Genomic DNA, 560,582 nt, shown 5'->3' with positions numbered 1-560,582 from the left:
GCCGAGTGCTGGACTGGCCACGGTGTGACCAGCATGGTCGGTGCTCTCCTCCCTGCACTGTGCCTGCTGCTCCTGCAGGCTGGTTTGGAGGCCACCCGCAATCTCCCCACATTTTGAGGCAGGACCCACAGTGCCATGTGGGGATGGTGTGGTGCTGTTGTCCAGTGGCTCCCTGACTCCCTGGCCACCGTGACCTGCAGCCAGAAAACAGTGTGAAATATTGGGGTAGGCAGTGTCAGCATCTCATGGCCAGGGCTGGGCAAAGCAAGTCTGACCCTGGCACAGCATGGGGTGAGGGGTGACTCTCAGCTCAGACTCCTCTACTCCCCTTAAAACTCCCATCCCTGGAGGCAGCAGGAGCTGTGACTTGAAGTCCCCCACTCTCCCCATGCCTAGGCAGAAAAGCAGCTTTGCAAGAGCAGGGACTCCTTCCAGAGCCACCTGCATTGCAGCCTCTCCTTCAGGGATGCCAAATCCTGCAGTGATGCTGAGGGAAGTGCTGGGGCTTCCCTCCCTCCCACTGCCTCCCCTACACCTCTTTGGCTAAAAAGCAGGACTTTGTCCCTGTTGGGGTGCAGTCCTTCCTGCCTCGATCCTGCACGGGGGTCACGCCAGGCACGTGGGGACCATGAGGGGATGGGACGTGGCAGCCCCCAAACCTGCACGACAGCAACGCAGGGACTCCTGCTCCCTTCCCTGCAGAGCTAAGAATAGACTCCAGCTCCTCTCCTGGTGCTGAGTGGGCTCTGCTGGGCTCAGAGGAATTAAAAGCAGGAAAATGCTTATTTTAGTTGCTGCAGTCGACAGCTGTGACTCGTATGTACCTAAGGAGCGGCTGTGCACCGCTCAGTGTTTACCCTCCCGCTGCCGGGAGCAGAGGCACCATTGCAGACCTCTCATTCAGGCTATGGGTGCTCCTGCCATGCTGCCAGCCCCAAAATCCCAGCTACCTCCCAGTCCTTCTCCAGCACAACCGGCTGCTCCCCACCCTTCATTTCCCCACGCTTTCAGAGTGAGCCCAGGCGATGCGGTTGCTCCCACCATTCCCGTGCCGTGGGAGATACTCCCCACCATCTCCCTGCACCAGCCGCTGCTGGAGGCCAGCAGAGCCTTGCTGAGATTTTTAGGGCTTCCAGGGTGCATCCAGCTGTGCAGGGGGATTGTCCCCAGCACCTGAGATGAAGGCGGACTACAGACATCCCTATGCCCGAGTGACGCACCTGCCTGGGATGCTGCAGCGCTTGCCAGCCCTGGCTCTGGGTGCAAGGCCAGGGGAAGCACCTGCTCCAGGAGAGCAGCTCTGGGTCCCTCTCCCCAGCGACACCCCCGAGGTAAAAGCAAGAGAAAGCTAATTGTTACCATAGTGACGTGAAGTGGCCTTTCTTAGGGAGCCGCGTCATCGCTGCTGTCACAAGGTTAAGGCGGTGGGGAGTGCTGGTGGGGAAGGGGGGAGAGATGTGTTTTCTTTGGGAAAACCATGGCAACAGCTATTTCTAAGGGAACAGCTGTGCACAGCGAGGCCATGGGGATGAGGAAGGGGCTGGGGCATCTCAATGCCAGCCGTGCTCTGGAGGCAGCAGTGCCAGGTCCGGCGGCCCTCCATGTCAGCCTGCATCCCCAGAATCCCCTTCCCACCTGTGCCAGGGCTTGCTGGGTGTCTCCCACGGTGCTGGCACGTTGCCATGAGCTCCAGCATGCCCAGCAAAGCAACATGAGGCCACTCCAGTTTGCTTGGCATGTGCAACCCCTCCTGGCATGTTCCCACCAGCAGGGCTTGAAGGGCTGCCAGATGTGTGGGATGGCTGGGACTACCCACCAAGGGGAGTGGGGATGGAATCACTTCTCCAGAGTAAATTCACACAGAAGGAGCCCCAGTGGAAAGCTCAAGGCTGATTAATGAGTGACATGAAGCTTGAAAAACCATAATGTAAATACTGGTGGAAATCATAGGGATGGTGTCAACACCACTGGAGTCAGTACGGGGTGGGCTGGTAAAATGGGAAAATGCTCCTGGGGCTGAGGAACACTAGTGGAGGTGCAAAAGCCATGGGGGTGTCATGCAGATCCAGGCAGGGCTGGCTAAGCCTTGGAGACACAGAGGTTTGAGGAATCCACGCCCTGGATCAGCTTTGCGATGGCCAAGGAGAAGATGCCAGTCTCAGCCACGCCCTCCACCCTGGCTCCTGTTTCCACACATAGCTGGGAATTATCTCTGTTTGCAAGACACTTAATTAAAACCATTTCCCTGAAGGAAACCAAGATGGAGAGCTTCACTTCTTGGTATTCCAGCGCTTTCTGGCATTCGTTTCCACACCAATTAGGGTGCAAATTAGTAATCCAGAGAGCAATCCAGTGGCTGTGCTCAAGGGAAGCTCTTCAGCACATATGCCATCTTCTTCCAGGAAGGCAGGTGCAAGGCACAGCTGGGGTGGCCGCTGCAGGGACAGGGAAGGGGTCCTTGGGGTGCTGGGGCCTGCAGTTTGTGGTAGCAGCTTGGGACTGGGCATGGAGCAGAGTCAGCAAGAGGGTTTAGGGTATCTCCATGAGCGTGCTTCTCCTCGGCCCCTGGACTCCAGGGTGACTTGGTGAACCACCGGGCTCTGAGATTTAGGTCTCTGCTGGCACTGACAAGAGAGGGAGATGAATCTGAGGATGAGGTGTTCAGTTCTGTGCCTTCCTGTGATGGGATCCCAGCAGAGGGTGCATCAGAGGGATGGCACAGAAATGTGGTTCAGTGGTGGTTGACATCATGAGGGTGTCAGGTCTGGACAGTCTCCTGCTCAGGTCTTCAGATGCACATGTGGAAGCAACTCTGCTACAGTTGTGGCTGTGCATCCATCCATCTGCAGGTGATCCTTGCTCACTTTAGCTGAGAGGCTTTTGTAGAAGACACAGCTGGATCGTGGGATGAGTTCAGGAGGAGGAGGGTCCGAAGGGGAATAAACAAAGCCCCTCTGTTCAGCCTTAGTCACGCTGGCTGCTCTCCAGGGTGCTGCAGTTGTAGGAATTCACGGAACATGACCAAGGGCACCTGCTGGGAGCAGCGGTGCAGTCACCCAGCACTGAAGGGAGGATCTGGTTCATTGATTGGTGGGCGATTGTGGTGGCAGAGCAGGCAGAAGAGGAGCTGCTGGACAGGTGGCTGGGAGGAGGCATCCGAAAGTCACAGCTGGCTGTGCATACGTCCCCATGTCACTCAGGGACTGGGGTCTCACTGCAACACCAGGCATCGTCCCTGCTTTCCTCCCTAACCCTCTTCAGGAGGGTGGAAGGCATTCACAGCCCTGCAGGAGCACTGCACAGAGCCTGTGCTGATTGTCAGCGAGTAAGGATGGGAAGGTTTCAGCTAAAATACTAATTTCTTGGTGACCTCAGGGGTGAGGTTCAGCTTCCCTGTTGCTTTTGATCCCCTTTTGCTGCGTTTGTGGTGTGGTTTTGGCTGGTTACTCCTTCTCCATCAGAACACTCATGTCTGTCTCTGCCTTCATGGGGCGAAATCAGGGTAGGTGCGTGATGCTGCTTTCCCTAAATATTCCAACTTTCTCATTTCCCATGGGCACAGCCACCATGCAGGGACCCAAAGCCTTCCTCACCTTCCGGCCAGCCTGCCTGCTGCCCACTGCCTGCTCCATCTCCTTCCAAACAGAACCAGAACTCCTGTGAGGAACACCTGCTCACGAGACCTGCCCTCCAAGCCCCCATTAGTTAGCAGTTGTCTTAAGCACTGCAACATTTGATGCCTTATTCCTCCTAATCCTGCCTGATGTAACCGTGGCTGTCCTCATTAGCCACATAATTGTCTGGCAAACACAAAACAGGCCCTGACACCGTCTTAGGAAATTGGCTTCAAAATACAGAGCCACATTCTCAGATGTTGTTGAAGGGTTCTCATTTGTTTATTTGCATTCACACGGCACCCTGTGGGTAATGAAAGGCTGCTGCAAAAGGACCTATTTTTCTTAAAGATCATCTGAGGTGGGAAATGCCATCTGGGATATGCAGCCCAGCCTCTGCACTCCTGGAGGACAAATGCCTCTCCATTTGGTCCCAACTGTTGCACCAAGGGCTTTCCAAGAAGAGAAGGTGGCAGGTGCCACCCGTGTCCACACTGGTAAGGTTGCCCAGGGAGAGCCTCAGCCATCCACATCTCCCAGTGATAATGCCTTGAATAAGAATTTTAAAGGGGCTCTGACAGCAGATGACAGGGCTAGGTTAATGGAGGCAGCGGTAAGAAATCTAATTAACCCACAGTATGTTGTTTAATTTGTGCAAAATTGTTGTGGTTACTCAACTATAAACTCCATCCCCGGCTCTAATGACAGTGACTAGCATGGCAGCCGTGGAGAGCACCCTGGAGGTGGGCAGCCACCCCGCGCTCACCCTTCAAGGTGCCCTCAATTACGTGCAGAGTGTTCCAGTGGTTGCCTCCATCTGGTTCTTCCGTGGCATTTGAGACCCTTTTCTAGCTCCGGTCTTTGGAGCGGGCACCTGTGCTGCTTCGCTGCCTGCTCTGGCATTCAACCCTGGTGCATGGCTTCCAAAAACCAGCCTTCAGGACCCGGCAGTGTCAATCTGTTGATTGCACTCAGGTCCAGGAGATGGCTTCAGGTCGCTGAGTTCCCATCACAGCTCTTAGTCTGTAATTATGTTCAAGGCTCTTTGCCTCGGTTATGTCTTTTTACTAATGCTTGGAGCCACTGCACTGATCTTTTCTTCAAGGCTGACCTCCATGTAGCTTCCCAGGAGAGAGCCAGGACTATTATTTAAGCCAATTCACAAACCAGGTCCCAAAGGCCAGTTGTCCATTATACGATTTTTTGAACAGCAGGAAACATCAGCAGGGCTGATGGTGGCTGAGCTCTTTGTGTCGGTTCAGGCAGAAGCACAGGAAAAGGGATGGATGTCACAGGTCAGGTTCTCTTCCTAGGTCAACCTCTCCCAAAGAGCTCTGACCAGACAACAGCTCCTCTGAAGAGGTGCTCTGGAGGCTGTGGTGCCCACAGAAGGGAGATGCTGCACCTCAGCACCTCCATCTGTCACCAAAGCTCCACAGTCCCCCCGTGACTGCTGCAAGAGACACAGACACACACGTACCTTGCAGGGACACCCTTCCTGGGGAGCAAAAAGCTTTAACCAGGTCCCAGAAGACTCCCAGCTGCCCAGTGAGGGGGAGTTTGACAAGAAAGGGATCGAAAGGGAGATGATTCTCCTCTGGGGTCCATTAAAGCCAAGCAGGCTGATCCCACGCCGCCGCAGGGTTTTTAGGAGAAGAGACTTCCAGCTCTGAGCACACTGAGGTCCTGCTGTTGCTCTAAGGGTGCTGGGGATGTGGAATACAAGCACACCCTTGGCAGCGATTTGCAGTTACACTGAGCCCTGCAAGGTCCACAGCCTCCTCCCTGCAGCCTGCAGCAGCTCCCACTCCCATTCCAAGGGGACTGCAGCCCCCTCTGTCTGACGGGAAGTCAGGAGGGAGACCTTGGCTCGCTCCTCCCTGGACACAGACTGTTCCTCCAAGCCAGTGGAGGTGCCTGGTGGTGGTGCCAGGGCATTGCTCGCTGTCCAGGATGGGATTCCCATCAAACAGTACACCCAGCCTGCATCCACAAACGGGATTCCCACGTGCAGGGACACAGAAATGCCCTCAGAGCAGGGGCAGCTCAGTCACCACCACTTTGAGTGTATTCACGAGCAAATCTCTTGGCATCCTGTTCCCACACTGCTGAGCTCCACAGCCCTTCTCCTTCAGCCTGGGGACAAAACCAGGTCCCTGGGCAGCCAAGGGGGGAAAGAAGCAGAGGAGCTTGATTTGGGTTTTCCTTTCTTTTTCTTTTTTCTTTTTTTTTTTCTTTTTCCCTAAGAATTTAAAAGTGGCAGTGCTAGCAAAGGGTAATTATCCCTCTGTTCCAGCTGAAATACAATTAAGGCGGCTCTCAACGAGCCCCCGGGATATTGTGGTTTACTAATTAACAAGCGGATATGCTGTGGCCCCTGTCATGGCAATTACAGCATGAGACAGGCTTCAGGAGCTCTAATTACACGTCAGCCCACAACACACGCTGCAATACAAATTAATGAGGGCCCGAGCTGGCAGTGGAGGGAGTTTGCCCAGCAAGAGGCTGAGATGGGCAGCGGGGATGGATGCGGGAGATAGGGATGTGACTCCGAGCCTGGGGATACTGTCGCACACTGCAGGATCAGGAGGCTGAAGGAAGGAAATTTTGGGATGAAGTACCTCGTGGTTACCCAAAAATGGTTGCACTGAAGAAAAGGAGAGGGGCTTTTGCTTTGTGGAGCCATGGCCTGATGAGATGAGTGGCATTTGGGATGACTGCAATGAATAGCAAGTATCACATCTTCTGCTCTTAATTCCCAGACCAATAAAGATGCTGTTAAGAAAAGAAGTCAGATGGGAAATACCCAACAGGGTTTTGACTGCTGACAAATAACAAACAGATCTCCCAGCGCCAGGAGGAATTTTTCTGACAAATTGTTTATTGGGGAAAGTTATGCACTTTCAGCTTGAGTTGAACTAATAGCTTTGGCCAGGTCTGGAAACAAAAAAAAAAGGCAGTCAGGATTTTTTGTAAATGCAGTTTTGACACCTTGCATTTTAAAAAGCTGTTTCCTTTCAAAATGTATTTAAAAGATGTAATTAAACCAAAATACAGACCGCACACCTAATGAGGACACTTTATTTCTGACAAAATGAAACTATATTTATCACCTTTGCTGATATTTATCAGTTTTGCTGCTCCAAGCTTAGCAGTGACACAGGTTTTCTGTGACATTAGTGTGCCTGTTGAATTTACTGCTCCTGAATTTGTTGTCTCCTCTCCAGCACCTGTCTGCTGCAGGCAGCCAAGGAGGGACAGTGGGAGGTGACATGGTGGGTGCTCCAGGCTTTGGCCACCGGCATCACCTGCAAATTCTGCTGCAGACAGAGAGATTCTTGGGCAGATGGGAGGATCTGGGGAAGATGAAGTGAAGCTCTCAGGTTTTGGAGCTCCCTCCTGCAGGGGCGGAATCAGTGGAGCTCACCCCCCTGCAGGGGATGGAGTCTCACACCAGGGGGTGCACAGCAGGTCCCTCATTTGCTCGGGTTGTGACCAAGGGCTGAGAGCAGGCAGGTGAGGAGCTTTCAGACTAATCCTTGTTCCCATGAGCTGTGGGGAGGACACCCTGCACAGTCCCCACTGCCAACACCCAGAGCACCAAACCACCGGAGGCCACCTCTGTCACAGAACGTGGCAGGGGAAGGGCACACACCTCCTCACACGTCACTCCCAGTATAGATCCCATTAACCATCGCAATTAACACGAGCCAGGCCCTCTCTCTTCCTTGTCACCCCGGCCAGAGCTGTACATAAAATAACTGTTTATTACACAGCAGGCAGAGCCCAGCTTATCGCTGCAGACAGGAAATTGCTGCGCAGAAACCACACGTTTCACTTTTAATAAGTTTGGCAATAAAACATCTCATCAAACGAGGCCACGACAGGGCAATAATGAAGCTTCCGCGTGGACCGTAATTGCTCACTGCTCTCCTGGGGGCGAGCCAGAAGATGGGGAGCGAGGGGGGAGATGGATGGCAGCATCATCCTCCCTCACCTCCTGCTCTGGGAGCATCCATCCCTCCTTATCCCCGGCAGCATCCCTGGAGCACTGACACCCTCCAGGACATGACTGAAGAGGAGATCTGTCCATGCTGGAGGGATACAGGCAATTCCCATGGAGTGTTGGAGGAGATGTCAGAGGAACAGGGAGGCTTTTGGTGCTCCGAGGGAAAGGAAAAGGCTTTCTGCCTTCCAAGTAAAACCCTCCAGCACTGAGGAGTGTTCAGGGCTGAGCAGGTGCCGTCACACACAGTCCATCCCCGTCCTTAGCCAGGAGGGACACAGTCTCCTGGAGGTTTTGCACAGGTGGGCTCAGGATGGGGATCTGAGGAGGGGTCTGGCAGGAATCCCTGTGCTGGGCCTCTGCTATGGACCAAGAGGGATGCAGTGCTCCGAGACCCATCACGGCAAAGGCCAGGGAGTGGCACGGTGCCTGTCTGTTCCCACATCCTCGTGCTGGTGACGCCTCAGCCACACGGCACTGCCTGCCCCAGCTGGTCCCTTGCACCAAAGGATGGTGCTGGTACTTCCAGGTGCTCCATGATGACAAGATTTTCTTTCTCTAAAGAAAATCAGGTCCAGCAGTTGGTCACTACCCCAACATATTTCTGAGCTTCCCACCTTCTGTTTGATCTTCTGGATGCTGGTGGGCACAAACCAGCCCTGCCACAAGCCTACTCAGAGTGACAGGAGCAGCTCAGGGAGCCCTGGTGAGGTTCCCCAACCACAGGTGGGTGACGGGGAGGCACCAGGCAGCCTGCAGAGCCCATGATGATTAAGTGATCCTTCACCACCCCTGGAAGCACCTTGCTGCCTTCTCTGAGTTAACCTGTCCATTTCCCACCCATCATCCCCCTTGGCAGGGGGAGGGAACAGAGAGGTCCAGGAGGACACGGTGCAACCAATGCTGCAAAGAGGAGTTCTGGCAGCAAGGAAATAGGAGACAAAACGATGCATGCCCAGGCTGGCACGAGGAAATGAAGCAGTTTAGAGTCACAGCAGGAATGTGCTGGCACTGGCAGGGCCTGCTGGCAGGCTCCCAGGTGGGCAGGAGGCTTTGTTCGCCTGCAGCACCGTTCTTGGGGAGTTTACCTGGAATTACTGATCCGCATTCACGAACATGATCATGTTAATTGCTTGCTGAGGCTGCAGTTGCCATCTCCTCTCAGCGCTGGGACTTCAGCTCCCTTCCCATCCCAAATGTCAAGATGTGTCTGTTCTTCCATCCACTCTGCGCCATGGCCAAGGACAGGGAAGTGGTTGGAGGAGGGAAAGGGGCAGAGGATGGGTGAGTCCACGAGGCTGGAGCCAGAGACAGACAGACACCCACTTCCACCACCTCTGCTCTGCAAAGCCTTGAAAAGCCTTGAAAATAAAGAGCAGACACCTTCTGGAGGGCAGCAGGAGCTTTGTGGGGATGCCTGCAGCCTTGGGCAGCGATGACCAGGGGAAAGGCACCCGGTCTAGAGACGGCTTTAATGGCAGAGCCTTGAGCAGGCGGCGGGAGAGGGAGCAGCTCCCAGCTGAGGACAGAGACACCCAGGCTGCTCAGCCTGAAACCAGGCTGGTGCTCATCTCACTTGGAGCACGGCCAATCACTTCTAGTAAATTATTCATCTGACAAATTTAGCCTGTTATTCTAGTCGTGCTCTAGCCAGAGTTTTACAGATTTCGTTATTATTTCAAATTGTGCAAACACCGCAGAAACCTCTCCCGGGCGCTGGCGCACTCTGCCTTTATCTCAGCTCATCTGCCACATCTGAAACATGATTTCTACCATCTGGTGCCCACCCCTCCATCCCCAGCATGGCCCCAGGACCCTGGGGAGGTGAGTAACACCCCTGTTCAACAAAAGGCTTTTTCCAAAGGGAGAAATATCTGCTGTGGGAGAATCATCTGGTGAGGATCCAGGGGTCAGCAGGATCACAGGATGCCACAGCACACTTGCAAAGTTATTTTGACTTGTCTTTCAAGGATATTTTGACTTTTTTTCACCTCCATCTTTGTATATGGGATAGGGAGAAAAAATGATAGCACTGTCCCCTTGCATCCTGGACTATCTGGTGTCCCAAGTCTGGTCACTTTGGAAAACTGGGAAAAGCTTTTTGCTTCCTCCCCACATGCTGTAATTTCTTCTGTTGAAGTTTCTTTGTAATTGTACAGCTAAAACTTTGCACTCTAAAAGAGAATGCAAACTATACATCCTGGGAAGAAAGGAAGATGGATGGGTTTGTTGTGGACAAACCAAGAGTGCTCAGACCCAGGCAGAGCTCTCAGCCAGGCACTTGAATATCTCATCATATAATGCAGGGTGTGAGGGAGAAGAGCAGGCAGTGACACCCCCTTCTTACCCACCCAGAGCTGGAGGAGAAATGCAAGCCCGTGTCCCTCACAGCAAGGCTCGAGTTTGCTCCCACTTGTGGGGTGATAGTTAGTTCACACCTCATTTACAGAGAGAAAAATAGGGTGAAGAGGCCCAGGAATATGAAATGAACCATTTCCAAGAGCTGTAATGCACAGTTTCTCCAAAAACACCAGAAAATGGTATAAATTTCTACATAGAGACCTGACAGGACTCCCTAGCAAGATATCGTGAGACGCTTGAATGGCTATCATTAAAGGGAGATTAATTAGCTGAACAGCAGGGATGGAAGCAAAAAATGCAAAACATGGAGCAACTGATTTAAGGAAGAGGTTTACTGACCATAAGAAAAACAGAAAAGAAATATGAGAAAACAAGTCACAGGTTCATCTAAGTCTTTTCTTTCTGACCAGGCTAGAGAAGCTAATGGGTGGTGGAAAGGGAGAACGGTGGAATGTGAAAACACTTGTCCTGCATCTCTGTGAGTTCCATTGGTATCAGGGAGAAGGAACACTTCCAGCAAGGCCCAGAGGGATGAGGACGGACACCGTGCCTGGTTCCCTCTGGAAGACTAGTGATTTTGTTGTTGTATGGCTCATCCCACCACAACAAGTCACAGTCTGCCCTAGGGCACACGGCCTCTGCAGCGATGCTGAACGCACGGGGACTGGCTGGGGCTGCGTGTGGCCCTTTTCCACTTCTGACCACCTCGGACATTGCTTTGGTGAGCCTTGAGATTGAAGCAACGCGAGGCAGGTCTGAAACCCCACCTTCAACCATGCCCCAGCCGGAGCTGCACCCCACAACTTTGGGGAGCATCCTGGGAGAGCCTGGAGGATGCAAAGCTGCCGTGGCTCCAGCCCACCCCACCTGCAGGACGAAGGGACGCCCACAGGGTCAGGAAACACACGGGAAAACCGCAGCACATCCGCGGCTGCGCTCCAGGGCGTGCAGCCGGGCATCCCACCCCAAACCCACCACCACGGAGGGTCCCCTTCTGCCAGAGACGGGGATGGGACAGCCTGAAGCGCTGAGCATCACCCAGTGTGGGCTGGCAGCTCCAGGTGTGCGGCTCCGAGACTCCCCAAAAAAAACCCCAAAAAATCCCAAAAACCCCGAAGCGCCGAGCCCTGGGGAGCGCCCGAAGCCCCGCCCACGTATGCAAATTAACCGCTGGGCTCAGCCAATGGGGGAGCAGGGGGCGCGGCCACGGCGGGACTTGCCCGGGCATGTGCGCGCGGCGGCTTCCGGGCCGGACACGTGTGAGCCGCGCCGGGAGCGGTCAGTGCCGGGACACCGGGACAGCGGGACAGCGGGGGGCCGGCGGGGGCCTGCAGCGGCCTGGGGATGGTACACGGGCCGGGCAGGGAGCTGGGCCGGAGCCAGGCCGGCAGGGGCCTGGAGCGAGGTAGGGAGGGCCCGGGTAATGGGCAGACAGGGCCCTAGGGAGCACGGAATGGGGGGGACACAGGGGGTAGTGGGGTGGGCAGGGGGCTGCGGGTCGGCGAGGGGCTGGGCAGGGCCCTGGGAGCGGGAGTGGGGCGGTGTGGGACGGGCAATGAGGGCGCAAAGGCGTGGGGACGGGGTGTGACAGTGTGTCCGTGTCCCCTGCCCCCCTTCCCTCGCCCCATAGCTCCTGGCTGTGCCCCCCCCGCGGGTGGGGGTTGCCGTGGGGCGTGTGCGTTTTCTGGCAGGGGAGCGTGGGGTCCGCATGGCGCTCATGCCTCCCTGCGCACGCTCCGGCAGGAATGCCACCGGGCAAAGGACAGATGACCCCGCTGCTGCCCGCCCCGAAGGTCTCCGTGCCCACCCTGCAGGGCACCCATGTCCCCGCCGCGGGGGACTGCGCTCAGGCCCCGCAGGGTCGCAGCAAGAAGAAGAGCCGTAAGCACCAGCGGTTCATGGAGCGCCGGGCGGTGCTGGAGCAGAAGGGGCTGCTGAGCCCCCATGGGCGCCTGGACAGTCAGACCACCGAGTCGGGGCTGGAGGCACACGCTGCGCTCACCGAGGCGCATGGCACCACGGCGCCGCGCTGTGACAAGGTCCCCAAGCCCAAAGGGACGGCGTCTGCGTCCCTGTCTCCATCTGCCTCTCCAGACAGCATAGCCAGGCACCACTCCGTGCTGCTGTCCCAGGGGAATGGCAGCTCCAAGAGGGTGAGGACGTCCTCCCTGGTCCTGCGCCCGGGCAAGTACGTGGCCATCGACTGTGAGATGGTGGGCACCGGTCCTCAGGGCAGGCTGAGCGAGCTGGCACGCTGCTCCGTGGTGAACTATGAGGGGGATGTCGTCTATGACAAGTATGTCCGGCCCGAGCTCCCCATCGTGGACTACCGGACACGCTGGAGCGGCATCACCAAGCAGCACATGAAGAATGCAATTCCCTTCACGGCTGCCCAGGCAGAGGTGAGGGGAAAAAAAAGAAATTAAAAAATGCCAAAAAGTCTCTGTTATCTGTCAGACACAAATTGGGATTCCTGGTGGCCTGTGCTAGGCCGCTCTGAGGCAGAGGCACAACACAGGAATGGGAGCTTTCTGAAGCTGTGCAGTGGGTTGGTTTGCTTGCTTGTTATTCCTTCTGGGAGCCTGAAAACTATAAGCCAAGGAGCTGAATTTAATACAGAATGGCTTATTTTATTCTTAAGTGGTGTTTCTTTCTCTGCAGTGTCTGTCTAACCCTCTGTGACTCTTCCAGATCCTGAAGATCTTGAAAGACAAGATTGTGGTAGGACACGCCATCCACAATGACTTCCAAGCCTTGAAGTACTTCCACCCGAAAGACAGGACTCGAGACACCAGCCAGAGCCCTGTGCTGAAGAAAAGGGCAGGGCTGCCTGTCAGAGCCAATGTGTCCCTCAAGAACTTGGCCAGGCACCTTCTCCATAAAAAGATCCAGGTAAGCACCAGGAACCCTGAGATGGGAAACAGCCCTGGGTTAGCTATGAACCTGTGTGTTCAGCGTTCTCCTCCCACCTCCATGAGTGTTCTCTGTGAGGTAGAGATGAACCTTGTTCACCCAGTACTCCTGGCTGTAAATAAGCTGGGAGAGCTGAGGACCTCCCTAGCTGACCATTAGACATCTCAGTAAAATGGGGACAAGACCTGTGCCCTCCAAAAAAGGTGGAAGAGATACCTGTATGGCCTTGGCTACATCAAACCTTTGCCATCTCCAAAACCCACAGCACTTGTGTCCTTCCAAGCAAGCAGACAGCACAACCTGTGAGATTTTTGCTGCCCCTTTTACCTAATGAGGCTTTTTTCCCCTTTTCTCTCAGGTTGGCTGCAAAGGACACTCGTCAGTGGAGGACGCTCAGACAGCCATGGAGCTGTACAGACTGGTGGAGGTGGAGTGGGAGAAGGAGCTGGCCCACAGCCTGCCCCCCCGGCCCCCCAGCCCCATCACAGACCCCGCTGCAGACAGCAGCCAGTACCTGGATGACCAGTACTGGCCCACAGATCTGATGGCAAGCAGCCTGTGATGAGGGACAGCGTCTCCTCCGTGCTTTTTGGGCCATCCTGGTGCCTTCAGCTGTTAAAGGTGGAGGTGACTGCTGACCCCCTCCCCTGGGGCTTGTGCCCAGCACCCAGCCCTGCTCAGGGATGGAGACATGGTGACACCCGGACACAAGCAATCTCCCCAAAATGCTGTCTGCAGCCCTGAGCTGTCACACAGAAATAAGGGCTGTGACTGCACCGTGTTCATCTGTCACTTGGGGATGAGCAGGGTCCTGTGTCAGCCTGGAGGAGCCTGTGTGGGCATGTAATGGGAGCTACCAGCACCTTCCATGCTTTCTGTGGGGTTTTCCTTGTCCCAGACAGCAAGGGGCAAGTCTTCCTGTGGAGGGTCTGAGGTGTTTCACTGATGCTCAAAGGCTGCAAAGCGTCTGGGCCAGTAAACAACCCATTTGCTCCTCACTTTCTTTCATAGACTCACAGAATATGCTGAGTTGGAAGGGATCCATCAGGATTGTTGAGTCCAACCCCTGGCCCTGCACAGGACACCCAAAGAATTCCATCGTGTGCCTGAGAGCTTTGTCCAAACACTTCTTGAACTCACTCATGCTTGGTGCTGTGATCCCTTTCCTGGAGAACTTGTTCCAGGGCTCAGCTCCAGGTGTGTGCTGAATATTTTGTCCAGAAGGATACTGTGAGAGACAGTATCAAAAGCTTTGCTTAAGTCCAAAAAGATTTCATCGCCTGGTGTCCCTCAACCAGGTGGGCACCCTGTTGTAGAAGGAAATCAGTTCAATGAGCAGGACTTTGCCCTCATGAAGCCATGCTGGCTGTGACCAATGACTGCATTGTGCTCCAGGTGTTTTTCAATACCTCTCAAAAAACAGTTTCCATGATTTTACCTGTCAGCAAAGTGAGACTGACAGGCTATAGTTTCCAGTGTCCTTGCCCTTCAAAGCTGGGGCAACATTTGCCAACTTTCAGTCATCTGGGACCTCTCTAGACTCCCAAGACTGGTCAAAAATAGTTGAGCAGCTCTGTAATGAGATTCAGCAGCTCTGTAATGAGATTCAGCAGCTCTTTGAGGATTCTTGGATGAATCCCATCAGGCCCCATAGATTTTTAGGGATCCAACTGCACAATGAAATTCAGGAGGAAAGTCTGGGTCTAATCAGTGTCTAGCCTGGACAAGAGCATTAAAAGCACTTCATTTGAAATAAATGATTCACATAATTGTCCAATTCTGAATTAAAAAACTCTTCTGGCTAAAGCCCTTGTGTGTATTCTGTGTGATTTGATCTGGCATTTCTCCAGGAGTGAGAGGGCAGGATGAGGTTGCCCAAGTACCATGTTGTGCTCAAGGGCTTCAAACTGACCTGCAACTGGAAAAGGTGCTCTCAGTGGCTGGAGTGGGTCGTTCCTTGTGGTAGGAGCTTGTCCCCTCTGCTCTGGGGACACCCCTGTGAAGGCAGGAGGAGCAGGGAGCAAGATCAGTGTGGGAATGTGAGCTGTTGCATGGGCTGCTGTCATGGTGTGAGGACAGGGTAATGCTCATCTGCTGTGACTCTGCCTGTAGGTGACCTGTGGCTGCAGAAATGTGCCCCAGTGGGGCCTGTGAGCACCAGACAGGGGTTTGGGGCTGAACACTGAGAGTTACCTGATTCACCAAGGAACTGAACAGCCATGGCTATAGAAAATTGGCATTTTTTTGCCATGTTCCGTAATGGCAGCCCTGAGGTGCATCCCATGAGCACAGCCCCACTGCTTGGGCTGTGAGATGGGAGGTGACAGAGCAGGCTGGAGGGCTGCCAGCACCCTGGGGACTGGGAGCCTGGTGCAGCACAGCGGGTACAACAGCCAGCACTGGAATGGAGTCCATGACCCTGTCAGCCAGGCCAGACCATCCCAGGCTTTTCCTAGCAGCTGGTGGAAGGTAAGGAGAGCTCAGCCCCAGGCTTGGGAAGCGGCCAAGGCAGCCGGGTGACGTAGACACACCTGACGCACACATCAGTGCCATTACCAGACACTTGCACTTCCCATCTTAACTCCTCCCTCCCTGGCAGTGGGAGGGAGGAACAGCTCAGAAATGCTTTGAAATGTGTCAGGCACATCTAAAAATCTTTGTCCTCACAGTGGTCCAAACACAACCATCCTTCATCAGGTATAATAACCTGGGCTCTGCCATGAGCTTGTGGTCTGGATGGGAAAGGAAACGTGGCCCCATGGTAGGCCTTTAAATCCTGCTTGTTCCAGTTTGTCCCAGGTGTGTTCCTGATGCAGCAAGCTGTTAAACAGGGTCAGCAGCACCCTCTGTGCCAGCCTCAGGGTGCAGCTCAGCTGAGCTGTGCAATGTCAGCAGCACCTGAACCCCACAGGGCACACAGAGGGGTGCAGGAGGAGCTCCTCACAGTTGCTGCAGGTCTGCTTCCTCCCCTCTGCCATCTCCACCTCCTTCAGGGTGGCAGGAGTGAAGTAAAGCTGTAGGAAAGGTGAAAGCTCTGCATCCCATTGTCAGTAGGTGGTGTCATCCCAAAAGTGATTCAGCAGTGCTGTCTTTGCTCCTGGGAAAGCAGACCTGGAGGAAGGACAGAGCAAAGCTTTGTTCACGGCCATATAACCTGGCCCCTGGTGTCACCTGGTGTAACCACATACCCTCAGGGTCTACATGAGTTTGTGGAGAGCTTATATGGGGTACTCCATGGTTCCCAAATGATTTGTTCACCTGAGCCCCAGCCTGTCACCCCTCCAGCCCCCCTGTCCCACTGCCTTGCACTAAGCCCTGTGATGGTCAATGTGAGACACGGGTGTGTTGGGGTGAACCTGGAGAAGGCTCTATCAGCCTGTGACTCAGCCTGCCTTGCCATCAGCCTAAGGCATAATCAAGGAAAAAAAAAGCGTTTCTGAAATCTTAACCATGCAGTGATTTAACCCTCCAGCTGAAATACCCTCCCTGCACTGGAGGCAAATTTGGAGGCAGCCGGGCAGCCAAAGGCCAGCAGCCCTTGGGTGCTGGCATGCCCCACAACCTTTGCTTCTTATGCCATGATCTCCATCTCTTGGGGAAGGTGAGAAACAAATTTGAGGGTTAATCCCTATTTGCATAAGATTTGAAAGTCTTGGAAAACCCCAACACTGTGTGCTGCAGCCCCCCAGAACAGGGCTGCTGCTGAGCAAAGCTCACACGGATGATTAGAGGTGGTTGCAATCCGCTCCCTGCCAACAATGTTTGCTCTGAATAATCTAAATGGCAACATTCGCCCCATTTTCAGCCTCTGAGAGCTAATCGGGATTTTCACAGGTGTTTGTGAATATTCACCTCCATGCCAGCTCGGAGTTGCCATGGCTGAGCAAACTCCAGCTCATCACACGCTCCGGCTCATCTCACCAGCAGCCTGCTGGAGCTCATGTCGGGATGCTGAGCATCTTTAGGCGGGAGAAGGAGGGCTGGGCTGGCTCACCATTTACCCTTAATTTTGTGTTAATTGAAGAATCTGCAGAAAACTTGGCTGTTATCTCAACAACCCCTGAACAATGATTAACCCAAACCCATGAATCCAGCACTGGGCTTTTTTATCAGAGGGAAAACATTGTCGAATGAGTTTTTCCCAGCCAGCTGCGAGTGCAGGTAACCGATAAGGCCGTCATTGGAGTGGGGCTGAGCCAATGGGAGCCGATGGCGATGGCTTTTACTTCTGTCTAGCAACAGCTTCTCTTTGAGCAGCAGGAACAATTCAACGCTTTCTCTTGCTTTTATTGAGCTTTCCTCCTGCTACATGGGGGTTTTCATGGGGGGCACTCAAAAAACTGAGGCTTGTGTGGATTGTCCACATTTTGCTGCATGTTTTGGTGTCTGTTCCTTTCCTGCCATGGTGAAAGTTTTGCAGCTGTGAAAGGCTGCTCACATCCTGGGTTCTGCTCACTCCCTCCCTTGTCCATGCACCAGAGATTCTGCTGGGTGGGTGTTGGACACCCACAGGGTCCTTGGAACAGCACCATGGCAGAAGAGCAGCTGTACTAGGAGCCCTGTGGCAGGGATGTGTATCCAACCCTCCTGCCCTGCATCCCCAGTGCCTGACCATGGTCCAGCACCTCTCCCAGCTGCCAGGGGCTGTCTGCATGGGGAGCACGTCTGGGAGCAGCATCTCCTGATCGAACACCTGGCTTGCTTTGCTGCTGCCTCTGCTTTTCACGGTTCATATGGTCGAAATGCCACGTAAAGCCCAAATCACAGAAAACTGCAGAGTTAGAAGGAGCTCACCAACAACAGGTGTTGGACAGATCATACCTAAAAATCACAACATGAACGTCTTGGGGCGGAGCAATGCTGGTACGTAATAAGAGCTCGGAGCAAGCCCCTAACCTGAGGCAGTCTGTCCCCTCGCTGCGGAGATGCAGAGGGATGATTCACCCTGTTTGCAGTCAGAGAGCAGAGGCTTCGCTCACCAGAGACCTAAGCAGTCACAGCAGAGGGAGGACCCACGTTCCCTGCACCCCAGCCCCACCAGCACCCTCACCCACCCCTCTCCCCTACTCCCTACTCGAGGGCAAATTAGAAGGCAGAAAACTCGCAGCCAACTCTAAATTAAAATCTCAGGAGCCTTAATAAGCGGCTTGGCCGGAAGAAGCGGATAGGTGTGATGTGGAAATGAATAGGCACATCTGGCAGCCGCTTAGCACCTGGGCTGCAGCAGGGGTGTGCGTGATGTGTGCGTGTGCAAACCCCGGCGCAGCCTCCCGGATTGGCTGCAAAACCCCTTCCCGACCAACGCCGGGGAGCAGGGTGCCCTAGCAACAGTCTTTTCCTAATGAAAAACAAGCCACTTAACTAACCATCGTGACTGTGTGCATATGAGAGGCAAAGGCATAATTCCCGGCAGCTCCGTCCTCCCCGGGGAGCTGGCCCAAAAGGGGGCTGCAAAGCTGAGCTGGACGGGTGGGGTGGCCTGACCTGGACCCCTCAGTCCCTGCTCTACAAATGCTTTGGGTGCATGGCAAAGGCTGCTGCAGCAAAACACAAAGAAGCCCCCAAGGATAACCTTCCTCCACCCCCAGAAGGGCTCACCCTGCCAAGGCACCCCACAGCCCTGCACTCAGGCTGAGCTGGGGGCTGCATGCCAACAGCTCACGGGGGCCATGAGCTGCTGAAGGTGCCACCTTTGGATCAGGAGGGACTCGTGGGGTGCAGCACTGGGGGAATGTGAGGTGTTCCCCAGCACCGCCAGGAAAAGGAGGCGCTGAGGGGTTGGTCACTGCTGTGGTCTTGCTTGGGGATGTCACCTTTCCTTGTTCCTGCCCTGGGATTCTCTCCTCCAGCAGCTGCCCAGGAAAAAGGCTCCAAGGACAGTGATGTGGAATGCATGAGCATAAGCCCATGGCTTAATCACAGCCCCTCTGAAAGCCAGATAACAAAATAACCAGCATGGGGGGACTGGGGTTGGCCCTGGGATCAGGGGGAGCAGGGACACGTTGCAGGAGTCAGGCGGGCAGCAATGGCAATAGATATCAAAGAAGAGAATGGCTTTGGGGCGGCAGAAACCCATCTTCCTTGGGGAACAGCAAGTTATATGACAGCTTTCTCCTTGGCAAGGCGTGCAATTCCCAGTAAGACAATGTGGGGAGAGGACCAGCTCAGCCCACTGGCACTGGGGACAGCAGCAGCGTGCTGTGGTGTTTCCTTCGTTCCCATTTGCTGCATCCTTCCAGGGACCTTAAAGCTGTGCACCCAATCTGTGGTCTTTCAGCCTTTCCTTTTGCCCTCTCAGCTTACCCTGGGGATGATGGGGAGACGTTTAAAAAGCACCTGTGGTGCTTTTTAAAATTTCCTTTTAGAGGGAGGTTTCATCTCAGCTGAAAGAACAGCCCATGCCTCCAGCTCAGACCTGCCCCACAACAGAGCTGCCTCCTCCACTGCACCTCTGCACACCTGCGTCCCCTCACAGAGCACTAGAAATAACCCTATTCTTTTTTCTTCCTCTCTGTCAAACAAGAAAACAATGATGCCATCATCTTTCCAAAGCCGCTGGCCAGGGCAGAGCAGCAAGTGTAGGGCAATATCCCTGCCACAAAGGGTGCAGTGTGGTGCACTCTTCTCTGGGGGAACCCGATGGAGAAAATTAAAGAATAACAGGAATAGAGAGAAAGCGCGAAGCGTGACTCCTCCATCCCCTGAACAGACCCCCGGGGAGCCCCCAGTTCCAATTTTCACTCAATTTCTGCCCATTTCAGGTTTTTGCAGTCCCGGCTGTTCACTAGATGGTGCCCTCGGGCTGCTGGTTCCTGAATTATCCCCTCACAGGCTGGGATGGGATGGGATGGGAGGGGGCCCGGCTCTGTCCCGGGTTCCCAGGATGTATTCAGGAAGCTCTCAAGCACAAAAGCAGCGTGAAGGCCCCTTCTATCACTCAGTTAAATCCCGGCATGTTCTGGGGTCTTCGAGGTCTGGTAACGCTCTGCAAGCTCTGGCCTCTCTCCCATATCCCAGGTCTGCCTGAACCCATTAGTATTTTAAAATTCTACTGCTATTATGGTGACAGCCCCAAAACAGGAGAAAATGGACAAAGAGGCAATTCCATCGTGAATGTATTTGAGTAAAATAGCTACCAACCATCCATTAACTGTCACCAAAAAACATGTACAGCCGTAGTTCCTGAGCACCAGACAGGGGTGAAAGAGGAGGAAGACAAGCTAACACCCATTAGTGTTACTCAGAGGGTAGGAATTCATTTAGGAATGTAAAGCCAGGGGCATAAAGTACCATTAGCTGTGTCTGTTAGGGAAGAGCCCTGCCGTGGGCAGGAGGATGTGGCTGGACAGGGATGCAGGGCACCTAGTGGGTACAGGACCACCCATGGACCCAGGGAGGAACAGCCAGAGATGCTCCAGGGCAGCTTTGGGGTCTGTTTGCATTTGGCCTTCACCTGGCCAGGATGGAGACCTTTCCCCTTTTATTGGAACCCGCTCCTGCCGTTATAAGATGGAGATCCCAGCGGTGAGTGGCAGCTTCCAGGGGCCAAGTCACACAAGGCCACTCTGTGGTGGCACAGTGGGACACGCCAGAAACCCCGTTAACCTTCTGGTCTCTTAAAACAGCAGAGTGATGGAAAGCATCAAAGCCAGAGCTGCACAGAGCACCAGTTTTTGTCATTTTAAGATGGCATTATAGTGCAGTTTAGGGAGAAAAATTCTCTCCAAAAGTGGTTTCTCCTCTCTGCCCCACCCCAGACAAGCCCCGAGTGCAGTCCATCCACAGGACATGCTCCAGGTCCTGCAGAGCCATCCAGACAGCAGGGCTGGAGCAACAAAGGCCAGGAACAGTGCCAAGTTTTTATCGTTATTTTTATATTGTTTGGTTTTTTAGGGTTAGGGGGTTTTTTGGTACTGGGCAGATCAAGCTGGAAATAATGGAGAAGAAATTAAGTTTGCCTTCAGCATTAGCAGCTTAAATGTCCTGGAGGGAGACACTTTACCAGTGAGTCTTGAGGAGCTAGTGTCAGCAGGAGGCAGGAATGGTCCTCTTGGCCTCTGGCATCACCAACTGCTATAAAAACAGGGCAAAACAGCACTCAGAGGCCTCCTTAGCATCTCTCATTTTGGGCGTGAATGCAGAGAACGAGCACATGAACAGAACAAGTGCTTACAGAGCCTCCTTTTGATCTTTTAGGGCCCCCTCAGTGGAGGAAAGCTTGAGCAAACCAACCCATTAAATTGGGAATTCAGTGCCAGGCTCCTCCATGGGGGCTGTCCTCCTACAATCAAATGATGCTCCTGCCTTGGACAGATGCATGTTCATGTCACATCTAGGCACGGCACCTTCCTCCCTGGCAAATCCCACCCTCAGAGACCTTCACCCTTTCTTCCTGGGAACCTGACAACCCTCTGCCTCCAACCCTGCAAAAAAAACCCCTAAATTTTGCTGTTATGTCCAGTGTCAGGAAAAACACCTCAGTCCAGCTACACACCCCTGTCATATCCATAATTTACCTTTGTGGAAGCTTGATACCCCCTTGTGAGGGAATTGCTTTGTATCCCACGCATGGATGTATTTTCCCCATTTACTTCTCATCCAGGAGAGAAAATTTCCTACAGAAATCCGAGTCTCAGGTGGGCTCTGTCTCCTCTCAAACCTCATTTGTTGGCACAAGGTAAGCACTGAGCTCTGAGGGGACCACGAGGAGGGGACAGGGGCAGTAGTTGTCGGGACAGAGAAAGATGGAGCAGCTGATGGGAATTTAAGGGGAGGGAGTCTTCCCCTCGGACTTGTCTCTCAGGCCCCCGTTGCTTCCCCCAGGGGGCCCATTTCACTTCCCAAAAGCTCTGTTCATGGGAATTGCTGCACTGGGAGCTGTGGGGGCTCTGCCAGCCTCCAGCGAGGATTCTGGGCACTTCCCCACACCCTCAGCAGGAGCAGGCACATGACATGAAGGCAGAGAGGACTGACCCCCAACTACCCTACCAGGCAGGATCGGGATCAATCCTGACTGCCTGCACCCCCGAAAGCAGGAGAACAACACTGCCAAAGCCAGGACACCGTGTGTGTGGGGGGGTGTGGATGTGAGTATGGGTATCTCAGTGGGTGTATGTGTGTGTGTGTATGTGTATGTGTGTGTGTGTATGTGTATGTGTGTGTGTGTGTGTGTATGTGTGTGTGTGTGTGTGTATGTGTATGTGTGTCTGTGTCTCTCTGTGTGTCTCTGTGTGTGTCTCTCTGTGTATGTTTGTGTGTCTCTCTGTGTATGTCTGTGTTTGTGTCTGTGTGTCTGTGTGTCTGTGTGTCTCTCTGTGTATGTCTGTGTCTGTGTGTGTGTGTCTGTGTGTCTCTGTGTGTGTCTGTGTGTCTGTGTGTCTGTGTGTCTTTGTGTGTGTGTCTGTGTCTGTGTGTGTGTGTCTGTGTGTCTCTGTGTGTCTGTGTGTCTGTGTCTGTGTCTGTGTGTGTGTGTCTTTGTGTGTGTGTCTGTGTCTGTGTGTGTGTGTCTGTGTGTCTCTCTGTGTGTGTCTGTCTGTGTCTGTGTGTCTCTGTGTGTGTGTGTCTGTGTCTGTGTCTCTCTGTGTGTGTCTGTGTGTGTCTGTCTGTGTCTGTGTGTCTCTGTGTGTGTGTCTGTCTGTGTCTGTGTGTCTCTGTGTGTGTGTCTGTCTGTGTCTGTCTGTCTCTGTGAGTGTGTCCGTGTGTGTGCAGCAGTCCGGGCTCTGTCCCTGTCCCCAGAGCAGGGCTGACCCGCTCACAGGTCCCAATAAGGGGACGTTTTGAGCAAGGGCTTTATGAAACTGCCTTTCACGGGCAGCACAGAGGACACTTGTTCCCGGGGCCAAACCTCCTTCTCCCCGGCTCCTGCTGCGGGACGCTCGGCTGCTCAGAGCCCGCAGGGCCCGTGCTGAAGGAGCAGAGCTGCGAAAGGGGATTTACGGCTGGCTGCGAGGCAAGAGGGGCAGCGGGAGGAGCCGGGGGAAAGCTCTGGGGAGAGGGAGGCATCGAGGCAGGGCTGCAGCCGGCTGACGCCAGCCCCGCTCTGCGGCCTGAGACCCTTCCAAGGCGCCAGCCGAGGTACAGATGTTCCCATTGTGCATCTTGGGAGCCTTCTCGGAAAACTCCAGCAGCTCCGTTCCTCAAGCTGCCTTTTTAGCTCCAGCTTTTGGGTTTTTTTCCTTTTTTTCTTTTTTTTAATTTTTTTTTTTTTAATAATATATATAAGTTTGGAGGAGAGCCTTCTCCCTGCTGCATTTCTTTGCCTCACGCCAAGCCCTGCAGCATTTTAAAAGCTCTCTCTGCACTTCGTGGCCCCCCTGCACCTGAAGCATGGTCACCACCCTGGTGCTGGCGCTGTTGGACTCCGGTACAAAGCAGCCACTGCCAGCCACAGCCTGGTTTGTACTGCAGGAGCTGGTTAGGGGGTGAAGCAGGGCGCTGGGAAGGGTGGGCTGAGCAGCGGGCATCCTGCAAACTGGTTCTGCTCTGGTGCTCCCGGGCACCTGACGCCTGAAGTACACATGACCCCATCCCTGCTCCCTGCCCGGTTCTCCCACCACCCGAAGCAACATCACAGTGAGGACAGAAGAGCTTTGCAAACCACTTTGAGATCCTCAATTATAGTGTTGTTGTTGTTGGTTGGTTTTTTTCCCACCTCTGCTTCCTATGGGCAGAAGCAGCTACGCTGGGACAAGAAGTGAGGTGTGCAAGGAAGATGTGAGATGAACCCTTGGGTGCAGTGGGACAGGCAGTTTTGAAAACTCAAACTGAGGATGGAGCTGAAAGTTTGTGAAAGCATTTGGGGAAGAATCAGCCTCTTAGGGCGGGATGAGGGCAAGGAATCAGAGCTGCAAGGTGCCTGCCCCTGCCTCGAGCTCCATCTTTATGGTGTGTTTGGCTCCTCCAGGCAGAGGGACTGACCAGTTCCTTGGATTCAGTCTAGATGTGAGGAGGGAGAATGATAAAACCCTTCTTTGGGACCTGCTTTACTCCTCCCTCTCACCCTGCCTTTGCTTAGAAATCTTTTGGGCCAAGCCACAGACCACTGTGGATCCCCCACAGCTGAAGTTCCCGATAGCCTCCAGGTGCAAACACAACAAGAAGGCAAGGAAAAAGCCCTGCAGCGCTCTCAAACCCTCATCCCGGCCTGCGTCCTCTCTCAAGCACAGCTTTAATGTTAGTGGTACAGCCAGGTGTAATTTAGTTAAGAAGTGGAGCTTAGAAGAGGGGAAATTACCCCATCTCTGCTTGCCCGCCTTAGCGGCTTATGGATAAAAGGGTAATAAACAAGAATCAGCTTACAAAGAGAAAGAGAAAAGCAACACTGCTTAGAGCCAGAGAGCAACTGAAAGGGCACGTTTGTAACAGGAAAGATGTTTACAGCCCACTAGAAGCAAGAAACGCCATGGCTTTTAATGGGAGCGGGAGCAGAGGGCATCTGTCTTTCAAAACAATCAGGAAAGGGAATCTGAAAAGCAAACACAGTTCCCTGAGACATTAAAGAAAAAAACAGCAGCTGGTGGAAGTCACCCTCAGATCAGAAGGACACCCAGAGCAGGGATCACAGCAGTGGCAGGGTGACAGGCAGGGCTGGAGACAGGAGGGAAGGCAGGGCTCCCTGGAGCCCCGTGCTGGAGTCAGTCTGCCTTGGGAAACTCCATGCTGAGGGTTTAATCTCCTGCTCCTGCAGATAGGCTCTTCCCTATCAGCTTCCTTCTCCAGGCACAATGCCCTTGGGACCTGTGAGCCAGCACGTCCCCCCACTCTGTTGGTGGCAGGAGGCAGAGGGCAGCAGGGTGTGGCACCAGCGTGGTGCTGATTTTTGTCTCCTAAGCTCCTAAAAACGGAGCAAAACTGTGGGTAACTCCCAGCCAGGCCCCTGCAGCAAAGCCTGAGCCCCAAGCCATGAGCACAACCCAGACCAGTGTCTGCTACCCTCCAACATAAAAACTTGGGCTTTACAGAGACTCTTCCACAGCCTCCAAGTTGCATTTAAATCACCCCAAGTGTAACCTCCAGCCTCCACTTCCATCTCCGAGGTCCCTGTGCCTGTCAGGAGCTCTGGCCCATCCACACTGACTGTGCAGCCCGGACAGAGCACGGGCACGGTGAGGTGCTGAGGACAGCAGCTTCAAAGGCTGCCTTGAACAGGTATTCAAGCAGGGCAGGGAGAGCCGCACACATTTGAGTTAACAGATCTGAGAAACTGAGAAGCACCTGTAGGATTAAGGAGCAGAGCAGAAGCTTTGAGAACACCCTCAGCCCCGAAAAGATGGATAGGAGCCATCTCCCTTCCTCTGACACCTACACGCCTTTTGAAGTCCTGGCCCGTATGCTAAAAAGTTAATAATTACAAAGAAAAACAGAGAGAAAGGAAGGCATCTTCCAGCAGAGTAGTGAACACGCACATCCTACTGCTGTTCATTAAAAGTAGCTAATAATCTCTTTTTTTCCCCCGCCCAGATAAAGCACAGTGTGTAAGTAGATAAGAGGCTTACATGCCCAGGAGGCTCAATTAACGTTCTTAGTTCACACGGCCTCAGGTAGGCAGCGCTGCTGACCCCCGGCTGCAGCTACTAAGTGTTTAAAAGAAATCTTTCTTTTAAGTTCTTAGAATCCAAAGATTTTTATTTTTAGTTATTCCTATAACCTTCCTCATCTCCACAGCACTTCAGTGCAAATATTCCCTGGCTCTACAGGTACTGCTGGCTGTACACCAGCAGCCTGACAAAACTTCTCTTCCCTCCCCTGTCACCTAAATCCTCACACAAAAGGAAGAGGCGCCTGATGAGGCTGTTCCTGTAGAACCCTGGTGCTGGGATGGGCAGGCTCAGGGTAAGGGCTGCTCTGCCCACCCGTGTCCTCTGTCCTGTAGACAGCTGGAGCTGCCTCTAGCGCCATTTTAAGTGAACATGGAACAGAAACCTCTGCCTGTTTTTCCCAGTTGTACCCTGACCCACCTTCCAGACGTTGGTTCCCTTCTGGAATCATTGGTGACACATGTGAAGGTGACTTTCTGATGCTTTCAGTTCACAGCCTCATGCTCTCCCCACCACCCCACCCTGTAGCTAATGTCTCTCACAGGACGGTGAAGCCGAAATAAACTCTGTGTTTCATCCCTAGGTGAGGTACAGGCTATCCCAGTGCTCCTGGACACAGCTTGCTCCTGCTTTCATCCTGCATGTATAAACTGGTGCCTGTTTCTGGAGCCAGCACACACCCTTCCCCTCCTGCCCTGCTCCTCGCTGCCGGCTCAGCTCTCCCCTGGGACTGTCAGAAGACAATATGGGTGAGCTCTGCTGGCTGTCATGGCAGGGACGCTTCAACAGCATCTATACTCAATGGGCTAGAGAAGATTAAGTGCTCTCTTTGCTTCTGAAAGGCCCATTTAATTCACTTTCACCCTCTCTTCCCCCTCTCCCAGACCTCCCTGGCATCCAGGACACAGGGACTTTTATTACACCACTGAAAATTCGAAGAGGACTGATCTATTTTTTTTTTTTTTTCGGCCTGTTCCACCCCATAGAAAAATATCTCTTGTGATGGGCCACCAAGCTTTCGTGCCTGCTGTCACACACAGGCAGCTCCAGCCCCGGGACAGTCTGCCAAGGGGTCTCAGCCAGCATCTGCCTTGGGCTCAGATGGCCCCAAGTGCAGAATTTAAAGCTGGGCTATGGGGAGGTCTCTGAGAAATGCAATCAGCCAGGGACAAAGGTTGTCTCTTCCTACTTGGTCCCCTTCAGTGTTTCAAAAGGACCTGGCAGAAGCCCTGAGGTGCTGGCAGGGTGGCAATGAGATGGGCAGGAGCGTTGGGATGGGACCAGCCTGCCCTTGGCCTCCCCACCTCTGTTTCTCCCTGTGCTGAGCCATCAGGTTCCTTCCTGCCAGCCCTTAGCACTGAGCACCTGTGGCAGGGCACAGCTGCCTGATGAGGTAGTTGAAATTCCAGAAATGTCTGAAATTCATTCCGTTTCCTCAGCTTGTGCTGGGGCTGCTGAAACCCACTCCACTCCGGATTTGTCCTGGTGGATATGAGCTTTCCTTGGCGTTGCACAGGCAGGAAGCTGGGCTGGGTTTTTGCACAGTAGGGGAAAGCAGGCTGCAGGAACGGGAGGAATCAAGGGCTTTGCATGCATGTGCCCTCCTGTGGCTCAGCTCAGCAGCAAGTTTGCTGTGTCCGTGGGGCTGAGCCCTGCCTGGTGCAGCAGCCCCAGGGGCAGCAGGAGCACGGGTAGGAATGCTTTTGCTGACAATAGCATCTGTAGGTCAGCATCCCTTGGCCTGCCAGGTGTGGGTGTCAGGGTTTAACTGGGAAGAGTCTGGATCCCCACCGGGGCAGACAGCTGCAAAATGTACTGGCTGCTAGGTGCTTAATGTAGGCATCTCTGGAGCTACCTCATTAAAACAAACTGGGAATCCAAAGATTTCCATTAGGAGATATGTGAGCAGGGAAAGGCACATCTGTCTGTTTGGTGAGCTCCCCATCCCTGAGTGGCTTCTCTCTCTCTCCACTGCCCTTAACCAGGGTGGTTTTTGGGTTAATCCTGCATCCCTTGCCTGCCTTTAAAGTCCAGTACTCCTGCAGCCCTCTCATGACAGATGCCAATGCCTGATGCAAGTGTGACAGTGACTCTGCACTGCTCTAATCACAGCTGCTGCAGTGGAGGAGAGCACCTGCAGAGAGAGATGCTGCTGCCTTCAGCCCTGTTCTCAGCCCTTTGCCTTACACCAAGATTGCATTCTTGTAGGAGACCGGGGCAAAACTCCAGGCAAGCTTGAAGGTCTCCAGTTTCTTCTTAGGAAAACGTGCTGAAATAATAGTGATAAAAACAGGATTTCTGAAAGAAAATCAAATGCCAAACAAGAAGAGGATTTTCTCCAAACATGAAGTAATAATGAGAAAATCCTGATAATAAACTACAAGAGAAATGCTAAGCTGCTGGAAATCAGGTAGGGCTGTCTCAAATTAGCCTGTTACCATGCAAATGCAACACATCTGGATTTTCTTTTGTTGCTCTGACAATTTTTTTTCCAAAGGTCATAAATGTCCAACATGGCTTTTATTTATTTCTTTTTTCCCCTCCAAGACTGTCCTGCCTTTCCCAGTGCCCAGTCCTCTGGCAGTTGTGCTTTCCCACTGTAAGCAGGTGAGGTGCCAGCCAGCACCACTGCTGGGCTCTGGAGAGATTGTCATTTGTCTGGGAAATGGTGAATCAGAGTTGTATAAGAAAATCTGAACTGTCACAGCAATGCCAGCATGCCCTAAAGCAAGTCTTGCGGCTCTGAAGGGGAGGAGGGGGACATGGGACACATCTTCTGACCTCCACTGTGTGGGAAAGGCAAAGATGTGAGTAAGGCAGCGTGGAATGAGGCTTTCTGTCTCAAGACAACTGCAGGCTTTTAAGGTCAAGGATTCTTCCTGCCATGGGCTTACCCAAAGGCTCCTGTAACTCTTGGCTCTGCCATGGAGGTTGCAGAGGGGGCACTTTCCACCCAATAAACTCTTGCAGGATGAGTCAGACTACGAATGTGGGCAGAACTTCAGCACATCCTGGCACACCCACAGTTTGGATAAGGCGTGTTGGCCAATATCTTCTCTACACTCAGTCGAAATGGGGAGAAACCTGTCAGCCGGGGGGTTGCTGAAGTCTTTTGCCTTTTCACATGCACACTGCTTGAGTAGAAAACACAACTTTCTGCACAGCATGTGTTTATTCAAAATGAGTTCTTGAACTCCTTCCCTCCCCAGGTTTGGGACTGTAAGACCTCTGTGGTGACAAAGCTGCATTGCTTGCTCTAATGGGACACAGGTCAAATTTCTTCCTCAATCCCTCACTCCAACCACCCTCTCCAATATTTGCTTTAAAAAAATCACCTTTTCCATGTCCATTCTGCCAGTAATTGCTCTTACTGGAATCTTTCATAGTTCAAGTGCTGTCAAAAGAAGAAAAATTGCCCAAATAATCTTATTCCCTTAGTATTATCACACACAGACTGCTCCATCCAGAATGTGTCTGCAGTAAGGTGGAGATGGAGTCACCATAATAATTTCTATAATGGCACAGCTGAAAGTCTTTAAAGGCACGGTGGTTATGAGCAGGAAAACCTGCAGCTAGCAACCAGGTCCAGTTTATGCAAACACAACCTGACTCACAAAAGCTGTAGTCAGAGGAAGAGTTGAGAACTCCTTCTGTCATCCCAGGGCCCTTTCCAGCTTTCACTGGGCTGGCCAAGCTCTGGGATGAGCCATAGCCTGGGCTGTACTCTGTCCCAAAGTGTTCTGTGTGTGTCCCAACAATGCAAGCTCCCCTGTCCCTCCCCCAGCCCAGCCTGAGCCTGTCTGCGCAGCACAGACCCCTCTCACCACCCAACCAACTGCAGGGCAGCACACAGGGCTGAGACCTGGGCACTGAGACCTGTCACTACCACCAGGAGAGCAGCAAGAGAGCCCTGAAGGATTGCTCTTCAAGAAGCATGAGCATTTTCCAAGCCTCAGTACCAACAGAGAGGATGTTTCTGTTTCCAAGTCTGTTCAATCATGTCAGGGCTGGAGAAAGCAGGAATATTCTTGACCTTCCCTGGGCACAGTCCCTCAAGCCCATACCTCACCTGTTCTTACTGTCGGTAGCAAGAATTGTCTCAGTGCTCTGGCCATTCAGAAATTACTGTCTGTTTGTGATTTTTGAAGACATAAACTCCAGAAGATGCTGGAAAGAGGACTCTGAGCTTCCTTTACAGCACAGCAGGTTCTGATGTTCTCTGAGCAGCACCCCTGCCTTGAGACACTGAACACATCCAGCACTCGTTAGGACATGGATGGTCAGTGCAGGATAGGTACTTGTATCCTGGCCAGCCTATTCTTCTTGCCCAAGATCAAGTACAGTTTTCCCCTGGTCCTCTCTTTTGTTAGATTCTTTTGGTTGGTTGTTTTTGGGGGGCGGGGGGGAAGCAGAGGAAAAGCCAGATGAGCTTGTTCAGGTCTCATGGCAGAGATGTGACTGCTGGGTGCCTGCAGCCTGTGTCTGCAGAAGGGATGATCCTGCTGGGCTCCCTTCCTCCAGAGATCCCTGCTGCTTTGATTATTATCCTTGCAGCCAGGCACATTGACCTGACAGGACTTTGTTCCTACCTCTTGTGCACATCTCTCTGTCTTCCCTTCCTCTGGGAGCAGAGCTCTTGGCCAGAGGGTCAGGGTAGATTCTGCACCATGGAAGTCTGGGGCTGGGATATTTAGATGAGTATTTAATGTACATGAGTTCCAGAGCCATTATCTAAGCAGGAGAGGAGTAAGGGTTTGATATCAAAGTCACTTACCCCTGCTTTTGTCCTGCTGCTTCTCTGCCCAGTCAGGCAGCCGGGAGAGGAATGAAGCGCTGACCTCCGTGTGTGTGTGTGTGCAGCTGTCAGAAGCTATTGGCTGGTCACAGAGGTGTTTCTGCTGATGAACTCTGTGAGCAGGGGTAAAAGGTGATGCTGAAGGCAGCATTGCACCCCGGGCTGAACCATCCATGACTCGGGGGCAGACAATCTTGGCAGGATCTGTGGTGTTTCCCTGTGTGCTGCATCATGCCAGAGACTCCCTGTTCACGAATGAGGGGACAGCTACCAGGACTCTAAAACACACCGCTGCCATCTTTCTCCCCTGGCATCCTGGCTCCAACCTCCTCAGGTTACCATGGAAGCCACCAGGAGCCGCCAAAATTCACACCTTGTAAGAACTTCAGAGTGGAAACTCCAAATCTGTGCAATTTCCGCACTTCCAGTGACAACTTCTCCATCCTCCTCCACATCCCCATCCTCCCTCCCAATACTTTGTTACCCTGCAGATCCACAGGCAGGGCAGGCCCCCTCCTTTTGGCATCCATGCCCTGCAGCTCTGTGCTCCTCCTGCCCCAGCCCTCAATGGAGTCATTGATAGCAAACCCTGATTTGCTTTGGCCTCTGGTTCAGCTCCTCAGAAACCCTGAAAAAGAGACACCAGCATTTCCCCAGTGTATATCTAGGAATTACGAATTTCAGGAGGGACACACAGCCCCAGGCAGTGGGAAGAAGTGCAGCAGGACCCAAAGGATTTGACTTCATCTCCTCCCTGTTCCTCCTCAGAGCTCCTCAGGGATGAAGAACCATTGCTTCCCCAAAGCAGGCATCTCTTTCTCAATACTGCAGGTACAGAGACCTCATAGCTACTGATCTCCAGCCCAGGCTCTCCATCACTTGCTGACCAGCTCAGGGGCTGGTCTAATTTAGGGACTATTTTTATGTGTTGTGGGATGCCCCGAGGTCCCCTCCTTCTTGCCCCTGAAGTGCCCTGGTGTAAAGGCACGTCCAGCTGGTTCACTGGCTGATGCTTTTGGCTTTATGCTAATGGAAAGTTTTCCTTCACAAGGTAATTTTTTCCCCTCCAGCCAGTCACAACTAAAGTCCAGTCCTCAACTTAGCAAGGACAGAGCAAAGGTCTCTGTATATGACTTGTGGGTTCTGGCTGGCAAATATTAACATCATATATGGTTGTTGACTTTCCAGGTTTACAAATGTACAAGTCACACACTTTGTAGACCAGCTGGTGGGAGATATTTTCTTTAAGCTCTTTGAGAGCACCAGTGAAGAACACTGAACATTTCTTATCCCCAGGCTACATACTTATTTTATCCTTGAATGTTCTTAGTAACTATTCACAGATTAACTCTTTAACTTTCTCGAGGAGGAAAGGCCAATAGATTATAGATAGCAAGGGCTACCAGCAGAAATAAGACAACACGGGTGAGAGCTTTTTTATCGCTACAGGGTGATGCAGAGAATTTAACAAGCTGCCTTTTGCGAAGTGAAAATTACACAGGGCAAACATTTTGATGAGTTAGGTAAAGATCTATATATCCATAATTGTGTGTGTATAAAAGCACACACACACATGGAGAAAATGAGCTTAGCTAATGGTTGAGCCTGGCATTTACATTGCCTTTGTCATATAAGGAGCTAAGCATGTTTTATCATGCTACACGAGAGCAGTTTTCCTTCACCACTGAAAAAAATGGAGGGAGTTGTTTCAGTTCTTCATAGCAACAACTTGAAAGGGAAAGCACAATGTCCAAGCAAAGCTGCTGGCTGGATTGGTGAGGCAGCTTTATTGGAGGCTGCCAGTGCAGAGTTAGAGCCCTTCTTCCCTCGGGTACCAGGGGAAACTTGAAAGGAATTCATCCCATGTATCTACAGCATGTTAGAGCGCAGTCATCCCAGTCCTGCCAAATGCCCCACCGGGCTTTGTTCTTACACAATCAGCAAAATCCCCTGAGTTTTACTCCTCATCGTGCCATTCCTGATGAAGGGTGTTGATTGATGGAGTTCTGGTGTCTGTATGTTCAGCCAAAGCTGTTGTTACCTTGGCACACCACACGTGGACTAGTAACCCTGAGGGTCACTATTCCATCCCAGGGAGCAGTTTTCCATCAGCTGGAGAACCGTGTGGTGCCCACAGAATGAGAACATACCATTGGTTCTGCCTTCATCCTTACTGTTGTCCTCTTGTCAGTTCTAATAGTTGTTCTTTTATTCCCCTTTTGGTTCCCCTTTCCCTTCCCTCCCTGTCTCTTCTCCCCATGCCTGCTCCAAGCCATCTCTTCTTACTTGCCTGTCTGTGTTTTTTAAAATGAATGGGCTATACAAACAGAACCCCATGAGTGCCAGGCTAAATTCCTAAAACAAGCTTTCTCTTCCGGGAGGAGACCCAAACACATTCGCTCATTGATTGGGCCGCTAGCTGATACTCAGCCTACCCCCCTCCTCCTGTGTTTCAGATGGGTTTTCTTTTTTTATTAAATGTGTCTAAAAAGACCAACAGATTGCCCGTGAATGACCACACAGTAGAATCCTACAAAGCTCCCATTCATGGCCAAGAAATTCGTACAATCCCAGTGGTGCAACAGAAAGACAGCTCTTTATAAACCTACCTGAGTTAAAAGGTCAATGGCCATAAACTCCCCCTCCCTCCTTTCCTGCAGGGTTTGGGTTTTTAATAGTAATCAGTGATTTTTTTTACTATCACAAGGAATAGATCTTTTGAAGGGTGGGGGGAAGGGTAATTTTTTGCAGGAGGGCTGCAGGGAAAGAGCTGTATCATGCTGAGAGGTGTGTCCCAGGACCCCTCCACTGCTGTTCCCTTTATCCAGGAAGGAATGGATGGATTAAACCTGGCTTGATTTGATTTTAGCTACAGGGTTTGGAAAGCGGGAAAGTGCTTTGGCTTGAACATGATCTGAAGCTGAAAGAACCTCCTGGTGTCCTGTAGATGATGACCATGGACATGGTCTCTGAGAGAAGACAGGAAATGGAGTTATGTAATCAAGAGCCCTAAAATCAGTCCAAATGTTTGGAACAAGCAAAAACAGGCAACTTTTGACAGTGGCAAAAATACTTCCAGCAGTATCCTTTCCTCTTAATCATCTCACCATGAAAAAGCTGTTCTGTGTTTTAGCCTTCTGTTGCTTTGTTGTAATGTACAGACAACACAAAAGTCTCTGCAGTTTCGTGTGCACTAACAAGAGGCCATAAAAGAATGCCTGAAATAGAAAAAAAAAACAGAGAGAAAACAGGTCATCATGGACAGAACATCCAGGTGTGTGGGCAGCTAACACAGATCTGTCTCTCCACAATGGCAGAGCTATGATAGAATTAGGTGCTTCCGAGAGATACTCATGGAGAGACAGGCACAGCAGGTTAGCTTTGCTACAGCTCTGTGAAAGCAAACTCTGCCTCCTCTGAGCAGATTCCTCAGTCAGCAGGGTAAGAAGAGCCTGAGAACACTGCTCATTAAAACCTGGGGTGGATTTCCAAGGAAGAAAGCATGTGAGCACTTTCTGCTGTGCTAAGTCAGGACCAGTGAGACCCATCAGCAGACACCACTCAAAAGTTTGTCCAAGAAGGAACATTTGCCACCCTCTTGGATTTATAGGAATTGACCTGGGCACTTTTATATCTATGATAGCTGTAAAAATGCGATTCTGAAAATGTTAAGTAGTTTTTATCAAAATTATAAAATCCCTTTCCTAAACATCTCAGAGGAGAGAGAGAGTCCTCCTCTGCAATAAACATCTCATGGGATCATAAATAAGAGGACTTGCAGGTGAAGTATTTATGATTGTAGCATGTATTTCCTGTCTGAGAAACATATTTTTATCCAGGAATTATTGGGAAAGGACTACAGTTCCCCATGGCAGTAGGGATAAAAGAATGGGTGGGTCTGGATGAAGGCAGGTGCGTGTTTGTTTGAGGAAACTTCAAAGGCGTCAGCGCACAAACATACACACTCACTGTGGTGGGAATAAAAGGTTATTTAAGTTCTTCCATTAAAAAATATCATTCTTCAATTGTTTTAGCATGTTTAAGATGTTTAAGCCCTTATTAATATCCTTTAAATCTCCCTTTCGCACACACTGTAAAGCCTTTCAACGAAGGACTCATTTTAATGGACTTAAATGTAATCTTGTTGTTTAGCAAATAAAATAAAGGCTTCGCTAATTAAAAACGCTACAACATTTAGACTGGTCTTTTCTTTCCACTGCTTTAATTAAAAGGCATCTTGGGGGAAGGCTTCGAGAGCTGTATCCAGGTTTGATTTATTAATTCTCATACCAAGGCCAAAAAGGAACAAGCTGCTCTTGAAAAAATTTCATCCAGATGTAGAGGGTGGGAAATAGGAAATGTAGATGTTGGGAAAGGCTTGGCTTAGCTATGAGCCACTGGTTCAGGTGGTCAGCTCTGAGCAAACCCTTCACAAGAACAACACGAGGGGACGCGAGGCAGAGATGGCATTGCTTAGTCTCTGTTGCCATGGAGAGCGGGGTTAAAATAGACACACTTTGGAGTTCAAGGATGAGGAATGTGCTCTTTGGGGCCCTGAAGAGCAACCATAGCGACAGCAGCTCCGGCCTCATGTCGCTGGCTTGCATGTCCAGCTATCCGTGGGCTCTGCAGAGAGAGCATCATCCAGCACAAGAGCTGCATCCCTCCCAGCCGGCCAGTGGGAGCACACCAGCACCTGCCATGTAGGCTCCTTGACCCCCCACACCACCCTGGCAGGAGGTTCAGGCGCAGGGGACAGGAGCAGGGCTGGGATTTGGTGATCCCCGTGTGCTTGCTGAGAAAAGGTGTGCGACCCGTTAGTGGGATTAGCTTCCTGCTAATCCTAGGCAGCATGAGTGCTCCCTGCGGGGCCCCTGCTGGCTGCCACGTGCCCTGGGTTTGAGTCCATGTTTCGGTGGAAAACTAGTCAAGAGAGGTTCTACTCCCTCTGCTGTTTCCTTCCCTCACTCAAACTCCTGCTGATGAGCACCTGCTCTGTGCTCAAAAGCAGCGAAACTTTCAAGGTTCATAATAAGTGTTTGTTCTCAAGGGCTATTTTTAAACACAGATCCCTGACCCAGTTAGACAGGAGCTTGCACAATGGAGCAGGGTGACCAGCTGCCTCACTTCAGAGAAGAAGGAGTAGCTGGAGGATGTGAACTTCAACTGGCTTTGCCTCTAGGAAAATTGCAGTGGCACCACACCCTGAACCTCCTCTCCCTTCTCCTCCTGGCAGTGCTTGAACAAAGACCAAATTCCAGCCTGGTTTGCAATGGGCACCTTATTGCGCAGTGCCACTCTGTGCTTGACTCCAAATCCTGCTACCTTGGCTCTGAGGTGATGTGAGGCATTGAGTCAGTGCTAAATGGCAGGGAGGCAGAGAGGTCCTGGAGTCCTTGTAGTGCACAGGCTTATGAGGAATGATATCCCACGGGCTGCAGCTGTTGTTCCTTTCAGAGAATGGCAAAGGGATAGGGTCTTGCTTTTCCCTATGGAAGGAAGTTGGGTTAGATGATCATTTTAGGTCTCTTTCAATTGAAATACTCCTATTCTATTCTATTCTATTCTATTCTATTCTATTCTATTCTATTCTATCCTATCCTATCCTATCCTATCCTATCCTATCCTATTCTATTCTATTTTATTCCGTTCCAATCATCTAAGCCTGTTTCCTTTGATAGGTGCAGAGATAGTTGCAGTGATGGCTCCTGCCTTATTCTGAGGAGCAGGAATGGGTGAAGCCAGACACCCACAGCTCTGACCATGGCAGTGGGCTGGCTCTTCCTCCTCTCAGCGCTGAATGTCTCTTCCATCCCTAGGTGGGGGAGCCCTGAAGAGCTCTTTCAATCTTGTGCTTGTTTTACAACCTTCACCTCATCAGCACCTGAGCTGTGAAAACATAAAGGATGAGATGGTGGGAGTCTGAACCTCAGATTCAACATGGCACCTTGCCAGTAACTCACTCAGAAGATCTCTAGCTTCACTCCCTCATCCTTCCTTTACTATAAAAGACATTTTCAAAGCTTGGCTTCATGTGTCTTTGCTGATGTTGAGCAATAACACCCCTTTCCAGCTCAGTCACTTGCATCTCTCCCACACATCTGTTAAAGGACCAGCAACAACGGTTAAAGGGAGCGTGAAACATCATCCACTTCTGGAAAATATTAATGTTTTCCTGCCTGATATGCTCAGCTAGGCTGGAATTATAAAAAGAAAAAAAAAAAAAAGACTTTTCCACAAGATTTCTAGGAGAGGTCTGCAAAGAGGAACTTGTTGTCAGCCACAGTTCATGACTAATGTAATATAAAAAGAAACTGTTTGGCAGGACTTTTGACAGGGGACTGTTTCAGAACAGAGGTTATTATTTTATGTGCAAGGTTATATTTAGAATTTGTAGACTGCAGAGTCGCAAGAAAATAATTGCATCAAGGAAATCTGGTGGAATCACAAACCATGAAAATTCAAAGCCTGAATCACCCTAGCCCTCAGGAGCCCGGGATTCATTCCACCAGTGCTCACAGCAGCTCTTCCAGTTGTTGGAATTTCCTGGACTTTAAAGCTGTTTATTCTTCCTTATTGATACATTTACTAAGGCAGTAACTGCAGCATGTGAGGATGACTGAAGCTGTAAAAGGGTTTCTAGACCCTTAGAGAACTGACTTCAAACTGTCTCATTTTGAATTATACTTCCTCCTCCTGGCATGGGTGCATCTGAGAGGTCTGAAGATAGGAATCCTCAGGAATTTGATTATTGTTCAGGACGTGGCTTTCCACACGATGATTCACACGCTCCTCATTTGGGCATCCTGATGTCATTTCTTCCGAAGAATGAGTCTAGAATACAAAATGAGATGAGATAAGTGTTGGGCTGTGACACCCTCACCCTCTCACCTCACAAGATCCTCTCATGGCAACTAAAGACCCCACTCCAAGCAGTGGGCACTATTGATAGTAGAGGCCACAAGGAAAGTTGAGATATATTTCCTTCCAAATTCTTGTGCTGGATCACAAAAGTGGTCTGATCTGATGGTTTCATGCGTGGCCTTTCAGACACCTCAAGTGTTTGCAGTTGGCTAAACGGGTGCCTGATTTTGTTTTTAAATTAAATAAGTATTTTATTGAGGTTTCACTCTGGTTGTACAGTGATGGTATGATCCTGACAGTCACTGATCTCGCCTTTTCTAACCAAAATCATGTGTTTATCCCAGGGAAGTGGGACACGTGAATAGTGCCAAGGGTTGGCTCAGGTAAACTGGCTTTGCAAAAAGCCCATAATGCCTTCTCTTCACTCCTGCATCCGAGCTGAAGAGCATAATGGCTTTCAGTTATTTTTATTTGGTCAGGGAAGACAAGACCCTTGTCACAGCATCCCAAGGGGCAGATGAATACAAACTGTCCACGGCTCCCAAACTCCCTCCTGCTGAAGGGCACGTATGGTACCTAAGAAGAGTCTCTTTCTTCACAAGTCAATACACTGCCATAGTGTCCTCAGTGAGCAGGAAGGAGGGATGGGGCAAAAGAGGGTTTCAGAGAAAGAGATGAGAGTGGTGGTGACATTTATTTCAAGACCTTCACGATGAAAGGTTCCCCATGCTGTGAGGAGTCATTCATGCCATTTCAGAGCTGGCATTCAACCAGGGCTTAATCCAGTGCAGAGTGAAATCAGGCATTATGAAGAGATGGATGGTTCTAATTGAAATAATAACATAAATATAATTGAAATATAAATATATACATGGACAGACACACGCACACTGTGTAAAACCCCCGTGGAAACAACAATAACCTTTTAGCTCTGCAAGCAAACCAACCTATTCCTGTAACCGCCTCTAATCTGTATGTTTGCACCTGGGGTTCTTTAAGGAAATGCAGAGTTGTAATTAGCTGGGGGTGTGGAGAAGTCAGATGAGTGGGATATTCACACTCTGAGACCAGAGCGTGAATGTGCACTAGGTCACAGGCAGAAAGAGCCAGCGTGCCAGCCTCGTCCCGAGAGGACGTTTTACGTGCTCTCCATCATCAAACAGCCACACACTGCAACTCACAAATTTCCTCCAGTGACCATAAAGCTCCTCAAAAAGATTTCCTTCTGAGTTAGTCATTCAAAAAGTTGCTCTGTGACATTAAATGAAAGACCCTTGGATTTCTCTGGGCTCCTGCACAGCTTTAGCAGCCGTGAAGCTGGTACCAAGCTGCCATGAGGCCTTACAGTGCCTACATTGTTGGTGGGAACCTTAGGGAAAGAGGTTTCTGGACATGCCCTAGCGTCCACTTCCAGGTGATAACTTCTTGGCTAATAAACACATTTAAAACACAAAATATGAATTTCCCTTATTGCTCAAGATGGAGTGGCTGCCAAGCGTTGGCAATTAGGATTATGTCTGGAGGGGGAAGGGGCTTAGCCAGCCCCTTTGGACGTTCAGCACAGGAGACTTGGCTCACGGCTGAGACTGCTCCCACATCTGGCTGAAATTGCTGGCTGGCTGTGACACTTAGGTGAAGCTTTAACCTGGGCCTAGGTCTGGTGAGGTAAGGCACAGCTTGCCCCAGGTTCCTACAGGCTGGTTCCTGGGCAAGCAGCGCCTTCTTTTCCCTGTTCCTTGTTTCTTTCCTGGTTTTATCTTGGGGATTAAAGTCGTCTACAGAACCTCCAGATCCACACCAGCAGTGTCGAAAGTGTTCAGGAGGTTTCACAAACAAAACTGAGGAGTGTAGAAATCCAAATCTCCGATCGGTATAGCACAGCCCACAAATGGGCTCTTGTCTGTTCCTCTCCTGGACACCGCAGACTACAAAGAGACTCTTGGAAGAAGAAGATGTTTGTGTTGTTTATGAGAAGGATGCTCTGTAAACAACTGAGACCTGTAGCTACCCTGAGGTAACATCGTGGTGTGACTAGTGGGGCAAACAGAGAATTTGACAGAGTGAATGGTGGAGCTGAGAGCAATGTGGAGACTTCGTTTTGTCGAGGCAGATGTTGCCGTTGGGTGGAGTGTCTGGTGTGTGTTCTTGTCAGTGACAAGTCTGAAAAATGCCAAAAAATTGTCATCGGTGATTAAGCTCCCTCACGCAGGGAGGCTTTGGGAATAGCAGTCAATGGCTTTATAATTAGCAAAAATTACTGAGAGAAGTGTCATTTGAATGCTTCTTTTCTCTCATCAAAGACTTTCCGTCTCTAAGTCCCCTCCTGAGCTGGTCTGTCTCCCAGCCCATCTTTCCTGTGATGACAAGGGACAGCAGACTGCCTCGGATCACACAAGGCAGGACGGATTCACAGTTGCCAGTTTGTGAATCATACAATGACTAAAGAATCTCTGCTGGAGTCTGCTCCTCTGAATGCCAGTCAGCATTTGCATTGCACCTGATCCTGGCTGGGTGGCCAGTCCCAGGCACGGTGTTCCCTGCTGGGGTTCACGCCTGCCAGCTAAAGCAGTGGATCCCTCACTGGACTTGGAGCTGACTAACAAAGCCAGAAGCCTGTGCTCTTGAAACTCTTTGATCTGCCCCGCCTGCAGCCCACAGATCCAAACTAGAACTAGGACCACATCAGGCCCTTCATCTCTGAGCTGATCCTGCTACATGGATCACAGCTTCTGTACTCAGTACAATTAAAACCTCTTCTCTAGCTGGATCACATATGTGTGGCTGGAGGAACGGGAGTCTGGCAATGTTCAGAAGCAAGGTGGCTGAATTTTTAAGCACAAATTACACTCAGGAAATATATCTGTTGTGGTTTGCATGCTTAGCCTCTCACTATACACGTATGAAGCTTGGCCAGCACAGCCCAGCTGATGCACAGGGTGTGCAGTAGCCTGAACTTTTCCTTCTGGAGATGATGAGCCCAGATGAGCCCCAGGGAACTGTGACAAATTCACACCCATGCTGGATGAGGCCCCAAGAGGATGCACAGCATTACTTCCACAGGCGGATTGCATACATTAGGATAGGAATTTCTCCGGAAAACCCATTCTTACAGAGAGCTGGCTTCTATTTAGCAAAGCCACATGAAACGAGCTGTCATGAGACTGCTGCTTTTTACATCACGATGAAGCCCTTTATTTCTTGACCTCTTTTCTTCTTGAAGGAGTCCTCTTGAATATGCAGATTTTATCTCCTCAGAAAGAAAGAAAGTAATTCACCATCTTTGTATCTGAGGCTATATTCTCCTTCCCCGGGAGCTGGGCAAGCCTGCCTGTGAACCTGCTCCTACTCCTATGAACCCAGGGAGTGTCACCAAAAAATGCGATCGGGGTTCAAGGGAACTGGTGGTGCTGTGGTTGTGTGCTGGCCCCAGGTGCTAGAGTGACAGCCAGAAGTGACATGCTGAAGTCACATGCCAGTGTGTAAAACATGTGCTCCAGCACCCACGGGTGGGTTGGCTCCTCGGATGTGACTCCATTGCAATGGATGGGGGAGCAAAGAAGGAGCAAAGAGGGACACAGCACCATGTGGAAGTGGCAGATGCTGCTTCTGATGCATTCAACAGCTGATCCTGTGAAACACACCACTGGAAACGCCAAATATCCGGACAACAGAAATCCCTGCTCACTGCTTCAGAGAGACAGTTGGGAGAGGGTCTGCAGAGGCATCGGGGGAGTCTGGAGCTCCCACTGCAGCCAACACTCAGCCTCCCCAAATCCCACGGCCTCAACCGAGCCCCAAGCAGCATCCTGCCAACAGACTGGAGCTTCTTAAGGCTCCAAGACTGGAAGTGTTGTTCCAGGCACAAGGCAGCAGTGTTTAAGCCACAGGTCCCCAGGGCTTTCTCTCTCGAGCTCTGGGATTGCGTCATGTCTCCAGTGAGGTCAGCGCTCAGGTATCCACATGGAGATTCTGCCACTCCTGGCTCGAAGGCGTGCTCTCCCTAAGCAGGATGTGGCCAAGCCATCACCAGAATTGGGATGGGATTGTCTCTCCTCAGTAGCCCTTTCTTCCCCCTGCACACCCCTGCGAGTCCTGTGGTGGGAAGAAAGGGGCATTTGTTTCTTGCCCACCGTTAATAGAAAGGGCTGGAAGTGTAACCAGACGTGACAACTCGAGTGAAATGTGATGCCTCTAGAGGGGTCCAGAAGGCAGCAAAGTGGTGCCTTCCAGCCACGCCAGGGACTCTTTTCTCCCCCTCTCCAAAGAAGCAGTCAGCTTGGGAAATCTTTTGCTCACAAACATATATTTTTCCCTCGAAAAACAATAAATGGTGTTATAGATGGGCAAAGCTGACGTCCAATATGGCCACACACTGTGAAGCTTGGCAGGCTTCCTGCGCTGTCGGTAGGCTCTTGGTTCCCCTTTGGATACTTCCTTCTGCTGCAAGGGCCACACATAGAGATGGAACAATCTGTTGGAGGATGCTCTATACCACATCCCATCCAGGATCTGGGCAGAGGATGAGACACCAGCGCCCAACTGGAATTTGTGCCTCCAACTCCATCTACCACTGCTGACCTGCAAAAGCAGAGCCTGCCTGAAGTATAAAGGTCCAGTCCAAGCTGACCAACTCATTTCTCGATGCTAAATTTCAGTAGACAAGGCTGTAAATTAATGCATACACAAAAATGACCATCATGTGGAGAAACAACTCTGCTCTCAGTCTCGCATTCTGCATGGGCTGGGCTGACTTAGAGTCATCCTTATCTGCCAGGTACAAGTGCTTTGGGAGCTTTTCTAGGCACAGACATTCAAGCAAAAGTTCAATTTCATCTGAATAAGCTGTAAGCAGGGAAGGAAACATTACTTAATGTCTGGCTTGAGCGATGCATAATTCTCAAGAGTTGTCTTCACACTTTTCCCCCAGCACTGTTTTTGACCAGTAGTTGCCAAAATTGGGGAAAAAAAAAAAAAAAAAAAGGTGAGACCTTAGACAGATGTTAGAAAAGTTAAAGCAAATCAATGGTATCTGTCTTCATATCAGGAATCCAAACTATGAACAAAGCTCGACATCCAGTTGCCATTGAAGCAAACACAGGACAAGAAAGCACCAAGACCTTGATCTTTTCCACATGTCTGCAACATCAATCTGCTTCCCTGCACACACCTGCACACATTCAGACACTCTCACACGCACTCGCACACCCTCTCTCACACACTCACACACTCTCGCACACTCCCGCTCCCTTCCCTCGTCCCCGGGCAGTGCCCGGCTGCCGGGGCAGGGATGCTGCTGATTCACGCGTCGTCACCGGCGGCTGCCCTCGCACATCCCTTGGCTCTGCTGCTCCGCACGTCGCTGGCACACGGCGGGGCCGGGAGCATTTTCTGGTGTGAAGTAGGGTACTGGGGCAAATGCCCTCTGCATAGCAATGAGGGGAGAGCCGCCCGCGGGCAGACAGGAGCAAAGGTTCCCTATTCTCTTTTCTTGGCTGCCGGCGCATGTGGGGCAGCGGGGATGTGGGAGAGGAGGGAAGGAGCGGCGTGAGCCAGAGACAGCGGTAGGAGCTCTGCGGCACTTTGGGATGAATGCTAAGCAGACCCCACCGGGCGGGAGTGCCTAGATGAATGGGATCCTTTCACATCAGCCTGACAGAGGAGGGATTTCATAGTTCTCCGAGCAGCACAGAGCTGCCTTAATCCAGCAGATACAATGCCCTGCTCATACGGCTCAGGAAACAAAATAAATATGTTCTTGCAAAGACATCACAATGAAGCTTTTAAGGACTCAGCACAAGAAGGCTCTACCTGGTTCTCGGGTCTCCTTGCATGTGTGGGAGTTAAGAGCCAGGCTTTCTATTTTCTCCCTCTCTTTGCTTTTTTCAAAATTTTCCCCATCGCTGAACCTGGCCCTGGGGTGGAGGAGGAAAAGAACATTTCCATACAGGCTGTCCTCTAAAAACAAACAGAAGCAGTAACCCCCAGGTTAATTTTAAAGAAAGCAATCACAGATACTACTGAGAAAAAAAAAAAAAAAAAAAAGGTTTATTCTGCAGATTCAGTAAAAATAAGCAAAAAAGACAAGAGCTGAAGGGACAATGTCTCAGGAGTACAAAGAAGGTGTTTGCTCCCCATGTCTATCGTCTTTGGCATCTCTGCCAAACAGCCTTCACAGCACCAGCAGGATGGAGTAGTTGTTACTACAGGTTAACCATGGAGTGAAACTCTCTGTCAAGGACCAGTGGCTGCTCCTTCCACTTTCCCATAAATCCCAGATGCAGGGACTCAGCCAAACAGGGTCCAGTGTAACGATACCAAAGCCAGTTTATTTCAAAAGCAGCTGTGGAGCTGGAGATGAGTCCTTTGCACTGTGGCTCATTCCTTCAACATGTAGCCTGGCCTGCAGGACTGGCAGCTGCTGCTGCTCAGCAGAGTCTCTTTCTTTTGAGACTCCCTCTGCACTTGCATCCAGCCACAGGTGGAGAGGAGTCCTGAGCACTGGTGGCCAACCCAGCTGCCCTACTCTGGCCACACGCTTGGCTTTAGAAACTCTGGCATTTTGTTGTGCGATGCCACTGCACTAATCGAAGCATGAAGACATTAAAAAGCACAGAGGCAAAGGTTTTGTGACCAGAACTGGTGGCTTCCCCACCAGACGTCCCTGAATACACCCAGGCCATAAAATGTCAACTGACAAGGGCAGAAATTGTTCCTTCTATCAATGAGCAGAGATGTACCTTTTGGAGACAAAGCTCCGCTTTCCACAACCCTAGCAGCCTGTTAGCCCGCTGCAAGACTTCTGGCCACATTTTGTTTTCCCGAAGTGTTAGGCTCTGCTGAGAACCATTGCTGATGCCCATTGCTAATGCCCATCGCTGAAACGGAAACAACGCTCTTCCCAAAATTAGCCCGTGGCTCTTGCTGTTGGATGCGTTTTCACTCCCATGCTCTGCGGCCTGTCTGGGTGCAGGGTAGAATGCCCATTTTTCTGCCAGCTTCCCGTGCCCCTCTGTGTGCGAGCGCTGCCGTTCCCGTGCCAGAGCTGCCGAGATGAGGCCGTGGGCTTGGCTGGGATAGTGGCAGCTCCACGATTCCCCAGGCGCACGAGGTGCCAGCAGTGCCAGACTGTGTCAAGCGACGTGTGAGTCACCACTCAGCTCCTGCTCAGCGGCAAAGCAGAAATCCACAAAATTCTGGCAAAATTTAGGCCCTTTTATTATTCTCTCTAGCAGCCTTACCGAGCAGGCTTTTTTAGCGTCCCAAACCAGAGCTGAATAGAGCTGCCAAGGGCTGTCGTCCCAAGTTTCTGTTTCTAATTTCCTTGCAGTGGAGATGCTGAGATGGCTGAGAATATTTCATTTTACCACCTGGCTGCCAAAGGGCTGGGTCTGCATTTTGGGTGATGTCACATTTCCTGAGCTTTAGAGAATGGTTGTCTCTCCTTTCTCTTTTGGAGCAAAATGCGCTCAATCATTCAAAAAAAGAAATCCCTCATGAGCTGCCAAGGAAATACCAATGGGGGAGACAGGAACAAAAGCACAACTGTAAAATCAGAGGAGACAAAAGGATTCAATAAATCTGGTTTTTTGTTGTTTTTCTTTTTTCCCACACAGACTGTAGCATCCATGTCAACTAATGACAAGAATTATTTGGTGACGTCGGAAGGTGTTGGAACAAATCTGTTCTTCCTTAACTGCCCTGTGTCTAAACCACCCATCCTAGTGGGTTTGTGGTTAATCTGGTTTAGGTCTATGCCCTCTTGGACACAAGCTGTAGCTCCCATACAGCCCTTCCCAGCAGGATTCATCTCAGAGAGGTCGGGGAGATGACTAATAACTAAATGTGCTCTCAAACACGAGGACTGAATTCATTTGTGTGGCCAAAAGCTCCATTAATGGTCTGTGCACGCAATATATATAGTTACCTTTTAAATATAGAGGCTTTGTCCAGAGGTATTTCCATTAGCCCTGTTTACTCCCAAACCACTTGTGCTCAGACATCTCAACGTCCTGAACCTAAATGTGGATAAACTGTGAGGCAGCTGTCCAAAGGGTGAGACAGAAGGGAAATCACTGTGCCAAGCAGCTTTAATGGAAAAAAACATTTGGAGTTGCCACAGTTCAGTATTATTTTTTTTAACCTGGGTAGCCCAAAAAGTTCAATGTCTGGGTTACATCAGAGGTAGGGATTAGGTGCTCAGCATCACCACCATATTAGGTGCTCATGGAAAAGGAAGAGATATCAGTCACAAAGGGAAAGCTGGATTTGGTTGTTTGAATATCTCACTTCTGGAAAAGTTTGGAGTCTAATTTGCTGGGAATTCCCACAGGAGCAACAATCTCCTCTTTATGTCATTACTTGTCAGAGCATGGCATTTCTATCAGTTTGCTAGTGAAGTGACCCCAAGTTCTTTAAGAACATTTGCAACTCCAGAGCACATACAAAAGAACATCTCTTTGGTGATTTTTGGGTTAAGAAGTATCCAATGTCTCCTTCTTGTTTGTTCCTTAGGCTGTGCCACTCGGGAGCCGAATTGCACCAAGTTCCGATCTTGGTCTGGGTTTGGGTTTGTTCTTGAGGGTGTTGACTTTGGTTTTTTCCCATTTCTGAATCAAGAACAGGAAATCAGTTTAAAAGAGCAACATCAAAAAATAGCTCCTCTATGGTGAGGACATGTGAGCAGAGGACGGGTAACGCTTAATGAATACAGGGGTTAGCAAATATTTTCACCCAGAAACAACGTTCCACCACCTGTAAATAGCAGCAAGTCAAACAGAGAGCTCAAGCTCAGAAATAAATACATGAATCACTGTTTTTATTCCTTAGTCACATTAGTTACTAAATCCTCAGGAACTCCAGTTCTTCCACTCTCCTGGTTGGGCTGGGAAAAGCAGAAGTGTAAGGCCAAATGCTGACTCAGAGCAGCAAAGTAAAACATATATGTGACAGAAGGGCTTTCAAGAGCCATTCTCCATGCAGTCTGCTTTGTTCCTGCTAGAGCTCTTCTGAGGCTCTTGTTGAGGACTCACAGCTTTAGAAATAAGGTTTGGTTTGATCAAAATAAAAATGAAGGTTTTCAGCTAAAGGAAAGCCTGAGAGTCTATGGCTCTGGGGTGGTTCTGCTGGCTGGTGTGGAAAAGGATGCAGTAGGGGTCTGACCCCAGCCATGGATGGCTGTGGGACTGCACTCTTCTGTGTTGCTTTCACTGCCTTTAGACAGTCCTTTTGGCTGGCTGCAGGAGATCAATGCAGGTCCCAGCTCACCAGGGAGGCTTCTGGAGCATCTCCCATCATGCCAGGGATGGCAGCCACAACACAAGCTTTCATTCCCACATTTAGCCCCATAGAGAAGCACTGTTGGTGTTTTTGGCAACAATGAAAACACATGGAAAAAAAAAGGGCTCTTGGGAAAGAAAACAGGGAGAAATGAAAAGGAAGATCCTGAGACTGCATCTCTGTCACCCAAAGGACAAAGAGAAATAGGCTTTGCTAATTAATGGGTGTTTTTCAACATTATATAAAATGCTTTATAAAGTCTCCTTTGAGCAAGAGCTGCCCTGATGTGCTGGGGGGTGTTTGAGCCTTTTCAGGTCTCAGCTGGCTCGCTCGCACCTCGGTCCTGCCGAGCCCGCCGGCTGCTCCTGCAGCAGTGGGGCCTCCATGCTCCCGGCGTGTTAATGATTTCACCCGCCATAAACCCGGCCAGGAACACACACCGAGATGAAATGCTCCCCTTGAAGGCCAGGAGGATGGGAGTGAAGTTTCCTCCTGGGAGAGTTTAGTCTCCATCCCCAGGGAGGTGCCCATTGTTTCGTTCCTACCAGCTGCAGAAAAATCTATCCCTCTTAGCTTCACTGCTATTGATTTATTTTAACATACTAAAACAGCCCTGGGCTCGGGAGGCTGTTAATGTCTGACCTAGAGCATTTTCTTGGCTCCTGCACTGAGAAAGGGGCATGGGGACTCTGTAAAGCAGCAATGCCAGCACTGAGGGGCAGAACACCTTCTCGTTGCTGAGCTCTCCACCCCAGACACACACAGTTAATTTCTTCCTCAAGCACTCTGTTGACAAATTTTACAGGAGGCTGGGAAAGTAATGAAAATAGTCTGCACTGCATGTTTATTTGAAAAATGCTATAAAACCCCCTGAATAATTTTCACACTGAGGTGATCTGACCAGCCTGACACGGAATATTTAAGTGGGTAACAGCCCCGGGCCTGCCTGCGTCACCCATCTGAGCATGATGCTCTTTGTTGCTGGTGCTGCTCCAGCCGTGCCTGGGTGTGAGAGAGAGTCTGCTGCTGTCTCTGGGCTGCTCCCATTTGCATCCAGCTGTGGGATTTACCATGTCACTGTCAGGATGACTGGTGCACTGCAGTGCTCCATGATCCACTCCCCTCACCCAGAGAGTGGGATACAGGGAATGAACCTGAACCAGGAATGCTCCTGCACTGGGAGATTCTCATGTGGTGACTTAGGGTAGCAAAGCATCATCCCAAAGTGATGCAAGTCAAGGGGAAAAGAAGCAGCAAGGAAAAAACAGGATTTTCTTTCTGTTTTCAAGGAAAGAAAATTATGCAACCATTCAGATGTGGTGAATTAAATGTGATCCTGTCTCATGATGAGAGCATCATGGAGAGCCATCCCTTCAGATGAGACTTCACAGCTTCCAGTCCCTGAAGAGTGGGCATTAGCAGCTCAAAGGAACTGCAGGTTCCAATGTGCAATGGTCCCTCTCCTCCTGGAAGGTCTGAAGGGATTGTGGATCCTGCTGGATTGAAGTATTTTCACGAGTAAGGCTCCATGCCAGTGCAGATATTTCTAGAGCTTTTGTCCTCGCCCCATCCACTGACATCAGAACTATTTCCCTCTGTGATACACTAATGCTTTTCCCACAGATGTTGACGGCAGGAAAATCCAAACCCACCATCTCTGTTGGGTGAAGCAATTTTATGTGGTGGTCCCCTTTCAGCAGATCCTTCATGGATATGTTGGGGCAGTGAGCGACAGAGAACTGGTGAAGAGCAAGGGTCTTCTCAAAGAAGGGGATGGGCCACAGCAAGTCTTCTTCTGGAAACCTTCTGGAAACCTTCTGGAAACCTTCTGGAAGACTCATGATCCACAGCAGAAAAGCAGGAGGGGAGAAACACCTTCACGAAAGTACACGGTTCTTTTGGAGGGAGAGATTTCTCTTCATGGGGTAACTGAGATCAGAGTTTGGACCAGTGTGTAAGACAGCTCAGGTTGTGCTGTGCTTCACGAGGACCCAGAAATGCTTCTTCCAGTGACCAAACCTCTTCCTCCCTCTTCTGTAGCAAGAAATGCTCTGCCTTCCCACGTCAGCACCTCTGACCCCCAGTGAGGCAAGGAGCAGCCTCAGGAGGATGGGCAAAGTCCCTTAGCTGCTGGCATCGTGAACAGGACGTGTCACTTCAGTGCAGGATGGGCACACACACTGCAGACTTCCTGAGCAAACAGGGAACTCCATCCTGTGCCTGACACAGCCCCTGCAGCCTCCTTTGCACGAGCCACCCGCTCCCCTCCACGAGACTGACCATCTGGCAGCCTTCCTGCCTGTCCCTCCCGTCCCCTCCTTCCTGCCTGCCCAGATAGGCTCTCCCACTGAGGGAAAGCAAACAGCTTCTGTTTATTGCCTTTCCTCCATCTGCTAGAGCATAATATGAGCCCACTCCACCATTTTTCCCCTTCTCTTCCCCCTTTTGCCCCTCTGAAGGAGCCATTCTCCACTGAGCCAAGGGACAGCCACCTGCACTGCTCCGCTGCAGATGTCCACACCGAGACAAAAAAGATTGTCCTTGGTCCAAAGAAGAAGACTTAAAAGCAAGTAAAATCTTTCATTTGGTTTCATCGCCTTCAGATATTTGTCACAGGAACATAAACTCAAAATACTGACATAACATGAATAATACCGTCCAAGGTTTTTTTTTTTTTTTTTTAATTATGCCTGTCACCCAAATGAATTAAGAATGGCCCTTTCAACAGGAGGAAAATTTAAAAAAATCCCTAATACTAATATCACTCTCCACTGAGCTGGACAGCCTCATGCTGGACACTGCAAAGCTCTGTGGGGTTTTGGGACTGGGATGTAGTGGGAAAACACCATAACTCCCTTGCACAGCTCCTCCAGCACACAACACCACTGTTGCGGGCTCATAACATGACACTTGAGGTGTTTGCTCTGTCCTTACACAATTCCCTGTGACTTTCTGTTGAGCTTAAGCATGTAAATCCTGCATAAATACATAAATTGGTTATTTCATAACAAAGCACTCTGCTCATGATTTTTCTAGGAAGAAATGGCTCAAGAACAGCAGGGGGTGGGGAGGCTTGAAGGTTCATTCTTTTTTCTTTTTATTTACCCAAGTCATATTCTCTGTATGCAACATCAGATTAAGGTGTCCCTTGCAAGGTCCCCAACAGGGACTTTCAGCAGAGCCTCGTTCAGCAAAACAGTATTTCTGTGGCCGTGTGACAGCTCCCTGGGTGGATGTTCTTGCTACGCTGTACGTGAGTCCCACCTCATATATTCCATTAATACCCACGGCAAGCCTCACCCATGGGAAGCTGGGAGTGTGTTTGTCACATCTAGAGATGGCAAAACCCACCCCAGCACCTGGGAGCAAAAGGAGTTGCTGGAAGCATTTCTGCACTGCACAGACAGATCCCAAAAACCAACAAGGAGCCCAAACCTCCTAAAACTAATTTTTTTTTTGGTAGTGGGTAGAGGTGGGAGGAGCTCTCCCACCCCCACTGCGAGTTATCCAAGGTGAGCCTCAACTACATTGGTCTGCTTCCAAATAAAAAATATCATTGCTTACACGTAGTATTTATATGTTCCTCCACCCCGGTTTTGGCTCCTTCTCACTTTTCTTCAGAAACTGCAGCCTGAAAAGGGCCATTCAGGGAGGCTCGGCAAAGCGAACACGGCTCTGGACCCGCTGCCAGCTCCCTGCTCCAGGGTGAGCACAACAGATTTTCAGCAGGAGAAAAAGCTTCCTTGGCCTGTGTTAACATTTTCACTTCTCACACTCTGACTATGTTCCCTTGGGCATTTTTGTTGTTGTTGTTGTTTGGTTTTTTTTCCCCTCTTTTGACACTAATCATTGTAATAGAGACCATAGCAGCCACCAGACAGCAGAGCTGTAGCCCGTGTAAACTCCGGCTGATTTCTGTGTATCCACATAAGCCTGAGGAAGCAGCACCTTCTTCCCACGACCCCGCTTCTGAGATGGCACTAAACTGATGTAGATGGCCCTTGGTTTCTGCTCCTGAAACATATTTGTAGCTGGTTTGCTACCAATAAGCGCAAAATGGAAAATAAACATGAATATGCATTTCCCTGCTGTGGATTTGGGCATATGATTCCCTCATGAGGGTTTTTTTTCCGTGTTGGAAACTGAATTTCTTGCTCTCTATAGTATATTAACTGTGTCCTAGTGATCACATCTTCAGCCAGGGCAAAACAGTGTGGCTCCACTCACCCACTGGAGCATGGCTGATTTGCATTTCACAGCCAATTCACCTCTCAACTCCAGTGCCCTGCAGGCTTGTAAGAACGCACTTCCAGTGTCTCCATAATTGCAATGAAGCTGATTTTCAGGGGAAAATTGAAATCTCTTCACAGTATATCAGCTCTCTGAAGACATTCTTAGACTCTAAGATTGATACCCTCTGGATATCAGTGCAGGTAGTCTGGGCAGAACTGGGACAGAAGCTTTTCATTGGTCATTATGTTCAAAGATAAGCTGAATCTGGTGGGAGAAGCACATGAAAAACTCTAGCACACAGAGTGACCTTGATCCTTTTGCCAAATCACCAAGCCAGGCAACACCAAACTCCACAGCTGCTGTTTTTTCAAACTCCACAGCTGCTGGTTTTAAGCATGTCGTCACTGGGATCAAAACTGGGATTTCCCAACTCCTGCAACCAGAAATATTACCAAATTGTAATGGCTTTTGGACATAGCCTGTGTCAAAACAGAGGATGTTGCTCTAGAGAAAAGCTGTGCTCCTCTCCCAGTATTTCTGCTGTGCAGGAGACAACTCTTCCCCCCCCAAAGGCACCAGGGTCCATCTGCTCTGATTCAGGGTCATGTTTGTTGTACAGAAATGCCCCTCCAGCCTTTGGAAACCTGCAAAAATATTTATAAGTGCAATGACGGTGCACACAGCATCACAAAGATCTACCTGTGAAGGAAATGTCTATGGAGAAGCGCATCATTATTGTCCTGTTTTAGAAAATGTGATTTATACAACGAAGATGCTGGATTCTGGTGGCAAATTGCCAAATGTAGATGCCAAGTGAGTGAAGGATGCAGCACACAGATTGCCCATGGCTGGGGTGATTCAATAATTCCTTAAAAACATGAAGGAGAACATGCTGAGGGCATGGTCCCATGTCAGGGCTTGAGGTGTGCGTGCCAGGAATTCCCATTCCCATCAATTCAATCCCAAGCTGCATCTCCTCTCCAGGTAGACCGAGACAAAGAAGCCGGAAAGTGAAGCTGGGTTTGTGCAAGATTTTGCACAGGAAGCAGGGAGTATTGGCAAGCTGTGGGGAAGATCTGCAATAAACCAAACTACGGGAAAGACACAATGCTCTTTGCTCCCACAGCAACACCCAGAGCTGCACCGTCCCCTGGGAACTGCTCATAAATCCCAGCCCATCTTTACTCTCCAAAACATCCCTGGAGCAAAGAGTGCTGTTCCCTGCCCTGATGTAACCAGGCCTTGTCCTGGTGAGCTTGGCAGAGCAGCCCCTCAAGAGCAAAACCAGGCCACAGTGTCTCCCTGGCATCTACCACAGCACTCCAAGTGCTGCCCAGTTGCAGGGACCTTGCAAGCTTTTCTTCTCCCCATGCACTTGCAATGTGTATTTTCTTTGGCCGCCTCGCCCCAGTCTCCTTTTCATTTCTAATTTTTGTATTCAATCACCTTACGCACAGCAATTGGCTCCGGTTGGGGCAGACACAGGTCCTCACTTGTTCCAGCTGGAGCCATAGACCACGGAGTGTTCTGAGTTGTGAACAAGAGGAAAATGGTGACAGAGAAGTGACTGACAGACCCAGGCAGATAAAGGACAAGGTGAGTGGAGGGGACGGGGTCATGGGAATGCTTGTCCAAGGGGCTTGTGGAGCTGGGTGACCTCCGCTTCCCTTAAACAGCTTTCTGTTCTCCACCCAAAGGAACATCGTGTTTTTTAAAATCCCCAGCAAATCACAAGTGCCAGCTGAATACAAAATACAGTGTTCATGGTGGGGTTTCTCATCCAGGGACTGGTTTTAACTGTATTTTTCCTGTTGTTTATTGGCACTTGTGGTGTGTGCGTAAGCCGGTGTCCACATGTTCTGGTGAAATGAGACACTGGCGGTTTGGTTTGCTTGTTCTTCTCCAGGAAATGTGGCTCCCTTGTGGTAGCCTGGTCCTGTTGCTCTCTTCTGCCTCATCACGTAAATACAGAGGTTATGATGGTGTCTGTGCTAAAAGCCATTACAGAACTGGACAGAACGGATGTACCCAAGACCATACGGGGACTGTGGTGAAGGTGGGCACAGGATGCAGCTCTTTGCCTCAAGTGCAGCCTCTGTCCTCGCACAGGGACCAGAAACTCATTGCCATGCAAGCCACTGAGGGAACTTTGAAAGGGTAAAGCCCTTAAAAAGTGGTGGCCCTCCATACACCACACTCTGCACCACAACCTGCATCTGCACTCGGACAAATCTTGTAACCCAATGGCAATTAACAGGTGCACCGAAGTTGGCTAAAGAATTAGGTAACATCCTCTCTCTCCTCCTTGAAGTGCTTCTTGCTTGTGAAATGTCTGCTATGGGACACTGACAACCTGGTCAGGCAGGATTCTATAATGATATTCACAAACATCAGTGCTCCCGTCTATAATGTCACCAATGTCCTTAGGACTAGGTTAAAAATCTCCAGGTCTTAAGGCTAACATGGTATCTCAAGATCTCTTTTCAATTTTGCTTTGACAGGTGACTTGCTGTTTACTTATTTCCATTGATTTTACAGTATGGAAGGGTCTCATTATGAAATAAAACACCTCTGATCAAAGACATATTGCTTCTGAAATGCTGCCCAAACACAGGCCAAAAACTGTCTCAACCACTCAGAAATGCTTGGTAATGAGCTACAGAGCTTGTCCTGCCCCTGGGGAAATTCCCAACCTCCTGCTTTGATCATCATCTTTCTAAATCTTGTGTCACAAGCAGGTGAAAGGAGATGCCTTTTGGGAGGGAAGAGAAGACCGTAGTCACCCTTGTGATTGTGGTAGCCTAGCACTGGAGGAGTTAAACCAGCAGCACCTCCGAGGGGCTGGAATCCACAAAGGTGTGCAAATGGCAGCCAGCCCGTCTGAAATGCTGAGTTTGCCCAGGGACTGCTAAATTCCTGCCTCTCCCCATGCAGTTGACATCTCCATCCCTATCAGCTTGCTGGCTGCCTTCCCTTCCCAGCAGAGCTGGGAGAGAGAAATGAAAACACAGATGACTGTGAGGGAGAAAACGCTCTGAAAAGGCGGTTTCTGGCACAGGAGGGTTCGCCATGTCACGGGCACTTCTTGGCTTCAACCCTACGAGCAGCTCCCACCGAGGCAGCCAGCAAGCTGCAAGGAGGAGGAGGAGGATGGAAAAGTACCGGGGAGTGCTCGCTCTCAGCCCTCCTCCTGCTTCGGGGAGCTCCGCAGACACCCCGCACACACACTCCCCTGCTGTGGTATTTAGCACAGGGCTGTGGGGACTGCGGTGCCTTCAGAGGGGCCCCGAGGGGTCACACACCCCTGCAGTGGGAGCAGGGAGAGCACAGGGAATACATGAGCTGGTCCTTGCAAAGCTGCGTTAGGAGAAGGTCACCAGCTGGCCCAATTCCCACAGCTGATCCAGTACATCACAAGGACAATGGAGGGGTCACTTGGACACTCTCAAGGTTTCCAAGCCTGTCTGCAGGCAAAGGTGCTAAATCTTCAGACAGCTCTTAGCTAAGAGCCTACGAAGCAGCAGATGCCCCAGAGAGGACGGGCAGCCTGATCTGAGAGCTGGATGGCTATTTTGAAGTCACTATTTAAAAACGAGACATGAGCAATTTATAATGAAGCAGTGTCACCAGCTGGCATCTGAAAAGCATTTCCTCTCCGTCAACAATCAGAAGAGAAACTGGAGGGAATTGTGCGAAACCAGATTTCATTTGCCTTTATTTATATAATTATTCCCCAGCTGAGCAGCCTCAGAATCAGTTTTGGGATCAGGGTTGGGATCAGGATGTGCCCTGATCCACCAGCAGCAAGTGCCTTAAGCCCTGTTTGTGGTGGTGCAAAATCTTGCCAAGACAGCACCTGTGTATGAATATTGGCAGTGGAGTCATGTCCATATTTTCTTAAGCTGATGTTACATAGGAGATAAGAAAATTCAAATCTCATGTTTGTGGGCTTCATGCAGCCATGCAGAGAAAGAGAAATAGCGTTTTTCTACCTCTGAATCTGATTTGCCCATTATCTCCCAGCTCCTGTCCTCCAGCCTGGGGAATAATTGGGAATACAGATCTCTTTATAATTCTCCTCCATAGGCACATGAGTCAGAGCTGCTGCCTTCATTTGCAGGTAATCACACTAGTGAATGCAGCCACACTAGTTCCTTGTTTTTTAGCATCCTTAGAGGGGGTGTTTCAAGTCTTAATGCTTTGGATCTGAATTAGCTCTTTCAGCTCATTATTTATGGCCATTTCTCCCTACCTGAAATGGGTCCCACAAACTCTCTGGTAAGCTGGATGAGAGATGTCCCAGGGTGACTTTATGATGCTTGTATCCCTCATCCCTTGTATCATCTAATTCCAAGGGAATTTCTGGAAGTGTCACTGCCCTCTCCTCAAAACAGCATAATTAACAGCATTTAGTTTCATTATTTTCTTGTCATTTAATGTCACAACTGCCCCTTCCATGCCTCTGCAGCTATCAGGGAGTCCTGGGGCCTGTGCAAGTCACCCTTCTCTGTCACAGAAACACACTGCAGAGCATGTCCCCTCTCTCTGGGCAAGGGGAGGGGAAAGGTAACGTGCTGCATTGCTGCACAAGTGATAAATCTTTAAACTGGCTCCTTGCTGAGCTTCACTGGGCAGTAGGTAGTCAGTTCTGAATTCATTCCTCAGTTTTCATTACTCCTGTGGCTCTGCTCTTCAAAGGCCATCACATTCCTGTGCTAGGGTAGTGCTGCCAGTCCTCTTTTGTAATGGGAAATCCAGTTACTGAGAGGACAAGGCTCACCAGAGGCCACAATGTCCCCTCAGAAGCAATGCAGGGAACTGAACAGGTCATCACTGCATGACACAGAGCGTCCTTCCTCCTAGCAGGATGTAGGAAACCCACAGAAGGAGCAGCACTGCAATTTATAACTGCCCTAAGTACAAAGCACTTAATGCAACTTGCTATCTAACTCATAGCAGTCCTTAGAGACATTAATGAGTGATGGCAATTTGCTGTCAGTCAGGTTCCTGGTGTTGGAGAGCAGGAAAAATTTCTTCATCCAAAGGACTATCAAGTGTTGGAATGGGCTGCCCAGGAAAGTGGTTAAGTCACCATTGCTGGGGGTATTTAAAAGCTGTGCAGATGGGGCACTAAGGGACATGGCTTAGATTGCTGCGTTAAATGGTTGGGTTTGATCATCTTAGAGGTCTTTCCAACCTTAATGACTCCGTGATCTCCCAACCAGCTATCCTGTCTCTGAAGATCCTGGTGTGGTAGCACGGGAGGGGAGGGAATTGGAGAGCAGCACTCCTCACACCTCCAACCACCTCACCAAGCTTCCATCTCTGCTAATGCAGGAGAAGCGGTGGTGTCTCCATTAGATGCCACGGGTGGCTGTAGCCTGACTTCTGCACTGCCCAAGCGCGAGGCTGCTCCCAGACCCCACAAATAGCCATCTAACCCCAGATAACAGTTTAACTCCTGCTGAATTCCATTAAAGGATTGAACAGCATGTGTCTGTTCAGTTCTTCAGGGAAAAATACAAAAGCAGCAAGCAAAGGAGCCTGTTGATTTAGGAAGGGTGACAGGTAGAAAACAGCTGTCCAACTAAGCTGAGGAGCATGCAGCAGAGTGCAGGGCTCACTCTGAGCTTTGCTAGACAAGAGTGCTCTGTGCACTGAGAGCTGCAGGACTTCCAGTTCTTCCAGAAGTCCAGGCCTGCATCGCTGTTCCCTGCCAGATGCCTGTGGTCACCAGCTCCAGGGCACTGCCAGCCAGGACAAGATGACCAGAGCTGCCTCTTCTCTCCTCAAATCACAGAGTTATGCAAATTGCTCACTGGTTCAACAAACTGCTTTAAATGAAACATAGTTTTTTTTATTATTATTATTATTTTTTTTTTTTTTAACCTGAGGGTTGCAATGCTATCTGTGCTACCACTAAGACCAAGAGAGTACGTTAAATTCTTGTCCTCTTGCCCAGGGCCTGAAAGAAAATCTTGGCCAACGCACAGAGCTAATCAAGTTTGTACTCTAAGCCTACACAGTCCTCAGTGTTTTTGTTTTATCACCCAGACACCTATCTCCATGCACTTTCATGCTGGTTTTCTGATGAATCTTAGTCTTCTCCCAAAGGACTTCATCCTGCCATCACTGGCAGGAGCCCTGGGTTTATGTCCTCATTGGTGCCTTCAAACTCAAAGCATGAATTCAGCGTTAGGATCACTTCTTGCATTCCCATAATATTTCTGCTGCTTTCCCCACACAGGCACTGTTTAAGGAGACTGCTCTAAAGCCCCTGTAGATTTCTGGTTAAGAACTTCAGAAACTTTGGCCATTTTCACACCAGTGCACCCTACTGCTTTAAGTTCTGTTCCTGACTTTACTGAAATTGGGGAGTTTACCTCCTCTCCAGCCAGGATATCCCATGATGCCTATTATAACATGCTCATTGATGTTTTTAGGAAGATTCTAAACTGGTGAGTTGCTGGAACAAATGCCTAGCAGCTGGAGCAGGGCCTGAAGAAAAGGCATCCTTCATAAGATCCCTCTCTACAGCTGATTAGAGCTCAGCAGGCTTTTCTGCTGAGGCACTAATGGAATCCTTGGTCTCAAAGAGGGACTTTTCCATGGTCTGAAGTGGACTGTTTAGTGAGCTAAGCACTGGACTGGGAACCAGCCTCCTGCTTTTCAGCCTTGGGGCTGTCTGCAGCTTTGGTCCCGTCCTTTAAAGCCATTGAGTCCTTTTTTTCATGAGTTTGTGTAAAGAGGCTGCTCTCAGTCCATGTGTGCAGCGCCAGCAGCACAGCCAAGCACAGTTATCCCAGGTAGCTTTAAATGAGTTACCACAAGTGCAGAAGGAGCCCAGCTCAGGTGTCCAGCTTTCAGTGCTGTGGACTCAGCCCTCTCCCCCCAGCAAGCAGCCAGAATCCAGGCTCACCCCAGGGAGCTGGGAGGCTCCCAGAGCACCAGAGTGTCACCAGGAGAGGCGTCCCACCACACCACTCAGCCCACAGCTCACACCACTGCAGTCTGGGGCTTTGACAGTCAGGGCCACCTGAATTTAATGTGTGAGTGCAGTTAATACAGACCTGCCCAAACTCTGCTGCCTGCAGCACCTCCAGCCCTTCATCCCAGACATACACCTGGCCAGGCAGGTGCTTCTCCAGCCAACACAGCGAGGGAAAATGCATCTCTGATCAAATCTTAAAGTCTCTTTTTCTCTTACTCTTGCTTTCTCTCTGCTGGTATTTTTTGGTCCCACTGGGTGCTGGAGCTTGTGCGGAGGTGTCTGATGTGTGAAGTGAAATATGAAGGGGGCCACAGGCCCTGCAGGCAGAATCTCTGAGTCTCCAACAGCAGCAGGTTGGCAGCTTCTCAGAAGACAGCGCTAGCAATCACCCCAGGACAGAAAATTATGTCTGAGTGTGTTTGAGGTCAGTCTGCTCTGAGCTCTGTCAAGCGTCTCATTGAGGCTTCAGCTCTTATTAACCAGTTCTTTCACTCCCCTGCAGCTCATGGTCATGCCTGGAAAGGAAACCTCTTTCTCCATCCTTACACACTGAATTCCCCCTGCAAGAGCTCCCTGCAGTGCAGACTAAGGCCCCATGGAGAAGTTGGACCCGGGGTGGGGGAGGCAAATATATTGCTGTCCAGAAGCTGTTATACCAGACCAGTCTCCTCTTCATCCAGCCTCATAAATCTCATGTCATTTCTTTTGCTGTACTGAAAAGTGACCATTTATTTCAAATCAGCCTAAATTCTCTCATCTGGATTCTAATCCTGGATCTCTGATTTTGATCTTGAGGCAGAAGTTTCCCATCAACTCTCTGCAGGCTTGCTGCTTTGAGGGACCTTAAAATAATTGAATTGTTTCATATTATGTGCTTGTATTCATTTACCAAGTGTTTTTCAAACGAGATTCCTGCTTAAAGTTGGGTTTCAGAAGGGGTCCTTGAGTCACTCCTTGTAACACAGAAAGGAGGCAATTTTCCTCCTGTGCTCAAGCTGCCTTTAAGGTTAAAGTGATGCAGGCAATATAAAATTAAGGTGTCTTTGTTAGGAGACTGTCAGAGAGGACAAAAGTGAGAGAGCTTGGCGGGGCCAGCAGCAGGGAGGCGATGCTCTCAGCATCCACTTGGATAAATGGCAGGGAGTGTGCTGGGCTCTTACTCCGAGTGGTTAGGGACTACCAGCCTCGAGCAGGGGTCACCTGGCCCAGGTATTCATGGAGGCAGGGAATGCCTGAGGTCTGTGGGGTCTGTGGGAAGGACCCTGGGGTGTGGAGCAGCCCTGATCCCAGGCAGTGGGAAGGGAGGATGCTTTGGGGCGCTGGGTTTCCAGCTCTCCCTTTCCCACCGCTTCGTGCTGCCCCGTTTTGCTCCGGTGCCGCGCTCTGCGCGGCTGTGGCAAAAGCGCTGAGCCGCTGGCTTCCCTAACTCAGAGACACGCCAGTAGCTTATTTGCCCACGTCAGCAGAGAAAGAATTAATGTCACAAACCAACCTCAGCACTAACGGAGGTGGAAAACTGGCAAGGAAGGGAGAGCCATAATTGCAGCGGCTGCGGCAGCGTGGAGCAGCGCTGCCCGGAGACACACATCAAAGGAAAATCCCTGCCGACCTGGCTGGCTCTGCCATCAGCCCTGCTTCCCTCTTCCATCTTTTGTCTCCTGCCCTGAGGCTACCGTGAGCCAGCCCTTCACCTCTACATCCAGACTGGGGCGTAAACAGTGCGGCTTTAGACGAGGGGAGAGCGGCACCGGAGGGACAGGCGCCGCCCGAGTGTCTCCGGGGCTCCCAGGCTGGGTGCTGCCCTTCCTCGCACCCCGACCACCTCCCACAACCTGGGCAGTGATAAACAGAGAAGCCTCTTTGGGGACAGCTGGAGCCGGGGCTTTTCCAGCGCTGGCGTGAGTCAGGGGACAAAGATGAGAGCCACACACAGGGCAAATGGAAAAATCCGACCAGCACACCTTGCTGGTGGCTAACAGAGGGTTATTCTTGGCCACCTTCACCCTGTGCCAAGGAGGAGCGCTGTAAACACTGTCCCGGGGCCTGCCCTGCCTCCTGGTACCGCTTCCCGATTAATCAGCATCCTGAGTTACAGGCAACAGCTTGGTAATGGCAATAAACACTCATTTGCTTAATCGTTTTCCCAGTGCCCGGCTCTCCTTGGCCAGCAGGGGTTTGAAGCGTGCCGTGCTCCTCAGGTCCGTTCTCAGCCCCAGCAGCACCAGCGCAGCACCTTCAGCTGTGACAGGTGGGTTTCCTGGGCAGATCCTCCTGCCTAAGCCCGAGTACATTTCCAGTCCGTGCACTAAGCTGCACTGCTCCTCCCTGATGGCTAATAACAACCACCACAAACAGGCTTCACTTCTCTGCTAAGCAGAGAAGGAAATAAACAGCCTCAGTATATTTTTGCCTTCTGCTGTAAAGCTGGCACATGGAAAAACAGAGGGAACACGAGCTGCGAGTCAGGGATGTGCGCAAAAAAAATTGCCCTCCAGACTGGACAGAGGTCAGAAGCTTCAGGAGAGCTTAAGAGATATTCCAGCAGGGAATATTGTGCAGGGAAAGGTACAGATTCCAAAAGGAGAAGAGAACAGATGAGCTCCCAAGAAAAAGGGATAGGCACAACTTGAATGTAGTGTAGAGTGGCTTTTTGCAGTGCTTCACTACCACAGCCCTCCTTGCTCAGCACCCCTGAGGGTGTGTCCTATGCCAAGCACCACCACACAGCCAGAGAACACTCGGTGGCAGCTGAGGTGACACACAAACAACTGAGCTGCTGTTGAATTACTGAATGATCCAGGTGCTGCCAGCTCACTTGTGGAATGGTTAAATATAACTGATGTCCCTGTCAAGGATGAGGAGCCCAGGTCGTGTCACTTTGCCCCTCAAAGCCAGTGGCGTTGCTGTGAACACTACCCAGGAGCCCATGCCCGTCCCTCTGCCAGCCACCAGGCACTGCTCCTCCCTGATGTCTAATAGCAACCACCACAAATATGCCTCGCTCCTCTCCTGAGCACAGCAGGAAATAAATGGCCACAGTATATTCCTGCCTTCTGTGGAGCTGCTGTTCAGTCCTGGCCTTGCCCTCAGGTAACCTGGGAAAGAGTGGCTCTTGTACGACACCCAAGACGTTGCTGGCCACGGAGTGATGTCAGCTTTAGAAACCAAGCAAGCAGAAACAATAAGGAAGACAAACCAGCCAGCAGCGAGCACATTATTTTCATAGGAAACAGCAGGATTTGCAAGCAGGAGAGTCTAAATGCTGCTTCCCCTGCCTGGGAACCATCGTACTGGGGCACTGTATGTTGATTTATGGGCAGCTAAATATGCGTGAAGCAGAGATTTTTAACTTGGCCTTGGGCTGGGCTGTGCACTTCACGTCTCTGCTTTTAAATGATGGTACTTTTGTGTGTCTGAAGTCAAAGTGACACCTGAGCAAGGGTGGAGAGCTCAGACAGTTCAGCAGTAGGTGCCATGCAACAGGGTACCAGTGTGGGTCTCACGGACACATCAGTCCTCTACTCCTGTGTCCGTGTCCCTCAGACTAGAGGAAAACAGAAGCTAAAGTTCTTCATTTTCAGGCATCTCACCAAGAACCAGGGATCAAAAAATGCCACCTGAATAAGATCATACTTCACTCACATAACTCTTTTTGGACATAAGCAAGGTCCACCAGGAAACTCAGAATTCCGGGGAATGCAAAGCCCCCAGTGACTGGTTTCATGGAAACATCCAGAGAGAGCCTGTGGTAGACTTTTCACTAGAGTATGGGCAAGGCTGAGCAGCTTGGGTTTGTCTTGGAAGTTTTTGCATTAAAAGAACTCCTGTTCTCTTTGGAATGGTTTCAGCAGATGGAGGAAGCAGGGGAGAACTCTTATGTTATGTTGGAGAGGGCTTCAGAATAGAAGGACTGGCTGGTTTTATACTCTGACACAGGGGTAAAACTGAATCTGGGTGGCTTTAGCTGAAGGAGACACCAAGGATTTCGATACTGAGCAGTAAGCTGGGCTCTTGGTCCTTACTGTCCTCCATCCATAGGAGTGGAGTCTCCCCCAGAGCTGACCACCCAGGCTGGCAGCCCTGATGGGGGCTGGGGGAGGGAAGCAGGAGCATCATGGCCAGCAGTAGCTTAGTTTAATCCCAGTCCCTGGGATTCCACGTCCCCTCTGTTTTTCCATGTGCCATGTCCCTGCTGCCCTCCTGAACAGTTTCTTTCTTGCAGCTTGAACACTCCGCATTGTCCTTCCCCACCGTTTTGCAGGCAAGGTCCTTCTCCTGGCTGCTAGTGTTAACACAGGTTTCCCTTGTTCTGTCCCTTGAAATTTCCAGTAAAGCACCTTTAATACAATCTCTCTGTGGCTGCGCTAATTATGTGTGAAATATTTTTTTTCCCCCATAAACCAAAGAAAACAAATCAACACAGTAAGATCCTTTCTCTCAGGCTCTTTGGCAGGTCTCACAGTCGTCAGAAAAGTTACCAAAGGTCCACACAGTCTCTGCTGTCTTTTCAAAACAGCTACTTTTGGGTTCCTGTAAAAGGACCCAACAAAGGAAAGGGTAAAACAAATCACAAAGCCCTGAAAGACTATTTCCTACCTGAGTAGTCCCCAGCCAAAGGACGGGCTGTCTGCAGAATGTTTGTGCTCCGTGTGGGGGCTGAAGAAAGCAGGGAAAAGGGGCAGGGTAGCACATATCCACAGCCCTCGCTCTCTCACGTGGGGCTTACTCGGTCTGCTAACACTGCTTCCACCTTTGCAGCCTCAGTTGCTGCTCAGTTCCACTTTCCCATGCAGTGGATCTGGCTTTTCCTTTCCATCCAGGACATGTATCCAGCCTTTCCTAACAGTGCTTGGGAAAAGAGGAGACAGAAGGTGAAGCACAAGATCCACAGGATGAAGCATGGATGTCACTCCTTCCATGCAAGAGAATATTCTTATATATTTTCTTTTTTGTCAAAAATCAACACCAAGCACTTACCACTTATGGGAAAACACTATCCCCATATTTAGGGAGGGAAGGAAGGAAGGAAGGAAGGAAGGAAGGAAGGAAGGAAGGAAGGAAGGAAGGAAGGAAGGAAGGCAGGCAAGTATAAGTGCTGTGCTCTGGGAGCAGCTGGTCTTGATGCTGTGACTGTGCCAGGTCTGAGGGCTCACCTGAGGAGTCCTGGCATTACATAATGTTTGTGCTCCCAGCCCATTCCCTCTGAGGTGGCAGGCCCCTCCTGGGGACAGTGACATTACCCTTGCAGCCTGACATCAGCATCATTACATCAAGTCTCACCTTCTTGCCCACTCTCAGCTGTCCCAGGGCTGTGAGAGTCAAGTCACCCTTAACTTGTCCCTCAGAGGAAGCTGTTTTGACACAGTTTTGACACAGTAACTGTGCTGGAGCAGCATCATTCCTGATGCAGATATCAAAGCTCTTGCCCCCAGGCCCTCAGACAGCTCTGCTGCAGTATCAAAGTCAACTCACTCGTGCATTTTGTTGAAACTCAATGGCATCAGAGCAATGTTGGCTGTCTGCTTCTCTGAAGAACAGGATAAATCTCACCCAAACCTCAAAGGGGCAGATTAGGGCTGTGAGTGTAGCCATCCCTCTGCCTCCCCCAGCCCCTCAAGGCAGGACTTCTGCATCAGTTGGGATGTCCCAGGCTGAGCCCCAGCTGCTGCCCCAGCCCTGTGCACAGAGGTTTGTTTCTGGGAACGCTGCATCTGGCAGAGCCCTTCCTACTTCACAAATATTGACACTGGGATCTCAACATCCCGGCCAAGGAATAACATTTCCAGAGAGCCCCTTATCTGCAGAGCTGTTCTGATGAAGATGGGAGAATTTGGATTTTAGTCCTTTGCTTTCTTCTCCAGTGTAGCAGCTCCTCAGGTGGATCTGTCCACCCCTGACCCAGATTCAGGCACCAGGAACCCCTGGAGAGAGGCACACAAATGCCTCTTGGAGCTGCAGCCACCTCTTTGCAGGCCAGTGGGGGATGTTTCCCAAAAATGTACAGATGCCAGGAGGCAGCAGTTGTCAAAGAGAGACCTGTTTAGAGCTCCAAGCCTGGTCCCAGCTGGGTTTTTAAGAAAGCACTAGCAGCCAGTAAAGTACAAGTGTACAGATTGCTGGGAGGGTGTTCTGAGGACTTTTGCCCTGCAGCCTTCCTTGGTCCAGTATTTGGCAGTGAGTGCAGATCCAGTCCCAGCACGGACACAAAAACCTGGGGCAGTTCAAAATGTTCTCTCCTAACACGAGCACAAGCCAAGGAGAGTTTTTCTTAGCAGCCACACCACACATGCCTCAACCCAGGCTCAAACCTCTGTTGTTCATCTTTTCCACCGAGAAACTCAGCAGAGGGCAGAAAGAGACATCAGGCCGAGGGAAGGGCGCAGCAGCACTGAGCTAAGGAAAAGGAGGAGGCTCTCTGGGGGGGTGTTTAATAATGGAGACCCATATGAACATCTCCCTAACGCTGGATGCTTCTCTGAGAACCCCAGTCCAGTGCTGGGGAAAGGATGGGAGGGGTCACAACCTCCTCTCCAACCATGGGCTTATTAATGGAAGGTTTATCTACCCCCCTGAGCCCTCAGAGCTGGAAGGTGAGGCAGGTTATATATTCCACTGGCAGAAAAAGTAGAGCTGTGCTATTAGGAGTAACCCTGAGAATATTTCTGGGCCTTCTGACCTAAAACTCCAGCTCCACCTTCCCAACCTACAGTCTGGAAAGAGAAATGTCCTCTGTTCTGCAGCAAACAAAAAGATGCATTCGCTGAAGACTGGAAAACAAAGAGTGAAATGATAGAACCAGAGGATGAGATTTCTTAGTTAAACTGAAAAAAAAAGAGAAAGACTAATAATAAATGCAGGAGAAGTGGAAGGAACAAGCTGTCTACTCACTGCCAATCCTGAGGTTGGATAATTTATCGAGGTTTCCATGTGTCATGCCTCAAGAAGCCCCCTACACTCTTTTCCATTTGTACAGGTTCGCAGCTGAGTTCTGACAGCCCCAGCAGTTGCAGATAGCAACATCCAGCACTGATCTTACATCCACATCTGTTGCATGTGGGTCTGTGTAATTACTGTCCAGCTGAGTGAAGCTTCTAGTGGGGTTTTGGTTTTGAGATTGACTTTTTTACAACATTTTCTTGTTTACCAGAATGAAACCTCTTTCACTTGCAAATTAGGAAGTGAGATATAAATGGGAAAGGGAAAATGAATATTCTGGGCAGGACTGAGAGGGTTAAGAGGCTCGAGGGGATTCTTGTGCTATTAGGATGACAGAAGAGTCCAAGAGATGAGTATACATTTCTTGCTGAGGACTGAAAACCAGTTAACTAGTGTAAGAAAAGCCCACTGCCTGCTGTGAATGTTCTTGGACAGTCTGCTTTAAAAAATGACCTCTGGGCTGTCGCATGCCAGCAGAGCCAAGTCTCCCTGCAATCCCTTTCTTCCTTAGCTGAAGCTGCTCAGCCTGGAGGATTCCTGGAAAGCTCTTTGCCACCAAATGCTTTGGCCTAGTTCTCTGCAGAGACTTTAAATTACCGGCACAGTGGCCCTGGCCTTCAGGGTGGGAAGTACAGAAGTTCCTTCCAGCTTTCAGGAGAAAGCTTTACCCCTCCAGAAATAAGTGACTGTGGGTGGGGAGCACCTCAGTCACCCCTAGCACTGAGATGCACGGGTTCATCCCTCCTGTTTTTCAGCAAAACCTGTCCAGAGGACAAGCCATACCCAGAGCTGTGGAGCAGCCCTTTCCATGGGTCAGGTTGCTGCTGGTGTTTCTGCTGAGCTTTCTTTTCACCGTCGACAAATCAGCTCGATATTTCCTTGTGAAGGGGCATTGGTGTGCTCAGGTCAAAAGCCTCTCCAGTGACCTCTCCCACCTCCAAAGCACCTGGCACATCCCACCAAGCCCAGAGAAGCTTTTTGAAGAAGGCAGATGAAGCTACACCTGCTACCAGAGCCTATTTGCTTCCTGCTCTTTGCACTCTCACGTCCACTCCCTACCTCTTCCTCTTCCTGACCTCAGATGAGCAAACGCTTCCCACTGGAACAAAACAAACGCCATAAAAGAAACTTGTTCCGCAAAAAAAGAGCAAGCAAAGCTACAGGCGAAACTCTCTGCAGAATTCCCCTGAACAGCAAATTTCACTGGGGGTCAGGGAGACCTCCAGGCTTCCCCGCTGCCACAGGCAGAGGTGGCCAGCCCCCCTTGGGAGCCCGGCAGGTTTGCTGGGCTTGACGTAACCCCTGCGCCGGCTTCCAAGGTCAACAGCAACCTGTTTATGCTGTGCAGGGTGAGAAGAGGCATTCTGGGAGAAAAGCAAACAGAGGAGATGTCCCATGCCCGTACAAAAGGGGCTGTATTCCCGTGTTGCTCTGTCCCAAGTTGGGAGGAACATAAAATTAGCGCTGTTTTCATTTATTCATTGTACAAACATTCTGCACGGTGCCCACCCCCACGTTTCCTTGCTGAGCCTGCAGGTCTCCATCAGGGAGGCTGGGAGGGGGGCAAAGTTAGGTTCAGTCCAAGCAGCTGATTAACAAGGTGAGGTGAGGGCATGAAAGTGGCAAAAGGGGAAAAAAGGAGAAAGAGACAACCGTGAGTCGTGTGTGAGGGCAGGGAGCTGTGCACAGCATTGCCCTGGCCAAGGGAGCAATCCACACTGTGCCTCCTGTACAAAAGCTGTTTCACTGTCACCCAGGGACGGCCAGGAAGGCTGAACACATGTCACTGTGAGCGTGGAGCTGGGCAGAGGGAGGGACAGCAAGTCCCTCGTGCACCGTGGACTGTGAAGTCACATCTCGTGCAATTAACAGCCCTGTGCCACCCCGGGCTGCCGCCTCGCCGCTGCCCTCTCCCCTCACCTGGGAGATGTCAGCTCTTCCTGCACCTCAAAACACAGGAGCAGGTACCCCCGGGGATCCCTCCAGAGGTGCAGAGGGATGAGCATCTCCAGGACATTGGCCATCCCCGCTGCGTGCCCAAAGGCTGGTATGAGCCCTGACACCACATATTTTAAGCTGGTGGCACCCATCACCTCCAGACCCTTCCTTAGGCCATCCAAGGATGAAGTTGGGATGCTGGGCAGCCAGGATAAGCATACGAGGCCTCATCTTGGTGATCCGGCATTGTCCAGTGCCAAATCTTTACCCAAACGTGTCCGTCCCCACTCCCGCCACGCAGCCCTGTTGCGCAATCGGAAAGACACCAAGGGGACAAGAGGAGCAAAAAAGAAGAAAATATTTTTTAAAAAAATCTGCTGCCAAACAAACCTCGGCCTGTGTCTGCTATCCCACCCACCAGCCCAGGATTCTATTTTTGTCAGGGGATGAACAAGCCACAATATCGGGGTGGGGGCGAGCCCCGTTGTTTACGTCTGCCAGCGCTGGGATGGGCTGGGAGCAGAAGGCAGCTCATTCAGCTGGAGCCTCCTGGCCACTGCAGGTTCAATGGGTACTTTGTCCAGCACAGAAGGTTCAGGAAGGGCAACATTTCCAATCCAGGATGCAAACAGGGCTGGAAGAAGCTCTGTGTTTGTGTGTGGAGGGGGCTGGCTTTTTAAATATGGGGTGTGTTTTCCACCTGCGCTGACAAGGCTGATATTCACACTGAAATAAAGGGGCGCAGGTGCTGTGTTTGGTGGGGAGGTTCCTCTGTGTCCTTTTTACCCCCAGATGTTGACTCATCAGTCCCCTTCCATCCTTTCTTTTCAGTCCCCTTCCGTGCTTCCAGGATAAAATCTAAGTAGGCAAAGCCTCTCCTGGGAGGCTTTAGGCCCCTCCTAATTTTTAGTCAGAGGTGTGTGAGCACTGTCCCTTTTCATCCCTCCAGTGGGACTCCAGATTAAGACCACACAGTGACTTGCGTCCTCTCACGGACCAAGTGATAAAAACCATGACATGGACATTTCAATACTACACCATCCTTTCCCCATCATGGGTTCTTGGCTTGGAGAAATGCAGAACCCAAAAGTGAGGGTCAAAGCTGACATTTTGGGGTGACACCTTCACCCTTACAGAGCATCGCTGCCCAGAGAAACAACTTGGCAGAGCGGCAAACACACTCCTGAACTGCTGCAGCTGATAAGGGCTTTGCTGGCTTTGAAAGAGGGAAGAGGGCTGGGAAGGGAGATGTTCTGGCTCTAACACTGGCTTCACCCACAGCCTTGAGCAGGGCACTTTGCTCCCGTGTGCCTGCGTTCAGCGTGGTGTCAGAGCTTCATCCCGCAGGGCAGGGAGAGCTCAAACATCGATCGCTGAAGGAAATTGTGGCAGCCGATCAAGAAGCGTCTGTTGCAATGTCAGACAACTGACCGTAAAGGCACGAACAACGCTTTTGGGACACAAGCCCAAAGGTCCTGGATTGACCCTAAATCTTCCGAACCTGAGGAGTGCTCATAGATTGAAATCATGCATCCCACTGTACCTATGCACAGAGCTGCTGGGACCCCACAGCCCCGTCTCACACCTGCAGTGGTTTTTTAAAAATGTCAAATTAGCTTTTAATAGAACACAATAATTCCAGAAATTGTAAGTTTTAGGGACACAATACCCTCCTTTTCATTCTGAGAGTAAGACAAGCTGAGAGCTGTGAGATGACTGCTCTGGTAGTTGAAGGAAAGAAGCAGCGGTTCACAACCATGAGCGGTTTGATAAGCACAATTTTTAAAAGCAGTTTGAAAGGTGTATTCTGTATTCTACTATTGTTCTGTTTCTTTTTCTTTCCCTCTCTCTTGGCTGAAAAACCACCCAAGCCCACTTTTCATTGTTTTTGAAAAACTGTGACTATCACCTTAATTGACACAACCTTCTTCTGACTGGTGTTTTTCTCTTTTCTGGCCATTTTCAGACGGTGACTGCTTCCAATATATAAATTCTGGATATTCAATAGTTCTCACAGAAAAGCTATTATCCACTTTTCCTTGGCCACAGGGTTTGTTCTCTGTTCAAATATTCATGCTCCCTGAAGGCTAAACTTGACTGGGAATAGACATAAGCCTCCTTCTAACTTTATAATGACATGTAAAATCTTACCTAACTGCAAGCACTTTTGCAATGTGTTACCTGTATTTCAAAGAGCCATGAACTGTTGCTTTCTCTCTTTAAACAAGAAACAAAAGTCATCTATGTGACTTTTTTTCTACCTGGCCGCTCCTCAGCTTAAAGAACAAACAAACACAAGAGCAGTTTATGAATCACAATTTCTATGAACGTATTTAGCTGTTTTTCCAATCCTTCCTGATGCAGACAAAAAACTGGGACAGCCAGCAGGTACTGAGCAGTTCGTACCCCTTTCCTGAAGCTGCTAAGAAAGCATTATGTGTGGAGCATCACATTTTCCTAACTGGTCAGCTCTGAAGTGGAATTTTCTCTGTTCCCTGGCTTAAGCTCACCCAAGGTTCAAATGAGGTTTTCTTTGCCAAAGCACGGCAGCAGCAGAGGGTACAGAAGGCTCAGTTCTTCCACAGCAAAACAACTAAACATGTACATCTCCCAAAAGATCTTTATGTTACGGGGAGAAAGGGCCGTGGTCAGGCGTGAGCTGTTTTGGAGTGTCTCACGTACGTGAGTCTGAGCAAAATCAGCCAGGTCACATTTTATAGATCCTGTCTATGTGTCTTTTACACCCAGCTGGAAATACCGAGTCCTGCCTAGAGCATGAGCTGTCATGCCCCATCTGCAGCGTGTTTTGCCTGTCTCCTTTCATTGCTATGGCTACACCGTGCTGCCCGTGAGGAAACACCCCAGCTGGTGATGGGGGAGGCAGGGGATGATCCAGCACAGCCCTGGCTGTCCCAGCCCACCCAGCACCTGACGGTGGTGGCAGCCCTTGGATGGGTCCAGTGCCCTTTGAGCAGGCAGGAAAGGCCCTGGTTTATCTCAGCAGATGAAGAATTAAATTTGATGTGAGCAGACAGCACTCATATAGACTGCCAGGCATGTGAGGGGGGGGGGAAGCAAGCACAAATACAGCCTGGGTAGAGAACAGATTGAGTTTTCTCTCACTGAGGAACAGGACTTGGTAGATAAGACGCTCAGAATGACCCAACAATGTGCACTTGCAGCCCAGAAAGCCAAACATGTCCTGGGCTGCATTAAAAGCAGTGTTTCAGGTGTCAAAGACCCTCTCCTTTCCAATATCCTTACCACAGCTTTTCCTCACTGCCCTTTGGGCTTTCAACATATGGGCACCTGGAAAGTTTTGAAATTGATATCTAGTGCTGCACTGCTGGGGAAAAAAATGGTTTGGGGGGATAATCCAAAGGGAAATTCACAACCAAAATTTGGTATTGAATCTCTGAGATGGAATCAGGTGCTTGCAGGAAGAAGTGAGGCTCCATGCTCTGTGGTCTGGGAGCATTACCTGTCAGGATGATGGATGCACGGCTGCTGGTTATGAGCCTCAGGTTAAAAAGTGAGGCAGTCAAGGAAGCAAGCTTTGAAGTGAGGCATGGGACCAAAATAATTTATGGAGAGAGGAGAAACTGTTATATCACAAATCAGACAGAAAAGCAGGATCTTGGGAAAAGAGCAGGAAGTGCAGATATTAAAGATCATATTAAAAGAGAAATGGAAGGAGAGATACTGGGGGCAGCCACAGGGTTTTGGTGTGAGGAGGGCACAGCGGGACTTGCCTGTGCCCAGTTTCAGACTTTACCTTTACTTTAGGATGGTGGTGTTCTCTTATGTTAGAAACAACAGATTTTTCAAACAAAAGTGCTTTTCTCTACTGTGAACACCTCAGCAGCTTATCACCTGCTCCCAGCTGTCATCTGGCCCCTTCAAAAGCCAAGGTGTAGGTCTGCAGTTACAGACCCTTTTCCTCTTCTCCAGCCACAGCTTTTTATCCATCTCAAAGGTACCAGCATCCCCACAGAAAAACAAAACAAACCAACCAACCAACCAAACAAACAAACAAACAAAAACCTACAGTCCTCTCACTACTGCCAAGGATTCAGTTATGGAATCCTCCTCACTTTTGGGGTAGTCTCTTCAGGGTCCAGCATTACTACATGTGTGTACAGGCTCTCCATTTCCCCCCGTTCACCCCAAATAACCTTTAAGCAAACTCATTCCCAAACACCTCCTTTCTCTGCCTTTATATCACTTATCAGTTCCTGATGCTCCAGCTGCTTCCCTTTTGCCAGTGCTGAGCATCCCTTCCTTCCCTCCATCACCTGCCTCCCCACCTCAGCAGCAAGTGGGGCCATGCAGAAGTTCCCTGACCTGTCCCATTTGCTGCTGACTTTGGGCTTCCCGGTGGATCTGCTCCTTTCTGCTCAGACTGCAGTGATATTGACGGCACTGCAGACACACATACTTTGCTCAGGTTCCTTAATTAGCTTCATCTTATTTTAGTTTGCCATAAACCACTTTCTCTTTTTATTACACAAACTATTTCTTCTCTCTCAACCACTTGTGGTGCCCCAGTCAGTTTGCTTCCAAACCAGAAAGCTAAATTTAATCCCCCACTCCCCATTCGGCTTTCTCCATTTACAGTATTTTTTTTTCTTCTTCTTTTTTGGTAATGCTTTTTTTCCCCCCTTTCTTTTCTTTCCTGGGTTGGGTGTTTGGTTTGGGGTGGTTTCTTTTTTGGTTTTTTTTTTTCCTTCTTTCCAAGAGGCTGGGCTTCCTTTTTGGTCCATAAGCCCTCCTATTTCCCCCTGCCCCCTGGATGCCTGCCTACCTTTACTCTAAAATCCAGAGGAGGATCCAATACACTTAGAGTGCCAGCTCTTCAAGAGGTATCTAAGGAGGCTGACAGGAGTTTGATGGTCTCTTTTGCAGCCAGTGGCAGCTAATGTGGTCTGAAACCCTCTCTCTCTTTTTTGCCATTCACACACAGTACTTACTCTTCAAGCTTGCTGCTGCTGCCACTGCCTGAAAGGACCTGAAATACCACATAGGGAATTTTGATTTCTTCTGGGGCACCGGGGAAGGAAAAAAAAAAAAAAAAAACCAAAACCAAAAACGCAGGAAAACTCATCTGGAGATTGTGAAGAAGACATACAGCAACAGCAAGAAGTGGCAAGTTCTTTACTTCTTGAACACCGAAAAAGACCTCATTTCTCTGCCAGGTGTATGGGACTTAGATTCTGGAAGCACTGCACTGAACTGTTAAAGGTAACGTATCAAATTTTCCTCCCTTCTCTCTCTTTGGTGTCTTTTCCTTAACTTTCCTAAGTGCTCTACAGAAGCAGGCTCTCAGACAGTGGATTGGTTGTTTCCCTGCTGAGCAACCAGCAGAGAAATGTGAGATAAGTTTGTGAAATTGATTGAGCCGGAGTTTTTCCCTCCTGCAAGCAGCGCTGCTGTGAAGGGGAGCCCGTGCCTGGGCTTCGCCTCGGCACGATGGGTCCTCACCAGCATCCCTCACCTGTGGGGAGCTGACCTATAGCCAGGGGCAACAGCTGTGTGCCAAGCGTGTTGGGTGCCTTGGGGAAGGGAGGGAAAGCGAGGATGGATTCTGTGATCCTACAATCAGAACCGTGAGGTGGGAGAGCAGAGACAGGCGTATCCCCGCTCTCCCTCCCCGACAGACCCTCCGACCCATCGGGGGGTGTTTGTGATGGATTCCAGCTGCTGCTGGAGCTCAGGTGATGTGCCTGATCCTGCTCCCGAGCTCTGGGGACGGAGGCTGCTGTCCTGCTGATTTGTGGCGAGTGTCCCACCAGTGCCGGGGTTTCCTGTGGTCGTGGCTTTGCCCGGTGTCATTGCTCCGCCACACGGCAGGCACAGGGTGACCCCCGAGCCGCAGCGGTGCTGAGCTCTGGAGGGGCTGACAAATTCAGAGAATGAAAAGAACCAGGATGCCCGAGGGTTTGACAGCTCTCCCCTTATGTGAGGATGTCAGGGACCGGCTGCTGGCAGAGTCCCCTGGGTTGCTTCCAGCGAGCTGCTCCGTGTGTTCCTCAGGACCTGCCCGTTTTCCAAACCCATTCACTGATGAAGCGTATTTTTAGCAATAGTTTTCAGGGAGCTGAGCACTTCTCCAGAAGCAGAGCGAGCAAAAAAATGTTTTATTTGTCAGAATCCCTACCAGAAATTACTTCTTTCCATTCATTTACTACCGTTTAAGACTTCTCATTTAAATCTTGTGCTCAGTAGATTTCTGCGCAGAGAATAAAGAGTACATTTTAACCTTTCCCATTTTAGTTGTTTAGCCAAGAAAACGTCAGTTTGTAAAGCTTTCCTTGGTTTCTAAAATAGCTTTGCCAGATGTGAAAAGGGGGAAACATCCCACAATGAAATAGTTGGGAGAGAGGAATTTCTTAGCATTCCTCACTGCTTTGGTTTTCATCTATAAGCTCCTGGTAAAGGATGTCAGCTGGGCAGAGGGGCCAGTGGTCTGGGGACTGAAATTTGTGGGGTTTTGAATCCTGCAAAGGCACTATTGGAAGCTGAACTATTTCTTTCTTTGCTTTGGTTGTTTGATGTTATATTTTCCTGCTGGCTTGAAGAGACTGTATCTGCCTGACAGGTCAAAGGGGGCATTGCCCCTTTCTGAGGTGTTTCAAGTTGTTGTCAGAGTGGAAAAGGGGAGGCATCACCTCCAACCATCACTGGATGGGACAGAGGCTGAGCAGTCTTTGGGGGGAAGCTCCATCTGTTCCACTTGAAGTGCTGTTTAATGTTTCATATAATCACCTCTGTGTACAGTAGCGAGGTTTGACAGCAGCATGAAACCTGGAGGATGAATGGGCAAAGAGAGCTGACAGGATAGGAAACTGATGGTGTGAAAGAGACGGAGGCAAAAACTTACCAAGGAAAAGAGGACACTAAGCAAAATTCAGCATACTTAGATTCCGTCGGAGCAAACAGCAGCTCATCGCTGCAAAATGCTCCCAATAAGTGAGGGACATCAAGGAGTTTAAAGGAAAAGAGAATGGATGGTATCACTTAAAAGACAGAAACAAATTAATGCACATAGAAAAAAAGGGTCAAATTGTTGTTCAGTGCTCTGGTCTCACCCAGGAACGCACATAATGATTAGAAACCCCAGAACTCCAAAATCCACTCCATTATTGGTCTTTACTCTCCTCTTCCCCCTCCGGGGCAGATCCTCTTCGAGCCCAAGTCTCACGGACCCGGTGACTTCACTGCCTTCCCATGCTGCCTGACACCCGGCGGCAACGTGGGCTGGTGGAGGGCCAGCTGGTCCCATTTTAAAAATCAACGGGACCTTTCTTAGCTGCCTGAGGCATCTTTTCCACCGCCAACACCCGCCTCCGTCTCCTTGCTTCCCCCTTTCCCTTGCCAGCGGTGGGATGGCCGCTCTACCGCAAGACAACCTAACCCAAGCTGCTCTCCTCCTCCTCCTCCTTTCCCCCCCTTCCCGAGCCCTGTGCAGCCTCCACGTGTGGAACAAGCCGGGCTGTGTGTGCCGCTCTCAGGCAGCTTCCCAGCAGCAGCAACAAAAGCCGTGTTCATAGCGGCTCCGGACCACATAGGGAGCCAGCGCACGGCGGCTGCCGAGCAGCCCAGGGCAGCCGGGGCTGTTTAGAGAGCGAAGGAGAGAGAGGGACGGCAAAGAGAGGGAGCTGTTATATATTAAAAAAAAAAAAATTACTTGAGCCCAGTGCAACAACGGAAACCTTACAGTTTACTTTTAAAAACTCAGAGCTTCCTTGTGAGTGGGCAGAACAGCCCAGGCTGTGTGTGCGGGGCAGGACTGCGGGCTCTGCTGTGTGCACAAGGGCGGTGTGTGAGCGCTGCCGCCCTCCCCTCCCTCTCAATGGGCTCACAGTATAAATCTAAAGAAGCTTTTTGTTGGCCTGATGAATAGGCAGGGGGTTTTGTCGGGCTACCCGCGCAGCCTTTTTTGAGACGCTTCACACCGAGATTTTTTTTTTTCTTTTTTTTTTTTCTTTTTTTCCCTCCGTGTGCTTTTCACTGGACTTTCCTTTTTTTAGAAAAATTTCCACGTCTCCCTTGCATGACATTCCTCCTCCCCGGTGATTGCTCCGTACAGAGCAGAGAGCAGGAGGGTGGAGGAAGGACGAGAAATACCAGAATCATTCTGCTTGGGCACCCCGAGACCCTCCATGTGCTTTAGCTGTTGAAATGCCCTCAGGTGTTAAGTAGCAGCCCCATGGACCGCCTTGCTCTCACTTCCTTCCCCTGCTTTACAAGCCCGTCGGCTGCAGTGATCTAATGCCCCCAAAGGCTCCATCCAGCGCACGGATGGAGGCAGCTGGAGCCGTGTCACCGCTGCTGTGACCGAGCAAGGATGAGGGAGATGCTGTGACTTGAGTGTGCTGGTCGCACAGCGATGTCCAGAAGCCACCAGGACCCCATTCCTGCTGTGCATGCTGCATGGAGACAGCCTGGAAGCTGGCTTTGCCTGTGGGTTTCCATAGTTCTGGCAATTCCTGAGGCTGGCTGAGTGAAAACCTTGCTTGCTGGGGAGCTGGGCAGGAGGACAGCCACAGAAAGAGTTCTGCTGAGGGAAGGGAGCAAGAGGTGAAAGTGGGGTAGAGAAAGACTTCTGACAGGCATAATCCTCTGGGTTTTCACCTTTGTAGATGCTCTTTATGTTAACCAAGGCATAGCGACTCATGGCTTTTCCATGGATTTACAGAGCAAGCCAGAGGATACCTGGGGCAGTTGAAGTGGGGAAAATTTTGGACATGACCCAAAATTAACTCAGGTGAATGAGTAGTCCTACTTTATTGCCCAGTTCCTGCCGGGTTGTCACTGTGTACTAATTGTGTAGGGGGTTATGATGGCAAGGAGCAGTGATTGCTGTGAAGAACTTGGGTTAGGGGATGTCCCAGGAGAGGTAGGTGTGGACAGCTTGACCCCAGTGCTTGCTGCGATATTAGTGAGGCACCACATGACCCCTGGACACATGGATAGTCCTGGTTGCCACTGGGTTGTCAGGGAGCCACCTGGGAGCCAGGGATCTCCTGACACTCCTTGATGTGGGGCAGCTGAACTCAGCCCTCCCCTGAGCCCAGCGCTGCACAGGGCAGGTCCTGGAGCAAAGGGACTCACTTCAGCAGAGGCCACATCAAGTGACAAGCGACAAAAAGGCATCTGCAAGAGCAACCACCTCATGTCATGGGGATGAAGTGATCAGGACAGGAAATTTCTTCTGGCAGGGCAGCTCTCACGGGTTAGGCCTGAGAGGAGCAAAATTGTCTATTAAGCCATGCCAAATAAACCTAGTGTGCATTAGAGGGAGAATATGGAATGTAAATACTTATGCTTCAAGGCAGAAGGCAACCACTAAATGCCTCGCGTTAAAAAGAAACTTCCTCCTCAGCAATTTACTCCCTATTTTTCGATGATGAGAACTTTGCTCTGAAGATGGTAATATCGGTCTTGTCTAAGACAGGAAGCTGGTCTGAACACACACCATTGGTTTCATTGGGTCTGGCAATTTTCGTGTGCCTTTGGCTTCTCCAGTGCCCTTGGTTACTGCCCAGTGGGAAGAAGACTTGGACACTTTATTATTTGTTTATTTAGTAGTGTAGACAACCACTGAAAGACAAAAGGAATCATTTGTCATGGCTGTAGGACATACAGATTTGACTTAATATGAATAATTTGACAGGACACAAAAATCTGTAGGGGAAACCAAAACGAAATTGCCAAGTAACATCTCCTGCCTGAGGTTAGGTCACAGACTGGATGAGGAAGGTGTGGGGAAAAAAATGCAAAGGCCAGCATCTGATAAACAGATGAAAAAGTTGCTGATCCCTTCCAGCTGGAGCTCCCATCCATCATTTGCACCTCTGCTGAGAGAGCAGTTGCTGTGCTGGTGACTGAATGACCTGTAATCCACAGCAAAACCTGCGGCTCCTGCTGGGATCCTGCACAGGGTCAGGGATAAACACCCCTGGAAATCCCCAGGCACCACAGGCTTTGCACAGGGCAGGGCAGATTCACGAGTTTTGCTGGCATAAATCTACTGACTGCAGAAGATTATTCCAGCTTAGCAGTCCTGTGGTAGAGCAGCTGTAGATCTCAGTATAATTAACATTACGTCATCTGCACCACAGTTTCAAGGTTGAAATAATCGTGTAGGTTACATATTGGAAATTACAGAATGGCTTTCATATAAATGATTAACTGTCACTGTTACTAACCCCCAAAAAATAGTTTCTCTGGGGTTTGGTGTATAAATAATACCCCGTACCTCTTTAGTACTCAGCTTCAAAGTAATGTTTCAGTGCTCTACCACAACAAACACCCTCCCATTCTGTAATAACTGGTCTGCAAATGATGTCTTTTCCTCTGTTGTAAATTATACCATGCAGTTACTGCCACTGCTGCTATTGCATTCGGTCTGGTTAGTAAATAATACTTTTTCCTTACCATTGTATCTGGGGTTTAAATAATAACCTGTCCTCATACGGTAGTTGGCATGTAAGCATCACCCTCATCCTGCCTGGCACTTTGGAGTGCACAGAACATCCTGCTGCTGCAGGACAAATTGTAGCTTTCCTGTCCATAGTATTCGCCCTCTAAATATTGCTCTGCTGTTTTGAATAGCACTTATTGTATAAATAATACCCTGCTGCCTCATAGTAATTGATATGTAAGCGATCCCATCAGGCTGCAGGGTTCTCACTCGGCTAATATTGCCTACTACGCCAGCACTGTGCAGAGAGGGACACTGGGCTCCCAGCTTGGCCCTCCACCACTGATACTTGGGCCTTCTCTCAAAAAACAGGGTGGTCACTGGCCGCAGAGCTAATGCTACCCTGCAACCATCACCGTGTGTCAGCAGGAAAAGGGATCACCCCTTTGTGAGCCAGCTAGACCGTGGGATTGTGACCCTTCCTCGTGTCCTTCAAGACCAGGAGCCACTTTTCCAGAGTCAGAACAAAATCCTTGTGCCTTCCTAATTCCCAGATTCCCTGCAGTCTGTGTCCTTGAAAAAAAAAACTTGATGCTACTTATAGCAGAGATCACCTGCTGGTCCTGTTGTGTGGCCTCCTGCCTGTTACAGGAGACATGAGAGGATTCAACACCACCAATAATGTTGAGATGTGTTTAGCAGAGGACAGAAGGGTCTTCATTGCTCAGCTCTGAATCTGTCCAGCATTTTGAAATGCTCCAGACCAAGCCCAGCGTGCCCTTGATCCCTTCTGCAGTGCTGTACCCATTTCATCTGCAAAATCATTTGAATATCAACGCAGAGATAGGCACGCGCACCTTCCTTTGTATCCATCAGCACATGAATGTGTTTTGGACCATTTTGGCCATTCTTTTGCCATATCCAGGTAGGAATGTGGGCTAGGGACATGAATAACCCAGAGTCAAACAAGGTCTTAGTTTCTCCTCTCCTTCATTGCTGTGCTTCCAGCTCTCACTGGCACATGTAACAAACCTGAATTATCTCACTCAGGCACCATCACCCCTCGGAAAAATAAGTCTTCAAGTTCAGTGTGGGCTATGAAGCCTTCCTGAGAAATAAGTTCTCAGGTGAGCTGGCCTCTGCTGAATATCACACTGCCCTTTTTCAGCTTTTAAATCCACACAGGAAACCTCACTTCTGCTCTTGTTTTGGTCATTTGCATACAATTGCCATTGGCCTCCTGCTTGGATAAGCACATTGAACAGACATAAGCACAAGTACTTTATGAATGTTATGCTCAGCTTTCCTGGATGCTAAGGTTCTCCACTCCTCCTGCATATTCCATGGCATCTCATCTGTTCAGGTATTGATAGAGAAAGGGTGTTTTAGCAACTTCACAATCGCAGTCTAGCGGAAAAGACAAGAAGGTTGGAGTTTTTTATGCTTGAAATGGAAACTTTCTCACACTGCAGTCTCAGATTAACACTGGAGCTTTACTCATTTCTCCATTATGTGTATTGGCAAAAGCAAAGATAAACACATTGGTTGGCACCTTCTCTTCAGCCCTGGCACGGTTCATTTCCATTTCTTCTATTCTCCGACTGGATTGCTTTCTGTTCTGTAATGTCAAGTGCAGCTGACTGGTTTTCTGTAAATCTGCATGCAGTACCTCACCCATCAGAGATGTCTCTCTCTTCTGTGCCGTTGGGTATCATTAAACAATAATATTACTAAACTGGTTGGGTACGAGGGTCATTAGATGCTCAGATAGCTGATTGGATTTATCTCCCTTATAAAATCAGTCCTTTTCCAGAAGTGGCTTTAGGGTTTCAAAGCCAGTTTTACAGCAGAGTATCCAAAGACAGAGAGAAGCTGCTCTGCAAATTCCATTATGTGCCTTGCTCATCCATTTGCATCTCTAAATTCTGGAATACAGTGCGCAATGTGACAGACTATCAGAGTTTTACTACACAGTTTTGACATTCCCAGGAATCTCAAGCATCTCATGAGAGAGCACTATGCCCTTTGCTATAGTGTCAAAACTTGTACTCAAGACTCTTGAAATTGCCATATAGAAGCAATCTGTTAAATTTGCTAATGACCGGTGGGTCTGGTGTCTCTTGTTTTCCAAAATACCTGCTTTTAGTTTTCATTCCCTTTTGCAACATCCTTATGGTGGGGGGGACATTCACTGAGTCATGCAGAGAGCAGGCACAACCTGAGGGGAGAGGATGTCCAGCATGGATTTTGTGCATCCCCAATGCCCACAGGAAGCTCGAGGGACTCCAGATATTGGCTGGACAAGGTGGGAGTCTGTATGGACCAAATATAAGGGGCTAAAATGAATATCACTGTAGGCCCTCACCTCCCCATCATGCTTTCACTGAAAATCATTAACTGAGAGCATGACTCATTCAACCGCGTTTGCAGGAATGCTCATCCTAAACGTTAGAGAATATTTTTGGTTTGAACATCTAGCTGTCAGCTATTTTTCTGAACATCTCTCCTGTTGTGTGGTTTATTTCAGTGGTGCATCAATGTCCACTAATGCTGTGATGGCTCCTCAGCTGCAGCTGTGGAATTTCCATGATCTGCAGGCTGCTGTGTCACACTGACCAAATGTTATGTATGATTTCATCCAATTCTCACACTGTGTAAAAGCCATAGAGCATTTTCCTTGCTATTTTGTTTTAAGGAATCAATTCTTCTTCTGTCTGAAAGCAGTGTTCTCTGTGCCAACTTGTGAGGATTTAGACATCTTTTTGAGGGCTCTCCCAGCTGTCTTTTCAGGACTTGCAAGCAGTTACCTGTCTAGACTAGGTTTAAATAGAGGAATCTGGGATTAATGTTCCCAGCCTCAGAGGTAAATGATATCTTTACTACTGATTCCAGCGGTAACTGGATCTGGCCACCAGAAATTTAGCTGCCCATCCTGTTGGAAGAATGACAAGATAGGTTAAAATAAATCATAATTATTACTTGCCTTTGAATTGGTCTTTTACACCAGTAGTACAAAACAAATTTATACAGTTTCCCTTAGTATTGTTGCATATTTGAGTTAAAATACCAGCAAAACATGCTCCAGGGTCCATTTTAAAGCCCACATCTCCTCCATCAATGCTGGACCATATCTGCAGATTTTCAACACCTTGCTAGGCAGTTATTCTGCCTACAAGGGGATCTGTGTTGGTGCCTCTCTGTTCCTCAAAATGTGGCACTGTTGGTTTTAAGGTGTTCCACATATCTCTGGAAAAACAACATTTTCTCTTGCCCTTACAGAACACTCCACCAAACACTGGACAACATTTTTGAGCTCTCCCTCAGCCACATCTTGTACATAGGGATTTATTTACCTCTCAGAAAACTTGTTTTTCCCACCTAATTGCTGTTTGGGTTTCCTCCATACCTCACTTTCTCTTTTTTGAAGGTATGACATACAGACTTTGCTTAGCAAACTGCAAATTTGGGCTTAGCAGCAGCAGCTCTCCAAATGTCCGTGGCTTGTGTCAAGGTTACATTTCTTCCCCTCCACAGTCTACACCTTACAAAATAATTTTATGTTTCATGTAAGAGCCTGCTTTCAGTCGGGATTCCCGTGGTCTCCCCAAATTCACATTTAGGCTCTCTAGGCTTGGCCAGCAGCATCTTTCTGGTTTCCAAGATCTCTAAGGCAGAGACTGTCATCTGCCTATGCTGGGATTATTCAGTGAAGCCCAGAGATGTGAGATGCAATGAAAAGATTGATATTCATTCACTGACCCTAGACTGAAACCCATTTTGGACAGGGTAGTTGTCTTCCTCGTGCTCTCTCTTTCAGTGTCACATCCACACCATTTTCTCCTAAGTTATACCGTACCTAAACCCATTTATAAGGTTTATAAGATTAAAGGATCTCTATATAGAACACATACATTCAGGTCACAGAATTTGGCTGTATTTCCAGCTCAGTGTCTCTGTTTTTTAGGGTAGTTTCATCATGTGTTTGAAGGGAACAGACCTTTCAGCGTGGGCAGAGTTTCAAGAAGACCTCCTTTGGGGAAAAAAAAGGGGAAAGAGTGTGATTGAGTTTTGGACTGAGCAATGAGTCCTGTATGATCAAAATTTTATCCTTTGTATCTTATATGCTTTTGTCAGAAAGTGTTTGTTTGAAGGGTTTTCTTGGTGAAGTTTTGGCCCAAGCCAAGACGGAATCTCAAGACAAGGAACTCAGACTCTTCTGCCACTTATTCTGTCTCTGATGAAGAGGAGTCCCACTACCTTTCCTCCTGGGGAGGTGAATACATCACCTAGAGAACAACATCCACTGCAGGGAGGGGTCAGAGGCTGAGAAAGGACAATTTCTTAAGCATCTTTTCCATCACCTTGCTCATCTCTTTCTAGCTCCCTTGCAGGTCTCATAAAATAGAACTTAAAGCTTTTGAGGTCTCTGATGGATGGTCCTTCTCTGTAGCAGCTCCAAAACAAGCTTGTTTGGCTGTGAACCATTTTGTCGTTATCTTCTTTCTTGTCGTGGTTTGTTCTCTGCTGTACAATTTGGCTTCGTTCTAAAGCATCACTGTAGGAGAAAAACACAAGAGAGAGATTTATTTTCTGCCTGGAGTCCCCGTTGGTTTCTTCCCAAGAAGAAAAGGACAGTCTGAACCCAAGGCAGGAATTACTGTTTGGACAAAGTGACCTGACAAGTGAATAGGAGCAGTGGATGAGTGTCTGTGCCCAATGGAAGTGCCCCTAGCACGGAGAGCTGAGCATCCCTCCGTGTTCCCTGCACAGTGAAATCCCCTTGGAATGACTGGTGCAGGACAGGACAGTTGACTGTGCTCTGTTCCCCAAAAGGAACGGAGCAGTACTAAATTAAACAGAGAAATTATTGACCAAGCCAGTTAAATTAAGTTAAACACACACTGTGTAACTTAGTTAAGAGTGAAGAGAACACTGCACAGCAGAACATGTCCTGGTACAGGAACAGTTTGAGCGCACAAAAAAGGAAGGAACTGTACAGGGATGCAGTGCTGTGAAGATGCTCAGAGGTCTGGAGCACTTCTTCCTTAGAGACTGGCTGGGAGAGCTGGGATTGCTCAGCCTGGAGAAGAGAAGGCTCCAGGGAGACCTTAGAGCACCTTCCAGTACCTAAAGGGGCTCCAAGAGAGCTGTAGAGGGACTTGGAACTGGAACATGTGGTGACAGAACAGCAGGGAATTGACTCAAACTGACAGAAGGCAGTCTAGATTAGGTACTCAGAAGAAATTCTTTCCTGTGGGGGTGGCGAGACACCAGTACAGGTTGCCCAGAGAAGTTGTGGATGCCCCATTGCTGGGAGTGTTCAAGGCCACTTGGACAGGGCCTTGAGCAATCTGATCTAGTGAAAGTTGTCCTTGTCCACAGCAGAGGGGTTGGAACTGGATGATCTTTATCACCCCATCAAACCCAAACCATTCCAAGATTCCATGACTACCAGGTGCCATGAGATGTTTGGGGGAGTGACTGGGAGTGAATATAAAAGGAAAACATGAAAGGAGAGATTATCTGGTGAGATTTCAGCAGGGCCTGAAGCCATCCACACACTTACAGGAAAGCCCCTGGTTTGTGCAGCCAGACAGCAGCCTCAGGCACTGCCCTGCTCAGCACCCGCCGGCTGCTTGGCTCCATCCCTGGACAGGACCAAGAGGCAGCGCTTTGTCCACGGTCCACAAAACCTTTCACCACTGCTAAAGCTGTCAAGAGGGGGACAAAGTGGTCTGGGAGAGCTGGTCAAGGAGGAAATGAGAGGAGACAGAGAACCATTCTCCTGCTGTCATGCATGAGGCAGTTTCAGGGGGTGCAATGCCCAACCATTGATTAAGTTTTCCTAGAACCAGAGATGGGAGTGAAAAGCTGTTTCTCTTCCTTAATCCTTCCTGTGCCATTCAACCTCCTAGAGAAATACAAGCTGACATGGCTGTTTTGTGCTCAATTTAGTTGTCAGAGCTTTGCTGGCAGAGGAAATGGAGAAGTAGGAGAGTCTTGTTCAACACAGCCAAGGCAGCAAAACCCTCATTTATAGTCTGAATGTGAAGCTTGTGGTCTCTTTACAGTGTGTGCCCTCTCCATAAGCTGTAAGGCAAAGTGAGCCCAGTACCTTCAGAACTGAGAGTGATCGTATCATTCCCAGACAACAGCCCACTTTGGTGAAAACCCACCCCAGTGTGCTGGTAAAGACCCGTATTTTGGCATCAGAGTGTGTGAGATCCTTCAGCAGCAGCAGCAAAACTCATGCTTGCATTGTGGTTGGGGTTTCGCCAGGGAAATTATCTGAAGTCCCAGTGAGTAGAGGCTGAGAGGAAAAGCTCTTTTCTCCTGGGACTTCCTCTGCTTGCCTTGCACAGAGAGTGTGTGTGAACATTTGATATGCATGTGCCTTCCTAAGGAGTCACAAATGCTTTGAGGATCTGGATACAGAAGAAAATAGTAATCCCTTGCTTCTCCAACGAAAATGCCAGAGACCTGCTCAGTAAGAAAAGATTCTTCTCTATCTTCTGGAATTATGGAGGAAATAAAATACGCCAGGAAACTGGTAAATTTCAAAAGATGCAGATTATTTATGGCAAATAGTCTCTTGGAGAACCGGCACTACATCCTGAACAGCTCGTGGCAGGATGGCTCCCCTCTTTCTGCCAGTAACCAGAAAACCCCAGGCCCTCTCCCATGCCATTTGCCTTTTTGTCTTCCAGGTCATCCCAAAGGGAGGATCAATTTGAGATTCCACCTTCCTAGAAAAACTAAACTGTTCATGTCTTGAATTTATGAGACAGGAAATCTACTTGGGAGGAAAACTGGGGCTGAAACAGCCTCATTTAAGTAAATCTAAGCACAGTGTTTACACAATGTCTGGAATTAATGCAGAGAAAACTTTCAGGTGCCAACTTTGGAAAGAGAAAATGGGGAGCAAAAAGAGGCAGATACTGAGGCTGTGATGAAGCTGGAAGCTCTTCCTCCAAGTTGGATGAAAGGTTGCTTTTACTGCTGTTAAGCACCAGCAGCATTCTGTACTCTCTAAGGCAAGGCCCAGATGCAGTGACGTGAATGCTCACCTATCTCTTTTGTGTCCAAGATGTGACACTGAGGAGGTTGAATGTCACCAGCTGTGTGTGTTCCCAGCATGGACAGCCTCACCAAAGATCATGGTGGAGTCTGATGCGTGTAGAACATCAGTAGAAAGCGTCCTCAGCAAGAGGTTTCTGCAGTTTTGTGTCTTGTGAGAGGTGACCATTCCCTGAAGGGACATTAATGCAATGGGGCCATGTGGCCACAACATGTCATTAGTGTGATCCAGTGGGTAGAGACCCTACAGCCACACACGTGGTCCTGTGGCTCTCACCTTGAGTCTCCTGAGGTTGTCATTATTCCAAGCTAGCATGATGTTTTCTGTCTGCCTGGGAAAAATCATTGTGAAGTTGGCAGGAACCAGCTTTGCGGTGTCTCTTCCATTGCCACCCAGTGGTGGACTCCCACATGGTATTTCTTAGGAGCATTCAAGGTGATTTGGGGTAGCAGAGCATTAACAGTTACCAGATCTGGGCAGGAATGAGCAGAGTCCGTGAAGATTTAGGTCTCCATGCCTACAGATTCTCTGTTAAAACATGGTTTCAAACACTTTACTACTCTCTGGAAAGTCATCCTTCTGAAGGGCTGAGCTGGGTCAGAGCAGAAGGGTTGTCCATGAACTCTTTAATGTCTGTTCCAACCCAAACCATTCCATGGTTCTTTGGAATCCTCTGCCAGCATAGAAGCGCTGCAGAGATTTGCTGCTCTGCAGTCACATGCACATCTTCTTCTGCAGCCACAGAGGGAGGATTTCTCATTGTTAAGGCTTCATCTTTGCACAGATGAGGTTTCAGCCTTCTGAAACAAGTGAGAAGTCAAATTGTGCGCAAGGGAAAATCTCCAGTGCAGCCTGTGCATCATCCACGTGCTCCAGCAGAGCAATAGGACATCCTGTGGTGAGGGCAAGTGGATGCTGCCACTCAGATGAGTTTTGCCTGTCCTGCACAAGTTCCCTCACAGGATATTCCAGCTCCCCCAATCCTTTCTTCCTCTTCTCTGCTGGGTTTTGGTAGCTTAGATCCTAGGTGCAAAGAAACAACAGCTTTGTGGGTTTTGTAGGATTTATAGTGAGCCAGTGTATTTGGATGGAAAAAGTTGTCAGTTGAAGGACTTGTTATTGACTTCCTTGGATCATGGCCCAAGCTGCCACCCTCCCTCCTCACATCTGGGGAGGATCTGGTTTCTCTTCTTTTGTGCTGCGCTGGTTTTGCTTCCCATGTCCAGGGGAGTTTCACTTAAGGCTGACAGCAGCTCCAGAATAAAAAGTGTACAGGATATAAGGAGACTTTATGAAGTGCATAATCACCCACCAATTTCTAAAAATTAGATGTCTAACAGTGCTCTAAGCTCCCTTGCTAGCTGACAGAAAAGTTTGAACCCCTCTTTAAAGGTTCTCAGCTGAGACATCTATTTTATGAGGAGATTAGCATTTAGAAGTTTCAGTTCCTCCTCTTGGACTGGAGAGGATTTTGAGTGTGAGCTTCGACCAGTCTCAAAGGCTCATTGTTCCCTTGAATTCAGAGGCTCCAGTGCCTGTTTGAGTGTAGCTCTGGCTTTCCATATCAAGCAGACATTTGGAGCCATGGCAGCCCAGGGCTTGGTGCTGATCCCACACCTTGCCTGACAGGCTCCAGCTGTCATCTGCTTGCCATAGTGGGTATTTTGAAATTTCTCTGTCCTTGAAGGATAGAAAAATTACCATGATGTGTGTTGTTAGTGGCAGACAGTTCTGGATTTCCTGCAAGAGGGATAGTTTTGGAATAGCTGGTGGTATGGATTTCTGCTGTCCTGGAGCCTGTGTGTTTAACTCGTTGCTGAAGTCAGTGGAGATATAATCTAAAACCAATGTAAATCAGGGGAAGATGAGAGCTTTCTGTGGCAGATATCAGAAAAGAGATAAATGCTTGGGAAACCTTTTGTGTTCAGTAGGAGTTTTGTTCCACCCATGTGTCTGAGCTTGAATCACTAACTGAACCTAGCACAGGATTGTTTAGGGTTTGTTAAGACTTCCTCTGGCATCTTGCTCACTGAAAGCATGAGCCTACAACCTTGAGCATTTCGGTTTTCAGACCATGTGTGAGCAATATAATCAGATGAACAGTCAGACTACAACAGACTGCAATTGTTTTATTGGAAAAGAAGCCATAAAGACACTGAAAAAGGTAGAGCATAGCACCAGCTTTGGATGTCTGTGTCAGAGGACAGAGAGGAGCTCTGGAGCTCATGTCATGGCTAAAGGCACCCTGGTTCCATCACCAGGGTGCATCCACAGAGCTGTGTCTGACCATGTCCATACCTGCAGTGGCAAGGGCTGCTTGAGGACAGGAGCCGGCTGAGGCTTGAGGTGAAACCTCACATCATCCCTAATCTTCAATAAATGTTCTCTCTTTTGTGCACTTGAAGTGCCTTGACACCGGTTTGCCATCCCCTGGAGCAATCCAGGCGGGCAGGGCGGCAGGGCTGTCAGGACAACATCCCTCAAGGACAAAATATCTGAGCAGGTGCTGCCACGTGTCTTTCTGATTGGAAAAAAAAAATAAAAAAGAGAGAAGACTTTATTGTTGCAGGGGTGGTTTCAGAAACTGAGTATGCAGGAGCAGTACCCAAGCTGCTCTGCACATAAAGCCCTTACAGAATGGTTGGGAAGCCAAAGAGAATGGAATATTTCTCCTATTTTCTTTACAGCTGAAAAAACATTAAAAAATCACAGGAGTGCATTTATTGCCATATTTCTGTTCCAAAGTTTTGCCTTATTTAAAAAGAGAAGAAGAAGAAATAAACCTGCCTTTGCCCACCTCACTCACTTCACCCACACCCTTCTCCTTCCCTCCGATTTCCTGGACCTGGCTGAGGTTTTTAACTGAAAAACTGAGTCCAGCACAGGGGCTGAGAATACACAGAGGGACAATAAAGTGTTTGTGGAGATCACAGAGGAACAGCCTGTAAGTTCACAGAGAAGAGGAGAAGCTGCTGTTTGATTCCGAAGCCTACCAGGGCATAGGATGTGCTCTCCTGATGCCTCTGCTGGGTGATGGGGTCTCCTCAGACCTCACCAAACCTCTGGCCTCAAGTGCTGGAGCCTGAAAATAATAATGCTGAGATAAGGCTGGATGGAGGTGACCACGTGTCCTAGAGAAACTAAGGTCCATTCCCTGATGGGGAATATACTGGGGATGGAAAACCAGTTGAAGAAAGAGAATCCAAGGCTAAATAAACAGAGCTAAACTTAACTCTTGCTCAGGAGCCTCTTTATAGCCATAATTTTAGAGGAAATATTGTCTTTGGATATGCCTTTATGTCCAGGCAGATCTTCTAGGGTAATAAGTGACATTTTATCAGCTGCCAGAAGCAAAATGTAAGTGTGCTAAAGGCTTTCCAAAACTGACAAAGAAGGAAGCTTAAAACGACTCATCTGCCCCTACTTAAAAGAAAAAAAAGGACAACAATTGCAACAAGGGTGATTAACATGGTCTGAAGCAAGCAAAGGCCACAGGAAAAGCTGCCGATGGGACTCAGTTAAAATAGGCTAGAATGGAAAATGCTTTCCAGCAAGCAAACCTCTTCGGCTGTGCTGCAAACGGGCCACCTGGCTACTTTCCACTGTACAGTCTGGCTGTGTAGGTACTTTGTTGAACTTCCACCATAGTGACTTCTCCTTTCCTTGCTCCCTCTACGTTCTTCAGCCCTTTGAGAAGCTGGGGATGTGGTTGGAAGAGCAAGGGATTAAACCTGTCTGCGCCCTTCCCTCCACACACACTTAGATTGTCGAATAAACATATTTATATGCAGCCAGTTTAGGACACTGCACACAACCTGATACAGAAGCACAGTCTTAGGAGTAAAATAGATGGCAATAAACTTCAGTGAAAGGGAGAGCTGTTCTCTGGGGTGGGGAGCTCCTGAGCATACCAGCAATTCCCAGCCCTGTCCTTTTCAGAAAGGCAGGAGTTTTTTTCCTGAATTCTTCCTGGCCCAGGCTGAATTGGAGGGGGCCTTGTTTCTGTCTTGGGCACTGGTTAGAGATGGTAGGATGGCTGGAATTTTTGTGGCAGTTTGGTTGGATTCTTGTTGCTCCAGGCTGCTCGGTACCCCACACAGGGACAGCCACCCTGAACCCAGCGGCACAGCCGTGACCTTGTGTAACTCATCCTGCCTCCTCCTCTCTTCTCACCCCAGAATCTGCCTGCTCCAGCTGCTCTCTCAGAAAGTGCAAATGGAGTTTTGCAGGAGAGCAGTCTGCAGGGATGGGAGGTGTTTTTGTAGCATGGACCTGGCAGAAAGCATGGTGTGCTCATTGCTGCCTGTCTGGAAGGCTCTGTGCTGAAGAATTACCCCTCACAGTGCTCTCCACTAGAGCCTGGACAAACTTCTCTTTTCAGCTCCACCAAAGTGTGTGCAGAACATCTTCTCTTCAGGGTGACTTCTGCCAGAAGAGAAAGACCCTGCAACTGGAGATTGCCAGCAGTGACCTGGCAGTTCTTGTGGGTGTAGGAGCTCAGTTTTCTAGTAGCCAGAATACCTCAATGATTTTCAAAGAAGTAATCAAAGCAGGTTATGTCCAGAGGCCTGAGTTGTTTATGGCACATAGGGTAGGGGCACTGACGGTATTCCCAGCGTGTTCCCTTCTCTCCTTAGCCATTCAGCTACAGCCGGGGGCCAACCAGTAAGATCCTGAGCAGGGGATGCTCCTGCCACTGCTTGGCCTGCTGCAGACTGTACTGAGCCTTTACTCAGTCTTGCAGCTCAGCCACTTATCCTTGAGCCCTTTTCCTCTGTGCAGAGCCCATCTCAGTGAGCACATGCTGATAGTCCCACACACTGAACTGCACCTTCCTGCACAGCCCACTCAGTCTGAACCTACACCCTGTAAGAGACAGCAGCCACACTAGGGCTAGACACCCTTCTCTGCCCCGACAGTCAGTCTCTTTAGGTGTTGCTTTAGAATGATGGGAACAACCTCCCCAGTTCCCTTGTCAGGACAGACCAGGTCTCTACCATCCGTGCTATCCACAGCCACTCACACAGGCATCCCTCTTCACTCACTTGCTTCCAGAGCTGCTTCTTCAAGCAGCTGTTTACTCGTTAGCATCTGCCTGGACATCCCACTGGAGACACCACAGAGTAGAGGCATTGCAGCATGGAACCACTGCTGTAACAACGGGACATTAACCAACGGCATTCCCAGCGCAGTGAATCCCAAGCCTGGATCTCCTTGGCATGCTTCAGGGGAATGAAAAATGAAGATCAACATTGCAAACAGCACCCTGAGGAGTAGGTTGGGTTTCTTACTGGCAGGGACTCAACACTTTCGCGGAATACACCCAAAACATTGTTATTCTGATTTGTTAACAGCTGCTCACAAGGAAAATCCATTTCCTCTGGGCTTCTGTGGGATAGGAGGAGGTTGAAATTTTTCCTCCATGGCTAAACCAAACTGCAAAGATGCCACTGGTCCCAGCTGTTGTCATATGAGGCTGTTTTTCTTTGTGGAAGATCAGCATAAAACTTGAATAAAACTAAGAGTACATGATCTTGTCTTAGCTTTTGGGACAAATTAAATTTCTTCTGTTCAGGGCATTCTGTTCTGTGATATCTACCTGATGGGCAGATGAACCTGCTCTCCTCCTATTCACTGCCAGTGTACACAGAAATGTCAACTCAGAACAATACCAGTTTGCTGTAGACACAGAGCCCATAAGTCTTTTCAGCAGCCAACTCCTGTTATATTTAAACATCTCTGTATCCTTGCCCTAGGATGTTTCTATTCTTTAGTAGGTAACCCAGGTCCAAAGTTGCCTGCCTCTCTTGGCTGAGTTTATCTCATGACACTCAGGGCTATTCAGCTTACTTGGATTCTGAAAAAATGCAAGACAGTGAAACGTATCTCATCTAAGCAGTCTGGAGAAGAGGTTTTATTTGTTTGTTTAATTAATTAATTAATTAAATAACTAAATATTCAAACAGGTATTTTACTAGTGGTTAGGAGAGTGTCCTCTACCCAAATCCCTTCTGCCTTGCAGGATCCACCCTGACAGAAACTGCATCACTTCCTTTGGTACCAGTTTCAGTGATCCATCACCCACTGTGCAGAATGTGGGCTTTGTTTCCCATTTGAGTTTACTTAGCATATGTCTCCCAGCTATTAGTTCTGGTCATGAATTTCTGTTAGATTAAAGAGCCCTTTAGCACCAGCAGACTCTGCTTGAAACAGTATTTGCGCACAGTTGTCAACTTCTCAGTTGTTTTTTTTTTTTCATTTGTTACAATAATTAGGTTCAAACTTCCTGCTTTCTATTCTTCCCCATACAGCATCCTGTCCAGCCCTCAGATCCTTGCTAGTGGATATTTCCTCACCATCTTTTTCTGATATCTTCATGAAAGCCCAGAGGAGTGCAAAGTATTCCCATCGTTCACCTCTAATGCACAGAGAGGAATTCCTGTTCAGTTTGCTGTTGGATAATAGCAATAGCTCTCCTGAGTGGCTTCTCTCTAGGACTCAGCATCCCATTGCCAGCCATGTACCTCTTGTACAATTTTATATTTGATTCTATTAAAATTCAGTCTGTATGGAAACCCATTGGATCCAATACCAACCCTGGTAGATGCCCATTAGAAATATTTCCCTCAAGGTCCTCAGATGGATCCCATTAGGGACCTACCAGCCTGGCTTCTGCTAATCCATTCTAATGGATGTGCTACTGACATTACACGTCTTCATATCACAGAACCCTGAAAAATTCAAACCTTATCGAAATCTAATGGCATTGTGTCGCAGCCGTGCCGGCAGCTTTGTCGAACAAGCTTAGAATCACGCTAAATAATAAAAGGCTGGAAGCACCTGTTTTATACACAAGTGCCTTAATTAAGATTAGTATTACATCTATTCTTCAGTGCTTAATGAAGTGAACTCTGTATCAGATTTTCCATTATTTTGCCTGGAATTCATGTCAATCAAACCAGCACATATTTATGAGGCTCACCATTGTGTATCTTGGCTGACTATGGACTCAGTGCTTCAGCACTTGGGACCTGCCCCAGCGCTCCGGCAGAGAACATGAACGAGCATCAGTGGGCCAGCAGCTCGCTCAGCCAGCCCTGTAAGGACTCCTGGGTACGCCTGCTCGGCCAGGCTGATTTCAGGCTGTTCGTCAGTAGCAGATGGAGTTTCCGATTCCCCTCGCTTTACTGAGGAGCAGAAGGCACTTCACTGCGCCCCGCAGCCCATCCTGTGGGCACAGCCCCCTCCCACTGACCCTGTGCTGCCTGCCAGACCCTTTGACCTCCTCTGCTGCACTGCCCGTCCCTGCAGGGAAACGGTGAAGTCAACCATGATCTGCAGCAGAGGTTTGTAATGCATTGTCTGTGCAGGCATCACCCCTCTCCAGAGAGACACCCAAACACAGGTACAGCTCCCAGAGTTCTCCCTGAGGTTAGCACTTACCTGAAATTTCGTTCCCATGCACAGCAGAAAATGGGATATCTCCGTTTGATCCTGTTCAGCCCTACCGCTGCAAATCGAAACCTCCTCACTCCTCTGCCAATGTGTTCCATCCCTGTTCTCCCCTATTTTCTGTCAGTAGAGCTGTCTCTTTTCACTAAAGATATGGTTTTGTGGTGTGTCAGATTCAAATGAATGAGTGCATGAAGGTCAGGTTTTTCAGAAGTGAAAGGTTAATGCTGAACTGTACAGGATGGGGTTTATTTTTGACCTTTTCTTGTGCCAGTGAGGATATGTAATGGAGTTTTCTACAAGCCAAATAGGCATATACCTGGAATGTTACCTGTCAACTGAAGTCATCTGGAGTCTTTCTAGATCACAGGAGTGAAACAGCCAACATTTGGACCTGAAAGGAAACACCAGTGATTCAGCAGGTGTGGTCCTTCCTTCTGAGTCAGGGCTGAAACGCGATGCCAACCTGTGCTGGGTTGCTAGAGGACCTGGTTTTTATTTGAAATATTGACACCAACTTGAGTCTTTGTGGTGATTTAACATGGCATGATATTATTCCAGATGGTAATCCAGTTAGGATTAAATCAGCTGGCCTCCCTATATTGCTTCTGTCACTCAATGCCAGCAGGATGACTCTTTCTTTTCCTGAAGCCTTCAGAAGAAGCAAGTCACTCTGACTAATTGAGGGATCCCAAGAAGATATTTTTAGGGTGGAATTAAGATGCCCAGAACTGTATCCTGTGGATTTCTTGTATTAGTTCTGGATCAATTTGCATTTGAGCATATGCTGGCTCTCAGTGCAGGAGCGTTGGACGGAAGAGTTGTAACATCTGAGTTTTCCACCACGCAGAGGGCAAATTTCCCCTTGAAGTATATTAAGGAATATAAAATTCTTCCAATAATTTGGCCTGAGAGCCAGTGCCTGGTTGATTTGGGATGCCCAATGTGGGACAGCTCCTGTTCTGAGACAAAGACTTAGTGGATGTGATGGTCCCTCTTGAGTAAATACGTAGCAGGTGTGTGAAGACCTGTTGTAAAATTGTCTTTCTGCTCCATAGGTAAGACTGAATCACAATATAGAGAGTGGGAAAGCAGTATTTTAAGTGATTTATTATAACACTTCAGACTCCTGTACGTAGCAGAGCATCTTATTTATTTGTCCCATGGACTGATTTCCCGAAGCAAGCAGCACTTTGAGGCAGAATCCTTCCCCAAGGACAGGTTTTCCCTGCTGGTGTGGGGGGTGTAGGAGGCTTTAGGGGCAGCTGAAAGCATCGCACTGCCCCACAGCAGCATCCACAGCACTCAGCTGCCTGTGAACATACACAAATCCTTTCTCTGTGTTGTTTCTTGCAGGTAAATTATGACCACTTTACTATTAGTGTTTGTGTGTTTGCAAGTCATCACTGCAGCCGACTCTGTGGAGCTCTCAGGTACGTGTCCAGGGCACGGCAAAGCAGGACTGAGCCATGTGCTGCACTCTGGTCCCATCCCCAAGGACGGGCAGCCCCCAGAAATAAATGTGCCCAAGATCTGTGCTGTGCACACACAAGGCTCCTCTGTTTGGACGGCTGCTGCGCCACAGCCTCTCACAGCTCTGGTGCTTGGGAAGCCAGGGAGATAGCTGCAGATTTATGGGGAAACTAAGAGAAAGTCAGCATTTCCCTTTGGAAACATTACAGGTGTGATCCCGTAGCGTGGGCAGTGGCTACGCTGCAGCAGAGCCCTTTGTTCCCTTCATTCCCATAGCCAGCACTGGGCCAAATCTCAAAAGCAGCCATTGCCATAACTTACCTTTCTAGACTACACCAAAAAGGTCATGTCTGAACATGTGGGTACAGGTTTGCACAGCAGATACAGGCACTGGATCATATGGAAACAGGGGATATTTTGTACTACTTGTGTTATTGATGTAACCATTGTTCTGTTTGGGAACTGGCAGACAGTAGTGATGGCCTGGAAGTCAAGATACCTGAGCAGTCTCCCCTGCGTGTTGCCCTGGGAAGCTCCCTGAACATCCCGTGTTACTTCAACATCCCAGAGGAGCAGGACCCCAGCGTCATGCTGACCCCACGGATCAAATGGAGCAAGCTCTCCAACGGGACCCAAGTCGTCCTGCTGGTGGCCACGGGTGGGAAGATCCGGCTGAACAGCGAGTACAGGGAGGTGATCTCCTTGCCCAACTACCCCGCCATCCCCACCGATGCCACGCTGGAGATCAAGGCTCTGAGATCCAACCACACCGGGATTTATCGCTGCGAAGTGATGTACGGGATTGAGGACAGACAAGACACAATAGAGGTCCTAGTGAAAGGTGGGATCCTGCCCTTGCTCTTTTCTCTGTGTCTTGCTGCTTGGCCTGGGCAGAAGGGAGGAAGAGGCACACAGGCAGAGCATGCAGTGTTCTCCTCATAGGAATAAGCCCTTTCTCTCAGGTCACAGATAATGTGATGAGTGGGTGAGCAGAAGCCACGGGCTAGGATTTATTTTAGCAGGCTAGGACCAGACTAAACAAATCAGTAAAATGACTCATGGCAGAATATGGCAAGAAAATTACTCTTCTGGCAGAAGGTGAGTTACAGAGACAGCAAGATGACATCCTTGGCAGGAGGTGATACTGGATTCACTGGGCTATTGCTCAAGCAGGTGAAGCTGGAACATGGCCCTTATCGGACCTTTAATTTTTTCCAAACGTTTTAGGAGATGGGATGCCCTCATCTGGAGAACTGGGCTGTTCTGGAAAAACTCCCGTTGCCATGTTGCAAAGCCTATCCTAATAATAAGTGGATAAAATAACGGAAGTTTTGTACAATCCTTCTCTATGTTTGTGGGGTTTGTTTTCTGTATAAGGCAGGGAGACAGCTTTCACTGCAGGGCTGTTCAGGACAAGGTTTAATTTTGCCTTTTTCTTGTGCCTTCCCTGGAAGGTAAGAGGCTGGTGATCGTGAGTGATGTCCATTGTTTTTTTCCAGGCATCGTATTCCACTACAGAGCAATCTCCACAAGGTATACCCTGAACTTTGAGAAGGCAAAGCAGGCCTGTATCCAGAACAGTGCTGTCATTGCTACCCCCGAGCAGCTGCAGGCTGCCTATGAGGATGGGTACGAGCAGTGTGATGCTGGCTGGCTGGCTGACCAGACTGTCAGGTGAGAAGTCACGCAGGGAAGGGAATGCCACAGCAGCACCGTCAGGGAAGGACTCTTGTAATGAAGCCACCCGCTGAAAAGGGTTGCTAAATCACAGCTGTTGTAACTGCTGGTGTGCAGAGAGGGGTGGTGGATTGCAATCCATTCTCTGCTAGGGGGAATCTCTAGTAGGAAAGCAGAGGGACCACTGTCCTCCTCGGCTGGTGGCGACAACTGAGCGGACAATGACTTCGCCCTGATCCTCCATCTTCCCTGAACTAAATCAATGCCGTGCCAAGATGCACAGATTTGGCTCAACCAGACTGAGCTGTGCATCCCTCGCTGGGGAGGCACCTTGTCCTGATGTCTTTGCTCAGTGTTTCAAGGACCATCAGAGTGAGGGCAGGACAGCAGATGGTCCTTTCCCTTCCCCATAACCTGGGAAAAAGCTATAAATCACCACACTGGGCAGGGCTCTGCAGCTCCCTCCCAGCCTTCTGTGGCTGCCAGAGTCCTGCTCCCCACTCCTTATCCACAATCTCTCCCTCAGGTACCCCATCCACTGGCCCCGGGAGCGCTGCTATGGTGACAAGGATGAATTTCCAGGAGTGAGGACCTACGGTGTCCGTGAGCCAGATGAAACCTATGATGTTTACTGCTATGCAGAGCAAATGCAAGGTGATTTGGGGTTTTTATTGTCATTAGATGCAGAAGCAGCCAAAGACTTGATCACATCTACATTAGACAACAGCAAATAGAGAAAAGACAGGTTAAAGCTGGAAAAGCACATACCCTGGCCAGCCCAGATGTTCTCTACAGTCTTTTTATTATACCTTGGACAATTTTAATGTCAAATGACTAATACAGTACAGAGGGTGGAGTGTGTCTAACTTCCACCAGAGTCCACGCCGTCCTGCCTGGTCAGCCATTTGAGTGTGTGACATTCAGATGTGTCAATCATTCATGCTTATGACAGGGATCCATTGGAATATTCAGCACAACAGAACTGCAATTATCCTTCATCTCCCCCTTGCCCTGTGGCTCCGGCTGGTGTGGCGTGTTTTGCTCAAACCTGCATTTGGTCCCTAAGACTCGCTTTCTCCTGGTCTTTAAAAAGTCATCGACCCGGGCTTGCATTTCAGCTCTAATACACAGAAGTCTTCATTTTATCCAAACTCTTAGGAGTGGGAAGGAGACGGAAAGGGAACTGGGATCAAAATCCACAGGTAATCCCAGTGCTAACAGACAGTGTGATTGCAGGCAAAGTCTTCTATGCCACTGCCCCGGAGAAATTCACCTTCCAAGAAGCTTTCGACAAATGCCGCAGTCTGGGAGCGCGCTTGGCCACCACGGGAGAGCTGTACCTGGCCTGGAAGGACGGCATGGACGTGTGCAGCGCGGGCTGGCTGGCCGACCGCAGCGTCCGCTACCCCATCTCCAGAGCGCGGCCCAACTGCGGGGGCAACCTGGTGGGCGTGAGGACGGTGTACCTGTACATCAACCAGACGGGCTACCCGCACCCCGACTCCCGCTACGACGCCATCTGCTACAGCGGTGAGTGCCGGGGCCGCGGCGCGCCGGGCAGTGCCTCTGCACGCCGGCAAAGAGGAGCTCCCTGGCCAGACACAACCTCTGGCTTCCTTGTTGTTGGGTTTTTAAATAGAAAAGAGAGGCGAGAAGGCAGGTTTGGCGAAGGACTAAGTCCTCTGCTGGTGTTGGGGTAGAAAGCAGATCCAGAAAGGCTGCTCGGCCCGTACATGGGGGGCTCTGCGGAGGTGGGTGTAACACAGTCCGTGTCTCTCCAGTCCTCCCGTACCCTCCTGCTTTTAAAGCTCTCCTGGAGACACGAAGCAGAGCTCAGGTGCTTCATGTACAAGACTTTGAATGCTGGAGAAGGAAGTGAAGGAGAAATTGAACAGGTTTGACCCTGAAGATGTGTGCAGTGATGAGATGTGATGTGGTACAGATGCGTGACTGAGTTTCCATGCTGGGATAAATCTGAGACTGACACAGTATCTGGAAATAGTGGATTAAAATTGCACCCAGCAAGTGAAGAGCTTCCCAGCTGCTCCCCTTTTCTTCTAAAGGGAAACTGCACACTTCTCTCTGCAGAAAGAAGAGGGGAAAACACAGTGATATATGGTCTATCCAGGGCAACCAGAGGCCAACATTCAAATAGGATAGCCATGGTTAAAAAATAAAAAAAAATTAAGTATGTGCTGTAACCCTTCTGATCAGACCTATTGTGCCCAGATACATCTCCCAGACCTGTGGAAGTACCCAGTGACGTGGCCAAGCTAAAGACTGCTCCAGCAAGCCACAGCCTTCTTGTTTATATCAGGGTTTGCCTCTGAAACTGCTGCATATGTTCAGTCTTTGTCTGATCATCTTTACAGAAATCTCTGAATCCCTTGAGATCCGAAAGATATTGGCTAAAATGAACTAGTAGTAAAATGAAATTGGAAATAGAGCAGGGAAAGTATTATTAGAGGAAAACCCAGGCATTGCCTCATACTTTTTTCCTCCCCAGCCAAGACCTGCCTTGCTGCACATCCAAAATGTGGTCCATCCCTCCCTTACCTGCCCTCACAGTCCTGTTTCATGCTGCTCTGCAAACCACTGTCCTCATCAGCTGAGTTGCTCAGTGACATGTTAAGCACATTCTCCTAGACCCACGGGATGTGACTTGAGCAAGAAAGTGATTTGGAAGGGGAAAGGTGGGAGCTTTATGTTTGGTACAGCAAGTGACCTTGTCTGTCCTGGCAATGGGTTAGGATATTCATACGGGCTGAGCTCTCAAGTCATCGTCTGGGCAGAGCAGAAGGAGATCGTGATCCCTGCTGAGGTTTCACGCACCGAGTGTGAGGATCCAGGTGTCTTTCTCAGGGCTCAGACAGGTCTGCCATGGAGGTTATCCGAGCTCCCCGACTTCCCTCTGTCCACCTTAACTTCCCTGCAGCAGGCACTAGAGGTCAGTACAGACCTGGGTATGGGCAAGGTGTTCCCGGGAAGGAGAACTGGAAGGGGCGCGGGCAGCGTCCCCGCTGATTAACCAGATTTGGAGCATCAGGCTGCTCAGTGCCTCGTGGCCGAGCCCTCCGTGCTGAGGCGTTGTGCAGAGCCACAGCGGAGGAAGGAAAACCATTTCTTTCACCAATCTGTCACGATTTCCCTATTCCTCTCAGAGCCAGAGATACCCAGCTGCTTCCTGGAGGCAGCCCCAGCGCAGTTCACCTCATCAGACTGACATTGTCCTCTCTGACTGCTGCTTTGTGTCCTGATGCAGGGGACGACATTGAGAGCCTGGTCCCAGGGCAGTTCATCGACGAGATAGGGAGCGAGCTGGGCAGCGCTTTCACTGTGCAGACCGTCACCCAGACTGAGGTGGAGCTGCCTCTGTCGCGCAACGCCACGGAGGAGGAGGCCCGCGGCAGCATCGCCACCCTGGAGCCCGTTGAGATCAGCCCCACCGCCACCAGGCTGGACGAGGGCTTCACTGCCCTGCCCGAGCTCTTCACCACCGCTGTCACCGTAGAGACAGCCACCACAGAGGAGGAAAATGTGACCAGGGAGGAAAATGTGACCAGGGAAGATGTCACAGCGGTGTGGACTGTTCCTGAACAGGCCACCACCATAGATTTAGGCACTGCCATCACCACCATAGCCTTAGACACTGCCAGTGCCACCGAAACAGCAGAGGTGATCTCAGTGGAAGAGGTCACGGAGGTGACTGCCACACCAGGACTGGAGTCTGCCCTGCCATTCACAGTGGAGGATCAGCTTGTGCGAGTGACAGCTGCCCCCGGTGCTGGTCACCTTCCCGAGCAGCCCATCTCCCCCACAGGTAAGTCACCAGGACTCCGAGAAGCCTGAAGGTCTGTTCATTCTAGAGGTTACCATTCAGCTGATAACAGCCTGAGTTTCTGCCATCACAGAGGGCATCCAGGTCCCTGGAGGTGCACAGACCTGTTCGGGGTCAGGGACAGGCTGAGCCCCTCCATCACAGTAGGGCAGGAGGGGAGAGGAGAAGGCTATGGGCCACCGCATCATGTGCTCACCAGGGCTCAGCTGGCCGATGCTTGGGCTGCAGTGGTCACGCTCTGCTCTCCCATATCCATCTGACTCCAGGGAAGGGGAAAGTCAAGGCAAGAAGACCTTATGGGAGGGCTAAAGAGATCCCCAGAACATCATCCTCAGGGGCAGCAGGGCTCCATGAATGAGGCATTTCCATCCAAAGGGGTTTGAGAGGGCCTGGTCCTTGCACTGGTTTTTGGAAGACTGTTTCTGGTCACGCATCTCAGTGCAGGGGGGTCCTGTACCTGCTGTCTCACCACAGCTTCTCTTCCCCCAGGCGTGGTGTTTCACTACCGTGCAGCCACCAGCAGATACGCCTTCTCCTTTGTCCAAGCCCAGAAGGCCTGCCTGGAGAACAGCGCTGTGATCGCCACCCCCCAGCAGCTCCAGGCTGCCTACGAGGCTGGCTTCGACCAGTGTGATGCTGGCTGGCTGCGGGACCAGACAGTCAGGTAAAGTTACACCGACCTGGGGAAGTCACCCTTCAAAATGTCTATTCAGTCATGAAATTGAGCTTTTACTCTGGTTTGTCCTGCTGCTCTCTTCATCAACATCGAAAGCTTTGCTGACCCAAAATTTTCTCTAGGCCATGATATTCTGTGGCCAACAGATGTGTTCTTGTCCGCTTCTTTTCCTCATTTCCTAACCTGTGTATACATCTTGCACCAGTGAGCCTCCCTGGTGTGTAGGAAGAGTAGCAGGAAAATTGTGTTTATTGTCTCGGGCTGCAAGAGGACTTTTCTCCGAGTCACACTGAGGGCTCCGAGCTCCTCAAACAGTGAAGAGTTCACGTCCCGCTCCCAAGCACACTGAGGTCCTTCAGTCCTGGCTACATGAGGCTGACCTTGGATTGCCTCCTCTCTTCCTTTTTTCGGTAGGTATCCCATTGTGAATCCCCGAAATAACTGCATAGGAGACAAAGAGAACGCTCCGGGTGTGCGGTCATACGGCATGCGCCCAGCCTCGGAGACCTACGACGTGTACTGCTACATCGACAGGCTCAAGGGTACATCCTCCCCCGCTCCCTGGGCGCTGCAGCGGAGCCAGAACGCGCTCCACACCTCCTCCTCCTCCTCTGTCTGTAGATGGCTGGGATGCAGGGATTCACGCGGTGTTTTCCCTCCCATCCCTCAGGCGATGTGTTCTTCGCCACCCAGCCGGAGCAGTTCACCTTCCCCGAAGCCCAGCAGTACTGCGAGAGGCAGAACGCCACGCTGGCCTCCGTGGGCCAGCTGCACGCCGCCTGGAAGCAGGGCCTGGACAGGTGCTACGCGGGCTGGCTGGCCGACGGCAGCCTGCGCTACCCCATCGTCAGCCCCCGGGCCGCCTGCGGCGGGGACGCGCCGGGCGTCAGGACCGTGTACCAGCACCGAAACCAGACGGGCTTCCCCGACCCGCTGTCCCGGCACCACGCCTTCTGCTTCAGAGGTACCCTCCCGGCCCTCGCAGGGCGCAGAAACCTGGCTCCTCGGGAAAAGGGATTTCAAAAGGGAGGCTGGGCATGTGGAGGTGCCGGTGTGAGTGAGGAACCTCACCAGCGTCTTATATTGTGAATTTTTTGGAAACCCTCTCCCAATCTTCTGTTCCAGCTCTGCCTCCTGTGGAGGAGGAGGGGGTCACCCCGTTCTTTGAAGATGTGCTGGCAATGCAAGTGATCCCTGGAGTGGAGGGGGTGCCCTCTGGGGAGGAGGTGACCGTGGAGACGGAGTCTGCCACTCAACCTGAGAATCAGACAGCCTGGGGTACAGAGGTCTTCCCAACCGATGTCTCACTGCTCTCAGGTGGGTTCAGAGCTTCCTCGTAGCCTGTATCATGCTGGGCTGGTGGTGTAGGGTTGAGACCCTCACAAACGATAAAAAATTTTCCCAACTCCTTCTCTTTGTCTGCTCTTTCTTTTCCAGTGAGTCCATCAGCTTTTCCTCCAGCTACCATAGTACCAGAGGAAACAAGTACCAATGCTTCCATCAGCGAAGTGTCAGGGGAGGAGATTGAATCTGGAGAGCATCAAGTCAGTGGTGAACCTTCGACATCCGGGTGGGCACCTGGAGTTCCAGATACAAGCGGAGAACCAGCTTCTGGAGTTTTTGAACTCAGTGGAGACCACTCAGGGATTGGAGAGAGTGGATTACCGTCAGTAGACCTGCACGCCAGTGGCTTCCCGCCTGGAGAAAGCGAGCTGCCCTCAGGAGAGCTGAGTGGTGTGTCTTCTGGCGTTGTTGATATCAGTGGCCTGCCTTCTGCAGAGGAGGAGATATCGGTGTCTGTTTCAAGGATACCAGAGATTAGTGGGATGCCATCTGAAGTGGAAAGCAGCGGGCTGCCTTTTGGAGTGAGCGGAGAAATCTCTGGCACTGAGCTAGTCAGTGGTCTGCCATCCGGAGAGGAAAGCGGACTCGCCTCTGGTTTTCCCACCGTCTCTCTGGTGAATACCACGTTAGTGGAGGTGGTAACAACAGTGACAGAACGGCGAGAGGAGGGAAAAGGGTCCATCGGAGTCAGCGGTGAAGGAGATCTGTCAGGGCTCCCATCCTCTGAGTGGGACAGCAGTGGTGGAATCCAAGGCTTACCCTCAGGAGCTGAGCACAGCGGGGAGCCCTCTGGGGCACCCTCGGGAGGGTCTGAACTGAGTGGGTTCCCCTCAGGACTGGATGCCAGCGGAGAAACCTCTGGAACACATGAGATCAGTGGCCTGGTGGACTTAAGTGGCCTTACTTCTGGTATTGATGGAAGCAGTGGGGCCTCTGGCATTACCTTTGTAGATGCCACTTTGGAGGAAGTGACAGCAACCCCGCCAATGACAGGAGCAGAAGCAAAAGAGACTTTGGAAACCAGTGGATTGCCTTCAGGAGATGAAGATGGATCAGGCATGGTATCTGGGAGTCTAGACATCAGTGGTGAGTCTTCCAGGCACGTAGACTTTGGTGGGAGTGTTTCTGGAGTGCTGGAGATGAGCGGATACCCGAGTGGAGTGACGGACAGCAGCGGAGACATCTCTGGAGTTGATGTCACCAGTGGTCTGCTGTCTGGAGAGGAAAGTGGACTCTCCTCTGGCTTTCCCACGGTGTCTCTTGTGGATACTACTTTGGTGGAAGTGGTAACACAGACCTCAGTGGCACAAGAAGTGGGAGAAGGACCATCTGGGATAATAGAAATCAGTGGATTTACTTCTGGGGACAGAGGACAATCTGGGGAAGGATCTGGAGCTCTGGAGACTAGTGGGTTTCCTTCAGGGGCAGGAGACTTGAGTGAAGAGCCATCTGGAATTCCATACATCAGTGGAGACTTTTCTGGAGCCACAGATCTAAGTGGACAGTCTTCAGCAGTGACTGATATCAGTGGGGAGGCCTCAGGGCTGCCAGGAGTCACTTTAGTCACTTCTGATTTAGTAGAAATGGTGACAAGACCAACAGTATCACAGGAACTAGGTGGGGAAACTGTCACGTTTCCCTACAGTTTGGGGCCAAGTGGTGAAGCCTCTGCATCTGGTGAACTAAGTGGGGAAACATCTGCACTGCCAGAAGGTTCTCTAGAAACATCAACAGCTTATGAAATCAGTGGTGAAACGTCTGCATTTCCTGAAAGTGGCATAGAAACATCCACGATTCATGAAATCAGTGGGGAGACATCTGCATTTCCCGAATTTAACACAGAAACATCAGCAATCCAAGAAATCAGTGGGGAAACGTCTGCATTTCCTGAAATTTTCACAGAAACATCCACGAGTCAGGAAGCCAGGGGTGAAACATCTGGGTATCCTGAGATTATCATAGAAGCATCCACAGGTCAAGAAATAAGTGGTGAAACCTCTGCATTTCCTGAAAGTAGCACAGAAACGTCCACAATACAAGAAATCAGTGGGGAAACATCTGCATTTCCTGAAATTAGAATAGAAACATCCACAAGTCAAGAAATCAGTGGGGAAACATCTGCATTTCCTGAAATTAGAATAGAAACATCCACAAGTCAAGACATCAGTGGGGAAACGTCTGCGTTTCCTGAAATTAGAATAGAAACATCCACAAGTCAAGACATCAGTGGGGAAACGTCTGCATTTCCTGAAATTAGAATAGAAACATTCACAAGCCAGGAGGCCAGGGGTGAAATATCTGGCTATCCTGAAATTAGCATAGAAACTTCGACGGTCCATGAAACCAGTGGAGAAACATCTGCCTTTCCTGAAATCAGCATAGAAACTTCAACAGTGCATGAAATTAGTGGAGAAAGTTCTGCATTTCCTGAAATTAGAATAGAAACATACACAAATCAAGAAGCCAGGGGTGAAACATCTGCCTACCCAGAAATTAGCATAGAAACTTCAACGGTCCATGAAACCAGTGGGGAAACGTCTGCGTTTCCTGAAATCAGCATAGAAACTTCGACAGTCCATGAAACCAGTGGTGAAATATCTCTGTTTCCTGAAATTAGAATAGAAACATCCACAGGTGAAGAAGCTCGAGGTGAAACATCTGCATTTCCTGAAATTAGCATAGAAACTTCTACAGTCCATGATATCAGTGGGGAGACATCTGCATTCCCTGAGATTAGCATAGAAACACCAACAAGTCAAGAAGCCAGGAGCGAAACATCTGCCTATCCTGAAATTTTCATAGAAACATCCACAATTCAAGAATTCAGTGGGGAAACTTCTGCATTTCCAGAAATTAGAATAGGAACACCCACAAGTCAAGAAGCCCGAGGTGAGACATTTCCAGAGATCAGCATAGAAGCGTCCACAGTCCGTGAAACCAGTGGGGAAGTATCTGCATTGCCTGCTGCTAACATCGAAACAGCTGCCACATCTTCGGCCAGCGGGGAGCCCTTTGCTACTCCTGAGGAGAAGGAGATTCCTGACACAACATCTGGAGCTGTGACACACTCTGTCGCAGGCATTTCAGGGGAAACCTCTGTCCCAGACGTTGTAATTAGTACCAGGACTCCAGATGTTGAACCAACACAGGGACTCAGGAACCCTGAAGAGGCTCAGCTTGAAATGGAGCCTTCCCTTCCTGTGGTGTCAGAACAAGAGACAGAGACAGCTGTTGCTCCAGACAATCCCCATCTGCAGGCCACCACCACTGCTGCCCTGCCCCAAGTCTCACAAGAAGCAATTGACGCATTAGGACCCACTACAGAAGGTAATGTGTCTCATATGGAAGGGAAAGCTTTGTGGAAGGGAAGGAGGGGGCATAGCTGTCACTTTTTTTGTTTTTTATACAGCAGAGAACATTAACACGGAAGCAGACTCAAGCAGAACATTGTTCTGATGGAAAGCCATAAACATGGGGTTTTCCACATGTCATGATCACAGAATCACAGAATTGTTTCAGTTGGAAAAGACCTTTATGATCATTAAGTCCAAACATTAACCCAGCACTGCCGAAGTCCACCACTAACCCATGTCCCGTGGTGCCACCTCTACATGTCTTTTAAATCCCTCCAGGGATGGTGATTCAACTTTTCCCTGGGCAGCCTGTTCCAATGTTCCACAGAGTGGCTCCACCTGCCAGAGTTTTCCACCCTGCATGCAGATGAGAAGTTGGAGAAGCTGGGCTGCTAGTCTCAGTCCCGTTTCTCTTTCTGTGGTGGGCTGACTTGCTGCCTACAGCCCCAAGCATTGCTCAGCATGTGGCCACCCTCTGGTCTGTATCTTATGGTGCTCTCTGCAGCTACAATGGGATAAACGTGTGAGATAATGCTCAGAGCATCACTAGCTTTTGTCAGCTCTGTTGATAAATGCCCTTCCCTCCACCCTGCCTTTTTAGTGTTTTAGTGCTCTGTCTTTGGTTGGGCCCCCTTGTTGCCGAGTACAGACACAGTATTTAACCCCGATTAACCATTTATGGTGAAAACACTCTCCTGGCATTCTGACGAGCACTTCCTGAGAAGAGTTCACATGCTGTGAAAGCATTTGTGCACTGCAGTGAGAAAAAAAAAAAAAAAAAAAAAAAGAGATGCAAGACATTATGCCTCTTGGCCAAGGGAGATGCCCGGTCCTGGTATTAAAGGATGTCCAGCAGCATCCCTGGACACAGCTTGGTTTCCCTTTGCTGCCATCAGAAGCTGGCACCTGGGGACTAGCCTCCTTGGAAAGCCATCAGTGCTTGTGCTGTTGTATGAATGTCCTGAAGTCTCAGTTCTCAAAGGGCCCCATGCTCATGTAGGGCCACATGTTGATAAGTATGGTACAAAATGTATGTGCAAAGAGGTTTGCTCACTTCCTTCTGGCAAAAGTGCCATCAATTCCACCCCTTCCCACATTACCTCCTCAACTGCTTCTTTTGGTCAATTTACACCACTCAGCGCAGATAGATCTGGACTCGGTAAGGGTCTGTAAGTGTAGGGCTTTGTGGAGCTCAGCCTGGTTTCTAACGTCATTTCCATCCCCAAAGTGTTTCCAGTGAGTCACCGCGTTTCCCTCTGCTCTCTCCCCCTGAGAGCACAGGTAATCACAAACCTTTGTTCAGCCCTGCTCACAGCACAGCAGTGGTGGGGGAACATCAGCAGGGTCATTCCCACAGCGCTGCTCCAGCCTGGCACAGCACCCAGGGCTCGCGGCAGTTGTGGACACAAAAACCCTTCCTGCAAAAGTAGGCTCTGCTTTTGGGCCATGCCCACTGCCACGTCCAAGCCCAGAGACAAAAATAAGCCAGCAGAAAAAGCAGCATTGAGAGGGAGGAAGGAAGCCAGTGAGGCTCACTTAAAAAAAAAAAAAAAAAAAATTAAAAAAATATTGGCCCCAAAATACGGATTTTATTCCATTGCTTTTTCTTTTTAAAAATTAACCACAAGGCGATTGCCAGATTCCTCAGACCATTTGTTAGCCAACATTTTTGTGAAGTATTTTGAAAGAAAACCATGTGTACAGCAGCTCATGTGTGAAGAATCTTGAAAAATGTTCTGATACTGGAATATGTGTATTTGCAAGTCACAGAGAGGACAATGTAGCAGCTGGGGTTTCTTAGCAGGAGACAGCAAGAGGTAAGCAACCACTGCATGAAGTTTAATTGTACACTTTATAAATTACAAATGGGCTGGAACACATGTGTGTGGCTGGTATTCCCACCAGGGAAGATATTTTAGTGTAAAACTTCTCTTTTTATCGGTAAACTTTACTACAACGTCCCTACAGAGCTAAATGCAGTCCTGGTCAGGGAATGAAGGAAGTTATCCAGGTGGCAGAAAAGTTTGTTGACCATGAACTCAAAAGACCCCCTAAAACAAGACAAACATCTTCTAGAGAATTACAGCAAAGAGATGACAAAAGAAGAATATATATATATATGTGTGTGTGTGTGTGTGTGTGTGTGTGTGTGTATATATATATATATATTTACAAGAAAGAAAGAAAAGGAATCCTAGTTTTCCTTTTTTGGGCTGTCACTCTTTACAGAGCTCTGGGGATTGTGAACATGGAAAGTATACAAGGAAGAACTGTAGGCTGGATCCCAAAATGCTATTTCCCATGTTGCGGCTGCCTTTTCATTTGAAGCTTCCCAGTCTTGAAATTTAGCTCTTGCAATAAAAATCAGCTCCCATATGCATGCCTTGTGCTGTGCTCAGGGTTTGTAGGGTGCAGTGGGTGCCCAAGAAATGTGATGGATTTTGACTGACATTGAAGAACGGGTCAAGCTGGTTCAGCTTTACAGGAGCTTAGAGTGAGGAACGGGAAGAAATGTGGATTTTGCCCTCTGGCCCTGTTGTTGGAGAGTTTCTGTTAGATCCAGCAGTCTATTTAGTGGGATGATTTAAGAAGAATGATATTATTCTGCTCTGCTGGAGCCTAAAAGTATCTCTAAAAGCCAGAGCCAGAGGACCAAAGATTAACACTTGAAGTGCCAGTATGTTTTAATTTTTAACCAAACTGAAGGCTGGTCATGTACATGGCTTTAGTCGGCATTTGATTTCTTCATGGGGACAGGAACTCCACAAGCTGAAAGAATTGTCCATAGGCTTGGCTTCCTCACCCAGGCTTTTGCCAACTCAGCGGGTCTTTTTGCTTCTGGTAGCATTTGAAGACAAATAATTATTAGCTGAAAATACATGCTGGCACTTCAGTGAAAGGCTGCGGTTTGGAGCTCTCAGACCAGTCAGTGACTTAAAAACTTCACTCCAATTGCGGGGGGAAAGAGAAATGTGCTGAAATGGCATCTTTTCATGTTAAATTTTGCTTGTCTCTGGTGAAACAAGTCCATGAAGTCTGTTGCATATGGCCCCACAGAGCAGAAGGTCAGAATACAAATGAGGAAAGAAAGGTCTTTCCTCATACTCCACAATCTTGAAGTCCAAATTTTGTTGGTCCAGAGGAAATCATCCAGAAGAGAAGTCAAGAAAACATTCACCTGAATCCAGAATGTTTTACCCAATGTGGAATGCAAATTATGCTCTCAGGAAGGAGATGGAGGTCCCAATCCTGGCTGAGAGGCACAGACCCTTTGTGGTTGAGAGATGGTTTGATGTCTCCTGGACACGCTGTCTGCTCTGCATCAGAAGTTAATTTGCTTAAACAAAACCTTCCTCTGCAGAGGTAACCTACAGCCTTGCACTAGTGTTATTTACACATCCATTTACTTTTACACATAATAACTTGGAGACAAAGATATCCAAATTTCCTGAGCTCTTCTTCCATGAGAGCGTTGGACAAATTGAAGGTTCCAGTACATCAACAGGTCCTCCTGGAAACTTGATGGTCTCTACTAAAATAGAGTTTTTTAAGGCTGCAGCAATGCCTGTCCCTTCTGCTGCATGGAGACTTTGGTTCAATTATTGTAATTAATTATTTTAATGACTTAATTGCTCATTGTAAGTCAGTAGCTGGCTATGTGATGTTCAAGACTAGCATTTAACTTAAAATGTGAGAGAACTGGTTTCCCCAACTCCTCCTATTCTTTTCTTCTCGGAGTCACCCTTCAATTGCTCCAATGTTTTTCTTAGATGTTTGAGCTATCAGATCAGTAGTTTGAACTTCCCAGCAGATTCTGAAAAGCAAATTTAATTTGTACCTGGATTTTTTTTCCCCCCATTATCTAGGAGATAATTATCTAGTTGGTCTCTGATTCCCATTTGGATAATTGCACTTTCAAGGAGGCCTATAAAGAAAGGGTGAGGGGCACAACAGGCACTGTTGGCATCCTGAAAATGCCCTGCCCTTCTCTCTGACCTCTTCTGCCCTGTAGAACGAAAACAGGAGGATATAGAAATATCATAGAATATGTTATTAAACCTGTTACTCACAGCTTCAGGAAAACTACAGTTTGTTCAGGGTTTGAGTGATAGCATCCTCTGTTCACCAGCTGCTGCCCCTTAGTAGATGTTTTAAGCACAAAGCTGACCTTGTTCAATGGATGTTCTTGCTCATCTTCCATATAGGCAGCCATGAAAAGAAATGCACAGACCGCACTGTTTTAGGAAATGGTAGCATTGTTTCTGGTATTGTTGTCTCAGCTTGAGATGAAGAATTTTAAAAGCATTTCCTTCTCACCACTGACACTGCATGCTCACTTTTTCATGTCATTTGCCTTCTGAGCAAAACCAGGGCCAATTTGTTTTTCTTTCATTTCTTCCAGGTTTCTCTTTCTAATTTCCATGATCTAGTACAAAACATTTTTTCAAAGGCATTGGGAGAATCATAGAATCATAAAATGGTTAGGGTTGGAAAGGACCTTAAAGATGATCTAGCTCAAACCTCCCCCTACCATGGGCAGCGATGACAAGAATATTTCACTTGTTTTTAGCTGCACCAAAAGAAAATTATTCTGACTAAATATAGTGCATATCTGGCAGTGGAGGAGAAGTCTTAGGAAGAAAATGGTGGAACAAATTCAAACTTTGTGTTTCAGCTGTGTAACTCCCCTTGCTTTCTCCAGCCAACTGTTTACATCTTCCAGATGCAAGACCTGGTTTACATCGGCCATTTTGTTTTAATTGGTTTATTTAAAAAAAAAAAAAAAATCTAAAAGTTAAACCCTGGGTCCCGTTAGTAGCAAAAATCAGAAACTGTCGTGAAAGTAGAACTGTGGAATTTTTGAAACTTCAGGGCAATATTAAGTGCAGTATGAATCCTCTTTAGAAGAATTGCAAATTCTGCGTTATCCTCAAGAAGTGAGTTAATAACATGTTCTAACTGGGTTTCCTATTCTTGGCACCCCGAGGCGTTTTCTCCCCGTCTTTGTTTTACAGCTGCAGCTCCTGAAGGCGAGGGCTGCCTCCCTTCTGCATTCCTCCACTATCGCTGTCCTTTGTTAGCTCGGGGTAATAATAGCAGCGGTCTTGTCTCCTTGTCAGCTGATAAGCGCTTGAGCCGCATCGCAAAGCAGAGCTGACTTTTTGGATGACTGCTCAGCCAAGCAAATAAATAGCTCGTGTCTAAACCCTCGAGTGTCAAGGTACCTGGCAGCCAGCGCGGCGGAGGTGGGGGCTCGCTCCGTGCTGAGCGGGGCTGGCACACCCAGCGTGTTGCAGCCGGCTGAAGAGGTGTGCGGTGATTTGCTAACCCCATCCAGCTCTAAACAATGTGGAACCAGACACTTTTATAGTATATAAAAGACTATGAAAGAAAGGGGGAAAAAAAAGAAAAAAAAAACAAAAACAAAAAAAAACCCTAAGTGTTGTGTGATAGATGAGGTTTGGTGTTTTTTTTTTTTAATGGAGTTCTCACCTCCCGTAAATTGTGTTTGTGGCTTAGATGCCTTGTCCTAAAAACACTCACAAACCAATTTGCCAGGATTTCCAGAGGCAACTGCATTGTTAATCTTACCATTCAGACATTTCTTGAACACCTCTGAGATCCAGATTTTCTGGGAGGACCAGAATCAGCAATGCTTTCTCTGAACTCACGGATATATTTGAGTTTTCCAGTGTCAGCTTGGTTAAGTGATTCTGCATCTAGGTGGAGAGAGAGTCACTGCCGCAGCAGCCCAACAGGCTGAAGGGGAGTTTGGTGTTTATGATCATTACGTGTTTAAAACATCTTCTCTCCAGACATTTGAAGCACAATCTTGAGGGGGAAAAAACCTGTCTTTATCCCACTTATATTTGTTGTTTGTTTCTCCATTACCTACAAGCACACAACCTTTCTCTACGTGTTATATATAAAAATATATATGTATATGTATGGAGAGATATGTAACATATATATTATAATCAGAGATTTGTTTTTACTGCATATATAATATGTGAAACCATATTATATGCAATATCTGTAAAAGAAAACTCTGTTCCAGACTTATTTCCCAGCTGGAAATTTGTGGCAATGACTTTGCACATGTGTGCCTGCTCTCCTCTCCTCCAAGACTGGGGATGGCAGCACACAGCGGGTCTCCCGCATCCCAGAAGAGATCTTGGACACGCCAAGTTCCATTCCACATGGCCAAAGACAGCTGAAGGCTCATTATCCCCCGCTAAACACCCAGCTTTAGCTCGTGTGAGTGCTTCGCTCCCACCTCTGCAGTGTTCCTTACACTTCATGGAGCCTGACGAATGAAGGAAAGCCTTTCCTTATGTGTTCAGCTGGAGCCCACCCAAATCAACGTGAACTTCTGCTGCCACTGCTGTTGGGAAGCCCAAAGAGCCTCCTGAGTTGCAATCACGCCTCAGGATACCTTGTTTTTCTTTATGCGCTCTGTCTTCTAGGAACTCCAAGTGTGACTAATAAGCAATACTCAGCCAAGTTCAGCTCCTCTATTCTTCCTCTAGGCTTGTGACTCCCATTTTGTTCTGGGAAGTCTCAAAGTATTTACTAGTATCATGGAAACAGGGATTATCTTCATTTTTCAGTGAACAAAGAAATCCAAAAAGCTTTTGTGAGATTTAGAAGGGAAATCCAGAGTGAAAAAAATTCCTTCCCTCAGAGAAGAACTGCAAAATTGGAGTAAGAGGCTCATCAGCCATTTGAGGAATGATTTCACTGCTCACAGTGGTACAGCCTAGAGTAAAGATGACAATCTCCTTGTTCAAAAGCACACATGGATTTACCATCCAAGGTCAACAAGGATTTTTTCCATCACTTAGGCATGTTACAGAACATGTCAGCTTTCAGATGACGTATTAGACCTTAGCCACTGAGTCAGTAGACAGCCACAGTGGGTATAACGCCCATCTGTTCTCTTGTGCCTGGGGACACTGAGCAGCTGGGCCTCAGCTCCAGGAAAACAATATCCAACCAAATACACCCCAGTCAGAAGATGAACACAGATCCTGGGGAGTCTCTGCTCTGCTGTTTCCACAGCCAGCATGTTTATAGTCTTTGAATGTTTCCTCACTAACCCTGTCGTCCACAAGAAGAGCATGGAGTGTTAGTCATCACTTCTAAAGCCTTACATTTCTCCTGAGTGTGAAAGAAACATTGTCTCGCATGAGGATCTAACCAGCCATCATCGAACCCAGCCCGCATGGATGTGTTCCCATTTTCTTACTTAGTCTTCCTCCTTGTTTCTGAGCTGAATGCATCTGAAATCTTTCCATTCTGAATGACCCTTCTTCTGATTCCGAAGCTCTCTCCACCAAGATGGAGTCCACAGCTGGAAAAGATGTACCAGCTTCTTCCATCTTCATCACAAACAGAAGAGCACACAGTGGGGACAGGTCTGGAGAAAATGTCACTGCACCCCAGTATCCCTCACTGAGGAATAAGCACGCCTAGCCAGGTCTCAAAGAGAAAAAGTTAAGGGGCTCTAAACCACCTTTGGACGCACTTTTTTCCTTCTCTGCACTTTCTTCATCTTCACTGAGAAGAGATTTCTTGACACAGAACTTCATCTAAATTATGGTTAGGAAGAAACTATTAGTGAGGACGTACAACCAGGAATGCTGATTAGGAGATAGAGATCTATTTGAGGATGTTTCCATCTCTTGTGGAAGAATTCCACATTCTTCCTCATAGACCTTTAGCTGGTGGAAACACAGGCACAAGTTTGCACCCTTGATGCATCAGGCAGAGGCAGCGGACAAGGAAGAATTACCGCAGCCAGAGCTGTGTGTTGGATACATCCTGCTGAACTTTGTTGATACCTTCAAAGTGGTGTTCAACCATCAGAAAACCAATGTCTTCCTTGTAGGGTGGGTTGGGCCTCCTGCCTTCATTCTCCCAGCAGCAGCAGTGGCACTATGTTATGAGATACAACCCTCCCAAGTCCCCCCAAAACAACCGACATTCCCTCCTAAACAAGCAAGGAAACAAGTTCTCCTGTTGGTGGAGTTGCCTCGCAGAGCCCTAATGGAAGCCCTTGATTTCTTGCAGACACCGACGCGTGCCACTCAAGCCCCTGTCTGAACGGAGCCACCTGCGTTGATGGCATCGACTCTTTCAAATGCTTTTGCCTTCCCAGCTACGGAGGGGACCTGTGTGAGATCGGTACGGCCTCCCTGGCTTCAGCTAATCCTACTAACTGCTGCACCACACTGTTCCCACACTACCTCCCCCAAAAAAGCTGGTCCCCAGTGCTCCCATCAGTGCTGCCCTCATCTCAGTAACCTAACATCTAACAGCAGCTTAAAACACACAAGGGAAAAGCTTTGAGACTTTTGCGTGTCTAATTTGACAAGTTTGTCCTTCACAGCACCATGTCCTCTAAGATTCCTAAGAGCTTCTGGTGTCTTCTTCAGCTTTCTCTTTGTTAAGTTTCTTTGGTGGAGCTCCACACAGATCATAACAATGTTGATCATAGAAGTTGCTGTCTCTTTGGGTCAAGGGTCTTTCTGTTCATCTGTAACAGTAGGGAACTTTCTGAGTACATCTTCACCCCAGGCAAACTTTTTCTGCTAGACTGGAATTTCGTGGAAGGATGCTTCAACTGAGCCATGAAAAATGATTGTGTTTCTCTCAGGGAAGATACAGCTGAGAGAAGTATCATTCACTCCAGGAATCTCCACTGATTTGGCACAGCGTGATATTTTTGTCATCTCCACAACGTGGCTTCCTGTGGCAAAATCAGCAGGGAATGTATCTTTGAGAAAACGGGAAGCAACCCCTATTTCCATCAAAATTAGGCATTCTGACCTGCACTAATACTTCTTTTTGTTTCTACAAGTAAAGAAAAAGAGGTTTTTTTCCTTAAAGCTGATGAAACTTTTATCAGCTTAGCTGAGGGGAAGATCTCCTGCCTTACTCAAACAAAAGAGAAATAAGGTTGCAGTATCTCCTTCACCTTGGCATGAGTAATGATAATATGTGTTGGATTTTCTCCTTCCCTTTCTCCACACCTCTTTCTGCTTCCAATATGAAAATACGGAGTAGACCATAAGGAGAAGGCTCAGGACCATTGGACCTTCTGGGCAGGAATTGTGCTGTCTTAACATCAATTTTCCAATGCAACCTCATCAGTTCTTGATTTACCCACCCATGATACCTGTTGTTGAATATCCTTGTAATGCAACCAGAGGCTTTCCACCCTGTGACTTCTTACAATCTTGTTTCATTCTAGCCAGACTTGATTTTCTCTTTTCTCTGAATTATGGGCTCTGATGCCTGGGAGATGCAAGAGGAAACCAGTGCCCCAAAACTCACGGGGCATGTAAATCTTCACAATCCCATGAGACAGACTGCTGTTGGTCTCCAAGAACAACAGAACAGTGCACACAGACAGGCCCTTTTGTCACCATGAAATTGTCCTTACCAGGGAACAAGATCTTCATCATTCTTTTCCAAGAAATTTGTCATCATATTCACCTGTAAGAAAAAAATATGTAGGAAAGCATGGCCTTTTTCCTAGAAAAGAATCAGGCATCTGAAAGGCTGAGATTAAACACATTTTGTTTTCTGTTTCCTTCAGTCACATGTAGCAGACAGATGTGTGGTGTTGCATTGCGTGGGAACAGCTGAAGGTCTTTTCTGGTGGTTTCTCCATTTGTCTCTACTTTCCCCCATCTGTGGTTTTATTTTTCTTAATAAGTGTGTTCAGTTCCTCACTATTTCTCAGATGGTAAAAGATCTTCTGAAAAGCTGAGAAATGTTTGTACTCCTTTAGCAGCCTCCAAGCTTTTTCATTGAGATTTAATTCTCTCTCTCCACTATGGTAAGTTTCTGTCTCCATTTCTTTTCACCCATCTTGGTCGGTTTGTTTCTCCTCCAGAGCTCCAGAATCACACCAAGCAGCGGAACCACCCAAACCTGGTGGTCCCCTCTCTTATTTTCAACACATATGCATTGATTCTGGACATCTGGGTTTGGGGTTTGGAGGGTTTTTTCCAAAGCAAGAAAACTCTGCAGGCCAGCAAATGTGGGAAGAGAGGTGTTCTTGTTTGGTCAGTTCCTCAAAAGCAGACTTCAGGAACATTACACAGGGATTGAATTTCTCAGGAATAAGTCTGTATCATTCAAGCTTTCCAGTAGCACTGGTTGTGTGCAGACACAGGGGCTTCCACGCAGGCTGCCCTCTCTGTATGTCTTGGATGTGTCCTGACAACTTTCCCAGGGAATTCCTACAGGCAACTGTGTCAGGGTGTACTTTTCAGTGAACGTGACCATGGGTTGTCCCATGCCATGGGAACGTGAGCTACTAAGAGGTGAGTTGAAAGCTTTCAGACACGTGCACCAACTCCTTCTCAACCCTCCTCTGTATATTTCAGACTTGGAAAACTGTGAGGAAGGCTGGACCAAGTTCCAGGGCCACTGCTATAGGCACTTTGAAGAGAGGGAGACTTGGATGGATGCAGAGACCAGATGCCGACAACATCAAGCCCATCTGAGCAGTATCATCACCCCAGAGGAACAAGAATTTGTGAACAGTGAGTATTGAGGACAGCCTAAGGCTGGGCATGGTTCCAACCACTGGACTCTGACTCTACAGGCAGATTTATCCAGAGTGGTGTAAAAACCACCATTTGCCCCACTGGTGTTCATAGGAATCCTAAAAAAGCCTCATCCTTGTAGGGGTGCACCCATGCTCAGGCTGAGTGGGGAGGGAGCTGGACAAACAAGATGTAAGGAAAAAGGGCATCAGGGAATATTGACTGGGAGGTAGCTGAATGACCCAGAGGCTCTAGGGACAGCTGAGATGGCAAAGAAATGCTTCCAGCAATGTGTAGAACAGCCATGACTCTTTACTCCCCTTCCTGCTCTTCCAGGTCATGCACAGGACTACCAGTGGATTGGACTCAGTGACAGAGCTGTGGAGAACGACTTCCGCTGGTCTGACGGGCACTCCCTGGTGAGCCTGGAGCCCACGGCACGAGCAGGCACCAGCTTTTGGGGGGCGGTGGGAAGGGCCCCACGGCTTACACATTGAGTGCTTGGGTTGGGCATTGAGTGGAGGCAATCCTAAACTTTGTAGGGCTCATGGTTTTTCCAAGCCTCTAGAAAAGCTGGTCAGGTCCTGGGCAGCATCACAACAGAAACAGCTGGTGTAGGGGCAGTGCTGGCAACACATGGGCTCTGCTGGAGAGAGGTGGGGTGAGGATGAAGGAGGGAGTAGGAGAGACCAGGGCCCAACCTTAGATGAAGGACTGTCCTCTCCCGGCAGCAATACGAGAACTGGCGGCCCAACCAACCCGATAACTTCTTCTCGGCGGGCGAGGACTGCGTTGTGATGATCTGGCACGAGAAAGGCGAATGGAACGACGTTCCCTGCAACTATCACCTCCCTTTCACCTGCAAGAAAGGAACAGGTCAGCACCCTCTGCCATATGGGCAAGGATGGGGGACTCCGTAGGTGGCCATGGGTCTGGAGCAGAGAGCCCAGTGCCCAGGAATGTGGGTTTTGCTACTGCAAAGCATGATCAAAGAGATAGAAGGAATTAGAAACAGAAGTTGGCTCGAGGAGAAGGTTTCACAAGGACTTGAAAATAAATAGGACAAGCCATTAAGGCTCAACATCCCCAGATGGAGTCATACCTTGGCTGCAGCATCACTCCCACACACCAGCTCTGTGCCCTCCCACAGACACAGGCAGCTGTTGTGACGCTCAGCTCTCACAGCCTCTCCAGGAGGCAGGAGTGGAGCACTGAGGTAGACCCCTGCTTAATTTCAAGTCACAGAATTTCCATATCCCCCCTAAGCTCAGTGGACAGAGGCAATCTCAAAGGGAGTGAAGGTTTTATTCATGGAGGAATGACGAGGCTGTGCATGCCCAGCCTGCCCTGGGTGTGAGCTGCCTGCTCAGCCAGGCAGGTGTTCACTCACTCACTCACTCACTCACTCACTCACTCACTCACTCACTCACCCTCCACGTCTCTGCCCATCTCCCCCAGTGGCCTGTGGGGACCCCCCTGCGGTGGAGAATGCCAGGACCTTTGGTCGGAAGAAGGAACGCTATGAAATAAACTCCATGGTGCGGTACCAGTGCGACCAAGGCTACATCCAGCGCCACGTGCCCACGATCCGGTGCCAGCCCAACGGGCAGTGGGAGGAGCCACGGATATCCTGCCTAAACCGTACGTCTGGTCTGGGTCCCTTCACTTTCAGCTTAGGGCTGAGGGCTCCTTGCAGCTGGAAGGAGCTGGGAATGAGGGGCATCATCTCAGGGTGCAGGATGTCTCTGAGCCAGGCAGAAGGGGACACCACGGTTCCCTTGACTTCTTGGAATTTTCCCCTGTGAGGGGCCATGGGAGCTGACATCTTCTGAGGCAGGTGTGGACAAAGCCTGGCTTGCAGGACTGCCCTGGAGACCCACCAAGGCAGAGTAGGGGCAACTCCAGAGTCAGGAAAGGGCAACAGGGAGCTTACCAATGGCCCAAGCCACTCAGAGAAGGAAAAAGAAATGGCTTCTGAAAGGGTGAGTTTTGGCACAACCTGCATCAACAGAGAGAATAGGATGGGAGAGCTATGGGACCCACAAGCCCTTCCCCGGTGTCCCCCTACCCTGGGAGCAGACAGGAGTCCTGCAGCAGATACAAGGCAAGGCACAGGGCTGGGTTCCTGACTCTCCTTCTGTCAGGCCTCCAGCTGATGGCTGTCAGCCTTCTTTCACTGGTGTCCCAGCCCACTCCCAGGCCTGTCTACACCCCTGTCTCATCCCTGACTGCCTGCAGCTTCCCAAGAATTTTGTTGGCCTCAGACAAATCACATCTGTCCAGTGGTCTCCTTGCCAGCTGGGCAATTCCAGATAAGGCAGATTAAGCAATGATCCCATAGCCAGGGAAAGCCGATAGGGGCTTAAGGGACAAACCTCTCCCCCAGGGAGGAGATGAAAAGAGGAGGGATGGAGGAGGTGTCCAAGGGCGGCTGCCTGGTGCAGACCAAGATGCTGATTCCTTTGGCTCTGCTGTGGGTCTGGAGAGATGCAGGCTGTTCCTGACATGGACTGCCAGCGATCAAGAGACCTGGTCTGCTCCCAACCAGCTTTTGCTGCTTCCACCAAAACCCTCCTGCAATTATCACACCAGAGCACGCCAGCTTCCAGGGGGACTGGCAGCAAAGATCAGGCAGCAGCCTTGCCGCTGCCAGCCAGACGGGGCTGTTCCCCCTCCTATGACCTGAGCACACCCCACTACTAAAGCATACTGGGGTTGGGGATTTAGGGATGCATAGAGCAGTGGGTGAGATGGGGAAGCGCTGCCCTCCTGCCTGGGCACAGGGAAGGGATGGGACAAGCAGCCGTGGAGATGATTCTCCTGCCCGGGCTCTCGGGCACCTTCTCCCCTGGGTGCAGCACAGCCCGGGCAGGGCGAGAGAAGGGCCGATTGTGCTGTGCGGGCGGGCTGGCGCCGGGGCACACACAGCCGGCCCCGGGCAGCGCTGCCTGCGGCTGCCCGTGTTTTTCCAGGCAGCCAGGGGCCCGGGCGGCCAGCGTGGGACAAGCGGCTTCTCTGTCCCGGCTCCTGCCAACAAGGTGCCTTTTCTTCTCCTCCGCAGCCTCCAGCTACCAGCGCAGGCTATACAAGAGGAGCCCCAGGAGCCGGTCGAAACCCAGCGGCAGCGCCGTGCACAGACCCATCCATTAGAGCGGGCCGAGAGAGCGAGGGGGAACGCGAGAAAGAGAGATTTTTAACGGAACAGTTATATTAACAGAGTCGATTTCTTCTTCTTGTTGTTGTTGCTTTTTTGTCATATAAGGAAAAAAAAATATATTAAAGACAAACCCACCTTTGTGTATATACATATAAAAACAAAAAAAAAAAATTGTTTTTCCAAGCACCAAAGCAAAACGAATTAGATCTCAGCATTTTTACTAACCGTCCGGTTCCAATTATCTTCGTGCCTTTGGGGACAGGGAGGGGGGTGGGTTTGCAAAGGGCAGGGGGTTAAGTTAAATAATAAAGATGATTATTTTTTTCCTGATTTTATCCACGAACAATGTAATTATTTCTGTTATTTAATCTCCAGGGTGAACAGCACCTTTTGGGGTTTTATTTTTTTTTTTTTTTTCCAGAATCCTTCTACTGCTGCAGCACGTCAGGACGGGTGGGGAGGGCCGGGGGGCTGCGGTGGAAGGAGCTGTGGGAGGAGGGAGGCGAGGGGATGCTGAGACCCGGGATCCGGGTGCTGGGGGCTGCAGCCCCTCTCTGCTTCCCCACTGCCCCCTCTGCAGCACAGCGCCCGTCCCGGGACAACGTGCTCTTTTCCAGGGGACCGTGCGGGGCACCAGCGTTCCCTGCACCTATTTATATTTTTGAACGTATCCTATTTTGAAAAGAATGATAAATAATAAAGAAAGCTAAATCGAAACGGGCACTTGGTCGGTGTTGGTTTTTTGGTTTTTTTTTTTAGGGAAAAGGGATGTCTGGGGGGCTGGGAGGAGAGGGGTCTCCCACGGCAAGGCAAAAAAGAAGGAAGGGGAACACAAAGAGAGAGCTCCATGCTACACAGGAATAGCTCAGCCCCAGGCAACACCTAAGGGACCACAGAAGTGGGAGGGGTGTCCCAAGCCCCCACTGAAGAAGGACCCTGGAGTAGGACACTGCCCTCCCTGTTCAGCTCTCAGTTTGGGAGGGGGTTAACCCACGTGCCTAAAACCCATCCAAAACCCATGGCCAGCAGAAACTGCTTCACCTTCCAGCTTTCAGTCCTGACACCCAGGGGGGTGATTAACACTCACTAATGAGGGAACACAAGGCCCTTACAGGAGCTGAGCTGAGCCAGCACTAATGAGATGATGCTCAGCCAAGGATGAGACAGCCAGGGATCCCCAAATCCTTTCTCCATAGCAGACCTTTCTCTTGTGTTGGGACAGAGATGGGGACACAGCCATGTCACTCCAGGGCTTTCTCCACCATTTTATTAGAAGATGTCCAGAAAAACACATCTTTTCATAGCCAATATTCAAAGAAGAAGGCACCAGAGTTCAAATGGGGTCCAGGCAAGGGGCACATAGAGATAAGGCACTTGTGCTCCGGCAGGGACAGGCACAATGGCATCTTTCAGCAGGACATGGATGGGGCTGGAAGAGGGGCCAGGATGCAATGGAGATGCCCGCTCTCTGCTCTGGCCAAATCCAGCTTTGCCTCACTCCCTCACGGCCTTGCCTTGTGAACTCGGAGGCAGGACCAGCCTGGAAGGGCAGGTGTGTGCCGGTGACAACGTGCCACCGCAGGAAGGGGCCACCACCCATGGGGTGGCACGGCCAAGTGGGGTGGCAGCAGTAGCCCGTGGGGATCATCCTTGCACACACTCCACAACAGGGACTGTCCCATGCTGCCCAGCTGGCAGCCACCCCGAGCAGCTGCAGGTGCCAACTGCTGAGCAAGGTGTGGAAAATATAAAGGAAGGAAACAAAACAAAACAAAAAGAAACTTCCCTCCCATCCCACCTCCCCCCAGTCACCCCCAAAACAGCCCTTGGAAATGCCCAACACTGGGCACTGGCAGGCTGGAAACATCCTTCGTTCAAGAAGGATCCCTCCCGGCTCCTTATCTCTCTCTGTAGCAGAAGACTCCAAACCTGCCCTTGCTGGGGAAGCCGAAGCTGCGGACACCGGGCTCCGCGGGGCCACAATTGGCCCGGGGCGTGACAATGGGGTAGCGGACACTGCCATCTGCCAGCCAGCCGGCATTGCAGCGGTCCAGCCCCAGGAACTTCCAGGCGGAGTAGAGCTGCCCCACCCGGGCGATCTCGGCCCCTGCATCCTGGCAGCTCTGCTTGGCCTCCTCCAGCGTCATCCCAGCCAGGCGGTCCAGGTAGAAAACCTCTCCTAGGAAGGAGAGCGGAGAGTGAGAGGGGAGCATCAGTGCCGAGCATCATCCCGAGCATCCCCATCTGGAGAATCGCCGCCTGGAACGACCCCACCCGGGCCAAGTCCTGTGCCCTAAGAGGGAGGGGCGCACAGCACCTTCCCCAGCATCCCAGACCCCATTCCCGGCCCAGAACCCACCTTTGAGTGCGGAGGAGAAGCAGAAGGCATCGAAGCGGTGGAGGTGCCGGTGGCGCGGGCCGTAGCTGCGGATGCCCGGGGCGAGGTGCACTCCCCCGCAGGGCTTGCGGGGCAGGCGGATGGGGTACTGCACCGTGCCATCGGCCAGCCAGCCCGCGTTGCACCAGTCCAGCCCCTCGCTCCACGCCTGGAAGAGCTGGTTAAAGTTGGCGAGGATGGCACCTTGGTCCTGGCACACTCGCTCGGCTTCGTGGAAGTTGAGCCTGTACTGCCCGCGGGGAGGCTGGTACGGGAACACGATGCCTGCGGGCAGAGGCGACACTCAGCTGGCTCCGGGGGCAGCCCCCCCAACCCGAGCCCAGCCCCAGCAGGAGCCACAGGGGTCCCTGACCCGTGTTAAATTCAGGCTCTGGGACAGGGACCACCTCAGCGCGGCGGAGACAAAGCTCGGGCGTGCAGGCACGCAGGGATGCAGGGATGCAGGGATGCAGCGAGTTGCCAGCGACATCTGGTGGCACAGGGACACATGAGCTCCGTCCTGGGGACACAAGGACCCCCTGACGGGGACAGCACCTGCACGTACAGGGATGCACAGACTATAATGGGGACGCAGGGACCACCACCGTAGTTGTGTAAACTACGATCCTGCGAACACAGAGACGGTGATCCCAGGGAGGCATGGACCACCCCTGCGGGGATGGAGAGATCATTGTCGTGGGGATGCACAGGCTTCAGGAACAGGGACATGAGGGTCAGCATCACGGGGACAAATCTGCCATGATCCCAGGGGACATATGGACCACCAGCATGGGGATGAATGAACATCTGTCGTGAGAATGGATGGACAGCAGAACCACGGGCATCACCACTTTGGACATGGTCACAAGGACTGGTAGGGACGAGTCACTGTGGGAGGCAGGGACCAAGGGGGTGGGGCAGGGACAAGCAATGGGGATATTTCCACAGCTTTGAACTCAAAAGCAATGTCAGGGCTGAGTCAGGTCCCTCATGACAAGTGAGCAAGAGAGGCTGGACCAGTCACCAAGGATCATCACAAGATGCTTTGGGATACCCAGAGCTGGGAGGGGAGGGGACAGCTCCACGTAATGCAGCACAGTGGGAAGATGGGTGGGTAAAGGCAGGAAATGCTGTGGCCTTGGGGTCACTCCAACTCTGATTCCAGCAGCTCCCTTGATGTCCCAGCTGGGCAGACAGCTCTGGGTTCACTCGCTCCTGAGGCCACAGAGCCAGACAGCCCCAAGCCACCGCCCCATCACACCAAGCATCCCAGCCCCTTTCTGCCACAATCAAGCTCCCCAACCCCCTGCCTTGCTGTGTCCCCAAAGGAGAAGGTACCACAGGAAGGCCAGGCTCACTGGCTCAGCCCAAAGGGTCATGTGGTCCCCAGCAAGCCCCCACCTTGCAGCCGGAGGTCCACAACATCACTCTCGTCCTCCAGCCCATCGATGACCTCGCAGCGGTATTTGCCATCGTCCTTCAAGCGCACATCGCTGATGACCAGCGAGGCCTCGTGCCGGCTGGCCTGACGGAGGTGAGCACGGCCCTTGAAGTCCCCAAAGGCCACAGAGGTCTTGCCAATGGCCACCATCACATCCTGCTCTTTGGTGTAGTCATCCCGCAGCTTGGACCATTTGATGCGGATTTTGCGCTTAGGTCCCAGGTCGGGCTCGTAGCGGTAGTGGCAGGGCAGGGTGACATTGGCACCATTGTAGCTGTAGACAGGGTCTTGAGAGGTTTCCACCACCAGTTTGGCTCCATTGAAGTCCACTGCAGGGAGGAAGGAAGATATGATGGGCAGGTCAGGATCCAGGGCTGGGCAGCATCCCCAAATCTTCCCTCCAGCCACCACCTCTTCTACCATGAGCATACCCCAAGTATCTCTGGAGCATTCCCACCTGCTCCTCTGGGCCCAACATCCCACCAAGTGATGGGTCTCCACCCTACCCAGAGGCAGGAGGGTACTTCAGCCTCCTGTGACAACCTGCCAGCCCCCGTTGTCCCCAATATACCTTTGTCCTGCCCATCGTCGTTGTCATTCATGATGTGGTTGTAGTAGAAGCCATTGTAGAAGGGGTGGTAGGAGCCACTGGCCAGGCGCAGCAGGGTGGATTTTAGGAGGAGTGGGAGCAGCAGCATGGCTGGGAAGCGAGGCCAAACCCTGAGCCTGGGCTGCAGAGGGAGAAGGACTGCTGTGACACCCCCAAATAGCCAGGAGAAAGCCAGCACTGCAGGCAGGGGTGCCAAGCAGACTCCATAGCAGGGGGGCAAGGAGAGGGGTGAGAAGAGCCAGCAGAGCAGCTCGCCTGCCCGCAGGGGAGAGCGCAGGCAACCTGAGCCGTGCCCCCAGACCTGCCCCCCAGGCAGTGCTCCCTGTCCCCTCCATCCTCATCCTCCCTCCTGGCTCACACCACACACCACCACATTCACTGCTGCTGCCCATTGTGGGGGTGCCCATCGGGGGAGCACCTGGCCCGAGACCAAGTCAGGGATGCGTCAGTGGAGAAATGGAATCCCAGGGTGTCCTTTGAACAGGGAGTACCGGGAAAACTTCACCTAGGGGTGCAGGGGGAGAGGAGCGGCTGAGCCTCACTGTAAGGCAGCAAGCTCGGTTTATAGAGGCAGCCGAGCGTGCAACCCGACCAAGGAGTGAGGGAGAGAGCTCGGGCTGCGTCTGCTGCCCCCGCTCAGGACAAAGCCCAGCAGCACTCGCTGTCCTGGCCAAGGACCCCCTAACCCAAACCAGAGCTGCTGCTCTGCATCACAGACATGGCTGGCACCGACCACACGCAACACATTTGGCTGCCAAAGCACGTCCCATGGGTCGGGGGTAGCCTGGCTGCCCCACAGCACCAGAAATGTGCGCTGTCCCGAGCTCGGGGGGCCAGGACACCCAAGGGTGTCCTGCAAGGGGCTCACCCAGGGTGCTACCAGCAGAGTTGGCTACTTGTGAGCATTCCTGGAGCCGGCAGAGGGGGCCCGGCACCCGGCAAGCGTCCGGCACACCCCTTCTAGCACCGGGGGGGGGGCTCTGACATCTGTGCCCTGCTTAAACAAGGCTTACGAGCACCCAAAAACATACCCCGGGCCAGGGGGCTGCGGGAGAGCAGCTGCTCAGCCCGGAAGGGTCCAATACGGGGTACGGCGGTGCTCTCCAGGGTCCGGGGCGTGAAACCCTCTGCTCTCACCGCAGGTTGCTCAATCCCAGACTCTCCTCTGCAGTCAGTGCCTCCACTCACCATAGGTTCAGCCACACTCGCCACCCACCGGGGCCAGCAGAGCCGGGGCCCGAGGGTGCAGGGTGCGCCCGCTGGAGCCCCGGGAGCCGGCGCAGCAGCGCTGCACCGCTGGCACCGGAGCCGCAGGGACACGGCCACGTGCTGCCCACGCGTCGCAGGGTGGGCTCGAGGCACGGCACCTTCACGCCTCGCTCAGCAGGGCACCAGCCCTGGTCCCCCTGCACCCCAGTGCCTGGTGACCCCCGCCAGAACCCGGCGCTGCAGTGACACGCAGCGTGCCCGGTGTTCTCACCGTGAGCATCGTGCTGCAGCACTCGGCACTGCGATGCCTGGCACCTATCACAGTGATGTCCGGCTCCCTCCATGGCAATGCCATCCCCTCCTGCCCTTCGCGGCAAGCGGGGTGCCCCTCGCCCCGGAGTGCCAGCCCTCCCCAGTCCCGGCACTGGGGCCAAGCCCTACTCACGCTGGTTGCGGGCAGGCTGCGGGCAGGCGTGCAGGCAGGCTGCAGGCAGATGCACTGTGTTTAGGGCTCTTGCAGGGCTGAGAGGAAGCAGCTCCAGGGCCTGCCTCTTAAAGGGAAACACACGCCTTTCCCAACCCCCTGCTTGCAGCCCGGAGCTGAGGTGGGTGCCCCCGGCCCCCCGCCTGCCCACCATGCCCAGGTGATGGCCGCACACTGCCCATATGCTGCCCACACGCTGTTCACACACCTTGTCTGCGGTGTGCCGGCTGCCTGCACTGCCCCTCACTTGGAAGGGACAGCAGTGGGGAGAAACGTGCCCTCTTGGGGCTGGTGGGACCCTGTGATGTTCCAAGCAAAGTCCCGGTGAAGCCACGGTGCCAGGGAAGAAGAGACATCTCTTGTCCCACATCCCACTGAGGGATTGGCCAAGGTCCCCAGACAAAGGTGGTGTCACACACACACGTGGCAGGAGCACCACAGGCACAAGCAGCTCGGGACAGGTGGGCTGTGGCACGGCATGACCTGTGCCCAGGGTGTGCAGGCAGTGCCTGCCTGCTCTGGAATTCAGGAGAGACAGCTGACCTGCGGCGTTCCGCCTCGTCAGGGTCCGCTTGGGGCTGTGGGGACAAAGCAGAGGCACAGAAACCAGGGCAAAAAAAAGCTCTGGCACCCAGCTGCACCCATGTGAGGGGGCATCATCCCTAAACCTGGGCGATGCCCTCCCTGCCAGCTCCCGCTGGCACGCAGACAGCTCCGAGAGGATCGAGTCCTGTGGAAGGGCAGCACGGCGGCGGCACCGCCAGGGGATGCCGGTCAGGGATAGACAGAAGGGACAAACAGAGGAACCGCGATGCGGCGTGTGCCCTGACCCATCGACCCGCCGTCCCAGTCCAGTGCGCTGCTTCACCCTCCACTTTGTTGTTTTATGGCAAGGAAATGAGGCGTGGGGGCCCCGGTCCGGCTCTTGCCGCCGCGCAGGATAGCTTCAAGCCGGAAAGAAAACAACCCGTGTAAAAATAAACGGCCCGGGGGCTGGCTGCGGGGTGAAGGGGGCCGGGACCCCTCCCGACAGCGCCCAGCACGGAGCGCTCGGGGTGCGATCCTGTCTGCCCGCCGCCGCCACGCTGATAGCGAGCAGCCAGCAAGGAAACGGCGTTATCTGCCGCCAGCGCCGGCACGACAGCCCGAGCTCCCCGGGGGAAACCCCGACCAGGGATGGCTGTGGGACCCGGGCTCTGGAGGAGCTGCTCTTCCGTGCTCGTCTCCTTTTCCCTGCACACCCGCCGGCCGTGCCAGCCCTCCCCGCGGCGGAGCCGGGCTGCCCAGGGACGCGGGAGTGTGACGGCCGGGCACGCCGCCCGACCGCCTGCCCGGAGCAGCCTGCCCCACGGTCCACAATGGACAATTACATCTTCCGGCATGGGGACACGGTGCCTGCGTCCTGGCCGAGGGTCCCTGCTACCCCCAGCCCTGCCGCTTGGCCGGAGGAGGCGGTGGGGCGGTGTCCCAGATGCACTCTGGCCATCGGTGCCACGCTGCAGCTGCTGGCCCAATTTGTTCTAGTGATCTAGCGATTGGGATGGTTCCCTCCACCCCTGGGCTGTGCAGAAAACAAGACAGCCGTGTCGGGGCACGCTGCTCCCTGGCATGGCTGTCCCATTGTTCCAGATCCGAGGAACAAGCTCCACAGCGTCCAGGGCCGCCGCGGTGCCTGCCAGCAGCCGTCCTCTGCCCGGCCTGAGGAGGGGACAGGCAGCAGGGAAGGGGAAAGGGATGTTTCCAGGCACCTCTTTTCAGCAACAGCTCCCGGCTCACCTCAGGCCACAACACTTGTCTGGATGTGGCCAATGATTTCTTTATCTCCTCCTAGGGAGCGGAGGCATGAGGAAGGTTCTGGCCACCAGCAGTCCCTGAGGAAAAAGGAATCTCCTTCATTCCTTCCCTCTTCTCACCCTCTTTTTATTTCCTATTCCCAGAGATGTATCCTGGGTGTGACCACAGGTTTCAGGTTGAGCAAAGCTGTGCTGGGTCAGGGAAGCTCTGACCTGGGAGCACGTGTTTAGGGCACATGTCTAGGGCTGGCTGAGCATTTGGCTGAAAGGGAGCCATAAAAGTGTCAACCCTGTCTTCCCCACCTCAAAGCCAGGGCCTGACAGCTCTGCTGTGGCCTCGCCAGAGATTCATCCATGAAATGCTGCTTGCACAGCATGATTCCAGCAGGAACACTCACATCCCTGATGGGATGGAGGAGCTTGTGATCAGTGCTGGGCTTTCCGGGTGGTGGTGAGAGGATGCTTTCCCCGACGGCTGCTTCCTGAGGAACCAGCTCCCAGCAGCTGGCAGCACCGGCAGCAGAGTCAGCAGGCAGCAGGGTGCCGCAGCCATCCCGGCCTTCCTGCTGCCCCAGCAACCCAGCCACGTCCGGGAAGAGCATCCGAGGGATAGGGACGAACCGTGAGGGTCTGTGCATGGTGGGGACGGCACTCTGGCTCTCCCAGTCCCCCCATCCTGGGGCTCTGGGGGATGAAGGAAATGCCACAAGGCTGGAAGGGGCTCAGAATCTCAGAGGGGCTTGCCTGGGGGGCAGCAGCGGGCAGGAGGAAGCAGCAGCCAGGGGCTGAGGATGCACCCCCAGCTCTGATGTGCAGCATATGCCCAGATCACCCTCCTCATGGAGCCTCTGCCATATCCCCGGCTCACGGCTGCCTTGGCTGGACTCGAAGCAAACTGCTCTTATCTCTGCCTCAGCTTCCCGATGATAAGGGTGGCATGTCTGGAGGTGAACTGGGCAGACTGTCCCCCCTGTCCCTGGCTCTAGCTGTGGCTGCTATTTGTCACCAAGCAGCTGCAGCCACAGCCACAATGAACTCAGCCTGATCTTTGCAAGCGGATGTCCAGCTCCTCTGATGCCCACGGCTGGCACTCCCAAGGCAAGGCATGAGCCCACCTCCCATAGGTAAGGCCCAAGGAGGAGATGCCTGGCTGAGCAGGGCACTGCTGGCAGCAGGGAGATGCAGGAAGATTGTCCAGAGCTGCAGGGACAGAGAGCTGTGGTCAGACACAGCTGACACTTGGCTATCCACGCCAACTTCAGCGGTTCCTGCCCAGTGTGGAAGATTCTGGATATGAGCAAAGCTCCTCTGTCCTGTTCACCACAATGCCCCTTCCCTACATGGGATCACATCCTCACTGCAGGCAGATCCTGCTCCAGCAGCATCCATGCCCCAGCCCTCCCCAAGAGGGCTCTGCTGGGAACATCCCTGCAGGTAGACCTTGCAAAATTCACAGCTCCCTCCAGCCCTGGGATCGTGCTTGAGTGTAAGAGCTGATCTAGCTCCAAACTGGGGATTTGCTCCAGGATCAAAGCCAAAGGAGGAGACACAGGGTGTGGGGTGCTGATAGAGGCTTCCCCTCCCCAAGTCCCATCCCACTGTGCCTGGCCAGCTGTGAGCAGTCTTCAGCAGCTGTGACAGGGTGGAGACAGTGGGAAAGATGCACACAAAGCCATGAGATACCTTGTTTTTCAGGCAGGGAGGGGAGCTAGGAGGGTCTGTGAAGGCAGGAGAGGTGCAGGGCCAGCACAGCAGCTGGCCACTCCCTGGATGGAGGAGTCGAGGGGCTCAGAGGGAATCCTGGATGATCACCAGACCAGCCGGGCTCTGGGAGATGGCTTTTGGGGAGGCACAGAGCAGAAGAGCCAACATCCCCAAAGTTTCAGCTGGTTTTAATACTGTCAGAGACACCCCAGAGTGGGGCCATCACTGCCATCCCCGCCCCGGGCTCCCTCAGCCCTTGCCAAAGCGAACCCACTGCCAGCCCAGCCCCACGGCTGCTTCACATCCCAGCAGGCAGGGGAAGCATCACTGCCAGCCCAGGACAGCCTGCCCCTGCTCCCACCTGGATCTCACTCATCTCTTACTGCTAATCCCGAGGGCTCGAGCATTGCAACAGGATCCCCTCCATCCCACATAAAGGGGGAAAAAACAGGTTATAAAAAGGGTCATGGCATGGCTCTCTGCCCACTGCATTTGGGTGGTTTAACTGCCACCTTTACCATCTTTTCTCCACCTCCTTGTGGCTACAAACCAACTCTCCCCACTACCAGATCGTAGTTCCTCTGGTCACCACTGGGCTCTGAGGGCAAGGGACAGCCAGGCACCCCAAAATGCAGTAAGCTGGGGATGATGGCAATGCTGAGACTCGGGAGGCTGCTGGAGCTGGCATCCCAGGAAGGGGAATGGGCAGTGCCTGCCAAAATGCCCACTGTGGTGCCTGCCAGAGTGCCCAGCAGGTAGAGCCACCATCAGCGGAGATTTGGTGCCTCTTGACAGGAGCTGTCTCATCACTCACTCGCACTATGTGGTGCTGACATCGCAGACAAGGAGACTCAGGGCCTGGCAAAATGGGCAGGGGACAACAGCTGAGTTTTTTCAGAGGATTTTCACAGCCCCTGCTTGCAGACAAGCAGGGAGCACGAGGGACGTCGGAGGCTGCAAGCCAGGGGAGCCTGCCCTAAAGACCCTGAAAACTGCTGAGCCCCAAGACACAGTTCAGGCAAGGGACTGCCACTGGCTGCAGCCTCTCTGCTGGAAGCAGAAGCAAGAAGGAGAAAATTTGTCCCCAGGCTTAGCTGAGAAGATAAAGCCAAGCTCTGGTTGCAAGACAGGGTCCCCCAGCAAGGCCTCATTTGCAGGATGGTGTCCCCAAGAAAGCCCCAGCTGCAGGAGGGGGTCTCAGCCCTGGCGGGAGCAGCAAAAGGGCAGGAGCCATCCCCACATCCCACCTGCAAGGGCCCCGTCAAGGGCAGCGCTGCAGCCCCAGCACCAACATGGGGCAGGGGAGCCCTCTTGGCCACCTCCTGAATGTGGGGACACGGAGAGGGGGTGTGAGGTCAGAGCAGGAGCGGGCAGGGGCAGGCAGGGTGCAGGCTGGGCAGCGGGGAAGAGCAGCCCCGTCCTTCTTCCCCGTGCCTACTCATCGCAGCCCAGCAGCTCCACGCGCAGGGTGATGCGGTTGTTCCAGGCCACGGGCAGGATGCGGACATAGCGGGCGTAGAAGGGCACATCGAACACGTTCTTCTTGTGGGAGTAGTTGTCACTGTTGCCTTGGAAGATCTAGAGGAGAGAGGCGGGTATCAGTGCTGCCAGGACCACAGGGCAGTGGTCACAGCATCGACTGACAGAGCTCAAGAAGCCTTTGGACAACACCCTCAGGCACACAGTGTGACTCCCGGGCTGTCCTGTGCAGGGCCAGGAGTTGGACTCATTGGTCCTTGTGGGTATCTTCCAACTTAGCATATTTTGTGATTCTGTGACCTCAGCCCCACCACTCATCCCTCCCCACCTTGGCATGCCTGAGCCCTGGGAAATCGCCTCGCCCTCCCCACACCCACCTTGGTGCCGTTTGTCCGGGAATCCCGGTACAGGGTCCAGTTCGTGCCGTTGTCACTGTAGGCCACCTTGTAGGCTGCCACATACTGGATGTAGCCAAAGTCACGGGCTCCTTGTGTGATGATGCCCGTCACCTTCTTCTGGTCCCGGAGGTCAATCTGGCAGAGACAAGGCTCGTCGCAGCTCCTTGCAGGAGCAGTGCTCCCACCCCACAGCACCCTCCATGGCCCAAAGGCAGCCAGGAAGAGCTGCCCTCAGGGGTCAAGAACGGAGAAAACACCACTTGACCACCATGCCAGTGCCAGACAAATCATAAAACATGACCGTGAAATAGTTGATCCTTCAATACTCACAGCATCCCTCAAAGCAACCAAAAGTGGGGGTAAACCCGCCTCAGCTCCCTTGCCCACCCCTGCCACCTCCACATTTTTTGTGGGAGTGGGAAGGACAGCAAAAAATCTTGAGTCAAAAACATACAGGATTCACAGAGGAAATGCATTTGCACTGGAAAGTAATTCTGGCTGAGAAAATATGCAGTTCAACATAATCTGACATTTGGGTTCTAAGTGAGACACTTTCTATTCTCTTTACGCTGCCACACTGTGTTTACTGCTGCTGGCATGTTACAGGATAAATCACCAAAGGAGCTGAAAGCCTTGTTAATTTAGTTCTGTTTTCATGCTCACAGAGGCCGGTTCCAGCTATACAATATACATAAATCCTGAGTGTTCGTGTAAATCTATACACACATATACAAACAGGCAGTGTGTGGTGCAACAGCCCAACTCGGCGTGTCATCCTGACCCCATCATCAGCCAACATCTCGATAAGCTGGTTTATTTAGAGTTGTGAGGCAGCTGCTTTTAATCATTTCCCAAATAAAAAGCGGGACAAATATCTAAACTGCTTTGTCCTATTATGTCATGGAATCATGTGAAAAGTACAAAAACAGGGGAGGAAAGGAAACTGAGAAGGAAATTTCAAAACTATTTGTTTCTATTCCAGACTGGGAAGAGAAAAGCAAGCCTGATTTTTTCCTGCAAAACAGAAACATGGTGTTCTGGGCAGCCAGAGGGTGTTGGGATGATCACTCCAGGCTGGGATGGCATTTCCTCACGGCGTGAGACAGAACTGGCGTGCTGCAGGCTTGATGCACCCCACAAGAAGGTGCAGGTATGGCACTACCTGATCCTTATAGGCACTGATTCTGACACAGAGCTCTAGAACTGCTGTTAAAAGCAGTGGCTGTGGTCCCATCCTGACCTGCCCCTGTGGTCCCTGCTCAGCGAGAGCATTGCTGGACTTTGTGACCCACAACACGGCTCTGGCCACACCAACCCAGCTGTTCCAGCTACCCTAAAACAGGAGGTGGCCCTAGGCACAGCTGGAGGAGCTGGTGAGGAGACATGAGGTTACAGAGACCAGATACCCACCTGCAGCCACTCGGACTGGTCATTGTTCAGGGCTGTCCAGGCGTTGGTTTTGCCCGTCATGTCCAGGCGGGCGTAATGAGGGTGCCAGGTAAAGGCATCGATGCCCCAGGTCTTGAAGACACTGGAAGCTGTGATCTGCTGGTCCGAGATGAGGCGGGATTTCATGCCCAGAGGCTCCGAGCAACCTGCCGTGTTGAAATACACTGTAACACAACAGTTTACACAGGCAGTGAAAAGGAAAGAGACAACAGCACCGCTGCAAGCAAAACCCCGCAGACCTGTCAGAAGCCAACCCCGCAGACCTGTCAGAAGCCATCCCCACATTCTCACTCCACTGCCCAGAGCAGCATCAGGGCCAGGTAAGGAAATGCTCAGCAGATGAGCAGGGCTGACTTTTCCCGGGATTTTTAGCTCCCCGCTATTCCCTGGCTCACAGTGCCTCCTGCTGCAGGGATGAGTGGATGTCCCCACAGCACAGCCCAGCCCAGCCCTGGAATACAGAAAGCTTTGGCAGAAGGCAGAGAAGGATGAGGAAAGAGCAACGCAAAGATATCCCCAGCCAAAAGCACGGATGGCACCACACCCACGCAGCAGCAGGACAGGACCCAAGCCCCCACAACATCCCACTCCCACACCGACACACAAGTCCCACTCAGCTCCCAGGGATGTGCTGCAGGGCAGGAACGCAGGAGGACAGGGAAAGGGCTCAGGCTGATGATCTCTTACATTTCCCAGAGGACTTTGATCCTCCACTGCTTTTCAAGCTCTCCAGCAGGAAAAGCAGTGGGTTCACAGCTCAGACGGGGAGGGGCACAGTAAAAACTCCTAGCTTTGGGAAGGCATTAGCAGCATGAGAACGCAGCTCGAGCTGGCTGAGCCGACGGGATTAACGACTTGTGCTCCCCAAACACACCCCTGGGTATTTCCAGGCACCAGTGTGAGGAAAAGCAAGCACCGACAAATCCCTTGTCCCGAGGGATCAGAAGCAGGCCAAGAGGTGATGCCCTGCCCCGTGTCACCCCCTGCCCTGCAGCCCCCAGGGAGGGGACATTTACCGTTCATCTCGCAGCCGATGAGCTCGAAGCGCAGCGTGCAGGCCCGGCGGCACATCACGGGGTAGATGCGGATGAACTGGGCCGTGATGGGAGGGTTGAACATGTTGGTCTTCATCGTGCCATAGTCGCTGTTCCCCTCAAAAACCTGCAACAGTGATCACGGCTCAGTGCCCCAGCTTTCCCACAGTCTCCTGTATCAAAACCCTCACACAGCAGACAGAGAGATTTCAGCAGAGGGGGAAGCTGGGCTGTTTTTGTACCCTGGAAGAGTGCAGGACCTTGGAGGAGCTCCAACATTCTAACAGAGCTTTGCAACATTCCCTGCTTCATCCTCACCCCCACAGAGCCACACATACAGCAACACCCACTCCCAGTACAATGCTCCTCAAATCATTACAAGCACAGAGGTGGATCGCTTCTTTCTTTTTAACAAAATAAATGGAATCAAACTGTTTTTCATGCACTTTTTCCACTGCTGCAGAAACAAGAGGAATTTTTCAATTTTTTTTTAAAGCAAAGCAGATACTCCTAACCATTTTCTGGACGCTCAGAAAGCCAGCAGGAGACACTTGCCATAAAGAACTGGGAGCAGAGAGTGCCGCAATCTACAAGTATTCCCACTTTGAGAGACACGGTGTCAGCTGGTGCTTGCTGCAGATACAACACCGAGTTACCCAAGCTGCTCAGTAGCACTCCCAGACCAAGCCCAGTTCCCACAGTGTGTCACTGATAAAGATACTATCTGAATGACTTCAATAACTCAGCGCTGCTACTTTGGTTATGCTTATTATGGTCAATTAAACAGAGGCAGGGAGTATTGCTTGGCACTGGAACTGCCTGTGCCATCTCGCTGCTAGGAGAGTTCCCATCAGCTCCCAACACAGCTTTGCCATGGGTCGAAAGCACTTTCCCATACACAGGGATGCAGCTCACAGCCAACTCAGCACCCACAGCACCACTGGATGGGGAGAGCTGGGACATCCCCTACACAGAGCGTTGCAGCCCACCTTGTCTACAGCCTGTTTCTCATCCTTGAAGAAGGTGAAGTCCCGCCCGTCCAGGCTGTAGGCGACTTTGTAGGCGCGGACAAACTCCTGCTGCCCCGCGCGGCGCGCGCCCTGCGTGATGACCCCGCTCAGCCGCATCTTCCGCAGCAGGTTGGCCTGTGGAGGGGACAAGAGGATGAGCGGGGGGCAGTGGCAATGGGGTGCACAGCCCTTGCTTGCTCCCAGGACCGCCGAGTGGTCGTGGGAGGGTGGGCACTGAGACAAGGAAAGGGGCTGCCCAGGGTGCTGGAACTCCCTTGTGGAAGAAGCCCTCCAGCCCTCCAGCCTTGTATCCCAAGGTGGGCAGAGCAAAGGGGATCATCGATCCACGTCCCACCTTCCTCCAATGGAATTGCCTCCTCCAGGCACACCCCAAGATGCCCCTGGGTGGCAGCTTGATGCAGCAATTTAGCCCCACATTTGCCACCAGGAGCAGTGAAATTCCGTGACAGCAGCACTGCAAGACCAGCCATGGCTGCTCTCTGTGCTGGCATTCCAGTCCTGCGGCAGGTACCTGGATCCAGGGGCTCTTGTCATAGTTGCTGGAGGTCCAGGCATTGACGATGCCGTGGTTGTTGAGGCGGGCGAGCTCTGGCCCCCAGCGCTGGAGGCCAAGAAAGCCGTAGTAGACAGAGGATGCTGAGAGCTGGGCATCAGAGATGGCTCTTCCTTCCATGCCCAGGAGAACAGCACAGCCTGAGGTCAGAGAGGAGATCAGGATTAAAGAGAGACAGTAATCATGGAGCAGAACTGGGGTCATTTTTTTCTTGTCTGGGGAGAGAGCAGGAGAGGGAGGCCAGCCCTAGGGCTTGGCTGTCCCTAAGGTGTCCTCTCCTCCTAATCCCTCAGCCAAAACCACACCAATCCATCAGTCCCCTCACAGCACAGAGGTATGGAGAAGTCTTTCTGGGGCACTCCAGAGAGGAGAAAGCACCTTCCTGAGGATGTTCCCTCCATTAGGATCAGGCCTGCTGGCATCAAGGGCAGCCACAGCTGCCCTCTAGATCTCCTAAACCAGTATTTAGGATGGTGAGATCCCTCCTGGCAATGAGAGACAGAGAGTAGGGAACAGGAGGAAAAGGAAATTCAGTACAGTTGGTGCCAAAGACTTACGGACGTGGCAGGTCTTCCCCAAGAACGGAGAAGGACACTTGCAGCTGTAGTCACCATCCGCATCCAGGCAGGTGCCTCCATTTTTGCAAGGCTGGGAGGAGCACTCATTCTTGTCTAGGAGAGAGAGGAGGGGCTCAGGAGGCAATCCCAAAACCGGTCCTGGAGAGAAGACCCCTCATTCAGTGCAGTGAGAAGAGGGGGAGGCATCCCCTGAACGAGGGCCATGGCAGGGTTCCTGATGATAGCGGGGCACAGGTTGAAGCTCTAAGCCAAGGACCCATCGATGCCGTGCCCCACTGAGTGCAGCCATGCAGGTGCACCAGGACACACAGTCACATCAAGGCTGGGAACCTGCATGGAGCAGGCTGAGCCTTGAGACACCCCTTGTGTTATTACTTGAGGCACCAAGTCCCCCTAGGTATGCAGAGCAAGGTTCAGACATAACCTCTCCAAAACAGCCCACGATTCCTGACACAGCCTGGTGCCCCACGCAGTCACGGCTGCACACAGCCCCCAGTTCTCACCCCAGGGGTCCCCAGGCCCTTGGTGACAAGCTTCCCCCTGCCCCCCACGCTGTACTCACTGTTCTGGCAGTGCACCCCGTCGTACCCTGCAGGACACTTGCAGATGTAGTCAGTGAAGACGTCACCCCGGTTTGGGACCAGCTCACACACACCATTGTTGTGGCAAGGATTGGGGTGGCAGGGCCCTGGGGAAGAGGAAAAATGACTGTAATATATGCACAGGTGGAAAATAAGAGCATCCAGTGGGCTTCCACTCCCCACAGACATTGCATTTCCCCCAAGTGCACCCCATCACCAAATCCCTACTCAGATCTCTGCTCTACGTGTCCATCAGTCATGAGAAGGACTGAACCCCAGGGCCAGTGGTGCAGGGATAGGACAAGAGCACACTAACTCTCAGCAAGGTTCCTGGCTGACATGGAGCACCTGGGAAAGGGTCAGCTCCTAACCTTTCTCAGTCTCATTGCAGTCAATCCCAACGTAGCCCTCAGGGCAGATGCAGAAGAATGGGGCCTCATTAATCCCAGTCAGGCAGGTGCCCCCATTCTGGCAGTGGTTCACATCACAGAAGTCACCTAGAAGTAAAGGCAGGTGTCACTGCAAACCATCCCTAAGGCAGGCATCCACCAGAGTCCCATGCACATGAAAGCATCCCAGCCCAGCAGTAGGACCTGGTCTGCTGCAAATCCCACAGGGAGTGAGCACCTGGCAGGGACAGGCTGCTGGACATTGCACAGGGCTGCTGGCATTCAAAAGCAATGGTTGACACTGGGAGCATAAGCAGCAGCAAGGACCTGCCCTGCTCTGGCACACTAAAAAGAGGTTTAATGGATGCTATATGACAAAGTGAAGACAGGGGAAACCCAGGTTTTGGTGCATTAAATACTTTTTGACACTTGGCTGGGAAACATGAGTGGCCAGGCTGGGGTTCGCTCAGGCACAAGAAGGACAGGAGGATTCAAGGGAAGGGGGCTGGCGCTGTTGCTGGGTTTTGCTAATGTAAGTTTGTGCTTGTAAGAACACACAAAAAAAATCATTGTAGGGGGAGCTCGCATGCCTCAGTTCCCAGATGCTGGAGTTACGCAGGGAGGAAGCACAGGGTCCATCTCTGCAGGACACCGGCCAGACCTCCATCACTCTCCAGGCAGCTCCCACAAGGCAGCCCTGGCTCACAGACAGGTTCCCCCAGGGAGCTCACTGCACCATCTTCCCTGCCTGTTCATCCATCTCCAGTACCTGCCATGGTGTAGGGTTTATGGGGCAAGGAGGTGGTGGTGGCAGAGGGCTGCAAAGGTGGCTCAGCAAGGAGACAACAGGAACGCTCCCATGCTGGAGACAGCCAATCCCACTCAATGCCAAAACAGACCCTCTGCTGCTCAAAGCTAGTGCCTATCACCAGCACTAGGGTTGCTTCTGTGGTAATATATCCAAGATAAAGAAAAAAACACTGTGCAGCAGCTGAAGAAGAGGAGTGAGAAAAATGTGAGAGAAACAGCCCTGCAGACCCCCCCGGCAGAGAATGAGGGAAAGGAAGTGATCCAGGCGCGGCAGCAGGGATTCTACTGCAGCCCATGGAGAAGACCTGTCTCCCTGAGGCCTGTGGAGGACCACGGGGGAGCAGACATCCACATTGCAGCCCACAGATGACTCCAGGCTGGAGCAGTCTCCTCATGGACCGTATCTCATAGAAAGGACCCACACCAGAGGCAGCTCATGAATAACTGCAGCCCATGGGAAGGACCCACTCTGGATCTTTTCCTTCTTTTCCCCACCCTGTCCTGTTGAGGAGGGAAGTGAATGATGTCAACCCACTGTACCCTCCAACCTTCTACGCCCCACTGCAGGGCTGAATCAGATTGCAAGAGCTGGGCTGAAATTCCTCCCACCCTCAATTTATTCTGCCTAAAAGCTGCAAGGCAGCAACATTCCATAAACCTAGACCAGATTTCCACAGGACTGGCTGAAAGCCTCAGTAACCCCTCGTCAAACAGGACAACACATCCCTTGATGCCAGGCACTTCTCTGCCATGCTGCAGAAGTCAGAACAAGGGCTGAACTCGGATGGAGACCTAGGAATAACCCTTCACTACCTGCATGACCTGGAGAAGGTGGAAGTTGATGAGCTGTGGGCTCACTGCCCAGACCCACACCAAATAACGCAGTTCTCATTTGCCTAAGCTACTACTCAGTGAGCTCCTACTCATTAGTCCTTTAATAGCAGGACTCCCTCGAGTTAATCCTACCCTTCCTGACACTCCACATGTGTAGGGTACACACTGGTGGCAGGCAGGCCAGCATCAGGTGGAGGTTTCCATAAGGATGCTGTAGCTCCCTTAGCCCAGCCTCAGGAGGCAGAAAAACTTGGGCACCAGTTCAAGTCACTGCCTGTGCTGCCCAGCCTGTTCTGCATGACCTCATGCTCCATCAATGCGCTGCCCTGAGCTACAGCATGGGAGGAGAGGGCTCCTGCTGATACGTGGGGATGCCTTTGCCCCAAGCCCCTCTACCCTTCCACAAGACTTAGGCACATCCATCCACCCCGTCCCAAGGATCTCTCCCAGCAGCCAGTCAAGGCTGCACAGACTGAGCTACTTCTGTTTAACAGTGGGAGTCAGCTGCTTCCCCGGGCACAGAGTGTCAAGGAGCGGGTGCTCCCCGGCATCAGGAGTGCCTGGGGTGTGATATGGCAGCAAAGCACCAAGGTCTCCTCCCAGGGCTGGTGCAGGAAGGTCCAAGTTTTATACTTTAGTTATTGCAAGTAACTGGACTCCCTTCTATCCCCTCCCAGGAATAATCCCTTACGTGGTGGGTGTTGGTAGCCAGCCCCCTGCCTAGCAGTGAGGCACACAGGTCACTTTTTCCACTGTAGCAAGCAGTTTTGGATGCTTCTGTTTCGGAACTGTTTCAGGCCTGATTTCAGAGCTGTTCAGCATCTCCATCCTCCACACACACATTTTTCTCCAGTCAGGGACAGAGCTGTCACAAGCTGAACACTCAGGAACCAAGGCAACAAAGATCAACCACTGCTTTTGGAAATGTTTGCTTATATGAACCCACAGACTGGCTGGAAAGCAAAAATAACATCCTCCAAATACTGGGACAGCTCATCCCAGCGGGGCTGGGGGAATTCAGGTCTCGGGAGGGCACAAAGGGCACCTCAGCTATCTGGAGAGAGCGAACATAAACAGGGCCTTCCTCACCCCTTCCTGCTGCCCTTTGTCCCCTGACCTGGAGCCTGAACTTAGGCTTTGCTCCCCTTTTCCCTGGTCTCGTCCATCCCTTTCGGAGCCAAGCGCCCCAGGCATGACCCGCGGGGTTATGACGGAGCCGCTGCTCCCCGGGGCTGCCCTGGCCAGGCCAGCTGAGCGCGCTGTACCAGGCGGTCCCAGGGACGCTGTTTACATTGCGAGCACGGTTATCTGAGCCTGAAAGCACAGGACAGCCCGGCTGAGAGACTCAGGAGAAGAGACGGGGCCGCGAACCCGAGAGCCTCAGCTCCTGCAGCAGCAGCCCTGGGGCTGCACGCCCTCTCGCACTGCGTGCCCTGCAACCCGCACCGCAGCCCGGACCCACTCACCCCGCACCCCAGACGCTCTCGCTACACGTCCCGGATCCCCGGCACCGCGGATCCCTGGCATCTCGTGTTCCCCTACACGCCAGGCAACCCCCGCACCCCATTCAACCCCTGCACCCCGCATCCCTTGCACCCCACATCCCCAGCATTCCGGGCTCCCCTGTGTTCTGGATCTCCTGAAACTCACCCTCTCCTGCACCGCGGATCCCCTGCACACCAGGCAACCCTGCACTCCAGATTCTCCGCACTCTGGCTGCCCTGCACCCCGGAATCCCTGCGCACCGGACAACCCTGCACTCCAAATCCCTACCACTTCGGATCCACAGCATTCCAGCCTCCCTGGCACCCAGGTTTCCCTGCACCCCGGATCCCCTGAACCCTGGTTCCACGGCACCCCAGATCCCCGGTTCCCCGGCACTCACTGGACACGACCAGCAGCACTGAGAACGCCACGGACACAGCGAGCAGTGCCCGTAACAATCTCGCCGCCCTCATGTTGCGTCCCGAGCCGCGCCGTGCGCTCCGCAGCGAGCCGCTCCACCCGCCTCGGCTCTGCTCCGCCCGGCTCCGCTCGGCTCGGCTCTGCTCCGCCCGGCTCCGCCCGGCTCGGCTCGGCTCCGCCCGGATCAGCTCCGCTCGGCTCGGCTCGGCTCGGCTCGGCTCCGCAGCGGGGCTCGGGGCGGGCAGTGACTCAGCCCGGCCCGGCGCGGCCCCACGTGCTCCGCCGCCCGCCCCCGGGGCGGGACCGGCCCCGCCGGAGGGGCACAGCCCGGCCGAGGGTCCGCGCCCCCGGCTGCGGCCAGCGCGGGGGGTACGGGCAGCGAGGCGGCAAAGGTGCCTCTGGAAGGGAGAGCCACCGCGGCCACGCTGAAGATGCTTCGGTGAGGAGGAGCGCTGGCTCACCCCACGCCAGATCCTGGCTCTCGGGTGGCCGGTAGGGACTTCCTGAACCCATGGCTCCTGGCCCCGGCTGGCAGGGAGAGGGTGCAGAGTTGGACCGGAACGTACTGGGGACTGCCAGCGCTTGGCAAAGGCAGAGCTGTTTTGCAGCAGAAATGCCACTTTTCTCTCCCTGGGTGGGATGAAAGCTGGAGGGGGTTTCCCCTCCGATAGACAGTGAACACAAGTGCCCTGTGCCATCCTTGTCATCCAGCGTGCCAGTGGCATGGGGTTTCCCCGACTTCCTCCTAACTAGCGTCAAGGAAAACAACTCGCAGCCCGGTCTGACGAATATGTGAAAGGGATTCAGAGTGATATTACAGCTTTCTGCCCAAAGCACTGCACCACAGCTCCACTGGTTTGGCCACAAACTAGCTCCTTTTTGAGCTGTGCCCAGCCACCAAGAGCTGGAAAAGCCCAACCACGCTCTTAAGAGGAACTGGTATGCTGTAGGGGGGAGCTCTGCCCTGGAAGGCAGAAACATCTTTAGCCCTGGAAAGCTAAAGCATATTCAGGTTAAATCCACATTCAGCAGCAAATTCTTTGCAAAATAGCACTGCACAGCACAGGAATGCTGGATCATTTGACCCTGTAATGGAAATCCACTCCAAACCCTCCTCCTCCTAAAGGTAAAGCTGATTTTATCTCTTCTTGCAAAACCCTACTTCAGCATTAACTAACCCATCTCAGACACTCGGGCTGTTCATATTTATGTGTTGACTCTTCCCGGCTGTTGCTACATTTCTGCCTTTGGCAATGCAGCCACGCAGCCACCCGGCAGTCCAGCTGCATGCCATGCACTTTGACCAGTCTTCCCACCTCCACTCCAGTATCCAGATAATGCTTTTGCCAGACGCAGTCAACCAGTACCCAAGAAAGCATCCAGAGTACGAGTGGCACTCCAGGGAGAGAGCCAGTGGCAGGTCCAGCTGCCCCGCTGCACTGCTGACTTCTCAGGGCACCAGAGAATGAGAAATGCGTGGAACTGGACACGTATTCCCACCCACACCCACCACCCTCGCTGCTGGTGTTTCCCTAAATTAGTAACAACACAAAGAAAACTCCAGGTAGAGTTTAACTCCAGTGTAGGGAGAAACAACAGCTGGAAAGGAGGGAGCACACAAGGCACAGTACTTGCTTTCGAATAACCCTTCAACCTCAGGGTAATTACTGCTGTGGTGTTCTGAGGAAAACAAGGTCAGGAGGAGGAGAGCACGGGGCAAGATTCCCAGGGCTGTGCACAAGCAACTAGGACAAGGGTGTTTGTTCAGCCTTTTGAGGGGCTACTGCCTGGATTAGTCTCAGAGAGAATGCAAGACCCAGAGGGAGCTGCAGAAAAAGCATCAGCCTCTCTAAAAACAGAAAGCAAAATGTTTTGTTTCTGTCCCCAGAGGCATGAATGCCAATGTCCAAGGAACGTGCATGGGAAAGGATATTAAAAAGCGAGTTGTGGAGGCCAGATGGAGCAGTGCTCTCCACAGGGACAGTGCTTCCTGCAAATAGCGGTGGCTCTTTGAATGGAGACCTGCAATGGAGAGGGGCATCCCAGGAGAAACTACACTTGGGAAGTGTCCCTGCTGTCCCAGTGGGCAGAGGGAAGCTCTGGACATGGGCGGCAGAGAAGAGAGAGGAACAACCTGTCAAGGACAGGGAAGAAATGAAGAACAGAGACAGCTCCCACAGGCAAACACCACGCCCGGGCTCCTACAGCCGCCAAGTTTTTGCGAGGGATGGCTCTACTTGAAAGAGTTGGGTAGGCCGAAGGTCAGGCATAATTTCACTCCCTTCTGCAGGGACTACTTAGGCCTTGCTATTGCAGTATTTACCACTGGGTTTGGTTTCTTCTGCAGGGAGATCTGCCAGATTCTGCTGTGCTTAACCCTTTCCAAGCTGTGCCGATAGCAGATAGCCTGGTTCCTGTAGCTGGGGTGATAAAGAAGGAAATAGGTGAAGATGAGGCCATACATTTCTCTGATGCAATCTTATTTCTCTTCCATCTTATACAAAGGTGTTTTCCTGTGAATAAGAGAGGTGACCAATATACAGGTGACCCCCTGCCCAAGCGTAAAGCCCCTATCTGTCATAAAACTGACCAGGGTGCATCTCACGGCTGAGGAATGTGCAGTGACAGCTTTAGTATCAGCGCAGTTTCATGTTCCATCCCTCCACTCCCTCTCAGAAACTCACAGGACCTCTCCCCACCACAATCAGGTAGCAAAGATACCCCTCCACCCTCAGCAAAGTCCTACTCAGCCCTTGAATGGATCTTTTCTTAGGCAGCAACTACTATTGTTTAAACTATCTGTTCTGTAGAGGAGATCACGGGCTTAGGTCTATCTCAAAAGTCAGCTGTTACACCCCAGGGGGATTCCCCATCCAAAATGCTCCCACAACACTCCTTGCAACGTGGTTTTGCTGTCTCACCCCAGTTTTGAGAGCCCCCAAAATATCCCTGACAGAGGCAGCCCCCATCCTTCACAGGCACAACTCTTTTTTAGAGTCCAACGTTGTGATTCAGGCCGCAGCACAGGTCCTGGGAAAGTTTCCTGCCACGTGGGATCAAGCCTCCCATCCTGCCACACGTGTTAGCCACTCCGAGTGGGAAGGAGGAACGATCTGCGGCACCATAGCAGTGGATTAAGCTTCAGTCTGCTCTTAATCCCTCTAACAGGATAACCAAGGGCTTGTGCCAGCATCTCTAACCTCCTGCAGCCCCAGCCAGCGTCACTGCCCGCTGGCCTACAGCGCGTGGTTTCCAGTGGTTGCCAAAGACATCCACTGGCTGGGACAATCCTTGCATGTAGCCAGACTTCCCTGTTGAGTTTCTTGAGGAACAAAAGGCTTCCACACTCTCTGCCCTTTCCACCAAAAGGGCAACAGTTTCTTTTAAACATAGGCTGTACACTTAGGGATGCTAATGTTTAGCAATCAGGAACTTCAGGACTAATCAAAAAACCTAGATACTGAATATCCTTGGGGCATGGAAAGCTCCATAAGGCTACTGAGAGCCCTTCAGGATATCTGAAACTTTCCGATTTAAAAGGAAGAAGGCAAAGGGCAGCACCACCCCCTGGTTTTGCTCTGCTGCCCACTGCTGATCCTGTCGGAGCTCAGATGAGATTCCAGACAGTTTAACTTCAAGTCCTTTGCTCTAACCTAAATAAACAAGATTATACCCAGCTTAGAGCTGGTGTGTCTGTGTAAGGTACTTAATATAAGCACCTTTATATAACCCCTCTCTCTGAATGCTTTGCAGTCTTTAAGGATTTATCCATGCTTATCTCCAGCAGAAAAGGTGTTGCCTTCATCTTCATTTAGCAGATGGGAAACCAAGGGCTGGAGGGGCTCGAGGGAAGGACATATCTCCCTCTATTTTGTCCATCCAAACGCTAGACATGCAGGCTTGGCCTCTTACACACGGCCTCATCAGCCAGTGGTAACAGTACAACTTCCAAAGATCATTTGTAAATGCTACAGCAGGAATTACCCTGGGAAATACCTGTCTTCTCACTGATGATGGATTAGCATCGACCTCGGGCCAGGATTAAAGACCTTTGTGGCAGTGGTTCCCTGAGGTGCTCATCTCAGAGCACCATTGCCCAGGACAGATGGGGCACATCCCAGACTTGCCTTTGGAGCACCAGCCTGTAACATGAGCCCACACTCCATGGTGCACAAAGGTGCTTAATGGGAACCTCTGATGGATTAGAAGCTGGAGCAACCTGACCAGCACTGAGCAGATACCACAGGAAGATAAGCCATGGCTCTTTTGTTCTTTTTCAGGAAGCTCTTCAAAGCTCCTACCTTGACACAAAGCACTAAATTGTGTACTTGATAGCATTATTATCCAGGTTCCTCTGATAACCCAGGTTTCTGTGGCAGGGTTCTGATCCTCACCCTGTTACCACGGTCACAAGACCCTTCCTTACTCAAGACACCAATTTGATGCCTGTGCTTCCGGCACATGCTTGATGGAAGGTGCTCCAACGCCTGCAGGGCCTAAGGCAATCTCACAGTCTGATTAAATACGGGGCCTGATGGTGCTAATGCTGTATGAATATGGAACAGCACTAATGAACTCTAACGAGCTAGACCACAGGGTTTGTTTGCAAGAGCCCAAAACCTGTCCTACCGGCTGGTGGAGAGGAGGCAGTTTGCTCATTACCACACACTCCCCTCCAGCCCATCCATGCAAAGAGAGGCTCTGCCTAGGTGGAGGCTTTATTAATTTGTGAAGTTGTCTTTTGATCTCTGTATCTCAAAGTGTAATGAGGTTTGAACTCTGCCTGTCCCACCCCCTCCGTGCCTCCCGTTTTCTCTGCTACCCCAGAATCTGGCAGGCAAAGGGAGAACTGCCACAGCGCTAGGATTCACTTCTTCCTGGAGAGAAGCATATTTGTGGCCTCCTAAAACACACTTCAGTAGCCACAATCATGGCTGATGTACCAGGAAAGCACCAGTCCCTGCACACATTCCTCTCTCTCACACAGACACCTGACCCCATGAAGGAATCCAGGGTGACCACACCTCAAAAGCAGCTCCTTATTCCCTTGGCTCCCCCAAGCCAAAGCAGCTCCTGGAGGTCACCTGGGGTCACTTGTATCTCTAGGTGGAGAGGCTGGTGACCACTGATGCAGAATGTTGGTTCCTGTAGGACCTCTGCTCTGGAAGGAAGTTCCTGGTGACTGGTGCCTTCCACTGGAGCTCCTGTGCTGGCTAAGAGCCATACAACCCCCTCATCCCATCAGAGCCTTCCCCTTATGATTCTGTCTCCCATCCTGGATCGATCCTGCACTGCTGGCACACCAGCTGAAGCTCCTTCTCAACCACTTCCTGCCCCTTGGGCTGCAGCCTCCAGAGCCGCAGCGGAAACCGCAGCAAGAGCTTGTTTGGCACCGCGGTCCGTGTCCAGGAGAGCCGGCTCAGCCACTCAGTGACTCCTCTCCCATGGCTCCTCCTTCTCTCAAAAGGAAATAAAAACAAGCTCCAAGCCAGACATGTGTCCTCAATGAAAGCCATCTGTCAGAGCCATCGCCACGGTCTCAACGGGCTGTTAGTCAGGGTGTCCAGCCCCGCCATGGAGAAGCACACGTAGCCAGTCCCAGGGGCAGCACGCACCCAGGGGGACACGAGGCTGGAGCAGGGGATGCCAAGGGATGGCCAGGCAGCTGTGTCCTCCCCGAGCACTCTGCCTGGGGCTGTGCTACCTCCTTTCTCAGCAGCGACAACAACTTCCAGGCAAGGAGCCAGCTGACAGCTCTGCACATCCACAGATGTCTCCATACAGTTCCCATACACACAGTTTGGAGCGGTGAAGAGCTCCCTAGAAGAAACAAGAGTGGGCTGATGGGTATCCACTCATCTCCCCTACCTGCTTCACAGATTTCCTCCAAGGGGTATTTCCTAGCACTGAGTTGTGTGACCCTTGTAAAGTCTCCCAAGTGTTTCTCCCTCCCTGCCAGGAGGTTTATACTAACATGTTTTTACAACATGCATTCGGTTAGTCATACTCCATATGTCCTCAGAAATCATCCCCTACTTCTCAGTGGGATCTCCCATCACACCAACTACTTTGTGCAGCCTCCAACAGAGCCTTTATTAGAGCATGAACCCATTTGCCTCCTGCCATCAACTCCCCCTCCAGGCATTTTCACATTTCACTGTTTCCTCTCACCTCCTTATCCTGCCCCACAGATCAGTTAATAAGAGTAGATCCCACCTATTCTGCATTCTCCCAGTGTTTTAGGAGGGTTAAGCAGCTGCAGCTCCAGTGCTGAGTCCCTCTACATGTCCCCAGCTGGCAGTAGGCTGCTGCCCTGAGAGCCCCAGCAGTAAAACCAGTGACTCTCACTGCAGACATCCAGACGAGACACAGAGTGAAAATGTTCAACAGTCCCTCAGCTCCTAACAGGACTTTGCAGGCAACCACAGCATTCCTTTGGTCCATGTTCTGGGCCGGGTTTGTTTGTACCTCTTTAAGACATCCCTCCGAGGACCTACAGATGCAGCCCCAGCACCTCCTTTGGCACATGTGGTGGGGCCAGGGCAGTTATTAGGGGCTTGTGTGGTAATCTGTGTCCAGTTTAGGAAGCTCTCTTCCAGTCCTTGCTAACCCACCTCAGGACTGAGGTAGAAAACAGAAGGGAAGTCACCTGCATCAAGATCTGATGTACCTCATTTCTGTGAGCAGGGCTGGCTTCTTGACACTGTGCTGTACATACCACTCACCCAAAAGAACCCCAGAACCTCCCCACAGCCCAGAGGGAGGTGCAGTCCCTTTAGCTGTGAATGGGGCTCATTTGCAGTCTTCCTCCTCCGCTGTCTGCCTGCACCTTCTCACTTTTGGTAGGTTGTTTTCTGCGAGACCTGAGAACGTGAGACCGTATCTACCTGCGCTTCGTCCTGCTCCAGCGACGCCTGCACATCTGCCCCGCCTGCTGCAGGCAGGGAGAGCAGCTGTGCCAGCTGTGAGGACAGTGACCCCCAAGCCCAGGCTGGGCGGCAGGGCTGTGTTTTGCAGAACACGTGCAGCCCCACGCAGGAGGCACGTTTGCTCCTGCCGCCTGTGGTTCCTGGCAGGCTTTCCAGGGAGCAGCCCTCGCCTCACAGAGCTGCTTGTTCGGGAGCATGTCCTGTTTTTGCCTGGGCTTGCAGCTGCCTGTCAGCTGCTGTACAAACACAGCCCTGTCTCCCGTGCTCCCCCCCGGCCTCTTCTCACTCCTCAGCTCTGCTCTTTGTGGTGCTCAGGATTAGCCACACCTCAGCTGGGTAAACAGGAGCTGATCCTGCCCCATCAGCCAGGGGCTTTGCAGCCTCAGCTGCCACAAGCAAGAAGTGCTCCTTTATTTTTCTCCCAAGTAAATCTCCCTTTCATCATTCAGCAGATCTGAAGCCCTTAAGTGGACACAGCAGTGGATGTGATCTGCATTGGTTCCATCTTCTTTCCTTTTTTATCCTTTTATTTTCTTTCTTTGCCCTTCTATTCTCTGCTTTTGTCCTACTCAGCTTCCTTATCTTCTAATCTGTTCCTCATTTTCTCATTCCTTTTACCCACTTTCTGCTTTTACACCTATCTTAGAAAAGCCACCTTTCCTTTCTGCATGTCACCTCTGGGTGCTAAATAATGAACTAATGAATTATTCTCGACTGAAAAAAAAGATCCGGGGAGGTTGGTTGTAACTCCAGCCAGCACCTTAGTCTTCATCTCAGCTCAGAAGCAGCATTTGCAATTTTTTACCTGGCTCTGAGGGATGCTGGGCAGGGAAGGAGAAGGACACCCATTCCCTGCAGCACAGCACCCTCTAGCCTCCGCCGGGGCGGTAGCTCTTTCCTGAGCTGGGAGGAACGAGGGACCTTCACCATCGTCACTCAGCCGTGCATCCTCCCAACCTGCCACACACCCTGCGCATCCAGCCCTGCATAACTCTCACGAAATCCTCCTGCAGCATTACTGCCAAATCCCATAGTGCCAACTCCGGAGGTCAGGACCTTGAAGTTGGTTCGCTCTGAGGAGACGTGTGGCAAATCAGACGTCATTTCCCAAGAGTTGAGACATCAGTTTTGCAAGGTGGAGCCTGCAATGAGCCAAGGTAGAGTCAGCTGCAGATGGGGTCATTACACAGCGTCAGCAGCACCGTTTATTTCCTCCAGCCCATGCAATACTTTAACTTAGAGGTGGTACAAAGGGAAGTGCTGCTCCTGCAAAGCCATGTACGGTCAGCCAGAGGAATGGAGTGCAGTTGCTTTGTTTTCTTGGGACACTGATCTGCAGCCTTCCACGTGTCTGTGCATGGAAAAGGGTGGTCACCCCCAGCTCACCCCTGGCCATGGTGGCAGACCTTCACTGCTTGGCTGTGACTGCCATTGCAACTCCAGGAAGCCATCAGGCAGACCGAGATGCTCTGGATTAGCCTTTCATCCCAGCCATCTCACTGCTCTTTGCAGCTTCCTGCTCACCTACCCACCTCACCAAACCATGCTCCCGTGGACTCCACCAGCCTCACCAACAACCCACCTCTCTGCACCAGCATCAAGCCTGTTTCCTCTCACCCCTGCTTTCCTTCTACACCTCCAGGAAACAGAGCTCTGTCTCTCTGCTCCTAAACACCATCGCTCATTCTCCCAAATCACAACTGTAACCATTTCTTTTGTATTCACCATCATCCAAGCACTGTTGTGTTCTCCCTCCCTCCCTCTCAGATCCATCCCAATTCCCACTATTTTGGCACAAAATCAATCTTCCGCCTCCGCTCACTTTATTTCCATGAATATTGCTCTCTAGGAAAAGGCCCTTCCCCATTCCTCAGGCAATACTAGAATTTGGATTTTTACAAGGGGCTGCTAATCCCATTGTTCAGTTCACTGAGCATTTCAGTTTGCAGGATTGCAACTCTGCATTCTCCTCAGGCACCACTACTTCTATGGAAACTTTTCCACAGAAAGCCTTTCGCAAGCAGACACTGAAAAAAAAAACAAAAAAAACAAAAACAAACACCATAAAACTGTGGCCTTAGCAGACTCCCTTGCCAGCTTTCTGAGGCAGGACAATCACAGTCTTTCCAGACACCAACCTCAGGAACACACTATAGTGGCAAATATCAGACAGACCACTTGGGATTAAACAGAAGACCAGCGGTTTCCTTTATTCAGTGTGGCATCTTGGAAACTCTCCAGGAGAAGCTCATACATCCTTTTGGCTCCAGTACATCCATTTGTCTGAATCCACCCTGCTTTCCCTCACAGACACCTCCTCTTCCTGCTCTCACTGCCTGCCAGATCCAGGTGGCTACTCCGATGCCACCTTCCCTGCACAGAACCCCCCTGCTTCTGCAGGTGGCTTTAGGGACAGGTGCCACACCAAAGCACTGCCTGGCTCCTGCAGCTGTATCTTAAGCTACCAAAATGTGTGAAAGGGGCAGAAACAGCTCTAACTGGGGAAGAGGTGGCATTAGAGGTGGCTACAGGGAATAGGTGTGCTCAGCCTGGCAGCTTTGGGTGCAGAAGGTATCCTGAAGGCAGGAATTTCACCTGACTAGACTCCCTGGAAAATTCAGTGGTGGTGTGGCACAGATTCCTTTCAGGGAGATACAGATGGATCCTTCTCCCAGACCATCAAGTCTGTTTGTGGAGCCAGGCAGGGTTCAAGTGCCATGGAGCAACCAAAAGCAGGACCAGCAGCACTGCTGATGCCAGGGAGTGGTTTTCAAAACCTCTTCCTCTGGCCAGCAGCTGTGGCTGGATGTGGGATAAAAGCAGTGAGCTGGCTGCTGGGAAATTGTGGACAGAAGCAGCAGAACACAGCCTGGTAAAGCGCTCAGCTCAGTGGCATTTCTCTTTTGGCCTAAAGAATTCGGGAATGCAACAGCCCATCTGCTCTGAAATGATCAGTGAAGCTCTCTTTATAAGCAGCCTGAGCCCTCTTGGGTTTGGGAGAAAAACAAAAAAGTGAGTCAGAAAGTCTCTAGCAACGGCTTTTAGCCATTAGAGGAGACCAGAGCCTGTGGTCTAGAGGGGACAAAAAGGTGGACAGCAGTACCCAGAAGGGCTGAGGTCAGTCACTTCAGTTCTATAATTAGGAAATAAACAGCATGCTAAATAAACCCAGAGTAGAAGCTTTTGAGGAGCGTGACAGAGATGAAATTGGCAAGGAGCAGCTGAATGAGAATGTGATGGAAAAATACTGATCAGGTGGGCCACGTGCCACCTCCCCAGCTGGTTTGTATGATGCAGCCGTTCTCCCATCCCTGGCACTTGCTGCCGTATGTTGCCAGCTCCTCAGGACAGAGCCTGGTCTATTTAGAGCTCTGCAAAGTGCCCATTACTCTTTTAGACACCATTTTCAGAAAATATGTAAGAGTCCAAAGAGCACTGTGCCTCCAGATCCAACAGGCTCTGGAACAGCGTGGCTCTGCAGCCCACGAGCCAAAGCCTCACTGGCACTGCAGGGAAGGCAGAGCAGGAGAAGAGGAAAAAGCATTGCCTTTATTTCCATCTGCAAAGCTTTTTTGTGCTCACATGTCACTGACAGGCACTTTGCTTATTTTCAGCTGGCAATCAAACCCTGCCTAAGAGGTGTTTTCCTTTTTGCTCCTGCTATACACTGCCATCCATGAACACCCTGATGTTTCCTCTGGCAAAAAGGTTTCCTCAGGGGTGCAAAGTCCGCAGGAGTCCTTCAGCACGCAGCACGTTTGCTGAGCAGGAGAAAAGCTGGGCCAGGGGAAATGAAGCAGAAAAAAAGAGTTCAGAGTTGTGGCAGCAACAGCCAAAAGAGAGAGGGATGTGAAGAACAAAAGGTGATTGTCACCACGGCGTTGCACGGGGGTGTCTCAGGCTGGTTCAGCAGCACGTGGAGTTCTCTCTGCCTGGTACCTTTCCAATCGCTGCATTAAAAAAGGTGGAATTTTCATCAGTCTTTTTTTGGCCTCTCTGTACAGAGGTAATTGCCTGCCCAAAGCACAAGGCAAAGCTGCGTTCTTCCTGTGCTTACAGTTTCCAGCACATACATTTGTCCCTTTTTGTAGTAGCCACACTGCTCAGAGAGGGATCCTCCTGTCTCCAAAGGGTGTTCCTTGACACTCCCATCCCACCTCTCAGCAATAACAGCAGGCAGAAACATCTGCTGGGCTGAAGCAGCTAAATCCTTCCCTAGAAGGCTCATGAAGTGAAGCTCAGCTCTTTCCAGCACTCTTCCTTTGAGGATGGCTCAGGCTCCTGCTCAGATGGCATTTTCTGAGTATGACCTGTTTACTGTGAGTGGCACAGCCTTGCCCCTGGCTCCGGGCCAGAGCGCTCCACCCACAGCACAGGCACACAGGGCTGCTCCACACCCACCCTGCAGAGCCCACCAGCACATCAGCCAGAGCAGCTCCCCACACACCCAGGGGGACAGCAGCTTCCTTCACAAGCCACGGCTCACCAGCTGTTTTAACAGCCCAAAGTCGGATTTGCATTCCCAAAATGCGCTTGCTTCCTCCCAGACATCCCTGCTCCCACGCTACACGGTGCAGCTGGAACCCCTCAACAGTGCCCAGAGTAAAACACCGAGGACTTGCACTGGTTCTTCCCTCCCTTTCTGGAGATACAGCACCTTTTCCATCACTTCTCTCCTTGCAATAAACACAGCTCAGGATTTTGGCTCCCACTGCCACAGCCACCTGTAAATTTATGCTGCCACCTCTTCAGTGTTCACCTCTCCTCAGCAAGAAGTGAGCAGCAAGTTTGGCTTGCTTTGTTTTGTGACAGGTCCATAACAAAGCTCTCTTCTAACAGCTAAGCTTCTCTCAGGTCAGAGAAATCTCCAACAGTCTCAAGGACTTAAAACAAAAGCCTTGCCTGGAGGCTCAGCTCCAGTTTGAGGTGTGTTTTCCTGCCCGGATCTGTTTTTTCCTGCCCGGATCAGATGGTTAAAGAGCTAAGGTACACCTGGAATCAATTGGACTGCAATTTTCTGTAATCAAAACTCAAACGCATTCCTCAAATACTTATTTGAGTCTGATACCGGATGTTTATCTGCTGAGCCTATCTGTTAACTTGATCACAAGCATAACTCAGCTGCCTTGAGACACACCAAACCTCAGCCCAGCTGAGCCGCTGACAAATTTAGCAACCATAAACCCTGGGTATTTCCACAAGGTTAATTAAAAGATAAGGAATACAACTCTGTTTGACTGAGTGGTGTGGGATCACGCCTGTAGCAAGCGTGGAGGAGAGAAGGATGCTGTTTGTTCTGCCACCTTCATCCCAGAATTTCCCTCTGCCCTTACCCATAACTCCTTCCTTCCCTGTGACTCAGGCTACAGCAGTTACTCATCTCTCTGTGTACACAGCGCCCTGGAAAATGTGACTTGCTCTTTGAGAGCTTTCTCCACGTAGGAAGCTCCAACACCCAGTAAACAGAGGAAATAAAATATCTGAAATGAGAGGAAGGATTTTTCCATCCAGTTATATAAAGCACCCATTAACACAGCTCAGAATGGTTGATGTTACCAGCAACGTAACGCGTGGCCCTTTTGGAAGAATACAAAAAAAGTATGCTTATAAACATCGCATTTTGGACATTTTTTTATCTTATCATTTATTTTCCACCAGTGCCTTTCAGATGGGGCAGAGTCCGTCCACCTCCGAGTGGATTTCGCTGTCCCTGTCACACACCCCACCTGGTGGGACGATGCTGAGCACTCTGAGGGACCAGGGACCTGCTGGCACAGCCCAGGGCGGGTCCCAGTGTTCCCCACACAGAGCTGGCCCGTGGGCCCACGATAAACAAACCCGGCGTGTTGAGGGCCCAGCCACCATTTTTCAGGCTCGAAGATAACTGTCCCTAAAAGACGCAGTGTTATGTAACCAGCAGCCAGCACCGGGTACAGCACACGGCCTATCGGGCAGACTGGAGGGATTTTTGGTCCTCAAGACCACCGAGCTCCGTATCACTGAGGAGCAACCGTGTGCTTCAGCTGGAGCGGCTCCCCAGGCTGCGTCCCCCACGTCACGGTGGCTCTGGCGGCAGGAAGCGGTGTGCGGCGGACTGAAAATGCGCTGAGACAGAAGCTGAGGCCGCCCCCGCCCCTCGCACCCCGCCGTGCCCCCGGGCCCCGCTCTGTCACGGCAGCGGCACCCCTGGCCCCGCCCCCAGCCCGCCGCCGCAAATCACCGTCCTCCGTCTGACTGACAGGTGTCGGTGCCATTGGAATCGCGCAGTCCCACCCCCCGCTTCTATCCAGCCAATGGCACCCGCGCGTCGCTGACGGAGCGCCCGACCGCCGCTGGCTTCTGACCAATTGACGAGCTGGTCCGGGCGGAAGCGGCGCGGCGGCGGCCAATGGGAGGGCGAGGGCGGCCGCTAAAGGGCAGCGGGCGGCGGGGCCACGGCAGACGGGCGGGAGCGGCGGCGGGAGCTGTCGGGGGCTTCGCGCCCGGCCGGGGCTGCAGGTGAGGTGGGGGCGCCCGGGAGCCCCTTCCCGCAGGGCTCGGGGGCCGGCCGAGCCTCCTTCCCCTTCCTGTCGGCAGCCCTGGGGAACTGCCTCGCGGCCCTGCCCAGCCGCCGTCCTGCCGTGCACTGTCTGCGTGCCCGGCCCCGCGTGTTTGTTACCGGGGGGGGAGGGGGGTGTGATATGGGGGTGTCCCTCGGTGGGGCTGTGGCGGTCAGTGTCCGGTCCCCTTGCGCCTCTCCCCAGCGTTGGAAGCTCTGAGAGGTGCGGTGGCAGCTTCCACTTTCGCTCCCTGGGGGTGCGAGGCTGTGCAGGGCGAGAGCTGGGCTGGGAGCAGCACATCCCTGTGCTCGCAGGGAGGGGAGGCCGGGGTGGAATGCGATGGGGAGCTGAGTGCGGAGCAGAGAATGGTCCTTACGTGAATGAGAGCCAGGGGGATTGTGCCCCCTGTCAGGTCATACTGCTCCCGCTAAGAGAGGCTCTTCCCTGCGGCTCACCCTCCAGGGTCCTGACCCTGCTACGAGCATCTTGCATCAGCTTTAGGCTCTCCTTTGTTGCCTGCTCTGTACCTGCTTGTCACTCTGTGTGATGGGACTCTACTCCATCCTGCACCTTCAGGTGTAACTTGTAAATCTCTTCCAGCGCAGAATGTGTCGATGTATCTCACATCTGATGAGTTACAGCTGCTTCGATCTCTCACCTGATGCTAGCTTATTTGCAGAAGTATGTCAGGAGCAGCTTTATTAATGCAGTTGTGGCTGGAAGGATTGCATTCTATACTTGCATTCTCGTGTAGGTTCCTTCAGGGAATTCATAGCAGCTTCCTCTTATTGTTGATGAACAATTTTCACTAGTCTGGCAAGTACAAAAGATTCCTGTCAGTCTCTTAGATTGCTTTTTTGGCTTTCACAGCACTGGTGCATCCTTCTGTGACAAATGTTCTTGGCTTGTTAGTCAGCTAACTGGTACAGTGTGTTCATCTTACATGCCTTATTTATCAATTATTATCATGCTCAGCCGTGTTCATAATATTGCTTAGGTTGACATGTTCTAGTCCCTGCTGATATGGTGTCCACAGACCACGCAGTTCAGTTGTTTGCATTTGTGGTATCTTATTTTTGGACTTTCTTTGATAATGTGTATTTCCTGTGCAGGGAGTTTTGTTATTGACAAACAGTCTTGGGTTGCTGTCTTATCTTCAGTGTGTCCTTTTCTCTCTGAGGTGCTTGCTTAGTTCTGATATCACAAAAGAAGTTTCAGTAGCTTCTTTTATCTCTTCTTATATCAGTGGACATGCAGCCATTCTTCTTATTCGAGACATCATTTACTTTGGTCTCAAAGTCAAGAGTAAGAACAGGAAGGATATGAAAGGAGAAATAAAAGCTGATGTTTGAGTTCTTCCATTCTCCTGTCTTATTCTTAAAAATAGTTGCTTTTGCATGGGAGGTCCTCTGTGTTACTGAGTGAATTAACTGTACAAAAGATGAGGCTGACCTAAGATTGTGGCAGACTGTCTTTTTTTAGGTGTGGAAAAGATGTGGAGGTTGTGGATAAAACCTTCTACCTTGCAGAATTGTTTCTGACGAAATTAAACTTAAAAATTAACTTGTTCTACTCTTCCTGTAAAAGCTGTATTTCTCTATTCAGGGAGTGAATAGCAGCTTAAACTCTTAGTGTTTCATAAAGCTGCTTTATTAAACTTGTCATGTGAAAACTCAGAAATTAACACATTGAAAGAGTTGTTCTGGGATGTGGCACTGGGAAGGGAAGGAAAGATAGCAAAATAACACCCTTTGACCTTGACACAGGCTTCTGAAAATGTTTTCTGAGTCTACTAAGTTCCAGCTATGCTCCAGATGGGATTTGGTGTAGGATGGGAAATGGTTACTTTAGAGCAGTGAAATGCCTGGGTGCTACTGGGTTTACATTGTCCTGATACCTTTCCTCTTCCCTATCTCTTGCCTCTTCATCCAGACTTTCACAGTGCCAGCTCTGGCAGTATCAGAACTTGGGTTAAGCTAACTAAAATCAGGATTTTTCAGTCTCTGGTGTTAGTGTTAGTGCTGGGTTCTGGGTCTTGTAATTCCTACTGAAAGGTGCAAAGAGCAGCCTGAAACAGGTCACTTGGACTTTTCAGCAAAAGCTTAAACAATCGTAGTTTGTTAGTACTTTGGAGATTTCATCTCCATTTCTGCGTTTCTCTGTAAGAGTATGTTTCATGATGTGTTAGAGCTCTGAATTGCTGTTCTTAACATCAGTTGATCTTCTGTGCAAGTATTTGCCCTTCTTCTGCCTATATATCTTGTGAAGTTTAAGCTTATATGCTGCTAAACATCTGATCAAACTCAGCTGATTGATTGAATTTCAGTTTGTTTAATTTCAGTTGGTTTAACAGTGTGCAAGGACTCACTGTCCTTTTTGTGGAGAAGCAAAGTCCCACTTGCCCAGCACAGATGGGTGTCAGTGATGGCAGCCTGTGGGGCAACTGTGTTAGCCTTTTCTGGCTCTAGGCAAGCTTCTACACCCAAGGGCTTATCTTTCCTTCAGCTCTCTCATTTGACTTAATAATAAAGATTGTCTCTGACTGCCAGCCTTACTAAGCCAGTATCAGGCAGCAGTAATTGAAAATGCTTTGCAAAGCAGTTCAGTACAAACCAGGTGCTTGAAACGTCATTGTGCCTGAGCTCTTAGAGGTAATGGCAGTGGAAGGCAGTGCCAGACTTGGCAGAGAACAGATTTTTATCTCTGTCTCTGGACTGACCAAGAAGTGCAGTTGCCTATTACTCTCTCTGCTGTTGAGAAATGTTTTAATTTCCCCTTATCGTGGGTTCGGTCTGACTTAAATAAATTATATTGACAACTTCCTCTGCTAATATGGGTTGAGCCCCTGCAAACACCAAACTTTTCTGAAATGTCTCATGTCTTATTTGACAGTAACTGAGCTATAGCCCTATTCAGGGCATCTAGTACTCAAAAAGTATAGTACAGGCTCCTTATAGGAGGGGACAAGTGGCTGCTACTGAGAGGCTCGCTGTTGAGTAGCTTGTCCTGCTTCTAAACTTACCTCAAAGCATCCTCAAAGATGTTTTTATATAGAGCTGCAGGTTCCAAAAAGCTTGTGCAAAGAGGGTTCAAGCCTGTCTCTCCCTTATCTGGAACACCCAGTTCTGTGAAGTGTTTGTTGAGCATATGTGAGTATGAAGGGTTGTGCTGAGTGAAATAAGCACATGCACTGTCTTTTACAGTGAACGTTCCTTGGAAGAGGTAGGGACAAAATGTCCTAAAACATGAGCCTGTAATACCCCTGGCCTGTCACTCTGATTCAGCAGGAGAGAGGGCAATGTAGCTCTTTGCACATTGAATTTCTGGTGACTGCTGTAGTGCCCCAAAACCTCTCTTTTAGTTGCAGTCTGGGAGAACCTGAGTATTCAGCAGTGGTGATAGCTGTGTGTTGGTCAGCCCCTGTCTCTTTGCATGCAGTTCTTCTGTCCTGAAACATCTTTGCTTAATTTTCAATGTATTTGTGTGAATTACACTACTCCTCTGGTGCAAGCCTTCTATCTGTCATGGACAGGCTGTGAGAGAATGACTCTGCAAATCTTCTACTCCCCTGTGGAGAGGAGCTGCTCATCAGGGGAACAAAGCAAGGTGTTTAAAGACCTCAGTGAAACAGCACTTCAGCTCTTCATCTTGTTCAACCATAGGTGTTTTCAGACTGCTTGAACTGGACCATTCTCAAATAAAGTTCTCTTACCTGTGTTGTGATTTAAGTGGGCTTTGCCTGCTGTGTGTGGAGCATGTTCCCCACTTACTCAACCCTCTAGCTGAGCAAACAGCTGCGATGTGCTCGGACTTTGAGCTGTTCCTCCAGTATGTTCAGCTGAGCTCTGTAGCAGTGTGGGAATGGAGGGGTTGGAGTCAGCGGATAAATGAGGCTTTAACAATGCAATGCTTCAAAATATAATGAAGGAATAGAGCAGACTTCCTTGAGAAGGGTTCGTCTATAATGCAGTTTTTATTAACTCACTTAGTTCTCTGTGGCTTGATTCCAGCAATTTTCCCTCAGCTACTGAGCATGGTTTGTTGGGTTCTCTACTGTTTATTCCATTCCTTCCCTTGAGCTTAATGCTGCTCCTGGCACAGTTATGTTGGTAGGCAGGGGACACCTGCTAATGCTGTCAGACTGTGGAAAGGTGTTAACCAGCATTTGTCTGTACCCTTAAGTTATCTTGAGCTCTCCTACAAGGACCTGAAGCTTTGCCCTGTAGTTACATAACGTAGTGGTTAGGGAGATAGTCTCAAGTCTCACCTTATCTTAAAGGAAAGGCTCATGTTATATGAGCAAACGTAATTATTTGATTGCTGCAATTAATTGATTTCTGTGAAGTCAGAGTCTGATCCTGTCTTGGCTTAATCATATCCATTAGGGTGTGTGCAATAAAAGCTAATGTTGAGGTTTTCAATCCATTTGACACAAACAGGAACCAGGTGATATAACAAGGACTCTACATAGCAACCGTAGGTAATGTATCAAAGCTGCCTGCCCTGAAGTAGAACTATTTCTGATCAGTTAAAATGATATTTGTGGGGAAACAAAGGCAGTTCCTGTAGTTAGAAGGAAGTGAAAATCAAGGCTCATTTGACTGTAAATTAACCTTGGAGAAGTAAGAGTGCTGAAGAGCCTTTGGCTCTCTTGGCTGTAGATTTATTCTTGGGTGCATTTCTAAGAAAATGTGCCTTGGGATGTACACCCAGCCCTCAGAGTTGCTTGATTTCTTCTGTGAAGGTGGAGAACTCCTCAAGGGCAAGGTAAAAAGCTCCAGTTCAAGGCACCTGTCTTTTAGACTGTGCTGGTGGTTCCTTATGCTATGAACTTTATCCCTGTAACCTCACAGTACCTCTAAACTTAGTATGTGCCAAGTATTGTAACTGATGAAAAGGTCAAGTTCCAGTGAAGGCACCTGCCAAGAAATTTTTTTGGAGCAGGGTGTAAACAATGCTTGCTGGTTTCTGTGCTTGCTAACCAGCCAGATCCTGGCCTGGGTATAGCCTTGGCACAGGGAGGGATTTGTACTGAGGACTTCAATAGGCTGTCCAAATAGTGTTCTTTTAAGTGTCCTTGTGATGGGGCATGTCAGTGTGCCCTCTTTATTTGGAGATAAATTCTGTTATATGTTGGACTACAAACCCGTGGTGGGTTTTTGCCAAACTCCTGAGGACTGCACTTTATCTCTCATTGCCACATCTAACCCTAAACTTAAGTGCCTTAAGTGCTCATCTAATTCTTAATTGTACCCTCTGTGCATTGAAGTCTGAGACTTAGCTGGATCTTTTAAATGACCAGAAGTACTGAGTGATGCATCAAGTTCTCAGCATTTGCTTCTGACGTGTTCTCTGAGCAACACTCAAGGTCATGGGAGGTTCTGCATGGGGTGAGCTTGGTCTGGGTGGATGCCAGTCTCGAGATAAGTGGTTTTATGACTTGGTTATGCACTTAAGCTGCTGAGGCATAGTATTGGTGTGGCCCTAAAATACTTGTGTCTGTGTAATTTTCAGGGACCAAAACAGCTTAGACTTAATGCTTTGCCATAAAAACAAAGGCATTTTTTATGCAAGTGTTGGGTAAAAGACAATAAAGCTTGAGGCTTTCTTCATGAGTCCTCTTGCACAGGTTCTGTACTTGTGTAGCTTGTCCTCCAGTGCTTGGTCGGGCAGCCTTTCCCATCAGGACACGTGCTTCAGGGTCTTTCTCAAGTGTATTCCTCTTCATCTGGATGGTCTCTAAACATCATCTGCATTTTAACTATTGAAAGCTCAGCAGTGTGGCAGTTCTATGCACTTCCTGGAGTGATATTTGAGTAATATGCTGGCATAAAACTTATCTTTGTTTAAAAAAAACCTATGCAGTGCTCTGACTTCTTACCCTTTCCTTAATAAAGTTCCTTTCTCCATAATGGGTTCTAAATAACTTACCTGGTAGTGACAAGTGTGTACCTTTCAGAAAAGTCATTAGCTTTGGCTGATATTAAAGATGATTAATTTCCTGGAAGCGTTTCATAAAGAACTAACTTCAGCCTTCCTCTGCAAAAAGGTGGGGGCAGGGAAAAAACCCACTTTGTGATCCCAGTCTGCCTAGGCACAACTCTTTAAAGTAGGATGGGCTTGTTTTCCTCTTGTCTGATATACTTGCTTTCAGAGTTTTATTCCCAAGCAGACACTGAAATATGTGAAACCAGTCTGAGAAATGTCTGATATGTTAGTTACCAAAGTTTGCCTGCATAAATCTGTCAGAAATGGCCTCTTTGGCTCTTCTGCGAGTTAAGAGTAATATCTGGCTTGGTAAGCTGCAACTGAATAGGAAAGGGAATTTTTAAGGACTCTCACTGTTGGCCATTCCAGTGTTTTGGTGTCCAGCTGAGCTTTGAGAGCATCAGTGAGCCATAATGCTGAGGGGTGGGAAGGCAACCATGAGGCTTTTGTACCAAGCTGCCCTTCCTGGAAATGGTATTTCTTCAAGATCCTTCAGTCCATGTAATGAGGAATAGAATATCTCCTTAGCAGAGCCCCTTTCAGAGAGTCCTTTGCTCTTTGTGTTCCCTGTAGCTGCATCCATCCTTGCATTAGCCCAAAGCATTCCTAATAAATGAGTCTGCCAGGCTTTCAATGGTTTGTTAAAAGGCCTGAGGGGAGGAGGGTCCTGTGGGAACGGCTTCCTTTAATATCTTTGCTTTTTTTAATGTTGGCTTTCCAGTATGAAGAGTCAGACTCTGCTTCTGTGGGTGGAGGAGCTATAAAGCTTGGTAGCTACCAAATCCTGTGCGTGCCCTGTTGAGTCACAGTGACTCCTGTCCCTGGAAGTTTCCTCTCCACAGGAAACCTGGAACTGAAATGTCTACAGCTCTTGGATTTCTTGATAGTTGTGAATTCACTTACTTTACAAATAAATATTTTGATGATAGCTTTCCCCAAAAACCCAGTGTTATTGAAAGGCTGCACAAAGAATTTGCTTTAGCTCTACTGGCTTTTTGTTGTACTTGTGTCTGTTCCTGTCTGGAAAGGGGGAGACTTGGAATTTTTTTCTCATTATACTTGTACAGATGAAGTGCAGTGTGTTAACAGTAATGCCGAAGTGTTTCCTGTAACATGATTTTTGGCTCTTTGTGATGGAAGAGCAAATGAAAAGACCACAACTCCAGCATTCCCTTTCCAGCAATTGATTTTAAAGTTAACCTTCAGTTAAAATTGGGACTTGACAACATTATTTGAGAGGGCTGTAGGTCTTTGGGGTTATCATGCCTGTCAGTGATTCTTAAAAAAAACAGAACTGTGCAATTAAGATGCTTCAAAATAACATCCTTGGGGTCAAGAGCTTCAGCTTCTTTGGGTTCCTCAAGGTGAATCTCAAATGCTTTGATGGGGTGCAAAGGCTTGATTGCTTTCAGTAGTTTGCTTTTTGGTAAGTTTCCCTAGCCTGGCAGAAGTGAATCCATTGTTTTGTATATGGAAAAAGCCAAATGTTTGGCCATATAGACTAATGCTGCCCCAGTTAGAGGAGATTCTAGATTAAAATTTGTCTGGCTCAACTCTGATTATCTATCTTTTTTGGGGTTTTTTTGTGTGGTGGGGTTTGTTTTTTAACAGATGAGTTTATTGGGTTAATGCAAAAAGGGTTTAACAAAACAGAAGCAAGGTGACCTCATCCCAGCTGTTAGAGAGACATTTGTCCTATGTGATTACAGGCAAAGCTCAAATCCATTTTAGTAAGCTAAACACTTAAAATTGAGTTGAGTGCCTTGACTCAGCCCTTGCAAATCTGCCCTGGCTGATACAGGTCTGTTTAGGTCTTCAGAAATACCAGACTTCAAGAGGAAGTGCCTCAAGTGGCGCAACTGAATCCATAGGGCACGGAGTCTTCAAGAACTAGATCCACTGCTTAAATAATCCATGCAGAAGGCTGTGCAATTGAAGCAGTGCCAGCTTCATGTTACATTACCAGGCTGATCTGAGCTTTTGGGTAAAGATTTTGACAAATACATCAACCTCTAGCACATGTTTGAGGTGTGTAAGTTCTGTGAATGTGTTCTAGACTGTCTAAAATGGAAAATACTAGTTCATAAGCGTCAAAGCATAATCCTGCCTACCAACAGCTGATTTTTCTGAAAGTAATGGCAAGCTGGTATGCTGTTTTAAGGGAGTGACAGGCTAACATGAGATAGAAAAGTATCAGAAAAGACATGGTGTGTTTGTAATCTGAAGATTACATGGGAGAGAATGTTCTCAGGGAGATATGGTTTAGTTGGATCAATTATACTGAGTCACTAGTACAAAATCCTAATGACTAATTGTGCTCAGTTTTATTTTTAGAAATTCACTAATTAAGCAAGCTAGCTTAACATCCAGGTGTCAGGATGGTCTCTTGTATCAGTGTCTCTTGATTTTGTGAATAAAACAGTGGTAGGGAGATGTCAACAGAACTTCTGGGAGTTTGATCTGAGGGATATTTGCTTGAGCCCCTGATTGTCCTTCAGTTCAGGAGCCAGGTCTGCTCTTGAGCCTGTGGTACCTTCCCTGGTAAAGCCATTGCTGTAGTTTGCCTGCTGTGTTCTACAGAGCTGACGGTAGTGTTGGTGAAAGCTTACCAAGTAGAGATGTGACATAACATCCTGCAGCTAAACATTGTACTTGAACTCCTCTCATAATGCCCTTGCAGTCTTCTGAGTAGAAGAACAGAAGGCTTTTTGTGGCCCATCCTCTCCCTTCTTCTGTGTAGCTCAGAATTGGAAAACAAAAGCTGATGAAGAGTTGTCCAAGATTAAATGTCACTGTTTCCCTCTCTCTGTTCTGCTGTGCAGATGGTTGTGGTGGCAGAAACTTGCGGCTTTCCAGCATGCTGTTAGTCAATAGCTGATGTCACATGTGTTTTCTTCCAAGGGATTTTGGTTGTAGCTACACTGAGTCCAGAAAGTACTTCTAGGCTCTTTACTGCTGCTTTAAAGGAGAGTAAGGCTTTGGTATGGTCTGTCCTGAAAGTGTTTTCCATTTGAGAGCAGACAGTCCTGGAGCTTTTCCTGGAAGCTCAGCATCCCCATCGATTTGTTGTGCCTGTGGGAAGGCAGTTCTAATAGGTATTGCTTACACTTTTGCGGTCACAGTCTGAAAGCTTTCTCTCTTATTAGCATCATCAAATTCTTGTAACAAGCCTTCTTGCATGTGCATGAGCATTAATTAGGTGTCTGTGTCTGAGCCTCCTGTGGCTCCCACCAAAGTGTGATGTGTTGTAACATCTCAAAAAGCAAGTGTGGGAACAAGCAGAGACTGTTTACAAGTGTCCATCTGTAGGAGTGAGCTGCCTTGCTAAGGCTGAATAAAAGTAACAGGAAACTTCTTTCAGACTGGCTTCGCACTAATGTAAAATTGTAGATATCACAAAATTGAGAAGAGTATCCTGCTAATCCTCTTCCTTTAAATAGGAAGAGATTTGGGTTGCTTTTCTGAGTACAATATCTCACAGTCTTGCAGAGATGAGGTCTCTCTGCTGATGAAATTGCATTTGCATACTGCAGATGAGTTAATATGCTGTAGGCAAGTGATCTCGTCTGTAATCTGTCCACTGGCAAAAGATTTCTGATGCAGATGGACAAATAGCTTACCATGTCTATGATGAGACCTTTATGTAAATTTGTGTTTATCCTTTCTGGATGAGAAATGCAGCTTTATCAGTAATAATCAGTTTGCTTTTTCACCACCCACCACAGGCTAGCTTGGGCAGCACGTGGATCGGTGACAAGTCTGCTGAGGACTGGCAATTTTTCCTAGCTTGAAGAAAATTGAAATTGGTAAGACTTGGCTCGTCACTTATCTTACTTGGGTTACCCATGTGACTTAAGAAAGCCAGGGAAAAACCTGTCTCTTCAATAATAAATGTAGCCAGCTGTTTGAAATGTATATTCAAAATAAGCTGGATCAGTTTAAGAATGTGATTTCCAGCTGGAGGGGTATATATTTTTATATTTCTTAGCTTTTGTTCCTTTACTCTGAAGCCCTTGAAAAGAGTAGATATTAATCTAGTCTTTCAGCTGCAGAACTGCAGTGATTAGAAAGAAATACTGATAATGCCAGTACATAAAGTGACTGTCTTAAGTGCAGGCAGGATTTAGTAGCAGTGTTCTCATGGAACCGCAGCACTCAGGCTGAGGAACTAACAACAGTAGTTCTTTCAGGTGCTCCTTTTCAAGTCTGGTTTGTACACCTGTGAAGGAGCAGGTGTCCAAAGGTGCCTTTATAGCCTGGCTTTTCACCCAGCTTCTGTTTGACCTGAGTAGTCTTGGCCAAGGTCCTGCACGTATTGACTGGCTGCAGACCAGGGGGTGACACCTGAGACACTGCTGCAATTCTAGGGCAGCACTGATTAGGAATAAATCTCCTTCACAGCTGATCATTCAGTTATTCTTCTGTTGGTCAGGGTGTTTAGAAAAATACCAACTAAATTTTCTTCCAACTTAAAAGTTGCTGGTCTGAGTTGGTATGCTAGGATTTCCTGGCAGTGTTGACTGACAAGTTCAGTTGGTTAGCACAATTGTATATTTAACATGACAGATGATATTCATATCCTACACTGTATTTCTAAAAGCTTTAATGTTGTTTTTATCTCCAGGCTGAAAATGAGTACAATATTGGAAACCTCTGAGCTGCCAGCAGTGTTTGATGGGGTGAAGCTGGCTGCAGTTGCTGCTGTTTTGTATGTTATTGTTCGCTGCTTGAATTTAAAAAGCCCAACTGCCCCTCCTGAACTCATTTACCAGGACTCTGCTTTGGCTCGCTTTCTGCTCAAATCCTGCCCACTTTTGACCAAAGAGTAAGTAGTATATTTTTTTCTATGTTGACCTGTATTATAGGAAGAAGAGCTGCACTTAACCATTCTTCCTCATGTTTCACAGACTTGGGCTCAAATGAATATTGGGGTATAATCTTACTAAAATAAATCTTTTCTAAGTCAAGCATTTCTTTATTGTCTCAGATACCTGGATTTAAGACCAAGCCTTGTTGTGTGGAGTTTTCTACTGATGCATAGAAGTTGACATCACTGTCCATCTTTATAGAAGCTGTATGCTGATATTATACTATACCAGCACCAATAGCCGACTGTCTGTGGAAATGGGGGAGGGATGGGGGCAGTCAGCACTTGTTCATGTTCTTGTACTCCTTTTTAATAGGGAAGGAAATCTGTTGGGGCTCACAGGAAGGAAACATTTTCATGGTATGTCAGTGCCCTTATAATGAACACAGGGTTGTCTATTAGTTTTAAAGTGCCTGCTCTTATCTGAAGTACTTCAAATTGATTGAAAACTAATGAAATTTATTACTGGTAGAGCACATCCTAACTAGTTTAATAAAGTAATGACACAGAGGCCAGCTCTGTGCCTGTTGAATACACTTTCAAATTGACCTTGTGTCAGCTGTGTATCTGAGCAGGCTGTTCCCTGATCTTCCATTCCAAGACCTCCAGAATCAGTGTAGCTGCCCTTAGCTTCACGAGGAACATTCTCCAATAATAGCAAGCATTTAGTACAATTTCATGAGGCTTTGGAGGGACAAGGACTTTGATTACAGTATTTCTCTTCTGCAATCACTTCAAAAACTTGCAAGTCCTATTTAGAAGCTGTAAGTACATCAGTTATATAGTAAGTGCTGAGTGCAGCTGCATGAACTTTCCTTTTGGATCTCAAAAGTCAAGCTGACTTAAGGATAGTCATTTTAGGGGAGATGAGAGGCTTTTAGCAGTGCTGTGTTAGGTGCCTTGATTACATAAGGTATGTTGGGCCATGGGGTCTGTAAACTTCTAGAGGAAACAAAGCATTATCTGTTGAAACTGGAGCACAGAGAGGGTTCTGTGATGCACTCCATGTTGGTGGTAACATAAATGTGTTTGGATTATTGATTATATCTACTGCCTTAACTGCAAAGCAATTTCTTTCCTAAAAAATACGTTGAGGAGCTTTGAGTTACTTGGTCCTTCAGGTCCCTGCCATCCCAGTGTTGCTCTCCAGTATGACATGTCCCTAGTCACTGAAGGAGCATGGATCTGTGCTGATTACCAGCCTTGAAGGCATATTAGTATCAGGCTAGTCTTTGGAAATGAATTGTAAGCTAATTTGGAGTCCATTTTTCTGCTATTTCAGCTCTGTTCTCATGGCACAGGCTCCTAGCACTACTGTATTAGGGCCATGTCTTTGACTTTCAGTTGGATAACAAAGCATTCCCAAAAGAGTGAAAATGCAAAACATGTCCAGCAGTATTTAGGCATCTGTTGTGCATTAATTGTGGGAGTGATGAGCTGCTTGCAGAGCCCTGGTATTGTGTTAATAGTGTGCAAGTTTGGTTTGCTTGCTTTCTCTGCATCAGCTGAGCTCAGGCTTACCAGCTTCTCTAAAAACTAGTAGTTGCCTCCAATACCTGGTTCTTGGGCAAAATATTGTCTGAAAGATTTCCATGACAAAAGGAAGCAAAGTCAGGTGACAAAAACCAGAACAAAATGTGTGAATTGGTAGCTGTTCAGTTCTTACCTCTATATCTCTGTTAAGGAAGACAGGAATGTTGGGAATATAATTGCTGCTGGGAATTGAAGGCGTTTACAGGAAAGACAGCTCTAAGATGTATCTGATTATTTCTTTTTACTATTCTAGTGATGTTATCACAGACTTTTTATCAATATAGAAATTTAAAAAAAATCAAAGAAATCATGTCTTTAGGCATGAAAGTCACCTGGAGACTAAAGGGGAACAAATGTATTTAAATTCCTGCAATTATGCATGAAACAGTTTGTAGGATAATTAGGAAAAAGCTATGTGAAAACAGCTTGTGCCATACTCCACCGAAAAATCTTGCAAGGCTTTGATTACTTGCTAATTATTCAGAGTGTTAGGAAAGCTGATCAAGCAGCTCTTTTCAGATTCTACCATGAAAGCAAAATAAGTAGCCCAGCAATCCCTTCTGTTATATTAGTACTGGGTTTGTTGTCAGATCTGTTATAAAACCAATTCTTCTGTGCAGAGGAATGTTCACAGCTGTGAACTGGCTTTCAGACCTGGTTTGTTCAGCTCCTGCTTAAGGGTGGAAGGGGTGAGGGCACTGCTGTGAAAAACAGGCTGGCAGGGAGAAAGAATAACTTTGTTTCTATCTATGCAGGTGTTTAAAAATTCTCAGAGTGAACACTTTTGGACTTTGTTTTCCCTTTATGGCACAATCCTCACCTCTGGGCTAACTCAATATATTGTAACTGTGGTGTCATTCAGTAAAGCCAAGTGGTGGTGGATGAATAATTTAACATCTTTGAATTGTAAAACTGCCTGAGATGGCTGTGTGCCAGGTACCTTGTACTTGTAGATGTTAGTGCTGGTTTTTACAGTTCTGTAAACTGCCAGAAACTTTCTACATATCTACCAAACACTGGGAAGCAAGAGAGTCTGTCTTTCTAGAGCTCATGTTCTCTTACCCCTTTTTCCATTCCTCTGACCCTGTCCAGCTCTGTATTTTGGCTTAGCAAGTGGAGTAGTATGATCAGACCCTTTTCCATTCAAATTGCTGCTTCTTACATGGAAGCTCTTGCAATTCAGCAGAGCAATTGGTGCCCTTGAGCACTCGGGCCTAACTGCTGGTGGCAGCTGTGTCCTTTTCCTGTCTTTCAAAAGGGTACAGAAAGTCCTTCATCTGCTCTTATTCCTGTAGAAATGCAGTGCTGGCTCTTTGAATCATGAGGGTGCATTTGGCCAGTGCTTGTTGTACTAGGCTAGACATTTTTGGCTGTTTACAGTTTATTCTAGTGAGGTCTGTGTATCTTTATTTCTGCGGAGACGTGGCACGTGTCATCTCTATTGAAAATAATTATCCTTGCTGCCTGCACACTTTTTATCATCAGTAAAGGCAAGCTCCTCAAAGACTGAGGCAAATGACTGTCAAGCCTGTTAGTAAACGCTGTCAAGGATCCAGCCTAGATCCTTCTTATCCTTTCTTTGCACACCAACCTATGCTGGGTGAGCAGGCTGCCTGGTACCAGAAGACTTTTACACTGTCACTGCTCTTCTCTTAGATGCAAGGAGATAAGTAGTCAGAAAAGCTGTCTTCAAGCTTTTCAGTGTTCCTTTTCTTCCCACTAATAGCAAGCAGTGTTTGATCCCTGTCAACTCCTAGGTGTTTTACTCTGGGAGGAACACTTCCAGGAGAATAATAAACTAGAAGAACAGTGTTACCCCTGAAGCTTTGGCAGGTGAACATGCTGAGAGGCAGAGGAGAATGGCAGCTCCCTGTTGGTAAGTTGAAGCATTGACCTTGCAGGGAAGCAGCCTTGGGGGGGTCTGAGTTTTTGCTGGGTGCTGTGGCATTGGCAGCAGCCTTGCGTTCTCCAGCTCTTATCAGCAAGGAGGATTCTAAGTGCTGTAAATCCTCATGCCTTGTTTTGACTAAAATACTTCTTGTAATCACTGGTGGGGGAGGGGTGTGATGGGCACTTTACTAAATAAAATCTTCTTAAACAGTGAAGGAGGTGTTTTAGCCAAGGAAGCCAGTCTGTACTTTTAAATAGTTCTGACTTCATACAGGTACTGTGGGCAGCAAACAAACACATCTACTCTATTTGTTTCTTTTTTGAGACTCAGGGAATGTGGAAGTTCCATGACTTGCTTAAATATTGTTGCAAATTTTTTTTGCTGTCCTTACCACATTGAGCAGTCTAGCTGAGCTGATGTAGAAAAAGCTGCTTTTTACGTATTTGAGGTCAAGGCTTGAACTCTGCAGACTTGTATATGAGTTTCCTTCATTGGAATTCAATTTGCATTCCCTAGCATCAAATAAAGGACAAAGCTCAAACAAAGTTTCGTTTTGTAAAGCATTCTTTAAATACCTCCAAACTGCTTTGTAAAGGGGGAAAATAATTTTACCTGTTGTAATGCAGGCAAAAGTTCTTAGATTGTCCTGATATTAACAAATTGTAGGCTCTGTTTTCTCACCATCATGCTATAGCACGTAAAGGCCATGTAAGAGTTAATGCTTAAAGTGTTAATCTCCTCAGATGAAATGAAGCAATGCTCCAGAAATAAGCCTGTTGCTGAACTTCCATTTCGTATCTTTGAGGACCTGAATGCTGATGCCTGCTAATAAAAATAGCACAGTTTTTATGTGCTTTGTGTGAGCTGCTTATACAGCTGGTACTTTCCTAAATTCCTGCATACTGGATTATGTATGCGCTCTAAAATGATAATCTACTGCCTGAGAGCCATTAAACTTAATCTACAATCACATGCTGGAATTGTTTAAAATATTAAAACACTAGGAGAAATTTTTGGGAAAACCTAGGAATTGTCTTGTTCTTGAGCACTGTGGGCAGCCTCATATCAAGATGTGAGACTGTGCTGCACAGCTGAAATGCAGATTTGGAGCTCAAACGCTAACATTGGTGAGCAGATTTGCATAACTGGCTGTGAATTCACTTAAGAATGATGAACTCTGTACCTGTTGGGCCATGTAGGTGACCTGCCATAATAAGTAACTACCACCTCAGGCCTGTCTGCCTTCTGTGGCAGGGTCCTGTTACTGGAAGTGACAGGAAGACAGAACTGCTTCAAATATTTCTCTTTATTCAGAGTGCCTGCTGTCTATTGCAACTGACCAAATCCAAACAGGGAAATAAATCACTTAAAAGCCTTTCGGTCTGGAGAAAGCTTGGAAGCCATTTTCAGTTCACAGAAGTAAAAATCTCCATTTTTGGTACAATGCAACTTTTCCTTTGGATTTTTTTTATCAGTACATGTTTTTCTGGGTTGTTGTGTCATGCTGTCCTTGTCCTCATGTGGAGGCCTTGGCAAGAAGTCCTCCTGGCTGGTGTTCACTGCTCAGCTCCTGTCATCATAAGCCACTATTGCATAACAGGGGAAATGCTGCTTATGGACATGGTGTTTGTTCCTGGGCTTTTGTACATCTGGGAGCAGCTTCTCTGGAACAGCACACTGAAGAATATGTACTGAGCCATCTCCATGCTGGAGTAATCTCTGCAGTACACTGCTTTTCAGAACCACTTCAATTTATAGCACACAGAGAGGAAGGAGTTGAAAATCTGTTGTCCTTGAACATTTTCCTTGTTTCTGTTTGTTATCAATGCTGGAGGAAAGCCACCTGCTTTTGAGTGAAGGGTCCTTGTTTGGAAGACATGGTTAAATTTAGCAGTAAGTAATAGCTTTAGCATAAAATCTGAAGGGCAGTACTCAAATGCTCCGTAGAGTGAATACTACTTAGTTGCTCAGTCTGCATGGTTGTGTTTCCCTGTGTTGCACCCTGCTGGGCTTGTTTTCTTAAGGTAAGCCACAAGAAGAATGCCCTGAGTACATGCTCTTCTGTCTGCAGGATGATTGTTTTGGAGAGGCATCTTTTTTCAGCTGTTTGCCTGGAGGAATGTTGACTTCACTACAAAACAATCTGTTCTAGCTCTTGCTATCAGCACTGGGTAGTTAGGTTTTTTCAGCTGGGTTGAGGATAGAAATGTCTCTGGAACTGCTTTTCCCGTACTAGGCTTAAATAAAATTGATCTCGTCTGTCCTTTCAGAGGGTAAAGGCTTTTGCACAATTCCTGGCAAGTTTTTTCCCTCACCAGTATGGTATCATGCACCTTCAGCACTGAAGAGTTCTTTCCCTGGTCTCTTCTTTGAAAGGGTTTAGAAAAAGCAAGTCCACACAAACCCTGTATAAAAAGATGAGCCATCCTTCAGCCTTGTACAGTCTTGCACCATTAGGTTCAGTCCTTGCTCTTGGAAGTTCTTGTAGACTTTCTCATTGAAAGAAATAAGTCACATGAAGATTTCAAAAATAGATTTGCCCATCTGAGGGTCAACAGAAATAGTGTGACAGGCAGATCATATATCTGATTCTGCTATAGATTATAAGTATACCTTGTCCTCAGCTGAGAACAGATTTTACCTGAATTCAGTAAAAGAGAGGAATCACTCTTACTGTAAAGGCATTACAGGGTTTTGTAGTAGGTTAGATTGGCAACTTGTCTTGGTAAACAGAAGTAATATTTTTATTAGCTGCTTGGTTTTGCATCAGTGTGGCAAGGTAAGTTCTAATCTGCCTTAGTTTTTCACTGATAATACAAGAACCGTACTACCTGGGCAGCTTTCTTCCCTTTCCCTGTTGAAGTGTTGTGGTGTTCAGTCTCCTGAGCCTGGATACTTAAGGGATGTTGTTTAAAGGCTGATGGGCCTAAACAAAAAGACTGGTGAGATAACAAGCTTCTGCCCGAACACTTGGATGTATTTCAGAGCTTCAACCGCTTTAAAACTTGTGTGAACTAGAAATATACCTAGTGCCTCAGTGGAAGTTACAAGTCTCTGCATCAGAGTACTATGCACATTACTCATGCTGAAGGTTGGCCTTTGAATATTTATCTAAAAGAATGTAGTTACATGCAGAGTGACTAACACAAGCCATCTTTGCTGCAGGCAGCAATGCTTAAGCAGCTGACTGGAGTTAGCATCATAAAAGATAAGCTGAGCATTTTACTTGGTCAGTAGGATGCTCAAACACTTGTGCATTCTGCAGGGAGCAGCAGTGAATGCTCCCTTGTCCATAGGGGTTTCACACAGCTTTAGCTTTGAGGGAAATGTGGAAACTGTAGTTGTCACTTGACTGTCATTATGGATGGAGCAAAAGGGATTCCTGCCTTAAATAAAAAACGCGTCAAGGAAACTGCATGTGCTATTTGCCCATGAAAGCAGCATAAAGGTTTGATTTATTGGAGATCAGTGCTTAGATAACCTCCAGCTGGGTTATGCGGAGACAGGTCAGGGGGTTTCTTTCCCCGGAGAAACCATCAGTGACCTGAAGAGGCAGGCTGTGGGAAGCAGTGAGCATGAAACCATTTGCCTTCGTTTAAACTCAGGCAGTAGTGGTGAGGCTTTGAAGACTATTCTGATTTCAACTCCAACAGCATCCTTGGTCTGTGCTGCTGCATCTGTTCCAGTGGATGGCTGTAACCTATAGCTGGGAAGTGAACTGTAGATTAAACATGAGGGTAGGATTGGTGCTTGCAGAGATCCTTGATTTTTGGTTTGTTTTGCTTTTTTTCATGGTAGCAGTGATCAGTAATAGCTGTATAACTTTGCTGTAGCTGGTCAAATTGCTTTCCTGTTAGCCCTATAAGGTAAGATTTGGGGATAGTCTTTGATTTGAAAAGCACCGTATGGAAGCACAATCACCAAAACTTTTCAAGGTGTGTTCTCACCCAAAATTAGAAACCCCGAAGCAATGTTGATGTCTGAGTCTCTTTTAAAAGAGCTGCAATTTTTTGTTATAGGTTGCATTTGTCAATTCCCCTCAGAAGGTGCTAACAAACCCTATCTGTAAAGGATGTCTGCGGGAGAAAAAAAGACAAAAAGCGAGTCAAGCACTGTCTTGTGTGGAATATGGCTACTGATATGAACTGGTGGTACAGTAAATGACTGGGGTGAAGCCAGCCATTTTTCCTTATGATAGGAGAGCAGTGTCTCTTTCATCTGGCATAATAGTTGTGTTCAAAACCTTTGCACTGAGCTGCGACTTGAGCAGAACCATGTGTAGTTCTTGTGCAGCCTGGTTTTGTTTGACTGCCCTATCCCAATGGATATCTACCCTGAATTGTGAGAATGGACCCCACTGACTGCTTTCCACCTCTAGCAGCTACTGCAGGGGATGAGCTGCTCCAGCCTCTGTCACTGCTGGGAATCTGCACGGTTGTTCCTGTGCTTGGCAAGACCTAGTGCAGAGATGCTGGGCTGGCAGAAGAGAGGAGTGCTACTCCTGGCCTTGCCTGCATCCTTTGAAAAGCTTTATAGTTGGGTGATCAAATCTAGAATGCCCTGAGGGCTAATTTACAAGGCTGTGAGCAACAGCTGTTAGCTTTTGCAGCTGTTATTGAAGCAATATCTGCTTCTCCAGAAATCTGGTTTGGATCTCTTTGAGAAGTGCACTTGCAATAAATGAGTCTCACTACAGTGAACTGTTGTGTTGCTTTGACTGTAAGAAGTTCTCCTCATAGATGAGGGAAAAGAATGGGGAGAAGGGGGGCAGACTGCTGCTCTTGTCTTGCTTAACAACCCTAAGTAGTTTTTATTTGATAGGAAGTCTTTTTAAGGAGTGTGTGGGGCAAGAGGGAATTGCAGACATGACATACAAGAGCTGGTGTGGGGAAAGGTCCAGCTGTATGAGTAGGTAGTGTCAGAGCACAAATGCAGGGTTTCTATCACATTCTAGTGGACTGTGGGCTTAATTAGTCAATTTGAGTCCTGAGCTGCCTAGTTTGTGGTTTTTTTTTTTTTGTAAACAGGGAAGAACATGATCTCTGCTTTATATGCTCTCTAAAAGTCAAAAGGAATAATTGCAGGAAGCCCTAAACACAACAGGGAGGGTGTTGCTAATCCCTCAGGATTCAAGGTGAAGTCAGAAGCTCTCAAGCTTCTTCTGGATACCCTGGTGTATGCACCAGAGACCACAGTTCTTTAATTGGAAGTGTGTCCCTTGGGTCTGCTGTTCTCAGCAATAAATCATTTATGCTTTCCTGTTAGAGCTGATGTAACTCTCTTTTTCAAGGCACTGGCTCAGTCCACTTTACTGAGTGACCAGATTACTTTCCCCCATGCTGGTGGTGCTAGGGCACAGTGTGTTTCCTGTTAAATTTATCCTGCAAGTATTTCCACTTGCAGCTCTGCTTGTGATAAAAAAAAATCTGATAACTAAGCCCTTAATGCTTTCCAGCTCATAGCTGTGTTTCTCACATATCCTTTTTTTGAAGGCCTGTAAGCCAGGAAAGGAGAGACAATCTGCTTTGTCACACAGCTTTAATATACCCTTGTTAAGCAAAAGTAAATTGGTAGACTCACCCCTCTTACTGAAAGGGATTTGTTATTCAGTGGAGTTTGGCCAGTTCTGACTGGTTCTCTTAACACTGTCCCAACTTTTACCTAATTCTGAAAGGCAAAATCAACCTGTACAACGCTCTTCGTGTTTCTCTGTAAAATGGTCCCAACTAGCAAGTCTTGGGGCTTTCAGTTTTCTGGAACTTGATGTGAGTCCTGTTGTTTCTGCCACTGCTACAGTCAAGTTCATGTGGCTCAACCCAGGAGGCTTCAGTGTTTCAATTAAAACAGATTTACAGTTCTGGAGGTCACTTTGGTTGGTTGGCAACATGCACTCCCATTCTCACCAAGGCACAGGGCATCTGTGTATTTAGTGAGAAGCATTTGTTCCTCTAACATCTCAATATAGGGAATGTTTGGGGTTTGGCTTCTGCTGCTGCTATCAGTGCTGATTTTTCAGCTTTGAGTGTGTTTTGGTCTCTCCTCTTGTGTAAGGCTGCAAAGATCACTGCTGCTAGTTCAGCCAGAGCAAAAACAATTCCATATTTGGGAGCTGGTGAGAGATTTGTTATGGGAGTGCTTATGTGTTCTCAAGGGCTCATTCACACAGCAGGGGTAAGCAATTAAATTACTGCCTTTCAGGTACATTCCACCCCTCATCTGGGGAAAGAGTGGACATATCCAGACAGCTCTTTATGGAAAAATGGGGAGAGTGAGATCACCACATCCATATGGACTTCGCAAGTACCTCACGATGCCAGATGGAGCGACAGCCACCTTTGATCTCTTTGAGCCACGCTCTGAGCACTGCACTGGAGGTCAGTCCAACAGCTGCTGGCTGCTAACCTGGATTCTGTGCTCTGGGGATGGATGAGGATAGAGCCCACGGCTCTCATTTTGGCCCTCAGAAGAAGCAGATTTCTTTTATTAAACTGTCAGTGTTGAGATCTTCATGGTACAGTGCTGCACTAGAACAGTTACTGTTATCTTTATTGCTGAAGAGAATCTGAGCGGTGCTTTTCTAATGAGATAAAAATTCAGTGGCTAGAGCTGGTAATGTTGTAGCTTTGCACATGAGAGTTACAGTTAATTTGAAGTGCATATGATAATCCTGAATGTAATTTACTGTGCTTACTTGAATTACAGCAATTACTTTCTTGGTTGATGAAATGATATCTTGTTAAACTAGTGAACAGTGTCAGCAGATCAAATATCATTAGATTAGCCACAAAGTAGATGATGGCTAGTGTCAGCTGATCAGAATGTCTGTGCTTAGCAGAGCTTCATTTGGAAGATCTGTATTACACCCAGCTTTAGATGGGAAATGAGGGGGCAATAGCATAACCAGTCTACTTGGAGTGCTGGGCTCCACAGCTTCCACACACATCACAACAGGCTGTCAGCAGACAGAACATGAGTAACATCAAAAATGTCCTTCAGATGGAAGAATGTACAGCTTTCCCTGAAGTTAAAAACTCTTCATCTCTCATAGCATGAATTACTTTTTCACTTCTGTATCACTAAAGCTGCTGGTCTCCCATCCCATACAGAATTTTTGGCAGACTAGGAAGAATTCTAGCTTGCTTGTGGTAGGTGGTTTCCCACGGATCTGAAATGGAAACCTTCTGACTCTCTTAATTTGCATGAAGTGACATTTACTTAACTTCCCTCTCTTTCTGAGCACAGAGGATGTCACGATGGTGATCTGCCCGGGGATTGCTAACCACAGTGAGAAGCAGTACATCCGCACTTTTGTTGACTATGCCCAGAAAAATGGGTACAGATGTGCTGTCCTGAATCACTTGGGAGCCCTGCCAAACATTGAGCTCACTTCACCACGGATGTTCACATATGGTAGGTACTTTGTGGCGCCTGGGGAGCTTATTTTCAAGCTCATGGAACTTCTAGGGATTGATCGGCCTCCTTCAGGGTAATAGAACTGCTGTACCCCAATGGGGGTAAAGCAATTTTGTACTGTTTCTTAAGAACTAAACTGAACTTAGATGGGAGGAGGAGAGGAGGCTAATATTCACTTTTGTCTCTTCTGCCTGCTCTTACACATGTATTCTCATCAAGGAGGCAGCTGTTTTTGTAAGAAAACTTTTTAGGGGAAAAAAACCTTTTGGTGCCTACCTGTTCAAATGATTTTAGAGATACTGAATTTGCCAGCTTCAGGGAATGCGAAACAAACCTGTCTCTGAAGGATAAATGCCACTTTTGAGGCTTTGTCAAATGCAACCTGAGAGGACTTTGTACCAGCCTATCCAGAGAGCACATTTATATCTTAGAAGGGACACATGAGGATTTGCTCCTGGATTTAACACAAGTCAACAACAGTTCAGGAGTGTGACAGCAAAGCTACAGAAGTGGTACTGCTTAATTGCCATGATTATGACTCTCACCTTGAGTGTAAGGAAGTCTTTCTTAACCTAGAAATTAAAGGGAATGAATGATTAGAAACTGTGTGAAAGGTGACTCTGGCTAGTCTTTAATTGCTCTTTTGGTGAGTAATGTGATCTTTGTGGAATGGGGCCTCCTTGCCTGTGACTTAATCTGCTTGTTCCTGAGCTCTCTTGAGCCCTTATCTCCTCTTTACTGTAAGTATCTGTGAATATGGGTGCCCTGTCAATTGTGTGTTTAGCAGACTTGTGTTAGGTTTTATTTTTTTAAAGTTAGCTAAGCTACTGCTTAGATTTTGGATTAACAGAATAGGTATCTTGAGCAGTTAAATTGTCAAAACAGAATTACTGTGCTTTGAGATGCCAAGTCTGGCAGGCAAATATGCTGTAATGCTTTGTTACTTGTTCTAGAACTATTAAATATACTCCTTTTTGGGAAACACTTCAGGAATACCAAATATCCTCATTTGTAGGGAGGCTCTAGGCCTCAATGGCTGCAGTACTGCCATGTCTTGAAAACTAAATTTTAATGTTAAAGCATATGCTATTTTGATAAAAGTTGAGGTTTGCTTTCATGGAGCTTTGCTTTAGGCCTTAGGGTGTTATTCTGTAGTGCATCTCTTGATGAGAGTCTTTTATAGCCTTGGGAAGGGCAAAGAATGCCTAGCACTTCCTTTGAGTAAGGCAGTAAATCACTTGGCAAAGCTGCTTTTTAAGTTATGTGCTAGCAAGTCCAGTAGACTTGACTCTGCCTCCTACCCAAATAATTCAGTGCCACTTCAGCTTTGCTGTGTTCCAGGCATACTTGAACAGCAAGTAGCCTAAATTTGGTATTTGCTGAATCCCAGCCTCTCTATCAACCTTGACCTGTTGCTTTTCTAGTTTTGGATTTCTGAGCTGCCCTGAAATCACATAGGTCAAGCACTTAAGTATTTTGACTGCTGGCTTCTTCCAGAAGTAACCAGAGCAGTGCAGAATTTGTTGTCTTGAAGACTGCTCATTAAAAATGTTCACAAGGAAGTGCCCAAACCCTGCTGAAACACTCAGCCAAGAGCTTTGTGTTCCACAGAAGCAAACAAACCCTGGTGCTCAGAGTTTACTCCAGAGCTGGGTTAAATTGGAGTCTGATGTCTGCTGAGGATGGTACAGCTGGGGTTGAGGGCACAGTGTGGAACAATGTTAAGTTAGTACAGAGTGGAATGCTGGAATCCTAGGGTTTATTTCCCTGGACAAGTTCCACAGGATAGAGATGAGTTTGACTCTAGACAGGAAGAAACATCTGGAGTTCTATTTCTGTTGTTCATGTGATGCCTCCTGTGGTTTGCAGCCTTAAATCCAAAGGGAAGGTTGACAAGCTGCATGAGCAGTTGATACCAGTGTACTAATGCCATCACTATTGCAGCTGCTTCTCCCCATCTCATTTTCCTATACTCACAAGCAGGAGAAATAGTTGTAGGTGCTCAGGTTGTTGTATGTGTGGAGGTCTTCAAGTCTGTCAAACAACTGGAGGATGCCAATACTGCCAGAAGCTGGATCCCTCAGTGCCTGCAGCCTGTGGGATGCAAGTGGGTGTTTGCTGACAGTGGAACAGATCTGAATAAAGACACTTAACTGTTCTCTTGATGTGGGGATACCCGTGTGTCTTTCAGGGAGCTGCAGTATCTTTACCTGATCACTGGTTACAAAGGGTTGAATATCTCTGTTTAAACCCTTTTCCCTGATTCCAGAGATCACCTGCTTAGGCTCTGCAGCAGTCTGCTGGGAGCTCTTCCTGACAAGCCACTCCTTTCCCCTCCCCACAGCAGCATGGATTTAGGGATCCATGGTGGCCTTGCTAAAACAAAGGAGCAAACTGCATTCCAAATACCCCACTTCACTTCAGAAGTGGCAAACTACGTCAGGAGAGTAATGATGTGTGCTGCTCTTGCACAGTGATGTCAAAACCAGAGTTGCTGGACCCTGCTTTTTAAAGCTGTTTTAGAAAGGAAGAGTTTTGATTGTCATGTTAACTGTTGCCATGATTTTTAAGCAACTAAATTTCATCTTGCTTTGTCAGTCTGTCAGAACTAAGCATGAGCTAAGTTGCACAGGACTCACAGATGTATGAACACATGTGAATCAGAGCTGTTAAAACCTTAAGGCTATTGAAAAGTCTGAAAGAGTAAGAAGCTGAATTCAAAGCACTCAACTGAAGCTTCAAGTGAGAATTTAAACGTATTAGATGATGTTCTTTGACTTTGTTCTTCTTTTTAGGATGTACCTGGGAATTTGGTGCAATGGTGAATTACATCAAGAAGACCTACCCTCAGACCCAGCTGGTTGTTGTGGGCTTCAGCCTGGGTGGAAACATAGTGTGCAAGTACCTGGGAGAGAGCCAGGCCAACCAGGAGCGAGTCCTGTGCTGTGTCAGCGTGTGCCAGGGGTACAGTGCACTGAGGTAGGTCTGGAACCTTCTCCGTGCCTCTCTTTTCTGGGAGTGCACAAGGGGGCACATCTCTGCAAGGGCCAGGTGAAGAGATGGGTGTTTCTCTTGCACTGAGCTGGTCTGACAGACTGAATGTGTAGGATGGCAACCTCCTGAAGGAGCACCTGAAGCTTTGTTGATTTGCAAGCACAAGTAAACTTCATCAGCAATGCAGACAGGTTCTGTGTACCTGGCCAGATACACAGCTTTTGGACTGTGCATGTGATACTGTCTCATGGCTACGATGTCCTGAGAGGAGGCATTCCCTGTGTAGTCCTGGTGTAATTAACCAGGCAGGCTGGGCAGCGTGGCCAGCTGCTGAGCTGATGCCAGGTTTGCAAGCAATAGTTTACACTGTCTCATCACTCTGAGAAATATCCTGTGGTTCATAATAGCTTGTTTGGCTTCAGCGTGCAGCTTCATCTGGCAGCTCTTACCTGAGGAGACTGGAAAGGCACAGCACATTCTCTGTCAGTCTGTGCTCCCCTCTTAGTGTGTGTCACTGAAACGGGCTGATCAGGGCATGGAGAGTGCTTGCAGCTGTGTTAGAGGAGTGGGGAAGTTGGGAGGAAAAGTGTTAAAGCCCAAAATCTGAAAATACAAATGTCTCCCCACCTGGAAGCCAAGGCTGTGGCACTTCAGGAGCTGTGATGGCTTCACTTGCATGTACTCATGGAGGGTCCAGCCACAGCAGTGCTGCTCAAAAACTGGACTCAGCTAATGTACTTTAACCTTCCCATGTATGCACAGGTAATGAAGATTGAAACACTAACTGGCTAAGCTGCTGTTTCCAGCTTTTACTGTCTACACATATGGACAATTACTTAGGTGTAGCTGACTCTGCAGTAACTTACCTGCAATTTTGAGCCATGAGACTGCTTGTACAAGGCAAAAGGGGTTGTTGAGATTCAGGTATTTGGGTCAAGATCCTTTGGGCTGATATGAATGGTGAAACTGTGGCAGGTCTGTGAGGGGCTTGCCGTGGAATTCAGCCTCTCAGCCTGGTCAGGTTAGCTGGAACTCTTGATGCTGATGATGCTCTGCCTGTGTAGGGCCCAGTTTGTCATTCAGCAGTCTGAAGACACCTTTTATGAATCAGGCTCTAAAGGTAAAAGCAAAAAGCTTTTCTGGAAGCACTAAGATGTGAGTAAAAGCTCAATATGCATGTAATATTCCAGCTATCTACTCCCTTTTGAGGTCAGATGTGGCTACTGCTGAAAAAGTGCATAATCTGCTGCTAGTTCACACCCTTAAAGTCTGAACAGATGCTACAGGAACAGCTGTTCTGTTTTGTTTCAAGTAAAATGTTCTTAGCTGTCCTGGGGTTCTGGCATAGAGCACAGAGCATCCTTTTGAAGCCAGCTCCTTAATTGCAATCATCAGACAGGGTTTGCAGGGATAATATCTGGCTGCAGTCCACTTGGTTCATCTTCTACAATTATGCAATATTGTATTCCTGATCTCCAAAATGCTGTTGTGAGTAACGCTGTTCTGCTTGCATGGCAAGGACAACCTGATTAACAATTCTCCACTTGGATATTTGTGTGGAAAAACAGCTCACTGGGTTTTGGCTTGTTTTTTTTTTTTTTTTCCCTGAGTTTAATGCACCCCATCGTGTGGGCTGTGTGGATTATTGAGCTCTTGCCTCCACCTGCTGGGTAAACATCTCCTAGCAAACCTCCTGCCACAAAACATCTGCTCTGTATTACTGGACAGCCAGCAGGAAGGCTTTTCAGGTCTTGTGTCTCCCTTCCTAATATCTGCATCTGCTCTAAGTGCTAATTAGCTGAAGAGCTAGGGGAAAGCAACATCTACTGAGCAAAAGGCAGGAAGGGGGAGGGCCTTGTTGCCCTGGTTATAGAAGTGGGGGAGAGGAGGTCCAAAACACCTCCAGGTAAAATGGTGAAGCCACTGCCCTCCTGGGCTTGGTCTGGTACATTAAAATAGCTGGTTTCAGCCTTCAGGGCTACATGAAGTGGATTACTCTGATAACATGACCAGTTACTTTTACACATCCCTTCTTTTTTTTATATTGGTTTGTCCAGCATTTATTCTCCAAATAGCTTTCTTAAGTGAAGGAAAATTTTTAGTGAGCAAGGTGAACCAAGGATCTCAAATAAGAGAGCCTTTCCAGAACAACAGGAATACTAGGATCTGCCAGAAGAGTGAGACTCTTAGTTTAATGAATTAACAGAGTCTAGGGAATGTGTTCCCTGAGGCTAAACAGGGACAGGTCTCCCTGTTCCCTTAATCTCTGCCTGCACGGGCTTGATTCTGCTTCTTGATCTTGTGGAATGCATCTTTGCCACAGCTACAGGCTGTGGGGAGAGAAACTGGGGCTATGAAACCAGGGCAGCCCTCAAAACACTGGAAGCTGCCTGTGGTTCTTTTAATGCTTGCAGCTATTCATATTAGGAGTACTGCTGTACACCACAGGAACTGCAGGGAAATGTAGTAGCTTTAACTTCAAACATCTTGCAATAACTTTGTTTGTTTGGAAAACCTTTTGCGAATAAAGAAATGTGCCTTTTTCTATCTTCTGTCATTCCCCTATCTTGGCATAAATGTGGTATGTGTAGCCTGGCTAGAAAAAAAGGGGGTTTTTTGGTTGTTTTTTTTTAAAAATCCATACTCTCCAGCATGGCTAATTACAAGAAAACAGCTTGCTCCTGCCTGGTAGGGATCTTACAGGCTATAGCTTGGAAGGTCATGCTAAATCTACAGTAGTTCTCATGGTATGTTAATGTTTAAGTGGTGGGAGAGCTTCAGTAGCTGAAACTGCTCCCAGCATTCTTCAGTCTCTCAGTAAATGATAGTGTGTCCCCTCAGTAACAGCAAACGCTGCTAGGAGTAAAGCTCTAACCTGCCCATGACCCTGCATAGCAAGGGAGTGCTGGTATCTGGCAGAGCTCACACAACTCTGGGTGGCTTAAATTCTGTTTTAACAACAGATAAGCCGTGAAGTGCTCTCCTGCTTTGAGAATAGGTAAAGACTTCAAGTCAGATGCCACTTGCACCTGCAACTAGTATTTATTCCTACAGTTCCTGCCAATGAAATAAAACAATAATAGTATCTGTACATATTGGAAACATCTGCACAAATTATTTCCTCTGCAGAGCTGTATTACACAATAGACAACGCTGTTGAGCAACAGGTTTTTAGCCCTTTCCTTGAAAGTCCCATTAGGTAAATTACATTCAACGCCTGCAAAGGGATACTAAAATCCTGTTGTCAGTGTTATGGATCTTGATTGATGGCTCTTAAATGCTCTGATCAAAACTGCTAATTGCATCGTGCAAGATGAGACCACAGATGTGTTTTCTGATACTAACAAACTTCATCAAAGTGGAAGGCATTTCCTGGAAAAGGTTAAGCTGTGGCAGGGAAGGCCTGGAGGTTTGTTTACACAGCCCCCAGGCTGCCATAAGATGTTAACAGTGTATTAATCTGATCTTTCAAGAGCTCCATTAGCAGCTTTGTTTGTTCTGCACTGTGTTTTTTCTAGGGCACAGGAAACCTTCATGCAGTGGGATCATTGTAGAAGATTTTATAACTTCCTCATGGCAGACAACATGAAGAAGATCATCCTTTCTCACAGGTACTGCAGTACATCACTCACACTGGCAGTATTGATTGGGTCAATTGCTAGATTGGATTTGTCTGCTTGGTCCTTTAAAACAGGACTCTGAAAGGTTTAGCACAAGGTCCTTGATGGATCTTTAGATGAACCAACAGAGAAGGTGAGCCCATGTCAATCTCATTATACTGTAAAATAGACAAATTAGCTTTTGTCATCTTGTTAGAAGAAGGACATTGTTGTGTTTTTGCATTCTGTGGAAACTTGCTTAATGAGTAAACAAGACATGCACAGGAAAACATTGCAATTAGACTTCAAAGTGGAGTGTTCTGCATCTGTTTCACTTCTAGCCAAAGAATTCCCTATTGAAGGAGCCTCTTGTTCTGCCACCTACCTGAGGTAGGACTAATCTTCAAGATGTGCTGTATGGAGTTGCTGCTTATCAAATAAACAAATAGACAAACCTGTAGCTCTGGCTTCTAGCTGTTCCTTTAGAAAGAGCATGTAGTCAGCAAAACACTTAACATTGCTGTGCCTGGAGTGCAAGTGTACTGTAGAATCCTTTTGCTGCTGTTGCTGATCTGTGGCTCTTACATAGCAGAGAGATTTGTGTGCTGAACAGGTGACATGCTCAGTGTTGGTGATTTCCCCATCAAAAGTTCTCTGGGTGGTACTTTCTAGGCAGGAAAGTACCTCATCTGTGTGTATTGGAAGTTGCCTGACTGAGTGGAAAGGAGGGGGGAATATTTCAAGACCTATTTCACTGGAGGAGCATTTGTCACTTCAGACTTCTGGTTCTTTGTTTATACTCCTGTGCGGTATGAAACACTTGTAGAAGGAGGGTAGCCAATGTAGGATGATGCACATGATTCATTCCAGGTTTATAAATATTTAGACAACTTGAACAAATTTGACTTGGGAAGTTAGGTAAGCTCCCTTTAAAAGGTACTTAAATTCTTAACCCAGAAAAAGCTGGTGCAGGCTTGAAGGGAAGTGTGTTAAGTAAACTTTTTCCATGATCACTTGTGCTCTAACCCACCCAAATCAAACCTATCTTCCCTCCTGCTCTGCCCTGCAGCTGCTTCTCAAAGGGAATAAAAATCCCTTTTCAACTTGTGGCTTTTATTCTGTTTGTTAGGGAAGAAGTTTGTTCTGGTAAAGAAACACATCCTCCCTTGAGGGCAATAACCAATTATGACAAGTGTCCATAGTAAATAGCTTTCTGCTAAGGTAATACCCTGAGTAATTTCTGTGTGTGAAAGTCTGTGCTGGGGGGCTTTAGAACCAGATCGTGCAGATGCTATGCCTACTCACCCAAACCACCCACATGTTTGATCTGAAGCCAAAGAACCCTCCCTGTAACATGTAGCCTCTAGTCCAAATACCCTCAGTGCTCTCTGTTCAGGGAAGTTTCTTTTAAGAGGCCCTTCATGCAGTTTTTCAGTAGATAAGGAAAACATTTTTTCCTGAAAGGGGGTTGCTAGGGTTTGTTATGTCTTGCTGCAAAGGTAAGTGGACAAGTAAACTGTTCGTGTTGCCAAGAAAACCTCATGTTTATGTAGCCCACTTCTAATCTTATCTTGTCAGATTGGATAAACTCAGTTGTCCTTGAACAGGTCATGGTTTTGCTGCCCCTGCGTTATTTGGATGTAATTCTTGCTGTCACTCTTGCAGGCAAGTTCTTTTTGGAGATAACAACATGAAGAAGCCACAAAGCCTGTCAGATGCTGATCTGGGCAAGCTCTATACAGCAACATCACTTATGCAGATTGATGATAATGTTATGAGGTATGAAGGGCAATTCTATGCTCCCCTATAGAATTCCCAAGTACCTTCTCTTCCCAGTGTTGCTCTTGCGTGCCCCTTCCTGTGCCTGTTGGAGTCTGCTGAAATACAGTGAACACAACTTCAAATCCTTACTTGCCTCCACATTAAAGGAAATTTAGCAGAGGAAGAAAAAAACAAACAAAAAACAATTTGATGCTTACAGTCACTGCTTCTTTAAAATCATCCAGGAAGCATTTATTTATTGGTAACACCTGAACCTGCGGCCTTCACTAAGGTAGAAAGAGGCAGCTCTGGTGCCAAGCTCTAGCAGCAAAAAAGGGGAATGTGGAAAGCAGCTCAGAACTGCTCATGGATTTCCTTTGCTCTTTTTGAAAAAAACACTGCTGCTTTCTCAATACACAATAGGGCTGGCTGAGATAATGCAACCTTTCTTATTTGTCATACTAACACCTCATTAAGTGCTCTGCTTTAATAAGCAGTAGCCTGTTACTGCCTGTGTCCTTGACAACAACATAGCACTTTAAGTGGCAGTGTTGATACCATGGCATGTTCTGTATCAGGCATTGACCCCTTTCCAAAATAAAGCTGTAAAGTGTTAGGTAAAAAGCTATGACACTTGGCAAACTGGGAGTATGGTTGGCTGCTTATAAAAAACACCATTCCTTGGGAAATCTCTCTGCTTGTCCCCCATCCCTGAGGTCTTCCTAGTTTGGACCAACAGCTATGTTGTCCCTTACATAAAAAAAAGGCACTTGAATTTAGGCTTACTGAATTATTGGTTTGGGATGGTGTGAAGAGATTTGGCAAAAAAACAACCACAGTGAATTCTGGGGAACTTGTCTGGTAAGTTTAAGGCTTATAAGCTGTGCTGGGTTTATATTTGAAAAGACTCTTAGGGAAAGGTGAACAAGATCCTAACTTTCTTTCATCCATGTGTGCAGTTAAGTGAAGTGGGATGTTTTAAAAGAAGGCTGCTGCTCTTCAGTTTACATGTTTGATTTGCCCGTGCTCTCAGAATGTTTGAGAAGGCACAGAAGCCATCAAGGCATGTGCTGCCAAAGGGGTTTGCAAGAGTCTGGGTATTAAAAAAACTATCTATGGAAATTGAGGCGTCATTCCTGTTTCTGCATATGTGTCTTTAAAAGGAATAGTGATGTGGCTGAAGCAGGTGATAATAATGACAACCTGCTCTATTTCAGGAAATTCCATGGATACAGTTCACTGAAGGAGTACTATGAAAAGGAAAGTTGCCTGCAGTACTTGCATAGGGTAAGCTCTTGCAGCAGACTGCTCTTGCACTGGAGGGAAAATACTGTGGCTTCTGTTGTTGATCTTAGCTGGGGTTTTCAGAAATAACCAGGCACAGTATATTGGAGTGGGATTTCAGATCTTGCTACCTCTAACACTGGGCCTGAATTCTCTTAGCTTATGACTCGGGCAGGTGGTAGCACCCAAGAGATGGAGATAAAGCCACGCATTCAGCTGAAATGCTGAGTGTTTAAGGATAAAGTGAGAAATGGGTGCTGCACCTTCAAGGAAGAAAGGCTTACTGGATACTGTGGAAGAGACTTGGGACACTGACAGGCAGATGGTCAAGCAAAGTTTTGCCAAAGTAGAGCTGAGATCAGTTTGTCCTTTTTCTACTGAATCAGAGAACAGAGATGTTCCATGGGAGTTTCCTGGACTTTACCCAGGGTGTCCATAACAGCTGGCAATAGCTGCCTGATGTGCAAAGCAATGCAGAGTGGAAAAAGGGTGTAGTTATTTCAATTCTAAGAATGGGGACTCAGTCTGTTTGCTCTCTGCCTCTTTCTTACAATTGGGTTAGAGGAAAAACTTAACTCTGAAATAAGAGATGTTAACTGAATTATACTAAGATAATTTTACAGTTGGTTCATAGACATTCAGATGCTATTCAAATTCAAACCCCTTTGTGTTTTGGTTTTTTCACTTCATGTCATGTTTCTTGATGCAGATCTATGTTCCTCTTCTGTTGGTTAATGCTGCTGATGACCCTCTTGTCCATGAGAGTCTTCTATCAATTCCAAGAGCTCTTTCAGGTATGCTGAAACAGTCTCCTCAAGCTCTGCATATTTGTGTACCTACAGCTTGCTTATCACATCTCAGTTCCTGATTTCAAAGCAGTTTGACTTGCCTCATTACACCTGTAATGCTGTGGGAGGTGTGCCAAGCCTCTTTAAATCACCAGTTGCTGGAACTAACAAGGCTTAACTCTAAGCAGGAAGGACTTCAGTCCTTTCAGGCACCTGTTGCTTGTGTTGCTAAAAGGTGAAAAAAGGTTTCCTCACATCTCCATTGCTGACTGGGATTTAGTAAGAAGATGGGTGGTGGTGACAGTCTTAATGAAGCACAGATAAACACCCCACTTTGCTGATGAAATGGGGTCAGTGCATGCATGGCTCTGTCAATTGGCACTGAACTGGGATCTCTCTCTTGAAAGGAGTTGAGCTGTCTGTCTTCAAACAAAGCAAAAGGTAAATTATCCATAGAAGCTCAGAACAGGGAGCTGCTGCTGCTTCATCACACAAAGAGTGGGTGCACAGGTAGGGGGAAGCAGGATTTATTCTTTTCCTGGTCAGAGGCTGTGAGCAGAGAATTTATCCCCAGCTGCTTTCAGACAGAAGCAAGCAGAGTTTTTCTTTGTCCATGCAACAGGATGGCTGATGCACTGTCAGAGCCTACAGCTTGACATGATGCAGACAGTCCTAGTTCCAGTGGATGTGAGTTAAAGGTGCTCATTTGTTAAAAGGATGACCATTCTTACAGCAGTGCAGGTATTGCAGCAGCATCTCTTGGGCAGCCTTTGTCCTGGCAACTCAAGATGCTTTCATTCTCAGCTCGAAGATATTAACCTTCTGGAACTTTCTGCCTCCTTTTCTTTTACAGAGAAAAGAGAGAATGTCATGCATGTGCTGCCCCTTCATGGAGGCCACCTGGGATTTTTCGAGGGGTCTGTGCTATTCCCAGAACCTCTCACCTGGATGGATAAGCTGGTGGTACAGTATGCCAATGCCATCTGCCACTGGGAGAAGACAAAGCCTCACTGCTCAGATACTGAGCAGGCTGTGTCTGGCCAGGAGTAATCGACCCAAAGACTCTGGATCACTTCAGTGTATCTCTCTGTTTGGGAACATCTTGTTCCCTCACCTGCTGCTTCAGGTTTCCATTCTCCTTGATATCCTATAGCTGGGGTTTGATCACCATGTGTTTTTTTTCCAAAATGGAGTTAAAGCAGAGGTTAACATATGGTCAGAGCCTCTTTGGATATCCAGTCCCTTGGATTTGTAATTTACTGCTCTGCTTGAAGAATTGGGTTGCTGACTGTAGCTTGTTACAGGGCTACTGAGCTAAAGACTGCTTGCTTTAATATAGCAGAAGTTTCACATGTCAGAATCTCTTTACCTGCTGGTCAAAAAATTGATCTGCAGCATTTGTTTAGGTGTAGGTGATGGGATAACAGTGGCTCTCTTCTCTGTCTGGGTGCTGGAAAAACCCTGTACCAAGCCACAAGCCAGTGAGTGGTTTAGTCTGTAAGCCACTGCAGTGTGGCTTGGAAAAACAGATGCTTGACTGCAAGTGTAGTGTCAGCTTTGCACCTTCTCAAGGGAGACCTTTAGTACCTAGGAATGCACTTGCACAAGTGAATCACTTTAAAAATATTCAACTTTTTCCATGCTTGAGCTGTCAGTGGTTTGGGGTGGCTTTATGCTGGGTCTCCAATTAGAGAAAATGCAGCCTGGTAATGCCAGTTAATGTTTCTATGTAAACATGTTCTCACTCCAGGACCTGATCAGTCACCTTGTTGTTGTCTTTGCCTCTTCTTAAAAACTGTTATCTTTTCAGTACTGGATTCTTTGTTTGACCTGGGGCTTTTTAAAGCTGGCTCTGGCTTCCAAATGGAAACCCATGATTTAGAATCTGCAGGATTTTTTCTGTGAGCTCAATTTGTTTGAAAGAATATTTCATGGAGAGCTATTGTACTCTTAGGGATTAATTGGTGGGGTTTAGGGTGTATCTATGTAGATTTACTCCCCTTACGTCAGGGTAAATAATACCAAAATTCTTCCCATTAGCTTTCAGAGCTTCAGGTGGGTTTGAGACATGTGACTTGCCTCACAGTTGATGTGGAACTGGATGTCTCCAGCCCTGTGCAGCTGAAATGACATCTTTGTGTGGCTGACTACTTCCAGATCTGTGTAATGCTGTAGGATTATTGGCTCCAGTAAGACACTGGGCTCTTTCTCGCTAGAATTTCCCCTTCTAGTTTTAATGTGCAAAGTGAGTGTGAAAGCTGCTTGCAGGAAAGCTGGCTACTCACCTGTGCTTTTCCCTCAAGTGGCAGTTATGGTCTGTGCCAAGATAGTTATTAAAGGAAAGTTGTCCCATGACAATCTGAAGACTGAAACTAGTGGTAAAAATCTTCTTTTTTTTTTTTTTCTTACTGTTTGTTCTGTCAATGTTGTAGTGTCATTAATCCATCCTTAGGACTTCTTTATCACAGTGTCAGTGAAGTTCTTTTCCTGTCACACTTCCCTCATCAGCACTTTATTGCTTCAGCCTTGGTCTGTGTTCCAGGCACTTTAATTTATAGCTTAAGGGTGAAACAAGCTGCAAGTCTTCAGTCTGGTAACAACAAAGCTGGGGAACAAGCCTTCTGGACTGCCCTGTCCCTGAACTTCAGTAGGTTGAGTAGGGGGGGTTTCATTTTAATAAAGCAATAATTGACTATTGTAGCAAAGGTGCATTGTCATATCAGGAAATTCCTTTCTTTTGCCTTAGGTCAAACACCTTGGCCTGTGATCCATGATGAACTGTGGATATCTGCACATTCTCCTAGTTAGTAAATCTGGGCTTTTTTTCTTCAAAGAGAGGATGAAACTAAGTAAAGCTACAGCAAGATTTGGCTGTGCTTGTGGCTGTTCCTTAAGAACTATTTTAGGGCATCAGTTAGCAAGGATATTCTTAGCTGATGGATATCTTGTCTCTGTGTTGTTATGCTCTTATTCATACTGCATCACTAAAGTATGTCATAAAAGACATTTCAGGTTTTTTTTGCTAAAGCAGTGTTCATGTAATATTCATTTGGTATGACTTAAATATCTTCTCGCTTCAGCAAAAGTGGAGTGTAAACAACACATGTACACATCAAATAGGTACAGTACAAATTTAGGTGTCTAAGTCTCCCAAAATGAGGTGAGCAACTGGGCAATTCTCAGAGCAGCAGGAGCTGTAGCTTTGTCTAATCAAGAGATTTTTCTTTGAATTTGGAGAGCCTTTCTGAGGGGCATCCCTTCCTGCCCCACAACCCAAGCCTTCATACTTCAGAAGTGCCAGGGCTGTGGACTTTCTGAAACTCTTAACTACACAAGTATGGTAGGTCTCTGTCTTGCTCCTTTGCCCTGTTTTTTGCACTTATATCTGAAACTGTTCAAATCACTTGTGACTTGACTGAGTCTGGCTTCTTTGGAGAAGGACAGCTTTTGTTGTGGCTTTTTTGTGCAAGGTTTCTGGAGCTTGAGGTTCAGCTTATTAAGCCTGTAGGTGGAAGCAGTGTAAAAAAAAAAAGCTATTCTCTCCATCTCACCAAATTTGATGCTTCTTTCAAAGCAAGGCTTGTAGCCAGACTTGCAGCAGTAACTCAGAGGTCTTGGGGAGCTAGGAGAGGAGAGAATTAAGCTGCAGTTCATGTTATCTGAAGACCTTTAAGTTACATATTAAATCTTGCTGCTGACAGTGATGGGTAATTGATACCTAGTGACACATGGGACTTTGGCCAGTCCTAATCTGAAATACTCTTATCTCCCAAAATAAAGCAATAGTAGTCTTGTTGTGTGGGCAGGTGGTCTTTGTTTTCCCAGTGAACCCAGCCTTAAATGCATTCTGAGGTTTTTCAGTCTTAGAGGTGAAGTCTTTCATCTCTTGTTGAAACACGAGGCTGCTGAAGTGTGCACTTGTAGATCATTGCAGTGTGGTCTGATAGAGCAGTTCAAGATTACAGCATGGGGAAGCTGACATGTGCTCTTGTTTAGTTTCAAACTGGGATTAGAAAAATCATTAGAAGAGCTCTTCCATGGGTAGTCTCATGGAAAACACACCTTCCCCATCACTGAATGTAAGTAGCACTTGAACATGAACCCTGAGGACCCTCTCAATCAGACAGCAAGTTGCAGAACTATTACTCTTTGATGGTTAGGCTGGTCCAACCATCACCTTTGCCATTTTTCCGGAGATATCTGAAGATGGTAAATAAGGGGCTCAGACTTGCTCTGACTGAACACGAGGGAATTCAGCTTCCACGACAAGAGTTCTGCCAGCGTTTTTAATTGTCCCTTTGTTAGCTTCTAAATCAAGGTGTTTTCAGGTGGGTCTGGCAGTGTTATAGTTGCACTGTAAAGGCAAACACTTGAACTTCCCTGCAGTCTTTTTCCTGAGTGTTTTTCTGCAGTTCCTGTTTATGAAGAAATGGGTTACAAAGACAGGGCATTAAGTAAAAATGTTGGGAACTATTAACTCCAGTACTGAATTTAGCCAAGCTACCTGTGTGTCATCTGTCCTGGGTCTGTCACAAGTTCCTAGACCAGAGCCCTTTGACACGTGGTGCCTTGCCCTTTTCCTTCTCCTTCCTTGACATCAGCATATCTAGAGACTTCAGTGACAGCTCTCTCAGAGCCTTTGTGGCTTTGCTTTTTGGTAAATAACTTTTCAGACACTATTACTGAGACGCACCAGTGATGTACAGCTGAGTGCTTACTTGAAGGACCTTTGTGGGCAGCCTACAACTGGTTACAGTCAATGTCAAGGCTTAAAATAACAATGTATATAAGCAGTGGATCACTTTCAGCTCTCTGCTCCTCTAGCAGTAGGAATTGAGTCAGAAGCAGCGTTTGCTTTGCCTAATGTGTGACTTGTTATCCTGCAATCGCAAAGTTTTTGTGTCTGTTAACACTCCAGCGGCATAGCTGGAGGTAGATTGCTCAAGTGGCTACATCTCAAAGGAGAGAGCAGAGAGTACCATCTTCAGGACTTAATTGGCAGTTTAGTCACCTGGATTGCTTCCAAGTTTTTCTGGAAATGCTGTGCTTGTCTGGAGCATACTGAAATTCTTCAGTCTTTTTTTGTGAGACCAGAGAAGGCCTGAGCCTGGTGCTGCCTGTGTAAGTCATTTGTTGTAAAGAACATCTTGTTTCTGGCTTGAATCATACTCCGTGTGTCCCTTATGTGGGTTGGTTTGTTTGGGAAGGTGCTGGAGCCACAGTGACTCAAAGCAGTGTCTCTTTCATGGCTAATAGGTGAAAAGCAAACACCCCTTCTTGGTGTGAGGACTTCAGGATTTTTCTCTAAGCTTAGAATGCCTCAGAGCAGCACCAGCCCAAGGGGGGGTACCCTGTTACTGTACACTCTTCTCTCTGGGAATGGGAGTGACACTGACCTGGACTCCCTCAGCTGCTGGAGAGCTCGGGCACAAGTGCCATCAGTGAGTCAAAGCAGTTGCCAGCTTTCCATGCTGTGTTGGGAAGTTTTCTGGAGTTATCCTGATCATCTGTTCAAGGTGGCACAAAGCCCTTTGCGTTGCTGACTGACAGGTTTCCATTGTAATCAAAGTTCTTGCATGACCAGAGAGGAGATACAGAATTTTCTGCTAGGATCTCCACTACAGTTCTGCTGGGACGTTGACACCTCTCATGGTTCCTGCTAATTGGAACGTCTTTAAAATACAAATGGGGTTTTTTTGGCCCCTTTTTTTTTTTTTTATTTGATATAACCAAATCCTACTGCTTTGCCCAAGTCAACAGCTTTCCAAAGGGATGTATTTTATTGTTGTGGTACATGACAACTTGACTGTAATTCCTAGTGACAGATCTCTAGCCATTCTTCTTGAGAAAGCATAGCCTTTCTCTGAAAGTTCCTAGCCAAAAAGGTGTGTAAAGAGCTTGGGAAGAGGAGACTTGTGCCCTTGTTTTTCTCATGCAGCTGTGTTAGAACAGACAGAGTGACTTCCAGTGTTCCTGGAGCTGTTCATAGCAGCTGACTATGAAAATATTTTCAATTTGGCCAAGTTATATTCTGTAACTATCTCTAAATGCTGCCCTGAAGAAGCATGTGTACAGAGACACCCTCCCTGCTGCCATGTTCTGAGTCAGATTCTCTGGAGCTGAGAGCTGCAGGGGAGATGATTTGCAACTAGCAATGCAATTTTTCTACATCTGCTGATGTTTACCTTTAAAATTATATTATATATATATAACTGTCTTTGATTTTTTTTTCTTTAATTTTTGTTCTTGTGTGTTGTAAAATGGAAGTCATTGCAGAACAAAATGTAATTTTGTTATCTTTGATTCAGTGGGGTTTCTTTATTTAAAAATAAAGGACTTATTGAAATCAGTGCTACAGCTAGTGCCTGTGTGTGAAGTTCTATAAGTTGGCTGAGGCTCTCAGTTTTCCCTGAGGCCCAGCCTGGGGAGCTGGCTGGGGGGAAGGTGATACAAGCACTCATGGTGGTGCTCAAGCCTTTCCTGGTTTCTTTTTTTCTTCTGGCCAAGAAGAGATCTTTGATGTCACTCTGGTGGAGAATGGGTATAGCATCAGCTTAAAAAAAAAAATCTGCCATGAAGCTACTGAAAAAGTTATTTATGCCAGTGGAATAGAACATCTATTATTTTTCCTAGGTGACAGCAAGTGCATTTTCTAATCTTTCAGCTGCTGGCAGAAGAAACACAAACCAGCATCTCTGTCCAGGTCAGTGACGTCTTTGAGCCTAGGGCATACAAAAGTACTGCTCACCTGAACCTAAACATCTCACCAATGTATGGTTTATTATCCACAGCCCAAGGGAGAGGGTTGTGGAGGGTAACTGTGCCTGGTGCCCTGCTCGGGTAGCTGGACTGGGTGCTCTGTGGGAGACAGTGGGCTTCATCTGTAATTTATTGGCCATTGTGCATTGGCTGTTAGATCCACTTCAAAACTCCTTCCTGCCTTGGTCACTCAGCTCCCAGCCCTACTGTGCTGTTCTCTCTCCTCATCACAGGAAGCTCCTGGCTGACACTTTGTCACAGGAGTGGTGAGCACCTCCCAAGAGCTGTGACTCTCCCAGCCCAAATCCCAGGGCAGCAATGTGATACTCCTGTCTCTGTGGATGGATTTTTTTTCCCCCCTTTGTTCTGTTGCTACAAGCTGCAGTTGCTCTGCCTCCCAGGCAAGCTGTGCTCTTGTGTTTGCTTTGGCTTCATGGCTGCGGGGTTGTCACACTTGGGATGCCTCCAGGTACAGAAAGGAGCCAAAGGAGGTGGAGAGGTGTCTTTTGCTCTCTCTCTGGACTCTTGCACAAGGCTGGCACAGCCTCAGGCTTTGAGACTCACCATGCATGGACTCACCAAGCAGTTGAGGCTGCAGCAAATAGATGTAACCCCAGACAGGCCCCATCCTCCCTGTGGCTTCAGAGCTGATGTCCTGTTTGGTTTGAGCCTGAGCCAGTGCCCTGATGAATGTGGCTCCTGTCAGCACCCTCCACCTCGGCCAGCTTCGGGTGGGGGCTGATCTGGCTGATGAAAAGGACCCGTGTGGAGCTGGGAGGGTGGACAGGACACACTGTGGGACCAGGCTCAGGGGGAAGGTAACCTGGGCAGAGACCAGGAACTTGTTCCTCTCTGAGCCCTGCTGCTGGCCAAGGGAGGAGATGGGCTGGAAATGGGTGTCCTGTTGGCTTTTTGGAGGAGATGCCTGGTTCATGAACCACAACAGGCTCCCTTGCCTGGGACAGCTCCTTATGCCTCCCTCCTCCCCACCTGAGCAAGGTGTAATTAGTGTCAGGTGCAGCTTGTTTGCTGCACAGATACCATCCTTTGCCCTCCATGGTGACTTTTGGTGGGGCTTCCCTGGCTGAGCTCCCTTTCACAATGCAGTGCCAGGAAAAACAACTATGCTGAGGCTTTGGAAGGATTTAGGAGGCTACATTCTGCTTATGTCTCAATTGTTTTGTGATTGAAATTCATCCCCTAGTCTAAGTGGCTACTGCAGCTTGTTCTCCTCTGTTCCCAAGCAGGAATTAGGCAGAGACAGCTCCACCTGGGACCCTGGTTGGGTTTTTGTTTGCATGTTTTCTCTTCCCTGGTTAGAGCAGGTAACGAGGAGCCAGGGGTCCTTTCTCAGGCAAGAAAGGGACTTGATCTGGAATGCATGGAGGATGGAGATGGGGAGTTCCTTCATCGCAGTGCCAGAGTGTAGTCAATGATGAGGGGATGGGGGTCTCCTGCCAAATGCTGGCGCTCCTGGCTTCCTTGCAGCCAGCACCCAAAAAGCCGTGCCCCTGTTCCTCACCATGAGGGACTGCAGAGCTCTGCTGTTAAACACTTTATTTCTCCCTCTCTCTAGAGGAGACACTCTCCTGTCCCCTCGCAGCTCCAGGAAATGTCGTGGGAGAGGGCTGGTGGCCTCCTTCCTCCACCGGCTCCGGAGGGAAGGATGCTGTGCCTGGGAGGGACAGACCACTGCCTGGAGTGGGGACAGGAGGGAGAGGCATGGAGCAACGCCTGGAGCGCCTCAGCACGAGCAGTCACTCAACCAATGCTACGGGAGGGAGGTGGCTGGGGTTAGAGGGCCTCCCCTGGTGCTGCGGTATGGGGAGGGCTGCAGGCTCCCGCTCTAGAGAGCCGTGTCCTCAGACTCGATGCGGGGCCCGAAGAGCTTCTCTGCGATCGCTTTGCCGTCATACTTGGGCAGGTTGCCACCAAAGTCTGCTGGCAAGATGTCAGCGTCGATCTCCTGGTAGAAGGATTCCAGCTCATCGCCGTGCACAAAAACCTGGAGGGAGATGGGAGTGGGATCCTCAGGGGAGGACCAGGGCAGCTCTTCCCAACTGCTCTGCTTCAGCTGAGGACATGCCTTTGCCTGCAGTTCCCTTTCCCACACTCACCCTCTCCAGCAGTTTGCTCTTCAGGAACGGTTTGACCACGTTGTAGGTGGTGGTGAAGTACCAAGGTTGGTGGATGAAGTGGACGGCCTTGAACCGTGCTGGGAAGGAGTCCTAGGATCCCAAACCCAGACACAGATGGTTACAGATGGTGCTGTCCACCCAGATCTGAGCAGGCAGCAGTGGATATGCCAGCACTGCCACAGCTCTCCTTGGTCTGTGTCCCCTTCTCTGATGGCCCCTCTCTGTTCTGACCCAGAGGATCAACCATCCCAGCCTCAGGAGCACCAGGGAGCTGAAGAACCTCCTAGATAGCTCACTGCTCCCACTCCATGAGAATGACTTTCCCTGGGAAGAGCCAAGTGTCTTTGGTATTTGGTCCAAGGGCAGAAATCCTAGAGTGCCTGTGAGTGTCCGTCCAGCCTGGACCAGGCTGGGCTGAGAGGTTCATGAGGAAAGACCTCCAGGCCATGCCCTAGGATGCTACAAGGAGTCATAGTACTGCTTCTGGTCAGGCATTTGAGAAGGCACGGAGATGGGGTGGGGAAAATTTTGAAGGAGGATTAAGCCAATTAGCTGGCAAGGCAGGGAGAGGGTGATGGGGAACAGCCTCTCCGGGATGCTTTCTCATTGTTCCAGCATGGTGGCAATCCCAAACACTGCTAACACTGCCGCCTCCCTTCTCTGAGCTCCCTGCTTCCCCAGGGTCCCCTCTGCCACTGCTGGATGCAGACTTTGCCACCTCACCTGCAGCATGTCCACCATCTTCTTGAGCTCAGAGGGTTTGATCCCGGATGCCTGCTGCATGGTGAAGCCCTTGAAGTTCTCAATGATGCAGAACCCATTGATCTGGGTCTCTTCGTTCTCCAGTAGATTCTCCAAGATTATACAATAGGCACGAAGGATCTAATGGAGAGGAGAGACAGCAGAGTCTTGTATGAGGTCTCACCTCCCACAGACCCTGGGGGGTACCCAGGAAGAGTCCCATGGAGTGTTATCCAGGGTCTGCTGGACTCCAGCCTGCTTGTCACAGCCAGCCCCCAGATTCCAGAGCAGGGAGGGGGTGACCACATTCTCTTCTCAAGTCGTGAGCATCAGATCTGGATCAGTGATACACTGCGACCAGATTCAGAGCCAAGCAGAAAAGGAAACTGGGAGAAGCTGTGAGTTACATGCCTGGAAACCTCTTTGCCAAGAAGCCTTTTCCGTGCCCTATGCCTCAGTTTCCTCCTCTGCCCTTGATTTAATGCTGCGGTGCCTTTCCTGAGCCCTTGCTACACCCTGAATTTGGCATGCATCTTGCACTGCATCCTTTAGGGTAGACCATGCTCCCCCAGGCTTCCTCAAAGGATAAATTCAAAAGGCTACAGATTTGCTTCCACCTGCACAGCTGGACGGATGCCTGTGTGTATAAGGACATTGTGCTCAGATGTGCTGAGAGGGACAAGCCCAACAGCAGGACCACTCTGCTGTGGGAGCACCCCCGAGCTGGGCTCACCTCATCAAAGGTGATCTCCTCGTAGTCCCAGTTCTCGATGTTGAAGAGCATCACCACCCGTCCGTACTTGTCCCTGCTGGCCAGGATGCCGGGATAGCCGGCCTCGATGGTGCTGCGCACGGCCTCGGGGCTCAGGTTGTCAAAGAGCTCGGGGTACTGCTGGCGGAAGTTCACGTAGCCTGGAGAGAGGCAAAAATTGGGAAAACTGGCTGCTGGCCTCGCCTCGGGAAGCTGGGGGAGCTGCCAGAGACAGGACGGGCTGGTGATGGTGAGATGTCAGTGCTGAGCCCGAGAACTGTGGAAAGCTCTGCCTCTGGCCCACATGGGTCAGGTCTCCTCCAGCAAAGGGGGAAAAGGAAGCTCAGCAGCAGACCAGCCCCAGCATGCTTGGTGTTATCCCTCCCCTTGCCAGGAGCTTCCCACACCTGCTTTCTCTCCCAACACCTCAACAAATAGATAAAGTAATTTCCCCCCTCATTTCCCTTCTCCCCTTCCTCCCTGTTTGGGTGAAAACCCCCGTTTACCCTCTCTTGGCACCCTGCAGGCACAAAATAAGGAATTTCATCCTGGAAAAATGCAGGCAAACAAAAGAGCTCGTCTGAGAGCCAGCGCTGATAATTACAACTAATTATCCCCTAAGCTGACACAAAGAAGAGCAGAGCTGGAGCCAGGCAGGTTCCAGTCAGCACCCACCCTCTGGGCTGCCCTTGTGCTCCCCCTCCATCCCTATGGGTCACTCTCAGAGTGAGGAGAGGGGGCCATAAGCTTCCCAACCTGTCCTCAGACCTAGAGGTGCCCCAGGGGTGCAGAGCCCCCCAGGCACCGTGCACTGAGGCATGGGGAGCGTGCAGAACTGGCTCCTTACAGGGGCACACAGTGGGGAGTGTAGGGCATGTATAGGGTGTGGGGGTCTCAAGGGGATGCAGCCCAAGCCAGGTTTGCTGCATGAACGAAATCATCACCAGATGTGAGGGCTTTTTCTATTTTGCAAGGAATGGGACTGTCCTGGTGCTGCAGGATGCCTGGTGTCACCCTCATTTATTTCCTTCCCCGTCCCAACTCTTTCCAAGCCCCTCAACCCTGACTCTTTCTATTTATCCTCTCTCTTCAAATCCTGATTTTTTTCTATTCATCCCCTCTCCATTCCCTTCCCATGCCAGGGTCCTGCTCTGCCAGCACAGCCCAGTCTGGGCTAGGAGGCACCAGCACAAGACTGGGAGCTGCTGGGGGATGTGTACCCTCGTCCTCAGCCAGCACCACAGCCCAGGACTCCTCCCCACCTTTCAGCAGGTCATAGGCTCTGTGCACATCGAACTTGCGAGCACGGATGAAGCGGAGCAAGAAGGAGTCATCCTTGTCCTTCACTTTCTCGGCCACCTTCTGGCAAACGTCCTCGCCGCCCGCCCGCTCCTGCACCAGCTCCCGCAGCGCCTTCACTGCCATCTCCCTCTTCTCCTCCGTCTCGTTCAGCTCATCCTTTGCCTGGGTGGGGCAGAGAGGGGACCCAGTGATGCCCCCCACACATTCTAAAACACCCCAGGGGCCGTGGAGGCACCCAAAAACTAGGGGAGGACAGTAAAACTCCTTGCAGCATCCCAGCACAGAGAGGGCAGGGTGACTCAAGTCCCCAGCTTGGAGACATTTGGCTAAGTTCATCCCGCCCAAGGCAAGAGACAGTCGAGGGTCTCCTCTGGTCCCTGAGGAGCAGGAGCCTCGAGCTGCTCCTGCCCCTTGTTCCCCACAGCTGCCTCACCTTCTGCAGGGTGTGTGGAGGGATCTTCTCACACCTCCCAAAGACAGGCCCATGGTCCTTGGTGGTGAGGCGCTCCAGCTTGGTGCGCAGGGCCTGCTCCTCCTCCGACACGATCCGGAACGTGCCCGTCTGGGGAGGGAGGAGAGGATGTGGGGGCTCCCCAGACAGCCCCCCAGCTCCCTGCCACACTGCAAGTCTCCTTGGGAGCTACAGCGAAGGGGAGAGACCCCACAGAGGCACCCAAGGGGGTGCAGCAGGATAGGGATGGACTGTGCTGCTTGGACTAGGGTGCACCCTGTGCACCCCATCCCAGCACTGCAATGGTGGGATGGTCAGAGCCCAGAGGATGGGGCAGCATGGGGACAGCACTCACCACTGCAGACATGTTGTCCTCTGTCTTCTGTTGGTAGCAGGACACTGGCAGAGGGAAGGAGGAATCAGCATGGATCCAAACAGTCTCCACAGCCCCCCTTGTGCTCCATTCCTGCCCACCTTGCACAGATGGGGACAGAAATGGGTGTCCAGAGGACACCTCCAACCCTCCTCAGCTCCATCGCCTACTGCTTGCATCTCTGCCTGCCTGAGGAGGCTGAGCAGCCTGGAGAAACACCAGGGATATTCGCAAAAGCAGCTTAAAAATCTGTGTATTGATCATCTGATACCTTCATATGTTTTTGTCACTCTGCCTTTCCTCTTTGGGCTGGGGTCATCTCAGCCTGTGCTCCCCAGCACTGCTCTGTCTCAGACCACCTGCACATGGGCAGAGGTGAGCATGCAACAAAAGGATGAGCCAGCACATCCATTTACTTCCACTACCAAAATAAACAATATTACCAAAATAAATACTTATCCCTGAAGTATTTCCCAAACTCTCAAGTCTCAGGGCTCCACCAGCTGCAAGGCTGGACTATAAACGTCTCAGCATCTTTCCAATGCAGTCTGGGTGAAACATCTTGTTTCCATCCATGAGGAGGAGGGCTGCCTTCATCCTGCCTCCAGCATCTACCCCTGCCTGGCTGTAGCACCAGCTCCGAGCCCAGGCTGTGTGAGGGGTGCTTGGCTCCAGCTCAACCATTTCCCAGAGGCATCCTCTTTCCCTCCGTCTCCTGGGAAAGGGCTAGGCGTCTCCTTGTTGCTGGCTCTAAATCCAATTCAAACTCTGGAGCTGCCAGGCTGAGTGAGAGCTGGATGATGGTCTTCAATGCAGTTCTTTCAGCTGAAAAACATCCTGGATACTCACCAGGAAGAGGAAAAGCTGAGCTGTCCTCAGAAGGCGAGCGCGCAGAGCTGAGATGGATGCAGGGATGGCGAGGCCGGAGTGGAGCAGCAAGGGAGCCGGGCGAAAGCTTTGTAGAGTCACCGGGTTGGGATTAGACCGTCACAAGGCATCAACTCACTGCAGCTTTGTAATTAAGTCAGCACAGCCCAGGAAAGAAACCCCATTAAAACATTACAAAAGGCAGCTGAGGAGAGGGAAGGAGGGAGCTGGGGCTCCACCGCCAGCCGGAGTGTGCGTGGAGGGGCGGGCTGGATGCTGGACCCGATTAACAAAGTATAAAAGCTCCTTGTTGTGTAACTCGCTCATTAGCACGGGGCAGGGGCAGAGGCAGGTGCTGGGCAGCCTGCCATCCCGGCCTCCTCCCCGGGGTGAGCAGGACAGGTCTCTCCCCCAGCTTCTGCCCCAAAAACCCTGGCAAGGTCCTGCTGTGAACTTGGCCGTGTGGGCAGGGTCCGGCTGTGGGGATGGGTCTGTGGCAGAGGATGCTCCTGGGGCTCTCCAATTCCTCCCCTAGGAGGCCTCCCAAACCAACATGCATACAAGGCTCCTTTCAGCTTTAAAAAAAAAAAAAAAAAAAAAAGACACAGGCAAAATTTCTACAATGCTCTCAAGTGCTGATTAACTGCTCAGAGCTCTGGGAACTGGAACTCATTCCACCCCCAGGGAGATGCCACAGACCCATAAGGGAGGGGAGCCCCAGGACGTGGGAGAAACAAAGGTGAGTCCACATGTGGGTGCAGGAGGATGGCAAAATGGGTTTTCTGGGATGTCCCAGAATGCTGAAGCTACATAGGGCAGGAGAGCCCTTGCAGCCTTAATTTTTTGGATCAAGGGTTGTGGGAGCTGCGTGAAGATGTGGTGAGGATGGAGCTGTGTTCAAGACCAAGAGAGGAGCTTGGCCAGGCTCTTACCACGATGGGGATTTTGGGGAGGTGGCAGGACCAGGCTAAGCACCAGAGCAGAGCTGAAGGGGCTTACACAAGGCATGTTTTGTAATGCCTCTGGGATTTAGGGATTTGGTTTCTACACAGGGCTGTCCTGCGAGCGGAGCTGAGACCCCGATGTGAGGGAGGGAGGAGGAGGAAGGCACGAGACTCCAGATGAAAGGTGGGGGTGCTGCTGAGGGAAAATTCGGACCTCTGCCAAAACCCAGAGCACTGGCACTGCGGCCAGAGGCACTGCGCACTGCTCTTCAGAGGAGACCCCCAACCTTCCCATCCCATTTCCACACCAGCCCTGGTGCAAGGCTCAGCTCCCTCCTACAGCTCCTTGGACCTTTGTGTGCAGCTCAGCGCAAGATAGCGCATAACAGGGGTACGCCATCAGCATGGGGTTTCCCAAATATACCAAATAATGCTCTATTGGGGTACCAGAGAGAACCTGTGATCCCTGGGCATCCTGGCCAGCATGGTCACCACAGTGAAATCGTTTTGCAGGCACATGTACAACCCCTGGCATCACGAAACGAGTGTTCAGTCCTGGGTAAACGGGTCTCAAGGAAGACCCACCCTGATGTACTGTGACAGAGCCCTCTGTCATCCACCTCCCTTCCAGGTGTGGTTATCCCACTCCCCACAGCCCCACGCCAACCCCGCTCCCCTCGCTCAGCAGCATCAACTCCACGTGAGCACGGGGCTTGCGAAAGCTCCCACGCTGTGCTGGCACCGGCTCCTTTGGCCAAATCCCGCTGCTTAAAGGCGGGCTACACCTCCTGGTACGCTGAAGGGGACATTCCTCATGTCCCCCGGAATTAAGGGGTTTACTCGAATGTATCTGACCCCCACGTGGGTGGCACGCACTGCCGATGCGGGGTGGCCCTGAATGGGCACTTTGTGCCAAATGTCCCGGTACCCCGGGCTGTCCCCCCCACGTGCCTGCACCCCACGTGCCCGCACCCCACTCCTTTAACTTTTTCACTGCGCAGCGACCACGCACCGGAGCAGGCTGCCCAGAGAGGCTGTGGAGTTTCCCTCACTGGAGATGTTGCAGAACCATCGGGCTGCAATGCCGTGTGCTCCAGCCCAGCCGTGCCTGAGCAGGGAGGCTGGGCACGGTGACCCACCGCGGTCGCTTCCAGCCTGACCCGCTCCGTGACTGCGATCCATCCACAGCGGGACTCGAACCCGCGGCCCCGCGGGCGGAGCGGGGCGGGGCGGGAGCTGTTCCCCGGGTGACGCGCGGGCACTTCCGGGCGGGAATTTCGGGGCGCGGAGCCGCGGCTCCGCTGTCCCGGGCGGCCCCATGGCGCAGCTCATCCTGTCGCTGGCGGCCGAGGAGAGCCCCGAGCGGCTGCAGGAGGCCCTGCAGGGCCTGGCGGAGGGCGAGGTGCGCCGTGCCCGCGGGCCGGGCGGGGAGGCGCCGCCGGGGCCGCTCCGCGGGCGGGCGGCGCCTCACGGCTCACAGCGGGGCCCTTCTCTTGCAGCTGGGTGACATGGTGACCAGGCAGGCCCTGAAGGGCAGGGAGACGGCGGCTTTGCTGAGAGGGATCTTCAGAGGTGGGTGATGTGTGAGCTGCGCTCGGCGGGCTGCGGCCCCAGCCCCGGTGGGTGCCGGAGGGTGCAGCCCGTGCTCGGCAGCGCAGGGAAGTGTCGCTTTTGGTCAGAAACCCCTGTCACAGGGGAGCACTACATCCCTAAATGCACGCGGGGAGATAGCAAAGCGGACTAGAGTTGTGGTGAGCCCGTGGTAAGTGCGATTCACCTTTGAGAGCCCTTCGGTACCTTGCAGTAGGACTGAGCTGGCCAGATAAAAGCTAATTGTCAAGCTGGTTCTTCTCAAAATGTTGACACTTCCTGATCTCTGGCAGCAAGTTGAGTGAACCACAGGATCAGGATGTGATAACAGGATGGCCAACTACTTTATCCCAGTAGCTCATTTCCTGTTCTCTGGGGGTTTTTTAATTTATTTTGTTGGATAGGTAAAATAGGAAGTTGCAGCGAGGTGACAGCTTATCCCTGCTGATTTCCTGGAGTTTAGCAACATGTTGTTACTTGCATAACTTTTTCCCCCATTCTCTTGTCCCTCTATTTGCTTGCTGCAAGGCTCCCCCTGTTCCCAGAGAAGCGGTGTTCTCAGGAGACTTCAGGTTTACAAGCACTGTGTCCCACTAGTGGAGTCAGGGGACCTGCATCTGGGCAAGGTTTCTGAAATCATAGGACTGCTGATGCTGGAGGTAAAGCTTCTTTGAGCCGGCTTTCCTGGGCTCTGCTGAGTATAATTTAATATGTAAATTGGGATACTTCACTAAGCCACTGAGGAAAATTAGCAGTATCTTTTCCATGGATCTTCCCTAGACTAAATTAGCCAGTATTGGAATTGGCTCTGTGTGTGAATTTGGTTATCTTTAGATATTTAGTCTTGGGCTCAAAACGCTAAACCTACAATCACATGATCTTGATTTATTGCTCTGTTCTGTAAAGAACCGTACAAAACAGAGATCTCAGGGTTGAATTTTCCTTTAAAGGGAGCATTTTCCCTCTAAGAAATTCTATCTTCTGCTGGGTTTTGGTGGCAGTGTGGATGTATATGTGGAATTCTGTGTACTGCCTCAGGCTCTCTCCTGTTGCGTGTTCTCCCAGGCCCGCCAGCTGCCAGGCCATGCGTTAGCAGAGCTTGCCAACCTGTTTGTGGATGTTATTAAAGGGGGCAGCCTGACCAACGGGAAATCCTTGGAGCTGTTTTCCACTGTTCTCACGGCACTGGCCAGTTCAAAGGAGAACCTGGCTTATGGGAAAGGTAACCCCTGTCAGCTCCTTCTCTGCAGCATGTCCTCCCTTCCTCTGCAATCAACTCCTAAGAGTTTTGTTTTTTCAGGTGAACTGAATGGGGAAGAGTTTAAGAAACAGCTGATAAATACCCTCTGCTCCAGCAAGTATGTATGTCTGGCAAGTCTTGGTTACCTGGCAAAACACCGTGTTTCACGTTGTGCTTGGAAAAAGGCATCACCATGACCTGTGTGTCCTGTCATCCTTGAATCTGTGCCCTCTGTGACAGTGTCTTCTCTAGCTGGGAAGGCAAAAGAACACCCTATTCCCAGGTTTTGTTAGACTGTTGCATGAACTGGTCTCAGGAAGTGCTTGTTTTTATTCCTTTCCTGGCTTTCATTATTAAAGGGGCTGGGGCAGTTCAGAACTATGGAAATGTGGGGGGTTAGATTGGTGCTGATGGTTTCTGGTGGAAATCTGGCTTCTAATTTTAGTATCAGAATGTAACAGAGAAATGGTGGTGTTGAATAATTGTGTAGGAGGGAAGAGCTAAATGATAATCCAGCTTGCTCTCAATCTTCCAACATATTTTTGTTTTACCAGGTGGGATCCTCAATGTGTAATACATCTTGCCAACATGTTCAGGTAATTCTTTTCAATATTGACTTGTGCTGTGGTGCTGTCTGTGTCCTATTTCACAAGCAGTTTGGGGCAAGTACAAATAGGAGTTCTGACCATACCAGGCAAAGTACCATGGATGATTGGTTAGTGAGCATCCACACTAGATCCATTTGGATCAAAACACATCTGGGAATGACATAATGGCTTTTATTCCATGTGGGAGTGAGCCTTGGCAAATAAACAATTTATTTATTAAAAAAAAAAAAAAATCTTTGATTTGACAGGGATATTCCACTATCAGGAGAGGAGCTGCAGTTTGTGGTGGAAAAGGTTCTTAGGATGTTCCCCAAATTAGACCTGCAGGAAATTCCCCCTCTGGTCTATCAGCTGCTGCTGCTTTCTGCAAAGGTAAAAGCTTACGGGAGCTGGATTTCCCTCAGGTTTATTCCATGAGAAAAAAAAATGTCCTGGGTGATCTATGGTCTTGGCAAGGATTCTGATTGTTCCCAAACCACGCTCTAGGGACACAGTGGAACATCAGTAGTTTTTTTATCTCTAACTCTCTCTAGCCTGAAGAAGCTGACTGCTCAGAGAAAGATGGGATCTCAGTCTTCCTTGTGGGAAAAGAAGCAAACCTTTGGGAAATAAGGGATGAACGCAATCCAAGCAGATAGCAGAGGACTGGGTTTTTTCAGTGTGGTTTTGCTCACCCTCTGTGATCTGCATGCTATAATAATAGCTCATGCACTGTGATTGTCTACTGGGCTGTAGTCTGACTTGTGCTGGGGATGTGTCACCTCCTGTGCTCTTCTCCAGAGCAGAGACTGCCAGGGACATCTCTGCCCTTTATCAGGGTGATCTGGCTCTTTCCCTTGCTTCACTTGTGACCAAGTCAATGCCAAAATGATCCAAAGACAAATGATATGTGTGTTATGGAGGGTCATTTTGGTCCACTGGCTAAAATGTATTGTTAGATTTAAAGCTAGGAGTCTGAAAGCCTTCCCAATTGATTAAAACATAAAGGATCCTTTCTAATTAATAACAACTTCAAAAAAAAAAGAAAAAAATCAGAACACCTGAGAGCTTGAATTTCTTCCAGCAATTCGATAATGCAGTCCAAAGAAATAAGTGCAGTCAAAAGAAATGTGAAAACTTGAAATCTGGAAATGAGCCATACAGGAGCTCTCCCCTGCCTTAGCAATTCATGGAGGGAAATGAAGGATACCCTGAGATTTGTGATAGGGGTGGGAATTGAGTATTGTTCTCTGGGATGCTGCTGGCCCTGCAATGGCTTAATGTAACATCCTGCCTTGCAGGGCAGTAAGAAGACTGTTCTGGATGGAATCATCAGTTTTTTCAATCAGCTGGATAAGAGACAGAAGGAAGAAGAGAGGGTTCCACAGTAAGTTCTTGCTCTGTCACCCCCTTTCTTTACTGCCGGGGTATTTGTAGTCACACTGGTCCTGCCCACGGCTCCTTCAATTTGAACAGTTAAAACCTTGTACAAGAACATCCTTCTTGGTCCATAAGGAATGATTCTGGCTTTGGATGGCTTGTTATTTTCTGGTAAAACTTACAGGTCAGTGGACCTTGAGGTGGCCACAATGCCCCTGGACCAGCTCCGCCATGTGGAAGGCACCGTTATTCTCCACATTGTTTCTGTCATCAACCTGGACCAGGACCTGGGCGAGGAGCTAATCAGACATCTGAAGGTATGGCAAAGATGGAGCAGCCACCGTTCTTGAAGATACTGAAGCAGGGTTTAAAAACTTCGTTTATTATCTGGACAAGGGATTTAGTAATTTTTATGATTGCAGTCATGTTCTCTTTAGTAAGTGCTGTAATGTGTTTGAATACACATGTGCCTGATGGCTTCCTGGATTTCCAGGGTGTTTCAGTTGAAGATAACAAGTTTTCTCACTGCTCCTTACTGTTTCCTAGACTGAGCAACAGAAGGACCCCAGTAGAGCCCTGTGTCCCTTCAGCGTGGCCCTTCTGCTGTCAGTTGCTGTAAAGCACAGACTGCAAGAGCAGGTATGTGCTTGCTTACCTTGCAGAGAGCTTCCATGGGGATGCACTCTGCACTCCCTGTAAAGGAAAGGAAGCATGGTTAGGTCAGAGTCCCATCAGAATTAGGCTTAAAATGCTTTCAGGATGCTCTTGGGTCAGCAGTTAGATCATTGGTATGTTGTACTTTACTGAACACTGTAAGAGACCCCAGAGCAATATCACAATTTTCCAGAGTAGTGATTCCTGTGGGTTGGTAATGTAGGATGAGAAGAAAAGCAGTCTTATTTTTCTAATGTTTTGGCTCTGTGGTGGCCACATGAAGAGCATCTGGCAGCAAGTCACCCTCCTTGAGGCACTTAATGAGACTGGTGAATTTGTCCTGACAAAGAAGTGAGTTAAGATTTTTGGCAGGCTGTAGTGGAACTTGTGTCTCGTGCTGGCCGGTGCTCTTACTGGAACATACCCAAGACTATACAGGTCCCATTTCAAAGATCATTTCCTCACACTTAATGATTTTATATTCCAGATATTTGATTTCTTGAAAACATCAATCACAAGAAGCTGCAAGGACCTGCAGTTCCTTCAGGCCTCCAAGTTTCTGCAGGATTTGTTTCCTCAACAATATGATATAACTGCTGTCATTCTGGAAGTGGTGAAAAATAGGTGAGTTGCTGCCACGTGCTGCAGAACATTCAATGGACTTTAGGAGTGGGGAGAGTTTCAGCTTAGTTAAAACACTCTGGGATGCTAAATACTTCTGACCATGTGCCGGCAGGGATCAGTGTCAAAATCCAAAGGTTTTATCCCAGTTTTATATTAGCGAATTTAAAAAAAAACCAAAACAACAACATGCGGCTGTATAAATCTGCTCCTTCTCCCTCAGATCTCAGGGTCTGGTGGTACAAAGGATTAAACTGATCAGGGCCTAATCTGCAGTGTGAGTCATGCTGCTGGCTGTAGTTTGTGTTCTGATCAAGGGATGAGGAATAGGTACACTGTGAAATCTGGTTCACTGGTTAGTCCTTTAAACATCCTGTGGGACAGCTCGGGTCTGTGACCAGTTGTCCTTTAGTTTGATGAGAGGCATTCCTCTTCTCTCTTGTTCTCCAGCTTGAAGATCTTGACATCAGTAGGGTACTTGTGCATCCCAACTGTAGCCTGCTGTTGTGTTCAGGTCAGACTGAGGTCATTCCCGATGCTGAGGAAACCTTTGTGCTGAAAATGAATTCTGATGGAGAGCCAGGGCTGCAGAGATGTGCTGGGCACCTGTCCCTCAGCCTAAGGACAGTCACAGGGTTGTGAGGGCTGTCATCTTCCCTGCTGTCATCAAGTGTCTCTCACTGCTGCTTTGGACCCTGGAATGACTGCAGAAGATTTTACCTCTGCTCTAATCTAAACTTTCCTATGACTAAGTTGTTTCTTTCCTCCTCTATTTAATGTTTTCCTCAGTGCATTTGGTTGGGACCATGTTACTCAGGGCCTGGTGGATCTTGGCTTCAGCCTAATGGAATCCTATGAACCAAAAAAACCCTTTGGAGGAAAAGCTGCTGATAACAGTTATGGCCTTTCAAAAATGCCAGCCCAGCAGGCTTGCAGACTGGGAGCAAGTATCCTGCTGGAAACGTTTAAGGTAATGTAGGTTTTGGAGAAGTTTTGGTGGGGGGAGAACAACTCTGCTCTTACTCTCTCCTGGTAAATAGTGTCAAAACCTTGCCTGCTATATCCATTGTGAGTGTTTTGCAAACAATGCTAGATTTTGTCTCCTGTTTGCCCCTTTCCGTCTGGAAGAGGCCCTCCTCTCGAAGATCTGATTCTAATCTGTTCCAGCTGTCATGATTCTTGTGTAATCCCTATTACAATTTGCAAGAAACTGCAGAGGTAGAGAAGGTAGAGAAATTCAGAGGTACAAATAAAATCTGACAAGGTGGGATTAAAACCCACTCATCTTCACCAACTTGGTAAATTTTCATCCCATAGATGATTGGAGCCATTATGTTCTGACTGTACTGTGTGTGCCGTGACGTGCTGGTTCTGATTGTCCTGGGATGAAATCTGAATCAATCTGTATGGATATAGCTGAAAGGGGACTTCTGGTGACCATCCTTGCTTACCTGTCAGACCTGGATTTGCTTTGTACTGTGCAATGCCTATGCTGTGAAATACAGGAATCTCTTAAAGGTTTTGATTTTTATTTATTGTTCTTCCTCATTCAGGTTCATGAGCCCATAAGAAGTGATATTCTTGAGCAGGTCCTGAATAGAGTCCTCACAAAAGCAGCATCTCCTGTCAGCCACTTCATAGGTAACAGCAAAGAGAGAGAAGTGTGCTCTGCTTTTTCAGACAGTCACAACACAGCTCATCAAAACACATTATAGGATGACAGAATTGGGGTTGAGTTGGATGGGAGCTTTGAAGGTCATCTAGTCCACTGCCTTGTGCTGAGCATGGAAGTCTTCCACTGGACCAGGTTGCTCAGAGCCTCATCCAACCTAACCTTGAATGTTTCCAGGAATGGGGCATCCACCACCTCTCTGGGCAACCTGTGCCAGCGTTTCACCACACTCACTGTAAAAAAATTTCTTCTTTATATCCACCCTGAATCTATCTTCTTTTAGTTTAAAACGATTAGCCCTATTCTTATCACAACAGCTATTGATAAAATGTCTGTCCCCATCTTATAAACCCTTTCTGAGTACCAAGAGGCTATAACCAGGTCTCCCCAAAGTCTGCTTCTCCAGGCTGACCAGCCCTAACTCTCTCAGCCCATCTCAACAGTAGAGGTGCTCCAGCCCTCTGAGCATTTTTGTGCCCCTCTGGACCTGCTCCAACAGGTCTCTGTCCTGCTTGTGCTGAGGACCCCAGAGCTGGACACAGTACTCCAAGAGTGGAGTAGAGAGGGAGAATTCCCTCCCTCAGCCTGCTGGCCAAGCTGCTTTTGATGCAGCTCAGGATGTGATTTGGTTTCTGAAGCTTCCTGCTGAAGTGACCTGTAGCCAAAAAAATCAGTTGTTCCTTCTCCTCTGATTGAGGTATCAGCTGCATCAGATTGCCTTGTATTCATCACAGGTGAGAAGTATGTTTGCAGGCAGTTGCCATGGAACAGCTGACGCACAGAAAGTCAAAATCATCAGTCAGATGCCTGTTCCACATTCCCAGCCTTGCCTTCTCCTCGTCCTTGGGCTTGGGAGCCCCTGGGGCTGCTGGGGCGTCAGTGCTGCAGCCTCTTCCCTTACACCTCAGTGCCCTCTGGTGGGGTGAGGCCCTTCAGCTGGGCTGGGAGCATTTTTAATGCTTGGTGCCTGCAAACTCAGCTTGTCAATGCTCATTTTATCATGACCTCTCTGTGTCATGGAAGGTCTTTGATTAGTCTGTAATTGTTAGCTCTAGAGACATCTTCTGCTCAGGCTTTTCTGGCCCCTTGGCATCAGCTGTTCTTTTTGTCCTTTTATTTTTCAGACTTGCTGTCCAATATTGTTGTGTCTGCTCCTCTCGTGCTTCAGACTTCATCCTCCAAAGTCACAGAGACCTTTGACAATTTGTCCTTTCTGCCCATTGACACAGTGCAAGGGCTCCTCCGGGCAGTACAGGTAAAGCTTTGCATTTCTGCGTGCATCTCCTCGCTAGTTTAGTTCCAGTGGCAGCTCTAGGCCACAATTATATGCATGATCTGATAACCCTCCTCATGAAATAAGCCTTCATTCTCTGCTGTGGGTTGTTCTGTGTAGCATGGAGCTGTTCTTCAAGCATGGATTTGCACGTGCCCTCTAGCAAAAAGCATATGGTGTAGGACCAAAACTGCTCTGTGCTGACCTTTCATCTGGAAGATGCCCAGATGCTGCATCCTGTAGAAAACTAAGTCTACAGTATTTAGCTGAACAGCTGTAGCTGTCACGTTGATTTTTCTCCTTCCAAGCTCCATGTCAGTATTGCTGTTTGCCTGGGCTGAGGTATTGCCCTGGTGTTTTAACTTTTACCTGCTTTGTCCAACCTGGGGATAACAGTTATTTTCCTAAACCCTTGCACTGTGTCCTCACTAACCTGCTAAGAGCCACAGCTCTATGGGTTTTCTTGTCTATTTTTAAATGTTTTGGTCTTCCTACTGTACTGATGACAGTACTGAAAATGCAGGGCCAGATGGGCCTGAGGAAGATGAGCTCATATGCCCCAAGGGCTTGGCATGCCTTAGTGCTTTTCTCTCCAAAGGTTATTTTCCTTTCCAGCCTCTGCTCAAAGTCAGCATGTCAGTGAGGGACTCCCTGATACTTGTTCTCCAAAAAGCTATCTTTTCCAGGTAAGCTGGGGAGGGGATTCTTTGAAAAAAAATTCTACAACTCATTTATGGCTTTGGAGCAGAAGTATTTTTTATTTTGGCTAAGTATCTTCTTACAGTGTTTTTCCCATAACTAGATAGTGACATCTCCTGTCCCTTTAGCCTGGAATCGTGGTACAGTCACAGCTCCGCTGAACTGAGACACAAATCCCAACCCCCATCTGAATGAATGGGCTTTGCAAGTTCAGAAAGCTGTTGGGAACTCCAAAAAGGCAGAATTAAAACCAGTTCCAACATGTGTCTAGCACAGCTGAATACATCCAGGGAGGGTCTGGAAGGAACCACTGATCCCTTACAAGCTGTTGTCTTGGTCATGCTTTGAGCAAACCATCCTGTTGTAATTGTAGACTGGATTTTGTTGGCCAGTGGCTGTCTGGTTATGAATATAGAATTGAAAAATTCAGGATTATTTTTCAAAGCAAAGGACTTGGTGTTGAGAAAGACTTGGTGTTTCTGTGAGCAAAGCAACACAGCAGTTTTTATTAGGAAATTTCCAGCTCTGACGTCTGTGACACTCTCCCAGCTCAAGGGATATTTAATACTTGGGTCTTGGCCTAGGCTCTCCCTGAGTGCGAGCACTGTAAGGACAGAAAGGAGACTGAATATTGTGGGAGTGTAGAGCAGGGGAGTTTCCAGCAAACTGCCCAGCTCTTGACTGTTTGGGACTGTACTGCCCTTCTGGGAAATACAGTTGTACATGGCCCAGTCACTCTGCATTTGTGGCCTTTTTTTCATTGCTGAGTTGATATTTTATGTGCTTCTGAGGTTCTTGCTTCCATGTTTCCCTATGTAACCCTCTTTCCTGTCCCAATTCCCAGGCAGCTTGATGCTCGTAAAGCTGCAGTCGCTGGCTTTTTGCTCCTGTTGAGAAATTTTAAGGTTCTGGGCAGCTTGTCCTCTTCCCAGTGCAGCCAGGCCATCGGTGCCACTCAGGTAAGTGCTGTTCTGCAGTCCCTGTGTGGACATGTGAAACACTCTGGTGTCTAATATGCACTGTTTGAAACAACTCAAAAGGGAAGTGTTCCCCCAGAATGGAAATACAGCTTTAGTAAGGATTAGTCCTGGAAATCCAGTAAGGATTTCCTTCCTGTTAGGAAAGCTTTAGGAAGTTCAGTGTGCAAAGAGAAGCTGGCCTAGAGGTGTTGCTTCTCAGAGCCATTCTCTCTTACAGCACCAGTGTTCTGGGAAGCATTCCCACTGCCCCATGACAATGATGAGGAGCCTGGCAGCACAAGGACTGTCTCAGTGATTGTTCAGGGGCCAGACCCTTGCCACCTTGCTCCTGTGTTGTGATATCGTAACCAGAATAACGTGACTAATGTTCCTTCTCAGGTCCAGGCAGATGTTCATGCCTGCTATAATTCTGCAGCTAATGAGGCCTTCTGCCTAGAAATCCTGGGCAGCCTGAGGCGATGTTTGAGCCAGCAAGCAGACGTTCGACTCATGTTATATGAGGTAAACATGGTTTCTTCTGTCTCTTAAACAGCCACAAGCTCTTCTGTGGTCTGATTCTTCTCTAGCCTCAGGTAAATAACAACCATGTTATTGTGAAAAATGGCCTTCCAGCTCAGTTTTGTTCTTCATGGGGCACGTGGAACATATTTTCACTCCTTCTGCTGCTGGGTTTTTTTGACCATTATAAACCCAAAGACACGTTGATGTATCTTCTTCAGCTCATGCATTGTTTAAGAGCAAAAATATGTCAAAGTCTTTGTTGCTGTGGTAGGGCCTAGGGGTTGGGAAGGATAGTTGATGCCCTGTGAGGAGGAGTGGGTAGATGAGGAGCTGTTGAGAGTTAATTATGGGCTCCAAAGGAAACCCTGTCGGGAGAGTGGGGAGAAACTTCCTTAGAGACTGCATCGGGGATCTGTCTTTTCTCCTCTTCCTTTCCAAGTTTCTATAAAAGCTTGGCTGCAATTAGGTCTGTTGTGATACGGCCATTTTTGGGTGCATATCTTAGGTTGTGTTATAACCATGGGGTACCACCTTGACAAAAAAAACCAACTGTGCAGGTCAGAGAGGTTTTGTCTCCTTCTTGTCTTGGTTTGGATTGACCTTTGATGAGCTGCAAGTTCTGGGTGTATTCGTCACTGTTGCTAGAAAACTTGTGCTTTTTTTCTCTGCTTTATCCATCCACTGAGTTTTCTCAGTCTGCAGGATTTGGTGCCTCCTACAGTTTCCCCACTGGCTTGTTTTGCCTTTGAAGCAGGCCTTCACAGTTTGAAGTTGGATCTTGTGCTAGTGTTAAATAGCAGTGAAAGTCACTCTGGGCTTGATGCCACCGCTGCTAGGGAGATACAGCTTGTGAGAGGGCCCCTGTGAGGAAATTCATACTTTTTCTGATTCATACCTTCTTTCTGTGGTGCCTTTGCTTTGCCAGGTATGGAGTTTTACACTGAGCACATTGTTACTTCCTCATGGTTCCTTGCGGTGCCAAAGTGTCATTGCTATCTTGTGACGCCAACTTATGATGCCTGTGGTTCATTTTCTCTGCTGTGTCAGCCAACCTGCCCTTCCTTCCTGTCTCCAGGGTTTTTATGATGTCCTTCGCAGGAACTCCCAGCTGGCCAGCTCGATAATGGAAACACTCTTGTCTCAGGTAAAGACCTGCTCCATGGTGGGGCTGCTAAGACTCCTAAGAATTCTGCACTTCAACCAGTATGGCAAACAATTCAGGTTAAATATCGTTCTCCCTCACACTGGAAACCTGTTTGAGTGCTGTGACACTTCCCTAAAGGGGCGTTCAAACCCCTGCTATGCTGAGAGAGCAGACCAAGCAAACATCTGGAGATGGGTTCATTTCCTGCCATAAGGTGGAAGAGGAAGGATCTCTAGGGGCTCCTTCCAACCCTTCAGTTCTTAGGTGCTGTGGGAAGAGTGAGCCCAGAGAAGTTCTCTGTGCTCTCCCTGTTCCTTAGCAGTGCACAGCAGTTACCCTGCTGTAGCTCCCCAAGGATATGTGCTGACACAGTAATTACTGTTGCTGTCCTCCCATCGGGAGAATACCCAAGTCCATGTAGGATCTGGGAGGATTAACTCATCCCCCAGCAGTGTTGCTCATGGCAACAAGACAATCACATTCCCTCAATCCATTGGACAGGCTGTGCTTTCTTTGAGACAAGTAATTTTCTTCCCTTTAATCATCCAAAGAGTTCATGCTGACTAATTCCAGCTTTCCCATGACAGTATAGGGTCTGAGAAAGGAACATGAACAGAGCCAAGACAGCTTTTGGGTAACAGAGGGCACTTAATAGTAGTAAGTTGGTGTAAAGGTATAAAATTTTATAGCATCATTATGTATCCATAACTTTCTATAGCAGCAGCAGCTATTGATCCTCACTGTTTAAAGGAGAGGTAACACAGCAGGTGGGGTGCAAGTGATGTTACTTGTTGAGGTAACACAACAGCTAGTGGTCAGCTAATCTTGTTTTAGGGCACTTACGTGTCCTGGCTGAGGTACAGGAGCACCTCAAGAAGGGATTTTAATCACCAGTAGAGCAGATGACGTGGCTCATGTACTTGTATAGTCCCCTTATCACAGTGCCAGGTTCTGCTCTCTAGAATGGGGTACAAAGATTATTGTACTCTGTTTTCAAGCATCCTAAGAGGCTCGGTTACCAAGTAACTGGTTATTTTTATTTCTTGTTTTCTGTGACAGATAAAGCAATATTACTTGCCCCAGCCAGACCTCCTGCCTCCACTCAAACTGGAGGGATGTATTATGGCTCAAGGAGATCAAATCTTTCTGCAAGAACCACTGGTAAGGGCTATATTGGTTGGCCACAGCTGCAGGCTCATCTGTTACTAGCATTTTAGTTGTCCTCCTACATGAGCTGAATGCCTTGTGCTTCTTCAGCCTCTTCTAGCCTGGAGCAATTCTTTTAATGGCACCAGAGCTGGGCATCTCACCCCTGCCTCAGGCTATTTATTAGAGCTCCCTAAGCATAGTGGTTGTGGGGACCTGTGTGAAAAATGCTCTAGGAATAGTGTTCTTCTGTTATCCTCTATTGAGTTCACCCTGCGGGTTTTTTTTCCCTCCTTTAACTTAATTCCACATAAAATAGTTGTGCAGTGTGCGTTTGTGTGGCAGGGAAAGAATTTATCCTTTGGTTTTGCTCCTTTGAAATTGTTGGAGATGAGACCTCAACAAACTGTTGGACTTCCAAGGGAACAAATTCAAATTAATCTTATTGTTATCCTCTAAGGAAGCTTGTGTGCAGTAGCAAACCCAGAAAGGGCACAGACGTGTCAACCAGAGTGAGAGTCCCTTTGGAAATTCCATTTCTGTCTCCTTCAGTACCTGAGGTGGTAGGGTGGGGGGAGTGATGGGAGTTGAGTCTTGACATCCCATCTAGAAAAGCTCAGGCAGAGAGCGCTGTCTGAAGCTGGAACTGGGTGGCTGTGTGAGATTGCTGATCCCCTCAGCTTGGGAATGAGGCATATCCTCGAGACTCAAGGCAGTTACAAAGGCAGCTACAGCTCCTGACATCCCACCATAACAGCCTGGCCCATGTCCACTTCTGTGACCTCCAGCTCAAAGGCTGAGTGTGACTGTGGCTGCTTCCTCCAGGCCCACCTGCTCTGCTGCATCCAGCACTGTCTCGCCTGGTACAAGAGCACTGTGCGTCTGTGCCAAGGAGCTGACGATGACGAGGAGGAGGAGGAGGACGTGGGATTTGAGCAAAACTTTGAAGAGATGTTAGAATCTGTCACACGACGGATGATCAAGAGCGAGTTGGAAGACTTTGAACTGGTAAATCAGATTTTGGGTTTGACTCAGTGGGAGAGGACGCCGAGTTCTTGTCAAGTTTTGGAAAGATTTTTCGCTTGTTTCCTTTACCTCTCAGGATAAATCAGCAGATTTTTCGCTGTCTTCTGGCGTCGGTGTGAAAAATAACATCTATGCCATTCAGGTGATGGGAATTTGTGAGGTTCTGATTGAGTACAATTTCAACATCGGGAATTTCAGGTAAAACCTTAAATCTTACCCTCTAGCGCTAGCTGTGCTATTATTTGCCCAGCTCTTTGGAGTACAGCCTCATTGCAAGCACAGGATGGTAGTGCCAACACAGGATCTGAGTGTGAGTTCCTCGTGGCACAGCCACTGACAGAGCCTTGGGGGGTGTTTTCCTTTGGAATGTCGTGTGTTGTGGGAGATGGGATCTGACATTTTGTAGAAGAGCAGGTTGAGGAGGATTGGGTGAGGTATACACTGTTGGGGAGGCAGGGAGATGTAATGGGTTTCATCATTTAGGTAGAGTCAAATGGGAAACTCCAAGAATGCATTTTCTCCATTAATGCTTTCTACTATTTTATTGCAGTAAGAACAAGTTTGAGGATGTCCTAGGCTTGTTTACATGTTACAACAAACTCTCTGAAATCTTGAAGGAGAAAGCTGGAAAGAACAAATCTGCCTTGAGCAACAAAACTGCACGGAGCTTTCTGTCCATGGGTTTTGTGTCTACTCTGCTCACAGCTCTGTTCAGGTGAGAAAGTGTCCAGTCCTCTGTGGAGCAGAGCCAGACATCAGCTCAAAGCATGTGTTAGTGTGCATGGAAAGGCTGGTGCAACTCTTATCCTCCGAGTGTTCACTACAAGCTACCAAAACAAAGGATCTTTTCCACCCTCAGTTCAGCCAGAGATTTTACTTGTGAATGCATATTAAGTTTTGGGTCTCATAGGCCATTCCTGAGCTTCCTCTGTGCATCCCCAGTTCTCTGACAGCTCTCCTGGCCCTGCAGGGACAATGCCCAAAGCCACGAGGAGAGCCTGGCTGTGCTGCGCTCCAGCACGGAGTTCCTGCGCTACGCGGTCAGTGTCGCTCTGCAGAAGGTGCAGCAGCTGGAGGAGACGGGACAAACGGACGGACCGGACGGACAAAATCCAGAGAAGATGTTCCAGAACCTCTGTAAAATCACACAGTAAGTCAGTGTGGCATGTGGAGACATCAGCAATGCGTTTGGGGGGTTTAGTTCTCAAGGTAGGGAGTTGAAAGAAGAATGCAATCTGTAACAGTTTCAAACTGTTGTTGTTGCTGGGTTGAGGTCACTGCCTTTCTGTGCTCCTGAGAAATCAAGTGGAGGCACTGCAGTTTCTGTGCCACAGTGAGTGATAAAGCTTTAATTACTTGGCCTGGAAGAACCAAATGCCGTCAAACATTTTCAGCCTCTTTCTGACTTCCTGTTCATCTCTCATTGTCATAGAGAAGGTAAGATGATTACAGGCTGGATTCTTGAGGCCTCTGGAATGCAGCAAAGTTAAAATTCACTTCGAGCTACAGAACAAAACAGATGTATGAGGGACACAAGCTTTAGAAAGCATTTGTTTAGGACTTCTGCGAGATGCTTGAAGACATTCACGCATCTAATCCTTCAGAAATCCAAGAATGTGAACCATGTAAATGTCTTTTGGAATCTAGGTCATATCTGCATGGGGTCTTTTCAGAGCCCAGTCAGCAGAGAGCACAAAATGCAAATTACCCCTGCCATGCATAATGCCGGTTTTGTGTCTCACCCCAAATAATAGAGGCTATTTTTGTTGCAGTCATTAGGACTACATGTGAGCTACATGTTTTGCGTGATTGGACATTGAAGCAGAATAAGATCATCTGTGCAGGCAACAGAACTAATGAGAAGAAAGGAGAGGGAACAAAAAAGGGAAGAAGTAGGGTTAGGGAAGCAGGGAAAAGATGTTTGCCTACAAAGAGAAAAGTCTCCTTTGGGCCAAACAATTTTGCTTTCCTCACAGCTTTTTACTTTGCTTTGCCTGCCTTTACCTTTCTGATTTTATTTATAGAGAACCCTGTAGTGAATTCTGACATTTCACAGACCTAAACTGCCACAAGAAAAGCTCTTTTTGGTCACTGGTGGATTTGACACCAGTGGTCAGGGTAGTCTGAGAAAGAGGGAAAGCTGAGTGGAAGAAATGAGTGTATAAAGATAGATTGAAATGGGATTGGAAGGTCCCTTGGCACCTGGAAAGAATTAAATTATTTAGCTGTGCAGGAAGAATGCAGTAGCTGTTTTGCTGACATTGAAATAAAATCTTCTTAAAAAATATCTCTTCCCCCACTCTTTTCCTATAGGTAAAAGAACTTCCAGTTTAGTTATACTAAAAATGCGATCCTAAGAGTAGAATCTGTTCTTGCCCTATGCAGCCAGCTTTACTGGAGTAAATCTCATCTCCCATCCCACAGGGTTCTGCTTTGGAGGTACACTTCAATTCCCACCGTTGTTGAAGAATCAGGGAAGAAGAAGGGCAAAAGCATTTCACTTCTGTGCTTGGAAGGTTTGCTGCGGATCTTCAACACGATGCAGCAGCTGTACTCTGCCAGGATCCCCCAGTTTCTGCAAGCCCTGGGTAGGCACGTGGTACAATCCTGCTCTGGTTTCTGCCCTCCAGGTTCCAGCCCATGTGTGGGCAGGTAGGGACTCAGCACCCTTTATCCATAACTAGGGAGAGATGGGTCTGGTTGTTGTCCCTCAGTAACAAGGTGGGCTTAGTAGCATAGATTTTTCACACCAGTGACAAGTTCTAGAGATGTATTTTACCTGCCTTTATAGAGCTCCCAGTCTGTCAGCAGAGGATAGCTGGGGTCTGGTACAGCATTCATCTATTTGAAGCCTGCCCTTAACATGTTTTTCGGCTCACTGTGGTTCTGCAGTCTGTATTCCTCCTCTAGCTGTGAGCAGTCTTTCCCACTTTTGGAAATAAATCCTGTATTCTGCTCTTGGCATTTAGGTTTTTTTCTGCACCTCTCTGTCTCTGCCAGATATTACTGATGGTGACGCAGAAGAAACGGATATTAATGTCACAGAGAAAGCTGCCTTCCAGATCCGACAGTTTCAGGTGAGTACCACTGTGTGCTGCAAGTGTTCCAAAGCATTTGGGATTCTGGCAGGAAACACTGCTAGCTCTCTGTTACTTGACCACGGGGTTGAGTATGTGATAGCAACTGTGGCACTGATTCACTGGCAGTTCAGCAAAGTTTCTGATCCCTAAGGAAAGCTTCTTCAGAGTGCCCTACAGAGCTGGGTGGATGTGTATTTACAGAACTCTAGGTTCTTCAGTGCAGCTTGAACTTACCTGAGCATTCTAAAAGTCACACTGACCATATGCAGGCCTGTATCACTCCTATCAAAAATCAGCACTTGTTCTTGAGAAGAGTCCTGGTTTTGTACTCCTTGTCATTCTCCTTGCTGCTGATCCCTTTATCTGCTTGCAGCCTCTGGTTATCTGCTTAGGCAACACATATTCACACTCAGGGAATGTTCTCCTTACCCTAACCAGAGGTCCCTGGTGAACCAGCTCAGCAGTGCTGAGGACGACTTCAACACCAAGGAAACGCAGTCACTCATCACCGTTCTCTCCACGTTGTCCAAACTCCTGGATCCAGCCTCACAGCAGGTACTCCTCAGCCTTCACCTGGTGCCTGGCTGTCATAGCCGTAGGTGTGGGAAGGAGATTATCCAATGGGGTTGGCATCTGTGGGCTCTGGCATGTGTGTCCTGCCTCCTCGCACAGACACACCAGTCAGAGGGACAGTTCTGTTACACTGTGAAGGGCTCTCCTGTCACACACCTGCAAGGACACTTAAGAGGAAGTTGTCTTGCTATCCCACTCCTGCACTTTCTGATCCTGCCTTTGGGCACCTGAATGACTTGTTTGCCTGAGCAGGGACTCCTAACATAGTCTAGTTGTGGTGTGGCCTCCACATGGGAGCAGAGGCAAAAAAGGCCAGCAGACTTGTGTCCAGTCCAAACTGGCTGAGTGCCTAATTCCTTCCATGCAAGGAGTCATTTTCTAAAGTGCCCTAATTTTACAAGCTAGGAACTGCACTAACGGTGCCAGAAGTCTGGAGTCATCATTTACCTTAAATTAAATGGAGCTGTTACTCTGTCCAAGGGAATATATAGCCATTACCCTGTCCTGGGCCGCAATTTTTGACACTTAGTAGGCTAAGTGTCCCTTGTGGAATTTCACAGAGCACAGCTGGGTTCTCTACTCATCTTCCTCTGCTGTGATTCATTGTCTTGAATTTGTAGTAGTAGTAGTAGTAGTAGTAGTTTTGTGTTTTGAATTCCGTTTCAAAGTCATGCTATCTTTTCTCCTCCTAAATAGTTCCTTCAGTTCCTGACTTGGACAGTCAAAGTTTGCAAAGAAAATGCTCTTGGTAAGTAAGCTTTGAGGAGCGTGTTTAGATGTGATGTGTCAGGTCTGATATTAGACCCTTACATGCTCTGTGCTGGTTTTACCTCTTTGTCAAGATACATTCAGGTCCCATTCTTTGGCAGATTGCCACAACATTGTGATTATGAGTATTAGAGAGGGAACTCCATCTCTAAAACTATTAGCATTTCTGAAGGAAAGGAAGCCGCTCACATACTTGACTTATCTCCCTTGTTATATAGGCTCAAATCAGGATTTATACTCTGGAAACACAGTACTCTTGCCAGGGTTGGTATTGCACTTGCTCAGTGCTTTTGGTCACCATTTTTCTGTGACAAAACAGCTCCAGTGGGCCATAGTTCCCCTTGCCCTATTATATGGGATGCCTGATATTTTAAACCTTGCTTTTGTAGCTGGGGTGTTTTGATAGGATTTTCACCTACTGTTAAACCCATACTGAATCTGAGACTTTCCCTCACTGGGTGTCTGATGTTCCTAAGTAGCTAGGCAAGCTCTGCACCTGGCACTGTGTCACTTTCTCTTCCCCACAGAGGATATTTCTTGCTGCAAGGGTTTGCTCTCTCTGCTCTTCAGTGTCCATGTTCTCTACAAGAGCCCTGTCGGTCTCCTGCGAGAGCTTGCACAAGACATCCACGCCTGCCTGGGAGATATAGATCAGGTATGATGCAGGAGCAGCTGAGCTCTTCAGCACATAGTGCTGTCAGAATTGAGTGCATCTCTGGTGCAAGCTATGTGACAGCAGTTCAAGTTTTACTCAGCAGAATTTGTTTTCTCTCCTCTGCCCAGGACATCGAAGTGGAGGGTCGGTGCCATTTCGCCGTAGTGAACGCCAAGACTGCAGCCCCCACTGTCTGTGTGAGTCAGAACAGTGTGTGACACCTGCAGTGTCTGGGCTACTGTGCTTGGAGCAGCTTGCAGGTTCCCGTTGTGGCAAACTCCTCCAAAAACGTGTTTTGTTATTGGTTTCTGTCTCAGCTGCTGGTTCTGGGTCAGGTGGATAAGGTCCTTGAAGAGGTGGATTGGCTTATCAAGAAGCTCACCAGTCTGGGCTCAGACACATCAGGTAATAAAAGTGATCCAGTTCTTACTGTTACACCTTTGCCAAAAACAGATAAAGACAGAGAGCAAAAAGATATTTGAGGATTTTGAGACAGCGTAATCTGAGGTCAGGTTAAACTCTCCCTTGAGCTGGTTCCACATGAACAAAGATAAGGGTGTTGTCATAAAATCTCTGCTGTAATTATTTGCCCCTTGCCCCACTGGGGCTTTATGCATCAGACACAAAGATGGTTTTTTGTGCCTCCCACCTGCACAACTGGATTCATTAGATATATATTCACCAGACATTCATCTCCTTCTTCTAGAAGACTCCTCTCAGGCATCAAACCAAACTCAGGCTTTGGAGAAAGGTGTAATTCTGCAGCTGGGAACTCTTCTGACAGTCTATCATGAGCTGGTGCAGACTGCACTCCCAGCAGGGAGCTGTGTGGACACACTGCTGAGAAGCCTCAGCAAGACATACACAATTCTCACCTCCCTCATCAAACACGTGAGTGTGCTCTGCTGACAGTGGCCTGCCTCTGAGATAAAAACCTTCTCCCCATCTGCTGCAGCAAGCTCATACTGACCCCTGGCAGCAGCTATGCTTGGGACTGCGCTGTTGATCTCTTGCAGGAGCTGAGCCCTTGTTCTGTTGGCTTTTATGCCCTCAATTTTGTGACCTTTCTGAGCAGTGATGGCTGTAGCAGTGGAGATAAAAGGAAAGCTTCTCTCCAGCTGAATTTGGCTTTGCAGGGCTTGGAGTTGCTGTTTCCAGTGTGTGCTGTTGGTTCCTCTACACAGCTGTGTGCACAAGGAAGGGCACTCACAAGTGTTCTCACCAGCCCTGCACTTGCCACTCACTTCCATGGCCTGAAGCAGAGCCTGGGGGAACTGTGCCATGAAACACAGGCCTGTGGAGCTCCTTGAGGTGGTGACTGCCCCAGAGCTCTCCTCTCACAGCTCTGGAATGCAGACATGGCATTTGGGATAGAACATCCACTGGAGAGGATAGCTGTGCAAATCCTGCCCTCCCCACTGTGTCACTATGAGCTGCTTTGAGCTCTGCCCAGATACAGGGTGGGAACAGCACACCTAGGAAAACTCATCTTTTCCTTGCAGTACATCCAGGCTTGCCGCAGCAGCTCAAATACGATTCCAGGAAGACTGGAAAAGCTGGTGAGTGTGAGCAAACTTCTGGGGAAATGGCTCATTGCCTTGAGTTGGGACTAACACCAGCCTCTCTCTCTGCTCCTTTACAGGTGAAGCTCTCGGGTTCCCATCTGACCCCACAGTGTTACTCATTCATTACTTACGTACAGGTAAGGCCGAAATTAACTGGCAGAATCACAGGCAGCCTATCTGATGCTGAGTGGTGTATCAGCTTCAGTACACGGGCACCCTTGGGGATTATTAATCTTCTTGACATGACCTGAGTTTCTTACAGTTCAAGCTTTACTTTGTCAAATATAGTATACGACATTTCAGCACCGTTGGGACTGAGCATGCTCATTTCTACTTGAGCAGGGAAGGAGCTGGGTTTTAGCTGGGTTTTTTTTCCCCCTCTGTTCATGTGGGGTTTTTTGGATGAGATTAATACTGCTGTTAACCACAATGGCAAATAAAGGTCAACAACACTGCAGTCATCACAGTGTGAAGTAATGTGGGTGCCAAAGACTGCAGTGCTGGAGCTGGGATTTATTTGCCTGGAGAGGAACTGGCTACTTGTGTGAGAACCACAGGAACGGAGCAACATATTAGGGAAGGTGTCATGGTGTGCAGAGCTATCACTACTGGGGACTTCTCATACATGCACATTTCTGAACGCATAAATTATGACATTAGTTTCTTTCTTGGGTTTTTTTGTTGTTTTGTTTTGTTTTGGGGGTTTTGTTTGTTTGTTTGTTTTATTTTGTTTTGTTGGGGGGGGTTGGTTTTTTGGTGGTTTTTTTTTTTTTTTTTTTGAGATCACACTTAATTCCACCCTTATTGCTACCTTTCTGTTATCTAGCTGGTAATGCTGTTAGCTGGCTAGAGCAAGGACTTCTCTGGCCTCTCTTGGCTGGCCTTTCTTCCCTGCTTACCCTCTAATGACACATCTTTTGGCATCCTCCTCCAGAACATTCACAGTGAGAGCTTAAGCTTTGTAGAAGAGAAGAAAAAGAAGAAGAAAGAGGATGAAGCTGCTGCAGTCTCCACAGTAATGGTAAGACTGACTCACTTCATTAGAACATGGGCTGTAGTTGTAGGATCACATACCTTGAGGCTTGTGGTACCTGGTGGCTCCTTACAGATCACCAGACAATCTGTCATTTGGGCCTTTAAGTAAAAATCAAATTTAATCTACTTCAGAGAAAAGTCTAAAACAGCACAAACAAAATACAACCAAAAACAACAAAAAAGCCATCTTCACTAAAGAGAGCTTAAAATCTCATGGACGTGAAACAAAGGTCAGTCTGGATAGTCTGCCTTGTCTGATATTTTTATCATTTGGGGTAACCTATGAAGCTACAGATATGGGCTAATATTTTGGAACCGATTGCATCCTCTTAAGTGTTTCTTAAATTTATCAGTACATTTAAAGATGAAGAAAGGAATGGATTCCACTAAAGTTAAGCAGTTGAAAATAGCTGGATTACTTGTTTGGGAGCAAGTGAGCAGGCTGGCAGGTTCCTGCTCCTTGATGTCCTTTGTTTGTGCTCCCAGACAGCATTTCCTCCGTCTCGCCAGCTGTCCCAGCCATTCCTGTGATGTTATGGGTTTAAGAGCCACAAGTATGACCTTCCTAGCTCTTCCCTGAGTGTATGGAAACAGGCTGAAATGCTGCATGTCCTTTACCACTCTGTCAGCATGGGGAGCAAACACCAGTGGTGGTAAATAAGCTGGACAACAATGTGGTGAAACGTCAGGGTGCTCCTTGCTTGGATGGCCCGTGCTTGTGATGCCTTGGGAGAGCTGGAGCAGAGGAGCTGCTGACAGGGATATCAGGGCTGTGGACTGCAGGCAGAGCACAAAACAATGCACAGCAGAGCCTCACTGCAGAACCATCCTGGGTATCAATTTAAATTGTGACAATTTAAACAGTGACAAAGCTGGCAAGGCTTGCTGGGTGAGGCAGGACTAGTACAGAAAAAGGCTGCTGAACTCTTTTCTAAACTGGGAATGTTGTGGTCTTCATGTCATGTTACAGTGCCCTTCCAAATCTGACTCATCCCACTCCTCTCACATTTCAGGCCAAGGTGCTTCGGGAGACCAAGCCAATCCCAAACCTGATTTTTGCAATTGAGCAATATGAGAAGTTCCTTATCCATCTCTCCAAGAAGTCAAAGGTAATGTAAAGCAGAGACCTTCTGTGACCTGAACGTGGTGGAACAGTGGGATCAGTGGCACAGTGGAGGGCTGTTGTTCAAGTCTCTCCTAATGCTCAGATTATGAAGCTGTAAGGATCTTTCAGCCCTTGCCCATGCTCCTGGCCCAACACTGCTGAACTGCTGCCACATTAATAGCAGCCCTTGCCAACATCAGTCCTGCCTGTGACCTGTGGTTCCTGGTGGAGCAGGAACACGCACACCTCGTGCCAGCTCTCATTCTCCCCCAGTACCACGAGGTTCTACATGAAAGTGAGAGTAGCTGGCAATGACTTGGCTTTTGGGAAAATGGAAATGGGCTCCTGAACTGCATGGGGGCAGGTGCTTTTTCACCCACTTTGTGCCTCAATCCTGCCTTATTACTGTGATGGACTCTGTCCCAGTGCTGTGCAAAGGACTAGGCAGGGTAGAAAACAAAACTTAAGATGCTCATGGCGTAATGTTTTCCCTGCCTGGTTCCCCCTGGCTGCTGCAGGTGAACCTGATGCAGTACATGAAGTTAAGCACCTCGCGGGATTTCCGCATCAACGCATCCGTGCTGGACAGCGCCCTGCAGGAGCAGAACTCGCTGGATGCTGAGAACGAGCCACACAACAACCAGGTCAGAATTCACTTAGCTGCTTTTACTGACAGGTTTCCTCCTTTTTAGAAGCCAGCTGTATTTGTGAGTTGTGTGAGGTTAGAGCAGCTAATCTTCCTTGGCTTAGCTCTCACTTTAATACTAAGCTGATAGAGAGGAGTGAAATGTTTCTCTCAGAACACCCCCTACACTCCAGCCCTCTGCCTTGAGCAGCCTTTATTTTCATGCACCAGCTCTGTGTCCCTGGTCTTGGGGAAGTGAAACTGTTGGCCAGGATCAGACCTTTGCAGCACGATGCAAAGTGGTTTTGTATGCAAGTTTTTGTAGATAGAGACCTGGCAGGGCAAATTCTGCCATTCTCCTCAGACCCATCTCTACTACATAGTGCTGGTGAAGGCAGTGCAGACTAAGAAAAATAAACAATTTACTCTGCTGATTGTCCAGGTTTTTATTGGTGCTTCTGTCCATATTTTCCTGAGTGTTTTAACAAGCCAAAACCCAGGACAGAATCCATGTTCTGTGCCACTGGTAGCCTGTGGTCTAAGTTCCAGCATGAACTGGGGAGGGGGTGGCCCATGGGAAAAACCTCAGTGGCTGACAGGAATCCCATAATCAGGTCATTTTGTTTGTGAGAAAAAAAGAGCTAAATCCTATTCTGCACAGCTGGCTTCTTGCTCTAGGTAAACGCTCCTTAGGCTACTCACACAAAAACATTCACACTCCACTGCTGCTCTCTCCCTCCCCTCTCCAGAGCAGCACAGCGGAGCAGACAGATGAGAATCAGGAACCCAAAAAGAAGAGACAGAGAAAAAAATAAACTGGGGTCGCTGCCACTGCCTCCTCACAGTGCCTGTTCCATGGTGGACTCGCCTTGGTCTCAGAGGCTGCAGATAAGGAGATGATGGTTTATTGCTTCTCTTGCCAAATACTTGTGCCTTCTTCCTTTGTGTCCACGGGAGCGACTCTGGCCCCTGTCTCAGGGTTTACAGCTGGCTGCTGCCATCAGAAGTGCCTCTGCTATTTGAATGTGCTGCTAGGAAAATCTTCCCCAGGAACATCCCTTCTTACAGCAAAATGGAAAGGGAGCGACTGGGGTCAGTCCCTGCCAAAAGATCTGCTTCTGAAAGGACAGGGAGGCTTTGGCATGCAGTCTGGACAATTGTCCTGGCACTCTGGTGTCATCATTGCTTCTCCAGCGAACCTTTGGTTATTTCAATTATCTGATAGATATCCAGTGCTTCCCCTGGAAGACAAGGGGACAGTCAGTTCCCTGCAGTACACTCAGGCTGTGCAATGTAAGAGAGCGATGGTTGGGATCTGCTTTAGTTCAGAGCATCTAGCACAGAAAGCCCTAAATTTATTCAGACTTCTCTTTTGAGTGATGGTGAGAATGCAGAAACCAGCACCAGCAGGGAGCTGGGAACATGAGCTGTTCTGCCTTGGAGTTGAAGCTGCTGTGTGCAGCTCCTGAGCAGTGAGGGGCCACAGCTTCCTCTGCCCAGGCTGGTTTTGCACAGTTTTGCTGTTACATTTTTGCTGATTGTAATGCACTTGTTTAATTTGCCTTGTTCTTGGTGAAAAGTGCCCTTTTTGCCTACAGAGCACAAGTTCTATTTCTGAAAGCACCCTTTGCCTGTAAGAGTCCTAATAAAGGTTACTTAAGGGTGGAGGATCTGATGTGTGCAGTGACTGAGGACAAACCTGAGGGCAGGTTCTTCCCTTATCTGGGAAGGAGCTGCTGCACAGTGAGGAGGAGCTGCTTTCCCAGCCTCAAGTTAAATGTTTGCTTGCAGCTGTTGTAGGGTTACATTGAGTGCAGATAGGGATGACTTGAGGCCTTGGGACTGCTGAGGAAGCACCCAGCAACGCCAGAGCAGTTCTCTGAACAGGGCTGTGCTTAGCTAAGGGAGAACAGGGAAGGAGTGAAAGATGGGAAAGTTTGGGTCTGCAGGGTAAAACAGACAAGGTTGTTGAGGTGCTTCCTTTCAGAGAAGAAATTAAATTTGGTTTGTGTTAGAAGTGCACAGGAGGGCTCCTCCAAGGGGCAAAAAGCAAACAAAGCATGGGAGAACAGGGCCAGGCCTGGCTCATCACTGTCACAAGCATTTGGAAAGCAGCAGCACAAACTGCTCAAGGACCAAGGAAGGAGGGGCAGGCTCCAGCACGGTGGTTGCTGTGTAGGTCAGATGATGTGCAAGGAACCAAGGGCTCATGAGGTGCCTCAGCTGAACTGAGGAGCCCTCAGGGAACAAGTACTGAGGCCAGGTGCTCTGCTTAAGCTGGGAAGGCTCGTGCAGAGGAGATTACAGGGGCAGCTTGCACAGACACCGCTCACCTTGAGGAATGCCATACTTCTCCATGCCCATGGGATTTGATGGCGTCACACAGTTCATGGTCACCTCCTTCCTTAAGCACTGGTCAATATCCACCGCACTGAAGAAAGCCACTGACTGTGGCAGATCCTGGAGGCCCAGTTTGTAGGCAAACATGCACCTGGAGAACAAGAAAGCAGGTGGGACAATGCTGGACATCACCCTTCGCCTTGTCACACCCAGTTCCAATCAGCCACATTTACCGAACACTGGCCAGCACACCTCACAGGGTATCAGGCACCCACATCACTCAGCAGGTGAGGGACAAGGCACTTTCTAAGTCCTGGACAGCAGGAAGGTCAAGTATTGCTAAAGCAGACATGGGAGGAATAGTAATGGTGCCTCCTTGGAAGTAATTGAGCCTCCTGGGGAAAAGGGAAGAATCCAGCCCCTCAATGCTGGCTAATCCTCCCTGGCAGGCAGAGCAGATGTGGGATTTTCCCAGGAGGAAGGCCTGTGCTTGCAGGAGCCAGCACAAAGGCAGGAACGTCAGGGTGCCTGTCCCTGCTGTGGCTGCAGAAAGGCTGTTTGTGGCATTCCTGCCTCCACACAGGAGAAACAGCTCACCTTGGCCAGCTCCTGTGTAACCACATACCCCACCGTGCTGGGAGGGGGATTTGGCACAGCTGGCTGTGCCAGAGCTGGATCAACAGGAGCCCTTGGAGATCAGGAGCTTTCTAGGCTGAGCTTAGTTTAGCGTGGGGCAGGGAAGCAGCAGGAACACCCCACGCTGTGGGGACAGCAGCAGAGATGCTATGCGCTCACAGCAGAGATGAGCCATGCCCCTTGCTGTCCCCTGAAGGCAGCAGGGGATGAGGGATGGGACAATCTGAGGCTCCCAGTTCCTCAACCAAGCCCAAAGGCTGCTGCCATGTGACAGCTGCAGACCTGAAGGGAGCAGGAAGTGATGCACTTGCATCCCAGCAGTGACTGGCCCAATCCCTGCAGGGCCAAAAGCTGATGATATCCCCCTCTTGCCAGCACGTTATCCCTGGAAATCAAAGCCGAGGTCCATTTATAGCCACCTGAGTCACACATGAAGGAACTGCAGCCTCCAGTGCTGCTAACTTGCCCTGAGCAGAAGAAAACTGCTCTGCACCAGCTTGCTGTAGGCAAAGCCAACCCCAGCCCCTGGGGCTTGCCTATCCCACTCCAGAGTCACTGCTGCTCCTCCCCAGGAGCCACCAGAGCCATCTCATCTCACCTTGTGAGGAGGTTGGTGATCTGCAGGGCCAGGGCTGCCCGGTAGCGATCCTGGTGCTGGACCAGGTACCGCACCTCGTCGTGGATGCTGATGCAGAAGCGCCCGTTGATGTCAAACTCCTCAAACAGCCACTTCATGGCAACCAGCATGAGGTGCAGGTAGTCAACAGCCGAGCTCTGCACCACCCAGTTCACTCTGCTGGTCACAAACTGGTGAAAGCAAAGAGATGGACAGTAAGAGAGCACTGCAGCCAAGGGCACGGTACCTGTACAGGACAGCTCCTGGGAGAGATGCGTTTAACTCAGGGTGGTTGGGTTGTCTTGGTGACATGGAGATGAAGGCACAAAGCGTTTCCTGAATGGCTACAAGAGCCTAGTGGGTCTCCATAAATCTAAGAGGGGCTGAACATCAGGTACCCATTTTGGAATAGATAAGCAAAACCAAATCTCAGCAGCCCAAAGCTGCATCCTTACCTCCCCCTTGACCATGGCAGGCTCCAGGGCCCTGCTGATGTGACAGCCCAGCACCGGGGTCTGTGGGGAGGGGGATAAGGCAATGCTTTCCAGCTTGTTGAACATCTCAGACTCGGTGCCTCCAGCCCACACTCTTTGCTCCACCACATTCCACTTCTTCCCTCTCTGGGACCTGTGGGGCAGAGAGGAGGTTTGCTGGAAGAGTTGGATGGGGCAGCAGGTCACCATTTGAGACCCTCAGGCATTCCCTCCCGGTTTGGGGTGCAGGATGAGACCCTGGGTGAATTCACTGGGAAAGTGGGTAAGGCTGACGGCCTTGGACCTGGAGGGGCAGGAAGGGAGGACCAAGATTATCCAGCCCCATCTCCCTTCTCTGCCCACTGCCCACCAGGCTGCAGCCCTCCACCTCACATCCGAATGCCCCAGAGCCGTGCAGCGTCAGACCATCTCACCTTTTCATGGCTTCCTTCTGGAGCCGCTGGACATCCTGGCCCGACACCGATCCGTCCTCCGCCCTGTCCATAGCCAGGTCCAGCTTCGTCACCAGCCACTCTCCCTCCTCAGAGAGGTGAAACCTGGAGGGGAGAGCGAGTCACCCAGCTCCCGTGGGACGCTGCCACCAGCCCCGCTCGCGCTGGCCCCAGCGGGCAGCACCCACCTGCGGATGCCCTTGGTGACGGCGTACATGTGCTGGGCCTTCTCCCGCGCCTGCTGCTGCGTCAGCCGGTGGTTGAACTGCATCAGCAGCCGCTCGGCGAAGGGCTGCCCCGCCCCGTAGATGCGCCCGTAGTTGAAGACCTTGGCGTGCTCCCGGCTGATGCCCACGGTGGCGGCCGTCTTGCTGTGCAGGTCCGTGGCGTTGCTCTTCTTGCCCTGCAGAGTCATCCAGCCGAAGGCCGTGCAGCCTGCGGGAGGGGAGCAGAGCTCGCACCCCGAACGGGATCAGGAGGAGGATCGGGGCGTCGCCCCCCTGCCCCGCAAAGCCTCTCGCCCGCAGCGCGGCCCCGGCTCACCGTGCATGCCAGCGAACTGCGCCTCGCCCAGCACAGCGGCGATCCAGAGCTCCTGGGAATCCACGTCTGCTCCCACCAGGGAGTATCCAGGTGGCACCTGGACCATGGCTTTCAGCTCACTGCCCACCCGGTCGGTCTGCAGGACACGATGCCCAGGTGAGCACACCCCTCTCCTCCTCCATGGCACAGGAGCAGCCTTCCTCCCACAGCCACAGAGTGCTGGCACCGCACTCCCTGTGCCCCTAAGTTTTGCTCTCAATGTCAAAACCAGGTTTAACCCATGCGGAGCATCACCCACTTGGCTACTCCAGCAGAGAAGAAGGGGAGCTTGAGAAAAGAGAGAAACTGGTACATTGGTGTTTTCTTCCCCTTTCACCACATCCTGAAGCTCCAGAGCCTCTGCCGACCCCTTCCCTTCTCCAACATAAAAGCACATCAGCAAGAGGACCCCAGCTCTGGCCCTGCTACCCCAAATTCCAGCATTGATATCCAACTCCTACTCCAGCCTAAGATGAGAGCTCCCATCAGTCCAAAACACAGAGAGAGCCCCAGAACACTCCCACAGGGATCCAAGCGTGGCCATACCCGGGCGTTGCTGGCTGTCAGCCAGGTGGGCTCCACCGCCCGGCGGGTGACGGTGCCTGCGGTCACCACCTGCGGCAGGATGGCTCCGTAACTGTCCTCCTCGTTATAGTCAGGATGCCTGGGACAGAGGCAAGGATGAGCATCACCCTGCAGGAGCCCTCCTGGCGTGGGGTAAAGGGAACAGTCCAGATTTGGGTACCGTACTTGGTCACCACACGAGGCAGCTCCCCTTTCTTCAGCCACACCACCATCTGGGAACTGAGGGGACACGTGGCAGGTGAGACACTGAGGCGCCATGCATCCACACAAACTTCCCTGTCTCAACACAGCCTCCCCCCACAGGGGTGTCCCTGTGAAAGCAGCTGCTCACCTGATCCGCTTGTGAGCGTTCCTCCAAAACGAGATCATTTTGTTAATCTCGAGGGCTCTTGTCCCGTGGGTGCGGCCCACAGCAGCCCTCAGGGTGCCGTCCTCCATCTGGGGCAGGAAATCCTTGGCAAAAGGGCTTCCCACGTTGTTATCATTCCCATCCTTTAGCAGCAAAACAGGCGTCAGGGCTCAGTAAGCCGCCACTCCACACCAGCAAAGCTCTGTGCATCCTCCTGTCCCAGCTACAGAGATGGATTTCCCCCACCCAATCCCATGGGATGAGATGACGTGGGTCCCAGCAGCACTGCAGGGCCAGGAAGAGCCCCAGGAGCCCCAACTTGCCTTGTGAGGCAGCTTGAAGAACCAGCACCCAGGGATGTTGACATCGTTGTAGGGACCATTGCCATGGTGGAACGAGGGCTGGCTCCTCACCTCTGCACGCTTCAGCTCTTCCATCTCCTCCTGCCACCAGCAAAGTGAGGCAGTGCCAAGAACATTGCCAGGCTTGGCAGGAGGGGGAAATCAAGGAAAGAGAGACCAATCCACCACCCCATTCCACAGGAAACCCCCCCTTACCAGCACCAGGCTCTGGTGTGCTTTGCTCATTTTCTCCTCTGGATCCACCTCAATCCGGCTCAGTTCCTCCACCTGCAGCAGAGAGGGACCGTGGGGAAGACAGATCAAACACCAATCCCCCAGTAACCCTCATTAAAGGGAATTTCTTACTTGCAGCCCCTGGAGCTGCACACAGGGCTGGTTACTGCATGCACAGAGGAAGAAGCACAGCCTCACACCTCCCTCCCACCAGGGAACCCTCCATCCCTTCCTTCACCTTCTGCCACATCGTGCTGCCGTCCATCACCAGCAGCTCGTCCTCTACAGCCACCTCTAGGCCCGGGGGCTGCTCCTTGCCCTTCTGCAGGCAGTGCTGCCTGTACAGGTTCTCAATCACCCTGGCAGAGGAGAGGGCAGGGCTGACACACTCACGAGGCTGACACCCCACCAGGGTGCCAGGGAGCTCCCAAATACCCCCGTGGGGCTGCCCCCAGCCCACCACCCCACTGCATCCCTCTCACCTGTGTGGGCAGGAGGGGCCATCGGTTTCTGTGGGGTCTGCTGGCAAATTGTCCTTCCGTCCCGGCACCAGGTATCCCCAGCCGTGCTTTTCCGAGTAGTGGAGGGGGAAGCCGTCCCAGGCCAGGCGCATCAGCTTTGGGGTCACCCTCATCTGCAGGCTGATGAGGCTGGGGCCAGGCACCCAGCCCTCATCCTCCAGGCGTGGGCACAGCTTGCGGTACCAGCTGGGGAGCGGCAGGGAGCGGTCAGGAAGTGCAGGGAAAGCCCCGGGGACACACAGGATCCCCAACTCACCCCGGGTGTCCCGGCAGGTGCTGGAGTCTCTTGGGTTGCAGCGCCACCGTCTCCTTCAGGCGCTCCAGACAGAGCTGGCTCACAGAGGCCTTCAGCTCCTCTTCCTCACTGGGAGGACCAGGGTCTGGTGGGGCAAGGAGAACTGGCTTGCAAAGGGCGCTCTGTGCCCCCCTTCTGGGGACAGGGACGTCAAACCAGTCACCGAGCACATGCAGCAGCATGGGACACAGGCCAGCAACGATTCACCCTGCAGCACCAGCAAACCTTGTCCCTCTGTCTGGGCACCCTTGGGAAGGCAGCCCTGGAGCATCCCTCATCCCCAGGGATCACCTCTGCTCACCCTCCTGCCATTCCTGCGCTGACTCTTCTGCATCCATTGCTGCTGGGGAGACTTGGCTGTTCCCATCCTGACCTTTCTTCTTCTTCCTTGGAATCTTCTTTTGCTTAAACTCCTGTGTGTCCCATTCGAGATCCCAGAGCCAAGGGTCGTCCTTGTACCTGATGACACACCGTTGTCACACCACAGCTTTGCTCCTGTCGCTCACACCCACCCAGAGCCCCCCGTGGACCACCTGGTGCCTGAGCTCCTTCCTGCAGCCCTAGCCCATGGTACCTGTGCTCGTGTAACAGCTGGCAGGCGTCATTGGCCAGGTTCATCAGGGACTTCTTCATCTCCTTTTGCAGCTCCTCGTAAATTCCCTGAGCATCGTTCAGGTACCTCTTCCAGTTCCCATTGACTGGCAGGTAGGACACTCCCATCTCCAGCATCCCTGCAAATGTGACAGGGTGGGGGCACCTGGACCCCAAAGCAGCAAGGGATTAGATATCTGTGACAGGGGACTGGCCTTGGAAGCACCAGACTACAATAGGTATGAATGTGTCTTCATCTAGAGCTTCCCAGCCTCACACAACCCTCGATTTTCTTCCCCTAAACCATAAGGATCCCTGGATATTCTGCCTGCCCTGCGCAACACCCCAAAACTGTATCGCTCCAGACTGCTTCAGGAAGCCTGCTCACCTCCCTCAGCCACTGTGCTGCTGTTTATTCCTGCTCACCCACATGGGAGGGGTCTGAAGTCCCTCATGAAAAGAGGTTCAGGACAAGAGTAGCTACATCTCATGCCCAGAGGGACCATGACCCTCCCCAGTGCCCACCAAGCCCACAGCCCCCTGGACAACACCAGCCAGAACCTGGCAGCTCTCACCTCTCCATAAACAGTGGCAGCTGCTCTTGAAACACCTCATGGGTGGCCTGGACATCACGGGCACAGTACGACATCAGGTCCTGGGGACAGCAGCAGGTGAGAGCAGGCAAAGCAGCCACCCCTCTGCCAGCACAGGGCAAGGCATGGGGGCTGCAGGAGCACAGAGCAGGTCACAGCCCCAAGCACAGCCAATGCTGCAAGAAAGGGCAGCAAAATGGAAACCCCCCCAGCAGCTACTACCACCCTGCTCCCCTGCCTGTAAGGATGGTGGGATGGCCTCCTGCACCTGGAAGTTACTCCTGATGTCAGCCATGGTGCCCTTCAGGAAGAGCTCCCGTGCCTCCTTCTCCAGCGGCTCCCCCCCGACGTAGAGCGCGTGCACATCAGCCAGGTTGTTGATGCTGCTGACGTGCACCCAGTCCCACGAGGTGATCTGTGGACAGCAGGGGGTCACACAGTGTGGGAGGACGACCGGCCGCAGACAAGATCAGGAGGAGTAAAGGATGCTGCTGCTCCAGCTTACACCAAGGCCACCTTATCTGAGCTGCGCTGGGAGAGCTTCACTCAGTGGAGCCGCTCCTACAGCTCCCACTCTGCCAGGACAGGAGCAAACGGCCCTGTCACAGGAGCACACGGTCCCCTGCCACCCAGCACACTGCCAGCACCTCAGCTCCCGCACTCACCGCCGGCCCCTCTGCCTTGCTGCGTGTTTTCCTCATGTGCTCCTTGACCTGCTGCCGCCCCTTCCTCTTGCCGTGCTTGGCAGCCATCCAGAGGCTGCGCTGGAAGCCCGTCAGCCCCGAGATGGCCATGTGCATGCTCATGGTGTCCAGGAAACGCATCTTGGAGCCCTGGGACACAACACAGTGGGAGAAAAGAGAGCGTTTGGGATATTGCTGGAGGAGCTGCAAGTCCTCTGCTCAAGCTGCTTTTGCTAAGGGAAATTTTGCCTCCCACACACCCCTTTTGAGAGCCAAAAGCATCCCCAGTGCAGGCTGTCAGTTGTTCAAAGGTTTCTGTCACATCCCCAGCTGCCACCCTGCAGCCTCCAGAAGCCCTATAGGGTGCAAGAATATTTTCCTCTAAAGGGATACAGCCTCAACCTTTTCTGCGGGACAAAGTGAGCACAAACCGGGGGTACCTGTGCAGAACAGCATCCGTCAATATAACCCTCAAGAGCCAACGCAAATGATTATCTGGATAAGAAATTGCAGCTGCCGGTACAAAGCAAAGGCTCAGCGGATTACCTGGATAAGGTACTGCTCCTTGATGAATGCCCGGTCGAAGGCCACGTTGTGTCCCACCACCACTCTCTCCGTCCAGTCCTGTTTGCTGGCACAGCTGGCGCCTGCTGGGCTCTCCATGGGAATGAGGTCGGCCAGGGTGAGGTGGCTGGACCAGGAGTAACGCTGCTCCAGCAGCCGCCTGCTGCACCACGAGTACCTGCGGGGGACAGGCGGCACCCGCAGCTGTCACAAAGCACCCACAGCGCCACGGGGTGCAGAGCAGGGCCCCAGCTGTGGGAGGGGGGAGACCAACCCCGGGGGAGCGCTGTGCTTGCTAAGCAGGACACACACCCCACATCGGGGCTTTGCTGCGTCTTCCCTGAAAGCCAGCAGCGGACTGCAGGGAGAAGCTGCGCTAAGGACCATCCCCATCCTCTCAAAACTGTGCCTCCCCCCCGAGCCCCACCGTGCCCCCGGCGTCGCTGCCGGCACTGCCTCTCACCAGGCGTGCGGGGAGACCGCCACGGCCAGCGTCGGGCAGTGGCCATCAGCCACGCACACCTCCACATCGAACACCAGCGCCCGCTCCTCGGGGAAGTCGACAGGCTCCGCTCGCCCGGCGGGGCCGTAGCGGGTCCAGCCCGGCTCCCACGCCCAGCGCTCGGGCAGCGGGGGCAGCTCGCAGCGCAGCAGCTCGTTGGCCGCCTCCAGGTAGGGCAGGCTCTGCTTCTGCGCCAAGAGGCGAAAGTGCTCGTCGATGTTGTCGCCGTACATGCGGGGCAGCCGCAGGTGCACGTCGGGCAGCGTGGAGGTCTCCTTGCCCCACAGGTCGTGGCGCTGCAGGTGCCGCACGCTCCGCTGGACCTTCTCCGCCGAGTAGCGCACCTGGGCCCCCCGGAAGATCTGCTCGTGGAGGGTCCTGGAGAGCATCTGGATGTTGAGGGGGTTCATGCGCCGCTGCCCCGCGGCCGGCTCCTGGCTCGGCTCCTGCGGCAGCGGGCGGCTGGCCGAGGAGCTGCACGGGCATCGCCGGGGCCGGGGGCTGCAGCCCCTCGCCGAGCGCATCCAGGACACGCGTCTCATGGTCCCCCCTGCCCCGGGATGTGCCCGGGCACGGGCGGCCGGAGCTGCGGGGGGAGAAAAGGCGAGCGGTGAGCTCAGCGCTGCCCACCACGCCCGCCGTGCAGGCACTGTCCCGTACAGTCACGCACTCCGATGTACAGCCGTGCCCCCGTGAAGCCGTGCCCCATAAAGACGTGCCCCCATATAGCTGTGTCCCCATACAGACATTTTCTCTCATATAGCTGTGTCCCCATACAGATGTTTCCCCCATACAGATGTTTTCCCCTTAAAGCCGTGCCCCCCCCCACAGCCGTGCCCCCATACAGATGTTCGCCCATACAGATGTTTCCCCCCCAAATTCCCCCGGCTCCCACCTGGCCCCCGCAAGCGCCGCCGGGGCCTGGACCGGCGGGCAGATCCAAACCGGGGCGCCCGGGGGAGCTTCCGGCCGCGGTGACGTCCCGTCCCGTCCCGCCCCCCTCCCGCGCGTGGTACGGCCCTCCGGGATTCCCTCAGTAAGGCACGCGGGAGGGCGGGAGTGGAGGTGGCCGCGTGGCCTAATGGATAAGGCGTCTGACTTCGGATCAGAAGATTGCAGGTTCGAGTCCTGCCGCGGTCGCTCCGAGGGCTCGGTGCTGGCGCTCGTTTTTTTTTTTTCTTTCGCTCCTCCAGCCCGTGCCGCGGCTCCGGCGCTCCCGCGGCCCCGGTACCGCGTTCACCGCGCCCGCGGTGCGCCTTTTGCTCGTGAGTTTAAGCGGCACGAGGAAGGAGGCGGGGCGCGGGGGGCGGCTGCGGGCGAGCAGGCTGGAACGCGCAGGGTGGCGGGGCCAGCACCCACCGCGCTGCTCCTTGTCACCCTGAAAGCCGCAAGCCTCACGGATAGACTGGGGATGGAGCAGGGGGGTGGAGAGCCGAACGTGAATGGGGTGCAGGCAAGAAGTTGTAGGGTGCAAGGAATGGGATGCAGAGTGCAAAGAATGGATGTAGGATGAAGGGAATGGCATGTAGGGTGCAGGGGATGGGGTGCAGGGTGCAGGGAATGGGATGTAGGGTGCAGAGAAGAGGCCACAGGTGCAAGATGTGGGATGTAGGGTGCTGGGAATGGGCGTTGGGTGCAAGGAATGGGGGATGCAGGCTGCAGGCAGGGAAAAGGCCATAGATGCAGGCATGAAAGGCAGGGCACATCGGGTGCGAGGAATGGGATGTGCAGTGCAGGATGAAATATAGGGTGCGAAGAAGGGGCCGTAGAGTGCAGGATATGGATGTGGGGTTCAAGGAAGGACATGTAGGGTGCAGGGAAAAGGCTACAGGTGCAGGGAAGGACATGTAAAAGTGCAGGGTGTGAATGTAGGGTGCAGGACAGGGGATGCAGGGTGCTGGGAATTAGGGTGCTAGGATGTAAAGTGCAAAGTATGGATGTAGGGTATTAGGAATGGGATGCAGGGTGCAGGGGAAAGGTCGCAGGCGCAGCAAATGGGTTGGCAGCTGCAAAGCAAGTGGGTGCAGAGTGCAGGGGACTCGGGATGCAAGGAATGAGATGTAGGTTGGCAAGGAGGGGAAACAGGAGGTGCCGGGGTGCGGGCAGGTGGGTGCAGGCTCCCTGGACGCCGCAGGAGCTGTTCTGGTCGGGACGGTGGCTCTCGGCAGAGCCCAGCCCCGCGCTGACAGTGCCGGGCCGGGCCGGGCCGGGCCGAGCCGAGCCGAGCCGCCAGGTGGCGCTGCGGCCCCGCCGCTGTGGGCCGGGCCGGGCCGGGCCGGGCCGGGTCGGGCACGTCGGGACAGAGGCACCGCTCGGGTCCCGTCCCGCTCCCCGCTCCCCTCGCGGCACCGGGCAGGGGCAGCGGGCACCGTGACTCCCCTTGGCCCGGCCCGGCCCCTGCGGAACTCCAAACCCCGGGTGCGCCTCCTCTCCGGATACTCCAGCTCCTCACCACGCTCCCGTTGGGGTTGCAGGACCGGGGGATGGAGGGTGAGGAACCGCTGCCCTCCGCTCCCCGAAAAGGCAGAGCCAGCATGGGAGCGGTGTGGGATGTGAGGAACGCGCACACGCGCAGGGCGCGGTGCAGGGTTCTGCGGCTAGGAATGCGTTTCACGGCCCCTCGGTGCCCCCCAAGGTCCCCGCTGCCCCCCAGCCTGAGATTCGATGCGGCGGTTGTGCTTCACACAGTTTCACTCAGCAGTGGGAGGCACCCGCTTTGCCTGAACCTGCCAGGAGCCACGGGGGTTGCCTGTCCTCGGCCACCTCCACACCGGGGACTTGAGGCTTCCTGGTCTTTCTGCGGGAACCTGGCGGGGCGCGGGGTGCGAAGCCGGCGGGGAGAGATGCTCCAAGACTGCGGGTACTCTGGCCGGGATGGAAGAGCCATGAGCTGCCCTGGGGTGAAGGGGAGAACGGTTTAGCTCCGGGGTGGCTCCAGGAAAGGACCCGAGTGCACTTGTTCCTTCCTCCGATGCATTGTGTTAACGCCGATTTATCTTATTTGGTGTCTTTTATTTCTATATTTCTTTTTTTTTAATCGTGTTCACAAAAAAATTAAATTCTAAAAAAATCCAAACCCGCCCCATCAAAAAATATCCTTCTCTCTCCAAAGCGTAAATAGAAAAAAATAAATTCTCCTCTAAACGTTTCTCACGGCAGCGCTCTGGGGAGAACGAGCTCCGCTGCCTTGTCCGCAGGCAGGACCGGGCCGGGGCTGCCTGTGCCTCACCCGAATGTGGGCACGAAGGTTCAGCAGGGCACACACCATTATTAAAAAAAAAAAAAAAAAAAAAAAATTAAAAAAAAAAATCGCCACTGTACACAACCCGAAATAACCTCTAAAATCCGCCGTTTCAGCAGAGCTGATGCAATACGTAAGTCGGAATGGGGTGTGTATAGCCTCTTTTCTTTTTTTTTTCTTTTTTTTTTTTTTTTTTTTTTTTTTAATTTATTAATATTATTCCCTAGGGTTTTTTTGGCTTTATTCTGTCTGTCAGAGAAGCATCCCCATCCAGGTGCGCCCCGTCGGGGTCCGGTACCGGCGGCGGGAGCTGAGACTTCTCGCCAGCTTTCCGGAGACCCCACTCCTCGCCGGGAACTCAACGCTGTCTGCCGGATAATGGGGCGGTGGGACTTTGTTTAACCCCGTTGCCCCCGGGGCCAGGGGTCAAGGGCTTCCTCTTCCCCCGGGACGCGGCGGAGACGCCGTCGGTCACAAGAGGAGGACCGCGGTGAGGAGAAGGAAGTGATGGCCGCAGTGTCCCCTGTCCCCGCCGCGGCCCTCCCCGTGCGTTCGGCGTGGAACCCCGTAAACCTCCTTCTCTCCCCGGCATCGAGAGGCTGAGAAGGGCTCCAGATGGGTGTTTTGGGGGAGCGGGGGGCTGCCAAACATCACCACGGGGCAGAGGGTGATGATGCAGAGAGGCGGCCCCTGCCTTCCAGCATCCCCCGGTTCTGCTTTCCCCTCCCAGCTGGAGCAGGACGTTTTTAACGGGGTGCCGGTTTTAACGGGGTTTCACCTCCTCCCTCCACAGGTAGAGATGTCTCAGCTGCCCCCCCGGAGCCGAGAAACGGGAGAAACGGGCAATTTTTATAGGTGACGTACGGGCTTACGTGGGAATCCGTGCCCAGCACTGCTCTTTCAGCTTTTTTTTTTTCTCCTCAAATAACCCTTCCGTGAAGCTCGTACCCCCCTATTCCAGCTCGCAGCCCCTCTTCCAGGCTGAGAAGGAGTCGGGAGAGAGGGAAGGAAAAGAGAAAAGAAAAGCACCCCAACATCCCGCTCTTTCCCTGCTCGGGCAGCGAGCCCCGGAGCTCCCAAAGTGAGCGCTGAAGAGAGCGACGGGAGACAGGCGGGAGCCGGCTCCGAGGTGGAGGGCTCGGGGGTGGGATGCGAGTAGAAAAGGACCCTCCTTTTCGGGATTAAGGGAGAACCAGCGAAGGAGGGAAGCTGGCGGCACCGCGGGCACCCGAGGTAAGTCCCTCTCCTGCCCGCAGCGCTGGCAGCAGAGGCAGGGCGCTGCTGCGGGGGATGCTTTGAGGGATCCAAGGAGCCCGATCCCGGGGTGCGCCCATTCCCGGGGCTGCCCCATCACAACCACCGGGCTCTGCCGGGGCCGGGGCTGCTTCGGCGGCTGCGGCTGCTTTGGAATCGGTGCCGGTCATCCCGGCCGGTGGCTGCCGGCAGCCCCTGCCCCGCTCCGTGCCCGCTCCCTCGGGGCTGGGTCGGGGTCCCCCCGGGCCGAGCAGTCCACGGATCCCGCTCCCAGCCCCCGGGGCTCCTCCCGTGCGTGTCTCAATTCGCTCAGGCTTGACTTGGCAATAAGCTCTCTCAATAGGGTGACAATAGAGCCCCGGTGGGACCCGAACAAAGAATTTGAAAGTAGTTAAATTGCAGGACACGTCCATCGCCTGGGTGCTTGAATTTAAAAAAAAAAAAAAAAAAAAAAAAAAAAAAAAAAAAAAAATCAGAGAAAAGAAAAAGGAGAGAGACTTTTCTTTGGGCTGGTGAGAAAATGCTCAGGGTAAAAGTTGGTTTGGCGTCTTCATTTCAGCGACAATGGAGCAGAGCTAATTCAATAGGAAACGCGGGGATTTTTTAATGAAAAGACCGCCGGGGTTACACCGAAGTTAAGCTCTTGTGAATTAATTATTAGGGCAAATAAACTGGGAGGGGGGGAGCGCTCGGGAGGGAGTGTTGCAATTTCTTAATATTCTCCTTTTCGTGTTTAACGACAATGCCATTAGGTTTTCGACTCTGGGTGAGCAAAAGGATTTCTTACACTCCCCGGGAAGAGGAGAAGACGCTATTTTTTTTTTTTTTTTTTTTTTTAATGATGTTAATTGCTTTTAAAATAAAATACTACGGAGTTTGGCAAGGAGCTCCAATTTCTGCTTGGCGGTGGCATTTGGGGTTGTATTTCCTTTCGTGGCAGCTCACAGATGCAAAAAGGAAAAATAACGGGGGAATTTACAAACACGAATGTAAAGGCGAGGCGGCGTGTTCGGCTGTTGCAGATCTCTCGGGCTCGATCGGTTTGTTTTTTCCTACATAGAAAACCTGTCTGGGGATCCCTGTGTATTCATCGGGGCGGCGAGAGACTCCCCACAGCCCCTCCGGGGCGTCGGTGGAGTGGATCGGAGATAAAAATTAGAAGCCAGGTTAAACGCAGGAAGGAAGAGGAGAGGTCAGAAGCGAAGTAAAGGTGTGCCAGGAGGGATTGGGGTGGGGGGGGTTGTGGGGTTTTGGAGAGGGCTTATTGAGCCTTAAACAGAGGCTGCAGGCGATGCAGTTTGTGTGTGATTCTGTAGGGACGATAAGGAAGATAGAGACGGAGGGGAGAGGAGGAGGACGAGCCGGCGGTACCCGCGTGCCCGCGCCCCGGTTCCAGCCCGCTGTGGCCACCGGGCGCTGCTCTGCGGCTGTCGGGGCGAACGGGGTTCCGGGCTCGGCCTGTGCGTCGGGGAAGGCACGGCACGGCCCGGTACGGCTCCAGGACGGACCGCCTTTCCAGGGCCGGGGTCTCGGCCCGGGGCAGTTTGTGCCCCGGCTCTGCCCCACGGCTACAGGCGGGCCGGGCCGTGCCGGGCCGTGCCGTGCCAAGCCCGGTCGGGCCGTGTCGTGCCGTGCAATGCGGGGCCCGGTCGGGCCGGGCCGTGCCGGACCGGGCCGGGCCGTCGTGGGTCCTTTCAGCATTTGGACAGCGGTGCGAGGCCGGGCGGCGGTGGGAGCTGCCCGGGCCAGGGGAGGGGTAGGGGCGGCTGCAGCCCTTTCCCTGTCCGCTGCCGCGGGGTCCGTTCCTCGTGGGATGGGGGGCACCACCAAGAGTGGACTCGGGTGGCGGGGTCTGGGGGGGAACTGTCCCCGTTCTCTCCCCGGAGAATCCTTTCCCGGGGCTGCGGGAAGAGTTGGGTGCCCGGTGGGGCGGCCAGGTGAGCGACGGCGGCCCCGGGGGAGCGGGAGGCAGAGGGGCTCACCGTGGGGGAAGGGGGGTACGCGGCCCCCTCCCCCGCGCGGCCCCGTCCTCGGGGGGTAATTAAGGGGTGAGGCGGAGGGGCTGCGCTTTCTGCTCGGCGGAGCCTGCCAGCCACCAGCCCCCGCCGCCACCGCCGCCTTCCTCCCGTCCTCCTCCTCTCCCCCTCCCTCCCACCGCCTCCTCCCCTCCCCCTCTCCCTCCTCCTCCTCCTCTCCGCCATGGTTGGAGTGAATAGGCGGCTGCCGGGCTGACGTCAGTGCGGGCAGAGCCTGCCGGCGGCGGCAGCTCCCGGCCAGCGACCAGAGCCGGCACCGGCAGCAGCCGGGAAGACGCACGGAGCCGGGGCAGAGCCGCCTCCGCCGCCCGCGCCCGCCCGCGCCCGGGGCCGGGGGCTGCGGGGGCCACTGCTCGGCCGGGGGCAGCCCTGCCCGCCCCTCCGCCCGCCCCGGGGAGGGCAATGGCCCCGCCGTCCGCTTCTCCCGGGGACCGCCGTCCTGCCCTCCGCACGGCAGCAGAGTGAGTGTCGCGGCCGGGCATCGCCGCCTCGGCGGGGCGGCCCCGGGGAGGCGGGAGGGTGCGGGGGGACGGCGTCCTCCGGGGGGACGCGGCGGCTGCCGGAGGGGGAGGAGGGAGGCAGGGAGAGAGGGAGGGGGGATACGAAGTTGGGCCGGTTCCCGCCGGGAAGTTGGGCGCCTCCAGGTGCCGGCACCGCGCGGGACCGGGACCGCCCCGCGCCGCTCCCTGGCCCCGGCTCACCCTTCGCGGGGCACGAGTGGGAACGCACCGGGGACCTTCTGCTGCCGGGGACGCGTTTGCTCCGGCGGCTTCTCCCTGGATGCCCGGGACGTTGCAGCTCGGGAGAGGGGCCCGGGGCGGGCTGAGCCCCGACGGAACGGCGGGGAGCTGGGGCTGAGCGCTGCCGCGGGGCTGCCGAGTTTCCCCCGAACCTCCCCTCTCGCCGGTCGGAGAAGCGGCACCGGCCAAAACGCCCGGATGAGGCCGAGCCTCCCGGGACAGCCAGGCTTTAGGCCGCGGGAGAAATCCCGGGCTCCCCAGGAAGTTCATCCTCCCGGTGCAGCGGGTGCTGCTGCTGGTCCTGTTTTTAGGGATGAGGGGGCAGACGCCAGGGCGTCCCGCTCCCCTGCTCGGATTTACCCCCGAGAACCAGCAACGGGGCTACCGCCGCTCGTGCCCTGATCTGCTACCGGCTTCTGCTGCTGGAAGATTTATTTCATTTTTCATATGCTGTATGCATTTTCCTTGCTTTAAAAAAAAAAAAAAAAGAAAAAAAAAAAAAGCGCATTTTATTCCATCCATGTTTATTATAATTTTCTTTTTCTTCCCGTTTTTATCCTCATTTTTTAATTTTCTTTTTTTCTTTTTTTTCCCCCCCATAAGTTCTTCCTTTTTGCTCCCCACCTTCCCGCGAATGCTTATTTCCTCGGGGTTTGTTGTTTGGTTTCTGTATTTTTGGATGTTTTGGTTTTGGTTTTTTTGTTTTTTTTTTTCCCCCTGTATCACCCTGGAAGTGAAACGCATTTTAGGCCTCAGCCTTAAGGAAACCCGAATCATAGCAGTGCAGGTGGCCTGAGAGTCCGCACCTGGACGGATCCCTTCGACGTGCCTCCACCCCCGGCCCCCGGACGGACAGCACCTCGCCCCGACAAGCGAGGAAGGTCCGGGGCAGTCCCCACCTGGGTCCCGGCCCCGACGGCCGGAGAGAAAAGAGAAGCCGGGGGTGAGACGCAGTCGCTTTGCCTTTTCGGCGCCGGGGCTTGCTCAGAGGCGGCTTTTAATTGCTAAACAAAGCGACGCGTTTCCTTCACGCCCGTCGGGAGCTGCCGCTTCTTTGCCAAGCCCCGATGGTGAGGGGGAAAGAAAAATAAAATAAAATAAAATAAAATAAAATAAAATAAAATAAAATAAAATAAAATAAAATAAAATAAAACAACCCCCAAAAAAACAATTAGAAGAAGATGCAGCTCGAGGCTGCGAGGCGTGGGGGGTTACTCCAGGTTGGCTAAAAATAACTTCTCCTAATTAAAGAAAAGTGACGTCAGACGTGCAGGACGTAGAAGAGGGGAAGGCAGCGGACTCGTTCCTGGGCGATCACGTTAAATAATTCAGGGGCGGCCTGGTGACCGGGCTCTTCCGAGGTGCGGCCAGCGGCGTCGGGGTCACACGAGGAGGGAGCGGGCAGCGGCGCCGTCCTGCCCGCGGGTGGGGCGGAAGGTCCGCGGGGCAGGGGCCGGTGCAGCACCATGGCCAGAGCCACACCGGCACCGCCGTCCCTCCCCGTCCCGTCGGGCCGCCCGCCGCCGTGGGTTGTTTTCTCTCGTGCAGATGAAGGAGAGTCCCGCGGCCCCCGTGGGCGGCCCAGGGGAGGAGAAAGCGAGCTGTCCCCGGGCGATGTCACCGGAGCTCCGGAGCCAGGGCAGCCCCGCCGGTCCCTCCCCAGGCTTCTCGCTGGTGCTTTGCGCTGTGCCAAGGAGCCATTTTGTACGCATCTTGCTAAAATTGCGCCAAAAAGAAAGCCCAAAGAACCCGTACCCACCCTCCCCCCCGCCCGCCTCAAAAAACCAAACCCCAAAAATAGCCAAAATTTAAAAAAAAAAAAAATCCACTGTACCCAAAGGCTAAAAATGAACAAAAATACCCCTAGCACGAGGTATCATCTCCCACGTACTGGGGCTCTGCCTATACGGAGAGGGTCAAGGCGAGAGCTCCGAGCAGAGCAAGACATTGACGAAAAGGAGCAGGGAAGAAAAATATTATCGTCTATATTTCCGCCAAGAAAATCACCTCCCTTGACCGGCAGAGAGAGGAGATCCCGTCTCCAGCCCCGAGAAGCCCGGCGAGGCGCGGTGGTTTACCCGCAGCATCCTCGCCTGAGCGACACGGCGGCCCGGAGGCTCGGCACGGCGGGGTGGGAGACCTCGCACGGCGGCAACCGGGCAGAGCTGCGGCTTAACGGGGCTGGCTCTGCCCGTCTGGGCCCCCTCGCCGCTGCCGCAGGGACAGCGGGGCCGGAGCGGGGCCGCATCGCAGCCCGAACGGCCCCGGGAGTGGGGAAAGCTGCCGGCGGCGCCCCAGGCTTCTCCCCGCCACCGGGGCCCCGCGGTGAGGAACGGGGCCTCCCCCGTGGGGGAAAAGGTGAGGCCGGTCCCTGGGCCAGGCGAGCCCCTCGTGCCCGCCCGGTGCCACCGTCCCCGCACCCCGGGCCGCCCTCCGAGGCAGCGGGGCGGACGGGCGATCTCCCCCGCCCCGGCCGCCAGCGTTCTAGCAGCGACCACCCTAAGAGAAAAACCGATAAATTAGGAGAAAATCCAAGGCCGTAAAATTAAGGAGATCCCATTCACGGCAATTTTTTTATCCCCCTGTCTCCAGGATAGATTAAAATAAATGCCGGCCAAGTCCCCCCCGCGAGAGGCTCCGGGCCGCGGGGAAGGCACAGAGGGGTTGGGGACGGAGAAAATATTTCTCCCCACATTCCCCAGCCCCGTCGGGGCGGCCAGAGCACCCCCGGGCCCGTTTCTCGTTAGGCAGGAGGCGGGAGGGAACCGGCAGTTCCCGGGAGCCAAGCAGGGGTGGCCGGGCTCGCCTGGGCGCCGGGAGCACGCCGGCTCGCAGAGGGCTGGCAGCCCTCGTCCTTTAGCTTTTAGCCTGATTGAGCTCGTAGATTTTATTTATTTAATTTTTAAATTCTTTTTAAGGGGATGGCGGGGAGGAGGAGGGCGAAGAGAGGGAGAAATAAATAATCCGAGCGGAGCTCGCCGGGAGACGGAGGCGGCGGGACCGGCAGGCAGCGCTCTGCCGCGGCTGCTCCCGCCGAGGTCGCTTCGTTTCGCGCATACCTCGTTTAGTAGCAGGTCACATTTTACCCTCGTCTGAGATTTAAAGAAACGCGATGTTCAGAAACGGCGAGGGATTAATTTTTTTCTTTTTTTTTTTTTTTCTTTTTTTTTTTAAATGGGGAGCAGGTCAGTTAAGCACCCCAGATAATCATATTTACCTCCTGGCATTTTAGTCTGATTATTGTTGCTGTTATTATTTGTATGCGCCGGAATCGCCGCTACACGCACATCGCGTTAAGAATCTGTGCAGGAAATAGCAGAAGCTGGAGGGAAAATAATTAAAACTGTGGGGAAACGGGGAGCAGAGAGGATTTGTGGGGGATCGCGGGTGCCTCCCCGGGACACGTCTCGGGACGGGCGGGCCCCGCGTCTGGCTGCGGAGAAAGGGTCTGCCGGGCTGCCCCCAGGCGCGGAGGCCGGACGGGAAGGGCGTTGCTGGGGGAGGAGAAGGTGTGAGAGGGGTACGCTGCATGGCAGGAGAGGGAAAAATGGGAGAAGGAGTCGGGACTACGATGAGAAAATGGATGGAAAGGGAAAAGGTGGGGAGAAAGGAAAGGCCAGGGAAAGGGAGAGAGTGAAGAGGAGAGGGGATGGGGAGAGGGAAGAGAGGGGAAAGAGGGGAAAGAGGCGAAGAGGAGAGAGAGAGGGGAGTGCCGATCGGGGGGAGAGGGAGGTTAGTCGCACGTGCAGGGCTGCGCAGGGGGTGCTGCTCGCCTCTCCCGCAGCCCAGCGGAGCTGCCGCGGGGGCACGTCGGGGCGGGAGGAAGCGGGGAGGGGGTAGGGGAGGTGAGCGACCCGCGGCGCAGCCCCCGGCACAGGCCGGGGCAGGGCGGGAGGGGGCGGCCGGTGGCAGGGAGCGGCGGAGGGCCCGGTGCCGCCCGGTGCCGCCCGGTGCCAAGCCCATCCGTGCCCGGCCCGGCCCGGCGCGGCGCACAGCCCATCCCGGGCGGGAAAGCGCGGGAAAGGGGGCGCTGATTTAAATGAGGGCTCGGGGATTGGCTGGGCGCGGCGTGACGTCACTTCCCAAAGGGGGCGATTACCATGCGAGGGGAGTAGAAGTTGGGCAGCGGGGCGGGAGCGCGAGTGCCGCTCGCCGGGCCGGGCCGGCGGGCTGGGCACCGAGCGCCTCCACCGGCCCCGCAGCACAGCCCTGCGCTGCCCGGCCCGGCCCGGCCCGCCTCGCCTTGGCTCGGCTCGGCTCGGCTCAGCCCGACCTGTCTCGGTACGGCGCGGTTCGGCTCCGAGCACCCGCGGCAGCCCGCCATGCGCCCGTGGCTCTTCTGCCCCGGCTCATCTTCTCCGCTTCGTATTTATCTTTTTTTTTCTCTCTCTCTCTTTTCTTTCTTTCTTATTTTTTTTCCTTTCTTTTTTCTTTTTTTTTCTTTCTTTTTTTAAAATTTTTTTTTTAATTTTTTTTTTAATTTTTTTTTTTAAAGTGTGTGTGTGGTTCCCGGTGGCAGCTCCTGGCCGCCCTGCCCCGGCCGTGCCCGCACCTTGGAGCGGACGGACGGACGGACGGACGGATGGCCGGCATCCCCGACGGAGGGATGTTTCTGTCTTTGGTTATCTAGCTGTATGAGTGTTGTGGAGCCATCATAAAGCTAGATAACCGAAAGTAGAAATGACTTCCAGACCTGCTCGCCCAGGGGAAGCGGCCGCACCAGGACCGGCAGTGCAGAGACGGCCCGACTCGCCACCCTGGGGGCTCCAGGTAAGGTCTGCGCTTCCGCGACCTCCCCGTCGGGCCGCTCCGGGTAGCCCGGGGCTCCGCGGCAGCAGGCGGGAGGGATGGGGACAGGGAGGCGAGCCCTGCGTCTATTCTTCCTTTGCCAAATAAATCCGGAGTTTAATTATCGGTTAAACGCACGTCGAAATTCACTCCTAGGCTGGCGGGGTGTCGCGGCTCTGGGGGCATGGAGAGAGCGAGCGCCCTCTCCAAATAAATCTTCCACCCGTCCCAGCCTACGGGTCAGACCACGATTCCCACCCCCAGCTTTTGGCTATCTTTCCTTCTCTCTCCCTCTCTCTCTCTCCCTCTCTCCTGCTCTATTATTTTCGGCTTTGGATTTGATCCCGGCCTCCCTTTGGAAGGTCAAGTTGGTGAGAATGTGATCACTTTTCTTGCGTGGTGGCTGTTGCTTTTGTCCGTAGCTGCGGGGGGATGCCCGGGGAAGGGGTCCCGCTGCTGGGTGCACCCCTCCAGCGTGCAGCCGCCCGGCCCTGAGGCTTCTTTGGGAGCCGAGCACAAAGCCTCCCTCACCTCCGCTGCAAGCCCCAGAAGTTGAAACATAATATGTATTACAATATCTGGCAAGTAATAATAATTTAAAAAAAAAAAAAAAAAAAAGGTGGAAAAAGAAAGAAAGAAAAGAAAAGCAATTGGCACATCTGCATTCCGTTCCCATGGCGACACAAAGCACCGTGCTCTCCGCCGAGCCTCCCCGGCACGTTTTCCCAGCTGGCGTGGGGCGAGCGCCTCTGGCCGGGACCGGGGTCCCCCGGGCCCCCGGCACCCTGGGGCAGGCTGGGAGCATGGCCAGCAGCCCCTCGCCCGGCTCCGGCCGCTCGCATCCCGCAGGGACGATCCCCGCGCTGCCGCCGACCCGCACGGGTCGTGACAGCTCCGGGAAGGCTGCGGAGAGAAACCTTCCTGTGGCTGCGAGCGGGCTGCTGGCTGGCTCTCTGCCCCCCAGGAGATGCTGCGGGAGATGAGCAGGGCAGGGAAGGACGCTGCCGCCTTCGCGCTCCTCGGCGAGGCGCAGCGCGGGTCCCCTGCCCCGTCCTCCCCTCCGTCCCTTGCCGAGGGAGAGGGGAGCGCCGCAGGGCCGGTGCCCGGCGGCGTGCGGGGGCGGCCGGAGCTGCCAGCCCCCCGCACCTCGCAGGCAGGTTTTGCACCTTCCCGTGCACGGGGTAATGGCGTCAGGTGCCACGTAGGCCCGCAAAGCTAAACCTGCCTGTGCACCCTTCCAGGGCCAGCCGAGCACCGCCATAACCGCAGTAAGGAAAAAAGGATCTCAGCCTGAATTTGGCTATACCGCGAGAAAGAAAAGTTCTGAGGAGCTGTTATTATATATTCTAATGAGAAGTCATTGGAGAAATTAAAAAGGGCAGAGAATGACGAAGACGCCAGCACTAATTCCGCAGGAAGCCTCCCAGGGAAAAGGCTGTGTGAGTGTGAACGCTGAAAAGCATGAAGGCCTGGAATTAGACTATCATTTAGAAAGCGTTACTAATCCGAAGTTACAGCAGTAATTCCATGATTTGCTGGGTCCCACACGCAGCGCCAGAATTAAAGATACGGATTTTCTAGAAATGTAACTCAACTGTGGCACCGAGTCTCGGCGAGATCCGAATGAATCATTCATTCCAAAGGCAGCGAAAGACGTGTCATTAAGAACCAACCTCCTTCTCTCCAGCCCATCTGGAATATGTGTACTCGATGCAATCCCAGAAATTGTGGAAGAGATCGGAGGTGGGGAGGAAGGAATGTAGTCCTTTCCCTCCTTTATTATGTTGGCTATTTTTAAGAAATAATTTTCCAATTATTTTCACAATATTGTGAGTGGTGCTCAATTCTTCTCCTATTTATTTTTTTCCCCCTTTCGTGCGCTAGCATCGAGTCAGGTGCAAACGGTTTCAGTGGAGATGCTTTAAAACTAGACTGAACAAAGCAGGAGGGAACTGAGCAAGGTGGTTGATGAATGCATTTATTCCGGAGTAATGATTTGATGGGGGATGGAGGAAAGAAACATTCAAATTCCTAATGAATGTAATTCAGGAGGAATCATTCAACCAGCATGTTAGAGAAAATCTGTTTGGTGGGAGTGTTCTGCACTGGCAGAACCCAGGAGGTATTTCTGTCCCTGGCTTTTGTAATTGCAAAAGGTGAAAATATAAAAAGAGGATCTGAGGAAAAAAAATATACACACATATAATAAATGTCTTTGTGTGTGTATATATAAATACATATATATATATAATTTTATGAAATAAAATGGAAGCGTGGAAATCCGTGTCTACATGAGAACTCTTACAAAGGATTGATGCAAGCTTTTTCACCTTGCTATTCAATCAGCTGGTCAGAAACCACTCTTGACTTTTACTATTTTTTTTTCTGCACAAAATCACCTCTCCTGAGCTGATTTTTCAGGCATTTTTTCAGGCCACGTATTTGGTGCGCTTACCCCAGAGCAGTTCCCCCGAAGGGGACTGGGGCAGGCACTGAGCGCTTTGGCCTTTAACGTCCAGGAGAGAGAAATTGCGGTTGCATTTTTTTCTGGTGCATTAATGCTTCATTTTTGCCCCCATTGTTGGCATGAGCCCATGGATGTCTCGAGGAGGTGTGAAGGCAGCACCCCCTCAATTAACAAGGGACGTGGCAGTGAGTGATGGGGGACAGTGTTATGAGAATCCCCAGCTCGTGCGTGCCTGGGTGGGGGGTGAGGCGGTGGAGGAAGCCCCCCAGGAAATCTCTGCCTGTGACATACCCGCTGCACCTAGAGAGTCCCTGGCAGCCCACCGACAGGTCTCTGCTTTCTGTCTTTTTCTTTTTTTAAGTGCCGTATTGGAAGGGAGGTCCCCGAGGGTCTGTCCTTAGGCCAGGGATGGATTTTGGCTGGACACGGTTCCCTTTGTGGCTTTGCTTTTTGCCCCGTAAGGGTAGCTGTTGGTTAGGATGGATCTTTGCCCCTGTGTAGGCAAAACCCAGAAGGGAAGGTGTCTTTTTTGTGCGTGCTGAGATGAGAGTCCATGTCCCGGCATTCCTGGTTCCTTCTCTTCTCAGTGGGACTCTCCTGGTGGAGCAATAGGATGCAGCGTAGGCCAAACGTGGGTGAGGTTCCTGGAGCTGGGTTGTGATGTCTTTGTTCTTCAGGCAGAGCTGGGGATGGGCAGAGGGAGACAGAAACAGAAGAATCAGCATGTGCCATTGGGGGATAAACGGAAAATACAGTTTGCGGGTTTTATCCCGGGGAAATGATTCTCTGGGAGATTGTGTTCTCCAGCTCGTGATTTCCCACCTTTTCCTAAAACTTGTCTGCCACACAGTGGGTTTGGCTTAGTGCATGAGATGAAGGGGATTTATATCAAATACCTGGGCAAGCCAAACTCTCCAGGGCTCGGGGTCAGGTGGAGAAGGGGCTGTTCAGGCCCTGCTGTTTGAAGGAGCTGCCCTGGAAGCCAGGCTATGTGAGCATGCATGCTTGGTTATGGATGAAATCCCATCAATGGGCATTTTTGTGGAACTGCCTGGCGATGGCGAGTTCCACTCTTGAGGCTGGGCTCAGCTATTTCTTTTGTTCCTCTTGGCTCCCATGCCCTCCCTGCACCCTTGATCCTTTACCTGCTGCTGGCATTGTCCGTGCCGCCGGAGAAAGGGCAGAGCCCAGGAGCTTGGGGGGTCCATCCGACCTGTGGCCATGGATGGGTGCTGCTTGTCCACCAGGGAGGGATCAAGGCTGCCTGCTGGAAACAGTCTCGTGTCTGGGTGGAGGGAAGGTGCTGATTTGGCATCTACAGGTGCAAGCACTGAGGTGCCTGGCACGTGGCGGTGCACACACACCGTGTGTGGTGTGGGTACTCCGTGTCACCCTGACACTCCTGCTGTCACATCGCAGCCCCTCTGTTGCCCTGAGTCTCTGGATGTCCCCAGGAACCACCAGAATGAGATGGACGTGTGGCTGCCCACACTGGCTTCCCCAACAAATGGTACAGGAGTCACCCTGTCTAGGTTGGGGACTTTGGTGTTTCATGCTGACAAGCCTGATCACCTTGGAAGGCGTTTGCCAGGACCCAAACTGGAAAAACATCATCTCAGGCTTCTCACCATCCCTCTGTCCCTCTGAGTGCACGTTTGTGACCAGCTTGCATACGAGGCTGGGCCATCACACTGCCCACAGCCGGGCTTCCGGCATCTGCAAAGAGTCAGGACGAGGTTCTGGCTTTCGTGTTTTCTAATATTTATTCAGGGGCTCAGGTTTGGTTAGGAGCGCTTGCCTTGAAAGCTGAGGAGTGGGGGTAAAAAAAAGAAAATGGGGGGAGCAAAAGAACACAATCTCCGGCAGTTAGCTGTCTCTTGGAAACTCAGCTTGCTGTTCCTATAGAGGCTTTCTCTTTTCCTTCACCCTGGTCTGGCCTTAAGTACCACTTTAAGCAGGCTTTGCTCATTCACATCCAGGCTCCTTAGAGCAATTGAGCCCGCGGGGGTTTGAAAAGAAGGGACAGTCCTTCAATGGCAGGACCTTGGGCCAGGCTAATTGGTTTTGGTTCAAGGGGATACTGGATTTGTGAAAAGCCCAAAGACATCTTTCCCACGCCAAATCCCGGCTCTTCAGAGGGGGAAGTGAGGGGTGCTAGGTGGAGAAGGGAGCTGAAAGAAAGATGGTTTAGTTGAGGAACCTCGTAAGGACCCGGATGCCCAGCGGCTCTGGCAGGGATGGGTGCGGCCGGGGGCAGCGCCCAGGGTGGCACAGCAGCAGGGGCGCGGTGCCCTTCCTCCTCGCCGGAGGTGGACAGCGGTGGCTGGCTCCCGGTGGCATGCTGGCAGCAGTGGCCTGGTTTCATTAAAACCAGGCTTTTTCAGTGCATGCCAGGCTCCCATGGAGATGCCACGAATGCAGGAAGGATGGGACACGGGTCCAGAAACCAAATCGGGTCTGTGTGCTCACCTGTGCAGCAGTGGGGGGAATTTGTTGAGGTCTCTTGTATCTCATTTTGATTTAGGAATTTATTTATTTTTAAACATTTACTCTCTCTGGCGCCATTCCAGCAGTCCCACGACCTTTACACTCCCCAATCCATAAAAATCACTTAATTATTGGGCTGAAAATCAAGGCTTGGAAACAAAGCCAGCTTATGGGACCATCAGTTCTTGATATATTTCCTGAGAGGACATATTTCTGGGCACCTTCAGAGCAGAGCACACAGCTTGTTGGATATGAGATATCAAGGCATTATTTATTGAGGAAGTCTTCACACTCCCTCATCTGTTATAATTAACTGATGACATTTTTTCTTAGGTTCAAAATATGGTGAAAAAGTATAATTAGCACGAAGCTGAGGCACTGCATTAAAATGTCTCCTATAGTTAATGTAGGGTAGTCGTGCTATTTATTATAGGAGGAGCTGGCTCTGACCTCTGTGTTGCCTAACACTTTTTATTGTAAAGATTCTTGAACTTTTTTTTCTTTTTGAAAACCTCTGACACTCCCATTGTTTGCTGTGGGCCCTTGAAATTCGTCTGGGGGAAGCTCTTCAAGTCGAGAAATGCCTATTCTTTGTCCCTTAAATTCCTTTCAGGTTTAGCTGAATTATGAATTGTTCAGAATCACGATTTCCCTTCGCTTGCCTCTTGGAGGAGGGGGGGAATTAAAATTTATTGTTTCCCTGGAATAATAATAACAGATGAGGAGCAGGGTGAAACCATGGACTCCCACCACTTTATTGCAGAGCTCTGGACCAGCCAGGGAAGGTGGGAGGGTGTTCACAGCCAGCTCCATCACCCCTTTCCACCTTTAGGTCATATCCTTCCGGCACAGAACCTTCTCCTGGGAGAAAACTCCTCCGTGCTCTGGTGCCAGGAGGAAAAAGTGAAGGGTATGTAGGTGCATTGGCCTGGGCACTGCCAGCCCCAGCAGTCCTCTTCTCTGCCGGCCCCGGGAGAGCAGCCTTCTGCCGCTGCCACATAACATTAGTCCTGTGTTTCATAGAGGCAGAAATCTGTGCTGAGGCTTGGGGCTTGAAATCTCTCTGCCCGTGCAGGATGAAGCAGGGATGGGTGCAGGGTGGAGGAAGGGGAATTTGTTACACTTGCCTACAATTGTTTTTCTTTTTGCTTATATAAACAATCTATTATTTATTAGCTATAAATAATGCATTTTTCTGTATGTTTAGAATGCACGTGATTTCTGTATATTAAAAATGTACATGGTTGAAGGCACCAAAGCAAGCACTGGCAAGTCGGGGGGTACCTGATTTCATTTTGACCATGAGACATTAATTCAGCCTCTCCCTGCCCATGCCCTTACGAGGCTGACGACACGGTCACAGCCTATTTTTAGCTCACTCCCTCTTTTCCTGTCCAGAGTGGCTGCACAGCGAGGTGGAATTAAGGTTGCATGGGCAGCCATAAATTGGACGTTTCCTAACTTTGAAGTGCTTGACCATACAATCCTAGCGAGGGCTCTTCAGGGCAGTATTTCTGCATGTGGCATTAACTGCATTGGCTGGGGGCGTCAAACACAGGGGTAGAGAAGCTGTAGAGCAAAAAAGACCTATCAGACTATTGAGAGTGTTCGTTTGAATAGGTGGGGGAGTCAACAGAGCCTACACTTGATCTGAATGGCCAAGAAGATGTCTCCAAGCTGAGAGGGGGGAAGCCTTTGTTCCTTCAGTCCCTGCCTTGATGTTTTCTTTGCCTTTGGTTTTCCCTCGTTCCCTCCTAAGGAGGTTTGGGCTCCTGCTTTTGAGGAACCTTCGGCTTGTGCTGTGAATTTATGTGCTGGTGGAAGCGAGGGTGTCCCTAGGAATGTGCACACACACGCACGCTCCCGTCATCGCACCAGCAGACGTGTGCTACCAGCTCGTAGGTACTTGCTGATTGGCGTCCTTGCCTTGCCTTGCCTTGCCTTGCACACTCCCTCTTTCCCATGTCACTGTCAGGAGCCATTCCACACGTTGGAGGGAAAGGAGAGGCCTTTGTGTTTTACATAGGAAGGTAATCTCTTTTTTAGCTGCTGGAAGAATTACTCCAAAGGTGATTATATGCAAAGCACATTTATCTTTGCTTTAAATAGCACTCTTTTGTTTTATTTTTTTCCTTTGTTTACTGGTGGATATCTCCATTCTGGCTCTCAGTAGGATGCTTGGCTGTCTTTTTTTGAGTGGAGTGGACACCTTGAGCAAAGCAGTCTGGAAAGTAAGCAGACCTTTGTTTTACTTTCCCAGATATAATGCAGTCCCAGCCCCTTGCACACACCTTGTGCCGATACCAGAGCACTCTCCCCCACCTGGCAGTGTATTTGCCCTGGGTTATAATTATTTGACCGAGCAATTTTGTGTTTCCAGAATTCCTGGAATCTGATACCTGCCTGGGGCTGTTTCTGGATGGGCACAGGTATCTAAGTGTCCTGCATTTGGGTTTCCATTGTTTGGGTTTGGCTTGTGTTTCATGGGCATCTCTTTCGTAACTTTCCCCCTCTCTCCTGCCTCTCAGTTCAGCAAAGGGTCTGTCTATCTGAACGCAGGCAATAAACATCTGTTCTCACCCTCACTTCTGTTAATGAGATAGAGACAGGTAAGCATCACACATACCAACTTCCCTGCTCTCAGCAACATCAAGGAAACGGTGACAAGCTATTAATGGGAAGTGATGGTCTGGGTGCTAATTAGTGCTTCCTTTTCAACTTTTACCTACATGTCTGCCGAGATGCCCATCCCAGCCTCTCCTCTCTCCTTGCATCCCTTTGTTTCCAGCACGTTCCATGTTCACTGTGCACATCCCATGTCAAAGAGTCTTCTCTATTTTTTCCCTACCGATCACTTTCTGCATCCCTTCATTCCCTTTTTTTTCCCCTTTTCCCTGGCACCCTCATTCTCCTGTGGTTGTTCCAGCCAAAGAATGAGCAAGATATGATAGTAGGATCTGAAAGCTTGGGGATGGGATATGTGAAGTTGGTCAGGAATTGCTCATCTTCATCACTGGGTAGTAATATTTGCTTGTGGCACTAGTGCACGGGGTCAAATTACCCTGGGGATCTGAGGTCAGAGATCTATCCCCTCTTCCCACAGGTAATGCTGTAGGGAGCCTCCCAGCAGCTCACAGGTCTTGATCATGGAGCAATTAGTATTTAAAGTAGATCTTCTGGTAATGCCCAGAGACCAAGTAGGAGAGGCCTTCATGGTGTGAGCCTGCAGGAGATGACAGGTCCTGCCCCAGAGAGTTTGTGTTCTAAACCCTAAACGGTTTTGCTGTCCACCAGCCCCTGGTTTTTTAATGGCTGGTTTTTGCGATCCACCCCAGTTTATGCTGCTGCAGCAACATATGATTCCTGGTCTCAGCTTGGTGCCCGGTCTCTCCCGTTTCTCTTTCTTCTGGTCCCTGGGCTCTGCCCCTTCCCTAAGGACACTAATCATCCCCTCCTCACCTTTTCTGCATGGGCTGTGGGTTTCTTGCAGCCAGGCTTGTGTCCCAAGGAGCTGCCTAATCTGCCCCTGTCATTCCCAGTCACAGGCTCTGCACACACCATAGCTTTATGGGGAATGCTTGCAGGGCAGTGGGAAGAGGCAGCCATGGTTTGCACATCAGCTAATTAATTTTCATGACTGAACGATGCTGCCTGGTCTCTTGTTTATACTCCTTGCCTCTCCCCTTCTCCCCCTCCTCGCTGACACACACACAACACGACACATCTCGTAGGAACGTCAGCATCCTTCCACAGCCTTGAGACGCGAGCGGTTATTCTGTTGGCTTGTCAAACGTGGGTTTCCCTGCTTCATGGTACACAGGGGCCCCCTGTTTCACATTTGCTGATTCTTATTAGACCCAGCGCGCCAAGGCCCTGTCTCTCCTTGCAAAGCAACGCGCCGCATCCCATCCATAAATCCAACCCTGGAACAAAGCCTCTTCTACCCTGCCCCATATTTCTACCCAGCCTGCCCACTTTCCCCTCTCTCTCTCTCTCTCTCTCTCTCTCTCTCCCTCTCTCTCCCCCTCTCCCGTGCTGAAGGTTTCCTAGTGCCAGGGAGATATGATAATTCTTGTGAAGAGAGCATGAAATGCCTCTGCTCTTTGTGTCTGTTTAATTCAATGAGAATCCCAGCCCCAGATGTCATGAATGGTGGGCTTTGTGCTGGCCCTTCCTAAGCCCTAACCGCCAGCCCAGCTTTCTGTCTTTCTTGTTTCCCACCACTGGATACTGATTAACAAACTAAATTATTTTTCCTCCCTAATGATGTTTTCCCACTTTGCCCACCAGGCTGGAAGAAGCCACGGGGAGGAAAGAGTTTGTGCAAAGGATGAGATAGCCAGGGAGAAAATTAAAGAGACAGTGTTGCTGTCTGGGCTCTGGCAATGCAGGTCCACTCGGCTTTATTTCCTTATTAGAGAACGGGGTCGTGTCTGGCTGTATTTTACGTGGCTGGGTGTATTTCAGCCAAGGGACGGGCTTGAAAGCATCTGCACAACGTATGCTCTGGAGCATGCCAAGGTCTGTAACTCACTTGCAATTGTGTGTGCAAGTTTGCACGGCCCCAGATTTAAGGTCTCTTTTCCAAATGTGAGTGACGTGCGGTAATTACTTGACATTCGTCCATGCATATGGGAACCTCTTTCTAATTGAGACAAATTCTTTTTTCCTTAATCAGACATGACTGAGAGTTCGTGGAGTGGGATGCCTTGGGAAGGGCTGGGACGTCTCCACCTGAGCAAGGAGAGGTGAGTCCCTGGAAGTCTTGCTGAAGGTTTGAGTCCAACTCATGCGTGGGAGACCAACTCTTTTGCCTGATCCCTCCATCCCACAGCCAAATTCCCAGCCAGGCTTTTGAAACAGGGCCAGTTGTTAGCTGCTGGTAGAGAAGACCAGCAGCGATAATCCAGAGAGCATGGGTGGAGCTGGAGGCAGGTGGTCAAGGCAGGATTGTGCAGAGCCTCCTGCTTGTTGGAGCCCAGCAGTGCCTCCTTGCTGGACACTAGCGAAGCTGTGTCCAGCAAACACCCTCCTGGAGCAGTAAAAGAGGATGGGTGTCAACCTTGTGAGTAGAAAAGATGGTAGGGAGGGAGAGAACCTTTAAAGAACAATCCGGGGGTCGGAGTTGAGCCATTGGGAATCATTGAGAGGGGGTTGGTTTGGCATTTTGATTAAAAAAAACCCCAAAACCCAAACAAACAAAAAAACAGAGGAGCCCCTGTGTTGGTGGTGTTGACTTCTCACGGGCAGGGACAAGTCTGATGGACAGGGCATGACAGAGAGCTGGGTGTGCTTAGGAAGGCTCTACAGTGGTGCAGTGCTCAGCTCTGTACTTATCAGACAATACAATATATGTATTTATCTCTCACAATTGAGAGCTTGAGTCAGAGAGAGTCAGAGCCTTGCCTTTCCCTGTGCAGATCTGGGAGGCTTGTGCAGGTTCAGCTTGTGCAGCAGCTGTTCCTGTCAGAGCCACGCCAGTGGTGCGGTGCCCAGACATGGTTCCCCTTTTGCTCAGCTTCGACTCCAAGGGGAAATAAACAGGGAAAAGGAAGTTTCTTGCCTGCACCCACCAAGCCCCTGCAAGCACACCCGCTGCATCCAGCAAAGCACTGCCTCACGTACGGCCTTTGCTTCCCACTGCAGTCACATCTGACCCTTATTACTTCTGCAAGTTAGAACAAGGCAGGAAAAATGGCTGTGCAGTGAGTTTCTTCATGCGCCAGGATTTATTAAGAACAATAGGGGAAATCAATCCATCTATGTAGAATACATCGCAGGCTGCAATGGGATAAAGCATTTATTCCGCTCTTGAAGGGTAGAGCTATAACTCATGGGAGGCAAAACCCTTAGTGCTCTGGAGTCCCTTCCCTTCATGTGTGCAAAGAAATGCTTTAGCCCATGGCAACCTACTAGCTATTGAATTTGTGTGGAGAATCTGCCGTCCTTCCCCTTTGCCGGCCCCTTTTTGGAAGGCAAGTCACTCATTAAAACACACCTCTGGAAAAATGAAGGGGCTGTCGGTTCGAAGGCATCTCTGCATCTCGGTTTTACTTTAAACAGAAAGGGAATAGAAATGTCTCAGTGATTTAAAAGCGACCCCCCACCAATTTTGAATGGACAGATTGTACTTTAACCAACACAGGATTTGCTGCAACTTTCTGCTGATGCCCAAGGACCAGGCGCTGCAATTACAGCGGAGAGGGATGGGTTGGGGTGTTGTGACAAGGCGAGATGCTGTGCAGGGAGATGTGTGTTGTGCAGCTGAACACCTCCAGTGCTGACTAGATAGATGTGTGTGTATCTGTATAAAGTACTCCCTGTGCCCGGCTCTCTACTCGTCGTAGAAGGCATGCAGTGCAAAGACTGGAGCAGTAGTTAGCAGGGGCAAAAGGTGACCAGGATTTGTTATAATCTTTCTGGGTGTGAGAGAGCGTGAAGCTGGGGGGGGAGGTGGGTGGCATTAATAGTGAAATGGTATTTTCACTAAGCCTATTTTCACTAGGTCTAATCTATGTTGTGGGAAGAGGATCTCCTCCATAGGGCAGACCCGGCGAGGCTGGTGAACTGTTTGGAGGGGTCTGGGCTGCCAAGGAGTGCGGGCGGTGGGAAGCGAGGCAATTGAGCAGACACGTCAGGCGGCCTTCCTCAGCAGAGATGACTTGGTAGCGTGCTGTTGGGCAGATGGGGTTAATTCTTACACCCAAATCAAAAGGCAACCGAGGGGGGAATGTTTTATTAATGAAAGCAGCCCTTTGTGAGTATTCCTCCCGAGGCACGTTCCCTCCACCCGCTGTCTTCCCCCCTGGCTGCTGTCTGGCCCCACGTCTTGCTCAGTACCTGCTCAGCTGCCACTCACCCACTGATAGGTTTCATCAAGAAATGTCTCCATATGTGTCTGAGTCCTGAACCTGGGTATGTGGGATGGGAGGAGGAGGAGGAGGAGAGATGAGTCCTTGGCCATGCTGGAGATGGGTTTGCCACAGGCAGGCAGAGCTCAGGCTGTCACACGTTGCACGTCAGCCCAGTGATTGCTGCAATGGTGCTGCAGGAGTCACCTCTTGCTCACTGAAGAGCAAGGGAAACAGAGTGCAAGGTAAAATGCAGGTTGAAAGTGGGTATTTCAGTGGGTGGGGGATGAAGGGAACAGCTGGAGGTTGGGTTGGCGAGGTTGGAAGTACCTTGCCCACCATTCACTCCTTTTCCCATCCTGCCACCTCTCTGCCTGCAATGCAATGGGGTCAAGAGAGGAGCAGGGGATTTCTGTGTACCCAGAAAGCAGCCTTACCTGGTCTTTCTTACCTTGTTGTCTCCCTGTGCCCATGTCCTCGAGGACCCTGGACACCTTGTTCTGTTAAAGGACAGGGCCGTGGGAGTGGAGAGGGCTGCGTGTGGAGATTATTTCTGTCGCTTTGTTAAAAATAAAACAAAAGCTGGTTTATGACAATTGATTCAGGAGAAAGAGGAAGTGGAGCTCAATTCCCAGAGCACCTTTTAGCAAGGCTCTGCGTGCGCGCGCGTGTGTCGTACGCGTGTCAGAACTGAGCACCCATGGAAGGCCGGGTCGGGAAACCTCACATGGAAGCGGGGAAAAGACCCCAGTGCATGGCTGCTTCCCTGAGGGAACCCCCGCAGGGCTAATGTTTGATCTGAGGCTTCGTTGTACTCCTCTGAAACCTTGGGATGTCAGGAGCTCGAAGGGAGATTGGGATGGAAGAGGATGCTATTTGCATTTTCCTATGAATGCATCTATTTGTATAAATTTGGTGTCTCTGTGCATGCGCACACTTCCCTACGCATGCATTTGTTTGAAGAGCAATATGCTGTCCCCTTAAGTGTTCTCTGCTCAGGGCCAGAACTGGTTAGTCTGAAATTCAGACTCTTCCTGGAGGAGCTGCAACTCCCCTTTCCGCTTCAAATCTAGCAATGGCTATGGACATAGGAGTCCTGAGATGGTTCACCATGCGATAGCAGAGTTTCATTGTGGGGGATGAAGGCTCCCCCTTTCAAATTTGCACAGACATCAAAAGAGTCTGGAAGGTTCAAACAGATCACAACGTAATCAAAATGCCAAGCCACCGTCTGCTTCTGCCTTTGGGTTGACAAGCAGGATTAGCACCCAAGGGAAGCAGGGTGTAATAGTGTTTCACGGGCACTGTGAACAGCCCAGGAGTGTGCGGAGTACAGAAAGGTTAGCCGAAGGGCAGGTCTAGCTACAGACGTACGGTTGGGGGGCAGATTTTAAAGTGAGGAGCTGTACGTGTACAAACTCCGTGGGTATTTACTTTAGCAGAAGGCTGGACTCTCCTGTGATGTCACGCTGGAAGCAGTTTAACCTAAACTGGAGAAAGCCATTTTGAGAGTGGAGATGTGCACCAGCGTGGCGAGGAGCAGCAGCAGTTGACCTATAGTGCTGTCATTATAATGGTGTGGTTTTCCGTGTAGACAACCCTGGAGCGGAGCAGCTAGCCTGCCATCCCTTATGTTTCACTGTCTAGCTGAGATGTATAACATGGCCCTGCCTGCATGCGGTTGCAGTCACCCTCTAGTCCTCCACAGAGTACTGGAGCAGATGCCGAATTTTCGATGTGTGTTGTGTGCCTATTGCACCGTGCGAAATAGTCCCATGATAGCTAAAGACACGTGAAATGCTTCCCAAATACTGCTTTAGTGTCAGTGATTGCTGGTCTCGTCCTGAGGGCAGCCCGAGACCAGATGAGGGTACCTTGGTTGGTATTTGGTGTTGCTCCTTTGGAGAACTGAGCACACTGATGTGTCCACTGTAAAGCTTCCATGGAGTGAGAAATGTATCTGTAGCTTTGTCTGTGTCATCTGTGTAACCATGCGGTTTATAACTGACCTTGTTTCAAATTTGTGTTAAATTAAGGTTTAGGAAGCTGACGTCTTCTTTACTGATATCTCTGCAGTTTTGGTTTGGGATTTATTTTGTTTTGGCCGGGAGAAAGGCATAATTTGCCCATAACTCACTCTGTGATGGCTGGACAGGTGACATCTTGCCTTGTAGCTCTCGGAATTCTCTATCTGTCCAGGCCGTGTCTTCCAGGGCCAGTCCAGTGCCTGGCAGCCTTCAGAACTCACTGGGACGCAGTGAGACGGGCGGTTGCCTGTGTGGCGATAAGCCCACTCGTGTCCAACGCTAAAGCCATGGCAAGGGCACAGCCGGCTCTGTGGCCACGAGCAGGGCCCAGGCAATGTGTGCTGCCCGGTGAAGGAGAAGTGTACCAAGATTGTTCCAGCCAGAGGGCTGAGGAAAGAGCTGTGGGAGTGCCGCGTGCCCAGCGCCTTGGCGCCGTGAGCAGGGTCCGGGCTAAGATGGCCGCTCGCCAGCGCACTCTGGCCCACCACGGCCACTCCTTTCCTCCTGGGGCCCCTCTTTACTGGCTGCCACTGTTCCCGGGTGCCCACTGCCTCGGGGCTGGCGCAGGGGAGCCCGCTGGGATGGGCCAGCTGCGGGCCTGAGGCAGCGTGGGCCCCGGCGGCCATTTTGCGGGAGGCGAGCGCCGCCTGTAAGATGGCCGCATGGGCATGAGGTGGGGTGCAGCGCTGCCTTGTCCTCGCCACGCTGCCTCCCTCACGCCGTCCCCTCCTTATCTTGCTAATTACCGATGAAGGCAGAACAATAACGGGAGCTGGCATGCCCCAGTTCTTTCTCTGCCACCTCCTTCCTCGGGCGGAAAATCTGTGCGCACACCTCCCCCCCACCGCCCGCCAGCCCCTCTGTGATATTAACTGAATTAACATACTTCCTAATTTGCCCTGTGTTTTTTTCCTGCGCCTGCTCCGAGCCGCCTCGTCATGGCTTCTCCAACTGGTGGGGAAGAAGCGAGTGCGTTCATCCCCTCCGCTCGTTTGGTTGTATGCGAAAAATCCTTAATGACATCTAAAAGGGGTGGTGGGACAATAGCCCACGCGGGGTTTGGCAGGAGACATGCGATATTTACCCCGCCAGACCATCCTCGCTGCCTCTTTGCCGAGGGATTACGACGGCCGCCGTCCCCGCGTTCCTCCATTTATTTATTTTGCTGGTGGCGGGGGGACGCGTTGGCACGCGGCTGCTTTGTGCGCCTAGCTTCACCTATGAAAAGGACGTATTAAGGTGTTGCCATAAACCCCCGGATGACAAAGAAAGTGCCTTTCTCTTCTGCTTGTGGGCAACAATGACAGAAGCCTTTAAAACCAAGGAATTTTTCCCCCATTTGCAGAAGGCTTCCCCTAAAAGGAACTTAAATACATACCATAAATTCTAAAGCGCCGAGCTCCTGCTAACTATGCCATGCTTTTTGTTTCTGATAGTATTTGTCCATTGCAGAGAGCAAGCCAAGGATGCGGAGCCTCCCCCGCCCTCCTCCCTTTGTTTAAGTGACAAAATGTTTCTATGTTCTTGTTTATAAAATAAACCTTTGTGGGTTTTTCAGCTTTTAGTTTTATTTTTTACCCATTTATCGTGGTGTGAAATCCAAACTCCCCTTCTTCCCAGATCTTGGGAATCCATGTTCCTCATGATCAATTTTCTCTCCTTTATCTAAAAATACAACATTATTTTATAGCATTACTCTGAAAATGCAGCAGTTATATTTTGAATTTGAGTATTCAGAGCTTCAGGATATTGCAATATTTTTTTTTACAAGCGATGAATGAAATGCAATGATTTAAGTGTGTAATGCACAATACAGATGCCATGCATTGTAAATACATTTCAGGGGCATAAAATCCAACACAGAGAGCCGGTGTTCCACGAAAGCCGAGAGTCCAAAAATAACTGTAAAAATGAATTGTCTGTCGGGACAAATCTCTCAGATCCAAGCCAATATTTGCAGGGTTACAATATACAACTGGCTTACTTATTGGCATAAATATCTCATTTTAAAATGCCGATGATAAACTGAAAAAGAGGTGAAGGAGATATTTGACTGATTACTGGATGCCATGGATTCCCTGCATTTAATTTCATACTTACATGCTATTTACTTATCCCATGTTTATGGGTATGCGCTTTAGCTTCATATAAATCTCTCCTGTCTGTCTGTCTCACTGCGTTCTTTTCTCTTTTGCCATCCCATCTGCTTCTCATGGTCCTTCTCCTGAAACCACATCACAGGATCTGATGGGGATAATGGGAATCTGCCTCTGGTCTCTATCATAAACATGCCAACATGGGCTATTGTGTCGGGAGCCGGCGGTCACCAGATGGTGCTTGGTTGCCCAGGGTCTGTGTCACTGGGTTTGGTCTCTCGATAAACCAACAGCTCCTTTAGCATTGTGTTTTCCCCCAAGATCTACCTACCCTGGCTGATGGAAGTGTAAGGACCTTGGGTAATGAATCCCAAGGGATGAAATCCTTCTGGGTGTGTTGGGCGCTTTGCAGCCTCAGCTATGCAGCTATGAGCTGTCCTTGCAGAGCTGAGGTTTGTTAATCCCTGTGCTCAGACGTGTTCACCCTGTCTGCATTTCTGGAAAGGAAAATGAGCGTGGTAGTTTGGGACTGAATGCTGTCTCCATGTGAAAAGCGGTCCATGTCAACCTAAGCAGACATCTTGCTGCCTTTACGTACCGGGCTTGGGAAGACAGGGCAGAGACATCTCTGTGATGCAGACAAAATCAAGCCGTCTCCTCTTGCCTGGGCACACAGACAACTCTTGAGTGCCTGCAAAAGGACTGGTTTGTGCAGGTATCATTGAGAGATGTAAATGTTACAGAGTGACTGAGGTATGGGGCTTTCCCTGTGGAAAAATGTCCTCCAGACAGGAGAGACCCAGGGACAAATCCTGCTCTTCATTATGTGCCTGTATGTCCTCGGGAGGTCCTGGACATTGTTGTACATGTGAGCTGCAGAGCGGGGATTAATGCAGAAATAAAGATTGAAGATAAAACCAGTGAGAGCGATGGCTCTTCCTGAACGCAGACAGATGGAGAGAGCCTGGCATAATTACATTTAGCAAAGGGCTGCCATGAATGAAACCAATTAAAGGAGAAGCAATGCTCATATGAGAGAGAGAGGGAGAGAGAGGAAAGCAACCACCTCTCTGGGTCTTCCTGGGCATCCACCGTCCATGGGGGGTGAGTCTCACAAAGTCCCCAAGTCAGGGGTGAGCTTGTACATGCACCTGCCCGCTGGCTTAGGGGGACTTCGTTTATCTGCCATGGTGAAAAAAGAAGGAAATGGGAAGCATCGGGCGCTGGTGGGCCGGCATGGAGCTGGCTTGCAGCCAGCCCCAGCCTCGCCGTCTCCATTGTCTCATGGCTTTAATGCGTGCCTAGAAATCCAGTATTTAGGATTCAGGTTACCATTGTAAAGCAGAAAGGTCGTGCTCAGTGCTGCTTGGCGTGGATTCCTCTGGCAGCTCTTTTGCCTGCGTGCCCCATGTTGGGACGGTGTTGGCAGAAAGCCTGGGGCCCGGAGGCTGTAAGGAGCACATCTTTGCTGCCTCTGGCATGGTGTGCACCTTGCAAGGGATGCTGCTGCCTTTGGGATTTAGAGAGGGCAGCGGGAGGTGTCCAGAAAGCTACACAAAGGAGAGGTTTGCATTTCCTGGGCAGCCAAAGCTGAGCATGCCTTGCTGACAAGCTTGGCATAAAATCTAGCAAGGCAGGATCAATGTGTCTCTTCCTTTGGCTCTCACTTGGTGGGAGCTTCACAAGTAGCTGCTGCTGGTGGCCAAGGCTAAGAGAGGCTTTTGGGACTGTTCCTCCTGATTTCATTTGTAGTCCCAGAAATGGCTGTTTTCCAGCTTTCTTCCCTTCTACTATCCTGCTCTCAAGGGAAGGTGCCTTTTGGGTAGAAGAGCAGCTGGCAAGGCTGGACTAGAATAATTCACAGGGGTTTTAGAGCAAACCTTGGGATTTGAGGTGTCTGTTGCAAACCCCCAGCAGCTGTAACCAAGGACTGTTTAAAAGTCTCAGTTCTCACTTAAAATTAATAGAATTATGCTAACAAGAAATGTATTTAGGGACCTCTTAATTGCAGGGAAAACTTGGGAAACAAGTCAAAGACCTTGTAGGGCTTAGGCATTATCAGTCTGTAAAAATAGTCCTCCAATTAGTTGGTTTTTGGAATGAGTCTTCGCAGTTTTGGGGATCAAGACTCAAACCTCAAGGCTGACAGTGCAGGATGCTGCATAGAGAGTAAAAGAGGGAATAAAAGAGAGCCTGGCAACTCAAGGTGTCATGGATCACACTGGATTGGATAGCTGCTGGCTTGGGTCTCATTTAAGCCCCTAGACATATTGAGGGCTCTCAGGAGTGGTCCCAGCCACGGTTGTATGGCTCTGGGCACAGACAAACTTGAGCACAGAGGTCTGTGGTCTGGAAGGTAATGGTTGGTGATGTTGGTCCCTGGCACCCTATTCTCTAAGAGAGGGATGCACATCTCTGTATGTGCTAATGAAGGAGCAAGGCTGTACAGATGCAGACTGGCTGTGCCTGTGGATATGTGTGGCTCTGTGTCATTCTGGGAACAGCTTGAGAAACAGTATTTGACTTCCATGCTGCCAGGATTCAGAAAAAAATAATGCTTTTTAAAATTTATTTGGTCCTTGCTTTAACTGAGTCATGTACTGTGTGCAGTGCTGTGGAAGACTCTGCTTAAGAGCCAGAGATGCTGTCTCTGTGGTGTCGTCATGGGACTGTGCAGGATCTCCCCAGGCTGCTGCAGACATGTCCCAAGTTGCCACTTGGACCAGTGGCTCAAGGGAATGTGCTCCTGCTGATTTGTGATACATTTCATAGGTATTGCCTTGGTCCCAGTGGCCGCTTGTCTGAATGTGCTGTTGCCAGTGTGAGTTTTAATACATCTTATGCAGAAGTGTACTGGAGCTCTTCAGAATAAAGGGCAAACTGCATGTGTGAGTCTGGACCTGTACCAAGCTTTTAAAGGAAGTTGTGGTCCTGCACGGTCCTCAGGCTGAGCTGGCATTGCACTGAGGAACAGAGTAGAAATAGAGGGCTTCTGAGTGGGTGCAAAGCTGGGACCCATCTGACTCATTTTGCTTGCAATCAGGTGAATGGGTGATGTGTCAGAGCAAGCTGAGAGCTTGAGGAGGAAACAAATGGTTCACATAGATAAGTGTTGGCTGGGGAGCCCACCAGGCGCCTGTTCCCTTGCAAAGGAAAGATCCTTCCTGCAGCTTGTTGCATTTCTGTAGGCTCTGACTGACTTCTGCTTCCTTGCCTCCTTCTCGTCCCCAAAGGACAGAGACGAAAGGAGTGCCTGCTCTTGCTGCAAGAGCTTGAGGATGTGGTAGGAAGTGGCTGGTCTCTGATACCTAATTAACAGCATGGCTGAGTGCTGGGAAACAAAGGCTCCGGTTTCTACACTCTGTCCTTCTTCCCTTCCTTCCTAGCCCCTCAAAGACACCGCCCTACGGATACCATGGGATGTTTCCATAGATACCTCTGTGGGTGCATGGATGTGGAGGGGACTGTCTTGCCGTGTGCAGTGGGATGAGGATGGTGATGGTGTGCTTTATTCCAGACTTGGATCAAGCACTCCAGGGAAGGCATGGCTGGAGGAACAGGGATGCATCTCTTCTGCTTGGGCTATTTCCAGCTGCAGCTGTCTCGAAGCTCTGCAGAGTGCCCTTCTGCCTCCTTTGGGGAAAACCTGCCTGTTTTGACCCATTTGGGCATGGAGCAAGCAGAACTGGCCATAGATGCCTGCTGCAAAAAAGGCGTTGCGTGTTCCGTGCTCCAAAGGCAGTGCCAATCTGCTGGGATTGTGGCACCAGTGATCAGCAGGGCCAGTGCACTTGGCTGAGGGGCTGAGACCTGCAAGGGCTCTGCCAAGGAGAGGTTCCTGGGGAGTTTTCACACCTACATCCTCTGATCAGACCGACTCAATGAGAGTCATGGTGGCTGGCAGAGGGACACGGGGGTGTTTGAATTGCATGCTGCACTCCTGAGGGACTTGCTTTATGGCTGTGCAGAATTAGTCTGTGTTTTCTAGGCCACCTTTGAAAAGTGGCTGAAAATTTGATTTCCGTAGCCTAAAAACTGAGCTCTGTGTTTGCTTTCTTAAAAGACAGGCAAGGACTAGAAATCTCCTGCGACGTGAGAGCCCAGCCAAACTCTGAATGGCTCAATGAGGGTGGAAATGGGCTTTGCAGTTTGCTTTTACCTGTCAAGTTTACTGCTGTTGTTCCCCCAGTTTGTGCACAAGTGCCACACTGAGGAGCTTCCCAGCTCCTCTCTGCTGCCTGAAGTTGTTAGGGCAGAAAGGCTCCTTTGCCAGGGCTGCTTTGGGAAGGAGTGGAGCTGTGGCTCTCAGGACTGGCACCTCTTTAGTGCTGTGTTTTCATGGCTGTGCTTAGAAAGGGCGGGTGGGCACAAGGCCACCAAGCCCCTAGAGGAGGTATGTCTCTGGTGACGACCACTCATTTTGCCATGCAGCCCTGAGGAGCGCGAGGCTGTGTGTCAGCCCGATGGAAGCTCTCTGCAGGTCCTCCTGCCCCAGGAGCTGGCAGTGACACATTTCTGACACAAACTGAGAGGAGATGCCGGCGTGAGATCCTGGTCATGTCATCTGGGATCAGGTACCAAACCCGGCCGTGGCTGCAGGCGGTGAAGGAAGCAGCTGCCCCCAGCGATGGTGAGCATGATCCAGAGCTAATCCCGAGGCGTCTGCTCCCTGTGTGTGCCTGTGGCAAGGTGCTATCCTCGAGCTCTCCCAGCCCCACACCGTAGCCGCTCCCGGGGCTCTGTGGCTCTCTGCAGAGTGGAGCTGTGGATGCCGGAGGGATGCCGGCTCAGGATGTGACGGGTTCGCACTGGGCTTGTGTTTGATGACGGGTGCCGGCTCCACAGGGTGCAGGCACAAATATCTCAGGGGGATTTGCTTTCCTACGGAGCTATAGCTCTCACAGGAAGATGGAAAAATTCGGGTCCTAAAGGGATGAACGCTGCCTGCTCTTTGAAGGGAGACATCCCAGGAACCATAGAGAAAAAAAGAAAGACACCCACTGATTTTTATTTTTTTTTTATTTCTCCCTGTTTCTGTCTGCCTATCAGCCTGTCAGCCAGCTAGATGCTAATCCACAGCAGCAGCAGCACAAATAAAGCTAGGCTAGAGGGATGCTAATTTATGCCTGGATTTCATGCTTTGTTTTACTTCCCCACTTTATTGGACAGAGTAGGCTTTGTGAGTGACGTAAAATGTTGCGTGTGCTCTCCCCATGGCAGGTTCATGCACATGCAGCAGAAGAAGTTCATTTCTCTGTAGCCCCTGCAGCCTTGCACATGCCTTTCTCTGCCTCCCCTGGATCATTTGGGGGGGTCATTCCTGATAAACCCCCATTTGATGAGGACTCCCTCTAAGTTTTGTTGCACTCTATGTGAAACCAAGGGATGTGTTTCCAGTCTCGTCGTGTCTTCCCTCATGGTGCCAGCATTTATGCATCTAAACTGTAATTTTTTATGCTCTTGCTGGGTAACCAGACTACAGCCTCGGCAATTTGCATGAATAAATGTCATGTAAAATCATCTGCTCATGGGTAGTGGCCAGCCGAAAAGTTATGTTGTGAGGCAATCTGTTCTGAGTGATCTGTTTAATGAGATGTTGAGATTTACAGCTCTCAATGTCCATGGGGGAAAGCACGTATGGATTTAAGATCACAGCCCTGAGGTGACTTTACCTGTGTGGTACAAGGTACACGGAGGTGAGGTGTTCTATTACTTGTTACTCGGGAAACTCAGTGTGTTAAACTGTGCTGTTGGGCAAAAGCCTTTGAAATGCCCTGTCTTGAAATAAAGGGAAATGTAAAGAATAGTCAAAGAGGTGTTAATAACAGAGGGTCTTGCAAGGGTTTCTTGCAAGAGTCTTGCGTGGGATCCCCACTGGGACCCCAGGAGTATTGGAAAGGAAGGATCAGCTACCAGAGGCAGGGAATGGGTATGTTGGGGGTTTGCTGTGGTTTTCAGTTCCCATTAGAGACAAAGGAGATGCCCAAATACTATTGAGTCTCTGTGCTTGCCAGGCTGGTACTGACTGCTCCCCGCAGCCAAAGCTCCATGAGCAAAGCAGCAAATCACTGGGGAAGAGTAGAGCAGGCAAGACAGAGCTGAAGGGGGCTTTGAAATGGCCACACTGGCAGGGATCTATGAATTCCCTCGCTTTTTTGCAGCTCCTGCTGGCCTCTACAGAGCAAGTTGAGGGGAAGAGCTCAGAGGTGGGTTGTGTAGCAAGGTCTGCCCTCAGCTTCACCAGGTTAAATCCTAAGTGATGCTCTAATTGCGTTCAGTAAAAGCCCAAATTTACAGCATGGAAATGAGAGCAGAATCACGAGTGTCCTTGTTTCCTTTTACCATCAAATAGATTTTCTCAGCCTTGAGTTCTGCAAGCTGATCTCTGTAGGGTTTTATTTCATTCGCTGTCTTCATTGCCCTATTAAAACAACAGCTCTGTCCCCAAGTCCCTGCGTGTCACTGTGTGTCGAGTGCTTATCTCTGTGTATTGGGGCACAGGAATGTGGCAATAAAACTGCTCACAACCACTTGTTTGGATAAAAAGCACAGATTTGCTTACTTGGCAGTAATGCCTTTTTTACGCAGAAATGTTTGCACAGGTGACTTTTGTTTTTGTCGCAGTGGTTATGAGAGAGAGATTTTTTGCTTCATGTACATTCTTGGGTTTCTGTGTGACATTTTGCCCAGCCCTGTTTAGTAATGTCCAGGAATTTCCAAGCTTTCCTCTTATGGAAAGCACACAAAGGTCTAGGGGGTGGATCTGACTGCAGGAGCAATGTCGGAGGAGCAGAGCTACCTCTGCCCTCCAAGGCAGGGCTCGTGTGGGTTTGTATCACAGCTTTTCTCTTGTCTGACTAAGCTAAAGGACAGGAATAGTTTTGTACTCCTAAGGTGCACCTGTTTGTGTAGGAGGATGTGGGATTGTGGCATTTGTCTTTGCAGCTTTCACTGGGCTCCTCCACCAGGCTTTCTTTAGGCTGATATCTGCTCAGATTGGGGGGGAACCTCTGAGCAACATTGCATCTTGCATTGCACAGGACCTCATGTGCAAACGCTGTAGGTGTGCGGAGGTATCTGGCTTTGTGCGGGTCTCAGACCCAGCCTCTTTGAGGTCTCTTTGTTTTGTCTCCCTCTGGGTATCTTGTGTGGATGCATTTGCATATATGGAAAACATTGTCATCATCTTCTCCCCCTCCCCAGCTCCCATTCCCTTTTCTCTGCTGGCTCTTGGGCATTTCCAGCTGAACGGAGCCTGCCAAGGCCAGCCAAGCGCGGTGGGGCTGGGGGTGAACACCCCCCATCTGCACCTTCGCTATTTCCTTCCCCAGGCGTGCCTGGCGGCTGGTCAGGGCATTGGGGCATTTTTCCCTTTTTTTTTTTTTTTTTTTTTTTTTCCCCTGGTATTTAATAACTAGCAATAGGCAGACAGTGGGGTTCTGAAGGGAATCTGGTCCATCTTCTAAGCCCTCAGCTCCAACACCCTGCTGCTCCCCCCCTTTCTTCTCGTGCTGTAGCGTGTCTGGCAGCAGCACCAAAGAGAGCAGTCCAAACCGTGCGGAGAGGCTGCTCACTTGCTCTAAATCCACGAGGCCAGGTTTAAGCACTTTTTGTTCCAGCCTGAAAAAGCCTTGGAGTGGTTGTACCAATAAATCTCTTGCTCCTCCATGAAGATGTCCTTCCCAGGACATTTTAAGTCCCTAATCCTCTCCAAGGCATCTCTGGCTCTATCTTCTCTTCTCTAACCTGTACCTGCCCCCCTGCTGCCAAAGACTTGAATGCCCTGAGGCTTCATCCCTTCAGCCTGCCTGCTCTCCGTGCCTCTCTGTGCAGCCCTGCTCTCGCTCCGCTGTCCCGACGTCCTGCTGCCCGCTTCGAGCTGGGGACAAGCTGGGCCATTGGAACGGCTGGGGGCGGAAGAAGGGGGTGGAGGAGAGACGGGGCAGCTGCGAGGCTTGTGTTAGTAAACACTTCCTTGGGTTCACATTTTAATTCCTTACCCCCCTTCCACATCTTCTCCCCCATCCTTTCCCTTTTCTATATGCTCACACAATGAGACCATTGTCAAGGGGTGATTTGAATGAGGGGTCTCCGGGCATGTTCCCAGCATTGTCAAACAGAGTGGGAAAAAAACCACAACTCCAGCCTAGTCAGGAGGACCAGACCAGACTGAGACAGATGCCTAAATTAGTGACAAAGCCTTTTGAATGTCCCCCCTAGACAAGGGTTGCCTTGTGCATGCGTGCGTGTGTGTGTGCATGCTCGTGGGTGTGTATTTGTGGCTGGGTGGCAGCTTGCATGTCTCCCCATGTTAATTAGTTTTGCATGCATGTCTGATAAGGTGCCAATGAATATATTTGTACTCCTTCCATTGGTGAAAGCTGTCTGGGCGGCGGGGGAGATGCGGGGCCGTGGGGGTGTGCTCAGTGCAGCCTGGCAGCCGGGGGTAATTGAGCTGTGCGGGGCTGGGAGAAGGGGTGAGGGTTGCATCGCCGGAGCTCGGCTTCCCAGCCATGGGATCTGCTGCTTTCGTTGCAAATCATGGAGAGTTTAAAAGAGAACTGAGGCTTTTTTTTTTTTGGTTCACTGGGTCTTTCTCTTCATCTTGGCTGATTGTCTGGCAGAGGGTCTGTAGGCTCTTTCTTCTCCTCTGCCCTGTGTGTCTTTCTCTCAAGTCCCTTAAAAGGTGTTTATTTCCAATGGATTTGTATCCATCTTTGTATACACACATACACATGCAATCACTCACACAAAGCCCCAGTAACAAAACCTCCGCCTCTTTCTCCAGGAGGGGAGTCAAATCTGCTACCAGTTACAAAATATGGGAGGGAAGTGAAGCGTGTGGGTGCCAGGGGTGGAGCAGTGGAAACAGGCAAATGGAAATGCAGAACAGGAGTTGGAGAGACAGAGATAACGTGCTCTATAAAGGATTTATCAACATTTGCTCAGGATAGAGTTATTAATTACCAATGCAGAGAAAAGTCTTTCTACATCCCCAGCGTATGGACCAGCACATAATGTCATTCCTAGACTGCTGTTATCATCCATCCATCCATCTGCATTCTGTAGGTTCACACAAAAATTCATTGTGTAGGGATGTAAACATCAGTTCACATCTAATTAATTTCCTGTCTAAATTAATTTTGCATCCTTTCCCTTAAATCAACAAGACTTAAGAGCCCACATACATTTCTTGAGCAGAATGGAAAGAAACTCTTGAACTGGCCAAAATGTCTTTTCTCCCTGTGATCCTGTCTGAGCAGCTGCTAGGTGCTGAAAGAGCAGGGATTTACATGGCACAAGGCTGCTCTGAAGCAGAGGTCATTTTGGGAAGTCTACTGGAGCACAGCTTGCCTCCTGTGGAGCTCGGTAGCACCCAGCTTCATGTTGGTTCCAGTTTGCTTTTTCTTCTCTTCCATACTTGGGTTCTGGTGCAGTGAAGGAATGAAGAGCAGGAGCTGATACATGATGGAGCAGGGCTGGCCCTGTAGGGACCCTGGGTGGGAGATACTTGGTCCAAGCAGCAGAGCATGGGGCTGACTCCTGATGGGCTGGCTGGGGAGTGGCTGTTGGCATCCGCAGGGTTTGGGTTGGGTAGGGCCGATACCTCTTCCCCCACTGACTTTGCAGCTGCACTGGTTTTTCCTCTGCTTACTGGGAGGGAAGCTGGGAGGTGACATGGAGAGATGGTAGAGTAGCCAGGAAGCAACAAAGCCACCTGCGGGGAGGAGAGCTGACAAGTCTCTGGTGGGGCAGAGTGGGCAGCAGGAGAAGCAGCTCTCCTTTGTGCTCAGGGAAATCCAGGAACACAGGCAGGGCCAGGTTACACCTCCCCATCGACCTGCACGGGACATCTACGAGGGCCAGCCCAGAATCCTCACTGCCACTCTAGCAGTAGGTAGAGTCATCAGTAATGTGCAGGAAAAAAGGGATTCCCATGAAATGCAGGTCTTCCAGTTGGAGAACAAAGGCAATTTCATGTGACTTATCAGCGGTGCCTAATTGCACAGGGTGAATAATGAGCAGCTGGAGAGGCAGCACTGCAGTCCCTCCAGTGAGCTTCAGCCGGTGGCCGCAGCTGGAAACCCCAAGTCAGTGCCAGCAGAAAGTGGGCATCCTCAGAGAGGTGCAGCCCCAGCACTCTGTGCCCATTTCAGAGCTGTTTGGGCTCCTCCATTGCAGAGTAATTGTGTTAATCCCACAAGGATGTAAGGGGGGAACTTGCTGTTGGAAAAAGTCGCTCTGCGGTTGCTCAGACCTTTCATTTACGCAGAGGGTGAATGTGTCATCCATGCCTGACCCAGATGCAAGGTGGTCTCTAATGACAAAGAAGAACTAGTCACCAGCATCCTGCAACGGGCTTGTGGTCCCTCCCTGTCTGGTGTCTCATCTCTGAGCAGTGGCCATGCTAAGGACCCCTTCCAGCTAACCTCCCACCCCTGTGCCCTCCTCTCCTCTTTGCACATCCCTGTCTCTCCTTAATTCTGCTCCCCAACTCTGGGCAGGGCTGCGGAAACCACTTTGTCAGAGCTCCTCGCCAGGTTGATCTGAGAAGGGTTTTTTCCCTTTCCCCGTTGGGATGACTATTCCCACACAAGCAAAGCCTCTTAATGAATCCGTGGCAGCAAAGTAGGTAACGTGCTCACCCTGCCAAGGCTGCTTGGCACAGCTGGAGTCACGTAATCAGGCTAGGCTGCCAGCCGGGGACAGAGTGGGAAGAGTTAAACTGAGGACAGTGCAGGGACAACTAATCCCCAACAGGAAGAGCAGCAGAGACCTCCCTGTCCTTCATCATCCTCCCCCTCCATTCATGCACTTTTCCTCCCTCTCCACCACATCCTATTCCTCTCCCACATCCTCCCTTTACTTATTTCTTCTTCCGTCTTTCTCACCCTCCTCTTCTCCGCTGCTTTCTCACTCCTCCCCGCTGGTTTCCCTCCTCCCCCCCCATCACCAGCCCAATCTCCTCTCACATGCTCTGTCATGTCTCCAGAGCTGGTTTTCGAGTGGGACCGAGGGACGGTGCATTTGGGCTGTGGTGGAGGTCACAGCTATATGGGGATTGTTTAAAAGAGATTTGCCCACATCCCAGCCCATGTGACCAGCCTCAGCTGCAGGTCTCTCTTTCTTAATCTGGAGATAAGCGTGATTATCCGAGGAAGGGCTGTTCGGAGCTTTGTAACTGTGACAGGGGAGCTTTCAAGTCGCACTTTGCTGGCAGAGCAGCGTTTAAAGCCGGGGAATCAGATTCCAAGCGTGGCTTTGCATCTCTTTTCTGCTGGGAGCATGGTGCAGGGCTGGCAGTGGGGATGGGAGCTTTATTAGGACTTTGCTTATGATGCGGAAAAGGAGTTAGGGGAGGGAAAAGGGGGGAAGAAGGAGGTGAAAAAAAATCCCAATTCGCCGTTTCCCCATCAGCCGTGGCGTAGGAGAGATTGGCACTGATTCAAGGGGACAGGCCAGGCTGAACCCTGGTGCAGAGCAATGAGGTCCATCAAACCTGGGGTCTGGCTTGTTTTTAGCCTGGGGTTGTGTCTCCTTGTTCTGCTCTACCCCGCCTCGCTCTGTTGAATCCTTCACACAAGAGGTCTCTGGGGCCCTGTTTGGAAATGAAATGCTGTTTTAGCAGCTCCCATGGCACAGCTTCCCTGGGAGAGATGGCAGGGCCAGCTTTGCTGCCCAATAAACACATCGGCCCCAGTGCTCAAGGCAGCCAACTCCCTGTCCTTGTCCAGAGAAATATTTGCTGGAGATGAGCCCTTGTGGGGCATCTCTGCAGCCAAGGTGGAAGTGCAGGGACATACAGCAAATTGTGTAGTTCAGTGTCGTATCAGTGTCTTGTATTGCTGGAGGTTGAAATCTTTTAACATCTCATACAAGTGACACGGTCCCAAAAGATTTCTTTGGCTGAGGACAGGCATCAAAATAGGGTTTAGTGGAAATGTTCAGCTCTGGAGCAGGTGCTGCTTTGCTTCTATTTGTAGACTAGAAACTCAGAGCAGAGACTCATAACAGCACTTCTTTTGATGGAGATGGGTCAAGGAGAAAGAAACCTGGATGCCAGCCAAGGGCAGGAATCTGGGGCGAGGTTGAATCAGGACGCAGTGCCAGCGCTTTGGACCGTCACTTGGGCAGGACTCGCTGTTCTTGCTGTATCCTCCCTGGAAACGGTTCAGCTTCCAGCACAGCAGCTGAGGCCAGCCTGATCCAAGGGACACCCTGAATCCCATCTGCTCTCCCCACACCACCCATTCCTAGTGGGAATTTGGAGTGGGAACACCAAACAGCCCCTTTGCCTGAGTTTGTTCATGGAGGGGCAGTTTCTTGCCTGTGTCAGAATACCAAGGGATAGAGTACATCCATCTTCTTCCTCTCCCATGAAGGCACATGTCGTTTTTGCATCATGCTGCCACAAGAGCCAGCCAGCCTTAAAGCAGCCCAGGACAAAGTCCTGTGCCTGAAGATTGAAATGTGTCTCTGCAGGGCAGGTAGCTCAGTGTACCTCCAGTGGTTGAAAAAGGGAAGCGGTTGCAAATGCATCATTTTGAGAGCAAGCTCTGAAACATCTCCCACGTTGCCTGCCTGTCTCCAGAGCCCCACACAGCTGCTCTGTGGGTGGAAGCTCTGTTTTTCGTGTGCCCCCGTGAACTTTATTTTTTGCTATTTTTCTTTGTATGCTGCTTAGATGAATCCTCTTCAGTGCCTACAGCTTATTCCAGGGCTTTGCTGAGGATCTGGCCAACACACTTACTCCAGGGCATGGTTCTTGAAGAAACTAAATGGGTATGGCATCTTTTTAGTCTAGTGAGTGTAAGACCAGACAGCCCAAATCCCACCCTGCAGCCGTGCTGCACAGATAATGCCCGTGCCCCATTGGAGAACAAGAGCTCCCCTTGAAATCCCACAGCCTTGGATTTGGCAGCGGGAACGTGGGCAGGAACATGTAGGTGTTGGCATGTGCAGGCAGGAACACGTGTATGCCAGGGCAGGCGTGCCCATCTCTGCAGGCACAGGCCCACGCCTGTCCCTGTACCAGCCCCGCTTGTGCACTGGCCTCGCATGGATCTGCCCCACACCTGCCTGAAGTGAGGGCTTAGGGCCTTAGGGCTGATGGTAAATTAACCAGTGGTAAAGGGAGGGAAGCACAGTAGATGGGCTTAATGGAGATATCCATTTGGGATGCAGCAAGGGAAGTTCTCCTGATGCAACAAACAGGAGAAGGAGCTAGAAAAGGGAGCAGTGTGGTAAATACGGGTGTGAGATCAAAGGCCGTGACAGGGCCAGGAGAGATGAGAGGTGGGAGCCAGGAGTAGTTTGTGTTCCTGGGTGTTGAGCAATGCTGAGGACAGTGAAGGAAAAATGCTGGCTGCTCTAAACAAAAACCACTGAATGGGGAGATGGGAATGGCATGGAGGGGACAAAGCAGGAGTCACAGAGCAAAAAGCACCAAGCACGAGGGTGGGTGGCTTTCCTTGCTGGGTGAAAGATGGGCTGGAGAAGGGGGCTTGCACCCAGTGAGGATGTGCAAGGTGGCTGTGGCCCATGACAGGGAGCCAGCAGAGTGCCACAACTTTGGGGCACAGAGTGGCTTTGGGAAAAAGAAGCTGTCACAGTGACAAGGTGGGTGGTTTCCCCAAAGGTGGCCAGTGTTTCCAGGACAGGGAAAAGGAGCTCTACACCTGGGTTGGGAAGAGCCGAGTCATTTCTCCAACCACCACGTTAGGTCAGATGCTGGGGAATGAGCACAAGCTGGGCGGTAACACAAGCCTGGACTGGAATGCCTGCACAGCATCCCTGAGCTGTACTGGGCCTGCAGCTCACCCTGCAGCACCAGGACTCTGCAGGGTCCAAGGGGAAGGGGAGAGCTCTGGCAGCTGAATCTGGATTCTCTTTTCACTCACCCAAGCACCCACCATCACTGCACGGGCAGCTGAGACCCAAGGGCAGTTTGGGCCCTTGCTATGGTTGCTGTTGATCAGAGATTTCTTACAATGCCCTGGAACATCCTTACATGAGTCTGGTTTTTGTGATTGATGACAATCAAAACTCTTGTCCAAAAGACCATAATGTTTGCTTGCAACCTCATTGCTATAGTAACAGAAGTCCTCAGGACACCTCTGAAGTAGGTCACCACGGACCCCGTTTTTCTGTGTCTCGCAGTGCAGCGCAACTCCAGAAACAGAATGCACCCACCACAGTCCAGCTGGGCATCACCCTGGCACAGCTCAGGCCAGGCTGGAGAACTGCCCTCCAGTGACAGCACCCAAGGGTACAAAGGGCTGTCCTGCAGCTACACACAGGAAACTTCTGCTCCTCATGCAGCCCCAGTGCCGCTAATGGTGTTCCCCAAGTCAGGGCTCCCTTCCAGCCTCCTGTCTCCCCATCCCCCACCTCCTTGCTGCCTCCCTCCCCCCTTTCTCCCAGCGCCTCTCCTCCTGCTTTGCATAATTTTCCATTTTCAGTGTCCCCTTTTCTTTTTCTCCTCTCCATATGGTGCGTCCCCCTCTCTGCCTGGCGCAGGAGCCATCCTTAACAAGCTCGGCAAAGCCCTCTCTCAGGGGCTGCACATGAAAGATGCTCTGTAAAAACAGAGGCTGGGATGGAGCTCCCCCTTTTTTGCCCCTTGATTTATATGGGGCTGGGATGTGGGAACGTTTCTGGGTCGCATTTTAGAGCCACCGGGTGCTTGTGCCTGTTCTCTCCAGCCATTCAGTGCAGACCCCTAAGGCCAGCTCGTCCCCAGCCTTTGATCTGCAATGCAGAAAGAGCAGCCAGGGCAAGTTTGTGCCTCTCATGCAGCCCTTGCCCTCATTTTGGCTGGCAGGGAGGGATGCCCTGTCCCACCACACCGGGGAGAGGCCATGCTCTTTCCTCTCAGTGTCCGGTGGCCTTTTCCAGCTGGCTACTTTGGCTCCCTCCCGGCACCATGAGGGCCGTCAGACCCACGAGGTCCAAGGCACTGGGTCATGGTGAAGCAGCAGGTTGTGGGATTTGTGATACACAGCGACTCTGCACGTCTCACCCACCCCTGCCCCTCTCCAGTTCCACTGCAGATACCGGCCAGTGAGCACCCAGGGGTGCCTGGAGGGTGCTGGGGCTGAGCAAAGGGTGCCGGGGCTGGCAATGCCTGCCCAGCATTTGATGGGTTAAGCCAGTCTCTAGCTAATTTCTCCCAGCGGATCCCCTCCTCCTCCTGGTACTTCTGTATGCAGCAGGCAGGGCCTCAGCGCAGGTTCCTGCACTGAGCTGTTGCCAGGGGAGTAGTTAGGCGAGTCTGAGCTATGTGGGGAAAAGGCCCGGGCTGTCAAAGTGTCTGAGATGAACCATAGCCCAGTCCCCCTGCAGCTGGGCCCAAGCATGCATCAGCCCTTGTTTGGAGCCTGGGAATGGCAAAGCCCAGGGAGGTTCAAGGGCAAACTTGCTATTCATTAGTCAGGGGTCCTTGACGTTCCCACTCTCTGTCTCCCTTCTTCTTCTTCTTCTTCTCTTTTCTGTCCCTCTTTTGACAGATTCCTGGGTGCTTTTGGGGAAAACTCCCCTCCTCCTCCTCCTCCTCGCCCCAGCAAAAGCACTCCACATAAACTTCCCCGGCAGACAAGGCAGGAGGACAATAACGTCAGGGCCACGATGCAAACGAGAGCCAGCGGAGCAGCCGCATCCCCCGGGTGTCCTTTCTCCCCGGCCCTTCCCGCGCTGCTGCGGGAGGCTCGGCCGACGCATTCATTTCGCTCATCTTGCCCATCGCCGATGTTTTATTATCTTGATGCTTGCAGGAAATTGTAGCTTGAGATAAGGAAAATGTCAGGCGCCTTCCCCTCTCTCCTGTAGCCCAAAGCGCCGAGAAGTTGCTCCGTAGGAAATGTAAACGCTTGCCCAGGTGCAGAGGATGAGCACGAGATGGAGGGAGCCTCGAGAGGCCGCACGAGCATCTCCGTCAGGAGATAAAACTCGCGGCGTAGGCGTAACACGGAGCCTCCCTCCCGCCCCGCTGAACGGAATATTTCATAGCTCTTAGAAGCCGAAGCTCCCTTGTAATTATCCAAAGCAAACAGCACGTGTTATTAGTTTAAAATGATTTTTTTTTCCCCCCCCTCCCCGGGCCCCTGGAGCAGAATGGAGGTGTAATTGTGCTAAGGAGTTAGCAGGGGAGAGCACAGCTTTTGGTCACATTCAAGTTGGAGGGCTTGAGCCAGGGAGGCTGGTATGAAAGGCTGGTATTTGCATAAGCAGCGTGCATCCCTACAAAAAAGAAAGATATCAGGGGCTTGCAAAATTCAATCAAGGCTGGGAGGGAAGAAAAAAAAAAAGGGGGGGGGGGGGGGGTGGAAGGGAGGGGGGAAAAAATTGACAGTGAAAAAGGTTTTTCTAAGTAACACCCTGTCGAGATTAAATTGTCCAGAAAGTTTCTCCGTGTGAGCCGGTGAAGCGGAGGCTGGGCTGAGGGCAGGGGAGGAGCGGGGTCCCTCCTTCCTGGCCTCAATAGGGGACAGGAATCTGATTAGGCAGAGCGTTCTGCATCCATTTACTATTATTTGAGGGTTTGTTTTTTTTTTTTTCCCACCGCCCAGAATTGCTGTGGCAGAGCAGTTTATCAGCATATAAACCTCAGAGCTGGCTTTGTAAAGGCACAAGGAGGCACAGGAGCAAGTATTGGGGCAGAGGCTGAGCTATAATTTCAATTATTTATTCAGTTAAAAAAAAAAAGAATGGACCATAAATCCACACACAGAGGAATGTTCTCCCTGTGCAGGGCGCTGGGGAGGGAAGGCAGCTGGGGCTGGAACTGGGTGCTGGTGGAGCCCCATTTTCGCAGGCACCCTCAGTGCGAAGCTGAACTCTGCCCAGAGAGAAAGTGTGTGCAGGAGATTCGAGTTTTCCTGAAGCTTATGTCGAATCAGTTGGGTTGGCCCAGCCCCTCCTGCCCTCAGCTTCTGAGTGCCAGAAGTTTCAAGCCCACCAGGCAGGCAGTGGGTGCTTTCCCGGCTGGGCTGATGTCTGGTACCAACGAGCATCCCCTCTATCCACACTCCAGAGGAGTTTCTCTGTAGGCCAAAGCAAGCTCAGCCTGTCCCTGCAGAGGGCGGGGGCTGTCCCTGCCCAGGACAGGGGACATCACCTGCCAGGTAAAGGCTTTCCCCTGGTGAGAGCAAGGGTTCAGCCGCCTCCTCCTCTCCTGGGCTTGTGAAAGCACCCGCCATCATTCAGATCTCGTCTGCCCTGACCTCAACATCCTTGCCAGGCTTGGGGGAGCACTCAGAATGACTCCTAATCTCACACAGGATAAAGAAGCGCTGAGCCTTGGCATTTTGCAGCCTGAGTCTCCCTAAACACATGCAGCATGGGGTCTGTCCTCTCAGCACCCAAAGACAGACACGGGCCATGGTCCTTCCCCAGACCCAAGCATATGGTGTGGGTTTGGCCTCTGCCTCTCTTAAGTTTTAGGCTTGCTTCAAAGTCGCAGGAGGGAAGGGATTTTCCTTGGATTTCCATCAAGTGCTTTATGAATATTGCAATAAAGGGGTTACAGAAGATCTATTTTTAAGAGAGAGAAAAAATACCCATGAAAATTGCAGCCTGGACCCCAGAGTGTAGAGTATTTGCACAGTTCAAAGAGTTACGGTGGTTCATCCAGTCACAGCCTGGGAACGTCGCGGTGCGACCTACAGCAGATCACATGCCGGCTGCTCCCAGGGCGGCTCATTAGAGAGCCACACAGAAGATTTATCTCTTAAAATGGGCTTGCAAATATTTTATAAAAATTGCAATATTTTATAAAATTACAATTTGGTGCAATAGAAAGAATAAATTAGCCAGCTGATGGTTCCTTTTGCAAGCATACTCAAGGATTTGTTGTATTAGTCTTTACTCCTTCCAGTGTAACAGTTTATGGGCAAAGCAAAGGGAAGATAGGAAAGGGATGGGACTGGTTTGGGGGCTAGGGAATACACACTCAACATGGATAAAGTGTAAAGGAAATAGATGAAAAAAGAACAGGAAAAAGGGAGGAGAATGTGCCGCAAAGTGCAAGATGTGTGGGGCAAAGCATGGGAGGCACGGGGAAAACCGAGAAGGGGACTTCGGCTGAGTCTCACAGCTTCGGCTCCAGCTCGGTGGCTTGGTATCACTTTCTCCAGTCAGGCAAGGGCGCCGAGGGCAGGGAAAGTTAACACGAAGATTAAAACATCAGAGGGCTGTGCCTTTAGTGGCTCTGACATGCAGAGTAATCCCATGCCCCAAAGCCTAGGGAGGAAGGACGAGCGGCGAGCCCTCCCCTGGCTGGCAGTGTCCGGGGCAGGCAGAGGTAGGGGATTGAGGAGGGTGCAGGGGAAGCTTGGCATCCTGGGCACTACAGTTTTCCCAGTAAGGAAGAGGGTAAGGTGGTCCAGAGCCGTGAGAAATGTGTGGTGAGGAGGGAAAGAGGATTGGAGTTCTGCTCCATCAGAGACGAGTTGATCTGTTCTCAGCAAAGCACGGCTGGGCCATTTCTCTGACAGAGATCGTAACCACTCCATTTTTTTTCTTTCCTTCCTAGATCCCAGTGAGTGGACAAGGGACTTTGGATGCCTGTGAACTCCTTCTTGCCGTTGGCTACCACCTGCCCGGCCTTGCCATCTGACTTCTCCAAGTTTCTCCAGGAGGATCCCAACCAGCTTCTCCATTGGCCCCAGAGAGGAGACAGCTTTGTCTCGTGAACACAGTGGATTTCTGCATCACTTCAAAACACAGCGGTGCAGCCATGGGGAGGGAGCCAGGGCAACACAGGGAGCCAAGGGATTCTCCCACATCACTCCTGTATGTTGCCTTCAGTGCCCTCAGTACCCCAGGGCAGGACCAAAGTGCTTAGGCAGAGACCTAAGCCAGTCACTGTCTCACCTGGTGAAATACTAGGTGTGTGAAGTTTGGAGGGAGCTTTTAGCCCCCGGCTTTGCTCATGGAGCAGAGCTTGGCCTTTGCTGTTCTTGATCCCTGGGGTCTGTGGAGCTGTGGGTGTGCAGCCTTCCCAAAGGCGCTGTGCTTGGAGCCCAGAGGACCATGAGTCTGTCCAGGCCAGGCAGCCCTGCTGCGGTTGTACTGCACCCTCTGTGTTCCTATAAGAGAAATGTACTGCCTGTAATTCTCTCCCATTCAAATCCCCCCCACCCCCCACCCCATGCACTGTTGAAAATAAACTCTCCCTTTTGCAAAAGTGAGCGTGTGATTTGGTGCAGTCTCGAGATGGAGGAGGCAACGGGCGCAAAATAAACCCAGGCAAATCAACAGGGAAGCGGGAGCAGCTGAGAGCCGAGCAGCCGGGCTGCGCCGTGCCCCGCATCAGGCATATTTCCCTGAAAGCCCGAGCGAATCCCTCGCCGCTCAATGATCTTTATTTGGTCTGAACCCCGTCTGGGAAGTAACCGCTAAACCCAATGCAAACAGACCCCCGTGAAAGAATATAATGAATATGTCTCTCAAATGATTTGGAGCCCTTCTGCCTGCAGAGCAGGGTTCCCCATTGTGCCCCGCTCCCGGCGTGCTCGGGGCAGGCTGCGCGAGGTGGCCGCTTTCCCAGCTGAAATCCGAAAAAAGCAAACAATGGGTCAAGGCCGGCATTGTGCGAGCCCAGGCAGGCAGAAGGAGCGCAGCCCGGCATGGCCAAGTTCAAGGCTGGGCAGGGGGCCGGGCGCGGGGATGCTGCTGGGGGCTGCGCGGGGGCTGCGGAGGGGAGGGCGGGGGGGTCTGCGTGCTTCTTACCCTGTGCAGCTCAGAGCACCCAAAAACCACCTTTCAGAGAGGCAATGACCGCCAAGTGCAGCAAGGGGTGCTGGGGGGCACTGGTGGTACTGGGAGGAATTTGGGTTGCTGGGGGGATGATGGTGCTTGGGGGGCTGGTATTGCTGTGGGGGATTAGCGTGAGTTCAGGAGAACTGATGCTGCTGGGGCAGACTGGTGCCATGGAGGCGGTGCAGGGGGAACTGGTGTTGCTGATGGATATTACTGGGGGAACTGGTGCTGTAGGGGGGCTGCAAGTGGAGATGATGGCGCAGTGCAGGGCCCTGCTAGTGCAGTGGGCATCCTGGGGGCGATCTGGGCTTGAGAGCCTCGCAGAGGACACAGCATCTTTGGGTCTGCCTGGCGCTTCAGGCCCGAGCAGAGACACCCCCCCCCACACCCCCTCATCTCCCCGCCGCTCCCCCCTCCCCGGATGAAGTGTGCGGAGACAGGCGGAGCGGCCCGTGGAAAAACACCATGGAGGGCCTGCACAAAGGGGGTTTTATTCAAATTTGTTTAGAGTTTAGCGGATTTGCATGAAAAATGTGTGAGAAAAGCCGGCTCCAATGACCTCATCCCCAGCTGCCATTAATGTTCAATTAAGTGCTGAATAGTAGCAAAGGGGGGACCGGCCGGGACGTGCAGAGAATCCAGGCTCGGGCGCAGACTGTGAGAACCGGGCGGCCCCCCCGACCGTCTGGCCCCGGCCAGCCCCGACGGGGTCCCCCCGCCGCCGCCCCGCTCTGCACCGGGAGGTGCGCTGAGCCCGTCGGGTCTCAGCCCGTCTGGGTTATTCCCCGGAGCAGTCGCATTCTGAAGCAGAGTGCCCCCCCGCCGCGCCGAAGGTGCGTGTTTGGAGGGGGTAATGTCCCCTCTCTGCGTTGCCGGGGCCGTTGTCACTCCCCCCGCAGCCCGCCTCGCCCGGCCCGGAGCCGCTCTCCGCCTGGCAGACGGTGTCAAAGCCCAAGTTCAAGTCCACGCCGAGGGGCTCTGCCCTGGGATTCCCAGCTCCTTTCCATCCTCCTCCTTTTGTTCGCTTCTGACAATTGCTCTTTATTTCTTACACACCCCCAGCCTCCCCCCCGCACCCCCCTCCCTGCCCGCACTTGGCACCGTTTAGCTGTCTGCCTGCAAACTTAACAACCCCGGTTCTTGGTATAAGCACTCAAATTACCCTTCTTTCTACATATAAACACGGCCCGGGGTGTGCGGCTCTCCCCGGCCGCGGGGACTCCCCGGCACAGCCCGGCTCCCCCGCACCGACCCCGGCCCCGGCCGGAGGAAGTTTCTGCTGCGGGACACGGCAGGAGAAAACGAGCCGAATACAGAACCCCCGCTCTGCGCGGCTCCCCCGGGCCAGCGCTCAGGTAAGGGAACACACCCCGCATTCGCTTTTGGGGGGCTGCCACTGCTTTGGGGCGTGATGACACAGCAGGTTTTGGGGAGCGATGGGAGGGGGTCTCTCTGTAGGGGTTCCCACATACTCCTGGCTAAACCAGCCCTGCCTCGGGCACCCTGATGAGGAGCCCCGAGCCGACCTCCCCCGGGCGTGCGGACCCACCCCCGGCCGGGGTGCGGCGGGGACACTGCCTGGCGGGGGCAGTCGGAAAGCCAGGGGAGGTGGCCTTCCCGAACCTGCCTCTGCCCCGGCCTGCCTCTCTCCGCCCCCCTCGAGAGGGGAACACCCACCCGGGGAGCGGACCGCGGGGTTTGGGGGGCCTTTGAGGGCCGGCACCCCCAGGACTCCCGAGCACCGACACCCCCGGACCCGCTGCCCTCCGGGACGGGGCTGCGGGGCAAACTCCTCACCGGAGGTCAGCGGCATCCTCCCATCCTCCCATCCCTGTGCACAGGTGTGATGACATGGTGACCGAGGGAGATGCTGACTGACTACACAAATAAACCCCTTCCCAGTACCTGCGGTTGGGTAGTGCTGGGATAAACTGGTCGCGACCGGGCGAGTCCGGGAACCTCGGGCAAATTGAGATTTTCGGCTGATTTTATTTTTTCCTAAGACAATTTCGGGTGAAGAAGGAGGGTGATAAACCCACATGCCTCTCCACTTCCCGGGGCTAAAATAGAGATAACGGACTGAAGGAGCGAACACACCTTCACCGGGGGAGGAAGCGAGCAAGATTTGGGAGAGCGAGAAAGGAAAGGAGGGGATAAGAGAATGAGAAGGGACAGGGAGGAGGTGGGATAACGGGTGGGGAGACAGCAAGGGATCCCCCGAAACCCGTCGTGGGGCCCAGCGCAGCGCAGCGACGCGGGCGCCCTTCATCGGCGCCTCGGGGCGGGGCGGCCCCGCGGCCCGGGGACCCCGGCGGGGCCGTGCCGAGGGCCGAGGGCTGTCACGTCGCATCGCGTCACGCAGCATCGTGTAGGATAATACGGCGCCATAAATTATAGCGTGTTCATAAATTATAAACATGTTCTTTACATACATACGGAATGGAGCGCATGTAACGCTGTATTGCATTGCGCTCGTGAGTCGCCCCCGAGTTTCCCCCCGGTCCCAGCGTCCCGTGGGGTGTGGGGAGGTCGCGCTGTGTCGCGGACCCACCGAGGGTGCGCTGGGATCACAGCGTCCTCGCTCAGAGAGCGGGGACAGAGCGCTCCCCGCTCCCCAAAACAGAGCCCTTCTCTCTCACGTGCGTGTTTTAAAATAGCGGCGTGGGCGCACCCCGGCGTCGTGGGAGAGGCCGCGCTTATTTTTTTTTGGTGGCTGTTTCAAAACCCACGCTCGCACTGGCGCCTCCAATATCCGTCCCTTCCGTGGGCCCGCACGCGTGAATGGACGCACGCCTGCTTCTCCCCACTCGTGCCTGCGGACACCTCTCGCCCCCCTCAGCAGAAGAACAAGGGGCGAGCCCCTCCGGGGCACCCACCCACGGTTCTGCACCCACCAGTACCGGCGGACCCACAGAGGTCACAAATTGCCCAGGGCTCAGCACCCGGGTGAGAGTCGGAGCCCCTTGGAAAGATGGAAAAGGTTTTCCTCAGTGGGAAATCAAAAATATCCCCGAGGGTGGAAACAGTGATGATTTGGCTCTGGCTTTGGGGACAGTGGGACGAAGTGGGGAGGAAAAGGAGAGATGGAGGTGAAAAAGGAATGGAAAGGGATATAGAGAGTCGAAGGACAGGGTGGAGGGGTGGAAGGGGAGAAGGAAATATGGAAGGATGGAGGGGGAGAAGGAGGGATAAAGCGAAGAAAAGAAATGGAGGTGAAAAAGGAAGGATGAAGGGTAGAAAAGGAAGGATGAAGGGTAGAAAAGGAGGGATAGAGGTGGGATAAAGAAATGTATGGAGGAGAGCGAATGAAGAATATAGGGTGGGAGAAGGAGGAATGTAGGGTGGAAAAGGAGGGAAGGAGGAGAAGAAGGAGAAATGGAGGGTGGAAAAGGAGGGATGGAGGGAGAAAGGAGAGATGGAGGGAGAAAGAAGGAGGGATGCAGGGGGGAAGGGTACCACGCCCCCGATTGGCTGCTTAAGCACAAAATCCGGAGGTGGGTTTGCGGGGAGGGGGCGCGGAGGGGCCGGGGACTGCTGGGGGCCAGAGGTGGGTGCTCGGGAGGCTGCGGTTCCCCCCTGGCAGCCATTTTGTGGCAGTACCTGCCTTGGTGCCAGGGCTGGGCGGTGGGGCCGGAGCGGAGCCCTGCCCGACCCTCCCCGACCCGGCGGGGCGGTGAGGGGAGCGGGGCGGGGGGAGGCCTCCACGCCACGGTAGGAAACGTATTACCGCACCCGCCACGCTTGCCCATTGACAGAGATAAACATGCAAATGAGTTTCTTTGCATGTCATTAGCATACAGGCAGATTGCGGGGGGAGGGGGCGCAGTGTGCGCACTGCAGCGTGCTTTAATGCAACACCCAAACAGCCATTGCGGGTCTCTCCCGCCGGCAGCACCTGCGGCTCCCCGCGCCCCCCGCCGCGGGCAGCGGGACCCCATCACCCCCTGGCACCCCCCGGCCCTCAGAGCCACCGCCGGGGCTGCCCTGCCGGGCACTCAGCTCGTCCAGCCGGCGCGGGGCTGCAGGGATAAATAAAGCTAAACCTCGGGAAAGCGGCTCTTTTGGGGCTATTTCTGTGTTTTCCACCTTTTCCTGTGTTCTTTCACCTTGTGCAGGGAAGGAAGCGGGCGGGGGTCCTCAGCCGCCGCCCCTTACAGCCCCGCTCCCGCCGCCGCCGTTAATTGAGTGGGTTGGGTGGAGCGGGGAAAGGGAGTGACAAAGCCGAAGAATTTGGGGAGGGAAGGTGCAGCGGAATGGGTGCCCGGGACAGGGCATCCCCACGGCTGCCGGAGCTGGGGAGCGGCAGGGGTGCGCCCTGCGGGAGCGCGTTTGCAAACGACGGATGCGAACCCGTGCCCGCTGTCCGTCCGTGGACGCGGGTGTGTCCGAGACCTGTGATGTGCCGCCCGGTGCGTGCCCGCACACGCGTGCTGCATCCCCGCCCCGTACGCGTGTCCCCACTCGGGTGGGTGTGTCACACCGGCGGGTCACCACCCGCGGGGTGTTTGTGCGTGTCCTGCACACGCGTGTGTGCCCCAGAGAGGAAGGTGTCCGCGCACACCTTGGGGAGCATTTCTCCCGCGGGCGAGCGCAGCACCCACGGCCAGGGGGGTGCGGGGAAAAGCCGCCGCCCCTCGCTCGCAGCTGAAATGAGGGATCCCTCCCGGCCGGGCTTCCCCTCCGTGCCAGCCGTCCTGCGGCGAGGGTGGCACCGCAGAGGGCCCCGCCGTCACCGCTCCGGGTTTTCGTTGAAGGGGGAACAGCCTCCCGTCCTCGCGAGGAGGGCAGCGTGCGACGGGCCGCGGGGCGAGGAAAACGCATCCGTGTGGCAATCCAACCTCGGCGGGAAAAGGAGGGCACTTCCCGGGCACCTTCGTGTGTCTCTCCCTGTCCCCCCAAAATCCCCGCACGGCTGCGGTGAGAAAGCGAGGGTGCGCCCTGGCGCCGCGGGTGCGGGGCTGGGTGCGGGCCCCTGGCATCGGCCGCTCGTAGCCAGGGGGGACCCGCTGCGGAATGAACCCCAGCCCTGTTCATGGGGTACTCGGCATGGAAGGCACCCCCTTTCTTCTGCGTGCCCCCGAGACACGGCACAGCCCTCCGTCCCACACTCCCGGAGCAGCGGCTCCTCGCTCTGCAAAGAAACCGGCTTTTTGGTCTCACAAACACACCGGATCTTTATTCTTGCGAAGAAACACACTTTTCATTCTTCCAAATATACACGATTAAAAAAAAAAAAAAATCTTGTAAATAAGCCCGATTTTTATTCTAGCAAATAAGCTAGTTTTTCTCTACCCCGGTGGTTTATTTCTGGCCAGAAATGACAAGGCGGGAAGAGGATGCGGGGCCGGACCGGGCAGTGTTTTGGGGAGGGGAGAATCCAAACTCCGGCCGGCGTTGAGAAATTAAATCACCCTGGCTCATCTCCGTGTCCCACCACAGAGGAGATAAAAGCCCCAGCGAATTTGTTTTCTAACACAATTTTTAAAACCCCGAGTATATCCTCTACCCGTATGTACTCGGGAGAGCGAAAATTCACAGAGCAGCCCCGTAATGATTTTTTTTTCTACTGAAAATTCCTCCCAAACCCAGTTAATAGATTATGAATACAAATAATGCCGCCTCTTTTTTCAGCCACTACAACTGGAAATTAGAAACACCATTGTTTTGGCATTATTATTATTATTATTATTATTATTATTATTATTATTATTATTACTTGTACGGTTTGTTTTGTGTGTAATGGGGTTTTTTTTTAAGTTTGGAGGTTGGTGGTTTTGGTTTCTTTGTTTTGTTGTTGTTGGGTATTTTGGGTCTCTCTTTTTTTTTTCTTTTTTTTTTTTTTTTTAATGTACCTGAAATATAATTTTCTTAAGCTTAAGCAGCCTTTCAGAACAGCACTCCGGATAAAATTCGGAGGTTCTGCCTTTTTAAACGACAAAAGTGTTGGGCGAAGGTTGTGGGAGAAGCCCCGTGGCACGGAAAATGCCGAGCGGGGATGACTGTCCGGCGTGTGACACTTACGGGAATCATCCTTTTAATTTCAGTCTCGAGCGAGGGAATTCCAAGAATGAAAAAGTCATTTATAGAGACCCTGAGACCTGCGGCCCCCGGGGCGGCCCCGGCAACCCCGGCTCGTAGCAGCCCCCGAACCCGCTCTCCATCCCCCTGTGCCCGATTCCTCCAGGATCAGGAGGGCAGGGACAGCCCTGAGCTGCCGGGCAAAGTTTGCTGCGCTCGGCAGAATTGCTGCCAGGGCTGTGCGGGGCGCGGGGTCCGGCCCGGCTCAGCGGAGCCGGTCTCGGTCTCGGTCCAAGGCTGTCACCGTCTCATGCCCCGTACCCCAGGCACAGCCCTCACCCGGGGCATCTCTGGCTCCGGCTTTGGGGCAAGCCACGGGCGGGAAGGAGGAAGAGGGGAACGCGGTTAACGAAAGAGGGCTGTATTTCTGGCAGCAGGGCCGGCTCTTTGTCGCTAGGACCGGGCAGGGCGACCCCGAGTCTCTGCCACCCCGTTTCACCGTCGGGACACGGCGGGGAGTCCACACCGTCCCCAGCACGGGGAGCAGCCCGCATGCCGACGAGGGCGGAGGAGGCTGAGCGAGCCGCTCGATATTCATTAAAACAGCCCCTGGGCTGCATTGGCGTCCCCTATCCACGATTTACGCGCGCTGGCGGGTGTGTTTGTGCCGGAGTGGGCTCCGACCGGTGCCAAACCACGGCCCGTCCCCACAGTACGGCCCCGAGGCGGGTGATCCCGGCCCGGTAACGTAGGGAAAAAGAGGCGAGAGGTCAAGATCAGGCCGGAGCAGGGAGAACCACTCCTCCCTCGGTCCGTCGGGACGTGGCCAGGGGACGCGAGGGGACCCGGAGGCGCCGCGCCCCGACGGCGGCCCCGCCCCTGTCCAGGGTCCTGAAACACTCTGGGGCTGCCGAGCCCGCCGAGCAGCCGACGGGGCGGGCTGGGGGCGGGGGGCGGCGGGACCCCGCGGGGTGCGGGAGGGACCCCTCTGTTGCGGGGAGGGACTCCTCGGGTGCGGGGAGGGAAGCGTCGGTGGATGTGGCGGGAGCCGGGAATGCCACCGAAGAGACGGTGGCTCTGACGGCGGCGAGACGGGCCGGCAGCTGTAGGGCCGGCCAACGGCCCCGACGGCGCGTTTCCATGCGCTATTCTTCCCCGATTTACTGCTTGTCATCGGCAGCTCAATGGGGGTCCCCCCATCTCCGGGTCCTACGCTGCCTTCCCCCTCTCCCGCCCCCGCCGGCCCCGGGGCCGCGCAGAGCCGACCCCCCGGCCCCCCACCCACCCCCCCGGCACTCCGCACTGCCTGGCGGCCGCTCCTGCGCGCCTTCGGGGAAGTTCAAGAAGTTGCCTGGCCCCGCTCCCTCCGAGCAGGGCCAGCCCAAACACCAGCGCCTGCTCCGGAATATTTCACCGTCGGGCAGAGAGAAGGGAGGAGGGGGGGAGACGGCTTAAATCCACCCCCCAAGCCCCTCGGGCTCTAATCTCCCATGCATCGTTACAACTGTCCGCAACGAGGCGGGGGAGGCCGGGCTGCAATTAGCTATAGAGCCGCTTGCCTTGCAAACAGAGGGGCTCGGATTATTGCAAATTCATTTCTATTTTCCAGGCCAGCGCTTGTATTCTCTGTTAGCATAAGAATAGAGCCAGGCCCTGTGAACTCCTCCGACCTACTGACCCCTCTCCCCAGAAATGAATAGCAGCACTTTCCGTCCCCCCCCCCCCCCTCGCCAGCCTCTCCAGCAGACTCGAGCCACGGCCTAAATTCCTAATCAGGGTAATTTAATATATCTTAAGCCCCTGGCTGCTTTATTTTCACTCCTTTTTTTTAGTTTGTTTTAGGCATTCACTGGCTCTCACCCCGTCATTAGAGATCCTTATTTGACGGATATAAGAAGCTGTTATGAGACTACAAGTCTCTTTTTATCTTCTAAATAAGCTGTGCTTCCCCGTAATTAGAATGGTGTTCCCAGCCTTTGAGGCCTTTCAGGGCCGCCTAACAAAAAACTTGCAAGAGCTGAATAATCCCGAAGTACAGACTCCCCGGCCCAAGCAAAGAGCCGGGACAGAGAGCAGGGGGGGCGGGTGGCGGCGGAGTCACCCACGCGTGGGCCGCCTCGGCTCCGCCCGCAAGCGTGCAGGGGCGGCTTTGCCCGCCCCCCCGGAGCGCCGGGGCTTCCGTGGGACCGGGACAACCCCTCGTCCTTTGTCTGGGGCTCTACTCCTCGCGTCTCCATCCCTCCGCGAGGGTCTCGCCCCCTCCCACACCCGCACTCGTGACAGCGTGACAGCCCCACGGGACAACCCGGCTCTGCCCCGGCCCTCCCCGGCCCCGCTGCCCGCGGGTGTCCCCGCTCTCCCCGGGGTCTGCGGCCCCGGAGCGCCCGGCGGGGCGGGGGGGTCCCGGAGCGGCCCCAGGGAGCCTCGAGCCGTCGAGGGGATCCCGGCGGGGCCGCGCCGCCCGCCCCTCATTGGTCAGCGCGGGCTGACGGGCGCGCTCGGGGCTCGCCGATTGGCTGGCGGGGCGGTCGGGCTTGGTGACGTCACGGCCGCTCGACGGGGCTCCCCCGGGCGCGGGGCCGCGACGGGCGGTGGGCGCGGGGGGTCCGTGCCCTCCGTGAGCGGCCCCGCAGAGCGGGAGAGCCGCGGGAGCGCCGCGTCCCTGCGTACAGATGTACATAGGTGTGTGAAATGGATGTGGAAACGCCGGGAAAGTGGCTTTGGGATAATTAGCCTTCTTGATGTGGTTGGAGAGTTATCTAATCCAGAGGAGCCTAAAGGCATCATTACGGAGACAATATTTCAGGAAATCCAATTCATTGGAGCAAAAATATGACATTCATTTTGCTGGTTATGTTATTACAAATATCCTTCAAAGCCGACATTTCACACGCCCTTCCTCCCCCCAGAAAAAAAAAAAAAAAAAAAAAAAAAAAAAAAAAAAAAAAAAAAAAAAGTGAAATAAAATAAAATAAAATAACCAGACTAAAACCCCCAAAGCTATGGCCTGGGAGCTGTGAGGAGGAGGAGGCCGACGGCAGAGGGATCAGCCCTCAGCTTCCAGGACCCGAACGCAGAACCCTAGAACACGAAGGCCTTTGATGGTGGAGGGAGTTCCCAGAGGGGGGCAGAGAGCTGTGGGGGGGTTCCGACAGAAACAGCCCCAAACACCGGGCACCAGAGCTGCGGCTGTCGGGGGGCCGGAGAAGGCCGCCCCGTGCTCGCCTCGCTATGAGCTGCGAGGTGTTTTCAGCTTTTCCGCGGAGGAACTTGCGGTGCGAGGGGCGGCCGGCGGCGGGCAGCGGGCAGAAGGCAGCGGACAGGACGGCTCTGCCTCCTACGGCCGACGTCGGAGCCGAGCGGCGTAAAACCACGGCCCCTTCGGGCACGGCTTCCCCTCTGCCGGCGCTGCCCGGAGCTCCGCTGCCCAGGTGTGGCAAGCGCCAGCGCCCCACTGGTGATGCTGGTGCGACTGGTGCCGGCCGGGGAGCAGCTGGCCGGGAAATGCTCTGCCGGAGTCTCCCTGGCCCGATCAGACCCTTCCCCACCTCTTGTGTTTAGGGACGGGGAGAGGCGCGGGGACGCAGCCCAGGATGGGGTGGCTGTCGGTCGGTCAGCGTCTCCCCAAATCCCACTCAACGAAATCCGCCCCTTGGAGCATCCCTCGCCTCCCTCCCGCGCCTCAGACCGCCGGGCACCCGTCCTGCTCCACGCCGGGGCAGGGACACGCGTGGGCCTCCGCCGTCGTGCTGCTCCCCGCGCGTCTTTTTCTAAAGAGACGGGCAAAACGGGGAAGGAAAACGCTGTTTCCCTGCCCTGGCCGGCGGTCTCGGCGGGGAAGCCGAGCCGCCCATCCAGCCTCGGCTTCCCGAGCCACGCCGGGCTCCGAGCGGCAGACGCGGGCTCGTCCCGGCGGGGTGGCGTCGGGTATCGGTCCCGAACCGCGCCCAGCCCGGCTCCTCCAGCTGCTGCCACGTCCCCGCTCCAGCTCGCAGCCTGGTTGTTTTGTTTAATTAAACTCAATGTCAGTGTTAATTTTCCGCCTGGCCGGGCAGCCCTGCCTTTGCCGGAGCCGGAGTGTTGGTTACAGATGTCAACGCGCCCCATCGGGGCTGCGCCGGGCCCGTGGAGACGCGCTGCGCCGGCCACGCGTGGCCACGGCCGCGGTTTCCTGGCTGTGGCCGTGGGCTGCGGGGCCGGGAGAGGGCAGGGGCCGGGCTTTCCCGGACCCAGCCCAGCCTTTGGCGTCTAGGTCCTGCATGGGCGAAAAGGCTGGGCACTCATCGTTGTGACGTGTGTCGTGTAAAGAGCTGTCCCTGTGTGTCTCGCGTGGATTTCCACGGCGAATGGGGTAACTGGTGACAATCCGTCCCGGCGGGGTGGGGGCGAGACGCTGGGAAACCTGGACGTGCATTTTGGGAGGGAGGAGATCCTTCCTGGTGCTATAGCAAAGAAGTCCCCTACCGAGGTTCATACCTGACTCTGGAGGGCAGAGATGCTCCAGGGACAAGTGGAGGATCCCGAGCCACGCCCAAAGCAATGCCAACTCCGGAGATGACTCCCTCCCTCCCCGCCTCGAGGTGTCCCAGACCAGGCCAGGACACAGGACAATGACAGGGAGGGAACACTTTCTTGCCTGTTCCTGCCCTACTTTCTGCAGAGCCCTCAGCCCCAGCTCGTTCATTCCCTGTCCAGCAGCCTGGCACCTGTCTGCTCTCCCTAATTACTTTCCAAGCCCTCCAGACTTTTGGTGGTTGCAGCACCCCAGGTGGCTGCCAAAGCAGTTCCTGTGCCAGGCATCCAGCTGGAGCATCCAAGCCCCTCTTTCTATAGGCTGGATTCTATTTAACGCCTACTCGGAGAGCAGCTATTGCACGACTCCAAGATGCCTCCTTGCCCTGCCCCGCTGCCTCCCCAGTCCCTGTGGGATGCCTTCAGTGAGGCAGGGACCCACACGGCACAGGGTGAGCCTGCTCCTCACCTGTCCTGCCCTCTTCTCTGGTCTATCCTGAGTCATTCCTGACATGCCATGTGCCTCTCGGCTCTTGCCAGTGCCCAGGCTAATCTTTTCAGTATCCATGTCTTGGAGTGCTCCTTCCTGGATGTAGCTGTTTTCTTGCCATGTAGGTAAAGGATTTATTTTCTCTGTGCTCAACACTGAATTCCTCCTCTCCTCCACTTGAAGGCCAAGTTCATTAGCACAATGACTTCCTTTCCACAGCCCTCTACACAGTGCCAGATCTTGGAGCAGCAGTGGATATTGTCCTGTTGCTGCTTCCTCCCTCCTCCCTGGCACTTCCGAAGGCTCGCACTCCTGCCTGCTGTGGGGGCTCCGGCGCTGACTGCTCTGAGCTGGGAACCCCTCGGGTTTGTTATGCCACTTTGTCTCCTAACTTTTAACCGGTTATTCATTCCCCAGCTGCTTTTCAAACTTCCCTTCTCGGCAACAGGCTCGGCCTTATTTACCAAACAATCAGGTTTATTGCTGTTTCTCCCCATTCTTTGTTACCATTTCTATCTGTTTTCCCCATTAAACTCAGGACGTTGTGGTTTTCCGGACCCCCCGTAGAGCCCTTTTGGGGAAGTTGGCTATCCTCCATTCCTATTTACAAAGACCGATTCACACAGGAGGCTAAACTACAGCTACTGAAATAGCCATTTCATATTTAACTTCTTCTAAAAGCCTCGCCTAAATCCCATCTTTTCTCACTGCTTGTTTATGTGCCCTCCATCAAGCTGTTTTGCAGCCTCTTCTCCTGCTATCAGGGCCACCAGGGCATCCAGGCCCCCAAAAGACTGGGAGATTTTCTTTGAGATAATGGTAACAGTATCCAGTGTAGGAGGGAGGGTCTTCTGTGTAGAGATTCATACCGTTTTCTTCTTCCTCTACTCTCTTCTCCTGCAGATTGCAAGCCTCCAGCCATCCGCCTCTGGTGCTCCTTATTTGCTTGTCTTCAGCAAACCATTTCTAGAAATTCCCATTGTCCTGCTTTGTTGGTTTATGTTGATGCTGGGGATTCACCTTGGAGAGGAATTGAGGATGGGATTTGGGGGCTATAGGGAGCCACACCCCTTATATGGGTGGATGCCTGGTAGAAAAAAGTCACCCTATGCCTGCCCCACCCTGATGGGGGGGATTTACTTCTACCACCTGTTCCTAAAACTAACTCCCCACACTCAGAAGAGAGATCCTGCTCTTCTGGTGGTTGCCACTGTCCAAGCATCCCAGCCCCTTTTCCAGGACAGGCATCACATCTCAGGAGGCAGAGGATGGATGATGGTGGCCCAAAACAGGAGAACCTGGAGGGGCTGCAGAGTTGGCCAGTGCCGGTCCCTGAGGAGTTCCAGCCCCCCTGGCATGTGTCCACCCCCTGCCTTGATGGAGGGGCAGGTGTGAAGATGATAGAGGAGGAAAATGGGCCCTGCCTTATTGGAGCCGCTCGTAAACAAAGCCACTTGAGTGGAGAGGATTCAGAGAGCCCAACAGCCGCAGGAAACTATAATTACGTTTAAATATTGTTAGCATCATTATCTTTTATCCGCCATCAGATTAAAACAATTATGGCATTTTCAGGAATCGTCCTTGGCATTCTCTTGACCGACGTTATCTGTCAGGCAGGAAATGTGATTTTCACTTGGAGAGGTGCCAGCCACTGTGCGGCCGGTCCCACAGCCCCTGCGATGGGAGAAGCCAGCAGCCAGGGAGAATTCCCATTTTATGGAGAAGCCCACATTCATCCCATTCCCTGTGGCCAGGCATCCACCTTCGTCCCCGTATCACTCTGAGTTTCTGCAGACTGACTTTGGGATTGCCAAACGATGGCGAGGGGAGGCAGAGGTGGGGACACCAGCCTGTGCCATCACCTCTGCCAGTGGCTGTGGCTGCGTGCCGGAGCGGGCGGCCTTGGCAAACACAGCTCCGTGCCTGAAAGCTGTGGTGAGCAATTTACCCGAGGAACTCATTTCAGGAGATCTAGTCTAAGTTAATTAAAGATGGCTGGCTGGGGTCATCGCCTTGGCAACAATTAAGGGCAGGAAAGACGCCTCATTAGTGATAGTTTTTAACAAAAAACATAATTTTTCATATCAAGACAATCCTGAGCACATGAGATGGGGGGCAGGAAGATGCTTTCTATCTGGCTTTCCCTTTCCCCACCCTGTCTGTGGGTAGGCTCACAAGGCAGGACCGAGAGATGAGAAAACAGGATTGAAAGGAAAAGCCCCTTTGCAGATCTGTGTGAGGGTGTGGTGGCCAGTGCCCAGTGCCCGGGCAGCAGCACCCGAGCTGTTGAGAAAGGGGCACGTGGATAATGGGGGTTGTGTCTGGAGGGCAGCAGGTGAGATCCACTTCCTTGGGAAGGGGAGAAGCCACGATCCTGCCATCGTAGCTGCACAGGGGCTGCCTGCACATCCCGACCCAGGGAATACTGTGCCAGGCTGACACCCCCAGCCACCGACGATGGGGTTATTCCTCCAGCTGTGCCTTTGTTTTTTAATTTCCCCCTTGTACTCCAGAAATCTTAATGCTGCTGCCTACTAATGCCAGGCTGGGCAGAGCAGCTTTATTTTCTACTTAATTAACTGTCATCCAGTGATTGATCAATTAATGATGGAGCCATCATGGTAATGCTCTGGGAGCTGGTGCACTGGGGCCAGGCCGAGTCATGTGCTTGCCTTCCCACTCCTACCTGCTCTGGCACCCGGCAAGCTCCCCCCGGCACCAGGGCTGTGCCGACTTCTCTCCTGACAGCAAAGGACACTGTGACAGATGGAAAATCCCTCGCTCCCAGGAAATTTGGCCATTTACAGGGCAGCAGCATGAGGGACCAGGGACCAGTGACTGGGGACCAGGAAAAATGCTCCTGCCCTGTCATTCCTGACTGGTGTCTGGGGTTGGCACAGCGGCCACCTCCCTGCTGGACACAGTGCCTGCCATTGTGTTAAGCTCTAGCTCAAGTATTTTTGCAGCTTCCCCTTGTCTTAGTAGCATTTTGGCTGATTTTGACCACGTGGGTGGTGCTCTCACTGATGACCAAAAGGAGTCAGGGTTCAGCAGAGCCAGCAGTGGGCATCCCTGCTCTTGGCCTCCTCCTTCTCCTCCAAAGTTGCACACATGGCTCAAACGGGAGAGATAAATATAAACTCCATTCAGATATCCATAGAAACAGAGCTGGAGATGGAAGACCCCATGCAGATTAAAACCTTTCTCCTTCCCACACGCTGCTATTCCCAGTATTATTCCAGAGCGTTTTATAAAACCAGTAGAGCTGGGCAGGGACCAACAGAAATGACCAATAAGGTGTTAGCAGGAAAATCCCGGAATGGGGGAAACACTTTTTCTGCTGAATAATTTATCTGTTATAGAAAAAAAAAAACAAAAAACCAACCAAACCTCCATCAGCACCGTGTTTAAGAAGGGGTGAGGCTGCACCTGGAATAGTGGGGCCCGCCAGCACACACGTGCACGGGGCTGAAAGGGATGCAGCGAGACTCCGGCGCGGAAGTGGTGTAAGTCCTGTCGCTTAATTACCGTTTCCTCTCCACGCCGTGAAAAGTGCTGAGATGCCGATTTGACGTGCTGAAAAGCGTCTGGCATCTTGTCACGCAGCAGCCCATCTCCAGCATTCAACAGCTGGAGAATAAACCTCCCCACGCACCCCCAGGTGTATTCCTGCACCTACAACGTCGCCGCCTGTTTATCTACGGATCGGTCCCGATGATAATGTGTTTGTTCAGACGACTCTGACGGCTGGCAGAAAAGAAACCCAATCGGTACCAAAGGGAACCAGCCGCTGCTCGGGGCTGCGTGTGCAGCTCCTCCTCCCCACCGGCTCCAGATTGAGCTGTTTGTCTCGTTACATCCCTGCACACACATCCGCACCCACACACCGACACATATATAATCCCGTGCGTACAGCCGGGAGAAAACCTTATATAGTATTATAAACATCATGCTATTTTTTGAATTAAAGCTCAAAACTGTTCATTGGAGATGACACACGCAACACGTTCAAGCCCAAGAATAGGTTTGGAAGCGACTCGGGAAAATATCAATATTCTCCAGCGTTTCCTTACATCCCCAAACCAATCCAACATAATTTCTGCTATCAATAATGCATGTTTACAGGGAGAAGACATTCAAGGAGGCCCATGGCTTGAGCCCATCCTCCCTTTAGGGGTGATGTTTCTGCACTTCCCAGGGCTGGGAGAAAGCTTTATTTCACCTGTCCTCATGGCAAGGAAGCTGTTTGCTGAATTAACCCCCTGGGAGTTTTTTGGTTGAAGAATAGAGCTTTTCTCTGCCTGCTTGGTGCCCGGAGGTGCTCGGTGGTGTGAGGTGTGGTGTGCCAAGAGAAGCTTAGGCAGTCCCTGGGCTTGTGCCGGCTGCCGAGCTCCCACATGTCGTGGCCATGTGGAGCCTAGAAATAAGCTGAGGTTTGGGTGGCAAGGAGGGGTTTGCAGTGTGCCAAGGTGGGGGATAAAATGGGGAGTGGGTGGCAAAGCAAATCTCCCTCGTAGTCACACAGGAGGGAGAAGAGAGCTGGAGGAATTGTGAATTCATTTGGAAAAGTAATGGCTGAGCACCCTCAGAATCTTCCTGGCTCGACTCCCCATCGGCTGTGCCCTGTCTGAGGCAGTGGGAGCTCGGCAGGTCCTGGGGGGCTTTTGTAGGACTGGCCATGGAATGGAGGAGGAGGAGAGGCCATGGGGGAGGCGGGCTGGCTGCTCACCCTCACAAAGGGCCCGGGCCAGTGGTGCCCAGCATGCCCTGACCCCATGTGGGGCCGTCAGGAGGGCACAGACATATTGTGGCCAGCTCAAAAAGATGGTTCAAGGCAGAGCTGGAGCCATTTAAAACCAATTAATAACTGTAAACTGTCCTGGCCCTTGCTGTTCATTAGGCAACCACAAAGAAACTTTATTTTAGAGTTGCAAGTCCTCTTTTTTTTTTTTCTTTTTTTTTCGTTTGTTTTTTTTTTTTTTGTTGTTTTTTTTTTTTTCCAGAGAGAAACTTTTTAAATATGTAATTGGCTCTGGGAACCAGGACCCAAAGGGGTTGCAAAAGCAAGGGAAGCAATTGCCTTAATCAGTCCAAGATCTCTGATTTATTTATGTATTTATTTCGATTTCAAAGCAGTGCTGCTCATCATATCAGAGCCTTTAGAAGCACAATTATTCTCTCGACAGAAGAGCTAACCTAGGCTGCGATTATTTGCCTTTCTGAAAGGCAGCGGTTCCCCGTCAGCCGTCCTTCCCACGAACGCAGTCCCGCTCCCGCATCTCTCCGAGCGATTTTAGCATCTGAGAAACATTCCCCCCAGCCTTCCCATAGCCACAGCCCGCCTGAACACCCAGCCTTTCTGCCGAGCTTCCCAGCTTCAAAGAGTGGGGCGAGCGTTCACTAAATAATGATTCTTTATTCCTGCTCTTTGGCTGCTTTTCAAGGGGTGGTCGGGAAATGTGCTCGCATCTTTATGGCTTATAAAAGACACTCGAGGTCACAGGTGGAAGGAGCTGGGCAGACCCAGCCCCAGGTGGGTTTTGGACCATGTGGGTTTGCTTGTGTTCCACCCCTGAGAAAAGCCTTATTTCCAGGCTGTGCCTGGAGCTGGGTTCGGAGCAGCATCCGGGTGGAATTCAGAGGCGATGCTCTGCTGGCCTGCAGAGACAGGGGGTGTTCCAGCAGCGGAAGGGAACAAGTGGAAAGCCAGGAAAAGAGTGAGCTGCCCTTTAAAAAGAAACCTTCTTGAAGCTGCAGTGGGATGCCCGGGGTTGGGACAATGTCCCAGGCCCTGGCTCCCCACCCTGGGAATATTCATCCACAGGTTGAGTGGGCAGGTCAGGGCTTGGGACGGGCAGGCTGGCTCCTGCGAGGTCAAGGGGGCCACTGGGGTTGATCCTACCCTGTTCCCTCCACCAGCTGCAAATTTTGCCCCATAAAGAGACAAATCCCTTTTCAGTGACAGCCCTGCAAGGATTCCCACCTCGGGGGGTTCAGCTGCCCCATCCCTGCAAGGTTCCCACGGCGAGTAGCGATCCAACGCCGCGTCCCCAGGCCACCGCGGGGCTCCTCCGTGGCAGCACGAGCCATCCGTGGGCTCGGGAGAAATCCTCGTGTGTCGTTTCTCCCCCCCCCCCCACCCCCAACCCCTTTCCTGCAATGCATATTTTGCGAAGGTTTAATTGGCAGCAATTATTAACTAGCACAGACCCTGGAAACCTGCCAGTCAGGAAAATAATGAACCATTTTAATACACATTCAGCCCGTAAACAAATGTGGCTGCCAGAGCCACTGCGGCCGCCTGGCATTGGGAGAGGCAGCACAGAAGATCAGCAGGGAGACCCGGGGCAGTCCCACTGTCCTTCTGGCACCGGGTGAAGGTCCGTGTCCCCGAGGCCACCCCGTGTCCCTGCAGGAAAGGGCTCGCCTTTCCCTGGGGGCTCCCCACAGGACCCTAGCGCTGCCCTGAAATAGCAGCATCAGTAACGGAATGGATCCAAACCCATGCAGATTTAAGGCGCAGATTTGGGCTTCGGGATAGTTTTGGCGGGTGGAAGTGGCTCTGTGCATTGGGAAGTGGGCACTGGAGATCCCCAAGACCGAATCCTGCAGAGCATCCTTGCTCCTTGTCTTGCCCTGCATCCCTCCCTTGCTCCCACGAGCCCGACTGGCGTCCTGGCCTCTCCACCCCGATTCGCACAGTTACAGGCACAGGGAACAAACCCGCTCTCCCCTGGCAGATACCTCCTTTATCTGCCCACTGGATCCCCCAGAAAGGTTTCCAGGGCGTTCAGACCGTGGGCAAACAGCCTCCTCTGCCCGCTGCAGGCAGGAGAACGAGATGTTGTGTCCCTGGAACATCCCTGGGGCGCTGGCATCCTCCAGCACCCCTCGGCATCCCCCTGGCATCCAGCTCAAAAAGGAAGGACCCCCCTGCTAAAAAAAATATGTGGGACAAAGGCTTGACATTTTTCACTCAGGGAAATATTTCTGCATAGGAACCACTTTAGATTTATTCTACAAGGGCTAAATTTTTGCATGCTATTTTTTAATTTTTTCTCTCTCTTTCTCCCTCTCTCTCTCTTTTTTTTTTTTTTTTTTTTTTTTAAATAGTAAAATCGGCTGATGGTTCTTTTAACTTTCAGTAATTTGTGGAAATTAAAAAAAAAAAAAAAGAAAGTCATTTGCAACGCGACCCAGATTTAAATGGCACTCTGAAATGGATGTCGCCTGGCTTTGGTGTTTTTTTTTTTTTTTTTTTTTTTTTTTTTTAAATGAATTCACTTCCAGAATGGTGAAAAAATGTCTCAAATCTAGATCATGAAAGTGTCATGAATTGTTTTCCTGATTTTTTAAATGTTCCTGACAAATAATTATTCTATATATGAAAGGAGATTAAAATAATCTTTGTTTTACACATAGCTCACAGAAGCATATTTTACCATTGGAAAAATAAAGCAAAATTGTATAAACCAGAGAGACTTAAAATATAAAAATTAGTAAAAATGTGGAATCAGCTCTTTCCTCAGGTTCATGTGTGTAAAAAGGCATTTTTATATCTTGCCTGAGCTAAGACTACTGCTGTCTTTTTTCAGAAGTGGTTTCTTCCCTTGAATTAAGTATCAAGGTAGTAAAGATACAGTATTTATAAGCCAAAAAATAAAGCAGGCACAATTTATTAAACAGCTACAATGTGACAATAAATAATTTTAATGTCAATCAAAATCGGATAATTGTCACTGAAATTTGGATTGAAAAGATAAAAGCCTGAAAGGGAGAATTGAAATCCAGCACTGGAGACAATTCCAATATCTTTGTTCCTCGCAATAAATATTTTGGGTGAGAGTTTAAACCAGCTCATTCTTAATTTGGGGGCAAAAAGGTTGAGTGTGGTAGACTTTTAAGAAATATACTAAGAAAATATATTCATATTTGGGATTGGTGAGAAGAGGGTCTTTTTTTTTTGTGTGTGTGTGTGAGAAATAAACCAATTTTATTTTATTGTATTTTTAAAAACACTGCTTGCATTTTAATTTTCTTCTCAGTGGCAGGCAGCGGTGGGAAAGGGGTGCTTTTCTTGACCCAGTGAATATTCCCCCTCCTTCCTCCTATTTTGGAAAATCCAAACTCCCCTTGAATTAAAATCGCCCAAAGCCGCCCGTGCTTTGGGACGGGCATTTTTTGGTGCAGCCGCGCTCCAAAGGTCCGGGAAGCCCCGGCTGCTGTGGGGTGGCTCTGCTCCCAGCCCCAGCTCCCTGCCTGCCATGCTGGGGCCCTGGGGGCAAGGGCCTCCTCCCAAAATCCTCACTGAAACATTCCCCCTTGCTCTCAGGGGTATTCAGAGGGGTAGCACGTGCATCCAGGGTGAAAAAATTCTTCTCAAGGTGGTAAAAACCACAGTAATTCTCCTGGAGTGGAACAGGGCAGGGTGGAGGCCAAAGACAGAGCTCTGGAAGAGGCATCCTCATCACCTATTTTTTAACCCCAAAATGAGGATGATGAGGATGGGGTGCAGGCAGGGCTTCTGGCCTCTGCTTGACTCCCCTGAGGAGCTGAGACCCTCTGTGGAGGAGAAGGGTCCCTTCTCCATCCCCTTCTCACAGCATTGCCCAGCTGCCCACCGGCCTCCGGCAGCGGCTGTGCCTTGGCACCGAGTTCAAACCGTGCCTGAACCGGCAAATATTCAACTGGAGTGGCCGAGGCAGAAACGCTCCGTGTGTCTCTAGGGCAACGTGTTTGTTCTGCATCCCAATAACGCCCAATCCCTCCTGGAGACAAAGCTCCCAATGGCTTTTACCGGGATTTAGGTGCACGGCATAAATAAATACACCTATTTATATGCGTTTAAAGGTGGGTATGTAATCGCCAAATTAATATCCAGCGTTGGTTTAAACCCAGGGTGTCAGAACATGCAGGGGTGGAGGTGTGGGCTAGGAGTGGGGTGTCGAAGTTTGTCCCTGGAGCAGCTGATGGATGGACAAGGAGGAGCCAGCGGGGGCCGGGCGGTTTTAATCAGTGTGTGCGTGTGTATGTGACAATAGTTGGGTGAAGAAGGGGACCTGACACCGGCATCCTTGGTTTGTTATAAATCACACACATAAAAATGGGGGGGGGGGGGGGAATTAAATCTTGGGGATCGCAGTGCTTTTAGTGCCAACTCAATCCCCAAGCTGGAACAAAGCTTTGCCAGCCCTGAAATAAATGATGCTTCAGCTAATGGCTCTCATCCCTTCCCCACTGCCTCCGACCAGGCAGCTTTGGGATTTTAACGATACCGACGTGATGAGAAACAATGTCTGGGCCCGGTGCTGATTTTTACCAGCAAAGGTAGCCCGGCCAGGTGGGGTGGAGGCCCTGGGGGACTCGTGGTGGGGACGAGAGGCTCATCCCCGTGTCCCCAGGTCCCCGCTCGGCCGTGGCTTCGCTGATGCTCCGCAGCCGCCGGGCTCCTCTCTCTGCTCAATTGCACAGCGCGCAAATGGAATCGCTCTCCTCGCTGTGTTTGTGGCCACGGGAGTGGAAGAATTACATTGGGCTGAAAATAGTATTTACTTTTACTGATTGAAAAATAGATGTTAGGAAAAAAAAATAAAAAAAAAAAAAAAAGCAAAAGCAGGAATTGAAACTATAATTACAACAAACCATATGTAAACTCCCAGGTAAACACTGATTATACTGTGTCATTTCAGCCAGACTTTATTAGCGAGGGAAGAAGAGAATCTTCTTTCTCTCTCCGCCCGCGGTGGATGCAGCACGCAGGATCCCACTGCCTGCCATTTGCAGAGCACTTTTCACCCCAAAAAATCTCAGGTTCATGGCCTGACCCTGCCTAGCTCTCATCAGCTCCGTTTCCGGGGTGAGCTGTGCCATTCCCATCACGGGGCTGCAGTGTGGGTCTCTGAGAGTGCTGCTGTGGGTGCAGATCTGAGCTGCCCCTGGCACATCCTCTTCTTTGGGGAGAGGCAGGGAAAGGACTGGAGCATGCCAGGGGAACAGGGGAAGAGAAACTCAGGGCCTGGGACCCAGCCTGGTCACTTCTACAGCATGTCGGGATGGGATGGGATGGGATGGGATGGGATGGGATGGGATGGGATGGGATGGGATGGGATGGGATGGGATGGGATGGGATGGGATGGGATGGGATGGGATGGGATGGGATGGGATGGGATGCCCCAGCTGCAGCATCCCCTTTCTCTCAGGCAGTTCACAGGCCCAGCTGCAGGAGGACAGGGTTGGCCAGATCCATCCTCAGAGAAAAGCTGGAGATGAGTGGCTGTAGCCTTGCCAGGCCCTTAGCTTGCTCCCTAGCAATGGAGCCAGACCCTCTTTGTTGGGGAGCTGAATCCCCAGAGCCCAACACCCCACATGCAGGAGAGGAGCATGGCTGGAGGATTGTTCCTGGACATCTGTGTTACACAGCATCCCCCTTGCTCTCTGTCACGGCACAAGGTCTCACAAAGCCTCCAAAATCTCTCGTCCCCGCCAGGTCTGGTGGGGACAGGGCAATGCCATCGCGACATGTCAGTCTCCGCTGTGTCACTCTCAGGACACCTCAGAGCAGGTCGCAGCATCCCCTGCTCTGCCCTGCAGTGCAGGGGTCACCCGGCAGCACTGTCCCCTTCGGATGAATATCTGGGGGGCTCTTGCCGCAGTTTCCTTGCGGGGTGGATGAGGGGAGATGGGAACGGAGGGGAAGAAGGAAACCGCGAGTAAGGCGAGTAACGCCAGGTATCCTTACACAACGGGGCTGAGGGCTCGGCGGCCTTACAGCTTTGCCATAGTGGCACCCTGTGGCAAAACGCATTACTACAGCTGCCAGGGGCTCCGGAGGGGGACACGGCCTGGGGGCCCCGCGCCCTGGGGGCTCACAGCCCGCGGGGACACTCGCTTCCCACGCACGCAGGGATGGGACGGCGGGGGCCGAACAGCCGGGGGTCCCCTCCACCGCGACATCCCAGTGCCCCGCGGCGGGTACCACCCATCCCCACGGGGTCAGGCAGGACGCTCATCCAGCCTGGAATCCTCTGGGATGGGGCTGGAACGCTGGCAGGCTCGCCGGCCGTGGCACGCTTAGGGCTTTCTGGCAGCACCCCCGTGTCCGTGCGGCGCGGGCTGTGCGGCGATGGGCAGCGGCGGGTGTGTGTTGGTTTTCTCCTCCCGGAGCAGACCCGGAGTGACGGAGCGAGCTCTTTGTCTGCCTTCGCCTGCCTGTCACGGCTCCCGGCGTTTCCCAGCCACCTTGCACGGCGCGCAGCCACTTTGGCAGGAGCTGTCTCGGAATTTTAATGCGGCTGATTAACGCGCCACGATGTAATCGCGGAGCCAGCCGTACCCCTCCCCGAGCTTTGCCTTTTGGGGGAATAAATAACCAAACACAACCAGCCACCCCCACTCAGGGTGCCTCATCCTGTTCTGAACTGAGCTGAAGAATGGGACCGAAGTGGAGCGGGAGGTGATCCCAAAGGAAGAGATCCTGATGCCTGTCCTGTCTCAGCCCAGAAAGCTGAGGGGTGTAACGGAGCTGCCTTTGCCACCCTGGCACACGGGTGACAGAGGTGGATTTGGGGCCGGCACAGGGATGTGTCAGGGGTTGTGGCACAGCATGACAGGACAAGGAGTTTTGGGAAGGGTCACCTCTCCCTCTGGGAACAAGGGTGAGCTCCAGGCAGAAGGGGAAATGGTGAAGGGGAGAGGGTGGAGAGGAAGTCTGTGTGTGGAGCAGGGAGAAGATGGGTGAGCAGATCTCTGTGCCACCCAGGAGATGATGAGGGGGAGTTATTGACACAGAGGACACATTGCTAAATTTTCAATCTGTCCCTTTCTTAGGTGGTGTTGACAGAAGAAGATGGGTAGGAGATTTCAATGGCAGGCGCACGTGTCCCAGGAGAGGGTGGAACACCAACAGAGATGGAGCAAGAAATGAGCCTTGGACAGCTGCAGGAGAGAAACCCAAACCTTCTTTGGAAAGCAGGGTCACCTGCAGGCTGGGGGCACCTTATGAAACACCCATCCCTCCAGACGTCCGGGAGCATCAAGCAACCGTCAGGATCTGCCATGGGTCCCATCAGCACTGGGGAAGGTGCAGGGCTGAGTGAGGGGCTGGGAGAGACTCCGCACCCCTTGTCTGTGGAGCTCTTAGAGGACAGAGGGGTGCAGGAGGAGATCCCTCCAGCTGCTCTGCTGGGGCTGCTCCAGACCTTCACTGCAGCCAGGAATGATACGAGGAAGAAAAGACACTGACCCCCTCTGCAGCGGCGTGGGGCTGCAGGCGCCCGCCAGGTGTGGTGTGGGGATGCTCCCAGCTCCATCTGCCCACCCTGTGGTACCCACAATCCCCATGCAGGCTGTCGAGCCGAGCCCAGCTGAGACAGGAGCAGCCAGAAAGGGAAGGAAGCAAAGCGGGGGCAGCTGGAGTGACAGGAACCACGACCTGGGCATCCCTGCGCTGTTCATGTGCCTGAGACTGCGAGCAGCGACGTGGTGCAGCTCCTTATGGCACGGACAGGCAAGGCAGGATGCTCCTGGAGCAGAGCAGAGCAGTGAGGGTGGGAGGTGCCCCTCAGGACACATCACACTGCTGGGGTGTGCCCGCGGATAGAAGGGGAAATGTGAAAGGGGAAACGGGGAATCAAGGGAACACAACAGCACCTAAGGGAAAGGGCTGAAGACTGAACGTATGAAACAAAGGTGGTTTGGGATCAGATGGGAGAGAAGAACCATATCTGGAGCATCTCCTTCAGTGGGAGATGATTTCAGGGGGGTCGTGAATGTTTGAACTGGCTCAGGATTTCCCTGGGAAAGGTTAGGCTGGTGCTTCTAACGGGATTGCAACTAAGCCAGCTCTGCTGGAGATGGCTGCAATGTTTATTCATGGTGGGGAAGGAAAGGATCAGCTGACTTTTACATCCCCAGGAGCATAAAGAGGGGGAATGGGCCCTTTCCCATGGCCATGGACAATGATTGTGCTACTTCACCTCAGGGCTTTTCAGATGTCAGCCATGTCCCAAAAATTAAATGATGAAGAAAGGAGGAATAAACCCCAATGCAACCAAGGCAGCACAACCTCCTCCCCTGCCTTAGGGCTGCCCTTTCTAAAGGCTCAATTGACCCTATTTTTGGGACCTGAAAGGTGAAGCCCAAATACAGAGCAAATATCCCTTTATGGGGGTCTCTCATTTCACCCTTAGACCAGAGACTCCCCCTCCAATTTCCACAGCTGCTGGGTGCAGCCTCCTGATCCCACCATCACAGCCTTTTGTCCCAAGCAAGAGATTCCTTTGGGAAGGCAATTTCATTCCCATGCACCTCCCCTGGGTTTCTCTGGGTCTGTGTCCCCTCTCCAGCATCCCTTTACCCTATTAATATCCTTTGACTGTCCTCACACCTGCAGACAATCTGGCCCCCAACCACCTCCACCTCCCCCCTTCCTCAAAAGCTTCCCTCAGCTGTCTTTAAGTCGTAGCTGAAATCTGTGGTATGTAGGAGGAGAAATTCAGTCTGACAGCAGTTTAAAACACCGCACTACTTGGCAGATTTAAATGCTATTTTAAATATAAGCTATGACACAACGGACAAAAATAGCATTGAAAATACCCTGTCATGTTCCATATTGCGAGGAATAGGGAAGCAGACCAGGCTAGAAAGGAGCAGAGAGAGGGGCCAGATGGAGAGGACAGGTTATTTTGTTTGTTTTAAAGAAACTGGATAAATGTATTTTGTATGTAACTGAGTAAATGTGTTTTATAGAGCAACGAGCCAAAAAAAAAAAAAAAAATAAGCCTTCTCATGAAAAATCTGCATATTTTATTTGATGTGGGATCTGCCAAAGCAGGTTTGCTGCTGAGAGGATATATTTGCTATCAGGTTGTTTTGGAGGTACTCAACACCAGCAGCCACCAGCTATTGGAGACCACTTGGTCTCTTCTGGGTCTTTGCTTCCCTTTATTTATGTTTTAATAGGAATTTGCTCTTCTCAAAAGAAGAGAAAGCCATCCTAAATACCTAGAAGTGACTTTTCACCCGTGACTCCCAGCTTGGTGACCCTGCACTGTAGGAGCTGATGAATCACAGTGCTGGGCTGGGAGTGTCCCTGCAGGGTCAGCCCGTGGGAACAGCGAGGGATGGAGGGATGCAGGCTGAGCCACCACTGATTTCCCAAGGTACACGGTGTGTGCCTGGAAAATCCTGGGAGCTCTCCTGACCCTGCAGCACAGTTGCTTGCTGGAATGGGTAGAAAGCATCTGGAACATCTGGGCCCTGAGACTGCAGGGCTGCTAGGAGAGGTTTCTTTATCATTCCTCCTGAATACAACCATTGCTCCAAGCTGCTCTTTCATCACAGCATCTTCTTCCCCACCCCTCCACACACACTGTCTTATAGGGCAGACAAACATCTGTCCAAGCTTTGGGTTTGTCATGGGGCTGGGTTTTGGCTCCTTCCAATCCCCCCAGTATAACCAGCAGTAAATCTGGTTATGAGAATGACCTGAGGAGAGTCCAAGAGACCTGGGGAGAGGTCAGAATGTGAGCAAGTCTCAGGCTGCAGCACCAGTGACACAGTGGAAAGCCTGGAGATAAGGGCTGGTGTTCCACACTAGACTGTCCCTACCTGGGGACAGGCGTAGGGTTGGCACCTGTGGCATGGAGGTGCCAGATGCCAGCTGTACCCGCAAAATGGGGTAGAATTTGAGGTTCACTCCCTGTAGCGGGAGCACGTGATGGCACAAGTTACCAGGGTGGCTGAGCTGGCAGTGCTCTGATGAACACCCTGGCAGGAACTCAGGGGCTCCCCAAGCCTCCTGCATCCACTGCTAATCCAGCTGCAGCAGCCGAAACCACGGGCAAAGACATGGAGTGAAACATTTTTGCTACCATCTTAAAAAAGGTCTTTTTTATTTTAAACTCAACATGTTATTATAACAGAAACACAACATTGAAGAGTTTAACAAAACAGTTCAATGAAGCCAGGTTAGCATTAGAAATCAAGAACTGAGATCTTTCAACCCCTTGCAAATCACCACAGCCTAGGAAAATGCGCCCTCCAGGCAGATTTCTATGACCATCCAGTGGTGGATGCAAAAAAAAGCAAAAGCTTTTTGTTAGGAGAGAGAACAGCCCTGAATCTGTGCTCCTTTCTCACCTCTGAGGGCCCACTCCCAGCCAGGGGCTCATGGCTTCTCCCGACCCTCTGGCTGTGCCCACCCTTGGGACACCTGTGCCCCACCTGTGGACAGCAGCTCTGGAAGGAAGTGGGACCTCAAGCACTGCTTGTACCAGAACAGCATTGCTGCCCACAGTGCCAGAAAGTCCATGACCTTTTCTGGCTCTAGACTAAGGCAAGTGGCAGAGCAGGGCACCCACACCTCCACAACTCAATAAGGATTTTAAAGACCACCAGTCGCCCTGTCTGCTGCAGGGCTGAGTCAATAGGCAGCAGTCTCAGCGTGGAGTCTGGCTACAGGAGGATGGATCCTTGGTGAGAGGTGAAGGAAAACTCCTGGTAGGGCCAAGAGAGGCTTTGCTGTGCTACAGACTAAGCAGCATCACTGCTGCCAGAGCTGGCACTGGGAGCTCCACTCACCAGGTAATTTTCACGCCCCGCTCAGAAAAGCAGAACCATCACTCTATTGTGCTTCTTTTTTTATTTCAGATGAAAATAAAAGCATTTCAGTGTCTTTTGATCTGCCTCACTTCCTCACTGACACATTCAGGATGCTCAGAAGTATTTTGGCATGGTGGGTCCCCACACCTCAGCAAGGTCCCAAGATTCCCTGGGGAACTGCAGCCACGCAAGTACAACCAGCAGCAGAGAAGCAAAGCAAGGATGGGATGTGTCCCCAGCCCCCTGCTTTTTGCCTGGCCGTCACCCCTGTTGCAGTACAAGCCTCAGGGTGCAGTTACCGATGCTCAGGCAGGCCCAGCTCTGGGGCCACGCCGGGCTCCTGCCCACCTGCAGCAGGTATTGCAGGGCAGAGGCTGCTCGCTGGAGTGGTGGCATTGCAGTCCTGCCTCCTCTTACCGCCCTGCCCAGCTGCGACAGCAGCTCAGCTCCCTCCCTTGCTCTTTGTTAACCACTGAATTCATCTGACAACTCAAAGAGAGAGAGAGAGAGAGAGAGAGAGGGGAGAGACCCTGCGGCCCGCCGGCGCGGTTCCCCGGCTCCCCCTCTGCCCTCATTTGCAATGCTTGAGTGGGGATTTCTCTATTTACTAAGCTAACAATGTGGGTTCCCAGGGCCCGGGCTGATGATGACATCCCGGCGCTGGTGGGTGGTGGGGCCGGGGGGGCGGTGAGGGCTGGGGGGGATTGCATAATGCCGAGGCAGGCGTGGGAAACCACAGCATCTGCGAGAAAAGTCTCTGCCAGCCGCTTTGAGCGTGGCTCAAAGGGCTCCCGGGGAAGCCACGGGGCAGAGGGAGCCCTGGGGACCCGGCGGCAAGGGGAGACGCTCAAACACGCATCTCACGACCGCAGCCCTGCCGGCGCGTCCCCGCAGAGCGGCGATCGGCCCCGCCGCCACCGTCCCCGGAAGGGTTAAACGCGGGCTGCCACGGGTCTGCTCATTACAGGGTTAAGGGGGAGATGGCACTTGCAAATCCCTCAATTACCCGGGCCAGAAGGCTGCTCAGGAAGAGCTTTATTAACGGTTGCCGTCTTCATTAACCGCTTCTCCACAGCTGCCTAATTACGGCCGCCATTAGGCTCACTGGGTCTCCCCGCCACCGCCCTGATCCCCGGCCCCCTGATTAACCTTAATTACACCTCCGTCCTCGGAAGCGGGTGCTCACCTGAGCGGGGCCGCGGCCAGGGGCTCGGCGCTGCCTAATTGCGGGCGAGCCCGGCGGGGCGGCGCGGGGAGGGGGCCGGGGCGGCCGCGGCCGGGCGCCCGCCGCACGCCAGATGTTCGCGGCTGAAAAGGCCGGGGCTGCCCTCGCACTGAGCTAAGCGCTGGCAATGAGATCGGTAGCAGGGCATTGAGGGAGGCGGTGAAAGGGTTTCCCACCTGAGCCGATGGGGCTCTGCTGGGAGGAGAGCGGGGCTTGCCCGCGAGGGAAGGCGAAGGGTGAGGGCTGGGAGATGCCGTGGGTGCCGCTGCTTGTCCCCCCGAGCTCATCCCTGCCAAGAGGCTAAGCATCCTTGGAACGAGGCGGTTGGAACTAGATGACCTTTAGGGTCTCTTCCAACCCGAACGTTTCTGTGATGATCCTTCTGGGTTTCTCCCCAGCCTTGTTCCGTTCCGGGTAGGCTATGGGGTGTCTCCGGGGCTGGATGCAGCACACGTGGCTATCAGTGCCCGGATGCGGCTGTACCGTGCACGCCCAAGCTCAGCATTCCAGGCAAGGCCGCAGATGCTGCGGAGTGTTGCAGAGATCCCGCTGCCCTCTAGCTCTGCTGTCCCCAGGATGCCACCACTGCTCCAGGACAGCCCCGGTCTGATGTGCCACCCGAGCCTCCTTTCACAAAGAAGATGCTGCTGCTTTTTCTCTCTCCCTCGCTAAACAGGGTGAAGATCAGCTCAGCTCAGGCACAGGGAAAATGGAGCCGCTTTCTCCCTCTCCCGCGAGATGCCCCTACCACCTTCTTCCCCCTCCTCACTACACACCTCCCCTTTGGGAGAAAAAAAAAAAAAAAAAAAAAAAAAAAAAAAAAAAAAAAAAAAAAAAAAAGATAATAAAGTTCTTATTTCCACCACATTTGCCATTTCCTGGTCTAAGTAAAGAGTGTCATAAGAGTGACAAGCTAAAAGCCACTGATTACTGTGGATTCATGGCATTTATTCTCCTCGTGAAAAGAGCAAACATCAGAAATAATGTGGTCCGGCCTGCCTCGGAGCCTAACCCTGCAATTAATCAGCATTCATGTGCAGAAGGTGCACGAGCATCTGATATGTAGAGAGGGAGTAATTAAAGGCAGATGCAATCTCTGCTTCCCGCAGGCCTGGGGAGGGTAACCGCGCTCCCCCCTCATTGGGGTGCAGCCCCCCAAAATCACCACCTCTCCCGTTTCCCTGGGAGCAGCCGATCCCTCCTGCCCCGCTCGCCCTTGCTGGGTGCGCGGGGAGCGGCTCTGCTCCCCGGAGCCATCGGGCCGACAGCGGCTCCGCTCCGCTCGGCCGTCGGCAAAGCAGGGGAGGGTCGGGGATGCGCTATTTAGGCGAGCTTCCGATGCCTTGAACCCTGACATGGCTCGGTGACACCGCGAGGTCCCCGGAGAGGGGGATTGCTGCGGGCTGGAGCTTGCCCGGGACTATCACTGGCCTCCTCCCGCCGGGGTCTGCCCCGCTGCTCCCGCTGATCCTGTCGAGACCTTTAATCCGTGGGGGATCAGCAAATTAATCCACTAAAGCATGAAGGGCCTGAGCTGTGTTTAATCGCTCCCTTTTGTGTCAGGGGACGGCTAAATGACCATACAAGAGAAAAACCCACAGAGGGGTCAGAGGGGAGGCGGTGGGCGATTAACCCCCGTCACCTCCCTCCAGGCTGCGGCGCGGGGCGAGACGGGGCCGAGCCCGCAGCCGCCGGTCCCGACACCGGTTGAGCTGGTGTCCCCTGGTGCCCCGATGCCCCGTGTCACCCACCGGGGGTAGCACTGCGGCTCTGCGGCCCCCCGGCACCGTCGGAGCCGCCCCAGCCGCGGGCAAGACGAGCCTTCCGAGGTCTCAACCCGGCTCCCAGCAGACAAGATGTTATCGCGGCAATTACCCCCCAAAACATCCTTCGGGAGCTATTCCGGCCGAGGGGTCAGCGGCGCTGACAGCGGCCGAACCCTCCCCTGGCTCCCGGCGGAGGAGGAGCCGTGCCGGGGGAGGCTGAGCACAAGCCGTCTGCCTGCTCCGGCACAGATTGTGCCAACGCGTGGTTGAGCGCGGCGAACGCTCGCAGCCAGCACCCTTCAAAAATATCACTCGGGGAACAAATGACACCACCTCCCCCTCGCCATCCTCGCACACCAACGCCCTCGCCCAGGCAGGGGCGGCCACGCCAGCCCGGGTGCTGCGGCCCCCCGGTTTCCCCCCACCTCCCATTTTCTTCAAAAAGAGAATAACCTGCGGTATATATATATATTTTTTCCTTTCTGGAAACTAATGGACTCCTTAAATAGCAAAAATTGCACCCTGTAATTAAGATCTTGCTTTTTAAATGATTAATCATTCTAACCCCTTCCAGCGGCATCCCACTTACTGCTGCTCTCATATTGAAATGCAGATCTGAGAGGGAGGGAGCCGAACAGGTCTGTGGAGAGGAGCAATTAAATCTTCCAGCTGTCGCTGGTCCACCCCATCCTCCATTTTTTTTCGGGAAGCCCTGGGCGTTGTCCGTGGGGCTGGCTCTGTGCCCTGATTCACATCCCCCTTCATCATCCTCTCATCTTCATCCTCCTTCCCACCCCTTCTTTTTCTGTTGTCTCTTGGTTTGTGGGCTCAGCGACACTTTTTCACTGCAAGGTCTGACCTTCCTTTCCTTGGAAGTGCTGTAAGCTCCCCAAAAATCTGCCTGTGCCCCTCTTCCCAGGTGAAAGGGGAAAAGATGTGACTGCATGGTACCATCAGCCTTGGAGAGCCAGCAATCCCAGTTCAGCCATCCCATAACAACCAGATGCCTGTTCAGGTCCTGCCGCTCTGCATCTCTGCTTAAGCCAGTCTTTGCAGCCTTCCGAGGCTGTACCCCCCTGTCTTTCCCTTGGCTTTCCTCGGAATCACATCATGCTGGAAAAAAAAAAAAAAAAATTAAATCCTGCAAAAGGCGCCCATGAACATGTGCCGCTTTCCTGCAAGGGGTTTCCACAGCCTTGGCACAGCACCTCATTCACACTTCCCCAGGACCAACTACAGATTTCTCGGGATGCCTCATCAGGAAAACTGCTCAGCTGTGTATAAACCATAATCAACAGTACGTCTTCTGGCCTAAATCCATCCTGTGGATCCTCCTTGGGTTGGAGGGTATCCTTCTGGTGTTTTCCAGAAGCATGGTGGTGGTTTTTCAGCCCATTTCTAGAAGAAATTGGTGGATAGAAAAAAAAATTGGGGAAAATGCATTAGGTTTCAGTCCCCAGCAGTGTCAGGATAATGGTTTGGGAGGGGAAGGATCCTTCCTAATCATCACCCCAAGGGGAAGGACCAGGGATGTGCATTTCTGTTTCAGTACTCTGCAATAAATCCCCCTTTCTGTCAACCGCTCGAGCCAGTCCCATGGCAGGTGTGTGAGATAAATGGGACAGCAGCCTCCATCCCCATGGGCCAAGGAAGAGCCTGGTACTCTGGCTTTACTGAAAATGGACAAGAGTTTCTCCAAGAAATCAGCGAAGGGACTCTCGGGAGTTTCTGTGCCTCTCTGCCTGAGGAAGAGACAGAAAAGGCAGGAAAATGTGTGCTCATTCCAGATGGGGGAGAGGGAGTGACAGAGAATAAAAATGGGGTTAAGATGGGGAGAGAATGATCCCCAAAGAATGGAAACGAGAGGAGAACATGCTTTCCCAAGGGAGTGGAATGGAAAGGGGGCTCCTGTGCTGTCACCTCTAAAATACTCACTTCTCCTCTCAAATATTTCCGAAATAGAAGATTCCCAGCAGATCTGGGGGGAGGATGAAGATTGGAGCTCCTCTGGACCATCCATCCCACACTCGCTGCACAGCACATTGGGCCAGCACAGTGCTGTGTCCCAGGGCAGAGCATGGGAAGGATGCTCCATAGTCTGAGGGAGGAATGAGCCTCCTCCACAGCAACTCCTCGGCATCTGCACTGCCTCCACTCTGATTTTCAGGCCTGCTCCTCATATTCTGGGCTGTAAAATCTGGCTAGGACACAGCTATACAACAGGACATGGTTCTCTCCACCAGGTACTGACCCATCTCAGGGCACAAGACGATATTGCCAATGAGGCCAAGGTGAGTTCCGTCCCTCCACCCTCGGCCTCTGGACATGGATGTATCCTAGAGGGAAGAAGGTTCTTATGCACCTGGTGCCATCTGAAGTGTGTTTTGGTGAGAATGTCTTTTAATGGCATGGACAACACTGACCAGGGGCTTCATTCCCCCCTCACCCAGCTGGAGTTCAGAGGCCTTTTTCCCATGGCAAAATGGAAACAACATCAACAAGCCCCATGATAAGCAACGGAGAGGCACGCAGAGCACGAGCCGCCCTTCCAAAAGGAATCATTCCTTTGAGCCTCTGAACTTTCCTGACAGCCTCTCTCATATTGTCTGGATGCTCCAAAACAGCCAGCGATTCTCCAGGATTTTAAAGAATTAAATGCCTTGGGTTTTAATGTTTTGGCTTTGGTCTGGGAAAAACATAAGCAACCGCGCTTGTACGGCCAGGAGCACCACAAGGGTTAATCAGTGGGAAGCAGAGTCGGATACATATGAATCTTGATGGGACCAGATTCCCAGGGCACCATGAGGAAAGTCAGCACACCCCACCAAGCCCTCTGTTTATGGATCCCTACTCCTCTGCATGGCCCCTTTCTTCTTCCTCTTTGCTTCCCTCTTTTTACTCCCTGCCTTGAGTTGCAAGGCACAAGGACCCCGACCCATCCCCAAGCCCCCTCCATGCTGTCATTTGCATTTTCACCAGCCTTTATTAATGCCAGAGCCTGTTTATAGAGTTACAATCTCCAAATTAGGTTGCCGAAGGCATCCCGGACCAGCCCTGGAAAAATCTCGGTGGCTGAAAGGAGCCATAACTAAGCCTCAAGCAGACGTCTTTATTCAGCTGTAATTGACGTTTAACAGACGTCTGTAACTTCGTCTGGACTTATAAAAAACCCCGAAAAAAAGTTCTCCCCTCTCTTTATGTTCCCCCCTTTTATCCAGCAGTCAAAAGTGTAAGAGCCCACCACACCGGCCCCACTCGGTCAGTGTGCAGCAGGGGCCGTGACAATAGTGGGGCTGAGACAAAGCCACAGCCCACGCTGCACACACTGGCGCCTTGTATGTCTATTTACCTCCTAGAGTGGTTTATGCTAATTTATTGGCGAGCAGCGACCACTCCTGCATACTGATGTGCCGCCACTTCTTTCTGAGCGGGGGCCCTCGTCTGCAGGGAGGCCCGTGGGGGGACCCCCTTCCCCGCCAGCAGCGCCCCAGAAAAGGATGCTGCAATGCTCCAGGCTCCCCGTGTGCTCCCAAAGCATCCAAGCTCCCATTCCGATCCTGTGATGGCTCTTTATTTTGGTTTTCGTCGGACACAGGGTGCTGATGCTGTCCCTTTGCACAGAGATGCTCCAGGAGCTGGAACCAGACAGGCAAACTGAACCCACGGCCACAGGAGCTAAGGGCATGGAAAGAAATGCTATAGATAGCTGTGGAGACAAACGGATTTTCATATAAATATATCTCCATGGTGTTCTGCTGACATGTGTGAGTACGGGAGGGTGCTCACAAGTCAGGAAGACACTAGAAATCAGGATAAAAATTATTTTTTTCTTTCCTGAGTGCTTACATTGTGTACTATTCTTTGCTGCACAATGGTTTATTTCATCACTGGGACATGAATTCTCAGATCAGGTTTTACCTGCTAGTTCTTGAAGGCAGATTTTCCTTTCTTCCTCAGGAAGACATGGTGCTGCTCAGCCCTGGCCATGGAAAAGCCCTTGTGCTCTCCTGCAGATGATCAGATCATCATGAGGACAGTTAAATCTCTCTGCAGACCACATCCTTCCCAAACAAGGGTTTTATAGAGAATTTCCAGGGTAAAGACTACCCAGAGTTACAGAGTAAATTGGTTTTAGTGGTTCAGGATTCCCCAGAGAAAAGTGAAACCATACAGGATGCTCCTGCTCTCCTCTACAGAGCACCTGCCAAGCACAATCCAAGGCAAAGCCAAGACTTGGAAGCAAAGCCAGCAGATAAAATTGAGACAAAAGGAATAAAGTCAGGAGCAATTAATTCTGATGCTGTGGGTTTGCTGTACGTAGCACACGGAGCTCCTAAAAACCTGGTCAGTGCCATGGCAGTGTGAAAGCTGGCGGCAGTCAAAAATGGGTCTTCATGTCCATGATGTGAGCACAGGGCCATTGTATTGCAGAGGATGGAGTCAATGAGTCAGAGAGTTTATCCAGGAGGAACAGAGGCCACTTGCAGGTTTAACCAAGCAATGGGCCAAGCCAGAAGCTTTAAGATGTATGTCAAAAGTCATTCAGCCTCCCCAGGAGAGGGTGAGGGGAGTTGTGCTCCAGCCCCCCGCCCCCCAGCTCTCTCGCTGCTCATTCACACAGGTGATTCTTGGCTGCAGAGCAAGGCAGGAGACCTGTCTGTGCCGTGGAGAACATTACTCATGGCTGGCAGACACACACAAAAGGAGTGAGGAATCTGGCCTGAAGTACCAGAGGACTGCTAAGGTCCCAAAGCTGGGAGCTCGCCCATGCCAGAATGGCCAACAGCCAGGAAAAAAGGGTAACAGAATTAGGTAGGACTGTGTGAGAGCCCCAAAAGTAAACAGGCCTTGCCTGTGCTTTGCTGGCACAAGCTTAGAGAGGTTTGAGCATGTCCTTCAGAAGCTGCTGGCTAGGAGGGATTTATTTGGGGTGGGTGCCCTCTGCCAAGAATGGAGAACAGCCCACACAGCCATTGCTGCCCATGGCAGCACAAACGGATAGAGCACCTGCACCCGTAACTCCACCTTCCTCCAGAATGCCAAACGTAGGTACTTCTGTTCCCAGGAAGACAGGAGAAAGCCATCATGCCTCTGATGTGGCTTAGGACAACCTCTAGGTGCTGGGAAAGCTGTCCCATTGCCCGTGGCACTGGAGTGGCTGTGACATCAACACTGGTGCTGCCCCTTCAGCCACTGAGGGACCCTTCACAAACTGGACAAGAGCTCACTGGGCCAGAGAGGCCAGTTTGTCAGCTGCTTTGTGCTGCTGAAGATACAAAAAGGGGTGTATCACAGCCATGGATCCAGCATTTTGTGTTTCAAATCAGGAGGCTCAGGGTTTCTTTCCTTTTTGCACTGCTCAAAGCAGCAGTAACTCTTATATCCCCTCTGGCATCTTTCCCTGGGTTTTTTTGCACCAGCTGGGCACAGAGCACGGCCTGAGGAGCGGGAGCAGCTTGTGATGCTGTGCCAGAGCGGTTTATCTTTCCCGTGGAAAAGGAACCAGCCTCTCTGCACGTCTCTTCCACAATCCTGCATGTCAATGGAACGAACCCTGGTCACCTCTACCAGGAGATCGAGGTCTTGCCGGACTGTGAGGTCAGGCAAGACTTCCTGGGCTGAGCTGGGGCTGAGCGGGTTTTTCCAGGCTTCCTACAGCAGTGGAGAGGGAGATTTCCTGCGCAGGGCTGCTCACAAAGAGCCTGAGCTGCCGTGCATCAGTAACGCTGGGATGCCTTTGCTCGGGGCTGGCTTGGGAGGCTCGGCAGCATCACTAGAGAGCCACTGGAGGGGTACACGAAGGAAGGAGAGCCTCCTTCCTCCCCCCAGCACCCAGCCTGCCAGCGAGGGCAGGCAGGGCGGGCAGAGCTCTGAGAAGGTGCCAGCCCCGGCCCTGGCAGCCTGCAGTCCTGCCTGTGCCGCTGCCTTGCAGGAGAGGAGCGAGATGTGAGCGACATGTCTTAGGCGAGGGCACCTCATGCTGGCAGCTCCGGAAATAGCCTGGAAGCCTTTGTTTTAGCGCTTCCCCTTCTTTCTCTCAGGGTCACACGGCTGCTGCTGACAGGGTAAGACGGTGCTCTGGAGCAGAGTGAAGCTGAGGGGACTACAAAAGCACGCCAAAACTGGAGATTATCCTGTGTTCCCCTGCAATACCACGCCCAGAGCCTGCATGAGGCCAAGCCGGGGCTTTCTCGGACACCAGCGCCAGGCATCCTCCAAACCCATGTCCCCAGGGTCCCACCGTGCCCAAAACCACCAGGACACGGGGGCTGTGGGGTGGCTGCCCTTCCGCAGCCCAGACAGGGACAGCCCCACGTGTGGCAGCAAGCCCCAGGCATTTCGGGCTGAGTGCCTGACCCCAATGCCCCAATCTGCCCTCCAACAGCTTCTGCATTTTCCCTTTCCTCCCAGGGCGAGCTGCCTCAGCAGGAGCATCCCCGGGCCTCGCTGGCGAGCTGTTATTTGCCAGCCAGAGGTGGGTGAGAAAAGAAACACCCTCCCTAAAGCCAAGATGTCTGGTGTGAATATCCTGATCCTGCTAACCCGAGGGCCCGGCTGGAGCCGGCCGCGTGCAAGCAGCAGCCCCGGGTCTCGCTTAGCAACAGGGCACGGAGCAGCCCGCGGCTGGCAGGGAGAAAAAAGGGTCTTTTCTTGTCGGTGAAAGATTCATCGTTGGGCTGAAAGTGGCCCCTCCCCTCTTTCAAATACTTGTCAGCGGGGAGAATACAGCTTAGATACTGGGCTGATCAGATCATGGCTAATCTGTTATTCCTGGCCGTGAAAACTGCCGGAAGACTTTCAAACAACTTCACTGGGAGCGTGTGCGGCGGGAGGGAGCGGGCAGGAGATGCCGAGCCTCTGGCAGCCCCATGCCGGCATCCTGAGGGCATCCTCTGCTCGTGAGGCGTGCAGGGAGGGCAGCACTGGTCCCCCACCCCGTGCTGACCGGGGCATCCTCAGTGCCACGGGCAGCGGTGGCACAGGGGAAGGGGTCAGTGCTGAGCAGTAGAAGATGGGGTGGCCAAAATGTCCCTGTGGTGAGCGCAGCCTGTCCTGGTTGCACGGCTTTTTCTCGCAAATGGGGTGGTTTGAAGATGTTTGTCACTGTTGAAGGATTTTGGCCACTCGTGTCTGGGAGCCTCATCGTTGCAGAGAGTACCAAGAAAAAGATGGCCAGCTAGGAGAAAGGTGCTTTCCTCCCTCTGGGCTCAGATGTTTGTAAGGGGGAAACCAGACCAGACAAGTCAGACAATTTGTGTGCTCAGTGGCTTGCGGAAATTTCACATGGTGGCCCAGATTCTGCTCCTGTACATGGGGTTACATAAAAGAGATGCAGTATCCTACAATATCTCCTACATGTCCTGCTCTGCCCAGCACTGGGGCCAGTGTGGCTGGCCAGCCCAAGGAAGAGTGGAAATGCACCCTCACTGCCAGAAACCCACTTCTCCCCACAAAACTAGGGTAGCTGGAGATGCTTTAACCCCACCACTGCACACAGGTAAAATCTGATCCCCAGGCCTGGCACATGCTGCTCTGCCTCTCCCCAGATGCTCTGCATGCCCATACATCTTGGTCATGCACCTTGCCCTGCTCCCCGGCTTTCCTGCTGCTGCCTTGTCCTGCAGCATTCCACTGTCAGCTTGGCTTTAGCCCTAAAACTGCTTCTTCCAGGCTCAGCAGTAGCCCAGGTGATTGTCCAGCCCATGCCATGAAGATGGACCTTTGGTGGGACAGCTCTGTGATAGAGAGGAAAACTACCCAGAAGTGGCCCAAAATGATGGTAGCCTGTGGGAGGGGGATGGCTGCCCAGCGAGCCTGGGGACTGGCCTGCACCTCAGCAAGCTCCTCTTAGTCAGGAATAATTAATTACCTTCTCAAGGATCTTAGCTTGAGCCCTTCCCTGCTCATGCCCCAGCCCAGGAGAGGAGGGAGGAGGAGACGGCAGCGAAGAGGGTAGAGAATTAATTGGACATTGTGTTGGGAATCGCCTCCTGGTTGCTGTCAATCTTGGGAGTGAACAGCCTCTTGTCTCACTCAATAGGAACTTTATATGCTCCTTTAATCCTTCAGTCTGCATTGTCAGAGCTTCCCCCCTCCTCCTGTCTCTCCTTCCCACCGCAGGACTTTTGATGACCCCAGCTGTCTGAGGCAATACAAAGAAGCCCCTTAACTAACACCCTGTGATCTATACAGGCAATAAAGAGGGTCCCCTTGACAAGGATTTGCGGGCAGAATATATGCAAATGCTGGGAGGTGCACGGGTGGGGAGGTGTGCCGGGAAAACCACAGTGCAGAGGGCATGGCTCCTGGCCCTGGGGATGTTGGTATGTGGTACAGGTGAGAGGTGGCCAGAGAAAGCCAGGGCTGGCTGGGGCTGGTTGGCCATTGCACAGCCAGCCATGGGGTAAGCTAAACAGGAGAGCCCTGTTCATCAGGGCTGCAAGGCCAAACCATCCACGGGCACAAAAATGGGGGGCTCCTGGCCCATGCCCCCCTGTGCTTTGCTCCCTGACGGCCACCTCCCGAAGTCAGGAGGCCATGCTCCTTCCCACATTAGCACATGAATGGGGTTAGGGGTGGGGGGGGGGAGGTGTGAAGGGGGGCAAGCCCCCACTGTCCACTCAAGCAAACAATTTGGCTAGCAAATTGACATAATTACAAGGGACAGAGAGAAAAGAAAGGCGAGCCCCCTCCCCTGCGCTCCAGAGGGCCCGACCCCTGCCGAGTTACTTAGACCCTTTGTGCGACTCAATGCTAGGTACTGATGAGGGGACGTATGCCCTTTTCAAGGGCCCTAAGCGACCGGCTGCCCTAATCTGATTACAATTTACAGCGCTCCTTCAGAAGGGGCTGGAGCGGTGCTCACGCAGGCGTGGACACGCCGGGCCGGACACGCACGCCCTCGCTCCGGCCCAGAGGAGCATGTGGATGTGCCTGGCAAAGGATGTGCACAGTGGCACCACGGCCAACGGCACGTGAACGTCACCAGCAGCACCTGCAGCGTGGTTTTCAGTCGTGCAAGGTCAAGAAGGCTGAGGGCGCGGCAGGGGGGACACATGGGCACACTGCCAGCAGCAGATACGCAGTGGGCAGTGGCTGGGGTGCACGATGAGCCCATTTCAGCCCAAATCTGGGGTTGGCACAGCGTACGTGCGCCTGTGCACACCAACACACGCATGGGCACAGACGTACCAAGCAGGCAACCCCTCTTGTCCAGGGCAGATCCTCAGATGGGGCCCCTCTCCACCAAGAACGGGGGACTGCAGAGGTGAGCAAAGGCCTTCTGCCAAAATCTCTGCAGCAGCTTGCAGGAGCAGGAGTGCGAGCAGAGCCCACCACCTGCCTATTAAAAGAGGGATTAAACTATGCTTGTTCCCCCCTCAACCACCTCCTCCCTTCTCTCTCTAACATCATCCCCTTGGGGAAACCACCACCTTTACATGAGATTTTTCCCTTCTTTTTTTTTTTTTTCTTTTTAACCTCTTTTCTGCTCTGTGCCACAGAGATCCCAGGGGATTAGCAGCCAGGCTGGCCCTTCCAGCCTCCTTGAAGGCAGGTTGTTTCAGCCACCCCCCCCCCATCCCCCCCTCATGGGAACCTGCCCCAGGACAACTTTGGTCAATGCCTCCGGTGCTTCCCAGCCAATTTGTACCACCTAATCCCCGCGAGTACCCACGGCCCCTTTCTCACACGTTCTCCCGCCTGCCGGAGCAGCCCAATCCTCTGCCCTCCACGCTCCCCCGTTGAGAAACCCTCCGTGCACCGCTGGGGCCGCGACCGCACTTCAAACGCGCCAGCCCGATCCCGGCATTGTTTGCCAGGGAATTAAAACTGCACGGCCAGCCCCAGCAAGTGATTTAGGTACTGAGACCAGACTGAGCCCCGCAAAAGCACGGGCAATAAAACGCTTCGCTGCCCAGCAGCCTGGGCAATTTAGGTGTCTTCCCACGAGGAGGAGGCACAGCCCAGAGGGGCAGGGAACTGGGTCAGGGCTTCTTCTCCCAGCAGGTGCACATGGGACAGGACCCCCTCCCAGGGCTCACAGACCTGCCCCAGCAGAGATGTGGGTTGGCCACCTTGCCGAGGCAATGAGGGTCACCCAGTGTTTGCCGTTACTGAGCCCCGTGGACCCTTGCCAGCTGCTGGGAGGAAAGACCAGAGGCCATGAAGGTTGGACACAGAGGTTATCTGGGACACAGACAGAACTCAAATGGTGTGGGATTGAAGGGACACCGTTCCAGTCACCCAGTAGGAAATGCAGTGCCCAAATGCAGTGCTTCTGCTTTCAGATTTTCCAGACTTGTGGGGAAAAGTTTAGGACTTCCTTTTTGAAATTACATTGTCTATGGTGCCTGCCAGTAAACATCCCTGTGGTGTTTTCTGATGCCCTCTCTGGATAAAGCTGTGAGCAGAAAATGGCTGTTACAACCCCTTCCCAGTGCAGAGAATCTGGGAGGAGATCTCCCTCCTTCTGCACATCCCAGCACAGGGAAAACAAATGCCCTACATTTTCCCATCCCTGTCCTGGAGAAACGATGCAGCTCAACATATGCTTCAGCCTCAGCAGGGATCATTCTCCAGAGACCATTTCTAACCCCTGTCAGAACTGCTTTTGCCATCATAAAATAAATACACAATACACCACTTGCTGGCAAGCGGGCTGGAGCTCCTGATGGCCCAGCTACGATATTCCTGTATTTCTCCTTCGCCAACCAGCCCTCTCCCTGAATCCCACACTGCTGCCGTGCTTGAGACTGATCCTATGAAGGATTTTAGGCCTTTTATTACTCTTCTTTTTTTCAATGGTGAGGTTGTTTCAGGCCAAATGGAGGCAACGCGTGTACAGGAGAGAGCGTCTCCCGTGCCTGGCTGTCCCCGTCCCCGCCATGGCAGGGGAACACAGCGTTTCGGCACCTCCTCCTCTGTCACAATGTTTTTCAGCTCCACCAAGCAAAGTGTCCAATTAGAGCAGAGCCTCTTGCTTCCATCTTTGCCGACATTTAATTAACATGCTGCTGCTGGCAGCCGCTGACAAATTCCAGAAACATGTTGTAAAGGGTTTTTGTCTTTACCCAGCATGGAAAATGAGGGTGTCATATCCCAAGGGGATGTGAATAGCTACTTTTGACTCCCCCCCTCAGGTGTAAGAATTACAGCTAGATGCAGTGAAGAGACCTATCAGCCGTCCTACCTCCTTTCCCCCCACACCCCCTTTCTTTTCCTGCTCCTCACATTATATCACCCTGGAAAACATGCAGGATTTTAGGCCTGGTTTTCATCCCTGTTTCCTGCAACCCTGGCTGAAGCCTGATGGTCCAGCTAAGAGACAGGGGCTGTCCTCTTCCCATCAGAATAGCAGCAGACAGTGGAAGGAGCTATCTGATGATGCTGGAAGAAATGGCTGAAACCAAAAAAGAGGACAGGGTCCTGCCAGCCTGTGTTGTACGTGCAAGCAAGGTTCCCAAGGAGCTGCTGGAGGCCTCGGTAGAGCAGTTCAAGGGAAGGTGACAGCAGAGGCCATCACATAGAGGTGTAGCTGGACTCACATCTGGCCCTCACCCCTGCCATGGATGGCAGGATGAGTAGAGGGTCAGCTGCTGCACCCCAGCATCCCCTCCTCAAAAAGAACCAGCCTGACCCATGCTTCCCCCGGGGGCTCAGCCCCCACCATGGGGGCTCATCTCTTTCTTGACTGTGGTCTCAAGGTGCCAGCACCCAAACCAAGTATCTCCCAGACTGCATTATATAACATATTGTCTAATGCACTGTTCATGCCTCTACTTTGTCCCCAAGACCCAGGAATGTCCCAGCGCCTCCGCTTTGCCCCGGGCCGCCAAGAGCTCCCCTGGCAGCTGCCGTGCGGCCGGCGGGACGGACGGGTCCGGGTGACATCCCATCCCGCTCGGCCTCCGACACACGGCAGCACAGGCCTGGAAAGAAGAGCACGGCTTTATTATATCCACAGCAGCTCGTTACAAAAGCGGCAGAGTAGGGCAGAGCCCTCGTCGTCACGGGGAGAAGACGATGCTCCGGCGCCGGGAGCGGGGCGAGGTCCCGCGGCGGGGAAGGCGGGCCGGCGGCGGGGCGCCTCAGGGCGAGGCGGGCTTGTCGGGGTTGTGCATGTGGTACGCGTCGCTCTCCTCGTCCTCCGGCACCTGCGGCAGAGCCCCCTGAGCCCCCCGGGCCGGGCCGCGGGCCGACAGCGCCATCTCGTGCCCCCCGCCCCGCTCCCCCTCACCTCCCAGTAAACGTCGTCCTCGAAGCAGTTCTCGGCCGCGGCGTCCCCCCAGATGGGCAGCTTCAGGATGCCCCCTGCAAAGAGGCGGGCGGGGGCCCGTGGGGGATGCGGGAGGGATGCGGCTGGCCCACCCGAGGGGGAAAACGCAGCCCTGGCACAGCGCTCGGTGCCACCCCCCCAGGATGCACCCGGCCGCGGACAGCAGCACACGGATGCCTCTGTTTCAGCTGCAGGTTGGCTCAACCCGCCCCTCTCCGTGCTCCCCTCCGGCTTACCCACGATGGCTCCCCCAACAAAGGCCATCAGCAGGGACACCACAATGCCGGCCGCCTGGAACCCTCCCTGGATACTGGGTGTCCGCGTCCGGTAGACGCCGGTGAAGTCAAACGCCTTGATGAACCTGCCGAGGGCAGAAATGGTGATGATTATCCCTGCAGGAGACATTCCCTGGCTCCAGAGGAACCATGTCGCCCTGCTCTCTTGGGAACTCTTCCTTAGCCCCATCCCTCTTCTGAAGTGGACCCGGAGAGTGTGGCAATGACCAACACACCGCTCACGTCCTTCTCTGACCCCTGGCAAAGCTTTACCAAGGAGGAGCCCAAAACATAAACATTTACTTTGTAATTCAAACTTTTAGCCTTACTCAACCCTACAAAACAATGCAGGGGAGAGGGAGAAGCACTTCCCTCCCCACTGTGGCCCAGAATAATGCCAAACAGCAGGACTGTGGCTCACTTTATGACACCACCAAGAGTCAGCTGCGTAAGACGAGGCTACAGTTCAGTAAGCACAACACAGTCAGTGCACCCCATGTTTTTGAGGGACACCTCCCCATGACTCTGAACTATTAACAAAAACTATTAATTGTTCCCTGCTCCCAGCCCACAGAGCTTCAGGCAAGATCTGTTCTCAGGGAAGATTTTCAAGGCATCTTACCCTTCCTTTCCATACACATCCTCGGTGGCTGCCGCTGCTGTGATGGCCCCCACAATGCCCCCAATAAGGCCTGGCATGGCATGGAGGTTGTGGATGCCACATGTGTCCTGAATGTGCAACCTAGACTCCAAAAAAGGCTGAGGGGAAGGGAAGTAGAGAGAAATCAGGGAGTTGTGTGTGGCCCTGGAAAGGATTAGTTCCTTCCATGGAGGACTGGGATAAGCAGAGAAAGAGGAGTGATACTGTGTCCCATTAAAGAGCTAAGAGCTTGTAGACAAAGATGTGAGCCAAGCTCAAGATAATCTAACAACATATCCTCCAAACGTGCTCCTGTTGCGAGTCTGAAACTTCCTGAGCGTTTTGGGGCAGTAAAAGGCGACAGAAGTGCATCTCATAAGAGATTCCGGAAAGCAGGAACTGTCAAAGGGAAGTCAATCCATATCTGGTCTCCTCAGCAGGACCAGGGCTGCAGACCCCTCGAGCAGCACTCACCGTGAAGTAGACATACCCCACCGTGGACACGATGCCAGAGACGGACCCGACAATGAGGGAGCCGTACGGAGTCAGCATCATCTCGGCGCTGGTGCCCACGGCCACGCCGCCGGCCAGCGTGGCATTCTGGATGTGGACCTGCAGAACCAACCGCCCTGCCTTGGCATCTCAGGGAGATTGCAATTGCTCAGGGATGGTGCAAATGCCAAAGCGGGAGAATCAGCTCTGAAAATGTTTCCAGGGGAAATATCAGGGCCCATTTTCTACTTGGCGGTGAAAAACAAGAAAAGAACAGGCAGCTTCTCTCTGTAGCACAGGTGCACATAGACTCCCACTCCCTGTACCACACATGTTCTTTGCATCCACAGATATGGGTGGGGAGTTGTGATGAGATGGAAATTGTCTCACCCGTGTGTCACGCAAGCTCTGCTGTCACAGAGACGTGTCACCCACACATCTAACAAGTCAGCCCCCCGATTGCTCATGAGCTGCTGCGCGGGCCTTGTTTGATGGGGAGCGCTGCCAAAAAGGGCTCTGCAGCCCAGCAGAGCAAGTCCAGCTCCTGCTGTGATTTGTGTCCACCACAGGTGGGGCATCACCCCACACCTCAAGCCCTGCAGGAGCCATTCCCACTTTCTTATTCAGTATAGCCTCAGAGTTTCTGCCTGGATGCCAGTTTCACCATCATGCCCTGAAACCCTGTGTCCGTTCAGCAAAGTACAAATACCAGTTTTTTACTGGACCTTCGATTAACCTCATTATATGTCCCCTGGGCTCTCTGCTCCCATCTTACCATATCAAGCTTGCCCTTCTTTTGCAGCATGCTGGAGAAGGCCATGGTGGTGAGGACGCAGGCGGCCAGCGAGCAGTACGTGTTAATGGCAGACCGGTGCTGGGCATCCCCGTGATCAGAAATGGCCGAGTTAAAACTGGGCCAGTACATCCACAGGTACAGCGTACCTGGTGGGATGGGGCAGGTGGGATGAGGAAGAGAAAGGGAAAAGAGAGAATACAGGGGTTGAAAAAACACCCTACTTCTTTAGGAAGATATTTCTGCACAGAGGGAAGTTACATCCCATAGTCCTGCCTCCCCAGATTCACACCCCACGTGATGAGACCAACTTCAGGAAAGGCTGGCAGAGAAAGGGAACCAAAATGCATCCTTGTCTTCCCAGGCACCATCTCAGCCCAGCCGCTGCTTGAAGGGAGCTGAGTAACTCTGAAAGGTGAAAGATCTCTGCGATGCAGAGCTCCTCAGCTCCATATCCTGGTTTCAGCTTGTCCCAGACACACAGGAGGAACCAGCCCTGTGCAGCTGAGTGGTCCCCATGTAGCAGCACGCCGAGGTGAGGGCTGACTCACCGATCATGGCAAAGAGGTCGGAGTGGTACACGGAGCCCTGCTTGTCCTTACTCTGCTCCAGGTTGGGTCTGTACAGGACCCGTGTCACCGTGAGGCCAAAGTAGGCTCCGAAGGTGTGAATGGTCATGGAGCCACCTGCATCCTTTACCTGCAGCCATGGGAAAATGGAGGTTTGCTTCTGCAATTGCCACTCATTCTGGAGCTGAGGCCTGATTTGCATCATGCCCAGCTTGTCTGCACATTTGACAGAGGGACCCAGCTCCTGAATTGCCAGGCTTATGTGTAAAACCCCAGAAGATCTCCCTTCTCAGGGAAGTACGACCCACTGCCCCTCTCTTTCACAATCTGCCTACTTTTGCTGCCTGAATTCTTGCATTTTAAATGCTTATGAAGGCAGTGGCTCGGTGGAGCCACAGCAAAGGGAGACAATTTGGACAGGTGCAGAGAGGAAGGAGCAGAACAAAGCAGGTACTACCTAAAGCCTTACATGAAGAAGGTTGAGGAGGATATACTCGTTCACTGAAAAGAGCGTGACTTGAAACAAAGTCATGACAAGGAGCTGTATGGGGCTGGTTTTGCCCAGGATGGCCCCAAAGGCGATGCACACAGAGCCCACGCAGAAATCAGCATTGATCAGGCTGGAAAAGGGGAAGGAAAATTGTGGTTTAATAAGGAAATACTTCTCTGTAAATCACTCTTATCTACCCCCAGCTCTAGAGACCCCACCTGATGACAAAGAAGTGATTAGGAGAGACCCCTGGATTTCCCACTGACCTTCCTCCCATCCTCATACCCCCACGTTATTCAGGTAACGTGCATGATACACATTCTAAACACTGACATCCTTGGTGCCTGGCTCGGCACTAAGGGCTGACACTCATCTCAAGTTTCCCTTTGAGCAGTACCACCACAATGGCAGGTACCTTTGGAATAAAAGGTGGAAAGCAAGTGAAAGTACGTGGAGGGAAAACAACAGTTTAGAGACTGATTTGTATTTGACGTAACTGAGGGACAGGTGCTGCCAACAGCTTGGCTCTCATTACAGCTCTTCCACTGGCCATTCTAGGTGCCATCCTAGACCCCAGCTCTTCCTTACTTCTCCACTCCAATGAGGATCTTCCCATCCTTGAAAGAGTGGAACCAGCCTTGCATCAGGAGAGCCCACTGGATCCCAAAGGCGGCAAGGAGGAAATTGAAACCCACAGCTCCAAATCCATAGCGCTTGAGGAAGGTCATGAGGAAGCCAAAGCCCACAAAGATCATCACATGGACGTCCTGGAAAGCTGTGCAGAGGGAAGGGACTGTCAGCTCTGCGGGGACAGCAGGGCTGCAAGTGCCACTGCATTTGGTGTTGAAAAGAAACTAATTACATCAGTAGCAATAGGGGGGAAATTCAAGAGAAAATGTGTATTTGCCTCATGTCCCCGCGTTTCTAAGTCTGAAAATGGCTCAGCTATCAGAAACTGGCTTTTTTGTTAAAAGGCTCAGGCTTTAAAGTAAATGTTTTCTAAAAGCTGTGTGCAAAAGAAGACCTGAGAGTAATGGAGTGTACAGAGAAAAACATTTTTCTATTCAGATTGTTTTTTCCCCTTTTGTAAAAAACTCAAAAAACATCATGTGAATTGAACAGTAAAGTTTTGTTAAAACACGTAAATGGTCATTTTGGGTAGGTCCATTTAGTGCGGGGTCCTGGTGATGGCTCAGAGCAAGGAGAGCACAAGAACAAGGAAAGTTTACAAATACATTTTTAAATGCTTTGGAAATCAGTAGCAAAACACCCTTGAGACCAGAAACCCACCTAGTGAGATTTTTAGTGCTTAAACCAGAGAGACCCAGTTTTTCCCACTAATGGTCAGACCTACTCACCCAAGCCCCTCACTTGCCCTTCCCCGGGGGAAACCAGATCTGTGGGAACCTCTTGAAAGACCTTCTTGGTGCAGTAAACCCGCTGTACTTTTTAATGCTGCACGTTTCTATCAGATAAGCATTGCTTTGCAATTAAGTGAGCTGAAACGCTTGCATACTTACAAATTGAACCATGCAAACCCTCACACTGCAGGCCACCCATGCAAGAGAAAAAACAGGAGACCCAAGACCTGGGATCCCCCCTGGGAGACTCCCACCACCAAACCCATGCTGCAGAGCAGAGAAATGCAGCAGTGATGGCGCTAAACCAGAAAAGTCTGCATTTTGCAGTGCACAAGTCATTATAGCCAATATATAGAGCAAAGTCTGTGCACTCAGAGAGGGTGTGAGCTCAGGGCAAAGGAAATTCTGTGGCTGCAAGTCCGCTCTACCCCAAGCCTGTGCTGAAATCCATCAGTCCCTGGCCCATTTCCACAGGGCTTGTGTCTGCTACTTCCATTGAGGGCTGGTGAAGACTTGTGAGAAGTGTAGCCTGCACAAGCTGAGTTTTGTCCTTTTGTGCTTTAGAAGACCTTGCAACTCGTTTAAGGATGAGCATTTGGACAGGCTCAAGCCATGTAGTGCCATGCTAATCTGATTGCTTTTAAAAAATGCCCCCCATGCCTATGAAATCACTCTTTAAAAAGGAAGGAGACGAGACCTGCAGCTGGCAATGTTCAGCAGAGGTCACTTCAAAATCACTTCTCCACATGTCCTAAGAAACAGTCTTACTGTGCTTTTACCACACAAACCCACAGACTTTCCCTCTGCAGCTGTATTTATTTCCCCTCTCTCTTTTCCAGTGTAAGCAGCAAAAAATACAGCTAGATTTATCTGCTGCCATTTGCATTATATATTCATTCTTCCATCCTAAAAGCAGAAACACACAGGTCAGAGTTAAAGCTGTGGACTGTGTGCCTTCCAAAAACCCAGAGGATCGCATTGTGCGTTAGACCCTGTACGAACTCAGGAAGAAGAGCAGATCTTTCTTTAAGCCACACCCAGCCAAAAACCTTTTTCTAACCCTTGCCTTTGTTTTTCCTTAGTAAGAATAACATTGTTATCACTCAGAGGCAGCACAGGCCTTGTCATGCCCTAAAGGTTTTGTAAGACTGTTTTAGTAGCAAGACAATTGCCATAACTATCAAGAGTAAGTGTTTGGGCTTTGGCTCCTGGGGACAAAAAAAAATATCTCATTTCTTTTCCCCTAGAGAGCAGATGAGTTACTGATTACAGAATATCTGTGTGCAATCCAAAATGAGAAGGAATTGTCACACTCACTGAACCTGGCAATGGGCATCACTGACACAACCACATATTGGCTTCCTGAAACCAGGATAACTTCCCTCTGCCTGCCTTCCCAATCTTCTCTGGCTTGAAGGACCTGTTTGTTTGTCACTCCTATCCCTCTGCCATTGCAGACAGGTGCTGTGGACAGCAGCGGTCACAGATGATGGTACAAATGATCTTTGGGTGTTCAACCACCACATTCTTCTGAGCAGCACTGGGTGGACACAAGGATGAAAACTCCAGGACTTGGCCATCTTGTCATATTTGTCCATCTTTGTAGAGAGAGAATATTTCTGATTAGATAAGGGAGAAAGAACCGCTGTGCTTTTGGACATGTGAGCTCTTCCTCAGGTCTGAAACAGAGGAATTCAAAGCTAAACTGAGCAGTTGCCCTTAGATTGATTTAGTTGTGTTGAATCCATCCTGTCATTTGAGGGGGAATATTTGGCACTGCAGAACAGGAGTGGGATCTGAGGACAGAAGAGATGTCACTTCCTCAGCTCCCACACACTCTTTCTTGGACTCCTGATGTCCTCCCAGCACTCCAGTGACAAGAGCAGCCTTCAGGCGCTGCTGCTGTTTCATGCCAACCTGTGTGGGGCTTGTCCCAAGGGCAGACGTCCAGGGAGAGCCCAGGGCAGCCACGACCATATATGAACCTGGAGGCCGTCTGAGCAGCGGGTTTCTGTAAGCAAATCCTTTTCTGAACTAGCTAATCCTCAGCAGCCACAGGTTGCTATAGCTCCTTTGATTTAGCAGGTGTTTTTAATGGAAATGTTCTAAATAGATGCATGACTCAGGCCTGTTGCTTCCTTGGAAACAATTGCCTACAGAAGCAGCCTGTTCTGAAAGGCTCACAAAGATGACCAGCCCTGGAGATCAAAGCTACCCAAAGGCACTGCTCGGCCAGAAGAGCTTTAACCTTCTGAATAATTTCTGTGTCACTACAATGCAGAGACCCGAGAACCCTGGGAACCTGGCAGCTTAGGAGGACTCTGGAGCTGAAATGCCAGTAGCTAAAGGGTAACGCACAAGTGAGGGGGTGGACGGAGGAAGAGGAGGAAGATGTCACAGGATCTCGACAGCCGTTCCTCTGTGTGCACAGAAAGGCTCGCTCTGATCCACAGCTGAGGGAGGGGGCAGCAAGCTCAAACTTCGAGAGTGCTGGGAGCACGTCAGCCCTATTCCTGGAAAAAAGACGTCACGGTACCCTGCTGACAGAGCCCCAAGGCACCGGAGGGCCGTGAGGCTTTTCTCGTGCTCTTTGGTGAACCCCAAGCCAGCCTCAAGGCAAGAGCACGGCTTGCTAACAATCGGTGGAGACAGCGCTCTGCCACAGCACAGGATGGGATGGAATGGGTTGGGATGGGATGCATGGGATGGGGACCAGCCAGCACAAGGATGAGGCTTCCAGAATACTCACAGGGGTATCGGAAGTAGAAATCGTTCTCTATGTCACTGGTCAGGTTCATCTCCCGTTTCTCCTCCTCCCAGTGCGCATCGGCCTCGGCGCCGAAGCGCACGAAGACTCCGAAGAGGACGATCATGGCCACCTCCCAGAGGAGGCACACGAGCGGGAGCCGCCAGCGCATGTAGGTGTTCTTGGCCATGCCTTGGTGCCTCGGCCTCTCCACCCGCAGGGATTCCCGGGGGACCGTGCGAGCCGCGTCCCCCGCGCCCGCCCGGGGCCGGTCACATATATAGGTCGGAGAGGGCGAGGTGGGGCCCAGGGAGGTGCCTCCGGCAGGATCACATTTCAGAGCACTGGAGCTTCAGCAGGGTTGTTCCTCTAGCCCACCTTCCTCCCCGGGAGGAGGGACGGGCTTCAGCACCTTTCCTCCGCGCTGCTCCGAGCACCTTTGAGCCCTGCCTCCGCGGGCACGGGCAGATGTGGAGGCCAGTGTGACTGGGGAGTGGAGCCAGAGTGTCCAGCCCCCTGCTCTGCCCAGTCCCACACCCCTTCCCTGCCCCTGGCAGGAGCACCCTGATCCCTGCTGTCCCCTCCCTCCCGGCTCTGGGTGTTCCTCTCACCCCCTCCCCAGCTCTGAGATTGCCCTTCCCCAGCTGGCACTCTGGGTGAAGGCAGGGTGCCCTTTGCTCCAGCTCTTGGCTTTTGGAAAAGCAGCTGAGGTGCAGAACAGGAGCAAGGGGAAGGTGTACATTTCAGATGGGGTACCGAGATCCTGCATGAGTGCACGGACATGTGATGGCCTTGCCAAGGTTGTAAGCATGTTCAAGTGACACATGTTCTGTGATTTCCCAAAGTGATTTACCCAGAGCATCCTCCTGGCAAGGCAAACTGAGCTGGGGCTGCATAACCAGGACAATACTGTGAGGTGGTGCTGGAGGCCTAAACATCCCCTCCTCTGGTATGGTTTTCTTTTAATTAACAAACATAAACACAAAACGCCATTTTCCCTACTGTTTTGAATTATGTGCTCTTTCCCCAAAGGGCCAAGCAAGTCCTTCAAATGGATCCCAGCTCCTTCCTCTGCCTGCAGATCCCTGAGTTGCCTGTCAGTCTTCAAGAGATGAAAGACTGCAGCCCAGGCAAGCTGCCCAAATTTGCTGATGGCATCTAATTGTGGCCCGCAGGCTGAGCAAGCAGCACTGATTTTGGTGTTGATTAGGCAATAATTTGAGTTTATTATTTTTTCTTGTGTTCTTTCTTCTCAAAATGACAGATGGCAGAAAAATGCTGTGGATGGTCTTGAAGAGACTGACGGCCACACAAAATCACTCTCCAACCTCATTTGAACCCTGTGCAGGCAGCAGGAAAGAGACAGAGTTGGGAAGAAGAGAGAAGCTCATCTGCCTCAGCCCTCACCCTGCATGATCAGAGCTCCTTGTGACTGGGGTCACTTTTTGGGGACACCTAAACAAGTGGATGTTGCTGTTGTTTGAAGGACGAGCTCCCCCTCGAGCAATGCTGCTCAGGATATATTTTTGGGTCTCCTATTACACAGGTTTTCTGCAGGGCTGTCTCAGCTGTACACACCGGGATACAAAAGATCTCTAGCTAGAAAGAAGCTGAAATCCCCAAACAATACTTGATCTCTAATTGCTGGAACACTGTTGACAGTTGCATGTTCTCGCGCCAGCTACGTGGTAAGACCAGTATTCTGCCCTGCCCTACAGCATAGATACCTTGAAAACGGCAGCACATTTTAAAACAAAAGGGAACTTGCTTAGGTACTGTAGCCACCAGCAGCTGCACTCTGTGATTACTTTAGCAAAAGAGTAACTGCAGAGCTTTCACTGAAATGCCAGGGTCTCCAGAAAAGCAGCTTGCAAAGCCCTTGTGCAGACCCCAGAGGCAGCAGTTCTGCCCCACCTGCTGTCCCCAGCCCCTCTCTCCATGTGTGGAGGCCAGGAACAAAGGCTAATGGCTTTTCTGCTGGCCTGATAGTCTCACCTTGCTGCACTGCCTGGCACTGCCCCTCCTTATCAACCTGCAGATCAGCACTTTGTCACTGCAGTCCCATCAGGGCTGGCATGCTCCACTGGCTGTCCGTGCTGAGAGAGTCCATTAAAGGACCAGCATTTCTCCAGGCTCCTTTTCAGGGCCAGGATATCACTGGGAAGGCTGATGGGGCTGTGCCAGCACATGTGTCTGCAGCAGTGCTGGCAGAGCACTTCCTATGATGGGTTAGACCATTGCATCCACCCTACAAGGTACCCAGCTGTGTGACAGGACACAGGGCAGGCTTCACCATGCCTCAGTCACAAATATCAAGGTGCTTAAATGTCCTGTTGGAAACTTCAGGCTGGTGTGAACTCGCTCCACCACAGAATTTTCCCCATCATATCCAGCACCCGTACGAGCCCCAAAAAATCACTGGGATGATGTTGAGGGAGAAGGAACATTTGCCTTTCTGCTTAAGAGATGTGGGACCAGGTGTCTGGCAGTGTCCAGATCTTAGTTACCTTGGGTGAGGGTTGTACAGTACTGGTCGCAGCTGGGTCTCGCCAAATTTCTCACTTTTATGAGCACTAAAAATATTTGAAAATGTATAGATAAAATCTAAAGTACACAGAAAGCCTGCCCTCTTGCCTGGAGGCCTTGGGGCAGCTTCACCCTGGATAGGAGGGAATGGGTGCTTCCCAGAGTCAGTGGTCAAAGCAGCCACTACCAGTAGCTTTTGGACACATGGGGTGGAGAAGGCACAGGAGAGTGAGGATTTGGGGAGTCTTGGAAGCCTTGATGCAGCACAAGTAAGACTCTGGGCATTGCCCAGTATCAAAGGTAACTTGTTGCTTGTGCAGGTCCTTGAGGAGTGACCTGAAAGCAAAGCATCTGAGTCAATACAAAACAAAACTTTTTTTTCAGGCTGGCTCAGCAGAAAGGAAAAAAAACTTTCCAATGGGGCAGGACAGAGTGGTGGTATGAGGGGAGATCAAACAGTTCACTTAGGTCTGGGCTTTCTCATCCCTTTTTTTCCACACTCACCATTAAGTATCCCTTGGAGATAAATGTTGGAAACAGGACAAAATAGTGAGAGCTTTTTAAGTTAAAAAAAATCTTATCTGGATCAAAGTGACAGACAACCACATGTGAGCCAAATTCACAAATGATTTTTCTTGTGCCCTCTCCTTCCTCCCAAGAAACAGCATTTATCAAAAAGTAAATGATTGTCCAGAAAGAACCCAAGGACTGTTTGAGAGGGAAGTTGGTGTCCTTGTGGAGCAGGCAGAGAGGGCAAATGTCTGTGAAAGCAGCGCAAACATGGGACAGCACAAGAAGCAGAGGTGTGAGCAACTCTGGCTGTCACACTGGGAAACTCCTTCACCTGGGCTCAGCCAACACCTCCACTGGCCTTCCCAAGAGTGGGATGGGAATTTGCTTCCAGAGCAAATACACTGCAGTGGGCAGGAAAGGAGAAGGAGTTTGGGTAGCTAGCAGCAGTTCCTGTGTTGGAAGCTGTCAGACTTTGCTGGGAAACTCCCCTTTACCCTGAGTTTGTTTCGGGTCCCTGGTGGACTGTGATAAGGCAGGTTTTGGTCACACTCTGCTAAGTGTCCTCAGTGGACTGCTGGGACAGATGCCAGCGGCTGGACAATGGCAGTGACATGGTGTGGTTGGCTCTTCTTCAGGGTCCAAACAGCAGAGTGATGTCAAGCAGCAAGAGATGTCAGCCCCCAGCCAGGAGAGGGGAGCCCACACCCCCAAGGCTGCAGGCTGCCCTCTGCACTTTTCCAGGAGGCCTGTTGTCCTTCTCTTGCTCTTGGTGTCCGGTTACTCTTGCCCACCCGAGTGGATCAGCTGCTGGTTCCAGCTCATTAAACCCGCTTGTGTTCATAGTCACCAGCAGAGCTGAATGGGCGGTTTAGTGCCTGCTTGTCTTTGTTGCCCTATAAATATGACTGGCTGGTGATGATGCTGGTTTGGGCTGGGGCATTCAAGCTCTGGAGGCGAGAGTGGAGCAGACACCTGGGTGGCTCTGCTCTCTGGGGATTCCTCTGCAGTTACCCAGTGTGATCACACCTTGACTGCTGACACCATGGGGGCAAGATGTGCTTCAAGCCCTGCAAGAAGGAGATGCTCCTGGGCAAGGCAGCTGATGACAACCCAGGGTCTTTGTCCTTCATAAGCGTCAGCTCCTGTCCAGGTGCCCTGACTCTACACATTTGCATGGAATTGTCAAGTTTGGAAGAGATCATGTCTACCCATCAATAGATCATTATCACCACAACCCCTAAACCACATCACCCAGCGCCAGATCCTGATGCCTCTTGGGCACCTCCATGGATGGTGACTCCACCAATTCCCTGCCCAACGCCTTTCAACGCCTGACCACTCGAAGAGTATTCTTTTTTTTTTTTTTTTTTTTTTTTTTGTAATACGCAGTCTGAACTGAAATCTGAATTTTACCCATAGGGGCCCTGGGCTGTCCCTGCTGTCCTCCAGGGAGGCTGGGGGAGGAGGGTGCCGTGTCGGGAGGAACCTCCGGGCAGGCTCTGTGTGCCGCTGTTCCGTTCCTCCTGCCCGCGGGTGGCACGGGGATGGGGAGGTGCCGGTGTGCGGGCAGGCGTGCACCTCTAGCGGCGCTAGCGGAGCCTGCCCGTGGGCAGGGCGGGCGGGACCGGGCCGGTGTCGCGGCTGGGCCCCGGGTCCCGCCGGGCGCTGCCACCGCCGCCCCGCCCCGGTGACATCATACGCCACACCCAGTGACGTCACCACACTCGCGCCCTGCCACCTTTAAATTTTAAACCAGCGGCGGCGCCCAATCGGCTCGGTCCGCTCGCTGGCCCCGCCCTCCCCTCCGTCACGGCCCCCCCGCCAATGGGATGGCAGCGCTCCCCGCGCGGCCCGTCAATCAGCAGCGAGCGCCGCGCTCGCCGCCGCGTCGCTCCGCCCTCCCGCTCCCCGTTCTCCGCCAATGGGAGAGGGAGGCGCGGAGAGTGGGCGTGGAGGGCGCTTCGCGGCAGCCAATGGGGGCCCGCGCTCGGCGAAGGCGCGAGCGGCCGTACCGGGCGGGCGATGGCGGCGGTGGCGTGAGGGGCCCGCGCCATGTCGTGCTCGCACAGCGCCGTGTTCCTGCTGGACACCGCGGGCCCCGCGCGCCGCCAGCGGCTCCAGCGCGGCGCCCTCCGCCTCCTCGCCCTCCTGGGCTGCCGCTTCGGCCTCTCCCGCCTCCGCTGGGCCTTCCGCTTCTTCGACTCGCTCGGCGGCCGCGGCGGCGCCTCGCGGGGCGGCGGGTTCCGCCCGCCGGGCCCCCGCGCCTGGGAGCGGTTCGAGGAGGAGCTGGCGGAGCGGCTCGGGGCGCGGGCCCCCGCCGCCCTGCCCGGCCCCGCGCCGCGCGCCGCCCTCACGCACAGCGGGCTCAAGGAGACGCTGCTCGACTTCCAGTGGGACCGCCCGGAGATCGCGTCCCCCGCCAAGCCGCCCCGCAGGAGCCGCAGGACGGGGCTGGCCGCCCCAGAGCCCGCGGAGGCGCCGCCCGAGGGCTTCGTGAATGCCGTGTTCCTGTTCTCTCCCTGCCCGCACTCGCGGAGGGAGCTCCGGCAGTTCGTGTCGGGGAACGACGCCCCCTCCTCCGCTGGAGAGCCGCCCACGGCGCAGGAGCTGCTGGAGAAACTCCTGCCCAAGAGTGTCCAGGAGTTGCTTGTGGAACAGAAAATCACCCTGTTCTGGGTGGACACTGCTGACTGGGCTCAGGTAACGAGGTTACACCGCACGGCTTTCAGCTGTGAGCGCTAGCGGGACATCTGCCACTCTGCTTTCTGGCATAAGTAATCTTTGCACGGTAGGGAACCGCGCCAAGGTTCACTTACTGCCACATAATCTTGAGCAAGGGACTGAAATCTGGAATGGAATCATCCACGTGGAGACTGAGATACATCCACAGTGCAGTAGCTGTACAGTTTTTATTGTTGGGATGTCTTGTGCTTTGACTTAGAGGGGTGTTGCAGCTCTTCAGAATTGCAGATAAGCAGCCTCATAGTTCAGGTGTGTAGATACCCGATTAAAGAAAATGGCTTGAAAATATTGCTAGCTTTTAATTCACTGGGAATAGTATTTACTTTGTTAGGTTGCTGTGAAGGCTGATAAAGTCCATAAAAACACCCAGAAAGCACCGTGTTTAGATGCTATGGACGTGTGTCATTTGTCAGCTTTTCTGAGAAAGGGCAATCTTTGTTTGTTTGCATGAAAAGCTCTCTTACTGCCAACCTTGAGACCTCTCTGTTACTTCTGTTTCAGCTGCTCGAATGCCCTGATCATGGTGGCTACTGGACAATGTTTGAAGTGATTTGTCAGATGGGAGGCACCATTTTGCCAGCTGAAACCTTGGTGCACTGTCTGAGTCACCCCAGGGCAGATGCTGCCCCTGGCTTCCTTGGGGATTCCGGGTTCCCAGTGCCACCAGCTGTGCCTTGGGCCACGCTTCTGCCCCTGGATGCTACTTTGAACTGTTTGTTCTCCAGGCCAGCTGTGTATCGATCAGTGTTTCCCCAGCAAGAAGGAACATTGTTTCTCAGCATGCCTGGTAATAAAAAAAAAAGGAAAGAAAAATATAGAGGTGCATGCTAGTAGCTGATCTCTCAGGCAGGGTCCTTGATGAGCTTCCTTTATTAGTACTGTGTGTAGAAGTAACTTCAGATATTTAAAAGCCTGGGTGCTTTGTGTGTTGTTTTTTTTTTTTTAATTTCTGCTTGTGCTCTACTTCTGATATGAGTTAGCCCACATTTCTGATTTAGCCTTTTCAGTCTTCCATGTTCCTAAGAAGTCTGGATGAAGAGTTCTTTGCTTTTCCCACCTTACAGAAATGTACTCCCTTTTCTCGTACAGTTATTCAATTTAGCTAAGATAAGAACACAGATTTAAACCCCTTCCAAAGGAAACAGATTAGCTGTAAAGCAGCATGCAGTATGTACGTGGTCTTTCTTTAGTGGCCTTTCTATGCACTCAGCTCCTGGAGGGCATGGGAAGGAGGTCAGTTCTGTAACACACTTACTGTAGCATATATTCCCTGTTTAATCTTGGAACTTTCTTTTTTAACATTGAAGTTGTCTCTTCACCTTGATGGAAAAACTTTTTTTACTTGCTTTCAGACTTTTTCTTTATCCTATCCTTGCGCAGGAGGGAAGGAGCAGGAAAGCTGTGCTGTGGTCCTGGAACCTCTTGCCATGAGCCAAAGACAACTGCAGTGTCCAGTCAGCATTGTCGTGAAAGGAAGCTTGGCAGATTGGAGCTTGGCACAGGCTGGCCACTTCCTCACAGAGAGCTGGATAGTGCAGAGCTCACAGGCTGAACAGGAAGGATGCAACAGGTCTCTGCTTCATCAGCTGTTGAGGAGTCTGGTGGCTGAAGGACTGCACGTGGTAAATCTTCCTCTTAGCCTTAAACTAATACCTGCTCTGAAATGAACTCTGGCAAAAGGGGTGGCAGTATCATGTTGTGAAGACAGTAATAAACACTGCACTGCAAATTGCTCATTTGAAGCTAAATTCAGAACTTTTTTTTTTTTAGATCATGTAACTCTATAAGCTGCTTGTAAAGTATCTGTGATCCTTAGGTCTCTGTATTTTTAGATAATGTAAACTTTTTTTTTTCCTTCTTTCGAAATGCAGGTTACTGAAGTGTCTCTGTCTAAAACTTGGTGCCCCTGCACTGCTGTTCTGTCACCACTTTCTGAGGATACCGCAGTTCTGACTGTGCTTGGTCCCGAGAAGACTGCTGAAATTCAAGGATGCAGCCTTGAAGAAGATGTAGTGGAAGACTCACCCCAAAACTGTGCTACTCACCTGCCAGAAATTGTGAATAGTGTGTTGAGTAAAATTGACATGTCAGTGGAAGATTCTCTGGCCAGTCTGGGTAGGTGTCATGAGATGCAAAACTCGCCGTCTTTTGATTATCTCCAGATCTGCAGTGGAAAAAAATCTAAATTAATGATTTTCTCCTTGAGAAGTCTCTTTTTTGGGACTTGTTCATTGTATCATCTGTAGCTAAGGCCTTGTGATGTGATGCAGAAAGCAATTTGTATGGGTGTAGCTTTCTGTTTTATTGACAGTGTTAGTTTCCATTAGCTTGCAGGTAAAGCACAGCTACATGTGCCTGAGGACGTGCTTTTAGAAAGAGGCTTCCTAAAATGTGTCACATGGGCCATCCCTGGCTAGTAAAGCCTTTGGGTGGGACTGCAGCAAGGAGGCTGCTTTTACATGTGTTTTGTGTTAGAGTGAATCTCCTATCTTCTCATGTATTGGCTATGAAATTGTCTCTCCAGGATCAAAGGTTTGGGAGCCTCTGTCTTACAGCTTCTGTGAAAGCGGGGACCTTCTGCCACTTAGTTCAGCTTTTCTAATTTTTGTGAATGTGTGTGTGTGCTTACAGGAGAGGAAGCTCCAGTGCCAGAGTGGGTCCAACGGGAACTGTCCCTTACAGGGGGCTGGCATCCTTCAGTGCTGGAAGCGTGGTATCCTGCATCCAATGCTTGTGGAGCAAGCTCGGATCTGATGGAGTCATTCAGGTATTTTTCTGAATGTCTCTGAGCAATAATCAAGGATTTCTGGTTCTTACTAAGGGAGTATGGCTGTAGCATTGCTTAGAGTTCTAGAGTTAAGTGCCTCTCTACTGCTTTTATTTCTGTACTTAGTTTACTGGTGGCTTATCTCTTGGTGGGGTATATAGACAAAAGAAAGTGGGAACAGAATGTTTGGGTATCAGTTTGCATGGATTAAAACCTTGGTAGTTTCAGGAGTTATAAAGGTCACTTAAAATGACCTTAAGCTACTTGTGAAATGACAGATTTCAGCTTTTATGGGATGGTGAGATCTAGTGAAAGATACTGAAGATGTGGTTGTGTTCTCACAGTTGGTGTTTATTTGGAATGAATAAGCTTGCTTTCTTCAAAGAGCTTGCTGAGTGAAACAAAAGAGTCTAATGCAGGATAGTTTAGAAAGCACAAAGCTGCTCGTTTAGTTTTGTAGTACAGGTCAGTGCTATCTCCATTGTACATGAATATAATGCTTATTTCCAGCATTTTAAGAGTATTTTCTGCATCTCTGCAGTATGTTGGAGAGCAGGTGCTGGAAGAGTTACTAGTGTGTGCTACTTGCACTATGTTGTTTCAGACTGGAATATAGAAAAAACCTTGTTTCTGTCCACAGGGAAGAAGGGATATGCCTCCTACTCCCACCTTTTTTTTGATGACAGTGTTGTTCTTTCATACAGGCTCCTGCAGGTTCCTTGTGCTAACGGGAGGGATGGTGCACACCAATCTGATGTGGAGCTCTCAGAAAGTCTGTCTGAGCTGTACCAGAGAAAGTTCAGTGAAACCTCTGCTGCGGCTGGACCAGGAAATAACAGAAAAAGACGTATGTATGCTTTGGGATTATGTGTGCATGTTGTCAATAAAAGGTGATGCATGAGCCCCAGAGATCTGTACTCTATGTAACAGCATGCTTTAGATTTTCTTTTATTTAGGGACAATCTCATTTACTTATTAGTATTAGGTTTGTCCTGTAGTAGAACCCAAATTATTGTAATTTAAGGCTGTGCAAAGACTGACAGAGCTGTAAAAAGCAGCATGCAGAGCTCTGCAGTTTAATTAGCTGTTGAAACAGGGACTGCTCCAACTACTAGTAAGTATTGCAACCTCTCAATTTTGTTCTAGAGAAATAAAACTTTCTTCTAGAAGAGTTTAATCATTGCATTTCTCTGCACTAACCACGGTTGACTTTACCCTAGCCTCATGTATCTGCAAGTCCTGCTCTGTCAGCTGTTTCTATTTCTGTGACATAAGATTGCTGCCTATATATATAACTTCTGATTAAACTTATGTAAGTTCTTATGCAGAGTAATGTGCACCTGGCTTTTTATTTGGAAAAGCAGCTGCCTGCTACACTGCCTATGTGTTGATCTCTTGAAGAAATACCAACCTTTTGGGCCATGTTTTCCTCTAGGAGTTTACCAAATTCACTGTAATACAGAATTTAGTGTTGTTCTCTGCCTGGGATGGAGTTCCTGTCCCAGTGTTCCTGATGGTGGAACTCTCTCCTGTGGCATTGCAGGTGGGGTTCCCCGAACTCCAGTTAGGCAGAAGATGAAGACCATGCCCAGATCCCTGCAGATGCTCAATGCAGCAAGACTGAATGTAAAAGCTCAGAAGTTTCAACCTGATGCTGTGCCACCAGCAGTGAATGAGAAGGTTCCACAGAAGCTTTCAGCAAAAAGATTAGATGAAAAGGTGGAAGGAAAGGCAAAAGCACTTAAAATATCAATTGGTATGTGTTAAGTCCTGTTATCTTTCTGTCCTGATACGTCCCATATGAACTCTTGATATCCTGATATAGGAATCATAGAGGGTTTTTTATGGAGGGGAGAGCAAAGGATAATAATGGAGTATTCAGTACCAAGGAGCAGATCAGTGTTTGAGTTTATCTTCAGCATGGCAAAGAGTAGACATTTTTCTCACCCTTCTGGCATTTAGTTTCTGATTCTTTACAAACTAGTGTTACAGCTGCTTCTGGGGTAGGTTTCTTGCCTTGTAATCCATCTGAAAAAAATCAATAAGAATTTACTTTTTAATTTTTTTTTTTAACCAAAAGAAATAGAGGGGAATACTCATCAAGGTATAATTGGAAATGTATTCCCCTTTACTAATTAGGCAGAAATAAAGGGCATTTCTTGACTGTTACAGTAGCCTGAAAGTTCGCTGACCTCAAGCAAACTATTGATTATAGGATTGAGTTAGCTTATAATATGTTATGGGCCTGGAACTGCCTCTGTTAAGTGTGCTGTGGTCTGGATCCATCATTGCTGGAGGAAATATTTATTATTACCTCTTCTGTACCATGCTTCAGCTGGGGTGATTATTTTATCAGTGAGGTGTGGTGGACATCATTTAGTTAACAGAGACCATTTCCTTGCAGACTTCCAAACAGAGGAGGAGCTGCAGTCCCACTTGACTGCCAGCTACCAGAAGGCTGCTGCTGAGGGAATTCCTTCATCTGTGTGTGCCCGGAATATGATCATGGCCATTAAAAGGTTCTTGAAAATACAAGATGCCAAAGAGAAAGAGGTAGGTAAGAGCATGTGGGCAGGGTTGTTACTGATGTGGGAGGTAGAATTTTTATTATTTTGGGTTACCTTTCGTTCATGTTCCCTGTAGTTTTACATGGAATTGCACCATGGTCACTGCTTCTATCTGTGAGGACTCGGTAGGGAAAAACTAGATGCATGTAAAAAATGTGGAAAATTTAGTTCAGTATCAGTTTACAACTTCGCTAAATGTTGCAAGATGTCTTTTCTTTACATTGACCTCCTTACAAATTCTAATTTCAAAGACAGCATTATAAATACATATTTTAAAGAAGGTGCATCTTTTGTTTTTGCATTGGATGGCAAATCTAGGCCTGGCTTTGCCAGGAAAGAGAAATTGTTCGAGGTATTTCTTTAGCACTGTTTTTAGGCTTAAAATAATCTGAAACTAAAAATGGTAAACCTGTGATTAATTTAACAAAAACACTGTGAGAGACAAATCCAAAGTGGATCCAGAGTGAAGAAGACCTGAATCGGCAAGCAAGAGACGGCTCTGATTTCAAGCTCTAAGTTGTTCTATGATGTAACTTTGCTGCTAAATGGAAGAGTAATTCCTTTCCTTGAAAGAAAAGAACTGTACTTCCAAAATAATAGGTTGTGGGGGTAACTGGGGGACTGGGAACAGTTTTGAAGTTCTTGCTGTCATTGTGTCTGCAGGTGGCCTGTGTGGGAAGAGTCAGAAGCCATCTCCTGAAGACCAGCAAAATGCTCCGACAGCAGCACGGCTCACAGAAGGAGACCAAAGTCAGAGAGTATGAGACACTGTATTTACTTCAGCTTCTGAGATACTGTGGAGTTGGTTAGCAGTTTTTAATGGTGGCTTTTTTGTACAACTGGAAAAGTATTTACATGGGGCAGTTATTTCAAGGGGAATCTCTGGTTGCAGTAAAATAATTTCATTAAGTGCAAATATACCCATGCTGTGTGACAAGCACTGCAGCCTGTATCTGGAATGAGGCATCTCTCTTGCCACCAAAATGAAATGCTAACTAAATTTTGCTGTCAAAAGGAACCACTTCCCTTCCCACTGCTTTTTTGAGCACACCTTTTGCAGTAAATCTGCTGTTTCCGTTAGAAAAAGAGGTGGTGGATAATTACTTGTTTTCTTAGGTGCCGACTTCAGGTATTTTTGCGCCTTGAGTTGTGCCTTCAGTGCCCTTCGCTGCAAAGCAACACTGAGGAAATGGAGCAGCTGTTAGAAGAGGCAAGTAAAGTCTAAACCAGGTTGTGTTTCTGCATGGCACTAGAAATGCGGACCTGGAACCTGCTTTTCCTTTGATTTTACACTTAACACCTTATATTTCTTACTAAAATATATGGTGCTGTGGCTGTCACACCTTAATCCATTTTGCCTCCTGACTTTTTCTTCCAGGTGACAGATATGCTGCGCATTTTATGTCTGACTGAAGACCCAGCCTATCTTACGAAGTTTCTAGAGGAAATATTAGAATTGTAAGTTCTTTAGCACGACTTATGAGTTGCTGGGGACTATGGTTTGGGTCAGATGTTGTCTGTGAGTGGAGAGCAATCAACAGCTTTGATTTACTGCATCTTTGTAATTCTCAGAAATTTAGACGTGTTCTTTTTATTACGCTTATATTTTAGTTAAAGAAAAAACAGATGATAAGCAAGTAAACTAATTAAAAGCCCCAGTTGATACTCTGTTGTTTTTAAATTGACATGTTAAAACAAGGATTTATTTGACACCTTGGGTTTGAAATACCAACAGTATTTCATGTAGGTTCTCTCTGGTGCTCTAGGTATATGAATTCTATACCGAAGACCCTTGGAGGTATTTATTATGGTCTGGGTACACAAATACCTCCGAAGCTGGCATCTGTTCTGCCTTCAGACTTCTTCAGTGATGACTCCATGACTCTGGACAGCAAATCTCCAGGCCTTCCTCCCTCTTTGTCATCTGTCTTAACTCCCGGCACTGTTTGCACTGAGAGTGATCAGCTGGAGGAGCTGCGCACCAGATCTGCCAAAAAGAGAAGGTACTAATTCCAAACAGGAGGCAGGCAGCTTTTTGTTGACTATAAAAAATACAATCTTGATTCTCTATTTTTATCTTAGGCAAAAGTAGATTTCAGAAGCATCTTCCATGAGAGGAAAAGCGTGTTAGGCTGTGCAATAGCTGATCTGTATTGTTAAAGTTAAAAGTGATTTACTGGAGTTCTGTGTTGGGTTTCTGTGTTCATATTAGCAAATTGTGAATGAATTCCAATACCAACCTTAGGAACAGCTTTTTACATTGCAAATTGTATCCCAGTGTTGTAGTAAGTGAGGTATCAACGCAGTTTGCAATTTGAATTTAGGTAAACACTTCCTATCTCTTGAGTCATACCCAAGTTTAGATGTCAGTAGGTTGATAACTGTGCTTTTGATCTTAATTTTAACTTAACTTTTGTGTATTTTCTAAAGGAATAATGTGTTAACCAGACACAGGAGCATGACAGAAGCACCACAGAACTTGCGTCAAATTGAGATTCCCAAAGTAGCCAAGAACCCCATCAGAAAGGTAAAACTCTTCCAGAAGGATTGTGTGTGAGTTGTGATGATTGACTGCAAAAACTCTTGCTCTGTATTCCCTTAATAAGTGTGCCCTGTGTCAGGTGTACAAAGATCAAAATGTATTGAAGGAGAAATTGAAATGAGGTGGGGTTCAGAGTTTATAGTTAACACTCATACTTAAACATAACATCGCACTGCTGCTGAAGCTAGTTTCTTGTTTGTTTCAGGAGAACTTGCGTTCTTACCTTGCCACTGAGAAGTCCCAGCAGATGCCTTTGTTGCAGAAAGAGGCAGTGCAAGGTACATTGAATTCTGGCTTGATCATGGAAAGATGCATCTTCAGCACATGTTGTCCCTGTAAATTTTACTGAGCCATGATGAAATTATGCTGAAGCATGCTGGAAATCTGAAGGAAGTTTTGCTGACTTGTGCAAAAACTTTGAGGGGGGAAAAATGTGCAATATTCTGTGCACTCATATGCAGAAAACTTAAGTTTTGTGTACTCAAAAGAAAACCTTGACACCTGAAATTATTTCCATCTTCTCTGTCCTGAAAATAAAATGGGGACAAGAACGAACTATATCTGAAAATAGGCTATATCCCCACAAATACTTAACAAAAATAAATATCACACGTGTTCTCTGAACCAAGATGTACTTTGGTTGATATTCTGTAGTACACCTAATGTTCCACATGGGACACTCGCTGTCTACTTTTTCTGCTATGACATCTGCTTGTAGCTTATTGCTGGAATAATGCAAATAATACTAATTCAGATGAGAAAACTGGAATGGATTTAGAGGAGGACATGTGCCAGTAGCAGAAAAAACAACTTTTCAAACTTTTTAGCCTCTAAAAAGTTGTCTTTCAATGCTGATATATTGTTCTGTCCCTAGTGACCTGACAAAATTACCTTTGTAGTTTTTTTCCTTTTTTTTTTTTTTCTTCTGCTTTTCCTTGTAATTTGATCTTTTCTTGCTTTTCCTGCCTCACAGAGGTTACAAAGGTAAGGAGGAATCTCTTCAATGAGGAGATACTTTCACCATCAAAAAGGTCACTGAAAAAGATGCTTAGAAGCCAGTCAGTATCTGCTGTGGAAGGCCTAAAATACAAATGCACCAGTGAGGGCTACAAAGGTAGGACATGACTTGCACATGTCGGATTGTTATGGAAGAGCTTTTGCTAAAATTCCTATTTCTGCATTCTCAGTTCTATGAAACAATAATGATCTGTTTTTAATAGGGGATAAAAGGAGGTCATTGCTGTGGTGTTTGGAGGGTGAATAATGATGGTATTGAAACTGAAACCTGGTTTTGCTGAATTCTTTACAACTCATAAAGAAAATTAAAGTTAAAAAAGGATCTGTGAAATAAAGATAAAGAATTAAATTATCTCAGTAGGTTAACTATGTCTGACATGGTACTATTAGTAATATTGAGGGAGTGGGAGGGAGGTGTAGACACTGGACTGAAATAATGATAGCTTGTGAGTGCTGGGAGACAGCACAGAGATTTTATATAGACCGTCATTCTTAAGCTTAGGCCTGTACAAAACTGTATTTATTTATTTGTTCCAAGTACTTTATAATTGTGTGATGTTGTAGCTCTTGCATGATTTTTAGATCATCGCAAGTTGTTGACCAAGAGAGTTGCAGAGACACCACTACACAAGCAGGTGTCCAGGAGACTCCTACACAAGCAGATCAAAGGCCGGTGAGTTCTTTCTGAATTTCTTCAGTAAGTATTGGCTCTCTAATTAATGGCTGCCTAATTAATGGCTTTGAGCAGAATTACCAGGTATCATTGTGGTCAAAGATGATTTTCACTTCAGGCAGTAAGAGACCTAGTGGAGGCTAAATGCCATTGCTTAAGTGGGGGGGAAATACTGCTTGCTTCATCATGTAAGTCAGGCTGCTTTTAATTCCTGCAGCTGGAATCTGTTTGGGTTCAGCTGCTGATTCAAGGGCTTCTGGAGAAAAGGCCCCTGCTGTATTTTGTGGAGTCCAGGCTGAATTGAATTCTTTCATGTGGAACTGTTACCTGTACATCTAGGGAGCTACCCATACTTAATTACATGTCAGTAGGAGGCAAGGTGCTCACTAATTGCTCACTTAGAGGAGCCCACAGAGCAATATATTGGTGTAGAATGGAGCAGTGCTTTTCATTCTCTGTGGCAAGTTCTGTTCCTGTAAATGTGCTCAGTATGCTAAGCCTAAAATATCTGTTGTTTCTCAAGGTCTTCTGATCCAGGTTGTGACACTGGTATTGTAGAAGAATCTCCAGAGAAGGCCATATATGGTAAGCACTGATTTTTCATTAAAGATGGTTTGGCCATGTCATAGCTGATGAGTTTGCTTTGATTTGGTTAATTCATGAGAAGTCAGTCCAAAAGTGTTGTACTGTTCTGTTCTGACAGAACCACTTGCTGCTCACTTTTTTTAACAGCTCTGTACAGTAGAAGCTAAGAAAGAGATGTAGATAGTAAGTATTTTAAATGAAAAAACGTGAAGGACTTGAAGGGTGAACACAATTCTGAGCTGCTATAATTACTGTCAAACCAGCACATGCTTATTTTTAATGTAACTTCACCATGTTGTGCTGTGACCCTGCTCTGATTCCTGTAACAGACAGCCTCCAGGCTCTGGGGAGTGTCTCTTATGTTAGCTACTGCTGTTCCTTTTCCCCAGAAGGGAGGAAAAACACAGCATGTCTGGGCAAGCAGGAAAATGAAATTGCTAGCAAGAAGAGACAAGGGCATTAATCCATCTTTTAACTTGGATGTAACTTGCACTGAGCATGGCTTTTCTAGCATTCCTTTCCATATAATTGCTTAAGAGGAATGAGAGTAATCATGAGTTAGAGGAGGGGCATCATACTTCAGAAGGAGATTTGTATGCATAAATATTCCAAATCCTCAAGAAAATTGAACCCTTTCTTCACCTGCTCGCCTTCCTGGGTGAGATAGGTATCTGTAGAGAAGTTTCTTCTGAGAGGATGTTCCTTGCAGTTGTGAACTGTTCCTGATGATGTGCCCATTGCTGAGGGGGAAAGGAGGCTCAGTCTCCAATGTCCTTGCCTTTTCAGAAGCAGGTTTGAGAAGAAGCCCACGCATCAAACAGCTGTCTTTGAATAGGACCCGCTCTGGTGCTTTCTATTCCACTACACAGCCAAGCTCAAAAAATTCACCGCACCTCCACCAGGGACAAGAGAAGGAGAGCTGTAAACTGCAGGATGTAGAAGGTACTGAGTGGGATTTGAGCAGACTGATACTGCTGGTCTAAAAATCTGGCATGGATAGCTCTGAGTTTGATTTGATTTGGCTCTACAAGAGACTGTAAGAAGCTAAGAGCTGTCATGTAATACCTTCTGTAGACAGAAATTTATCCTCAGTAATTATTTTTTAATTGGTAATCTGAATTTTGAGGGTGGTATTGCAGCTATTTCTATGATGAATTCACTGCCAACTTAATAAACCAGTCAGGGCCATCTAACAGAATACCACTGATTGTCAGTCTGCATTCCTTAAGTGCAGTGAAATCCTTGTAAAATATGGGACAGAAATCCTATAGCTTACTTTCAGTCTACTCTGTGGCAGCATAAAGCAATGACTGATGGGATCTTCTTTCCAGGCTTTCTCAGTAGGATTATCAGCTAAAAATGGTGACACTTAGTTCTTTATATTCTACTTATTAGAATCCTTAGTCATGAACCAGAACTATCTAAAGCTACAAGCTATAAATAGAATAATAGGCTGAGGTATTTTATACCTCTTTGTACCATTGGAGCACTCTTTCTAGAGATGGATATTAATTTCATAATGGGAAATAACAATAATTCTGGTGAAGCTTTAACACTTGGCTAGAAAAGAACATGCCAGGGATATGAGCTTTTTACACCGCTTTTCCACACATCTGACGTGATTCAGACGATTGTGACACATTACTTTGTGTTAGTTAAATTGTACTGTTCCATGTTATAGGCCTTAACCACCATTCAGAGAACCCCCCTGTGCAGACTCCCAAGAGGTTTTTCTTTGGTGCAGTCATTGACATGTGTAGTCCTGCAGTGAAGCATTCACCTGGAAGGAGGAGAACAAGAAAAGATTCCTTACACTTAGAGGAACTTCCCTTATGTCAGGTAGAAACAGTTACCTCCCTTTCTCTTTCTTCCCATCCTCATTTTCTCCTCCATTCATCAGCATCTTAAATTTAATGTTCATTAGGTCTCATCCAATTTTTTTTTTTAATGTTTCAAATCTTGAGAAGTAAATATGAAATGGATAGATAATACTCCTGGAGTAGAACAAGCATGATTCTTTAATTTTCTATTTTTTCCCCTGCAGACTCCTAGAAAAACACCTCATAAACTTGCCCAGAAGGCACTAAATTCTGCCAGTAAGCTCCCAAGGAGATCTCCTCGCATTGTCCACAGGACGCCACAGAAGCTGGAGAAGACACCTGGCAAAAGTCCAGCAGCTAAGCAGCCTGTAGCTAAATGTTTGGGAAAGTACTTTTCTCCTCCTGCACAAAGGGTCAAGTCTCCATCTGCGCTAACTGACAGCAAGAGGGTTCACTTTCTGCAAGTAGCTGCTGAGGACTGTTGTACAGCATTAGCACTTTCCCCTCCTTGTGAAGAGCCTGTCTTGCAAACACCAAAACGTGAAGGGTTCACAGGGCTTAATGCCTCTGTATTGCCTCCAGCAGACTCAAATCCAGCTGCTTCTTCTTCCCCCTCTGCCACCCAAGAAAGGTGTTTTACAGAACTTCAGACTCCAAGACGTTCCTTGAGATACCTCTCAAAATTAGCATCTCCAGTTAGTGCTCGGAGGCAAATCCTCACAAAGGAAATTCAGGTGCAGTCAGATCAGTTATCTCGAGCACCTAAAAGGACACCCAGGAAACTTGAAGATCCAGGTTCAAGGTTATGTACCAGCCCACTGAATACAGAAATACCTCAACTTGCTGTGAGGCCAGAGCCTCTCTGCAGTTCTCCACTACGTGAAAGTTCCACAAACACTGTGACAAGCTGCTCTGCTTCCCACACGCAGGCTGGGGAGTCTGACTGGGAACCTGGTGCATCTAAACCATCTTCTCAAAAGACTCCAGGTATTACTGGCACTTCGCTGGGGTCCCTGCTTCACACATCAAAGCAGGTCAAATGTGAGCCAGGTTCTAGAGCTGAGAGCCTCACATGTGCAACACTTAGAGAAAATGAGAACGGTTGTCATGACAGTGGTGGTAACTGTTCTGTAGAAAGCCTTCGGCTTCATCAGTCCCAAGTTACTGAAAATACTTCTGTATTGGAGAAAAATAAACAGATGGATAAGGTGTCTCAAAAGTCTCCTTCAAGGGAGGACTTGGAAAACTTGGAAGACCATTTGTCTCCAAAGCCTTTTGCTGGAGGGCAGGAACATGCTCAGAATGCTGAGAGTGACTGTGAGCCATCAGTTAAGGGGGAGAACTGCGGTGCAAACACCTGTGAGTCCTTCCTAAGTGATTTGCATACAGTTTGTGATGACTTGGAAGCAAGAACTCTGCTGCGAGAAGAATATATGGGACTGAAGGCTCCAAGTCTCAAGAGGCGCTCCAGGTTTTCCCTGAACACTTCACCTCCTGTGCAGAAGTCTCCTCCTGCCTATTCCTTACGCTGCACCGCTGACAGGCGGCAGCGGGAGGCTGCGGCACGCATGGGAGAGCCTCAGTTTGCAGCCAAGGTCTCCACTCCTGAAAGTCATTGCAAACTTCCTTCCGCCAGCTCACCGACGTACGAAGTGGAAATTGAAATGCAAGCGTCAGGCCTGCCCAAGCTTCGCATTAAAAAAATTGGCTCTTGCTCGTCGTTGGAAGTTCAACCTGAAGCAAGCGCCAGCAAACCCAGGGGAGGAGAAAGCCCCTTCAGTGATTTTGCTATGACCTGGTGCAGCAAGCACCCAGGAAAACTAGCAGCTGCCTGTGTTTCTCCATCCTGCTGCCGTTCTTTCCATAGTACACCTGGGAAAGGTGCGGGGCAGACCTACATATGCCAGTCATACACCCCAACAAGCTGTGCCTCTACTGTCACCTCCCCGTTCCCATTGGATGCAGGAGTTCTCCGGACACCTTCTCCGAGGCAGAAGGGGAAGACTACTCCTGATGCCATCAATGACTGGCCTCGGAGGAAGAGAGCAGCAGGCAGCACTGCTAATGTGAGCGAGAGGAATGCTGCTGATCTGACACGGGGGTCAGCAGGCATAGAGAGAACGATGAGGATCTCAGAACACTACAGCAGCAATATAGCAAATACTCTTGGGGAATTTGAACTGGAAGGGGTTTGCAGGCTCCAAGATCAGGCATCTCCTGGTGACTCTGAACTGAGGGCTGATGAGGACTCTGCCATGGGAACTTTTGGCTTGAAATCTCAGAAGCGGGCCTTTACTTACCTGTCACCAGAAAAGGAGGAGAATCACGGTACCAAGAGATTACGTGCTGATAGGGGCAGCTTGGATCTCACTGGCATTTCCACAGATGAGGGCAACAGAAGTAAATCAAGGACAGACTCTGTACTTCCTGAGAAACCAGGAGCGTGTGCTCTCAAAACACTGGAGCAGCACAGTAGTCTTGGGGATGATGATGTCTTCCTTTTGTCAGGTAATTAAATGGCATGAAAGACACTCCACTGAAATTCAGATGTGGTTAAAAGTGGGGCTAAGACTAAAAGAAGAACACAATTGTTTTCTGTGTAATTATCTGAGGGAGAGTGAGGTGAAAGGGGAGTGGCTTGTAGATGACATGGAAGATAATTATGTGAATAGGCAGACTGGATATGAGTGTTAATGATGGAAGAGATCAGAGAAATATGAAAGAGCAGGAGGCTGGAGGAACTAAAAGGAAGGTTTGAGAACTTCAGGAGAGAGGATCCCAGTTGCATCCAGCTGGTGATTGTTTAGGTTTGTGTTGATGCCAGTGGCTTCTGCCCAGCATGCCGCTCTGAAGCCAACAATTTTAAGTGTAAAGCTTGGCTGCTTCAGACTGGACTCTCAGCAGGGTTAGTCCTGTGGATGTTGGTGTTTATTGGGACTCCAGTTGTCTGCCCGTGGTGGTGGGCCGGTTGAAAGTGCTCCCAGAAATGATTCCCTTGCTAGCAATAATGTTTCAGTAGGTGTATAGCTTTAAGCTGCCTCTTTGCTTTTGCTGTGGGTACAGAAGATGCCACTAACCTTGGTGAAACACTTCAGCTTTGTAAACAAGGCCTTGTGAATTTCAAATACTTAATCCAGTATTGTTGTAGAAATTACAGGGGGCTGTGGCAGCTGTTGTTCTGTAGTCATTGCACTAAGCTTTGGTGTCTGTTTTCTCTTGCAAGGAAAGATTTGTACACAGAGGCAGTGTCTTACTCAACATTATCACAGAAAAAAAGGCAAAACCTTGAAGCAACATTAATCCATATTCAGGACATGAAATAATAGCAGTGCTTAACCTTAACATGGTCCTGTTAGAGACTTTCTGTACCTGCAGACCTTGTGTTTCTGTTTCTAGGTCATTGTGATTGTAACAGTTTTCTTCCAGGAAATGTGAATTACCTGTGTTTAATACAAGTGAAGTGATTTTCTGCTAAACCAGCTAAGAAAATTAAAAGTGCTAAGAGCTGATTCTAGACTGCCATTTACCTTTCTCAAATGCTAAAACACCACTGTGACAGCCTAGAATTTGTTTCAGATAAAAGTATCACTTCTGCTGAGAGTTTTGAGGTAGCATAAAGGCTGTGTGTGAGACTTAACGTTTGAGTTGTTGAGTGGTTTTGCTGCAGCATCTCACTGTGCTTCTCCAGGCTCCACTCCACCCTTGAAGGGTGGACTTTCTGCCAGCAGTCTTCTAGCCCTGACCCAGTCTCCTCTGCTGTCCCCACTGTCGGCTCGGAGAAAGCGTCTTCAAGGTAAGCACAAGAGAGGAAAGGCTGGGCTCAAGCAGACTGGCTGTGCTCTCTGCTTGCCTCCAGCTAGTAAGAACAAAATCATGCTGTGCTGGGGGTTGGGCTTTGGGCAGAAAACCTGTGACTGTATCTGCCACTGCTGTGTTCTCAGTCTCACATGCTTACAAGAAACTTGGTATGAACTGGGAAGTTTGGAAGGGGAGGTTGCAATGAAGAGAGAGTAGCTATGTGGGAAGTGCAGCTTCCAGTTCTTGTCTCCGCTTGGTATTTGGCTTCTTGGAATCACCAGTGAATTCTGGTAAGCTGTGGCTTTCATGTATTCTTTCTGTTTTTGTAGAAGAGGAACCTGATGCTGTCCAAATTACTGCCAACCAGGAGCTGTCTCCATTCCACATCATGGCTCCCAGGAGGCATCGCTTTAGCAGGACTTACTCACGGAAAAAGCTGCTCAGCTGAAGTTTGGAGCCAGGCCAGCATGGGAAACTTTGTATTATCCCAGCTGTACAGCACACCTTTTAACAAAGACTGCTATTTGGTGCTGGACTGGAGCTGCCTTGTGTTGGTAGGAGACTGGATGCAAGCTCATGGCAGTAGAAATAAGGACCACTCTAAAAATTCATCGTTTCTTCCATCCATTCAAAGCCTTGCTTGGTCTTTCTGTTAGAGGAAGCTTAGAGTTCTTCAGTGAAGGTCCAATTCTCCCAAGTCAAGAGGGAGAATTGTCACTTTTCTACAGCTTTCTTGTAAAATAAACTGATACGAATTTTCATCGTGTCCTTTAATCCAAAGTCTGTCTCTGGCTTGAGGGATGGGGGCTGCAGGAAGGAGGATGCTGGAGGCGAATGGGTACAGAACAAGCTGCGTGCTCCTGCTGTGTCTTGTCCCAATACTAAATGGATCCCTCTGTTAATTGCATCCAGTTTGCCACAGCTTAGTGGGAAAATAACAAGTGCATTAATTAATTAGTCAAGTGCCAAGAGTACAGAAAAGGGGAAAGATAATTTAACTGGGAACATCTTTGTAGATCATGAAGGGTTTGGTGTATCCGCTCCTGGCTACTGCTCGATAAGCAGATGCTGATGGAATGACTTCATTGTCCTTTTCTGCAAACTTGCAGTAAGCCAGAGAGAATTGGCTGGGGAAGTGTCCTTGAGAAGTAAAACTTGGATGGAATAACTGGAAATGACAGTTTCAAGACTTCTCTTTACCAAACTGAGTCATGGATTAAACACTGGTTTAGTTGCCCTCTGACACGTTTGTGTTTTAACCCCATGATGAGAGCAGGAGCTGTGGTTCAGTGCCTGAGATGTAGCCTACAAGGGGCTAAAATTGTGCTCAATAGTGGAAGGGCTGAATTTTTTCCCTTGGGATAGTGATCTGTTTGTGCATAGCAGGATCTCGGGGAGCTCACCCCACTGTGTCTACTGCCTGCACAGGAGGTGGAGAGCTATGAGATGGTGTGAGGTCATCCTAAAACAAGGCATGGCAAACCAGAGGTTAGGGCTTTGAGGGACTAGATGGGACTGAGTGGAGCTTGTTTCCTGGACACTGTTTGTTGCAGGAAAGCTGTTAATTTCCACAGGGAAAAGGGGTGGAATCCTGTGCTTAACAGTGATTGTTTTGTTTCTGGGAGAGCTGCACCTGCTTCAAGGATGTGGAGTGACACAGGCTTGGAGCTCCAAATCTACTACTTACTTCCAAGTATGGTGGATTGTTACTTTCCCTATAGAAGGTCTTTGTTTTCAACAGCAGGAAATAAAGTGTCTAAACTTAATCTTGCATAGCTCAGCCACATACAGAGCCCTCAATAATACTCCCCCCTCACTGTCACACCAGGCAAGGTCAAGGATGTAGATCAGAAGGTGGTTCTTATGTGCTTGCTTTTAACTTGGTGTGTTACTCGTTGAGTAGTGGTTGTGGTTGCTGTCCTCATTTCAAGCTGAAGCAGTGGCTTGTTTTTTAGAGTCAAGTGGTCAAGCAGCCCCTGGCCCTTCTTAAAACAGCAATCTAGGCTTTCATTTCTTGCTCTGCCAAGGTTAAACTTAGTCCCCCTTCATGAGCTGTCAGTGTTAAGCTGCAGGATTTTATTTAGTCTCTCTTAAATCCAGACTGGAAGTTCTCTCAACAATATGAAAACGCTGCTTAAAGCAGCTTAGAGGCAGCAAGAGAACAACAGAACTGGAGTTACTTTTATCATGGATGTTTCAAACAATTCTGATGCTGGCTGGAGATGCTCTTCCTGTGGCAATTTATTGTAGGAGACCTACTACATGTGGCTGGGACTACTTAAACAGAGCAGATTAAACATTAGGCAAACAGTGTGACAGCAGCTCACTTCCCATACAGTGAGATTTAAATACAACCCCTTTCCTACATACCCGGAGTAAGTGGCCCTTCTGACATGTGACCATTTCATAAAACTCACGGTTTTATTAGAAAAGTTATAGTAGAAATATAAAAACCTGAAGTTACTACAAAAACCTATGTACAAATTCTGCAGGACTGTGCAGCATCTTTTTCCAAGGCTGCCGGGGCTGAGCGAGCCTTTCAGCTGAGAATTCCATATTGTAAACAAGTTTTTAGTGTTGAGAGGCCTGGAAGGAAAGTGTCTTCTGCTTCACAGTGTTTAAGCTGCTGAGGGAGCAGAGGAAAAGCATCCTCAGTGCTGCCCGGACTGGCAGCAACATGGAGAATGTAGGCTGGTGCTGCCACACCTTACACACTCAACTCTCTCGTAACAAGTCACATCTTCCTCTTCCTCAGGCCTCTGAAATGTAACAGGGCTGTAGCCAGGCTGCCTTGAGGGGCAGGAGGGCTCTCAAACTCAGGTCAGCAATACCTGCTGCTCCCTGCCCTGTGCCAGGCGAGCGCTAAGCCTGGCTCTAGAGCGGGTTTTTCCTCACATCTATCATGGCCGGGTGATAAGGCACTGGGCTCACGCTGAGGCTGGCTCTGCGCAGCTCCCGGCGGGGTTTGGGAGCGGGAGCCAGGCTCCGTGCCGGGAGCAGCTCGTGGGGCTGCCCCGCTCTCGGCGGGTGCTCCGTGTCCCTCTGCCGAGGGTCGCCGGGGCTGTCGCTGGGCAGCGAGGAACGCCTCCAGGTCGAGGGCAAAGGGGCGTGCACCAGGTCCCTGCTCTCGTCCCTGGCCCGAGGGCTCTCTTCAGCAGCTGGAGGCACGGGCTGTTCCCTGAGGCTGAATTCCTCACAGGTGCCGAGCTCAGGGGCAGCTCTGTCCCCAGCCCCATGAATGCTTCTCTCCATCCCTGCTGGGAAGAATTGAGGGCAGAGAGGTGAGTATCAGTATCTCTACTTCCCTCATCAACACTGGTACCTGTATAGCAGCTGCTGAAGGACCTGCACATGCACTGCTCTGGACTGCTCCAAGCTCTCACTGCCAGGCACGGGAACTGAACCTCCCTTTTAACGTGGCAGGAGCAGCAAAGCCCTAGCCTGTGTTTCCTCTCACCTTTGGTCTGTCCAGGATGGAGGTTCATGTTACTCAGTCTCTGGTTCAGCTCCTGGTTTGCCCACATGTAACGGCTCAGCTCCTTTTCCAGCACTTGAATCCTGGCCTCATACTGCAGCTTGCTGCTGGCCAGCCCCTCGTCCATGTGCTCTACAAGAAAAAACAAGGCTATTTCAGCCTGGGAGCCCTGTGAAAGACAAAAGCAGCAGCACTGCTGCCCATTTGGAGAGCTGGGGGGTTACCACGGCTCTGCTGCAGCAGTAACTGCATGTTCTGCTCGTGCTCCTTCTGCTGCAGGGTGAGCTGACGGTCCATCTCCAGGCGCTGGCGCTCCACGGCCGCCTCCAGCCAGTACACCAGCTGCTGCTGCTCCTCCAGCTGCATCTCCAGCTCTGAGAAGGCAATGTGCTGCCTGTGCTGATCCTCTCGCAGTGTCACCACCTGGCCAGGGCCCAAGAGCAAGGAACACTTCAGCTCCTTGATGCCTGTGAAGATTTCCTGCCCCACCAAGCCCCGGTCGTGTTAGTTTTTTGGTCCAGCTTACAAAGGTTAGTAGTGCTGGGATGTCAGAGCTGCCTTGTGGAGGGAAGAGCAAGGTGTGGCTGCACTGATGCGGCAGAACCACTGCAGGGATCCATGCATCCTGTGACAAGTTAAGCCCCTCTCCCAGCTGGGGGTCATGGCGCTGTGGCTTTGTGGCCTGACTTTACAGGGCAAAACTACAGGATGAGGCATGGAGAAAGCTTGAAACTGAGGAAAACAAGAGTTTGGTCAGATCATCAATTCCGTTAACAAGAGTGTTCAAGCTGTGTTATGTTTATTATGTGTTTTGACTGGCTAATAATGCAATTACTAACAGCCAGTAAATGAAATACAGCTCCCACCAGCACAGAGGGCAGTTGTCTCCCACCTTGTCAAAGTACTTGCAGAGCAGAGCTCGTGTCTCGGAGGAGGAGAGGTAGCTGAGCTTGGCCATGAGGTTCATCTCACACTGGGACAGCAGGCTGGCCGAGGCCCGCAGGACTCGCTGCCTGCACGTGATGGACTCGTTCTTGTACTCAATGGCTGCATCCAGAGCCTCGATTGCCTCATCCAGCTGGAACAAGATCCGTTCTTCCTGCCAGGGCAGAGCTGGAGTCAACAAAGGGTTCGCTTTGTCTCACCCTGCCCTAACCTTCCTTGTCATGTCAATAGTGCTAGTGAGAAACTGGGACATGCACTGTTTGGGATGCAGGGGAGCATCTGCCAATGACCTCATGCTCAGCCTTTCCTTCTCTCCTACAACCTCCTGCACCCCAGCCCCAGCAGAGGTACCTCTGGGGACAGCAGCGTGCCCTGACGCAGCTTGTTGTCGAGCTCCAGCCTCTGTTTGAGCAGCTGGTCCTTCTCCTGGCGCAGGCTGTTGATCTCCTGGCGGATCTGCTGCTGGTCGTGGGCACTGCCGTGACGCAGCTGCCCGTTCTTCTCACTCAGCTCCTTCTCCAGGTGCTCCAGGCGGCTGGACACGCGCACTATGTCATCTGTCAGGGCCTGCAGCAGAGGATGCTCAAGGGATCTGCTCTGAAGGCAAGTCAGGCCCCCAGCCCCGTTCTACTCCCTCACTAGGTCAAGTGACCCCACCCCTCCCCACAGGCAGGCATAAGCCAAGGGCTACCAAACCAACAAGCTCAGAGGCACAGCACAGCCAGACTCTTTCACAGAGATAAGATCTCCTATCCACTTCCCAACACCACCTCATCCTGGCCTGCAGCCCTCTGCCAGATGCAGGATGGCACCCAGGTCTTCCAGCCTCCATCTCTGCTGGAAATCAAGCAAAGGGTTGAGGTGTCACATTCTCGTCCTACCTGGCTGGAGCGCAGCCGTTTGCTCTCCAGGCCATTCTTCTCCTGCAGCAGGGCTTCCTTTTTGGCCACAATAGCTTCTCGCTTCCTCAGCTCATCTTCCAGCTCATCCAGGGCTCGGCGCTGCTCAAGAACTTTATCCATCTCCATGTCCAGCCACTTCTTCTGTTCCTCAATTTTCTGATGGAGGGAGAAGCAAAAGGTGTGTGTGTGTGCAGACAGCAGCAGCAATGCTCGGGACTGCTGGACTAAAGAGCAGTGGGGTTGAGATCTGAACAAGGGTCCCTATTCCATCTCTGCTAACCCACACAGCCTAGACTTCACTAATTTTATCCTTCCAGCTCCTCCAAGAGGCAGAGCTAAACTAAATTCCCAGCTGCCAAGGAGTTCTTGGAGGGCACATCTCTCACCACCCTTCTTCTAACAAACAAAATTTCAAAGCTTCTTCACCAATGCTAGGATTAGATGAGATCCTGTTTCTGGGGGTAAGACAAGATCTCAAGTCCTCTGCTGCCAGATGCAGATGACATCATGGACTGTCCCTCTCAAGAGAGGGATGGGCTCAGGTCCCTGTTTTCAGATCTCTCCCATCAGCCTGCAGTCTGACAAGCATCCCCTCTGAACAGGAAAGCGGAGGCAGCCTTGCTGTCTGTACCTGCTGCTGCTCCAGGCTGATCACAGAACCATTGCTGCCACTCCGCCGCTTCCTCTGGAAAGCTGCAATTTCCTCTGTTTTGATGCGCAGGATTTTCTGGTGCTGCTCGTGCTTCAGTTCCAGTTCCTGCATGTGAAAGGGCAGCCATGAGCATGGAGGGAGTGGGACATTTGCCCTATGGCCAGGGGCTGAGGGACAGGTTGTGTTCTCCTCCAGCTCTGGATACACTCTGTCTCCACACTCTCCAAGACAATCACAGACCACATCAGAGCCCACGCACTCTCATCTTCACAAACACCCCAGTAGCACAGCTGCTCCTGCCCTCTCCTACCTTGACTCGGTGCTGTCCCTTGTTCACCTCTGTCTCCAGCCGCCGTTTCTGCTCGCTCTCCTCGCGCAGCCGCCGCTGCAGCTGCCCCTGCTGCCGCCGCATCAGCTGAATGTTCCTCTCCAGCTCCTGCACGCGCTTCTCGCTCTGCGCCGACAGCGACACCAGCCTCTCCGTCGCCTGCTTCTTCCTGCACAGGACCTGCCAGAGGGTGAAAGCCACCCTTGGCCTCGGCGTCTCCCCGGTGCCCTTCGCAGAGACGCCCCCAGCTTTGCCCCTGCTCAGCGCCAGGGCGGGCAGAGCCCGTCCCCCTCACCTGTGCCTTGCTCTGCGCGGCCGCCACGCGTGTGCGGTACTCCTGCAGCTTGCGCTTCTCCCCAGGGTCCCACGGCTCTTTGCCCTCCAGCTCCTGGAGCTGCTTCTGGCTGTCGCTCAGCTCTGCCCGCACCTGCTCTGCTTCCTGCTCCAGCTCGCTGATCTTCTGGCTGTACTGCTTGTTCAGAGCCTGGGCGTCCTTGCCTGCAACACAGCCCCCTCTCTCACAGCCAGGGTCCTGACCCTTCCTCCCTCCTCCCAAGTATTTCTGGCTACAGATACTGAATGTCCCCTTTCCCCCAACCACTCCAGGGAAGGTACAAATCAGTGGGAAGGGTTTCTGTCAGCTGGAGGGATGGAGAAACAAGGCCCTGCTGCTTATAGGGGAAGAGACTGAGCACAAGCAACATAGGAAGAGAAGATGAGGATGGAAGAAGAGACTAAGCACCACGACTAGGAGGAGGTTTCATGGGAAGTGGGTGCATATTCCTGCCAGTAGCTCTGCACCTGTCTTAATGAGCTCCGTGATCAGCTCCTCCTTCATGCGGATGTTGATTGCCAGCTCTCGAATCTTCTGCTGTGCTTGCACCAGCCTCCACTCAGAGTCCTTCCCTGACAGGCGCTCCCAGGGACCAAGCAGTGACTCCCGCTTCCCATGCACCTCTGGAACACAGATTGCCAGGTCAGGAAAGTCCTATCTTAACAGACAGGTGACAGAAGGACAACCTGATCTTGGATCTGTAGCCGGAGTCTGGCACAGCATTGCCCAGAGTCACCTGAAGCTTCCACCAAAACACACACCCTTGCCAGACCTGACGAGTTCAGGTTTCTCCCTAACAAAAGCAGCTGGGCTCTATTTTTGCTCCAGTTTTGTCCTCTGGACACCATCCAGGTGGGACATCAAGATCACCCAGTGAAGCACCACCATCCCATGGAAGACTGTCCAACAACCTATGGTTGGTACTTGCCTTTTGACAGCTCCAGCTGCTCCTCCTGAACTGAGTGGGCATTGCCTCCACTTGGTTCCTCGCTCAACTTGAAAATCTCTTTCTTGCTCAAATTTTGGATCCCATTTCTAGAAGGAGAAGCAAATTAATCAGTTTGGTCTGGGCACTGCTAAAGCCATTCCCAGTAAGGACCCTCATGATCCACAGGCTTCAGAAGCAAATGGAGACAATAGCTGTGGTCAGGAATGATGCCCCTACATCAGACATGAGAGCAGAGCTGCAGCGGTGGGACAGCCAGGTCACTGCCAGGGCACCGCACAGGGACAGCTGGCTGGGACAGCCCCAACTCACCGGCGCTGGGACAGGGACCGCTTCCGTTCCCATTCCTCCATCTCCTCTCCCGAGGACAGCTCTGATGGCTTCTCTGAGTCCTGGCTGAGCTCCCTCCTCAGCACCACATCTCCGAGCTCAGGATCGCCAGTCGGGCACTGTGCATGGTTCGGGTGCCAGCCTGCCGGCTCCTCCCTCTGCACAGAGGAGTTGCTGCTGAGCTTCTGGGGCACAGAATTGGAAAGACAGGAAACAAGCTGTGTGAGAGCCAGTGTTCGAAAAATCGGCTCCCAGCTGAGCATCACTGCTAGGCATAAAGAAAAGCAACAAGAAATGGATTAAGTGTATTTTCAGGAGAACCAGTGTGTTGCCAGCTGCCTGTGCTTCTGCTGCTCAAACGCTGAACAAATCTGGGACTCAACCCACAACAAAAAAGCAAAAGCCTCAGTTTTGAAGCTAGGCTGTTTTTGCCAGAGTTGTAAAACTCTGGATTTGAGCACTGAGCAGAGTCCTCTGGACTACTCTTCTGACAAGGATCACATTGAAATGCAGGGAAAAAGCCCTCCTTACAGTGGACAGCAGCCAAGTGAAGAGGCAGCAGTTCTTCAGTGGCATAGCCTTATGCCCTCACCTTCTTGCAAACAGCTCTTCCACTCTGCTCAGGAAGCAGCCCCGAGGGAACCCCACCAAGGCTGTGGGATGGGGCAGCATCCAGTGGGGCTGTGTGAGGTCTCTGGCTGGCAGTCACCAGGTGAAGATTTTCCAGGAGCCCTGGCACACACAGGTTTGGCATTGCCATCTCCAAGCGTACGTGCAGCTCTGAGATCTTATCCTGCTGCTCCTGCAGTTTGTCACTCTAGGAAACAATGAGAAAAATGTGGTTACATACATGTTGATCTGAGACCCACTGCAGAGGAACCCGAAAGCTGGGCTGAGCATCCCTGGGCAGGAAGGAGAGGAGGGGGGCAGGTCCCTACACAGAGAGCAGAGCCCAGAAATACCTGCAGCTTATACTGTTCCATAGCATCCTCCAGGGCAGCCAGGAAATCACGGTTTTCCTCCTCCAGGCGCTCCACTTGCCTCTGCAGCTTGGCCACCTGCTCATCTTTGATGGACTCACACTTCTTCTCAGTGCTCACCTGCTCCCCGAACAAAAGAGAGGCAGCATCAGCATCCACCTTTGTCCTATCCACTGCTGGACTCTCTGCAAGGACACAACAGCTCTGCAGACACTGATTCTTTCTGTGCAATAAATCTCTCAGCTGTAGCTGAATCTAATTTCTCCCCGTCTGCTGGGAGGACCACGTCCTTCCGCCTCCTTAGGACCTCCTGGACAAGTTACTTCTCCTCCCCTCCCTCTCCTGACCATTCCATCATGCTGGGGCTGACGTGGCCATGAGAAGAACCCCACCTCAGACCTATGGAACACCTCCCTATTACCTGGGCTTTTACCACCTTTGAACCTTGTCCCTCCGGGCCCTGGTCTTCCATGGAGGTGCTCTCGATGCCGCTATCCAGCCCGGCCGAGGTCAGCTCGCTCCTCTCGCTCTCCACGGCGCACAGCCACTCCTTAACGCGCAGGATCTGCTCCACGGTCAGGTTGCTGTCCTCCTGGAGCTCCATGAGCAGGCGGTACGCGGCGTCGGTGCAGGTGCGGTAATGGGCGCACTCGGCCAGCAGCCGGGCCGTGGCGTCCGGCGCGCAGCGCTTGGCGCTGGCCGAGCGGTGGATGATGCGGGTCTCGGAGCGCTGCCGCTGCTCCAGCGCCTTCTGCAGGTTCTTTATCTGCAGGTGGAGCTCCTCGATGTGCTCCGTCTCCTTGCGGCAGTTCACCACCGCCTTGTTCTGGATGTTCTGAGCCCGGTTGGCGTAATTCAGCGTGTTGAGGCTCTCGTCGAAGTCAGAGGACGATGGGCTGACACAGGCGATCATCACGGTCTGGGCATTCCCCCCCAGAGAGTCTTTCAGGATCCTAAGGAAGAGCACAGGGATTAAAATAGCGGAAATACAAAATAGCCCAGGAAACAAAGTGTTTTTAACCCTTCTCAGAAGTTAAGCCCGAGGAAAATGATGTCCTTGCTCTGTAGTTGGTTTGGCACTAGTGAGGTGAATGGAATCATTAAGCAGAGGATTAACGGTTTGCATCACAGGAAGTCTCTATCCAAATAACTCCTGAGGCTGGGAGCTCCCTGACTCTGATCACTGCTAGGTATGTGCTGCCAGGGGTCCTGCTGGAGATTGCAAAGGCCACCTGCTCAAGCTAAGAACTAACTGTGGACCATTAAACAAGTCTACTGGGAGTATTTTTTATTCCCTGCCAGGCAGGAAGGGCAGGATAACCCGCAGCAACACCTCATCTCAGCTTCAGCAGCATGACTCACGCAAGCCTCATTGTCTCCAGCACTGCAACAAGCTAGGCCTGCATTTCTATCCTGGCCTCATTGCTCCTTGAGATTCCCTATGTGAAAACCTGCAGAGAGGGCAGACCTGTAAAGGTCTTGAGCCTGAGATGTACTGGTCCCAGTGGTACCTGGTGATTTTGGAGTCCCTGTATGGGATGTGGGTGGTCTTTCTCCGAGGATCTCCCAAGGCACTGATGACGTTGCCCAAGGCCAGGAGGCCACAGTTGATCTGGATACTCTCCTTCAGCCTCTCCCCTGTGTTTCCCGTCTTCACAATCCGCTCTGAGCCCGCCAGGTCCACAAAATGAAACTTGGACACCAGGACCTGTCCGGCGGCGGGCACAGCCGGGGGGCGGTGGTGCAGGGGCAGCCGGCCAGCCCCACGCCGCTGCTCCATGGTCACTGTGAAGATGGTGTGCGAGCGGCTCGACTGCCTGTTGATGTGCGTGGCTCCCGTGTGCTTGGCTGTGTTCCCCATCTCCAGCAGGCTCAGCACCTCGTCCAGCCCTTCCACTTCCGACTCCTTCACACCGCAGAGCACTGCAAGGCAAAGGCAGCTGTGGCTGGGAGGGATGGGCTGCCCGAGGATGCAGCCCCTCTGCACAGCCTGCTGCTGTCACCCTGCCCCTACTGGGCCTTGCCTAGACCAGCTTTCAAGATAAAGCAAACTGCTGCAGGAGACACAGGGGTGGAGGGAGAAGACCTGGCCCTGCTTTCATGGATAGATAACCCAGCTCTGGCCCACAGCATGGGGAGAAAAGGAGCCTGTGCACAGCCACACATACCAATGTTCCCCTTGTCATCCTCCCGGATCTGGATGTCTTTGCTGGCTGTATCCACCTGCAGCAAGTCCCGAAACTCCTCCTTGTACACTTCCAGGTAGGACACTCGGACCGTGTAGTCGATCAGGTCGTTCTCATCGATGAGCCTGAAGGTCTCAGCCATGGCTCGTGGGATGATGCCCTGCTCATCTTCATTGATGGAAGCTGCCAAAGAGAGGCACACACTCATGGAGAGCAGGGAATGTCCAGGGAGCCAACGCTGCCTGGGGACAGAGCTGAGGTCAGAAGACTGCCTGCAATACAGGTCAGCTGGACAGGAGCAGCTTCACAACTCTCCCACAGCTCAGCCCTCACAGCATGGGTAAAACATCCCACAGGACCTCTGGGCAAATCCTATCCCACTGCTGTGCTGGATTCCAGCAAAGCTGATTGTTTCCAGTCCTTCCCCAAGAAGGACAAGGCACTTCAGCATTTCAGCATGTCAAACACCATGCCTGCAGCTGGACAGTGTGCTGTCCTTTGAAACAAGCATGACTCTACAACTTTCCCAAATTTGGTGCAATGATAGCCTGAACTGGGAGACTGAAAACAGACGTAGATGAAAAGTATGAAACAATTTTGTGTTTACAAATGATGCAAAATAAAGATGACGGAAATGTTTACAGTACATCTTCTGTAGGAAATCACAATGCCATTAAACCAGAATGAAAACATTGTCTCTTTCCTCATTTCCTTCATAAAAAACCTAACAGGATTAACACTTGCAAACCTCCCTCTCCTTCAGGTTTATTTCAGGACCTAGGACTATCACCACCACCTCCAGAGCTGGTGGAGGACCAGGTCCTGTCACTTGTCCTGCAGTAGAAGAGAAGAAACCTGGACACTGTGATCTCAAAGGTGTCCATAGGAGGCGGCTACAGCAACACAGGCAGGGGGAAAGGAAAGGCTGCTGGGGACTGGGATGGCAGGGGAAGGTTGGCTTGAGCTGGAGGGGCTGGCAGGGTGGAAGGGTTGTTTGGGAGTGAAACTGGAAGTGATGGAGATGATGATACAGTTGGGTTTGGGGAGAGAGAGCAAAGGTGCTGAAATGAGTGTGGACAACAGCACCAGTGAGGCTGGTGGGTTGGGACAGATGGCTGGGATAATGGTGTGGGTGGCTTGGCTTGGGATGGAAGGAGATGGAGATGGAAGGAGGTGGCAATGTGGGGCTGGTGGGGAGAGCAGGGAGGTGGTGGGGATGCTGGCAGGACAGGGATGCTGGAGAAGCAGGGATGCTGGAGAAGCAGGGATGCTGGAGGGACAGGGATGCTGGCAGGACAGAGATGCTGGAGAAGCAGGGATGCTGGCAGGACAGGGATGCTGGAGAAGCAGGGATGCTGGAGAAGCAGGGATGCTGGAAGGACAGGGATGCTGGTGGAGCAGGGATGTTGGCAGGACAGGGATGCTGGAGGAACAGGGATGCTGGTGGAGCAGAGACGCTGGTGGAGCAGGGATAGTGGCGGGACAGGGATGCTGGAGAAGCCGGGATGCTGGCAGGACAGGGATGCTGGAGAAGCCGGGATGCTGGCAGAACAGGGATGCTGGCAGGACAGGGATGCTGGAGGAGCAAAGATGCCGGCCGAGCAGGGATGCCGGCGGGCACGCAGCCGCCGCTCCCGGACAGACTCACCGACGCTGGCCTCCCCGATGGTGTAGGTCTTGCCGGAGCCGGTCTGTCCGTAGGCGAAGACGGTGGCGTTGAAGCCGCGGAAGAAGGCGCGCAGCAGCGGCTGGACGCAGGCCCGGTACACGGCCGCCTGCCCCGCCGCCTCGGGCAGCACGGCGGCGAAGCGGAACCGGCGGCGGCCCAGCGCCACCTCGCCGGTGGCGGCATCGCCCCGCAGGCAGGGCCGGTGTCCCCGCAGCGCCTCCCGGGGCAGCAGCGGCCGCACCCGCACCGCCACCCGCACCGCCGCCGCCTCCGCCGCCATGGCCGCGCCCGGCGCGCCGCGATGGCGTCAGCGGCTCCTCCCGGAGCGGCCGGGAGGGAGGGAGGGAGTGATGGGGCTGGCAGGGAGGATGAGCCGGGAAGGAGGGAGGATGAGCCGGGAAGGAGGGAGGATGAGCCGGGAAGGAGGGAGGATGCGGCCGGTCCTCGCTGCACCCCGGGGAGAGCGGGGGACGCCCGTGGCTGCGGGAGTTGCGCGGCGGTTCCGCGGTGCTCCAGAGAAGCTCCGTCGCTCGGGAGATGCTCCATCACTCCTGGGGTGCTTCATCACTCAGAAGGGACTCCGTCCCTCGTGAGATGCTTCGTCACGTGCGAGGCAGCGCTCCGTTATTCGTGGGGTGTTCCATCCTCTGGTGGAACGAAGTTCCACCACCCACGAGATGCTCCGTCACTCAAAAGGGACTCGCGTCTGTCGTCGGCTGCTTATCACTGACGAGACCCCCCAGCACCTGTGGCACTCCTCCACTGCCGGCAGACATCCCCACGGTCACCGTGGGGAAGGGACAAGGGGCTACGTGGCCCCTGGAGGCACAAAGTGCTTGTGCTGGGGGCCCGGGCAGCTCCCGGGATGCGGTTTGCGGAGCAGCTGGTGCCGACAGCTGGTGCTTCCCGGCCGCCCGCCGTGCTGGGGGCTGGCGGGGCCGGCTCAGCCACTGACGTATGTTCAGGACAATCTGAGCGGTGACAAAGTTTTTCATCCGGCTGCCTGCAGTTCCCTCTGCACCGCCCCTGCGGCTGCGGGGAGGGGTACGGGGCTCGTGGGTCCCCTGGGTGCCGTGGGAAGCGCTGCGCTGTCGGCCGCGCCGAGCGGAGTTGTACGCGCGGCTGGCGCTGCCCGAGGGGCTCGGCCGCGCTCGGCATGGGGCTCCGGCTCCCCCTGCGCCGCAGCACCAGCTTCACCCCCGACCACCCTGCCCTCATGGAGGTGCCCGGCCCCACTGCCCTGAAGATGGAAGCAAACGTCCTTGTCATGGGAGCGGACAACGTAGGGAAATCAGGTGAGAAGTGACCGTGAACTGGAACGGCGGGTTCACAGGCTGGAAACTGCAGCAGCGTTTGGAGGAGCAGTGGCAGGGGACAGCCCGTGGAGCAAATTGGTGAGATGGAGCTGTGCCCCGGGGTGCAGCTGTGATTGAAGGTGGGGAAGGTGAGAACAACCTTGTAGCCAGCCGGGGAGTGACGGGGGAAGGTATTTTCCACTGAGCTGCAGTTTGCTGATGCTCCGGATCGTGCAGATGCTTTGGTTTGTGCTGTGTCTCTGCTGTACGCACAGACCTGCTGGTGGCTGGGGAAACTCAGAGGTCGTTTGTGCTTGTAGGAGTTTACAAGGGGATGGTGCCTGACTCTTCTCTGGGTTTAGAAAGGAGAATCCTCCAGGTTTTTGGTTATTCTGATGATTCCTGTCCTTCCCTCCGCAGCTCTGACCGTGCGTTTTCTGACCCGGCGCTTTATTGGAGAGTATGGAGACATGGGTGAGTGCCAGGCCAGGGCCAGGCCAGTTCCCAGCACGGAGTGGGGTCGAGAGACAACCCTGCCTCTGCCTCTGGGATTTCATTGCAGCCCATCCTCTCCTGCCTTTCTCCAGAGCCTTTGCCTGCTTGCAGGGGCTCAATGTTGTATTTGTTCAGTGACGCATCTCTTTGCTCCAGAACTGCTTCTCTGGGGTGCAAAAGGTCCGGGGTGGCAGCTGCTGACACCATGAAGATGACTTTTTTTTTTTTTTTTTCTTTTTGGGGGGGCAGAATTCATCTACAGCCACAACCTGACTGTGGATGGCCGAGAGATTCTCTTACACATCTGGGACGTCCCCAGTTCCCAGGTGAGAGGGCTCCACTGCTATCACCCGTTTCCACTCCAGGGACTAAAAACCCCTTTACTGGAAGTTACTTATGGGGAACCAGAGGCTGGGAGGTCCAGTTGAGCAAGGCTCTCAGATCTGAGGTTTCATAAGTGACTGAATTCTTCTCACCTGCCAAGCACAGGACAGCAGTGTTGCTGACCGGGTAGCAATAGTTACCATAGCCCATGGCCCTCGGGCCGAGAATACTGGAGCTGAAGCACTGATGCTAATACAGGACTGTGCTAAAGAAGTGCTGCTCTGAGGTCCCCACACTGTTATCACCTACAGCCTGCAGTTCTTGGCAGCTGGGTGAGGGTTAGGATTAGGGTGTGATGCTGAAAGCTGAATCATCCTCTCCTTGGTTAGTTCTGCCAGGTGCTGCTCTGCCCTCCTCAGTACTTCTCTTTCTCTCTGCCCTTTTGCTGTTCTCTACCTGTCCCTGTCCTGACAGGCTTGGGATTGCCCTCTTCTAGCAGGCAGGCATGGAGGGAAGGAGCCTGATAAAACAACCCTTCCTTTTCTCTCTCCCCAGGAGCAGGCAGAGGATGGCTCCTTGGAGGAGAAGCGAATCCAATGGGCAGACAGCTTTGTCCTGGTCTACAGTATCTGTGACCGTGCCAGCTTCAACATCCTGCCCCTCAAAATCCAGTTCATCAAGGCAGCCAAGGAGGGGCAGAGCCAGGAGAAGGTTCCCATCGTCATTGTGGGCAACAAACGGGACCTGCACCACCAGCGGGTGGTGTCCAGCGAGGAGGGGCGGCTCCTGGCCCTCTCCTTAGACTGCGGTTTCTATGAGGTCTCTGCAGCTGAGGCTTATCACGGGGCCCTCATGGTCTTCCATGGACTGGCCAAGCTCATCCCAGACACCAAGCTGGCCCTGAAGAAGGGTACAGGGATCCGTGGCATCGTCAAGACCATGTCGGCCGTGTTTGCCCGTAAGCGAACAGACTCCCTCTGAGCTACTGCACGGATGTTGCTGCTCTCTGTGCTGCCCAGCTGGGTCAAGCCTCCTGGCTGGGTGCCCATGGAGACGGTGTGTGTGCTCCCATAAGTATGACGGGTTCCTTGCTGTCCTCCTAGTGTCGGGGTCTGGGTGTCCTGCCACGCTCAGCCAGTGCAGCCGAGGACTGTAGCGTGTTGCTCTTGGCTCTGCCGTGGGACAGTCTCATCTCTCTGCTGTACCAGCTCTTTAGGTGCCTCCTGCTTTCTCTGTCTGTCCTCCAACACTGGAAACCACGGGGGGATTTTGCCAACGCTTCAAGCAGCAGCATCCCTAGCTCCTGCAGCAGGAGCCGCCCGGGCTGTCAGCGATTAGGGAGGGTATCCTGCTCTTGTACAGCACACGACTCTCTGTCTCTCCATTCCTACTCTGGGGTCCTTACTCCTGTTTAACCCTCATCAGCATCCTCTTCATTAACCCTGGAGCACCCGTGAGCTGGAGAGGTGGGGCTTTCTCCGCTGGGGAGGCACTGGTAGTTCCCACGCGTGTATCACCGTGAGAGTGTCCCAGAGCCCCGGGCACCGGCCATCCTCGAGGGCTGGTGTCGCCCATCCCCCGCGCCGTGCTTTTGAACAGTGCTGCTCTCCCCCACAGCCTTTCAGCGATCACAGCCGTTTCCCCTGTGCGGGCGAGCGCTGTACAGGCTGTGCCTGGGAAAAGCCAGGCGCGGGGCTCGTTCCCAGGATGGGAATTGCACCACGCGCCTTCCCAAGCCGCTCCTTCTGTGAGGCTGCCTGTCCCCGGGGAGGAGAGGAGGTGGGAAAGGGGGTCGCTGGGCTCCCCGCTGAACCCTTCTGCTTCTGGGAGGTTTTTCCCTGCCTCTCCCAAACCTTTCTCTTTGTGCCCTGGGAAAGCAGTGTATTGGAAGAGGGTTTGTGCGTGCTGTAGGGACACTGATTTCTCTGCTGTGTTCTTCTGGAAATGCAATAAATTGTCTTTGGCAGGAAGCCCCGGCTCCTTGGAGCTGTGAGTTTGTACTTGGGGCATGGGAAGAGACACGTACTGTGCTGGGCACGAGCACCCTCTCTCCCAGTGGCAGCTACCCACAGGGAATGTAACAGGATGTTTCCCGCACCCACTCCCTTGGCCCTGAGTTGGGGGTCTCACCCCACTCTGTTCCATGGTTTGGTGTCTCACTCCACAAAGAAGCCAAACAGATGGGGTGAGTGGCAGGTCGTTTATGGTTGCAGGTTTATTATTGCAGCAGATACAACAAGGTGTTGTAGGAAGCCGGGTCATCTTGTGGGAGAGGGGCTCCAGGAGCTCCACCTGTTCTCACCAGCCTTTTTCCTGACCCCACCATCCACCCCACCACCTGCTGGGAGGGAAGTGCCCAGGGCTTTCTCTCTCATGAATCCTGCTGGTTGGTGGGGATCTTCAGCCCCTCCATGGAGGAGCAATCTGTGCTTAGGGATGAGCCCTGCGAGGGGGAATGGAGACGAAGGATGGGGAAACAGGCTTGCTGTGGTGATGTTTGACAGCTTTGCCACCCTCCCTGCTCTCTCTCACTGCTGTTCTCAATGTGTAGCTCTGCTATGTTCACTCTGCTGAGCAGGGTCTAAGGCAGCCCAGTGCCAGCCCTGGGTGGTCCCTTCTTCTGGTCTCACCACTCTTTTCACATCTCCTTCACCTTCCTAGTCCCACCTTCCCCTCCCTTCTCCTTCCAGCAGCAGGGCTTTTGGTTGCCTTTATTCCCCCATCCTGGCACTCCAGAATAAGCTATCCCATGGCCTGTCTACCACTTTAAGCTCCTGTCCTGGAGCAGGGGTGTGTGTGGGCAGCTGTCAGGGGCCCAGGCAAAGCGTGCTGAGGGGATTTGAGAGGGGCTGGGATGTGCTTGTCCTGCCCGCTGGCTCAGTCCTTCTTGAAGACAGGACTGTAGTAGTTGCCGTAGTAGGCCCGGCTGTACATGGACTCGGGGCTGAAGCGGTAGGAGCCCTCGCTCACCCGCCTGTTGTAGGGGGAGAAGGCGGATTTCCGTGGGAACGGGTAGTCGGGATCGAAGGCGGGGCTGCGGTAGTAGTTGTGCCGCAGGAAGAGGGGGTCCTCGAGCCCCAGGAAGGAGAGGGGGTGATGGCCACGGTACAGCCGCCAGTCACTCCTCAGCTGGGATTTCTCCTCATTGGAGGGGGCAGCAGGCTTGGTCTCCTCCTCCTCCTCCTTCTTCTCTTTCTTCTCTTTGTCAGTCTTGCTGCCCCTGGGTGCTTGTTCCTCCTTCACCGACTGCCTGCGGAGCTGAGAGATGGGGTGAGCAACCAGCCAGGTTGTGCCCACCTGCCAGCCCTGCTCCACCTCTGCCACACAGCCCCCGCTTAAACTGGGAGAACCTCAGGAGAAACTGGTTTGCCCCCAGAGTGGAGGAGAATGGGTGGCTTGCAGTCCTTGAGCAGCTGTGGTGGAGAAATGCTCCCAGGGGAACAACGGGCTGAGGTCAAGGAGAGAGAATAGGGTCTGAGCCTGCACTTTCACCTTCCCAGGAATGTGGGGATACCTTGGCTTGGGCATGGACTGTGTGAAGGTGTCACCACTGTCTGACCCATTTGTTCTGTTGGGGAACTTGCTGTCATGGCTTCATGGACGCTCAAGAGGAGGGTGGGACTGAGGTGTCTTCATGGCACCCCATCTCCCCAGTCTGGTACCCCCTGACATTGCCTGCAGCTCTGGGGTGCTCATGGGAGGAGATTGACCAAAATGGGCTTTGCAGGAGATGGGCAGGGCCTGGCTGGGGGTGAACTCACCGGCACATAGCTGTACAGGGTGCCCAGCAGATGCTTGGGGGCACTGACGAGGGTCCCCCCGAGAGCATCCACTGTCTCCATGGCCCTGGACAGCCTGCGGGGGGTGAAGAGGATCAAGCCCTCTGCTGCATCCCAGGCCACGGCCGGGACCTTCTTCATGCTGGAGATGCCGGAGGCGCAGGCGGTTTGCAGGTTGTGAGCCACGCTGCCCACGAGCCCGGGGTCCTGTCCCGCCTGCCCAGAGAAACCAGCTCAGCTCCTGGCCAGGGCCAGGCAGGACAGGGGTGGTCCTGGTTTCCCCATCCCCTTTGCAGCTCTAAGCCTGAGAGATTTCAGCTCGCTGCTCTGCAAAAGCCACCACAGCTCTTTGCAGCAGGGTCTCTCTCTGTCCCTGCCATCTCCCCCCACTCCAGCCCCGGGGGACCCTCTGCTCGAGGCTGTGCTTCCGCTGCAGGCAGAGGCAGAGGGCACTGACCCCAACCTGCTGCTTCCCGTCCCCAGGTCCCAGCGGAGCCAGTGCTGGAGACTGTTCCCAGCCCCACCGGCTCACACCAGCTCTCACTGCTGGGACCATGGCAGGGGAGTTTTTTTGGGGTGTTCAGAAGCTCAGTAGGGAGTTCGGTGCTGACATCACACAGCTCCAAAGGAGTTTTGAACATACAAAACAGGGTGACTGCCCGGCACAGAGGCTACCCACAGCCCACAGCTTTGGGGACTTGAAAGGGGGCTGCCCCACTGCCAATCCCTACTTGCATCCTCCAAGCTGCAGTTCGGGGTTGAGCAGGGTTGGGGGCCTGGTCCCCAAAGGTATGGGGGAACAGCTTCCATGCTTCCATGGTCCATGGGTAGGAGGATGCTTGGGAGCATTCCTAGCTCACTGCTCTCCTTTTCTCCATACCTTGGTGTGGTTGGTGTCTTTCTTCCCTGCCTTCTCCTGCTTCTGCTCCGGTGCCTTGCTGTGGCGCCGGGTCGGCCAACCCGCGCTGCCCTGCCCGTCACTGCGGGCCTGGGCGGCTGCAGGGGCACTCGGCTTGGCCAGGCTTCCCTGGAAGGGGAGCAAAAAGCCACCACTCAGAGGGAGCTGGCTGCTCTCATCCACTCCATCCTGTTTAGTCTGAGGATTTCACAGGGGTGCACAGGGGGCAGGGAGTTCATTTGTGCATCTGGGGAGAAATCCTGAGGGCAGATGGGAGCTCTGGGATTTTGACACAGGCCAGGGAAGATGTTGCCACTGCAGCATGGGGTAGGAGAAGCACCTCCTTCTCCCCCTCCCCTCTGGATCTCTGCAGGGGCTTTTTGCTTTAGGAAGGATGTTATGGCAAGGCCATAAATCAACAATTGCACACTGGGAGCCTGCTAAAAATAACTTGTCCCACTAATGTGGTACATGGTTATGTGTGAACATCACGCAGGAACCGCCAGCCCCAGCTTGTCCTGCTGAGCAGGGGAAATGTACTCTACTCAGATTTGCTCCAAGGAGCCTGAAATGTCCCATCTGAAAGCAAAATCAACTCAAAAGATGATATAGGGGAGCAGGAACCGAGCAGGTGGGTTCTGGCACTCACCAGGATGGGGATCCAGGAGACCAGCTCCTGCCCTTTGTTTTTGGCACGCTGGAGGCTTTGGGTGGTTTGCTGGTATGCACGATGGGACACGGTGCTGACCAAAGCGCCAATCCGGCCCAGGGTGCTGGGAGCACTGGGAGTGCTGGGGGTGCTGGATGTGCTGGGTGCCCTGGGAGCGCTGGGAGCCCTTGGAGCACTGGGAGCACAGGGAGCACTGGGAGCACTGGGAGCACTGGGAACCCTGGGAGCACTGGGAGTGGTGGTAGCGCTGGGAGTTGTGGTAGTGCTGGGCTGCCGCTGGGAGACCTTTGGCGTTGACAGATGTTTCTTTTTGGGCTTCTTATCTAAAGGTAGAAGAGCACAGGCAGAAGAATGGTGGGAGGGCTACATTCTGGTGGGACAGCCCTCCTAGGCAGCCTTATGCCAAAATCCAGGGGCTGCCTCCTGCCCCATGCACCCCACAACCGAAGAGCCACCCAGCCAGTTGTCACCAGACTTCATCAGAGGGGATTTGGGCATCAGGACTACCTGCTTCTTCATCCTCCTCTGGCAGCAGGTATTCCATCAGCTTCTCCAGCCCTCCCAGAGCTGTGTCGACCCCTGCGGCTGCCATCTGGGTCACTGAGTTCTTCCTCGTGTACTTGGCTGTTGTTTCCACTGTGCTCTTGGTGGCCTCATAGCCCTCCGCTGCCAGCTCTATGATCTTATCCATGGAGCTGCCAATGGTGCTTTTGGCACTTTGGAGGGGGCAGGAGATGGTGTCCTTCAGTTCAGATGCAAGCTGTGGGCAGAGAGATGGAGAACAGCCCCACTGGCGTGCTTGGGGTGGCATGGGACAGCCAGAAGGACCACAGGGACCCCAGCCATGTCCATGTCACTAAACAGCTCCAAGAGGGGCATAAGAGCTCTCTCCAACCTGGGCTGGAGATAGCTGCCAGGGATGAGACACAGGACATTGCTGACTCATATTTGGGAGCCCCAACCATCATTTAGGCTGCAGAAGCCCTTGGAGGAGCTCTCACTTGGAGATGCTGCCTTGTTTCCCAGCCAGAAGCCTCTCACCATCCAGAAACACAAACAAGATTAGAGGAGATGTACTGTGGGCTCTTCAGAGGGGCTGGTGGGTCCCAGATTGTCCTGCTTGCGACTTACCTTGTCGACAGGATACTGGAGAGCAGGGATCTTCTCCTCTAGGTGGTCCAAACCCCGGCAAGCCAGGTCGTTGGCCACAGCGACTGCCTTGGGCAAAAGCATGGTAAGAAAAGCACCCGGACCGTGCCAGGCACGTGCTTGTGCCAGCGCTGTCCCACCAGGGGAGGCTCTGGCGGCCCCCCGCATTGTCCCCCCGGCACACGGACTCACACTGCGGCTCCAGCCGGCGCACCACGGGCTCCATGCCCCACATGGCCAGGGCGCCGGCGCCCTGCACGCCCCGCTCGTACACCTCGCACACCGAGGCCATCAGCGGGTGCGACTCCTTGGTGCTGCTGTACTTCCTCTGCAGGGTCTCGCAGGTTGAGCTCACCACGGGCAGCTGCAGCACCCTCTGCAGCACGTTCTCCTGCACGTGGCAGATGGACGCGGCTGAGCCGACAGCCCTGCCCCGAGGAACGCCCCATTGCCCGCGCACCAGTGGCTCTCGGTGGGTTGCAGGGACTAGAGGACCTCGGCTTGCACAGGAAGAGGAGGAGGACATTTCTCAAGCCCCACTGAGGGTCTCCCAGGTATGCTGAGTAAGGACAAGCACGCTGGCTGCTGCCACTGAGGGAGCAGGGACACGGCTGGCAGAGTCTGCTGGGAACAGTCCCCACTCCTCCAGTGTCCCAAGACCAAGAGTTTAGAAAACCCCTCTGGCTTTCCACCCTGTGGAAACCTCTCTGACCGCTGGAGGTCTGGGGGCTAAATGGGGCACAGATGAAGGACAGGCATAGTTGGCAGCTATCACTTAGTGCCTGCAGCAGCTCAAGGTTAACTTTTTGAATCGGAACTATTTAATTTCAAGCAAGCAAAAAGGTTTATCCTTTCCCTTTGATGATGCTCCATACTACTGCAGATAAAGATCCACATAAAAGGAACAGGGGAACACGTGGGACAGTGTGAGGTGTGGCTGGTATGCGTCCAGCACAGTCAATACACACTACCTGCCCCCCCTTGGCACATCTCCGCCCTTTACTCTCTCCCTTTCCCTGCACCCACCTTGGCACTTCCATCCTGCAGAGCCTGAGCCTTCTTCACTGTCATTGTGGAGCATCCACCTGCAAAGCAAAGTTGGGAACCGCAGACTCTGCCTGAAAGCAGGGCTGGGATTGGGCTCCCTCCTCACTCCTGCACCCCCCAAGCACAGCGGCCGGGCTGACACACACCTCCCATGGGTGCAATGGACGTGGCATTGCCCAACACTTGACTTTTTACCAGTTAAACTGTAAAACCAATGCAGCCCTGCCCTGCTTGTGCACTTTAACACCCCAAGATACAAAAAAATGTGTTGAGAGACATCTAGTTTAGAGGAGTTATGGTTAGGGCAGGATAAAGTATGCTGGAAAAGAAAACGCAGAGCTACCAGGGTGCTAACAGATGTGCATGAGAATAGCCTGTGGCTGAGAAGAGGTAAGAAAGTAGGACAGGAGCAGATAGAAGAACGGTGGGTAGGGATATGGTGAGATGTCCAGGTGAGGCCAGCATCCCCCTCCCACATATCTGCTGCACGTAATGCCAACATTCATCCTTGTGAAAACACAGTTCCAGCCCCAGCACAGACCCCTTTTTCTTAGCAGCAGATGAAATTCTGGAAATCTAGAGTGGATGAGTGATCCCTGCTTTCACTCCCTGGTCCCGCAGAAGCTGTCCCAGAGCCCCCAGTGGGCACAGGCTACTCACCAAGGGCCAGCCTGTCCTCAACAGAGCAGGAGCAGAGAGTGGTGTCTGCAGTGTCCCTCTACCCTGGTCCTGTGAGGGTGATGCACCGTGCTCTGGCCACTACCACCACCACGAGGCCCCACCTCCCAGTTGCGTGGGCTCGGGAGATGACAGATTGTGGTGGAAACGGGCCAAGGAGCTCCCTGAAACCACCGTAATTGGGAGCAGATGACGGCAGAAAATCCCCTTTGTTGTCTTCCCTGGAGAGTCAGAAGCCACAACACGGCTGAAATGTTCTGGGGTTTAGCACCACTCCTTCCACAGAAGATGAGAAGAAGCTGCCCTGGGACTTCACCACCTCAAAAGCAACAGATCATGAGCAGATAGGGAGAAGGTTGTGGTGGTTCTTTAGCACACTGTAACAGAAGGTGAAGATTCAGGCAGGATTTCCTAAGAAACGAAAACCTTCCCATATTTCCGTAAGCCCTGTTATGCCTCATGATGGACCGGGTTATGATCCTGCTGGGAAACCTATCATAGACCAAGAACATGGTTTCTCCCCAGGGGAGTTTACTAAGCACAAGGAGCAGAAGGCAGATGTGGGGGGACATATTCTGCTTGAAACAATCTCGTTTGGCCAGGTCTGCAATTCCTAAGATGATTCATGAGGCTTTTGGTGAGGAGGCTTCAGCTGAGGGTCAGGGCAGACACTACATTAGGAAAGCTTTAGGCATTTGGGGTAGATGGAAAAAAAGATCAGTTTGGAAGTGATCTCTGAAGATCACCTCATTCAACTCTTGCTCAAAGCTGGGCTACCCTCAAAACCAGATCAGGCTGCTCTAGGGAGACGCAAATAAAACTTCTATAGAAAGATTCCCCCTTCTCTGGGGCCCAGTTCCTGTTCTAACCATACTAATGGTTAAACATTTTTTTCCTAATTAATTTCCTAATTCCAGCTGGAATTTTCTTTGTTGCACCTAACATCTATCCTTGTTTTGTGCACCTCTGAGCAGCATTTGTGCCCCAGTTGGTGCTGGTGCAGCCTGTGTTCCATGGCCCTGAATACCTTACTCTCTCAGTGATCTTCTGACACACTATTCAAGATGTGTCCTGTGATGGTGAGACCAGAACAAGACATGGTGCCCCAAATGTGGACTCACAAATGCTTTGTAGAGGAACAACTGCCCTCCTTGACCAGCCAGCAATGCTCTCACTAAAATGCTGCTCTTCCATGGCCTCAATGCACAGGAGGCTCACTGAGGGCTCACACCATCATTAACAAATCCATTTGTGGTACTGATTGAAAAGAAGAACACACCGCCTGTGTGGGGCTATGCCAACTCTTGGTTATTGACAACAGATGAGCTACACTGATGAGACGAGGACAATGTGCTGGAAAGAGGACAAATGCCAGAGGACAAAGCAGTAATCAGGGAGATCAGTGCAGATGAGTGGTCCCGGGCTGCTGTGTGTCCTGGGTCAGCTGTTGAGGCAGGGAGCCCCTTGGCACATGGCTCACAATGCCCACAGCTGCCCAGCACTCCCATTCAGGACATGGAGGTGAGCACCCAACACAGCTTCATGGCTCCCTGCTTGCAGCTGCTTGCTCGTGCATGTGGGAGTGGGAGGCTTCCCTGGGGCATGGGAAAGCAACGGATGGAAAGAAAATACCCAAAGAGCCCAGAGTTCGCTCCCAGCCCAGGGCTGTGCCTGCCTTGCTGGCTGGGTACAGAGGCACATGAATGTGCTGGGCTGCCTCCAGCTGGTGCTGGGGTCAGTCACTGCCCTTGAGACAGAGGGACAAAGGGCACCAGCCTGCTTGAGAGTTTGCTCCCTTGGCACTGAGACTTTTTCCAGCCCTGCTGGCTTGGCTAAAAGCAGAGGGCACAACAACCTCCTCTCAACCTTGGCTGGAGTCAGGAGCCAACATAGCCTTTCCCCTACAAACGCCTGTGCTCATTCCCTCCCCTTCCTCTGGGGCAAAGGCTGTGCCAGCCCCGGCTCTGCAGGACAAAGGTACCACAGCCTTCCTGCCTCACCACTCCAGCTGGCACCAGAAACACTCCCTGCACTCCTGCAGGCAATATTTAGAGCTCACCGGATCCACAGGGTGCAGGGAGGCAGTTTCACACCCCTGTCTCCTCAGTCTGCTCCATACTCATTAATAAACCAGGGTGAGGGGATAAGCCAGGTTCCCAAGGCAGCTTTACACTTTGGTCTGGGAAGGGGATGGAGAGGTATCTGATTCATTTCTGGGCAGGATGAGTAACCCTATAACCACTGCTGTCTGCCTCCAGTTTCTTTTTAAGGACTGCCCTCCTGGGCAATCTATTTAGATTTTTATTTTACTTTCAGTTAAAAAAAAAAGTGTGATTTAATTCTTTGTGGCAACATAAAACTATTATCTCCTGGATTTAGAGACTGATTTTTTGCCCTGCTCTTGGCAGGAAAGCTTTTAGACACTTGGAAAGTAACTCACACCCTCCCCCAGTCACACTTCCTCTACAGAACCCGTGTATTTGGTATCTCCCTGGAGATGCTGGTTTTTAACTTTTGACTGTTCTTGACGCTCACCTAGGAATCCCCAATGGCTCACATATTCCTTGAAATGTCATGCCAAGCACAGTGCTAACTCAGGAAGGCCTTGTCTGTAAGCAGAAGAGAAGATGGCCACTCTCCTACTGTTTCCATTACAAAATGTGTATGAGGCCACTAATCCAGAAGGAAACTCTTGCTAAAGCACTCCTGAATGCCATGCCTTACACATTGTTCAGGACTTGACATTTTGGAGCTTCCAAGTTTGCAACTCTCACTGCAGGGGATAGGAGCTAACAGTTTAATGGTTATCCTGGCTCCATCCCTTGCCACATCTGCCCCAGATGTTACCCTTTGTTCCCTCCCTGAGCTGGCATTTGTCATTAAACTATCACCGTCCAAACAAAAGCTGTTTATAAGATACTGAAATGCAGGTGCCCCTGTCCCTTTCACCCAGCTGTGCCTACACTGGCCATAAGGCTCCAGCCCTCACTGCTGGTACTCAAAGGCAGCTGATGGCAATTTCCAAAACACCACCTTGCTTTAGGGCATTCTAAGGATGAGGTTTCACCTGATACTCATGTATTTCTTAATGTTTTTCAGCTGAAATTGTGATTCTAATTTAGCTGGATGAATCCAGCTGCCAATTGGCAACTGCAAAAGGAAAATTCTAGAACCCAACCACAGGCAATGTCTCTTATTTAAGAGTGTCACCCTTCATAAGATTCAGAGATGGGAGGAATCCTTTCTCTTTCAGCATCTCTTTACGCCACTTTCCAAGTAATACACAGTGTCATATTCATCACAGTTTATTGCTTATTTTCAAACATCTTGTTCTTACTCCAATTGCTGTATTAGAAACAGATACAAAAAAAAGGCACTAAAAGGATTTTCTCCATATGATCACAATTCTATGGCTTCATTATGTTAAGGTAGCTTAAATCACCAGCCTCCAGCTGGGGAGCGGAAGGCAAATATTAGTGCATAACATCCAGTAAACAGAGGTACTCCTGTGTGTTCCAGCCTACATCATGGAGAATTGGACAGGCAGGGCTGAGACAGGCTGAGAACTCACCCTCCACTTCCCTCAATAAGGCTGTACCTGCTAATCCACACCAGGCCCTACAGGAGGAACATCAAAGCCTGGCTCAGGGCTTTGCACAGTGTTTGCCTGCAGGGAGGTGGAGACTGGGCTGCACCACTGTATCAGTGGCTTTCCCTGAAAAGTGTAAGAGAGAAAGAGAAAGCAGTTGGCAAACCGGTGAAAGTATTTGCATCTGAGAGCTCCACTGAGTGGGACTGAAAAGACAGCTTTAGCAATAAGATGGAATTCTGTAGACAAAAGCTGGTCAAACATCCACTGTCACAGTGATCAAGGCTCCTCTTCCTTTCTTCCAGGGGTTGCTACACACTGGGATAATGATCAGCTCTGACTAAGATAGGGATGGATTTCACATTTCCAGAAGATGAGAGACAAATGGAGAAAGAAACAAAAAAAAATCCATTGTCATAAAGGAGAGGAAACCTAGAATATAGCCTAAAATATATATCCCACATGCAATGCTCCATTTTGACCTGAATTGCCTGTATGCTCTACTTTTAATGCTACTCATTTCCATATTAAAAAGAAGAGCTGCTGAAGGCCACATCTGGTCTTCAAACACACTTAATTATCCTGCCCAGCAACCTCTCTCTTTTCAAACACTTCATTGGCAGGCTATCACTTCATATTCAAACTGGAAGTAATTCCAAGCCCAACCACAACTTCAGGTAAACCGGAGCACTGCCTCTCCTGCCTACTTAATTCCACATCCTTTGCCTTTTAATAAAGGAGACCCACACCTTTTAATTTTCTGGTTTTAGACAGCATCAGAAATAATAAGAGAGCACCATGGTCCAGGTTAGAGTAATCTGTTCACATCTCCTTGACAGATTAAACAAGGACTTCTTACACCAGGAAGCAGCAGAACACACAGGCCTAACTCTGACAAAGAAAAAAGTTAAATTTATCTCCTATATAATGTGCAATTTTGTCTCAGATGGTGTCACACTGGTACTCAGCAAAGTCAGGAGCAGCAAAAACTTCATGCCACACTAGACAGCTGGACACAGCATTTCTCTTTTAACCCAGTTACAGTGCCAGCCATCACTGCCAGTGAGGCCAGTGATGAACAATAACACATTTGCAGGGTAAACATGAGGCATTTCCAAATGGTTGAACCCATTCAGCCAGCGAGGGAACACACACGCAATCATGTGGTCATGAGGAGGGAGGATAGGGAGCACCACACAGGAAAGTCTAAACCATGAATGCCCAAATCCAGTAAAAAGCTTTCTTCTCACACGGGATTCTGATGTTATCATGACCAGCTCCATTCTCTTCCCTCCTGGAGCTTACACAACTAGAAACACGTCCTTGCAGTTTTTCCCACACAGTGAGCTCTGAGCCAGGCTTCTCTCCTTAGTGCACGTTCCAAACTCCTTATCATAGTGTATTTTTTTCATGTAAAATTAAAAGAGAAAAACAAGCTCTTTATCACAATATCATGAATGGAAAATAGTTGTGCTTGCAATAACAGGGGTTTGGGAGTTACTGTGCTGTCCTGCACCAGAGCCCTCAGCAGTGGCCTGCTGGAACAGAGTCACTGGCCAACAGTCCTTGGCTCACAGTATCAAAGGAAACAAAGAAAGTGCAGATTTCTTGGGACAGGAGTTGGCACTCACTAGACTGCAGCTCCAGCATCACCAGTGCACACACCACAGAGACCATTTCCGGGTACCATCACAGGGCAATTGGCACCTGCAGGATACAGGATCCATCCACCCAGACCCATCACAACACTATCCCCTGATTTCAGGCAGTTCTAACTGCTTAGCCCACTCTAGACAATCTGACTGTAGAGACCTTGGATAAGTGAATTGAAACTTTCCAGTGTAAACACGATTAGTGTAGTCATGAGTCATATACCTATTACAGTTGGCTATGCAGCTATTTCACAACCCTGTATTAAAATAAAGGAATATTTTCTTATCTAGCAGCCAAGTTCCAAGTCCTCTTTCTGTTTGTGAAATATTATTCAGGTTTTTCTTCTCCCCACTCCATCAGGGAGTGTGTCATGGCACCAAACTCATCTGCAAAGGCACGGGGAAGGAAAAAGGGCAGAATGCACTTATTCAGAGGACAAAATTAATCTTGAGGTAATTTTAAGACACGTTCATTCAAAAGTGCCATATGAAGATAAAAATCTATCACAGGATCAAAGCTGCAGCCTCATCCTATGCAGTTCCTTTTATGTCACTGTTTCAGCTTCAGATGTGGGCTTGCTAATGTGAGAATCCCCACTAGGGAGGAGAGGAGGCCGCAGAAACCAATCACTCCTGGGCTGGTCTTGTAGATTCCCAGCGTATCCAAAGGGCCCGAGAGATCACAGAGGTTCTTCACCAAGTCCAGCAGCAAAGGAGGATTCCTTTTCAGTATCTGAAAGAGTTGGCAGAGAAAAGTGTGCAAACCATCACTTTTCACATCGTATAACTCCTCACCTTGTTTCTGCCAGAAGAAATTCTCCTTTGTCTTTTCTTCCAGTGCGGCTTGTTCCAGCCTCCAGTAGATCTCATACCAGTCCCTGGCCAGATTCATCAGGAGTGAGCAGTAGTAGCACTTGGTAGCCCAGGTGTGCCACTTGGGCTTGTCGACGTGCGGCTGGAGGCCGATGCTCCTCAGCCACAGCACGGCGTCGCACACGAAGTACAGCGCCCGGCTCAGGTGGGACGCTGTGAGGCACAGGCGAGGAACCACCTCTGGCAGCTCCGCAGTTCTCCTGGCTGCCACCAAGGCGTGCACCATGTTGCCCAGTCTGAACACTGCAAGAAACCCCACAAAGGTTAGCACGGCGTCACGCAGAACTCGGCCTGCCACTGTCCACGTGTACTTTTACAAAACTTGGAGGACTTTGGGCATTTGTATGCTTAAGCATTTCTTAGAATCAGTGAGGAAAGGGGTGTAAACCTCTCAGTTCTGTGTAAACATCACCAGCCCAGGAGCTACACATGTTTTGTCAGCAGCCAGGACTTGCAGCCTCTGTTGCCACACTCTTCTTGCACCTGGGGGCCCTCTGTACCAGTATCACCCTCGGCTCTGCAGGAATCAGTGCCAGCAAATAAAGAATGAAAACAGAGCCTCTAATTTCAGCTGTACATTTCACTGGACTTTACCTCACTTTGTGGACAGATGTTACTGCATTAATCCTATTGCAACCATGACACACAAGTCTCCTATGTGCCTGTGAAAGCCGGTGATTCACCTGCTGAGCACAGAGACCAAGTCCCTCCTCAGCCATGAATCTGCCAGATGGACATCAGCTCCCTGCAAACTGTGTGGGGCAGTGTATTCCATTTCAAGCCGCAACATATGGCAAATTCGACTTCACCCACTACACTGTCTGGGTTTTGGCCCCTGAATGTTAATACAATATTATCAATCAAATCAAAACACTTCTTACACCCTGATTCCTTGCCACAGTGACAGATGTTGAGAGCACCCAAGCCTGGTGGAACTACAAGAGCCCTGAATTTAGGCCTGGTGATTTATTCAGCAGAAGCATGAGAATTATGGCTATGCTGATAAACCAATTGACCTCCCCCCTAGAAATTACTATACTCTGAAGCTAATGGAATAATAAACAAATCCATGGCAATAAGATAGACTAAAATATTTGTCTAGTATGTTGCAGTTGTTCCCGGATTGAGCAATTGACAAGTGGGTGGAACACCAAGCTGAAAACAAGTGATACACACATAGTAACAGCGTAACTATCGTGGATGCAACCTTGACACAGAATGGAGTGATGCAAACTGTGAGGCTGTGTGAGAGGCATGGAAGGGTATGTGATTCAGTAGGGTACAAATGCTAAAGAAAATCAGCATGTTAAGTAGGATATAAAAGCTGTATTGAAGGATGATGCTTCAGAGGTGATTTTGTGGGACGATAATCTTTTAACACTGGGCTGTCTCAACCCATCAGCTGGAAGGACTAATGAGCACACAGTGAACCAGCCTTGCCCCGTAACCCTGGTCTGTCCTTGAACAGAGGTGACAGTTTGGCCTCCACAGGAACAGCTGACTGTTAACTTATTCCTCTCATCCTTCCAGTGGTAATTTCGATTGTCTAACTGGAGAGGAGGCTGAAGAAATTAAAAAAAAAGTCTATTTGGCCCTACCTAGCCTGGCAAGCCATGGCAGGGATAAGGTCTACTGACAGTTTTGTAAATATACTATAAGAGATTTTGTGGCTCAAGGTAGGTTAGCTATAGGAAACACAAGGCCAGGAGTTTGTTTTACTGGAAGGAGTGAGTGAAGGTCTTACCCCTCTAGACATCGGGTACTTACTTTTCCGACCAGAGCTCATGCTAGATTCCAACTGCTTGAGTTTCATTACCAGCTTCTTTTTATCGGCTTTATTCTCTATTAAATAGCTAAGCAACATGCATGTGTACTGAGTGGCTCTGGAAGGGAAAAAACAAGGAGAGGGGAACACAGGTGAGACACAGACAATCACAGGATGGCAGCAGCAGGACAGGTTTATTTCACGGAATCAGAATTGTCAGGATTGGAAGGAGACCATACAGTGCAACCCCACTGTCAAGGCAGGATCAGCTGGAGCGGGTGACACAGGAACGTGTCCAGGTGGGTTTGGAATGTCTCCAGAGAGGGACGGACACTCCCTGGGCAGCTGTTCAGGCGCTCTGCCACTCGCAATGTAAAGTTCTTCCTCATGCTGAGGTGAAACTTCTAGCGTTTTAGTTTACGGGCATTGCTCCTCGTCCTGTCGCTGGGCACCACGGAGGAGAGTCCGGCAGCATCCTCTGACAGCCGCCTTTGGGGCGGGAGGTGCCCCGGGCAGGGCCGGGCTGGGCGCGGGGCCGGGGCCGCGGCCCGGCGGGACGGGGCTGGGCGCGGGGCCGCGGACGGACCCTGGGTCGGTGCTGGGGGCTCACGGGGAGGCCGCCTGCCCCCACACTCACCGGAAGAGCTGGTCGCGCCCCTGGCAGCGGTTGGTGAAGTCCACGAAGCTCTCCATGTCTCGGCGGCACGGCGGGAGCAGCGTAGGGGCCGCGGCCGCTCTGCCCTGCCGCGCTCGGGCCCCGCCCCACTGCGGAACGCTTCGCTGCGCTCCCCGTTCCCGACCGGGCCCGGCACGAAGTTGCCGTTACCACGGCAACCGTCAACAACGGAGCGGCGGCGGTGTCACCCCTAAAGGCTTCCCCCGCCCGGGAGCCGCCGGCTGACCTGCGGCGGATCCTTCCGGGAAAGCCGGAGAGCCCGGCTCGGCCCCTCGGCCCGGCCCTTCGGCCCCCGGCCCCACTCCGAGGTCAGGCTGCTGTGAGTGGTGACGGCGGTGGGGTGCGCCCGCGTGAGCACGGCCCCACCGCTGAGGTGAAGCTCGAAACCACCCTGTGTCTTGGAAATGAAGCGTAAAACTTCCAATGGGAACACCTGCTCTCAAAGTTAATCGTTGGGATTTTACCCAGGCCGAATAAGTCCATTAATGAAGAAGCTATTATTTTTGAATGCTTTGTCATAATTCTTACACCGGCTCGTGACAAAGTTTTTGGGCTCTCTTTGCCCGTGGGCAGCCTGCAGATCCCTGTGTGGCTGAGATCCCCAGAGCAGGACAAAAGCCCCGGGAAACAGAGGCGATACAAGGAGAAATGAGCTGTACAGAATAGGGTTGCTCTGGTTATCAGTACTGACAGGAAGCCCCCTCAGACATCATTAATCATCTTTTCCCCCATTACCTCATGAAAGAAAGTATTGAAGGAGTCTTCATTCTTCTGCATCCAGGGTGATTCCTGCATCCGTGGTGCGTTTTGCATCTGGAAGGGGAGAACCATGGCGCTGAATACCCGCAAGCATCCCCTGGGGAATCCCCCACCATCTGAAAAGGAGTGGCCAAAGGAAGACGAAGAAAACTTCTTCCTGCTGGATCCTGATCGAAAGCTTGATGTGCAGCTCTCCAGGATGATCAACAAACTGGTGATGCAGGTTTTGGAGGGTGCTATGGAAATCATTGAAAGAAGGGAGATGCTCCCAGAAGAACAAAAACTGAAGGTCCAGCCTAAAAAATGCTTTCCTACAGCTGAATTCCAGGTACAGAGCCTCCCCCAGCAGAGATAGCATTAGCCACCATAGCAGATTTTGACATTCTTCTGTTCATGATCAGAATGCACCACCATCTCACTAGTTCGGTTTAAAAGCCTGCAGTTTCTAAGCTTGTCTGACAGGTTCTGCTTCCCACTCAGCTATCACACCTCTCTGAAAAGAGAAGCAGGTATTAAACACTAAATTCACCTTCTTCTTTCCCAGGCTGGCTCCACCCTTGTTTGCTGGGGAGAAGGTAATTAGTCAGTAGCACACAAGTGGGCAAGCTCAGCTCTGTGTTATGGTGAATGCTCCAATGGGAGCACCGTGAGCAGAATGACAATGCTGCCTTCCCCATTATTATGTGGGGGTGTCCAGGAGGATACTCTGCTGTCTGCTGGTGTTCTGTGACTGCCTGGAGGAGTTCCACATCCTATCACAGCTCTGCACCGGAATGGAAGGGCTGAGTGCTCCTGAGTTCTTGGACTTTAAACACCCCTTCTGTTTGTGGGAAGGGAAAATGTGAGAGAAAACTTTCTCCTTGCTAACACAGACCAATCTCTATGACAGAGATGAGAGACCCTTCCCTGCTTTTGTGGGGAAAGAATGTGTCAAAGTGTTTCCCTTGTAGAAGAAATCAGCACTTTCTGGTGAAAAGGCCAGGAATATATAATTAGTGTGGCTGATGTACCCTGCTGTGAGAAGGCAGTTGGGTACAGGCATCTCTTCTCTTTTTTGGCAGGTAACTGAACGAGCCAATTGCCTTGCAGTGTCTGGAAAATACGTCTTTGTCGGTCTGTCCGTGGGTCTGGCTGCCTTCAACACGTGTGACTTCAAGGATGTCTGTACTTGGGATGCATCCAAGACAGAGATCTGCGCCATCCATGCCTCGGATTTGGGGAACGAGTGCCATGTCCTGCTTGCTGTGGATGAAATGGGTGGGTGTGACGTGGATTTCCGTGTCCTAGCTGGGGATTCCTGCTCCTGCGCTCTGGAGCTGAACTGCTACAGAACACTGCTAGATCAGGAGGAACATTAGGGTGGCTGAGAAGTTTCCTAGAAAGCCTTGCAGAGAGGGTGTTGGACAGCTAACTGATTGATTGTTGGACAGCTAACAATTAGGGCCTTGTGATTAGCAGAGGGTGTGGGTTTGGTGGCCTTTCTAACACAGCAGAGGCAGGTGAAGAGCCGAGGGTGAAGCACAGTAAAGTTTAGGAACATCTTGGGCTGGGCAGAAAGAACTATTGCTTGGTATGACCTCCTGCCTGTGACCTGTTCCTGCACCTGTAATATTTTGTTGGTTCACTTGAAAGTCATCAGTTCTGGTGGAGATAATTTTCTGTCTTATCCATCTCTGTGCACAATCAAATGTTTACTGATGCTGGCAGAAGGAAGCCAGCAGAAGTTTAGTGCTGGAAACAGTGGGATATTATTCCTTGGGCCCAGGAAGTAATGTAATCCTGTTCACTCTCCTGCACACGTTGTAACAGCTATCTAACAGGAGAGTGAGAGCAGGGCTAACATTAATTCACTTTTCTCTCTCTCTCCTTCGGCTACTTCTGTGTTTCTATTTCAGGGCTTGCCTGGCTCTTCTGCTTTCACAAGGAAAGCTTCCTGCTCGTTAAAATCCTGAATGAAGTGGTAAGTACAGAGCTAATTCCATAGACAATGGGCAAAGGCTGGGAACTAATCAATCATGAGGAGTACCAGTTGCCCTCAGAAATTTATTCATAGGCAGTAGTGCTCCAAGACTGCTGCCCAATATTTATTTTTGTTCTTCCAACAATCTGCCTGGCCTTCAGCCTGTTGAGAACTGTGTAAGGCCGTGGAGCTCTCTGAATCGATGATCTTGCTTTGATGCCAGCCTGTATTTCCTTGGCAGGAGGACATCACCCAGCGAAGCACTTGTCTGGAGGTGGTGCTGTCTCGAGGAGGTGATTATGCAGGAATCCTGCTGCAAGGCAAGTGCAAGAACATGCTGTGTTTGGAGACTCACTGTTCTAACAGAGGGGCAACAGCAATGTTTGTGGAATGCTGCAAGTGGTCTGGGTACCCAGGGATCCTGTTTTAATCCTCCCAGTTCCTCCTCCAGCTTAAAGAGCAGCCCTTGCCTCTCCCTGTCCCTTCCAAAACAATGGGGATCAGGACTGATCCCTAAGTGAGCTGTCTGGAACTGGACTGGAGCAGTCCCCAGCCCCCAGGAGGCTCAGTGAAAGCAGGTTTCCCTCTTTCCAGAAGTACCAAATTCAGCTCTTCCTCTGGTTTGCTATGGCTCACTTTTACACTGGAAAGATGTAGACCTGAAGAGTTTTCTCTGCAGATATAGGCCAGAGAGCATGGAGGACCTCTAAAAACACTACAAGAAACTCCTTGTTACAACATTCTTCTGTTTCATGGCTGCTGAATCCATTACAGGCAGGTTCTCTGGACCTATGTTTGGTGGAATCTGCCTGGACACATGCTGAGAATAAGGCATATAACAGAGAGCTAATGTGAGACCATATCTCACTTTCTACTCTACTGCTCAGAGGTTACAAGTCAAGTTTTTGACTGAGTACCTTCATGGAATTTCTTTGGTGGATGGGGGACTTTGAGGAGTTGAGCTGGAGGCTCAGGTGTCAGTCTCAATCAAGCATGTCAAGCCTTAAGTGGGAGGAGAGGTGGGCTGCATGGAGTTCACAGAGATTTTATATTCCAAAAAAATAGATAAATCTTTCTATAAGGATAAAAGTTAACAGGGGCTGCTTGCCTGACAGACCTTTCCTCCTCATTTCTAATTGCTTAATATGGTTTCCCAATGCAGACAGCACCAAAGCTTGGCTGGAGATCTACCAATTGCCTAAGGATTCCTGGCTGACAGAGATGGAAAAGAATGCAGGAGATGCAGAAGAGCTGGCTGGCAGTGAGAGGAGGTCAAGCTGCTCATCTGAGGTACAAAGCAATTCCATTCTCCCTCTGTGCTGTATTTTCTTACACCTTTTTGCCCACAGGTCTTCCCCCAGGCCCTGCTGCTGCAGACAGTGACAGCAAGACACAGCCTGAGCGCTCCTGTTGGCCCAAGGGGATGTTTTGTGTGTGTGTCTGTGCAGCTGCTGCAGCCACCCATCCCACGTTTCATAAGGCCTTTGTGCTATTGGGACGTGTTTACTCTCCCAAGACAGGCTTTCCAAAGAGATTCCCCTGGTCCCAGGGTTAATGCTCCTGCTGCCCCTCCCTGAAACTGGCAGCTCATTTCTCAGCAGTGTTGCTCCATCTGAGGGGGCCCTATGTAAGGGTATTCCCACAGGGCTTCTCCCTTATGTTACTGGGGGAAGGTGAAGAGGAGTGGGAATCAGGCAGGATGCCTCTGTTTGGGAGTGTGGCCCTGAAGCAGGGTTTGTGTTTTAGATGCCATACAAGAGGAGCCTGGTGGGGTCACAGCCTCACCCACTTGAGCAGGGCAGAGTCTCTGCCTGTGTGCACTAACCACTGTCAGCTCTGGTTCTTTGGCAGAAAACTGAGGAGCTGCATGGACAAAGTTCTGCAGAAATGGTCACTGGTCTCAGTGACTGTCCTGAGCTGTGCTGGGGAATTAAAAAAGCTGAATCAGTGCTTAACCCTTCCCTTTATCACTTTCACCCTGCTGGATTTCACCTCTCAGCACTCAGGCACTTCCTGCCCGGCACCTTGAACTAACCCTCTGTGAGAGCAGCCTCCTAACTCTTTCCTCTTCCTTCAGCAAAGACTTTCCTGGATATTTAAGAGGGAACTGCTTCTCAGCCTTGTCCTCAGGGCAAACACCCTGCTTAACTTAGGGAAACCAAAGACAAGCACTCAAGCATTCTCTTTTTCTGATTCTATGCAAACATTCCAAGTTCCTGCCCCTTCCTTCCCAGAAGTGGCTGATTATTAAGCCAGACCTTTTCTGTTAACCCAATGTTGATGTGTGTGAGGTGGTGGTGGGCACACACTGGTGTTGGGCCCCTGTTACAATTTTCAGTTCCCAGCCAAACACAAGCATATACCCTCCAGTCCTGTGGTCCTGAGAAGGAAAATCTGGTTTTTGCTTTCAGGAGACACTCTTCAACCTTTAGTCCTGCTTTTTTTTTTTTTTTTTTTTTTTTTTTTTTTTTTTTTTTTTTTTTTTTTTCCCCTCTTTATTTTCTGAGCATCGCTGTGACTCACACAGGCCTGTGCTGCAACAGGAGTAATTGAGAGATGGCACAAAGACAGGAGTCTGGGTAGGACATCCTTGTAATGTAGCTGAGAAAGTAGTCACACCCTCAAGCTTCTGTGTTTTGGCCTGAAGAATGAGCCCAAACTCAGTATCTCCCAGACAGTTGCATACACAAAGGAGTTTTTCCTAAATTCTTTAGGAGGCATTTGATTCCCATGAAGAGGTGAAAACTCATCAGTGTAGCACTCAACACACTTCTCAGGTGGGCACTTTTCTGTTCCAGGAGCTTCCTGTGTCTGCAAGCCAAGCTGATGTAGAGCTGGATCCCCCAGTGCTGCTGCTGACAGTGAGGCCACCCAAACCCATTACAGGTAAGGACTGATCCTGTGTGTGCAGCTTGTTTCAGGTGGCAAAGGAGTCCTACAAATACAGAACGAGTCAGAAAGTTTTGGTAACATGATCCCTGGTCCTTTCCTGCCCCGTCTTTCTAGTTACCTGTAATCCTGTAGTGGGAGTTGCTTCCTCCCAGACCATCTCACATGTCACCTTCGCCAGCACAAAATGCTTTAGAGTGTCTCAGAGTGAGTGTCGTGCACCCCTGGCTTCAGAGTCATTGGAGAGGGAGGAGGCTGCTTCCTGGATCTAGCAGCACCCCTAGTTCATCACACTGAGTCTTGGATTTATAGAAAAACACTAAGGATGAGGAGGGGACAGACTTTCTGCTGGGAAAATGCCACAGAAAGGCAAGGTGAGTGGGATCCTCAGTGGTCTTGTCCCAATCCCTGCATTCAAATACTGGAAAATGGACTAGTGATGTGGAAAGTGCCAGACAAGATTAAGTGTTTTCTGCTTCAAGACCATGCCACCCCCAAATGTCTCCATGGTATTTGCGTCATGGTTTCTGCTTCTCCAGGGCTGTGCCTTTTCCCTTTGTGTTCCCAATCCAGGCACTAGTTTTGAAGGCCCTTTGGATGCCTTGAAGGAAGTGGATGATGGCAGCATGCTTGGCTTGGGGTACAACCACCTAATCAAGGATTCCCAGTGGGAGCTGCAGGAAGCAATCTTCCGTAGCACTTACCAGGAGTATCTGGAGGCTGAGGGTGTGATCGAGGAGGAGATCCCCAGGTGAGTGGGAGCACCAGCCAGGATTCAGTCCATGAGTCATCCACACAGGGCACTGAGCTGTGTAGATGAAAGCCTCTGTCTTAGCTTTGCTTCTTTCATCCCAAGGCTTCAGAGCAGGGGGCTGGAGCTGTTCCAGGTCTTGTCATAGTGCTGCCTACTTCTCAAAGCCTTTTTTTTTTTTTTTTACATATATTTCTTCCTTTTTTCAGATATGCTACCTTTCATTTTCTCCTTCCTAGCCGGATCCTGGAGGGACCAGAAGTGGAAGTACAGCCAGGTAATCCAAATGGACAAAAAGCTGTTAATCTGTGGAGCACAGTTGGGGCATGACATAGAGCTCCAGTGAGAGCTCAGTGGGTCTGACTCGCATCCACTCTGTAAGTTCCTTTTCCAAGGACTTAAACCTGGGCAAAACTGTCAGTCCTAAGACTTATAAATCAGTTACTGGCATGGAATAAAAACCTCTTATCTTCATATTTTAAAAAAACTCCACAACCTCCCCCCTGGAAAAAAACCCAAATCAAAACAACCCCTCAAAATGAAAAAGGAGCCGTATAGTCAAGATTTAAAAAAGCTAAACAAAGGGAGAGGTTGCTCTGGTTTAATTTCTGTGTGAGCAGAATTTGTATCAGAACTATCATGAAAGCTCTAATGAGAGTTTTCTAATGGTGTTTTGGTGTCCCAGACTTCCTTTTTTGTCCCCAGTCATCTTCTCTTTTTGTCATCCCCTTCTCTGTACCAGATATTCCAGTTAGCATCGGTGTGCATTGGGATGGAAACCACAATTTCTGCTTGTACTTACTTAACCGTTCACTCAAGGAGAAAGAGGGTAAGAAAGTTTTCTCTCTCTAGCAGAGCACTCTGTGGGGAGTGGGAGTGTTCTGTGGCTGGGGGCTGTCATTCTGCCAGGTCTTCATGAGTCAGGGAAATGAGGAAATGGGAGGAAAACTGACTCATATCTTGTGGGTTAGGCTGGCATTTGGATTGTGGGGCTCTCTGTTCCACAGGCTGGCAGTGTTTTTAGTGAAGCCACCCTGGCAGGAGGCTGCAGAATGGGGAAAATGGATGCTATTACTGTGTGAGAGAATGTTCTGCACCTTCTTACAGTTGTCTCTCTTCATGCCATTCTGTTTAGATTCTGATCTGAAACCTGATGTTGTGTGGCCATGTGCAGCTCCAATTGCATGCTCAGCTGTCAGTTCCTGCTGCAGGTATCTGGCACTGGCAGGTGAAGATGCAACAATAACTATTTGGGATAAACACCAAGGTGAGCTTGCCCTTTGGGACTGTGTATTGGGATCACTGTGGATAAATTGCACCTTTGCCTACAAGTTTGAGGCTCAGACTTAGTGTGAATAAAGGGCTGGTGTTGAGTTTACAAGGAAATCTGAAAACAGTTTGGATTCAGTCATCTGTTCGATGCTTGGCCAGAAGTTTCCAGCACAGCATGACTGCCCTGGCCCTTGCAGAACCATCCCCATCCAGAGCAATGCAGGGGCTGGAGCTGCTGCAGCAAGGACTGATCAGTCTTTCCCCAAGGCTGTGAGACAATGACAGTCTCTGCTTTGCCACTGCACTCTAAGGTCCTGAGACTGTTGTGGCATCACAGTTCAGGCTGCCATCAGTGCTAGTGTCCTCCTGCCATGATGCAGGGACTCTCCTGGCAGAAGAATCTTCTTTCTGCCATCTGCTTGTTCTCCCTCTGAGCAGGCCACACTCCAAACTAAGCTTTGCTTGGATAAATTACCAGTTCCTTTTTTCTTCCTTCCTCAGGATACCCTCTGTCTGTGACTGCCATTCTAGAGGAACGTTTCATCCGTAGTATCCACTTTCTGTGCGATTCTGCAACTTCCAGTGATGAGACATGTGGTGCAGATCCTGCCTATTGTGGTGCAGATACTGTCTGTCCCATCATACAGCTTTTGGTGTTGTGTACAGACAGCTCTTTCTATTTGGTGAAAGCACCCAGGGCTGGGAAGTCCAGCATCACACTCCTGGCAGACAGGTGAGACTGCAGCCAGAGAAGCCATGGTTGTAGTGGTCCAGTTCAACAGGGAGCCCTGGATTTCTGTGGAGTAGAGAACTTCCCACTGTTTTTATCCAGATTGCTCTGCCATGCTGCTGTCAGCAGCAATTATGGTTTTGCTAGTGCTAAAATTCAATGGTTTGCCAGAATTAGGGGTGTTTCTGGGTTCTTCTGTGCACCAGAACACAAATACTTCTGGCACAGCGCTGGAGGTGATGTTGAACTATTAATATCTGCTGAGTACCCAGGGGAATTTTTTCTTCCCTCTTTGCCCTTAACAAAATACTATCTCCCTAGAAGTAAGAATAAACCTTTCTTGCCATCTTTCTATCATTTTTGTGTTCACATATCCCCTGGTTTGAGGAGAAGGGAAGCTGCTCCATCCCTCCTCCATCCAGGAGCGATTCATCCCTCCACGGGAAGCAGGGATTTGTATCTCCAATGTAGTTCCTAGGCAGGTTTTCACAGGGATGGGCCCCAGGGGTTCCTGCCCAGGAGGAGATAGGCTTTGTTTCTCTAAGGAAGGGGCCTGGCTGGGACTTTTTGCCAGCCAATGTGCCACAAATTGCCACTGTCATTATCACAGCCTCTCAGTATGTGCCATGTACATGCAACAGCAGCATAAACCTGTGTCTCTTACAGGCCTGAAAATCCAAATCTTACTGTCAGTGCAGTGATGCCTGTCCTGGCCTTCCCCAGTGCAGTGAGTATTACTACCAGTTCTCTTAACAGCTGGGTGGGAGCACATGTCCAGCTGTGCTGGGATCATGTTGCCAGCAAGGACAGTAACTGGTGCCTAGAATATAACAAGCAGGGCAATCGCATACAGTTCTTGCCTCACACCCTTTCCCAGCCTCCAAATATTTTTGACGTGAAGACTTCCTGCACCAGTCACAAATCTCTGTGTAGCTGGTAATACTCAAAGGACTTTGTTTCCATGATCTTTCTCAGTATCCCTTTGCACTTGTGCCCTCTAACTGGCCACTGAGGTGCACATGGACAGGTCCATCTGGAAGGTGGGAGGGTTCAGCCATGCAGCCTCAGGAATCAGGGTCAAACATGAGGGGGCATCCTGGGGAGGATGTGACAAACACAAGTCTAGCCAGATCTTACAAGCGGCCTCAGAAACTTTGCAGGCATGGGGAGGAAAGGACTAAAAGCCACTCACCATAGCTGCCATGCAGAAGGCTGGATCTAGCTCATTTCTAATGTGCCTTGTTGCCCTTTTCCAATCCCAACATCCAGCTGTTGCCCTTTCCCAATCCCAACTTGGATTTTCAATCCAAGTTTCCTGCAAGGGCTGTTCTTTATCTTCATCATCAACCCAGAAGATATGAGTCAGCTGTCCTCCCAATTCCTCATTTCCCTGAATCATGAAGGCCTGGAGGAATGACAGCCACTGGTCACAGAACACTCCCACTCCCCTTCATCGCTGTCACCCCATGACTATGGGGCAGGTAAAGAAAAGAGCATCGTAGCTGGGGATGTGAAGTCTTGGATGTCATCTCATGTCCTTTACACAAAATGTTTTTTACTTCTTTTACATCTATGTGTCAATTCTGCTGTTTCAGGTCCTGATCTTCTCCTGGGATGGCACAGTGTCCCTGATGAACACTGACACATCACAGGCTGTTTACTGCTTCTGCACTCCTCCTTCTCATGCTGTAGCACCCTCCTGGCAGCCAGTGTTCACCGTGGACAGTGTGAACAGCTGTTTGCTGCTCCGAGGTGGGTGATGCCTTGGGATGGTCATAGATAGACCATCACTGGGTGCATACAGCTGTGCACTGATCCTTGATGGTTCTTGTTGGACGACTCCTGATGCAGTAGCTCACTGCTCTTGTCTCTGTCTAGGAGATGAGCACCAGAAGACAGATGACTTGGTCCAGGGCAAAGCCACTCACAGCACTATCTTCCTTTTTGACTTCAACTCCTACCCACTGAAGGAGGCTTTCCCAAAGAAACCTCTCAAACCCTTGCAGGAACTGCATTGGATTGAGAGATGTAACATTTTCTTACGTGATAGGTTTCGCTTTCTGCCTGAAAGGTAAGCTCACCTGCATTATTGTAAGCTGTGGTGTTGCTGAGTCCGTGCAAAGTCTCACCCTGGAGCTTCTGGGTTGTTCTGTGTGCTGTGGGAGATCTGTGTCTGAGAAAGGTTGGTGCTCAGGCAGCTGGATTCCTGACAGCTACCCAGAACCTTTCCTCCCCTCCCTTCTGTCCTTCCTAGAACAGCTCCTGCTGTAAGTCAGGATGTGAGTTCTACTGTGCTTTTGTGCAACACAATTTGTGCAAGCTTGTCAGGGAGTATGATCCTCACGAGTTTGCATCTTCCTTTAGATCCCACAGCCAGGCAGAGCTGGGATCTCTTTGTACCTCTCTCGACCCCTGCATTGCCGGGTTCGTGCGATGTCTGTGTAGGTTTGCGTTGGGGTTCCTTGGTTTGGGGATGTCCCCGGCAGCCTCGGGGACGGTGCATTGGGCGGATGCCGTCATTAGATGGCACTGTGACATCTCTTTTTGGGGTCCTTTGCCTTAAGTTCTGTTGGAACCCTGCCACTAGATACGTGTCAGTATTTTGTATCTCCTTTTCACTACGCTTTAATTCTCCAGTTTGAAACGAAACAGGTGGGTGCAGGTGTGACCTTATATAGCACATATTACCTGATAGCCGTCCCTGATTCCTTGCCTCCAGGGTGGATCCTGTGGAGTTGTTAGGCTAGTTAAGTGCGGAAAAGTTCCACCCTATGCTACCAGCCAGCAGTTCTGTCCCTCCTTCTAAAAAAGCTGGAGAGGAGACCCTTGTTGTTGGCCTTATACCAGAAAACTGAGGAGTCACCACCTTCAGGGATATCTTGTTCCCTGGGAACTGAGAGCTAAGGCCAGAGTAGTGCAAATACAACTGCAGTGAGGCCTGTGTCTACAGAGATGTAGAGATGATAGAAATTCAGAGGTCCTTGCTGTCAAGGACAGTGAACTTGAGTATTGATTGGCATGAGGGAATCACTGAGTTTTTTTGGATGCAGGAAGTAGAACTTCTTAATTAGTAGTGAGCCCCGGGGGCCCTTGGGGGTGTTGTCTGAGCACTGGGGGAATGTCAAGGAATGGTTTTTTTAAACCACCCTTCCCCTCCTTTTTAGGCAACAGGTACTGCTGGAAATGGAGGAGCAGGAATACTGGGACTGTCTGCAGGCACGAGCAGCTGCCATGGACAGTGAGAGAGAGCAAGTAAAGGGAGAGAAGAAGCAGTAGCCAGCCTTGCATCCTGAGGGCCAGGCACTCATGATCCAGCACTGACAGTTTGATAGACACTCTTATTTCAATCAACTCTCTCCCAGAGACCTGGAGCATCAGACCAATCTGGTATGTTACAATAATACAGTAGACCTTAATAAAGCCTTTCTTCCATTAAAAGTCTCTTGCTTTTCACAGGACTGGCATCTGGTGAGACTCTGATTTTCTGTCCTTGTATTGCTGGAGCACACCAGTGGGTCTCATTTTCTGCTCCTACCCAGATGGGCAGCTGTCAGCATCATTGTGCTTAAGCAGAAACCTGGTCCTTTCAAAGGAGGCAGAAAATTGTCTGTGGAGGTGTCTTCCCTCAAAACAGAGCAGTGCTAAGCAGCAGTGACCCTGCAGAATGTGACAGGCTTGACACAGGATTTTCTACAGTTGTTTCTCTTGACTTCAAAGCAGACAGTTTTGGGATAAGACTGCTTTGGAACAGCAGCCTGGAAGGCTCATGAGAAAGCTTCAGTGTTTTTACAACTGATCATGCTTCCAGGATGACTGACTAACCTACAAAGAATCTGACAAATCTCCCAGGAACTACTCCACTCTTTGTGCACAAGTGAGGTTTTTTACCCCCAGGTCCCACTCAGGACAGCACCAATGCAGGATTCAGCACAGACTGTGCTGTGTAGACTCCCATGCCAAGGTCCCATTTCAGTATTTCATAGCAACTTGTCTTGCTTTGGACGGACTTTTGATGAGAGGTTTCAGCTCATCCTCTGGAAGTAAAGTCAGCCATTCTGTTGGGGAGGTAGGAAAAGGGAGAAGCATTCCATTTGTCTCACAGTCTCAGATGCCTGGCTTTGCTCTGGAGAAGGACAAGTAATTTGAATTGAACCTTCCTATTTGCTACCTTTGTGAAGGCTCTGAGGGCTGTAGTAAAAGCTTTTGTGCTGTCATTTTCCATCTGCCACAGATTACAGCTTCACAGCTCATCTGATTGTTACGGATATTGGGCCTGGGCTGTGTGAGCTCTTGCCATCTGCCTCAGTGCGAAGTCAGGCGGGTGAGCCCAAACCACCCTCAATGCCTGTTTGAACTGAGCCACCTGGGTCAGCACTGAAGTGAGCAAGGAGCAGTACATGAGCCCTCCTCCTGTTCCTGCTGTGGTGGCCATAGAGCTTAATTATTTTGTTTCTGTGGTACTTTCAGAAACAATAGACCTTCTGCCATAGTCAGGCATAGGGGATTACTCAGGGCAGAAATTCCTATTCTTGCATTTCTTCCCATGCTGGAGAAAGCCAGCACAACTAATATGTGGCCCCTTGAACAGCACTGGGTCTAGTTCTTGCTATCTGTGCAAATGTATAGGGCCTGGGGATCTGTGTCATTAATCCTACCCCATCTGCTTTCCATTCAGAAGAGGAGCAGGGCTCGCCTGGCATCAGAAGAGGCAGGACAGGACCTGCTGAACAGTTAGATTTACTGGGCATCCACCAGTTTGTGTGTATTCCTCTCAAGATGTACTTGTTTGTTTGCAGTTAGAATTTGCTCTAAGATTCTAATCATGTGCTTGGCCAAGATAACCAAGAGCTGGCAGGCTCCACAGAGAAAGGAAAACAACAAGCAGCTGCAGGAGGCTGATGAAGAGCCTTTGTTTTAACTCATGATTTCAGCAGGGGACCATTTGTTTCTCACTTCTTCGAGGGATACAGAAAAATTGGCATGATTGGTGTGCTGATATGTGTGTTGGTGGTGGAACTCTGTGCTGAACTCCACAGCATGTTCCGGAGACAAACACAGGCACCTGATTGCTTGTTCAGACAATGCCCTTGGCAGATATGCTTTCATTCCTGGTCACTCTGTGAGCCCTAGGAAGCTGTAGGTCTGTTCCAATTTCAGCTGTTCTGCTGCTGGAAACTAGAAAGGCCTTCAGTAGCATCATATATATGTGTATATATGTATCTCACCATTCAGAGGTGAAATTGTAAATTCTGGCTGGGCCAGCTCCTTGCTCCGTGCCAAGTGTAATGAACTCGGAGGTGCTCAGGGTATAATAAGAGTAATTTGGCTCTGTATTTTAAAAATGTAAAAGAAAGTTAAAAGAGATGATGGGTAAAGGCCGTGAGGGAGGAAGAGCAGCTCAGATCCACAGAGAGGCGCTCGAGCAGCATCATTCCAGCAGAGACAGGTTCCTGCCCAGCCGCGCGGAGATGGCTTTTCTGTGCGAGAAGGGAGGCGAGGCTGTCGTTTAATCTCACGAAATTATCTGCTGTTCTCTGCAAGAAGCCAAATGTCATCTTACTTCTTTGCATACTTGCTTGTGCTGTGAAGGCAGAGGAAATCAGAGGCTGATCTGATTCCCCCACTCCTGGGGCCAGCAAAAGTTTGGGCTGTTTGGATAAGCCACGTCTGTGTCTGTTGGAAGGAGTGTGGTCCTCGGAAAGTGCTGTGTGCTCTGGACTCTGCACTCCTTGTTGCCTATGTTGCTGATTCTAACACAATCCACATATCCTGTAGTGTCTCACCACATAAACCTGAAACCATCCTGAGGAGGAGGCTGCAAAGACCTCTGTGTCCTACCTGGGGGAAATAAAGTGCCTGCAAGATGCTGTGGGACATGCAGTGGTGCCGGGGGCAGGACAGTGCCAGCAAATGCGTGCTTGGTTTGCTCTGGAAGTAACAAGGGAAGGTCAAGCTGCCTCCTTTGTGTCTAGATATAGGTAGACCACGTACTGCATCCCATTCCTAATTTCTGAAATAGCTCTCGTTGTCCAAACTAGTGTCGCCTCATTACCCCTAATGCCAGTTCCCTGTACCAGGGTGCAGTTTCTCATCATCCTCTGAGTCCAGGCTATCACTGTTGGGTTGTGCTGTTCAGCCAAGCCATGCAGATCAACTCTTTTAATCTTCCCTAATGCATTGTGCCAGGCATCACAGTCTGGTTTAATCTGGGGCTTCTGCAAATAGTTTGTCCTTGTTTCTATTCCCGTTTGATGGTGTCCAGCGTTTCTTGTACTGCTCTGTCTAGGACCTGGTGCAATATTCATGTGTGGTCTAACATGGGGAGCCAGGTTGTGCTGGCCTTGATATCAGATTTTGCAAGAGCAGGACAATTGGCTGGGATGAGAAATGAGCCACGTTTTTGAGGCCAAGATACAGGATGAGGTTGGCTGAGCTCAGCTGAGGGTGCTCAAGAGATAAGGGATTTGCACAATGACGAGGGTGATGCTGTGTTTTGGCACTCGCCCCGTGGATTTACAGGCACTCCATGCAGCTGAAGACAGACAGTGCTTGTGCTCTGAGGAACTCACACCCTACACAAGCCAAGTGCTGGGCCTGGGGTCTAGAGGAGCAGACCTGCTGTGCCACACAGGGGGATTTGTCCTCGCAGGAGCCGGGTCCTCATGTGGCACACCTCTGTGCAGGGCCACGTGCTGCCTCGACCCCAGGAACTCCATGGTTTGAGACAAGGGGAAGGAGAATGACTCATGGCACTGCAGGGCTGCAGATCAGACAGGAGGGAAATGTACAGTGTCTGGGTAGTGAATTGGCTGTGCTGCCAAGTTTGAAACACTTCCACTGTCTCAAGCTCATCAGACTGAACAGCTCGTTTGGTTAGAAGCTTCAGGTCAGCCCGCTCGGGCAAACAGCAGCTCTTCTGCGTCGGAAGGGCTGGATTGTCGGAGGGAGAGGGAATAAATATGTGTTGTTGAGAGGGTGTTCACAGGAAAAGGAGGTCTGTAGGGGGAAAACAACAAGTCCTGCACTGAGCAATGAAGTAAGATACGCTAATTAGGCAAGGAAGAGGAACCTGCTAGGTTGCAATCCTGACGTAACAACCAATTACAGAATAATATATCACTGTAATACAGGGTAAACACTAAGTGGAGGATGTTTCTGAATTAATTCCTTTTTGAAACACAACAACCATTTAAAAACATCTGGCATACTAGTTCTAAACTGCCCATCACTGATGCCAGCACAGCCTGTGGTCAATTGTCACAGTTGTTAAAACTACCTGTGCTGTTTGGATTTGCATTCGGTTTCTGATCTGAAGAGGTCACGTTCCAGCCTTCAGCTTTCTGCATCTTTGGGAGATGGAAGAGCCCACCGGGAAAAGGTGTGGGTTTCGTGGTGGGGCTCAGAAGCCATGTGTGTTTGTAAAGAAGATGCAGGGAGACTAAACAGGCTGCAGTGTCCAGAGAGGACCTTAGCAGTGAGTTCAGGCTAGAGCCGAGAGGAAATTTGCACTAGCTGTGGAGGCAGCATAAGTGTAGATTTCTGGGGAGTCATGCAGCATCCATCAGTGGAGGGATCTCTCCTGGCCAGGGAGATTCACTAGGAAGGGGGCACTCCTAATTCGTTCTTGCCCAGATATCCTGTGATTCTCAGTTTCTAGAAATGAAATGGACTGTGTTCCTGAAGTGTTTCCCACACATTCTGCATTTGGGTCCTTTCTCCCTTTGAAGGCTATAACATATGGAAGGAAGTGAGAAAAGCATTTCACACAACTCCTGGGACAGTGCAGAGAGGCACCAGGAGCAGGGATACAAACCAGGAAAAATATTTGCAATTGTCCACGTGGAAATGGAATGTTCAGTTCCATCACTAGTAGCTTTTGCTCTTTATGGATCTCCCCTGTGACAGAGTCCTGGCAGAGACTGAGACAGCAATGGTGGATGAGACAGGACTAAACAGATCTGCCAGGTTGTACTTCCCTCCTGGTTCAATAACTTGTATCCTTCATGCTTCCCAGTGAGCAGGCAGTGCCTATTATGGTTTTATCATTTTTTCTCCTAGTCCTGCCTCTGTGGAAGTTCATATTTTAGCAATTAATATTCTTTAAATTATTTCTGCTAAAAGCATTACCAGAAGGTCCCTTGGCACTGGTAAATGTTTGCAAAAACTGAATTGTGTTGATCAGCACCGTAGACAAGCCCCCTTCCAGCAGATTAAATCAGTCAGTGCTGCTGAGTGGAGTAACAAGGGGTAAGGCAGCTATGAGTGATAAAAGGAGGTAGCTGTGAGTTATTTGGCTTTGCTATGATCACTTTAATCAGTAGTTTTCAGGAACAAGTTGTATTTTTCTTCAGTGCACATTACCAGTGTTGTAAATCATCATTCCACGGGGATCAGAGAGGCTGAAGTTATTTACTTGTGGGAACCAGAGTGAACAGGTAGAGGCTTACACATTTCCTTTACAAAATGAGTCCGAATCAGAAGCCTTCTTCTGTATATTCTCCGTCTCTTGAGGGAAGACCTGAAATCCAGATCTGGATTTTACACTTGCATCTCACTATCATCACACGAATCCTAATCTTCCAGACCGTGGAAGAAACTATAAAACCTAGCTGCCATTTAGGCTACCTGTTCTGCTTTTGTACTTCCATTTAGTCAATCTTAACAGCAGTTTTTCTTTCCAAACGCATTAAGACAGTCTCATTACAGCATAATTATTTTGTGGAAAGACATGCATCTTGTTGCCTCATACCAGAGCTTCTGGAGGAAAAATGCTAATGCAGTTTGCGGTTTGATTATCATTGTGGTGACAGTTGTTTTCCCATTTAATCTTGACTTTGCTTTCATTCTCTGGGAACAGAGTGATGGCTGGAGCCCCTCTCTCTCCTTCAGAGATGCCATGCTGCAGCCAGGAAATAGGCAAGGCACTGGGGCAACACAGCAGACATATAAAAGGCACATAATGAAATGCAGTGAATTGTTGGTGGAAAGTTCAGCCAATTAATACTTTCAGCTATTGCAGCACAACCCCCTCCTATTCCCTTCCCCAAATGTAGATCACCTGCTGTTATGAATTCCTAAAGCCTCTTTAGAGAATTTAAATGCATCCTCTAGCTCTAAGCTGTGGACTCCTGTAGCATTCCAGCAATAATATTTTCCCAAGGATGAACTGTTCCTGAGCAGAATGGCCACTGAAGTGCATTTCATATGTAAGGGATTTCAAGTTAGCAGGAGCTTATGGTTCTATAAGTAAGGTTTGTATCATCTGTCAGAAAGCTAAACATTTCCCCAAGAAGTTTGTAAAAAATCCTGTGGTTTTCAAATTTTGAATACAACCCCAGTGTTTTTTCACTTGTCTTTATCATCTAATTACAGACACAGGGTGAAAAAGAAATAAGAACTCTAAGGATGAAGGTCTATTTTTTTATTTTTATTTTTCTCAGAGGAGAAATACTGCTGCATTTTGTTTCATTAGTTTAAAAAATGACAATCCTTTTCACTGAAATGATCTTTTGAGCAAAACTTGTTTCAGTGTTGTTATGCACATCCTCAGTACTGTAGGAAAGATGTGGTTTGCAAGAGAAATTAATAATTTTGGATACCTTTACCTCACATACTCAACTAGAGTTTCCTCAAATGGACTGTTTTCACTGTCTCCCAAAGGCCTCCTTCTAATCAAATCAAAATGTCTTGAGATTTTCAAGTGAACCTCAGACATCTCTCTAGAAAATGCACTGAAGATTTGGCTGCCATGCCTGTGAAGAAACAACTAAATTTTCCACTGCCCCCCAAAATTGCCCTGGGCTGAAGCTGCAGGGGCCATGGGGCAGTTTCAGTGTACACCTGAGTCTGTGACATGAACTGCCCCAGGTCAAGCTCACTCCTTGTGTGGCTTCTTTGAATGTGTTGACTTCAGTGGATTTACACCATGGAAAAAAATATTTAAAAAATCCTATTTAAATCAACAGGAGGGAACTGCAGTTAATTGCAGCCATGCTGAGGATTTGTAGGTGAGCAGAAGGCAAGTGCCTCCTTACATCCCTCAGGCATTGATCAGGGGTTCATTTGCAGAGCCATTGGGATTCACTGCCTCAGAACAAAGGTGTGATAACCTACCATGGCTCTCTGCACCTCCAGCCCAAGGCAGAGCCTCGTGGGCTTCCTCCCAGAGCCCCTTTGCTGGAGTTCCGTGGCCACCCGAGCTCTGAAATGCAGCAAAGCTGTGATTCTGTTTGTCAGCCTGCTCGGGCATCGAGTTCTCTGAGCTGAGCCCTGCGTTTGCTGCAACGCTTTGGGCAGAGCCCAGGGCCTGGATCAGAAAAGCTGAATTGGGCTGAAACTGTGAACACATCTGCAGTCATTGAGCCCACAGCCCTCCTTGCTACAGCCCTGTGCTGGTGACAAGTGGCTCGTGTGAATGAGACAGAGACAATGCAGCCGGTGCCCAGGCACGGGCAGGAACCTGGAAATGACCTCCCACTGGCAGCACGTTGCAGCACATAGCATGAGGGGTGCTAAATCTGCTGGAAATTCAGGGGTCTTCTGGGAAGGATGCTGATGAGGGAAGGGAGCTGCAGGGTGTCTCTTTTTCAGGAGTAAATGCATTTTATGCAATCATTTTAGACCCCCTCTTGGCTGCAGTGCCCTCCCCACAACAGTGAGGCTGATTATTTGTGCTAATGTCCTCATCTCTGGTGAACAATATTGCTGCTATATTTAATATGAGAGAGGGTTATTACAGTATTATCTAGAATGAACCATAACCATTATAGGTTGCTCTGTGTCTCAAAGCTAGCTTTAATTAAAACTGCCAATAACTTTTGAGGTGTTTGACTTCTGGAGTTGAGACAAAGGAAGAAGATGCTCAGGTGGTTTCATTTAGTTGTGAATGAATTATTAGAAGGGTGGAATCAGGTTCACTGGCAGCTGAGCCCTGCGCTTTCTGTGTTGGCTGGGAGGGTCCAGAGAACCTGACTGGCCTTCCCTACATGTGCATATATTTGGGAGCAGGCTCTCACTTCCCACAGGCCCATGGAAGGAGAGGTTATCTTCCCTCGCACCACTCAACTTGATTTTATTATGAGACAAACCACGAAGTGGGACTTCATGTTTTCTGAGATGCCATTTGAACAAACTCCCTGCTAGCCAGAAATAAAGAACTCGGTCCTCAGAAGCTGCTTGGTTTGAAGTAAATTCAGAGATTTTTCCAGTTCTCTCCCAAGCTTCAGCAAGCCTGGACATCACATTTGCTCCATCAGCACGTGCGTTGGAATATGAGGCCACGTCTCCCTTTACCTGCGACAAGTAGAAAAGCGCCTCACAAGTGTGCTATTAAAAGACTGAAATGAACATGCAATTAGAGATCAGAGAAGCCTTCTGCAGGAAAGTGCTAATTACTCCAATCAGAGATTTTGTTTCTCTCTTTACCTGTGCACATCAGAGTTCAAGCTTTTGATAGTCACAGCCAACTCAGAAAATCCATTTATATCCGCACCTGATGGCTGGTGTAAGTGACATAATCGATCTGCTTTGCTCAGACCTTTGCCCATATCCTACACAACATCAATATGCAAACACAGCAGAGGTGAGCTCGGGCTGAATTCAGGCAGTTTGCAGTTGGATACATTCTGTGGTTTGGAACAATTCACCCTCTGCCATGTGCCTCCACCACCCTCTCACCCTGTGAGACTGTGGGTGTGCCTGACAAGTTACAGGGCACATTCCTAGGAGGGAAAGGGAAAAGGATCTGGGATTTCATGCACTTTAAGGTAATTTTGTGAGGAGAGGACCACTTCAACCCTAGAATCAAAAATAAATAATGAAGAATTAAATAACCTTTTCCTCCCACTTCCTCTGCCTGTGTTTTTTCTCCTCAGTATCACATGGTATGTGACAAGTTTTCGTCCCTGATGGAAGTCACTGGGCAATTTCCCCACCTCAAGTACTGATGGGTGCCCTTCCATGTACTAATACTGTAGTCACTAGCTCCAGGTGAAAAATAATCTCAGCTTTACCCCTACAGGAGTTTTACACTCAGATTTACAGCCTGTCCCTTTCCTTGGAGAGCAGAGACAATACTCCACCATTACATGGCTTGAATAATCTGAAATTCTACCAAGTCATCCATCCCGTTGTTGAAATAGTATCATTAGAGGCCTTTGTAAGAAACTGTATGAACTTTGGCTTTATTTTGGTATAATTTAATCAGTACACATTGAGTCAGAATTAGTACCATAATTTGAGGAAAAAGACAGCATATTTGTTTGGGAAAATGCTGGCAGGCAATGATGGTAGGTGTGAGTGATATTCCTTCTAAGCTGTGCCATGAAACCATTTTTTCTGAGTCTGAAACTTCAGTCTCGATTTCCTTAATAGCCAATTCTTTCATTTTGTTCTCCTTGTTCAGCCTTAAAAGTTATTTACAAGGTACTTCTAAAAGCCTGTGATTTAGGCTTCTCTAATGTTTCGTTTGTTTTTGTCTCATCAAATTGCCTGCTGACCTGCAAGTAGTGGCCAAATCAGACTGAAATTAAAAAGGTGGTGGAATATGCCCCAGTCTCTCCTCAATCAATACCAGCCTAAATTACTGCAAACCTGGAGCCATGGTGCATGTAATACATCATTTTGTAACCCCATAAATTGCTTTTAGCCAGTCTCTTCTGATTTCTCTGTAATGGCCTTTCAGCTGAGATCAAGTGTAGCATCAGTTCTGCATCAGCTGTGCATCCTACCCCAGGACTGGCTCACACTGGTACTGAGATGAGTTCAGCCAAATTGTGAGAACTCCTTGATGCTGGTCATTTGGAAGCTTCTCTGAGATGCCTCCCCTCTGTGAATTCCATTCAGAGAGCCCATACCTGCCTGCCACAGACTGTGAAGTCCTGCCCAGGGCTGGGTTCTTATTTACCCTTTTCTCAAGGAAGTGAGGAAAAGAGGTGGAGAGATGTCACTGGAGTTTGTTTTTTTAACCCCTGGATTACATGGCCCCACAGCACCACCCCTTGGCCATGATTTCTTCTGACTAAATGGAGCAGTTTCAAATCCCGGTGGGGACTTCCAAAAGCCATGGCCCTGCAGAACTCCTGCCATGGCCCCAGCAGCCGCAGCTGGGGAGGCGGCACCCCAGGCGTGCATGTCCCGCTCAGGGATCATCCCTTAGCTTGCACAGAGCCATGTGTGACTGGAAGAGCAGGTGTTAAACCTCCCCTCCTCCTGAGAGAGCCCTGCAGCTTCTGCTGAGATGGAAGATCCTCACCATCTGCCAGTGCTGCTGCCCTGGCCACGCCACTCTCTTGCCAGCAGGATTGCGCCTGTGTCTCAAATCCCGCTGCAAGAGAGGCCCTGCCCTGCCTGCAGACCTCTGCAGCTGAGCTGAGAACGTGATGGGCTCTGAGACAGCAGCACGATCCCTTCCACTGGCTCTTCCCAGAGGCTGTGTCCACAGAGGCATTTTCAAGTAACTTTAGAGAGAGACGAGTTAAGCCCAACCCAACCAGAAGCAGGACCACCACTGCATCTCTTCAAACAGGACTTTTGCTCTTGGTGCCTTTCCCCATCCTCTGCCCCTTTTCTGTGGTTGCTCACACAATGAATCCCAGTTTCAGGGGAGGGGACACCTTCTCATTTTCCATGAGCTGTGTTGCAGAGAGACATCTGCTCTGGGTGCAGCCCCTGCACCCACCCATGCCCTCTCCCTGGGACACCCACAAGCTCCCACTCACTTCGATCAAGATCAGGCCTAGAGGGATTGTTTTGTCTGACCAAAACGTGAAGACAGTTAACTAATTCTCTATATGGAGTTTAGAGTTATACCTTAAAGCAGTACAGGATTTAAAAAATATAAAACCTATAATCCTAAGGCATCAACTTCTGGGGTGACCAGCTGGGGACTCGCAGGCTCCTTGTTCCAGCAAATACAGTATAAGGAAACTGGACAGGTTTTACAGAGCTCCACTGAAAGGAAATACTTTTACAAGAAAATACTTTTACAAGAAAATAATGAGAAATTTCACAAGAAAAAGTTTAACTTTTGGCAAAGAAAAGACGTGTCTGTGTGTGTCTGCTGAATTGCTGAATATGTTTGGCACTGAGGGCAGTACTTCTTCTCTTAGCTCTTCTTTTCCACTTTTCCCTGGCGATTGTCTTAAAGAGCTGTTAGGAACTCTTGAAAGAACTGTGGAAGATGCTGTAATTAAAGTACAGCCTTGGTCTGTGTTGGTGTAACATGCAAGTGAAGTGACTTCCTGGGCTGGGAAAGATTCTATGAACTGAATTACTCATAAGATGCTTGAAATTTGTTGACTTGATCTGTGCAACTTTCAACACACTGAAATGTCAATGTAGGCTGCAAAGAGCTCAAAACACTTTCAGATGTTCAGAGATGGTCAGAGATCAGCTTTCCCTATCTGAAGTATCAAACACCCCCTCCTTCTACCAAAACATAATGTTTTTATAAACATCTTAATAGGGAAAACATGCCTGATATTGGAGGGCAGAAATGCAAACGTTCTATTTCAAGCTGGCATTTTAAAATGAAATGAAAATTTCCATTTTGGTTTGTTTTCAGTTTTCCCAAGAGGAACCCCATCATTTTCCCTCTGGAACAGCAGTCTTCCTTTCAAATGATTTTTACTTTGGAAGAAAACTAATTTTTCTCTTGGGACAGTAGTTACAGGGTCAGTCTCAAAGAAAACAAAACACTTCTGAGACTCTGGGAGAAAATGCCGTATTCCCCTCTGTGTTCCAATGCCCCCTTTGCTGCATAAGCCATGTATAGATAAAGAAAGACACAAAGGGCAGTGCGTGTGTTGGGGCAAGACTCATGCAAGCAGTGGCAGAGCAAGCCATGAGTAACTGGCCTTTATTTTTCAAGGAACTTAAAGCAAGATGCAACCCAAATCAAGCCAGGGTGGTATTTCCCAGCTCTGGCTGCCGAGGAAGAGAGCAGTGTAAACACTTTGGAGCTGCTCTGAGGTTTGCTGTACCTCTGCTGCCTTTCATCAGGCGTTGACGGAGGCTTTGAGGTGACACGGAGAGGCCATTCCTGTGGCCTTTTCCTCTTGATGGACTTCAAGTGGATTAAGAACTGCCCAGAAGTCACTGCACTTTACAAGCAACACAGTCCTGGATGCAGGGATGTTGCTGGTGGCTTCGGAGGAGGGTGCTACTTGTCACTGTTACTCACTGCAGGGAGCCTAAATGATCCTCAGATCTTCTGTAACTGAATAAAATGCACTTCCAGCTACAAAATGACTTCATTTTCCTTTCTCTCTGAATTTTAGGAGCAGCATGCTATAAGGTGGGTAAGCCCTAATGCTTTTTCACATATCTTTGAGACTGCAGTATTTAAAACTTTCTGTTAATAAGAGCAAAGAGGCCTCTTAATTAATAGAGCTTGTAATAGCCACAGTGGCATACAGAGCAAAATTTGACAAGAGAAATTACTTCTGCAGAAACATTATAATGAACTTGTGTGCAGATCACAGTACTGATAGGCATAATGTACTGCATCTGCTTTCAATTTGCAGCTTTGCCCTTTCACCGAAAATGAATTTTAATAGGCAATTGACTTAAATAATTCGTATGTGTTCAAATCAATACTGGAACGTGATGGTTAAGCAGTTAAAATAATTGAGGTGTATGAAAAGGGGTTTTAAAGTGTTTGAGATCCAGCTCAGAAGGCCGGTATTCATGGAGGTTGGAGCTCAGGTCTGTGCTGTGCCATCGCTAACGCGCCGTGTGCGGCCGTGACTTCAGCAAAACTGCTTTGGCACCTGCTGGAGCCCTGCCAGCCCCACACGGCTCCCTCCTCCTGCTCTTGCACCAGGGGTCAGGAGGATGCTGTGCTCCCTGGATTGCCATGGGAGGGTGAATCCAGGTGCACATCCACGCTGAGCACGCATCCCACCCCGCTGCCCCGAGCTGGCCGCACACCGGGGTGTCGAGGCTCCAGCGCCTGTGTGGTCTGAGTGAGCTCATCTTCTGCATGTGCGAAGAAAAAACATGCTTTGAAGAGAATCGTTTCTGCAAAGGTCCACAAGAAGGTTCTCACTGACTGTACAGCACAGCTGTTACTCTGAATTTCATTCCTGGTGTGTGGATGAGAGTGGGGGATGTCACATTGCACCCAGCAGCAAGGGCTCTCAGATAGTGCTGGGGACCTGTTCTTACTTCCAAAGCTAATGCAAAGAATTTAATCCTGTGTACTGAGAACAGGGGCTGGGAAGTGAAGGGCAAGACTGCACATGTAGTCTGAGGCCTCATTCTCACAGGTTGTGGCTGCAAACCTGCTCTGCTGGCCACTGCGCTGGGTGACAACACCAAGCCCTGCCCTTCCTGCCACCCCAAGCCCGGCTGCAGTGAGAGCATTTTGCACAGGACAATTGTATCTGTGATTTATGAGGCAAAGAAGAGTCCAGGGGTATTTTTCCACTGATGAAGAGCAGAGCAAGACTGATGCTTTTATTATATTTGTACAAACATATTTTTTTAGTGCAAGATTTGTGCTTTGCTGCTGATTTGACCCCTAACACTTTTACACTTCTTCTGCATAGAAAAGGTTTTCTTTATCCATAAGGAAAAAAAAAAAAAACAAAACCAAAAAACCCAGCAACCCCAAAACATCAAACTTTTCCATTTGTGCCATCCCTTTCCTCTAGGCTGACCTCTCTTCTGTCCCCTGTGAAGGAGCACAAATGTTTTGTCACAAATCTCACGCATTTCCTCCCAGGGCAATCCAGGAGAGGGGGGTAAATACTTTCAGATGGGGAAGTTGAGGGTTGTTGGTGCATTGAATCCAGACCACCTGACAAATCATTAAGGGCCATGAGTATAAGAGACTCTTCTCCAGCTCAGAGTGTTGAAGGTGTGTGTGGTGTATTTAAATTAGGGGTTTGCAGGATGAAGTGCCTCTGCAGAGGAATTGTATGGCTGTGGGAAGTGGAGCTGCTTGGGAGCCTGGATGGTAAGTTGAGGTGGTGTCGGTGTCTGCTCTGTTTTTTTCTGGGCCTGGAAAAACTTCTTTTTTTTTTGAGGCTCAAACTTTGGTTGAGGGGTGCTGAGGAGCAGCAGAGGGCTTGTATTTAGGCAAAGCAAGTGAGGGAGCAAATCTCCTTGTATGTGGTGAGCTCCTCTGGTCTTTCAGGGAGCATGTTTAGGCAGAGGGGGTAGTTCAAACAGCTTTCAGTAGAGCTGCTTCACTTGATGCTGGGGGAGACAAATGTTGACCTGGGTTTGAAGTGAGTGCCCAGGAGAGATTTTTTCTGGTGTAAAGTGCAGTGCTGACTCTGGTAGGTGGCAAATGTATTCTGGATCCTGACACAATCTCCCTCCCGTTATACACTTATAACAGGGAGGGGAGGTTGAGTGGCAGAGCTGGATAATGTGCTTGACTAAGGCTGAGGGAATAGAAGGGCAAGGGCTGTGGGCTCTGGCTCTTGCATTTATAACAAACTTTATCTTTTTGTGTTTTACCTGTCAGGTTCTTTTTGGCAACAGAGAGATGGAACATAGCATGCATATTTCAGCTTACAGAAAATACCAAACCCCAAAACCTGGAGGTTTTACTGTTGGCTAAGTATTATCACTGTTGTGATAGCGCTGCCTGGTACCTCAGGTTGGATGAGTGGCCTTGCAATGCTTCTCGTCTGTCTGGTGAGGCTGTGCCTGGTGGGGACAGCTCAGGTAGGACCATGGTGTTGCTGGGCACCACAGGCTGTGTGGTGTGCGATGCTGATGTGTCCTAGGGCAGCACAGAGAAATCCCACATCTCCAGGGAAGAGCTGAGCATGCTAGGCTGGTTTATGCATGCCAGGAGGCATCTCACTCCCAGTGCACCAGCCTCAATCAAGAAGAGCTTTGCTGCAAATTCTGAAGCTAAATTTAAGAGTTCATTTGCGAGGAGTTGCCTCTTTTCTTAGCCCAGATCCGTTACTCAGTCTGCTTTTGCAGTGCAGCTGCATGTACAGCTGTAGTTGGGTGATGGAGGGAACAGCACAGGGCTGAGGGCAGGGGAGGGATTAGCAGGGCTGTGCATTGGCTGTGCTCAATTCACATGAGGGCACTGAGCTCTCCTTGCATTTGAAATGGAAGGGTAAGAAATTTGGTCTCTGAGGCTGGTCTGATGCTGGCTTGCTGCTACAGTTCTGACATGGGGGTCTTCTGCTGTCCCTGTAGCTGACACCAGCGTCTGCTCACCCCAAACTGGGCAAGGCTCAGCCCCACCTGGGGAACCAGTAAGTGCAAAATGACTCAGTGATGGAGTGACAAATTTGGCTGGACATGCAGCAAGCTGGGGCTGAGCACCATCTGACTCCAAATGAGACTTCTCTCCTCTTTCATCAGCTCTTGATCTCAGAGCTGGACTCTCATAAGTAGACTGAACAGTGACAGCAGCATCATTGTCTGCATTTTAGCAAATGCTTCATACTTAGGAGATCCTTCATCAAAAGGGGTGGGCAGGAGCTGGATAACAGTGAAGAGAGATGTGTTTTTCACTTTTTTTTTTTTTTTAAGAGTAAGAAATTCTGCAATATAGAAAGCCTTTTTAGCTGTATTTGCTCTCACAGTAGAACAGCTGCCAGCTCAAATATTTTTGTGGTGCTTCTGTAAATAGGTTCACAGGTATGACTGATACAGCAATCTATCATCTTGCCAAGTGGCTGTTCCACTCTGCAACTGCAATTTGATCCGTATGCAGAATAACTCCTTTAATATACAGGGTAATAATCATAGATTGTTTTTCCGGGATATCCCTTCTCTGGGAAGATAAAGACACTAGATCTTTCCGTCAAACTAGGTTTCCACCTAATTAATGATGTGCAGACCCTTTGGTGGAGTTGTTCCCAGGCGTGACAAAGATGAACCCAGCAGCGGATGGCAGATGGGTCTGACACGGACAGAAAAGGAGCAGGGGGAGGAATTTTCCCTTTCCTCTGAATAAGTGGACATCTTCAGCAGTGCATCTGTCATAATGCTGCCCAGATAATCTATCTTCTGCGGCCTAAAATCTGATAGGATTTGAGACTGACAGTCTGGAAAATAGAAACTGTCTTGGCACTGAGCAGCTGGCAGGGAAACCTCATCCTGGGGGTGGGATTGACAGTGCGGCCAAACCAATTACCCTGGACCCTGGTCTGGGCTGCTGGGGCTGTGCCTGTGTAGACAACACTCCTGATCGAGATGGCTCTGCTTGTGCTCAGGTGAGCAGTTGCCATATGCTGAGGGCTGCAGCTTTCAGGGGTTTTGTGGTCCTGAACTTCTCCATGGAACTCGCGCTTAAAAACTGCTTTTTGCAGCTATGCATTATGTACTCCAACTGTGCTCCAGTGTTAAAGCAAAGCCTGGAGGAGCAGTGCCTTCTGGAAACATCACTTCACTCCTGTATCTTCTGGAAAGTTCATTGCTGCCTTGACAAAATTCAGTTTTTATTTAAAATGATTAATGTCTGTGAATTTAATCAAGGCGTGTTCACACAGCGGTGGCTTTGCTATAATAGCTTGATTTTAAACAGCTTGTGTCCTGATGCGTGAGGTGTGTTATATTATTTGACAGCAGTGACATTTATATTTGTAATTACTAAATGGTGACAATCCATTGGAAAGCCTGCCCCACTTGAGGGAAGGAAATGGATGGAAATGCAGGGCACCGAAGAGCACAAAGTGTCACAATACATCAGTGCATCCCAAGATTAAAAAAGCCACGGATGACGTTCTCCTACTAACAAAAGCACATATGTGTTCCCAAATAAATTGCTGAGTTTTAATTATTTCTCTTGTAGTCTTGAAATATTCTCTTCCTGCTTATTGCCTGGCACAGTTACCTCTTTATTTCATAGCACAGGGGCATCTTGAAAATCAGATGTCATACCCACGAGTCAGGGGCCTCTTGGGGTTTGATTATAGAATGCTGAAATATTGGGCAAGTCAAGCTGGAGCAGAGAACCCAAATCTGATATAAATCTAGATAAATTGGTCAGGGAAAAATGTTTGGAGCTGCTGTTTGCGAAGTGCTGAGATGTAGGATAAACTTATCAGCTGGTAGACTCTTTTTTGAAAGTGGCTTTCAACTGTTAACACTTTGCAGATAGGATCCCTCCCCCTGCAAGAGGAAACTCTGTATTTATTTATCAAAGCACTTGAGAGTGGGTTAGCAGTGAAAGGAGATATCCTAGGGCCTGAAGGTAATTAATGGTACTTATCTCCTAGTTAAGAGGCGCTCTTGGACGAGATCAGTATCTGGATTTTGCAGGTGTAGGAAGAACAAAGGGCGCTAAATAAAATTCCTAACTTAGATGGTTTATGTGACCTGCCGGGCTGTGCTTGTCCTTGACACCAATTTCCTTTCCTCATCTGCTTGGTCTGTTAAAACTTTTCCTGCCCTGTCCTGGCTACACAGCAATGCATGGGGGAAAACGGACTTTCTCGTTCTTACAGAACATGAAAATAACCTCCTGCAGGACTGTTCCTCTGGCAGATCCAACACTTCTCCTTGTCCAGCCAGCCCTCCACCACCTCCCAGCTGGGGGCTGAGCGTTTCCAGGAGTTCTGGTATGTAACTAACATAAGCTGGGAATGATGGTGCCTTGAAGGGTGTACACCCATCTCCAGGGTGTCTAAGATCTTAGCAGCCTCTTTTTTTTTTTTTTTCTTGCAAAACTCCAGCTGCTGAAGAGGTCTAGCTGTAAATAACAACCTTGTGACTTCCTCAAGTTCATGTTGCGCCTGGAATTTTTGGGATAGTCATAATAGATATTTTCTTTCCTTGTGCATTGGTTTTATCCTTTGCAGGTGCTAATTTGTACTGATTGCAGCTCATCAGACTTGCATCTTCTCTGCCACGGTGTTTCTCATGCTTTCTGATTTCCTGAAGGAAATTGTATTGACAGCTCTCAATGAATCCCACAGTACAAGGAGGTGCATGTGGTGCCAAATCCTTGCAGAATGCTGAGACCCAACAACGCCTCATGGTTTTAGACTCAAGCAAATGTTTCATTATATTAATCCAACAATGGCAAAGCAGTATAAGGCTTATGATAGTCCTTTTTTTTTTTCCCAAAATAAAAACACTATCAAAAATAAACAATCTATCTTCTTATCATAGGCTCTTCAGTAGGTGGCAAAAACTGTCCTTCAGATAAGACTGAAGTCCTCTTCCTCAAGTGGTTTTCTATTTTTTTTTAATCAAACTTTCCTTTTGGGAATGATCTATAAACTCCATCAGTACTTATGTAAAAAGATGTCCATAATTCAAAGTGAAGAAATGAAATATTTAGGCAAGATTAATCCTGAAAACATCACTGCTTTAGCTGCATAGTCATTCATCTTATGACATGGACGTATTTGCTTGGCTACAAACTTTTCCTTTGAAAAAAATCTAGTTCCATTGCAGCTTAAAATATTAAAGAGGGGAGAAAGGACAAGTTTTGGAAAGGAACAATACGGGAATAGAAGCTGATGGCATTTAAACTGAAGGTGAAATGCCATATGTCTGGCACAGGAGCACGAATTATTAAAGCTGTGGTGTTTTGAAGGTGGTCCCTGACCATATGTACCTACTCAGTGCAGCTCTACAGGTTGCTGTCTGAGATATCCCTGCAGAGGCTGCAGGATGGAGTCGTTGTGTTGTTTTTCTCAGCCTGGGGAAGATGCTCCCGTGGTCTTTTTTCATCCTGGGATGGGTTAAAAGTTGTAAGAACTACCTGAAGGGCATCTTTGGAGCAAAGAAATTACTGAGGTCTCCAGGGTAGCCTTTGGTGCCTGGTGGGTCCTTCCATGGGCACTAAATCCCTGTGTTCCCCTGTCATCTTGGGATAGGGCCACTGCAGAGTTCCCACAGATCCCATCCACACCTCCAGTGCATCTCGTGTGCCCAGCTCTGTAAAACAGAATTGAATCTCCAGTGTCCTGAGGCTGGGAGGATTTTTGCATACTTGTTTATAGCATTTCCTGAACTAAAGCCTGATTGCTGTTGTGGCAACCTTGAACTTTTGCAGTTTCTCATCTTCCAGCTAAAATGATTCGGTCTGGCAGGAGTCTGATGAGGCTCTGAGCTGCTTATGAATGCATAGCTTGTACCAATAAGGTAAATTAATAATTCCTCAAAACCCTGCAACAGTTTAGTCAGCTGCTCATTTTCTTCTTTTTAAAGTTGAAACAGTCTTAGAAGGCACTGTGGAAATTTTACCCTGCCTGTCTTGGGGGGCCTGGTGCACAGACTGAGCTTGAGCATTGAGTGGGGTGGGTGGCTGGCAGGAATCCCTGCTCCTGCAAGTGCAAGGTCCTGTGGAACCTGCTGGGAAATGGAGATGGAGTAGGAAGTTTTCACTGAGTGACTTTGTGTGAGATCAAAATCCACCCAGATCTCAGGCAGGTGGAGCCACACAGACCTTCCAGAACTTGCTGAGTTCCCACTTTGGGACAATCAACTCAAAACAGGGCTTCAAATGAGTACAGGGGCAAGGGGCTAATGTGGAACAGCTGGCACATCGAGATCAGGCGACTGTGCCATAAATCTCTAGCCCAGAAGATGCACAAAATACCTGTCACAGATCCCTGTAGACATGAGGACTAAAGTACAGCATGTTTTGCAGGCTATGCAAGCTCCAGCACTATCTGCTCTGTCTCCTGGGGTCAGATGTGGCAACTGCTTGGGACACAGCCCTGCCTTTTTACAAATGATTTGGGACTGGCCTGAGGAAGCTGCCCAAATCCTGAGGATGCCTTAAACACCTTTCAGAACGAGGGGATGGACCACGGCTTTGAGAAAGGAAAGCTGCTCTCTGGTCCTCTTGATGGGCAAGAGCCACAGAAGCTCTGAACAATGCTTGTGGGGGGATGCAGTGCTGGAGGCCAGCTGAGAACTCCCATCCTTGCTTGGCAGAATTTTTGCCCTCTTTTGAGAGCAAAGCAGTTGTACAGAACATGAAAGCAAGTGAGCTCTGAGATGCTACACTCATCTCTGATTTATCCTTAGAGAAGAGCATCCTGATGTCATTCCCACAGGGGAAGCAGCTGAAGCCAGATTCTGTATTTACAGCTTGTGGTGCTCTTCAGCCTGACCTCTGCTCTGTGACAAAACCTCTTCGTGGTGCTGGAGTGGAGATAAATTAAAGGTCTGAGAGTTTTATTAGACTAAGTATGAATGATAAAATTGCACTGGCATCCCTGCAGTGCTATAATTTAACATAAGATTCAATTAGTTTTATCCTGCCCCTAAATTTTTAATTTTTCAGTATGTGAAACTTGCTTTTCCCCCATCTCTCTTCTGAAAAACTTGCAAATGCTTGCTGGAAATATTCAGTGATGAGGAGATTGAAAAGCACGAACAGCTTTGGAGATGCTACTGGGGCTGTTGGTATCCACACAAATTGCTTTGTGGGGTCAGGGAAGTGGCTGAAAGTTTTTAACTCAGTGTCTTGGCTCAAGGAAGGACCCTGGTCCCGTTCAGAGAGCTTGCAGGTGGGATCCTTTTTGTAAGGGAGGCTTATTTCTTCCTCTCATATGGGAAAGCTTTTCCAGCTATGCCCTCATCTAACACTTGGACGCTTAACTAGCCAATGCATTTGTGCTGGAAATTAAATGTAAAAATTCCTCTTGTGCCTGTACTGCTTTTTGTCTTGCCCATTGTTGGTGGAGTCAAGGGTCACTCCAGTTTTCAGTGTAAAAATAGGCAGGGTCTGATGCTGGTAATCTCCCTGATCTCTTCAGAGACTGCAATTGTCCCACTAGACTTTCATTTGCAAACTGAAATGAGTTATTTTTAATCTTCTTTTGTGAGATTAACTAAACATGTATGGGTCTTTGTACCTATTGCAATCTGAATGAGACCTTTCCTAAATTGGGATTCCTGGGCCTGAGCAATAACACTGATCTTCAGCTTCTCCTGAGCAGACCCTCTGTAATAATTGCAGAAACTCATTAGCCTCTCTTGTGGCCCAGTCACATCATCAGCTTGTTCTATCAACAAATACACAAAGATTGTCATCTTCCCAGGGCGTTTATTACACTCAAATAGAAACTATTTTGTCCTGTGGGTTACTTTTTTTCCTATTCTTGTTTCAGCACTTTCCCTGCGATGAATACCTGCTTGTTTCAGGATCTCTACGGGTATGTGGGAGATTGGCAGCCATCACTGTGTGTCTGAGAAGCATCTCAGGGTGAAGGATATCAGGCCAGGTTTGTCAGTATTGCTCAGCAATTCTGTCTCCTGGACTGCAGATCTGTCTCTACCTGGTAAGGGATGGAAGCACTGCACTGGAATGCTGGAAAGATGCCTCTGTGGAGAAGCTTTTTCCCTCCTTGGGTGGGGGTATTTCTCCAGACCCTGCAGGTGGCTGGAAGGGAGACTGCTGTGGGCTTTCCAACCTTTTCCCTACCTGGTTTAGAAATGGTGGAGGCGGGAATTCGGATGTGCGAAAGTGACAGGATGAGAGGAAATGGGCTCAGGCTGTGCTGGGGAAGTTTACAGAATAGATGACAGGAAAAAATTCTTCACTGACATGGTGGTCAGGCAGTGGAACAGGCTGCCCAGGGAAGTGGTGGAATCACATTCCTGGAAGTGTTCAAAGTCAAGTGAATGTGGCACTTGAGGAATGGAGTTTAATGGTGCTGTGTCAATGACTGGAGTCAAAGACCTTTGAGGTTTTTCCAACCTTAGTGGATTCTGTGATTTTTAAAGTGATTTTACCTCTGGTCTCTCTTGACTACCCAGATACCATGGTGTTGTCTTTTTGAGTAAAGAAATCAAGTGTTTGTCTCTCCTCTCAAGAAGGCTGTAGAGGAGGCAGCATTGCTGTGACCTCAGGGGGCTGTGTGGCACTGCTTGGGTTTTCGTGGTCTAGTTTGCCTTGCTGCACTTCAAGCTGTCCCAATTTTAAGCTATTTAAATAATAACTATGGCAATTCTCCCTCAGAGCCAAACGCAGAGCAAGTATGTGGTGCAGTCATTCTTAGACAACAGTGGGTACTGAGTGATACTTCAGGTCAGGTGGCCTCAAGTACCCAAAATTGGCCACTTGCAGCAAGGTACAGTTGATTTTTCTTCTCGCACTGGATGAAGTAACACACAAAGTATTGTCTCTAATCATCAGGTCAATTCCTGTGAAAGAAAATCTGATCAAACCCTTAATTTATCTTCAGTTGATTAGATAGTACTGACATGTTGAGAAGACACTTAAAAAGACTACTTCAACCTTAATAAATTCCTGATAAAAAAAGACAGTTCTTAATTTTCCAGTTGGCTACATAGAATTTGTTAAAGCCACATTCTGTGAAAATTGGCTCACCCTAGAGAGCTTCAGGTCTATCACATTGTGCCTTAACAAAGGGCCTCAGAAAGCAGCAGATGAGTATCAAAGACTTGAGTGACTGAGTGTGATGGCTGGTTTAAAATTACATATTAAAGGAATTGTTAATGCCCTTGTGAGTGGTACAGCTTTTAGAGCTTTTGGTGATCTCAGAAAGGAGACCTTGGCATCAGGAGGAGGAAATACACATTGATTCAGTCAGGACTGGTGGTTTTTGAATCTGCAAATTACCTTAGCCCAGGTCAAATTAGTCTTCTTGTTTTTTCCTCTTGGAATTAGGCACCCAAAAATCCAATGGGGGCCATGCAAAGGTCCTGGTCCTCCTCAAGGGTGTGAGGACCTACAGACGTCCGTTCACAATTTCCAAGGAGTCAGTTCCTGTGAGACAGACGAGGGATAGCTGCTGCTGTGGGTGCTCATTTACAAATGAGACCCTTTGCTCTGAACGGTCTCATTCCCTAACGGAGCAAATATCTCACCATCAGTGGGAATGTCTGTGTTCCTCATAGGCTTCTTTTGTGGATGTCTTGCAATAAATCTTCTTTATATTGCCATGACTAAGCTGGTAGCCATAGAAGGGACTATTGCACAGCAAGGGTGTTGTGGAAGGAGAGTGTCCCCTGTCTGGGGACGGTGAATCCACCTTCCAGCGCTGCTCTGGATTCCAGCTCTGTGCAGGGCTGTGCTGTTTGTAGAGTGATCCTTTCAGTATTTGTTAAAGATATCTACAGTATTGGGTGGGACTTCCTTTTTTGTTGGAATAGGGTTACTGAAGGTATGCCGAGAGATGTTCCCAGTAGGAGTGTTTTATAAAGCAGAAAATAAAACAGAGCACTCTCTGGCTTGAGAAGCATATTGGGTTTTTTTTCTTGAAATCTTACTGAATGTAGAAATTAAAGCTATTCTTAAAGAAAAGGAAGGTTTTTATTTTTCTCTTGAATGGTTAAATCTGATCTTGGTGTCATTTTTTTTCACTGATTTCAAGGAGCACTGGGTCCTAATGTGTAACCACAAACTTTCTACTATGTGAGTTAGAAGTAATTAAAATCTAAATGAGCTGGTTTTGGCTGAGGTCTAAGGACTTCAAATATTGTGGCTGCAGAATAGAATGTCTTTTTATCAATTGTAGTTGATCTTTGCTCTGCTTTAGGACTTGGGGAAATGGGAATTCAGTAGAAGATTTTTTTTTTTTTAAAAAAGAAAAGTTGTATTTTTGAGGGTAGACATTCTTATTTCCCATCAGTGTTGCTCTTGGTGAGAGCAGGTAAATGAAATGAATGGTGTTTGTGAGGATTGGGGTGGATCTGCCAGAGTAGATCAGGAAATTGAACCTGTGGTTTACTTTTTAATTCGCTTGTGATGGCTTGAAAATTAATCCAACTGAAAAACTCAAGGTAAACTAAGCTCCTCTTGATCTAGTGGTTTAAAATCGATGGGCAGGGCAGGAAAACACCTGAGGAAATCACTGCCTTGATGTGGACTGTGGCACTTCTGTCTTCCAAAGGCATATGGGAAAAAAAATGATGTGAGATGAGCTCTGGCCAGATCCTGGATTTTCATCCTTCCCCACCTTGAGCAATAGATTCCCAAGGACAAGTTGGAAGCACTGGAGCATTTTGCCTATACTGCAAGTATCACGGTAATGAAAACTTCAGTTCAAATCACTGCATAACTCCAGGACAATGGGAGGGTTTTCTTTTTTCTCATTTAGAGCAAATAAATTTCTATCTCTTGTGGAGAGAAACCTTGAGCTAAGTATAGCTTAAAGCCTTTAAACAGACGGCAGATGAAAATAATGCAATGGTTGCAGTTTTTTAAATAATGACTCTTAGGGCTTAATTCATGACTTTAAAGCTCTTGGGGTTGGAAGTCTGAGGACTCCTGAGGTCTGAGGCACATCAATAACAGTAACAGCCTCTCCATGGATTGATGAGCTGAGCAATGAAGGGAACCAGCTGTGCTCAGCAGTGGTGGCAGATGCATCACAACTTCCTGTCTGCAGGTGCCTGGGATGCCCTTACCTGGGAAACACGGGCCAGAGCACGTCAGCTGGGGTCTTGCCCTGATGGATGTGGTCTTCAATTCTCAGTTGAGTCAGACTTTGTCTCCAGTGTGTGCATGTTCTTAAGGAAAGCAGGTCTCAGGGATTTCCTGGCTCTTCACAGTGCCCCCCACTCCCATCCTGGCCATTTGTCTACATGGAAACTCCTGGTCTTGGGTTGTGCCCTTGGACCTCCCCACATCAGAGCCACCACCTGCCTGGGGGTTAAGACAGCCTCTGCATATCAAAGGGCGCTGCTGGAGATGCACAAAAGTAAATCATGGAACCTAGATGATAAATGGTGGGGGTGTAGCTGCAAATCCCTGGATTTTGCTGCTAACAAAAGTAGTAAGGCAATATATCCTGGCTGTCAGGGTAGTAGTTTGGGCAGGGCTGCTACTGCTAGAGTGGAAAGCTGCTCCTTTCCAGCAAATAGCTGTATGAGATTCTGACTCCCTCCTCATCTGAATGGAGGAAAAAAACCCAACCCACCCTGTTTAGCAGGCAAGTCAGCTCTCCTGCAGTCTGATAAATACTCCAGGCTTGATAGTCTTGCTTCCCCCACAGCCGTGCTGGTAGCCATTTGCCAGCTGCTTGCTCTGACCTCCAGTCTGTGGTGTCTGTCAACACACAGTTCTTCAGAGGTGGCAGTGTGAGATCTGGCCACAATCAAGTCTCTGCACCACTGCCTGAAGATCTGTTGGGCAAACCAAGTGAGGCAAGAGCCAGAGCTGGAAATTTCCTTATGCTTCCAGACTTAACAGCAAAAGGTTTAAAAAAACAAATAAACAGAAGAAAATACTTTAAAGTAATATAAAACCACACTCATAATCCAGGCTGCCTATGAACAGCTTATATGAGGGCACCTAATGTTGACTTAAATTAAAATATAGGAGGGAAACAGCTTTTGAATGGGCTTTTATGTATTTTGTGCACAGAGCAGGACAACTGTGTGTTCCTCTGGCTAAATTGCATTTCAGATTGTTTTCCCAGGTGAAATTTGTTTGGTTAACAGGAACTCAAGAACGTGGAGGAGTCTTGTGCAGCTCCTTGTGCTCTTGGCAGGCCTGGTCCCATGCAGAAGGGTGAGCTGACGCACTTGTGCAGCAGATGTGTGTGCTTGGATCTCTGAGAGGTAACCCCCCAGTCCTGACAGAACTCCTGATGGGGTAAAGACCTGCCTGTGGAAGGAAGCTTGAGCTGTGCTGAGTGTGTAGATTTTTTAATCACATCCCATAAATATTCTACAGCAAATAGCGGTGGCTATAAAACAAAAATATATAAGATTTTGTTATCAGCATAACGCTTGTTCTGTCACTTGAATTCTCAATCAGAAACTTTGCCAAACCAGCAATTTTTTCATTGTTTCGGCCGAGAAAGTTTCTTGGAAACGAAATCACACTCCAGAATTAATAAATGCTGATCTGAAAGGTCCCTTTCAAGAGGACGGTTTGCTGGGCAGGAATTCAAGTTCTCTCGTTGGAATGAGGCAGCTTGTTCCCTTCTGGAGCACTGTGAGGCAGCACCTGTGCCATTGAGGGAGGTTCTCCCTGGGCTCTGGGACATCAGGGGAGGGATGGCAGAACATGGCTCAGGCTCCAGCTCTGCAAAGCAGGCAGTGCCCTCAGTGGTCTGGCTGCTGGGCACAGCTCGCTGTGCATTCAGCACCTCCTGCAAGAAGGATGCTCAGGTTCTCCTTTTCTTTGCCAACAGCTCTGATGCAGTCTAGGGAAGTGGATTTTTCTCTGCCTTCTTGCAATGTTTGTTCTGTTTAGGTGGTTGGTTGGCACTGAAGAGTCTCTCTGGAAGGACAGAGCAGGAAGGCAGCACAAACTGGACACATGCTGCTGCAATCCTGCTGCTCTAGCCTTTAGGTGGAGTTTTTTTCCCCAGCTGTCTAGTGTGACAGAAGGTAGCAGAAACCCAGTGGGTTTTTGGAGCCTAGAGCCTCTCTGAAGGCTTTCTTGCTGCCCCCTGAGTTCCTTGCATGGTCCCCTTAACACATCAGGTAAGAGTTGGCCAGCAAAAAGTCAGTGGTCTCTTGAGTGCTGTGAGCTCGGGGCTGAAAAAGCCATTTTCTGTCTGAATGTGGAGCTGGTGGCACAGGGCTGTCACAAAAAGCCAGAGCTGCTGCATGAAGAGAGGCATTTCCCAGCAGCTGCAAAGCTGAGACAGAGGTTTGTGACTGCAAAGTCCCTGCTGTGCGTGCCTTGGCTTATCTCCTGGTTTTTCCTGATCTCCCTGTGCTGTCCTTTCTGTACGAGCTTGCAGGAAAACGTTCTTCCCACTCCCAGCTGTGCCCCAGCAGCCCTGATGGGACCCTGATATGCAAAACCAACTGGTAATGGACCTGAAGAGCTAAATTCCTCCACCCTGTTTAGTACTGACCCTTGAGATCATTGGCTGTCTTGTGTTAGACCCTTAATGAACTTAAGTTCATTTTCCTCTGTTAAGCCATCCAGGTGTCTCTGTCTGTGATTGCATGGTCTGCATCTCGAACACACTCACTTTCCTTACTCATTTTCTCAGCCTGTTTGGATCCTTCTGCTCAGGTTCCCATGACCCTGGGTAAGACCAGTGGTTCCTGTAAAACACAAAAGTTTGATGTGGGCTGTCTCCTGTGCCAGGTCTTAGGCTGGCCATTCCAGCCTGTGGCCCTAATTAGAAGAACCTTATTGAAATGCCAAATCTGCCTGCCTTGGAGTCATCTTTTAACCCTTTCTATCAGCTAATAGCCCACCTGATGCTTTTGCAGCAGATACTCATCCTGGCCAGCAAAAATGAAGCTGAGCAGATATTGCTGGTTAATTCCTGGCTGATGAATCAGACTATCCTGAGCTGGAAGGAACTCACAAGGATCATTGAAATCTAACTGGTCTGGCCCAGAACCACCCCAAGAATCAATCCATGTCCCTGAGTGCTGACCAAACATTTTTAAAGTTCTGGCAGACTTGGTGATGTGCTTGGTGAATGAGCCAGCAGTTTCCTTGAAAACAAGTGCAGGTTTACTTTCTTTGGGTTACCCTATTTTTTTTTTTCCCTGGTTTTTTTTTTTTTTTTTTTTTTTTTTTTTTTTTTTTTTTTCCTGTTGTATTGCTTCTACATCTGTATCTTACAGCAGTAGGTTAAGGAATCAACTCTACTTCATGAGATGCAGCAGAGCCTCTGGAAAACAGCCTACTACCTCCATGCAGGGTAGTGTCAGTGTTGTGCAGAATAATCTGCACCTAGTGCTTTGGGGTGAGCTTGGCACTGGTTGTTTGTGTTAATTGGGCATCACTGCTGGAGCCCTAAAATGCCTCAAAGACACAGTCCAGGCTCACAGATTTCCACTACTCCCTTTTTGTCTTCCTGAATCAAGCAGCAGAATTCTGAAATGGAGATTTTACAGCTCACTGGCACTGAAGAGGGGCTGGTCCTTGGGGTGCCAAAGGGGGGCTGCCACACCTCTCCAGCCAGGCAAACACTGGTGAAATATGGATATGGGGGCCTGGGAACATGGTGTGGTTGGAGGGATTCCCAAAGCTTCAACTGCTGCTTGAGACCACTTCTCCTGCTGTTAGAGATTCTTCCCTCCCTTAGGAAAGGAGAGATGAGCCTAAGTCACTATTAATCTGTGTCTCATTAGTGCTGCTCTGCCTTTTGCTAATACTCTCCAGTGGCACCTTCCAGGACATTATAACTTCATCTGAAGATCTGATCTCGTTGGTGATGTCCCTCCTTGATTCCTCCTTGCCCAGATTTGACTGGGGGAAGTTTTGCCAGGACAAAGCTTCACGTGAGCTGACAGAATTTGTTGTCCTTTGCTGTGCACTGCTGCTGAGTCCAAAAGAAGTCTGTGCTAAGGATGCTGCTTAAGAGTGGAGCATTGGGAGGCTTTTGAGTGCCTGTATCAGTCAGGACACAGGCTCTGGCTGAGAACCACCCACTGTGAAGTGCAGCCCAGACAGTGACCATGTGGGGTGCATGGGCTGGAGGCAGATTTAGAAAAAAGACCCTCATTTGGTCAGATTGTGGCCATTCAGGGACCGTGTCCTGCTGTGGTGATGGGAGGTGAACCTGGACCTTTCTGTGCTCAGCAGCCATCCCTGATGTGTGGGCATGGGAGAGGCAGCAAGAGGAACACTCTGGGAGGATGAACTCTGCACCTCTGCATATGTAACTTGTTTTACATCCTTTAATAGCTCTTTGGAGCAGTAAGGTTGTTCAAGAAATAGCCTCTCTAATGCTGGCATTAATCTGAAGGAAAAGTTAGATGAAATCTCCCACCAGCAGATTTTAATTTGAAGGCACACGGTATTTCAACAATCAGAAGTGTTGTTTGGATTTAAACCAAAAATTAATTCCCATGAAACTTACTGAATAAGCATGAAATATTTTGAGTTCATTAAATGTGATTTAGGTTGTTTTCAAGAAAGCCTTAATTTAAAAAGAAAATGGAGATTTTTTTTAACTGCTTATCTTCCAGTCTTGGCCAATTATACTCTGTAGCCAGAATTAAAAAACATTAGATAAAATACCTTTCCATTAAAACAGAATGAACATGCAGAAAAGTAAGAGCCTTGGAATATCCTTGCCTTGAATTTCAAATAAGCTTCTTATCTGATAAAGCTGGAGATACTAATCCAAAGTCTCTGAAGTCAGGAGGGCTGGGGTGGGTTGTGGGAACATCCATAAAATACTATCCTGGCCTCACTTGTGTGAAACGTTTGCCTGAGCACTGCAATTAGCATTTGATCAGGGGAGAGTTTTGTTATCCTGTCTGCACAGAACCCCTGTGTCAACATTGACTAGACCTTGCACCAGCCTGCCAGCAGTGCTGAAACAAGGAGGCATTTTCTGCTCTTGGGCTGAGCCTGGGGAATTGGTTGGACTTGAGGACATTCAATAATACCTTCTTCCAACTCAATTGCCAAGACTTTTGGAAATACTTCCAAATGTCTTTCTCAAATCCCTAAAACCATTTCTGAAAGCTCTTTTCCCACTTTAAACTGCTGTGAAGCATTTTAAGGACAAAAATATTTTCCTTTCAAATACTACAGAGGTTTAAATCCTCCTCCCAATTGTTCCTTGGGCTGTATTTTCTGCCAAGCAATTATCAGCCTTTGCTAATTTTTATCAGCATTATTAAATGCTTGTGGCCTTAAGTAGATCTTACTCTCACCTGATTAGTGAATACTCAATATTTAAACCCTCTCATGGTTTTGAACTCTGATCCTGTTGTACTTGTAATACGTCTCTTTGTCTGATGGCAGATTTGTGCCAGGCAATATGTGCTGGTAGCTCTGTAGCACTTTTAGCTGAGCTATTTTGAAGTGCCAAGGAGACCCAGCCCTCCTGGGTGGTGTCACAGCTTTCTTGAGGACTCGGTGTGGTTCTCCAGTGCTTGAGATGAGGCCCAAGTGGCCCCTCCTGTTGAAAAGTGTGTCTGGCTCCTGCTCTACAAACTGATTCTGTTGCAACTGTTTCGTGAGACCCCTCATCAGCATGGTGTGCTGATTCAGAAAAATGCCATTCACCATGTATTAGGAAGAATAAGCAATTATCCCTTGTCAATTATGCCTCCAATCAGTGCATATAAACAGCTGGTGATGCAGAACAGCCTTCACTTAAAATCAGGGAACCTTTTAGGAGAGTTGGTTCATTTCCATATATTTACCAAATTTTCTTCCTATAAAAATATCATGTCTTTAGAGAAAAAAAAAAAAGTGACTTAATCCTCTTGGTCTCTGGGGCAAATGATGTATTTTTAGGTGTGACTAATTAGCAAATGTAGAGGGGGGATTTTAAAGCTGCTCTGAGAAGAGCTCTGTCACTTGAAACATTCAGGAGGCTGTTGCTGGTTTTTATGCCTTTCCAGCTGTGTTTAGCTCAGATGAACAAGGTTTGCCTCCTGATCCAAGTGTCAAACTCATGCCCACCAACTTTTCTGGGAGCCTGATGCATGGGAACTCTCCGCAGGCAGATCCCAGAGGGAGCAGCGTTGGTGCTGTGTGTGGGGTGATGCTCCTCGGTGAGCATCGCTAATGAGCCATTACAGGGCGAGGCATAGTGTGCATGGCAGTTAATTTTCACTTTAATTTTATTTAGTAGTTCATAACACTTAATTTCAATGTTTAACAAGCTTAAACAGAACGAACAACTTGTGCGCTTTTTACGTTAATTGGCGGTATTTTGCTGCTGACTGTTCCTGTGCTCTTAACCCTCCCAGCTCTTTCCCTTGACCTTAATTGATGCTCTCCAGGCTTTCTGCTGTGACACAACTGAAATGGCTCCTTCTGGTTGTTACCACCTTTGAACAGACAATATTCACCAAGCTGAGGGGGGATGACGGCTGAGCGGCGGGCGGTGCCTCCTGAGATGGCTGCACGGTCTGGAGGGGTGTACGGTCAACCCGGCACCTGCAACAGCTTTGGGGAGAATGCTTGTGCTTCCCCTTGAATGGCAACGCACAGTTTGAATTGCAGACAACCAGGATTTCTAAACATAAATGCTTTGAACCACCTGAGGCCAAGTACAGTTATCAATTGCAGGCACAGGGAGGAAAACAGCAGATCTTTTCCGTGACTGATACACTTCGTCTACCAAAAGAAGCTGGATTCACTTTGCTTTGCTAAATTGTTGCTGTTTTAGGGCAAAATGGACTTTACCAAGGAGTGGAACAGATGACACCATTTTGAGGGTGTGTGCAATGGATGGCTTGGGATGATTTGTTTTGGGAAGAGGCAAAAAAGAATGAACAGCTCTTGGGGATGGTTTTGTGGAGAAAAGGCCTTCAACCCTTGCCCTCAGTGTGGCATTAATTTTTCTCTGCCGCCAAAGCTAAGCAAGGATTGTTTTTCTCCTCTTGAGGGATGATGGGTAAAACCAGCGGCAAAAACCCTGCTGTGCACCGTCTCCTGTCTGATTAAATTTTAGTCAGAGGACTTCTTTCAGTCCATGGCCTCTCTGCGTATCACTTGTAAAATAACAGAGTGCAGTGATTTGTCCTGCCTGTGCTCCTCTTAACAGACTACATCATGTCAGAGGGGCTAATGGGTACTGGGAGCACTTCTACATAACTCATCAATATGCTTATGGAGTGCACCTTCCCTCACCTTTCTCCAGGGTATCTATAAAGTACAGAAATGCAGTCTGTGCTCATCATTAAACCAGAGGTAGTAAGTATTATTTCTTCTCATGGGATTGTGAAAGTATGGGCTGTGTAAACTCATTTGCACCAGCCACAGGTTAGAGGCCTGCGTCTAAACTTCATCTTATCACTATCTTATCACTGAAATTAATATATGGTGATAGGTGCAGATAGCAGAGTGATTCATTGACTGAAGTTAATTTGTGTGCTGACTGAGAGATGGGGTAGGGAAGGGAGACATCCATCACAGGAATGTGTTCTATATATATGTGTGTGTGTGTATATTAGGATCAACTGCTGCTGCTCAGCTTCTCAGGAGGAGTAGAAAATTGAAGCTATGTCAAACAAAAGTAAAATTATTTGTGTCTCTATCACTGCTGCTCCTTGTCTTGGCTGCATCAGCCTGTACTGAGTCTGAGACTTGCATGTGTTGGGATGTGGAGGTGGGTTCCTGGAGGGTTCCCTGGGGTGGGACATGTCTCATCCAGTGTGTGCAGAGCTGCTCTGTGCTGCTCGTGGTGCCCTTGCTGTGCTCTTGCACCATCAGTCTCTCTGCATCAGCAGCATGCAGGGATCACTCTCTGACACCCCAGCCTGGCTTCCCTTCTCTCGTGTGTGGAGAAGCATTGATTCCTCTTGCTGCAGGATGAGAGCTCCCACCAGTGAAGTCTGCAGCACGTGGACAAGTGATCCCCAAACTGAGGCTGCAGTGATGCTGATACTGAGCAAGTGTGTGCATTTTGCTTGGCTGTGACCTTCAGGCAGGGACACTGGGCAAACTCTCATAATCCTTACAGCTGGGATGGCCCTGACAGCAGGGAGGTGCTGGTGTTATCTCCTCCTTCTGCTCTTCCCTCCAAGAATTCCCAGCTCGTGGACAGAAATGCTTAAAGCCATGTACTGGCCTGCAGAGAGAGAGGAACAATACATTGCTCCTCCCTGGGCTGTGAGTGAGTGCTACAGGAGTGACTGATGCCATGAGCCTCCTCCCTGGTGTGCTGATGGAGGGCTTGGCAGGACTGGCCCCTGCTTGGGGCATCTCTGCAGATCAGCTCACAGCGAGTTCTGCTCTCGGCAAGGGAACAGAACAGCTCCTGGGCAGGAGGAGCATGGACCATGCCATCCAAAGCTGTTTGTACTCCATGGGAAGCAGTGTTAGCAGAAATTGGAATTCACAAGGCCTTGCTGCACAATTATTTAAGTGTATATTGGTCTCTCCCCGCTCCTACCTCTTTTACGGGTTGGTGCAGTCCCTACTCAGTTAGGACCCAGAGGAGCCAGATGACCACTGCCAGCTGTAATAACTCTGTGAGCAATAACAGGAGCCGCTGCAGCTAACAATTGTTAACTATGTTCTTCATTGAATTTTGTTATAGCTGTTCAATTAAGCTCACCGTAGTATGTTACACCTAATGTGTTTATTAAGAAATCTAGTGAACCAAAACAAGCATATTCATGCTGTCTGACGAACTTGTTTTCTACCAAAGTTAATTAAAGAGGAGAATTCCTCCTGACTTAAATATTTTCTTGCATCTTAAAACCAGTTAATTTTAAACTAATTGTATTGTTAACCATTCTCCACAGAGAGCAGTTCTGACTGCAGGGGTGTCCCAAATGCATGGGGACGTGGTGGGCACCACACAGGTTAAGCAGGACTGAGCCTGGTGCAGGGCAGGGAATATTTTGCTGTGTAGGTCAGGCAGTGAGGGTGAGGCCGGTTCTCCAAAGCCAGGAGCTGAGATGTCTCAAGAAGACCCTGGGGGATTTTGGCTTGGGTGAGCTCACTGCTAACCTGGAGGGCACTGGCTTCCTGTGAACTATTCTGTCTTCATCTTGGGGGAATTTTGCAGTCTCTGCAGGGCTGTTCAATTCAGCAGGCATGCTGGGTTTTGATGGCAGTGTCTCTTTCAGGTGGATGCAGGTGTTGTGGGAACTGTTGTGTCGAGGTGGAGCCAGGTCAGCAAATTCTTTAAGTGGTCAGATGTCTAAAGAAGGAGGTTTGCAGTATCTGTATTAATGTAAAGGAGGCAATGAGGAAGGCTTCCAAGCAAGTATGCTCCTTTTTATTTAGTTTTTATTATTTTTATTTATTTTTTTAAAACTACACCACTGTTTTAATAAAACATAAAGCTTCCAGGAAGAAGCACTGTCTCTTTCTTACACTCATAGACCAGAGGATATGGATTTCCTCAAATCTTCCAGAGGGAAGATGTGCCCAAAAAGGTGATGAGTGGAGGCAGGGTTGAACACCAGCATGTGAGTGGCACTGGCAGCCCCAGTGCTGGAGGACAGGCTCTGGAGAACTGAGAGTGTGCTGTGGGGCAGCTCAGCCAGAAGTGTATATCTGACCATTTCCATGGAGAGCCAATCCTTCCCAGAGAGCTTCTGAGACAGTGTCTCAAGAGTTTGCAAGAAAACTTTGTTTTCTAAAGACCGCTGAAGAGACACTGTCAGGTCTGTCATTCTTGTTCAGCTTAATACTGCAATCTCCTTAAAAGCCATCATTACATCTGCCACCCATTAAGTAAGAGTAATTTTTTTTTAATAGTGAGAAATCTGTTTACTTGTATATGAATGTCATCTCAGATTAAAAACTTTATTCAATTACCTTCTGAATAGTACCTCAATATGATCTGATGATAGACAAGTAGTAATGTGAATTGATTTAATTTTGTCTGAAAGGTTCATCACAGGAGGTGAGAACCCAAAATATTCTTCAGCACTAAAATAATATTCTTTTCCTGCTCATAAAAGATACTTGTGGTATTAACATATTTTAAGCTTGTTAAGATTCAAATTGTGGATGGTCTTGTAAAGTTTTCTATTGCCCTTTGTGAGGAGTAGCTGTTTATTCATTATTTCTGTAATGAAAAGGGAGGTCTGGCTCATCAATGCTGATTTCCATTTCATAATGTCTGAACCTCTGGTTTCAGGGAGGGCAGAGCTGTGAGTTGCTGCATGGCTAAATCTCTTTAAAACAGTTAAACCTTAAATTACATCAGGACTGGACTTTCTTTTGTCTCCCTATAGAAAGCCATCTTCTGATTTTACACACTGTTGTTCTTTACAGATGCTTTCCAGGCTGGTTCAGCACCTTCCCACCCTGTTTCCAGTCTCTCCCACTTTCTTCACTGTACCCTAAGGCTGAAAGACAAGCCACAGTGCAATTAACCCAAATTATCTTCAGCATCCTTGAATGAGTGATGCCCTGGGCAGTCTGATTTGGCCATACTGCTCACATCTTGACTGTGTTGTTGCTCTCTGATTCCTGCAGCAGTGTGTGGAGATACCAAAGCACAAAGATGTGTTTAGAGAGGGTAGGAGACCCTGCTAAGGCTTCTTGGTACAGGACTTGTCTTTTCTGTAATCTCTGATCATTTGTGTGCTGCTAGTTGTTCCTGCAGATAGCTGCTGAACCTGAGATCAGGATGCTTTTGATTAAGACGTGCTGGGATGGAGACAGAATGTGCCTGCCTGATGTTTCCAAAATAGGAAACCTTCTAGCACTGCCATATTATGGCTTGGAGATGGGAAAATTATACACTGACTTCTCAGGAATTTTCATATTGTGTGGTTTTTTTTGTTTGTTTTTTTTTTTTTCTTCTTCTGTAGCACTTGAGTCACATTCATTTAATAACCTTACATGGGGTGGGTTTGGGGGGAGGTTTGTGCAATGCAATGAAGCTTAATTTAAATTTTATAGCAGTTTAGTACCACTTGGTGTGTGCAGCCTTTCCGGGTTTTATTTCTTTAACAGCCATACAGACATTTTCCTGCAGATGAGCTATCTGCCACTGTGCCCATATAGGGAAGATTGTGCTTGCAGTCTCAGAGCTGAGGAGTCACTGTGCCTGGGGCGAACTCGGGGTGGGAATGTGCTCCTCAAGGTGGGTGCCTTTGTAGAAAGTCTCCCAAAGGGGAAGACAGCCAGCTGAGGTCCAGACCAATGTCATTCTTCCTGTTCGGTACTGGACTTTCCTGCACAGCCCAGGGAAATGGCTCTTTGGGCTTTTCCACAGCAGGTCGGGTTTCACTGGTGCTGGGACTGTGCTGATTTACAGCCATAAACACTGTGTTTCCCTGTCAGGTGGCAGAAGAATGGTCCTGGTCCTTTCCTTTCCAATGGCTGCGTTTTTCTAAACCACACCTCAGTGCTGCTGGTCCTTGTGGGACAGGGGATTTGGCACATGCCTGGTGTCCATCTTTGGTGCCTCAGGAGTATCCAGAGTGTAAAGCTGGAGATGGAACACCTGAGCCTCTTCTCCATCTGTATGAAGCAAACTTCACACCAGATCATTGGCAGTGATGTGGGGAGCTTGCAGAGGAGAAAGGATGGACTGAAACTACGTGGAGAAACAAAGCTGTGCTGCAGCTCTGGAGAGGAGTACAGGCTTGGGGAGCATTAGAAACATAAAACTTCTACAGAACTTTCCTGAAGGTAAGGACATACCTTGTCTACTTCAAAAGACAATAAATTGTTATATTCCCCCCCCAAAAAAAGCTTATTTTATGTGTAGGCTTAATAAGTACCTAAGACGTGAGAATTGAATTTCATCAACCATAGAAACTCAGACTAACCTTAAAAAATTAAGGCCCTGCTAAGATAAAAGATGGGAGGACAAGAACATAGCGTGTGTGTATTCTGGTCAGCTCCTTGGAGAGTTTCTCACTGCTAATAATTTTTGTAGCACCCCTTTTTTTTCTCGCTCCAACCAGCACTTTCCCATACAGTTTTATTTCCAGGTTCCTCACAGATGTCCAAATAGATTAGACTTACCACATTTTTCCTGTAGAAAACTAGTTATTTTTTAAAAGAAAGATATTGGATTCAGTCTGGCATGAGCTTCTCTTTGTACACCCGTGCTACATTTTATACTGCTTTCCATTAACCACCATATCTTTTAATTACTGTTCCCTTCATAACTTGTTCAGGAAATCTTGCACACTAGTGCAGTTGGATTAATGGGTTTCTCTTAAACATAGTTTTATATTTGCTGTTTCCTAGCACACACTGCCATTTATGCCTTGATAGATTTTTTTTTTTTTTTTTTTTTTTTTTAATTATCATTATCCTCAGGAATTATTCAGTCCCCAGAACTTAAGTGTGCTAAGCTCTGGCTCTTACTTCAGATAGGAGTGATTTCCATTTCTATTAACTCATTCACATTAGTCATCCTATTTGTTTCCCAGCACTCAAAATCCACTTTTTTGAGTGCAAATTGAAGTTAAATTTTCATTTAGGTTTGGGATTGTACCAAGTCATATTTATTTTCTACTCCCTTCCTGTCATGCAAGAGCCCTCTCCATGGTAAAAGCTGCCCAGAATAGGCCTTGGTCTGTGATGGTGGCCCTGCAGGAGAAGCAGGGCAGGATGTAATGACTCTTTCCTGGTATAATCCTCCAGGATGCAGTGACTCTGTCCTGGTATAATCCTCCAGTGCTCAGTGATTTGCTCTGAACGTGCCTGTGCCTTTTTGCCCTCTGTTTTACATGCTGAACAGCATCTCTGGTTTATTTGGGCAGCAGTGCCTCCTACACCCTGCAGCTGGCTCTGGGTCCTGCCAAAGCCAGCTGGAGACTGCAGGCTCTTGCTCAGGGTAGTTGTGCTGTCACACACATGCCCTGCTGCTTTCTCACCTGCCATATTCAATTCCATATTCAATTCCCTCGGTGAGGTGAAGTTTTGTTAACTCCACCACCACCTTGAACATGCTGCTTGCAACGTCCCTGGGGTGTTTCTTCACTTCCCCTCCCTGCGCTCAGGGATCTCAGCCTTGATTTGGGTGTGGAAAAGCAGCACGCTGGGAACCCTCAGAGAGCTCACCTTGTTTGAGATGCAAGAAATTCCCAGGTCTGCTGCGACATTGGTGTCACCCTTACATTTTGCATTTATTTTCTTCCTGGCCTTATAATCAAAGCAGAGCACCTTGAACCTTTGCAAGAAGTGCTCTCCACCCCTTTCCACTGACTTTACCAAATAGGTAAGGAACATGGCATAGTAAAATACATTCTTATGATGAACTGTTCTCCACCACACAGTGTGCTTTCATACTCCTTCCAACAAGCCATGGCTTGAATGGTGAACTGTGGAGATGCCCAATGGGAGTGAAGAGTTCAGAGAGGAGTACGAGGATGGAAGTGTCCCCGTGGAGGGCTGGTAAATGGGATATGATCAGGGAAGGGAACCCAATGTCTGGGATGGGATGGGATGGGGTAGAGGGAGGAATGACTGTAATTGGGGAAAATGAGGGGAAAATAGAATTCTCCTGCCAGGACTTTGTGTAGGCTGCTGTCATGGGAGGTAAAGAACAAGTTTAGAAAAGCCCAGAACACAGTGTAATACTGAGACCAGAACACTTTCAGCTAAACCAAAATCTCCCTGTCCCCATGCTTGGCCAGAAAACAAGTTTTTGTTAAAAGAGGCGCTGGCATTGTGCCTCAGAGCAGAATGAGAAACGCCTTGGGGTTTCACCAGGGAGAAGAGGAAGAAAAAACCCATTCTTCCTAATTTGATATTCAGGGCAGCTTGTCCCATGTTTCTTAACACTGCCTTAACACACTCCGGAAGATGCCGTTCCCTCCATGCTGCTGTTATTTGCTTTATAGTTATCATTTATTTCTATTTATGCTATCTAAACTGCTCCTGCCCTGGGCATCAATGCAAGACACATTTTACGAAGGGAGGAGGATAATCTAAACTGTCTGAACTTTTCCTGAGCAGGGAATGGCCTTGAGATGACAGTGAAGGTTTGCTGGGTCAGGACAGCCACAGGAGTGGGGTGGATCTGGAGGCAGGAGCTGAGCCCTGGGACTTTAGCCCCTTTCCCATATTCTCCCTGTTCTGAAGACCAGGGCAATCTGGTCCTGAGGGAAATGTAAAGACCTTCATGAAGTCCCCTTTCTGCTGGGGTTTGCTCTTGTATGTTTGGCTCACACATCTTGCTCCTCGCGAGCCGTGACGTTCCGAAGGCTCTCCCTGGTGCTGGGGAGGGAATTTGCTGCTGAGGGACAGGGATGCAGCCTCTATAGATCCAAATATTGACCAAGGTGCTAGGTGTTGGAACAACTCTCCTGGCCCCACTGAGAGAGGCCAAAGTCTCCCATTACATGTGGGAGAAAGGGCTGGGGCTGAGCTTGTGGGGATATTTTAGCTCCAGGCAAAACCTTTTCTTGCATGAAGGAGAATACGCTGCTTCTACATATTTCCCTTTGGATGGTTTTAGTAAATTCCTTTCAGGCTCCAACTAGACATGGGATTGTGTTTACTAGAAAAACCTATTTTTCTTAACAGCAGTTTAAAAAATGTTCTTGGCTAATGTAGTTCGCCCCTCACAATGGCAAAGAGGGTAGTGTTATTTAAGACAAAGACTTCAATTTTGTGTAAGGCTGAAATCTGCCCTGAAAGAAACGTGCTTGCAATTTTATTTTTTCCTTTCATCCAGGAAAGCATGAGAATGCAGGCTGAAAAAGACCAAAGTCTTATTGTGCTTACAGGCTTTTTCTGTGATCAAAACTAAGTCCCTTCAGCTCAGACAGGGATCTGCTTTATAGCTAAGTCCAGCCTATGCTGAGGTGGTAGTACGATGCCTCAAAACATATTTGTATTGGTATTTTTAAGTAATTAATTGAGGAGTTTGTAGATGTTGTTGCATATGTTAAAATCAGTTAGGTTAAGGGAGAGCAACCAGTTTCACAACAGTGTTAATAAGGAGAAGAGGAAAGAAAATTGCAACAAGTAGAAAATCATGTTAGCAGCCTCCAGGGGATGGATCTGTTCTCAGTCACAGCAGTACCTGAGGCACTCAGAGGGTTGAAGAGCCAAAACACCCATGGCTGTGGGTCTTTCTGTGCTTAGCAGAATAATAGTAGAGCATATGATTGCAAAACACTAGCTTGGAACTGCTTGTAGTTATTTGTGCACAACAATTTGTCTGCATGTGGAGGGTTTTCTTGTAACAGTTGGGGAGGCTATGATGAAAGGAGACTTTTTATTTAAAGTAAAAAATAGCGGCCTTAGTCTAGCTTGGAATATTTCTGCACAGAGATAAATTTCTGCACAGAGATAAATTTCTGCTTGCTGGACCTGATGAAATGAGGATTTTGGGGAAGTTGTGCTTGAGGAGGGTGGGGGTACAAATTGCCTTGATGAAGAGCGGGTGGAATAACACAGAAACTTGTCCCTGAGCAAAATATTGCTTAAAAGCATGCAAACAAAAACTGCAGAGGGTTGCAAACTGGCAACTACTGTGTAATGTTGGTAGTTGGCTGGAATAGCGCTTGGGGTTGTAAAGCTTCCTGAGCACTCCCCCCTGGACCTGCCTGCCCGGAAACACCACTATCTTCTTATTGCCCTAAGTGAAGGGATAATTCATCTTTGTGTTTTCCTTGCTTTTAAACTTTTTTTTTCCCCTTAAACATCGCTAACCCTGCAAATTAAAAATGGACCCATGAGTAATTAGGCTTTTCTTTTTCCTTTGTTAAGTGAGTAAGTGATGGTGACAGCTGAAAAATGCATGTGGTCTTTCTATCCGAGGCTACAGACCTTGAAGGTCCCCAAGTACCGGAGAAAATGTTCTGACATACAGATTTTCTTGGATTCCCCAGAGAATATTTTTCTTGGGATTTTCAATTGTCTCTGTCTACACAGGTTATAAATCTAGTTCAGTAGAAGCAAGACAAATTTTAATGGAACTTTTTGTTAAAACTAATTAAACATCTGGCTCCCTCATCACCACAAACAGTCTGAAGATTAACTATAAAATAACAGCCGACTTCAAATTTGAACAGGGATTTTGGAAACTTGCATTCCCCTTTTGCTTTATCAGTTACTCTGTTTTCTGGCAGTTACAGGAATCTATTGGTAACATAGGTGTCCTTGGTCACTTGCAAATGGTCTGCAGAACAGGCTTTACACAGGCAAGCATTCAAGGAATAGAAACGAATTGACTGAGACCACTGTCTGCAAGAGTGATTCTTATTTCCTCAATCACGTCTTCATCATCTGCAGTTTGCAGATCAATCTTGACTTCAGGCATCATAGTTCTGTCAAAACCACACCATCTGTTACAGAAATGCTGGGAGGCACTTGACAAATTTGAATCAGACACCTTTATTTCCCTTTGACATTTGGGTGCAGGCAAGGCCTAATTGGATTTCGAGAGCTATCGTCTATCGTTGTTCCTGTGGTTAATATCTTTCCACAAGGGATGTTCAGAACCCTTTGGCTCATTTTGCTCTTGGTATGGACAAGAAGAATCTCTTGTGTTTCACTGCACCTTCTCGGCTGTTCCTGCTGTTCACTCCAAAATCCACATCTGTTTCTTCTCTTTGATGCTCTTGAGCCAAAACTTGGTGTTGAGTTGCCTTCAAAGCAGGCTGAGCTGGAAATGAGGAGCCTTCTCCAAGAGATGACCCAGATCCAATGCTGTCCACACCTTTCTGCTTTTGCATTTCTCATCCCCACTTGCTCCTCAAGAATGGATTGCTGATGGTATCCTGAGCCCAAATCTGAACTGATCTACATTTGCTTGTTTTAATTCCCAGCTATCACCACACTTGTCCCTTTTCCTGCTCTTAGACCTCTGCAGAAGGTGCTGTTCCTCTAGAGCCTGGGGTTATGATTTGGGGTGGTAAATGCTGAGAGTAACATCCCAAGCAGGACCCTTATCCTGGTGCTGGCAGGGAAGGAAGGGTAACTCCAGCTCCTGAGAAGAGCTTGGGTTCTCATGGGTAATGGAAATGCCTTGGGATCACAGTTAAGTTTCTTCAGTCAGACCTTCTGTTCACCTTTTTTTAAAATTGTTCATCATGTTCTTTTAGTATTTTCAGTCCTTTTATTTTATTCCGATTTCAGCTGTGAAAGTCTTTCAAGTGATTTTGGCAAGAAATCCATGAGAGCATTGGTTCGATATTCTCCCACGTTTAATATTTTGATGTAGATTTTTATTTCCATTTTCTTCTTTCTTTTTCTCTTTTGGCTTTTCAACCTTCCATTGCTAAAGAAACCTTTAAAACCAAAGAATATTTCTCATCTATAATGGCATGAATAAATGAATGTGAGCTCTGTGATTAATGTGCCCTTATGTAGTTTTATATAGCATATCATCCTAGAAGGGGCAAGGTGCTTTGCTCTTGTTTTCTTGAGAGCATGCAGGGAACTTGAGACAGAGTCCAGTACATAAGGAGAAGGCAACAGAAACAAAAGAATGAGGATGCTCTAAATGCAGAAGGTAGTTATTTAAAAAGAAAAATCATTGAACGAGCCCAGGACTTGTGCAGGGCGGAGGGATTTTTCCCTCTCTCATTTGGCAGAACTGCCATCTTCCAAACTGAAGTTGTAATTTCAAATTGGGCAGTCCTGCTGCACCACCAGCATTGCTTGGTCCCACTGTGCTGGTATGTGATGGCAGTCATGTCTGTAGCAATTTTGGTACAGAAGGGAGGCAGTGAATTACTCTGGGAATAGTTTTCCCATCCCACTGGTACATTCCTGTCCGTTGGAAGCATCAAGAGGATGCTCTGGGGACATGAGGAGCATCTCCTCCTATGACAGTTTAATTGCCCCGAGTACTTAGGCTGGCACTCACCCTCCAAAGAGCTGAGGTGTGTGAGCAAGCAAAAACAAAACAAAAAGTGGCACTTTGATGGAAAACAATATTGTAGTGCCAAATCAGAGTAGATCCAACTCCTGTTAAAAAAAAAAAAAAAAAGGCTGGAGCCAAGATGAATGTCCCTGACATTCAGCTGCTTTCAGCACAGAAATCACATAAGATATTCACTTAGTAGGAGGAAAGAAGGTCAAAATGGTTAGCTGAGAGAACAGTTAGGCAGTCTCCACTTTTTTTTTTTTTTTTTTTTTTTTTTTTTTTTTTTTTTTTTTTTTTTCCTAATTTTCTTTCTTAAACTAAAGCAAATTCAACTTTCTGGCTGTGCAGGCTCTTTTCCATGGTTTGTGCCTGAGCGAGGAGTGGGGTCAAAAGTCTCTGATTTGGAGAGTCTCCCTGTGCCAGGGCAGGCAGGAGGGAGCAGCAGAAGGGGATGGGGCAATGAGCTGCCCTGGTAGGGAACCTCTGGCAGGGAGGACGAGGCTGCCTTGGAGCTACAGACCACGGGGTGCTTTATCTTTAGGTGCAGCTGTTATTTGTCCATAGAGGACATTTCGAGCAGCTGGGGCAGGGGGCAACTGGACTTGTTCCTACAACAAGCACTCTGTTTAAAGGAGGAGATGGAAGGGTGATCTCTTAATTAGTTTGTTCCTCTGTTTTAGAGATGCCTCCTACTTTTCAGGGTTGGGATCTGTACTGTAGAGGTGAACTAGGTTTGAATTGTAGATGTGAGGACCAAAACACAGGGCAATCCACTGAGCTCTGGCTGTAGACCCTCTTGAAACTGGATGGATTTTCCCTTCTTCGGCACCTCCTCCTATTAAATCTAAGCTGTTATGACGTTTCAAATGACTTTTAAATAAGGCATGGTGTGGTATATTTCACATCACTTGTTATCCTGAGGGATGGTGTAGCTCTTGTACTCATTTCCTCCACGTTGTCTGTGATGGATAGAACTGCCTTCGTCTCAGTGAGGTCTTTGAATCTAGCAAGCCTTGACATCTAAAGCAATCTGAATAATCAACAGAAGCAAATAATGAGATGCCAGTGTTGAGAGGAAAATTCCCACAGCTTAATGTCCCAGCGTAGAGCACGGTGTACCAGCTTTGTAACCTGCTAATTTAATAATGGAGCCAACTGAGCTGTGCACATAAAGCATCTTCCAATGTGCCTAGAAATTAACCTTTAAAAGCCAGTTCACTTTGTCTCTCAAAGTCTGTGATTTTTAGGCCTGTGGGTTTTCTGTAAGATTTAAAGGATTTTGTTTAATTAGGTGAAGGGGAGCTGGCTGAACCTGGTTTGCCTGTGAGAACACAGGTGGGGTGTTTGGGGATTTTTGTTGGTTGGTTGGTTTGTTTTCAAGGGCTGTTGAGCCCAGTGCCCAGCAACATGTTGGATCCCTGATAAACCTCCTGTAGCCTCAGTATCTGCATCTGTGAGCATCCAGAAAGGCACGTAGTAATATACGGCAACAGGCACATCTCTGCTTTAATGAAATCCTGCTGCTTTGCCTAACAGTACTTGAGAGCTTCAAGTGGAAGTTCACCCAGCTACACAGATCCTCAGTTCTCTTTCTTTTTTTTTTTTTTTTTAAATGAAAAACAAACTTGCAAAAGGGTTGCAAAGTATTTCCAGTCTCTTTCCAGGGCAGCTGGATAAATATTTTGGCCTCTTCTGGGGAGAAAATAAACATGGGGAACAGTAATGACTAAGCACAGCCTTTCAGCCTCTCTCTTTCTGGGCATTTGAAGAAAGGCAGGCCAAATTTTGTGGTGGTTTCTTTACTGAATGTCCCAGCATCTCCTTCTCTTTATCCCACTGTGAGTGTCCACCATGTAACAGGATTTGCATTTGCTGTTTGTAGTCATGGAGCCAAATCCAACTTGATCTGAACAATTTTCTGGGTTTTCTATCTGAAATTCTGATGCAAACTCACGTGTCACTTGTACAAGAGGCTGCAGATACAGGATGGGAGAAAATTCCTCCTCTGAGTTGGTTGGATGCAGGTGAATGATTTCATTATGCTTATGTGGCTTTCTTTAGTTCATTTGGGCTTTTAGCATTTAAATTAATGTCTGACAACATTAACTCTAATATTGATTGCTGACCAGTGTGATAAACACTAGTAAAAACTCCAGCTGTTTTTCAATATTTTCTTCTGCTCTGCTCTTTTACTGGCAACTAATCTCTTTTAAGCTACATATAAAAACATCCTTCTTCAAAAGAACATGTTTGCTTTGGAGGCATTTCAGACACATTCAAGAACAAACTTGCTCCAGTGACTTATTGCAAGCCCAAAGGAGTTCTCTAACATTGCAGCATCTTTTCTCTCTCTTTAGCAGCTGTTTTCTCCTTTTTTCTGCCTGTGAAAGACAGCTTTTGTGAGACATCCCGCATGGGAGCTGTTGTGTGATTAACCCTCTCACCCCCATGGACAGCTTGTGCCCATTTTTTAAGCTCTCCCACCCCCAAGGCTGCCTTTTGCAGCCCCACACCAGCTCCCCTCACTCATGTTTTCCTGCCTGCTCCCAGGCATCTGGGTCACCTCCTCACATGGTTTAGGTCTAGAGCTGGTCCATCAGATCCAGGGGATTGGTTCCTTTGGGCAGCTGAAAACCAGGCGCCAGGCCAGCCATAAAATGTGAAACACTGGCTGCCATAAGGGGTTTGTAACACCCCTGTCTGCTGGGCTGTGTCAAGCCAAATCCTCATGAAAGATGAGAACATTTTGCAAAATTTTAAGCAGCAGTGCTAGATGCTGTAATCCCTTCCAGAAGAGCCTGTGAGATTAAGAAGCCCAAAGTCGCTAAGAATTGTCCATGCTTCTATTGATTTTGGAAATGGGACACAAGGTTCATAACTGCTAAACATCACCCTGTAATTACCTGTTCAGTGTCCAGGGTTTGCTGGAGAAAGAATTGTTTTAGCTTTGTTAACAAGAGCTGCCAGCACCGTTCCTGTCTGGGGGAAAGTCCCCCTGGGGAAAGTGGTGATTTTTGGATGCTGGGTGCCAATGTGCTCCATGGTGTCCTACTGAAATGAGGAGAGCATGAAGAACCATTGAATGGGCCCAGGGATGCTGCTGGCTCCAATAAAGGTGGCTCTGTGAAGAGAGCTGAGCTTCTGCTGGCCATGTTAGCTGAAAACAGGTGAGATTGCAATAAAGACAAGTTTAATCATATTGAGAAAACTGGCAATAACCTAGTTTGGGGCTGGCTCTGGGATCATTTTTCTTTTTTTTTTTTTTTTTTTCTGCAGTTACTGCCTTATGAGAGAAAGGATGGGGGAGAGAAAAACAGATGTCCCAGATACAGCAGGCATTTCTGATAACTTGACTCCTAAAATAATCTTGCCTTATAGAAATTGATTTTGTTCTTCTTCTTTTACAAAGAACAAGAGAGAGAAGGAGTTCATGTTTCCACAAATCCTCTCTAAAGGAACAGTACTATATAAATCAAACTCTGGTTCAGGAGGTTTGTTGTTTTTTTTTTTTTTAATCTTTAATATTTAATTTAGGCCATCAGTTTGGACTGACATCTATTTGTCTCGAAAGGGCATAGGTTTTTTTATTTTCTATGAGAGAGTGGTATTTTCTCTTTTAATAGAGCCTTTATATCACGCTAGGGAAAGAGGGAGAAGCTACAATATTCCCCCAATGAGTATCACACTCATGACACCTTGTTTTCTCTGTAATGGATTCAGACTAAAATAAGGTCCTTTAAGTTTTCTTCTTCTCCTCAAGCCCTGGCATGTTAAGAGGGTTTAGAGTCAGCCAGAATAAAAGCAAGGGCTGGGATGTGTGCAGCTGGCTGTGCTGCCATAATTCCCAACTCCTGGTGATCACTGCACCAGCTGGAGCCAGCACTGACCCGAGCTCCTGTTGGGATTTCTGAGCTGGTGTTTGGAAAAGGGAGGGAGGGTGTGGGTCCTGAGCTCCTGGCACCCTCTGTGTCCTGTCATGTAGTATCCATCAGTTTCAGAGAGAAAGTTCCCAGAGCCAGAAGAGCTTCTGAGCAAAAAGTCTATCAATATATTTTTTTTCTGAAGGTTTCTTTATGTAAAAGAAAACATGTTTTAAGATACAGCAATATCTATTAAAATGAATGTGTTTCTCTTCCAGGAGTTTGTTCACTGTGCAAATAAAATCAACCTTCCTGCGCAAAAAATCTGGAAGGTTTCAATTTAAAATTCATTGGGTTTTCCAGAGAAGAGTGCGGGGCTTTTTTCTGCATGTGTAGTAATGTATTGAGAAAGATCCTCATCTACATAAAACATCAGAGAGCAAATGCCAATTATGGATTCATAGACTAGCAAAAAATGTTATTCTTGATTTATCCTTGTGATAAGATTTATAAAGCACAGTGATAGTCTATGCTAAAAAGAATGACTCCAGTTGGTGTAAATAAAACCAATAGACTTGTGGTAAAAGTGATAATATCAGCCCAAAACATGATCTGAGCAGTATGAGGCAACACACAAATTGCTTGTCGATGTCCAGAGGAGAGGACTGCATTTCCTATTTGCACTTGAGGGATATATGAGCTCATTTGGGTCTGCAGGAGGGTTCTCGTGTGTGACTCAGAGGAAGAGCAATGAGAATTATTGCCCCACTCATTGAAATACCAGTTTATACTGAAGTCTCCACTTCTGAGTTTCACTCGTTCATTGCAAGATGGGTTGGCACTTTCCAGTGTGATATGGAAGGACTCAAAATGTACATCTCAGGAGCCCTCCATCTAATTTTATTGCAGCCTGCAACAAAATGTAAAAGCAAAGCCCCACATTAGTCGTGTGTCATCTGAGCAGCTCTGCAGTGATAATGTAAAAAACACTCCAGAAGATGATGTGTTTGCCCCGAGAAAGAGCTGTTTGGAGGATATGCAAAAATGTATTACCTGCTGGAGGAGGGCCATGGATGTGCTGCACTGGAAGCCTCAGCCTGACAAAATGCCTTCCTGGGGTGCTGTGCCTCTGCACAGGGAGGGGGATCACGGCCAGGGCTTGAGCAAGCTGCTGCAGAGCTGAGAAAAGCTAGCCCTGGTGTCTGTGATCTCCTGCCAGTGACAGCCACAATCTTTGCACCTCTTGCAAGGCTAGAGCAGGATAATATAGCTGGAAATGAATGATCAAAGTATTGATGAGCGGTGACATTGACTTTCTGTGCCTCAGTTTCCCACATATTTTTGAGTGTCGTGGTACGTGATGATTAGGGATGGTATTTTGTGAGTCTGCTAGTAATGTTACTGTATAAATATGGATAATGGCTATTTTCTGTGATTTGAAAGCTTGCTTTGCCACTAGCAAAAGGACTGATTCCAGCAATATGGTTTCTGATCCCCATTAAGGTTAAAAATCCCGTTATTCTGAGCTCTCCTCTGTAGGAACTCTTCCTGTCAGCAGAGGCACAGGGCAGCAATCAACAGGTTGGTCCTGCAGGGATGGAGGGCCCCAGGTGTTTGTGTGCACATCAACAGGTTTGGGTTGAACCTGTGCCACTTCCCTGCCAGGGTACAGGGCAGGAACTCCAAGGTCCTCCTGGCCTGTGACCAGGAGAACACAGCTGTGGTGAAAACCTGACCATTTAAAAAATGGAGAGTATGAAACTCTGGATGGTGTGGGCTTGGAGATCTCTGTGGTATCAGAGATCCCAATTACCCACCCAAATGGGCCATGCAAACCTTCTCAGCAACAAAGCAAGGTTGTGGGAGCGAGGGAAAGCTTATTCTTCCTGCCTGTGACTATTCAAAAACCTCATGTTTCTGAAGAAGTTTTTTTAGTCCACCAATTTACATCTATTTGTTCTTGTGCCAATACTCTTCCTCAGCTGAAATAGCTCTTCTCTCTCCCCTGTGTTTACCCCCTTGATGTATTTATAGAAAATAATCACAGACCCACTCAGGCTGCATTTTGCATAGCTAAATGGAGCAACCTGTCCACTTTCCTCTTACAACACTGGCTCATCCCTGTTGCTTTTTACTCTGAGTTGGGCATTGCTGAGCCCAGGGGACAGTGTGGGGCAGGGTATTTCCAGAGAGATGCTCCTCCTTCCCAGTGATCTGTGCCTTGTAAATGTGTCAGCATCCTCCCCAGTAGCTGTGTGCAGAGCTACTCATCCCATTCCCTTCGATTTTGTATGGCCACAGCCTGTCAAATGCTCATCAGCATCCTGTGCTAGACTAATACTTTGCTTTTCCCCATCCTCCCCACTGATAAGCTCCCAGGTGCTCATGGATATCCTCGCTGCTCCTTCAGTGCAGAATCATAAATGATTTTTTGTATTTGACCCATCCCTCAGCCTCTTGTTCCATGCAATTTCTCTAAGAATGTTTCCCAGCCCTCTGTGTACCACCACTGAAGGCATTAGTGACTCTTTGCTCTGTCCACAGATAATTAATGAAAATAGTAATGAAAATGGGTCCCAGACACAGAGGAATTCCTCTGATAATCTCCCCCAGCCTGCTCATCCTCCTCTTGAAATGGCATGTCAGCATCTCTCCTACTGGATGGGTGGGGAAGTAGTTGGTAGTTGTGAATTAATCCAAATAATTTCCAGTGAACTTAATTTTCCATGTCAGCTGTTTTGCTGAAGTCCTGATAGGTTATATGTGCTACTTTAAAAAAATGAGGGTTTTTATCAGAGAAACATAATGGTGTCCCTGGGTGTGATTTATCTTGGTGCATTTTTTCCTGCCACCATTTGCTCCCAGAGCCCTTTTCTTCATCATGTATTAAACAGCCTCGCTCGCTTGTGAAATCAGACTGGAGAACCTGAAGCTGCCCAGATTGCTTGTCTGTACTTCTAAAAAATTGGAATATCATATTTTCTCATTCTATCTGATTGCACAGATTTATTAAATAAATCCTTGCCTTGTAGCTATCTTACATCCAGACTTTCAAACCTCTGCAGGGAAGGATGATGGTTCTTTCTTTGATCAAATCTATTGAAAACAGACCAGTAAATGAATCCCAGTCACCATGCATTTAATAACAAATGCAGGCAAATAAAACATCCTTAGGCACTCTCATTTTTCAAGCTCTGTATAGGTAGCATGGCTTCAGGCCGCAGCACTGTGTCTCAGTGCATCCAAGCACCCTGTCACCGCCAAAGAGCAGTCATTCAGATACACAAAGAATTTGGCAAAGAATGGCTGCAGAAAGGTTTACAATGAGCTCTGTTATCACTAACAGGTTTGTCATTAAAGTGGAATATCCTGTATGGACACTTCAACTTTTATAATTCCTCAGAAACATCAAGCTAACATGGTATTAACTGAACTAGTATGATAGATGGCTGTGTTATAATTGAATTAGTAGGGAAGCATTGACCTTTTTGATGTATAATGTCTCCGAATGTGAACAACAAATACAAACTAATGCTTTTATGACTTTGCTGGGTGAGTTTAGTCATCAATTTGTTTGTGATAAATAAGACATTGTATGTTCCAGTCAATGGAAAACATGTTTGCAGCTCCTTGTGCTTGTACTTTTGTACTCTGTGAAAGCAGCTCTGCCAGCACATGTTACTCAAGTGTGGCTTTCGTATTATGAGCTGGACCCAAATGTGAATTCAAGTCCTCAGAGGACCTTATAGTGTTGGATAATGATAAGCCCAGCAGCTAGTGCTTGGTGTTAATTGTTTTCTCCCTTACTGCGTGGCAAGATTAGCTGACAACGACCTGAGGAGATTTCTGCTGTTTCTGCAGCACCTCTCCTTGTCAAAATAGTTGTAGATCAATAGCTGTTACCTCCAGAAGCCATAGTGAAAGCGGAGTTAGATGGAAAATGCAATTAGAAGAGAGGAAGCTATTTGCAAAGAATTCATGTGGTTTGCTCTTGTTTTGTTTCTACACCTTGGTACTTACAGCTTCAGAGCAGAAAATGAAATTTTTCTACTTTTTATTCAGCTTGGGCTTGACAGAAAAATCACTATTGCTCTAACCTGGGACATTTTATTAGTGTTTATCTGACCGTGATGAATTCACATATCGCTGCTTGCCACTGGAGCCAAAATAAATGATCTCCAGCGGACAGAGCGTGTGGGGTACTGATGGATGCCTGATCTGTCTCTTCCAATGCAGCCTAGGTCAGGAAACCTTGTTTTGAAAAACATTTGTTCACTGTGTCATGCGAAATGAACTGATGGGTCCCAGCCTATGTTTTAACATCTCAAAAATGCCATGACCTTGGTGCAGGAAGGCTGCTTACTACCCCTCACGCCAATGTGTAAGTGTAGCTAATTCCTGCTGGCTTTGGTTTTCTTCACTTCGCTCCCAGATTTGTGCAGTTTTCAGGTGCTTTCTTGCACATAAGAATTTCCCAAACCTTCTCCAGGTCTGAGACTCAGGCACAGCCTAAGAGCCTGCAGCCATAGCAGCTTTCTCATAGTTACTATTGATTTAGGTAAAAGTATAAACGTTGCGTTCTTCCAGTTTGTGTGTCTGTCTCTGGCCTCAGGCTCTTTCTTTTCCTCTGTGGGATCAATTACCTTTTTATCCTCGGATGCAGTCTGGCATGCCCTGCTGGAGCACAGAGGCAGGGCCACTGCTATGACAGTTTGGATCAGAAGAGCCCCTCCAGTGCAAGACTTTGCCCCAAGGAGGGCCAGCAGCAGGAATTTTGGGGAGCACTGCAGAAATGCACAGTCATGGCTTAATTTTCATCTAAGAAAACAACATATATTAGTGCCTTTGCAGTGAGGTCAGAGTAAACCATGAAAGAGCAAAACCAGACCAACCAGTTACCAGCAGAAATTAAATTTGTCTCATCACCGGTTTTGTACATCTGTGCCACGCTCTCTACTTTTGGACATCCCTCAAAACTCACACAGGGTTCTGATGCTTATCACTCCAAGTCTAGGTAGTATAATTGTCTATAAGAGACTTATAAAAGCTCTTTTGGCTCTTAATCGTTGGTAATACTTGGTGGTGGTGAAGTTTTACAGTACTGATACTTAAAGGTCTCCCGTACCACATTCTCTGGCGCTCTGCATCAGTGTTGGATACAGTGAAGATATTTTAAAATAATTCTGTCTTGCAAATTCAGGAGAAGGGTCTTGCTGGGCTCAATGTAAATGTTCAGTTGTGACAAAGGGAGAAACCACCTCAAAAAGCATTGCAAGGGCAGCTAAGGGGTGAAAGTACAAAGCAGTGTGAGCTCTGTTCCTCCCCTATGCATGGAGGTGGGAGGCAACAGCTGCATTTCCATCCTCCCCAGCATCAGCTGGGAGCTGGAAACAGGGGCATGGCAGCAATGCCTGTGAGTGTAGCTCACAGGTCATGTACACCCCTGACCCTGGCACTTACTGCCCAGGAGCTGGCACCACGAGTCAGGCTTGACTGGTCCTTGGTACCTTCTTGCACTGAGCAACCCTGCTCAGTGCCAGCCCAGCTGTGCATAGACGCAGCTTCCTGGCATGAGGCATTCCCTGGGATGCTGCTGCTCCTTGCACTTGTCTCTGTACCTCCAGGCAAGACTTTCCTGAGTCCTCATGGATTTGATGCACGCAAGCAGGTCAGGTATGACACACCTCATGGATCCTCTCTGGTACCGAGCAGAAGAGCAAATCCTTTAAGTATGCTATCTCTCCCATGAGCAAAACATGAGAATTATGCAATTATGCCAAAAGTGCCATGTAAAATGTGGTTTTACATGGTCTGCACTGATAAAGCAATTATGGAAGAGCTGGGCTGCAGTGTGTGTATAATCCCCGAGACATCACAGGGGAAGAGTAAGGACTTAGAATCACTCACACAGGGAGCAAACTTTGCAAACCTAATAAAATGCAATACAGACACAGAAGGAAGAGAGATTCTTTTTCTGTACGACCTGCCCATGGTCAATGGGAGAAAAGATTAAATGCTAGAGAGGTTTCAATCTATTTGTTGTGGTTCAAGAGCCTTGTACAGGATGTGTCACAAACAGTTCACTGTCTCCATAATGTAATTTAAGTTACTGTGATCCATTTGGGTCATTCATCTGCTGTTTTTCCCAGCATGGAGAAGCATGACTTTTTGGCTTATAAAGACATCTTGTTATGATGCATCTTATTAAATCACTCAATCCCTTCTGTGGGTGAGCCAGCGACACAGGGGAGGAGTACAAGAGAACGGGAATACATGAAGACACTGTTCCCTTGCTCTCTAAGGGCAGTCAGATGGTCTTACCAGCTACTGGAGAAATCCCAGGGCTGCTGAGATCAATAAGCTTTTTGCTGACAATTTCAAATGAGGAGAGTGATTTAACCCTACCAAGCCCAAAGACACAACCTGATGCGTGCTGCTGCCCAGATCTTTGGACTGCAGCCAGTGAATTTTGCACCACATTAAGGTACAAAGTGGACTGGAGAAGCCAGCAAGGAATGACTTTTCCACAGATACACTCTGAACTATTCTCCACTATGGGAGCACAAAAGCATACATCTTTTGGAAGGATTTTAATGCAGGCAAACTCAGCTCAGAGGTATGGATACTAGAAACACGAGGAACAACTTAGAGATTTGAGCTGAAATATGTGAAGGAGTTCCTTTAGAGCTTCTACAAATTCTCTGTCACAGACTTTCCCCATATCACTCCCAGGGAAGCTGACCTTGGCCCCCACACAGCAGCTGTTGTTTCTGTTGCAAAAGTTCACTTTTGACTCTCCACTTTGCATGGGCTCAGCCAGAACATATTGCTCCATCCCTTGAAAGCCTTGGAGCATCTGGTTAATACATGATCCTTATTCCCCCAGTGAAGATCCAGAAAATGGTTATAAATAAAAGCAGGGCCAAAGAAGCCAAGGTTAAGCGGAGATGTGTTCCTGCCCACCATCAGACATGAACAATCCGGACCTAGGACTGTTCCCACAGTGTGATATTGTTTCCTGGAGCAAAAATGACAGAAGAGATGGGAAACTGGAGCTCAGATCAAGTGAGACAGAAATACTGAGGGAGAAAAAGGCAAAGCAGTGCAACTTCTGATTCAGCTGGAGAAGGAGTCAGAATTAAACCACTCCATCACAGCGATGGTTGCTTTCCTCCAACCCACCTGGCAGAAATGAGAACTTGTCCTTTCCCTAAACAATGATTTGCAAAGATTCTTCCTTCATTTTCCAGACTGCAAGGCTGGAATTAGGATGAATAGCTCAATCCCCTACGACAATTCCAGGCATTTCTCTGCAGGACACACTGTGTCATGCTGCTGTGAGGATTACAACCCTTGAGGATGCTGGCCTAGAGATGTTGATGCTCCCCAGCCAAGTGTCCAGTGGTGTTCAAAGGTGGGGGGGATAATCTGTATCATATACATTTTACTTTTAAACCCAAGAGATGAAGCAGCAGATAAACCCCTGAGGGCAATGATAGTTTCTTAATTTCTTTATTTCTTCAGTGGAGACTGCAGGCTTTTCTGGAAGATACTTTTTAATCAAATAATAACTGCTGAGCTAAACACAGTGGTGGTTATTGAGTGAAATGCAATGGGATACGTTATTTTGCAGACCGAGGAGCTAATAGTCTCCGCTGGCCTTAAAACCTGGATGGACATTTTAAGGAGGTTCTATAAAAAGGCTGTCCCAATAAATAATTACTCAGGGCAGTAAAAGCTAAGGCATTTATGAATTCCTTGGTGACCACAGGAAATTTGAAGACTGTTTAGTGTATTGCTAAGTGCCAGCAAGCACAATCAGGCGTCCATCGATACGACTGGAAAGTCTCCTCTGGCTTCAGTGGACATTTGGTCAGGTCACAGTTGTGGAAATTGTGCGAGGGAGCACAGCAGGGAGGCAGAGCAGTGCCACCCTCCATCACAGAGCATCGCTGGATGAGAGAGAACTTCCTTCAGGTTTTGACTCTCTTGGGAAGGTTATTTTAATTTTCCTTTAGAAAACCTTGATGGGCTTGGGGACTTGGGGATGAGCCAGTAACCAACAGAGAGACAGATTGCATAGAAAATTCACCTGAACGTGCAAGAAACCAGCACGTAGTTTGCACAGCTTGGAAATACCTTCACCTCTCTGGCACTCGCTGTGGAAGGTAACACCTTCCCAAGAGCTCACACGGAACAAAAATGCCTCCAGCCCTGACCTGAGATCCTACACAGCCTGTTGAGGAGCTGGGCTCCAGGGAGCCTTGCAAAGGAGCAGGTGGTTACCTGTCACACCTGCCTGTGCCTTCACCTGTGAGCTCGAGAGGAAACGGTGCCCAGAGAGCCAGAGTGATGGCTGGGCACAGATAAACGTGAGCCACAGTGACTCCATCTGCCCAGCCCGCCAGCACTCGCTCCCTCCTGGGGGCTGCACTTGAAAAGCAACCCCTTGATTATCTTTTCTTTCACTTTTGACCTAAAATCTATTGCACTTGTGCCTTTGTGCATGTTCACTCCAGAACGGAGCTTGTCTGTGCCATGACCTGAGAAATGCCTTAATCTTACCCTTTTTGCTCATGGTTAGCAGTGCATTCACCAAGACCAAAACTGAGAAGTGGAGGCTCATTTAGAAAAGTATTGGTGCTGAATATAAATAATAAAATTGTTCTGGTTTTGAGTTTAAGTTGGTTAAACAAACCCAAATGTAATATTTCTCCTCTCTGATGGATTAGCCCATGGCTACTTTAATCATCAACATTTTTCTATGTGATTTTAAAAGTTCACTTTACAAATGCTCAAGCATGCGGTATGAGGGGGGGGTATGTTTTTCACAGGTGTTTGTGCCAGCAAAAGCCAGTTGCTCCCACACCCACTGAAAAGAAATTCAATTTAGCAGAAGGAAACTCATTTAAAAATTTAGACCAATATTCACAAAAATATTTTACCTTATCCATCCTACCCTACAGTTACTGTTCTTTGTGTTTGTAAATACATTGGGGGAAAAATATCATTTCTGCCTAGAACTGCTGTCAAGTTGTACTGCTTTGAAGAATTTGGCATATTCTCCAGTCAGCACATCTGGTATGGGTGGATGCTCTTCAACAGACGGATTTTTTATTTTTTTTTTCTGGTTGTTGTTATATTTCAAGTGATCCTGTGCCAAAGCGCGTTTAGCTGAACAAGAAGTTTGCCCATTATCAATCACTCACTGATAACTGCTGCCAGCTCCGAGATGCATCTTTCCAGGCACAGCCTGTGTGCACGCTGGCTGCAGGAGTCAGCTTCAGCAATACTGAGACCCTGCTGAGATTTCAGAGGAAGTGCAAATACGGAGGACTTGATAAAAATAGCAATCTGCAGGCTCCGTATTGCTAAGTGCTACTTAACGATGCAGAAAGTTTTAGTATTTGTATTTAAGCTAAGAGAGGATTTAATGTTTCACCCAGACTGTGACAGAGAGGAAGAAAGCAGTGCCCTGGGTTGTCTGGCTCTTCCCCCAGAGGTTGCCTTGCTTTCCCAAATCCTGGTTAGAGACTTCAGGGAGCACAGCAGGCTTAGAGACACTTGTCTGTTTGGAGTGTAACTAACTGTACTCCCAGCACAGACTATGCTTAGGGCTTTACATACTCTCTTTCTCTTAGAAGCAAACCCAGAAGAGATTAAGGACTTGCTACTAGAACACTGGAAAATATAAACCAGACTCTGCACTAAAGGTGATATTGGCAAAGGACTGTTTTTTCTACAGTTTAACACCTTTAAAATTCTGCTAGCTATTTAAGAAATGTCTGTGCTGAAGAAGGTGCTAGGTAAAGTCACATCCCATTTCAAATGAAATTTGTTTTCTTTTACTTCTTAGTAAAAGAGATTCACCAGGAAATGGTTTTGGGGTTCCTGAAAGCAGCTAAAACACCAAGTTGACTGATGGGTTTTTGGTCTAGATTCCTAAAGGAGCAAATTTGCCCAGAGGTCACAGTAAGGAAGGTGAAGAGACTTGCTGCTTGAAGACTTATTAGTGCTTTTAAATGAGCCCTTGGGCAGTCCCTTTGCTGTCACTGGGACAAGCAGCTTGGTTTGCAGTTACAAGCACTTGCATGAGTCTCTGCAAGGAGGAGCGCACAGCAGCTGTGTGGTGCTGCAGCCACTGGCATGAGAAAGGACAAAGTAAGAGTCCTGAGCCCAGGCTTGCTGGTGTTTATGCTGGCTCCTTGGATGCACACTGCTCTAGAGGGGTTCAACTGAGAGGAAATTTTGCAGGAGACTGTGGATAAGGCATGCATGGAAAAAACCTGCCCCTCCACAGGGAGTTGTTCATGTGGAAAGGGAGCCAAAAAGTTTCAGAGAAATATCTGGTGAGTGTTGCAGTGATGCAAGTCAGACTTTCTTTCTTAGACCTTACCCTCAACATCAGTTTCCCCTTCTGCATCCATCAGCTTCAGTGTTTCCAGCCCTGTGGAACTATTCCTGTGCACAAATAGAAAGCACCATTGCTGCTGTAGGAGAGGGCAGTGACAATGTGTTGGGTTTTGTGTAGCTGGAATTGGCATCGTGTATGAATGAGGAATATGCCCTTGGCCTGACAACCAAATTGGGCTGAAATATCTTTATATTAGGGTTGTGCTACCTAGGGAAGATATTGTGAGGAACTGGGCACTATTGCTGCAGCACTGTGATGTCAGTCAAACTGAGAAAGGTGGGTGTGCTCAGTCCTAGACGCCCCTGGCTCGGGGAGACATCTGCATCCTGTGGGTCACCTGTTTAGTTTGGAAGGAGTTGCTGAAGCAGAGGGAAGGGAAACCGGGAGGCCTGAAGGGAAGGTGGAAGCTCTGGGGGAGCCAGACAAGGTAAATGTGCCAGCTGCTGAAGGGAAGAGAAGATGAAAGGGAAAAGAAGAGTGAAGAACAAAGCAGAAATGTCAAGGAAAGGTGGCGAGGGGAGACAGGAGTTGATGGTGCTAAAATTAGATGGAGAATGGGGACAGGGAGAGCCGATCCGGTGCTCTCCTCTTGGATGAAATTCCCACTGAAGCTGCTGTCAAATCTGGCCTGGGGAGGGAGGAGAACTGGAGTTCAGATTGGAAAGCAAGGAAAAGGGAGGGCACAGGTGTCCCTGCAGACCTGCAGCACCCCAGCTGCTCAGAGAGGATTTCCCCGGCCCCAAGGGGAGCCTGCCCTGCTGCCCTCGGGACACACCACCCAGTGTAAAATCAGCGTCTGGTGTCTATGAGTCTGCACCCTGTTTAACTGTTTCAAACCAATTTTTACAGGTTGTTTCTAATTATACGCTGCTGGTCACATCCCACAAAAAGATAATAAAACCCTTGCCATCAATTAAATGAAATTTCTGCGTGCTGAGGTGGAAGAAATAAAGGCAAAAGAAGAAGTCACCAAATTTTCCTCTGGCGGCAGCTGTGGGAGCCAGCTCTGCAAACCTCTCAGAACCTGGGCAAAACCAAGTAGGATCAGCTAGACCTGAACTAGGGGTAAGAAATGTTTTCTGTTTATTCTCTGGTGTGTGCAATTCTAGAGGGTACAGAGAGCTCTTCTGACTATTCTGATGACCTGACAGCATGTGCTGTAGGAAGTGGTGCAGGGCTGAAATCATCCGGCCATGAAATTTGCAAATAAATGGATACTTATAGACAAAAATGAAATCTGACAAAAGCACGAAAAATGGGACCCAAGGACACTGCCTCTTTTAATGCTGTTAAGTAGTGGTAAGAATAAGTAGTATAAACATATTTTTCTTCCATTTGCAAGGATGTATGTTTACCTTCTCCTCTTGTGTTAGCTGCTGTGTGTGTTAAGTGTCTTTACGGATATCATGTATACACTGAATCACATCCAGTATTCTTCAAAGTCAGTGGAAGAATTCGCACATCAGCGGGTTTCAAACAAAAACCCCCTCCTGACCCCTTGTTTCTCTCAGGAAAGCAGAGAGCTATGTTCCCAAGGTTGTCAGAATAAGTAAAGCACATAGTTTTAGGCCAGTTTATCCACAGTTGTCTGATGGCTGTGGTGTGCTTGTGCATACAACCCTTCAAATTAGTTCATCTAGGAAAGGAAAGCCGATTGTCCACTCCCCAAACGGTGCTAGCGAGAGGAGAAGTCGAGCTTTGACATCTCACTGCTTTATTTCACCCAGCAACACCTCTATTAAAAACTCTCTGCAGTATTTCTGCGTGGCGTGGCGAGGCAGGCAGCAGCAGGGGAAGAGGCAGAGCTATGATTGAGGAAAGACCTCGCCTGCCCAGACGGAGAGCGCGCGTGTCGCGGCGCTGCATGTGCACCACGGCACCCCTGGGGTGGGGACCCCCACACCGTGCAGCCCCTTCCTGCACCGCCAGACCCCATCCCTGCAAGGGCCACCTGCCCGAGGGGGCTGTGGGCAGCTGTGCGGCGCAGGGATGTGCACTGGTGGCATTGGTGCCCTGGGGGCGGCGGTGGGCATGCGGGGTGGGTACTGAGTGTGCAAGGTGGGCACTGGATGCTGTCATAGAATCACAGAATTGTTTAGGCTGGGAAAGACCTCTAAGATCATCAAGTCCAGCTGTTAACTCACTATAGGCAAGTTCACCTCGCAGCCGTGTTCCCAAGTGCCACATCTACACGTCTTTTAAGTACATCCAGGGAAGGTGATTCCACCACTTCCCTGGGCAGTCTGTTGCAGTCTTCACCTCCCAGTGAAGAAGTATTTCCCAATATCCAACCTCAGCCTCACCTGGTGCAACCTGGGGCCGTTTCCTCTTGCCCTATCGCTTGTTACTTGAGAGAAGAGACCGACCCCTACCTGGCTACCAGCTCCTTTCAGGGAGTTGTAAAGAGCCATAAAGTCACCCTCCCCTCGCCTTTTCTGCAGGATGAACAGCCCCAGCTCCATCAGCCGCTCCTCCTCGGGCTGCTGCTCTCCGTGTCCCCGACCGATAAGAGTCAGGTTCCTTTGTTCCTTTCCCGCTGGGCCCGTTCCTGCCCGCGTTCCCCCCGGCGCTGTCCCCAGCGGGGCTGGCGGTGCGGGGGGAGCCGAGCTCTGAGCTCTGTCCCCCGCCCCGAGGAGCGTCCGGACTCACACTGATCATGACAATAAATAGGGATAATGGTTTAGGGAAGCGGAGTCCCGGCCCCGCCGCGCCCCGTCCCTGCGGAGCCGGGGCCGGCGCTGCCGCAGCGCCCGGGGCCGGCCGGGGCAGCCCTGCCGCTGCTGCGGGACCGGGGGGCGGTGCGGGGAGGCTCGGCTTGTGCAGCCCCCTCCCTCCCTTCTCCCCTCCTTCTCTTCCCTCTCTCCTCCCCTCCCTCCCCTCTCTCCCTCCTCTCAAGCCAACCTGCTGCCGCCTTTGTCGGCGCAGCCCGGCGCTATGGCATCCTGCTGGGGCTTCAGGCTCGGGCTCTTCCTCCTCCTCTTCCTCCTCCTCCTGGCCGGGAAGCGGCTGCTGCAGCGGCAGATCCAGCCGTGACGGCCGCGCTCCCCGCGCCAGAGGCAGGCGGAGCCCGCAGGTGAGCCCCAGGTGCGGGAGGGGTGGGCTGGGGGAAAGGGGCGCCCAGGACAACCTCCCCCTCTCTCCAGCCCCGGGGATGCGCTGGGCACCCGGGGGGGCGCGGAGAGCGCGTTCAGCACCGGCTCCCCGCGCCGGGCTGCGAGCAGGAGGAGTAAGTGCAGGTAAGAGACCCCTCAGCCCTGTGGTCCCCAGCGGTGCCCCGGGCTCCTGCCTCTTTGTTAGGATCTCTAAGAAAGGGGGTGCTCCAAAATCGTGAAACTCCGTCTGCGACTTTGGCAGCTCCACTTCAGTCCCGCACATCTGGATGTGCCCGAGAGGAGCAAGTGGGTGACCCTTGGGCTGAGCCCCAGGGACCCCAAACCCCAAAGGGAGTCTGAAGAGATGGGGATCAGAGAAGCTGGACCCACCAGGGCAAGGGAGCAGTCAGGTCTGGGGTGGCCGTGAGATCGTTATAGGTTTGCTGTGCAAAAATCCAGGTTGCCCAGAGATGGGATAAATGGCTCATACCTAATTCAGTTAGACTTTTTGGTGTCTGTCTGTCAGTGTTTTTAATGGTGTCTCCTTATACAAAAAAAATCTGGTAAAAACGTGGCTTGGATGTGTTCTAATAATGTATTGGGACGACAGTATTTGTGTGTGTATTTGTGGGCCAAGAGTTGGCAAAGAATAACCAAGAGTATATGATGCAGTAATAATTCAAGTAATTTATTTCACAGTTTTAGAATGATTGTTTGCACTTTCTCGGATTGTAGAGATACCTTAACCTGGATTGCATAACTGAACCATGCAAAAATCAGCTCAATGTTACTGTGCAAGAAAAATCAATAGCAAACCGTGTTCGACTCGAGGGATGAGGGTCCACTGCTTTTACCCACAAGTTCCCTGTTAATTTATGCCCTCAGATCCTTTAGAAACCACTGAATTCTGGGATGCTGAGAAAACTGAAGTGCTGTGCAGAATCTTTTTACAGCAGAGCCTGCCTCTGTTAAGGAGCTGGGTTTGTAAAGCGCAGTTTTCCAGGGCTCATTCACACAAGACAAGAGCCAGAAAAGAGCAACTTCTTCCAGTGCTATTGCCAGCGACCCCCGGTGAACCTCGGAGGAGGCTGGCACTGGGATGCCCGGGAGGGTGCGGAGCGTGCATCCTTCCCAGGCACGACAGCAGCGAGCCGCTGGCCAGAGCCGGTGCACAGGCACCGTGAGCTCCTGGCATGCGGGCGTCCGTTCCCTCCGGCTCTGAAGGAGTGAATAAAAACCACACCAGCGAGGAAGGGAGCCAGCACCCACCTCCTACCCCTGCCCCAGGGGCTGAGCCCACCCTGCTCCTGCGCAGCCGAGTCCGGAGGAGACAGCCTGTGTCAGACCGGTCAGGAGGACTTTTCAATGAAAGGTGGAGAAGAGCAGGTGCCATTGCACGGGCACGGCTCCAAAGGGCATGTTTTAGTTTTCTTTTTAATGAGCAGCGGAAGGCTGGAGGGAGGAGGAGGAATAAGGTGTGCGGAAACGGGCATTGTTTCCCCGAGTGCCTGCTCCCGTGTCTGTGTGCAGTGGAAGCCAGATGGGGCTCGAGGTCCCTGTTCCTTCATCAGAAATTTCTTAATGTTTTGACAGAGAAATGGATTTATGAGTGTAGGAGAAAACAAAAACTGAATTCCATCTCCATGGGTTACATTTCACGTGAGGCAAGCTTTGCCTGCCTTGTTTTATAGTATCTGGTGTTGGGAAGAGAGGCTGAATGATTTATGAGCTCAAGTTAATAGTAAAACAGCATATCACTGGCTCTGTATTAATGCTCTGCTGTGCTGAAGTAGCTGGCTCTTTCTGAGGGGATTTATGCAAGGATCACTTGCTGTCTGCTGTCACCGTAGTGGCATCTAGGGTGGCCCGTTAGTCACTGTGGGGGGACCAAAACAAGGATGCTGTTTCTCTCTTGGCTGGCAAATCAAAGGGAGAGGGGAAATGATGACTCCAGCAGTCACATCTGTGTGTTAGCTGCACCTGCTGTGGATTTTGGGGAATGGGGAGAGCAAATGTCAGTGGCACAAAGAACAGGGAAGGAAATGAAGGAGGAAATAAGAGAGGAAGATAACGTGGTCTGTCTGCCAGTGACCATGATTCAGACTCGTGCAGGGCACCTTGCCACCCTGCAGCTGCTCAGGGAGGTTGAGTGGTGGGACTGTCTCTTGAATCCTGCGCTGGGTTTTATCTGCCCCGATGTGTGCTGCCCTTAGACTGTTTGGCAGGGCAGGGTTTGGGCTGAAGGAGTCACATGAAAGCAGCTAGGGTAACTGGGAAGCAGTACTAATGTTATGAATTCCTGTGAATGGCAAATTTATAGGGTACTCAGGAGACGAGGGGATCACTGCCACCCCACTGCTGATTTGGGAGGTGGTGAGGACAGGAAGTGTGTTCTGTCTTTTCTGCAAGGAAGCAAGATGCCTGAAAGAGTCTGCAGGTTCCCCTGGCCTGGAGGACCACAGGGAGAGGTTTCATGGAGGCTTGGTTCCTAAAGGCACCAGAAAATAGAACAGTATATTCCCTTTGTGCAGCAGAAAGCTCCACTGGGGATGGAGGATGAATGGTAATATTCTTGGACTTCTCCAGAGGCTGAGACGGTGGGTTAGTGGTGAGATGAGATCTCAGTTCACTGCTCCTGGTGCAGGGCAAGAGGACATCGATTTGTGGTAAGTCTGGAGCTCATCTGTGTGCAAGGAGAGCCAGCCCCCATCGACTGGCTGTGCAACATGATGCTCTGCAAGTCCATGCTGGGATATAATTGCGCTATTAGAGCAGCAAATGTCAAATCTCGGGAAGCTGAGTCAAAGCGACCCTTCCAGTATTAATATAACAAAATCATTAAGGATGAAAAGCGAAGCGGCTCCTTTGGTCAGAGATGGTCTTGGTGAAGGTAAATAAATCAGATCCCATCCCTTTGTCTGGGGAGCTCCAGGTGTCTGGAGACCAAGGTCTGTTTGAGGGGGGTTTGAAGGGTGTGTGGATGCTGGCAGTGAGGGTAACGGCACGAGGACCTTGATGGAACTGAGGCCATCTGGGGAGACCCTGCGCTGCTGCTCTTGCTGTGGGTGCTTCCATTCGCTTTGTTGCTTTTGACTGATTTGTGACCCCGTACCCTCTTTAAAAGGCCTTCCTGTGCTTATTTCACAGCTCTGCATTTATGTGCCACATCTAGGTCTATTCTGGTCCTGCTTTGAGAGATACTGAATGAACGTGGACATAATGGCTGAGATGGTGCATGGCCAAGTGCTTGGCACCCGGGACGTGGCAGCTCCAGGGGCAGCCTGCCAAGAAGCACCTGTCTTTGTCGCAGGCTGTTAGGAGGCTTGACAAGAGACAGAGGAGCTTAATGTGCCACTAAAAATTTTGGCACCAGGTGTTTTCATCCCTGAACCAGGAAAAAAGATTCCAAGGCCCTTATATATTATCCTTATGGGGTAGTACATCCTGTTCTTCACAGCCCCAGTCTGCTGATGCTCCACTAGCAGCAATGTTTCTGATGCACTGGCACAAGGGAGCACCAATTTCCATGCTCAGGCTGAAGCCCAGAGATACCTTTCACACCTAAAATACTCTCACACCAAAAAGCTGTTTGAGAGCAGCCAAGGGGTGAAGAGGAAATTATTCCAGCTCCTAGCTAGCTTTCTTTTCCTCAGGGCCTACATCTGAGCTTCCAGCCTGCCTTTTCATTTTCCATAGCTGAGTCTCAGTTGAATGAACTGGCTGAATTCCCACCTGAGCAGGTTCAGCTCTCTCCTGGTCACCCTTGTCTCAAAGCCTCTGTCACCTCCCTGACCTCTCCGTGCTTTATAGCTGACTGTCAGCTGCCAGGCTTGGGTCTGGGAGCACAGGGACAGAACTGGGCTAATCCAGCCTAGCTGAGCTCTCCTGCTTTGAGTCTGTGCTTCAGAGCCTCTGCCTTACTGCTGTGTATGGATTGGGGTCCCCAAAACAAGGGTCCTTGTTGGAGCTAAGTAGAAGCCACATGAGATTGGGAGTATGCAGCAGGGATTCCACTCAACTTACCGAACTTGTCATCACCCAGCAGCCTTGCAAATCAGGCTGCACCTGAGTTTTACCAGATTCATGGTGTTTAGAAACGTGAATTGAAGTTAAAACCTCTGACGATGTTAAGAATGGTTTGGTACAAAGCAAAGACTTTCAAGAAGCTGTACCTGGGATATCCTTACTGGGTTGAGAGAGTAAAGACAGAAAGATGGGCAACAAAATGGGTTGACACTTGTCAAAAATACATTAGCACAAACTTTCTCCTTGGGTGTTTTAGCAGGAGTGTGAGTGGGGAGAAGGCAGGCTGCTGGCAGCCCACCACAGGGTGTGCATCTGGCTGTGAAAATGTATATCCAGGTGAGGGGTTTGCAAGAAGCTGTGAATTTACAAATAGGAGGAGATAGTTGCTTTTGCTGGTATTCAGCCTGGAGGTGACAAAAAGACATATTTTCACTCCTGTCCCAAGTGGCAGATTTATAACATGCAGAAAATTAACTCGCAATGCCAGTCCCCTGACAGCTGGGAATGTCTCTAAGCTCCACATGTGAAGTTGATTCTGTGAGGACTTGGTAGCCTCAGTGGTAACTAGCAGAGTTTGGACCTAGCGTGGGAGCATCATTAATGGTGAGATGTCAGAGAAATACAAAGGCAGGCTGTGAAAGAGGCTGTGCCTCCAAGCACACACTGCCGAGAGGAGAAGGGTACCAGCATCCTCCTCCAGCCTTTTGCATTACTTCTTGGAGCTGAGCACAGAAGAGTAAAACATTTTTTCTCTTTTGTCAGCTAGCAGAAGAGTTGCGCTGCTATGCATAATACAGGAGCTTTAAAAGCAAACATGCATGCAGTGGAGGTGTTGGAAAATCCCTGTAGCCATTGCTTTCTGACAGTTGTGTTTACAATCACAGAAATACATTGACATTGCTGCTGCTCAGCTCCTGATCACACACAGTAGAAAGATGTTATTTAAATAAACAACCAAGTTCATATGGAGACTTGTTTCGTATTCTTTTGGGTAACTCTTTGTTATGAAAACTGAAGTACTCTGGCTTCTGATACTGATAGCAGTCACTGATATGTAATGTCAGGGCAGGAGATGAAACGGGAGCCCTGGATTCTGGAGTAGTGCTCAGGAGTCCTGAGGTTTTTGACCAGAAGGTGCCTTTTAAGGATGAGTAATAATAAACCTTGCAATGTTGACTTCAGTGCTTTGCCATTTGGGTGGATATTCTGCACTTGATGGAGGAGAGGCCAGTTCCAGTGGTCATCTAAGGGTGGGAGTGAATGGGGGAAGATAATGGGGCAAGATACCTTTTTGGGAAACAGAAAATTTTGTCATTCCTATCAGTAAGGATAACAAAGACGGAGTGACCAAACATAGCAATTGGCAGACTGCACCATCCTGTGCTCTGTCTTTCCTAGTAGCCAACAGCAGAGACACCGACAAGGATATTCACAATAGATGGATGAAAAATCATCAACATCCTTTCCTAATCCATAATAGCTAAGGGTTGGTTTCAATTCTGAAAGTGCAGGGGTTTATGTTGTCCCTGAGATGTTTGCTAGTGTTAGCCGTGCTTGTTCAAGCTGTTCTTGTTATCCACATAAATGTGAAGCTTTTGCTGTTCACCTCTGCCCTGTCATTTCGGGGTGGTGAATGGAAATGCACTCCTAGGCTTCACTGGGAGCACATCACTTGAAGAGGATGTTCTCTGTCCTTGATATTTCTCTGTCTTCAAATCCACCCTGATTGGCAACCAGCCCTCTAGCATCTGCTGGATTGGTTTCAAGCGTCAGTAGGATTTTATTTTTTTTTAACTCCTTCTATTCTTTGCTAAACTTTTGATCTAAAAGCTGAAATGGGACCTGGCAACTTTTCTGTTCCTGAATCTTATGCTTAAGAAAAAGTATTTCTGGAAAAAATATGTCAAAGTATCCAAAGGAGATAATTCAGAATAGAGGAGAAAAAAATGGTTTAAAGTAAGCAAGATGGTAATTATGTTCTCAGATAACTTCTAAAAACATGCCAGAAGTTTATTGTCAGAAAATCTTCCTCAGAGCCATTTGCATTCAGTCGTGGTGCTGTAGATCAGCCCTGGTTAATCTAGGACTGGAATTATTTCAGACAATTTGATGCTCAAACTGTGCTTTGAACCTCTCATAAGTTGGTAAGAAATTCTGTGACAGTCCCATAGAAACCAGGCTGGGATTGTCTATCTGCCATTAGTTCAGCCTCTCCAAAGCTTCTGCTGTTTATTCACTCGGTTTCTTCAGTAGACATTGGCATAAAGGAGCCTTCTCAGATAAACCCCTCTATCCATTTAAGCATCGATTTACTGGATGCTAGGATTGCAGCCTGAAGTTCAGAACATGAGGATGAGTTATAAAAGCAAGCCCTGGATGGCACGGTTAGGGAGTCTGGCCCCACCTCTGGCTGAGTTGCAAGGCCCTGGGTATTATCTGTGGGTGACTTTCCATCTTTTTTGTGTTGCTGTAGAAGTGGAACGTGGTTTCCAGGCTGAACGGCAAAATACACTTAAGCCATGGAGTCCAACCAAGAATCCTCACTCTTCCTGGTGAAGATATTGGAGGAGCTGGACACAAAGCAGAATACTGTTTCTTACCAGGATCTCTGCAAGTCCCTGTGTGCAAGGTTTGATTTATCCCAGTTGGCCAAGCTCAGAAGCGTGCTGTTTTACACTGCTTGCCTGGATCCTAATTTCCCAGCGACTTTGTTCAAAGACAAAATGAGATGCACTGTAAACAATCAGCAATCAAAGAAAATCATGGTTGCAGCAGATATAGTAACAATATTCAACCTCATACAAATGAACGGGGGAGTGGCCAAGGAGAAGCTTCCAGTTGCAAGGCACAGAGTGAAGAAGAAGGAATCCTTCGAGTCCTGCAGGTCTGACACGGAGATCTGCAATATGGCAGACTGCGTGCCTGACTGTGTGCCCAACTGCGAGCTCAATGACCAGGACTTTAACCGGGGCTTTGCGGTCAGAAGGTCTTCGAAATGCAGAAAGATGGACTGCAAAGACTGTCAGCAGTTTGTCCCCTCCTCAGAGCCCAACTTCTTGCTTGGTGTTAGCAAGGACATGAAGGGCCGGGCTGCGTCTCTGGACAGGCTGCAGGCGCTGGCGTCCTACTCCATCGCCACGTCCCCACCATGTGAAATGCAGAGTACGTACTTCCCCATGAACATTGAAAATGAATCTATTTCAGACCAGGATTCCTTGCCTATAAGTGCAGGCATAAAAGAAACTTTCATTTCAAATGATGAGCCGTTCATGATGCAGTCATGTGTCCAGAAAAGAAATATATTCAAAGAAGATTTTCATAATCTGATTACAATATCTCCCAACTTAATCCCATCCAACAAAACACCAGAAGATGGACACAGAGAGCCTCAGAACAGGAAAGAAAGCTCTAAGCAGACTTTCTTCAACCACAGCTTTGAAATGCCATACAGCAGCCAGTACTTGAATCCAATTTATTCTCCTATACCGGACAAAAGGCGAGTGAAGCATGAAAGTTTAGATGATCTTCAAGCTTCAACGTATTTTGGCCCAACTACTGTTCTTGGACCACAGGAAACAAAAAAGTGGACTGGAAAGCCAACTAAGCAAACTGCCTGGCCAGCTAAAAGCTGGAGTTTAAATACTGAGGAGGTCCCTGATTTTGAACGTTCATTTTTTAATAGGAAGCAGTCGGAAGAGAACCCACGATACCAGAGTTCGAGCAACCCATCTCCAAACTTTCCTTCAGTTGAAAGGCATCAGGCCTACCTAAATGCAAAGGACCAGCAACCAATTATGCAGGCAAACTATGCTGTGAAACCCAATGGGCATAAACCTAAGGAAATTCCTTCCATCTTAGATGTGGAGAAACACGAGCCAGTCAAAAAGTTTAAGGATAAAAGCATTAACTGTACTTCTGTCCAGATCTTAAGCATTGACAGGACCATGAGTGTTGGGACACAAACAGAACAGCAGGTTCTGGACCACAAGAAATGCAAGGATTTGTGTGCAGCAGGCCAAGCCAAGTATGGCGAGCGGCACTCTCTGAAGCAGTCGGATGATGACTCTGAAATCGTGAGTGATGACATCAGTGACATTTTCCGGTTTTTGGATGACATGAGTATCAGCGGGTCCACTGGAGTGATGCAGTCCTCGTGCTACAACAGCACTGGTTCCTTGTCTCAGGTGCATAAATCAGACTGTGAGAGCTCACCTGAGCACAATTTGACTAAGATCTCCAATGGGAGTGCCTGTAACAAACTGGATAAAGTGGTCAGGGCTGATGTCAGTAACACAGATGATGAACTGAAAACGAGTGTCTGCAAATTAGTCTTGAGAATTGGTGAAATAGAGAAGAAACTGGAATCTCTCTCAGGTGTTCGAGAAGAAATCTCTCAAGTCCTGGGAAAATTAAGCAAGCTGGATCAAAAAATCCAGCAGCCAGAGAAGGTCAGCGTACAAATAGATCTCAACTCTTTGACAAGCGATGCCGCATCAGATGAGAGCAACTCCCCGCAGATATTTCAGTGCCACAATACTCCTCACGGAGGCAAACTGGAGAATAATCCAGAATGGTGCTGTTCAGATGCCAGTGGAAGTAATAGTGAGAGTCTTCGAGTAAAAGCCTTAAAAAAAAGTTTGTTTACGAGGCGATCATCAAGATCATTAACAGAAGAAAACAGTGCAACTGAATCCAAAATAGCAAGTATTTCAAACTCTCCCCGAGACTGGAGAGCTATTACTTACACCAACCAAGTTGGCATTACAGAGGAGGAGATGAAAGAGAGAGATGGAGGAGAAAATAAGGACTGGCACAGGAAATCTAAAGAGGTAATTTCAACTTAAACTCACGTAACAAATGCTTAAAAATAATGTGGTTATGAATGTCTTCCATAGTCATCACAAGCCTCGGGGTATGACAATGCTTTGCCCTGCCATGTTATGCCTGCCTTTATTGTTATCATAATTGAGTGATTTTGTACCTGTAGGTTCTTGCTTGGCAGCCGTAAAATGGCCAAGTTGCTTCCTAAAAGCTTTGCTTTTTTGCAAAGGGAGGGTGGTAATGTGGGTAACATTTTGGGAAGATGATGGTAGGAACATAAGAAGGCCAGTAATTACCTTGGTGAAAAAGGTGTGGGGAAAATTGAAATTCTCTGCTGATTGTTTTAGAAGGGATATTTTGAAATTGAATTGTGATGGCTTTTGTCAGAGAAGTATGCACATATTTAAAAGCCAACGAAATAGATTCATGGATTCAAATCCCTCAAGGAAAAAAGCCCTTGTATGTGTACCGTGAGATGCTCATTGTGGTTATGTTCTCTCCATCTGACTTTCATGGTCATTTAAATGAGTTTTAAGCCTCCTGTTGTGGAACTGCAGCATAGCTGTGCTCTTGGTTTGGCTGGGCAGAAAAGCTCTGCCCATCCTCCCAGCAGCTTCCCTGTGCCCCCTTTTACTGACCCCATGGATGTCCTGGCTGCCCTCATGCAGGGCTCTGGGTGCTGCTCTGTTGAAACTGCATGGGGTGGGCGCTTGTTTCTGTTTGGGGAGGGGGTCCTGCAGCCCCTTGTCTGTTGTGACATGACAGGCATGCTGTGCCTTCTTACAACAGGGTGTGAGGGCAGAGAAGGGTTGAGAAAAGAGAGGGAGAGGTTGGATGGAAATAAGTGCGGTTGGGTGAACAAGAAACCACAAACCATGGGTTATTGCTAGACTGCAGAGGGGGAAGAAGGCTGTCCTTAGCCCAAACCTTGGCTTTTCTGTACATTGCTTTGTTTAGGATGATATGCTGATTTTGAGTCCTTTCCAGACTCCTTTAGTGGCCTGTGGCTGACACTGGGTGGTACCATGGGCACTGCAGTGTCTGGCTGGGACCATCCCTCAAAATACTTTGTGTTAGGATTTGATCTGGAAACAGAAACCTGGAAGCTTGCTTCTGTCTCTCAGCTTTTGCAGATCAGCTGGGCTTCTGTGGATGTCAGGGACATTTTCAGAATAGTTTTTTGATCCCTAAACAGCACAAACCCTAAATTTCTTCTGCTGCACAAGCACTGTGTTCATGTTATACTGAATACAGAGTTGTGTCTGTAAAATACCTCAAAACTTCTTTGGTTTGTTTGTGAGAAGGTGGGCAAATGGATGAAGGCCATCCAAAACCTTTATCCTAGCAGGTCTATTTTTTATCATATGGTGCTTCTGAAAGGATTATCTCTGTCATTTGTGTTTAACCCCCTCATAGTCTTGTTTTTTTCTCTCAAATTCTTTTAAACCCTATTGCAGGCAGACAGGCAATACGAAATCCCACAGCCACATAGACTCTCTAAACAGCCAAAAGATGCTTTCTTGATTGAACAAGTCTTTAGTCCTCATCCCTACCCTGCCTCACTCAAGTCACACATGAAAAGCAACCCTCTCTACACAGACATGAGGTTGACAGAGCTGGCTGAAGTGAAACGTGCCCAGCCATCATGGACCATAGAGGAATACACGAGGAATTCGGGGGATAAAGGCAAGATTGCAGCCTTGGATCTACAAGTGAGTCTCATTTGTTTAATTTGAATGGCTTGATTGCAAATGGATGTTGCCAGAATATGCATTTAAGAAGGGATTTGGATAGCTCAGGGAAGAACTGTGGAATGTTGAACCTCTAATCTTGCTGATCCCTATCCACCCTGGCCAGGGACAATGAAGAGTGTGAATGTTTCACTGGTGAATGTGATGCTTGACAGGTTGATGGTCCCAGCTTATTCTGCAATGGAGAGATATCTTCTAAGCCAGTGGTTTTAGTAACTCTAAAGAGCTGGGGAATAAGAGAGTGCAGAGGTGAACTGATCCCCAACTGCAGCAAGGCAGAGTGGCGCAGGAGCTGGCACTGCTGCCTTTTCCGCTGTCTTTGTTCTCCCTGAATTATTCACAGGGAATTGCAGTGTTAGGGTTGGTTTTTTTCCATTTTACTAGGAACACGAGACATCAAATACTTGTAGAAGACGTTCAATACCACGACTGGTTTTGAAACACGTCACTGTTGAAGCTTTGAAGTGGCTGTTGGAAACCAGCCAGGCAACTAATGGTGTGTCTAGTTTGCATTTTGGTTCAGCTTGCAAGTGTGCAGGCTCTTGTGCAACAAGCAGAGGAGACAAATTCAAATTTTGCATTTACATTTTCCCAACATGAAATCACAAACCTGACATAAAATGAGCACCCACACTGGATACCCTGTGTTGCCTGATAAACACAACACATCTTTTAGGAAGGAAGATATCTGAGCAGAGGTTTAAAGAGGAAACCTGAAGAATGACATCCAAAATGCCATTGAGACCAAAAAGACCAAAGAAAATTTGCGTTTCTTGGTCTTGAAACCCAAAATGTGCCACACAAAGAATTCCACACTGATGTGCAAATAACTGTGTGTCATTTATATGCACTTTGACAGTAGAATGTGGGACCAGTGGGGGGGTCTGGTGCTGACCTCAGGCATTTTGGGTTCTGTGGGCAACAGTCTGTGGGGTGCAGCTATGCTCAAGGAGAGAGTCTGCTTGTCTCACAGCTTGTCTGCCAGGGAAGGTGGTGTGGAAGAGGCTGAGACTTTGCTGCTCCATGGCAGCCCTCAATGGCTCAGTGCTGAGGTACCTAAGCCAGCTCCAAACCCATCAGACTAATCCCTAGGAAAGCATCAGGATGCTGTGCCTCGGGACTCCGAGCTGGCTGATTTGGATTTGAAACCATCACCCACACAGTGCTGTAGTGCAACTTCCATGAGTGTTTGTGCAGGAGTTTGTGCACAACAGATTCACCTTCTTGCCTGACTCATGAAAACTTCCCTTCCCTCACCAGCCCCTGCTCCTTGCTGTGGCTAAAGCGCACTCAGAGAGAAACCGAGCAGCACAGGGACCAGGCTGCATCTTGCCTCAGCTCCCTGCTGCTTTTTGGGTCTTAAAAGCTTTTGAGGGCTTACTAAATTCCTAACCCTGGCATTGCAGGCTGTATGCTAGAGTAGGAATAGGCTGGAAGAAGTTCCTCTGCAGCAGGCAGCCACAAAGCATCACTTACCTGCTGTGTGAGGCCATAAGGGAGGTGATATTTGGGAGCAAAGCCCCTCTGGGAGAAGTGTTCTCCATCTGCTCCTCCTTGGGCTGTTTTGTTCTCTCTAAGCAGCTCTGCATGACTTTGAGCAAACCAGAGAAATCAGCTTATTGCCATCATTTATCTTTAGGATAAAGGTGATAGAAGTTTACTGGTTTGATTCTCTCCCTCCAAAAAGACTGTCAGAATTGCATCTACCCTGCAAAGCTCATGTCTAGACTTTATAATGGAGCTTACTGACAAACTTAAAAAATAGACACAGACTGATGAGTAGGGTTTTTTTTTTTTTTTTTCCCCCAGTGATTAAGTTTATTAGAACTGAAAGTAAATACATTATGCCTTAATGAACATTCCTACGTCTGGCAATGAAATGGGAAAGGAAGCTGATTAACAGTAATGGGCCTTTTCAATAATGCATCTTCCTTCTGAAGTAGTTAAAAGGTCAATGCCAAGGCAGACGGGTTCAAAACTGCAATTTCCTTGAAGCATAGTATGCCTATCTTTGGGGTTTTTCTACCTTTGGTCACTTAAAATTTCTCCTGGAACCTGACAAGTCCACTGGGTTTTCCTCCAAAAAAAGAAATTGCAAAACTAGCCAGGCCCAAAGCTTGACCCAGGTGTGGGCTCTGTGTGAGATTCACTGCTTTGCTCTGTGTATGACAATCCACTGGGATGAAACAGTATCAGGCTGTTTTCTGATGCCTTTAGAGATGAGATTGCTGCCTTTTTTCACAAGGCTGAAACAGGTCATTCAAAGCCCTAAAGATACAATCACAGATGTGGCTGACGGCCTCTGTTTCAGCATCCTAACACTATCATGGAGGTGTCCATTAAATCTTCATAAAACCATTGCTCAATTTTCATTGTTTATTTCTGAGATAGCTATAAAATTGCTTATTTTAGAGGTTTTTTACATAAAACAAATGCTGCTGTCAGGCAAAACAATGTTTGAGCCAGTAGCTCATGGCCACAAAATCTGAATTAGTCAATTAAAAGCTTACTCAAATCTTTCTCAAGTCAGCTGGAGTTTCTTTGCAGGGTCCAACAAGATTTGGATCAGGACTGTTGCAAGCACAGAAATGGTGTGTGTTAGGATATTCTCGCTGTAATATTTTTATATGGAATATTTTTCTTTTTTTTTTTTTTTTTTTTTTAAAGAAATAGGCTTTTGGAGCCTCAGATAAAGGAGACAGCTTTGGGGAAATGCCGTCATTTCCCAAAATGTTCTTTTTGCTTTACTCCTTTCTGATGATAAGTTCAATATAATCTGTAGTGTTTGGGTTTTCCCAGTTTTCCCCTTATTTTCTTCTAACACACAAGTTAAAGGGGAAAAAACAAGCAAGGTTGAAATGGAAAGCTTTAAGAGCTCATAATTACTTAGGAATAAAAAGCTGTAAGACATAAAAGATAAGTAATCCAGATGGGAATACTGATAAAGTTCTGGAGGTTGCCTGTGTCCCCAGGCAGTGCCATTCCAGCGGAGGGCTCTGTAAATTGCCCCTGCAGGGGCAGGACTGGGTGCTGGATGGGCTGGGCGATCACGCACTGCAGGCAAGTCACAGCACCAAAATTAGGGTTAGCTTTATGAAATGTAGTGCATGAGGAGCATATATTAGAGAACCTTTCCCATCAGCTGAGCTTTAATAATTTAAAAATTATTAACAGTAACAGGCCGGCACTTGCTGATGCCTCTGCTGTCGAACAGATTAAAGAGATCTTATTTAAATGCCATCCAAGATGATGCAGTTTCCCGTAAATCAGAGGTACGTGAGGGATTTTGGAGCAGAATGTTACTGTTGCAGGAGTCTATTTTTTGCAGTATTTTGTTACCACTTTCATCAGCTTTATGGAATTGGGACCAGGAGATGAAGGGGTGCGCGAAGTGGCAATAACCCACTTTATCCTGACAGCAGATCCAGGTGCAGTTGGGAAGCCTCCAGGCACATCTTCTTTGTTTACTTATTTTATTAACGGCAGATCCCAGACGATTAACAACCGTTTCCTTTTAATTTTTAGACTCAAGAATCTTTAAACCCAAACAACTTAGAGTACTGGATGGAAGACATTTATACTCCTGGCTACGACTCCTTGTTGAAACGGAAAGAGGCCGAGTTCAGGAGAGCAAAGGTTTGCAAGATCGCTGCCCTGATCGCAGCGGCCGCTTGTACGGTTATCCTGGTCATTGTGGTTCCCATCTGCACCATGAAATCCTGAGCCTGGGCACACACCTGTGACTCCCAGCCACGTGTGTCTCGGACAGCTCGCGCTGTGTGTCGGATGGCTGCTGGCAAAAATGTAAGGGATTCGCTAAGGAACAATGTTCCGAGGATATCCCGGTGGAGAATGCTGTAAATGAAGGCAGAACGAGGAACAACTAGAGATACATTTTTGAAAAAGTCCTATTTTAAATAACAAACTGCGCGGTGGAGTTAATGGAACTCGGTTCGATTTTTATGCATTTTTAAAAGTGCAATATTTTTTTTTTCCCTAAAGAAATGATATAATGTTTTACAGAATCAGAGACTGATGAGAATCCAGGCAAAAGAGGAAGGTTGTCTGAGCTATGTTGCATTTAAAGGAGGTGTGGATACATGGAGGTAGCACTGTATAGAAGGGAATGTTCTATATGCATCGCATTGGGGAGCTAGGGAAGCCTTAACAGCTCTCTACAATGTAGAAAACTCTGAATGTATTGTATTTATTTTATAGTATTTATGTATTTCATGATCATTTGTTCAAAAGCAGACTGTGTAGCTGTGAACAGAGTTCATTCCGATGTTCAGATTAAAAAGGGCTCTTTGTATTTGGTCTTGCCCTAAGACCCACTCTATCATCACTGAGTACTTAAGTGCAATGTGCTGCAGACCAAAAAGATTATGTTTTAAAGCAATCACAAGAGGTTTTAGTTACTTCTGTTGAATAACATTTGCATAGAGCTGGCAAACTTGCCTTGCCAAAAGGATATTCTTTACCTCTGCAGACAGTGAAATTGTCTCAATTTCACTCCTGCCAGCAAGCAAAGCTGGCAAATCAGAGCAACACTCTGTTAAAGTTCTTGGAAATGTAATCTGAACAGTTACAATTTTTTTTTTTTTTTCCCCACGAAGTCTTTGTGCCTTTTTTTAGACTGTAGGTTAAATAGAACTGTTTAATTTTTTTTGCTATTTTAAGCCCATAACATAAATCACAGCATAATGGATACTAATGGAGGTCCCTTTCCCACAAGCCTTCTATACAGTTCTGAGTGCTCCTGAAGCAGCAGGGCTGGTGGTTACTGAACACTTACATTAAGGGCACAATTTCTCAGCACTGGTAGAAACTTGCTGCTGATGCAATGCATTCAGCACAGGGAGATCTTTTGCTTCTCTCTTGCTAATGTACTTAAGAATGATGGTTGAATCTACAGGACAGCAAGCAGTCTGTGTCCCATGGGAAATGTCCATTTGATGCTTTATCCCAAATGCAAATAGCAGGTTCGATGGAATTCTCAAGCTAGGACAGAAATTGCTTGTCATGGTTAGTGAAAGCAAAACCCCAGACAGTATTGCTGTTCTGTCAAGTACAGAGGAAAAAAAAAAAAAAAAGTATTTTCAGGAAATAATGTGATTTTGCTGGTCCTCCAAGAGAAGGGAGATTCTTTTAGTGAATGCTCTTTATAGGGTAGGGTGATTTGGTTTCTTCAGAAGCAGCCTCCCTACACAATGACACAGCAGCTAAGAAAGCCCTGGATGCTCCTTCCTCTGGCTCTCTGGGATGTGCTGCACTCACTGTTTGTTTCTGGCTGGTTTAAAAAAAGTATTGAGGGAAGAGTGTGTGGGAGGTGAAGGCTTTGTTGTGACTTTAGATGTGTGTCAGTTCTTTCCTGCAGTTGGAGAGTTGTTTCTGTGCTGCTCACGTGCTGTGCTTTATTTAGGGATAGGTGATTCCCAAGACTGTTATCTATCAGAAAGATAAGTGTAAGCACAGGGTTGGATGTCCCATCAGCAAACAGAGAACAAGAACAGGCCCACAGACAAAATCTGTGCCCACCTGGCCTGAATCCTGACCCAAATTCTGTGACTTTGGCCCATTCTTAATAAGAAGATAGTTTCTCTTTCCTTGCAGATGCTGCAGGATGGAGTCACAGCAGGGAGGGAGCAATTCACACTGTCTATTTTAGGCTGCCTTTGGTTCTGGTGTGATTCAGAGCACCTGAGTACAGGAGCTCAGGATCCATACGTAGTAAATATAGGTAGGTAGAGAAACCTCTGGGGATGATTCAGAGCTGCCAGCAAGATATCTAATATTAGACATGTGAAAAACGCTCTGGGGGACGCTGCTCTGCAGTTTACCTCATGCACAATTTAGTTGATTGTATATGTAGAAAAACCCACTCCTGGTTTCAGGTAATGTCAGAAAGCCCTCTGACACCTCTCCTTGGCTGTTTGAGGGAGCGGTGTGGCCCTGTGGGGGCTGTGTCAGTCCTCCCATCTGCCCACACCAGCAGTGACAGGACCCTTGGAGGGGCAGGATGAGTGGGGACAGACCCCCCTGCCTTCTCCAGCCCCTCTTGCACTACCATGAACGGTCTGGCCCTGCTGCCCCCAGCCCCAAAACAGCAGCACTTTCACCAGGGCATCTCAGTAATCTGATTTTAGAAAATATCAGCCTAAGGGGAAGGAGGAGATGGGTATGGGAGGTGTTACTGATCACAGGGTTTGTCTGTGCAACTCATCCAGCTGAGTCTTTGGATTAGAGATGCCCAAAATCCTGGGAAGGCTTTGCAGGTTATGGAGCTCTGGGTGATGTGAAGCTGGCCCAGCCCTAGCACTCAGCATGCCAAACACCCATGCTGCTTCATAATTTATTGAGGTGCTTTTGCCCATCCTTACTTTGCACAAGCAGCCCGTGGCACCCACTCCATTGGTCAGTGGTTTCCTTACACACCAGGCAGTGCTTTGTCATGAATTCCCTCCTGGGGCTCGATTCAGCTCCTGCAGTCCCTGGAAACATTTCCATGGTGCCAGGAGCCTGAGGGGAGCTGGCAGAGCAGAGCCTGACTCCCTGCTCCACAAACACCTCTGTGAGCCGCTGCCTTGCCACCTCCTCCACTCCCTGGCTGTCTCTGGCAGCTCCCTGGCACCGCTGGGATGTGCATCCCAAGCCATTCCCAGTGGGGTTTGAACCTGGCACAGAGCCCTTCCTAAAACAGGCAAGGAGATGGGGCCATGGGATGCTGCTGCTGGAGGGGAGCAGCCAGGGAGAGAGGAAGCCTGCAGAGAGTGTACAAACTAGGTGAAATCCTGACATATTAACCTGCAAGAATATTGTGATCCACCTTGTGAACCAGTTACCAACTAGAAAACACTGTATATGATACACTTTTGTAAAAAAAAAAAAATAAAAAAAAAGAAAAAAAAAGAAAAAAAAAAAAAAAAAGAAAAGAAAAAAAGAAACTAAAGCTATAGGTACATTGTAATCCTTGGTGTGATTGAAAAAGTGTCCTAGATTGTATTACTTAATTAAAATTATGATGAGCATATTGAACTGTTTTTCGTATTTATGCCTTATAAACTTGATATATTACACATGATAAAATGAAACTGCAAGAAATATAAGAGAAGATACTCTATTTTGGGGGCAAATTCCATTTTGCTTTTCCTAAAAAAAGGAGTGCTGCTTTAAATGAGCTTAATAAATCATGTGTGCAGAAGAGCAAGAGTAGGATATGTCCCCAAATGACTTTTTAGGAGGGTTTTTTTTTTTTTTAAATGAGGCTTTGGTTAATGTACTATGTAATAATTTTATTTTATAATGTTACTGTACAATGTTGCCTTTTGGTTCATTTAAATATAACACCAAATAAACTCGAAAATTACAGTGTCCTAAGTTTTAATGAAACAGTTATAATAATTTATTACTCCATTGCTTTTTCTGTGGGTTTTTTTTCCCCAGGGACATCAAGATAGCCATGGGATGTGAGTGTCTCAGTGTTAGATAACTAAGCAGCCTATCTAGTTCTTGGCAGAATTGCTAATGGATTTCTAACTTGTGAAATAATAAGATGGCAGAAGATAATGAAAAATGAGTTTGTCTGGTTTATTTTAAAAGCTTCTTTGCATCACATTGTTTGGGCTTCTGGAAGATTAGCTCTTGACACTAATCATATTTCATTTTATAGGTTATTTCATGACTGAGTTTTGCCATATCAACTGTTTTAACAAGGTCATGACTAATATTTTGGTACCTGTTTAACTTATATGTTTGTGCAACCACTGGCCCTTTTATGTCAGTACTATAGATAAGTGTTTATAATCACCTGTGAACAGGCAGTCAGTTTACTTAGGGTCCCTCTATGAATTTAATTTGCTGCTTGTGAGTTGTTAATTGCAAAATCACATTGTCTTAAAATTCCAAGCTTTGAAACACGGGTAGAGCTGAGCCTACCACTGTCAGAGGTTACAGAGGGCAGCTGTGGAAGAGGACACATAAACAATGAGCAATGACACGAAAACACAGTAATGTGAGATCCTGATTTCCTCCTCTCTGCTGCACAAACACCTTCAATGCATTGCTTTAGTAGTTCTGGTCAGGATGGGGAACGCTGAGTGCTCTCTGCAGGGCCAGACCACCAGCTCCAACTTTGGGTGCTCACATGTTGTGAGTCAGGCTGCAAGCCACCACAAGTCCCTGTGGAGGGATTGTCAGTCACAATTTGGTGTTGGTTTGAGTTTTGGAGATAGTTTTGCACTAATTTGCACCAACAGTTTATCATGGGTTTGCATCAATTTCAGGTTTTTCTCTTGCACCCATCAAGTCCAGAAACTTACAAGTAGGAGTGCCCTTTCGATTTTTACATTACAGCATGAATCCAGGAGCAGGAACATTCATAAAAATGCTAAGTGGGACCACGTTCAAGCCAAAAACTTCTAAGCACTCTGGCACAGCGTTCCTCAGTCATGAAGCTGTGTATATTGGATATATAGATCTCTGCTGGAAGACGGAGCAGCTGCCAGGTTTCTGTCTGCTGGATGGAGTCACTGAGTCTCAAGGTAGAAGAAAACTCCTGCACACAAGGTTGTATTGGCAACCGAGACCCAGCCCCACGAGCTCGGTGCTGCTTTGAATGTGTCACAGCAGTCGATTGTCCTGGTTATATAAATCCTTGGTTTCAGATTGGGCTCTGGTGAATGGCTCTGCCCATTGCACAGACAAGTCACAAGCTGAATATTGGATCTCAGGGCCATATGCTTCCTATTGTGGAGCTCCTGTGTCTCCATCCAATTGCATCTGCAAACAGAAGAAGGGAAAGCAGGCAGTGCCCTGTCCATAGCAGTGTGCTCCTGTGGAAAGGAAAGGTCAGTTGTGTTGGTGTGCAGTTTGGGAGAAGTCATTGTGGAGATGAGGTAATTTTTTTTAATTTCATTTTTTCCTTGCTGTCTTTTCAGGAAAGGACACTATCTTGTGAAGTGCTGCTCTGCTAGTGGTTCTCCAGCAAACCTGACTACTTTGGAAGACTTCTGAGACATTGGATCACTTGATATCTTGCAGGCTGTTACCTAAATCTACAATGTTCACTTAAATACTGGAACAAAATCTTCAAACAAGGAAGAAGTGGGCTGTCAGCAGCCAAACTCCTCCCATGAGTAAGTTCTCTATGGTTTTATTTCTGTTCTTCAATACAGTACGGACCATGTGCAGGAGGGGCATTAAGCTCTTCCAGAAACAACAGCACATCCACACCTTCCCAACAACAACAGACTGAGATTTTCAAGGGAGACCAGATCATGGTCTTGGATGAGCCCAGCAAAAGAAAGCAGCTGTGCATGGACTGTGCAGGGCACCACAAGGCACTGCTGGTCCTGGTGGGGCAGCTGGGGATGGTGGGGAGATGTGCAAAGCGCTTTCTGCGCCAGGGAAGTTTTCTACAAGGCATAACACAGTAAAGGGTTGAGGAAACGGTGCGTGTCTGGAGACATGGCTGCTGCTGAGGCTGAAGGCTTTTAGAAATTAAGAGCACTGTGGCAGAAATGACCCATCCCCAGTCCTGCTCCTCCCTGCCCTCTTGCACCCTGGACCTGTGGATTTTGGGGTATTCCTCTGAGGCACTAAGCAGGTCTCTGGACATACAGGAAGGCTCAGATCTTGCCTTTTCTCAAAGTTAACCAGATTTCCTCAGTAAAAAGAGGGACTTTTCTGCCAGACATTGGTGCTTTGGCCTCAGCTAAAGAAAAAACCCCGGGGTCTGTGATCTTCTTGTCCCACGAGAGAGGCTGACAGCCCAAAGGGAAGGTGACCTGACCCCTCTTCTTATCATCCCCAAAACATCAGGAGACAACCCTGGAAATGGCAGGGCTACAAAACAAGTCCCATTTGCTTTCACGTTGGGCTTTGTGGAAGCCACATTCCTGCCAGTCTCTGCAACCAGAGAGATGAAAACTGATTTAATTTATTAAGGGTGGAAATATATGGGTAAACTCCTTGGGTGGGAACAGGCAGTTCTGATTGCTGGTTCTTTAAGAAAAATGGAAAATCCTGAAATTCACTGCAGAACTGCTCTGTTTTCCCTGCTCATGTTGAGCCTGTATGCAGTCTGCTGTCTGTATGTTCCCCAGCACGTGGTGGGGCTCCAGCCTGTGTCCACAGCAGCAGGTGTCCACTGGAAGAAGGGGAAAAGAGGGATTTATGTCCAGTAAAAAGAGGGACTAGAGAAATGCTAACGATTTTGTCCATCCCTGGAAATTATGTGGAATCTGCTCCTTTTTGAAAAGCTTTGCTGTAAACTCTGCTTTGATGACAGACATATCTCTGCACTGGAAAATCCTCCTGATCTGCTGCCCTGCCCGGCTTCCACCCTTCCAGCAATAACAGAGATTTGCATTTTTCCTCATGTAATGTTGGGGGGGAGAGGAGAGAACCAAGGAAGCTGAGTCATTTATCTTCTTTGCTTGTCTCGATAATGAAATATTGCTGTTGAACTTTACCCTGCTTTTCCTGCTACTAATTTTTTTCTTTTCTTTTTTTTTTTTTTTTTTGAAATGGTTACCATTTAAGAGGCTCACAAAATTGCATTAGTAAAATTTATGACTGTAGCAAATATGTGCATATGCATTCATTCTGTTCAAGGCCAATACCTTGTAGCTGCAAAATTAATGTTATGGTGTAGTTTCTAAATATGGTTAATGGCTATTCAATAAAGCAGGGCTCATGTTTTGTTCACCTTACAGCTCTTAATTCCTTGAAACAACCCTGTCTTGAAGAGTTTGCCAGGTAAAAGTTAAAAAAATTGTAAATGCACAACACACAAACATGTATTTTTTATACATTTTTGTTTATGCAATTAAGCCTTGAAAATTTTGGCCCAGTGAGTTGTTTCAGCTGTGTTTCTGTTGCTTTGCATGGCTTTTAGTTCCAGGTTTCAAAAGCCGATGTCTAAGAATGCAGTGCATAAAAAATGGGCCTAATAACCATGATTCTGCTCTGGAGAGACTGAACTGGATGTTAGTGTTACCCTGAGGGTTACACCTCATGCTGTTTTGGAGTCAGTGAACAGTACCTGTTCAGTAAATGATAAATTAATGGACATTACTTACATTCAAACTTTCATTTTCTTGCTATGTAAAAAAGTCACTTTCTGCTAGAAGGATGGATTAGTGTTTGTAGCTTTTTTACCAGTTTAAAGATAGTTGCTGATCTGGTGTTCAAGGTTGGAGACATAACACAAGACAAATGGCCGATGATGAGGGCTTGCTCATGTGATAATTGAAGAAAAGAGGTTGGAGAAATGTTTTCAGGAGGCTGAGGTGTTTAGACGGTATCTGACAGCACTTTTTTACTTTTTCAAAGCTTTGTCTGACAGTCAGAAGAAAGCTCAGTGCTCGTGATCTTGAGCATAGCCTGATGTTTGGGATGTGGTATGTGCAAGATCACTGCTGTTGAAGGCAAAAAGCTGATCCCTTTGGACTCAAAAGTGTGAAGTGTTGAGATGTACTGGAGCTCTAGGGCAGGCAAATGTCTGGGTATGTCCAAGTCACACTAAGGATGAGCCCACTGGTCCCAAAAGTGGCTCCAACCCCAACAGACCCAGGGCTCATGTCTGATGATTGCTTGGCAAAGTGATCAGTGGCAGCAGCTGGCAAAGATCTGATGAAGGACAAAAATATCCATTTACGTTGTGGTAACCTCTAGGAACAAGAGCCATTGGAGGGGGTGGGGGACAGTGATGCTTTTTTTCTCTGCTGGAAGATGTGAGCTGCCAAAAGTAAGGCACCTGTGGGATGGAAAAAGCAGTGCTGTGGGAAACATAATCTCACGTGAAAGCTCTCAAAGCAGTACCGTATGTCTTCCATGTTTTGGTACTAGTTGCTTGATCTCTGTGGGCTTTAATTTCATGCCAGTTACTCAGTGTCTCTCTTCAGGCATTTGCTTGGAATAGAGCTTCTCCCTTTCTGTGGGGCCATGAGATGCCCAGGAAAAGAGGGGCCAAACAGGAGCTGAGAAATCTTACAAGCACCACCTTGATGCTTATGATGGCATTGCCAGCATCATAAACAGTTACAGCCAGATCAGTCATCAGATTCGTAACTCTGGTGGTAATCAGCGATACAACACCAGGGAGGCTCTTGGCTCAGTTTGTCAAAGTGTTTTGGTATTGTGAGAAGGATGAATGTCGCTGGAAAAGCTTTTTGGGGAAGATAACATGAGAGGGAAAAGCAGGGGAAGCATGATGCCCTGCTGGGAGCATGGGGAGCGTGGAGAGAGTGGGATTAGTGCTGCAGAAGTCGGGCAGACAGCAAGCATCTGCTCTGGGCCACCAGGATCAGAGCACAGCAGGACTGAGAAAATCTTGGACCAGTTATCAAGGAATTGGGAAACTCCAGGATACTGTACTCATGGGGGATTTTTACTACCCAGACATCTGCTGGGTAAGAAATGCAGCTAATCACAGTGATAATGTACAACCCTAATTCACTATAAATTCTCTCCCATATGTTTAGAATTTTATTTACAGTAGGAAGTGAGGGATAGTTATTCAGGAATCAAGGTGAAGTGAATTGCTGGTGTAGAGTCAGCCATGTATTGTGGAAAATAATGTGTGACAGACTTAAACAGAACACTTATGAAAGCATGTATTTCAGGTGTTTTAAGGAAAAAAAAAAAAACCACGTTCCTGTAATTACTGATTGCTTTTAAATGTGTCAATTGAACTACTCATTTCTTCATAACATTTGCTGACCTTGAAGCACAAGTTCACAAGTGGAGTTGATGAATTATCCTTCAGATGAAATACACTTCCTCAGATCCAGTTCTGCTGATGAGGAGGTGGAAGAGGGTTAAGAAAAAAATAAGAAAGGAACCATGATACTGGCTGCTTAGCTCACCGGTAACACATGAAAGGATGTTTTATTGATATACTTCCATGGCCTTTCTCCTGTTGCAGGCAATAATTTTGCCCTCTAACTCACCATGGACCCAGAAGAGCAATGTGAGCTCAAATATATCTAATATTGAGGGGGGAAGGAGGTGGCTCAGCTGCCGGAGTTCAGGGCTGAGCACAGTTAGTTACCAATGAGTTACGGTGCCTTTTCCTGCCGCTAAGCAATCCCTGCTCCCTGGCTGTGCTTGCCCCTCGGAGCCGTGGGTTTATTTTGGTAAGGATGTGCAAGCTGAGCTCTGGCTTCGGCCACTCAGAGCCCGGGGATTTGCATAATGGCATTACTGCTTATTCCTCAATTACAGTCTATGGATATGCAAATCTGTTGATGCTGGTTGCTGTAATCCGCCTGCCCTGGCAGGTCCCCAGCTGGGGAAGATTTTGAGCCATTTATTGGCAATGAGGTTATTCCTCATGGGTGTCTTATTTCCAGCTGTGGGTAAAGGGGAAATCTCCTCAATCAGCTACCTGAAACAGAGGAGAACAAAATTCAGAAAATGGAAAGAACATTTTTTTTTAAAAAAGAGCTTGAATGCTTTTCCCCCTGTCATTTTCCTTGCAGGAGCTCATGTTCATGCTGGTGAGATGGGATGGGTCAGCTTGCTCTGTCCTACACACTGCAGCAAGGTTTGTCCTTGCAGCAACTATCCCCTGTTCCTCTCTTTCCTGGCCGCTGCCCACCTGAAATTTGGGTTCAAAGCAAAAGAGCTGAGAGCAAGCAGTGGCTTTGAAGGCTGTCTGTCCACTTGCTGCCCTTGGTGGCCTCCTGGCTCTGGAGGGGCTGGGACAATGTAAAGCAGGAGAGGAGTTCAGCACAGGAGTTGAATGCTTGGTTGGAGAGATGGGAGACCTCAATTCACAGCACTGGAGCTCCTGTCCCAGCTTAGCAAAAAGAAAGTTTGGTGAATTACAGTGTTTTGCCATCTGCTGAGCTGTATATGGATGCCTAGAGCTGGAGCTCTTCTTATCAAAGCATGACTTGAGTAACCTTTCTCCCAATATTTTTCTAGTAGTATTTTCAGTTATACTTATTTTTTCCCCTGCATCTTTTCAAATAAGGGGGGAAAAGTGTTGGTTTTTCTTTTTTTTTTTTATTTTATTTTATTTTATTTTATTTTCAAGTAAGAGAGAGTCCAAACTGCCTTACTTTCTGGAAGAAATAGATTATCACAGGGAAATCAATGCCTTTTCAACGGCAAGGATGAGATCCTGGAGTCACTGAAGTCCTACTTCCCAGGTTTTCTGTGGAGGCAGCACCTCACCCACCAGGCCCTGCAGTTTAACCTCCCTCAGTGCCATGGGGGTCAGCACTCCATGAGCAGAGAGTGTCTCCTTAGATCCAGCTGCTGCCCATCATCCTTTTCTTACAGCTTCATCCCTCTCTGCTTTAACACCCTGCTGCTCCCAGGGTACCCACAATGGCTCATGTTCTTCTTCCCTCAGCCATGGAGCTGCCAGCTCCATCTGCAGAGGCAGCATTTGTTAAGAAAAATCAGCTATTTTGCATCTGAGTTGATGACTGTGCTGTGAGAATGCCACTGTCACACAACTCAAAATGTCCCAGGAGCTGGGGGATATATCTATATATAGACAGATTTGAGAGAAGCACTTCTGCCTATGCATGAGAATATGTCCCATGCCATTATATGTTAATGGATATGATTTATTTCAGAAAAACAAAACAAAAGCTTGAAGAACAAAATCCAGGCAAATGTAGAACAAATGATTTATGGGAAACAAGACTGTTTGGAATATAATTACAGACAAGCAGCATTTTTGTTGCTGATGGTGCTATGTTCACTGGGAGAATAAAGCCATTTTGTAACTATTTGTCTGTGTCTTGAGCTTGCCCACATTTTGTCTAAAAGTTTTTCATTTCTAATAATTTTATAATTTAATTTCCTATTCTAATCTTTTTCTCAGATCAACAAAAATGGTTTGACACTCATCTGTAGTAGGCTTTATTGTAATGTATTATTTCATTCTGTTCCCAAGCCAGTTTCTTCAGTTCTCAGGAGTTCCCCAGTAATGCTTTATTAGCCAGATGTGGGAGATGATACCTGAAAATAAAGGTATGTGTTGTACTAGGGCCTGCTACTGAAAATGTCCTGAGCATTCCTGAGCTCTGCTTTGATGCCATACTTAGCAAAAGCTTGTCATGCCCCTTTTCTGCAAGATTAGTATGAACTGAAATACTTGGAAAGAAATGTTCCTTGCATGTTTTTTACCCTTTAAGAGAGTAATAATTTTGGAGCTTTTCATCTTACTTTCACTGCAGGCATTTCTGCTGTTCAATAAAAATAACAACAACAACAACAACAAATAGCCAGAAAATGCGATTTTAATATTATTCTATGATAAACTAGTACACAAGTATTGTTTTTCACTATGTACAGATGAACTGTATATTTTTTAGGTAAACTAGATTCCTGGAAGGGGAAGAACCTCTTGGGAAATGAAGAGCGATATTCAGGTCAAGTAAAGGACAGCATTGCATTTATGATTTTATCATCACATACCTCTAATCTGGAAGAATTCCTCTACAAACCTTTAGGAATAAGAGGATAATCTAGTGCTTGAGTTTTTTCAGAATTTGGCTTGTCTGATGAGATCAGTGGGAAGGGATGTGTTCATTACGTTGATGTTCGCAAGAAGCTGAGGTGGTATTGCTAGAAGTCTTCAAGGGTGTAAAATGCCAAGGTTACAGGAACTCTTTATGTTTCAGAAAAGATAAAATATAACTATTCAGAACCACTGCAAAGACAGAACATGCAACCATTTTTGTGTTCTGGAACAACATGGCAATGTAGAGTAAGAAGCAGTCCAGTAAAGGACAGGAACGGAGAGACATCACTTGATGTCCAAACTGTCCCACCTCTCTTCTTGTCCTGACCCAGCTTCCTTGTAGTAAAAAATTGTAGTCACTGGGAGACGTGAAATGCATTAACCAAGAGATAGATTTCCTCACACACTGTCAGCCTATGAAAGCTGTTCAGCTTTTCGATCTGAATTTTGTTTTATTCAAGTCTCCCCCAATAACAGGGGGTTACCTTTCCTACTTCTATCAGTTTGCCATACATTGAAACTGGTAGAAGAGAGTGAAATTCTTCCCGTGAAAGTTCTGCTGCAGTGATCTGATTTACTTAAATATGTGATCAAATGAAAATGCAGCTTCTGAAGAACACTTTAGAACAAGAGCAAAATCTGGCATCTTGTTAGATGCCCTCAATGACTGTAGTCTTACCGGAGGCTTTGATCACAGCTTCCTTCATCTCTTCTCATGCTGCTTACAAAGTTACTCTTTGTAAAAATGTAGTGTGTGATTTACTTCAACCAAGGAAAGACAAATTAATTCTGAAGGTGGGAGATGGTCAGTCTCTGAGCTTGAGTTTGTGTGTAGATCTTGAATGATTTTGGAGCAGTTACTCTGGAGAAGATGTCCCAAGTGACTGACAGCAGGGCCACACCATTGACTACAACGAAGTGGAAAGGTGACCTTCTGCAGTCAAGTTTCATTATTGCAGGGTTGGAGATGAATTTTTCCCAAGATTGTGTGGCATAGCGGGTGTCTCTGTGCTAACCCTTCCACCAGCCCTATCTGCACACATTTTGAGCCATCTGGAAGCTCTCACAGGCCAGGAGATATACCCTGAAACACAAAAATCTTCCTCAGTGAAGCCATGGTGGTTACTGAAGGAATTCAGCCTTTATTTACTCCATAAGAGGCTGTTCCCACCACTACTGAACTGCAGATACTGCTCAGTTGCCACTCTGCGATTGCAGCGCTACATTGCAGTATTTCAGGAGGAAAAGTGGAGAATGGCTTTTCCATGTGAAGCCGTATGAGGGGATTCACCAGACAACATGTAATTACCCTAGCTGGAGCTGGGCCAAGGAGAGGATCTGTGGCTCCCCATCTGCAGGCTTATTTTCAGCACTTCAAATGAGGGATTTCGACAGAACATGTTGAAATCAATGAAACAAAGTTAGCTTCTCTCTGGATATCTCCTCCATCATACCCACATCAGACACAAATAACTCACCTGCCCTGGACTGCCCTTCAAAGGCTCATCTTACGAGCCCAAATGAAAGAGCAGCTGGAGGCAAGGAGCCTTTCCTGTTCATTCAGGTGAGTTGTGAAGTGGGTAATGAAAATGCAGTTGTTTTCCAAGATGGTCAGAATAGGTTATTCAGGCAAATAAATTCTGCCTGTGACTCTTCCTCTTACAATACAAACCGTGGCCGTAATCCAGTAAAGCACTTTAGCATGTGCTTAACTGGAAATTGGTGGGCGGCCCCGCTGATTGCAAGGGATCAGCTCTCGTTCCTGAAGTTAAATGTGAGGAGTGGGAGCTGGCAGGTGGGAGGCTGAGGAGGGCCACAGCCCAGGGACACTGCCTTATTATCCGTGATTATACGGGTTTAGCCTTCGGCTGGATCCGGGCCCGTTGGAACAAAGGAGCGGGATTAGCAGGCGTGCAAAGAGGGAGCAAAACCAGAGGGTTCCAGCAGTGTCGAAACACAACTTTGTTGCTCTGACAGAATGTATAAAAGTGAATGAAAAGGCTGTATGATTGCTGTTGCCAGCCTGTTAATTAGGCTGAACGCATGCTTCATTAGTGCTACAATATGCTTCCATCTTAACAAAGCCCTATTGGGTGTACAGAGCCACTTTACTATTAGTAAAATGAAGCTTTATCAGAGAGCCCTGTAATTCATTTTGTAAGACAAGTCATGACATACATTGTGTTGAAATTGCACTGAAGAGAGATTACTTGCTTAACAGTTGCTTTTGCTAATGAACAGGAAAAGATGTTTCCAAAAGTAAGTTATTTATTGTATTGGGAGCTCTTGTGACCTGGTGCCTAATTACATCACATAGTCCCTTAGCAGTGTTTCAAGTAGTTCCTAAATAACCCAAATTGAGCTGAGCTGCTTTTGCTCTTGCACATTCTCTCAGTGACACTGTGAAAACACCATCAAGCATTAAATTCCTTGTTTCTTGCCGTCAACTGTGGTGAAGACTTCAGCGTATAAACAACACAATTTCCCTGCAGCAAGAATGCAGCAAAAGTGCTAGCACTACCCACATTCCCTGCTTGCAGCAGTACTGATTAAGCAGCACAGGGAAAACTTGACAGAGGAGCAAGGAACAAAAGGCACTTTCTTGTTCACTGCCCCCCAGAAACCCCTGTGCTCCCCAACAATGCCATACCATGGGCAGAACATGTGTTTGTAGTAGAGCTATGATAGATGCTGACCCGGTGGTGATTTTTCTATGGATTCCCTGTGCTGGGAAGGGAGTTCAGAATGAAACCAGGGCATGGAACCACATTAGCCTCAACTGGAGAGCTGACTGAAGTCAGTCCTGCCCTACCAGACATCCCCAGAGTGGGTCATGCATGGTGTAGTTGGATTTAACTCCACCCTAGCTCTCAGATCTTCCCAATTAAACAACTAAATTTGTGATTACTGCTCAGGGGAGGGAAATGTGTAGCAAAATCTTTTTATTCTCATGTTTTTTCCTTTTACATTCTCTAGTCTTACTGTAAACATCCATGCTTACCCATGTTTTTCTATGGTAGACCTAAAAATATTCCCCCTCTCTCCATTTTAATGCTGTGTCCTGCAGACCTGAGATGACCCTAAATGAGAGAGTCACAACAGCACAGCCTAATGGAGAAGAAAAACGGCAATGAGGTAATGTGGAAAAAACAACTGTCTGAAAGAGCATCTTTGAACTGCTCACCAATTCTCGTTGCTCTTACAGCTCAGGCTGCTTGTATTGTCATCCAGCTCCAGGGCTAAGGGCATTTCTTGGTGTAACCCCATGAAATCCATGGATTTTGTCCCAAGGTGGCTGCAGTCATCCAAGTGAATGCTGTGGATGCTGGGCACAGCCTCCCATTTGCTGCACAATTGTGCATCTCCAACAAAATCAGCACCAGCCTGGAGGACCCAAGGGAGTTGCACGTGATCACACTAAATCTGATCTGCCCCAGAGCTCTGAAATCAGCATGGTGGTGCAAAATTTGGAACAATGACAGTTGGGAACCGGAACGGATTTTTCAGAAGGATTGGTATTTACTGCTTAAATAGAAATATCTTGTTCTTACAGGCATGGAAAATGCTGTACTACAATATACTTGGAAACATCCTGTAAGATTTTGTTCCAAGATGGAATAATGCCTTTCTTAATGCCTTAGGGCCACCATAAGACACAGTTGTTGGTTTTCATCAGGGTAATTTGAATCTGGCTCAGATCCCTTCTCTGTTTTACCATGCAGCTGTAGAGATGTTTGACTGAAATGCACAGGGATGGGACAGGATGAAGCAAGGCAGGACAGGAACAGCTGTTTTGATGGCAGAGCCAGCTTACAGTGATTTAAAGTGATCACAGAGCTCTCATACAAAATAGGTGATGGCTCATGTTCTCAACTGCTTGCGGTCAAGGACACACCATTCTCTGGTTGCTTAACCAAGTGATTTCCTTGGCTCATTTTTGTGTAGGCTACATATAAAACCATAAGTGAGTAAAGAAAACTAATGGCAAATAACAGGAAATTGTAGGGTTTAGTATATAGAGGCTATAAGAACATTTAATTTCTCATTCTTCTCACTGTGTTTGTAAATGTGAATATGAAGTGACACGTTGTCAGTGCTCTACTACAGAATGAGTTCAACAGCAGTACGAGATGCAATCCACTTGCAAATGTCTAACCAAGTTATTCTGTGGGGGTTATTTAGACAGCCTTCCTGGGGTAAATTACAGTTTTTTAGAAAGTGGAAGGTTGTTATTTAGCATGTTGAAGAGCACAGGCACCCCTTCCACTTCCCAGTGCTTGTGGCCTGAGTTTGCAGGCATGGTGGGTATCATTTGGTGCTGGGTGTATTTTGCTTAACCTGCCATGTGCCTTAACTCATCACAGTGTTTTACATCTGGGTTGGCTGTATTTTTATCAAGAATTAACATGCATAAGGGTTTGCCAGTACTTAATAAAAATGCTGCTGAAAACTGCTTTCTTTCACCTGTTTACTGAAGCAGATTATATTGTGTTTGAACTGAAGGTACACTCATGTGAAAACTGTTATATTCATAACTCACACCCAAGCAATAAGAAGGAGCTCAGTTAATGAAAATCACTGCTCATTCCTTCCAAGATCAATTAGAAAGATTATTCCAGCATCCCTAATGCTGCTGTGCTGCTGTTGTACTGTTAAGTTCCTCTTCCCTTTGGAAGACTAAGGTAAGGAATTTGACAATAATGTGTAATAAAGCATTTATGATGCTATTACCACCATAAGTTTCTACAGCAAAGGACAACACTTGGACAGATTAAATATATAAGGTCTCTGTGAGTGTCTCATTCAAATGAGCACAAGAACAGAACATTTGGGACCAACCAAAACTGCATTGGAGAATCTGAGCCACCTGTTCAGACAAAAGCTGGCAAGGCACTTTCCCAGGGGGTCTTTCTCTTTGCAGGACACCTCGGTGTGGTTTCCTAACGCTCAGCAGAGCAAGGATCATCTGGAAGATGGCTGTTTCTCCAAAAAGAGAAGAAAACATCCTTTCTGGCAGTACCCCAGCAAGTTCAGATGCTGTAACAGCACAACAGATGGAGTCTCTGCCAGAGAAGGAATACTGTTGCTGAGTTGCATGAGCATGGCTGTGTGGGCAAAGCCTTGGCTGCTGGGACACAGTGATGTTCCACTGCCTTTGGAGATGTACAGCAAATTGCAACTGTTGGGAGGCTGGCTTTGCTGTGGGTATTTCAGTTTTTAAATGTGTTTGTTCTCCTTCACTTTTTCCTCTCCTCTGGTGTCTCTGCTGACAGCAACAGGTTTCTTTCAGAATTTATTTTTCCCACTGCATTAATAAGTGGGCCTGAACTTTAATGTGCAGAGCTGTCTGCTTGAGTCTGCTTGGCAAAGGACTTAAAAGCTGAGACTTTAATATTTATTGACAATGAGAAACCTTCAGAACTGCTTCAAATATTTGTTTGATAGTAAATGTTCAGCCAAAAATACCCAGTTCTTTAACTATATGAAAAAATAGTATTGTCAAAACATTGCTTCTCATTGCAAAAATGCTCTAATCCTTCAAACAGCATTAGAGATATAATTCATTGACTTATGCAAATGAAAAATGTTCATAATAATTTTGGTAAATATTTCATCTAGTGTAAATACAGATCCATTTTAAACTGCAAACACATGCAAAGGCAGGTAAGGTTTATTTCAATCAGCTCACCACAGAAAGAGCTGCAGTTTTTTCTAGTGAATTTTCCTTCTACCCACATCTGGAGGCTAAAAGGAAGGAAAGAGAAGAGAACAAACTCTTTTCTGCAATGGTTGTGACTGAATCACTGAATAAATATTTTTTTGCTCTTTACAGCAGCGTTTTTTTATTCAGTGATTCATGTGCTGCACTATGAGGCGGAAAGTGCCCCAGTCCAAAGAGCTAGAAAACAGAAGTGCTAATCTTCACTACCCTTGTGTTTAAATAAGAGGATTTAGGGGGCACAGTAGGAAAAAGTGAAGCATTTGTTCCCTTTAAAGTAAACCCTCAGTTTTTGCTCTCCAGCCACAGATACAATTTGTTCACCTGGCAAGTTCTGATGCATTAGTTTGGCCATGTTAATTCCTTTGAAATATGTTTTATTCCACTGTACCTTCAAAATCACGAAACAGTTGATCTAGCTTTACATGCTCACGTGTTATTGGCAAGAGAGGGCATTTCCCATTTGTCTTTGTAGCATTCACCAACCACATACTTCCTTCAATAAAAGCTTATGAGCCTCTGACTCGTGTGATTGCAGTCAGGAAATGTCTTTTTTAAACACTGACTTTTTTTGCTTTTTTCAAGCCAGAAAACAGAGAAACTCCTTTTAATTCCCTCCACTGATAATTTTTTTTCTGTCTGAATGCTGCTGAGTGCCCAGTGCAGTCAGTGGCTGCTGGAAACATCTCTAAACAGCTTCACCCCTGCCCTTCTAAGAGGTATCTCATTATCTGAAGTCCTGCACAAAGCTAGGAAGAAAACAGTTTCCCCTCTAGTTCCCCCTTGCAGAGCAACATGGCAAAGAAGCTGATACAGGGGATGGATTTTCCTCAGCCAGAGGTTGCAGTGCAGCATGGCAGCAGGACCAACAGCCTGGCTTGTTAGCACGAAACTCCCAGGAAAGCTTGGGAAGTGAAATCCTGGTCACCAAGGACGTTTTACCAACAACTTCAGCAGACTCAGGCTATCACCCCCCACCCTCTCCAGCAGCGAGAGATGGGGTCCTGCTGGCCTGGTGCTTTGCTCAGCACCTTCAGGCTTGTAATCAATCATGTGTCTTTAGATTCAGCTTTAGCCTGTCCTTAAGATTTCCTGGAAAAGCTTAGACAAGCAGATACTGCCTACGTGATTTGCAACAAGAGGAACAGGCACATCTCCTCCGTGGGAGTGGGAGAACATCGCTGCTGCAGAGGTTCCTCCTTCCATGTCCTTGTGGCTGTGGGAACCTGCAGAGCAGGGGCACCCTCAGTTTGCAAAATATGAGCAATATCCAGACTGCAGGCCCTTGCTTGGATCTGCTGCCTGCTCCTAGCGAGGCACTGAAGGCTCTGCAGGGCTGGTGCTGTGCTCAGAACTCCCAGCTCCAGCCTGATGCTTTTTCCTTTGGTGTCTTACACCATTATACACATTACAGCTGCACTCCAGATGTGCCATACTCCGAGTTCTTGCTCCAAGTATTTCCCGAAGATGTACCCAGCTTTTCCAATTTTTAAACATTAATGGAAGGATTAGCATCATTATTTGTTGGTCGATATTCTCTCCCCAGTGCACACGTGCCTGAGCAGACACACATAGTTGGGCCAGGATTTATTTCTCTTCTGTGTGGGGCAGCCCCTAAAGTTCTCACCCCCTGCTCTCATGAGGGATTTAAGCAAGAAATCACTCATTAAATTGCAGTTTTATTTAAGATATAAACTTCAAAGTGCTTTCTACTACCTTAATGTGGTCAGCTGAGTTTTCAGGGTGAGGGAGACCAAGTGCTGGGTAAGTCCCTGCTCCGGCCAGGCTTTAAGTGTTTTTCTTTTGCTGTACAGAAAGATAAATATATGAGCAGATCCCACACTCCTGTTTATGTAGACCCATCTAAGAGTGCAGCAATCTTGCTGCCTCTCCATGTATGAGACCATTTTCTGGTCAGGGAACTGAGTTTGGCTGATGATAAAACCAGAGCCTCAGTGATCATCATTGATGGTGCAGTCTTTACCATGAGGAAAAGAAATTCTGCATTTCCTACCTTGGTGAATGCTGAGGAATTGTCTCAGCAGATCAGAAAAAAGCTGACAAGAGCATGAATCTCTCTGTTGTTCTTCCTCGTAGTTAAAAGAAGAGGTAGCTTGTACCTCAGGTGTTCCTCTGGTGGTACCAAATCACTGCAACAACATGAAAATGTCATTTCTTGCATGATAAATAGGGATGTTTCATCCTAGAAAGGATACCCACGTGAAAACTTGCCAGTGAGATGACCCAGGTTCCCTGCTTATCAAAGTCAAGCTCGCTGGCTCATGGATTTCAGAAATAATCTAAAAGCAGAGCAAAAGCTCAGCCTGTACCTGAGATTGTCAAACCTGATGTGAACAGCAAAGCTGACAACTCGCTTATCTTAGAAAATCACTTGCAAGGGTTTTGCATTTTGTTGGAGTCTCCCAAGTGGTTTAGAAAAATAAATAGATGTACTGAAGAGAAGAAGTTTGCTTAGGCAGCATCCTATGCTGCTTGGAGCCCCTCCACAAGAGGGTTCTTCTGGAGGTTTATGGAGTTCTGTGCACGTAATGATGGCTGCAGTGAAAGGAGAGGACTGGGAAGAGAGCAGTGATAACCCAGTGCCCGGCAAAGGTGCTCCAGTGAGTAAGGTTCATCTCACAAAGCGAGTCTTGGCCAAACCACAGTGTTATATTCCAGATGAGGAGGGGTGTGAGGAGGAATAAATAGAGAGGGAACATAATAATCACATGCAGTAGAAGGAAAATGTTTCACTCCGTAAAGGCTTCCTCACCTGTGAACGAAAAACTCTCCTTTCTCTGATTAATCCTGGCTCTGTAAATGTCATGGTCCATGGTTCATTCTCAATCACCACACACAGGGAATTCCAGCTGGGGCAAAAGCAGCCAAGAATGACAAGGCAGCAGTGCTGGTGATAACCACAGAGCTGGCAGACTTCTCCAGGGTCACATAAACCCAACAGGACCCAGACTCCAGAGAAACCCATACGTGTCTCCTGCAAAACTACATGGGTAATGGCAGGTGCCAAAAAGATGCTAAACTACACAGGGATGTCAGGACATTCAAAATAATATTAAAATATTTGTTTAAAAAGTCATGAATCATACAAATAGCTCAAAATCTATCTCTGCAGTGTCAGAAACCTGAAAATGCAGGAAACTACCTCAGGTTTGCTCTTATAAATTTTGACCTTTGACTCAGCTGCCCAGACACTGCTCAGATTTTACACTGGTTTACCTCATAATTGGATGAAGCTCAGCAACTTCAGCCGAGTTTATGGGTTCAATAAAATCATCATATATATGAACTCAGAATCTTACCATGAAAAACCCACTGGGAATTCACACGGTGGCCCCAAACACGACAAAATAATTCTCAGAAGTGTTGAAGTGGTATCTTGTACAGCTGCCCAGAGGAGAGTGTGAAATATCTATGGTGCTTTTGACGTGACCCAGCTCTTGCATCCCCTGTCCCTGTCCCTGCCTCTGGCTTCCAGCAGTCCACCTCGCAGCAGTAATTGCTTCCTGCTCCAAACTGCTCTGTGGAGTTCCTTAGCTTGCACTAAGCTTGATCTATTTTTTCCCAAGCAGCGCAATAATTCAGTCTCCTGGGGAAAGGCTGCATGAGTAGTCCTGTGTTCAGGTAAAAAAACTCAACTTTTCCTTGAAAACTTGTTTCTCTGCTCTGATGTGTGCAAGTAACACAGCAGGATGTTTATTCCCCAGAGGCCTCCTGCCTGTGATTTTCCATAGCAAATGTGCCTCGGTTCTCCCCTGCCCTTGATTTCTGCCTGGCTCACTTCTGGGTGCAGGCCATCTGAAGAGTCACAGTAAAGGGAATTTAGTTTTTGAAATACTGTGTCTCACTGGAAGTAGTGAGCAGTTTGCTTTTTAAATTGTACTGTTTTTTATTTGGATGTACCTACAGAAGACTTTGTCACCTGCGGGGTTTTTGGGGGAGTTTGTTTGTTTGTTTGTTAAATAAATAATTTGAAAAATAGCTCTGTGTCAAATATTGCTTTTGCATTTCTATTCTATAGGGTGATAAAGCATTTCAGTATTTGCATTGCTTACTTGCAGCTAATGCTATGCCCCCAGAGGGTCTCTTAGCAGAAAAAGCATTTTCTGTAGAGGAGCCATATGTGTAGAAGAGATAAGATTTACAATTGCATATTTAAAAAAAAAAAATACATAGGTTAAATGAACAGCCGGTCTAACTCCTGTTGTCAGTGAACTTCTCTGTGGCTCAGCTCAGAGCATTTATGGAAACACGGCACCCATTACAGCACTGGTGGCTGAGCTGTTATGAAGCAATTAGTAGGAAATAGCCCAGGTGAGAGACAAGGATCACAGGAAAAGCCCTGCAAGCTTATTTAGTGCAGTGAGTTTTCCTGAGTTAACCTTTTCAGAGGGTTACTGGAGGAAGGAACTGTTCTGTTCTGTTCTGTTCTGTTCAGTTCTGTTCTGGAGGAGCAGACTTTGCAGCTGGTGCAAGTTTCTCTGATGGTGTTGAATGGGCTGGTGAGTTTTACATTGGAAAAGTGCATTGAAAAGTTGCTCTGTTCTCATCCTTATTTTTCATGCTTGGGGCCAGGCAGTTTAGGAGGTGAGTGGTGGTTCCTATCCATGCTGGCGTCTCACAGGAAGAGGATGGAAGTGCTGTGTGCTATTTTGGGAGTGGGACATGGGGCTGAGTTGCCCTCAGACATCAGAGCAGTGCCTGGGGGTCTGCAGCACCTCTCCCTGAGCACAGGAGATGTCACTGGGCTGTGACCTTGGAAGGTTGAGGAGAGAAGTGCTGGTGGCTCAGATCTGCTGTAACTGTGTCTGCCATTTGGATTGCTCAGTCCTAAAATTACTGTTCCAGGTGTCATTGGTCAGAGGTGTTAATACAGAGATTTTCTGTGGGGTGACTTACTGGTTTTTGAATCACCTGAACTTCTCTGAGCTGAGCTCCAGGGCCAGAGATTCTGCAGCTGCCCACGGACACAGCGGTGTGCATGGGGATTCACAATGCAGAAGTCCTACAAGTATTTGAGACTGTGTGTGGTGATACCAGCTTGGCTGAAGCTTTCTGTCCACTTCAGGAATTTGAATTACACATGAAAAAGAATTGGGAACAAGAGGTCCAGCCCTCTGAGAAGGTGTCTGGAAATTGTGGCTTCAAGGTTGCTGGGGAAGAGATTTATGAGTTTTCATCACATGCCCCATTTCTCTCGTGCTGTTCCTTGGCCAGCTCATTTGCTGAGACCCTTCTGATTTAGGATATAGATTGTGCACTCTCCTCCCAGTCACTCCCCTGCTGACAGTGACATGGTTCTTTTGAGAGAATACCTGGGAACACAAATCCATCAGGAATTTCAATGAGAGTGGCTTGCATGGAAAGCAGTAGCTCTAAGTTTTGTGCATCTGTTGCCTTACAAAAGCACATTCTTATGTGTGTGACAAGGCAGTGCTTCTCTGGAGAGGTGTTTGTGCATCCTCTGTCTGAGCTCCCTGCTCTGAAAGGGGCAGGATGGAATCCAGGATCATTTCAACTGATGACAATCTTGCTGTTAAGTATTTCTACTTTGTTTCCACTGGCTTTTCTCTGTTTTGATGGTAACACGTTTAAGGCACCGTCTCTATGATCTGTTTCTCTTTTCCGTCTCAGGACTCTAAATGCAAGGATGATGCCGCTCATTTTCTCAAATGAGAAGTGTTAGCTGCATATTGATTTATTTATTGTTTTTATAAACTCAGGAAATGAGTGGTACAGGTTAATTGAGCTATGCAGCGATCATGGAATGTTAAATACCGCAAGCATTGTGTACTAGTGGTTTCTTGGTAAAGGGCTGGTCAAATTTAGCCCTAATTGCTGGGTTAATAAGGCTGCTGTCGACAAGCTGGGATCCTTGGTCCTCTGTGGAGCTCCTGTTATCCCTGAATGAGGATGGATGAGGAGGGATTTCCTTGAGGGTTGTCTGTAGCCTGCCAGAGGCTTGCCTGAGTGATCCAATAGGAAATGCTGAAGAGAGATGTTTCTTTCTAAGGTGCTTATCTTGCTCTGTTTGAGTTCTCTCAGCCCCAGATCCTGGAGGATGGACCTGGCTGGTGCTGAGGGAGGAGACAGCGGTGCTCACTGCTGCGATCTGAACCTCATCTGAGGATGACAAAGGCCAGGGGACAAGTCCCTGTGTGCCTGAAGGGACCAAACCCCGCTCTCCCATGCCCTGTTTGGGTGACACAGAGCTCTCAGGTGTGAGCTTTTAGTACCTGTGGTGCACTCAGTTGAAGGTGTCTTGGGATTGCTGGTGCTCCTCTCCATGGCACGGGGCTGGGGAGACATGGGGACACTGCCCAGGAGGAGCCTCCCAGGTGGGAGGAAGGCTCTGAATCCTGCCAGGGTTCCAGCAGCCTGCAACTGAAGCAGGGGCAAAACACAGGGCACAAAGGAACTTGGGGAGTTTATTGAGGGCAACTTTGAATTCAAGCACCCAGCCTGTCCTCACTCCCTGTTTTGGGCTGTCGATCCCTTTTGTTGGTCTAACAAGGGAAGAAGTATGTGCTGAGACAACTGCCAGGCACCCTGCTCATCCATCATGCTGATTTGAGGGGGAAAAAAGTATAATATGGAGTGCTTCTTCCCTAATTCATTTTCAGTTAATGGGTAAAAATAGCTGGCACAGCTTGAAAAGTGCAGCACGTGTAGTTCAGGCAAGTCTCAAGTCACAGTGGGAAGAGTTAAACTGCACTTAGTTAGTCTTGTTAATCTGATTTATTGTAAGCAAAGGCACTCCAAGCAAAGCAACAAGCCCTTAGATTTTTGTAAGAGATCTGACAACTGTTTTTCAGAGGCATATGATAACATTTAAGAACACTAAAAAAGCATATATAATTGCCTCCTAGGAGAGGCATTGTGCAGTGGAAGTCAAGAGAGTAGAAAATGGCAGATTTGATGACTAACAGTAAAGAAAAGCTGAACTCTCAAAAAAAGTATTATGAAAGTGTGATGTTTAAAGATTATTTTCATACTGGGAAAATATCACACAAATATTTAAGGAGTAAATCACTTGTTTTCAAACTCAGAGACAGAATTTATACAGCAAGAGGCACAGATTTCTCACTTTCTTGAGTAGCAAATATTGGAACTTACCTCTGTACTTTAGAATTCAACGGGCAGGTAAGTAGATCAGATCTTAATATTAATGATAGGGGAGGAGCCTTGGCCAGTGGAATTTTGTTTTATTTTATTTTTAAAAGTCCACTTGAAATTTGTCAGAAATCTGACATTGATCTGAACATTAAAATGTTCAGATTGGGGTACAAAACCAGCAAATGTATTTTTCTTGGGGGGGGCAATACAAAGAAAATTAGTCTGGGATGGGAAGAAACATGGACTTTCTGGGAGTGTATCTGTGGGATGCAGTTGCTGGGCTCCACAGACTCATTCTGGGGCTCTACTTTTGGCCTGATGGCAGCAGGAATCCTTGGGACACTGCTGCAGGGTAGCTCAGCTAAAAAGGTCCCCCACACATAAAATGGGAGATGTCTGAGGTCCTTTCTTCTAGCTGTTTGCCCAAAGAGAGGATCTGTGGAAAAAATTCTTTCACCTGACATCGGATCAATTTTCTGAGCGCTTAATGTATGCAGTTTGTCACCCATTAACTTTCAGAGAGTCTGTTTAGCACTGTGGGTCTGGCACACGCTAATTCTTCAAAGGCCTTGAAGCTAAATAGGCTACTCTGTCAGTGACATGTGAAACTGTTAGAAAGATGGATGTGGCAAAGCCCTACAGCATCCAGACACCGTAGCTCTTGTCGTTGAGCAGCTCTTTGAGAAGGCAGCAAGGCTGAGGGGGTGGGAAACCCTTTTCCATGGGAGCAAAAAGCCCTCTGGGGGTTCTGCAGACTTTCAGGGGCTCTCAGCCTGATGCTGGAGCAGGATTTGTCCTGGAGCTCTTAGCTGTGAGAGTTTCAGGCTGGCAGGATGAGGGCTGGGAGCCGCCGAGCCTGACCCAAGAGCCCCTTCCACAGCGTAGGGTGGGGACCTCAGAATTCCCGTCCACCTCCAGCTCTTTCCCATGCAGGGGTGACCGGTCCCAGGGGGATGATTTTCATTTTCACCTTGAGAAAGCTGTTACTCAGAGTTGAGGTGGTTTCATGTGGGTTTTGGTTTTCTGGTTTTTCTTTTTTGTTTGTTTAAAATACAAGGTTCTCTTCCTTTCCTTCTCAGCAGCAGTTTTCTGAGACTGGGGGAGCTGACACTTGTGGGGACCAGTTGCACTTTATACTGCTTTGACTAGCTTGAGGTTAAGAAACACATAAAATGAGGATTTATGAATTACTTTAAAGACTTGCAAGGGGAAAAAAAAGGTGGCGAAGGGAAGTTTTTTAGATGGGATTCTATGACTTGATAACGCCTTCAATCCCTGTGAGTTCTCTTATGGGTCAATATTTTTATACAAGTTAAAACTGTGCAGTTCAGATGGTATAATCCAAAAGTCATTATAGAAGAGGATAAATCTAACTTCCATCCTTTAATTTAAAATAAAAAAAAATGTCCTAGGGGGAGTTTAATCGTACTGTGCTAATCATTTTCATTATCACTGATACAAGCACAAGACTTTGCAAAGTTCTCTGAAGAGCAACTTAGGGATGTGCCATCAGCTTTTACAGTTTTGGGCTGCTTGTTGTAGCCCCTGTGAATATGCTCTGTGTGTATCTTGGCTCCTTGGGGATGCAACTCGTACTTTATTTCTTCCTCCCTCTAACACAGAGCGCTCTTCCAGGAATTGCCTTAATGACAAAATCACAGAGGATCCACCAGAGTGGGAATTTTAAGGATTCTATAAAAATTCAACGGGGCTCCACAGAAATGGTTTGAAAAGCCCCAGATAATTGGACTGTGTCTGTGGGGGGCTTAACCATCTAAAATAGGTCTCTTGCGGGAATGTAAGTCTCAAACTCTATCGAATATTTTCCTGTAAATTGTAGCTTTTCCTGTTGAGATCCTGAAATTCTGCCCTGTTCCACATAAAAGGAAACACAAGTATTTAATTCATGATCTCCTTGGCTCTTTCAGACTCGGGGTGTTCCGAACTGGACGTTGCAGCAGAAGATTCTTTTCAGGGTACATTTTTATCCTGAATGGGACAACTCTAAGAGCTGCTGTACCAGAAACACTGCAGAACCCCAGAGCCATACATGACGTGCTGCAGACGAGGTTGCCTTCCAACACCCAGTACTCTGTACCACATTTCAAGTGGCACGTAAAAGGAATTCCTTTTCCTGCTAAAGCCTGGAGAATTAGGACTTTCAAAAATGGTTAATCTCGTGTTGGTGGGGATGCACCTTCACCTTACAGCCAGGGGTTCTAAGGCAGGGCACAGCGGTGTTCAGCTCTGCGGGACTCAGGAGGTGTTTAGGCTGCACCCTCACCAGCTACAAGCAAGGTCAGCCCTGCCAGATAGGGATGATGGCTAAAATCAAATATCTGTAAATTCTAGCACGATATGGAGCATCACTCAGAGGAGCAGCACTAGAAATAATTGAACGTTCTGCAAAAGCTGAATTTTAGTACTGCTCTATTGTGCTTTTCAGTGTTTGTTTTTTTTTTTTCTTAAACCCCACCTGGGGCCAGTCTCCTCACTGGTGTGCAACACTCTGACTTTGTGAAGCTGTGCTAATTGAAAGCAGCTGAGGATCTGTCTCTCTTGTGTTACATTTAAAATATTCATACAATTAAACAGTGCTTTGAAGTGCTCCAGAGCTAGATGCTCTCTGCTTTACTTTGGGTGGCCAGGAGATGAAAATGGAAATGTTTTAATTGGATTTGGTCCTAAGAAACTGTGCCATGTCCTTGTTGGAATTTCCTTGCTAAGCAATACTACACCTTCTTCTCACAGCTCGGAGTGATCGGCCCTGTGCAGAGGGGACCAAGATAAATGGTTCATTTTAATCATCTCTGCTTCAGAGTGAATTAGGAAGGAGGGGCAGGTTTTATTCACTGAGCTCTATTACTCCAGAGAGAAGGATTTGTACCGAGGAAAAGACCCAAATGCATCTTGGCTGTAGGACAGATTTGGATTTGTTTTTTCGTTTTGTGGGTTTTATTTTTGTTATTTTTGTTCTTTTTTTGTTTGTTTGTTTTGTTTTTAACAGTGGAAAAAACCTATTTACTCCAACTTCTTGCAGCTGCATAATGAGGTGCCATTTTCTGATATGCAACGTCTAAAGGTCAGAGAAAGCCCTGCAGAGTGTGTGAGCACAGGAATTTTCTCTCTCTACCCCAAGCTCCAGCCAAGGTGCAGGCAGGAGCTGTGTGCAGGGAACTGGAGCTTTGGAACATTCCTCCCGTGGCTGTGCCTCTCAAGGAACTGCCATCACTGGTGACACAGCATTGAATTTTAAAATTTGTTGTGCTTTTGGATGGGTATGTTTGACATACTTGTCTCACTTCAGATTAATTTACAAATCGTTCAGTCTGTTTTCGCAGAGCTTTCACTCAGTTGTCACATTCCCAGGCTTTGTTGGGTAACATCTTGGTGGTGATATACCTCCAGCATGGCTGGGAAATAACAGCAGATGAAATGCATGTAGCTTTCCCTCTTTGACAACAGTAAACATTGATACTTTTCACAAAAAGCTCATTTTTTTTTCCCTCTGGAGTCCTAAAAAATTACGTGTGTGTATGGATTAAAATAGTATGTGTATGTATATATCAGTAAAATTACATATTACGTGCGTATATGTACATTAACCACTTGGTGATTTTTCTGGAAGGTTAGATGACATTTTAACCACTTAGAAGTTTACTTCCTTGAAAGTTTAAGCTGTAAATCTGCAGGTAACATTAAAACCACTGACTTTAGTCACCAAATAAACTTGCCCCTCAAATGTCCATTTCTGATGCTCTCCTTCCGCTGCAGGTCTGTTTTCTGATTTTATTTTCCTCTTTCATCTTTCAGCTGCTTATCTCTCCTTCCAGATTCATTACCTCTCCTTTCCTTTCTCCTTACTTCTTTTCTTCTCCCGCCGTGTTCCCACTTTTAATGATTTATTTTACACTTTATTTTATAATGTTTATATCTGCAGAACGAACCGGTTTTATAACCCCCCAAAATGAATGCTATAATTTATTTTCCTCACAGAGTTAAGGCTCAGTGCTGCTGAGGAGGCTCTTGCTGGTAGTGATGCACACCCTGGCTCTGGTGCCAGGTGACTCCACCGCAGTTCCAGCCCCAGCACTGGGCTGTGTCAGAGTCAGGACTGGATGGTGCCTGCAGGGAGGTGACCAGGGAGGAACTCAGACAGTGCCCATTCTGAACCAGAACAGTCATCCTTCCATCCCCAGCTCATGCCTTAAACAGGGCGCTTAAACAAGAGCGGGAGCTGGGGAACATGCAGAGCAGCACTCCCCTAAGCAGCCAGGTCCTCCGCTTCTTCTTGCAACCAGAATTTGGTGATTTTCTAAGCATCAATTGCATCTTGATCATCTCATTTAATTGCCATTACTTGGACCTGTCTTCTGTAAATTTGTCTAATCTGCCCGTGAATTTATTCATCTTTCAGTCTCCATAATTCCTCAGAAGAGAGTCACTCAATATACATAGCAGGGGGAAAAATATTTCCTCCTGACTCTTGTAAACCTGTGGCCTGATCATTTTGCTGGGTGCTTCCGAGTTCTTGAAGTGTGGAAGAAGGTCAGGAACAGGCAGTGCTGGGTTTATGGTGGATTATGAGCTTCAGTTCAGTGTCAGGAACCTTTTTTCCTGCTCCTCAAGGCAGAAACACCTCACTGCCAGCTGAAAACTGAAGTCCATAAATGCATAAGCATTAGTGAGGGGGTGCATGAGGACTGCAGAAGGTGTATAAATCATTCCAGGTATTTTTAAATAATAGCATGTCTCACTACATTCATCTCCCCTGAGTTTATTCCTCAACCCCTAAGTACATTTTGACATTCAGAGTTAATCATACTTTCCAGTCAAAATATGCAGCACAGAACCATCTTGGAAAAGAGCTGCAGCTCCCCCGAGCCCAGGCTGGGGGTCGATAGGAGCCAGGCAGAGCTAAGGCTGGGCTGGTGTTGTAGATTATGGCACTGAAATGGTACCAGCTTCACAGCCTCCCTGGGAAAACCCGGTGCCAAGCAGCACAGCTGCTCCCCTGGTTATCCCTGTGCCTGGTGGGCGCAGCTTGGCATTGGACTCTGCGTTTCTGCTGTCCTCTCCCTTTCTTTTAGCACAGCTACTCTGGTCACTGAGCAGAGGATGGGAATAAGGGTGTGTGTGTGATGGTCCTGTGGACTGGAGTCCACCCCATGGGGGTCCAAGATCCTGTCCTTCATCCCTGACCTCTGGCTGGGATTCTTGGGATTGTCCTCTTGCCTGAGGTGGTGTGCAATAACTGTTTTATCTAAATGCAAATGCAGAAATATTTAGAAGCCAGAAGGAAGAGAAGCTGCCTTCAGGAACAAGATGTGATTGCTGGTGGTCTTCACTTGGGTTTTATCAGAGGACAGGTTTGCCCCGTTTGACCATGCAGGTCCCAGGCAGTGAGACATGATTTGATGGCAGAGGCCAGGTGCACATCTCCCCCTTGACCATTCATCAGTGTTGCTATATTATGTGAGCTTTTAAAGATGTTTACAGCTCTGTAGCTAAAATCTCATGGTTTGTACTGTAAACAATTGTGTTTTCCACATTCCTCTCTGATGAGAGTCAGCTGATTGACTTCTAGTCTGGCCAGTGGGATAGAAAAGTAGTAACCTTGTTCTCCAATCCCTGGTCCTTGTTCAAAACCTATATAAGTGAGGTCTTTATAAGCAATAAAATTCTTCTTCAGTTCTTCAGCCTTCATCATCATAGAGTCAAAGATTCTGCGGGTATCTTTTGTGTCCTCTAACAACACATCAGCACTGAGCTTTGCTGCCAGTGGTGTGAGACACTGGGAAGAGCAGCAGGAGGCAAGCAGTGCACTCGCGTTCCGTTCAGCCATGCAGGGGGAATGGGAAAGGAGGGATGGTGAGGTGTCCTGCAGTGCTTTGTGGAAGGGAACATCTTTTTCAATTATCCATGTCTGCAGAGTATCAGAAGTCCCAGTATGCACTCCCCAATATCCCACTTATGTCAGCGTAGATCAGCTTAATGCACAGAAATGTTACGTGATAGGAACAGCTTATTTGACACGGCAGATAATGACTGGATGCTCCATCCAACCAACAAACCAAAGTCTGGGAAGCCTCACTGCTTTGGCTGCGGCCCTTGGGAGTGATTTTAAAACTTAAAATTTCCTTTATCTCTTCCTGCAATTAGGAATAAGAATTTTTTTCAGGAGTCATTCAGGCTAAAGACCTGCTCTGTGAAGAGACTTCACAAGGAAAACACCAAAGCTGGGTGACCACCTCAGAAATATGGCACGACAAAAGGAAAAGGTGTATGTGGCGGCACATAAAAACATTTAAATCAGAATTGCTCTCTGCTCTCTGCAGTCCTGGTCTGACACACCCCTGCAGCTCTCAGGTTAGAACAGAAATTCCCTTCTTGCAAAGCCCTGCAGAGAAAAGCATCCTCGAAGCCTCATAGTATAGCAGTGTCTGGCAGAGACAAACTCTCTTTCCCCAGTGTTGCCTCTTGATTATATTGGTATATACTCCAAAATAAGATAAAAAGTCCTCTTAGCATCAAGGGCACTATCTCCCCAGCAATTCAGTACTTACCAGCCTGGGAAGCAAGACCAGATGTGCTTTGGTGCTCTTGAAGTAGCAAAAAAAGCTCTGGCTGCAGGGTTATTAACTTAGGAAAGTTGTCCATCCACTGAGAACCATAAATAATCCATGACAGCCTCTCTGCCTGACTCCACATCCCATCTCCCCTGCTTATGTTGATTTGCAGCCAGATGAGATTCTCCACCTCACAGCTGTCCAGCAGATTATTTTGGGGGAAGATGTGATGAAGTCAGCTGGAGCCACCTGCTGCCTCTTTGGTTCTTGTTATCTCCACACAGCTCCTGGAACTAGACTGGGCTGTTGCTCCTGGGAGCAGGGAAGGCTGGACACACCTGATTATAGCCAGACACTGCTGCCGTGCTCCTGAGGATGGCAGCCAGAGACATGAATTTCAGTACTTTGAAAAGGGTTCCTGCCAGCTGTGACTTAGATTTTGGGTGATTTGTCACTGCCTGGAGTGATGGGCCTCTCCCACCTGCTGCAGGAATATTGGTGCCACTCAGCACTGCATCTGCAGCTCTGGTGTTCGGGTGCTGGTAGCAACTTACAGAATTTCAATTTCAAAGAGATGAATTAAGGAGAAGGGGGAAAAAAATGAAACATCATGGTTTGATAAGATGTCATACCCACATAAATTTCTGCTCATGTCTGGTAGAACTATGATACTAGAAATAGCTTTATTGTTTCTGTCTAAATTTCAATTCCTTTTTCATGCCTGATGCTCATACATGGCCTTTTCTTGCCTACATACATATGCATCTGCTCAGATGGCACAAAGCCTACTTGAATGTTAGCAGCATGCCTCTTGCACTGGGAGAAAATACCTCTTTACACTTAATTACCTTCAAGGAGGAGAGCTGCCAAAAGGGGCAGAAACAGCTTCAGCCTTTGCTTCAACCTTTGCTTCTGCCTTTGCTGTGTCTCCCTGCTCTTCTACGTAATGTGAGAGACTTTTAAAGGTTGGTGTGAAGAGGAAGAAATGAATCTTTTCTTCTCTCCAGGTAAAGTAATGGTTTAAACTTCAGCAAGGAAGATTCAGACTAAATAAGAGTAAAACCTTCTAATGGCAAGGACGAGGGTTTCCTGGGGAGGCTGGAGGGATTCCAAAGCTGGAAGCCTCCAGGCAGAGGCTGGATAAATATTTATCAAAAGTGCCATAGCCCTGGTTGAGATGTCGTGGAGGAAAGGACTAGAGAGAGTAAATTACTGAGATGCAGAAGTTCTTTCCAGCCTTTTGATTCTATGAAGCAGGTGAGAAAATTTTAATATAAATAAAAAATATAAAATAAAAATCTTCCACTTCTGCTGCTGAAGCCGCTGCTGTAGGGCACAGAGTTAGGACATGAATTACCTGTGCCAGGAAATGTGAGCTGAGCAGAACAGAACAGAACAGGACAGAATATGCTTCCCCAGCTGGTACAAGTCGGCAGCTGTGATGTTACATGGTGGATCTGCTGCACTTTCTGAATATTTTTACTGCCCTAAACCCAGCAATAGGGCACTAAAAGGGAACAGAAGTTCTGGTATTTATCTTCACGTGCTCATATCTTTTTCTGATGCCAATAAATCTGAGACTGAGAATGGGATCAAAGCGATAAAACATCTTTCATGTTTCCAAAAGTCATTACTATCTATAAATGACTTCTGGATGGACAGCAAAAGAGGGGAATCCATTGGGCTGCCTCAGAGCCACCAGAGATGTACCCTTGACATCTCAATCTGCCTCCCTGTGCTGGGAGGACAGAGCCAGCAGCTGGTCCAGCACATGTTCCCCCAGCTCTCTGGGGCAGCTGGACCATCTGCTGCCTGTGAAGGAAGGAGCTAAACCCTGCTTCTTGCAGGGAGAACAATTACCAGGTAGCGGGGAGAAGGCTATTTTCCCTCCACAACCTCGTATCCAAGGTGTGGGTGGCAGGATAAGGATGCACCCCACAGGACAGAGAGCCCAAATTCCACACTCACTGAGCACTCCCATCCACGAGTGTGTGAGGTGGTTTATTTTCAGGGAGTTGGCACAAAAGGAGCCCGTGGAAATTCACTCAGCAATCAGCACTTGCTTTTGGCAATGACTGTTACCGTAGCAGATGAGGCTTCTATGACCCCAAGACCATCCATCTTCTTGAGCAGCAGAGATGCTGTGAGCACAGGGTGAGGTAACTGGGTTTTTTCCATAATTTTGCCATGGTCCCAGCTGCTCACCAATGGCTGTTGCTCTTCTCTCAGTTGATTTGGAGCCAACTGCTTCTCATCCGGATCTTATTTCACCTGGAGAATGGCACTTTGTGGGTAAATCTGTGTTAGTCACAGGCCTGAGGAGAAGAGAGGAGCACTTTGAGGTCAGCAGGGTGTAGGAAACCTGTAAAGATTTGCAAATTTTTCTTTAAACTGACAGCCCACTGATGCAGATGTTGTCATTGCTGTAGGTCATGAACGTGTCCTGTCAGGTTGAGTGCCAGCCTGCAGGGATACTGATCTGGGACTGAAATAAGGGCAGTTTTCTGCCCTTGGGCTTGGCTGTGTACCTGTGTCCAAAGACTCCGTAGGGGGAAAATGAGCAGTGCAAAATAATTGAGGGTGATGAACTTCTGCTTTATGAGGAGAGACTGGATCTCCCATCGGGAGAGAAGAGAGCATGAGGGAAGACAGGTGACTTGTACAGAACCACAGATCCAGAGTGAAGTGAGCTCAGGACTGTGATTCCCAATATCCCATGGCACAGGCAGTAACTGGTGTGGGAGATGGGCTCCAGGGAGGTGCTTCTCATGCTTTTGTGACCAGGAGGAGCAGTGCTTGGCTGTGTGAAAGCCACTGAAGCTTTGCTGGGAGAGGGAAAGAAATTGCCTAATTTGTCATCCAGAGACAAGCTGGGCAGTGCTGGGCCAGATGGGAGTACTGGGCCAGCAGCTGACAAAACCAGTATGGTCTGCATTGTGTGAGTGTGCAAAATAAACCAAAAATTTCTAGAGGAGGAGCCTCCAAACTTTGCTGTGCTCCTGTGAAAGCAAGTGCTGGAGGCCAAACATGTGTAAACAGAACTTAATTAATGATGGAGGTGGATGCCATACCTGATAGGATAAGTGATGGGAAGGCAGGCTGAAAGCTTTCACTGTGGCTGTGTGTGGTATGCCTGTGCCAACACAGCCAGTGATCAGTGTGCAAAAAGCTGGTCTTGAGTCTGTTCTTAATTTCCCAGTGTAGACAGACAGCGAGACCATCCTCAAATTAACCTGCCAGCAGCACCACGTTATTGCCAGTGGATGAGTTCCATGCAGGCAGCAGCACTGTTACTTCAGCACAAAAATCTACAGCTTCAGGGAGATGATGCACAGCTCACCTGCTTTAATATTCACTCCCTGAATTGCTCTCTTGGATGTGTTAATTCCAGAAGCCTTTGTCTGCTGTTCTGCTTTCCTCTCACTAAGCAAGGAAAGAATAAATAACAGTGTAATGCAATGAGCAACAGTATAAATGCCCTCCAAAGAACAACTGCTGAGACTGTTGACACGAGGGTTTGTAAGAGAAACAAAGGAAAATATGCTGATTCTGCTGTTTTGCTGCCTTACTCATGCTGTGCCTGACTAAATGTTATTCCAGGGTTTCATTGCTCATGGTTTTCCAATGTTTCACTGAGGAATAAGAGTCATTGTTTAAGTTATGCTGGTGAATCTCAGGTTGCAGGGTAGGAGGACTCAGCCCTCTTCTATCCACACTCTGTCTAAACAGGTTTAATAAAGTACAGACATTAGGCGAGAAATCTTACCTTGTTCCACAATATTCTGCAGCTGCTGACAGGAGGAGAGAGATACACAGCCCACCCCTGGCTGCAGCGCAGGGGCAGCATCGCCCACCCAGCTGTCAGCTCTGCTCAGCATCACCCCGAGGGGGAATCTGCCTGCTGGAGGCACCAGCAGGATGAGGTCCTCACCTGGCCAGAACTGCTGCGGGACCACTGAGAACTGGGTCACAGCCAAGTCAGGATCCAGGAGGAGCTTGGTTTCAGAAAATAATGTAAAGATACTTGACATGTATGGGGGACTTAGTGAGGGAGATCTGTATCACCCCCAACGTCATCCTCAAAAGGGAGGAAGTGGAGGCAGAGGACAGTGTTTAATCCAAGGTCACAGAGTAGGCTGGGACTAAAAACAGGCTTGGAGCCCGGGTCTGAGCATGGCTTGTTAGGACAAAGCAAGAATACTCCCTAATTCCTCAAATACAACACAGGGCTGCCCACCCATGATGATTTGTTTCCCGAGATGGTTTTTCTCATTCACGTTGTACTGCAGGGCCCTCAGTGCAAAATTCCAAGTGACACATATTTAAAAGATGGGCTGTGGAAGGGTTAACATATTAATTCACTTTAGAAGTGCATTCTCATGATGGCCATGAGACCCCTGAGTCTTCTTTGCTCTGAAACAGTTCATGTCTGGAGAGTTAATGGTATTGGATTAGTGTATTACAGCAGAAGAAACTCCCTTGCAATTAATGACAGGAGATTAATAAAAGCCAGGAGCTTAAGGTGGTCGGCCCTCCATGCTTTCAGCCCTGGTGATAGCCAGTGCCATCACATCCAGGGGTCTCAGTGGAAACCCGACCCCTGACGGGCTACAGGGAACAGATGTTCCTAAGGGAACCCATGGAGAGGATAAGTCACCCCCACACTGAGCAGCAGAGAGGAATTCAAGGTCAGTGACAAAGTTTTGGAGCCACCTTTCCTGTTCCAGCTAGGTGTTTGCTTAAGATCCACAGTCTCTCTTTCCCATTACATATTTTTATCTTCCCACCTAATTATCTAAGGCTTTAAAAAGTGGAGCAAGGCTTAACTCCAGAGACAGTGATGATGATAATAATAGCTTGGTTTTTATCCGGTTTTGTCCCGCGGTGGGAAGCGCTGGGCTGATCCTTAGTGCTTATTGATACTGGTTACCCTCATGTATCAGCCTGGAAATTTATCAGGGAGCAAAAGCATCTGGTCAATAATCTCCACTTAAAGCTACCAGGGAGCAGGACATTACTTGGATGAAGGCAGGAGGACCAGGAGCATTTGGCATAGTTAAACGGGGCCTGGGCTCACAATCTGCTTCTGAAACAGAGGGACACAAAGCAGCAGAAACTTCAGGTGAGTCAAACCGGCTCTGAAGATTTACTACAGAGAGATTTTGGGTACTTGGCACAGGGTAGATGCCAAAAATTTGTAGTCTGAGTGCCCAGGTTGGGGTACCCAGTGGCATTTTTGCACACCTGGTCATGTTCTGTCACGTGGAATCTGCAGAGGTTTCTTGTTGGGTGAGATGAATCCAGAGCTCAATAATTACATGTTGTAAACTTTGGATAACCCCCAAGCAGGCTGAATCCCACTGCTCTGGGGCAGTTTTACCACAGCCACTGACTAGGAAAGGAAATTCCCCCAGCCCTTGGAGCAGCTGCTGTCCTTCCCTCAACCTGGTTGCTCTGACCAGTGCTGGGGAACAAAGGGAACAGTCCCTGTGCTTGGAAATGGGGTTGGATTTAATGGCTAAGTGGTCCATCAAGGGATTACCTTTGGCTGGGGAGGATTCTTGATCAGCCCTACAATAGACAGACACAATCTGATCCACACCAGGCTTCCAAAGCCACTGTGACAGCTGAATTAATTGCACGAAGCCGCTCACAACTGCAGCACCTGCACCTGTAAAACTGAGTGGCAACTCCCGTTAAGTGCATCTGGCAGTTTCAATAGAAGTGTCAACAATCCATGCAAAAGCTAATGGAATTAAAGGGAATTACAGAATTGGTTTTAAAAACTTAATAAGCTCATGAACTCAGAAGATGGGATACACAGACCCTGGTTTTCAAAGGTGTTCTGGTGCATCCTTCTGCCAGAGGTTATTTCTTTTACCATCTGTGAATGTCGAGCACAGAAAAGGCTCTTGGCAAAGTCCTTTCACTCTCTCCTAGAGCAATATTCTTTACAAGTTCCATAGGAAGAGAAGGAAGTCATTAGAGAGAAAAAAGGTAACTTTGAGTGTGTGGGATGCAAAAGTCCACGTTACTTCATGTCACAGGAATTTTGTCATGACTTTCAGGGACTTGACAAGCATTTCACTTGTGTAGTCTGTTTATAAACAAGGTGCAGCACAGCATTAAAAAAAAGGACATGTGAATATTGGAGATTTACCAGCAGGATGAATAGGAAAACCCTCCTCCAGTGTGATGACAATGATGTACCCTCATACCTGCGCATCTCACCTCCAAGCCAGAACTTTTGTTCCTTCCAAAGCTACTGCAAAACCAGACTGAGCTACCCACAGGGTACTCATAGGCTTGATGTGCACACAAACAAGACACAACATTGCACTCCAAAATCCTTAACAATCTGCAAACTCTTTTAATCAGAAGCAGAAGAAATGCAAGTTCCTCTGTGAGCTACTCCCTGGGAATGAAGGAGTAAATGTTCAGCCTCCTCCCCATCAGCTCATCAATCTCTCATGTCCGAGGTTGTCAACCTAAGTGTTTCTATTTTTTGTGTTAAACAAAGAAGAGATTTATGGGTAAACAGACAAAAATAAGTAAAAGGAATGGAAATGAATTACCACCCTTCATTAGGCCACTCCCTGGGTCCTTCATGCAGACATGAAATATGCCAGTGTAAAGTCTTTGTTGCTTTGCATGCCTGCTTCAGGAAACCTCTTGCAAACATTCCCTTTAGTATTTCTCTTTGTAAACTGAATAAGTAAGACTTAAATTAGTATTTCTAATGGAGGCTGCAGGCAAGGAAATGCCAGCCATCCTGGCCTGGGGAAGCGATGCCTCTTTCAACTCTTCAACAGCATAAAGCGAACGGAGGGGACCATGGGATTGCTGGTTTCCACCTACAATTTACTACACCTGTGCTGTGTGGCCTTGGGCACATAATTTAAACTTCCCATCCTGGTTTCTTCTCCTGTAATGCTGCAGGATGAATACCTGCCTTCCCTGCCGCTCTCTGCTGCCAGGGGTTTTTATACAGCATAATGGAAATGGGTTCAGTTTTTTAGAAAAATGAGTTAAAGACCCAGGCGCTACCACTCTCCTTTTAGCACTGAGTTATGTGTCCATCAAGCCCAGCTTTGGGCAACAAGGAGCATAAAGTGGCAATATCATATTACTTAGACACCTGGTAACTGCACCATTTGTAAAATTTGCCCAATATTAGCAGGGAGACAGAGGAAGAAAGGCAAAATTTTGGTATATCTGCAATTTGTGCTTTGCTGCTTTCATTGCAAACTCTTCTTGAATTGGTTGAAGGTCTGGTTGGCCTTGAATATTAGAAGTGAAAAGGGAAATCTCCTGCTTCCCTTTGATACACATTTCTTCCCTTGACAAGCATTTGGAATGTGCCTGTAATCTGTGTTCTTCATCTCACCAACTGGCAGCAGAAAAACTAAATACACAACTAACAGTATTTCAATGAGCTTTTGAATTTTCAGAGTTGGAATAATGTCATCACTGCGTAACATTGCCAGGTTCTCTGATCTCCACAAAAATAAACTGTATCCATAACATTAGAGAACATTTCTCATTTGCAAAAATTTGCATCCCTAAGATGTGCATTAGAAAGGCAGAACCCATTGCAGAAGCTGGTGTTCAGAGTGTGCAGGGCTGCCCTGTGCAGGCACGTGCTTGCAGTCTGTATTCCTGAAGGAACAGGGAACAAATAAGGGGAAAAAACCACGAGATTCCAGAAGCCCTTGGAGAAAGTTCGAAGGACTAACAGAGGTGGAGGGTGGGGTGGTCGTAGAGCAGCTGCCCTGTGCCTCTGGAGGGTGTCAGAGCTGGAGGCATGGCCAGCAGGGCTGTGCTGGGTCACTGCTGGCTGTGTGTGACCTGGAGCCCAGGATCTCTGAGGAAAACATCCCACCAGGACCAGGCACCCAGGCTCAGCCCAGCAGTGACACAGGGAGCCTTGGGGGTCATTTCATCTCCTTCCATGAGTGTTCCTCAGAAATCCTGTGGCTCTGCTGCCCCCAGAGCAGAGAGAGCAGGTTGTTGTGATCCTGACTGGATGAAGAGGAATTAGGGATCTGCTGTGGTTAGCTCTGTGGGAGTTACTTGTGTCTGTTTGGTATGCAGGGGGTCAGGGACACCTCTGGGCTGGGTCAGTGTCCTCATTCTGTGCTCAGGTTTTGAGGCTGTAGTGTCATTAGGACACTTATCTGGACTCCTGCTTGATATGTCTCCTAGCAAAAAAATTGGGTTTTTCAGCTGTACTGCTGCAAAATGTGTGTCTGTCATTTTAAGTCAAGGCTAATAAATGCAAAGCAGATGGGGAGTTGTCCTCTTCACCCCTGAGAGACAATTCCACCAGCTGCTGGCACACACAGCAGGTCACAGCTTGAGCAGAAACATTGATGTCCTCTCACACCTTTTGGGCTGGTGGGCAAGGACAAACATCTTATTTACTTTATTTTTTTGTGCCTAACAATTTAGGGATTAAAAAGTGAAAGTCAATATCTGAAATGAACTTTGGCTACTCCATTCACAAGGAAGAAACAAACTAATTTTGCTTCCAGACTCAGACTCTGTGCTTGGTTCCAGCACAGGAAACTTTTTATTTTTAAGGAAACTTCTTGAAGCAAAAATGTTAATGAGTTCTCAATACCACATCACATCCCTTGGATTTGCATCATTTGAACCATATTTCTGGAGGTAATTTTTCAAAGTGTTGCGCAGCATTTTATCTGCATGAATGCCTCTGCATGAGTGATTCATACTTCTAAACTGTGGATGTACAAAAGGGGTCCAGGCATTTGAACAAAAAAGTGTGGCAATTTTCTTATTTCCAGTGGTTTATCCGGGGAAGGTCAGTTTATCATTTGTTCAGGAGAAAATTACACAACTGTTTTCGTCCTCCCCTGGGACAAAGACCGTGTTGGACTGCAGAGTGTTTTGCCCTGCAGAGCAGGCAGGCTGGGGGGGCTGCACCTGCTCCGTGTGCTGTGCAGAGGGGTGCTCTGGGACCCTGTGCCGCGAAGGCAGCACACTGACTTGTCTGTTGAATCCGTGGCTGATCAGATCCCCAGCTTGCACCCTGCCCAGGAACAGTGGAGCTGCCTTGGAGGTGTTCACTAAATTATGGTTTTGCAGGAGGTTATCAGAGGTCCTGTGGATGGAGCTCTGCTCTTCCCTGTGCCTTCATCTCCCTTTTCTCTGGGGTATGTCCGCAATCTGGAGTTTACTCTGACAGCTCCAACAGAGACCGCAGCAAAGTTTCATTCACTAATGTAATCATGTCCTAAAAGAAAATAGCCCTCTTGTCCTGGAAATGGATCTATTAAATTACTCTCCAGTGTTCTCAGTTCAGTGTTCAGCCTGAGCATTAAAACCCTTTAAAACAACCAGGGAAGCCATCTGATTTCCCTGTGTCAGTAATGATGCCGCAGCTTTGAGAAATTAATTTCTTCCCCACTGCATGCTCTGTTTGAGAAATGATATCACATTGTGAGGTACTGCACCAAGCTTCACTGATCACATTGCATAACAGGATGCTGGCTAATGATCCAAGATAATAGAAGGCGAAAGCTGGATACATTTTTAAAAATCATCACATGATACAAAATAATGCCAGTACTTGGTACTGCGCAGGAGAGGAGAAACTCTGCTAAATGTGCTGCCCAGATGCTCCATCAGAAAAAAACCACATTTTCATAATCTAAATTTGAATGATTCTGTGATTTATTTTTTTTTAATGGTTGGATAAACGAAACACCTTAGGCTGGGTGCTCAGCAGGTGTAAATCAGCAGCGCTCCACTGGAGCTGATGGATCATTATTTTCTACTGCTGGAAGAGGAAACTAAGAATAGATACAGTCAGCAGCTAAAAGTTCTCCAGTCCCAAGCAAGTGCCTGCAACGTTTGCATCGTTAATATCAAGCAAAAAAGCTGCCCTCACTGTAGATTAGCTGCAAATGCCCATCAAAGGCTCGGAATACCTACAGGAGGGGTCTGGGTGGAATCCAGCCGGCGTCACCCAGCGCTGGTGGAATGGAGCTGCCGGTGCTCCTCCAGAAGGTGAAACTTTGCACCAAGGACACTGCAGCTGCCGCCAGCCCTGCCTCGCCTCGCCTGACCCTGCCTCGCTGCACGTTCCTCACCAGCATCACACACAAACACAGCGCAAATCCAACGTCCCCCAGGGATCTTCTGCTTTCCAGAGCTTGGTGAGGCTCTGGCTTTTACATGTGGGGTTTTACATGTGGCTGAACGTGTGCAAATCAAGAGGAGAGGACAAGAAGAAGTGACAAGAGAGAGGAGTAGCTCTGAGTCACTCGGTAAAGCAGCCCAGTCTGGTTTTGGCCCCTTGCAGTTCATTCCTCACAGCTCCTTGGGTGAACGGATTATTTTTCTCTATTCAGAATAATCCTCAGATCTTCTGTCAAAAAAAATCAATCAAACAGGAGTATGCTGGTTCAGTTTTCCCCTGAAAATTTTTCAGAGTAATTAGGAAGCAGAAAGAATACATATGGCCAGACATATAGGTGGAATAATAATCAAGAACAGCAGGAGGGTGGGGAGAAAAAGAGTCAGACAGAGCTGCCTGTGAGACAGCCCGGGCTGTTTGGAAACTCTGTGCCCAAACAGCATCTGGTCAATTATAAGAAATGCATCAAATGAAATTCAAACTCATTCAGAAATGAATTAAGATGAGATGAAAAGGGAAACATTTGCAAAGTATGTAATTGGAATGAATAATTCAGTCCTACCTTACCTCTTCTAAATACTGTATAAATATTTACTCCCTCCCCAGGCACAGGAGTGTGGTAGTGCCCACCTCACTGCTGCCACCACGGAGAGGTATCTCGGGGTTATTCTCACAGCCTGGTGTGTTGTGTGCTGCAGACTAAGTCCCTCAGAGTTACCAGTTTGCACAGCGTTTATTCATATATAACATGCAAGGGGAGGGAAAGTTGCCATGTGGTTTTATGCAGGAAAAAATATCCTGTGGTAATGACAAAGCTGGAGGGTCACACTGGGAGTGTGACCCCTGTGTGCCTGGGCTGGGGTCACTGCCTGAGCCCAAGCATCCCTCCTGCTTGCTTTGGAAAGCCTCTCCCAAGAAAGCCCGCAGATGTTCATCACCTGCAAAACCCTTGGGTACCAAATGGGGTAATCAAGGCCAACAAAGAGGGAAAAGCCTGGAGATTCTCTTTTATGAGATTCTGACTCATGTAACATAGGTGCTCCTCTTTCTCCTCCCCACCCCTTGCAGTGTGCTGTTATTCAGGAGGGTGCTCCTCCATGTACTTGGACTCCTGCAAAAACTGTTTAATTTTAAACATAAACTTAAGCATCCTCCTGAACCAGTGCTGTGCTTGCTCAGCACAGGAAAACAAGACAGCCCGTTATCAAGGAGTGGGTAAAGAAGAAGACACTCTGCAAGTAAGTGTTTAGTTTTAATATTTCCTCTACTGCCTGTTCCCGGTGCCTCCAGGGTCGGGCACAGAACCACACCTCCTGCGTTGCAAGCTCGTTAGCCTTATTTCCTCTCTTGAAGGGGTGGATACAGACTCTGACATTTGCCATGGAAAAGCAGAACTTCAGCACCAATCTTGAGATTAACTGTTGTCGTTTCTCTCCCTTTCCCCCCCTTGATGTGTGAGGAAAAAAAAAATAAATATATATGAGGATTTAAAGGGAGGTGGGTGTGAGAAGAGCAGCCCAGCGAGAGAGCAGCCTGGCGCTGCAGAGCAGAGGCCACCAGGCTCCCCTGGGACATGAACAGTCTGGTGATTGCTCCTAATGAGAGAGCCACAGCAGTGGGGAGCGGGGTGAGACTCACAGGGCCTGGCTGAGTGTGGGAGGTGTCAGAGAAATCATTTATCTCGCGTTTCCCACTGTTGCTCCAGCATATGGCTCAGTCGGGGAGAGGTCCCTCACACCAGCGCTGCACGTGTGAAGCCAGCACAAACAAGTGCTGCCTTAATGCTGTTTCTTTCTTGCCTCTTGCCTTTTTCCCATAGGGCAAAAGGGAGGACCAGAGCCCCTTAGGCTATTTTTGATGTTTGCAGCAGCCTGGATGAGTGTTTTCATGGTTTGGTAACAACAGACAAGGGCAAACTGCAGTTCAAATCCAACTAAACTGGACTGACTTCAGTCACCTGCGCCGTATTCGGGCCAGCAAAGGCAAGAGAAATTAATGAGCAAGCATAGCTTGAAAGCCTGGCCCTGCTGAAAACCATATCAAACAACCAAGCTTCAGGAGGTGCAGGATTTCCATGGGAATCTTCCTGCCCTGTGGCAGTCCCAGGGCTCAGAACTCTGCCTCAGGAGCCTGGGATGGGGCAGCACTCGTTCAGCCCGAACCCGAGTGCAAAGGCCGGTTTCAGACACATCACAATTTAAAGTCCTGCCTTGGTGCAATGGATGAATGCCTGAAACCACGTTCCCCAAATTTTATCCATTTTGGACCTTCCTCTGAGGTAGCAGAAACATAAAATGTATTGCTTCATTGTAGGTCCATAATTACGATTTTTTTCTTGTTGCACATCCTGCGGGTTTTCAGCCAGCACAGCAGTGTCAGAGCCTCCCATTGCCTCTAACCATGACTGTCAGGCACTTCTTTCAGCACTGGAGCTGAACCTTTCCCAGGAAACAGCAGATGTTTGCTGACTCTGTCCTCCCAGAGCATCCCCAATCTGCCCATGGGTTGCTGCTACGTGGCACTGACAGCATGAAAGTCAAATGGTGCCTTCAAACACAGAATCACTCCCAGGCAAAACCTGCCTCGTGAAATAGAGTAGCACCAGGTGTGATCTTCCCCTGGTAAAACACTGTGGATAAGGATTTGATCTTCCCAAGAACAGGAAAATTCAAAAAGTTGCTAGAGGGGCTAAGAACCTAAATCTTTTAATGAGGAAAAAAATTATCATTACTGTTACTGTAGCAGACAGGAAGACATTGCCAGACAGTAAATCTGTTGTGGTGGTTATTGCCATTTAATATTGAGTCAATATAAGTAATGTCTTGGAGTCTTTCCACATAAACTGATAAAAGAGCCAGGACATGGGCTGCTCTCCAAGTGGCAAATAGTTTGAACTTGAGATTTCTGCAACATTTTTTCTCACTCTGTGTTGAGGAGGAAAGGGTAGACTTAAAGGCTAAGGCATTTGCTGGAGATTGAAATCTTGGCTCTGGCTTTGGCTTCCTATGTGACCTTGGGCAAGACACTTAATCTCTCTGGATTGCTGCACGAGGGAGTTCCCCCTTCTGCCACCCGGGGTGATTTATGAAGGGTATCTCAAATACAAGTTGTCTCCTATTATAGTTAGTATTATCTCAGTTTGATCCAAGATCTGGTGCATTCTTGGATTTGGAATTTAGAAGACATCTATGAAAACCTATATATTCCATAAAATTCAGTTCACAAGAATCTTTTAACAGAGACCTTAAATCTTTGTCCAATTCAGTAAAATCTGGTAGTGAATGTGGTAACGTCATTATTTTATTTAGTTGTGCAGAGCCTTGGGAAGATCATCAACATGCCTTGTCTTGGTGCTGGGCTCACACTGTGCTGCTCATTGCTACTGAAAACTTCTTCAGTGTTGCAGCTGTTGTGAGGGCTTTTTGCTGTAAATCATATCCCAGAGTTATTCTCAAGAAAAGGCTGTGTGCAGAGATCACTTTGCCAGCACCTGTGCCAAGAGAATTAGATACCAGTAGGATTTCAAAGCACAGGAACAGAAAACTTGTGCTGGAGAACGGGTCCAGAGCCTGGCCCAGGTGATCCCCAAGATGGGGAAGGGCAAGTGCACTCCTGCACTGCTCCTCCTCCCTCCTCCCCCCATCTTCTGTGGGGTTTTCAAACTACGGGTGAGTCAGACACAAAGTCTAAGGCTAGAAAATTAGCCAATGAACCAACTGAGACAGGTGAGTCTGAGTCAGACACAAAGACTAAGGCTAGAAAATTAGCCAAGGAACCAACTGAGACAGGCAGTGGTGGCAAACAGAGCTTAAATAATTTGGCACGCTGTAATCTTCACCCCAAGTTCACTCCTCTTCCTCTCAGCAAAACCCATTTTGAGGGTCCAAAGCTTTGGGCACTGATGTCACCCTTCCTGCACTCCTCATATGTGTATTTGACTTCTTGCTGCTTTTCCTTCTCTTTTCCCTGCCATCTGCACCAGTGTAATTCCCTGTAGACCTGGAGGGAGGACAGATATTGCTTGTTGCTTGCCTTCAGGTCCAAATTGCCCCCGTGCTCCCTGCTCCCAGCCTGTGGGGTGATCCTGGGGTGCTGCACCCAGCCCCAGCCACCTCCTGCAGCTCAGGCTGAGCAGTAACAGGGACACGATGAGACGAAGATTTGTCTTTGTTGCCTTAAGAAATCTTTGCACTCTCCTTTGTTCAACATGTACACAAGCCCGACTTGGCAAAGAGATCTAATGAGGTAAACTTGGCACTACACTCAGATAAAACTGTCCCAAAGGGAAAACAGCCTAAATCTTTCTGGTTTGAAAAAAGCCTCAGTCAAAGGTTTTTGTCAAGGTATTGAATTGATGTAGCAGTTTAACTGTTATTTAATATTTATATATTCTAACATCCAAATAGGTCAGGAACCTATTGTGCTCCATAAGGCACAGACACATTCACATAAACCAAGTCCCCAGCACGTTCAAAAGCATCACTGCTACCTCCAGACTGTTGCTGCATCCCCAGCATTTACCTAATGGGAAAAATGGGCGTTGGAGATGCTGCTTAATGCAATGAAAACCCTTTGTGGTCTCATTGAAGCATTCAGATTATTGAGTGTTTGCTGTAATTCTGTTTTTTGATGTTTCCTTTCAGACAAGGAAGTCTTCTGAATTAGTGGCTTTTAACTCCTGTCTCAGTGTGAGCAAATTCTGAGTTCTAATCATGACCCAGCCTTGCTGTACTCAGGGTTCTGGTCTGGGACTGTTCCAGAAACTGTGCACCATGGTTTGCATTTCTCCTTTGCCTTCCTTCTGTCCCTCTCTGCCCACAAACCTGTGCTCAGGTTGTTTACATGCTCTTGTACATGACTGCATGCAGGCATTCCTGTATTTTATACAACAAATATATTTATAGGGTATAAATATAAATAAGATGATGATGGGCTCTGACTAGTTTGATGTTATTGTGCCTGCACATTAATTTAGCAGCCCAGGCCTTTGTGGCCCTTGAATCATTGGAGGTAGAAAATGCCCAGAGGGAGCTGTGAGCATGCAAACTCGAGGCAGAGGGAAAAGGGAAAGAGAAGGAAGACAAACCATCTCTGGGCTGTAGTTCCTCCTTGATAGCAGCACAGCAGATGGCAGAGGGTTACTAGACAGCAGTTTTTTGAGGCTTAGCATAAGCCAAGAAACAATAAAAGGGAAAAAAAGAAGATAGAGAAAGGAATTTAAACAGATTGTCGTATCACTGTTTTATTCCTGCCACCACAGCAGGAAATTAATCACATAATGTCACGTAAAAAAGATAGCCCTGAAGCTCCAGTGTGAAAATGGCTCTGCCTGAGGGCAGGAGTGAATCAAACCTCAAGGGAAGGACAAGGAAAATGAGGATGAGGAGGGCGGCACTGGCTGCGCTGGGAGCGGGGAGCAGCTTATCCAGCCAAAACCCAGGCTCAGATCTGTCCCATCTGTGTGTCCAGTGGCTGTGAAGTGGGAGAAAAGAGCTGCAAAGTCAGCTTGGGGAGATGCAGCTCCCTGTGAAAGGCTGGTTTTGCCCTGGGTGGGGGTGGCAGACTGTGGGGCTGCAGCAGGGAAGGGGAGAGGGGTTTGTTGGCTGAGGGAACCTGCCGGCAATCGGCATCTTGGCATGGCAGAGAAGTAAATGGACCGTTCTCTTAATTGCAGATTTACAGCCAAGATGGGTACTGACGAGTCCATATTTCTTCAGAGGAGTTGGATGGCCGTGGAGAGAAGGCTCCCTGGGGAGGTATTTGGGATATGGATAGACGTTACCCATAAATACAGTGAAATAAGTTTCCCATTAGACTCAAATCCAGTGAGGCGGCATGAATCACCTTAAACATGCATATAACTCTCCCCTATATATCACCTCTGCTGAAGCATTAATTAACCCATAACATCCATCCCTAGACATTCTAAAAGATCTCATTCCTTGCTGTGTTCCGGCACAGCAGCCGGAAAAACAAAACCATGTTCTGGGTCAGACCACATCCTGTGTGTTTGGTACTGCAAAAGCCCGCACTGAGTCCTCCACTCTTCCTCTGGGAAGTGGCCACATGGGACCACATGGCCCAGGTGAAGGGGTGGGTTTGAGGGATCTTCTTGGTTCTTTAGGGTACTCATAGGCTCAAGCATTTTGCATGTTCAATGCTACTTCTGATGGCAGAACCCAGTATGTCCAAGAGACCTGCCTGAAATATGATTATTTTTCCCTTTCATTTATTGGCTTTATACAACTCTACCATAAAAAATCACGTTGGCTTGCAAGAGGTTGCACAGATTGTTTTGAACCGGACTTCCAGTAACAGAGAGGCAGCTGAAAGAGCAGAGCAAGGGAAATAAAGAAAGGCACAAAGCAGATAAAAGGGCTGTTTAAGGTGGCTGCATCCCCAACTGGAGCTCCTAGTACTTGTGTTGGTGCCAGGAGAAGCAGAAGCCAAAGCCAGAGAATGAAAGGAAACTCAGTGAAAAGGAGAAATGAATCCTCAAGTAAGTGAGAACAGGTGCTTCATTTGGGCTGTTGGATGTGAATGTGCTGCAGTTGGTTGCTCTATCGACAGGGGAATTCAATAAGCAAGTCTGGTGCACTGATGACAGAGCTCAGAGAATGAAAACCCATGTAAATGAACTCTCTTCCACCAGACTGTGATTTATTAAAAGCACAAGTTGTCAAGGCTATACCTTGAAGGTCACAGCTCCAGCAGCTTGGGCAAAAAACGCTCAAACCTGAATCTAAATGCCTTGTGTAACCAAAGGCACTTGAGTTAAAGCCCTTTATTCTGCCTTCTGCTGACAGAAGGCTGGTGCCTGCCTCATTCCTGTGGTGAGAGTGTGCTTGCTCAGGTCTCCAGGCCAAGAGAAAAGATGAAGGAAAGGTCTCTACAGCTTCCTGCACCACCAGCAGGGTGGCAGAGGAAAGCAAGGTTTTGCTTGGCAGAACTCAGCTCCAGAGGCATGCTGCTCATTCCAGAGCCCCTGAACCACTGCTGGAAGTGCTGTAAGGATCCGCTAAAATGAGCCAACAACAAATTTCTTCCTCTGCTCCCCGTGCAAGGAAGCAGCAGACCAGGGGCGGCACCTCCCAGCAGGGTCTCCAAGCAGCAGTCCTCAGCAGCATCCCTTGATTTCAGTTTGCAGCTACAGGAATGGTCTTCCCCAGTGGGTTGTTCCTGTGGAGCTGGGGCCTCTGTGGGGCACCCGGAGGGAGCTGGGAAGAGCAGCAGCCAGGACACCCCCAGGCCATGCTGTGGCTGACCTCTGCTGCTGCAGACCAAGTTACGGCGTCCTGGCTCCCTTCGGCGCTTGATGATGTTTCGGAAAAGAGTTAAGAGCATCATGTCAAATATAATTATGAGACAATAACAGCCTATTAGTTCCAGTGCCTAATTTTAAACCTCAGACTGTCTAAAAACCCTCAGTCTGCTTTTAGAAGAGCTGTCAGTTCCTCAAGTTGTAAATGAGAAGAATAGAGAATGGATAATCTCTGCTTGTCCTAGGGCCAAACACCACCTTCCAGAAAAGGTAGAATTCCCATTTCATCATTTACCCATTCAAATTTTTATTTCTGGATAAATGTGACCGATTTCCCCTGGGATGAGCAGGCTAACAAGGACCTTATCTGCTTTGACTCTGAGCCACTGCAAAAAAAAGGTGTAGGAGAGAAGCACCATGCTCTGAGCAGCTCAGTCTATTCCTCACTTATCCCAAATCTGAACAGTTCTTCCTTCCTTGGAAGCATCCCTTCTTTCATCTCTCATCCCTGTGCACTCTTGGCTTCCTGTACTCACCCCAACTGTTTGCTCTGGAACATCCTGGGTAATTTTCATGCCAAATTATCTATGAAAAAAAAAGCTAATTGGTCATGTGGGCATGAGCTGATAGCAAGGTTTTTATTGTTTGAAAGTCTTTAGTTAATGTTATACATATGCAAATAAAACCTTTTAATTTTAAAACACTGTTTGGATAACTGCAATAATCTTTTACACAAAATGCAGCCCCAACAAGCCTGTGATGTAGAGCTGAATATTGTATGTATGAATGATGCATCAAAAGTAGCCCATATACTGAGTCAGGATATCTTCCACTAATGAAGTCCCTAAAGGAAATGCTCCACAGACCTTCTGAGCTGAGATATTATGATGGCTTGGATCTATCAAGAGATAGCTAAAATAGCATTAGATATAAGATCTTCCTAGTAAAATTCACCAAAGAAGCACATAAACATCAAAGAGCCTTAACTCATAACTGCTATAAAATATTCCTATGTTTGGACTGATAAGAAAGTAGGGTAGTGCCCTAGATGCATAGCTATGAGGAGTAGTGTGGCCTTAAACTGCTGTGCCTTTGTCTTACAGAATTACAAATATTTTGAAATTAATTATTTTTTTCCTGACAAAAACCTCCCATTTTAATTTGCAAACCCACAGTGTGTGGTCAAATATAGTTGATTTTTTCGCTGTTGACCAAATGCAAACACTAATAGTGCTCAAAGGTTGCACATTAAATTGATCTAAAAAGTGTCTGATGTTTGCTCTCAAAATACTCCTACTCATATGAGTGAAACAAGCTAATTCTTTATCAGATCAGACCTTATCATTTGAACATAGACCCTGCCACAGACCTTTCCACACAATGAAATCATAAGTTCACATCTTCATTTCTTATCATGAAATAATTAGAATATTTCATTTCTTCACAGTGAGTCAAACAATGATAAAGAGCCAGTAATTCAATTAGAAAGCAGATTATTTTTTTAATGAGCAGCTATGCATTATGATATCAGTATTCAAGCATAATGTTAGAAAGTAAATGTTTGCAGGCTTGCTAGCCGCTTCACCGAGCTCTCTGGAAAACATTGACTTTTTGGTGCTCAGCCTGGAATGTCTCTGGTTGAGCTGTGGGGTCCCTGCTTTGCAGGGTGCTCAAGGTAACATATTCAGGTCACATTTGGCAACTGAAAATGAAGTGGTTATGGAAGCACATTTCAGTAACACCTCTGTGTGGGAGCGCTTTCCAAACCCTCCTCCATGCCGGAGGCGCTGGGAGCACTGAGCACCTCCATACCTGCTCCTGGGGGAGCACCTGGCACCACTCAGTGAGGAGCTGTGCCTTGCCTTCTGCCTGCCCCCTTCCCCAAGGAGCAGAGCAACCTCTGCTCCTGCATTCTGAGTATGCCTTCTCCCCAAAATTCCTGGCGCGGCACGGCCGTGCTGGGCGATCCGCCGCCTCTGCCGCCTGCGCTTCAGCACGTGCCACTTCAAAACAAAGTTATCAGAATGAAGCTTTTAGCTATAAATTGCAGGTATTAAAGATCCATGTGATAATTGTCTTATCTGGCTCCAAATGTGCTTATGATGCTGAGAGAGGACAAATTGGATTACGCCTGAAAGAGGCTCTTCCATTTTCATAAACTACCCGGCAAAGCAGTGAGGGCTCAGAAATGCAGGAGCCTTTGCTTTTGACAGCCTGTGATTTTGTTGAAGGATCTTGTGGAAGAGAACAAGCAAACAAATTGAGAAAGGTCTTTTAAGGAGGAAGGGATGGAGAGCTAAAATCCAAAGTGGTAAAAAGTCAAATGAAAGTAACAAAGCTACAACATAAGAATGGGGAGAACATTATAGTGAATATCCCCAGTAGAGGAGAAATTTTAAAGGTATGATTATCAGAGGAGAACTAGGCTGTGTTCCTCTACTCCCATAATATGGAACCCTCAGGTTTAGGTATTTTTCTCCCCCCAGCTCTCTGCACTTTGCTGTTGGAATGTGCAGACACAGGCGGTGGTCGGCTCTGGTCTTCTGCTCCATGGCACCAGTGGGGACAGTTGTCTTTGCTCCCAGTACCCTGAAAGTCACGGGAAACAAAATATTTCATTGACTTTCTTCAGCCTGGAGTTCGTTTCTGCCCTGATCATGTTGGCTAAGTGATGACTCTGACAGAAGCCACCATTCAGGGGCAGCACCATCAGCATTATGAAAAATACTGGACCTGGTCTGTGCCTCAGTGGCACCAAGGAAATGCAGCGGGCATATGTTATCACACATGTATTATTCTAGCTGCTGAAAGACAAGTGGGAAAAAAAGTGACAGAAGATCTGAATGGTGTTTTAAACCAGGGAAGCTCTTTCAAAATACAGTAAGGAATTCAAAATAGCTGTAATAAATATGAAAGCTTTTAGGGCTCTGGTATACATTAAATCTTGAAAGTGTTTGGTTAGCGATTTGCCATATCCCTGACATGGATGATTTTTTCGTTTCTCCATCTTTCTTACTTCGACTCCTCTTTTTGGAGAAGAAAGGCTAAAGTATTTATCTCAGAACAGACTCCTGAATTCATAAAATATATTTTAAGCTATTTCTCCCCTTTTGTCAGCTCTTTGCAAAATCTGCCTGGTAAGGTCTTTGGAGATCTCGGGTGGATTTTCCTCTGATTGGTTTGTTCACAGTACTTATTGTTGAACATTATTTATTTTAAAAAAATAGCAACCAAAAACCCACAAGATTTCAGAAAGAGAAACTTAGAAAATAAACTAAGCCAGAACAAGGAAAGGGTTAGCACTGAGGGATGTACTGAAAACGCGACAAGGCTCCTACAGCAGCAAGGCTGGATCTTCGTTTGGAAAACCTGCTTTTGCAAGCTCACGCTGGCTCTGGGACAGTCCCACCCGCAGGGGTCCCCAAGGGATGGACCAGGGATGACCCAGCTGATCCCTCTTTCTTCCGCTCACCTCCCACTGGTGAGAAGGAAAGCCAGGCTAATACATGATACTGAAATTTTACTATCTTCAAGGCTGCTCTGTCTAAAGCCAACTGCTTTCATTTTTAGGGCAGTAAATTGCTGGCAGCAGAGAATAAAAAGACTGAACTTTCTTTATTAGTCTGAATTTTCTTTATGGGTCTGCCAAAGAATTTGGTTTTTTCCATTCAGTTCTGGCTCTCTTCATGCTCCCTTCCCATTTGCTGCTGATTTTTCTTTGCTGGCAAGCATAACTAAAGTCTTTAAAACTTAGTGTGGGGTTTGTTTCTCCCTGTCACCTACCTGCTTAACCTAGACAAAGTCATTGGCACCTGACAACACAACTGCCACTGAGCAGCTGAGCAAATACACAATTTATTGCTGGTTGTTTCCAGGTGGGAGATAATTGAACATCAGAGCCTCACAGCTTCAGAATAATCCTATTTAGGTATTAGGAATTGATATGAAAAATACGAGTTTCACAGACAAGAAAACCAGAGTAAGAAGTGCTGTTGCTGTGCCCAGCACCCAACATGATCCAGCACTGGCCTCCAGAAGCTTCATTCCAGGCTGTCCTGCAGCTTTGTTTGTGCCATCCTCTCTGAATGCATCTCTTGCTCGTCTTCTCCTTCTCACACACTTCCAGCGCCCTTTGCTCATCACACACACCCATACATACTCCCAACGGTGTCCCTGTCCAGTGAAACCCCTTCTCCCACATCATTCATGCTCTCAAGAGCCCTGGCAGGTGTTCTTGCGGCAGTCTGGGTGTATTTTGGGGAGGGCTCCACACACACCAAAGGAAACAGGCCATGGAGTTGAAGAGAGCAATTAGAGACAAAACCAGCAAGGAGAGGGTGCTCTGCTTAAATCTTTGCACGTTTCCCTCATTCATTCCCCCTAAGGCAACATCTTTATTGTGGTCTTTGCTCCTACACAAGCCCACACATCATTATAGCTGCTTACATACCATCACTAGCAATAATAATAATAGCTAAGTAATAATTCTTCATTTGAATGTGATGAACGGCTGCGTGTCTCAGTAAAAATAAATACATGGGGAAAGGGAAAATACATCATTGTTACTAGCAAATGAGGCATAGTGCAAGAAATTAAAGTATCTGGCTTATGGAAAAACAGGGAAAAACAACTTTGCAAGGAAGTGTTAAACCAACAGGCATAAAGGATCATTTATTGAACATAAGAGAAATTAATAGGGAATAGGGAAAATTAAGAGAGATAGAAATGTTTGCTGATGTACTGTGTAAGTGAGTACCAGCAGGCATAAAATTAGAGCTCAAATAAGAAAACAGGTTACAGTTTCATTGGTCAGCTGACACACTGAATTTGTACAGGCTTTTTAAAATTTTCTACATTTTTGAAGGATAAAACCTATCCCATTGGAAGAGACCCTGTAAATTTCCAAACACTCCAATGCCTAGCTCTGTAATATAGCAGATGAAGGTAAAATTCCCCTTTCTGAACTGCAGGAAGGGTTATCTGGACATCTCTCTGCCCTGAGCACTGCGGCAGTCACAGCGCTCCTGAGCTCCCAGGGCTGGGCCAGCACCCTCCCAACCCCTGCAAACTCTTTCCAAGAACAGCACTCCTCCTCTGCCAGCAAGCTGTCATTTGTGGAGCAGTCAAGGAAAGCATCCCACCTTGGGGTGCCCCAGGCTCTCCCCTGAGCCAGCCGCCTGCTGGGCAGGTCTCACTCCCGGTGCCCTTCGAGAGCCCTGCTGAGCCAGGCAAAGCCGGGGATTTCAGGGGTTAATACCCTGGCAGGGGTCAAAGGCAGTTCAGGGAAATGTTTCCAGTGGAGCCCTAATAAGGCAAATCTGAGCCTGCTCAAGCTCCAGGTTTAGGAGGAAGGGGAGGAGAGGTAAGCTCCCTGTTTGCCCGGGGCAGGGAGACCTGGGCCAGGAAGAGAAGTCGGTGTTGGGTCATGCTGTGTGCTGCTCTCACACCTTTCAGCACTTGGCTTTGGCATTCTCAGGCTGGTCAGGTCCGTGCAGCAGGTGCTCTGGCCAGACTGCTCCCTCTCTGCTTTGGGATGATTTTGCTCAGACCAGGCTGTAGGGTCACTGGCTCCGGCTCTTGCCTCCCTGGCCCCTGCTGGTCTTCCCCTTTTCCTCCTGCAGAAGCAATTGTGCTGCAGTGGGAGCAGGAAGGGTGCTGGGCAAGGGGACGTTGAGCCATTAGGGCTCTTGAGTGTTCCAGGCATCTAGAAAGTCAAATTACTCTTCTGGGATCAGGTTCTAGTTTTCAGTCTCAGATGTTTCGGTTTTATCGGGTGATGTGCCAGTGAGAATTTAGCTCTCTCTCTGAAGCTGGAGTAGCTGGATTTATGACTTTGACAGAGCTTTCTCTACCAGCAAGGGGGAGAAAGCAAATAGGTTGGAAATATCCATTTAATGGCACTCTAAAGCAGCTTGTCCACAAACTGCTGCACAGCCAGAATATGTAGTGGTGAGAGGGCACAATGTTTCAACTTATTTTCTTTTTTTAATTGCTTACAAGCTCATGCTGAAAAACTCTCATGCTTGTACTCTCTAGTATAAATATGTCAATATTGAAATCATGCTGTTATTATACTTCTAAGTATTTTTCTATAAAGAGGCTGCAGGATATCTCTGTCAGCATCTGTCTTGAAGAGCTGAGTTCTATCACAGCAGAAGGCAAGAACCTAAGAACTGCTTCATCAAAGGGAGTCTATATTTCTGCTTAATGTTTTTCTTCCCCTCCTGAACTGTTTACAAGTGGCAATTTAGCCCCTGGTCTTTGTTAAGATGTTCCAGCCACAAAGCCTTCAAAGATGGCCAGAAATTCTCCTTTTTTTTTTTTTCCCCATTAGAGATGAATTATATTGCTGGAAAACAAAAATTCAGAAATGAGTCAGAGGCATGAAAGCAAGTGATAACAGTTAGGAACTGATACTCGTCTTTGATGTTCACGGAATTGTTCAGTATTTGTGCAATTTTCCCAAGCCGTGTTTGTCCTGCGTGTGGGTCTGGTCTGGAGGGAAGGCAGAGCACCAATCTGTCTCAATTTGCAGCAACATGGAAAAATGAATTCGAGGGCTACTGAAGTGAATTTTACATAAATGCTGCAATAAACTACCTTCTGCAGACTTATATATTTATGCCAGAAAGCAAGAGAGTTTTAGCTGTGTCTCGGGAGCATGTGTCATCAGTTGCTTTACTATTGCTATTATCACATGTGTGAGTATATCCATGCTGGAAAAAGATTTCTGTGTTGGGGTAAACAGTGGCAGAGTAAAAGAATCAATATCTATATTTAATGAAGCTACATCGTACCCTTATAACACTTTCTGAATTAAACTGCTCTAGCTTTAGTTTCCCCTTAGGTTAGCAGGCAAAAAGTCTCTTGGTGTGCCCATAATTAATCATGAGCCCAGACTACACCATTTCAGTTTGGCAGAGATCTAGACCATGCATATTCATTAAAACTTAGTTCATCCTCTACTTTTATTTCCTAGTGATAGCACAGAGAACTGGGAAAAGATTCTTTACCCCTATAGTAATGGAAAGGCTGGATCAGGCTGGGATCTTGCTCTCCTGGCATTCTGTACGAAGCACCAATTTCTGACTGAAAAATTTTTACTATAAAAACACATGAGAAATTTGGTACTGCGATTTATTTATTTTTTTAAATAAAGTGAAGGCATCAGAACAGAAAAACGAAGACTTCTTAGTTTAACCATGAGAGGAAATATGGGGTACAGGGAGGCTAAGCTCTGCAATAAAAATGGAGGAGCACAAAGTTCAGTTTATTAAGCACAAAAAGCACAAATAAAAAGCACAAATAAAAACACAGGCTGTGACCTTCATCTTCCAGGGAACAGAAAAGTCTCCTGTTAGGGGTGGATTTGCTACAGGTGTCTTATAAAAGGAGATGGGACACACTACAAGGTGGGGAACAGCACGTTGGCTCCCGTCTCTCACACGCTGCCACACCAGCTGTCCCAAGCAACGTGGGATTTCCTGCAGGACATTTACAAACCTTGGAGCCTTTGTTAAAATGATGTTACTTGGACAAAGGTTTCAGCAGGAGCAATGTGCAGAACCAGTCCCAGTCTGTTACCTGTGGTGACAACAGGTGAATTTATTCTAAATCCTCCCAGGACTGTAGAGCTTGTAGGATCCTCATCATCACCTCTGTGCTTCCTTGGCTCACGTGCTCTCCTGCCTGGGTCTCATGGTTCTGTGCTCCTCAGTGGTTAATGCAACATTTTAAAAACTTTAAATCTGGCAACCATATGGTTACTGCAGTCAGAGGAGATACAGAAACTCACAATTTCCACTTTGTCTTCCTTCACTTCACGCAACTCAAAAATATCCCATCATTTCCTTTCCAGCATCACATGGCAGAAGTTGCTGGGAGATTAATGAAGACATTTAGCCTCAGTAAATAAGATGGTTGGGCCGTCTTAATTTTCTCCAAGGACTTTACAACCCCGAATTTAAATCTGACTTAGAAAAGGTCACAGAAAGAGAAAACCTAGGAGAGGAATGGGGTGGCAATTAGGAGCATGTAACTGGAATAATTCTTCAATTTCCATGCATGATGAAATGAATCTGTCCTGACAGAGCTAGCACGAAGAGAGGATCTGTTGCCGTACGTGTTTGGGAAATGTTTGTATCATCCAGCAGGAAAGACAAAGCTCTGTGTGTAGCAGCATGTTGGCAATACTTCCACATTTGATCTGTTCCCTTAAAATGTTTGGGTGTGTGGTTGTGCCAAGGTCCAGATGGTGGATTCACATCCATATCAGGAAAAATTATGTTTAGGCCCTGACGAGGGGTTAGTTTTTCAACAAGTTTAAAAGTGCTCAGAGCTAAGAATATTCTGCAGGTGAGAGACTTGCAATAATCAAAGGTGAAAAGGCACAGAAAATTCCATAAAACAGCTGCACCATGACTGTGAACCCTAACTCAACACTGAAGAAGGGCACAACACATCCCTTTAAAAAATGGAAAAGGTAATCAGCTGAGAACCTGCAGTTGCACAGTACAGAGCAGAAGTCCTTGAGGAATGATGTGAGTGAAGTTGGTCACCTTGGAGATAGAAGAGAGTCTCCAAGTTAATCCCATCCCTATTTTCCTAAGGTGCATGGATATGCCCAGGAATGGCACCCATTAGAGCACTGGGTCCAGAAAACACTTAAGGGCAAATGTTTGCCCCTTTCCAATGTCCATAGCCACAGAAACTCACAAGGTTCAAAGCTTGAGGGGGTGGTGGGAGTCAGAATGGATTCTCTTGAATAATTATCATTCCTGGAACATGATCCACCAAGTTAAAGGAACCTTTTTGCAGTGGTTGGCAGCTGTAGGCTTCCCAGGGCTCCTCTAAGCAGTATTAGAGCAACTCCTTTGGGGTTTATTGCTGTTCTTGCTGCACAGGGCCAGTATTGGGTAATTATTTGTTGTGCTTTTTGTTGCTGTTTTTGTTTGTTTGTTTTGTTTGCTTGTTTTTAATTTGAACCCTTATTGAACTTCTGAAATATGACCCTTTTCTGTGCATCGAGTCCAGTCTGTACCTGCTTTTATCATCTCTGAAAGCTCATTTGTACTCTTGTGAGGTATTGTACCCCATCCCTAGCAGCTGAAGGATTAGTTCTGGGAACTATTTACCCTTTGCCAGTGGATCCTGAGGCATATGATCCATTCAGTCATGATCAAGAAACTGTAATAAACGGGGCTCTTCTTCCACTGACCCTCTCTATCCTCTTGATGTGGCACTCTTGCAGGTTTGCTGAGGTGCTCAGAGATTAATGTAGACAGGAGGAGACCCAGAGCAGGGACTCAAGCTTAACCACTCATTTTGTTGTAAAGTGTGTAGGAACAGTAGTTAGGGTGACAGCCTGGGATTCAGGAAAGCTGTGTTCAGTTCTCTGCCTTGCCATGTGTGACGTTGCACCACTGTGCCACAGCTCCAAACCCATATAATGGGACAACTGTATTTTCCTACTTCATGCAGCCCTTGGGAGAAAAAATGTCCTTAAATCTGTAAAGTGTTCAGTTAACCTGACAATGAGATCATATAAGTGGATTGCATAGAGAAGGTAAAATCCAATGAAGGTGGCTTTAAAATAATATTAACATCTATCTTCTTGAGTTTGATTCTATGAGAAGAGAATGTTCTTCATCAGTATTTCAGGCTATTCATCATCTTCCTGATCCATCCATTGTTCAAGATGTTCCCTGGCCCTGAAAACCCAAAAGAGCTTTGTCATGAACTGCATATTAGAAGAAATATTTCTTCCATTTGACACAGCTTCTGGAGCTGACATTTTCTTAAGTATCTTATATTTTCCTCTAAACTAACACCAGTTAATAGAATACAGTGATGATTTCCAAAAGGTGTTCTGTAACTCAGAGGAATACTTCTCAGATCTGAATTTTGCTCATCTTTCTAGATGTCTTTCCTGGGCTCTAGAGATAGGCCAATTCCAGTGATTAAGAAGTTCTGCTAGTATCAGCACTATTCAGAGTTTTGTCTGCGTTATCTCTGCCTTGCTTTCAGTCCCAGCTGAAATCAAGAAGTAGAAAGGCAAATTGAATGAGAGTGATTGTTATTAATTAAAAGAGAACGTTAAAGAGTTATTCAAACTTTTTTGGTGTCTCAAAAAACCCTCTTTCAGGTATGTGATGTCTCAAGCCTCTTGAACAAGTGGATATCTATTCCTTCTTTATCTGAGTCCACTCAAGCATGCCACAGAGTTGATATGGGCCCCATGTAGCTTTATCTGAATCAGTTCTACCAAAGTCTTAAACTATATAATTAAGCTCTTTATAGGGACTGGAAAACTGCCACTAAATTTGAAATCTGTCATGGTAATTTCAAGGCTAAAGGAATTAAATTTAACAAGAGATGTTATTCCTAATCATTACCCTATCTCCAGCCTTTTGCACTTGTCTAAATTCTTAAAAAGTTTTGTTCTTTTCAGAGCCACCTGATCATCAGAATTTTAATTAAGGCTAACCAGGGTGTCTGAACCATGACTGCCCATAGATTACTTTCTTTGGCTTAATAGTAGGTGTTCATCTCAAAGCCTCATTGTGTTTGTTACTTGGGGTGACACAGCTGTCATGGTTTCCAGTTTTGATACAGATTTTCCTTCAATTAGCTAAATTCAATGAACTGAACTTAATTCGTAATTTCAGAGTAGATTGCCATTTTTCCTGTGTTATGGCAGCTTTGCAAGTGGCTACAGCTTTTTTGGACATTTACTGTTGCCTCTGATACCTTATTTAGATGTAGGACCTGATTTTTATCCCAGGGAAGTATAGATGAGTTGCTTATACTGGCTACTTTTTTAATTAGTAATTTAGGTTATTGACTCCAGCAAATATCTTCATTGATTCCCTATGATTGCTGGTGTCATAAGTTTTTCAGTGGTGTTTAATAAACTCCTCTGAAGTTCTAATTAATAGTATGAGTTATTATTACAAAGAATGAATTCACATGTGTGAAGAAGAGCACGGGATCTATGCATCTGTCCTTTGAGGAGTGGACATCCATTAAAGAACAGTGGTTGCACATCCCTCAATGAATAGGAAAGGAAAGGCTGGATGGGACAGATTTGTCACCAGCTAATTCCCATTTATGGTGTTTTTGCCTGTCCTTTGTTTTCCCGTGGCAAACACTTTGCTTTAGAACCATTGTTTTCTCTTTATTTCATTTTCAGTAAGTGATGCCAGTTAGAGAGGAACATGAGGACGGCTGTACTGGTTCTGATGATGGTTCCCATTACCTGGCTGCCTCTGGGATCAGCCAGCAACAGGCTCCAGAGGCACTGGGCAAAGATATCTTTGCAACTACTGGTTCATTCCTAACACATTCTCCCAGCTCCCAGCTCCCAGCTCTGGTAGTCAAGAAAAGTGACTTTCTGAGTTGGAGACACATTGTACTGGTCTTCAACTGCCTAAAATACATTTTCTTGCCTGAACTTGTCCAGAGGGGTTGTTGCAAGAGACTTGATGCTGCAAAGTGTTGATTCCTAGAGAGTTTTGAAGGCAGTATTGAAAATGACTGTGTTTTTGCAAAAGAGGGGCTTGTAGGGACAGTCTGTGCTGTGGGATGGGAGGTCCCTTCCTGGGTGATATTCCCCAGGAGTTGTAATGAGCAGCTTGGCACTGTGGCTGCTCTTTGTAAGTGATACTCAGGGAAGCACAAAAGTTATTACCACCACAGTATATTATCTGAAGTTGAACAAGAAAGCAATTATGGTATCAGATTGCCATTAGCAGGTAGGAAAAAACCAAAAAAACAAAAAAAAAACCACCCAAGCCCAAGGCTTCTTCTGCACCTCAGCTTGTGGGCTGACATTCAGATAAGATGAAAACATCATAACTTCCAGTGATTAACTGTGAAACATTGGAAATGAGTGTTCACAAGTGAATTTGTCCTCAAATTCAGCATTAAATACTTTCATCCAGGCACTTCTTTTTGAATAGCACAGCCTTCTGTGACACCATGGAGCATTTTTATGTGCAGACTTAATTGAAACAGTCTTATTTATAGCCATGAATATTCATTCTTCCTAAAGGTGATTCTGAGGGAGGCTAATAAATGTTCTCACTTTCCTTTGCATTAGCTAACGATCTGGAAAATAAATATACTGCCATTCCCTGGGAACCCAATCTTGCTGTGCTGGACTATACTGGATGAAAGTTGTATTTCACCTTCCATTTATTTATTATTATTCATATCTCTCCAATGCCTGAAGTTCCTGCCGTGAAGCATCAGGCACAGCCCCAATGTTCACGTCCCAGAGCTGGGAATTTAACTCTGAGGCAGGAGACGACAGATGGAGCCAGAGAGACAAAGAAGCACAAGGAGATAATTGGACTGAATCCATCAATGCAACTGGCCATGGTGGCAAAGGATTTGGGCTGAAGAGAGTTAGAGGGGAGTCCTGTGAGATGCAGGTGACACACCATACCAAAATATTACCTTCGATTCTGGGAAGGAAAATTTTAACCAATGAGTTGTTCTTATCACCAATCAATAATTGTTCTTTACTTTTTTCAGTTTATCCATGATTTTTCAGGTTAAATCTTGGCTTACCCCATGTCAAAGGAGACATCAACCCTTTGTGCAGCTATAGCACAACGTGGAGCTGCAGCTTTTCACAGGATGAGATATCACAGCATGGTTTTATGAACTGTACAGAGCTGCAAGCTGACTGTGCCTTTTCATGTAAATCTTTGCTTCTGCAGTGATTATGTTTCATCATTTAAATTGCCAGAAACAACCAGGACACATGGCAGTATCCTTTAGCTCAGTTCTTTTACAGAATTGAATGCAACATTGCACTGCAGTGAGGGACTTGGGGAATCGGAGCCTGTCCCTGGCACTTACAGCCTCCTTTCTCAGCCAAGGAGAGAGGAGTGATACTGGCATAGGGAGTTGATGAATTCTGAGATTTCACAGACCAGTGCTCCCATGAGCTGCCTGAAGTCCTAAACTGTGTTGCTTGGAAAAGTTCTGCACTGGAGCTACTCTTGCGTGGGGTCCCCAGCTCCTGCTTAGGGAGGTCCCTGGGTAAAATGAGTAACAAATTATGAAAAATCACCTCAGTCAGCACTCTTCTCTAATGACTCTTGGCAAGTGATTTCAGTCTGACATAGACATGTACTGAACCCAGCCTCCATTCTCAACAAAAGCCTTTTAATAATAAATGTTATTAAACCAGGAAAAGTGTAATGCAATGAAATTCAGAGGCTAATGCTGGGAAATAGCTGTTGGCTTCCAAGATTTTTCAGGTGCCCAGTGTTGCTCTTCCCTGAAAACAAGAGGTGCAGGGCTTTGATCTGCAGATGCCATTTTGTGCCTCTGGTGAGCTGTGCCCAGCTAATATGGCTGAGACCATCTTTAGGGAGCACCAAAATGCTCTGCCTCTGCCTCAAAGCAGGGAGCCCACCCAAAAATCAGGCTGGTGCAAGGACTCAGTGGAGCTCAGGTGAGCTGCAGTTCCTGACTGGTCCTGAGCAATGGCCAGGGAGTCACAGGTATTGACAGACCCCTGCAATGTCTAACTTCTGGAAATTATATCAAGCTCTGACAGAAGCAACTTTGGAAAGTCATGAACAGACCAGCAGTGGAATGAAAAGCCTCTGAAGAGTAAATCCAACTTGCTTACACCTTCTCTAATTCTTCTCTCTCCTTCCAAAAGTGCCTCCCTCTGCAAGCTATTTCAATTACCTCTCATTAGCCATTGACAATACAGGAAGAGAAAACATAAATTGGAAGCATGAATCATATCCCAATTTAGCCTGTCTCTTCTGCTAATAAAAAAGCATATGCTTCTCAGATACTCCTCTGCATTGAGACTGAGAAGGAAGGCAGTGGAGGGAAAGCTGAACTGTGCAGACTTTTACAATGAAGTGGTTCCCGTTTTCCTTGAAACAAAAGAATAATAAATTAGCAAATTTTCTTCTTAGAACTGTCTTCATCTTGTACCAGGTATGTGCCTAAGCCAGTTCTCCATATCCAAATGCGTGGAAGGAAGTTTGGTTTCTGGTGCTGTGTCTGTACATCTGGGGTTAACTCTGCAGCTCAGGTCCAGATTGTGTGTGCTCGAGCATCCTTATGTAATAATTTGCATTTTACAGCTGAGGAAATAGCAGTGCCCTGACACAGTTTGTGGAAAGGGCTCTATGAGACCATTGCAGTAAGAGGTCTGTGTGACCTGCAAAACCCTTCTAGCCTTAAATTCCTAAGCTCACAAGCTCAAAATGAGCATTAATATTTTTGAGGGCTTCCAGCACCATCATGATGGAATGAGTCAATGGAATAAAAGGACTTCTTTAAACAGACAGTAAGGATCTAAGGGTCCAAAGAGAATCAGCTCCAAATATTTAATCCTTTCCATGAAGCAACAGAGGCCCTGTGGGCTAGGATTAGGTTGTTGTAATGCTCAACTTACAGTACAAAACCAGCACTGGTGAAACCATGTGGAGATCTTTAAAAATCACTTGAAAAACACCAGTCAGCAATGATATCCTAGACAGAAAAAAAGTAACCCAGACGAGGGCATAGTGGAATAATCCAAAGTATTTGGTTTGGAAAAATAGACTTATTTTGCTGTGGTGTACATCCTGTAGTGTACTATAGTAATAGATTTTTCTGCTTAAGATCCTTACAAGTACCACCTGATAAGTTATGAAACTCTATATTTAGTTTACAGAAAGTTTAGACAAGTCAAATCTATTCCACCGAAAGAATCAGATGTCAGTGAAAACAAATGTGGAGTATCAAAACACAGATCAAATATTGATGACTGCCCAAATTCTGCATGGTAGTAAAACAACCCTTGGTACTCAGAATAACAACAAGGACACTGAGAAACAACTCAGCAAAAACTCAGTGAAGATCCATTGCATGGCAAATACTTCAAAACTTGCAAGGTGTTGCACCAGTTGTGTTTTTGCACATTTTCGGGACAGAAACAAAAGCAAGGCAGTTGATTGTGCGCTCTTGAAACTCTATTTCTTTTCTCTTACGTTCCTACCAATGTATTGTACAATAAGGATCTGTCAATTGAGTAAGTGCCAGAAATGAGCCTCTGGAAAATGAGTTACAATTCAACGCATTATGAATTCCAAAGTCTGACAAGAGCTGCAGTCAGTGGTGTGTTGAGAGCTGCCTTGCAATAAAGTAATGAATGCACAAAGCCATGGTCCCTGTCTCTCTGGTGAGGCAAGCTGACGTCCTGATGTGACTACAACAATGGGCATTTGACCATATTAGGTAACAAAACTTAAACCCAAGTTCTGGGGTGTAATTAGTACCCTCTTATGAAAGTGTCCTCACTGCTCCCCGTAGGTCAAAAAAGTCCCTTTTTTCCCAGAGTGACACAAACAGGCAAACTAAGGAACCCAGAGCTTGGGACAGCAATTTTTCCTCTCTAATTCTTCTCCTATGCTGAAAATATACAGAAGTGAAAGTAAATTGAAAAGTACAGTTTCTGAGCATAGAAAGTCCAGTCCTGTCCTGGTGCTCTCCAGTTGTGTCACCACTGGCCACAAAACCCAGCTGCTCTGAAGGAAGTGAAGCTGTGTATCTGCTCCACAGGGATTTTCTCTTGGCTGGAAAACTTCCCTTGGACTCCATCTGTCTTTGGGTCAGAGCTTCCTGGAATCCCAAAGGCTCTCGGAGGCTTGGAAAGGAGATAACAACAGGAATGAGCTTTTCCCACTTGACCAGTGGCAGAAGAGTCCTTTGGTAATGGCTGGGTAATGACAAGCAGAACAGCTCAGATTAGAAGCCCACAAACGCCCTGGACTGACACAACTCAGGCCAGCAGCAACAGACAATGAACATTATTTGAAATAACAGCCCTCAATTTACAACTTAACACTTGTCTTCATCTCCTTTAAGTTCTTTCTGTGGAAACTATAAATACTACATCCTGCCCAGAGCCTTTCCATGCCTGCTGCATGGAGTGCATCAGGCATGGAAATATGCTGATATTTAAGACATTTTTTCAATTTTATACTTGAAAGGCTGAGTCCTCAGCTCTAATCAGCTAGTGCCTGATGCCTCTGGAAGAGAGACTGCAAGGAGCTCTGCGGTGAGATACTTTCTGGAAAGCTGTCTGGATGTTTGGGTACTGGATTACTGGCACTGATTGCCCAGGGAGATTTTTTAGGAAGTAGCTTGAGAATTTTTTGTTGGAGTAGATTTGCTGGAGTTGCCTCTGCTGTGGGCAGCTGCTGGACTGAGGAACCTCTGAGGAGGTCCAACTTCCTTTCCACCATTCACCTTTACTTTCTAGTCTTGGTCATGGTGGTTTAGTGTTTTCTGCTTCCAATTCATGTCTGTTTTTAGAAAAAAAGTAGCTAGTCCCTCAGTGTCTTTGGGACATCCCCTTGCTTCACACATGGCCCTGCAGCCCTTCAGACCAGGCAGGCTCATGGATCATCCTTCCCAGGAGAAGAACCTGTCCTCTTCACCACTGAGAGGGAACAGTGTAAGCTGAGGGGGTGAAGCAAAGCACACACTTCTCTCTGTTTAAACACTGTACAGGAATTCCCATGCTATTTTATTCACAGATAAAAGCTGATATTATCACCTGTCATGGGAAAAGAGGAGGAGGACTGGAACCTGATCTCCTGGGAAACACAAAACGAGAACCTGCACCGTGTGAGCTGTTAGGTGGATCCAACAGACTAAGTTTATTTCCTTTTCTATGGATTTCAGGGGATAGATAAATAAACCCCCTAATGAGATCCCTGCTGAAGGGCAGCTGTTTTCAGATCTTTAAGAGTTACTGATTTCAGCCTTAAGTTGTATTGAAGCTTCTCTTAAAGCAGAGATTGCTGCTTCTGCAAGTGCTACAGAAACCTGCCTCAGGCAGGTGCTCTCTCTTCCAGTCCTCAGCAGCTGCCATAGCTTGCTGCAGCATCCTCACCTGAAGTGTGAAAGGACAAAATTTGTCTGGCTGCAGAACATCCATCCACAAGAAAGGGAGATTAATATTCACTGAGTGCCATCCATCAACTCAGAAGTTCCCACTTTCAGATATGAATTGATTTATTCCCTTCGTTGTACAGGACAGGCAGACACTTTTCTCTTTCTAGGCTGCACAGCCCATCCAGGAGGCACTGACAAGTTAACAAGGTTTATTTATCACCTTCCCTTATTAGATAAGCTTCAGCCAGTTGGGAAGATGTCCTGGGAATGGAATGAGGGTGGGAGCCCACTGCAACCATGTGCCCTTGAGTGCAGCTGCAGGGATGAGGAAGGCACAAGCTTTCCATGGACATGCTGGCACAAAGATGTGGAGACTTTTGTATCACCAGCACAAGCAAAAAGGTTCCTTTCCTATCCCATTCCTGCCTATATTCAGGTGAAAGAAGAGGACAAACCCCAAATGTCCACAGCAAAATGGTCAAGGATGAGATCACTATTTAAAAAGACCAAGGAAAAAACCCCAGTGATGCCTTGGCCACTGCTGTTGTGCACAAGTGTTGGTTGGAATGAGTTGAGGCATATTCATTTGCTGCAAAGCATTTTCTTCTGAATGCTCAAGACACTGAAATGCTGCCAGGAATTCAGCCAATTCCCACCCCCAGCTCCCCCTGCCTTGTCCTTTCCCTGGGGGCCGTCCTTCCAGCAAATAAATGCAAAGGGAGGGGAAGCTGCTCCTGCTGCCTCTGAAGGTCACAGACACGAGGGGGTTTGTGCTGGCTCCCCGGGACCGTCCCCTGGGTGCCAGCAGCATCTCCTGATTTCTGCACCCTCTGACAAAATACACATATGTCTGTCAGCACTTCTAGACAATAATGTAGCATTTGCATGTTCTGCCATACTGATCAAGCATCAAACACTCAGCAGGTGGAAGAAAAATGAGAGCAGACAGAAAAAATTGACTCAGAGACCTGAAAACAGTGAATCTTTGCTTTGACATTCTTCGGGACAGAGTGAGGCTCGTATCTGTGTGTCTCTGAGACTGGACTGATATGGATGGGCTTTAAAGCAGCAAAATGGGAGAAGCTTTAAACCAGCTTCAGAGCTCGTATGGCCAGCTTGTACATCACTCAGACAGCAGTTCTACTCCTGTTTTGGAGGAGGATAAACATGGTGATGAGAAAACCAAGGGTATCATAAGTCTCTAGCAGCTTTTACAAAGCAAAGCCATTTAAAGCAGCCTGATGGTTGTTTCACTTTGTACTGGCGGCACATTTGGCCTTTGGCCCGTGCCGGAATCAGAAGTCAGAAATGTCTCTGTCTGTCTCTGCCTTCCTACAACAGCTGCACTGGACGCCTCTCTCCTCTCAAATCTGATTTCCTCAGTGTTATTTCTGGTATAAAAGCAGAGGGTCATTGAAGTTACACCGATTACAAAACCAATGTAAAAGCGAGGAAAACGCTGTTCTTCTGTTAAGCAGAGTGCAGTTCTGAGCTGGAGTGAGCACGGCGCCACAAACCTGTCAGTGACCAGAAATACCTGGGGAGGAGGTGCTCACTGAGGTGTGAAATGCCTCTGCTTCCTCTGGCTCCAAGGACAAACAAGCAGCCTCTGTGTTAATGTCCTGTGCAGCACCCAGCACGAGGGGCTGCATTTCAGGACAGTCGTGGAGGGAGCCCGTGCTGCTCTCACATCAGCTGTGCTTCTGTCTCTGTGCCTCCAGGAAGGTTTCAGCACGGTTGTTCTTCCTCCTGCACCCAGCACTGCCTCAGCCCAAGTAAATCTCAGTCTACAAGAGACATAATTTTGGTTGCTGTAAACCAAGGTTAGATGTTTCACGCTGTAATCAGAACTGGCAACTCCAGTGAGCTTCTTTACTACTTAAAAGCAGAATTGATTGTATGGTAGCAAGACTGAGCTCATGAAGGAGCAATTTCTCTTGCACAGACCCATCTGGGGTAGTTAGGTGACCTGCTCTGTGAGCTGTAATTTAAAAACAGTGGGATAGACAGCTAAACGTGCCACTAAACCTTAAAAGAATTTCTGGGATCCTCCCCAAGCCCCTCAGCACACATTAAAAATCCCCACTGCTTGTGGATTTCTGGATGTACAGTTCTGGCACTCAGAGCTTTCCCTGTGCAGTCAGCAGATGTTTTTTGTTGTTTGCAGTCTGCATTCATCTGTCTCTACTCCTTTCTGCTCATCTATAATCAAGTTCTGGAGCTACAAATGTGTTACTCGACAACCCACAGCCTTATGTTCGTATCATAACCCATTAATCCTGGACATGCTCTGGAGGGAGTGGTTCTATTTCTAGAACAGTGCAGAGAGGGTTAATGGCTGCTGCACACACAGATTTAACAAAAACATCTTGTGTTAAAGCTGGGCAAAATCACATCACCCAAGGTGTTATTGGCAGCAATCAGCTATGGTCATAAGCAACATATCGACCTGCCAGACTCTATAGCAATCCATAACATTTGATTATCCATTTCTTGAAACAACTATTAATTGTTCATTAGCCCTTTATTAAGTATTTATATACTCATGTTTCATGTAAAGCATGGCTACAATGATAATGTATTTGACCTTTAAGTACAATCAATCACAAAAATCAATAAGAAACAGATTTGGAGTTTTTGGAGCATCCACACCACTTTGGCTGAAAGACTTGCAGATCTGCACCTAGTCCCAGATTCATGTGGATGGGGAATTTTTTCTCTGTCTAAACACTGTGTCTTTCTAAGTTGTTCTGTTTTCTGTGTTCTATGTTCCCTTTCAAGATAGAGGAGACACCATGGCACCATCAGAACAAAACAGACTGAACCCCTCGATTTCAGATCCAGAATCCATTCCAGGATGGGTTGAAGCTCTCTCTTCCTCTGGGATGGGCAACCAGGAGAACTCCAGAGAGCTGGGGTGAAGTGAGAGCATCCCCACCCTTCCTGGCACTGAAGGCAGCTCTGATCCAGAAAAACACTTGAGGATATGCCTAAAGTGAAGAGTTGGATGGAGCTATAGCATTTAGCTGGGACAGGGGAGGCACACGACTCTGTGAGTGGAGAAATGTGGTTTAAAGGGCATCTTAGTGCACAGAGATCCTGAGGATATTTCGATGTCCACACATGGGGTAAGGGGCTTAGGCTCCAGGGTAGTGCACTCCTTTTCACATCAAGAGGTCAGAGGAACCTTGGAAATTTCAGCAGGACATCCAATTGTGAGGCACATTTGTTGAAAGCTCTTTTATCTTTGACTGCAGTATCTTTCTCTCCAGCTCTTAGAACTAATAACAGCAAAGCTAGATAATGCTTTTGAAGATATTTTATACAGCTTCCAAGCTGGGCACTGCACTCTTTCTGATGCATTTACACTCCTTCTTCATCTGCATGTCCTACCTAATCAGGCAGCAACGTGTCACAAGATTACACATTGTGAATTAAGCTTCATAACAAGCTGTTCTGAGCTGCAAAAGTACAAGAAATATATTTTGGCAAATTGTATGAGAAGCAGAGGAGAACAGCAGATGTTTCCAACAGGCAAACGATTCCAGTTTGGCTGTGAGTCTGTACTCTGGACCAGCCTCTAGATAACATCCTCCAGCATCGTGCCAAGGGGAACAATGGCTTTTTCCTGGTAGAGCTGACTCAGATTCCTTCCAACCTCATCTTCATCCAAAGACACCCAAGAATTTCTTTATTCTCAGTCCCTGGCTCTCCATGGCTATAATCCAACACCTGCATTTGAGCCACTGGAGGCAAAAATCCAAAATATTCAGGAGGGGAATGGAGTAGTGAGAAGGCGAAAGGCAATCTGCTGTGACATGAGGTGGGTAATTCCCTACCCATGCCTGAGCAAACACACAGACACTGTGGCAGGGAGCCTGACAGATGGCTAGAGCAGGGCATGGGCTTCTATTCACCCAGATATGCCTCCAATTTCATCTGGAAACCAAGACGTAACAGAGTTATCCCTTCTCTGCTCCTCCACTTAATGGGGCTTGAGTGGATGGAGGTTCACAGGGGGTGCTCTGAAACCAGGCAGGGTCCCCCTGGTTCTGTCTCTACATCCAAAAATACCAGCCCACGTGTCCATCCTGAGTGAGTGAGCTGCTGTTTCCAGTCCACCATCCCTTTTGGTGCTGGCACCATGAGCCCGGTGCTCAGGGCCAAGGACAGCTCAGGTGCCAAGGACACAGCTGCTGTGCCTGGGCATGGCACAGCTGCCTGATTGTGGCCTGGTCTGGGCAGTAACAGAGCTAATGTTCCCTTCAGGGATGCCTTTGCTGTCCTTGGATGCTGTCCTTGGATGCTGTCCTGCCAGGGGATGCCACAGCTCCTTTGTCCAAGGGGAGGAGAGCACCTGCCACCAGCCCAGCCTCCGAGCAGGGAGGCAGCACTGGGGATGGATGGGGAAGAGGGCTGAATTTGTCCCTTTTTCTTTGTAAATCTACACGTGTGCAGGCTCAGGCAGCCCCCTGGGGTAGATTCAGGCAGCCCTGCAGCACTGCTCTGAGCCACGCTCCGCAGGCAGAAAATACTTCTAATGCTTTTCTTTTGCTCATTTGCTCTTTTGTTTCATCAAGCCATCAGTGCAGGCAGCCGACCTCTGATGGCGCCTTTCAGATGATTTCCCTCGCCACTTTCACAAACATGAGTTTTTCCCTCCTAGAGAGGTGAAACGGGGATAGGTTCAATATAAAAAGAGAGAGGCGAGGTAATCAAACACCTGCTCCCACTAAAACAAAGCCTTTTCCTCTTCACAGGCTGTTGAGCACTGATGAGGGAAGGTGAAGGCGCACAACAGCCCTAACCCAGCGCAAGGTCCAGCCTTCGGAGTGGGCAAATCCGGGCTGTAAAAGCAGAAACCCGAACCACACTGTATGCTCTTGTCTCAGCTGCTCTGCCCAGGTCAGAGGAGGTTTTGCAAATATTTCCAGTTGAAAACTGCAGGTGCTTTCCCTGCTGCCTGTTGCCATTGTCAGAGGGGAAAGCACAAGTGTTAAGTGGACAAACTTAAGAAAAATTGCCTTGTTGTTCTTGCAGGAGGGCCCCTGGGGTTGATTTTCCCAGGCATTGAGCCTCCAAACATCTCACTGGTTTTGGCCAGACATATTGCCACCCTTCTTCTCCCCTCCCTTTCTCTCTTGCTACCCACATAACACACATCCATAACTCCCCAGCTCTGCCCCAGGTGCAGCTGGGGGAGCCCAGCTTCCAGACAAACCCATGGGATGGACATTTCTCATTTCCATGTAGGACTTGTCTCACACGAGTTTGCAGACCTTCACAAGGAGATAAACTGTGGCTTCAGGCGATTTGGATTTTCTTGGAGAATGAGGTTCTACAGTGTGTGTTTGTTCCCCTCCGCTGAGGAGAAAAAAGGACAGGGCCAGAGGGAAAAAAAAATCCACCATCAAAAGCCAGGGGGATTTCTATACCCCAACTTTGTCACCTTTCATGTAGCAATAGACATTATAGAAACAGCTAAATAGTTTGGCTGACCCTAAAAATCCATCAGGTGCCCTTTGCCTCTCTGGTGAGAGGCAGCAAAGCCCTCACAAGTGTCAGAATATCCTCAGTCAGATTTCTGGTTGCCCACAAATTTGAGATGGTTTCTCATTGCCTCTAACAGCTGATGTGCAGTAATGGGAGGGAGCTGCAGATGATGCCCATCAGCAGGCAATCAGGCATCTCAGATTTCTCTTCCAGCACAATCCGCTGTGCAGGGAGGTAATTTTCTCTGGCTGGGGCCACGAGTCCCCTGGTTCTTTGGCTATTGCCTTCATCAAGTGTGCAGCTTGAAAGAACAACTTTCTGCACAGCAGACAACTGTTAGGACCCAGTGTCAGGGAACTAAGCATATCTGTATCATGTGGAGTCAGTGGCATCAGCCCTACAGAGCTCTTTCCCAGAACAGATGCCTAAAAACCCCATCTGATGCTGACTGCTCTGCAGGGCTCAGGACGCAGAGATAGATATTTCAGACAAGCAGCCCAAAGCAAAAGGGTACAACTCTCAGCAGACTGCACTAATGCCTGAGGTGTAACCAGAAGGAAACAGGCTGCCAGAACCTAGCAGGGCCCGGGGATGTTGCACACAGCGCTGTTTTATGTACTCACTTGCACGGAGAGCACCGTGCACCATCCACTGCACCGCGCTCCTTCCAGCCCATATTTCATTACAGGGTTGCCATTTCCCAGTGTGTAAAAACAGGATGTGCTGGCACAGCTTACCTGGTGCTAAGAGCACCGTGGAGAGGCACAGCAATAGCTGCAAGGGAAAGGAGAAAACGCAAGAGTTCTCCTGAGCAAAGGGCAATATCCAGCAAACGCTGAACTGACAACCTCTGCTGCTGAAACCAAAGCGCCCTGGCAAAAGGCACCGCCACCCACATGCACACAGCAGCCCTGAAGAGGATGGCACAACTCAGATGCACTCAGCAAATGAAGCCTCAGCCGTATGCTGCGCTGCAGACAGGCTAACCCTGCTGTTTTACCCCTCTGAGGGAAGGCAGGTCAGGATTTGGAAGGCAGCTTTCCGTGGGTTTCCACCTTGTCGATTCAAACGGCAGCACGCTGGAGCAGGGGTCACGCCTCCCCAGAGGCAGCATGGGTCCAGCTGACCGAGAGAGGTCTGCAGGGCTGAATGCACTGGGGGTTTGCTCTGCTGCAGGGTGGTGCAGCATTGGTGCTGCCCAGGACACCCAGCTTTCACCAGCGGTACGTCCCACACCAGGTGTGCTCCTGGTGGCCTTCTCTTTGACTTTGGGGCTGGCCTAACCAACCTCATGGTGGTGGTGTTCGGGGAGCAGAAATCTTCTGCTCTCTCTGGGTGCCCTGATGGAATAAAACTGTGTGTGGCTGGAGGAGAAGGAAATAAGGAGAAAATTGTTTTGAGACTCATTTGCCAGTATTTAGTGTGCTTTGGAAAACTGACAGCTGGCCTTTCACAGGCAGAATTTTATCTCAATTCTTTTTATGTCCTCAGGTGATATTTACCTCTGCTTTTTAAACAAAATAGAGTCAGACCCAGACTATCGCAGTGCAGACTGATTGACTGCTTTCAGACAGCTCTCCAAGCCTCCTAAACTTGTTAAGTCCCCCTCTTCCTGGTGAAGAGGGATACAGTTCTGCCAGGAAGTGAAAACAGGAACATTCATAAAAACTGCTCAGTACTTCTGGGCTGAAATTATTCACAGCAATGTTTTTACGATTCTGTTTTTAATTTCTAGTAGTGGGCACGAGAGCCACTCTTTCAGCTGCATAGATAGCTTTAGTTCCTATCTAACATGGTAACAGGTTTTCTTTCCAATACTATTTTTTCAAAAATAAATATCAACTTTGTACTGAAAAGGATCACACTTATCCTTCAGAGTAAAAGGCTGTGGGGTGTTTAGTATGTAAAGCTGAATCTCATGCACAAAAAATAAGGAATAAAAGGACAGTTTACTTATGATGTTTAAGCTGAGGTAGTAATGAAATGGAGAGGGAATTTTTGGCTGGAAAGAAATACACGTGGAATATATAAAATTTCCCAAAACTAATAAGTAGGAGATAATTTTCCTCTCTTTTTCTTCCAGGGTACTCTAATCACTGCACCTGGATAGGAAAGGGAACTTTGAGAGCCCAGTAAGCAACAAACCCCAAAATATCTGGACCTGCTGGACCTGCTCTAAATGTGATGAACTCATAAATGAGAGATCCAGACATGAAGCACTTTGCTATCAGCCTGGGGAATTCAGTCAGACACAGTCCAGCAAGCTAATCCATAGTTGCTCTGCACTCCCCAGTACTATTCTCATTTCTCATCCAAAACACAGGAGACTGAAGCAGTAACAAAATCTCAGCATCACAAAAGCAAGTTGCCAGAGCTGGTACATGGTCAGTGATTCTCTGGTATATAGATACTTACTGCTATATAGGCTTTTTTTCTACTGCCAAAAGTCCTCAGCAGCTGCACAGGCTGGATTTATCAGACTTTATGAGATATGACACCACAGAAATTGGTCTGAGGCCGCCAGACTATTTACTACCACTCTACCAGAATAATTCATATGCTTATTCCCCACCCTGAATACACCCAAAACTAAACCTCCCAGTGAAGTTGCACTGATTTAAAGCTAACCATAAATCTACTGACCCTTGGTAAACCATGCCTGTACTTTTTTTTTTTTTTTTTTTAAAATATCTGTTTGGTGCTGTGAAAAAGAAAGCAATTTTCCAACCATATGCCTCAAGCAAATCTCCAGATCCTTTGCACTATGCTGTCCACTCTTTTTCCTGTTCCTCATTCATTTTTATCTCCCAGAATTTTCTACAGTCTCTCCTGTCCGTCCTGAAATGTTCTCCCTCCCAGCCTCTTGCATAGAGAAAGCCAAGGATGGAAATGTGCTGGGTTCACTTCTCCCCCTCTAGGCAGGGAGAGCAAACAAAATAAAGTCCCGATGTGTGCTGTATATCACAGCCTTTCACCACTGCCCTTGATCCAGAGCTCTGCAGGAGGAGGCAACCTGCACTGCCAGCAGATAACTGATGGTTTTATTATTGGGCTGCTATTTTCCCTTTTGGCAAATAGGGTTAATTTTGTGGAGGAGGGAGAGAGAATTTTTCCCTAGCCTCATGATGGTTAGATTTTGGAAAGCTTTCCTACTTGGGACAGCCTGAGTCATTTTAAAGCTTGTTTTCAGCTACCACTGTTTTCCCATTTAGATTTTATGTAGTTAATTTCCATGAATATGAGCCTGTGTCATCCAGAGCTTCTCTGTCCCTTCCTCCCTTCCAGACTCTCAGCCACTATATTCACTTTGGACAAGAAAAGGAATAGGTCTTTGGTAAACAGAGTTCACAGAAATCTCTACATTAATTTTACTGGGTTTTTTTTGCAATGGAAAAGAGATGCATTAATGTATTCTGATTAGCCTTGAACAGTGGTAGAAGATAAGATAAGCTCTAAACATCTTTCAGGAGTAAGCAGCAAAGTGTTAAATTGGTTTAACAGCTTTTGGATGAGTTTAAATGAGGCATCTTTATTTTTTTAAATTACATATTTAGAAAAAAATTAGCCCTTTGGTTCTTTAATGACACATTCACTTATGTCACTTAATGTTGCATGCTTCTTCTTTTACAGCCTCTGCTGCGTGAAGCGCTGGCACCGTTGTGATCCAAAGGAGACCACTACTTCCTTAGCTGTTCCGATGTTTACTGATTTTAAAAGTGCAGATTTTCTTCATGAAACTCTCAGCTGGATACAGCATCAACAGCAGTCTGTGTGCAGCCCCTCCAGGGTTAGTGATAATAATGAATTTGGGTCGTTAGTGATAATAATCAATTTGGGTGGGCCAAACCAAAGTAGTTTTTTCTTAAACTATAGCATTTCTATATGGAAAATGGGTCTGATTAAAATACTCCATCCCACCCTCCACGTGTTTTCTCCTCAGCTTTGAACGTCCTCTGTAGACAGCAGATAAAGGGATTTTGTCCCTTTCGTCAACATCGTGCAGTTATCAGTCTCCATTCTGCCGCAATGTCCCCAGCACACGGGGGCCAGGCGAGCAGTCCTGCGCTGCTGGCAAACGTGGGCAGGAGTTGGACAAGGTCACAAAAGCAGGTTGGAGGCAGGATTTGTTTTTCATTGTGCCTCTTCCTTTGGGAGGGTCCTGTGAGACCGGTTGGGAAGAGGGTGGTGGGTGGCAGCTCTGACTCGGCTCCTGGCACGGCTGTTGTCCCAGGAACAGACACTCTGGGTCCTGCAGTGTGCAATAAACAAAATAAAACCCCAAACCCCACAGGCTAATTAGATTAGAAATCCTGTCCCCTGTGTGAGGGAGTATTTGTTGCATGCTGAGAACTGCCAAGGTTACAAAGTCCAGATATCCCACAAGGAGCTACACAGTCTGAACAAATTCCTTCTCCATCATACTTTTGACAAGAAAATATCAGTTTGTGTTTTTAAGGAATACTGAGGATATGAGAAAGTAATCCCTTTTTAATTTTTATTTATTTTTGGGTTAGAGATTTATAAAAAAGCTATTGGAAAAATTGGATGAATAACTGTATCGTCTCTATTTTTCCCTGTCTTTTTAAAAATGTCAGCAAGGAGATGGGAGCTTTTCCCATGCCTTTAAGGAGATTATTTCACAGAGATTTTGTACTGTTTCTTTGCTCAGACTTTCCCTTCTGTCATTTTTATCGTGCTCTCCTTAGCATCACATTTTTGTACACACAAAATAATTCTTTTCTGTCTGCCTAAACACAGTGACTGTAACACAAGTCATTACTCAGTGAAGGTATATATATTTAGTTCATCATCTTTTCTCATAAATCAGTCTTTTCAACCCCAAAATCATTTTAGCTGCTCTTTGAATTGTCTGCAATTTGGTTTTTCCCTAGTAATGAGGTGTCCCAGAACTGAATGCTGTATTCAAGGCAGGCTGCCACAAAAGTAATCAGAACCTGGATGATTTCCATTATCTGCTGTTTGACACAAACCTTCGTGTGAATACCATGCAAGCAAAAGTCTGTTCTTGCAAATGTAATAAAGCTGAAAACATACATAATCATTATGGTCTGCATTTAACGCCGGTGCTCCCAGGCATCTGCATTTCTTGGATTGTCCTATTTTTCAGTCCTGAAGGTTTGCTCATTAAGAAAAAAAGGGGGAGAGATTTGGCCTTTCCATCCCTATTCCAGATGTCATTGTCCAGGTAGCTGAGGACTGAAATGTGGAAGCTCTCATCAAAACTATATACTTCTGGTAGAGGTTCAGCTGTAATTATTTCAGCAGCTTCTGAAATCCTTTCTCAGCTCCAGCTCATGTCAGGTCGCTCTGCTCAAGCCAATCTCTCGGCTTGAAGCATTTCCTGATCCATTTTTATGGCACAGCCGTCACATAAATACAGCACCAAGTTCTCCTTATGGGCATCTGGGGACTTGCTAGTCAGTCTAACAGCCCTGTTATTTTGATGTTACATAGAGCAGTTAGAGTAGAGCAAAAACAAAAAATCCAAACCCCAAACAGAACAAGAAACCCCCACCAAACACAGGGATGCTGAAGATGATCTCCTCCATCCACGTGCCGGCGCGACAGCGGCCGCTCCCCGTTCATCCTCGCTTCGGTGATGGCAAAGAGCAAAAATCAATAGCAGGAAAGAAGGATCAATACAAACAGAAATGGCAAGTTTTGTTTTAAAAGATTTTGGCAGAGGGGCTTTAAAAAATGATGCCATCTGTGGTTTTCTCTCTCCACCGACAGCATGTGCTGTGGATAATGCCAGTCCCACATCAATAACATCTGCTAATGCCTCTTCCTGAGCCGTGCAATCAATCCTGCCCAGCAGGCCCCGGGGTAGCAAAGTGAGCTCACAAACTGCGCCTGCCATCTGCAGCCCTCGCCCGAAATCTGGCAGCCCTCACCCAAAGCACGCAGCCAGGCCCCTGCCCGAGGCGATGGGCAGGACCAGTCGGAGCAGGGGTACCCTTCAATGAGGCCAAACCCCGCCAGCTCCTTAACTTTGAGCTTGTCAGTCTTGGATGTGAGCAGCAGTTTCCCACAAGCACCTCTGCACACCTGTCCCCAGCTGGGACAAACCCCACATGCCACCACGAGGATGGGAAGCCAGGGGGTCCCTGGCATGGCACGGGGCAGAGCTGGGCTCTCACTGCTCTCTGGGAATGCAGAGCGGGTGTTGTTCACGAAGTATCTGAGGATATGTTCTCAGCACTCCCAGGGATGACAAAGATGGGATGGAGGGAGTACCCTGACACTGGGGAGGGCAAGCAGCCCTGCAATACCTCTCAGCTGTTACCCCAAGAAGAAAGTCAGCATGAAATGGCTCTGAAGAAGTTTTTCCTGTTCTTCTTATGTGAAATCTCTTGAAACCTGCTGAGATTCACCATTCCACCCAACTGTCAGCCTCACCCATCAGAAAATACCCATTTTCCTGCTAGAACATTTTGTTTGCATTGCTTGGGCTGGCCCCAGGCAGCACCAGGAGTGCTGGGAGTGCAGTGCCTGTCACACTGCACAGCAGCCCCTAAACCCAGGCTCTCCAAATACATTTTATAGTGTTGCAATTATGGGTGATTCCTTCGAATTTGACTGCAAAAGTCCTTGGGCAGTAGCAGAAAAGAGGTGGGGCAGGAGAAGATGCATTTTCTCCTGAGGCTGGGTGGGTTTGCAGCCCTCAGCATGCAGCCCTGAAAGCACCCATAAGGACTTGTGAAAGTAATGGGGGTTGGAATAAGTCAAATTAAAGAAAAAGTGGTCAAAGCACACATACTTGATACAAAAATCCTAATTTATGGAGGAACTGGCTTCCTGCTAATCTCATTTAATACTCTTTTCTGCAGAAACACTCGGCTGAGGTGCTGGGGAAGGATGAAACCATAAAGTCCTCAATTTGAATGGAACATTTCACCCAAATTAAAAGGAATGGCTTTTCCCTAGACTCTGAATGTGTTTGACAAATAGAATAATTTTATAAAAAAGGTTTTTGTTTTTTTAGACCTGAAAATAGGGAGTTCACTTTGACATCTATTTTTAGCCATATTGTGAGCACTTACTGCCTTCTCTCCATGTTCAGATAAAACAAATACTCCCTTCAGAGTTGTTTGCTTTCAATAGCGCAGAGCCAAGCAGTTGTTTTAATTAGAAGGTTTTCTATAGGCAAGGACATTTCCCTGATACTTCTCCTGCATCAAGACTGAGCGGAATGGGAAACTTGATGCAAAAATTGCTGAGGGCTATCCGAGACAACAATACAAAGGGAATAAAAAAAAAATAAAGGGAAACCTGACCAGTACCTGACCCAGAGCCCAAGCATCACTGGTCTTCATTGGAACTATCATAAATGGAAACCTCTGTCCATCCAGCACGAAATTCAGTGCTCACAATGTCACTGAGTCCCTCTGCCTATCTCTGGCGGCAGCACCACAGCAGTTGTGTCACTGCACAATGACCATTTTGGCGCTTGCAGGAACCTGGAAAAATGGAGCAAAAAGGAGAAGGAGAATAACATGGTGAACACGGTTAGATAAAGTTTCATTTGTCAAAGAACAGTTGAGGAAAAAGGCTGATGTATTCCAGGCTGTTGTATAGAGTATTACAGAAGCAATCTATTTTTGTTCTGCTATTATGCCGTGGAGAATTCATCTCTCTGCAACAGCAGAAGCGATAAAGGAAAAAATTGGCCCTTTTCCTGTAAATCGACTCCAGTAGTTCAGTGCAGGCTGCTCTCCCCACAGGTGAATGCAAGCTTGAGCATTCCCAAGGAAATGGCTGAAGCCAAGGTGCTCTTGAAGATCAAGTGCAAAACGCACCGACCTGGGACAAGAGAACAAGTCTCGAAAATAATCAGCCTGAGATGACACCTGAATGGCAAAGTAAATCAAACACTTTGAGGTCTGAAAAGTTCAAAAGGCTTTAGGAAAGATAGAATCACTTGCCAACCAGATTCTTACTTAGTCTTGATTTTATTTTTCTGGAAGTACAAAGAAATATTTCCAGGAAAATGATAGAGATTCGGTGTCATCATTTGGAACAAAAGAAGGCAGAAATTCTCCATCAGAGAGCACAATTTAAACTCTGGATGCTGGAGGACATGATACCTTTGATGACAACCAAGAGAAGAAGAGTGTCTGGTGTGTTCCAAATCAGAGGCACTGCCACCCACATTGAGGGGCAGCTCCTTGTGGTTGTACCTTTCGAGAATGGTCTTCAAATAGGAAAAGCAAGTACTTTGCGTTGAAGCCATTTGTGCAGTCAAACCAGAATCCAGCCTAGACTCACCAAAAAAAAAAAAAAAAAAAAAGTTTGGAAAATGTAGGCTTTTTACCCCTTTTCCCTCTTTTCTGTTCCTAGCATGGTCCTCAGCCGTAGACATGGATCCTGTGGTACTAGGCAGTGACTCAGGGTGGCCAAGAGGCTTTATCCTGAGAGGTTTGTATAGATGCACCTTGTGTTACCCAGCAGCTGCAAGATGCACACCCTGGACTTCAGAGAGACACAAAGAACATCTCTTGGCCAAGAAACGCAAGGACAGGCTCTCTTGTCTCATCCTGAGGAGGTTTTTTTCTAGCCCTAAGTAGGAGAGGAAGACATCCTGGGAGGTCTGAGCTTCTTCTGTGCACTGGGAGAGTCATTCCCAGCAGTGAAGGTCAGCAGCATCTGTGAGCCTGATGCTCTGGGGCTGTAAGGATTAGGTGGCTCCAGGAATGCTTTGGGAAGCTTTAACAGCAAAAGCTCCAAAATCACAGTGAGAAAAAAAGAGAGTAGGAAATCAGAAGAAACAAGACAGAAAACAGAGAGGCTGAAGATTCTGAGAATAAAGCAGCACAGGCTGCCTCTGTCCCTGCTCTCTCTGGTGGAGTAACAAGGAGGGGACGGGGGATAACCATATGGCAGCCAAGTGTGGTGAAGAGTGAGCTGTGGTCACTCCTGAGGCTGTGGGGACCTGCCACATGTGAGCTGAGCCACTGAACAGAGCGGGAGAAGCAGGGAAAGCAGCCCTGAACAAAGCAGGGAGAAGCGTGAAGGAGAGAGCAAGGCTCTGATGCAAAGAGCAGGGAGAAAATCCACCCGCCCTTGTCTGGCCTTGGCTCTTCCCCAGGCACCGGCAAAGCCTCAGCCACAAGGGTTACAGAGACGCAGATGTGGGGAACATCCCCTCTGGAAAAGGATGATGCTGTTTACATGATTTATAGCAAGATAAGGTGATTTATAATAATGAATAATGAATTCTTCCACATGTTAACTGGGGCACAAACATGACAGCCCTTAGAGCAGAGTGCCCAGGGAGGGAACGGCCTCGAGTCCTGGAGAGCTGTCTGGGAGCCTGATGATGATGGTGATGATGATGATGATGATGGTGATGGTGATGGGCACAGCTCAGATGCAAGCCCCTCATCCTGAGTCTGAAACCAGGGAGAAACCTCCCCAGAGAGTTGCAGCCCTGGGTCCCACATGGGCTGATTGTTCACTGAATGTTGTGGGAATGAAAGGGAAAAGCAACCAAAAAAATGAGAGTTTTTGGAAGAAACACAGGTTCTCATGTGCTGGCCCTCCTGCTAACACCCTGGGAGATGGTTTTAGTGCAAGCTGCTGGGGGCTGAGGCTCTTCCTTAAATCTCGGGAGATAATGTCACTTATTCTGAGTTGACTGGATTGTGGCATCCCAATTTGCATTGCAGACATTTACACCTCTGCTCCTTGTTTTCCAGTTTCTGTCCACACACATTGTATGGAATGAATTCAAGCATTTTTGGCCACACTAATTTTAATCTAATTTCAGACAGATTGGTAAGGTAAGGTCAGCATTCTGTCAATGACAAATTTAATGAAAATAAAGGTCCAGACACCAAAATGTTATGGAACTGGATAAGGCTTTTTGATTGCTGTCATTACAATTGATAGTTCTATTCAGTCACTTGAAATTTTATTGATTTTTTTTTTCCCAAGCACTCCACCTTAAACTTATTTTTCATTTCAGGGAATCAATACTATGGATCCTTTGACACAAGGCATGCAGCATTCTGCCACAATATGTATTTCATGATGGAAGGAGCTGGAATTTTTTTCTTTTCTGCTCACTTCCTTCATCGTGCAAAAATACTGGAAACACTCAGTTACTCATAAAAATACAAATCTTAGGGAAACTTCCTGCCCTTGATTCTCTGCACTAGATCACCTGTGCTGCTCCCTGCTCTGGAGATGCTTTTCCTGAAGCCCTGCCGCTGGTGGAAGGCAGACTTATGAATGTGTGATGAGGTTCACCTAACAGCTTTGGTAAGTGGAAATTTTTTCTTCTTCTGTCTGCTTTTTGTCCTGTTTTATTTCTCAGTTCTGCTTTCCTGGGCACAGGTGGAATTTTTTTTTTTTCTTTTATCTTTTTTTTTTTTTTTTTTTTTTTTTTTTTTTTTTTTTTTTCTTTTTGTCGATAGAATGAAGTAAACAGGTTCTGCATGGGCTGAGGCTCTGTGCTGGAACCCCAGGTTATGTCACTGCTGTGGAGGCAGATGAACTCTGGGGTAATGCCCACGATGGGTGAAAAACATGTGGGGTGGTGAAACGTTATCAGGGATCAGTCTGTGTGAGACTGGGGGTGGAGACTGCCCACTGGGGACACCAGCCTGGTGACTGCAGGGGTGAATCTGCACCCACTGCCTCTCCAAACCCACACTTTGAAGCCCAAATTCCAGCACCCCTGGGTGCCTTTGACACCCACATGGCCACGCCGTGCCAGGAGCATGGACAGGTGACATCAGCTGAGCTCAGGGGGCTCAGAGCCAGCTGAGTCTGGGGCTTTGGGCAAAGTGTCAGCAGCAGCAGAAGGTGCTGCCCTGCACCACCAGCCCTGAGGGGCTCTGATGATCACCTTCACTCTTTGCATTTGATAGATGAGGGACAGACATCCAGCTCCCAACTTTCACATCATATCTCCATGCATTTTTTCCCAGTTAATGTTTAAATTTCAAAGGTCTTATCTATGCTTGAATAATGCCCACAACTTCCCTCAGTTAGGAAATCTCTAGGGAGCAGAAGGATCGAGGTCATACCCAAAGCAGATGACCCTTGTGGTCAGCTGAGGTTCTTAGAAATGTCTGTCCTGTACTGTGGATCCAGCTGTTCTTCTGACTGATAAATAATTTAGATCTGGGTGTTTTGAATCCCTGGCTTTTCATGAATATAGAAATTTATTACAAGTACAGAAAGTCTCACCTTTATCAATAATGAAAGTTGTTTACACAAAATGACTTTAGCAAATGATCTGAAATTTAAGTGAAAAAATGGATATTTGTCCCTCTTTTTCAGAAAAGGAGAGAAGAGAGTGTTGAGGGATTGATAACAATGTAAGGGCACATAGGAGGGGTGAGTGGACTACATCTTTCTTCTAAGTATCTCTCTGACCTGATGGATTTGTGACTACAGCTCTGTAATTTTGAGGTAAATGAATTCAATTCAGAGAGAAGCAGGAGAGGAGGAGGGGAGTCTGCCATCCACATTCTTATAGGTGCAACAGGTATAAAAAAACAATATCCAGCATCCATATCTTATTACATCCGCCTCTAAACCAGAATGTTATTAGCAGTCGTGGCACAACAGAGAACAGGAGGGGAGATAAAGAAAGAAAAGAAATCAGGATTGATGTTCTCTTCCTGTATTTGTTATCTTACAGAACAAGCAGCAGAATACAAAGTAACCCATCCCATGCACAGGAGGGTGGGATCCTCCAAGGGTCTTGTTTTATGGATGAAATTAATTCAGCTGCTGGGGGATGAAAGGCTCAATGAGTGTAAAGAAAACCTCACCTTTTGCAAATCCTTTCCCTCTGGCCAAGAGCTTTCAGAGAGTGGTGTGAAGGGAAGTGCCAACAGTAGCCCCGGATGGCCACAATTTTGCCCTCATCAGGAGAAATGCTTCCAAAGACTTCTTCTACTCCTTTCATGACAATTCCTTCCTTAGAGGGGTTGAAATGGCATTTGGAGAAGACAGTGAAATGGCACCCAAGGTATTGTTACTCATCCGGGGGAAAAAAGGAAAGGAAAGGAAAAAAAAAAAAAAAAGGGGGGGTGGGGGGTGGGAATATTTTAAAAGGAAAATGAGCTGACTAGGGAAAAGTATGTGAGCAAAAGTGGAAAAAATACGTTCTTCACGTTTCAGCAGAGACCAACAGTCTGTTTTTTTCCAGTTTGCAGTTTTCTACCTGAAAACACAAGTTTATATGTTTTACAGACAAAATCAGCAACTGTTACACTCCAAAGGAGCCTGTATCTCCCTGAGAACGTGAAAACACGGCACGCACCAGGCTGGCAAAGCCACCTCACCTCCCCATCACCATCTCCTGTTCTGCACTGGCAGCCCTGCAGGGTTATTTTCCACATTGTACCTCACCTTGGAATGCAAGAGAGATTTCACAGCTATCTTTAGACAGGACACAGTAGCAAGAGATGAAGTTGAACTGAAAACCTACCCAATATATTTCTTTATCCCTATTTCTTTTACATTAACATGGACACGTCAGTCTAAAACTTTTCAGGCTTGTGCCCTTTGCTGGAATATACTGCTTTACAAGGTGGAGTCAATAAGTTGGTTGTTGTAACAATATTCCTCACAAGCACACATCTCTTAAATTTCCATCATAGCAATTATCCTAGAGGCAGTGGGATTCTTGGGGTTCCAAATACATAATATCCAGAAGGTAATTTCTCTGTGAAATTAAACCACATTCAAAACCAAAAGGGCACTTTTCAGATTGGTGATGAAATTCTTAATTATGCTGCATCAACCACAGCACTGCTGTGGAGAAGCAAATTCTCTTACAAATTATGCACATACATCAAAACCACCCTCTGTTTCAGAGACAAATGCCCAATCATTCCGATCTATTTTGCCATCTACAGCAGACGCTGCATCAGGCTATTTGATAACTATAAATTTTAATATGTCTTTCCTCACTATACTCAGTCAACTTTTGATTATCCAGACTCGGAGAGGGAGCTGAAGCAACGCAAATAAAGAGAAGCACAGTCGAACAAACCTGATGTAAATCAGACTGTGGAAATAAATGTTTTATTTTCTATAATGTTCTTTGCAAAAACCGGAGTGACGATGTAGGAAAGGTCAACGAGGGGAATAAAAGTGTTTTATTTTTGGTTTAACAGGGTTCATTTGCAACTGGATAATCTGCCCACACATAATTAAAAGTTGACAGCGTCTGTATTGCAAGCTAGGCGAGAGAGTCCAGGAAAAAGCAAAGTTGATTTTGTTTCAGTCTTTACAAAGATTCTGCTGCTTGGTCCAAGTGATGGATTAAGATGGAGCTGGGATACAATTTACAGCTCTGTCCCCTGGGCAGATATTTCAGAGAAAAGAAAGCAGCGATGCAACAGCACAGTCCTGATCGCTTGGCAAAATGTAACGTGCTTCCAAAACACAAGGGGCAGGGCCACAGGCAGGGGTTTAAATAAAACCAGCTTGTGAGAGAAAGATCTATAGCTCCGTGGGAGCTGCAGCCAGCGCCCAGCCGGGTGGGGAGGACGGACCAAAGGCAGCAGATTCACTGGGAGGAACGGATTAAAGTGACCATCACACAGCTCTCCTGGTGCTAAGACATGCACAAGGGGTGCACATATAGGGGAGGCAGATAATGCTTAGAGGAAATTCTGTACATTTAATAATCATCCTTTTCTGTACACTCAATAATCTCCCTTATAGAGATTTGATTTCCTATTACATTATTCTGAATCATATTAGAGGTCGCACACAGCATAAAGATTCGGCTCCCTCATTCTTTTATGCCTCTAAACCCAGATGGAATGCTAGAAAACAATAAAGCTCCTTTTCCTTTTTTTTAAACCTTTCCTCTTATACTCAGAGGTAAAGGTGCTTAATAGTAGTTTTAAGATTAAGAAAGAAAATGAGTATTTAAAAAAGAAACATATTCCTCTTGGGTCACTCTGAAAAGCTGTTTCATTATTGCCTAGAACCAATGGAGATAAAGCCAGCATGTCATCAAATCCTTAATACAGCATTAGATCTAATTGAATCTTTTGCATCTATTTTTAATGAGCAGCTTGTTTGTTTAATGTGATGGCTACATAATTATGAGTATGAGTTTGTTCTCTACTTGGGACATATTGGTTCTAATGCAGTGACATTTAATTACCACCTCTCAAGGAATTATAAGAAACAAGCTGCCAAGCTTGAAAACGCAGTGAATTATTCCTTGTTCACTGGACTGAAGAGCCCACACCTTGTTGCCCATGAGGTGTCCCTGAAGGGGCCAAACCTTTCATCCTAGATTTCTCCATCCACATTTAGCACGAGCTCCGTACAGAAGCCAGCCCAACACCAACATATGCAGATGGGTGAGACATGCCATAAAATGAATCAAAATCCTCACATTAACTGTGCAATAGCTCAGAGCAGTAATAGTGAGCGATAGGAATGAGGATGAGATCCAGCTGTTGACACAGAGATGAGCACACATTGGGAATGCACATCTGTTTTCTAAGAAACAGCATCATCTGCTTTCTTTGCACCTGTCTGACCCTATTTCTGTCTGTCCAAGAGCCCAGAAATGGCTTTAGAAAGCCACCAGGGCTCTTGCTGGGAGCTGTCCTGTTTTCTGTCCCTCAGGCCCAAGACCTGACCTGCTGTCCCTGCCACATGTCACTGCCCAGCATCTCCTCTGCTCTGCTCCCGCAGTTGGTTGTTGCCGAGCGAGGTGACAGGAGTGGAATTATTGCTGGTAATAACATCCACAGCAAATCTGGCCTTCCTGCCATGCTTTGTCTTAACTATGAAGTCCCTCTGAAGGGATCAATCACTTGTAAATTCCCCCAGTGCTCAAATGAGGAGTGGCTCCCAAGGACCGTGTGCCTGGTTGGTTTTGCCTCTTTGTGCTTCAGTCACAGGCATCTGTTCCATATTAATTAATAAAACTCCTAAAGACGAAATATCAAATCATTACCCTCCATCCAACCCCACCTGGAGGGGACAGCCTCCATCCCTTGACCTGCTCTTTTTAACTCCTATCAATATTTCCATTTTCACTAAAAACGGCTTTTCCCCTATTTTCAGCGAACGGCTGCCTTTGCCCTCCCAGGCAGCCCCGAGCTGCCAGCGCTCCACTCAGCAGGGCTGAACACAGGTCATTTCTCAGGCAGCCAATTTGCCATTCCCTCTCTTTATGCCATTACTCTTCCCTTTGTGTAAGCCTCCCTCACACACGACCCCATCAATAACGTGAGCCAAGCGCTGAGCTTGGCTCCAAAAACCCAGCCATGGATCCTCACTGCTGGTGCTTATCCAGCCCTTGCTTACACAGAACGACTGTTTGGGGGCCGGTGGCCATAAGGGAACCCCATTAAAATGCCTGGTTTCCTTAACAATGTGTCCTGCCTGCTCCATTCCTGGGCTGCTGCAGTGGCACAAGTTAATTGGAGAGCAATCAGGGAATATCATAACTCCGCCGACATGAGTAACCGCAGAATTGCCATTATTTCCAGCTGAGTTATACTGCAAGTCCCCACAAATAGCTGTACAATTAGATAAACCCTGCTGCTGTTCTTCAAATGTTTTCTAGATAACAGGAGCCGTTGTTGTGAGGGATTTCATAGGTGTGCATTAACAAAATTAAAGATTCAGAGTTAGGACAAAGTCAGAAACTTCATTGACGTTACTAAATAAGACCTTGCTATGTAATTCACATGAGATAAAGCCAAGGTAACTCCTGCCACATTTATTTCCCACAGTAAAGAGGATTTAGCCAGTGAAACACTACTGGACAGACACAGCTTCAGCTTTCCTATAGACTGTGCAAAAATGGTAACCCAAGGGAGATCCAGAGCAGCAGTTCTGCTGGAAAAGTGATCTAGGAAATCACCCCCTGCTAGGAAAAATCTGTATGGACTAAGGATGCAAATGTCTAGAGGAAAACAGAGCTGACAAAAGCCACTTTTAGCATTTCCATGATTTGTTCTGGCTTAGAACACCACTGCAAGACATTTTTTAATTTTTTTTTTTTCTGAAGTTGCACATTTTGTTCTTCCAACTGGAAGAAAGGCAGAGAACAGGAGGAGGAGAAGGGACAGCACAGATTTAAACACCAGCTTGGGCTGGCAGAAAAATATCACACTCAAATGCCTGAATAACCCACAGTGAAGCAAAAATTAGACAAATGAACAATAAAACTGATTGTTCCATCTTGTCCTCAATGGATGGCAAAGTAATGAAAAACTCATGAAAGATTGATAAAGTTAGTTTAAAATGAATTTAATGAAAGTAAAAGATGATGAGTACTCATTCTAGGCTACTGATTTATATTTTCTGTATTTTAGCCCTCGTAACCAAGTTCTGTCTCATTAGCCATTAGAAGTTTAATACAGGGTTACACATTCAGTCAAAATCCAAGCAGCTTTTAAGACTTAGAAGGAGCAAAATGCTGCATTTTGAGATTAGCAAGGTTGTCCTTGGCTGGGTCCTTGCATATTAAAAACTGAAGTTCAAACCTGGGTTTTTCTTGTGGGATGGGGAATAATTCAAACCGTCATGACTTTTTTTTTCCTTCCATTGAACTTGGTACAATGTAAAATTATACCAAACTTGCAACAAAAGGAATAAAGGTTTACAAAGAATTATCTAGAAAATGAGTGGCTCTTGTGAAGATGAAACATGCTCCAAAATTAGCTGAGGGTTTGGGTTTCTTAAAATTCTATATTCTTTGTCTTTCATCTGCTTGCAGATTTTGGAAAGAATGAGCTATTTTTTCCCACTTTGTCTCCTCAATATTTTCCCACGGTATAAATAATACATCACAATAACAATAATTGGAAGAAGTGGGATCTGTCTTGGTGTCAGAGCCGTGTTGGAGGCAGACACAATGTGGATGAGGGTCATGCACCATGGTGAAACCCTCGGGTTAAATAGTGAGGACCACGAACAAGCAAACCCGTCCTCAGCTAGGTGTGCTGGAGGAACATCTACAGAGGGATTGCTTAGGGAAGAGTGACCTTTTAAATGGGCAAAAAATAAGCAAAAGTCCTTTATAAAGCAGGAGGATACAAACCACAGCCCCAGGCTGCCCACACTGCTCTGCCTGTGACTCAGCACTGAAACTGAGCCTCTCATCTCCTGAGCAGGGAGCACAGCTCCTCTGACTCATCCCCAAAACAATGGCAAGGCTGCCAAAATGCCAGCGGGGTCTTGTGACAAAGGTGCCACACACCAGCGCTTGGGCTGAGACCAATCCACCCACTCGCTGTGGGAAAGGGCAGCAATTTTGGGAGGCCACGCGTGACCCGGGCTGGACGCAGACCTGGGAGTGAGAGCATTGTCATCTCTGCAGGTGCACGGCTGAGATGGGGCTGCCACAGGGGCCAGCCAGGGGCTAGTTAGCTAATAGTAATAAGCTAATAATTAATAGAAAATGGCTAATTAGCCAATAAGCAATTTAGAACACTGAAGCCTCTGTCAGCTCGCTGGCTGCGGTGAGAGTATGGATCCAGATCTCTGTAGTTCGTCAGCAGTGTCCTTGATCTTTTTAGCTGTGTAAATAAGTGCATAAATAAACTGCACAATGTGCTTTCCTTCAGAAACAAATGGGAATTTTCCACACACAGACAAGGAACAACCCTCTACCCAAGGTTTCTTCCCATGCATGGCCCCAGGACTCCAGTGCAACGCAAGACCATGCTGCAGCCTCCGCTGGCATCTCTGAATCTCTGCTGCCATAAAGCAGCTGCTGGTGCTAAGTGACTTTCTGCACTAGCAGTCCTGTCATGAGCAACACTGATTCTTCTTTCCTTAGCAGCTGAAGATGCAGGGTGTGACTTCAGTCGATTGATTTTGATGGGGATCGCATCCGCTGGCACGGGGAGGGATTGGATGCGCCGCGAGCGCCTCAGTCCCGGAATGAACTATTGCACCAACAGAAAGAACACAAAGAGAACACATCCCAGGCTGTCACAGGCAGCAGGAACACTCCATCACCTGCAGGAAAGGGCTGTGATACAGTAAATCCATGAGCACCCTGCAGTGAAACTGTCTTGCTCCAACCTCTCCCAAGGCAAAGAAGCGACTCATTTCTTCACAAAACTCAGCTGGGCTTTATTTTCCCGTGGGTTGCACAGTGGCTTTGGAGTCCCTGACCAAAATGAAGGAATGATACTTTGTCAAAGCAAGTGCTTTTAGATGTAAGTTCTCCTGGTGCCCGCTCACTGTTCTGAACTCTTATTCTGATGCATCAGTATTTATAAACCACAAGCTGTTTTTACTGGGTGCTTTTACTTTTTCCATCGTGGCTTGAGCTCTCAGGCCTCATTCTTGTTCCCAGAAAACAGCTCCACCAATACATCCCATGCAGTGAAGGTGGCCTCTGTCCTGTGACAGTCTTGCTGTGCTGTGAAGGGGTTGCCTGGGCTGATCAACAGATGGGAGAACTTGACCATGAGCCTTGTAATGCTCTGTGTTTGCTTTCTGGATACTTCTAACCCTAAAAACACAGCGTCTGCAACCAGGAGGCTCTCAAATATCACAAGCAGGGCAGCCAGTTGTGTTTTCTCTTCTCCATTCCCTGCAAGAACTGGGGGTTTTCTTCTCTGGTGCAGGAGGAGCAAATATATTTCTCACCACAGCAAATGCCAGACAGACAAACACAGGCACTCCTCAGGCCCTGGTGAGTAGGGCACATCTCTCCCCAGAGAATAATCTCCCCACGATCAACACATAACGCTGAAAGACAAATGAGAATGAAAAGGCCTCTCAAATTTAATAGCCTCCATGAATTACGCTGCCTCTCGTCTACATGGACTGTCACTCTTTCCATTAAAGAGTCACTGTCATCAGTAATCCATTTTAAGATTTATAGATGTGGAGATTTATAGACTTGCTGTTCTTATCTGCCTTTTCTCCCCCATGCATCTCCAAGGGCCCCCAAAGGTGGGATTCTATCCAAAGCCTCTCTCCTGCATCTGAAAATATAAACCTGTGATGGGATGGAGGGCTTCTGAATTGGCTGCCAACAAAACTAATAATGCTGATAAGGACAACAAGGATGATAACTAGGAGGGGGAGAGAGAGGAGTAATGACAAGGACAGGAAAGGATAAAAGGTAAGCAGGAGAAATAAGAGGGGTGATTTTTATATATTTCTCCCACTTCTCACTCTATAATTCTATAATTTCAAAAGAGAAAGAGAGAAAGAGAGAAAGAGAGAAAGAAAGAGAGAAAGAGAGAAAGAAAGAAATTAGGTTAGTTTGATTCTGGTCATTTTTTCAGTTAGGAGGGAAAAAAAAACCACAAAAACCTTGCATCCTTGAAGTAAATTTATTCAGGTCCCATTTTTGCATCCAGGAAGGCCACTTTACAATGCTTACAATAAAGAATATGCTCAGGTGGGAGCATGCTGACATTACAAAGTCTCTTCAAACAGCTAGAGGAACTTTAGTACAAATGAGCCTCAAGCTACCGGCTTTGCATATTTTTATCTGATTCTACTACATCGGCACAGTTTGTTCTGGTAGTAGTTGAATACCCATATGTGGATTAATACCTCCAACACAAAAGCATTTGAGTATGCTCACGGTGCTTGAAATCAGACTGTTTGCATGTGCAACTCCATCCTGGATAAAAGTGCAAATACTTACGTGACTTAGAAATCAAAGTACTATTCAAAAGCTTCTCACTCATTCTGGATCTGGTTTTGGGACGCCTGTGTGAGAAACAGATCTAGTTATCCTCACTCCATTATTCCTCACACATTATTCTGACAGTAGGTGGTTGTCGCGGGTTAGTACAGTTTGGTTTTTTAATTATAGAGGAATGTAGAATACCACTACAGTGGTGTTTGAAGCAATGCTGAAGAAGCATTAGACTAAATTCCTTAGGTAAACTTAAAAATCTCTGTTCTATGTATTTCTTTGTGTATTTGTACCTGCTTGTTTGCAAGAGAAACTAGGACAAATCTTTTCCGAGTTTTGTTGCTGTGTGGAAGAAAGCTGTGATGTTCGGTGAGCTACCAAAGAAAATGCTCTGGTACAAATGGCTATGGTGTAAATCAGTGAAAGTCTTCAGGGAACAATATCCATGTACATCAAAAACAAGGCTCTCTTCCCAAATGCAAATTTACTTAAAGAGCAGTGAACTGTGGGGACTGAATGTGCAAAATATTCTAATGAGCTTCCTCTTAATCATAGCCATTACCACGGGCTATCACCATATTGGAAGCTGTGTCTGTGCTGATCCTTTACACCATGCACATGTGACAGCTGCCAAAGTAATTATCAGCACAATTTTCACTTTCTGTTTGTATTTTCTTTGTATTTTCTAGTTCCAGACAGAGAGAAACTAGTGGTGGATTAATTTTGCTGTGCTCTTGGGGATAGGCTGTGCTAGGGATTCATTTTACATTGATCCTTCTCAAGCTCTTCAGCAGACCGAGCTATAACCCTTGAAGTCAAGATCTGCTTTCCTGTGCTCCAAAGTGTTACACAGGAAGGAAGCCACCAAGCCAAAGCTGTTAAGAGTCTCCTCCTTGAACAAATAGTTGCCTTAAGTGCTCTGGGCTCATTGCCTTTGATAGTGTTTTTCAGTGTTGCCTCAAACACAACTTGCTGTCAGAGTAATATCTAGAATAATGGAGTGAGGATAAGTAGATCTGTGTCTCACACACACGTGCCAGAACCAGACTCAAAATGAGTTAGAAGTTTTTGAATATTAGTTTGTAGGGTTTTTTTGTTTGTTTTTTTTTTTTTAATCAGCATATTAACATGCTTGTATTTGCCTCCCAACAGCATTATTCTCTTGCAAAACAGCTCCTATACTGAGTCTTCTTTGTACACCACCTCTTGCATGGCACAACAGCTATCTGAGAAATAAAATTCAACAGGGCAGAAGGGTAAATGATGGGATTTTAGTGCGCTTATGCTGCTCTTGACCCATCTTCCAGGTGACACCAAACAGAGGTCACTTCATGGAGCAACAACATTGTGGATACCTTGAAAAGAAGCAGGGTGCTCAGCTGCAGGCAAATTCTTCCTCACTGGGAAGTGCTTTACTGTATTTTAAGCACCAAAGGGATGTTTGTGCTGTTCTATGGGCTAAGAAAATGGGAAAATAGTGTAGAATTGGTCACCCTTCCAACTGTCCTCCTGCATGAGCAGGCTGCCCATGGTGGCTGACTCCTCTTCCTCCTCCTCTGCCTGAAGACAGCACTTTGAAGGTGCATAACCTGGCACTTGAGCACCTTCCCAAACCCATGGAAATGCTCATTTGGCAAATGGCCTCACCCCCTCCCCACCTCCCTTGATTCAAATGCATTAAATCTCCAGCAGGGCTAGTTGTGCTGGAAACCAGATGAGGGAGGACCATAGGAGGCAGCAGCCTCCATGCCCATATGAGAGCTTGCAGAAGAACATGTGGGATCCGCTATTAAATACACCCACAAACAAAGCAGAAGATTGAAAATGCCATTTTGTATTCTCCTGGCACCAGTTGACAGGGAGCAACACAGCATCAGATGGGGGCAAAGTCCAAACCTTGTTTTTTTACACACACATCCCACCTACTTTAGGTAGTGACTTAGAGATCAGAAAAAGGACTTGACAGTTTAATATTTAAACAACTTATCTCATGTTTAGACCATTATGTTAATGATCTGTGTGTTACAACAATAATCAAGAGGGGTAGAAGCTTGCTTGCAATTAGCCCCTTCTCCTGTCACACTCTCCAGCATCTCAGGCCCATGGCTTCTAATTTTAGACAAACACTTGCTTTAAAATCCAACTTACATTTTGTTAAAAAAAAAAAAAAGAAAAAAAATCCACAAATATTGAAGAGACTTTGTGTTCCCATGGCTCTGTATAAAAAGTTTCCCGAATGACAGGAGGTGAGTCTGTGACAGCCCCCAATGAAGAGC

The 560,582-nt window shown here is 49.1% G+C and overlaps 16 protein-coding genes, 3 long non-coding RNA genes and 1 other non-coding gene across 32 annotated transcripts; 12 read left to right on the top strand and 8 right to left on the bottom strand.

Moving 5' to 3' along the window:
• Positions 1 to 11,239: 11,239 nt before the first annotated feature.
• Positions 11,240 to 14,871, top strand: AEN (apoptosis enhancing nuclease). 2 transcript variants are annotated; one of them, XM_040077270.2, is made up of 4 exons: positions 11,240 to 11,259; positions 11,725 to 12,383; positions 12,673 to 12,873; positions 13,253 to 14,869. In XM_040077270.2, exons 2-4 carry the CDS (start codon positions 11,727 to 11,729, stop codon positions 13,454 to 13,456), a joined length of 1,062 nt encoding a protein of 353 aa, XP_039933204.2. In that variant the 5' UTR covers positions 11,240 to 11,259; positions 11,725 to 11,726; the 3' UTR covers positions 13,457 to 14,869. The 2 variants fall into 2 exon arrangements, with proteins under 2 accessions (XP_039933204.2, XP_039933203.1); XM_040077269.2 differs by lacking the exon at positions 11,240 to 11,259 and adding an exon at positions 11,265 to 11,386 and having other exon boundaries at positions 13,253 to 14,871.
• Positions 14,872 to 92,779: 77,908 nt separating this feature from the next.
• ACAN (aggrecan) lies at positions 92,780 to 117,515 on the top strand. 3 transcript variants are annotated; one of them, XM_040077333.1, is made up of 18 exons: positions 92,780 to 92,852; positions 93,362 to 93,733; positions 94,392 to 94,566; positions 95,096 to 95,223; positions 95,806 to 96,099; positions 97,832 to 98,389; positions 98,897 to 99,071; positions 99,498 to 99,625; positions 99,754 to 100,047; positions 100,209 to 100,400; positions 100,521 to 102,233; positions 102,402 to 103,754; positions 111,854 to 111,967; positions 114,181 to 114,339; positions 114,679 to 114,761; positions 115,074 to 115,218; positions 115,801 to 115,983; positions 117,404 to 117,515. In XM_040077333.1, exons 1-18 carry the CDS (start codon positions 92,783 to 92,785, stop codon positions 117,490 to 117,492), a joined length of 6,225 nt encoding a protein of 2,074 aa, XP_039933267.1. In that variant the 5' UTR covers positions 92,780 to 92,782; the 3' UTR covers positions 117,493 to 117,515. The 3 variants fall into 3 exon arrangements, with proteins under 3 accessions (XP_039933267.1, XP_039933266.1, XP_058278356.1); XM_040077332.1 differs by having other exon boundaries at positions 100,521 to 102,341; XM_058422373.1 differs by lacking the exon at positions 111,854 to 111,967 and having other exon boundaries at positions 100,521 to 102,341.
• A 1,255-nt stretch (positions 117,516 to 118,770) lies between these two features.
• HAPLN3 (hyaluronan and proteoglycan link protein 3) lies at positions 118,771 to 123,648 on the bottom strand. The gene is made up of 5 exons (XM_040077378.1): positions 123,582 to 123,648; positions 121,889 to 122,048; positions 121,278 to 121,646; positions 119,859 to 120,161; positions 118,771 to 119,678 (listed from the first exon to the last, which is right to left on the bottom strand). Exons 2-5 carry the CDS (start codon positions 122,013 to 122,015, stop codon positions 119,398 to 119,400), a joined length of 1,080 nt encoding a protein of 359 aa, XP_039933312.1. The 5' UTR covers positions 122,016 to 122,048; positions 123,582 to 123,648; the 3' UTR covers positions 118,771 to 119,397.
• A 3,641-nt stretch (positions 123,649 to 127,289) lies between these two features.
• MFGE8 (milk fat globule EGF and factor V/VIII domain containing) lies at positions 127,290 to 138,310 on the bottom strand. 4 transcript variants are annotated; one of them, XM_040077299.1, is made up of 10 exons: positions 138,139 to 138,310; positions 134,592 to 134,717; positions 134,202 to 134,327; positions 133,619 to 133,777; positions 133,020 to 133,201; positions 132,467 to 132,622; positions 131,460 to 131,604; positions 130,405 to 130,589; positions 128,974 to 129,129; positions 127,290 to 128,695 (listed from the first exon to the last, which is right to left on the bottom strand). In XM_040077299.1, exons 1-10 carry the CDS (start codon positions 138,209 to 138,211, stop codon positions 128,552 to 128,554), a joined length of 1,452 nt encoding a protein of 483 aa, XP_039933233.1. In that variant the 5' UTR covers positions 138,212 to 138,310; the 3' UTR covers positions 127,290 to 128,551. The 4 variants fall into 4 exon arrangements, with proteins under 4 accessions (XP_039933233.1, XP_039933232.1, XP_039933235.1 ...); XM_040077298.2 differs by having other exon boundaries at positions 130,405 to 130,607; positions 138,139 to 138,298; XM_040077301.2 differs by having other exon boundaries at positions 130,405 to 130,607; positions 133,619 to 133,732; positions 138,139 to 138,297.
• A 13,200-nt stretch (positions 138,311 to 151,510) lies between these two features.
• On the top strand, positions 151,511 to 190,101 carry ABHD2 (abhydrolase domain containing 2, acylglycerol lipase). Its single transcript, XM_040076917.2, has 11 exons — positions 151,511 to 151,585; positions 161,340 to 161,420; positions 162,239 to 162,439; positions 172,104 to 172,279; positions 173,148 to 173,315; positions 176,114 to 176,297; positions 179,831 to 179,923; positions 181,577 to 181,690; positions 182,890 to 182,959; positions 183,666 to 183,750; positions 184,598 to 190,101. The coding sequence occupies exons 3-11, from the start codon at positions 162,246 to 162,248 to the stop codon at positions 184,792 to 184,794; spliced, it is 1,281 nt and encodes a 426-aa protein (XP_039932851.1). The 5' UTR covers positions 151,511 to 151,585; positions 161,340 to 161,420; positions 162,239 to 162,245; the 3' UTR covers positions 184,795 to 190,101.
• A 1,956-nt stretch (positions 190,102 to 192,057) lies between these two features.
• RLBP1 (retinaldehyde binding protein 1) lies at positions 192,058 to 199,218 on the bottom strand. 3 transcript variants are annotated; one of them, XM_040077447.1, is made up of 10 exons: positions 199,083 to 199,140; positions 198,528 to 198,598; positions 197,109 to 197,214; positions 196,242 to 196,285; positions 195,869 to 195,997; positions 195,396 to 195,597; positions 194,116 to 194,294; positions 193,365 to 193,523; positions 192,621 to 192,731; positions 192,058 to 192,508 (listed from the first exon to the last, which is right to left on the bottom strand). In XM_040077447.1, exons 4-10 carry the CDS (start codon positions 196,251 to 196,253, stop codon positions 192,350 to 192,352), a joined length of 951 nt encoding a protein of 316 aa, XP_039933381.1. In that variant the 5' UTR covers positions 196,254 to 196,285; positions 197,109 to 197,214; positions 198,528 to 198,598; positions 199,083 to 199,140; the 3' UTR covers positions 192,058 to 192,349. The 3 variants fall into 3 exon arrangements, with proteins under 3 accessions (XP_039933381.1, XP_039933382.1, XP_039933380.1); XM_040077448.1 differs by lacking the exon at positions 198,528 to 198,598 and having other exon boundaries at positions 199,083 to 199,218; XM_040077446.1 differs by lacking the exon at positions 198,528 to 198,598 and having other exon boundaries at positions 197,109 to 197,270; positions 199,083 to 199,166.
• Positions 199,219 to 199,342: 124 nt separating this feature from the next.
• FANCI (FA complementation group I) lies at positions 199,343 to 222,875 on the top strand. The gene is made up of 37 exons (XM_040077022.2): positions 199,343 to 199,472; positions 199,570 to 199,642; positions 200,189 to 200,319; positions 200,726 to 200,882; positions 200,961 to 201,018; positions 201,455 to 201,496; positions 201,757 to 201,880; positions 202,789 to 202,874; positions 203,052 to 203,184; positions 203,414 to 203,506; positions 204,009 to 204,145; positions 204,932 to 205,112; positions 205,696 to 205,783; positions 206,939 to 207,069; positions 207,703 to 207,773; positions 208,631 to 208,745; positions 209,145 to 209,267; positions 210,343 to 210,411; positions 211,471 to 211,572; positions 212,383 to 212,565; positions 212,660 to 212,781; positions 213,134 to 213,298; positions 213,554 to 213,733; positions 215,008 to 215,171; positions 215,584 to 215,660; positions 216,102 to 216,218; positions 216,933 to 216,984; positions 217,532 to 217,659; positions 217,788 to 217,856; positions 217,977 to 218,064; positions 218,366 to 218,550; positions 219,162 to 219,218; positions 219,302 to 219,361; positions 220,159 to 220,245; positions 221,273 to 221,368; positions 221,883 to 222,008; positions 222,739 to 222,875. Exons 1-37 carry the CDS (start codon positions 199,389 to 199,391, stop codon positions 222,802 to 222,804), a joined length of 4,020 nt encoding a protein of 1,339 aa, XP_039932956.1. The 5' UTR covers positions 199,343 to 199,388; the 3' UTR covers positions 222,805 to 222,875.
• Positions 222,876 to 223,091: 216 nt separating this feature from the next.
• POLG (DNA polymerase gamma, catalytic subunit) lies at positions 223,092 to 232,888 on the bottom strand. Its single transcript, XM_040077024.2, has 22 exons — positions 232,308 to 232,888; positions 231,827 to 232,022; positions 231,263 to 231,430; positions 230,866 to 231,012; positions 230,580 to 230,659; positions 229,988 to 230,170; positions 229,715 to 229,872; positions 229,375 to 229,498; positions 229,080 to 229,304; positions 228,836 to 228,956; positions 228,580 to 228,651; positions 228,346 to 228,465; positions 228,005 to 228,165; positions 227,839 to 227,892; positions 227,635 to 227,752; positions 227,050 to 227,185; positions 226,695 to 226,941; positions 226,489 to 226,611; positions 226,037 to 226,208; positions 225,564 to 225,772; positions 224,323 to 224,480; positions 223,092 to 223,230 (listed from the first exon to the last, which is right to left on the bottom strand). The coding sequence occupies exons 1-22, from the start codon at positions 232,886 to 232,888 to the stop codon at positions 223,169 to 223,171; spliced, it is 3,615 nt and encodes a 1,204-aa protein (XP_039932958.1). The 3' UTR covers positions 223,092 to 223,168.
• A 525-nt stretch (positions 232,889 to 233,413) lies between these two features.
• On the top strand, positions 233,414 to 233,486 carry TRNAR-UCG (transfer RNA arginine (anticodon UCG)). The gene has a single exon. It is a non-coding gene; the product is annotated as a tRNA-Arg (tRNA).
• Positions 233,487 to 244,124: 10,638 nt separating this feature from the next.
• LOC120759002 (uncharacterized) lies at positions 244,125 to 279,519 on the top strand. Its single transcript, XR_005703097.2, has 3 exons — positions 244,125 to 244,387; positions 254,038 to 254,107; positions 278,866 to 279,519. It is a non-coding gene; the product is annotated as an uncharacterized LOC120759002 (long non-coding RNA).
• A 1,750-nt stretch (positions 279,520 to 281,269) lies between these two features.
• Positions 281,270 to 304,907, top strand: LOC120758789 (uncharacterized). Its single transcript, XR_005703016.2, has 2 exons — positions 281,270 to 281,449; positions 302,941 to 304,907. It is a non-coding gene; the product is annotated as an uncharacterized LOC120758789 (long non-coding RNA).
• A 16,729-nt stretch (positions 304,908 to 321,636) lies between these two features.
• RHCG (Rh family C glycoprotein) lies at positions 321,637 to 329,774 on the bottom strand. Its single transcript, XM_040077507.1, has 10 exons — positions 329,352 to 329,774; positions 325,830 to 326,016; positions 325,221 to 325,371; positions 324,734 to 324,881; positions 324,165 to 324,331; positions 323,372 to 323,509; positions 322,880 to 323,016; positions 322,219 to 322,343; positions 321,944 to 322,017; positions 321,637 to 321,860 (listed from the first exon to the last, which is right to left on the bottom strand). Exons 1-10 carry the CDS (start codon positions 329,536 to 329,538, stop codon positions 321,795 to 321,797), a joined length of 1,380 nt encoding a protein of 459 aa, XP_039933441.1. The 5' UTR covers positions 329,539 to 329,774; the 3' UTR covers positions 321,637 to 321,794.
• A 4,665-nt stretch (positions 329,775 to 334,439) lies between these two features.
• TICRR (TOPBP1 interacting checkpoint and replication regulator) lies at positions 334,440 to 351,657 on the top strand. Its single transcript, XM_040077506.1, has 22 exons — positions 334,440 to 335,087; positions 335,631 to 335,916; positions 336,510 to 336,751; positions 337,001 to 337,244; positions 337,761 to 337,896; positions 338,601 to 338,743; positions 339,440 to 339,652; positions 340,301 to 340,449; positions 341,127 to 341,221; positions 341,580 to 341,673; positions 341,842 to 341,921; positions 342,230 to 342,466; positions 342,894 to 342,990; positions 343,211 to 343,283; positions 343,979 to 344,119; positions 344,605 to 344,695; positions 345,219 to 345,280; positions 346,067 to 346,222; positions 346,962 to 347,119; positions 347,325 to 349,608; positions 350,789 to 350,893; positions 351,228 to 351,657. The coding sequence occupies exons 1-22, from the start codon at positions 334,440 to 334,442 to the stop codon at positions 351,344 to 351,346; spliced, it is 5,853 nt and encodes a 1,950-aa protein (XP_039933440.1). The 3' UTR covers positions 351,347 to 351,657.
• Positions 351,658 to 353,151: 1,494 nt separating this feature from the next.
• KIF7 (kinesin family member 7) lies at positions 353,152 to 363,925 on the bottom strand. Its single transcript, XM_040077794.1, has 18 exons — positions 363,625 to 363,925; positions 361,959 to 362,159; positions 361,302 to 361,713; positions 360,212 to 360,743; positions 359,773 to 359,910; positions 359,403 to 359,627; positions 358,793 to 358,995; positions 358,463 to 358,569; positions 358,002 to 358,157; positions 357,496 to 357,698; positions 357,183 to 357,380; positions 356,852 to 356,977; positions 356,200 to 356,376; positions 355,670 to 355,885; positions 355,266 to 355,472; positions 354,598 to 354,796; positions 354,356 to 354,505; positions 353,152 to 354,155 (listed from the first exon to the last, which is right to left on the bottom strand). The coding sequence occupies exons 1-18, from the start codon at positions 363,923 to 363,925 to the stop codon at positions 353,773 to 353,775; spliced, it is 4,134 nt and encodes a 1,377-aa protein (XP_039933728.1). The 3' UTR covers positions 353,152 to 353,772.
• A 148-nt stretch (positions 363,926 to 364,073) lies between these two features.
• Positions 364,074 to 367,726, top strand: LOC120758771 (ras-related and estrogen-regulated growth inhibitor-like protein). Its single transcript, XM_040077400.2, has 4 exons — positions 364,074 to 364,940; positions 365,361 to 365,414; positions 365,685 to 365,761; positions 366,315 to 367,726. Exons 1-4 carry the CDS (start codon positions 364,802 to 364,804, stop codon positions 366,738 to 366,740), a joined length of 696 nt encoding a protein of 231 aa, XP_039933334.1. The 5' UTR covers positions 364,074 to 364,801; the 3' UTR covers positions 366,741 to 367,726.
• A 235-nt stretch (positions 367,727 to 367,961) lies between these two features.
• On the bottom strand, positions 367,962 to 374,089 carry PLIN1 (perilipin 1). 3 transcript variants are annotated; one of them, XM_040077319.2, is made up of 9 exons: positions 373,963 to 374,089; positions 373,282 to 373,340; positions 372,448 to 372,646; positions 372,238 to 372,320; positions 371,614 to 371,866; positions 371,086 to 371,429; positions 370,419 to 370,565; positions 369,521 to 369,754; positions 367,962 to 369,017 (listed from the first exon to the last, which is right to left on the bottom strand). In XM_040077319.2, exons 2-9 carry the CDS (start codon positions 373,324 to 373,326, stop codon positions 368,637 to 368,639), a joined length of 1,686 nt encoding a protein of 561 aa, XP_039933253.1. In that variant the 5' UTR covers positions 373,327 to 373,340; positions 373,963 to 374,089; the 3' UTR covers positions 367,962 to 368,636. The 3 variants fall into 3 exon arrangements, with proteins under 3 accessions (XP_039933253.1, XP_058278359.1, XP_058278360.1); XM_058422376.1 differs by having other exon boundaries at positions 373,282 to 373,373; positions 373,963 to 374,013; XM_058422377.1 differs by lacking the exon at positions 370,419 to 370,565 and having other exon boundaries at positions 373,282 to 374,041.
• A 3,181-nt stretch (positions 374,090 to 377,270) lies between these two features.
• PEX11A (peroxisomal biogenesis factor 11 alpha) lies at positions 377,271 to 382,620 on the bottom strand. The gene is made up of 3 exons (XM_040077766.2): positions 382,497 to 382,620; positions 381,862 to 381,977; positions 377,271 to 380,337 (listed from the first exon to the last, which is right to left on the bottom strand). Exons 1-3 carry the CDS (start codon positions 382,550 to 382,552, stop codon positions 379,772 to 379,774), a joined length of 738 nt encoding a protein of 245 aa, XP_039933700.1. The 5' UTR covers positions 382,553 to 382,620; the 3' UTR covers positions 377,271 to 379,771.
• Positions 382,621 to 382,718: 98 nt separating this feature from the next.
• Positions 382,719 to 394,377, top strand: WDR93 (WD repeat domain 93). 2 transcript variants are annotated; one of them, XM_040077765.1, is made up of 16 exons: positions 382,719 to 382,843; positions 383,317 to 383,622; positions 384,356 to 384,551; positions 385,190 to 385,254; positions 385,496 to 385,574; positions 386,417 to 386,544; positions 388,053 to 388,140; positions 388,717 to 388,894; positions 389,104 to 389,171; positions 389,637 to 389,723; positions 390,030 to 390,161; positions 390,668 to 390,899; positions 391,563 to 391,623; positions 392,492 to 392,648; positions 392,775 to 392,967; positions 394,061 to 394,377. In XM_040077765.1, the coding sequence occupies exons 2-16, from the start codon at positions 383,365 to 383,367 to the stop codon at positions 394,170 to 394,172; spliced, it is 2,034 nt and encodes a 677-aa protein (XP_039933699.1). In that variant the 5' UTR covers positions 382,719 to 382,843; positions 383,317 to 383,364; the 3' UTR covers positions 394,173 to 394,377. The 2 variants fall into 2 exon arrangements, with proteins under 2 accessions (XP_039933699.1, XP_058278366.1); XM_058422383.1 differs by lacking the exon at positions 382,719 to 382,843 and having other exon boundaries at positions 383,252 to 383,622.
• Positions 394,378 to 407,750: 13,373 nt separating this feature from the next.
• LOC120759008 (uncharacterized) lies at positions 407,751 to 414,598 on the top strand. Its single transcript, XR_005703099.2, has 3 exons — positions 407,751 to 407,856; positions 411,326 to 411,439; positions 411,680 to 414,598. It is a non-coding gene; the product is annotated as an uncharacterized LOC120759008 (long non-coding RNA).
• A 38,514-nt stretch (positions 414,599 to 453,112) lies between these two features.
• Positions 453,113 to 468,318, top strand: MINAR1 (membrane integral NOTCH2 associated receptor 1). 2 transcript variants are annotated; one of them, XM_040077757.2, is made up of 4 exons: positions 453,113 to 453,302; positions 459,821 to 462,176; positions 463,626 to 463,880; positions 467,445 to 468,318. In XM_040077757.2, the coding sequence occupies exons 2-4, from the start codon at positions 459,867 to 459,869 to the stop codon at positions 467,640 to 467,642; spliced, it is 2,763 nt and encodes a 920-aa protein (XP_039933691.1). In that variant the 5' UTR covers positions 453,113 to 453,302; positions 459,821 to 459,866; the 3' UTR covers positions 467,643 to 468,318. The 2 variants fall into 2 exon arrangements, with proteins under 2 accessions (XP_039933691.1, XP_039933692.1); XM_040077758.2 differs by lacking the exon at positions 467,445 to 468,318 and having other exon boundaries at positions 453,153 to 453,302; positions 463,585 to 463,840.
• The last annotated feature ends 92,264 nt before the right edge of the window (positions 468,319 to 560,582 follow it).

The sequence above is a fragment of the Hirundo rustica genome, chromosome 13 (assembly GCF_015227805.2).
Source record: "Hirundo rustica isolate bHirRus1 chromosome 13, bHirRus1.pri.v3, whole genome shotgun sequence".
Lineage (NCBI taxonomy): Eukaryota > Metazoa > Chordata > Aves > Passeriformes > Hirundinidae > Hirundo > Hirundo rustica.
This window is presented reverse-complemented; position numbering and strand designations above follow the sequence as displayed.

Coding starts and splice junctions, on each gene's coding strand:
- WDR93 (XM_040077765.1), top strand. CDS start 383,365: ATGGCGCTGAATACCCGCAAGCATCCCCTGGGGAATCCCCCACCATCT. Junction 384,552..385,189: donor GCTTGCTGTGGATGAAATGG/GTGGGTGTGACG, acceptor TTTCTATTTCAG/GGCTTGCCTGGCTCTTCTGC. Junction 388,895..389,103: donor ATCGAGGAGGAGATCCCCAG/GTGAGTGGGAGC, acceptor TCCTTTTTTCAG/ATATGCTACCTTTCATTTTC.
- AEN (XM_040077269.2), top strand. CDS start 11,326: ATGGTACACGGGCCGGGCAGGGAGCTGGGCCGGAGCCAGGCCGGCAGG. Junction 12,384..12,672: donor TCACGGCTGCCCAGGCAGAG/GTGAGGGGAAAA, acceptor TGACTCTTCCAG/ATCCTGAAGATCTTGAAAGA. Junction 12,874..13,252: donor TTCTCCATAAAAAGATCCAG/GTAAGCACCAGG, acceptor CTTTTCTCTCAG/GTTGGCTGCAAAGGACACTC.
- KIF7 (XM_040077794.1), bottom strand. CDS start 363,925: ATGGCGGCGGAGGCGGCGGCGGTGCGGGTGGCGGTGCGGGTGCGGCCG. Junction 359,628..359,772: donor TGGAACAGTATAAGCTGCAG/GTATTTCTGGGC, acceptor ATTGTTTCCTAG/AGTGACAAACTGCAGGAGCA. Junction 357,381..357,495: donor CCGCGCAGAGCAAGGCACAG/GTGAGGGGGACG, acceptor ACCCTCTGGCAG/GTCCTGTGCAGGAAGAAGCA.
- TICRR (XM_040077506.1), top strand. CDS start 334,440: ATGTCGTGCTCGCACAGCGCCGTGTTCCTGCTGGACACCGCGGGCCCC. Junction 341,222..341,579: donor AAGGAGACCAAAGTCAGAGA/GTATGAGACACT, acceptor TTGTTTTCTTAG/GTGCCGACTTCAGGTATTTT. Junction 341,674..341,841: donor TGGAGCAGCTGTTAGAAGAG/GCAAGTAAAGTC, acceptor TTTTTCTTCCAG/GTGACAGATATGCTGCGCAT.
- FANCI (XM_040077022.2), top strand. CDS start 199,389: ATGGCGCAGCTCATCCTGTCGCTGGCGGCCGAGGAGAGCCCCGAGCGG. Junction 209,268..210,342: donor TTCGACTCATGTTATATGAG/GTAAACATGGTT, acceptor TCCTGTCTCCAG/GGTTTTTATGATGTCCTTCG. Junction 218,551..219,161: donor TCACCTCCCTCATCAAACAC/GTGAGTGTGCTC, acceptor TTTTCCTTGCAG/TACATCCAGGCTTGCCGCAG.
- POLG (XM_040077024.2), bottom strand. CDS start 232,888: ATGAGACGCGTGTCCTGGATGCGCTCGGCGAGGGGCTGCAGCCCCCGG. Junction 227,893..228,004: donor AACGCTCACAAGCGGATCAG/GTGAGCAGCTGC, acceptor GTGTCCCCTCAG/TTCCCAGATGGTGGTGTGGC. Junction 227,186..227,634: donor TGACAGCCAGCAACGCCCGG/GTATGGCCACGC, acceptor CGTGTCCTGCAG/ACCGACCGGGTGGGCAGTGA.
- RHCG (XM_040077507.1), bottom strand. CDS start 329,538: ATGGCCAAGAACACCTACATGCGCTGGCGGCTCCCGCTCGTGTGCCTC. Junction 325,372..325,829: donor ATCCTCATTGGAGTGGAGAA/GTAAGGAAGAGC, acceptor CCCCTTTTCCAG/CCTGATCAATGCTGATTTCT. Junction 323,510..324,164: donor AGAAGGGCAAGCTTGATATG/GTAAGATGGGAG, acceptor TTGGTTCTGCAG/GTCCACATCCAGAATGCCAC.
- ABHD2 (XM_040076917.2), top strand. CDS start 162,246: ATGAGTACAATATTGGAAACCTCTGAGCTGCCAGCAGTGTTTGATGGG. Junction 176,298..179,830: donor CAGGGGTACAGTGCACTGAG/GTAGGTCTGGAA, acceptor TGTTTTTTCTAG/GGCACAGGAAACCTTCATGC. Junction 181,691..182,889: donor ATTGATGATAATGTTATGAG/GTATGAAGGGCA, acceptor GCTCTATTTCAG/GAAATTCCATGGATACAGTT.
- MINAR1 (XM_040077757.2), top strand. CDS start 459,867: ATGGAGTCCAACCAAGAATCCTCACTCTTCCTGGTGAAGATATTGGAG. Junction 462,177..463,625: donor GGCACAGGAAATCTAAAGAG/GTAATTTCAACT, acceptor ACCCTATTGCAG/GCAGACAGGCAATACGAAAT. Junction 463,881..467,444: donor TTGCAGCCTTGGATCTACAA/GTGAGTCTCATT, acceptor TTTAATTTTTAG/ACTCAAGAATCTTTAAACCC.
- HAPLN3 (XM_040077378.1), bottom strand. CDS start 122,015: ATGCTGCTGCTCCCACTCCTCCTAAAATCCACCCTGCTGCGCCTGGCC. Junction 120,162..121,277: donor TGTGGACCTCCGGCTGCAAG/GTGGGGGCTTGC, acceptor CTCTGCCCGCAG/GCATCGTGTTCCCGTACCAG. Junction 119,679..119,858: donor CTTCTCCTCCGCACTCAAAG/GTGGGTTCTGGG, acceptor TCTCCTTCCTAG/GAGAGGTTTTCTACCTGGAC.
- ACAN (XM_040077332.1), top strand. CDS start 92,783: ATGACCACTTTACTATTAGTGTTTGTGTGTTTGCAAGTCATCACTGCA. Junction 99,072..99,497: donor CTGCGGGACCAGACAGTCAG/GTAAAGTTACAC, acceptor TTTTTTCGGTAG/GTATCCCATTGTGAATCCCC. Junction 114,762..115,073: donor GGTCTGACGGGCACTCCCTG/GTGAGCCTGGAG, acceptor CTCTCCCGGCAG/CAATACGAGAACTGGCGGCC.
- PEX11A (XM_040077766.2), bottom strand. CDS start 382,552: ATGGAGAGCTTCGTGGACTTCACCAACCGCTGCCAGGGGCGCGACCAG. Junction 381,978..382,496: donor GGGCGCGACCAGCTCTTCCG/GTGAGTGTGGGG, acceptor TTTCCCTTCCAG/AGCCACTCAGTACACATGCA. Junction 380,338..381,861: donor CATGAGCTCTGGTCGGAAAA/GTAAGTACCCGA, acceptor GGTTTCTTGCAG/TGTTCAGACTGGGCAACATG.
- MFGE8 (XM_040077298.2), bottom strand. CDS start 138,211: ATGAGGGCGGCGAGATTGTTACGGGCACTGCTCGCTGTGTCCGTGGCG. Junction 134,328..134,591: donor CTGCAATGAGACTGAGAAAG/GTTAGGAGCTGA, acceptor CCTCTTCCCCAG/GGCCCTGCCACCCCAATCCT. Junction 132,623..133,019: donor ACAAGAGCCCCTGGATCCAG/GTACCTGCCGCA, acceptor TCCCCTCCACAG/GCCAACCTGCTGCGGAAGAT.
- LOC120758771 (XM_040077400.2), top strand. CDS start 364,802: ATGGGGCTCCGGCTCCCCCTGCGCCGCAGCACCAGCTTCACCCCCGAC. Junction 365,415..365,684: donor TGGAGAGTATGGAGACATGG/GTGAGTGCCAGG, acceptor TTGGGGGGGCAG/AATTCATCTACAGCCACAAC. Junction 365,762..366,314: donor GGGACGTCCCCAGTTCCCAG/GTGAGAGGGCTC, acceptor CTCTCTCCCCAG/GAGCAGGCAGAGGATGGCTC.
- PLIN1 (XM_040077319.2), bottom strand. CDS start 373,326: ATGACAGTGAAGAAGGCTCAGGCTCTGCAGGATGGAAGTGCCAAG. Junction 371,430..371,613: donor AGAGGAGGATGAAGAAGCAG/GTAGTCCTGATG, acceptor TTCTACCTTTAG/ATAAGAAGCCCAAAAAGAAA. Junction 370,566..371,085: donor TCTCCTGGATCCCCATCCTG/GTGAGTGCCAGA, acceptor CTCCCCTTCCAG/GGAAGCCTGGCCAAGCCGAG.
- RLBP1 (XM_040077448.1), bottom strand. Junction 194,295..195,395: donor AGCCTATGACCTGCTGAAAG/GTGGGGAGGAGT, acceptor GCCTCTCTCCAG/GCTACGTGAACTTCCGCCAG. Junction 192,732..193,364: donor AGATGGTGGACATGCTGCAG/GTGAGGTGGCAA, acceptor TTGGGATCCTAG/GACTCCTTCCCAGCACGGTT.